Source organism: Pseudophryne corroboree, chromosome 5 (assembly GCF_028390025.1).
Source record: "Pseudophryne corroboree isolate aPseCor3 chromosome 5, aPseCor3.hap2, whole genome shotgun sequence".
Lineage (NCBI taxonomy): Eukaryota > Metazoa > Chordata > Amphibia > Anura > Myobatrachidae > Pseudophryne > Pseudophryne corroboree.
The window spans coordinates 187,736,384-188,299,810 of record NC_086448.1 but is presented as its reverse complement, the minus strand read 5'-3'; the positions used below and the strand labels follow the sequence as shown (position 1 = coordinate 188,299,810).

Sequence of the window (563,427 nt, the reverse complement as noted above, 5' to 3'; positions counted from 1 at the left end):
AGGAAATAGGAAGCAGATCTTACCATTGCAGTATAGTAACAGAGCAGGGTTCTTGTGCAAAATCTTAATCGACAAGGTCGTACAAAAAGTCCTTACATTTTATATTAATACTTTAATATCAGGAATACAATAATCACCAGTTTTATTAAATAAAACTCCTACAAAGATGATATCACCCCAATTTTAATGATTCTACTTTAAAGACCAGTGCTACTTGTACTACATCTTATTTTTGCTTTGGTCTCAGCTTTTTAGTCATGAATCTATATAATCAGGCACAGCTGTTTTGTTTTTCTGTGCTGGGGAAAATGGTTTCCAATGCAAAGAGAGCGGTGTCCTATACCAGGGAAACATAATAAACAACTCTTCCTGCTAATAGAATGATGAGTAAATACTGCAAATGGACTCTAGTTTGAATACATTTTTAGAAGACAATTGCAGTAAGGTACATAATCAAAAATTAAAAGTAATCTGAAGGTTGAACCCCATTTGAAATATAGATTATCTCAACATTTAAGTGGGGCATGATGTATTTATCTTTTGTTGGGAGCAGTATGATTTGCCGGCGCTTGGGATCCCGGCACTCATAATACCGACCCCGATTGTTAATAAGCCGACTGTGTATAATTTGATGTATCTGGAAACTGACACTGTGCGCATGGGCATTGTCAGATTCTAGGGAGGAGTCTTTTGAAAATGAAAGACTCCTTCAATGTGGCCAGGATGTAACTCTCAGTGACAGCAGTTCTCGCAGCCACTGAACCTGGAAGTTATATGTAGTATCAGGGCCATCGTAACAGCATTTTAGGTCCTGGACAAAGCAATGCACTGGGGCCACTACACACCCATTCACAGGAACCAATTACAAAAAAATCATAACATGCCCCTCTTGCAGTCCTGCGCTGTCTCTCCACATGCTTCCATACAGTGAATGGCTGTCAGCACTATGGTGGTCATTCCGAGTTGTTCGCTCGCTAGCTACTTTTATCAGCAATGCAAACGCAAAGCCGCCGCCCTCTGGGAGTGTATCTTAGCATAGCAGAATTGCTAACGAAAGATTAGCAATTCTGCTATTAAGTATTTCCTTGCAGCTTCTGAGTAGCTCCAGACCTACTCCTAGATTGCGATCACCTCAGTCCGTTTAGTTCCTGGTTTGACGTTGCAAACACGCACAGCGTCCGGCCAGCCACTCCCCCGTTTCTCCAGCCACTCCTGCATCTTCTGCTGGCACGCCTGCGTTTTTTAGCACACTCCCGGAAAATGCTCAGTTACCACCCAGAAACACCCACTTCCTGTCAATCATTCTCCGATCAACAAAGCGACTGAAAAGCTTTGTTCGCCCGTGAGTAAAATAGCATCGTTTTGTGTAAAATTGCTTAGCGCATGCGCCCTGCGGTGCATACGCATGCGCAGAACTGCCGGATTTTAGCCTATTAGCAATTCTGCTAAAAATAGCAGCGAAGGAACAACTTGGAATGACCACCTATGATTGGTGGATAGCTCCAGCCATCCACTAATCAACATGTGGGGCCCTGGACAGCTGCCCAGTGTGCCTACATGTTAAGATGGGCCTGTGTAGTACGTAGTGTACACAGGGCTGGATTAAAGGAGGGGCGACAGGGGAGATCATCCTGGGCCACACACACATTAGGGGCCCAAACACACTGTCCCACAAATCAGCCGCCGGCAGTGCAAAAAAAATCAGAGCACAGCATTTACAGTAGCTGTGTCTCCATTCTCTCCCCTCTTTGGATGCCGAGGAGCTCCTCACACTCCAAAAGTCAGTCTTGGGGGAAGTCAAATCCCGTGAGACACTGTCCCAGAGCTGCCGGGGGCGGCACTATGATAAAGATGGAGATTCAGCACGCTCTCCCGGGGGCTCCCTGCTTCGCTTCTGGCTGAAGAAAGGTAATGTGTGCAGTGTGCGAAGTGTGCACAGCGGGGGGATTTGGTGTCACATCAATGTTATTAGTGGGGTGCCCACAACTTCATTGCCCTGGGCCCCCACAAGCCCTAGGTGGAGATGTACTAAGCAGTGATACAAGTGAAGAAGTGAGCCAGTGGAGAAGTTGCCCATGGCAACCAATCAGCATTGACGTAACATTTATAATTTGCATACTATAAAAGTATACAGAGCAGCTGATTGGTTGCCACGGGCAACTTCTCCACTGGCTCACTTCTCCACTTTTATCACTGCTTAGTACATCTCCCTCAATTCGACACAGCAGGGATACTGTAATAAAAAATAAAAAATTCTGGGGGTAATTCTGAGTTGATCGCAGCAGCAAATTTGTTAGCAGTTGGGCAAAACCATGTGCACTGCAGGTGTGGCAGATATAACATGTGCAGAGAGAGTTAGATTTGGGTGGGGTGTGTTCAAACTGAAATCTAAATTGCAGTATAAAAATAAAGCAGCCAGTATTTACCCTGCACAGAAACAAAATAACCCACCCAAATCTAACTCTCTCTGCAAATGTTATATCTGCCACACCTGCAGTGCACATGGTTTTGCCCAATTGCTATCAAAAATCCTGCTGCGATCAACTTGGAATTACCCCCTCTGTCACTATACGGACTGATAATTGAGGCAATGCTGTAATAATTAGTATATTATGTTTCATTTTCCCTCAAAATGTAGGACTTTATTGGCTCACAATGAATTTAACACAAACCAAGATAATTAGAATTTAGCCTTCGCAATCAGTTGTTTTATGTTGTCTGGGAATCTGGGCATATTCAGCCAGTAATGAAACCAAGAGAAGCTGTGTCATGTTTGGTGCTTACTTTGTGATTTATAGAAGTTACAACAGTATTTTATGTATTGGATTGCTTTTTGTCATAAACTATTGATGTGTAATCTTGATTCCTCAAGAAAAAAAAAGTTTGAATAGAATTCTGACCACATTTCAAGAATTCTGAATGTTGCAAGGAAGCTTCAGCGCCAAATTATAGATTTCTTACACACACACACTTTTCAATGCAGGTTTGAAAATCCACCCTTAGAAGTAAACCCTAATTAAAATGTTATTCCAATATACAGTAGTTAGAGCATATCTTTCTGGAGTAAAACATTTGCAAAACGGTGCCCTCCCTCTCTGCCTTGTACTTTGTTACATTAGTCAAAATTTAATTAGATGTTTGTTGGTGTCATGTTATATCTTTAGTTGTAAACTGGGAGTTCATGTGCCAATATTTTATATTTTATGTACCATGTTGCAATATGCAGAAGCAGGTAATTGGCAATAAGGGTGACTTTCAACCACTGTAGTCGCTGCAACCAAATCTTACTGACAGGGGAATAGTTTTATTTACTTAGAAACTACACTGCACTTGTCAAAGGTCACATGGTCAAAGGTCATATGGTTTGTGCTGTAGTTAAAATGGCCACCGCCTCGGAGGAGACAGTTATTAAAGATACTAGAGCCTCCTCTAGTATCTTTAATAACTGTCTCCTCTGAGGTGGCGACCATCTTGAGAGGGACATTTTCAATAGCCTGTGGGAGCCGGGAAAACAACGGCAGTGGCCGCGGCAGGATGGTGGACGGCACCAGGCGGACAGGTATAAGCTAGAGAGGCCAGGTCCTGGACAGCCGTGCCCGCAGCACCCCCTGATGGCTGACAGGCAGACAGAAAGCCTTCTTTCATAGCTATTATGTAGCATCAGTGTAGGAGAGTGGCAACCATATTCTTGTTGCATACTTCTTTCCCTGTGCTGAAGAGCAGTGGCTAATTTCTTGTGGCGCAATAATTTCTGCGTGCTGGAGAATAGTGACCATTTTCTTGTGGAAGATGCCAGAACCACGTGGGTTAAAGGACTACTGACGTCAGGGGGAGGTGCTTGGCCAGCTGAATAGTTCTTTAACTAACAACTACTCCCTATAGTAACCAAGTGGCTAGCGAAAGCAAACCTGAAGCATGGCGAACAAAGCGAGGGCCCACAAGGGCACATTTCGGGTACCATGTTCTGACCTTGCTCCTCCCCCTGGTGACATCAGGGGTCCTTTACCCAACTTGGTTTTAGCCATAACCATTTTCTTGTAGCACACCTATTTCTGTATGCTGGAGTGTGGTGGCCATTTCTTGCAGCAAACTTCTTTCTGTGTCCTGAAGATTGGAGGCCATTGTCTAGAAGCACATCTCATTTTGTGTGCTGGAAAGTGTCAGACATTTTCTTGTAGCACAGAAGGGATCCAAGAGCTTTCTGGGAGTCTGTTACCCAGTGGCATCTATAATGAGTGCAGTTCTACATGTGCCTCTGGGTCCACTGAGGGCCCTCACCACACACCTTGCACCCACTGAATATAATTACTGTACCTTCTTCTGTGGCTGTTGGCGCCTCAGAAGAAATCTCTATGCAAATGGTGCTGGGGCCATTTCCCACAGACATCTGCAGGCAGAGGCGGATTAAGGCTTTAGGGGGCCCGGGGCATTTAAGACAGGGGGGCCCTAAAGTCTTCCCCACAAACTAATCAAACACCCGTGCGAACACACATAATAATCGAATCACTGTGTCATGTCTCTGGGAATGAAGTGGGATAGAGGTCAGAAAGAGACTGGAGACTGGACAGAGGATGGGGTGGTGGAGGCAGTGCCGTTTCTATAGGTGGACGAGCCGTGCAGCATAAAAATTCCTGGCACCGAGCAGGACACCCAGCGCAAGAAATCCCTGTCAACGAGCATTACACACCCCTGGCAATGAGTTACACCACTGGCAACGAGCGTGAAAACCCTGGCAACAAGTATGGAACTCAGAACATGAAACCCCTAGATAACAAACAGGTAACTGTACTCTGATGAAGGAATTAAGGTTTCTGAAATGTTATATATGTGTACGTACGTACGTACGTACGTACGTACGTACGTACGTACGTACGTACGTATGTATGTATGTATATTATACATACACATATATATAACGTTTCAGAAACTTTAATATCAAATGTAATTAATTTCAAAAACTTTTATATATATATATATATATATATATATATATATATATAAAATTAGCCTGTGGTTGTGGCAGCACTCCTCAATTTAAGCTATTACTTGCCTGGCGCCCTCCTAGGTACCTCCATAGCAAAAGGTCCAATATAGCATGAGAACGGGCGGCACTCAGAAATAATATCAAGCGACCTATACCTGCTTGTCGCTTAATATTATTTTTGAGTGCCGCCCGTTCTCATTATATATATATATATATATATACATACAAACGAAAAACCCAGCACTCACCAAAGTAAGCTCACTTATCCTCAACAATTCAATAAAAAAATGATGGGGGTTTAGTTAGTGGATTGGCCAATGCACGGAAGCCTGCATACCGATCTCCAAGGTACCCCACCTTCATGCAGGTCCTACACTATCACAGAGTCTTAAAACCTGACTACTTCACTGCTGTTACACACATCATCTGCCTGTACCTTGTGGGGTACCTTGGAGATCGGTATGCAGGCTTCCGTGCATTGGCCAATCCACTAACTAAACCCCCATCATTTATTTATTGAATTGTTGAGGATAAGTGAGCTTACTTTGGTGAGTGCTGGGTTTTTCGTTTGTATTTATTTGAGCGATGTGGTCATGGGCTACATGCACCCCGCCCTGTGAGTGGTAATTACAGCTGTGTACCCCGCTTTTGTGGTGGAGAGTGCTGTGTTACGTGCACCCCACCCTGTGAGTGGTAAGTGCATAGCTGTGCCCCGCTTCTGGGGTAGCGAGTGCTGTGGTTTTCTCTCTGTGTATATATATATACGCAACATGTGCGGAACCCCGGCACTCAGATATTTCATGGGGCATGGGTGCATTTATGCGAATGCCGGGGTTCCATGTATATATATATATATACACATACATATATATATATATATATATGTGTATATATATATATATGTGTGTGTGTGTATATATATATATATATATATTAGTGTTGAGCGGGTTCGGTTCCTCGGAATCCGACCCGCCCGAACTTCACCTTTTTTTTACACGGGTCCGAGCGACTCGGATCCTCCCGCCTTGCTCGGTTAACCCGAGCGCGCCCGAACGTCATCATCCCGCTGTCGGATTCTCGCGAGACTCGGATTCTATATAAGGAGCCGCGCGTCGCCGCCATTTTCACACGTGTATTGAGATTGATAGGGAGAGGACGTGGCTGGCGTCCTCTCCGTAATAGAAAAGACTAAGAGTGACATTGTTATAATTGTGGGGAGGATTGGGGATGGGGAGCAGCTGTTAGGGAGTACAGTGCAGGGCTTTGATTATACCACCAGTGATTTTAATCCTTTGTTTCTCTGCCTGAAAAAAAACGCTCCACCATATCTGTGGCTGTGCTCACTCAGTGTGCTGCACTGCTGCATGATATATCTGTGCTGAGTGCACTGCTCTGCTCACACTGCCTAATTGTGGGGACTGGGGAGCAGTTATAGCAGGAGTACAGTGCACAGTTTTGCTGACAGTGACCACCAGTACAGTATACGTTTGTCTGTCTGAAAAACACTGTGTTTTTTTTTTCTTTCTTCATGCTAGTTTGTTTAGCAGTCTGCTAACAGTGTCCACCAGGTCCGTTATACAGTATATTATATATATAAGCACTAAGCAGCAGTACGGTAGGCCACGGCTGTACCTACCTCTGTGTCGTCAGTGCACTCGTCGTCCATAAGTATAAGTAATACTATACTATCCATCCATCTACATTGTATACCTGTGGTGTTTTTTTTTTTCTTTCTTCATACTAGTTTAGCAGTCTGCTGACAGTGTCCACCAGGTCCGTTATACAGTATATTATATATATAAGCACTAAGCAGCAGTAAGGTAGGCCACGGTTGTACCTACCTCTGTGTCGTCAGTGCACTCGTCGTCCATAAGTATAAGTAATACTATACTATCCATCCATCTACATTGTATACCTGTGGTGTTTTTTTTTTCTTTCTTCATACTAGTTTAGCAGTCTGCTGACAGTGTCCACCAGGTCCGTTATACAGTATATTATATATATAAGCACTAAGCAGCAGTACGGTAGGCCACGGCTGTACCTACCTCTGTGTCGTCAGTGCACTCGTCGTCCATAAGTATAAGTAATACTATACTATCCATCCATCTACATTGTATACCTGTGGTGGCTTTTAGTTGTGCGCAAAATATGGAGAACAAAAATGTGGAGGTTAAAAAAATAGGGAAAGATCAAGATCCACTTCCACCTCGTGCTGAAGCTGCTGCCACTAGTCATGGCCGAGACGATGAAATACCATCAACGTCGTCTGCCATGGCCGATGCCCAATGTCATAGTACAGAGCATGTAAAATCCAAAACACAAAAGATCAGTAAAAAAATGACCCAAAAATCAAAATTAAAAGCGTCTGAGGAGAAGCGTAAACTTGCCAATATGCCATTTACGACACGGAGTGGCAAGGAACGGCTGAGGCCCTGGCCTATGTTCATGGCTAGTGGTTCAGCTTCACATGAGGATGGAAGCACTCATCCTCTCGCTAGAAAAAAGAAAAGACTTGCGGCAAAAGCACAGCAAAGAACTGTGCGTTCTTCGAAATCCCAAATCCCAAAGGAGAGTCCAATTGTGTCGGTTGCGATGCCTGACCTTCCCAACACTGGACGGGAAGAGCTTGCGCCTTCCACCATTTGCACGCCCCCTGCAAGTGTTGACAGGAGCACCCGCAGTCCAGTTCCTGATAGTGAAATTGAAGATGTCAGTGTTGAAGTACACCAGGATGAGGATATGGGTGTTGCTGGCGCTGGGGAGGAAATTGACAAGGAGGATTCTGATGGTGAGGTGGTTTGTTTAAGTCAGGCACCCGGGGAGACACCTGTTGTCCGTGGGAGGAATATGGCCATTGACATGCCTGGTGAAAATACCAAAAAAATCAGCTCTTCAGTGTGGAAGTATTTCAACAGAAATGCGGACAACAGGTGTCAAGCCGTGTGTTGCCTTTATCAAGCTGTAATAAGTAGGGGTAAGGATGTTAACCACCTCGGAACATCCTCCCTTATACGTCACCTGCAGCGCATTCATAATAAGTCAGTGACAAGTTCAAAAACTTTGGGCGACAGCGGAAGCAGTCCACTGACCAGTAAATCCCTTCCTCTTGTAACCAAGCTCGCGCAAACCACACCACCAACTCCCTCAGTGTCAATTTCCTCCTTACCCAGGAAAGCCAATAGTCCTGCAGGCCATGTCACTGGCAAGTCTGACGAGTCCTCTCCTGCCTGGGATTCCTCCGATGCATCCTTGAGTGTAACGCCTACTGCTGCTGGCGCTGCTGTTGTTGCTGCTGGGAGTCGATCGTCATCCCAGAGGGGAAGTCGGAAGACCACTTGTACTACTTCCAGTAAGCAATTGACTGTCCAACAGTCCTTTGCGAGGAAGATGAAATATCACAGCAGTCATCCTGTTGCAAAGCGGATAACTGAGGCCTTGACAACTATGTTGGTGTTAGACGTGCGTCCGGTATCCGCCGTTAGTTCACAGGGAACTAGACAATTTCTTGAGGTAGTGTGCCCCCGTTACCAAACTACCATCTAGGTTCCACTTCTCTAGGCAGGCGATACCGAGAATGTACACGGACGTCAGAAAAAGACTCACCAGTGTCCTAAAAAATGCTGTTGTACCCAATGTCCACTTAACCACGGACATGTGGACAAGTGGAGCAGGGCAGACTCAGGACTACATGACTGTGACAGCCCACTGGGTAGATGTATTGCCTCCCGCTGCAAGAACAGCAGCGGCGGCACCAGTAGCAGCATCTCGCAAACGCCAACTCGTTCCTAGGCAGGCTACGCTTTGTATCACCGCTTTCCAGAATACGCACACAGCTGAAAACCTCTTACGGCAACTGAGGAAGATCATCGCAGAATGGCTTACCCCAATTGGACTCTCCTGGGGATTTGTGGCATCGGACAACGCCAGCAATATTGTGCGTGCATTACATCTGGGCAAATTCCAGCACGTCCCATGTTTTGCACATACCTTGAATTTGGTGGTGCATAATTATTTAAAAAACGACAGGGGCGTGCAAGAGATGCTGTCGGTGGCCAGAAGAATTGAGGGCCACTTTCGGCGTGCAGGCACCGCGTACAGAAGACTGGAGCACCACCAAATAAACCTGAACCTGCCCCGCCATCATCTGAAGCAAGAGGTGGTAACGAGGTGGAATTCAACCCTCTATATGCTTCAGAGGATGGAGGAGCAGCAAAAAGCCATTCAAGCCTATACATCTGCCCACGATATAGGCAAAGGAGGTGGAATGCACCTGTCTCAAGCGCAGTGGAGAATGATTTCAACGTTGTGCAAGTTTCTGCTGCCCTTTGAACTTGCCACACGTGAAGTCAGTTCAGACACTGCCAGCCTGAGTCAGGTCATTCCCCTCATCAGGCTTTTGCAGAAGAAGCTGGAGGCATTGAAGGAGGAGCTAAAACAGAGTGATTCCGCTAGGCATGTGGGACTTGTGGATGGAGCCCTTCATTCGCTTAACCAGGATTCACGTGTGGTCAATCTGTTGAAATCAGAGCACTACATTTTGGCCACCGTGCTCGATCCTAGATTTAAAACCTACGTTGGATCTCTCTTTCCGGCAGACACAAGTCTGCAGGGGTTCAAAGAACTGCTGGTGAGAAAATTGTCAAGTCAAGCGGAACGCGACCTGTCAACATCTCCTCCTTCACATTCTCCCGCAACTGGGGGTGCGAGGAAAAGGCTCAGAATTCCGAGCCCACCCGCTGGCGGTGATGCAGGGCAGTCTGGAGCGACTGCTGATGCTGACATCTGGTCCGGACTGAAGGACCTGCCAACGATTACTGACATGTCGTCTACTGTCACTGCATATGATTCTCTCACCATTGAAAGAATGGTGGAGAATTATATGAGTGACCGCATCCAAGTAGGCACGTCAGACAGTCCGTACGTATACTGGCAGGGAAAAGAGGCAATTTGGAGGCCCTTGCACAAACTGGCTTTATTCTACCTAAGTTGCCCTCCCTCCAGTGTGTACTCCGAAAGAGTGTTTAGTGCCGCCGCTCACCTTGTCAGCAATCGGCGTACGAGGTTACTTCCAGAAAATGTGGAGAAGATGATGTTCATTAAAATGAATTATAATCAATTCCTCCATGGAGACATTCACCAGCAGCAATTGCCTCCAGAAAGTACACGGGGATCTGAGATGGTGGATTCCAGTGGGGACGAATTAATAATCTGTGAGGAGGGGGATGTACACAGTGAAAGGGGTGATGAATCGGACGATGATGATGAGGTGGACATCTTGCCTCTGTAGAGCCAGTTTGTGCAAGGAGAGATTGCTTCTTTTTTGGTGGGGGCCCAAACCAACCAGTCATTTCAGTCACAGTCGTGTGGCAGACCCTGTCGCTGAAATGATGGGTTGGTTAAAGTGTGCATGTCCTGTTTATACAACATAAGGGTGGGTGGGAGGGCCCAAGGACAATTCCATCTTGCACATCTTTTTTTCTTTCATTTATCTTTGCGTCATGTGCTGTTTGGGGAGTATTTTTTGGAAGGGCCATCCTGCCTGACACTGCAGTGCCACTCCTAGATGGGCCAGGTGTTTGTGTCGGCCACTAGGGTCGCTTAGCTTACTCACACAGCTACCTCATTGCGCCTCTTTTTTTTCTTCTTTGCGTCATGTGCTGTTTGGGGAGTATTTTTTGGAAGGGCCATCCTGCGTGACACTGCAGTGCCACTCCTAGATGGGCCAGGTGTTTGTGTCGGCCACTAGGGTCGCTTAGCTTACTCACACAGCTACCTCATTGCACCTCTTTTTTTCTTTGCGTCATGTGCTGTTTGGGGAGTATTTTTTGGAAGGGCCATCCTGCCTGACACTGCAGTGCCACTCCTAGATGGGCCAGGTGTTTGTGTCGGCCACTTGGGTCGCTTAGCTTAGCCATCCAGCGACCTCGGTGCAAATTTTAGGACTAAAAATAATATTGTGAGGTGTGAGGTGTTCAGAATAGAATGAAAATGAGTGTAAATTATGGTTATTGAGGTTAATAATACTATGGGATCAAAATGACCCCCAAATTCAATGATTTAAGCTGTTTTTTTAGGGTTTTTTGAAAAAAACACCTGAATCCAAAACACACCCGAATCCGACAAAAAAAATTCGGTGAGGTTTTGCCAAAACGCGTTCGAACCCAAAACACGGCCGTGGAACCGAACCCAAAACCAAAACACAAAACCTGAAAAATTTCCGGTGCACATCACTAATATATATATATGTTCCCATGGGGTTAGGCACTCCTGGAGTACAAACTCTTCACAGCCGTTTTCTTACATATATAATTGATAACTACACTGGCTTACTCTTTCAGGTTGAGGTGACTGCAGCATGCTGCTCCTCAACAGACAAATGCCGGCTCGATGAGTGCTCAGCCTCAGCTGCCCGCCATCTCCTCTCTCTCCCCCTCCAGCCGGCTCCTCCCTGCCAGCCGTGCGGCCAGTCAGTTACACTGAGCCAGCGGAGGCTTTCAATCTGGGCGGTCGCCGGAAGCACATTGCAGGTGCGGCGCTGTCAGTGCGACGGCTGCTTGTGCCTGCTGTTGCTGCGCTGCAGATCAGTGTTTAAGAACCAATCTGTGGTGGGCGGCGGGGGGCCCTTTTAGATCGGGAGGCCCGGGGTACTTAACCCCTGTGACCCCCCCCTTAATCCGGCTCTGTCTGCAGGCACCATAGAAGGAATCACTGGGAAAATGGCGCTGGCATCAGTTTCACATACACTTTGTCATAATCCCCTACACCAGGGGTGGGCAATTATTTCAGCTGAGGGGCCACTTCACATTTCCTGTCAGTATCCGAGGGCCACAAGCAAAATAGCAGCTCCCCCCACTTGCCAAAAATATAGGGACGTGGCTTCATGTGGAAGGGGTGTGGGCAAAAAATAATACAGATTCATATAAGGCTGCACAATAGTCTCCATTATTCAAATTGCGCCACTTACACACATTACACCAGGTAGAGTCCCTTTTACACACATTACGGCAGGCAGAGCTCCCTTTTACACATTACGGCAGGTAGAGCCCCCTTTTACACATTACAGCAGGTAGAGCCCCCTTTTACACATTAACATTTAGTAATAGTATATAGTGCGCTCCGGGTGTCACCACACCCGGTGATGCCTCTGGGTGACACGGTGACAGAACATGGTGGGGTTGACAGTGACAGAACACGGGGGGTGACACAGTGACAGAACACGGGGGGGGTGATAGTGACAGAACACGGGGGTGTGACACAGTGACAGAACACGGGGGGGGGGACAGTGACAGAACACGGGGGGTGTGACACTGTGACAGAACACGGGGATGACATGGTGACAGAACATGGGGGGGGTGACACGTGACAGAACACAGGGGTGACATGGTGACAGAACACAGGAGGGGATGGTACAGCGAGAGCTAAAGTTCTCTCCCCGCAACCTAAAAAAAGTCTGACGCCACTGCCCGCACACACAAATATATACACACACACACACACACACACACACACACACACACACACACACACACACACACACACACACACACTTTCACTTTTCCCATTTACTTACTGATCTGGCTGGTAGTGGCAGGAAGGATGGATCTGTAGCAGTTTGCCTCTTGTCCCGTGTAGCTCCGCCCCCGGAGGTCCCGCATGGCCCGCCCCCATCAGCACATAGCTCCGCCCCCTTTTCGGCTAAACACAGCCGTTGTCACTGTGGACGGAAGGAGGAGGAGGCTGCTACAACGCAGCAGGGGAGAGAGGCGCCGCCGGCAGCTAGGAGGTACTGCAGTGCAGAGCAATGACAAGCAGCTCAGCCGGTCGGGCCGCTTGTCATTACTCGCTGGTGGGAGGCAGTGGGCCGGGCAGGATCGGTTTGCGGGCCGTATTTTGCCCACCCCTACCCTACACCAACCCTCTTATCTCCCATAAACAACCGTCTTCTCTTCCATAAACATGACACAGCTTAAAGGTTCTCCCTCCACTCTTGAAATTCCTGTCCCTAGATATCCCTGTCTCAATCTTCACATAACATGCCTGCTATTTTAACACTGCTTTAGCAATAGTGTGTAGCCAGTCAGATTATTATTATTATTATTATCATCAATCATCATCATCATCATCATCATTATTGGAATAATAATAATAATAATAATTGTCAATATTATCAGTCTTTATATTGGTGACTAGATGCTGTGTGAATTCATACTGTGAACGTGCTACCATGCTGACACTTGTAGTTCCACACTGAAGTAAAATTGCAATGTGCACGCCATAGGCACCAAGCACTTCTAATAACAATAATATTAATAATAATAATAATAATAATAATAATAGTAAACTCTGCAATTTAGCAAAAATTAGGTGCTTAGCATAGTTTTTGTCCCAAAATATCTGGGCCCAGCCACCACGTCCAGGTGACCTAATCCAGGTGGGTCCTTAACATTAAGGCACAAGTCCAGGGTACGGGACCCCCCAAGTCAGCATAGGCTAACCGCCCCAAGGCACCACACAAGAGAGATTGTGAGGTCACCTCATTTTTGCTCTATGTTAAATTGCAGCGTTTACTAGTATTGTTACTAGAAGTACTTTGTGCCTTGCGTGTGCACTTGCAATTTTACTTTTTTAGATATGTAAATCTCCCAATAAAACACCATGAATCATGGGATAAGTCACAATGCCAATTGCTAAATTATATTACTAAAAACAGATTCTCCCATTCTGAATACAGCTGTGAGGCTGATCTTCCTCTCTAGATGTTCATCGTCTGCGGATCCGCTCTGTCAGTCCCTCCTTTACTCTAACGCATTCAATATAAAATACTTTTACTCACACACAAGGCCATTAACCAAACTACATCGACATACATCTTTTTGCTTATTTCAAAATATCTCCCATCCTGAGCTCTTCATAAGATCTGTGTCTCTCATCCACATTCATTATTCGCTCCCATTCACGATTGCAGGACTTTCTTTGGGCTGCACCCACTCTGTGGAATGGCCTACCATGAACAATAAGACTTTCCTCTAGTCTCCAAACCATCAAGCGTTCCCTGAAAACTCACCTCTTCGGGCAAACTTATCAAATTACACAACTGCCCGCATAACCTTCATAAACTTCCCTATCCAATTACATCCCCACTGTACAGTCCACACATATGCTCAGGGCCGGCAACAGGGGTGGTCAAAGGGGACATCTGAATCGGGCCCCAAGGATATGCCACTTAGTGCCAAGTAGGGATGTGAGCCGTCTTGTCCAAATAGGGCAGCGAGCTGTAAGTCGTGTGGGCAGTCTCAGAGTGACAGGAGCCTCTCACACACAGTGACTGTGCGGTGCGAGTGTGTGCCCGCTCTTCCGGGTCCAGCTTTGATGTAGGCAGTTATGGAGGGATGCGTTCAATATCTCGGCTCTCAGCATACCGGCGCCTGGATCCCGACCGCCGGGATACCGGCACCTATTCTCCCACTTGGGGTGTCCACGACACCCCTGGAGGGAGAATAAATAGCATTGCGCGTATAGCACGCCACCGTGCCCGCAGCGTGGCGAGTGCAGTGAGCCCGCGGGGCTCTTTTGCGCTCGCCCCGCTGCAGGAATTCCGGCGCCCGGCATCCCACGGTTGGGATATCGATACCAGCTTGTTACGGGACATGGCAGCAGAGTAGATACAGGCTTTGGAATGGGGTGAGGGAGCTGGGAATGCAGCATAGAGACATTGGGGAGAGACAGACTGTAGGGTGTGTGGGGGAAGGAGAGATATACATATTTATGTAAGTCTATAAACAAATGAATAAATATATATTTATTAACAGTTTCTTATATAGTGCAGCAAATTCCATTGCACTTAAATATATATATATATATATATATATATATATATACACATCGATGTGCGGCACTCACGGCGTCTTGTCAAATGATGCAATTGGAGACAGTAAAGTATCAGCAACGTTTCAATGCTTTATGCATTTTTCTCAAGCTTACAAACATTAAGAACGTACTCACCTAAATAGCATAGACACCACCGTGCAAGTCGTCATGGAACCGGAAGGTACTCACACCGCCCGCCCCCACGACGCTGACGTTGACCCAGCCAATCGTCATCAATGTGCACCCATCACCATGGTAACAATACAACAGAACATCGGATCCTGCATATAATAAATTATGTAGTCACTCTACCTGTGCAAAACACATCATGCCTAGCCAAAACAAATAGAGGACAAGAAGTGTAATAATGCAACACTACATATATCTAAATATTAAAACAAATAGATAGGTAATAGCAACATAACACGCGGACATGATTGCATAATACCAATGATAATAAAGATAGCAGATAAGCAATAACGTTTTTAAATGGTAACGTTTTAGATGTTGGCATGTTACATAAAACAATTAAGCCCTAAGTGCTCATTAAGACCCCGGGGAGACATAGTATCCAACCGCTGGATCCACTGTGTTTCCATTCTTAATAACCGGAGACCTCGATTGCCACCTCTAAGAGATGGCTGTGCCTGATCTATCATCCTATATTTCAAGGATGCCAAAGGGTGGCGGGCCGTGGCAAAATGCCGCGCCACCGGCTGGTCACTTTTGCCCGTGGTAATGGCTGCTTTAATGGCCGATCTGTGGACTGTCATACGTTCCTTAAACATTCTCTCCGTTTTACCTATATATGACAGTCCACAGGGGCAAATCAACTGGTAAACCACATATCTGGAACTACAAGAGAGTCGGTACCGGATATGGAACGTCCGACCAGTGTGTGGGTGTTGGAACGTGCTCCCCGATATGAGGTATTGGCACGTTGTGCAAGTGCACTTGTAACAGCCTTTTCTAACACCAAAGAAAGAAGGTTGTTCTACTACATTAGAAACATCTGTTTTTACCAAATAATCGCGTAGGTTTTTATTGCGCTTATAACTAGGCATAAGCCTGCAATTCTGCAACTGAAGATCCGGATCTGATTGGATAACATGCCAATGTTTTTTGACTGAACCCTGAATCAGTTGACTAGCTGAATTAAAGTTATTGACCCAAGGTACAACACTGGATGGATTGTGCACCTTATGTTGCTCAAGTAACGTATGTCGGTCTACTGACTTAGCCTTACTTAGAGCCTGATCAAGAAGTTTAGGGCAATAGCCCCGATTGATAAACTTCTGGTACATGGCTCCCATTTGTTCGGCTGCTACTGCCGGGTCAGACGTAACTCTTTGAACCCGCAAAAATTGCGAGTATGGCAACCCACGTTTTAACGGTAAGGGATGACAACTTGAATAGTGTAATAGATTATTTCTATCGGTGGGTTTGGAGTAGATGGAAGTGGAGATCCTGTTGTCAGTTATAGAAATCTGTACATCCAGAAATTGAATGCTTTTGGAATCGATGGAATAAGTAAATTTAATGGGATGTGTTTTGGTGTTATGCTGATCTATAATATCCATCAGTAAATTTTGAGGACCATGCCATATAATTAGCAGGTCATCAATATACCTGCAAAAAAATATAATGTGGGAGGCTATTTCTACATTGGCAAAAAATACATCCTCCTCCACACCAAACATGAAAATATTTGAGTACGACGGGGCCACACTGGACCCCATCGCACACCCCCGGCACTGCAGATAGTATTTGCCATCATATAAGAAATAATTTTTTTATAAAGTCATTTCTAGTAATTTGAGAAACAGTGATATGTCTGGACCATCATAATCAGGCTGCACATTAAGAAACGACTCTACAGCTGCTATGCCCTCTGTGTGTGGAATCACTGTGTATAAACTCTGCACATCAATTGTGCAGAGAACTACATCAGTGGGTAATGCAGAAATAGCTTCCAAACGCCTAAGCAGGGTACTAGTATCTAACAAATACCTAGGCATGCGTTGTATGTAAGGCTGTAGTATGTCATCAAGAAAAATTGATACAGGCTGAAACAAAGAACCCCTGGCCGAAATGATAGGTCGACCAGGGGGCCTTTGCAGCCTTTTATGTATCTTCGGTGTCGTGTAGAGCAATGGCACCACAGGGTGTGTCGGGACAAGAGCATTTTTTACTTCTAAAGGGAGTAACCCCTCGGACACTGCAATGTCCAGACAGTCAGTGAGTTCCTTAGAGTATAGTCCCGTTGGATCATTAGGCAGTAAGCGGTAAGTGTCCCCATCACTCAGTTGCATGGCAATCTCTTCCTTGTAGTCTCCCAAGTTCTGTATCACTAGGGCACCGCCTTTATCGGCAGGTCTAAATATGAGGTTCTTATTTGCAGCCAGTGCAGTAAGTGCCTCTCTCTGACCTTTGGTCAAGTTGTCACGTACCAAAGGAGGATGTTTTATTAATGGATCACAGTCTTGTTCGACCAGACGCATGAAAGTGCGAATCGACGCATTGTGCGACTGGGGGTCAAAGGTTGATTTAGGAAGTATCATCTTTAATTTATCTGGAATCTTCAATTGTACGTCATCCTTATCCAATCGTGTAGTAGTAGTTGTTTTGGCAAAGAACTCCTTAAGTTTAAGAGTTCTATGTAGCTTATGTTTCTCAATAGTCCATTGAAGTGGCTGTGGTTTGGCTAAAGGTACAAAGGATAGGCCCTTATTAAGGACCTGTTTTTCAATATCATTAAGTTCATAATCTGAGAGATTGATTATCGGGCTGATTTGGCTTTGGTTATTTTCGGCGGTTTCGCACCCCTGCCTCTGCCCCTGCCCCTGCCTTTGCCTTCTCCACTGTTGGCCACGTCTGGTATGCAATCTGCATCTTGGTCGTCTCTTAGCTTGGCTCTGGTCTGTGCACCTAAAGGGCCACTCGCCTGAGATGATTGAGCATGTGTATCTGATTCACTGGCCGTTGAGGTATAGTCATTCGATGAGTTCATGTTTGGTGTGGAGGAGGATGTATTTTTTGCCAATGTAGAAATAGCCTCCCACATTATATTTTTTTGCAGGTATATTGATGACCTGCTAATTATATGGCATGGTCCTCAAAATTTACTGATGGATATTATAGATCAGCATAACACCAAAACACATCCCATTAAATTTACTTATTCCATCGATTCCAAAAGCATTCAATTTCTGGATGTACAGATTTCTATAACTGACAACAGGATCTCCACTTCCATCTACTCCAAACCCACCGATAGAAATAATCTATTACACTATTCAAGTTGTCATCCCTTACCGTTAAAACGTGGGTTGCCATACTCGCAATTTTTGCGGGTTCAAAGAGTTACGTCTGACCCGGCAGTAGCAGCCGAACAAATGGGAGCCATGTACCAGAAGTTTATCAATCGGGGCTATTGCCCTAAACTTCTTGATCAGGCTCTAAGTAAGGCTAAGTCAGTAGACCGACATACGTTACTTGAGCAACATAAGGTGCACAATCCATCCAGTGTTGTACCTTGGGTCAATAACTTTAATTCAGCTAGTCAACTGATTCAGGGTTCAGTCAAAAAACATTGGCATGTTATCCAATCAGATCCGGATCTTCAGTTGCAGAATTGCAGGCTTATGCCTAGTTATAAGCGCAATAAAAACCTACGCGATTATTTGGTAAAAACAGATGTTTCTAATGTAGTAGAACAACCTTCTTTCTTTGGTGTTAGAAAAGGCTGTTACAAGTGCACTTGCACAACGTGCCAATACCTCATATCGGGGAGCACGTTCCAACACCCACACACTGGTCGGACGTTCCATATCCGGTACCGACTCTCTTGTAGTTCCAGATATGTGGTTTACCAGTTGATTTGCCCCTGTGGACTGTCATATATAGGTAAAACGGAGAGAATGTTTAAGGAACGTATGACAGTCCACAGATCGGCCATTAAAGCAGCCATTACCACGGGCAAAAGTGACCAGCCGGTGGCGCGGCATTTTGCCACGGCCCGCCACCCTTTGGCATCCTTGAAATATAGGATGATAGATCAGGCACAGCCATCTCTTAGAGGTGGCAATCGAGGTCTCCGGTTATTAAGAATGGAAACACAGTGGATCCAGCGGTTGGATACTATGTCTCCCCGGGGTCTTAATGAGCACTTAGGGCTTAATTGTTTTATGTAACATGCCAACATCTAAAACGTTACCATTTAAAAACGTTATTGCTTATCTGCTATCTTTATTATCATTGGTATTATGCAATCATGTCCGCGTGTTATGTTGCTATTACCTATCTATTTGTTTTAATATTTAGATATATGTAGTGTTGCATTATTACACTTCTTGTCCTCTATTTGTTTTGGCTAGGCATGATGTGTTTTGCACAGGTAGAGTGACTACATAATTTATTATATGCAGGATCCGATGTTCTGTTGTATTGTTGCCATGGTGATGGGTGCACATTGATGACGATTGGCTGGGTCAACGTCAGCGTCGTGGGGGCGGGCGGTGTGAGTACCTTCCGGTTCCATGACGACTTGCACGGTGGTGTCTATGCTATTTAGGTGAGTACGTTCTTAATGTTTGTAAGCTTGAGAAAAACGCATAAAGCATTGAAACGTTGCTGATACTTTACTGTCTCCAATTGCATCATTTGACAAGACGCCGTGAGTGCCGCACATCGATGTGTATGTATTGCTAGTTACATGCGGACACCCGGTGCATGATTGCGAGCTGATGGGAGAGCCGGCACCTGCTGTTTTTTCTATATATATATATATATATATATATATATAATCTGAGGGGGCCCCAGAAATATCACTGTACTGGGCCCCAAGATTTCTGTTGCCGGCCCTGCAAATGCTCACATATTTTCTCTTTCTTCACCATCCCATCCTCCTGATCTCTCACCAAGATTGCTGTGTGGCCACATCATACAGCCCACCAAGAGCCTTTGCAATGTGGTGGACCATTATGCAGTAGATAACACCTATCCTTGTGTATCAGTGCCTATTCCCTATAGATTGTAAAATTGCGAGCAGGGTCTTCCCACCTCTATGTCTGCCTGTTATTATCCTGTTTGGTTTTATCAAATTAGCAAAAGACTTTAGATAAGTATATATGCTCATATATAAGATATTCACATGATAGCACTAATTGCATGGGTGCACACATTCACATATTATTTTACACCATACCAGTGTTCCATTCAACTTCCTGTCCCTGGTGGCCAGTATTGTACAATTTATATAGTTTTTTCTTTGGTAGCCAAATTGACAACATAATACCTAATCACTCATGGCCAAGTGTATAATAAAGAAGGGATGAGGTTAGCTGACCGGCACTCAGGATCCCGGGAGTCTGCATGCCGACGGCGGAATCCTGAATGTTAGAAATTCTGGCACATGGAATGCCGACCAACAGGCTCTATTCCCACTCGTGGGTGTCCACGACATCCATAGATTGGGAATAAAACCTGTGGGGAGTGCAATGAGCCACCGAGCAAGGGGTTAGTTGCGCTCTCCCCCCACCCCCCCTGCCGGGATTCCGCAGCCGGCATCCCGGGGGCGGTATGCTGGCCGCCGGGATCCCAGCAGCCGGTAATGCAGCCCCAACCCATACAGAACCCAGTCATTGTAGACAATGGAGGTCCAGGGAGGCCCACCCCGCACACACTGCACCCATTTGCTTAATACTTACCTCTCTGAAGTCCCCCGTCGGATCCATCCCTTTTCGGCAGCGCACTAGAGTTTGAACACCAGGGGGAACAAATTCTATTGCGCCTGCTGAAAACTCCAGAAACACGGCACAGCGGCCATTTTTCTGGAGTTTCGCGCATGCGCATTAGCAAAATCTTTGGGAAAATGGCCGCCGTGTTCCCGGAGGTTTGTGCATGCGCAATAGAGTCTGCCGCGGAGAAGGACAGCACCGCCGGGGGACTCCGGAGAGGTAAGTATTAAATCCTGTGCACAGTCATAGAGGAGGGGGCCCCTGGAGCAGAAGGCTGCACACGGGCCTCCTCCTCTCTTAAAACGCCCCTGATCAATACTCTTGCTTTCACTGCCATCATCATTATCTGTGCACATTTGCCGCAGAGTTATCCCTGGTGTAAAAGGTTCATCTGAAAATCATTGTATTTAAACGTATGCATAACGCTGCAATTCTATTGTAATATCCGACTCCTCACTGAACATAGGTGGTCATTCCGAGTTGATTGCAGCCAGCAAGGTTTTGCTGCTGGTGCGATCAACTAATCCCCGCCTATGGGGCAGTGTATTTTAGTTTAGCAGGGCTGCGATCGCTTGTGCAGCCCTGCTTAGCTAAAAAAGTTTTGTGTAAAACAAGACCAGCCCTGGACATACTTACCCCGTGCGACGATCTCAGCGTTGATGGGGCCGGCTTTGACGTCACACCTCCGCCCTCCGTTCGCCTGGACATGCCTGCGTTTTATTTACCACTCCCCGAAAACGGCAGGAAACGTTAAGGTGATGCACAGGAACGCCCTCTTGCTGTCCATCTTCTTGCGGTCGCCACTGTGACCGCTTTCTTCGTTGCCAGCGTCGTTGCCGCCGGGCAATGACGCGCGTGCACAATGTGCACGCACACATGCGCTTTCCGGACCCGTTTGCACCGCAGCGGCAGAACCGTTGCGAGCGAACGGGTCGGAATGACCCCCATAGCCTAAACCCCGAATGCGCTATTGCCACGCAGCACACAAGTAGAATGCATCCGAGTTACGTCTAACTCATCATCATCACTAGTTGTGTGTGCTGGGGTCCGGAACAGTGTGAAAGCACTCAAGATACTGTACGTTTGCAAAACCAATATGTGTTCAACGCTACATCAGCCCTAATGTCTTTACTGTCTCTTGTGGCCCAGTTAAACAAAATAGAGATTGCACATGTAGAATGAATGACCAGTCCTGGTATCCAGTGTTCAATATACAGGTATCCAGGGTTATATAGGTGCAAGGGTCATTCCAGGTTATTCTACACAATAGCTCAGGTAACAGATGGACTTGTAGAATATCTGTCACTAGGGAGGCCTCACAGTTAATGGCAATGAGCTGCCGATGCTCGCCATATTTGCTTTGTTGCGTAGCTGCAAGTTTACTTTCACACCTCTATGGAGTGCATAGAAAAACTTGTGGAAAGTCACCTGTACCTGAAGTTGAAAAGCCCCTAAAGCAAGGGCATAGCTACCATAGGTGCAGGAAGTGAAGCTGCCATGGTGCCCAGAGCTTAGAGGCGCTCACCTTCCCCTGTCGTAGTTACATGTGTTATGTACATTGGGTGGTTCTTTGGGGCATGCAATATATTTAGGTTTGCCCCTGTAATGTGGAATAAAATGAACTGGGGGGCATTATAATGTTACATGATATGTGAGCACTGTAATGGGGCACAATATGAAGTGGAAGCACTATAGTGTGGCATAATATGATCTGTGGACACTGTATATGTAAATTAGGGATATTGTGTGGCATAATGTGTACAGGCAGCCCTACAGTATGACATCATGTGAACTAGGGCACTACTATGTGGCATAACATTAACAACTACTGCGGAGAGGTGTCTCTCTAGAAGCATTGGGACAGGGCCCCTGCAAAATGTTGCTATGGGGCCCACAAAATTGTGTCTGCACCCCTGCTCTTAACAGTCATTTTAGTTGCATTTTCAAGTGCTATACATAACTAAGGTAAGACTTGCCAGATAAAAGGGTCTGTCTTTATGTTTTATGATTACGTCTCCATAAAATCATTTTCAAGAGACTTCTGTAATAAATCTGTGTTGTAGTTTTCTGGCTTTGTGTCTTATAAAATGCAGTTCATGTGGGGTAATGGCATGCTTTCCATCAGTGGGTCCCCAAATTGCAGAGGGTTCTCCTATGCTGTGCTATAAATAGACCATGCTTCCATCCAAGGGTTTGATGACCCCACTGTAAATGGTGCAAATTGCGACTTTGAACAGCAGAGGCAGAGTCATGATGATGCAGTCACATTGCCACGTCCATACCTCTCTACCTCGGATATGGTCATAGGCGTATGCAGAACATTTTATTAGGGGGTGCACCGGAGGGGTGTGTTTAGCACCACCTACTGGGCGTGTCTAGCATGCCTATTGGGCGTGTCTAGCACCGCCTATTGGCACTCAAAGCAATATAAACATATGCCCCCAGCGGTGCCTCTTACTCTATACCCCCAGTGGTGCCATATACACATATGCCCCCAGCGGTGCCATATATACACATATGCCCCCAAGCAGTGCCAGATATACATATGCCCCCTGCAGTGCCAGATACACAAATGCCCCCAGCTGTGCCAGATACACAAATGCCCCCCAAGGTGCCAGATACACAAATGCCCCAAGCGGTGCCAGATCCACAAATGCCCCAAGCGGTGCCAGATCCACAAATGCCCCAAGCGGTGCCAGATCCACAAATGCCCCCAGCAATGCCAGATACACAAATGCCCCCCACGGTGCCAGATACACAAATGCCTCCAGCGGTGGCAGATACACATGCCCCCAGCGGTGGCAGACACACAAATGCCCCCAGCGGTGGCAGACACACAAATGCCCCCAGTGGTGCCAGATACACATGCCCCTAGCAGTGCCGGATACACATGCCCCTAGCAGTGCCAGATACATATGTCCCCAGTGGTGCCAGAAACATATTTGCCCCCATTTGTGCTCACCCTCCTGCTGGCAGTGGCGCTGATTCCCGCCTCTGATGCTGAGGGGAGGCGAGTGCACCGCGCGTCTCTCCTGCGCCTCACTTCACAGAGTCCCTATTTCTGGCGGCCATTTGAAATATAGAGCCGGCTTGTGAGCCAATCAAAGCTCATGGGCTGGCAGCCAATCAAGAGCCAGTCCGCGAGCTCTGATTGGCTGACAGCCAGAGACATTTTAAATGACTGCCGGGGAAACAGTGAGGGGTAGGAGAGACGCGCGCAGTGCTCTCCTCCCTTCAGCATCAAGAGATGGGAATCGGCGGCAGCAGCAGGTTTGTGTGTGGGGGGTGCCGGACATTAGGGGGTGCCTGTGCGCACCAGGCACCCCCCGTGCGCACGCCTATGGATATGGTTGCTGACTCTGGTACTCTCCTGGAGGTGGCCTTTTAAAAGACAGCAAGTATGGGTAATGAGCAGCTTGTCGTGACATTACAATTCCCAGGTTCATCAAGTGTATTAATTGTGATTGCGCAGTGCTAATGAGAAATAACGCAATGCAAATGAAGCTTAAGTAGCGGAGCAGAGGCCTTGTACTATCTATGACTCAGGCTAATGTAACAATTAATATTTCTCAACTGGAAACCAGACATAGGGGTAAATTTACTAAGATTCGTGTTTTCCCGTTTGAGGTCAAAGTTCAATCACGAATGACATCGAAAGTGTAAATATGCAACTTTTTGAATTGATTACGACTAATTTACTAAGCTGCCGTATTCTGCATTTTCGGGTTTTCCGATGTCGATGTCATTCGTTTTTTTAGGCAGTGTTTTACGTGAGTGACTTGTAAAACACTGCCGACTTTAATACAATGAATCTCGGCCGGATCTGAGAGATCCGTGCTGGGCTTCATTGTGCACTTTGTTTAAAAAATAAATAAAGTTTAAATGTTAAAAAAAAATTGCGTGGGGTCCCCCCTCCTAAGGCAAACCAGCCTCGGGCTCTTTGAGCCGATCCTGGTTGCAGAAATATGGGAAAAAAATGGACAGGGGTTCCCCCATATTTAAGCAACCAGCATCGGGCTCTGCGCCTGGTCCTGGTTCCAAAAATACGGGGGACAAAAAGCGTAGGGGTCCCCCGTATTTTTAAAATGCCACAGCCGGGGGTCACTTTTATACCGTGCCCTGCGGCCGTGGCATCAAATATCCAACTAGTCACCCCTGGCCGGGGTACCCTGGGGGAGTGGGAACCCCTTCAATCAAGGGGTCCCCCCCCCCAGCCACCCAAGGGCCAGGGGTGAAGCCCGAGGCTGTCCCCCCCATCCAATGGGCTGCGGATGGGGGGCTGATAGCCTTTGTTGATAGTTATGAATATTGTTTTTAGTAGCAGTACTACAAGTCCCAGCAAGCCTCCCCCGCAAGCTGGTACTTGGAGAACCACAAGTACCAGCATGCGGCGTAAAAACTTGGCCGCTGGTACCTGTAGAACTACTACTAAAAAAATACCCCAAAAATTACAAGACACACACACCTTGAAAGTAAAGTTTTAATACATCCATCCACACCTCCATATACACATACTTACCTTATGTTCACACGCAGGTCGGTCCTCTTGTCCAGTAGAATCCATGGGGTACCTGTTGAAAAAATTATACTCACAAAATCCAGTGTAGATCGGTCCTCTTCAAATCCATTTGTAATCCACGTACTTGAGAAAATAAAAAAACGGAGTCCCGACCACGAACTGAAAGGGGCCCCATGTTTTCACATGGGCCCCCTTTCCCCGAATGCCAGAAACCCCCTCTGACTTCTGTCTAAGTGGGTTTCTTCAGCCAATCAGGGAGCGCCACGTTGTAGCACCCTCCTGATCGGCTGTGTGCTCCTGTACTGTATGACAGGCGGCACACGGCAGTGTTACAATGTAGCGCCTATGCGCTCCATTGTAACCAATGGTGGGAACTTTCTGCTCAGCGGTTGACCGAAAGTGACCTCACCGCTGAGCAGAAAGTTCCCACCATTGGTTACAATGGAGCGCATAGGCGCTACATTGTAACACTGCCGTGTGCCGCCTGTCAGACAGTACAGGAGCACACAGCCGATCAGGAGGGTGCTACAACGTGGCGCTCCCTGATTGGCTGAAGAAACCCACTTAGACAGAAGTCAGAGGGGGTTTCTGGCATTCGGGGAAAGGGGGCCCATGTGAAAACATGGGGCCCCTTTCAGTTCGTGGTCGGGACTCCGTTTTTTTATTTTCTCAAGTACGTGGATTACAAATGGATTTGAAGAGGACCGATCTACACTGGATTTTGTGAGTATAATTTTTTCAACAGGTACCCCATGGATTCTACTGGACAAGAGGACCGACCTGCGTGTGAACATAAGGTAAGTATGTGTATATGTTTGTGTGGATGGATGTATTAAAACTTTACTTTCAAGGTGTGTGTGTCTTGTCATTTTTGGGGTATTTTTTTAGTAGTAGTTCTACAGGTACCAGCGGCCAAGTTTTTCTGCCGCATGCTGGTACTTGTGGTTCTCCAAGTACCAGCTTGCGGGGGAGGCTTGCTGGGACTTGTAGTACTGCTACTAAAAACAATATTCATAACTATCAACAAAGGCTATCAGCCCCCCATCCGCAGCCCATTGGATGGGGGGGACAGCCTCGGGCTTCACCCCTGGCCCTTGGGTGGCTGGGGGGGGACCCCTTGATTGAAGGGGTCCCCACTCCCCCAGGGTACCCCGGCCAGGGGTGACTAGTTGGATATTTGATGCCACGGCCGCAAGGCACTGTATAAAAGTGACCCCTGGCTGTGGCATTATCTGTCCAGCTAGTGGAGCCCGGTGCTGGTTTCAAAAATACGGGGGACCCCTACTCTTTTTGTCCCCCGTATTTTTGGAACCAGGACCAGGCGCAGAGCCCGATGCTGGTTGCTTAAATATGGGGGATCCCCTGTCCATTTTTTTCCCATATTTCTGCAACCAGGATCGGCTCAAAGAGCCCGAGGCTGGTTTGCCTTAGGAGGGGGGACCCCACGCAATTTTATTTCCGAAAATTTAGAACATTTCCCCCCCTTTCCCACTGAAAAACATGCACGGATCTCATGGATCCGTGCATGCCTATACAAACACGGGATAAAAAAGCAGGTCTGTTTTTTTTAGCACTTTTTCACGATTTGTATTTTATCGCGGCAGTGTTTGGCTATTGTCGGCAGTGTTTGTGTTTTGCACTTTTTAGTAAATTCCCGATTTCTAGCAAATTGCAGGCGTATTTGACCGATGGTGTATTGATTCGTGATTTTTTCCTAGGACTTCCAAAATATTACGAATGCCCTCATCACTGCCGTGATTATTGCTTAGTAAATTACCGAGATGACACTTTGATGAAAAAACGGCATCTCGGTCAAAATCGGGACCTTAGTAAATATACCCCATAGTGCTTAATTCAGACCTGATCGCTAGGATGCGTTTTCGTACAGCCTGCGATCAGGTCTGAACTGCGCATGCATATGCACCGCAATACGCAGGTGCATCGGTCCGCAAAGCCACGGAGTGCCGGGCAGCGATGGAATGGTGCGAGAAACTGACTGACAGGAAGAGGCAGTTTGTTGGTGGCATCTGACCGTTTTAGAGGAGTGTCCGGAAAAATGCAGGAGAGACAGGCGTTTGAAGGGAGGGTGTCTGACGTAAGCTCCGGCCCCGATCATCGCACTGGAAGAGTAAGTCCTGGGTTGTGCAGAAAAACTTCTGTTTATGCAGCTCTCCTGCACATGCGATCGCACCCCTGCACAGCGATTTCCCCCTCCCCCTGTAGGCGGCGACTACCTGATCGCAGGGATGCAAAAAATGCACCCTAGCGATCAGGTCTGAATTAGGTCCATTGGTGTATATTTTACATAAAAGCTCACAAGTGTCATGTTGTTTTTTTAGAAATGTGCTTTCAAAATGTTGACAGCAAGTAGCTACAGTAGGTGAAAATGGTCTGAGTAATGATTGGTTGCTGTATGCTGGTCAGGCACACTTATGCACCTCCTATAAATGCCCACATTTTTTTTCAATTGTAACTATAAAAGCACTGCAGGTCATCCTATAAACAGACTTAAACAGCCTGTTCTGGATTATAAAATAGTTCTTTTATTAGAAGCACAGTGTCGTTTTGTTTTCTGTAGTGAAATAGATATGAGTCAGTATAGTCTATTTTTGTGTAATTGTAAATACCACTGGCTAAGAATTAGAGACTGAGAAGTTAAATATAAACCAGATAACACAATAGCACATTATTGCAAAATATAAAAGGACAGTGCTTCCCTGTTAAATTTCCAAAACCAAACCCCAGCAACTGGGAATACTATTTATGATTCTTTATTAAGAACATTTAAGTTGAACAAAGGCCTATTAAGTTCATATGTCTATAGTGCTGTGAGGTTCCATTGTAAAATATTGATAGATTCCGATCTTGGGCAAGATGTAATAAAGTCCGAGTTTGGCATGGTTTAGCTTTGTACATGATTGCCCCTTTAAAAAACGTCTGAGTTTGGCTGGCATCCGTCACAGCCACCGAACTCAGACTTTGTTACATCCCAGCCTAGATATAAATGTGTATCTTTATCAGTGGTGGCTGCTGCATATGCATGGGGGGGAAGGGGGGTGGGGGCGGTTAACACATATAAACATACATGTAATGTATGTAATGTATGTGCTGGCTGCCTTACCCTGGGGATCGGCAACACTGTGGATCACAGCTGCCACTGCACCTGAGACTCGGCATTCGGTTTTACTTTTCCTTCCTCTATAAGCCCACCCCCAAACTCCTGTGAAACTAGCCAATGGGAGTCTGGGGCCGGGCTTACAGCAGAAGGAGAAGTGAAGCCGAATCAAGCCACCATACCCACTGGACAGCCCACCTGTGTGCCAGTCATCCCCCCTATGCACGACCGCCCTACCCCCTACCGAAGGAGGGGGCATCCAAGTTCGTAAGTATGGTATATTTTGATATGTTATATTGGAAGTTGGAACACACCAGAAGCTGACTCAAATTATGGTACAGACCATTTACTTAACCCATAGTGTTGGTTTATTGATAGATAGCAGGTACAGCTGTACTCACTGTTGAATACACACTGGTGATGGGGCGGAGCAGGGGTTCATACAGCTCACCAGCCGGTGAGTGTACTGTATCACGTTCTGGGAAATTTGTGGATCTGGATTCAGCTCTGGAGACTCTGGAGTCCCAGGATCTTTGAAAAAAAGACATGTGGGACGAATGAAGGACTTTTGCGTGGATGTTATTTATTAATGTAGCAATTAGCAGTAGTTCCAGATTAGAGTATTGTACCAATTCAACATGGAAAGTTCAATACGGCTGCTGGAGGTGGAAAAAACCTGGTTCCCGTAATCCCAGGCCTACGGAGGACTCCGGGGTTTTAGGATACTGTGGACCGAGGTTCGGAGGCAGGGTAGGCTTCAGAGTACTGGAGGGTACCAAGGCTGGAATAGGATTTAGCGAGACAACTCTGGATATGATACAGCCAAAAGCTGGGAGCTGGTTTCAGACAAATGTTGCATGGATGCTACTGCGGAGCTCAGAGAACTGTTGCCACAGCCTAGGCTGTGGAGGACGTTGCACTGGCAAATTCTGCTTCCTGGTCTCCCAGATTTATAACTGTGGCACGGATCCCAGCGCCAGCAGCCCGCACCCCAGCTGAAGGGACCCCGCCAGAGCACCTGGACTGGTAAGTCCCAGCCCTCCCACACCTGCCGAGGCAAGACCGTGACATACTGTATGCTGCAAACAGGTGCAGGATGCTGGAACAATGTTATAGCAGGTTAATAATCAGGTTTCTTATAGGAGCTAAGCTGGAGACTTCTGTCTCCCACCATGTCAGTCTATTCCGTAAAGACAAGATGGCCCCTGCACATGCTCAGTTAAGATCTTGGCAACCAATTTGAGATAGGGCATGAAGCTTCCCTAGAGAACATGAAGACTGGAGTTTGCGGAGTAGTGCATTCCTCTTTATGACACTATGAAGTAAGTGTGCACCTTAAAAAGTGTGTAGCAGATATACTTGCAATCATAAAGAAGCATTACAAGGTTCAACGATTTTGTGTTTTGTACATTAGGTTAAAGCTGGCTTTACACTACCTATTTTTTTCATCAGATCAGACCAATTGAAAGATTATTTGATCAACTACACGATCATGGAGTTGACCCCACAGTGACAGATTTTTCATCAGGTCCAGTATTTTGTCTGTATATGAGGTTTGTCACAAATCTTTTATGCCTGTACATTCATCAGATTATTGTTAGACTCCTAACATTATTTAAATAAAGGGCTGGACAGAAGGAGCCTGCCAACAATCAAGCTCCATTTCTCATACGTCCTAGAGGATGCTGGGGATGACATCAAGACCATGGGGTATAGACGGGATCCGCAGGAGACATGGGCACTCTAAAGACTTTTCATTGGGTGTGAACTGGCATTAGATACTGGCGCTGGGGTTGTGAACTGGCTGCTCCTAAACTGTGTCCCTCTGACAGATTTTACTGTGGGTCTGTCCCCTAATAAGTCCCAGTGTGTCTGTGTGTGTGTTGTACACATGTGTAAGACATGTCAGAGGCAGGTAGTTCCTCCCCGGAGGAAACCATTTTAGGGACACAGAAGTGTAATGTGGTGACGCTGCCGGCACACCAAGAGTCTGCATGGGTGAAAGAAATACGTGATATTATGCATCATATCAATAAGAGATTAGATAAGTCTGAATCTCATGCTGAGTGCTGGAGAAAATCTGTGAAGTTCTGGAAGTCACGGAAGCCACTCCTATACCTCAGGAGAAAGCTTATTTCTATAAAGAAAAGAAATCTAAGGTCACTTTCCCTCCTTCCCACGAGCTTAATACACACTTTGAAGGGATGTGGGTGAATCCCGAAACTAAATTTTGTATTCCCAAGAGAATTCAGATAGCTTTTCCTTTCCCGGTGGAGGACAGGAAAAAATGGGAGTCACCCCCTGTGTTAGACAGTGCACTGTCCAGGTTGACAAAGAAGGTAATTCTCCCTGCACCTGGCACGGCTTCACTAAAAGAGCCGGCAGACCGAAAGATGGAAACTACATTGAAATCCATTTATGTTGCCAATGGTACGCTGCTCAGGCCCACAATTGCTTGCACGTGGGTGAGTCGCGCTATTGAAAAATGGTCAGAAAGCGTGTCATCAGAAAATGACACGATTGATAAAGATGTGATACTCCTTAAGTTAGGGAATATCAAAGACTCTGCCGCATACATGCTAGAAGCGATGAAAGATATTGGATTCTTGAGTTAACAAGCCGCTACCATGGCAGTATTGGCTCGGCAGGCGTTGTAGATTCGCCAGTGGAACACGGATGCAGATTCCAAAAGAAATATGAAGGCTCTCCCATATAAAGGTGAGGCCTTATTTGGTGATGGACTGGATGCGTTAGTCTCGCCGGCTACCGCAGGTAAGTCAACATTTTTGCTCTCTGCGCCTGCACCGGCAAAAAAGACATATCACCCGCACATGCAGTCCTTTCGGACCAATAAATACAAAAAAGCGAGAGGTTCCCCCTTCTTTGCGGGTACGGGGAAGGGGAAAGGGAAAGAAGTCCACAGCAGCTTCAGGTTCCCAGGAGCAGAAGTCTACCCCTACTTCTGCCAAATCTTCAGCATGACGCTGGGGCTTCTTTGCGGGAGGCTGCTCGGGTGGGGGCACATCTCAAACTGTTCAGCCAAGGTTGGATTCTGTCTGACCTGGATCCCTGGGTGTTGCAAATAGTGTCCCAAGGATACAAGCTGGAGTTTCGAGATGTTTCCCCATGCCGATTTTTCAAATCGACCTTGCCAGCTTCTCTTCCAGAAAGGGAAGCAGTAACAGCGGCAATCCAAAAATTATGTCAGGATCAGGTCATAGTCCTGGTACCTTTGTCACAACAAGGGGAGGGGTTTTATTCAAGCCTTTTTTGTAGTTGCGAAGTCGGACGGCTCGGTCAGACCAATCCTAAACCTAAAAAATCTGAATCTCTACTTGAAACGATTCAAGTTCAAAATGGAATCACTGAGGGCAGTGATTTCCAGTCTGGAGGAGGGGGACATAAAAGATGCTTACCTGCATGTTCCCATTTATCCTCCTCACCAGGCTTATCTGAGATTCGCGGTTCAGGATTGCCATTACCAATTCCAGACGTTACCTTTCGGTCTCTCCACGGCGCCGAGGGTATTCACCAAGGTGATGGCGGAGATGATGGTTCTCCTGCATCAAAAAGGAGTCAATATAATTCCTTATCTAGATGATCTTCTGATAAAGGCGAGATCCAGGGAGCAGTTGTTACAAAACATCACACTCTCCCTGTCAATACTCCAACAACACGGTTGGATCATAAATTATCCAAAGTCACAGTTGGAACCGACGACAAGATTGTCTTTTCTCGGAATGATTCTGGACACAGAAGTTCAGAGAGTATTTCTTCCGGTGGAAAAGGCTCTGGAAATCCAGAAAATGGTAAAACAGATATTGAAACCATCGAGTGTGTCGATCCATCAGTGCATTCGGTTGTTGGGGAAGATGGTGGCGGCCTACAAGGAAATACAGTTTGGCAGGTTCCATGCCAGGGTATTCCAGTGGGACCTGTTGGACAAGTGGTCGGGATCCCACCTACACAGGCACCGGAAGATAATCCTGTCGTCAAAAGCTAGGATTTCGCTCCTGTGGTGGTTACACAGTTCTCACCTACTAGAGGGACGCAGGATCAGGATTCAGGACTGGCTCCTGGTAACCACGGATGCAAGTCTCCGAGGCTGGGGAGCTGTCACTCAGGGAGAAAGCTTCCAGGGAAAATGGTCAAGTCAGGAAGCCTGCCTTCACATAAACGTGCTGGAATTGAGAGCCATTTACAACGGCCTTCAACAAGCGGTACATCTTCTTCAAGATCATCCCGTGCAGATCCAGTTGGATAATGTAACAGCAGTCGCGTACATAAACAGGCAGTGCGGAACAAAAAGCAGAGCGGCAATGGCAGAGGTGACGAAGATCCTCCTCTGGGCAGAAAGACATGTAAAGGCTCTGTCTGCAATTTTCATTCCGGGAGTAGACAACTGGGAAGCAGACTTCCTCAGCAGACACGATCTCCATCCAGGAGAGTGGGGCCTACACCAAGAAGTCTTCACAGAGGTGACAAGTCTTTGGGGAGTTCCTCAAGTAGACATGATGGCATCTCATCTCAACAAGAAGCTTCAGAAATATTGTTCCAGGTCGAGAGACCCTCAAGCAATAGCAGTGGATGCGCTGGTGGCCCAGTGGGTGTTCCGGTCGGTGTATGTCTTCCATCCACTTCCGCTGATCCCAAAAGTGCTCAGGATCATAAGAAGAACAAGAGTTCGAGCAATCTTCATTGCCCCAGACTGGCCAAGGAGAGATTGGTACCCAGATCTTCAGGAGATGCTCATAGAAGATCCTCTGCCTCTTCCTCTTCACGAGGACCTGCTGCAGCAGGGGCCATGCGTGTATCAAGACTTACTGCGGCTACGTTTGACGGCATGGCTGCTGAGCGCCGGATCCTAGCCCGAAAGGGTATTCCCAAGGAAGTCATCCCCACCCTTATTCAGGCCAGGAAAGGAGTAACGTAGAAACATTACCACTGTATTTGGAGAAAATATGTGTCTTGGTGTGGATCAAAGAAGGCTCCTACGGAAGAGTTTGAGTTGGGACGTTTTCTCCATTTTCTGCAGGCTGGTGTGGAAGCGGGCCTACGATTGGGATCAATCAAGGTCCAGATTTCGGCCTTGTCAGTGTTCTTTCAAAAACAATTGGCCTCTCTTCCAGAGGTTCAGACCTTCGTGAAAGGGGTTCTGCACATCCAGCCTCCATTTGTGCCTCCAGTGGCACCATGGGACCTTAACGTGGTGTTGCAGTTCCTTCAATCAGATTGGTTTGAGCCTCTACAAGAGATAGAGTTGAAGTTTCTCACTTGGAAAGTGGTGATGCTTTTGGCATTGGCATCCACGCGGCGGGTGTCTGAATTGGGGGCCTTGTCTCACAAGAGCCCTTACCTGATCTTCCATGATGATAGGGCAGAGTTGAGGACTCGTCAACATTTTCTTCCGAAGGTGGTTTCATCTTTCCACATAAACCAACCTATTGTGGTGCCAGTAGTTACTGACATGTTCACTGAGTCAAAGTCTCTAGATGTGGTTAGGGCTTTGAAGATTTATGTCGCTAGAACAGCTCGAATACGGAAAACAGAATCTTTGTTTGTCCTGTATGCTCCCTACAAGATTGGATGTCCTGCTTCCAAGCAGACTATTGCGTGTTGGATCAGAAGTACGATTCAGCACGCTCATACTACGGCTGGATTGCCGTTACCGACATCAGTGAAGGCCCATTCCAATAGGAAGGTGGGCTCATCCTGGGCGGCTGCCCGGCAGGTCTCGGCATTGCAACTTTGCCGAGCAGCTACAGGGTCAAACACATTTGCTAAATTCTACAAGTTTGACACCTTGGCCAATGAAGACCTCAAGTTCGGTCAATCGCTGCTGCAGGGTCATCCGCACTTTCTCGCACGTACTGGAGCTTTGGTATAGACACCATGGTCTTGATGTCGTCCCCAGCATCCTCTAGGACGTATGAGAAAATAGGATTTTGATACCTACCGGTAAATCCTTTTCTCCTAGTCCGTAGAGGATGCTGGGCGCCCGTCCCAGTGCGTACTTTACCTGCAGTTTAGTTATTAGAATTTCACAAGTTGTGTTATCTTAGTTTTCAGCATGTTGCTGCATTTGGTTCATGCCTGTTGGCGTGTGTTATGTTGAATGCCATGTGTGCGGCATGGTTGAGGGTGTGAGTTGGTAGATATCTCACCACTAGTTTAAGTAATTCTTTCCCTCGAAATGTCAGTCTCCCTGGGCACACTTCCTACAACTGAGGTCTGGAGGAGGGGCATAGAGGGAGGAGCCAGTTCACACCCAATGAAAAGTCTTTAGAGTGCCCATGTCTCCTGCGGATCCCATCTATACCCCATGGTCTTGATGTCGTCCCCAGAATCCTCTACGGACTAGGAGAAAAGGATTTACCGGAGGGTATAAAAATCCTATTTTCCTGTATCTTAGAACACTAAAATAAATAATAAAAATAATAATATAAATTAAAGGAGTGTTATGGTAGACTCACCATAGTTAACACTCTTTCTGCGAGGTACATTGGGTTCCACAGGGAAACATTGGGGTGTACAGTGGATCTTGATCCAGCGGCACCAACAGGTTAAAGCTTTAGGCTGTCTGAGGATGCATTGGGGCCTCCTCTATAACCGTGCCTCCAGACACTAAGAGCTCAGTTTTGTTTACCAGTCCAATGCAGGAGCAGGAAGGAGAGAAGGCAGATGTTAGTCACACAGAACCACATTCTCGTGACAGGAGAAGGTACCAGTGGGAAATACCATACAAACCCAAAGACGCAAGGTGTGTCAGAGTGGGTGCCCTTTGGAATCCAATGTACCTCGCAGAGAGAGAGTTAATCATGGTAAGTCTAACATGACACTCCTTTTCTGATCAGGGTACATTGATTTTTACAGGGAAACATCAGGGGGTGTCCTAAAGCAGTTCCTCAATGGAGAATCCAGTTTCCAAAGGAAGCATCCTGGGAGGCGAAGGTATCAAAGGCATAGAACCTAAGAAACGTGTTCACGTAGCCACCTTGCGCAATTGTTCTGCGGACGCATCACGGTGAGCCGCCCAATAAGGTCTAAAAGACCGAGTAGAATGGGCATTAATAGCAGCAGGAGCTGGGAGGTCAGCCTGCGCATAAGCTTGTGCAATCACCATTCTAATCCATCTGGCCAAGGATAGCTTGTTCGCAGGCCAGCCATGTTGGTGGAAACCAAACAGGACAAAAAGGGTATCTGACCTCCGGATAGAAGCAGACCTCTTTACATATATATGGAGAGCCCTAACCACATCCAAAGACCGCTCTCTGGAAGACAAGTCCAAAGAGATAAAGGCCGGAACCACAATCTCTTGGTTAAGGTGAAAAGATGATACCACCTTAGGTAAATAACTGGGTCGAGTTCTTAGAACTGCCAGGTCATGGTGAAATATCAAAAAGGGTGGACGACAGGCCTAAGTCAGACACCGGTCTTGCAGATGCAATAGCCAGCAAGAACAGGACATTGGCGGTGAGCCATTGATTCAAGAGGTTCAAATGTAGACTCTTGCAGGGCATTTAGCACAACAGCCAGATCCCATGGAGCCACAGGAGGGACATAGGGAGGATGAATCCTCAGGATACCCTGAGTACATGTATGAATGTCAGGTATAGACACAATTTTTCTCTGAAACCATCTCAACAAGGCAGATATATGAACCTTGAGGGAGGCCAGACGAAGACCTAATTCCAGACCTCGCTGCAGAAAAGCCAGAATTCTGGAAGTTCTGAATCTATATGCATCATAAACCTTATCAACACACCAGGTGAAGTAAGAATTCCAGACCATGTAATAAATCCGGGCAGATGCCAGCTTGCAGGCCTTCAACATAGTTTGGATAACTGCCTCGGAGAATCCTTTGGTCCTCAGGAGTGATGCTTCAAGAGCCGCGCCGTCAAAGCCAGTCTGTGCAGGTCTGGATAGAGACAAGAGCCCTGTACGAGGATGTCTGAGTGCTGAGGAAGCAGAAGGGGATGCTCTGTCGATAGACCCTGCAGGTCTGAGAACCAATGCCGTCGTGGCCACGCTGGAGCGACTAGAAGTAGTATTCCTCCTTCTTGTTTGAACTTTCGTAGTACCCTGGGCAGGAGTGACACTGGAGGGAACACGTAGGGCAGCCAAAAGTTCCATGGAACCGCCAGTGCGTTCACAAACGCTGCTTGAGGATCCCTGCTCCTTGATCTGAAGACTGGAACCTTGTGATTGTGTCGAGATGCCATGAGGTCTACGTCCGGTAGGCCCCACCTGTCCACTAGGAGTTGAAAGACTTCTGGATGAAGACTCCACACTCCGGCGTGCACGTCCTGGTGACTGAGTAAGTTCGCTTCCCAATTCAGGACACCCGGAATGAACAGTGCCGATATTGCTGGCAGATGGCACTCCGCCCAACGAAGGATTTTTGACACTTCCATCATTGACATGCGGCTTCAAGTGCCACCTTTATGGTTTATGTATGCCACCGTGGTGGCTATGTCTGACCGTACTTGAACAGGCCTGTTCTGTACCAGAGGCAGGGCGAGAGATAATGCATTGAATACCGCCCTCAACTCCAGAATGTTTAGGGATGAGCGATTCCTCCTTGGTGCAGAGACTCTGAAACTCTCAAACTGGTGTCGGTTGTCAGCAGGACCTAGTTGGGGATCCAGAAGGGACGGCCCCTGCTTAATTGCTGGTCCTGTAGCCACCAGAACAGCAACAGATCAACCTCCGGTGTCAAAGAGATCATGTGAGATCTGATCTGCTGAGGTAGGCTGTCCCACTTGGAAAGGCTCAACCTCTGTAGAGGGCAGGAAATAAAATGAGCGTACTCCACTATGTCGAATGCCGACACCATCAGGCCAAGTACTTGCATCGCCTAGTGTATCAACACTCTGGGGCAACAAAGGAAGCATCTTCTCCTGTCCTGAAGCGTCAGGATTTTTTCCGAAGTCAGAAACAGCCGCTGACTGTGTGTGTCCAGGAGTGCCCCCAGATGCACCATGCTCTGAGCAGGGACCAGCGAGGACTTCTTCCAATTTATAAGCCACCCGTGGGCTTGTAGGAAGGTTATCATCAGTTGCAGATGACTGAGGAGGACATCGTGGGAATTTGCCAGAATCAGTAGGTTGCCCAGATACGGCAGGATTCTGACACCCTGACGATGGAGATGGGCCGTCACCATGGCCGTGACCTTGGTGAAGATCTGAGAAGCTGTAGCTAGTCCAAATGGCAGAGCCTGGAATTGATAGTGAAAGGGAGTACCTCCAAGGTCTTTTTGGAATCTAGGTCCACCTTCCATGACCTTAACCACAGAATACGGCAAGCCAGGACAGACGTATCCGACGCTTTGGCTGCCAACACACCCGCCTCAGAGGACAACTTCTGAATGTAATAGGCGGGGGTGGTAATGTGACACAGGTATTGTCTGGCATTGTCAGAGATATCCTCGGGCAGCTCTTCCTCTAATGCCTGAACCCAAGAGGCAGCAATAGTGGGCCTATGCACAGCCCCTGTAAGAGAGTAAATAGATTTCAGGCATCCCTCCACATGCTTATCTGTCGGTTCCTTCAGAGAAGTGACAGTGGTGAAAGGCAGAGTGGACGACACCACAAGGCGGGTGACGTGAGAATCCACCGGCGGTGAATTTTCCCACTTGTTACTTAACTCTGCAGGAGAGAGGATAGCGAGCCAAGGCCTGTATAGGCAGAGGTAATTTCTTCCCTGGAGTAGACCAGGGTTCCCGCCTGATGTCCACTAAATGGTTAGGATGGAGTAAGAGAGTTTTAACCACCTTCTGTTGTATAAAGATATCAGTTTTCTTTGCCACTGTAGTGGAATACTCATCATCAGATATTTGTAGGATTTGTTTAATAGCAACCACTAAGGCAGGGACATCAATCTAAAAGGGAGAATCCTCATCAGTAACACCAGATTCAGTGTCTGACAGGACCGTATGCTCCCCTTCCTCTTCAGATGAAACATCAGAGAGATATGTGGACTGTGAGGAGGAAGCAGCCTGCTTAGTTAACCCGGAGACACGGGAGTGACTTGTAGTGGATTTTTGTCTAACCAAAGACTGATTTAATTGCTGCAGCTGGATAGATAAATTTTTCCGCCTAAGGCGGGTTAAGCATAGGGACAATTTGTGGCTGTAGTGGCACAGGTAGTCCCATAGAGGGCGTAAGGCGTTCTACCAAAGTACCCAGTAGGTTTGTGAACGCAGCCCAGTGTGGCTTCTGAGTAGGCACAGGAGCTGCGGACTGACTAGGAGGTGTATGACACATAGGGAGTCATTCCGAGTTGATCGCTAGCTGCCGTTGTTCACAGCACAGCGATCAGGCTAAAAATCGGTATTTCTGCGCATGCATATGCACTGCAGTGCACACGCGCGACGTACGGGTGCAAAGACCTTTGTGGTTTTGCACATGTTCTAGTAACGTTTTCATTCGCGCTGGCGGCCGCCAGGAGATTGACAAGAAAGGGGCGTTTCTGGATGTCAACTGACCGTTTTCAGGGAGTGCTTAGAAAAACGTAGGCGTGCCAGGGAAAACGCAGGCGTGGCGGGGCAAATGCTGGGCGGGTGTGTGACGTCAAAAGTCAACCCTCCAACATTAGAATCATCGCACACGATGAGTTCAAGTTCAGGGCTGGCCTTGTTTTGCACAAAATGTTTTTGCAAGTGCTCTGCTTCACAGGCGTTCGCACTTTTGCAAAGCGAAAATACAGTCGCCGGTGGGCGGTGACAATGCGTTTGCACGGCTGCTTTAAACTGCTAGTGAGCAATCAACTCGGAATGACCCACATAGTACACAGACCATCATACAAAACTTCCCCCTCTGGTAAATCCTTGGAGCATGCACTGCATGATGCTGGAGCTTCCACTGATTAACTGCCCTTTCTGTTAGACATTATGATATGAATGCAACAACAGATTGACTTAGGCCCTCATTCCGAGTTGATCGCTCGCTAGCTGCTTTCAGCAGCATTGCAAACGCTAAGCCGCCGCCCTCTGGGAGTGTATTTTAGCTTAGCAGAAGGGCGAACGAAAGGTTAGCAGTTCTGCTATTAAATATTTCCCTGCAGTTTCTGAGTAGCTCCAGACCTACTCCTAGATTGCGATCACTGCAGACTGTTTGGTTCCTGGTTTGACGTCACATACACGCCCTGCGTTCGTCCAGCCACTTCCCCATTTCCCCTGGCACGCCTGCGTTTTTACCTGACATGCCTGCGTTTTTTAGCACACTCCCAGAAAACGCTCAGTTACCTCCCAGAAACGCCCCTTTCCTGTCAATCACTCACCGATCAGCAGAGCGACTGAAAAGCGTCGCTCTGACCTATGTAAAATTGCTTCATTTGTTGTGAAATTACTTTGCGCGTGTGCACTGCGGCACATGCGCATGCGCAGAAATGCCGATTTTAGCCTAATCGCTGTGCTGCGAAAAAACGTTAGCGAGCAACTCGGAATGACCACCTTAGTATGATAAAGCGAGACAAAGTACAATACCTGCGAATACATCCGGTATTATGGGACTGAGTACACGTATTGGATAAATACTGTGTCGCATTATACAGTATATGAGACCCAGACACACCTATTCACGAAGAGTACAGAATATAGTGACATTAATATCTCGGAAACACTGGGAGTGAAACCACACAGCAGATAAAGGCACACAAACTCACAGGCAATACAGAAATTCTTATCACAATAAAGCTGCATTGGACTAATATATATATATATATATATATATATACACTGCTCAAAAAAATAAAGGGAACACTTAAACAACACAATGTAACTCCAAGTCAATCACACTTCTGTGAAATCAAACTGTCCACTTAGGAAGCAACACTGATTGGCAATCAATTTCACATGCTGTTGTGCAAATGGAATAGACAACAGGTGGAAATTATAGGCAATTAGCAAGACACCCCCAATAAAGGAGTTGTTCTGCAGGTGGTGACCACAGACCACTTCTCAGCTCCTATGCTTTCTGGCTAATGTTTTGGTCACTTTTGAAAGCTGGTGGTGCTTTCACTCTAGTGTTAGCATGAGACGGAGTCTACAACCCACACAAGTGGCTCAGGTAGTGCAGCTCATCCAGGATGGCACATCAATGCGAGCTGTGGCAAGAAGGTTTGCTGTGTCTGTCAGCGTAGTGTCCAGAGCATGGAGGCACTACTAGGAGACAGGCCAGTACATCAGGAGACGTGGAGGAGGCCGTAGGAGGGCAACAACCCAGCAGCAGGACCGCTACCTCCGCCTTTGTGCAAGGAGGAACAGGAGGAGCACTGCCAGAGCCCTGCAAAATGACCTCCAGCAAGCCACAAATGTGCATGTGTCTACTCAAAAGATCAGAAACAGACTCCATGAGGGTGGTATGAGGGCCCGACGTCCACAGGTGGGGGTTGTGCTTACAGCCCAACACCGTGCAGGACTTTTGGCATTTGGCAGAGAACACCAAGATTGGCAAATTCGCCACTGGCGCCCTGTGCTCTTCTCACTGAGCACATGTGACAGAGGTGACAGAGTCTGGAGACGTCAAGGAGAACGTTCTGCTACCTGCAACATCCTCCAGCATGACCGGTTTGGCAGTGGGTCAGTAATGGTGTGGGGTGGCATTTCTTTGGGGGGCCGCACAGCCCTACATGTGCTCGCCAGAGGTAGCCTGACTGCCGTTAGGTACCGAGATGAGATCCTCAGACCCCTTGTGAGACCATTTGCTGGTGTGGTTGGCCCTGGGTTCCTCCTAATGCAAGACAATGCTAGACCTCATGTGGCTGGAGTGTGTCAGCAGTTCCTGCAAGACGAAGGTATTGATGCTATGGACTGGCCCGCCCGTTCCCCAGACCTGAATCCAATTGAGCACATCTGGGACATCATATCTCGCTCCATCCACCAACGCCACGTTGCACTACAGACTGTCCAGGAGTTGGCGGATGCTTTAGTCCAGGTCTGGGAGGAGATCCCTCAGGAGACCATCCGCCACCTCATCAGAAGCATGCCCAGGCGTTGTAGGGAGGTCATACAGGCACATCGAGGCCACACTTGCTACTGAGCCTCATTTTGACTTGTTTTAAGGACATTACATCAAAGTTGGATCAGCCTGTAGTGTGTTTTTCCACTTTAATTTTGAGTGTGACTCCAAATCCAGACCTCCATGGGTTAATAAATTTGATTTCCATTGATAATTTTTGTGTGATTTTGTTGTCAGCACATTCAACTATGTAAAGAACAATGTATTTAATAAGAATATTTCATTCATTCAGATCTAGGATGTGTTATTTTAGTGTTCCCTTTAATTTTTTGAGCAGTGTATATATATATATATATATATATTTATACATACGTATAGTATATACATACAGTATATATATATATATATATCACAGCACGTGCAGTGACCAGAGGATATATCAGAATACTCGTACAGTATATTTTGGAAACAGTAGTGATCTAGAGGGGTGCCTGCTCGGTGACAGTGTCCACGCCAGCGCCGCGACCCATCTCCCTAGGTCGCGGACAAGGAGAGTTATGGTAGACTTGCCATGGATAACTATCTTTCTGCGAGGTACACTGGGTTTCCACAGGGAAAACATTGGAGTGTAGAGCAGGATCTTGATCCAGAGGCACCATCAGGCAAAGCTTTGACTGTTCCAGGATGCATTGGGGCCTCCTCTATAACCGTGCATCCAGGCACTGAGAGCTCAGTTTCGTTAACAAGTCCAATGCAGGAGCAGGTAAAAGAGAAGGCAGATGTTAGTCATGTAGAACCACGATTTCATGATAGGAGAGGGTACCAGCGGCTAATGCCATACAACCCAAAGAAGCTAGGTGCGTCAGGGTGAGCGCCCTGTGGAACCCAGTGTACCTCGCAGAAAGAGAGTTAACCATGGTAAATCTAACATAACTCTCCTTTTCTGGAGCGGGGTACACTGTGTTCCACAGGGAAAACATCGGGGATGTCCTAAAACAGTTCCTTAAGGGAGGGGACACGCCCTGGCGGGTAAGAGAACCCGGCATCCAAAGGAAGCATCCTTGGAGGTGGAAGTATCAAAGGCATAGAACCTAATGAACGTGTTCACTGAGGACCATGTAGCCATTTTGCACAATTGTTCTGGGGACGCGCCACGTCGGGCGGCCCAAGAAGGTCCAACAGACCGAGTAGAATGGGCTTTAACTGCAGCAGGAGCTGGGAGTCCAGCCTGTGCATAGGCTTGTGCAATCACCATTCTAATCCATCTGGCCAAGGTTTGCTTATTCGCAGGCCAGCCACATTTGTGAAAACCAAACAGCACAAAAAGGGAATCAGACCTGCTGATGGAAGCAGTCCTCTCCACATAGACACGTAGAGCCCTAACCACATCCAAAGGACATTCTTTGGGAGACAAATCTGAAGAGACAAAGATCGGAACCACAATCTCTTGGTTAAGGTGAAAAGATGACACCACCTTAGGCAAATAACTGGGGCGAGTTCGTAGAACCACCCGGTCCTGGTGGTATATGAAAAAGGGTGGACGACAGGACAAAGCGCCTAAGTCCGACACCCGTCTTGCAGAAGCAATGGCCAGCAATAACAGGACATTGGCTGTGAGCCATTTAAGGTCCACCGATTCAAGAGGCTCAAATGGAGACTCTTGCAGAGCATTCAGCACAACAGACAAATCCCATGGAGCCACAGGAGGGACACAGGATGGCTGAATCCGAACAGCGCCATGAATGAACATCTGAACATCAGGTATATAGGCAATTTTTCTCTGAAATCAAACAATACAGAAATGTAAACCTTGAGTGAGGCCAGACGAAGACCTACAGTAATTCCAGGCCTCTTTGCAGAAAAGCCAGTATTCTGGAAGTTCTGAATCTATGGACATCATAATTCTTCTCAGCACACCAGGTGAAGTAAGAATTCCAAACCCTATAATAAATCTGGGCAGATGCCGGTTTGCAGGCCTTCAACATAGTTTGGATTACCGCTTCGGAGAATCCTTTGGCCCTCAGGAGTGATGCTTCAAGAGCCATGCCATCAAAGCCAGTCTGGCCAGGTCTGGGTAGAGACAAGGGCCCTGTACAAGGAGGTCTGGTCATTGAGGAAGTAGAAGAGGATGTCCTGTCGATAGACCCTGCACGTCTGAGAACCAATGCCTTCTGGGCCACGCTGGAGGGACTAGAATCAGTATTCCTCTTTCCTGTTTGAACTTCCATATCACCCTGGGCAGGAGTGACACTGGAGAGAATACGTAAGGCAGCCGAAAGTTCTATGGTACTGTCAGTGCATCCACGAACGCTGCTTGAGGATCCCTGGTCTGAGATACAAAGACTGAAACCTTGTAATTGTGTTGAGACGCCATGAGATCCACGTCCGGTAGACCCCACCTGTCCACTAAGAGTTGAAAGACTTCTGGATGAAGACTCCACTCTCCAGGGTGTACGTCCTGATGACTGAGGCAGTCCGCTTCCCTGTTCAGGACACCCAGTATGAACACTGCCGATATACTTGGCAGATGGCGTTCAGCCCAACAAAGGATTTTTGACACTTCCTTCATAGCCATGCGGCTTCGAGTGCCGCCTTGATGGTTTATGTATGCCACTGTCATGGCGTTGTCTGACCATACTTGAACCGGTCTGTTCCGTACCAGAGGCAGGGCAAGTGATAATGCATTGAATACCGCCCTCAGCTCTAGGATGTTTATTGGAAGGAGTGATTCTTGCTTGGTCCACCGACCCTGAAAAAAGTGTTGCTCCAACACCGCTCCCCATCCCCTCAGACTGGCATCCGTCATCAGGAGGACCCAGTCAGGGATCAAGAAGGGACGGCCCCTGCTGAATTGCTGGTCCTGGAGCCACAAGGTCAGCGACAAACGAACATCTGGAGTCAACAAGATCATTTGGGATCTGATCTGATGAGGCAGACCATCCCACTTGGCAAGAATTAATTGTTGCAAGGGCGGGAATGAAATTGACCGTACTCCACTGTGTCGCACGTCGACACCATCAGGCCAAGTACTTGCATCGCCGAGTGAATCGACACTCTGGGGTGACGATGAAGTGTCCTATCCTGTCCTGGATTTTCAGGACTTTGTCTGGAGACAGGAACAGTCTCTGACTGTGTATGCCCAGAAGCGCACCTAGGTGCACCATGCTCTGAGCTGGGACCAGCGAGAACTTCTTCCAACTGATCAGCCATCCATGGTCTTGTAAGCAACTCACCGTCAATTGTAGATGACTGAGGAGGACATTGTGGGAACTCGCCAGAATCAGCAGGTCATCCAAGTACAGCAGGATTCTGACTCCCTGGCGATGGAGGTGCGCTGTCATCAGGGCCATAACCTTGGTGAAGATCCAAGGAGCTGTGGCCAGTCCGAATGGCAGAGCCTGGAATTGGTAGTGAGTGTCGCCAATAGCAAACCGCAGGAACTGCTGATGCGATATGGCAATGGGAATATGCAGATAAGCATCCTGTATATCCAGATACCATGTAATCTCCGGGTTCCATCACCAGCACGATAGAGTGCAATGTTTTCATACAAAACTTGGCTACCCGCATAAATCTGACTGACTGAGGTTGAGTATAGGCCGAAAAAACCCATTGGGTTTCTGCACTAGAAACAGGATCGAATAATAGCATCTGCCACGCTGGGACTGAGGTACCAGCACAACCACTCCTGTACTCAGGAGGGAACCTACCACCGTTTGTAAAGCCTGCACCTTCAACGGATCCGAAGGGAGTACCGTAGTGCAGAACTGGTGAGGGGGACGTCTCTTGAAGGAGACAGCGTACCCGTGAGAGACATCTTCCAGTACCCAAACGTCTGAAGTGGTCTTTAACCAGACCTGAGCGAGCTTCAGAAGTCGGCCTCCCACCCTGGGGTTCCCCAGGGAGAGGCCCGCCCCGTCATGCAGCAGGCTTGTCTTGTTTTGAAGCAGGCTGACGGGATGTCCAGGACTGTTTCGTATTGGGCTTGGTGGTCTTGGGAGCACAAGATTGTCTGGGGTAAGATTGACCCTTGATTTTCCTTTGAGGTTGAAAGGAACAAATAGTGGTAGTCTTCGCCTTCTGTGTAGACGGATTAGTAGGAGGAAGAAAAGCAGTCTTAGCAGCTGCTAATTCAGACACTATTTTATTCAGGTCCTCTCCAAATAAAATGTCCCCAGTGAAGGGGAGTACCTCCAAGGTCTTCTTGGAGTCCAAATCCACTTTCCACAACCTTAACCACAGTATGCAGCGAGCCAGGACAAACGTGGATGACACTTTGGCTGCTAGTACCCCCGCCTCAGAGGACACCTCCTGAATGTAACAGGTGGTGGTGCAATGTGAGACAGATATTGTCTGGCATTGTCAGAAATATCCTTGAGCAGCTCATCCCCTAACACCTGAACCCATGCCTCAATACCTTTTGCGGCCCAAGAGGCAGTTATCGTGGGTCTATAAATGGCCCCTGCGAGGGAATATATAGATTTAAGGCATCCATCCACACGCTTATCTGTCGGTTCCTTCAGGGAGGTGACAGTGATGACAGGCAGAGTAGACGACACCACGAGACGGGTGACGTGAGAATCCATTGGCGGCAGATTCTCCCATGTATTACATAACTCTGTAGATAGAGGATATCGAGCCAAAGCCCGTTTCGGGAGAGGGAATTTCTTACCTGTTGTAAACAAGGGTCCCCTCCTGATGTCCACAAGATGATCAGATGGGGTAATACAGTTTTAACCACCTTCTTTTGTTTAAACATATCAGTTTTCTTGGCCACTGTAGTGGAATCCTCATCCTCAGTGATTTGTAGGATCTGCTTAATAGCAGCCACCAGGGCAGGGACAGCAACCTGTGAGGGAGAATCCTCACCAGTAACACAGGATTCAGAGTCTGACAGGACCGTATGCTCCCCCTCCTCATCAGATGAAACATCAGAGAGGTTAGTGGATTGTGAGGAGGAAGCAGCCCGCTTAGAGGACCTAGGGACACGGGAGTGACCTGGAGTAGATTTCTGTCTAAGAAATGAATGTCACCCTGATATAACAGTGCTGCGGTCCTTGAAGTCTTCTAAGCTTTTTCAGGGCTGCCCAGTGCAGCCCGCCTGTTAGGTGACCTGCTGCTGCAGGCACCAACTCGAAACTGAGCTCTCAGTGCCTGGAGGCGAGGTTATAGAGAAGGTCCCAATGCATCCTGGGACAGCCTAAAGCTTTAGCCTGTTGGTGCCTCTGGACCAAGATCCACTCTACACCCTGACGTTTCCCTGTGGAAACTAATGTACCCTGCTGCAGAAATAAGAATTACAAATTGCCCAATAATCATGTGTTAGCTGAACTGATTTTCATTCCTATCAAGTCGTTGGTTTATGTAATGTGTAATGATTAGTATGCAAGATAGGGCCAACTTTACTTATTACTCAGTGTTATGGAGATGGGATGAGGGAACGGGGCAAGAGGGAGGGGTGTTATAGAATATTGAGAGGGGATGAGGGAATAGTGCAAGAGGAAGGGGTAGTGGCATCACAAGAGGGGTGCGGACTGCACCTGGGTGTCACCCGCCAAGGGGTGACACCAAAATGCTGGCTCTTGCTCAGTGCAGCACTGTAACTCAGTGCAGTCAGGTGCAGCACTGTAACATTACTTGCAGCACCCATCTCCTGCCACAGTGTAGGAGCTGGCACTGCAGCACAGCAGTCTCTGATTTCAGTCCGCATCTCCCGCACCCGCATGTGAAGAAAACGGGGGATCGGGACGCGACACCATGCTCCTCTCGGTAAGCCCCACCCCTCCCACAAAGCCACACCCTTTTTGGGACATGCCCCATAGGCGTGTAGAAAGACTCAGAGGTTCCGCACTGTCATTTAGGTGAAAAACGCCTTTGGGGAGGGGTGTTAGGGAAAGTGGAGAGGGGATGAGTGAGCAGGGCGAGAGAGGGAAGGGCTGTTAGGGAAAGTGGAGAGCGGATGAGGGAGCAAGCGAGAGGGAAGGGGTGTTAGGGAAAGGAAAGAGAAAATTAAAAACGGTCATTATCTTCACACTTAGGGGTATATTCAATTGAAGTCGAAAACTGCTGTCTGTCGCAAAGACGGCAGTTTTCGACTTTTTAAGATCGAATCCTGATTTCGTTTTCAACACGTGCTTGTGTCGGTTTTGGCCTCCTTTTTGACCATCTCAGTCCGACCTCAAAAGATGTCGGACTGAGATGCGGACCCAGAGGAGGAGAGGGGGGAGAGCCGCAGGGAGACGGGGGGACAGCCGGCGGGAATACAGGGGAGATCAGCGCTACAGTAGCGCTGCAGCAGGATGTCACACAGCCACGCCGCTCACGGCAGCTTCCACCCGGCTCCAGCACGTTTGCTGGAGCCGGGTGGACACTGCTGTGAGGTCGGACGGCTGTGTGACATCCTCCTGCAGCGCTACTGTAGCGCTGATCTCCTCCATCTGCCCGCCGGCTGTCCCCCCTGGTCTCCCCGCAGCTCGCCCCCCCTCTCCTCCTCTGCGTCCCTCATCTCAATTCGACTTGAAAAAGTCGAATTGAGATGAGATTGAATAGGGGTTGTCGGATCCATTCCGACAAATACATATCGGAATGGATCCGACTTTAATTGAATATACCCCTTATTATCAAGTAGTAGTTACATATGCATAAAACACAGGGGTCTATTTACTGAGCCTTGAAGAGAGATAAAGTGGACGGAGCTAAAGTACCACCCAGTCAGCTTTATATAAAAAAGTGATTGTACCTTAATGCTTAATCCAGTACTAGGTACAAATAAAATGTAGTTTAGCATAATCTTTTACATTGGGTTTTCCAAACCATGCTAATAGCATTTCCTTGATGTCCATCAAATCAGTGTTTGATGAGTTATAGAGACATATAGATTCATTTTCTTGTTAGATTATAAATGCAATGAATGCTATTATAAATAACAACATAATGTGCACCCCTTTCAGTAGTGTCCTGGAAAATACCAAAATGAAGCTGGATTAGCTTCAGCTGTTATACTCTACTTAGAAGAGGAACTTGACATTCCAATGTGATTAGTCAACTGGAGGAAGATCAACTTGGAATACCTTAACAATAGGAGTTGTAAAGATTCATATATGTGATCGACAGGATAACTGAAAGATCGGAATTCAATTAGGTGCGAGTATCTCGTACCAGCAAGAAAGTGCATCTATACTACACAATTATGGTTCCACTGTACTCATTGATTTTTGTCCTATAGGATTGTGAGTATAAATGTGCAAGTCCAGTGAATAATGAAGCTGCGAGGAGGGTGAGTTCTGATGCTGTTGCTGGTGTTTAAACAATGCTGCAATGGCAACTTGCCCCCCTCGCGTGCTGGGGCGAGTTAATTGAATTACCCTCATGATCATATGTGATGGAATAGACAAATTTAGTAGTCTGGAAAAGATTCTAGAAAGATGTTAATTTGCAAAAATGTGTTAATGAATTATAACTCAATTTGCATATTGCTAAATCTACTGAAGGCAAATAAACCAATAAATCACCAAACTTCTAAGAACTAAATTGCCAGAAATTAGTAAATCATTGCAAACGCCAGTTTGTTCAGCATGCAGAGGAATCTATGAAAGCTCAATGTAATTTGTAATAAATCACTGTTTAAATCTCTAAAAATGTTTTCACTGGTTTGAGACACTCAGTATTTAGCAGGACTAGACTATGGCACAATCTTTTGATCCCTCCAGTAACATCTTTGCCACCACAGTGGCCCCACGCTATAGGACCAAGGTCTTTAAGACCACTATCTGTTTTACTATAATAGCTTTAATAGAATAAACATGTAGAGGGTGTGCGGATTGTCTGACATTCAGTCAAAGCATGAATATATCAAGAAAATCCAGATCCCTCAATCTAATTTCTCCATCAGTTCACCCTAGTGCTTAAAATACCTACTGGACATCAGGGTCACCTACGAGACCGCATAGAATGTAGAATATGAAGAGAGATAAGAACCACTTGGCCCATCTAGTCTGACCACCTTATGAACACCCTTAGACTCCCTAACTGTGTGAGGCATAGTGCCCATTATAACACCATGGTATATTGTACCACCACCACCACCACCATCAGCAGCACTCAACATGTGAACATTGCTGTCACTGGTGGTAACAGAATCTCTCCCGCCAGGTTTGCTGATTCCTTTAAATCTGTTTCAAGGTACGCTAATTTCTACAAGTGGATTAAGGCTCTGAGCGGCACCAGGCACTTGACACAATGAGCCCCTATAGATTATGAGGCTAATTCATAGTCACACACATTGAACTTTGGTGCAGTGTCATTGTGAGCCAGAAAATAAGGAGGAAAGTTTGTACTGGATCTCACAAAAAAAAAGCAACTGTGGACTAAAAATACATCTATAAAATTAGAGACAGACAAAAAAACAACCAACAGACATATACAAAAAGGGATAGATATAAACACCACAAAGGGGGGGGGGGGGGGGGGGTCAGGGGCAAATATGAGAAGGGCAGCAGAGGCACACATGAGAAGGGGGTGGAGGCAAACATGAGAAGGGAGCAGATGCACACATGGGGAAGTGGTCTGAGGAATAAAGAAGTAGTGCAGAGGCACGCATCTGGAGGCATACGCGACAAACATGGGAAAGGGGCCAAGGCACACAAGGTAAGGGGAGACAGATACATACATGGGAACGGGGCAGTCACATGGAGGGTGAGGGCAATGGCATATACAGGAGGGGTAACATAGGCACACGTGCTGAAGGAGGTCAGAGACATACTTGAGGAGGAGTGGCATGGGTACACATGAGGAGGGCTGACAGAAGTACAGATAGGGAGGAATGATAGAGGCACATATGGGGAGGGTTGACAAAAGCACCCATGAGGAGGAGTAACAGAGGCACAATAGGGAAAGTGGCAGAGGCACATATACAGTAGTTAGAGGTGCAGAGGCAAATATGGGCAGAGGCACATATAGGTAGAAGGGCAGAGGCATACATGATGAGAAAGGTAAAGAGAGGAGGAGACAGATACGGATACATAATAAAATGCACTCCAATGAAGTAGCAGTAAGGGTGGGCCAGGGACACACATACAGAGGCAACAGACAGCCCTTCAATCATAAACTTATGCTAGTATTTACTGTATATATACAATTCAACAAAGGGTGTATACTTTTTCTTTTATATTTGTTTTATATATATATATATATATATATATATATATCTTCTTTTAATACTGGTAATATATATTTTAAAATATTTATTTACTTATTTATGTTGTAATAGTGTACCTGAAAGCCCACATCTGTGGGAAGCAATGCTAATAAAATACTACTAATAGCTATAGAGTTCTGATGAAGTGCTGAATGCGATAAGGAAACATATGAGGGACCCACTTGCAGTTCCAAATTCCTGTACTGAATGAGCTTCTGTAATTCACTGCTACTTTTTAACAAACCCAATGTCATTGAAGCACAATTGATGGCAATAGCTGAGTGATCATCTGGCAGGCGTCCAAACCAAACTATAAGGCAGAATGATATGTGCATGACTTTATGAGGTTACCCTAATTCACCTCACATTTCTAAACAGCTGACACTATATTTTTGCATTTTATTAATCACTGGCCATCCCAACTCTTTCCTTTATTTTCTCCTAAATGTATATTCCACCTTCAGGCAACTTTAATTTACTGTTCTGTGCATGACCTCCTGCAATTTTTACTAAATGCATGGCATTATATGTATAGCATCCATCTGTGCATGTAAGCCTTGATTGTGATATAAAACAATGATATCCCAATGCAGTGGGCACAGCAGAGATGTGTTGTACCCTAGGAGAATGTGATTAAACAGTTCTGTTTTATGTTATACAGTATCTGCATGACTAAAAGGTGTAGTAGTTTTTGCCATCATTTACGGAGGAGAGGGTCCATGTGAAGGGCCAGCGCAGACCCCCTCCTCTCTGGCATTGTGCCCGAGTCTCCTTCTCTACTGCGCATGCGCAAATCTTGGCGTCCCATTATCCCGGTGATTGCTGCTGCAGACCCAACGCGGGACTTCAGAAAGGTGTGTGGCCCACACATCCATTATAGATATGCCATTGGTCCTTTATTTGCAAATTGAAGTTAAAGCAGAGATGTTGTGTTGACCAGCTGCCTCAGTTTTATGCTGCAAAAACTGTTTATGTAAATGAAATTGAGTATAAATGATATTACATGTAAAGTTAGGGCAAAGTCACAGTGGGGTTCTAGAACCCCTCCTTAAAACAATAATACATTCAGTAAACATTACATAAAGTGAAAAGGGAACGCTAGTCCTGTGTCTAGCTCCTGAGGGATTCCACTGTCAGAATACAGACAACAGGCCTGCAGCAGTGGAATCAATCGGTGTGAGAGGATAAAACATTTCCCATTCAATTTAACGTTATGCGTGAGTGAGTGAGTGAGTGAGTGAGTGAGTGAGTGAGTGAGTGAGTGTACAACCAGTAAGGGCCACATGGGGGCTAAAAATTATCAGGGGCCTATTTTGAGAAGCAAGTATCATAAGGAAGGTAATCGAGGAGGCCACAGACTTAGGGTTATATATTGTAAGCCGCAGGGTTTCCAACAGTGCAGAGTATATCAGGAGACAACTGATGTGCTAGTGAGCAAGTAAAAAGTACACAGGCCTCTTTAGGGGCTGGGGACTACTGTGGAGCAATAGTCCACAAGATGCCTTAAACATACCCCACCCCATCACAATTTATTTTGCAGAGTCTCTAACAGGACATAGTAATGCTCCAATGTGGCATGCCTGTCCCTTGGACCGTGAACTGTCTGATGGCTCAGCGGCCTGCCAATGTCTTGGTGGCCCTGTGAGGCTAAAGCTGCATGTGATGGGGTAATTTCTAGAGATGAGCGGGTTCGGTTCCTCGGAATCCGAACCCGCCAGAACTTCATGTTTTTTTACACGGGTCCGAGCGACTCGGATCTTCCCGCCTTGCTCGGTTAACCCGAGCGCGCCCGAACGTCATCATCCCGCTGTCGGATTCTCGCGAGGCTCGGATTCTATCGCGAGATTCGTGCATTGAGATTGATAGGGAGAGGACGTGGCTGGCGTCCTCTCCGTTTATAGAGAAGAGAGTGAGACTAGAGTAGAGAGAGACACAGTATTTACTTTAGTAATTTTGGGGAGCATTAGGAGGAGTACTACTACTTGCTGAAGTGATAGTGTGACTGTATATCTGACTTGTGGGGGAGACAGTGGGGAGCAGTTAGAGTCTGAGAGCAGGAGTACATATTTTAACGTACAGTGCACACTTTTGCTGCCAGAGTGCCACACTGCCATTGTGACCACACTGACCACCAGTATATATATATTGTGATTGTCTGCTTAGGAGTACTACTTGCAAGTTGCTGATAGTGTGACCAGTGAACTGACCACCAGTTTAATTAATCACCACCAGTTTAATATATATATATATATATATATATATAATTGTATATAATATATATATAATTGTATACCACCTACCCGTGTTTTTTTTTTTCTTTCTTCTTGATACATACTACTATAGTAGCTTACTGTAGCAGTCTGCGGTGCTGCTGAGCTGACAGTGTCCAGCAGGTCCGTCATCAGTCATTACATAATAAATATATATACCTGTCCGGCTGCAGTACTAGTGATATTATATATATATATATATATATATATTAATTTCATCTCATTATCATCCAGTCTATATTAGCAGCAGACACAGTACGGTAGTCCACGGCTGTAGCTACCTCTGTGTCGGCAGTCGCTGGTCCATCCATAATTGTATACCACCTACCCGTGTTTTTTTTTTTTTTTCTTTTTTCTTGATACATACTACTATAGTAGCTTACTGTAGCAGTCTGCGGTGCTGCTGAGCTGACAGTGTCCAGCAGGTCCGTCATCAGTCATTACATAATAAATATATATACCTGTCCGGCTGCAGTACTAGTGATATTATATATATATATATATATATATATTAATTTCATCTCATTATCATCCAGTCTATATTAGCAGCAGACACAGTACGGTAGTCCACGGCTGTAGCTACCTCTGTGTCGGCAGTCGCTGGTCCATCCATAATTGTATACCACCTACCCGTGTTTTTTTTTTTCTTTCTTCTTGATACATACTACTATAGTAGCTTACTGTAGCAGTCTGCGGTGCTGCTGAGCTGACAGTGTCCAGCAGGTCCGTCATCAGTCATTACATAATAAATATATATACCTGTCCGGCTGCAGTACTAGTGATATTATATATATATATATATATTAATTTCATCTCATTATCATCCAGTCTATATTAGCAGCAGACACAGTACGGTAGTCCACGGCTGTAGCTACCTCTGTGTCGGCAGTCGCTGGTCCATCCATAATTGTATACCACCTACCCGTGTTTTTTTTTTTTCTTTCTTCTTGATACATACTACTATAGTAGCTTACTGTAGCAGTCTGCGGTGCTGCTGAGCTGACAGTGTCCAGCAGGTCCGTCATCAGTCATTACATAATAAATATATATACCTGTCCGGCTGCAGTACTAGTGATATTATATATATATATATATATATATTAATTTCATCTCATTATCATCCAGTCTATATTAGCAGCAGACACAGTACGGTAGTCCACGGCTGTAGCTACCTCTGTGTCGGCAGTCGCTGGTCCATCCATAATTGTATACCACCTACCCGTGTTTTTTTCTTTTCTTTCTTCTTGATACATACTACTATAGTAGCTTACTGTAGCAGTCTGCGGTGCTGCTGAGCTGACAGTGTCCAGCAGGTCCGTCATCAGTCATTACATAATAAATATATATACCTGTCCGGCTGCAGTACTAGTGATATTATATATATATATATTAATTTCATCTCATTATCATCCAGTCTATATTAGCAGCAGACACAGTACGGTAGTCCACGGCTGTAGCTACCTCTGTGTCGGCAGTCGCTGGTCCATCCATAAATATACTAGTATCCATCCATCTCCATTGTTTACCTGAGGTGCCTTTTAGTTGTGCCTATTAAAATATGGAGAACAAAAATGTTGAGGTTCCAAAATTAGGGAAAGATCAAGATCCACTTCCACCTCGTGCTGAAGCTGCTGCCACTAGTCATGGCCGAGACGATGAAATGCCAGCAACGTCGTCTGCCAAGGCCGATGCCCAATGTCATAGTACAGAGCATGTAAAATCCAAAACACCAAATATCAGTAAAAAAAGGACTCCAAAATCTAAAATAAAATTGTCGGAGGAGAAGCGTAAACTTGCCAATATGCCATTTACCACACGGAGTGGCAAGGAACGGCTGAGGCCCTGGCCTATGTTCATGGCTAGTGGTTCAGCTTCACATGAGGATGGAAGCACTCAGCCTCTCGCTAGAAAAATGAAAAGACTCAAGCTGGCAAAAGCACTGCAAAGAACTGTGCATTCTTCGAAATGCCAAATCCACAAGGAGAGTCCAATTGTGTCGGTTGCGATGCCTGACCTTCCCAACACTGGACGTGAAGAGCATGCGCCTTCCACCATTTGCACGCCCCCTGCAAGTGCTGGAAGGAGCACCCGCAGTCCAGTTCCTGATAGTCAGATTGAAGATGTCAGTGTTGAAGTACACCAGGATGAGGAGGATATGGGTGTTGCTGGCGCTGGGGAGGAAATTGACAAGGAGGATTCTGATGGTGAGGTGGTTTGTTTAAGTCAGGCACCCGGGGAGACACCTGTTGTCCGTGGGAGGAATAGGGCCGTTGACATGCCTGGTGAAAATACCAAAAAAATCAGCTCTTCGGTGTGGAAGTATTTCACCAGAAATGCGGACAACATTTGTCAAGCCGTGTGTTGCCTTTGTCAAGCTGTAATAAGTAGGGGTAAGGATGTTAACCACCTCGGAACATCCTCCCTTATACGTCACCTGCAGCGCATTCATAATAAGTCAGTGACAAATTCAAAAACTTTGGGCGACAGCGGAAGCAGTCCACTGACCAGTAAATCCCTTCCTCTTGTAACCAAGCTCACGCAAACCACCCCACCAACTCCCTCAGTGTCAATTTCCTCCTTCCCCAGGAATGCCAATAGTCCTGCAGGCCATGTCACTGGCAATTCTGACGAGTCCTCTCCTGCCTGGGATTCCTCCGATGCATCCTTGCGTGTAACGCCTACTGCTGCTGGCGCTGCTGTTGTTGCTGCTGGGAGTCGATGGTCATCCCAGAGGGGAAGTCGTAAGCCCACTTTTACTACTTCCACCAAGCAATTGACTGTCCAACAGTCCTTTGCGAGGAAGATGAAATATCACAGCAGTCATCCTGTTGCAAAGCGGATAACTGAGGCCTTGACAACTATGTTGGTGTTAGACATGCGTCCGGTATCCGCCGTTAGTTCACAGGGAACTAGACAATTTCTTGAGGTAGTGTGCCCCCGTTACCAAATACCATCTAGGTTCCACTTCTCTAGGCAGGCGATACCGAGAATGTACACGGACGTCAGAAAAAGACTCACCAGTGTCCTAAAAAATGCAGTTGTACCCAATGTCCACTTAACCACGGACATGTGGACAAGTGGAGCAGGGCAGGGTCAGGACTATATGACTGTGACAGCCCACTGGGTAGATGTATGGACTCCCGCCGCAAGAACAGCAGCGGCGGCACCAGTAGCAGCATCTCGCAAACGCCAACTCTTTCCTAGGCAGGCTACGCTTTGTATCACCGGTTTCCAGAATACGCACACAGCTGAAAACCTCTTACGGCAACTGAGGAAGATCATCGCGGAATGGCTTACCCCAATTGGACTCTCCTGTGGATTTGTGGCATCGGACAACGCCAGCAATATTGTGTGTGCATTAAATATGGGCAAATTCCAGCACGTCCCATGTTTTGCACATACCTTGAATTTGGTGGTGCAGAATTTTTTAAAAAACGACAGGGGCGTGCAAGAGATGCTGTCGGCGGCCAGAAGAATTGCGGGACACTTTCGGCGTACAGGCACCACGTACAGAAGACTGGAGCACCACCAAAAACGCCTGAACCTGCCCTGCCATCATCTGAAGCAAGAAGTGGTAACGAGGTGGAATTCAACCCTATATATGCTTCAGAGGTTGGAGGAGCAGCAAAAGGCCATTCAAGCCTATACAATTGAGCACGATATAGGAGGTGGAATGTACCTGTCTCAAGCGCAGTGGAGAATGATTTCAACGTTGTGCAAGGTTCTGCAACCTTTTGAACTTGCCACACGTGAAGTCAGTTCAGACACTGCCAGCCTGAGTCAGGTCATTCCCCTCATCAGGCTTTTGCAGAAGAAGCTGGAGGCATTGAAGGAGGAGCTAAAAGGGAGCGATTCCGCTAGGCATGTGGGACTTGTGGATGGAGCCCTTAATTCGCTTAACAAAGATTCACGGGTGGTCAATCTGTTGAAATCAGAGCACTACATTTTGGCCACCGTGCTCGATCCTAGATTTAAAACCTACCTTGGATCTCTCTTTCCGGCAGACACAAGTCTGCTGGGGTTCAAAGACCTGCTGGTGACAAAATTGTCAAGTCAAGCGGAACGCGACCTGTCAACATCTCCTCCTTCACATTCTCCCGCAACTGGGGGTGCGAGGAAAAGGCTCAGAATTCCGAGCCCACCCGCTGGCGGTGATGCAGGGCAGTCTGGAGCGACTGCTGATGCTGACATCTGGTCCGGACTGAAGGACCTGACAACGATTACGGACATGTCGTCTACTGTCACTGCATATGATTCTCTCCCCATTGAAAGAATGGTGGAGGATTATATGAGTGACCGCATCCAAGTAGGCACGTCAGACAGTCCGTACTTTTACTGGCAGGAAAAAGAGGCAATTTGGAGGCCCTTGCACAAACTGGCTTTATTCTACCTAAATTGCCCTCCCACAAGTGTGTACTCCGAAAGAGTGTTTAGTGCCGCCGCTCACCTTGTCAGCAATCGGCGTACGAGGTTACTTCCAGAAAATGTGGAGAAGATGATGTTCATTAAAATGAATTATAATCAATTCCTCCGTGGAGACATTGACCAGCAGCAATTGCCTCCACAAAGTACACAGGGAGCTGAGATGGTGGATTCCAGTGGGGACGAATTGATAATCTGTGAGGAGCGGGATGTACACGGTGATATATCGGAGGATGATGATGAGGTGGACATCTTGCCTCTGTAGAGCCAGTTTGTGCAAGGAGAGATTAATTGCTTCTTTTTCGGTGGGGGTCCAAACCAACCCGTCATTTCAGTCACAGTCGTGTGGCAGACCCTGTCACTGAAATGATGGGTTGGTTAAAGTGTGCATGTCCTGTTTATACAACATAAGGGTGGGTGGGAGGGCCCAAGGACAATTCCATCTTGCACCTCTTTTTTCTTTCATTTTTATTTGCGTCATGTGCTGTTTGGGGAGTGTTTTTTGGAAGGGCCATCCTGCGTGACACTGCAGTGCCACTCCTAGATGGGCCAGGTGTTTGTGTCGGCCACTAGGGTCGCTTATCTTACTCACACAGCTACCTCATTGCGCCTCTTTTTTTCTTTGCGTCATGTGCTGTTTGGGGAGTGTTTTTTGGAAGGGCCATCCTGCGTGACACTGCAGTGCCACTCCTAGATGGGCCAGGTGTTTGTGTCGGCCACTAGGGTCGCTTAGCTTACTCACACAGCTACCTCATTGTGCCTCTTTTTTTCTTCTTTGCGTCATGTGCTGTTTGGGGAGTGTTTTTTGGAAGGGCCATCCTGCGTGACACTGCAGTGCCACTCCTAGATGGGCCAGGTGTTTGTGTCGGCCACTAGGGTCGCTTATCTTACTCACACAGCTACCTCATTGCGCCTCTTTTTTTCTTTGCGTCATGTGCTGTTTGGGGAGTGTTTTTTGGAAGGGCCATCCTGCGTGACACTGCAGTGCCACTCCTAGACGGGCCAGGTGTTTGTGTCGGCCACTAGGGTCGCTTATCTTACTCACACAGCTACCTCATTGCGCCTCTTTTTTTCTTTGCGTCATGTGCTGTTTGGGGAGTGTTTTTTGGAAGGGCCATCCTGCGTGACACTGCAGTGCCACTCCTAGATGGGCCAGGTGTTTGTGTCGGCCACTAGGGTCGCTTATCTTACTCACACAGCTACCTCATTGCGCCTCTTTTTTTCTTTGCGTCATGTGCTGTTTGGGGAGTGTTTTTTGGAAGGGCCATCCTGCGTGACACTGCAGTGCCACTCCTAGATGGGCCAGGTGTTTGTGTCGGCCACTAGGGTCGCTTATTTTACTCACACAGCTACCTCATTGCGCCTCTTTTTTTCTTTGCGTCATGTGCTGTTTGGGGAGTGTTTTTTGGAAGGGCCATCCTGCGTGACACTGCAGTGACACTCCTAGATGGGCCAGGTGTTTGTGTCGGCCACTAGGGTCGCTTATCTTACTCACACAGCTACCTCATTGCGCCTCTTTTTTTCTTTGCGTCATGTGCTGTTTGGGGAGTGTTTTTTGGAAGGGCCATCCTGCGTGACACTGCAGTGCCACTCCTAGATGGGCCAGGTGTTTGTGTCGGCCACTAGGGTCGCTTAGCTTAGTCATCCAGCGACCTCGGTGCAAATTTTAGGACTAAAAATAATATTGTGAGGTGTGAGGTATTCAGAATAGACTGAAAATGAGTGGAAATTATGGTTTTTGAGGTTAATAATACTTTGGGATCAAAATGACCCCCAAATTCTATGATTTAAGCTGTTTTTTAGTGTTTTTTGAAAAAAACACCCGAATCCAAAACACACCCGAATCCGACAAAAAAAATTCGGCGAGGTTTTGCCAAAACGCGGTCGAACCCAAAACACGGCCGCGGAACCGAACCCAAAACCAAAACACAAAACCCGAAAAATTTCAAGTGCACATCTCTAGTAATTTCATGATGTGAGGATGGGAATGGAGGCAGCAGGAAGCCACGGACAGAGTTATAGAGGAAGGAGCAGGGAAACTAGCAGCACAGAGTATATCAGGAAAAGAGTGATCTGTTTCTGTCATTACTTCATACATCATGGCAGAGTCCACTTAAACCAGTGGCACTCTTTACCTCAGATGGTGCCAGCAAAGTATAACTACGTATTACTACACTATGGGGCATATTCAATTAGCCGCAGGGCTTACCCCAGGCTTAATGCAGTGCCTGGAGCTATTCAATTACAGACTGCAGTACTATTTTTTGTGGGTTTCTGCTCACGCTCTCCTGAGGTACAAGATGGTGTGAGTAAAAATCCAGGCTTTTTTGCGCTTATCGCGCCCACCGTAAGTACATTAATCCATATCTCTGGGCACTCTGCACGGAACTTTACACAGAACCTGAGGGTTAATGCGCATTAGCCATGAATTTACCACAGGAGTACATGGCCTTTTAATTGAATAACTCCGAGCATTAAAGCTCGAGGCTATTCTACCGTGGTAAGGCCTGCGGCTAATTGAATATGACTTTATGTACAGTCAATAGCCTTTTTCTTGGTGTATTTTGGGTGTTGGGTATGGTTTCAACAACATATCAATTGTCAAGCAGTGGAATCTACCTATCTCTAACGTCCTAGAGGATGCTGGGACTCCGTAAGGACCATGGGGATAGACGGGCTCCGCAGGAGACATGGACACTTTAAGAAAGACTTTGACTCTGGGTGTGCACTGGCTCCTCCCTCTATGCCCCTCCTCCAGACCTCAGTTTGATACTGTGCCCAGAGGAGCTGGGTGCATTTCAGGAGCTCTCCTGAGTTTCCTGTAAGAAAGCATTTTTGTTAGGTTTGTTATTTTCAGGGAGCCTGCTGGCAACAGACTCCCTGCATCGAGGGACTGAGGAGAGAGAAACAGACCCACTTCTCTGAGTTTCAGGGCTCTGTTTCTTAGGCTACTGGACACCATTAGCTCCAGAGGGAGTCAGAACACAGGTCTCACAGAACACCGTGCCGCCGTCCTCCTCACAGAGCCGGAAGATAGAAGCCGGGTGAGTATGAGAGGAAAAGATCTTCAGAGGCGGCAGAAGACTTCATTGATCTTCACTGAGGTAACGCACAGCACTGCAGCTGTGCGCCATTGCTCCCATACACCTCACAAACGGCAGTCACTGTAAGGGTGCAGGGCGGGGGGGGGACGCCCTGGGCAGCAATATAAACCTCTTATTTGGCAAAAGAGAGCATATATACAGCTGGACACTGTATATATGCATGAGTCCCCGCCAATTTTACACTTTTAGCGGGACTGAAGCCCGCCGCTGAGGGGGCGGGGCTTCTCCCTCAGCACTAAGCAGCGCCATGTTTTTCTCCACAGCACCGCTGAGAGGAAGCTCCCCGGACTCTCCCCTGCTTATACCACGGTAGAAGAGAGGGTTTTAAAGAAGAGAGGGGGCACATAATTCGGCGCAGATAATAATAACAGCGCTACGGGGTAAACATTATATTGCTGTGTTTTTCCTGGGTCATATTGCGCTGGGGTGTGTGCTGGCATACTCTCTCTCTGTCTCTCCAAAGGGCCTTGTGGGGGAACTGTCTTCAGAAGAGCATTACCTGAGTGTGTGGTGTGTCGGTACGTGTGTGTCGACATGTCTGAGGTAAAAGGCTCTCCTAAGGAGGAGATGGAGCAAATGTGTGTGTGTGTGTGGTGTCTCCGTCGACAATGCCGACACCTGATTGGATATGTGAAATTAAGTGCTAAGATGAATTTATTACACAAAAGATTAGAGAACAGACAGGGAATCTACCCATGTCTGTCCCTATGTCACAGAGACCTTCAGAGTCTCACAACACTCACTATCCAAAATAATAGACACTGATATCGACACGGAGTCTGATTCCAGTGTCGACTACGATAATGCAAAGTACAGCCTAAACTGGCAGAAAAGTATTCAATATATGATTATTGTAATTAAAGATGTTTTGAATATCACTGATGACTCATCTGTCCCTGACACGAGGGTACACATGCTTAAGGGGAAGAAAGCTGAGGTAAATTTCGCTCCTCTCATGAAGAAAAAGAGCGGGAATCTCCAGACAAGAAGCTGCAGCTTCCCAAAAAGAATTCTCAGGGAGTATCCTTTCCCTAATGGGGCCAGGATACGATGGGAATCTTCCCCTAGGGTGTACAAGGCATTGACACGTTTACCCAAAAAAGGTAGCGCTGACCTAACAGCTATCCTCTGGGATCCTGCAGATAGCATGCAGTAAAAGTACTTTGAAGTCCATTTACACACATTCTGGTACACTACTCAGACCGGCGATTGTGTTGGCATGGGTTTATAGCGCCGTAGCAGCGTGGACAGATACCTTATCAGCGGAGATTGAAACCCTAGATAAGGATACCATGTTATTGTCCCTAGTATATATATATATATATATATATATATACACATATTTATATGTAAATGATGTTGTCTTTTATATATATATATATATATATATATATATTCATACAATGGTGCGGCACTCGTGCTGATCTCAGAAATAAATGGACTGTAGTCCTTCTTGCTTCAACGTTTCAATTTATTTCGTCAAATTGTCATCAGGAAGTCCTGATGACAATTTGACGAAATAAATTGAAACGTTGAAGCAAGAAGGACTACAGTCCATTTATTTCTGAGATCAGCACGAGTGCCGCACCATTGTATGAATATCAAGCTATTTCAGTGAGGGCACCTGCGACAGCTAATTCCAAGGCTCACACGGAGTGCCGGACCACAGCCGCCTTTTATATATATATATATATATATATATATATAAGACATGCCCAAAGAGACGTTAGTCTACTGGGTTCTAGAATCAACGCTATGTCGATTTCTGCTAGACGTGTCCTGTGGAACATGCAATGGACAGGTGATGCCGACTAAAAGAGGCATATGGAGGGTTTACCGTACAAGGCTGAGGAATTGTGTGGAGAAGGGCTCTCGGACCTGGTCTCCACAGCTATAGCTGGTAATTCTGATCTTTTGCCTTATATTCCCTCACAGACTAAGAAAGCACGACATTATCAAATGCAGTCCTTTCGGTCACAGAATAACAAGAAAGTACGAGGAGCGTCCTTTCTTACCAGAGGTAAGGGCACAGCTAGTTCCCAGGAACGGAAGTCCTCCCCGGCCTCTACTACATCCACCGCATGACGCGGGAGCTCCGCTAAGGGAGTCCGTCCCAGGGGGAGCACGTCTTCGACTCTTCAGCCACATCTGAGTTCACTCACAGGTGGATCCCGGGACAATAAAAATTGTTCTCAGGGTTACAAGCTGGAATTCGAAAGGTACCTCCTCGTTGGTTTTCCTTATCGGACCTACCGGCTTCTCCCCCAGAAAGGGAGATAATATTAAATACAATTCACACATTGTATCTCCAACAGGTGGTGATCAAGGTTCCCCTCCTGCAACAAGGAAGGGGATATTAATCAACCTTGGCTGTAGTCCCGAAACCGTACGGTTCGGTCAGACCTATTTTAAAATTAAAAACTCTGAACCTATACTGGAAAAGGTTCAAATTTAAAGTGGAATCGCTCAGAGCGATCATGGCCAGCCTGGGAAGGGGGGATTTGATGGTGTATCTAGACATAAAGGCTGCATACCTTCATGTTCCCATTTATCCACCCCATCAGGCGTACCTGAGAATTGCGGTACAGTATTGTCATTACCAATTTCAGGGTAATTGGCGGAAATGATGGTGCTCCTACGCAAGCAAGGAGTCACGGTTATCCCATACTTGGACGATCTCCTATAAGGGCGAGATCAAAAGAGCGTGTCACTTTCGCTGAAGGTGTCACAGCAACACGGCTGGATTCTCAATATCCCGAAGTCACAGTTGGTTCCTATGACTAGTCAGCCATTCTTGGATATGATTCTGGATACGGACCAGAAATGGGTTTACCTTCGGATAGAGAAGGCTCAGGAACTCATGACTCTGGTCAGGAACTTATTGAAACCAAGACAGGTGTCAGTGCATCACTGCACCCGAGTCCGGGGAAAAACATTCCCTTTGGCAGGTTCCATGCGAGGACTTTCAAATGGGACCTACTGGACAAGTGGTCCGGGTCACATCTACAGATTCATCAGTTGATCACCCTCTCCCCCAGGGCCAGGGTATCTCTCCTGTGGTGGCTGCAGGGTGCTCACCTTCTATAGGGCCGCAGGTTCGGCATTCAGGACTGGATCCTGGTGACCACGGACGCGAGCCTCCGAGATTGGGGAGCAGTCACACAGGGAAGAAATTTCCAAGGACTTTGGTCAAGTCAAGAGACTTGTCTTCACATCAACATCCTGGAACTAAGGGCCATATACAATGCCCTACGTCAAGCGGAGATCTTACTTCGCAATCGACCAGTTCTGATCCAGTCAGACAACATCACCGCAGTAGCTCATATAAACCGCCAAGGCGGCACAAGGAGCAGAGTGGCAATGGCGGAAGCCACCAGAATTCTTCGCTGGGCGGAGAATCATGTAAGCGCTCTGTCAGCAGTGTTCATTCCGGGAGTGGACAACTGGGAAGCAGACTTCCTCAGCAGACACGATCTGCATCCGGGAGAGTGGGGACTTCATTAGGAAGTCTTTGCGCAGATTGCAAGTCGGTGGGGACTACCCCAAATAGGCATGATGGTATCCCGTCTCAACAAAAAGCTACAAAGGTATTGCGCCAGGTCGAGAGACCCTCAGGCGGTAGCTGTGGACACCCTAGTGACGCCGTGGGTGTTCCAGTCGGTATATGTGTTTCCTCCTCTTCCTCTCATACCCAAGGTGTTGAGGATAATAAGAAAAAGAGGAGTGAGAACAATTCTCATTGTTCCAGATTGGCCACGAAGGACCTGTATCAGGATCTGCAAGACATGCTCACAGAAGATCCCTGGCTTCTTCCTCTAAGGCAGGACCTGTTACAACAAGGTCCATGTCTGTTGCAAGACTTACCGCGGCTGCGTTTGACGGCATGGCGGTTGAACGCCGGATCCTAGCGGAAAAAGGTATTCCGGATGAGGTCATTCCTACGCTAATAAAGGCTAGGAAGGACGTGACATCTAAACATTATCACCGAATATGGATAAAATATGTTTCTTGGTGTGAGGCCAGGAATGCTCCTACGGAAGAATTCCACCTGGGCCGTTTTCTTCACTTCCCACAAACTGGAGTGAATTTGGGCCTAAAATTAGGCTCCATTAAAGTTCAGATTTTGGCCTTATCCATTTTCTTTCAAAAGGAATTGGCCTCATTACCTGAAGTACAGACTTTTGTGAAGGGAGTACTGCATAATCAGCCTCCTTTTGTACTTCCGGTGGCGCCTTGGGACCTTAACGTGGTGTTAAGTTTCCTGAAGTCACATTGGTTTGAACCACTTAAGACAGTGGAGTTCAAATATCTCACCTGGAAGGTGGTCATGTTGTTAGCCTTGGCTTCGGCTAGGCGAGTTCGGAATTGGCGGCTTTATCACATCAAAGCCCCTATCTGGTTTTCCATATGGATAGAGCGGAATTGCGGATCCGTCCTCAATTTCTGCCTAAGGTGGTCTCATCCTTTCATATGAACCAACCTATTGTCGTGCCTGTGGCTACGCGTGACTTGGAGGATTCCGAGTCCCTTGATGTGGTCAGGGCTTTGAAAATTTACGTGGCCAGAACGGCTAGGATCAGAAAAACAGACGCACTGTTTGTCCTGTATGCAGCCAACAAGGTTGGCGGCCCTGCTTCAAAGCAGACTATTGCTCGCTGGATCTGTAACACGATTCAGCAGGCGCATTCTACGGCAGGATTGCCGTTACCAAAATCGGTTAAGGCCCATTCCACTAGGAAGGTGGGCTCTTCTTGGGCGGCCCTCGAGGGGTCTCGGCACTACAGCTTTGCCGAGCTGCTACTTGGTCGGGGTCAAACACCTTTGCAAAGTTCTGTAAGTTTGATACCCTGGCTGAGGAGGACCTCCTGTTTGCTCAGTCGGTGCTGCAGAGTCATCCGCACTCTCCCGCCCGTTTGGGAGCTTTGGTATAATCCCCATGGTCCTTACGGAGTACCCAGCATCCACTAGGACGTCAGAGAAAATAAGAATTTACTCACCGGTAATTCTATTTCTCGTAGTCCGTAGTGGATGCTGGGAGCCCGTCCCAAGTGCGGACTCTCTGCAATACGTGTATATAGTTATTGCTTAACTAAAGGGTTTTGTTATGAGCCATCTGTTAATGAGGCTCATTTGTTGTTCATACTGTTAACTGGGTATAGTTATCACAAGTTGTACGGTGTGATTGGTGTGGCTGGTATGAGTCTTACCCGGGATTCCAAATCCTTTCCTTGTAGTGTCAGCTCTTCCGGGCACAGTTTCCCTAACTGAGGTCTGGAGGAGGGGCATAGAGGGAGGAGCCAGTGCACACCAGATAGTACCTAATCTTTCTTTTAGAGTGCCCAGTCTCCTGCTGAGCCCGTCTATTCCCCATGGTCCTTACGGAGTACCCAGCATCCACTACGGACTGCGAGAAATAGAATTACCGGTGAGTAAATTCTTATTTTTCTGATGGCTCAATGTACACAAACTTTGTTTAATACACAAAGTTATTAAAAATATTGTATTAAATGACCTTCAGGCTGTGTGTATAAGGTGTATATGAAACATAAATGAATTGTGTGAATGTACACACACTTTGTTTAATGCACAAAGTTATAAAAAATATTGGCTAAAATTACCTTCAGGCTGTGTGTATAAGGTGTATATGTAACATAAATGCATTCTGTGCTTAGACTTAGGTCCCATCACCATGATATCTCATTATGGTATGCAATTATTCCAAAATACGGAAAAATCCGATATCCAAAATACCTCTGGTCCCAAGCATTTTGGATAAGGGAGACTCAACCTGTATTCTATTACATTGATGAGATAGCTGCAGTGTTATTTTAAAAATGTCATCCATGTACAGGAGACTTCCTTATCTCTTAATAATACATACAGCTTTATTTCTGATGTTAAAGGGACTGTTTACTTACTGTAGCTTCAAATTTGTTGTAGTATATGCAGCTTAGAACGTGGCCGGAATATATGGTTAATACTTGGCATGTATTAAAAAGCACATTTAACAAGATTACCATTGTCAATTACAGGCAGGTAATTGATATGAAGTTTGTAATGCGTACGGTATAGAGAACTATTCAGCACGCAATGGTTCTTACCAATAGGTATGCATATCAGGCATGGAAAGGTATAAATCATTTACACAGTGATGAAATTATACACATAGATAATACATAAATAAGACATACTGTACATTGACCAACTGCAGAAAGCATCTAATTGTAGAGAAGAGCCTGTGAGAATTGAATAACATGTTTACCAAGCCTCCGGAATAAAGACATTGCCTGACAGAGTATTACCAAGATAACACAGTAGTCATGTAGAATTACTGTATTGATCAGCACAGTTTGAGCATTTAATTGTAAAAATACACTAACATCTTAAAACAATATTACAAATTAGACAAATGGTTTGCTATGAGCTCATTCTCACCATTCTAAATATTCAATGTTGAGTGTAAATGTTAGACTGCAGCATGTCCTATTGCTCATGCTTTAATGCTACTCAGACAGAGGGGTCTATTTACTAAGCTTTGGAGAGAAATAAAGTGGATGGAGATATAGTACCTGCCAATCAGCTCCTATGTCATGTTACAGGCTGTGTTTGAAAAAAGAAAGAGTTATGGTAAAACTTACCTTCTTTAATTCTTTTTCTTCGAGGTCCATAGGATCCACAGGGTCAACCTTGGGGGCAGAGGCATAGCCAGAACACTGTGGGTCCTATAGCAACATTTTGGATGGGTCCCTGTCACAACGCTTTTAGAGAGACACGTCTCTGCAGCATTTGTTAATTAGATGCTCCATAAAAGTGCCCTACTGTACATTAGTTAATTTTCTGACCCATAGTAGTGCCTTAAATAATGTTATGCCCCATAGTAGTACCCTAGTTTATTTTATGAATTATAGTAGTGCCCTAGTTCCTGTTATGTTACACTGTAGGGCTGTCAGTGCAAATCATGCCACACAGTACCCCCAATTTACATTATGTCACACTGTAGGGCTGCCAGTACACATTATGCAACACAGTATCCCCAATTCACATTATGACATACAGTGCCCCCAGTTCATATTATACCATACTATAGTGTCCTCCAGTTCATTTTATACCATGTTACAATGAGCAGGTACAGGGGCATATAGATATATTCTAGACCCAAAGACAAATGTTTGTAAGGTCCCCTAAGTATCACCCAAGAGTGAAAATGTATATGACACATGTAACTTTGTCAGGGAAGGTGTGCCTCTCTCAGCTCTGGGCCCTATAGCAGCTGCACTGCATGCACCTATGGTAGCTACGCCCTTGTTTGGGGGTATGATCTGGTGGAGGCCAGGACTGGCACCAAACAATAAAGCTTTGTGAGGCTCCCAGGATGCAGTGGGCTCCTCTGCATTTATACCCCGCCCCCATGCTCAGGCACATTATTTAGCTAACAAGCCCAAAACAGGAGCTGGAGAAAGAAGAGAATAAAGTATGGTACACACAGAAAATCACACTCTCATAGAGAAAGTAAGGGAACTTGTGACCGAACGGCAACCCATTGAAGTGTGGTGCGTCAGGATGGGTGCCCTGTGGATCCCATGGACCTTGAAGAAAAAGAGTTAACAAAGGTAAGTTTTAACATAACTCTTTCTTTTCTTCTTCGGGGTCCATGGTCTCCGCAGGGTTAACCTTGGGATGTTCCAAAACAGTTGTTATAGGGAGGGAACACTCCTAAACTGAAAGGAGGACTTGGCAACCAAAGGTTGCATCCTGAGAGCCAAACATATCAAAGGCATAGAACCTAGAAAACCACGTAGCAGCCTTGCATAATTGTTCAGCAGACGCTCCTTGACGTGCTGCCCACAAAGGACCTACAGCGCGAGTAGAATAAGCAAATAATGTACTCAGAACAGATAGAGAGCTCCCAACAGAGAGAGAGCTCCCAAATGAGAGAGCTCCCAAATCAGAGACTCTACGGGCTGAAGCAATACCTAGTAGAAAAAGAGTCTTAGTGGTGAGCCACTTGAGGTCTACCATTTGCAATGGTTCAAATGGACTGCTTTGTAGAGTCCTAAGAACCAATGACAGGACCCAAGGAGCTATAGGAGGGATGAATGGAGGCTGTATCTGGAGTACCCCCTGAAGGAAGGTACGCACATCTAGCAAAGAAGCCAGTCTCTTGTGGAACCAGACAGACAAAGCTGAGACCTGGATCATGAGCGAAGACAGGCGAAGATCCATGGTGAGGCCTGCCTGCAAGAAGGCTAACAATCTAGGGATGAGCACACCACTGGAAATAGGATTGCCAAATCCAGGGATAAATGCAAGCAGAGGCTGATTTCCTAGTCTGAAGCATAGTCTGAACCATCTCCCCAGAGAAACCTTTTTCCCTTAGGAGGGATGTCTCAAGAGCCACGCCATCAAAGACAGACAAGGCAGGTCTAGATGGAGGCAGGGCCCTAGAGAGAGTAGGTCTGGATGAAGAGGCAGAGGGAAGGGCTCGTCTATGGAGAGATCTATTAGATCCGTGAACCAATGGCATCTTGGCCATGCTGGAGCTACTAGTATGATCGCGCAGCCATCCTCTTTGAATTTTCGCAGGACTCTGGGGAAGTAGAGACATTGGAGGAAAGAGATAGGCCAGGTGAAAGGCCCAGGGGACTGTGAGCATGTACACAAATCTCGCTCCTGGATCTCTTGCCCTGACCCTGTACACTGGAACCTTGTGATTGTGTCTGGTGACCATTAGATTGACATCCAGAAGTCCCCATTTGCGCACCAGCATCTGAAAGACCTCTGGGTGGAGAGACCATTCCCCAGTGTGAATGTCCTGTCGATTGAGGAAGTCTGCTTCCCAGTTGAGGACTCCTGGAAGAAGATAGCGGATATGGTCGGGAGGTAGAGTTCTGCCCAGGCAAGAATCCTTGTTACCTCCTGCATCGCTGCCACACTGCTAGTGCCACCCTGTCAATTTATATATGCCACTGCCATGGCATTGTCCAACTGGATCTGTACTTGAGAACCCTGGAGCAGGGCCTGGGCAATCAGAAGGGCCCGATAGACAGCTTGAAGTTCCAGGACGTTGATCTGGAGATCCCTTTCCGACAGAGACCAGTGACCCCGTAAGGAGTGACTGCACATGACAGCCCCCCATCTCCTGAGACTGGCGTCCTTGGTGAGCAGTGTCCAGTGTGGGATCCGGAATGGTCGGCCCTTGTCTAAATTGGTCATGTGTAACCACCATGACAGTGATGCCCAAAGAGATCGGGGCAGAATCAAAGTCTGGGATTTGATTTGAGACTTTAACCCCGTCCATTCGGAGAGTATCAGGCACTGTAGAGTCCTGAAGTTAAATTGGGCATATTCCACCATGTCGAACACTGAGACCATGGAGTCTGGGGTCAGCATTGCTGAATGAACCGAGACCCTGGGCCTGCGGAGCAGGTTACGGATGCGCAACTGTTGCAATCTTGTCTTGAGGGAGGAATAGGCATTGTACCCTGGCACCCAGAAGTGCTCCCAGGTGCTGCATCCTCTGGAATGGGATTTGGGCAAATAGATTAGCAATCCATGGTACTGCAGTAAGTGACTTTCCAGCACCGTTGGAGACTACACCAAAAGAAGCAAGTCCTCCAGGTAAGGCAATATCCGAATTCCCCGTTTACGGAGAGTGGCCCCCATCCCCACCATAAGTTTGGTGTACACCCTGGGGGCTGTAGACAGTCCAAAGGCAAGGGCCTGGAATTGGAAATGCTGTTGTAGAACAGCAAAGCGAAGAAATAATTGATGAGAGGGTGCAATAGATACATGGAGGTGCACATCATGAATATCCAAGGAGACCATGTATTCTTCAGGTCGCATAGCCAGGACAATGGACCTAAGAGTTTCTACACAAAATCTGGGGACCTTGAGGTACTTGTTCAGCAATTTTAGATTCAGAATTGGATTGTATGATTCATTTGGTTTCTGAACCAAAAAGAGGGTAAAAATAAGATTTTAATTACCTACTGGTAAATTATTTTCTCGTAGTCCGTAGAGGATGCTGTACCATGGGGTGTAAACGGGTCCAGCAGGAGCCATTGGCACTTTAAGAGTTTGAGAGTGTGGGATGTCTCCTCCCTCTATGCCCATCCTACCTGTCTCAGTCTAGAAACTGTGCCCGAGGAGACGGACATCTTCGAGAGAAGGATTTTACACAGATAGTGGCGAGATTCACACCAGGTCACACACAAGGCAAATCAAGCTAACTAGCTTGAAACATCAGCAACGGCTGAACAAGATTACTTACCAATTAACGAAACAGTACGTAACCTAGAACTAAGCAGTACTGAACAAAAGAACCACTGCAGGATCACGAAGTGCTGGGCGGGCGCCCAGCATCCTCTATGAACTACGAGAAAAGGATTTACCGGTAGGTAATTAAAATCCTATTTTCTCTTACGTCCTAGACAGGATGCTGGGGTCCACATTAGTACCATGGGGATGTACCAAAGCTCCCAGAGTGAGAGGGAGAGCGCGTAGGCTCCTGCAGAACTGACTGACCAAACTTCAGGTCCTCAGAGGCCAAAGTATCAAACTTGTAGAACTTTGCAAACGCGTTTGACCCAGACCAAGTAGCCGTTCGGCAAAGCTGTAAAGCTGAGACACCCCGGGCAACTGCTCAGGAAGAACCCACCTTACGAGTAGAGTGGGCCTTAACAGACGTAGGACACAGCAAGCCTGCCATAGAATACGCATGCTGGATAGTGAACCTGATCCAGTGAGAGATCGTCCGCTTAGAAGCAGGACACCCAATTTTCTTGGGATCATACAGGACAGAGAGTCCGATTTTCTCAGACGAGCAGTCCTCCTCACGTAGATTTTTAGAGCCCTTACAACATCTAAGGACTTTGATGAAATTGAGGAGTCAGTTGCAACTGGCACCACAATAGGTTGGTTAATATGAAATGCCGACACAACCTTCGGAAGAAACTGCTTATGTGTCCGAAGCTCAGCTCTATCTTCATGGAAGATAGAGTAGGGGCTCTTACAAGATAAAGCCCCCAACTCCGACAAACGTCTAGCAGAAGCTAAGGCCAACAAAGTGACAGTCTTCCACATGAGAAACTTGACCTCAACCTCCTGTAGAGGCTCAAACCAGTCCGATTGGAGGAACTGCAACACCACATTAAGATTCCAAGGCGCCGTACAAAGGGAGGTTGGATGTGCAAATCTCCCTTCAAAAAAGTCTGAACCTCAGGAAGGGCAACCAACTATTTCTGGAAGAAAATGGATAGTGCCGAAAGTTGGACCTTTATGGATCCTAACCTCAGGCCCATATCCACACCTAACAAAGAAATATAAATATATTAATCCCACCACTAGGTGATAGGAAAAATACCCAGGCGCTGACTTTTTCTTTCTCAGTGAGACACTATACAATTCCCATCTGCGACAGCTGCAGCTCCAACCAGGGGCCACTCTACCCCTGAAAAGGTACAAAACTAACTGGAATTATTCAGAGCGCTGCTGTCCAGGCAGGAATTGACAACAATAATACTTTTAATACTTATAATAAAAATATTTATTAAACATCACACACGGCCGGTGTTGCATAATATATTCACATATAAAAAGAGAATTCTCTACAATCAATAGCAAACAATCACATTAATACTATGTTAAAAAGATTCAGCTGTTTTACTTATTGGTGGTCATTCCGAGTTCGCTCATTGCCGATTTTAGCTATGCTGCGATTTGTTGCTAACTGCGCATGCGCATGGTACGCAGAGCGCATGCGCTAAGTTATTTAACACAAAACTTAGTAGATTTGCTGGTGTTCGTGCTGCGCTTTTCAGTCGCACTGCTGATCGGTGAATGATTGACAGGAAAGGGGCGTTTCTGGGTGGTAATTGAGCATTTTCCGGGAGTGTGCTAAAAAACGCAGGCGTGTCAGGTAAAAACTAGAGATGAGCGCCTGAAATTTTTCGGGTTTTGTGTTTTGGTTTTGGGTTCGGTTCCGCGGCCGTGTTTTGGGTTCGACCGCGTTTTGGCAAAACCTCACCGAATTTTTTTTGTCGGATTCGGGTGTGTTTTGGATTCGGGTGTTTTTTTCAAAAAACCCTAAAAAACAGCTTAAATCATAGAATTTGGGGGTCATTTTGATCCCATATTATTAGTAACCTCAAAAACCATAATTTCCACTCATTTTCAGTCTATTCTGAATACCTCACACCTCACAATATTATTTTTAGTCCTAAAATTTGCACCGAGGTCGCTGGATGACTAAGCTAAGCGACCCTAGTGGCCGACACAAACACCTGGCCCATCTAGGAGTGGCACTGCAGTGTCACGCAGGATGTCCCTTCCAAAAAACCCTCCCCAAACAGCACATGACGCAAAGAAAAAAAGAGGCGCAATGAGGTTGCTGTGTGAGTAAGATTAGCGACCCTAGTGGCCGACACAAACACCGGGCCCATTTAGGAGTGGCACTGCAGTGTCACGCAGGATGTCCCTTCCAAAAAACCCTCCCCAATCAGCACATGACGCAAAGAAAAAAAGAGGCGCAATGAGGTAGCTGTGTGAGTAAGATTAGCGACCCTAGTGGCCGACACAAACACCGGGCCCATTTAGGAGTGGCACTGCAGTGTCACGCAGGATGTCCCTTCCAAAAAACCCTCCCCAATCAGCACATGACGCAAAGAAAAAAAGAGGCGCAATGAGGTAGCTGTGTGAGTAAGATTAGCGACCCTAGTGGCCGACACAAACACCGGGCCCATTTAGGAGTGGCACTGCAGTGTCACGCAGGATGTCCCTTCCAAAAAACCCTCCCCAAACAGCACATGACGCAAAGAAAAATAAAAGAAAAAAGAGGTGCAAGATGGAATTGTCCTTGGGCCCTCCCACCCACCCTTATGTTGTATAAACAAAACAGGACATGCACACTTTAACCAACCCATCATTTCAGTGACAGGGTCTGCCACACGACTGTGACTGATATGACGGGTTGGTTTGGACCCCCCCAAAAAAAGAAGCAATTAATCTCTCCTTGCACAAACTGGCTCTACAGAGGCAAGATGTCCACCTCATCATCATCCTCCGATATATCACCGTGTACATCCCCCTCCTCACAGATTATCAATTCGTCCCCACTGGAATCCACCATCTCAGCTCCCTGTGTACTTTGTGGAGGCAATTGCTGCTGGTCAATGTCTCCGCGGAGGAATTGATTATAATTCATTTTAATGAACATCATCTTCTCCACATTTTCTGGATGTAACCTCGTACGCCGATTGCTGACAAGGTGAGCGGCGGCACTAAACACTCTTTCGGAGTACACACTTGTGGGAGGGCAACTTAGGTAGAATAAAGCCAGTTTGTGCAATGGCCTCCAAATTGCCTCTTTTTCCTGCCAGTATAAGTATGGACTGTGTGACGTGCCTACTTGGATGCGGTCACTTATATAATCCTCCACCATTCTTTCAATGGTGAGAGAATCATATGCAGTGACAGTAGACGACATGTCCGTAATCGTTGTCAGGTCCTTCAGTCCGGACCAGATGTCAGCATCAGCAGTCGCTCCAGACTGCCCTGCATCACCGCCAGCGGGTGGGCTCGGAATTCTGAGCCTTTTCCTCGCACCCCCAGTTGCGGGAGAATGTGAAGGAGGAGATGTTGACAGGTCGCGTTCCGCTTGACTTGACAATTTTCTCACCAGCAGGTCTTTCAACCCCAGCAGACTTGTGTCTGCTGGAAAGAGAGATCCAAGGTAGGCTTTAAATCTAGGATCGAGCACGGTGGCCAAAATGTAGTGCTCTGATTTCAACAGATTGACCACCCGTGAATCCTTGTTAAGCGAATTAAGGGCTCCATCCACAAGTCCCACATGCCTAGCGGAATCGCTCCGTGTTAGCTCCTCCTTCAATGTCTCCAGCTTCTTCTGCAAAAGCCTGATGAGGGGAATGACCTGACTCAGGCTGGCAGTGTCTGAACTGACTTCACGTGTGGCAAGTTCAAAGGGCATCAGAACCTTGCACAACGTTGAAATCATTCTCCACTGCGCTTGAGACAGGTGCATTCCACCTCCTATATCGTGCTCAATTGTATAGGCTTGAATGGCCTTTTGCTGCTCCTCCAACCTCTGAAGCATATAGAGGGTTGAATTCCACCTCGTTACCACTTCTTGCTTCAGATGATGGCAGGGCAGGTTCAGTAGTTTTTGGTGGTGCTCCAGTCTTCTGTACGTGGTGCCTGTACGCCGAAAGTGTCCCGCAATTCTTCTGGCCACCGACAGCATCTCTTGCACGCCCCTGTCGTTTTTTAAATAATTCTGCACCACCAAATTCAAGGTATGTGCAAAACATGGGACGTGCTGGAATTTGCCCATATTTAATGCACACACAATATTGCTGGCGTTGTCCGATGCCACAAATCCACAGGAGAGTCCAATTGGGGTAAGCCATTCCGCGATGATCTTCCTCAGTTGCCGTAAGAGGTTTTCAGCTGTGTGCGTATTCTGGAAACCGGTGATACAAAGCGTAGCCTGCCTAGGAAAGAGTTGGCGTTTGCGAGATGCTGCTACTGGTGCCGCCGCTGCTGTTCTTGCGGCGGGAGTCCATACATCTACCCAGTGGGCTGTCACAGTCATATAGTCCTGACCCTGCCCTGCTCCACTTGTCCACATGTCCGTGGTTAAGTGGACATTGGGTACAGCTGCATTTTTTAGGACACTGGTGACTCTTTTTCTGAGGTCTGTGTAAATTTTCGGTATCGCCTGCCTAGAGAAATGGAACCTAGATGGTATTTGGTACCGGGGACACAGTACCTCCAACAAGTCTCTAGTTGGCTCTGCAGTAATGATGGATACCGGAACCACGGTTCTCACCACCCAGGATGCCAAGGCCTCAGTTATCCGCTTTGCAGTAGGATGACTGCTGTGATATTTCATCTTCCTCGCAAAGGACTGTTGGACAGTCAATTGCTTGGTGGAAGTAGTAAAAGTGGTCTTACGACTTCCCCTCTGGGATGACCATCGACTCCCAGCAGCAACAACAGCAGCGCCAGCAGCAGTAGGCGTTACACGCAAGGATGCATCGGAGGAATCCCAGGCAGGAGAGGAATCGTCAGAATTGCCAGTGACATGGCCTGCAGGACTATTGGCATTCCTGGGGAAGGAGGAAATTGACACTGAGGGAGTTGGTGGGGTGGTTTGCGTGAGCTTGGTTACAAGAGGAAGGGATTTACTGGTCAGTGGACTGCTTCCGCTGTCACCCAAAGTTTTTGAACTTGTCACTGACTTATTATGAATGCGCTGCAGGTGACGTATAAGGGAGGATGTTCCGAGGTGGTTAACGTCCTTACCCCTACTTATTACAGCTTGACAAAGGGAACACACGGCTTGACACCTGTTGTCCGCATTTCTGTTGAAATACCTCCACACCGAAGAGCTGATTTTTTTGGTATTTTCACCTGGCATGTCAACGGCCATATTCCTCCCACGGACAACAGGTGTCTCCCCGGTGTTAGGAATATTTGTGTTTTGTTTTGCCTTGCATTACCTCATTCCTGCCTCTAGGGGTCTCACTTGTTGCCTCAGGTCTGAATGGCAGTTGCACACTGCCTCTGCAGGGTAATTACCTGATTGTGTGCACCTGGAGCCCAACACCCTGCTGCTATTTAACTCCAGCTCACAGGCACTTAGTTGCAGATCATTGCGGTTCCGTATGGAGTGAGACTGGGCTCTCTCCAGTAACCCTGTCCAGATTCTGCCTTATTTGCTTCTTGGAGACTTCCCTGCAGTTTGCTAAAACGCATGTGCCTTGCTTCTGGACTTCTTACCCTGCCAGTTCAACATCTACATTTCTGGACTATTATTTGCAGTTTGTTTCCATTCCTGCCTGATCACTTCATTTTTGGTATGTTATTTTTCCCCTGCTTGATTTAAACCCGGATTTCTTCATGTTTATTTTGCATCTATGTTTAACCTGAAATATTCCATTTATCGTGTTTTGTTCCATGTAATCAAGCATCCAGTTTATATTTATTTTTACCACCACTTTTTCCACAATAAACTTTACTTAATTTTCACCTGGCTTCAGCTGACATCTTTCCAAGCACGCACACACAGAGAACTCTAGAAATCGTTACAGAATGATCTGCCAAAATAAACGTGTGCAGGAGTTTTGTTTTGATTCAGCTGAATCTCATAAAATGGCTTCACTTCAGAAAGGTTCCCTGCCTCTCAAGTTTTTGCCGTTTTTGAGTTCTGCATTGCTGGTGGATTTCAGAGAGAAACTGGAGGGTATTCAAATCCTATCTTCAGAGATACTGTCTGCTCTGCCTGAAGATTCAGTAAGGTTACCCGCTCCCTTTAAGGAGACGCAGGAAAAAAGGGGAAAAGATCAGTCTGGTACTCTCAATTCTGGCTGCTGTTTTTCTAGCGTAAGCAAAGGCAAGTTTTGGAGTTTTCCACGACCCAGTCTCTCTGAGGAAGAAAGGAGACATAGAAGGGATAAGAAGCTCTGTTTTTATTGCGGCAGGTCGGGACATTTTATTCAGTTATGTCCTGCTCGCAAACATAAAAAGAGCTTTCCTCATTCTGCCATAGTGCCAAATTCTGCTCAGTTATGCCACTGTGGTGCTCAAATTTCGAAAGGAGGGGTGTCCGGCCAAGCGACCCCAGGAGGGGTGTCCGGCCAAGCGACCCCAGGAGGGGTGTCCGGCCCAGCGACCCCAGGAGGGGTGTCCGGCCCAGCGACCCCAGGAGGGGTGTCCGGCCCAGCGACCCCAGGAGGGGTGTCCGGCCCAGCGACCCCAGGAGGGGTGTCCGGCCCTGCGACCCCAGGAGGTGTGTCCGGCCCTGCGACCCCAGGAGGTGTGTCCGGCCCTGCGACCCCAGGAGGTGTGTCCGGCCCTGCGACCCCAGGAGGGGTGTCCGGCCCTGCGACCCCAGGAGGGGTGTCCGGCCCTGCGACCCCAGGAGGGGTGTTGGTCCCTGCTGCCCTTGCCTTCGGGCATGAGGTCCCTGCTGCCCTTGCCTTCGGGCATGAGGTCCCTGCTGCCCTTGCCTTCGGGCATGAGGTCCCTGCTGCCCTTGCCTTCGGGCATGAGGTCCCTGCTGCCCTTGCCTTCGGGCATGAGGTCCCTGCTGCCCTTGCCTTCGGGCATGAGGTCCCTGCTGCCCTTGCCTTCGGGCATGAGGTCCCTGCTGCCCTTGCCTTTGGGCATGAGGTCCCTGCTGCCCTTGCCTTTGGGCATGAGGTCCCTGCTGCCCTTGCCTTCGGGCATGAGGTCCCTGCTGCCCTTGCCTCACGGCATGAGGTCCCTGCTGCCCTTGCCTCACGGCATGAGGTCCCCGTTGCCCTTGCCTCACGGCATGAGGTCCCCGTTGCCCTTGCCTCACGGCATGAGGTCCCCGTTGCCCTTGCCTCACGGCATGAGGTCCCCGTTGCCCTTGCCTCACGGCATGAGGTCCCCGTTGCCCTTGCCTCACGGCATGAGGTCCCCGTTGCCCTTGCCTCACGGCATGAGGTCCGAGAGGTGCCCGCTTCGCCAGAGGTCCGAGAGGTGCCCGCTTCGCCAGAGGTCCGAGAGGTGCCCGCTTCGCCAGAGGTCCGAGAGGTGCCCGCTTCGCCAGAGGTCCGAGAGGTGCCCGCTTCGCCAGAGGTCCGAGAGGTGCCCGCTTCGCCAGAGGTCCGAGAGGTGCCCGCCTTGCCAGAGGTCCGAGAGGTGCCCGCCTTGCCAGAGGTCCACGCCTTGCCAGAGGTCCGAGAGGTGCTCGCCTTGCCAGAGGTCTGAGAGGTGCCCGCCTTGCCAGAGGTGCCCACCTTGCCAGAGGTCCGAGAGGTGCCCGCCTTGCCAGAGGTCCGAGAGGTGTCCACCTTGCCAGAGGTCCGGCCAAGGCCTGTCCAGCCCCAGGAGGGGGCTCTGCCTGTCCAGCCCCAGGAGGGGGTTCTGCCTGTCCAGCCCCAGGAGGGGGTTCTGCCTGTCCAGCCCCAGGAGGGGGTTCTGCCTGTCCAGCCCCAGGAGGGGGTTCTGCCTGTCCAGCCCCAGGAGGGGGTTCCGCCTGTCCAGCCCCAGGAGGGGGTTCCGCCTGCCCAGCCCCAGGAGGGGGTTCCGCCTGCCCAGCCCCAGGAGGGGGTTCCGCCTGCCCAGTCCCAGGAGGGGGTTCCGCCTGCCCAGCCCCAGGAGGGGGTTCCGCCTGCCCAGCCCCAGGAGGGGGTTCCGCCTGCCCCGCCCCAGGAGGGGGTTCCGCCTGCCCCGCCCCCAGGAGGGGGTTCCGCCTGCCCAGTCCCAGGAGGGGGTTCCGCCTGCCCAGCCCCAGGAGGGGGTTCCGCCTGCCCAGCCCCAGGAGGGGGTTCCGCCTGCCCCGCCCCAGGAGGGGGTTCCGCCTGCCCCGCCCCAGGAGGGGGTTCCGCCTGCCCAGCCCCAGGAGGGGGTTCTGCCTGCCCAGCCCCAGGAGGGGGTTCTGCCTGTCCAGCCCCAGGAGGGGGTTCCGCCTGTCCAACACCAGATAGAGGTGCCTGCCATGCCCGAGATCCAAGATTTGCCCGAGGATCTGCCTTACTTTTATGGAAATATCTCTCACTGTTTAGCTCTCTTCAGATATTATCTGAGTTTTGATGACTTGTCCCCTATTGATATCATTGCTAACGTATGTATGAGATTCAGAGGGAGGGCCTTGAAGTGGGTAAATGGTCTTATAGATAAGGGAGATCCAGTGTTACAAGATTTGCCCGGTTTCCTCAAGGCTGTGACCGAAAGATTCAGTCCACCAACTGTCCTCACGCTCCTAGATGAATCTACTAAGGTGTGCCCCTCTGAGAACCTGCCTTTGCAGTCTGGGGAGCACCCTCAGTTTTTCAGATGTGGGCAGGTATCTCTAGGTGTTCACGCAGATTGCTCGGCAAGTTTAACATCTACAAGTTTACCATCCGCTCTTGATTCCATCCAGGAAAATAAGAGGTCAGTTCTACCGCTGGGTGGTGGCTCCGACTCTGAGAGTGAGCTTCTGGATGATCCGAGACTCGTTTTTGATGGACCTGTATTGCCTAATAGTGTCTTTGTGACACCTTCAAATAGGGTTAGGCAACCCAGAAAGAAAAAAGGAAAAAAGAAGAGAAGGTGAACTTTGAGGCGTCTGGAATCCGCCTGTTTAAGGGGGGGATAATGTTAGGAATATTTGTGTTTTGTTTTGCCTTGCATTACCTCATTCCTGCCTCTAGGGGTCTCACTTGTTGCCTCAGGTCTGAATGGCAGTTGCACACTGCCTCTGCAGGGTAATTACCTGATTGTGTGCACCTGGAGCCCAACACCCTGCTGCTATTTAACTCCAGCTCACAGGCACTTAGTTGCAGATCATTGCGGTTCCGTATGGAGTGAGACTGGGCTCTCTCCAGTAACCCTGTCCAGATTCTGCCTTATTTGCTTCTTGGAGACTTCCCTGCAGTTTGCTAAAACGCATGTGCCTTGCTTCTGGACTTCTTACCCTGCCAGTTCAACATCTACATTTCTGGACTATTATTTGCAGTTTGTTTCCATTCCTGCCTGATCACTTCATTTTTGGTATGTTATTTTTCCCCTGCTTGATTTAAACCCGGATTTCTTCATGTTTATTTTGCATCTATGTTTAACCTGAAATATTCCATTTATCGTGTTTTGTTCCATGTAATCAAGCATCCAGTTTATATTTATTTTTACCACCACTTTTTCCACAATAAACTTTACTTAATTTTCACCTGGCTTCAGCTGACATCTTTCCAAGCACGCACACACAGAGAACTCTAGAAATCGTTACACCCGGGTGCCTGACTTAAACAAACCACCTCACCATCAGAATCCTCCTGGTCAATTTCCTCCCCAGCGCCAGCAACACCCATATCCTCCTCATCCTGGTGTACTTCAACACTGACATCTTCAATCTGACTATCAGGAACTGGACTGCGGGTGCTCCTTCCAGCACTTGCAGGGGGCGTGCAAATGGTGGAAGGCGCATGCTCTTCACGTCCAGTGTTGGGAAGGTCAGGCATCGCAACCGACACAATTGGACTCTCCTTGTGGATTTGGGATTTCGAAGAATGCACAGTTCTTTGCTGTGCTTTTGCCAGCTTGAGTCTTTTCATTTTTCTAGCGAGAGGCTGATTGCTTCCATCCTCATGTGAAGCTGAACCACTAGCCATGAACATAGGCCAGGGCCTCAGCCGTTCCTTGCCACTCCGTGTGGTAAATGGCATATTGGCAAGTTTACGCTTCTCCTCTGACAATTTTATTTTAGGTTTTGGAGTCCTTTTTTTACTGATATTTGGTGTTTTGGATTTGACATGCTCTGTACTATGACATTGGGCATCGGCCTTGGCAGACGACGTTGCTGGCATTTCATCGTCTCGGCCATGACTAGTGGCAGCAGCTTCAGCACGAGGTGGAAGTGGATCTTGATCTTTCCCTAATTTTGGAACCTCAACATTTTTGTTCTCCATATTTTAATAGGCACAACTAAAAGGCACCTCAGGTAAACAATGGAGATGGATGGATACTAGTATACAATTATGGACGGACTGCCGAGTGCCGACACAGAGGTAGCCACAGCCGTGAACTACCGTACTGTACTGTGTCTGCTGCTAATATAGACTGGTTGATAAAGAGACGTCGTAGTATGTATGTATAAAGAAGAAAGAAAAAAAAACCACGGTTAGGTGGTATACAATTATGGACGGACTGCCGAGTGCCGACACAGAGGTAGCCACAGCCGTGAACTACCGTACTGTACTGTGTCTGCTGCTAATATAGACTGGTTGATAAAGAGATGTCGTAGTATGTACGTATAAAGAAGAAAGAAAAAAAAACCACGGTTAGGTGGTATACAATTATGGACGGACTGCCGAGTGCCGACACAGAGGTAGCCACAGCCGTGAACTACCGTACTGTACTGTGTCTGCTGCTAATATAGACTGGTTGATAAAGAGATGTCGTAATATGTATGTATAAAGAAGAAAGAAAAAAAAACCACGGTTAGGTGGTATACAATTATGGACGGACTGCCGAGTGCCGACACAGAGGTAGCCACAGCCGTGAACTACCGTACTGTACTGTGTCTGCTGCTAATATAGACTGGTTGATAAAGAGATGTCGTAGTATGTACGTATAAAGAAGAAAGAAAAAAAAAACACGGTTAGGTGGTATACAATTATGGACGGACTGCCGAGTGCCGACACAGAGGTAGCCACAGCCGTGAACTACCGTACTGTACTGTGTCTGCTGCTAATATAGACTGGTTGATAAAGAGATGTCGTAGTATGTACGTATAAAGAAGAAAGAAAAAAAAACCACGGTTAGGTGGTATACAATTATGGACGGACTGCCGAGTGCCGACACAGAGGTAGCCACAGCCGTGAACTACCGTACTGTACTGTGTCTGCTGCTAATATAGACTGGTTGATAAAGAGATGTCGTATGTATGTATAAAGAAGAAAGAAAAAAAAACCACGGTTAGGTGGTATACAATTATGGACGGACTGCCGAGTGCCGACACAGAGGTAGCCACAGCCGTGAACTACCGTACTGTACTGTGTCTGCTGCTAATATAGACTGGTTGATAAAGAGATGTCGTAGTATGTATGCATAAAGAAGAAAGAAAAAAAAACCACGGTTAGGTGGTATACAATTATGGACAGACTGCCGAGTGCCGACACAGAGGTAGCCACAGCCGTGAACTACCGTACTGTACTGTGTCTGCTGCTAATATAGACTGGTTGATAAAGAGATGTCGTAGTATGTATGTATAAAGAAGAAAGAAAAAAAAACCACGGGTAGGTGGTATACAATTATGGACGGACTGCCGAGTGCCGACACAGAGGTAGCCACAGCCGTGAACTACCGTACTGTACTGTGTCTGCTGCTAATATAGACTGGTTGATAAAGAGATGTCGTAGTATGTATGTATAAAGAAGAAAGAAAAAAAAAACCACGGTTAGGTGGTATACAATTATGGACGGACTGCCGAGTGCCGACACAGAGGTAGCTACAGCCGTGAACTACCGTACTGTGTCTGCTGCGACTGGATGATAAATAATGATATAAAAAATATATATATATCACTACTGCAGCCGGACAGGTATATATATTATATAATGACGGACCTGCTGGACACTGTCTGTCAGCAGAATGAGTTTTTTATAGAATAAAAAAAAAAACACCACACAAGTGAAGTCACACGACGAGTGTTTAACTTTTTCAGGCAATCACAATATAGTATACTACTAACTATACTGGTGGTCAGTGTGGTCAGGTCACTGGTCAGTCACACTGGCAGTGGCACTCCTGCAGCAAAAGTGTGCACTGTTTAATTTTAATATAATATGTACTCCTGGCTCCTGCTATAACCTATAACTGGCACTGCAGTGCTCCCCAGTCTCCCCCACAATTATAAGCTGTGTGAGCTGAGCACAGTCAGATATATAATATATACATAGATGATGCAGCACACTGGGCTGAGCAGTGCACACAGATATGGTATGTGACTGTCTTGTACTCCTGGCTCCTGCTATAACCTATAACTGGCACTGCAGTGCTCCCCAGTCTCCCCCACAATTATAAGCTGTGTGAGCTGAGCACAGTCAGATATATAATATATACATAGATGATGCAGCACACTGGGCTGAGCAGTGCACACAGATATGGTATGTGACTGAGTCACTGTGTGTATCGTTTTTTTCAGGCAGAGAACGGATATATTAAATAAAACTGCACTGTCTGGTGGTCACTGTGGTCAGTCACTAGTAAACTCTGCACTCTCTTCTACAGTACTCCTAAGCTCCAGTAAATCAGGTCAATCTCTCTCTCTCTCTCTCTCTCTCCTAATCTAAATCACTGTACTCCCTAACAGCTGCTCCCCGTCCCCAATCCTCCCCACAATTATAACTAAGTCACTCAGTCTTTACTCTTTTCTACTATAACGGAGAGGACGCCAGCCACGTCCTCTCCCCATCAATCTCAATGCACGTGTGAAAATGGCGGCGACGCGCGGCTCCTTATATAGAATCCGAGTCTCGCGAAAATCCGACAGCGTCATGATGACGTTCGGGCGCGCTCGGGTTAACCGAGCAAGGCGGGAAGATCCGAGTCGCTCGGACCCGTGAAAAAAAACATGAAGTTCGTGCGGGTTCGGATTCCGAGGAACCGAACCCGCTCATCTCTAGTAAAAACGCGGGAGTGTCTGGAGAAACGGGGGAGTGGCTGGCCGAACGCAGGGCGCGTTTGTGATGTCAAACCAGGAACTAAACAGTCTGCAGTGATCGCAGTCTAGGAGTAGGTCTGGAGCTACTCAGAAACTGCAAGAAAATAGTAGCAGTTGTGCTACTCTTTCGTTCGCTATTCTGCTAAGCTAAGATACACTCCCAGAGGGCGGCGGCCTAGCGTTTGCAATGCTGCTAAAAGCAGCTAGCGAGCGAACAACTCGGAATGACCACCCTTGTTTCTATTCTTGCAACAATTGTTGCTATCTTCGTGTTTCCACTGTCTGAATTTAAGAGACACTCTAATAATGGTATATTGTAGCAATCCTCTGTTTAGAAAGATTATTAAGTTCGTGTATCAACCACAACACACTTAGTGTCCACACTTAAAGTTCCAATGATTATCCAGTATACAGTCAGTGTATTATAAAATTGATCTGGTTCTCTATTGTCGTTTCATTGACAACTTATTCTTTGTTTGGGGGGGTAGTGAATTATCATTCCTAAATTTTTTTAATGGGTTAAATGACAACACGTTTCGTTTGAAGTTTACATATACTTATCATGGAGAGAGAATTTCATATTTGGACATAGTGGTAGAAATTAATGGGAAGGGTCTTAGAACACACACTCATGTTAAAGAAGTAGATCAAAACAAGTTTCTTAATTATGGAAGTAGTCATCTCCAGAAATGGAGGGATAATATCCCTAAGGGACAGTTTATCAGGATGAAAAGGAACTGTTCAGATGAGAAGAATTTTGAAGAACATGCTGAGAGATTATGGGAGTGATTTCAGGAACAAGGATATCCGTTAGAGGTTATTGAGAAAGCATATGAAGAGGTCAGAAGGATGAATAAGATGGACTTACTTCAATATAGGGTACCCCAAGGGAAACATAGGTATGAGAATAAAACAGTTAATTTTGTTACCAAGTATAATGCCTGTGCTAAAGACATCCAGAGTATCATTATCCTGCTACTATCATCCACTATTCTGCTGGCATCATTGGTCACTCCCCTGCAAAAGTTTGGACTTTCCACTGCAGTTTTTCACCCTCCTGGATTCGTCCGTTTTCTTCAAGGACATACATTATTCACCATTCCAGTAATATCTGAGGTGGAAGGTATCTGCATGTGGAACACTGGTAACAACCTCATGATTGCTAAAGTATCGGATATATGCAAAACGTACGATTAATGATGGTCATATCCAGTGACTTTTTTCCGATTTCAGTGCTCCCTAGCCAGCATTGTGGATCATACAGATATAGGCCTCTTTGTGGTTTATTTTAGTATATATTTAAGGTCAAATTTACTATATGGTATTAATAAATCTGTTTATTTTATACAAGCCTACAGAATCTTAGTATATTTTCTTCTAATACATGAGCAGCCTGCGCTGGTATTTTCTTTCCAATTTCTTAGAAGATGGGCCGCCTGAAGAAGACCGTTGTATACGGCTCGTAATTCCAGAATGTTGATCGGAAGGCCGACTTCCAGAATTGACCACCTTCCTTGGAAGGTCTCCCCTTGAGTGACTACGCCCCAGCCCCGGAGGTTTGCATCCGTGGTTAGAAGGATCCAGTCCTGAATCCCGAACCTGCAGCCCTCCAGAAGGTGAGGTAGTTGGAGCCACCAGAGGAGCGAAATCCTGGCCTTTGACAACATACGAATTATCAGGTGCATGTGCAGATGAGATCCTGACGACTTGTCCAGGAGGTCCAGTTGGAAGGACCGAGCATGAAACCTTCCGTACTGGAGAGCCTCGTAAGAGGCCACCATCTTTCCCAGAAGGTGAATGCATCGATGAACCGACACCCGGGCTGGCTTCAGGACATCCCGGACCATTGTTTGTATCACCAACGCTTTTTCCAGTGGAAGAAATACCCTCTGTACTTCCGTGTCTAGGATCATCCCCAGAAAGAACAACCTCCTGGTTGGTTCCAAGTGTGATTTTGGAAGGTTCAGAATCCAACCGTGGACACTGAGAAGATCGGTCGTGAGAGCAATGGACCGCAATAGTTTCTCCCTGCCTTTATCAGCAGATCGTCCAGATATGGAAAGATGTTCACCCCCTGTCTGCGAAGGAGAACCATCATCTCTTCATCACCTTGGTGCATACCCTCGGTGCCATTGAGAGGCTGAATGGCAGGGCCTGGAACTGGAAATGACAGTCCAACAAGGCAAAGCGGAGATACGCCTGATGCGGCAGCCAGATCGGAATGTGGAGGTACGCATCCTTGATATCCAGGGATACCAGGAATTCCCCCTCTTCCAGACTTGATATCACCGCTCTTAGAGACTCCATTTTGAACTTGAACTCCTTCAGAAAGAGGTTTAGTGACTTTAGGATCAGAATGGGCCTGACCGAACCATCCGGTTTCGGTACCACGAAAAGGTTTGAATAGTAACCCTTGTTGTGCATATGAGGTGGTACGGGCACAATGACTTGTGACTCCACCAACTTCTGGACGGCGGCTTGTAGGACCGTCCTGTCTGCCAGCAGAGCTGGTAAACCCGATTTGAAAAATTGGTGAGGGGGGAGATTTTGAAACTCCAGCCTGTACCCCTGGGACACAATATCTTGTACCCAGGGATCCAGGCCTGATGACACCCAGACGTGACTGAACTGCCTGAGTCTCGCTCCCACCGGCCCCACCTCCGGGATCAGCAGCCCACCGTCATGCGGAGGACTTTGGTGTATCTGAAATAGGTTTCTGTTCCTGGGAACCTGCCGTAGCGGGTCTCTTAGACTTGGGCGTACCTCCCCGAAAGAAGGTGTTGGACGGCCTGGCCTTTCTGGGCTTCGTAGTCCGAAAGGGCTGTGATGTTGGTGAAGAAAACGGTTTCTTCGGAGCAGGAGCAGCTGAGGGAAGAAAGGGAGACTTACCCGCTGTAGCCGTGGAAATCCACGCATCTAGCACTTCCTCAAAGAGAGCCTGACCTGTATACGGTAGGGACTCCACACTTTTCCTGGATTCTGTGTCGGCAGACCATTGACGTAGCCACAGTCCTCGCCGTGCTGAGACCGACATGAAAGAAATTCCTGCAGGCATGGAACCCGGATTTTTCATGGATTCCACCAGAAATCCCGCTGAATCCTGAATGTTGCGCAAAAATAAGCCATCATCCTTATCCATAGTATCCAAATCTTCAAGTCAGGTGCCAGACCACTTTACTATAGCTTTGGCAATCCAAGCACTGGCAATAGTGGGACGCAGTATAGCCCCTGAAGCCGTGTACATGGATTTGAGTGTATTATCAATCTTACGATTTTTTAATTCTTTGGACGCAGGGAAGGTTAGCGAGGCTTTCTTATTCTCAGTGAAGGAAGCCTCCTCAATCTGCTCAGGTGGTGTATCATTAATATTCAACACATCTCTAATAGCCTCTATTATCAACTGAACCCTTTTAGCAAGAGATGCTGTCCCCGTACCCCATCATCACCGTCAGAATCTCTATCGGTGTCAGCCTGCATAATTTGTGCTAAAGGACGCTTATGGGAGTACACAGCGGGGCGACCTGAGGTACCAGAACTGGGCCAGACTGCCATATTCTGCAGCACCTGGATAGCAGATTCATTTTGTGCAACCTTCTGTGAAATTTGAAAAATCATATTTTTGATAGAGGATAACCATTCCTGCTCCCTTGCTGGAATCTGTGCTAAATCAGTGCAATTCTGATTACATGGAATAGGATCATCTTGAGAGGACAAATCCTCTGCAGCATATGACATAGAGTCCCTGGACATTGCTATTGGTGACCACAAACACTCCACACACAAACAGGGGATACAGACAGAGTTTCTCCCCAAGAATGGCAAGAGAGACACAGAGATTGGAGCCAACCCACACACAGCGCTTTTATACATATAAGGGAGACCCCTTATGAGCGCTGACTGTGTACCTTAATAGGTTACACAGACATTTTGCAGGCTCCCCCCCCCCCCCCTACAACCCCTTGGTACCGTGAGATAGCTGGAGATTGCTGTGGAGGGACTTGCTTCTTTCCTGGACAGCGCTGTGCAGGCAGGAAAATGGCGCTGATCGCTGCTGGGTCCGCTCTGAGGAGAAGCTCCGCCCCCAAAATGGTGCTGTCTTCCCGCTCTTCATAGGATTATACTGGCCTGAGGATTGATGCTGGCTGAGATCCAGGGACCCCGACAGGCTGAGAGACCAGTGTAGGGTGCAGGCGCTGGCTCACGGCACACCTCACAGTGCCGCACAATGTACCGCTGAGCCTCCCGGAGCGCAGTTAATAGTACTATGATGCCGCCATCTTCACACTGGCCCCTCGCTTGCTAGGGGGGTCGGTGTCTCACTCGCCACAATCTTCAGCTCTGCAAGGGGGTGGCGGCATGCTGCTGGGGTGAGCGATCCCCTGTGGCGGGGAACGATCTATCCCCTCTGCAGCTCAGTGTCCAGTCAGCGGAAACAGTGGGTCAGACCCCGCAGGGCAGACACTGCTTCCCCCTAAGTCCCTCGCTGCAGGGAGGCTGTTGCCAGAAGCCTCCCTGTAAAACAATAAACTCTAAAAGATAACTTTTACTAAGGAAACTCTGGAGAGCTCCCCTAGCTCAGACTGGCTCCACCGGGCACATTTTCTAAACTGAGTCTGGTAGGAGGGGCATAGAGGGAGGAGCCAACCCACATTCTCAAACTCTTAAAGTGCCAATGGCTCCTGGTGGACCCGTCTATACCCCATGGTATTAATGTGGACCCCAGCATCCTCTAGGACGTAAGAGAAATATTCAGAACCATGCATTGTTTATTCTTCACAAGAGAGTACCAGGCGAGCAAGGGCTGGCTGGCAACTTTTAGCCTGTGGGGGCAAAGTAAATCAAGTGGCCCCGGCTCTCTACCAGTGTATGGAAACGGTAAAATGGATGTGGCAGATAAAAAACTGCAGGCGTGGTTTATCTAATGGGGATGCAGTTTGAATGTTTAGTGAAATATCTGAAAAATCATTATGTCTAACAACAATACATCATCTACCAGCCCTGTGTGATAAACAGAAGCTTATATAAAACATAGGAAGCAATGGGTCTAATTCAGATGTGGACGGAGTGGCGGTCACTTCCCTGGAAGCAGCAGTGACAGCGCTGTATGGTGATGCAGAAGGAGGGGTCTATTACAACAAGTAGAGGCTTGCTGCTGCAGTGGTGATCTGACCTGCATCCTAGGATACCGGCATCGGATCACTGACTGCCCATCAGACAGCTTGCAGAGATTCCTGGCCTCTTCTCTCCCCTAAACAGCAGCGACATGCCTCCAATATGGGAAACTGAGGGCAATGCCACCCCTTCCCACCCCAAAATGGCAGCAGACTGCCAATCACTGACAATCTGCTGCCATCCTACTTCCTACATCGCAGGACCCATTTGTGCAACGCACTCAGCGGGTCCTGTGCATGAGCATAGTACCGATAATAAGTAGCAACATCAACTGGACCAGAATGAGGTCCAATATACTGTACAATAACCACTTCACATCACCTCCCAAATTACATAAAATGTATATCAAGACAAAAAAAAGTAAGAAGGTGCAAATCAAAACACACTCACAACAACACTGAGGTGTTTGAATAAGTAATTCCTAAATCACAATAAACCATTAACATCACTGTACCAGGAGCATACAGATGACACAGTACTGTAACTCATTTCACGAGGCTGAAGTTAGCTTCTTATTCGGCCAGCTTCTTATTCACTTCTTATTCGGCTCCAGCTTCTTATTCGCTTCTTATTCGGCTCCAGCTTCTTATTCAGAAATTATTATATTAAAATAAATTAAATAAGGATAGATCACTAAGTTAACATTGCATAAACTTCAAATAGTGTCCCTTACACCAATTTACATGACATTTTGCATTAAACAAAAATGATTTAGGCATGAAAATGGTGGTAAAGCGGGCACAGACACCAGATTTCATCATTTTGAATAAGAAGCTGTAGCTGTGCAAGGGTTAAACAGCGTTGGTCAAAAGATTTGACACTTGAAACTCACAGAGGGTGGTCATTTACATATCACCCACTTGCAATTTGCCTTGACCAACAAACATTTGGGCATGGAAATGGTGGTAAAGCGGGCGCAGACACCAGAAATCTTCATTTTGAATAAGAAGCTGTAGTTGCGCAAGGGATAAACAGCGTTGGTCAAAAGATTTGACACTTGAAACTCACACAGGGTGGTCACTTACATATCAATCACTTGCAATTTGCCTTGACCAACAAGCATTTGGGCATGAAAATGGTGGTAAAGCGGGCACAGACACCAGATTTCATCATTTTGAATAAGAAGCTGTAGTTCTGCAAGGGTTAAACAGCGTTGGTCAACAGATTTGACACTTGAAACCCACACAGGGTGGTCACTTACATATCACCCACCTGCAATTTTCCTTGACCAACAAGCATTTGGGCATGGAAATGGTGGTAAAGCGGGCACATACACCAGATTTCATCATTTTGAATAAGAAGCTGTAGTTCTGAATAGTGATGAGCGAGGTTCGGTTTTACTCGGTTTTACTCGGTTTTACTCGGTTCTCAAAACGGCATCTTATTGGCTATCCAAAACACGTGACATCCGTGAGCCAATAAGATGCCGTTTTGAGAACCGAGTAAAACCGAGTAAAACCGAGTAAAACCGAATCCGCTCATCACTAGTTCTGAAAGGGTTAAACAGCGTTGGTCAACAGATTTGACACTTGAAACCCACACAGGGTGGTCACTTACATATCAACCACCTGCAATTTTCCTTGACCAACAAGCATTTGGGCATGGAAATGGTGGTAAAGCGGGCACAGACACCAGATTTCTTCATTTTCAATAAGAAGCTGTAGTTGCGCAAGGGATAAACAGCGTTGGTCAAAAGATTTGACACTTGAAACTCACACAGGGTGGTCACTTACATATCACCCACTTGCAATTTGCCTTGACCAACAAGCATTTGGGCATGAAAATGGTGGTAAAGCGGGCACAGACACCAGATTTCATCATTTTGAATAAGAAGATGTAGCTGTGCAAGGGTTAAACAGCGTTGGTCAAAAGATTTGACACTTGAAACTCACACAGGGTGGTCACTTACATATCACCCACTTGCAATTTTCCTTGACCAACAAGCATTTGGGCATGAAAATGGTGGTAAAGCGGGCACAGACACCAGATTTCATCATTTTGAATAAGAAGCTGTAGTTCTGCAAGGGTTAAACAGCGTTGGTCAACAGATTTGACACATGAAACCCACACAGGGTGGTCACTTACATATCACCCACCTGCAATTTTCCTTGACCAACAAGCATTTGGGCATGGAAATGGTGGTAAAGCGGGCACAGACACCAGATTTCATCATTTTGAATAAGAAGCTGTAGTTCTGGAAGGGTTAAACAGCGTTGGTCAACAGATTTGACACTTGAAACCCACACAGGGTGGTCACTTACATATCACCCACCTGCAATTTTCCTTAACCAACAAGCATTTGGGCATGGAAATGGTGGTAAAGCGGGCACAGACACCAGATTTCTTAATTTTGAATAAGAAGCTGTAGTTGTGCAAGGGTTAAACAGCGTTGGTCAACAGATTTGACACATGAAATCCACACAGGGTGGTCACTTACATATCACCCACTTGCAATTTTCCTTGACCAACAAGCATTTGGGCATGGAAATGGTGGTAAAGCGGGCACAGACACCAGATTTCATCATTTTGAATAAGAAGCTGTAGTTGCGCAAGGGATAAACAGCGTTGGTCAACAGATTTGACACTTGAAACCCACACAGGGTGGTCACTTACATATCACCCACCTGCAATTTTCCTTGACCAACAAGCATTTGGGCATGGAAATGGTGGTAAAGCGGGCACAGACACCAGATTTCATAATTTTGAATAAGAAGCTGTAGTTCTGGAAGGGTTAAACAGCGTTGGTCAACAGATTTGACACTTGAAACCCACACAGGGTGGTCACTTACATATCACCCACCTGCAATTTTCCTTGACCAACAAGCATTTGGGCATGGAAATGGTGGTAAAGCGGGCGCAGACACCAGATTTCATCATTTTGAATAAGAAGCTGTAGTTCTGGAAGGGTTAAACAGCATTGGTCAACAGATTTGACACTTGAAACCCACACAGGGTGGTCACTTACATATCACCCACCTGCAATTTTCCTTGACCAACAAGCATTTGGGCATGGAAATGGTGGTAAAGCGGGCACAGACACCAGATTTCATCATTTTGAATAAGAAGCTGTAGTTCTGCAAGGGTTAAACAGCGTTGGTCAACAGATTTGACACATGAAATCCACACAGGGTGGTCACTTACATATCACCCACCTGCAATTTTTCTTGACCAACAAGCATTTGGGCATGGAAGTGGTGGTAAAGCGGGCACAGACACCAGATTTCTTCATTTTGAATAAGAAGCTGTAGTTGCGCAAGGGATAAACAGCGTTGGTCAAAAGATTTGACACTTGAAACTCACACAGGGTGGTCACTTACATATCACCCACTTGCAATTTGCCTTGACCAACAAGCATTTGGGCATGAAAATGGTGGTAAAGCGGGCACAGACACCAGATTTCATCATTTTGAATAAGAAGCTGTAGTTCTGCAAGGGTTAAACAGCGTTGGTCAACAGATTTGACACTTGAAACCCACAAAGGGTGGTCACTTACATATCACCCACCTGCAATTTTCCTTGACCAACAAGCATTTGGGCATGGAAATGGTGGTAAAGCGGGCACAGACACCAGATTTCATCATTTTGAATAAGAAGCTGTAGTTCTGGAAGGGTTAAACAGCGTTGGTCAACAGATTTGACACTTGAAACCCACACAGGGTGGTCACTTACATATCAACCACCTGCAATTTTCCTTGACCAACAAGCATTTGGGCATGGAAATGGTGGTAAAGTGGGCACAGACACCAGATTTCTTCATTTTGAATAAGAAGCTGTAGTTGCACAAGGGTTAAACAGCGTTGGTCAACAGATTTGACACATGAAACCCACACAGGGTGGCCACTTACATATCACCCACTTGCAATTTTCCTTGACCAACAAGCATTTGGGCATGGAAATGGTGGTAAAGCGGGCACAGACACCAGATTTCATCATTTTAAATAAGAAGCTGTAGTTCTGCAAGGGTTAAACAGCGTTGGTAAACAGATTTGACACATGAAATCCACACAGGGTGGTCACTTACATATCACCCACCTGCAATTTTCCTTGACCAACAAGCATTTGGGCATGGAAATGGTGGTAAAGCGGGCACAGACACCAGATTTCTTCATTTTGAATAAGAAGCTGTAGTTGCGCAAGGGATAAACAGCGTTGGTCAAAAGATTTGACACTTGAAACTCACACAGGGTGGTCATTTACATATCACCCACTTGCAATTTGCCTTGACCAACAATCATTTGGGCATGAAAATGGTGGTAAAGCGGGCACAGACACCAGATTTCATCATTTTGAATAAGAAGATGTAGCTGTGCAAGGGTTAAACAGCGTTGGTCAAAAGATTTGACACTTGAAACTCACACAGGGTGGTCACTTACATATCACCCACTTGCAATTTGCCTTGACCAACAAGCATTTGGGCATGAAAATGGTGGTAAAGCGGGTACAGACACCAGATTTCATCATTTTGAATAAGAAGCTGTAGTTCTGCAAGGGTTAAACAGCGTTGGTCAACAGATTTGACACTTGAAACCCACAAAGGGTGGTCACTTACATATCACCCACCTGCAATTTTCCTTGACCAACAAGCATTTGGGCATGGAAATGGTGGTAAAGCGGGCACAGACACCAGATTTCATCATTTTGAATAAGAAGCTGTAGTTCTGGAAGGGTTAAACAGCGTTGGTCAACAGATTTGACACTTGAAACCCACACAGGGTGGTCACTTACATATCAACCACCTGCAATTTTCCTTGACCAACAAGCATTTGGGCATGGAAATGGTGGTAAAGCGGGCACAGACACCAGATTTCTTCATTTTGAATAAGAAGCTGTAGTTGCACAAGGGTTAAACAGCGTTGGTCAAAAGATTTGACACATGAAACCCACACAGGGTGGCCACTTACATATCACCCACTTGCAATTTTCCTTGACCAACAAGCATTTGGGCATGGAAATGGTGGTAAAGCGGGCACAGACACCAGATTTCATCATTTTAAATAAGAAGCTGTAGTTCTGCAAGGGTTAAACAGCGTTGGTCAACAGATTTGACACATGAAATCCACACAGGGTGGTCACTTACATATCACCCACCTGCAATTTTCCTTGACCAACAAGCATTTGGGCATGGAAATGGTGGTAAAGCGGGCACAGACACCAGATTTCTTCATTTTGAATAAGAAGCTGTAGTTGCGCAAGGGATAAACAGCGTTGGTCAAAAGATTTGACACTTGAAACTCACACAGGGTGGTCATTTACATATCACCCACTTGCAATTTGCCTTGACCAACAAGCATTTGGGCATGAAAATGGTGGTAAAGCGGGCACAGACACCAGATTTCATCATTTTGAATAAGAAGATGTAGCTGTGCAAGGGTTAAACAGCGTTGGTCAAAAGATTTGACACTTGAAACTCACACAGGGTGGTCACTTACATATCACCCACTTGCAATTTGCCTTGACCACCAAGCATTTGGGCATGAAAATGGTGGTAAAGCGGGCACAAACACCAGATTTCATCATTTTGAATAAGAAGCTGTAGCTGTGCAATGGTTAAACAGCGTTGGTCAACAGATTTGACACTTGAAACTCACATAGTGTGGTCACTTACATATCACCCACTTGCAATTTGCCTTGACCAACAAGCATTTGGGCATGAAAATGGTGGTAAAGCGGGCACAGACACCAGATTTCATCATTTTGAATAAGAAGCTGTAGTTGTGCAAGGGTTAAACAGCGTTGGTCAAAAGATTTGACACTTGAAACTCACACAGGGTGGTCACTTACATATCACCCACTTGCAATTTTCCTTGACCAACAAGCATTTGATGAAGTCGCCGAGCTACTGAAGGCGGGGAAACGCGTCTGTACGTCTCCCGAACAACACGGGATACAGCTTTCAAATACCACATCCGCTGGCCAGCGTGTTGCAGACCCCACAAAGCCATTAGAATGGGGATGGAGTGCTTAAAGGCAATGTATATGTACTCCAGATAAGGCTGCCGGGAGGAGGTCCAGCCGGGAGGAATACCATCAACTCCGCTGATTAACTGAGGTTATTCCAATTTCCATATTGGCATATATGGTAAACTAACCTGATATGAGCATTTGCATGATGTCTACTAATACTGCATGAATACGCATGAACTGTGTCTATTAACTCAGCGAGAGTTTTCAGCGAAGTATAATTATAAAGCTGAAGGACGCCTAAAGGCTAATTAACAACTCTCAGGTGCTGGATATTAAACACTTTAGGTGCTACCTAGTGTTATTGAGACTTAAGTAAAGGAGACTTTGTTACAGATAAATTCTGCAGCCTATTCCAGGTGATACATAGTCCCACAGCAGTATAAGATAAAGAGACTTTGTTGCAGAATAGTCTTGCAGTATTTTGCTCTGTGGTGGTACATTTTGTCATTTATATATCTAATAATTTTTACACTATGGAGCATATTTTATATGTGTGAAAGGTGCTGGCCAGTATCAAATGGTTTGTTATATGTGATATAATTTTTTTTTTCTTTTAAATAAAAAACAAAATATATCTACTACAGATTTCTAGCGCTTTTCCATTTGTTTTTTGGGCATTAAAATGGTGGTAAAGCGGGCACAGACACCAGATTTCATCATTTTGAACAAGAAGCTGTAGCTCTGCATAGTGATGAGCGGGTTCGGTTCCTCGGAATCCGAAGCCCCCCGAACTTCACCCATTTTACACGGTTCCGAGGCAAACTCGGATCCTCCCGCCTTGCTCGGTTAACCCGAGCGCGCCCGAACGTCATCATCCCGCTGTCGGATTCTCGCAAGATTCGTATTCTATATAAGGAGCCGCGCGTCTCCGCCATTTTCACTCGTGCATTGGAGATGATAGGGAGAGGACGTGGCTGGCGTTCTCTCAGTTTGTTCAGTGCGCTGCAAATATCTGTGCTCAGTGTGCTGCAAATATCTGTGCTCAGTGTGCTGCAAATATCTGTGCTCAGTGAGCTGCAAATATCTGTGCTCAGTGTGCTGCAAATATCTACGTTCTCTGCCTGAAAAACGCTCCATATCTGTGCTCAGTGTGCTGCAAATATCTGTGCTCAGTGTGCTTTATTGTGGGGACTGGGGACCAGCAGTATTATATAGGAGGAGTACAGTGCAGAGTTTTGCTGACATGTGACCACCAGTATTATACGTTCTCTGTCTGAAAAACACTCCATATCTGTGCTGCATTGTAGTATATAGGAGTACAGTGCATAATTTTGCTGACCACCAGTATATAATAGCAGTACGGTACAGTAGGCCACTGCTCTACCTACCTACCTCTGTGTCGTCAAGTATACTATCCATCCATACCTGTGGTGCATTTAAGTTTTTGTGCGCAGTATATATATATAGTAGTAGGACAGTGCATCATTTTGCTGACCACCAGTATATAATATATAGCAGTACGGTACAGTAGGCCACTGCTCTACCTACCTCTGTGTCGTCAAGTATACTATCCATCCATACCTGTGGTGCATTTAAGTTTTTGTGCACAGTATATATATAGTAGTAGGACAGTGCATAATTTTGCTAACCACCAGTATATAATATATAGCAGTACGGTACAGTAGGCCACTGCTCTACCTACCTCTGTGTCGTCAAGTATACTAGCCATCCATACCTGTGGTGCATTAAAGTTTTTGTGCGCAGTATATATATAGTAGTAGGACAGTGCATCATTTTGCTGACCACCAGTATATAATATATAGCAGTACGGTACAGTAGGCCACTGCTCTACCTACCTCTGTGTCGTCAAGTATACTATCCATCCATACCTGTGGTGCATTTAAGTTTTTGTGCGCAGTATATATATAGTAGTAGGACAGTGCATAATTTTGCTGACCACCAGTATATAATATATAGCAGTACGGTACAGTAGGCCACTGCTCTACCTACCTCTGTGTCGTCAAGTATACTATCCATCCATACCTGTGGTGCATTTAAGTTTTTGTGCGCAGTATATATATAGTAGTAGGACAGTTCATCATTTTGCTGACCACCAGTATATAATATATAGCAGTACGGTACAGTAGGCCACTGCTCTACCTACCTCTGTGTCGTCAAGTATACTATCCATCCATACCTGTGGTGCATTAAAGTTTTTGTGCGCTATATATATATATAGTAGTAGGACAGTGCATCATTTTGCTGACCACCAGTATATAATATATAGCAGTACGGTACAGTAGGCCACTGCTCTACCTACCTCTGTGTCGTTAAGTATACTATCCATCCATACCTGTGGTGCATTTAAGTTTTTGTGCGCAGTATATATATAGTAGTAGGACAGTGCATCATTTTGCTGACCACCAGTATATAATATATAGCAGTACGGTACAGTAGGCCACTGCTCTACCTACCTCTGTGTCGTCAAGTATACTATCCATCCATACCTGTGGTGTATTTAAGTTTTTGTGCACAGTATATATATAGTAGTAGGACAGTGCATCATTTTGCTGACCACCAGTATATAATATATAGCAGTACGGTACAGTAGGCCACTGCTCTACCTACCTCTGTGTTGTCAAGTATACTAGCCATCCATACCTGTGGTGCATTTAAGTTTTTGTGCGCAGTATATATAGTAGTAGGCCATTGCTATTGATATATTACTGGCATATAATTCCACACATTAAAAAATGGAGAACAAAAATGTGGAGGGTAAAATAGGGAAAGATCAATATCCACTTCCAACTCGTGCTGAAGCTGCTGCCACTAGTCATGGCCGAGACGATGAAATGCCATCAACGTCGTCTGCCAAGGCCGATGACCAATGTCATAGTAGAGAGCATGTAAAATCCAAATAAATAAAGTTCAGTAAAACGACCCAAAAATCTAAATCAAAATCGTCTGAGGAGAAGCGTAAACTTGCCAATGTGCCATTTACGACACGGAGTGGCAAGGAACGGGTGAGGGCCTGGCCTATGTTCATGGCTAGTGGTTCAGCTTCACATGAGGATGGAAGCACTCATCCTCTCGCTAGAAAACTGCAGTGCCACTCCTAGATGGGCCAGGTGTTTGTGTCGGCCACTTGGGTCGCTTAGCTTAGCCATCCAGCGACCTTGGTGCACCTCTTTTTTTCTTTGCATCATGTGCTGTTTGGGGACAATTTTTTTAATCTGCCATCCTGTCTGACACTGCAGTGCCACTCCTAGATGGGCAAGGTGTTTGTGTCGGCAACTTGGGTCGCTTAGTTTAGCCATCCAGCTACCTTGGTGCACCTCTTTTTTTCTTTGTATCATGTGCTGTTTGGGGACTATTTTTTTAAGTGCCATGATGTCTGACACTGCAGTGCCACTCCTAGATGGGCCAGGTGTTTGTGTCAGCCACTTGGGTCGCTTAGCTTAGTCTCATAGCTACCTCATTGCGCCTCTTTTTTTCTTTGCATCATTTGCTGTTTGGGGACAATTTTTTTAATCTGCCATCCTGTCTGACACTGCAGTGCCACTCCTAGATGGGCCAGGTGTTTGTGTCGGCCACTTGGGTCGCTTAGCTTAGTCATCCAGCGACCTCGGTGCAAATTTTAGGACTAAAAATAATATTGTGAGGTGTTCAGAATAGACTGGAAATTAGTGGAAATTATGGTTATTGAGGTTAATAATACTATGGGATCAAAATTACCCCAAAATTTTATGATTTAAGCTGTTTTTGAGGGTTTTTTTGTAAAAAAACACCCGAATCCAAAACACACCCGAATGCGACAAAAAATTTAAGGGAGGTTTTGCCAAAACGCGTCCGAATCCAAAACACGGCCGCGGAACCGAATCCAAAACCAAAACACAAAACCCGAAAAATGTCCGGTGCACATCACTATGCACAACTACAGCTTCTTATTCAAAATGATGAAATCTGGTGTCTGTTCCCGCTTTACCACCATTTTCATGGCCAAATGCTTGTTGGTCAAGGCAAATTGCATGTGGGTGATATGTAAGTGACCACCCTGTGTGAGTTTCAAGTGTCAAATCTTTTGACCAACGCTGTTTATCCCTTGCGCAACTACAGCTTCTTATTCAAAATGAAGAAATCTGGTGTCTGTGCCCGCTTTACCACCATTTCCATGCCCAAATGCTTGTTGGTCAAGGAAAACTGCAGGTGGGTGATATGTAAGTGACCACCCTGTGTGGGTTTCATGTGTCAAATCTGTTGACCAACGCTGTTTAACCCTTGCGCAACTACAGCTTCTTATTCAAAATGAAGAAATCTGGTGTCTGTGCCCGCTTTACCACCATTTCCATGCCCAAATGCTTGTTGGTCAAGGAAAACTGCAGGTGGGTGATATGTAAGTGACCACCCTGTGTGGGTTTCATGTGTCAAATCTGTTGACCAACGCTGTTTAACCCTTGCGCAACTACAGCTTCTTATTCAAAATGATGAAATCTGGTGTCTGTGCCCGCTTTACCACCATTTCCATGCCCAAATGCTTGTTGGTCAAGAAAAATTGCAAGTGGGTGATATGTAAGTGACCACCCTGTGTGAGTTTCAAGTGTAAAATCTTTTGACCAACGCTGTTTATCCCTTGCGCAACTACAGCTTCTTATTCAAAATGAAGAAATCTGGTGTCTGTGCCCGCTTTACCACCATTTCCATGCCCAAATGCTTGTTGGTCAAGGAAAATTGCAGGTGGGTGATATGTAAGTGACCACCCTGTGTGGGTTTCAAGTGTCAAATCTGTTGACCAACGCTGTTTATCCCTTGCGCAACTACAGCTTCTTATTCAAAATGATGAAATCTGGTGTCTGTGCCCGCTTTACAACCATTTCCATGCCCAAATGCTTGTTGGTCAAGGAAAATTGCAGGTGGGTGATATGTAAGTGACCACCCTGTGTGGGTTTCAAGTGTCAAATCTGTTGACCAATGCTGTTTAACCCTTGCAGAACTACAGCTTCTTATTCAAAATGATGAAATCTGGTGTCTGTGCCCGCTTTACCACCATTTCCATGCCCAAATGCTTGTTGGTCAAGGCAAATTGCAGGTGGGTGATATGTAAGTGACCACCCTGTGTGGGTTTCAAGTGTCAAATCTGTTGACCAACGCTGTTTAACCCTTGCAGCACTACAGCGTCATATTCAAAATGATGAAATCTGGTGTCTGTGACCGCTTTACCACCATTTTCATGCCCAAATGCTTGTTGGTCAAGGCAAATTGCAAGTGGGTGATATGTAAGTGACCACCCTGTGTGAGTTTCAAGTGTCAAATCTTTTGACCAACGCTGTTTATCCCTTGCGCAACTACAGCTTCTTATTCAAAATGAAGAAATCTGGTGTCTGTGCCCGCTTTACCACCATTTCCATGCCCAAATGCTTGTTGGTCAAGGAAAATTGCAGGTGGGTGATATGTAAGTGACCACCCTGTGTGGGTTTCAAGTGTCAAATCTGTTGACCAACGCTGTTTAACCCTTGCAGAACTACAGCTTCTTATTCAAAATGATGAAATCTGGTGTCTGTGCCCGCTTTACCACCATTTCCATGCCCAAATGCTTGTTGGTCAAGGAAAATTGCAGGTGGGTGATATGTAAGTGACCACCCTGTGTGGGTTTCAAGTGTCAAATCTGTTGACCAATGCTGTTTAACCCTTGCAGAACTACAGCTTCTTATTCAAAATGAAGAAATCTGGTGTCTGTGCCCGCTTTACCACCATTTCCATGCCCAAATGCTTGTTGGTCAAGGCAAATTGCAAGTGGGTGATATGTAAGTGACCACCCTGTGTGAGTTTCAAGTGTCAAATCTTTTGACCAACGCTGTTTATCCCTTGCGCAACTACAGCTTCTTATTCAAAATGAAGAAATCTGGTGTCTGTGCCCGCTTTACCACCATTTCCATGCCCAAATGCTTGTTGGTCAAGGAAAACTGCAGGTGGGTGATATGTAAGTGACCACCCTGTGTGGGTTTCAAGTGTCAAATCTGTTGACCAATGCTGTTTAACCCTTGCAGAACTACAGCTTCATATTCAAAATGATGAAATCTGGTGTCTGTGCCCGCTTTACCACCATTTTCATGCCCAAATGCTTGTTAGTCAAGGCAAATTGCAAGTGGGTGATATGTAAGTGATCACCCTGTGTGAGTTTCAAGTGTCAAATCTTTTGACCAACGCTGTTTATCCCTTGCGCAACTACAGCTTCTTATTCAAAATTAAGAAATCTGGTGTCTGTGCCCGCTTTACCACCATTTCCATGCCCAAATGCTTATTGGTCAAGGAAAATTGCAGGTGGGTGATATGTAAGTGACCACCCTGTGTGGGTTTCAAGTGTCAAATCTGTTGACCAACGCTGTTTATCCCTTGCGCAACTACAGCTTCTTATTCAAAATGATGAAATCTGGTGTCTGTGCCCGCTTTACCACCATTTCCATGCCCAAATGCTTATTGGTCAAGGAAAATTGCAGGTGGGTGATATGTAAGTGACCACCCTGTGTGGGTTTCAATGTCAAATCTTTTGACCAACGCTGTTTAACCCTTGCAGAACTACAGCTTCTTATTCAAAATGAAAAAATCTGGTGTCTGTGCCCGCTTTACCACCATTTCCATGCCCAAATGCTTGTTGGTCAAGGCAAATTGCAAGTGGGTGATATGTAAGTGACCACCCTGTGTGAGTTTCAAGTGTCAAATCTGTTGACCAACGCTGTTTGACCCTTGCATGGCTACAGCTTCTTATTCAAAATGATGAAATCTGGTGTCTGTGCCCGCTTTACCACCATTTTCATGCCCAAATGCTTGTTGGTCAAGGAAAATTGCAGGTGGGTGATATGTAAGTGACCACCCTGTGTGAGTTTCAAGTGTCAAATCTTTTGACCAACGCTGTTTAACCCTTGCAGAACTACAGCTTCTTATTCAAAATGATGAAATCTGGTGTCTGTGCCCGCTTTACCACCATTTCCATGCCCAAATGCTTGTTGGTCAAGGAAAATTGCAGGTGGGTGATATGTAAGTGACCACCCTGTGTGGGTTTCAAGTGTCAAATCTGTTGACCAACGCTGTTTAACCCTTGCAGAACTACAGCTTCTTATTCAAAATGATGAAATCTGGTGTCTGTGCCCGCTTTACCACCATTTCCATGCCCAAATGCTTGTTGGTCAAGGAAAATTGCAGGTGGGTGATATGTAAGTGACCACCCTGTGTGGGTTTCAAGTGTCAAATCTGTTGACCAACGCTGTTTAACCCTTGCACGGCTACAGCTTCTTATTCAAAATGATGAAATCTGGTGTCTGTGCCCGCTTTACCACCATTTCCATGCCCAAATGCTTGTTGGTCAAGGAAAATTGCAGGTGGGTGATATGTAAGTGACCACCCTGTGTGGGTTTCAAGTGTCAAATCTGTTGACCAATGCTGTTTAACCCTTGCAGAACTACAGCTTCTTATTCAAAATGATGAAATCTGGTGTCTGTGCCCGCTTTACCACCATTTCCATGCCCAAATGCTTGTTGGTCAAGGCAAATTGCAGGTGGGTGATATGTAAGTGACCACCCTGTGTGGGTTTCAAGTGTCAAATCTGTTGACCAACGCTGTTTAACCCTTGCAGCACTACAGCGTCATATTCAAAATGATGAAATCTGGTGTCTGTGACCGCTTTACCACCATTTTCATGCCCAAATGCTTGTTGGTCAAGGCAAATTGCAAGTGGGTGATATGTAAGTGACCACCCTGTGTGAGTTTCAAGTGTCAAATCTTTTGACCAACGCTGTTTATCCCTTGCGCAACTACAGCTTCTTATTCAAAATGAAGAAATCTGGTGTCTGTGCCCGCTTTACCACCATTTCCATGCCCAAATGTTTGTTGGTCAAGGAAAATTGCAGGTGGGTGATATGTAAGTGACCACCCTGTGTGGGTTTCAAGTGTCAAATCTGTTGACCAACGCTGTTTAACCCTTGCAGAACTACAGCTTCTTATTCAAAATGATGAAATCTGGTGTCTGTGCCCGCTTTACCACCATTTCCATGCCCAAATGCTTGTTGGTCAAGGAAAATTGCAGGTGGGTGATATGTAAGTGACCACCCTGTGTGGGTTTCAAGTGTCAAATCTGTTGACCAATGCTGTTTAACCCTTGCAGAACTACAGCTTCTTATTCAAAATGAAGAAATCTGGTGTCTGTGCCCGCTTTACCACCATTTCCATGCCCAAATGCTTGTTGGTCAAGGCAAATTGCAAGTGGGTGATATGTAAGTGACCACCCTGTGTGAGTTTCAAGTGTCAAATCTTTTGACCAACGCTGTTTATCCCTTGCGCAACTACAGCTTCTTATTCAAAATGAAGAAATCTGGTGTCTGTGCCCGCTTTACCACCATTTCCATGCCCAAATGCTTGTTGGTCAAGGAAAACTGCAGGTGGGTGATATGTAAGTGACCACCCTGTGTGGGTTTCAAGTGTCAAATCTGTTGACCAATGCTGTTTAACCCTTGCAGAACTACAGCTTCATATTCAAAATGATGAAATCTGGTGTCTGTGCCCGCTTTACCACCATTTTCATGCCCAAATGCTTGTTAGTCAAGGCAAATTGCAAGTGGGTGATATGTAAGTGATCACCCTGTGTGAGTTTCAAGTGTCAAATCTTTTGACCAACGCTGTTTATCCCTTGCGCAACTACAGCTTCTTATTCAAAATTAAGAAATCTGGTGTCTGTGCCCGCTTTACCACCATTTCCATGCCCAAATGCTTATTGGTCAAGGAAAATTGCAGGTGGGTGATATGTAAGTGACCACCCTGTGTGGGTTTCAAGTGTCAAATCTGTTGACCAACGCTGTTTATCCCTTGCGCAACTACAGCTTCTTATTCAAAATGATGAAATCTGGTGTCTGTGCCCGCTTTACCACCATTTCCATGCCCAAATGCTTATTGGTCAAGGAAAATTGCAGGTGGGTGATATGTAAGTGACCACCCTGTGTGGGTTTCAATGTCAAATCTTTTGACCAACGCTGTTTAACCCTTGCAGAACTACAGCTTCTTATTCAAAATGAAAAAATCTGGTGTCTGTGCCCGCTTTACCACCATTTCCATGCCCAAATGCTTGTTGGTCAAGGCAAATTGCAAGTGGGTGATATGTAAGTGACCACCCTGTGTGAGTTTCAAGTGTCAAATCTGTTGACCAACGCTGTTTGACCCTTGCATGGCTACAGCTTCTTATTCAAAATGATGAAATCTGGTGTCTGTGCCCGCTTTACCACCATTTTCATGCCCAAATGCTTGTTGGTCAAGGAAAATTGCAGGTGGGTGATATGTAGGTGACCACCCTGTGTGAGTTTCAAGTGTCAAATCTTTTGACCAACGCTGTTTAACCCTTGCAGAACTACAGCTTCTTATTCAAAATGATGAAATCTGGTGTCTGTGCCCGCTTTACCACCATTTCCATGCCCAAATGCTTGTTGGTCAAGGAAAATTGCAGGTGGGTGATATGTAAGTGACCACCCTGTGTGGGTTTCAAGTGTCAAATCTGTTGACCAACGCTGTTTAACCCTTGCAGAACTACAGCTTCTTATTCAAAATGATGAAATCTGGTGTCTGTGCCCGCTTTACCACCATTTCCATGCCCAAATGCTTGTTGGTCAAGGAAAATTGCAGGTGGGTGATATGTAAGTGACCACCCTGTGTGGGTTTCAAGTGTCAAATCTGTTGACCAACGCTGTTTAACCCTTGCACGGCTACAGCTTCTTATTCAAAATGATGAAATCTGGTGTCTGTGCCCGCTTTACCACCATTTCCATGCCCAAATGCTTGTTGGTCAAGGAAAATTGCAGGTGGGTGATATGTAAGTGACCACCCTGTGTGGGTTTCAAGTGTCAAATCTGTTGACCAACGCTGTTTAACCCTTGCACGGCTACAGCTTCTTATTCAAAATGATGAAATCTGGTGTCTGTGCCCGCTTTACCACCATTTCCATGCCCAAATGCTTGTTGGTCAAGGAAAATTGCAGGTGGGTGATATGTAAGTGACCACCCTGTGTGGGTTTCAAGTGTCAAATCTGTTGACCAATGCTGTTTAACCCTTGCACGGCTACAGCTTCTTATTCAAAATGATGAAATCTGGTGTCTGTGCCCGCTTTACCACCATTTCCATGCCCAAATGCTTGTTGGTCAAGGAAAATTGCAGGTGGGTGATATGTAAGTGACCACCCTGTGTGGGTTTCAAGTGTCAAATCTGTTGACCAACGCTGTTTAACCCTTGCACGGCTACAGCTTCTTATTCAAAATGATGAAATCTGGTGTCTGTGCCCGCTTTACCACCATTTTCATGCCTAAATCATTTTTGTTTAATGCAAAATGTCATGTAAATTGGTGTAAGGGACACTATTTGAAGTTTATGCAATGTTAACTTAGTTATCTATCCTTATTTAATTTATTTTAATATAATAATTTCTGAATAAGAAGCTGGAGCCGAATAAGAAGTGAATAAGAAGTGAATAAGACGCTGGCCGAATAAGAAGCTAACTTCAGCCTCGTACTCATTTCTGCAACTACATGTACGCAGAGTAAGCATCAGTTTATAGTGTATGGAGGTAATGCATGTACACAGATGTGTTTTCCCCCAAAAAACTATAGCACCTATCAAGTTGCTGATGATGTTCAAGTGGTGCTGCACGGTGTCAGTGGGCACAGGTTGGCTGCATAGTACCAGTGTACACAGGGTGGGAGCACAGGGGGATGCATGGTGTCAGTGGGCACAGGTGGGCTGCATAGTACCAGTGTACACAGGGTTGGGGCACGGGGGGGGGGTTTCATGCTGTCAGTGGGCACAGGTGGGCTGCATAGTACCAGTGTACACAGGGTTGTGGCACAGGGGGGTTCATGCTGTCAGTGGGCACGGGTGGGCTGCATAGTACCAGTGTACACAGGGTGGGGGCACAGGGGGATGCATGGTGTCAGTGGGCACGGGTGGGCTGCATAGTACCAGTGTACACAGGGTTGTGGCACAGGGGGGTTCATGCTGTCAGTGGGCACAGGTGGGCTGCATAGTACCAGTGTACACAGGGTGGGGGCACAGGGGGATGCATGGTGTCAGTGGGCACAGGTGGGCTGCATAGTACCAGTGTACACAGGGTGGAGTCAGAAGGGGGCTGCACAATGACAGAATATAGAAAGTGGGGAACAGCAGGTGGGACTGCACAGTGTCAGTGTACATGGGGGTAGAGCTTTACAGTGGCAGAGTCTACAAGGTGGGGCTAGTGGTGGAGCTAAAGTATACAATACAATACAATACCAGTGTGCGAGTGTTTAGCTGCTTTAGTTTGCAGACAGCTGCTGACTCCCAATACAATCTCTCCAGAGGTGAAGCTGGTCCAGAAGTTCACTCTTTATGCAGGGAGTTCACATAGCACTATTCTAGACTCACTGCTCCTAACTGTTCTGGCCTCTGCCGCCCCCCTACCTGTACATACTCCAGCAAAAGGAAGAGTAGCCCAACTCAGGCTTGCCTACCCTCCCGCATTCAGCGGGAGGCTCCCACTTTTTGCATGAGCCTCCCGCTGCCCCGCATACCTTGTCAGCCCTCTCGATTTTCAAGACTCCGTCCGTAAATTCGGACTGCGCATGCGCAAGTCCGGAAATGCGGGGGGCGGGGCCAGCAGGTGAGAGGCAGACTGTGTCCTGTGAGAGCTCTGTGCTGCAGCAGGATGTGAAGACTGTGCACAGCAGCCACCCGTAGTTTACAGGGGAGCACATGACCTCTGCATCTCGGTGGCTGGCCCCACCCACCACACTAACAGTACAGTAGACAGCGTGACACAGCCCAGCCTTCCTGCTCCTGCGTGTGTCTGCCCTGTGCTACCTCCCTCACCACACACTCCCTGCTCTTCACAGGAGGGACTCAGGGAACAACAAACCAGGCGTGTACTGTGTCTGCTGGGGGTTATTGAGGAAGGGGGGTGGGGGGGAGGGGGGGAGAGGGGAGGGTAATGTAATGTGCTGATGTGTGTAACATGGGGGGGGGTGTAGTGTAATGTGCTACTGCTGTAAAATGGGGGGGTGTAATGTATTGTGCCACTGAGTGTAATATGGGGGTGGGGGGTGGTAGTGAAATGTGCTGCTGTGTGTAATATGGGTGGGTGTAGTGTAATGTGCTGCTGTGTGTAATATGGGGGGGGGGGGGTGTAGTGTAATGTGCCACTGTGTGTAATATGGAGGGGTGTAATGGAATGGAATGTGCTACTGTGTGTAATATGGGGGGGGGGGGGTGTAGTGTAATGTCCCACTGTGTGTAATATGGAGGGGTGTAATGTAATGTAATGTGCTACTGTGTGTAATATGGAGGGGTGTAATGGAATGGAATGTGCTACTGCGTGTAATATGGGGGGGGGGGGGGTGTAGTGTAATGTCCCACTGTGTGTAATATGGAGGGGTGTAATGTAATGTAATGTGCTACTGTGTGTAATATGGGGGGGGGGGGTAATGTAATGTGCTACTGCGTGTAATATGGGGGGGGTGTAATGTAATGTAATGTGCTACTGCGTGTAATATGGGGGGGTGTAATGTAATGTGCTACTGGGTGTAATATGGGGGGGTGTAATGTAATGTGCTACTGCGTGTAATATGGGGGGGGTGTAATGTAATGTGCTACTGCGTGTAATATGGGTGTGTGTGTAATATGGGGGGCGAGGTGGCTGTGTAAAATGTAATGTAATGTGTTACTGTGGTAATATGAGGGGACATGGAGCAGCGGGTCCCAGAGCTGCTCGCAGAGGCGGGTGAGACATGGAGCTGTCGGTCTTGCTGAAGCGCTGCTGTCTGTCATGGTGTGACACACACACACACACACACACACACACACACACACACACACACACACACACACACAGTCTCTCTCTCTCAGGTATAGAGTCTCCACCTGGCGTAGTGTGTATAAGGGACTCTACCTGGGATAATGTGTGTAAGAGGCTACCTGGCATGATGTGCATAAGAGGCTAGCTGGCGTATGGTGTATATAAGGGGCTGTCACACGTAATGTGTATAAGGGGTACTGCTGTTTGATGTAATGTGACAAATGTACACTACTGTATAGGGCACAGGTTCTCAAACTCGGTCCTCAGGACCCCACACAGTGCATGTTTTGCAGGTCTCCTCACAGAATCACAAGTGAAATAATTAGCTCCACCTGTGGACCTTTTAAAATGGGTCAGTGAGTAATTAATACACCTGTGCACTTGCTGGGTTACCTGCAAAACATGCACTGTGTGGGGTCCTGAGGACCGAGTTTGAGAACCCCTGGTATAGGGTATGTAATGTGAATTATGTGGTCATACCACTTTCCCATGAAACCGTGACCCTATATTATTTTGGGCGCGCAGGCCCTATTTTACGTTTGGGTGGGGGGCACCATTTCTATTTCTGGCACAGGGCACCAAAATGTCTACTTACGGCTCTGGCTGTGTATATAATGTAATGCATTATGGTGCTATATATATATATATATATATATATATATATAAAATCTATCACACAATCGCACACCAGAGTATGTACTTTAGGTTTTCTGTTCGTCCGTCTCTTCTCACCAGTGTACAGTACACACTGCCATAATATATAGTGCACCTATTATTACTCTAGTGTACCTATATTATTACTCTTTTTTTTTTTGGCTGGTTTTAATACTAAAGTTTTCATCAGGACACACCCCTGAGTGGCAATAAATCCCCTTATAGGTGGACCTAGACACACCCTTTGGGAGGAGCATGACCTCCCCCCCCCCCTCCCCAACAGAAAGCGCTGAGTGTTCTGCTGCCACCTGGAATCTCCCTGAAACTAGTTTTCAAAAGTAGGCAAGTATGGCCCAACTCCTCCAATAAGCTCTGACCCCTTTAGCTACTCTCCAGCCCCTATGGTCCTGGGAAAGGTCACCTGGCTCCCCATTGGTCAGCGGTGGCCATTTTCTTATAGCCTGCTATGGGGGCAGTCATTTTCTGCTAGCCCCTGCTGGGCAGCAGCCAGGCAGGGGGTTAAACATTATAACTCAGAGCAGTCAGAAGCAGGAGGACCTATGTTTGCCTCCTGCAGTTAGGTGGCCCTGGATCAACAGCATGTTGAGAGATGCACAAGTGAAAGGGCAAGAGCCACAGAAGACTACAGGGTTCCACCTCACCTCTCAGGAATATGAGAATTTAGGATCATCAAACCTGGACAGTGGAACACTGGAAAAGTGTCACCAGGTCTGATGAATATAGATTTCTGTTGCAACATGCAGAAAGTAGGGTCAGAATCCATAAATTTATCCTGATTTGTGTCAATGTTCCAGTCTGATGGTGGTGATGTATCTGTGGGGGGTAATGTTGGGTTTTTTGTACAGATGATGCCACTTAATAGCTATTCAGCATCAAATAAATGCCCACCTGAATGTTGTTAGTGACCATGTGCACCTTTTGCAGGGGTGGGCAATTATTTCAACTGGGGGGGCCGCTTAACACTTCCAGTGAATATTCGAGGGCCACACACAAAATATCTTGTATATACAATACCTATCACAAAAAACTATTAAAAACTATTGTAATACCCTGGAACTGCAAGCACAAGGCAACTGTGGCACTACAGGTGCCAGCATGACTGTGTAATAAAAGTAAAAGGCTTGCTGGAGTTGCATAGAACTGAGCCAGTAGCCTACAGCTTGCAGCACAGAAGGGGTTAACAGCCCAGCTCACAGCAAGACAAATCAGTCTGCAAAAAGCAAAGGCATGACTCACCAATTTGCAGCTCAGGGCGGGAAATCCCAGATGGAATGTCTCCCCGGGAATAAAAGGTTACAAAAGGCTGTCATGCAGCAGCAGCATGGTCTTTGAAGCCCAGAAGCCTGGAGTGTTAGTTAGCAGGAGCACGTGTGTTAGCTGAGAGAAGCGTGGTGTGTGAGCTGGAAAGATGTAGCCCCAGTGAGGGCTCCTCACAGGTTTATGTGGGGAAAGATGCCAGCAAGGCACCTGACAGAGGAAAAGACCACAGTGTGAGAGCAGCAGTACTCAGAATCCAGTGAAAGGGTGATGCCAGGAGAAGAGTGTGTTACAGGTGTGAGTCTCAGGAGAGGATGTATCTGGGTGAGTGGTCGGAAGCCACACGGCATGATTAGAAGCCCCCCATGGACAAGAGTCCTCGCTACAGTATGACAGAGAGAGAGATGGTAACCTGGTATGTGTAGCACTACTGGTCACAGAATGCCCTGGTACGTAATGCTGTTCGCCATATTTATGCCGCTGCAATTAAGTGATGCGCTGGAGGAGGTGCCCTGATATGTGATCTAATGTAACCATTATGCTTTGTGCTGGAGTGTTAAGAAGTTATCCCTGCTATATTCATGCTTTGATGTTAAATAAACTTTATGCTGTTTTATGAGATGGCCTGGTGCCCAATTCTTGCTGCGCTGCACCGACACCTGTAGTCCACTCCCACAATGCAACAGTAATTAAACGCCTGATTATTCATGGGACCCTCTGGTATCTATGCCTGAACCCATGACCAGCCGGGGCAGAGTAAGTGTGATGCACTATATACAGTGACTACAGTTTTTGCATACCTAGTACCAGTGGGGTTTTACACTATTACTATAAAAATATAGAACTATAAAAACACACACCACAATATACATTACGTTGCATACATAGTTTTTTTACAGGCAAAATACAAATGTCTAAAAAACACAGTAATCCAGTAATAACAAAAAATAAAAAAAAAACTGCTGAAAACAAATAAACAGCATCCTGTGTAATGCTGTTATTCACAGCTCTTGTCTCTCCCTGGGCACAGTTACTAGCTCCCTCCCCGGACCCATATAGCAGTCTCTACCCCTTCCCCTGGACCCATATAGCAGTCCCTTCCCTGAACCTATAAAGCAGTTTTTAACCCCCCTCCCCCCCTTCCCTGAACCCATATAGCAGCTTAAGTACATATCCTTTCAGGGGCTGGCTGGGCAGGGGGTTTACCTTTTTTTTCAGAGTGGCAGATGATCCACTGCCTGATCCCCGCTGCCTGATCCCCGCTGCCTGATGATCCGTGCTGCCCCTACTTCTGTTAGGATCTTCTGTTCTGTACTGCCACGTCGCCATGGCAACCGGGAGGCAAGTGTTAGCGAAGTAACCTGAGCGCAGCTGATACTCCGGTCCGGGTTTTTACTGTGTAGTGGTTACAGGCTCTGTGCACGGCAGGGAATCCGGCGCTGGTTTTGTGCTCACAGTCTGTGAGGTCTGAGTGGGGCGTGGACAGCACCTGCTATATAAACCATCCTCTCAGGCTAGGCAAATGCTGCTGAATCTTTGTTTGTTAGTCAGTTGTAGAGAGTTAGCTAGTACTGTGTGACTTTGTATTACTTGTTGCTTACTGCGAATAGGCCTTGGGATTCGGTACTTCATTCTGCCAACCCGGACCTAGCAGTAAGACTGGAGTCAGTTGTTTAACCTGCTGGGGTTCTTTTGCTATTCTGTGAACCCAGCAGGTTTGCGGCTGTACTCTCAGACCTGTTTGCTTAATCCTCCCTCACTGTGCAGGGCGTCCAGGTGTCAGTTTAGTGGCAGTAAGCTGAACCTGTGCCCTGCAAGTGGGGGTTAGGATTGTGGATACTCTCCTTGTGTCTATATTTCTATCTCTGACCAAGGAGTTTATTCCCACACCCGTTGGTAACCCTTTGGGGTTTTTCCTGTTGCTCTTAGCAACATCATTTTGGGTGCTCCACATGTTAAATCACTACATCTCGCTTCATTGTCCGCTCTATTCCATCTGAGCATTCCTGACACTAGGGAGACACCCAATTCCTGAGCCTTTGGGCTTCCCCGTTCATTTTGTGTTTATTAGTTATTCCATCACCTCCTGTGTATGTTGTGTTATACTGTCTGTGAGTTCGTTTTGCCTCGCATCCCTCTCTGTTCATACACCGGTATACTCCTGTTAGCACTGGTGTGCGTAACATATTCAGCAGCCCTACTCCTGTTGAAATTTTGTGGGAATATGGAGCATACCCCTCAAAATACTTTGCAACAGGTGGTCGATCAGGTGCAGGTCCTGACTCGACAATTTAATGAGATGTCCATTAAAATGAACACCCCGCAGGCCGCTAGCGGAGCTCCCGCAGCAGCAGCGGCAAGTTTAGGGGTTAAGGAGCCGAAAGTAAATCTCCCGGATCGTTTTTCTGGAGATCGCTCGCAGTTTTTTTGTTTCAAGGAGAGCTGTAAGCTATATTTCAGGCTTAGGCCCCAGTCTTCTGGGTCGGAGATTCAGCGGGTGGGCATGGTGATTTCCTTGCTACAAGGAGACCCACAGGTCTGGGCATATGGGTTGCAGCCTGACTGTCCGTCGCTTAAAAGTGTTGATGCTTTTTTTACGGCACTGGGCATTTTGTATGATGACCCTGACAAGATGGCTTCAGCCGAGGCTCAGATTACGGTCCTAAAGCAAGGGCGACGGCCAGCTGAGGTTTATAGTACGGAGTTTCGGAGGTTGGCTCATGATACCCAGTGGAATGACCCAGCCCTGAGAAACCAGTACCGAAGGGGCCTTTCTGACCAGATAAAGGACCAACTGGTACAATATCCCTCGCCTGATAGCTTAGATCAGCTCATGCAGTTATCCATCCGGGTGGATAGACGGCTGAGAGAGCGTAGGCTTGAAAGGGAGACCGCAGTTTCCTTTTTTCCCAAGGGAACCTCAGACTCTGAGGAATATTCCGAGGAGCCTATGCAGATTGGGGCTACCCGCCTCTCCTCGCGTGAGAAGACGCGGAGGAGACAGCAGGGTTTGTGTTTGTACTGTGGGAATAAAGGTCATGTCGTAGTATCATGCCCAGAAAAGCCGGAAAACTTCAGGGCCTGAGGGTGATGGGAAATATCCTGTCAGGCCAGAAGTCAGATTTTCCCAAAACGACTCTTCTCATTCCGGTGACTTTGGAGATCCTCGGTCAAACTGTCAAGACTGAGGCCTTTGTTGACACTGGGGCCGATGGGGTTTTCATGGACCGTCAATTCGCCCTGGAACACTCTGTTCCCTCAGTACCTTTGGCATCAGAGATTGAGATCTGTGGGTTAAACGGGGAACCATTGTCCCAGGGTAAAATTACCTCCTGCACCAGCCAAATTCCTTTGTTTATTGGAGCCACACACTCTGAAAAATTGTCTTTCTATGTGACTGTCTGTTCTTTTGCCCCATTGGTTTTGGGGTTACCCTGGTTAAGGGCCCATAACCCTCAATTTAACTGGGTCTCTGGGGAGATTCTTAGTTGGGGTAGTGATTGTTTCAGAAGTTGCTTGAGCCTTCCAGTCAGGCTCTCGCAGCTAAGTTTGCCAGGATTGCCAGGATGTTATGCAGATTTTGCGGATGTGTTCTCCAAAAAAGTTGCGGAGGTACTACCTCCCCATCGCCCCTATGACTGTGCCATTGATTTGTTGCCGGATGCTAAGCTTCCCAAGAGCAGGTCGTACTCCCTGTCACGTCCTGAGACTCAGGCTATGGCAGAGTACATTCAGGAGAACTTGGCTAAGGGATTTATCAGACCCTCACAGTCCCCAGTTGGGTCGGGGTTCTTCTTCGTGGGTAAAAAGGACGGTTCATTGCGACCCTGCATCGACTTCAGGGAATTGAACCGTATCACGATTAAAAACTCGTACCCACTGCCTCTCATTTCGGTTTTGTTTGACCAGCTTCGTACTGCCACCATTTTTTCTAAGATTGACCTACGCGGTGCTTACAATCTAATCCGAATAAGAGAGGGGGATGAATGGAAGACTGCCTTTAATACCCACTCAGGGCATTATGAATATTTGGTGATGCCTTTTGGGCTCTCTAATGCCCCGGCAGTCTTCCAGGAATTCATGAACGATGTGCTCAGGGAATATTTGGATAGATTTTTAGTTGTTTATCTAGATGACATCCTAATCTTCTCCCATTCCCTGGAGGAACATCGGAAGCATGTACGCCAGTGACGTGCGGTGAAGTCAGTTACTAGGGAGGCACACATGGGGGTGGAAGGGGATCTTTACAGTATAGTTTGGGTGAATAAAACCACAGTATAACGCAAGGCTCACACGTTGCCACACATCAAAACAGAAAGAATTCAGCAGCTGAGTCTAGTTATAAATATGCAAATATCCATGAAGTAGTGAAAAGAGTGGAGAAATGGACCAGTGAAGTTGCCCATAGCAACCAATCCGCTGTGTAGGATGCCTTTCTCAAGTACATTCTGTAAAATGTAAGGGAGATGCTGATTGGTTGCCATCGACAACTTTTCCACTGGTCTATTTCTCCACTCTTTTCACTACTTCACAGGGGCGTTTCTAGAGAGGAGGAGGCCCGTGTGCAGACTCCGGCTGGGCCCCTCCTCTCTACCTGACAGCGCTGTGTAGACTCTGGGCACTAAGGTCCCAGAGTCTACAGTGCCAGCGCAGATCTCCAGGAAAATGGCGCGGCAGCCATTTTCCCAGTGATTTACCTACTGCGCATGTGCGAAACACCGGGAAAATGGCGCCGCACCATTTTCCCAGTGATTTTGACTGCGCTGCTGCTGTGCTGCAGGACTCCGGAGGGTAAATATTTCTATTAATGGGTGCAGGGTGTGCGGTGTGGGGCCCCCTGGACCCCCCCCGCACACACTGCACCCATTATAAATACGCCAGTGTTGTTTCATGAATAGACACCTTAATAAAAGGATTTCATTCAAGCATAGATCTCAGTGTTTTATAATTGCTCAAATGTTACGACAGAGTGGGGCTCATTTAGTATTGTATATTTGTGGCTATATCCCCAAAAACACCCATTTTAGGGAGTTAGCCACAAATATTAAGTATCCCCCGAATGTAAGAAACAGTGACCGCAGCCTGCTGCGATCTCTCCATTCCGTCAGCAGTCGCATCCCCCATATGTTTCTATGTTATGCTGCATGATTTACCAATATTCTTAATGCAAAGCAATCCCGATATTGGCTGCTGCCATTGATGGTGGTAGTCCATTGTAGCCTATGGGCTACACACTGCACTTGTAGCCAGTAGAGGATTCCCCCGGAACCCTCCCTGGAAGAGGGCGCTGTGCAGTGTGGTCTTAGCTGACCACACATGCACAGCACCCCCGGCAGCCGTCACAGCACATCACTCCCAGCATGCTAATCGGCGGCTAGCGATGCTGAGTCAGGAATTAGCGATGCTGAGTCAGGAATTAAGGTTGACCCCCTGCATATGCAGGTAGGCTGCAGTGGGCGCGTGTGACGTCTTGTTGTAGCTGCCCAGAAAGCGCCTCCGTTGTCCGGACCATACCATCCCAACGCCATGTCGCCGCCCCTCCACTAATGTCCATTTACATAGCAATCGCTTTCTTCCAAGATGCGATCGCTATAAGAACGGTACCGCACGCGCGCTGCGCATGTGCAGATGGCCAGAATTGCTGCTGAATGAGCTCCTTAGTACAGTAAGGAGCTACTCTATCCTGTGTCTGTGAACAAAGTTATGGAGCTGAGGGTTACTCACCCTGTATTGCTGTCACCTATGTAAATGCCGGTCATATAGTGCAGTGTGGCAATGATTGATGGTCCCTGGCTGCTAGCTGCTTACCTTTCATGTACACAGAGCTTGCGTCTCCCATGATGGTATCAGTCTCCTCCAGACAGGGGTCAGGCACATGTCAAATGCTGTTTGTGAAACAGCTGAGGCTGAAGAAAGTCTGGTGTGCCAGGAATCCTTGCACTGCTTTGGCTGCTCCAGTGTACTCGGGTGCTTCCGCATTAATCACAGTAGGGGGGCGTGGCTTAATACAATTCTCAGCCCTCTGGCCAGTTACTCAGAACCAGGGCTAGATCTGCTGTCCTATGACTGACAGGGGGCGTGATTTCATCTGGGCTGAAGGCACAGCCCCGTCAATGAGACAGCGATATAGCTGCCTCTTTCCTCATGTTTTTCAATGGGCTTTTAAAGCCCGTGGCTTGGCCCCGCCCCCCGCTTCAGACAGTTGCCAATTATCAATGGGAGGCAGAGATCCTGCTGCCTCGCATAAACACTGGACTGCATTTACAGGGCAATGATTATTATAAAAATGCAAAGAAGATATTTATGAAACAGAATATGTTTTATAAATATCTTCTTTGTGTTATTTTACTCATTATGACAGGGGAGGCACTGCTTCCCCTGCCTCCCCTGACGGCACGTCCCTGATGTACGCTTAGTCCTCCAGAAACTCAGAGACCACCAGCTTGGGGCGAAGCTGGAGAAGTGCGAATTTGAAGTCCAGCAAATCGCATTTCTAGGGTATATTATCTCCTCAGAAGGTTTCCAAATGGAGGGTTCTAAGGTACAGGCAGTCCTGGATTGGGTGCAGCCCACTAGTTTGAAGGCGCTTCAGCGTTTTCTGGGCTTTGCGAATTTTTATAGACGGTTCATCGCTGGATTTTCGTCTATAGTGGCCCCCTTGGTGGCACTCACTAAGAAAGGGGCGGATGTTGCTCACTGGTCTTGTGAGGCCAAAGCGGCCTTTGCCCGTCTCAAAAGAGCATTTGTCTCGGCCAAGGTGCTGCGACACCCAGATCCAGAGCCTCCTTTTGTGGTAGAAGTGGATGCCTCTGAGATAGGTATTGGGGCAGTGCTCTCTCAGATGGGGGTGTCTGATAATCGCCTTCATCCCTGTGCTTACTTTTCCCGTAAATTTTCGTCTGCCGAGATGAATTATGATGTGGGTAACCGGGAATTGTTGGCTATAAAGGATGCACTCGGGGAGTGGAGACACTGGCTTGAGGGGGCTAAGTTTGTGGTCTCAATTCTCACCGACCATAAGAATCTGGCATATTTAGAGTCAGCGAAGCGGCTCAATGCCAGGTAAGCACGATGGGCTTTGTTTTTTGCTCGCTGTAATTTTTTGATAACATATTGCCCTGGGTCAAAAAACATCAAGGCTGATGCGCTCTCGCTGAGTTTTGCTCCAGTCCAAGAGACCACCGAGGAGCCATTGCCCATTGTGTCCCCATCATGTATTAAAGTGGGCATTACCCAGGACCTCTTGTCATTAGTCCTTAGAGCACAGGAGCAGGCTCCTCCAGACCTTCCGGTAGGTCTCTTGTTTGTGCCTCCTGGGTTAAGACAGCGAGTGTTCCTGGAATTCCATGCCAAGAGGTCGGCAGGGCATCCGGGTATTGCCAGAACTCGGGAGTTGCTGTCTAGGGCGGTGTGGTGGCCCTCGGTGGCTAGGGATGTGGATCAGTGGGTTCGGGCATGTGACGTTTGTGCCCGAAATAAAACTCCTAGAGGGGTTCCTGTCGGCCCATTACATCCACTCTCTATTCCATCTAAGCCATGGACCCACATTTCCATGGATTTTGTGGTGGACTTGCCCAAATCCTCGGGGATGACAGCCATTTGGGTTGTCGTTGACAGGTTTTCGAAGATGGCGCATTTTGTTTCACTGGTTGGGTTGCCATCGGCCAGACGCCTGTCTGAGTTATTTATGCAGCATGTTGTGTGCCTCCACGGGTTGCCACTTGATGTGGTCTCTGACCGTGGATCCCAGTTTGTGGCCAAATTCTGGAGGGCATTTTGTTCTGATCTCCAGATTTCTGTGAGCTTGTCGTCAGGCTACCATCCACAGTCTAATGGGCAGACTGAGAGGGTGAACCAGTCCTTGGAGCAGTTCCTCAGGTGTTATGTCTCCAAGTGTCATACTGACTGGGTTGCTCATCTGTCCATGGTGGAGTTTGCCTATAACAACGCGGCTCACTCTGCTACAGGGATCTCTCCCTTCCTTTGTGTGTATGGGCATCATCCTAAGGCCAATTCTTTTGACCCCCTGGATTCCACGCCTGGTGGTTCCTCTGTGGTTTCGGCCCTTAGGGGTATTTGGAGGAAAGTTAAGAAAGCCCTTGTGTCTGTGTCATTAGTGACCAAAAGGGTTTTTGATAAGCGGAGAAGACCCTGCAGCTTTAAATTAGGAGACTTCGTCTGGTTGTCCACCAAGAATTTGAAGTTGAGACAGCCATCTCATAAGTTAGGCCCCCGGTTCATCGGCCCTTATAAGATCACCAGGGTTATCAATCCGTGGCATTTCAGTTAGATCTGCCTCGTTCATTGGGTATCAATAAAACATTTCATTGTTCCCTTTTAAAACTGGCGGTTAGTAATCCTTCTTCCAGTGGAAGACCTTCTCCTCTTCTGATACGGGGTCAGAGGGAGTTTGTGGTTGAAAGGGTTCTTGACTCCAAGATGGTTCGGGGTCGGCTGTCATTTTTGGTGCACTGGAAGGGGTATGGCCCGGAGGAGCGGTCGTGGGTGCGCAGTTGTGATCTTCATGCCCCCAGACTGATACGCTCTTTCTTCTCGCAGTTCCCCGATAAACCCGGTGGTAGGGGTTCTTTGACCCCTCGTCAGAGGGGGGGGGTACTGTTAGGATCCCCTGTTCTGTACTGCCACGTCGCCATGGCAACCGGGAGGCAAGTGTTAGCGAAGAAAACTGAGCGCAGCTGATACTCCGGTCCGGGTTTTTACTGTGTAGTGGTTACAGGCTCTGTGCACGGCAGGGAATCCGGCGCTGGTTTTGTGCTCACAGTCTGTGAGGTCTGAGTGGGGCGTGGACAGCACCTGCTATATAAACCATCCTCTCAGGCTAGGCAAATGCTGCTGAATCTTTGTTTGTTAGTCAGTTCCAGAGAGTTAGCTAGTACTGTGTGACTTTGTATTACTTGTTGCTTACTGCGAATAGGCCTTGGGATTCGGTACTTCATTCTGCCAATCCGGACCTAGCAGTAAGACTGGAGTCAGTTGTTTAACGTGCTGGGGTTCTTTTGCTATTCTGTGAACCCAGCAGGTTTGCGGCTGTACTCTCAGACCTGCTTGCTTAATCCTCCCTCACTGTGCAGGGCGTCCAGGTGTCAGTTTAGTGGCAGTAAGCTGAACCTGTGCCCTGCAAGTGGGGGTTAGGATTGTGGATACTCTCCTTGTGTCTATATTTCTATCTCTGACCAAGGAGTTTATTCCCACACCCGTTGGTAACCCTTTGGGGTTTTTCCTGTTGCTCTTAGCAACATCATTTTGGGTGCTCCACATGTTAAATCACTACATCTCGCTTCATTGTCCGCTCTATTCCATCTGAGCATTCCTGTCACTAGGGAGACACCCAATTCCTGAGCCTTTGGGCTTCCCCGTTCATTTTGTCTTTATTAGTTATTCCATCACCTCCTGTGTATGTTGTGTTATACTGTCTGTGAGTTCGTTTTGCCTCGCATCCCTCTCTGTTCATACACCGGTATACTCCTGTTAGCACTGGTGTGCGTAACAACTTCACTGAGTCGCTGCTACCTGGAGTCACTGCTACTGCCCGCTCCTGCTGTGGCTCCACCCCCCGTGCCACCCAGCGCATGACGTCACAGAGAAAATCACGGTCAGCAGACCCTGTGACGTGACCGGGATTTCCTCAGCGGCGCCGCGTCTGGGAGCAGTGTAGCGCAATGACAAGCGGCTCAGCCAGTCGGACCGCTTGTCATTGCACACTGATGGGGGACAGCGGGACAGACAGGATCGGTTCGCGGGCCGCATGTTGCCCACCCCTGACCTTTTGTATGGCCACAGTCTACCCATCTTTTAATAACTACTTCCAGTAGGATAATGCACCATGTCACAAAGCACACATCATAAGCTGGCTCCATGAACATGACAATAGCTTTAGTGTACTCTCTCCAAAATCACCAGATCTCAGTCTAACAGGGCACCCTAGGGATGTGGAGGAGAGGGAGATATGCTGCATGCCGCTGAGAAACTGCAGCAACCGCGTTATACTCTAATATAAACATGAGGCGAAATCTCTAAGGAATGTTTCCTACAGATTGCTGAATTCAGGGTGTTCTGGGACCGAGGTGGAGTCCTTCCCAGTACTAGAAAGGGGTATCCTATAAAGTGGCCACCTAGTGTATATTCAGTGGCTTGAATAGCTTCATCATATATTTATACAGTTATTTGCTTCATTTTTGTATGGTGTTATTTTGAGATGTGATTGTGATTTGAATAAGACATTCAGTAGTTTACAGAATGAAAAGATCTCAATTTACAGTAGTGTATTAATTATTGTTCTAAATGTTGATAATTATATTGCATTAAGTAGTTGTGACTTAATGGTATTATATGAATTGCATTGTTGTTTTATTATAAAAAAATGTTAACCTTTTAAAATTGTCAAATTCAGACATCAAATCTAAAAATCCTAAATCAGGTATGGCACAGGACATTGAAATTACCAAAATCATTTCAATAAGGACTCCCATTTTATTAATTAAAAATAAATAATAGGAGCCTAATGCTGTAAAATTTATGTACCATCTCACCTTGGTGGTCATTCCGAGTTAATCGCACGTAGCAACTTTTTGCTGCTCGTGCGATCAGCTAGATGCCGCCTATGGGGGAGTGTATTTTAGCATAGCAGGGCTGCGATCACCCTACTATGCTAAAAAAGTTTCCTGCAAAACAAGACCAGAGTCAGACCTACTTACCCTGTGCTACGGATCCAGCCACAAAGGTCCCGGGATTGACGTCAGACATCCGCCCTCCAAGCGCCCGGACACACCTGCGTTCGTATCTCCACGGCCGGAAAACCGTGAGTTGACGCCCCAGAACGCCTCCTCGCTGTCAATCTTCTTACGATTGTGCTAGCGATCACTTTCGTCTTTGTTCTAGCCGCTGCCCGGCAACGCCCGACATGCGTGCGCATTGGGTCCGCCGCGCATGCTCAGTTCCGACCCGTTCGCACTGCAGCGAAGAAACGCTGCGTGCGAACGGGTCAGAATTACCCCCCTTACCTCCTAAATTGCTAAATGCAGTTTTCTAAAATGAAACAAAACTTTGATAATCCTGCCCTCTAGTGGCAAAGTTCAATAATGCTTTAACCAGAAAAAAGCGTTAGGAACAAGAAACAGTGACGAAGCCACTGACTTGATATTTGCATAAATACACCTTTTTGTACACAAAGTACAGTCAATGTGTTAATTCTTATCTCAGGGCCTATGAAATGAGAAAAACTATGGAAAAACTTGGAAATCTCTCTCTTTGGTCCAAAATAGTAACTGTCACTTAACTGATCTGTTGTTGCTGAGGATCTCTCACGCTTGTGCTGTCTACTTGTCTCATACTTGCCTACTCTCCCGGAATGCAACTTGCTTGGACCCCCTGCTTGCCACCACAACCCCCTACACCGAGGGGAACAGTTTGCTGAGTGATGATCGTAGCCCCCCCCCGCCTGCCCCGCTTTGCTGGTAATGTAGGCGTTGCATAGTCAGCTGCAGGGCCATGATGAAGCAATCGCATCTTCAAGCCCACAGACCGCCCCCTTTTGCAGAGCCCCAACTCCTCGTGAGTCGACCTGGCTGGTCCCTCCAAAAAGTCGGCATATATGACTAGTCTCCAACCTCATTGTCGAACTAAGGCATGAAGGGCCCGCTGGGGGAATGCAGTTGTAGGAGTTCATGCTTAAGGAGTATGGCCACTGACACAAGGGTTGCGGACAACCACCACAGAGGCATGGCCAATTAGAACTACATGAATACTACAGTGCAGGGCCGTAACTACGTGTGTGCCAAGTGGGCTTGGCACACAGCGCAGTTGCCCTGAGGGCGCACGGCCAGCGGCATGTAATGAGTCAAATTGACTCATTACATGCCGCCTCTGCTGTGTGCGCCGTGCGCCGCACTGGAGGGAGAAGAGACCAGCGCCGGGCAGCGGACAAGGAGGAGGAGGGAGGGGGAGCAGGGAGCCGCAGCAGCGCTTTTTCATTGGTAGTAAGTGCCGCTGCAGCATCCCCCTCTCCTTCTGTATTGGCTGCCCGGCGCTGCTAAAGATGCTGGGATGCGGTTCCTTCATCCCAGCATCCACAGCAGCGCCAGGCAGCCAATACGGAAGGAGAGGGGGATGCTGCAGCGGCGCTTACTACCAATGAAATAGCGCTGCTGCGGCTCCCTGCTCCCCCTCCCTCCTCCTCCTTCTCACCTCACTGCCTGCACCGAGAGGGAGATGCCAGCACGAGGAGCCTGTCAGCGGGGAGAAGGTAAGTATCTCTCTCTCTCTCTCTCTCTCTCAGGGGGACACCATCTGCCGCAATGTGTAAAAAGGGGGCCTGGCTGCCGCAATGTGTAAAAAGGGGGCCTGGCTGCCGCAATGTGTAAAAAGGGCTCCTGGCTGCCGCAATGTGTAAAAAGGGGTCCTGGCTGCCGCAATGTGTGAAAAGGGGTCCTGGCTGCCGCAATGTGTAAAGAGGGGGCCTGGCTGCCGCAATGTGTAAAAAGGGGTCCTGGCTGCCGCAATGTGTAAAAAGGGGTCCTGGCTGCCGCAATGTGTAAAGAGGGGGCCTGGCTGCCGCAATGTGTAAAAAGGGGGACTGGCTGCCGCAATGTGTAAAAAGGGGTCCTGGCTGCCGCAATGTGTAAAAAGGGGTCCTGGCTGCCGCAATGTGTAAAAAGGGTTCCTGGCTGCCGCAATGTGTAAAAAGGGGTCCTGGCTGCCGCAATGTGTAAAGAGGGGGCCTGGCTGCCGCAATGTGTAAAAAGGGGGACTGGCTGCCGCAATGTGTAAAAAGGGGTCCTGGCTGCCGCAATGTGTAAAAAGGGGTCCTGGCTGCCGCAATGTGTAAAAAGGGGGACTGGCTGCCGCAATGTGTAAAAAGGGGGCCTGGCTGCCGCAATGTGTAAAAAGGGGGACTGGCTGCCGCAATGTGTAAAAAGGGGGACTGTCTGCTGTAATGTGTAAAAAGGGGGACGCTGTCTGCTGTAATGTATAAAAGGGGCTCTACCTGGTGTAGTGGCGCTACTGTGCAGCGTCATTTGAATAATGTAGACTACTGTTCACCGTAGTAAGAATTGCTATTATTTTGTGGCCACGCCCCTTTCCCGTGAAGCCACACCCCTATAAATTTTTCACGCGCCTGCGGCGCGCACTGCCCCTATCTTACATGGGGGGGCGCCACTGTCGTTTCTTGCACACAGCGCTAAAATGCCTAGTTACGGCACTTCTACAGTGCATTGTGTGGGGACCCCATTCTAAATATATTTAGTTAATACTGATAGTTCGTGCAGTATAATCAACCAGACGATGCACTGTAGTGGATACACCATTGTCCTGGGACACTTAATTGTAACATAGTAACATAGTTTCTAAGGTTGAAAAAATACAATTTGTCCATCGAGTTTAACCTATTTGTGGTCTCCTGTGCAGGATTATTTTGGTCTAAAATTTTGTCTGATGCTGATGTCAGCCGTTGGGTTTTTTTTTTATCCCTTTTTTTTGTAGTTTACAATGTATATTTTAAATGTTATTTGCACACAAGAAAGTATTAGACCTTTAACCCAACTGCTAATTCTGATTGACAGGAGGGAGATTCTTGGTGTAGTTTCTACATAAACATGTTTATTCCTGTTCCTGATGTACCAGGAAAGTAACCCTCTACAAGAGTAACAATTAATAATTCAAGTGCACAATCTGCAGTCTGACATTAGAGGAGAGGGTGGACCTTCAGACAGTGGGGACCACCAGGGATTACGTCATACCTCAGTGGGCTAGTCTGACCCTGTTGAACCTTCAAAAGTTTCCAGAAATCTCATCTCTTCAGGCAAGCTTATCGAATTACAGAACCAGCCATGTTCTGTAAGCTATTCTACTTAACCCCCCCCCCCCCCCCCCCCCACACACACACACACACACACACACACACACACACACACACACACACACACACACACACACACACACACCAACACACACACAGTCCTTGCCTTGAGACCAACATTACTGTTTTATTGGATCATTCAGCCCACCAAGAACCTATGCAATCTGGCTGGAACAATGGGCCTAATTCAACAGCACTAATTGTATTTGTACTGTGTGAAATAATTCCCAGGGAAAAAAAAAGAGAAAATGCAGGTGCACACTAAGATCACTGCTAATTAGAACAATAATAATAAACTCTGTAATTTAACATTGAGGAAAATTAAGGTACTTAGGGGTATATTCAATTGAAGTCTGATCCATTCCGACATTCATGTGTTGGAATGGATCCAACCCGGGCTATTCAATGCATTCTCAATTCGACTTTAAAAAAAGTCGAATTGAGATGAAGGAGCTAAGACTGGGGAGAGCCGCGGACAGACGGGGGGGAGAGCAGCACTACAGCAGAAGCTATATAGCGGCTCTCCCCCGTCTCCCCTCCCCCCACCGCATCACAGCCACCGCTCACGGCAGGGTCCACCCGGCTCCAGCAAGCGATGTCTCGCTTGCTGGAGCTGGGTGGACGCTGCTGTGAGCGGTGGCTGTGATACATCCTCCGGCGCTGCTCTCCCCGTCTGCCCGCGGCTCTCCCAATCTCTGCTCCGGTTCTCACTTCAACTTTTTTTAAAGTCGAATTGAGATGGTCAAAAAGGGGTCCAAAACGGCTCCGTTTTCGACACAAGCACGCAGATTGGCAGCTATTCCGCCGATCCACGTGCTTTTGGACAAGTCGAATTCCTCGACTTGTCGAATAATTTGGGGTTAGGTTGAATAGGTTGGAACCCCTTCCGACCTAAAAAAGTCGAAAACTGCTGTCTTTTCGACAGACGGCAGCTTTCGACTTCAATTGAATATACCCCTTGGTATAATTTTGGCCAAAAATATGGGCACATCTACCACAACCAGGTGACCTCATTAGGTAGGTCCCTAACAATCCTAGTCCAGAGCATGAGCATGCCCTCCCCTGCCCCCATGCTAGCACAAGCCAACTGCCGCAAAGCATCACACTAGTAAGAAGTTTATGTGTTAGAAAGTTTTACATTAATAAGAAGTAGCAGCTGAGTGCCAGAAGTGTTACATAGGTGAGAAGTAGTAATTAAGGGGTTATAAAGTATTACATTAGTGCAAAAAAATAAAAAATGTTACAATAATGATGCCCCAAAGCAGCCCGGCCACACCAATCCAGGGGGATCCACTCCCCGAAACCCTGTAGCCTGAAAACCTGAGCTGTTGAAGAGATACAGTAGTACTTGGTTGGAATTGTAGAAGATAGCAACATAAAGCTACACAGCACACAAAACACCTGCAGAGTAGGAGCTGTACTGTGTGAAATAATGAAGACAACTCTGAGGACGTCTTACAATTTTATTTTTAACCCATTCACTTCCAGGTTTTGGATCACATGCAAAAGTGGAATGCAACCACTTCCAGTGACGTGCGGTGAGGTCATTGGCTGGGGAGGCACTGAGATAGTACTGGTGCCCCTTTCTCCTTATACCACACAGTATGAGCCGAAATTCACATTACAGCACACGGTATGAGCCGAAATTCACATTACAGCACACGGTATGAGCTGAAATTCACATTACAGCACACGGTATGAGCTGAAATTCACATTATAGCACACGGTTTGAGCTGAAATTCACATTACAGGACACGGTATGAGCCGAAATTCACATTATAGGACACGGTATGAGCCGAAACTCACATTACAGCACACGGAATGAGCCAAAATTTACATTATAGCACACGGTATGAGCCAAAATTCACATTATAGCACACGGTATGAGCCGAAATTCACAGTACAGCACGCGTATGAGCCAAAATTCACATTACAGCACACGGTATGAGCCGAAATTCACATTATAGGACACGGTATGAGCCGAAATTCACATTATAGCACATGGTTGTTAGGTTCCTGGTGCTCAGAACAAGGGAGATGTTGCGTATTGAGAGCACCAGAACGTGACGCTGAAATAAGGTGTGGTGTGGAAACAGCCCCTAGCACCCTACCTCCATTGTTTCACCCGTGTGGTCAGTTCACGCCTGAGTGACTATGGTTTCTTGGGCCCATGGCAGCCGCGTTTGAAGGGCGGATTAGGTCTGCCCAACTCCGATGCCCCCAGGTCTTAGAGTGAGACAAGGCGTTAACCGAGACAGGATAATAACAAGGGGACCTCTAACTAAAGCAAACAGAAGGCTAGGGGCTACTAACAACCCTGAAACTAAGTATGTGTGCGGCACGCCGCCAAAGGAAAAGAACAACAAAGGAAATGCTGTCCACACGCCGACACAATACTGTTGTGTACCGGCAGTGACAGCATATGCAGAACCCTCTGCAAAACACCAGTAACAAATAAAACCAAAGAATACATCGGCCTTGGCCGACGGACGCGGCAAAGCCGCTACTCACGGAACCGGTACAAATACTGGCAAATGGACAGGAACCCCCAATGTAGCCGACACAGACTCTCAGAACCGGAGGACAGGCAGAATCCCAAACGACAGACCGGTGGACACCAAGAAGCCAGATACTCGACCAGGCACAGACAAAGCCACATGACTTCTGGACAGGAACGCTTCACGGCAGGACACGGGATCAGACACTGGAACCGACACTGGAACCAGCTAGACAGACACTGCTAGACAGGAGCTCAGGAACTGGCAGGGACTAGCATAGAACTCAAGAATTCTGGAACTATCACCAGCGTCTGTGTATTGCACTGAGCCAGAATATAACAGAGAGTCCTAATTAATTATGTCGTGCAGCTGCCCTGCTGCACAACTGAGAGGTGCAATTAACAGACAGGTGAGGCTGAACACATGGGAACAAGCTGCAATTACACAGACTCACCACCGGCAGCAAACAAGAGTCTTCTTAAACCAGAGCAACGGGAAATCCTGGCCTGCAAGACAACTATAAACATAAAATAGGAATGAACCACTACCTGTGGTTCATAACAGTACCCTCTCCTTAAGGGTGGGCTCCGAACACCCCATGACACCCACGGGGAACAGAAACAGAAGTATAACATAAAATACATAACCAAAATGCAAAACAGGAATGAGCCACAGCCGTGGCTCATAACAATGGTATGATCTACAGTTTAAGGACAGGGAGAGTGACAGCAGTGACAGAGAGAGTGACAGCAGGGACTGAGAGTGTGACAGCAGGGACAGAGAGAATGACAGCAGGGACAGGGAGAGTGACAGCAGGGACATAGGGAAGCAGTGGAACATTACCTGATATGAGCAGTGGAGGTGCGGAAGGGACTGTGGGCGGCATCGGCAGAGGAGCCCATGGTCTGCGGGGGATGCGGCTGTACTAAGCTGTCCTTCGTTGCTGCGCCATTGATGTCCCTCTGACCACTGCCAGTTGTCGTCTGCGGTGGTCAGCTTTCAGTGGCGGTGCAGCGTGCGGCAGTGAGCGTTGGTCAGCGGTGGGCGGTGGGTAGCTGTGAGATATAAATATAATTTCTCTTACGTCCTAGAGGATGCTGGGGACTCCGTAAGGACCATGGGGTATAGACGGGCTCCGCAGGAGATAGGGCACCTAAAAGAACTTTGACTATGGGTGTGCACTGGCTCCTCCCTCTATGCCCCTCCTCCAGACCTCAGTTAGATTCTGTGCCCAGAGGAGAAAGGGTACAAAGCAGTGAGCTCTCAAGAGTTTGCTGTTTTAAAGAATTTTGTTAGGTTTTTTATTTTCAGGGAGTCCTGTTTGTAACATGCTCCCTGCATCGTGGGACTGAGGAGAGAGAAGCATAGCTGACTTGTAAGGTTGGGCACTGCTTCTAGGCTACTGGACACCATTAGCTCCAGAGAAAGTCGGAACACAGATCTCACCTGGGGTTCTTCCCGGAGCCACGCCGCCGTCCTCCTCACAGATGCCGAAGATAGAAGCCGGGTGAGTATTGAGGAAAAGACTTCAGGCGGCAGAAGACATCAGATCTTCATGAGGTAAGCGCGCAGCGGTAAGCTGCGCGCCATTGCTCCCAGACACACACACACAAGAGGCACTGTAGGGTGCAGGGCGCAGGGGGGGGGGGCGCGCCCTGGGCAGCAATAAACCTCTATTTGGGCATAAATATGTTGGATTAGGCTGTGGGACAGTAAATCCACGGACCCCCGCCATTTTCTTACAATATCATGAGGGGACCGAAGCCCGCCGTCGGGTGGGCGGGGCTTGATCCTCGGCACTAACCAGCGCCATTTTCTCCACAGAGGCTGCATGAGAAAATGCTGGCTCCCTGTTCTCTCCCCTGCTGAGCTTCACAGGCGGGAAAAAAAGAGGAGGGGGGCACATTGGCGACGCAGTGAGTGGAGATTAACATTATAAATATATAAAAGCGCTATCTGGTCATATATTCCAGTGTTTGGGCGCTGGGTGTGTGCTGGCATTCTCTCTCTCTGTCTCCCCTAAGGGCCTGGTTGGGGTTTTGTCCCCTTATAGGTAACCCCCTGTGTGTGTGAGGTGTCAGTAAGTGTGTGTCGACATATCTGAAGCGGAAGGCTTCTCCAAGGAGTAGGTGGAGCAAATGAGTGGTGTGTCCCCGTCGCTAGTGCCGACTCAGGATTGGATGAGCATGTGGCATAGGTTAAATGCAAGTGTGACATCTATACATGACAGGCTTGATAAGGCTGAATTAAGGGGAACATCAGGGGGTCAATCCTCGGATTGGACCGATTCACAGGGCCCGTCGGGGTCTCAAAAACGTCCCTTAACACAAGACACTACTACCGACACAGATTCTGATTCCAGTGTCGACTATGACGAAGTAAAATTGCACCCTAGGGTGACTAAAACCATTCAGTGTATGATTGTGGCTATTAGGGATGTCTTGCATATTGAGGATGAACCCTCGGTCCCCGACACAAGGGTACACGTGTTTAAGGAAAAGAAACAGATTATTAATTTTCCCACATCTCATGAATTAAATGAATTCTTTATAAAAGCTTGGGAGACTCCGGAGAAGAGGCCGCAGATCCCCAAAAGAATTTATATGGCATACCCCTTCCCTAAACAGGACAGGGCGATTTGGGAATCACCTCCCACTGTGGACAAGGCACTGACGCGCTTGTCCAAGAAGGTGGCGCTACCGTCTCCTGACACAGCTGCCCTTAAGGACCCTGCAGATCGCAGGCAAGAAACTACCTTAAAGTGTATTTATTCTCATACGGGGGCTGTATTACGACCGACGATTGCGTCGGCATGGGTGTGTAGCGCAGTTGCAGCTTGTGCAGATGAGCTGCCAGATAATTTTGAAAATATGGATAAGGATACTATATTCTTAACTCTAGGCCATATAAAAGACGCAGTCTTATTTATGAGGGATGCTCAAAGAGACATTGGATTGCTGGCTTCTAGGGCCAATGCCATGTCGATCTCAGCGAGATGATCCTTATGGACTCGCCAATGGACGGGTGATGCGGATTCAAAAAAGCATATGGAAGTACTACCCTATAAGGGTGATGTATTGTTTGGGGATGGGCTGACGGACCTGGTTTCCACAGCTACAGCAGGTAAATCAAATTTTTTTTACCATATATTCCCCAACAGCAAAAGAAAATGCCACCCTACCAGATGCAGTACTTTCGGTCGCACAAGTCCAGAAGAGGTCGGGGATCCTCCTTCCTTGCCAGAGGTAAGGGCAGAGGCAAAAGAGCACCTGCTTCGGCAGGCGCCCAGGAACAAAAGTCCTCCCCGGCTACTCCAAAACCCACAGCATGACGCCGGGACTCCCCTGAGGGAGTCCGCACCGGTGGGCGCACGTCTTCGACTTTTCAGTCAGGCCTGGGTCAGCTCAGACCTGAATCCCTGGGTGTTAGAAATAGTTTCCCAGGGTTACAAATTAGAATTCGAAGAGGTGCCCCCGCGCCGATTTTTCAAGTCGGCCCTACCAGTTTCCACGTCGGAACGGGATGTAGTGTTAGCTGCAATTCAAACGCTGTGTATACAGCAAGTCATAATCAGGGTTCCCATGAACCAGCAGGGAAGAGGTTACTACTCAACCCTCTTTGTGGTCCCAAAACCGGACGGTTCGGTCAGACCTATCTTGAATCTGAAATCCCTAAACCTGTACATAAAAAGATTCAAATTCAAAATGGAATCGCTCAGAGCGATAAACGCCAATATGGAGGAGGGGGAGTTTATGGTGTCTCTGGACATAAAGGATGCGTACCTTCATGTCCCCATATATCCCCCCCATCAAGAATTCCTGAGATTCGCTGTACAGGATTGTCATTACTAATTTCAGACGTTGCCGTTTGGGCTTTCCACGGCCCCGAGGATTTTCACCAAGATAATGGCGGAAATGATGGTGGTCCTGCGCAAGCATGGGGTCACAATAATCCCATACTTGGACGATCTCCTGATAAAGGCGAGATCAATGGAGAAATTGCTGAGCAGTGTGGCGCTCTCTCTGAAAGTGCTCCAGCAACACGGTTGGATTCTAAATCTACCGAAGTCACAGTTGATTCCGACAACTCGACTACCGTTCCTAGGTATGATACTGGATACGGAACAAATGAAGGTCTTCCTTCCAATGGAGAAAGCCCAGATCATCCAGAACATGGTCAGAGACCTGCTGAAACCGAAAAGGGTGTCTGTTCACCAGTGCACTCGAGTTCTGGGAAAGATGGTGGCGGCCTACGAGGCCATTCCATTCAGAAGGTTCCATGCAAGGACTTTTCAATGGGACCTTCTGGACAAGTGGTCCGGGTCCCATCTACACTTACATCGAAAAATTACTCTGTCCCCAGGGGCCAGGGTGTCTCTCCTGTGGTGGTTGCAAAGTGCTCACCTACTGGAGGGTCGCAGATTCGGAATTCAGGATTGGATTCTGGTTACCACGAACGCGAGCCTCCGAGGATGGGGGGCAGTCACACAAGGAAGACATTTTCAGGGACTTTGGTCAGACCAGGAGTCATGTCTACACATCAATGTGTTGGAACTCAGGGCCATATACAACGGCCTTCGACAAGCGGAGAGTTTTCTTCGAAACCTACCGGTTCTGATTCAGTCAGACAATGTCACAGCAGTGGCTCATGTGAACCGCCAAGGCGGGACAAGAAGCAGAGTCGCGATGGCGGAAGCCACCAGGATTCTTCGCTGGGCGGAAAATCATGTGAGCGCTCTGTCGGCTGTCTTCATTCCGGGAGTGGACAACTGGGAAGCAGACTTCCTCAGCAGACACGATCTCCATCCAGGAGAGTGGGGACTTCATCAAGAAGTCTTTGCAGACATAATACGTCTTTGGGGAACTCCTCAAATAGACATGATGGCGTCACGCCTCAACAAAAAACTTCGGAGGATTGTGCCAGGTCTCGGGACCCTCAGGCAGTAGCAGTAGATGCTCTGATAACACCGTGGGTGTTCAAATTGGTCTACGTGTTTCCTCCTCTTCCTCTCATCACAAAAGTGTTGAGGATCATAAGACGAAGAAGAGTACAGACGATACTCGTTGTCCCAGACTGGCCTCGAAGGGCCTGGTACTCAGATCTACAAGAGATGCTCACAGGAGATCCCTGGCCTCTTCCGCTGAGGGAAGACCTGTTGCAACAGGGGCCCTGTGTATTTCAAGACTTACCGCGGTTACGTTTGACGGCATGGCGGTTGAACGCCGAATCCTAGCAAAAAAGGGAATACCGGAAGAGGTCATCCCTACTTTAATAAAGGCTAGGAAGGAGGTGACGGTTAAGCATTATCACCATATCTGGCGAAAGTATGTGTCTTGGTGTGAGACCAAGAATGCACCTACGGAAGATTTTTATCTGGGTCGTTTTCTCCATTTCCTACAAATAGAAGTGGATATGGGCCTGAAATTAGGCTCTGTTAAGGTGCAGATTTCGGCCCTCTCGATTTTCTTTCAGAAGGAATTGGCTTCTCTTCCAGAAGTCCAGACGTTTGTAAAGGGAGTGCTGCACATCCAGCCCCCTTTTGTGCCTCCAGTGGCACCATGGGACCTGAACGTGGTGTTGCAGTTCCTAAAATCACACTGGTTTGAACCGCTTAACAAGGTTGAGTTGAAATTTCTTACTTGGAAGGTGGTCATGTTGTTGGCCTTGGCATCGGCAAGGCGAATATCAGAATTGGCGGCTTTGTCACACAAAAGCCCCTACTTGATTTTTCATGTGGATCGAGCTGAATTGAGGACACGTCCGCAATTTTTTGCCTAAGGTGGTTTCTTCATTCCATGTGAATCAACCTATTGTGGTGCCTGTGGCTACAAGTGACCTGGAGGATTCCAGATCCCTGGACGTAGTCAGGGCCTTAAAGATTTATGTAGCCAGGACGGCTAGAATTAGGAAAACAGAGGCCCTGTTTGTCCTGTATGCGGCCAATAAGATTGGCGCACCTGCTTCGAAGCAGACTATTGCTCGCTGGATCTGTAATACGATTCAGCAAGCTCACTCTACGGCTGGATTGCCGGTACCAAATTCGGTTAAGGCCCATTCCACTAGGAAGGTGGGCTCTTCTTGGGCGGCTGCCCGAGGCGTCTCGGCATTACAACTTTGCCGAGCGGCGACTTGGTCGGGGTCAAACACTTTTGCTAAATTCTACAAGTTTGAAACCCTGGCTGATGAGGACCTAGCGTTTGCTCAGTCGGTGCTGCAGAGTCATACGCACTCTCCCGCCCGATTGGATGCTTTGGTATAAACCCCATGGTCCTTACGGAGTCCCCAGCATCCTTTAGGACGTAAGAGAAAATAAGATTTTAAACCTACCGGTAAATCTATTTCTCCTAGTCCGTAGAGGATGCTGGGCGCCCGTCCCAGTGCGGAAACTCTGCAAGACTTGTATATAGTTGTTGATTACATAAGGGTTATGTTACAGTTGGAATCGGTCTTGGACCGTTGCTGTTTTTTTGTTCATACGGTTAACTGGTTATGTATGATCCAGGTTACATGGTATGATTCGTGTGGGCTGGTATGAATCTAGGCCCTTGGATTTCCAAATCCTGCCTTGTAGTGTCCATCTCCTCTGGGCACAGTTCTCTAACTGAGGTCTGGAGGAGGGGCATAGAGGGAGGAGCCAGTGCACACCCATAGTCAAAGTTCTTTTAGGTGCCCTATCTCTTGCGGAGCCCGTCTATACCCCATGGTCCTTACAGAGTCCCCAGCATCCTCTACAGACTAGGAGAAATAGATTTACCGGTAGGTTTAAAATCTTATTTTTTTTACATTTATTTTATTTATTATTCCCTGTCCCTGCAGTCCAAGTGATCTGGGGGTGAGCTGCAGTCCAAGTGATCTGGGTGTGAGCTGCAGTCCAAGTGATCTGGGGGTGAGCTGCAGTCCAAGTGATCTGGGTGTGAGCTGCAGTCTAAGTGATCTGGGGGTGAGCTGCAGTCCAAGTGATCTGGGTGTGAGCTGCAGTCCAAGTGATCTGGGGGTGAGCTGCAGTCCAAGTGATCTGGGTGTGAGCTGCAGTCCAAGTGATCTGGGGGTGAGCTGCAGTCCAAGTGATCTGAGGGGTCAGCTGCCCAGTCACTTCCCACCCAGCCCAACTGCCCCCATCCCCCTCGCCTGGGTGGTACTGAGCCTTCGGTCCCGGAGGGTGCAGGTGCTGCCTGTGATGCTGATAGGAGGGCGGAGGACGAGGAAGGAGAGGTACGAGCGCTGCCCGGTGCCACCGCGTTGTCCCCAGCTCTTGCGTTTCTGCTGCCTCTGGAGCTGCCGCTGCTGTAGTGACACAGGCAGCTCCAACATCAGGTCCCGCCGCTGCTTCAACTCTGCGTTTTCAGGGAGTGTGCTAAAAAACGCAGGCATGCCAGGCAAAAACGCAGGAGTGGCTGGTGAAACGGGGGAGTGGCTGGCCGAACGCAGGGCGTGTTTGTGACGTCAAACCAGGAACTAAACGGACTGAGGTGATCGCAATCTAGGAGTAGGTCTGGAGCTACTAAGAAACTGCATGAATTTTTTTTAGTAGCAATTTTGCTACTCTTTCGTTCGCAATTCTGCTAAGCTAAGATACACTCCCAGAGGGCAGCCTAGCGTGTGCAATGCTGCTAAAAGCAGCTAGCGAGCGATCAACTCGGAATGAGGGCCAATATAGATTTCTCTTTCCGTACATTTTTCTACATTTAAGGAACAGTGTTTTGAAGAAAGTAAATCACCAATATAAAGAACCTGTTCATTCAGGATGCATGTAACCATATGGTTCCTATACACATAACAGCAAGGGGTTGAACCTAGCGATGGTGTCTTTTGACTTTGTGGATGTAAGGGTTTATATTACAAAAAACAGAATAATTCTATGTATTTTTGTTATTGTTTTATGTGTCACATCACAGCTGGTTAAAGGATTATAAGACGGTGCTGTATATTGTGAGAGTCAAAACACATTTCCTCTTTACCTACTATCCTGTTGTATATTATCTGTTTTAGAAGTGAGACGCTTCTTCCCTTCGGTTTATAGGTGTGCAGCAGGGGTGTGGTATGTTAGCTAGAATAGACTGCGGTCGACAGTGTCTTGGTTGACCACTATTGGTCGACAGTAAGTAGTTCGACATGGTTTCTAGGTCGACTTTGACTCTAGGTCGACATGTACTAGGTCAACATGAGAAAAGGTCGACATGAGTTTGTTTTTTTTGCTTCAGGCAAGGTTACCGTTCCCAATTGTAGTCCACATGGATCGTAAAGTATGAAAAAAAGGTGAAAAACTCATGTCGACCTTTTGTCATGTTGACCTAGAACATGTCGACCTAGAACATGTCGATCTAGAGTCCATGTCGACCTACTTACTGTCGACCAATAGCAGTCGACCTAGACAGTGTCAACCTACTTACTGTCGATCTAACAATTGGATCCCGTGCAGCAGATTGCTCCTATTAATTGCACAGGTAAAAGTACCCACACTCACATTTTCCATCAGGTACCAGGTTCTTTTTCAAATATTGGTGCCCTTTAATTATTAGCATCGAGGCTGGTGGAGATCTTCCCCTATTCCTGGGATCCATGTTTTTCTGTAGTTTAGGGGCTGTTGCCTGGTGAACACACTGATTGCCAGTCACTAACTTCTATGAGGACTCCCAGTTTGAAACAATGGTGCCCTTATATGTCTATGTTCTATGGTAATGGGATATAGGGATTTAGTAGCCCATTTATCAATAATCACATTCTCAATGCGAACTGGGCGTGAACTTAACGTCCAAAATCACATTGCAGTCTAGGATAAACCACCCAGATATATGAAATAGAACCCCTAGGGTTCAGAGCCCTTTCTGTGATGTGCTAGGAGTGAAGTGTCTGAATCAAAGGTCTCTTCACTCCTCTATTCAGACTCTTGCGCAAGCGCAATCTACAGAAAACGCATGTGCGGCAGCCATTGCCAGGGAGGGTTTCAAATAACAATGTGCTTCTTATATGTTAGCGGGTTCCAATATAATCTGCTCGATTTATAAATTTAGGCCCTTGACAGTTATGTTAGTGATGAAACGCGCTGGTTAATCCTGCTTTCTACACTGACACACACCAACAGCACAGTATCCACAGCACTGATACTTGAAACGCAGCTGTCCCAGAGAGAGAGAGATGAGAAGTTGCTGTGTTATTTCTACTACCGCACACAACTTGCTTCCATGCTGGAATGGCGTCTTACCACAGACTGTAACTAAGGAGCACAGAAGGGAGCACACCACATCATCTGGATCACAGCAGCAGGAAGTAGGGTGAGATAGGGATATACATTTTTGCTTAGTGTGAACGTCACTGTGGGGGTAATTCAGACCTGATCGCTGGGCAGCGATTTTTGTAGCCCTGCGATCAGATAGTCGCCGTCTATAGGGGGAGTGTATTTCAGCATTGCAAGTGTGTGATCGCATGTGTAGCAGAGCTGCACAAACCGATTTTGTGCAGTCTCTGCGCAGCCCAGGATTTACTCAGCCACTGCGATCACATCAGCCTGTTCACGACCGGATTTGACGTCAGACACCCTCCCTTCAAACGCTTGGACACACCTGCGTTTTGCCTGACACTCCCTGAAAAGGGTCAGTTGCCACCCACAAACGCCCTCTTCCTGTCAATCTCCTTGCGTTCGCCCGTGCTAATGGATCCTTCGCACAAACCCATCGCTGACCGGCGATCCCCACTGTTGTTGTCCGATGCATGTGCGCATTGTGGTGCATACGCACGCGCAGTACACGCCTGATCACCCGCTGTGCGAAAACACACAGCAGCGATCAGGACTGAATACCCCCTTGTGACGCTCCCTATACCATTCTAAAGGGTCCGTATTGTCCAACCAGCACACACCGTACAGGCCAGGGCTGTAACTAGGTGTTTGCGGCGGGGACACCACACATAGCGGTGCAAGGTAGCGGGTGCTGTTGGCGGCACTTGTCAATTACCTGTTTTAATTACTTTCACTTGCAGCTTCCCCCATTTTTGAAACCCAGCATCTCCTGACCGTCCCTGTCTCCTATCCCCACCCCTTCTGTCGCTAATAAATATAAAGCAGGGGTGTTAAACTTGCAGGCCACTGGCCGCATGTGGCCTCTACCGCACCCTTTTGCGGCCCCTGGCCAGGGGTCCTTTTGTGGTCCATTGGCAGGCAATTGAGCCAGAACGCTGACCAGGTTAGAGGTGTCCGTCCGCCTCCGGCCCCCGCTCCGGGATGTAGCCCATCTCTTCCGAGCTCTGTAGGATGACCAGGGGCTGGCTCAGCAGCCGCCACCCCCCAGCGACAGCAGCAGCACCGTGGGCAGGAACGGGCTCTGGACATCAGCAGAGCACGAGGACGGGAGTGGGCTGGAGCAGGGGCATTAGACTAAAGCTGAGGACGAGGCTCTCGGCACAGGCCAGCAGCATGGCCCCCAGCAAACACAGCATAGCCAGTGAGCAGGAGAGCGACTCCATCACTTCCCGTCCAGCTTCTCACCTGCAGTACGATGCTGCTCTGCTCACCTGCCCAGCTCCGGGCCCCGCTCCTGGCATCCCAGTGGTGTCCCTGTCACACAGCAGCACACTGTACACACACACTCACACAGCAGCACACTGAACACACACACTCACACAGCAGCACACTGTACACACACACTCACACAGCAGCACACTGTACACACACTCTCACACACCACAAAGATGTAGGAGAAAATACAGTAGTGCCATTACCACAATAGGGTGCCGGCCTTCTGTTGGGGCAGCCAGTGAGTGGGGTCAGGTTGTCTCTGCATTCTGAGCTCCTCTGTATTGCTGACCTGACCATGCTGTCTGTGCTGGCTGGAGCTGGAGACAGATCGCGCTGCTGGAAAGACAGAGCCTGTGGCTGCTCTCCTCACCTAGATACAATTACTCTAATGTCCAGGTGGGGTCCGCAGTGCTGTTCGCGCCTGCCTGCTTTCAAACTACTGAAAACGACCCTCCAAAAATGTCTGCCACCTCAGAGTAGACAGTTATGAGGCCTCCTCTAGTATCTTTAATAACTGTCCTCTGAGGCGGCGACCATCTTGGGAGGGCCATTTTCAATAGAGCACTGCAGGTATATTAATTATACAGAACAATTGTAAAAGATTACCAGGTGAGCGCTCAATGCCAATGATGGACACAACAATAAAAATAAACTAATTTATTACATAAACTGACAACATATAACACATTAAAATAGACAGGACCACACTACAGTAATCATATAAACCTGAGGTTCCGGAGACCTCTAGGATGAACGATGGTAAGAACTAATTGTATGTACTCAGAAGGCAGTCATAATACCTAAGTTAAGAGATAATTCTCTAATAACTTTTATCTGTAATTAATTACTCGCCCAAATGTAAAAAACACAAGAATTTTTAGCACAATCGTGCATATGGGTGTCCTCAAGGTAATGTGAGTTCGATTCCAATAGGAAAAGAGTTCATCAGTTTCCAGATTTGGTAGATATATGAGCGGTGCCAATAATTGGGAATTGTGAAATAGCTGTTACTCACAGACTTGGCGGTTTTTCCTTGCTGCACCGCAGTGGTATATTTGTAGCCGCTCTTTATCACCCTGTGCACGGGTGAGACATCCGTCAGCAGCGGGACTCGTCAGCGGCGTAGTCCATCTGCAGCGTAAGCGGGGAGCCGCTCTCTCCTCCGACAGAGTGTGAGTGCACCAGTGCAACGTTCTCCACCCCCAGTGCCGGTGGAATAGTGCTCACCAGAGTAAGACACAAGGCGTTCCCAGTGTGATCCAGGGGATTGAATAATGCAGTCGTGCTGGAGATTGAACAATTGCCGGCAAATGTTGGAATCAGCTGCTGGGAGAACACACTCCAATTGTGGGCAATAAGGTATTAGGGCTCCTTCTCTCTGTACCCTCAACGCGTTTCTCCGCACCCGGCCATGATGAAGGCTGTTCTAAACAACGTAGCCTCGCGCGTGTCCCTGCATACCAAAGGCACCGTGCAGACCAGCTTTTCTAGCCTTTCTATGGTCACTGGCTCTCTACTGTCGGGTTTCCTCCCCTCTGCCCGTGCCCAGCCCTTCATTATCGTGCGCACCACGAAAGCCTTGGTCTCGTCCTGGCCGCCCTCAAGCTTTGTAAAAAAGGAAATGCCGGCCAGTGTAGTGCTAACCTTGGCCCTGGAAGCTCGCTCCCTTCTCAACATACCTAGGAATGCCAGTAGTCACTGTCCTGCGGCCTTACCCTCCTGGCCTGGCGTGCTCCCAAACCGTTGCCACTTCCGCCAGCCGGCCTCGTATGCTTGCCATGTCTTTGGCGCCATCGACTTCTTGACAAGGTCACTCAGATTGGCTCGACTATCTGCCAAAGATGGAAGGGGCATGTTAAGCCTGTCGTACGCGCATGCGGCACTACTGCCCTAAAGACTTCCCACTTTTGCCTGAACAATGCATCTGCTAAAACATTCTGCTCCCCGGGTACGTGTTTGGCCCTGAATGTGATATTATGCCGCAGGCAGGCAGCGACTAGCCTCCTCACCAGCCTGATAACTGGCGGGGATGACGCACTTTGACTGTTCACAATCTGCACCACCCCCAAGTTGTCGCACCAGAACAGAATGCGCCTGTTGGCCAGCCTGTGACCCCATATGTCCACTGCCGCTACTATTGGGAACAATTCCAAAACTGCCAAGTTCTTGGTCAGTCCTGTATCCGTCCACCGGGCTGGCCACCTCTCGGCACACCACTCACCTTGCAGGTATGCCCCGAAGCCCGTGGCCCCCGCTGCATCGTGAACAGCTGCAACTCGTGATTGTGTGAAGTTGCTGCTTGCCACATGCACACTCCGTTGAAGTGGAGGATGAATTCGTCCCATACCCGCAAATCTTCTCTAAGCTCCAGCTTTGCCATGAGTGCGCCCTTGCCCTGCTTCCTCACCATCTGCACCGCGCTTTCAAATGATTGGTACTGAACAGAACACTGTTCCTTATCCAGCGCATCATTTACTGATGCCCCTTCTGGGTACGACAGGTGCTGGATGAGGCGGTATTTACCCTGCAATTTTTTGGGGACCAGTGGCGAAATCACCAGTTCTGGTACTGGCAGGGAACTGAATGGCCCCGCCAACCTGCCCAGCACTAGCTCCTTCACAATCTTGTCTTGTAACACCAGCGGATGCTCCGCGATGGACTTTAAATTTCTGCTATTAACTGTTGGCGGCACACTTCTTGAGATAGGAATCTTGAACCCTTCAGCAAAACCTGTCTGCAACAGCTTGGCTTCGTCAGGCTTGGGGTACCTGGACAGCCAGTCCAGGATCCTGCCCAGCTTGACCGGGCTAATTGCTTTTGCTAGGCCCCGCTGCTGCGGGTAGCTTCTGTGCGTAACTAGCCCTTTTTTGTTGCAGTTTTTTGTGATTCGCGTTGCAGAAATTGCAGGCATGTTTAAACTTGCACTGTGCCCGTGTGCACTGTGACTCGTTGAATGCCCAGCATTTGAATTCCTGCTTTTGCGTGCTAGGCTTCAGCCCTGGCGTACCTTTTTCCCCTGAGCCGCTTGCTTGCGCTCTGAGCCACTCATCTAGATCCCTGACTCCAAAGTTAATGGGTTTGTCGCCTGCCACATTCCGCCTAAATGCCCCATCGTACGTGCGCCACACCGCGCCCCCGCACTCCTTGTACGCAGAATAAATAAGATCTGTGTACTTTAGCAATCCCGCGGCCGCCTCCGGATAGGTCTCCGTATAACAGCCCATGTAGGCAAACATGCCGCTCAACCAGTTCTCTATTGTCTTGTATGAGTCCGACGGCTCGCCCCCCTTTGGTGTGACCTTCTCTTTGTCCCTCAACCCTGACACTGTGAGCGAGCAAATATCTACGAACGCTCCTTTCACAATTTCCTTTCTAGCCTCCTTTGGCAAGCACCTGGCCACTGACCCCAACTCGCATCCCACCGACACCCCTTCCTGCAGGAACCCCCTGCCTTCTTTTTCTTCACGTGGCCCATCTGACTACCTGACGCATCTACCCCTGGGATGCTAGCCTTCTTCTTCTTACTATTTTCCCTGCTAGCTTCAGCTGCTCTTTTAACACCTTCACTGACTCGTCCTCGTCGGATTCTGACGAACTACTGTCCTGCGCATTACCCCGCCCTGGTGACCTACTACAGCACACACCTGTAAACCTACCAATAGCATTGCTAACCTCCTGCCCGACCCCCGCATTAACATTCACAGTATCAACATTGCAATTATTACTGATGTTCTCACCATCCTTGCGCGAAGAAGAATCGTCTGTCCCGCCGTTGGTGTCTGCCACGGCTCCTGGATTGCCCCCGCTGGCTGCGGCGTGAGGAAGCTGCACTGCTGTCGCTGAAACCACGCTGAACATAGCGCTGGCCGTGTCGTTTAACTCTTGTGTCGGTCCGCTGGGCTTGGTGACGGGTGCAGCCGCTGAAATAGCCGCCAAGGACGTTGCCTGTCGTGCTGCTGTGGTAGCTGCGCTGGGTGCGGTGCGGGCCCTGCTGCAATTCCCCGGCGGTGCCTGACTAGACCCTAATGGTGCTCCGCCCTGCTGATGCTCCGCCCCTCGTGCTGGCCCGATTCCGGGATGGTGTAGCCGGTTTCCGTGCTGGTCGCTCCTGCCGCTGCGCCAAAACTGATGAATGTCCTCTCGCATGTCCCTATGATAGTGCCTCTCGGACTGCTCCCAGCAGCAGCGGCAGCCGCGATGCTGCCCGCTGAACTCCTGCGGTGATGTAACTGCATAGCAAGCGGCCCCGGCTGGCGACCTCAGCGCCCCTGTGTATCCGTAAGGGGAAGGGCAATGCCGTATGCTCCTGGGAGGTGATAAAAACTGGGGGGAGCTCTGCTGCTGGTATAGCGACCCGGATGGTCGATCCTCTTGCTGCCTCCGCCCCCTGCTATAATAGGACTCGACCGGCTGCCCTCTGTCCCTTGGTGTAAAGGGAGGTGTAAACGGAGGTGGCTGCCCGGCCTTTTTAAACAGTTGCATGGAGGCGAGATACACCCACGTCCCCTGCGAATCTGCGGCCGGGTCTTGCTCGCTGCTGCATTCTTCTGACCCGTGTTGCTGCCCTGCTGACCCGCTTTGGTAGACCCCCCTGCTCGCTGGGTATGCTGTGGAGGGGGCAGTTGGCCCTGTCTGTGATACTGGGGAGCCGGGGATAACAGGCTGCTGTTCATAAAAAGTCTCTGTCCCCTGCTCCTGCTCCCCTCCCACCCCAGGCACGTCTGTGTCCCTAACCTCAAGGCTTTCCTCCGCTATCTCCGGGATGCCACTCACCGGTTGCTGCCGTCTGGTGATGCTGGGGGGCTCCCTTGCTTGTCCTTTCCTCCTTGCTGCCTTTGCACCATCCGTGCTTTACAGTCGATCTCTTCCTCTTTGGGTCCTGCCGAGGCCGTTCCTCCCTCCGGCCACCAAGGGGAGCTCTGGCAGGCCGAGCTCCGGCTGCATGCTGCTGCTGGCTCCTTCCTCTATGGTCCGCTCTGCTCTCCTGCCCGGCTGCCTCCTGAAAACGCTGGGGCAATGCTCTTCTCCTGGCTGCCCTGGCTTGTGGGATCCCCTGGGCCTCCATGTACGCGGTAAGGCCCTCCTTTTCTCTCCTCGCAGTATGCTGCAGCAGCGTGTGATTGCTGCCCGTGCTGCTGAACAACGGCTCCCGTCCCCTGCCCCCGGCTTTTAACCCCCTGCCTGCCGCACTCCCCCCTTGCGGCTTTCTACTGGCCGCTTGCTCCCCAGGTGTGAAAGGGGGAGTGCTGGGCATACCTGCCCGTCCCCCCTTTCTCCCGCCGTTGGCCCGCGGGCCGCACGGCGTCCCTCCCCCTTAGCCTGCTCCGGCGCCATTGCCCGACTCCTGCGCTCCTGAATTGCCCGACTCCTGCGCTCCTGAATTGCCCAGATCTGTCACTCTGTGACTGTGTGGATAACGCTGGGAGTGGCTAGGAGCTCTCATTGAGTTAGCAGCAGATCTATCACACCCAGTCCACAGCTGATTGTGTGAGAAATGCCCTCCCAAACAGGTTACATCCAATGGGCAGCAACAAGTAACTCCCTGCCACCTGCAGGAGCTGCGCTGGCTGAGAGTTACTCTTCATGTACAAAAGCATCGCCGCTGTGTGATGCTTTTGTACTTGTGCAGGGGGGGGGGGGGGGGGGGGGCGGCCTGACATGCGGGGCGGCCTAGCCCTGTGCTGGGCATCCCCCAGAATGTCAGTGTAAGTGATCGTAGCTGTGCTAAATTTAGCACAGCTACGATCAGGTCGGAATGACCCCCTGTATCTTGCTGCCAGTCCGCCTGCCCCCTACGGCATCAACAATCCCCACTCCCTAGCCACGACGCAGGTGGAACAAAAGCTGCTGCGGCAACCGGCATAGATGTGTATGAAAGCGGCACAGCGGAAGACTTTCATAGCCCTTCCTGCGCCGCATACTCTCTGTGCCCCGGAGCCTCCTCTGCACGTGATGTCACAGAAGCGACCCCCACAACAGCCACGCACAGATCCCCAGAGGCCCTGACTCCGCAACACAGCACTTGGGCTGCCAGCCTGGAAGCCCCGAGATGGCAAATGTAACGGATAGAGTGGGTGATATCATGGAGGGTAATGTCTGGACGCTGAATCAATGTAAAAGGTGACAGTGCTGTGCAGTGCAGTGGGTGTGCAGTGTCACTGACACTGCACAGCACTCTCACCTTTTACATTGATTCAGCGAGTTAGTCAGTTCTGCCAGTCAGTCACTATTGTTAGCGCCGGTGTCTCAACGTGCCGCATTACAGGGAAGTAGACGCACTAAATAAAAATACAGCTCCCAGCAACCCTTAGCACCGAAGCATTCCGGCGCTAAGGCCTGCTGGGAGGTGTCGTTTATTGAGTGCATCTTCTTCCCTGTAATGTGGCGCATTGGGACACCAGCACTAACAATAGTGACTGGCTGCTTGGCTGCTGTGCGAGTCTCCGGGAGAGCCACTGCTAAAGGGAGGACAGCAGCCTAGCTGCTTCCAGGAGGAGAAGCAGGAGAAGCACTACCCACCCCTCCCCCACTCGCAGTACCTCCGGGGCCCCATCCGTAGCACCTGCACACACACCCTCCACCACCCATGGTGGCTCCAGACCCCACCCTCACCCACAGCAACCCCGCACCTGCCCCTCCCCCACCCGCCGTACCTGCCCTTCCCGCACCTGCGGTGGCTCCGGACCCCAACCCGCGGCACCCGCCCCTCCACCACCACAGCAGCCCCTCCCCCACCCGCGCCACCCCCGCAACCACCCCTCCCCCACCCGCAGCACCCCCGGACCCCCTCCCCATCCGGATCTCTCCCGCACCCGCCACTCCCCCAACCACAGCACATACTAGGTGATTCACCAGGCCCTGTTCACGCCATTGCAAGAGGCTACGATCCCTTAACCATCGCACGCCCTTTGTTCGTGCAATATTTAACCACTCACACAATTATGATTGGAGGTAATACTCCATATAATACAAATACTGCACGCCACAAGGGTATGCAAGGGTTAAGGGGGCATAGCCCCTTACGACGGTGTGAAGAGCGCCTGTAGGGTGCGATGAATCACCTAGTAATAATAATAACAACAACAACAACAACAACAAGTCCCTTACAGTGTTGCTGTGTTGTGCTGCATCAGACCAGTGGTAGTGTCCTGGCCATCAGTCATTCCAGTGACCAGGCAGTCACAGTGGTATACGCTGCTGCTATATGTCCATTGCTACTGTATAATAATAATAACAACCACAAGTCCCTTACAGTGTTGTTGTGTTGTGCTGCATCAGACCAGTGGTAGTGTCCTGTCCATCAGACATTCCAGTGACCAGGCAGTCACAGTGGTATACACTGCTGCTATATGTCCACTGCTGCCGTATAATAATAATAATAATAATAATAATAATAACAACAAGACCCTTACAGTGTTGCTGTGTTGTTCTTCATCAGACCATTGGTAATGTCCTGGCCATCAGCCATCAGTCATTCCTGTGCCACATATTGTGTTATATAACTCCAAAACAATAATGGAGAACAAAAATTTGGAGGATAAAATAGGGAAAGATCAAGAATCACTTCCTCCTAGTGCTGAAGCTGCTGCCACTAGCCATGACATAGACGATGAAATGCCATCAACGTCGTCTGCCAAGGCCGATGCCGAATGTGATAGTAGAGGGCATGTAAAATCCAAAAAGCCAAAGTTCAGTAAAAAGAACCAAAAAAAGAAATTTAAATCATCTGAGGAGAAACGTAAATTTGCCAATATGCCATTTACGACACGGAGTGGCAAGAAACGGCTGAGGCCCTGGCCTATGTTCATGAGCTGCCGCTGCTGTTGTTGCTGCTGGGACTCAATCGTCATCCCAGAGGGGAAGTCGGAAGAGCACTTGTACTACTTCAACTAAGCAATTGCTTGTCCAACAGTCCTTTGTGAGGAAGATGAAATATGACAGCAGTCATCCTTTTGCAAAGCGGATAACTGAGGCCTTGACAGCTATGTTGGTGTTAGACGTGCGTCTGGTATTCACCATTAATTCAATGGGACTTAGAGAATTGTTTGAGGTACTGTGTCCCCGGTATCAAATCCCATCTAGGTTCCACTTCTCTAGGCAGGCTATACCGAGAATGTACAGAGACGTCAGAAAAAGTGTCCTTAGTATCCTACAAAATGCAGTTGTACCCACTGTCCACTTAACCATGGACATGCAGACAAGTGGAACAGGGCAGACTAAGGACTATATGACTGTGACAGCCCACTGGGTAGATGTATGGCCTCCCGCAGCAACAACAGCAGCGGCACCAGTTCCGAGGCAGGCTACACTATGTATCACCGCTTTTCATAAGAGGCACACAGCTGACAACCTCTTACGAAAACTGAGGAACATCATTGTTGAATGGCTTACCCCAATTAGACTCTCCTGGGGATTTGTGATATCGGACAACGCCACCAACATCTGGGCAAATTCCAGCACGTCCCATGTTTTGCACATACAATTTGGTGGTGCAGAATTTTTTTTAAAATGACAGGGGCGTGCAGGAGATGCTGTCGGTGGCCCGAGAAATTGCGGGCCACTGTCGGCATTCAGCCACCGCGTGCCGAAGACTGGAGCGCCATCAAATACGCCTGAACCTGCCCTGCCATCACCTGAAGCAAGAGGTGGTAACGCGGTGGAATTCAACACTCTATATGCTTCAGAGGATGGAGGAACAGCAAAAGGCCATTCAAGCCTATACATCCACCTACGATATAGGCAAAGGAGAATCCTTCTACAAACCCCTCCCGGTGTGCCTACCCTGTTGCGGTATGCAGTCATCTGCAAAAAGGCATACTTTCTCTTGAGAAATGAAATGTAGAAGGTGAGTGATTCCTTAGATGGCGCTAGGACCAAATATAGTCAATTTCCATTATGACGTGTACTGTCCTTTTAAAACATAGAATCCAAAATCCTCATTTTTTTTTCCAAAATAAATTTCATCAGTACTGGGACAAATGCCTTTCAATGATGTCTCATATTTTTTTCAGTACATGCAAGAAAGAGTGAAAAAACACATAGCATAATAAAAATAAGTCCAAATTAATCCAAAGATACATGTATACAACACGCAAGAATGGGATCAGACAGGCAGTGATTGCAAATGGGTAATTACCAGAAAACTTGGAACTGGGTATTAGGGGTCTATTTACTAAGACTTGGATGGAGATAAAGTTGCTGGAGATAAAGTACCAGCCAATCGGCTCCTAACTGCTATGCCACAGGCTGTGTTTGAAAAATTACAGTTAGGAGCCGATTGGCTGGTACTTTATCTCCAGCGACTTTATCTCCATCCAAGGCTTAGTAAATAGACACCTTAATCAGTTCCAGAAAGGCATAGGGAGGATGATATATCACCATGCGGTATCCCGGGTAGACTTGCAGAAACTCCGCTCCTTAAGGTAATGTCCTCATCGCACTCTCCAGTTGCCTGATCCCCACTAGTGCGTTTCAACCCCCTCTGGGGTCTTTTTCAAGGTAATGAGTGTTGCTAGTCCATCCATTATACCCATAATATCCAATCCCTTCACTTCCCCCTACTGAAAAATACATAACCGCTGAGGGTGGTCTCTCTCCAATCATAGATCTCCTCTAAATCATGTGACCATAAACAGTTCCCATCTCCAGGGCAACAGTGTGTTTTTCTATTAACACTGATGTCACTTGATATTGGTCACATGTTCCGGCCCGGCGTCTATCTGCTGCCATATTTTATGCTTCCGTAATCTCCATCACTGCGTTTCCATTCCCATGGAGATGGCACTGTGACTGCTTCATTTCCTCCCTGCCTGCTGTCTTGGTGACGTGTCGGACACTCTGTATTTCTGGATTCGGGATAGATGCGTGCATGTTGTTATGGCAACAGAAGCGACCTGTCATCGCTTCCTTTAAATTTGGGATTTTATACTGTATGTAATTTATCTAGGCATATATTATATATGCAGAATTGCTGACCTTGTTCATTTATTCATTTTTTCCTTTTATTGCATGTTACAATTACCTCTCTATCTGTCCCTACATCCCTGCTGCCTCTCTCTCTCTCTGTTTCTACACCCCTGCTGCCTCTCTCTCTGTTCCTACGCCCCTGCTGCCTCTCTCTGTCCCTACATCCCTGCTGCCTCTTTATCTGTCCCTATGTCCTTGCTACCTCTCTGTTTCTATGCCCCTGTTGCCTCTTTCTGTCCCTGAGTCCCTGCTGCCTTACTCTGTTTTTGCCTGCACTCTCTCTCTGTGTCCCTGCTGCCACTCTCTTTGTCTCTGTGTCCCTGCTGCCACTCTCTCTGTCTCTATGTTCCTGCTGCCTCTATTTGTTCCTACAACCTTTCTGCCTCTCTCTTCATCTCAACTGCGTCTCCCTAAATCCCTGCTAACCCTCTATCTCTAGGTCCCTGCTGCCTCTCTATCTGTTTCTATGCCCCTGCTGCCTCTTTCTCTCCCTAAATCCCTGCTGGTCTCTGTCCCTATGTCTTTGCCGGAACCCGCTCTCTGTCCCTGATGTACTCTCTCTGTCTCTATGTCCCTGCTGTCATTCTCTCTCTGGAGACCTGAGTTGGGGGGCCCTTAAAAATGTTGCTATGGGGCCCACAAAGCTTTAGTTAAGCCCCTGCCTCTATATAATTATAGCCTTTTTATTATGAATATAACCCCCAAATGTGGTGATGCCAGGAACTGGTTAATATAGATAGATGTATAAACCTACATCTATATGAGCCTATATCTATATATTGTTATACAAATATCCATTTATATGTGGCTATAATAGTGTCATTTATATTAAGTTGATATTATTATATGTGATGAGGTAAATATGACAAAGCCATGAGGTATTTTCAGGACATTGTTACTTATTAATAGCTAAGTTTATAAGTATTACCACTAATTGGAATGACCACCTTTGTCATTTAATATATATATATATATATTCTACTGTGTTAACTTATGTCTATGGGGACATTCTATAGACACCTCTAACTATGGTAATGCCTCATTAAGCAGCAGGGCACGAGGAACAGTTGAAGATAGCTCGTGCTGTCGGCGGGAAAAAGGGGTATTCACGAGGACGGGGACTGCTTTCGTGGACCCTGGGGCTCCTGTATAAAAGGGGGAGCAGAAGCGCTGAAGGGGACTCGTGTGTGCGCCTCTGGGGGAGATACTTCTATCTCTCACTGCCCGCCACCACGAGCTGTGCTGTAGACATTGGCGGCGCAGTGGGGATGGGGTGTCTCCCTAACGAGCGATAGCACACTGAAGAGAAGAAAGCTATCTGCTGCTGCCTGAAAGAGCGGAGAGTTGAGGGAGCAGAGACCGGCGCAGCTATCCAGAGCCAGGAAGAGCAGTGACCTGCGAGATCAGCGGCAGTGATCTGCGGGGTCGTGGAGCCCAGAGAGCCGGGGGGAGCTGTGACCGGCCAGAGCAGCGGCGGCCTGTGGGGCCGTGAAGACAAGTGACAGGCAAGATCAGCGACAGTGACCTGCCGGGTCGGGGAGCCCAGAGAGCCGGGGGAGCTGTGACCGGCCAGAGCAGCGGCGGCCTACAGGGCCGTGAAGATCAGTGACCGGAGAGAGAGCGGCGGCGGCCTGCGCAGGGGGGGGGGCATGAAGACAAGAGAGCCGGAGGAGTAGTGACCGAAGCAAGTCGTTAGTACCTGTGAGGGTGACTATCAGTTAAGCTGGGTGAGCGGTGACTGAAGACACCTACAGTAATTAGCAATGGTGCTGATCTCCGTCTCCTCACTATTCCATCCTGTATCCAAGAGTTGATTCACTGTCCACCAATGAAAGGCAAGGTGGGCGGGGATACCCTCCTCGGATATAGTGAGTGTCAGGAGGCACTTACGGAAGACATCTAAGGTCTGTAAAGCTATCTCTAATGAGCACCTATTCACCATAGACACTACTAAAGGAACACAGTACTTTGTGGCAGCTATAGTTAATAGGTATTATTATTCAACACCTGCTCACAGATTCGTTCTAATTAACTTTAATTAGTAAACTATAACCTGCTGACAGTGTTAAAAGATATCCCTCTGTAAAATAGGGAATTAAGCCTATTCAGCTCACATCTATTACTGGATATGTATAATTACTTCTGTGGAAATAGACTATAGAATTATTACACTGCTTGTGAAGATTTATCTACAGACAAGCACAGGATTAATAACCCATACAAGTAAATCCAGCCAGTCTAGTCATAATGGATACAGTTACACTATTTGTGTCCATATAACTTCAGTGTAGCATCGAATGGATACACTTTACTGCAATAGAAACAAAATATTTATTATAAAGGAATATTCCTTCTGCTCATAGTTAACTGCATTTAAGACAGATTGATCATCCACACAGCAGAGGGAAGTCTTTATTACCCAGGAGCAACAGCTGCCTTTATTTAGGATTTACAGGAGGATTATTCTTTACAGAGGTTCTGCTTATTTAACTTGGAGGAAATATGGTGCTCGGTATCAACATCAATAGATTATAAATGCACATATAATTAATCAACTACTCACCCAAGGGAGGATTACAGCATATAAAATAGACTTATTTCAGAGAGGAGTCAAGTAACTATTCGGACTATCTCTGGGTGTGGAACTTAATGGTAGTTCTATAGAGAAATATTTAAAAATATATGTATGTATAGGTATTGTATTTGCTATAGCTTATTGTTTTATATATATATATATATATATATATATATATATATTTATGTAGATAACAGTTATGGTCATAAAATGTTTCATCTCATAAGTATAATTTAATTTAATAGTACCCTATTTTGGGGCTTGTATGAAAAGTAGGGTAATATAGTTATGTATGATATCTATTATACCTGTGAGTAAAGTCTTAAAAAATGAATGGTGTCTAGTACCTTACTTACCTGGGTCCTTAAAGTGGAGAGGAATTGACCACCAGTCATCCAAAGCCAGTTAACCTGTTAATAAAGAAGATATATGATATAAGTAGGGAATAGCTAACTTAATTTAGATATTTACATACAGTGGTAATACAGGGTGTTCCCAAATATACCCTGAGCCTTTTTCATGCTTAGTGAATAGGAGAAATATTTGGGTGGAGGCACTACATTAAGGTGTAAATTATACTATTAGTTTAATCCCTGAGACCAGGGTTACATAATTATGGGGCTGATTCATTGGTGGGTGCTAATGGCACCTCTGCAGAATTATGCAAAAGCTGCATGAGGTGTATTAAGTAAAAAAGTAGCCCAGGATTCTGTAATGTGCTGCTGCATCTGAAGGCGCAGCACAGGATCATCTGCATCCACATAGGACATCACGTAACCCTAAGGTTACTCAGGATGACGCGGGACCAGATCTGCGCGTGTGCAGTGCGGTGCCCGCTCATGCGCAGATCATTAAACATCAGAGATTTATGTAAATCTTACAATCAGGCCCTATATGTGTAACCAATATCTCCCCATATTAGCTAATAACACTGTTGTGTAACATGTCTTTTTCTTTTATCTTTGGCCTAATCTGAGCCGGACAGGGCCATGCCAGTTCAGAAGCTCCAACGGCACATCTTGTCCTACCGGCATTACAACATGGAGGGGAGAAAACCTGAGATTTGGGCACTACCATAAGTGCCCGATATGTGCTCAGCTGGGCATTGCGGCAATACCCAAGGGAGAGATGTAGAAAACCTTCTAAAGAGTTTGTTGTCCATAGCAACCAATGAGCTTCTAGCTATCATTTATCAAATATATTCTATGAAATGATAGCTAGAACCTGGTTGGTTGCTATGGGCATTATGGTGGTCACTGGGATACTCCTTGGGCATTGTATGGGGTTCACTGGGATGCTCCTTGGATTGAATTATCACTGGAATGGTAGACAGAGGCATTGTGAATTATTTTTTCTTTTACACTGCATGGAAAAATGTGAGAGCAGTGGGTGTTTAGCAGTGGATGAGATCCTAGTAAGAATTATCTATTTTTTAATGACCTCTTACCAAGTCGGTGCTAATCTTTGGAATTCCCTGTTGTTCGATTAACTAGTAGTAATCATTTAATGTGTGTACTTGTCTCCCTGGTGTGCTGACTCTGCCTACCAGTACAATACCTCACCCACTGGTGTGATCTCCACCTACTGTGACACGATCCTCCTGCTGGTGCTGTGACTGCCTACCATGCTGCATTGGCCTTGCTTACTACCAATGGTGGCTAATGCTAACAATTTGCTAACCCCCAGTTTGTGCTGAGCCCCGCTTATAGCTGACTTACTCCAACCTACATGAGGCCACTTTTCATATATTTCCAGGGCCACGTTAAGTTCTCAATCCACCCCTGACTGGCATGGAAGAAACGTGAATGAAAAATCAAAGTAAATGTACCAGGAGGGTATTGACAAGCCATTAGAAAGTTATCGGTAGATAGAAACTCTTTTTAACATTATCTTATACTGGGAATTTCTTACCCTGTTTCCAGGAAAAAGACATTGGGGGTCAATCCGAGTTGATTGCACGCTGCCGATTTTCGCAGTGCAGCGATCAGGTTACTACTTTGCATCGTATGGGTACAAACAGCATCGTTGCTGTGCAATGCTTCTAGCGTCAAATCCATTCACTCATCCGATCGCAAGAGATTGAGAAGAGGAGAGCGTTTATGGGTGTCAACTGACCGTTTTCTGGGAGTGCTAGGGAAAACGCAGGCATGTCCAAGCATTTGCAGGGCGAGTGTCTGACAACAATTACGGGACTGGACAGGCCGAAGTGATCGCAAGGGCTGAGTAAGTTCAGACCTACTCAGAAACTGCAAAAAACATTTTCGTCCCGCTCGGCTGCACATGCGATCGCACACTTGCAATGCGAAAATACACTCCCCCGTGGGCGGCGACTATCTGATCGGTGCTCTGCAAAAAATAGCTGCGAGCGATCAACTCGGAATGAGGCCCCTTGTCAATTATTAATTTAACTTGTTAATTAAGTGAAAAGGAGACATTATATTTTCTGGGAGATGCATCAAGCCACGGAGAGAGATAAAGTTGGATACTTGCCCAAAGCAAATGATGCTTCTAACTACAGGTATCATTTCATGTACTGTTGTAGATAAGTGACAGAAGATGATTGGGTGCTTTGGACATCTCCACTTTATCTCTCTCCAAGGCTTGATACATCTCCCCAAAAGTGCTGTATATAAAATATAAGTCTCGCTAATATACAGCAGGCCAGGACCACCAGCAGGACAGTAGAGTAATAATTTGCGGACCCTGTCAAATTAACATGCAATAAAGAACGGAGACTCAGTCAATGAATACATAAAACATTTTTTCGTTTATGCGAAAAATATAAAAAGTTTATTATGAAGAATATTTAACAAATAATATTTGCGCGACATCTCAGAAAACAGTCAGTTTTGGGGGCTGCCCACAAATATTAAACAGGCCCTGAATGTATGTATTGGGGACTGCAATGGATATTGGCGATATCTATTGTATTCCTCCTATTGTGATCACAAAGGAAGCCACCAAAAGTTTCTACGGCAGTTGGTAAACTGTGAAACTCACCAAGCTCCAGAATGCAAAGCATTTCTGAGCTTAGCCTGGCAGCTAATGCCATTTCTAAATGGCATTTGTAGCCCATGGGCTACATTACGCAATTCTTCCCTGGAGAGGGATCCTTGGGATCCCTCTGCATTACTGTCTGCTCTCACATATGCAGTCTGACGAATGAAGTAGCGCAGCCGGGGTCTAAACCCAGAAGTAAAGTGATTGCATTAGCAATTATTTTACTTCTTATACATTGCAGGGACGGGCATGAGATTGATTATGGCATAAAAGCTACACCTCTGGACTCACGAAGAGTCATCCTTCAGCACTCAGGAGAGGAAAAACCCCCTTGGGGGGAAACCTCTGGGGAACCATGGACTCGGGATCGCCCTTCCCTCTGGGCATTAAAAGATGTACTAATAGGGGGATCAGTATGGGATCCCGGTTATCGTTAAACTGATCCGGGATCCTGGTGCAAAAAAGACAGACAGAGGTGAGCAGGGGCATCAGAACATTTATGGGCTGGGGAGGCAAGATAGATCCTTATTTGGCTCCCCCTGGGGACAGGGGTCACCTGGAAGAAGGAGGCCGTACTACGGGGACAAAATGGAGGCAGCACCATGGTGGGGAGGAGGTGGGAAAAGAGAGGGAAACTGCCAGGGAAAGAAAGAGGGAGGGAGGGAGAGAGAGAGAGAGAGAGAGAGAGAGAGACACTAAGTGTCAGGGAGAGTGAGAGATAGAAAGGAACAGTGTCAGGTACAGAGAGAAACAGTGTCAAGCAGAGAGAGGACCAGGAGGAGAGAGAATGTTAGGAAGAGAGAGAGTGTTAGGGAGAGAGAGAGGAGAGGGTGTTAGGGAGAGAGAGAGAGAGTGTTAGGGAGAGAGAGAGAGAGAGAGAGAGAGGGGGGGGGGGAGAGTGTTAGGGAGAGAGAGGAGTGATAGTGTTAGGGAGAGAGAAAGAGGGGAGAGAGAGAGAGAGAGAGAGAGAGAGAGGGAGAGAGGAGTGAGAGTGTTAGGGAGAGAGAGAGAGGGAAGAGAGAGTGTTAGGGAGAGAGAGGAGTGAGAGTGTTAGGGAGAGAGAGAGGAGTGAGAGTGTTATGTGTAGATGTGTGTAGACGCTGTGGTGGTGTGTCCGCTCTCAGTGCCAGGCTCCCGGCAGAGTGCAGGGGATTTGTGCCCCCTACAGGTACAGGCTGTGGACAGTGCTGGGGCAGCTTGTCTGTCCCCAGTGCTGGTTGTGCAGCAGTGGCAGGTGTCTGGTGCAGGGAGAGTGTATTGGTTCCCTGCACCAGATGAGAAGCAGCGCCGGACAGTGCCGCGGAAGCGGCACTTCAAATTTGGTGCCGCTTTGGCAGCCAATAGGAAGCGCCGCCAGCGGCATTTCAAATTTGACACCCTCCACAAGCCAATCATGGCTCGCGGAACACCGGGCGGCCGCGGCGAGCCACTCAGCACTCGCTGGGTCATAGGGACCGCCCCCGGTGAGTGACATCAGACGCCACCAGGACCCAAAAGAGGAAGGAGGCCACGCGGAAGAGCAGCGAAGAGTGGGACGGAGAGAAGTGGTGGAGAAGAAGGAGATGGCGGCCGTGTCAGGAAGAGCTCTGGTGGGCACTGAAGAGGCTGGAAGACGCTGGGCTCCTGAAGGCAGATGTCCACAGCGGCTGGACGTAGAAGAACGGCAGTGACGCTGCTGACCAGGATGGGCCAGTGGCAGAAGGGGGCGCCGGAGAACCTCTGGACCAGGTGAGGCCTCAGCGAGGCTCATCTTTACCCCTCTCCTCCCTAGACCACCAGGGTGCAGGTATTAGAACTGTGGGGGTAAGTTCAGGCACTAGGCCTGTGCGCAGTTAGGAGTGTCATCCCCTGATTTGGTGGTTTGAGCATTAGGCCCAAGCCACTGTATTGGGCATTTTAGGTGGGCATTAGGCCCGAGGGCGCATGGTGGGCACTAAGCTCCAAGTTTAATAAGGGTGATCTGGGCATTAGGCCCAGATTACTCCAACTGGCTGCACGTTTGGTAGGCACTAGGCCCGTGGGGTAAAGTCAGGCCTCTGGCCTGTGGTTAATTAGGGGGCACTAGGCCCAGGGTAAAAAGGAGTGCTCGACCGGTGAAAAAGGGTGGTGCTGGGCACCGATGTGTGCATGTAGGCAGGCCCGTTTGGCCTGAGCCCCTGGTTAGTTACTGTACAGTAGGTGGGAAGGCTGTGTGGCGCCCACTCCTTAGAAAGTGGGTAGGGATTTAAAGGGACTGCAACGTTTGGTCTTGTACTGTGATATTGTGATGCCTGTTGTTACCGTACAGGGCAAAGTGTTTTTTTAATGTTTGTGCATAGAGTTTGTGTTGCACCACCCGCACCTGAACTAGTTGGAGGGCTCTGTTCATGTAGCTAGTGTAGCGGACGCACACCAGGGTAGAGTTAGGCCCTGCACGGCTGTTGTTTGTTTGCCTCCTTACAGGGACCTGTAAGTGAAGAGGAAGACCGCAGTACAAGATTAGCGATGGTGAGCATCATCTGTGTCCGTCTGTCCCTCTGTCTGTTTGTCCCCTGAGCACTGGTTCGGTGGACCTTGCACGGCCATGCGAGGTCCAGAGTACACCTCAGCGTGAGAGCGCTGTTTGGTGAAAATTGGGTGGCTGAGGCTTTGTGCCGATGATGATTTTAACCTAACCGGTGAAGGTCGCCGCTAACCTGGGAGTATCCTCTTTCCCTTTGGAAAAGAGTTGATAGTCCTTCATCTATCTCTTTTCCTCCCCAGTTCGGCTGTCATCTGCATCTGGAAGGGGATCGCCGTGTCCGGGTCCAACTGAAGGTTCCAGGTCCGTTGAAGGTTCCGTGACCTGAAGGTGAGTAGGCGAGGAGCCTGGTAAGTAGTGAGTCCACACCTGCACGGCAGCAGGCACTACACCGCAGCGCCACCCTCACATTTGGCGTAGTCGGCAGGATAACGAACCGTGGACACGATGTGGAACGTCCCCAGGAAGACCATTCCTGTGTGCGGCTCTGGAACAGACCCACCTCCAGGCGAGTGAGGACAAGAGTGGCTGGGTAACAGTCTCTGGAGAGGACCTCATGAAGATGGTGCAGCGGTCGATCCAGCATGGAAAAGAAGAGCGCCAGCAAAAGGGGCGCAAGAAGGCCACTGTGACACCCTGCCAGAAGTGTCGGCAATATGGACATTTTGCCGACGAATGTACTTGGTGAGACACTCCAAGGAGAAAAGGCCAAGAGACGTCCTTGAAGAAGGTCACCCAGGTGGTCCAGTAAGTGGACCGACGACACTGTCAGAAGGGCCAAGTGAAGAAAGAGTCCTGGTGTTTGCTCTGCGGAAACTACGGGCATAAGCATAACAGCTGTCCTTGGGATGAACAAGGGATGATCGTGGATGGCCGAGCACAGAGATGGCAGGAAGAAACCAGAGAAATGGAGCGGAGGAGCCTGCTTGAAGTTAGTTCACAGGTACCCATTTCATCTGAGCCAGCGCCAACGGGTGAAGATCCCTCAGTGAAGGAGGAGGCTAAGGAACTCATCTAATAGAAGGTGGTAGTAACACTCCCTTGTTGGAAGTGTCGGCGACCAGGACATTTGGCCAATCAGTGTCCCTGGGAAGATGCTGCAGACCTACTCTGCCCCAAGAAAGCGACCCCAGTGAAAGTGGATCCTTACCCGCAGAAGGCGGACATGGATGACTGGGAGGAAAAGAGATCACACTGCGAGGGAAAGCGTGAAGACCCAGTGACAGACGTGTCCAGAAGTTCCCCGCAATGGAACTGTCTGCGACCAGGACGTGTAGAGCTAGAGTGTCCTGGGTATCATGAGATACCAGTGAAAGAAAAGTACGCTGAGGAAGTAGAGATGCTAGTGGAAGAAACAAAGTACGCCGAGGAAGAAAATCGCCCCCTGGTTCAAGAGTCTGTTGAGAAGAGTCCAGACGTATGGCAGACGTCGCCCATGTCCGAGAACGATTCAGTCCATCAAGAGAAGATGGAAAAAGATTCGGGCATGGGGAGTGCTGACGAGAGTGACTGGCAGGATCGAGAGGAATCGTGCTCACAGTCAGTTGCCCTCCGTGAAGAGGAGGAGATGGTCCTGGAGCAAGATCACTTGCCGGATGTGGACAGTTGGCCGGACACATGGGAATGAGATGTGTGTGATGCCGTGGGAGGACCCATTCCAGAGGAAGTTATGGGACCGTTGGAGATACACCACAAGGAAACACAACAGATGGTGGTTGTTGCCTGGGAGGAAAAGGATACCCCAGAGGATTCCACTGCTGGGTGGTGGTCGGTCGCACACCCTGAAGACAGTGATGATGCCCCAGACGACTTGGGAGGCCAAGAGTGGGTGACTGTTGTACCCATGGAAGAGGATTTCCCCTTGTGGCCTACAATAAGTGGCCATGATGGGTCGCCACTGTTAAAGTCGAAAAATATTGTAATGCATATGCCTTGTACTAACCCCATGCACATGCCCGCTGCGCGTGCACTCGCTCTGCCGTGTGTGCGCATATCCGCAATTTGCGTGACGGAGCTTTCACGGCCATGTGCCTTAGCGCGTGGTATGCGCATTTACGGTAGAGTTTGTGAGCGCACAGCGGGTTATTAGAACATTACATATTTAACCCAAATAGTGTACATTGTAGATATAGTTCCCCTAGACCATGTCAGCGAGTATTATTAATTTAAACAGTTCCTGGACAGAGAGATTCGCCTTTGCATGATAGGAAGGGTCAGATAAAGGAGAAGAAAAAACACCCTAGGGTGGATTTTACTCCAGGCGCTGATTGGGGAGGTACAACACAGCAGCTAAAACAAAAGGGGGTTGGTCAGACCCCCAAGCCACAAGCACAATACAAAAGAAAATTGAAGCGCTGATTGGTCATATATGAGAGAAGAAGGTCACATGGAAAATCACATATTTATTTAAATATTAAAAGAGAGTAAAAAATGTTAAAAACACAATGTGAAAAAAATTAGAGAACACAATTGGGTGTTAGATCTCGAAACAGCTGTGCCCCTCTCAATCTCAATGGGAGTTAGTGAGTAGAGTTCAAACCTGTTCCAAAAGACAGTCCCCTATTGATAGACTCTGGGTTTCCCGTTAGTAATCCATCGTGTAAATATTTACCACCAGCAGTTGTCCAAGGTGTTTAAGCGGTTGGCATCCGCAGGAGCTTGTCCCTTGTATGGCTGTGTAAAAGTACCACGGTGGAAAGATGTCCTTCTGACGGGGTCCGCAAATGGAGGCAATGGTGGGGACCTGGTCCAGGTAGAGATTCCTCAGGAGATTGAATTGTAGACAGTGGGCACGCACAGCAACAATCACCAACGCATTTCGTTGCGTTCACGCAACTTTTTCAAGGATTACTGGATTACTAACGGGAAACCCAGAGTCTATCAATAGGGGACTGTCTTTTGGAACAGGTTTGAACTCTACTCACTAACTCCCATTGAGATTGAGAGGGGCACAGCTGTTTCGAGATCTAACACCCAATTGTGTTCTCTAATTTTTTTCACATTGTGTTTTTTAACATTTTTTACTCTCTTTTAATATTTAAATAAATATGTGATTTTTCATGTGATCTTCTTCTCTCATATATGACCAATCAGCGCTTCAATTTTCTTTTGTATTGTGCTTGGGGTCAGATAAAGGTTGGAAGGTGATGTCTAGTATCCAGCTGTAGGGTATTTTGAGGGTAACATTCCGGTGTTAGTTAGAGAAAGATCGCTTGTTCCTGCGTATAGTTATGTACAAAAGTAGAATATGAACATTAACTGTATTTACTGTATTTTATGTATGCGGCGGGAATCCAGAGGATACCACCCACAAGAGCAGTTGGGGAAAGACATCGCCCACCTATTTTCTAATCCACCTATGACCTTTTCTGTAATGTAGAGACACATCCCTGTGTCCAATGGACAATGAGATTACAGTGACCATTGTATTGCGTATGCTTGTTGTGTATAAAAAGACCATTGTTGCCTGGCCGGTCAGAAGACTCTAAACGCTATCTGTATGACCAGCGGAGGACCGAGCCGGGTTGCGCTTGCGAACATTCTCACGTATGTATATTCTCTGTAGCCATTATTCTGGTTAGATTTACTTGTTAGCCTGTAGTGTATGATTTGTATTGTTTTTACCTTTTGGAATTAATCCACGGAGGCCTTAGAACCCTGTGGTTGCAACTACAAATCAGTGTTGTGTTTTCACTTTCCTGCCTGGGCTTTAAAGTAGATTTATCTGTGTAAGGTGTATAAGCATTGATAAGGTGTACGCACTGCGGGTACTTTGTATCGCCAGCGCTACTTAAGGTTTAAAGGTATTACATCATTACAGTACTTTGCTGTTAAGGGTTTAAAGTATAAGCATATCATTACATTGTATCATTAACAAGGTTTAAAGGTTATCCATCGTGTGTGCGCACGCTGAGCGTACTCTGTACACTCAGCGCGGCGTGTGTACGCCAAGTACGTACCACTGTGGGACTCTGTACGCAAATAGCGTACAAAGTGCGTAGCACGTGTATTATGTCTAGCGGCCATAGCAGCTCAACGGTAAAAGTGTATTTAGAGGTATAGCTTTGCGGTCTAAGATAATATCGACATTATCACCACTCCGCCAGAGGATCCACAGATTGAGGTCAGGAGGTACGCAGAAGAGGAGCCCGGAGCCGGCGGAAGAAGGATGTGGGGTCACAGTCGTTCCAGGCTGGGCCCTCGAATACAACCTCACCGGAAGCACCTTGGAATTCCCTGACCCGTTGACAATGGACATCGTGAGGACCTTTGTAGGGACTCCAAAATAAAAAGGGGGGTGAAATCTGGAGATGTGTGTAGGCACTGGAGCGGTGTGTCCGATCTCAGCGCCAGGCTCCCGGCAGAGTGTAGGGGATTTGTGTCCCCTGCAGGTACGGGCTGTGGACAGCGCTGGGGCAGCCCCTGGTTAGTTATTGTACGGGAGGTGGGAAGGCTGTGTGGCGCCCACTCCTTAGAAAGTAGGTAGGGATTTAAAGGGACTGCAATGTTTGGTCTTGTACTGTGATGTTGTGATGCCTGTTGCTACCGTACAGGGCAAAGTGTTTTTTTTAATGTTTGTGCATAGAGTTTGTGTTGCACCACCCGCACCTGAGCTAGTTGGAGGGCTCTGTTCATGTAGCTAGTGTAGCGGACGCACACCAGCATAGAGTTAGGCCCTGCACGGCTGTTGTTTGTTTGCCTCCTTACAGGGACCTGTAAGTGAAGAGGAAGACCGCAGTACAAGATTAGCGATGGTGAGCATCATCAGTGTCCGTCTGTCCCTCTGTCTGTTTGTCCCCTGAGCGCTGGTTCGGTGGACCTTGCACGGCCATGTGAGGTCCAGAGTACACCTCAGCGTGAGAGCGATGTGTGGTGAAAATTGGGTGGCTGAGGCTTTGTACCGATGATGATTTTAACCTAACCGGTGAAGGTCGCCGCTAACCTGGGAGTATCCTCTTTCCCTTTGGAAAAGAATTGATACTCCTTAATTTATCTCCTTTCCTCCCCAGTTCGGCTGTCATCTGCATCTGGAAGGGGATCGCTGTGTCCGGGTCCAACTGAAGGTTCCAGGTCCGTTGAAGGTTCCGTGACCTGAAGGTGAGAAGGTGAGGTGCCTGGTAAGTAGTGTGTCCACACCTGCACGGCAGCAGGCACTACACCGCAGCGCCACCCTCACATTTGGCGTAGTTGGCAGGATAACGAACCGTGGACACGATGTGGAACGTCCCCAGGAAGACCCTACCTGTGGGCAGCTCCGGAACAGACCCACCCATGGGCAAGTGAGGACAAGAGTGGCTGGGTAACAGTCTCTGGAGAGGACCTCATGAAGATGGTGCAGCGGTCGATCCAGCATGGAAAAGAAGAGCGCCAGCAAAATGGGTGCAAGAAGGCCGCTGTGACACCCTGCCAGAAGTGTCGGCAATATGGACATTTTGCCGACGAATGTACTTAGTGAGACACTCCAAGGAGAAAAGGCCAAGAAACGTCCTTGAAGAAGGTCACCCAGGTGGTCCAGCAAGTGGACCGACGACACTGTCAGAAGGGCCAAGCAAAGAAAGAGTCCTGGTGTTTGCTCTGCGGAAACTACGGGCATAAGCATAACAGCTGTCCTTGGGATGAACAAGGGATGATCGTGGATGGCCGAGCACAGAGATGGCAGGAAGAAACCAGAGAAATGAAGCGGAAGAGCCTGCTTGAAGTTAGTTCGCAGGTGCCCATTTCATCTGAGCCAGCGCCAACGGGTGAAGATCCCTCAGTGAAGGAGGAGGCTAAGGAACCCGTCTAGGAGAAGGTGGCAGTAACACTCCCTTGTTGGAAGTGTCGGCGACCAGGACATTTGGCCAATCAGTGTCACTGGGAAGATGCTGCAGACCTACTCTGCCCCAAGAAAGCGACCCCAGTCAATGGATCCTTACCCGCAGAAGGCGGACATGGATGACTGGGAGGAAAAGAGACCACGCTGCGAGGAAAAGCGTGAAGACTCAGTGACAGATGTGTCCAGAAGTTCCCCGCAAAGGAACTGTCCACGACCAGGACGTGTAGAGCTGGAGTGTCCTGGGTATCATGAGATACCAGTGGAAGAAAAATAGGATTTTAATACCTACCGGTAAATCCTTTTCTCTTAGTCCGTAGAGGATGCTGGGGACACCATTAGAACCATGGGGTATAGATGGGATCCGCAGGAGACATGGGCACTTTAAGACTTTGAAAGAGGTGTAAACTGGCTCCTCCCTCTAGGCCCCTCCTCCAGCCTCCAATTATAGGAACTGTGCCCAGGGAGACGGACATTTCGAGGAAAGGATTTATTGTTAAACTAAGGTGAGATTCATACCAGCTCACAACTCGACCATGCCGCAGAACATGGCATTCAACAGAACACAGGCCAACGTCATGAACAATTGCAGCAACAGGCTGACAATAAACGTAACACAACATATGTGTAACCATAACTATTAACTGCAGATACAGTACGCACCGGGACGGGTGCCCAGCATCCTCTACGGACTAAGAGAAAAGGATTTACCTGTAGGTATTAAAATCCTATTTTCTCATACGTCCTAGAGGATGCTGGGGACACCATTAGAACCATGGGGTTATACCAAAGCTCTAGAACGGGCGGGAGAGTGCGGACGACTCTGCAGCACTGATTGACCGAACGTAAGGTCTTCATCGGCCAAGGTGTCAAACTTGTAGAACTTTGCAAAAGTGTATGACCCCGACCAAGTAGCTGCTCGGCAAAGTTGCAATGCCGAGACCCCCGGACAGCCGCCCAGGATGAGCCCACCTTCCTAGTGGAATGGGCCTTCACTGATTTTGGTAATGGCAATCCAGCCGTGAAATGGGCCTGCTGAATCGTGTTACAGATCCAGCGCGCAATGGTCTGCTTAGAAGCAGGACACCCAACCTTGTTGGGAGCATACAGGACAAACAGAGCTTCTGTTTTCCTAATCTGAGCCATTCTGGTGACATAAATCTTCAAAGCTCTGACCACATCCAGAGATTTTGACTCAACGAAGGCGTCAGTAGCCACAGGTACCACGATAGGTTGGTTTATGTGGAAAGAGGAAACCACCTTCGGTAAAAATTGCTGACGTGTCCTCAATTCAGCTCCATCTTCATGGAAGATCAAATAAGGGCTCTTGTGAGACAAGGCCGCCAACTCAGACACCCGCCTTGCAGATGCCAAGGCCAACAGGATGACCACTTTCCAAGTGAGGAATTTCAACTCCACCTTCCGTAAAGGTTCAAACCAATGTGATTGAAGGAATTGCAACACTACATTAAGATCCCATGGTGCCACTGGAGGCACAAATGGAGGTTGGATGTGCAACACGCCTTTCACGAAAGTCTGAACTTCTGGAAGGGAGGCTAATTGTTTCTGATAGAAAATCGATAAGGCTGAAATCTGAACCTTGATTGAGCCCAATTTTAGGCCCGCATCCACACCTGCTTGTAGAAAATGGAGAAACCGTCCTAGGTGAAACTCTTCCGTAGTAGCCTTCTTGGATTCACACCAAGACACATATTTTCTCCAAATGCGGTGGTAATGTATAGACGTTACCTCTTTTCTAGCCTGAATAAGTGTGGGAATGACTTCACTGGGAATACCCTTACAGGCTAGGATTTTGCGTTCAACTGCCATGCCGTCAAACGTAGCCGCGGTAAGTCCTGATACGCGCACGGTCCCTGTTGTAACAGGTCCTCGCGCAGAGGAAGAGGCCAGGGATCTCCTATGAGTAATTCCTGAAGATCTGGGTACCAAGCCCTCCTTGGCCAGTCTGGAACAATGAGGATCGCTCTGATCTTTGTTCTTCTTATGATCTTTAGAATTTTTGGAATGAGAGGAAGTGGAGGGAATACATACACCGACGGTGTCACGAGAGCATCCACTGCAATCGCTTGAGGGTCCCTTGACCTGGAACAATATCTCTAAAGCTTCTTGTTGAGACAAGAAGCCATCATATCTACTTGAGGAATTCCCCAACGACCTGTTACCTCTGCGAAGACTTCTTAGTGGAGGCCCCACTCTCCTGGATGGAGATCGTGTCTGCTGAGGAAGTCTGCCTCCAAGTTGTCCACTCCTGAAATGAAGATTGCTGACAGAGCGCTTGTATACTTTTCCGCCCAGTGGAAAATCCTTGTGGCTTCTGCCATCGCCGCTCTGCTTTTCATTCTGCCCTGACGGTTTGTGTACGCTACCGCTGTTACATTGTCCGACTGGATCAGTACAGGCAGATCTCAAAGAAGATGTCCCGCTTGTAGTAAGCCGTTGTAAATGGCCCTTAGCTCCAGAACATTTATGTGGAGACAAGTTTCCTGACTTGACCATCTTCCTTGGAAGTTTTCTCCCATTGTGACTGCCCCTCAGCCCCTGAGGCTTGCATCCGTGGTCACTAGGATCCAGTTCTGTATCCCGAACCTGCGCCCCTCTAGGAGGTGAGAGCTGTGCAGCCACCATAGGAGTGATACCCTGGTCTTGGAAGACAGGATTATCCTCTGGTGCATGTGTAGATGGGACCCGGACCACTTGTCCAACAGGTCCGTCTGGAACACTCTGGCATGGAACCTGCCAAACTGAATGGCCTCATAGGCTGCAACCATCTTTCCCAGCAACCAAATGCATTGATTGATTGACACTCTTGCTGGTTTCAGAATTTGTTTGACCAGACTCTGAAGTTCCAGAGCTTTTTCCACAGGAAGAAAGACTCTCTGTAGTTCTGTGTCCAATATCATTCCCAAAAACGACAACAGCGTCGTCGGAATCAACTGTGATTTTGGCAAGTTTAGGAGCCAACCATGTTGTTGAAGAACTGTCATGGAGAGTGCAACGTTTTGGTCCCTGGATCTCGCCTTTATCAGGAGATCATCCAAGTACGGGATAATTGTGATTTCCTGCTTGCGCAGGAGAACCATAATTTCCGCCATAACTTTGGTGAAAATCCTCAGAGCCGTGGACAGGCCAAACGGCAACGTCTGAAATTGGTAGTGACAATCCTGAACAGCAAACCTCAGACAAGCCTGATGTGGAGAATATATGGGAACGTGCAAGTAAGCATCCTTTGTGTCGACTGACATCATAAAATCCCCCTCCTCCAGACTGGAGATCACTGCTTGGAGAGATTCCATCTTGAATTTGAATTTTTTTAGATAGAAGTTGTGATAGGACGGTACCGTACGAAAGCACTCGCCGCTTTCGCGTCCCGTTGGCTGCGCACAGAATGGAAGGTCAAGCCGCACGAGGCCTGACCACATAGGGGATTCCCGCTTACCGTCAGTAACCGCCTGTTACTGACTCCACCCACTGCGCTGTGGGCGGGTTCTCGCTGCCACCACCAAACTCCTAACCTGCCGTGGCGTTTGGAACCACGGTTCTGCTCTGTATGTGCCGACGCACTGCCTTACCACACCTGTGTGGTGCCGACGAATCCCCACTAGCCACTTGCTAGGCCTCTACCGGTAGCTGGCGGAAGGCGGAACTTGGAGACGTTAGGTGCTTCCCTGGACAGCCGGAGGACGGGGCTATGGTTGGCATAACCCTGTAGGTCACAAGATGAAGCAATCTTCTTGAGGCAATGATGTTTATTTGCTCAAATATAGTTCTAAAGAGAACTCTTCCCTATTGCTAGGGGCAACAGCATACAGCAAGATGTTCCAGCAGAATAAGATGGTACAACTACGCACTCCTATGGGCCAACTGCCCTCCTTTTATCCCTCTCCAAGACCCCTTACCACAGGGGGTAAGCCCACCCTGTGGTGCACAACCAATCAATGTTTACCCATGAGCTGTGCATGCCTTGGTCTCATGCACAGCTAACATTGTCCCCTATGGACAGTGGGGAGTGGTCGGTCTCCTTTGACTCTCCCATCTTGGAGAATCAGGATACTCCCCGGTGCCGTTCAGTCTGGCTGGGGGAAGTTTTCCCTCCTAAATCTGACTTCCAGAAACCTGCCCGTGACCCATCTCACTGCCTGCAGCCTGGATTTGGGCTCCAGAGCTGGGCAGCCTGGCTCCCCGGTCCAGGTCTCTTGGCCACTGCGGGTGATCTCCATGGAGCTCCAAGAAAGCACTCAGCTGGTTTCATAGCTGAGCTGCTTCTCTCTCTCCCTGTGCCCCTTGGAAGTGTGAGGCTGGATGGGAAAGCATTCAGTTCTTGGGGAAAAGGTCTGGGAGAATCCATCAGCCTGCACAGCCATGGATTCCCCCCTCCTGGGACACACAACCAAGTAAGTGCAATTTACCTTTAAATACATTACATTTAAATCACACTGTACATGTTATACATTTAAATACACTCTGAGCCTGCACAGGCTCCACATACCTAGGCACTGCAGTGCCTTACAACACACTGTAGGTCATTACATTTAAACAATGTCTGGTTGGTTAACTACTGTACCCTAGTCCTGCAGCCTGGCTGCTAGGACCCTGTCTGTGCTGGAGGTATGGGGCTGGCTTCCCCCCATCCTCCAGCCTGCCTGTAATGCCTGCCACTGGGGTCCAGGGAGCCAGCTCTCCCTGTCCCCCCAGTGGGGCACTAACTTCGTGGTCTCGCCGCACGCAGCGGCGCACCCCCCTGTACCGAAGCCCGGCGGCCCGGGACACTTGTCCTGGCCGCCGTGACTCTGGCTCTGTTGTAGCGCTGAGGCGCCAGGAGCGTAGCTCCCGGACCCCAGCGCTCGTCAGCCTGCTCGGCAGCCTAATTGCACCCACGCCGCTAGGGAGCCGGCTAGCCCGGTCCCCCATGAGCGGCGCTGACTTGTGGCCTCGCCGCAGCGTCCGGCGGGGAGCCGGGCTGCGGCACACCCCCCTCGCTGCCCAGCAGCCCGGGACGTTCGTCCCGGCTGCCGCGGCTGGCCACCTCCAATGGGCTGAGGCGCCGGGAGCAGAGCTCCCGGCCCCCAGCGGCGGCTCTCCCTTCTCCCCGGCGCGCACACTCCAGTGCGCCCGGGGCTGCACCGACCGCTGCCGGGAGCGGAGCTCCCGGATTCCGGCGGTCAGCGGCTGCCCTCTCCCCCGGCGCGCACACACTGCTGAGCGCGCCGGGGGCTGTCCTCACTGCCGTGGTCTCCGGAGAGGTCCGGGACCACGGCACAGCTTAAATATTACATGTCTAAAACAGTTTATAACACACGGCGCCTAGCGCCCAACACATTTCAAATCTGGCGCCAAGCGCCCTTTGTCTTTTGAAATGGCGCCGGGCACTAGGGGTTAACCCCTTCAGTGCCGCGGCGGCCATTTCTCTCGTGGCTGGGGCTCTCTGGCCACAGAAGTTGAGGGATTTTAGGTTCAGAATTGGTCTGACTGACCCATCCGGCTTCGGGACCACGAATAGGCTCGAATAAAAGCCTTCCCCCTGCTGTGACGGAGGTACCGTGACAATGACTTGATTTTGACACAGCTTTAGTATTGCAGCGCATATTACCTCCCTTTCTGGAAGAGAAGCTGGCAAGGCCGATTTGAAAAATCGGTGAGGGGGCACATCTTGAAACTCCAATTTGTACCCTTGGGTTACTATTTCTAATACCCAAGGATCCAGGGCCGAGCGAACCCAGACCTGACAACTGGGAGTTGTAGACGTGCCCCCACCGGTGCGGACTCCCGCAGAGGAGCCCCAGCGTCATGTGGTGGATTTGGTAGAAGCCGGGGAGGACTTCTGCTCCTGGGAACTTGCCACAGCCTGTGACCTTTTTCCCTTCCTCTTCCTCTCGTAGCAAGGAAGGAAGACCCTCGTCCTTTTTTGTACTTATTGGGCCGAAAGGACTGCATCTGATAGTGGGGCGTTTTCTTTTGTTGTGCAGGAACATAAGGTAAAAATGATGACTTACCCGCGGTAGCCGTAGATACCAGGTCAGTGAGGCCGTCACCAAACAAGACACTACCGTTAAATGGTAGAGACTCCATAGCCTTCTTCGAGTCAGCATCAGCATTCCATTGATGAATCCACAATGCCCTTCTAGCCGAGACTGCCATGGCATTGGCCCTTGATCCCAAAAGGCCAATATCCTTTGCAGCTTCTTTTAGATAGGCTGCAGCGGCTCTGATATGACCCAGGGTCAAAAGCACGCTATCCCTGTCCAGGGAATCTATATCAGATGACAAGTTATCTGCCCACTTTTCAATAGCGCTACTCACCCATGCCGATGCAACGGCAGGCCTGAGCAGCGTACCTGTAGTGACATAAATGGATTTTAGTGTATTTTCCTGCTTACGATCCGCAGGATCTTTTAGGGCTGCTGTGTCAGGAGACGGAAGCGCTACCTTTTTGGATAGACGCGATAGAGCTTTGTCTACCGTGGGGATTGACTCCCACCTTTCCCTGTCCCCAGAGGGGAACGGATATGCCACCGGAATTCTCTTGGTAACCTGTATCTTCTTGTCAGGGTTTTCCCAAGCTTTTTCAAAAAGAGCGTTCAGTTCATGAGAGGGAGGGAACGTTACCTCAGGTTTCTTTCCCTTATACATACAGACCCTTGTATCAGGAACAGCAGGGTCCTCCGTGATATGTAATACGTCCTTTATCGCCACAATCATGTACTGAATGCTCAGTTTAGGATTCAATCTGGCATCACTATAGTCGACACTGGAATCAGAATCCGTGTCGGTATCTGTATCTGCTATCTGGGTAAATGCACGTTTCTGTGACCCCGAGGGAGTCTGAGCTTGCGACAATGCCTCCTCCATGGATTTTCTCCATGTCTGGTTCTTAGACTCAGATTTATCTAATCTCTTAGTCAACCGAGCCACATTTGCATTCAATACACTCAAAACATTTACCCAATCAGCCGTCGGCGGTGCCGACACGGTCACTCCCGCAGCCTTTTCTGTCCCCACTCCAGCTTCCTCCTGGGAAGAACACTCAGCCTCAGACATGTCGACACATGCGTACCGACACCCACAACACACTGGGACTATAGGGGACAGACCTACAGCAGAGCCAGCTCACAACCCAGCGCCTATCCCGGTTCTGAAGCGAGTAATATACTGCCCAGACCTGTTAGCACTTTTAAATTAAATAAAATAGCACCAAATCAACTGTGCCCCCCCCCCCCCCCTTTTTTGCACCCTGTTACTTGTACAGCAGTGTGGGAGGCCAGGCTCAGTGTCTCTGCTTCTGATAAGAGAAAATGGTGCTGGTCAGAGCTGTGAGGGCTAAGCCACGCCCCCTTAATGGTGCGCTTCAGTTCCGCTCATTTTTATATATTTATACTGGCGGGGGTCTGTATTTAGTGCCCAGGAACTGTATACGCTTATGCCAGTTGCTATTGAGGTTTTATACTGCCCAGGGCGCCCCCCCCCCCCCCCCCCGCGCCCTGCAGTGCCATTTTGTATGCGGGAGCATGGCGCGCTGCGCGGTACCTCAAAAGCCATCACTGAAATCTTCTGCCATCACTGAAGTCTTCTGATCTTCTTCTACTCACCCGGCTTCTGTCTTCTGGCTCTGCAAGGGGGGTGACGGCGTGGCTCCGGGAACGAGCATCAAGGTGTACCTAGCGATCAGACCCTCTGGAGCTAATGGTGTCCAGTAGCCTAAGAAGCAGAGCCTTGAAACTCACAGAAGTAGGTCTGCTTCTCTCCCCTCAGTCCCACGATGCAGGGAGCCTGTTGCCAGCAGGTCTCCCTGAAAATAATAAACCTAACATAAAGTCTTTTTTCTGAGAAACTCTGGAGAGCTCCTCAGTGTGCATCCAGTCTCACTGGGCACAGAATCTAACTGGAGTCTGGAGGAGGGGCATAGAGGAAGGAGCCAGTTCACACCGCTTTTAAAGTGCCCATGTCTCCTGCGGATCCCGTCTATACCCCATGGTTCTTGAAGCATCCCCAGCATCCTCTAGGACGTATAAGAAATATATATATATATATATATACACACACACACACACACACACACACACTTATATATATATATATATATATATATAAAATAAGATTTTAAACCTACCGGTAAATCTATTTCTCCTACTCCGTAGAGGATGCTGGTGACTCCGTAAGGACCATGGGGTATAGACGGGCTCCGCAGGAGATAGGGCACCTGAAAAGAACTTTGACTATGGGTGTGCACTGGCTCCTCCCTCTATGCCCCTCCTCCAGACCTCAGTTAGAGAACTGTGCTCAGAGGAGATGGACAATACAAGGCAGGATTTAGCAATCCAAGGGCAAGATTCATACCAGCCCACACCAATCATACCATGTAACCTGGAACATACATAACCAGTTAACAGTATGAACAAAAACAACAGTAACGGTCCAAGACCGATGTCAACTGTAACATAACCCTTATGTAAGCAACAACTATATACAAGTCTTGCAGAGTTTCCGCACTGGGACGGGCGCCCAGCATCCTCTACGAACTAGGAGAAATAGATTTACCGGTAGGTTTAAAATCTTATTTTCTCTTACGTCCTAGAGGATGCTGGGGACTCCGTAAGGACCATGGGGTTTATACCAAAGCATCCAATCGGGCGGGAGAGTGCGGACGACTCTGCAGCACCGACTGAGCAAACGCTAGGTCCTCATCACCCAGGGTATCAAACTTGTAGAATTTAGCAAAAGTGTTTGACACCGACCACGTCGCCGCTCGGCAAAGTTGTAAAGCCGAGACGCCTCGGGCAGCCGCCCAAGAAGAGCCCACCTTCCTAGTGGAATGGGCCTTAACCGAATTTGGTACCGGCAATCCAGCCGTAGAGTGAGCCTGCTGAATCGTATTACAGATCCAGCGAGCATTAGTCTGCTTTGAAGCAGGAACGCCAATCTTATTGGCGCATACAGGACAAACAGAGCCTCTGTTTTCCTAATTCTAGCCATCCTGGCTACATACATTTTTAAGGCCCTGACTACGTCCAGGGCACCACTATAGGTTGATTCATATGGAACGACGAAACCACTTTAGGCAAAAATTGCGGACGTGTCCTCAATTCAGCTCGATCCACATGAAAAATCAAGTAGGGGCTCTTGTGTGATAGAGCCGCCAATTCTGACACTCGCCTTGCTGATGCTAAGGCCAACAACATGACCACCTTCCAGGTAAGAAATTTCAACTCAACCTTGTTAAGCGGTTCAAACCAGTGTGATTTTAGGAACTGCAACACCACGTTCAGGTCCCATGGTGCCACTGGAGGCACAAAAGGGGGCTGGATGTGCAGCACTCCCTTTACAAACGTCTGGACTTCTGGAAGAGAAGCCAATTTATTCTGAAAGAAAATCGAGAGGGCCGAAATCTGTACCTTAACCGAGCCTAATTTCAGGCCCATATCCACTCCCGTCTGTAGGAAGTGGAGAAGACGACCCAAATGAAAATCTTCCGTAGGTGCATTCTTGGTCTCACACCAAGACACATACTTTCGCCAGATATGGTGATAATGTTTTATCGTCACCTCCTTCCTAGCCTTTATTAAAGTTTTTTGCTAGGATTCGGCGTTCAACCGCCATGCCGTCAAACGTAACCGCGGTAAGTCTTGAAATACACAGGGCCCCTGCTGCAACAGGTCTTCCCTCAGAGGAAGAGGCCAGGGGTCTCCTGTGAGCATCTCTTGTAGTTCTGAGTACCAAGCCCTTCGAGGCCAGTCTGGGACAACGAGTATCGTCTGTACTCTTCTTCGTCTTATGATCCTCAACACTTTCGTGATGAGAGGAAGAGGAGGGAACACGTAGACCGATTCGAACACCCACGGTGTTACCAGTGCGTCTACTGCTACTGCCTGTGGGTCCCGAGACATGGCGCAATACCTCCGAAGTTTTTTGTTGAGGCGTGTGATGCCATCATGTCTATTTGAGGAGTTCCCCAAAGACGTGTTACGTCTGCAAAGACTTCTTGATGAAGTCCCCACTCTCCTGGATGGAGATCGTGTCTGCTGAGGAAGTCTGCTTCCCAGTTGTCCACTCCCGGAATGAAGACAGCCGACAGAGCGCTTACATGATTTTCCGCCCAGCGAAGGATCCTTGTGGCTTCCGCCATCGCGACTCTGCTTCTTGTCCCGCCTTGGCGGTTCACATGAGCCACTGCTGTGACATTGTCTGATTGAATCAGAACCGGAAGGTTTCGAAGAAAACTCTCCGCTTGTCGAAGGCCGTTGTAAATGGCCCTGAGTTCCAACACATTGATGTGTAGACAGGACTCCTGGTCTGACCAAAGACCCTGAAAAGTCTTTCCCTGTGTGACCGCTCCCCATCCTCGGAGGCTCGCGTCCGTGGTAACCAGGATCCAGTCCTGAATCCCGAACCGGCGACCCTCCAGCAGGTGAGCACTTTGCAACCACCACAGGAGGGACACTCTGGTTCCTGGGGACAGAGATATTTTCCGATGTAAATGCAGATGGGACCCGGACCACTTGTCCAGAAGGTCCCATTGAAAAGTCCTTGCATGGAACCTTCCGAAGGGAATGACCTCGTAGGCCGCCACCATTTTCCCCAGAACTCGAGTGCATTGGTGAACTGACACCCTTTTCGGTTTTAGCAGGTCCCTGACCATGTTCTGGATGTCTTGGGCTTTCTCTATTGGGAGGAAGACCTTCATTTGTTCTATATCCAGTATCATACCTAGGAACGGTAGTCGAGTTGTCGGAATCAACTGTGACTTCGGTAGATTTAGAATCCAACCGTGTTGCTGGAGCACTCTCAGAGAGAGCGCCACACTGCTCAGCAATTTCTCCCTTGATCTCGCTTTTATCAGGGGATCATCCAAGTATGGGATAATTGTGACTCCATGCTTGCGCAGGACCACCATCATTTCCGCCATTATCTTGGTGAAAATTCTCGGGGCCGTGGAAAGTCCAAACAGCAACGTCTGAAATTGGTAATGACAATCCTGTACAGCGAATCTCAGGTATTCCTGATGGGGGGCATATATGGGGACATGAAGGTACGCATCCTTTATGTCCAGAGACACCATAAACTCCCCCTCCTCCATGTTGGCTATTATTGCCCTGAGAGATTCCATTTTGAATTTGAATCTTTTTATGTACAGGTTTAGGGATTTCAGATTCAAAATCGGTCTGACCGTACCGTCCGGTTTCGGGACCACAAATAGGGTTGAATAGTAACCTCTTCCCTGCTGGTGCAGGGGAACCTTGATGATCACTTGCTGTATACACAGCGTTTGAATTGCAGCTAACACTACATCCCTTTCCGATGTGGAAGCTGGTAGGGCCGATTTGAAAAATCGGCGCGGGGGCACCTCCTCGAATTCCAATTTGTAACCCTGGGAATCTATTTCCAACACCCAGGGATTCAGGTCCGAACTGACCCAGGCCTGACTGAAAAGTCGAAGACGTGCCCCCACCGGTGCGGACTCTCTCATGGGAGTCCCAGCGTCATGCTGTGGGTTTTGGAGCAGCCGGGGAGGACTTTTGTTCCTGGGCACCTGACGAAGCAGGTGCTCTCTTGCCTCTGCCCTTACCTCTGGCGAGGAAAGAGGATCCCCAACCTCTTTTGGACTTGTGCGACCGAAAGGACTGCATCTGATAGGGTGTTGCTTTCTTTTGCTGTTGGGGAATATATGGTAAAAAATTTGATTTACCTGCTGTAGCTGTGGAAACCAGGTCCGTCAGCCCATCCCCAAACAATACATCACCCTTATAGGGTAGTACTTCCATATGTTTTTTGGAATCCGCATCACCCGCCCATTGGCGAGTCCATAAGGATCTTCTCGCTGAGATAGACATGGCATTGGCCCTAGACGCTAGCAATCCAATGTCCCTTTGAGCATCCCTCATAAATAAGACTGCGTCTTTTATATGGGCTAGAGTTAGGAATATAGTATACTTATCCATGGCATCAAATTGATCTGTCAGCTCCTCTGTCCAAGCTGCAATTTCGCTACACACCCATGCCGACGCAATCGTCAGTCTTAACACAGCACCCGTATGAGAATAAATACACTTTAAGGTAGTTTCTTGCCTGCGATCTGCAGGGTCCTTAAGGGCCGCTGTGTCAGGAGACGGTAGCGCCACTTTCTTGGACAAGCGCGTCAGGGCCTTGTCCACAGTGGGGGGTGATTCCCAAATCTCCCTGTCCTGCTTAGGGAAAGGGTATGCCATAAAAATTATTTTGGGTATCTGCGGTCTCTTATCCGGAGTCTCCCAAGCTTTTTCAAAGAACTCATTTAATTCATGAGATGTGGGAAAATTAATAATGTTTCTTTTCCTTAAACATGTGTACCCTTGTGTCGGGGACCGAGGGTTCATCCACAATATGCAACACATCCCTTATTGCCACAATCATACACTGAATGGTTTTAGTCACCCTAGGGTGCAATTTTACTTCGTCATAGTCGACACTGGAATCAGAATCCGTGTCGGTAGTAGTGTCTTGTGTTAAGGGACGCTTTTGAGACCCCGACGGGCCCTGTGAGTCGGTCCAATCTGAGGATTGACCACCTGATGTCCCCCCTAAACCAGCCTTATCAAGCCTTTTATGTAAAGATGCCACACTTGCATGCAACGTATGCCACATATCCATCCAATCTGGAGTCGGCACAACCGACGGGGACACACCACTCATTTGCTCCACCTCCTCCTTGGAGAAGCCTTCCGCCTCAGACATGTTGACACACACGTACCGACACCCCACACACACAGGGAGTTACCTATAAGGGAACAAAACCCAAACCAGGCCCTTAGGAGAGACAGAGAGAGAGATATGCCAGCACACACCCAGCGCTTAAAAACACTGGAATATATGACCAGATAGCGCTGTTATATGTATATAAATTATAATCTCCACTCACTGCGTCGCCAAAGTGCCCCCCTCCTCTTTTTTCCAGCCTGTGAAGCTCAGCAGGGGAGAGAACAGGGAGCCAGCGTTTTCTCATGCAGTCTCTGTGGAGAAAATGGCGCTGGTTAGTGCTGAGGATCAAGCCCCGCCCACCCGACGGCGGGCTTCGGTCCCATCAACTTTCTATAACAAAAATGGCGGGGGTTACCGGATTTACTGTGCCACAGCCTAATCCATACTTATCAATGCCAAATATGAGGAATATTGCTGCCCAGGGTGCCCCTCCCCCCCCTGCGCCCTGCACCCTTCAGTGCCTGCTTGTGTGTGTGTGACTGGGAGCAATGGCGCGCAGCTTACCGCTGCGCGCTAACCTCATGAAGATCTGATGTCTTCTGCCGCCTGATGTCTTCTTTGCCTTCTCATACTCACCCGGCTTCTATCTTCGGCATCTGTGAGGAGGACGGCGGCGCGGCTCCGGGACGAACCCCAGGTGAGACCTGTGTTCTGACTCCCTCTGGAGCTAATGGTGTCCAGTAGCCTTAGAAGCAGTGCCCAACTTGACAAGCCAGCTCTGCTTCTCTCTCCTCGGTCCCACGATGCAGGGAGCCTGTTGCCAACAGGACTCCCTGAAAATAAAAAACCTAACAAAATTCTTTTTCCACAGAAAACTCTGGAGAGCTCTCTGCAGTGCACCCATTCTCCTCTGGGCACAGTTCTCTAACTGAGGTCTGGAGGAGGGGCATAGAGGGAGGAGCCAGTGCACACCCATAGTCAAAGTTCTTTTTAGGTGCCCTATCTCCTGCGGAGCCCGTCTATACCCCATGGTCCTTACGGAGTGCCCAGCATCCTCTAGGACGTAAGAGAAATATATATACATATATAGATCCAGAGAAGTTGCACTCGCATACTGAACTGTCACAACTGCTGGGGTGCAATAGCCAGAGATCAGTTCCCTCCAGATGCTGTCTCAAACATAGAAAAAGTGACAAGGAACGCACTCACCAGGCTTCTTCAATAGTGAAAATTAGATTTCTTTAATTGAGCTCACATAGTTTACAGGGTCAGGGTCAACGTTTCGGTCCTCTATGGAACCCCTTTGTCAAGACCAAATTTTAGGCTGCCATCTCCCCTGGCAGCCTAAATGTTGATTTATATACAGGGATGAAAGCTATACCTTAAACACACTTTAAATACACTTTACCATGGAGCCGCTGCGGCCGCTATACTTAAAACACACTCTACGTACTCTTTACGCTATTAGCGTAAAGAGTCCCATACTGTGTACGGACTTTGCGCACAAACGCCGCGCTGACAGTACAAAGTACACACAGCGCGTACACACCCAGATATACACCGCAAACCCTTAACAGCTATGCAATGCGATAATAATACACTTTAAACCTTAGCAGGGAAAGGAAGACACGACACCAGATTGTAATTAAACTGCTGGGTTCCGACACCACAGCATATTATTACTGAAAGGGGGTTACAATATATACAATACAATATAATACAATACAACAGAATAATGGCTACAGTCAATGTTACATACTTGTTTGGATTTCGCAGCGCTACCCAGTCTGGTCCTCCGTCATCTAGATAGATAACTTTGTGAGTCTTGTGTCTGACCAGGCCTGCAGCAGGCTCTCTTTATACAATTCTTCCAAAACCTAACACAATGGATACTGTAATCTCTTTGTCCATTGGACACATGGATGGGCATTTACAGTACAGGAGAGGTCATAGGTCGGTTTGAATAGGTGGGCGGTGTCTGTTACAACTGCTCTTGTGGGTGGTCTCCTCTGGATTCCCGCCGCATACATAATGTACAGTAAATACAGTTTATATCTATATTCTGCTCCTGCACATAACTATTCGCAGGAACATGCGATCTTCATCAAACCAACACCAGAATATTACCCTTACAATACCCTACGGCTGGATACCAAACACCACCTTATAACCTTGTTTTGTCCCCTCCTATCCTGTAAAGGTGAATTCCTTTGTTCTGTTACCATTTAAACTGCTGTAACTTACTGATGTGGTGCAGGGAAACTATGTGTACATTGTGCACTATTTGGATTAAATATGTAATGTGTTTTGATAGCTTTCCATGCATTCACAAACTCTACTGTAAATACCCATGCCACGCGCTAATGCGCAGGACCGCGGGAGCGACCATACGCAAATTGCGGATATGTGCACGCACGGCAGATTAAGTACGTGCACGGAGGCCATCTGTGTGTAGTTTGTACTTGAGGTGTGTACTGCAATATTTTTCAACTTTGACAATATATATATATATATATACACACACACACACACACACACACACACACACACACATATATATATATATAGTCGTAGTTCCAGTTTCCTGGGGGGCACTCTCCTTCACAAATCAAATCCAGTCGTATTTTCTAAGATCATAATCGGCTTTATTAGGTCGACGTTTCGGCTCAACAAGCAGAGCCTTTATCAAGACAAGCCATCCATATTTTCATATTGCAAAAAAGTCATAACCTGTCCAAATAACAGATACATGAAATAAATAAATGCAATCAGTCTCACGTGCCCAATCAGAAATTCACCACTAAAGTGCAATGTGCAAAATGAAGAAAGTGCCAGGAATAATACTACCAAGCATATATATCTCTTGGATACCAGGTAGGGTGAAGAAAAGTAACCCAACAGAGACCAATCACCAAAAGGGTACTGGTAACATACTTACTAGGATGAAATAACTCAACAGTACAACACTGTGTAAAGACAGACGGCCAAATCGGCATATGAGCCCTATTGGAGGGACAACAAATATATATTACAAGTTCCCAATGTAATGAAAGTCAGGTGTAGTACTAGGTAACACCTGAGTTCGAGTTCAAGTTTAATAAAGGCTACTACTTACTTCACACATAACTCCTGGGCAATTATCCATACAGTGGCACATCAGTCAATAAGCCCTCTGTAATATGAGTAATGCATCATGAAAAATCTAAAAAATAAACCTAACCTGATATCAAGCCAAACAATCAAAACTATATTCATCAGAAGAGGGCAAAAGTGACTCTTACCACTGGAGGCAAAGGATGGACGTCCATTCAGTGTGACTGTGTGTTTCCTAAAGGGCACTGCATGCCTTATATGGAGTACAAAACCGGAAGTGCAATCAACCTAGATACACTGGTAAATTACCCTATTCCCATGTTAAAGAGAAGAATATGCTCAATCCCCAATAGATATTCATATTCGCAGAGCCCACAGCAATACTGCCAGATCAAATAAAATAGAACCTGTGAAGGGGAGCTTAATGCCGCCGCTCGTCCGAGCGGCGTGCGTTCCATTACCCGGAAGTCAGGCGCCGGGTGCGTTCCAATACCCGGAAGTCGTGCGCCGGGTGCGTTCCACCAGCCGGAAGGACCAACAGTCATTGCGGTCGTTGCTTAGCAACGTCGTACCGCGGATCACGATACAGGGAAAATAACCAGCAAAATGCATGCCACAGCAACATGTAGTCCCCGCGGTGTGGGCTAAAATAGGACTCACCATAAACAGACTGTACTGGGGGCACCCCCAGACCCTACACCAGAAACGGGTATAGATCCACGGGGCGGGAATAAGGGATAGCTCACATAACCAGTCCACAGAATCCTATACATATTTTCAATCATAGTATGCATCAGAAGCTGATATGTCAAGGTCTCATACCCATAGGCTAAAGATTCATATAGGTATACAAACATATATAGGTGTATCTAATCAGGCCCGTGAGTGTAGACTAACTATAAACATAAACAAATTACAACACAATACATAAATACATTAAACACACAGTTAAGACAATAATATAATCTGTATCAGAAAACACCCATGAACAATAATACCATGTGTCCATGCCTGAAAAGAAAAAAATATATCATGGACACATCACAGGAAAATGTTCATGGTGTTGTATTCATTAAGGCCCCTTGGGGCAACAGTATCAAGCATACTGATCCAAAAGCTTTCTTTCTTTTTTAAAGCCAATATCATATCTCCCCCATTAGGTAGAGGGGGAATCCAATCAATAAGCATATATTTAAGGTTCGCTACCTGGTGCCTATTTTCCAAATAATGTCTTGCTACAGGTTTGTCAGAAGATCCAGTTTGAATAGCAGCTTGTATATTGGTCCTGTGATTTGCCATCCGGTCTCTAAAACACCTAGATGTAAGTCCCACATAATACAGGCCGCAAGGACAGATTAAACAATAAATCACATGGTCTAATTTGCAATGTAGATGGTATTTAATTTTTATATTTTTTCCGGTATGTGGGTGTGTAAAGCTATTCCCAATTCTCATAGCCCTACACGTGGTACAATTCCCACATGAGAAGCAGCCAGGTTTCAGACTCATCATTTGGGAGGTACTCATTCGCTCATCAGGAGTGAGAGTAGGGCGCATGAGTATCTGTCTCAAATTGACCCCACGTCCATAGGCCATCATAGGTGGCCCAGTGTGGGTAAAGGGCAAAGTAGGGTCTGTCGCTAGAATGGGCCAATGTTTGCGCATAATCATGTTAGTTTCTAGTGCATGACTATCGTATTTGGTAGTATAAATCATTCTGTTGGTATTCTTACGGGTTTTAGAAACCTTGTGCAAATATATGTTACCTGCTTTACGCAAACATTTTCCCAAAATGCGTGGAGTATAGCCACGCTGCCTAAATCTGTGCATCATGTCATTCAGTTGGACTTCTCTGACAGTGTCATCGGTATTGTTTCTCATAACTCGAAGTAGTTGTGAGACATGCAGATTATCCTTTAAGGCAGGAGGATGGAAACTACTAGTTAACAATGTAGTGTTCCTATCCGTGGGTTTCCTAAAGAGAGTGGTAGTAAAAGCCCCCCAGTGTGTCCAATGGTAATATCCAAAAAGTTGACATACTCAGCTGAAATCTCAAATGTAAATTTAATCGGGCTGTCTAAATTGTTTAACTGATCAATCATAGCGATGAAGGACTCACGTGTGCCAAGCCAAACCACAAGTATATCATCTATAAACCTTTTGTAAATCTTAATATTCTGTCCAAACTCTGCCAATATATGTCTTTGTTCAAATACCGTCATATACATATTAGCATAAGAAGGTGCGAGGTTAGACCCCATTGCGGTCCCCGAAACCTGGTAGTAATACTCGTTTTTATACTGGAAATGATTGAGTCCTAACACAAGATTAGTCAACTCAAGTATATATTCAGTTGGTATTCCCTTAGTGGATTCAAGAGAAATCAATTCTCTTAATGCCCCCAGGCCTTCGGAATGAGGTATCACGGTGTACAAAGATTGTACATCTATTGTGGCAAGCAATATATTTTCAGGGAGATCCTGATAAGATTTCAGGTGTTCCAATAGGTCACTAGTGTCACGAATGTAACTCGGACTTTTAATGACATATGGTTGTAATATAGAATCAATAAACTGTGCTATTGGTTGCAGCAATGATCCTTCAGCCGCTATAATCGGCCGTCCTGGCGGACTATGTAAGGTTTTATGTATTTTAGGTAATGTGTAAATTATTGGGCAACTAGGTTTTTCAACTGTCATATATTCAAATAAATCTACATCAATCCATTGATTGTCTAGACCCCTCTTGAGACAAGCGTCAATTTGACTTTTAACTTGTGTCAAAGGGTTGTTCCTAACTCTCCTGTAGATTAATTCATCTGTAATTTGACGATTGATCTCTGTATCATAATCCACCCAGTCCTGTACGACAACTGCTCCACCCTTATCCGCTGGGCGAATCACTAGATTCGGATTGGAGCGCAATTTTTTAAGTGCTTGTCGCTCATCAGTGGGTAGGTTGTCATACAGTCTGGATGGTTTAATGGAACGGGTGTCCTTAGTAACCATTCTGAGAAAGGTTTTTAAACTTGAATTAGTCGAAGGGGGATCAAACCTAGAGTGTTTCTTAAACTGCGTCTTAGGTTTGGTACTATCTTTACCCGCAAAGTACTCTCTGAGGCGTAAATTTCTACCAAATCTATACTGGTCAACAGTTGTCTCAAATGGTTTGTGTGGAAAGAATGGTACAAAGGACAAACTCCGTGCTAATAGACGTATTTCAGCGTGATCTAATACCGTAGAGGAAAGGTTAAATACAGAACTCAAGTCCAATTCCTGCGGCCCTGTCTTTTTATAACCGCCCCTCCTCGTGTGTGGGCGGTGCCTCTTGCGGTGCCCACTGGGGGTGTGGTCTTGGAATCGGCCCTTGAAATCTAAAAAATGTTGATCACCTGTTTTGCTATCTGAGAGATCAGTCTCTGAGGTAGAGATAGTGGAGCCCTGCTCCCTAGAAAAATATTGGCGTCGCTGCTGTCTATATGGACGTGTTTGTCTATCTGTGGAAAATTGGTTATTATTGCCAAGTAACCAACGATATACCGTATGCGTCTGATAGTCTGTTGTCACTGTAGTTAATTTCTTCCTAACTAACAAGATTATACGCAAACATTGGCCCATTCTAGCGACAGACCCTACTTTGCCCTTTACCCACACTGGGCCACCTATGATGGCCTGTGGACGTGGGGCCAATTTGAGACAGATACTCATGCGCCCTACTCTCACTCCTGATGAGTGAATGAGTACCTCCCGAATGATGAGTCTGAAATCTGGCTGCTTCTCATGTGGGAATTGTACCACGTGTAGGGCTATGAGAATTGGGAATAGCTTTACACACCCACATACCGGAAAAAATATAAAAATTAAATACCATCTACATTGCAAATTAGACCATGTGATTTATTGTTTAATCTGTCCTTGCGGCCTGTATTATGTGGGACTTACATCTAGGTGTTTTAGAGACCGGATGGCAAATCACAGGACCAATATACAAGCTGCTATTCAAACTGGATCTTCTGACAAACCTGTAGCAAGACATTATTTGGAAAATAGGCACCAGGTAGCGAACCTTAAATGTATGCTTATTGATTGGATTCCCCCTCTACCTAATGGGGGAGATATGATATTGGATTTAAAAAAGAAAGAAAGCTTTTGGATCAGTATGCTTGATACTGTTGCCCCGAGGGGCCTTAATGAATACAACACCATGAACATTTTCCTGTGATGTGTCCATGATATATTTTTTTCTTTTCAGGCATGGACACATGGTATTATTGTTCATGGGTGTTTTCTGATACAGATTATATTATTGTCTTAACTGTGTGTTTAATGTATTTATGTATTGTGTTGTAATTTGTTTATGTTTATAGTAAGTCTACACTCACGGGCCTGATTAGATACACCTATATATGTTTGTATACCTATATGAATCTTTAGCCTATGGGTATGAGACCTTGACATATCAGCTTCTGATGCATACTATGATTGAAAATATGTATAGGATTCTGTGGACTGGTTATGTGAGCTATCCCTTATTCCCGCCCCGTGGATCTATACCCGTTTCTGGTGTAGGGTCTGGGGGTGCCCCCAGTACAGTCTGTTTATGGTGAGTCCTATTTTAGCCCACACCGCGGGGACTACATGTTGCTGTGGCATGCATTTTGCTGGTTATTTTCCCTGTATCGTGATCCGCGGTACAACGTTGCTAAGCAACGACCGCAATGACTGTTGGGTCCTTCCGGCTGGTGGAACGCACCCGGCGCACGACTTCCGGGTATTGGAACGCACCCGGCGCCTGACTTCCGGGTAATGGAACGCACGCCGCTCGGTCGAGCGGCAGCATTAGGCTCCCCTTCACAAGTTCTATTTTATTTGATCTGGCAGTATTGCTGTGGGCTCTGCAAATATGAATATCTATTGGGGATTGAGCATATTCTTCTCTTTAACATGGGAATAGGGTAATTTACCAGTGTATCTGGGTTGATTGCACTTTCGGTTTTGTACTCATATAAGGCATGCAGTGCCCTTTAGGAAACACACAGTCACACTGAATGGACGTCCATCCTTTGCCTCCAGTGGTAAGAGTCACTTTTGCCCTCTTCTGATGAATATAGTTTTGATTGTTTGGCTTGATATCAGGTTAGGTTTATTTTTTAGATTTTTCATGATGCATTACTCATATTACAGAGGGCTTATTGATTGATGTGCCACTGTATGGATAATTGCCCAGGAGTTATGTGTGAAGTAAGTAGTAGCCTTTATTAAACTTGAACTCGATGAACTCAGGTGTTACCTAGTACTACACCTGACTTTCATTACATTGGGAACTTGTAATATATATTTGTTGTCCCTCCAATAGGGCTCATATGCCGATTTGGCCGTCTGTCTTTACACAGTGTTGTACTGTTGAGTTATTTCATCCTAGTAAGTATGTTACCAGTACCCTTTTGGTGATTGGTCTCTGTTGGGTTACTTTTCTTCACCCTACCTGGTATCCAAGAGATATATATGCTTGGTAGTATTATTCCTGGCACTTTCTTCATTTTGCACATTGCACTATAGTGGTGAATTTCTGATTGGGCCCGTGAGACTGATTGCATTTATTTATTTCATGTATCTGTTATTTGGACAGGTTATGACTTTTTTGCAATATGAAAATATGGATGGCTTGTCTTGATAAAGGCTCTGCTTGTTGAGCCGAAACGTCGACCTAATAAAGCCGATTATGATCTTAGAAAATACGACTGGATTTGATTTGTGAAGGAGAGTGCCCCCCAGGAAACTGGAACTACGACTATATGTGTGGATCCACCGTGACTGTGTGGATTCTACTGGGTGCACCCCGCAGTTGACCACACACGGATGTGAGTGCAGGACTCCCTTGGAGATTTTATATATATATATATATATATACATACACACAACACACACACACATACATACATACACACACATATATACACACTGCTCAAAAAAAATAAAGGGAACACTTAAACAACACAATGTACCGTATATACTCGAGTATAAGTCGACCCGAATATAAGCCGAGGCACCTAATTTTACCACAAAAACCTGGGAAAACTTATTGACTCGAGTATGAGCCTAGGGTGGGAAATGCAGCTCTAGCCGTACACAGCCCTCATAGTGCCAGATATGCCCTCATGCTGCCAGATATGCCCCACAGTGCCAGATATGCCCTCATGCTGCCAGATATGCCCCACAGTGCCAGATGTGCTCTCATGCTTCCAGATATGCCCCACAGTGCCAGATGTGCCCTCATGCTGCAGATATGCCCCACAGTGCCAGATATGCCCTCATGCTGCCAGATATGCCCCACAATGCCAGATATGCCCCACAGTGCCAGATATGCCCTCATGCTTCCAGATATGTCCCACAGTGCCAGATGTGCCAGATTTGCCCCACAGTGCCAGATATGCCCTCATGCTGCCAGATGTGCCCCACAGTGCCAGATGTGCCCCACAGTGCCTGTTACTTACCCTCCGTCGCTCCCGCGCTGTCTTCTGAAGGAGGGCACAGTGCGCGGCTCTCCTGTGTCCCTCCTGCGTCTCCGGCAGCAGCGGCGTGTGTGTGTTAAAGGAAGTGCCGGTTCGTGCACTTCCTTTAACACACACACACGCCGGTGCCGCCGGAGGGACACAGGACAGCCGCACGCTGTGCCCTCCGTGTCCCTCCTAAATACTGACTCAAGTATAAGCCAAAGTGGCTTTTTCAGCGCAAAAAAAAAAGTGCTGAAGAAGTCGGCTTATACTCGAGTATATACGGTAACTCCAAGTCAATCACACTTCTGTGAAATCAAACTGTCCACTTAGGAAGCAACACTGATTGACAATCAATTTCACATGCTGTTGTGCAAATGGAATAGACAACAGGTGAAAATTATAGGCAATTAGCAAGACACCCCCAATAAAGGAGTTGTTCTGCAGGTGGTGACCACAGACCACTTCTCAGCTCCTATGCTTTCTGGCTGATGTTTTGGTCACTTTTGAAAGCTGGCGGTGCTTTCACTCTAGTGGTAGCATGAGACAGAGTCTACAACCCACACAAGTGGCTCAGGTAGTGCAGCTCATCCAGGATGGCACATCAATGCGAGCTGTGGCAAGAAGGTTTGCTGTGTCTGTCAGCGTAGTGTCCAGAGCATGGAGGCACTACCAGGAGACAGGCCAGTACATCAGGAGACGTGGAGGAGGCCGTAGGAGGGCAACAACCCAGTAGCAGGACCGCTACCTCCGCCTTTGTGCAAGGAGGAACAGGAGGAGCACTGCCAGAGCCCTGCAAAATGACCTCCAGCAAGCCACAAATGTGCATGTGTCTACTCAAATGATCAGAAACAGACTCCATGAGGGTGGTATGAGGGCCCGACGTCCACAGGTGGGGGTTGTGCTTACAGCCCAACATCGTGCAGGATGTTTGGCATTTGCCAGAGAACACCAAGATTGGCAAATTCGCCACTGGCGCCCTGTGCTCTTCACAGATGAAAGCAGGCTCTCACTGAGCACATGTGACAGAGTCTGGAGATGCCAAGGAGAACGTTCTGCTGCCTGCAACATCCTCCAGCATGACCGGTTTGGCAGTGGGTCAGTAATGGTGTGGGGTGGCATTTCTTTGGGGGGCCGCACAACCCTCCATGTGCTCGCCAGAGGTAGCCGGACTGCCATTAGGTAGCGAGATGAGATCCTCAGACCCCTTGTGAAACCATATGCTGGTGCGGTTGGCCCTGGGTTCCTCCTAATGCAAGACAATGCTAGACCTCATGTGGCTGGAGTGTCAGCAGTTCCTGCAAGACGAAGGCATTGATGCTATGGGCTGGCCCGCCAGTTCCCCAGACCTGAATCCAATTGAGCACATCTGGAACATCATGTCTCGCTCCATCCACCAACCCTTGTTGCACCACAGACTGTCCAGGAGTTGGCGGATGCTTTAGTCCAGATCTGGGAGGAGATCCCTCAGGAGACCATCCACCACCTCATCAGGAGCATGCCCAGGCATTGTAGGGAGGTCATACAGGCACGTGGAGGCCACACACACTACTGAGCCTAATTTTGACTTGTTTTAAGGACATTACATCAAAGTTGGATCAGCCTGTAGTGTGTTTTTCCACTTTAATTTTGAGTGCGACTCCAAATCCAGACCTCCATGGGTTAATAAATTTGATTTCCATTGATAATTTTTGTGTGATTTTGTTGTCAGCACGTTCAACTATGTAAAGAACAAAGTATTTAATAAGAATATTTCATTCATTCAGATCTAGAATGTGTTGTTTAAGTGTTCCCTTTATTTTTTTGAGCAAACCAGCTGCGTTCCAAACCTGCGCAGCTGGTTTGGAACGCACGCCGGGGATCCGGCTTTGGCAGATGTGAGTACAATAAGGCACATAAGCGGCTGAAGTCGACAGACATATTAAAGAAACAGGATGTATCTTAAAATGGAAGAGCATGTTGGCGTAATATTTGGAGTCACAGAATGGAATATATAATAAGAGGAAGTTTTTTCCTGATGATCACTGAAATGCACTGAAAAAGTGATATATATGATAAGTTGAATCTTGTGACCCTGAGCTAATGAACATGCTTTATTGAAACAGCGAATGGATACAGCGGTGCCTAAAGATTGAACATTAATAAAAATAACTATGTGTTGCTGAAACATGAAAATAGTAATGAGTGCCTTTACTTTTGTGGATATATATATATATATATATATATATATATATATACATATACAGTTGTGCTCATAATTTTACATACCCTAGCAGAATTTGTGATTTTCTGGCCATTAGTCAGAGAATATGAATGACAACTCACAAACTTTTTTCACTCATGGTTAGTGGTTGGGTGAAGCCATTTATTGTCAAACAACTGTGTTTACTCTTTTTAAATCATAATGACAACAGAAACTACCCAAAGGACCCTGATCAAAAGTTTACATACCCTGGAGATTTTGGCCTGACAACATGCACACAAGTTGACACAAACGGGTTTGAATGGCTACTAAAGGTAACCATCCTCACCTGTGATCTGTTTGCTTGTAATCAGTGTGTGTGTATAAAAGGTCAGTGAGTTTCTGGACTCCTGAAAGACCCTTGCATCATCCAGTGCTGCACTGACGTGTCTGGATTCTGAGTCATGGGGAAAGCAAAAATATTGTCAAAGGATCTGCGGGAAAAGGTTATTAAACTGTATAAAACAGGAAAGGGATATAAAAAGATATCCTAGCAATTGAGAATGCCAATCAGCAGTGTTCAAACTCTAATTAAGAAGTGGAAAATGAGGGATTCTGTGGAAACCAAATCAGGTAGACCAACAAAAATTTCAGCCACAACTGTCAGGAAAATTGTTCGGGATGCAAAGAAAAATCCACAAATAACTTCAGCTGAAATACAGGACTCTCTGAAAAAAAGTGGTGTGGTTGTTTCAAGATGCACAATAAGGAGGCATTTAAAGAAAAATGGGCTGCATGGTCGAGTCGCCAGAATAAAGCCATTACTACGCAAATGCCACAAAGCATCCCGCTTACAATACTCCAAACAGCACAGAGACAAGCCTCAAAACTTCTGGAACAGAGTCATTTGGAGTGATGAGACCAAAATTGAACTTTTTGGCCACAACCATAAACGTTACATTTGGGGAGGAGTCAACAAGGCCTATGATGAAAGGTACACCATTCTTACTGTGAAACACGGAGGTGGATCGCTGATGTTTTGGGGATGTGTGAGCTACAAAGGCACTGGAAACTTGGTCAAAATTGATGGCAAAATGAATGCAGCATGTTATCAGAAAATACTGGAGAAAAATGTACACTCATCAGCCCGGAAGCTGCGCATGGGACGTACTTGGACGTTCCAACATGACAATGATCCAAAACACAAGGCCAAGTCGACCTGTCATTGGCTACAGCAGAATAAAGTGAAGGTTCTGGAGTGGCCATCTCAGTCTCCTGACCTCAATATCTTTGAGCCACTCTGGGGAGATCTCAAACATGCAATTCATGCAAGACAGACAAAAAATTTACAGGAACTGGAGGCTTTTTGCCAAGAAAAATGGGCAGCTTTACCATCTGAGAAAATAAAGAGCCTCATCCACAACTACCACAAAAGACTTCAAGCTGTCATTGATGTTAAAGGGGGCAATACACGGAATTAAGAACTGGGGTATGTAAACTTTTGATCAGGGTCATTTGGGTAGTTTCTGTTGTCATTATGATTTAAAAAGAGTAAACAGTTGTTTGACAATAAATAGCTTCACCCAACCACTAACCATGAGTGAAAGAAAAGTTTGTGAGTTATCATTCATATTCTCTGACAAATAGCCAGAAAATCACAAATTCTGCCCCCAGGAACTGGAGATATTCTGTGTGAAAGTTGTGTATTTAACCGGGAACACCGTTACACCAGCCAGACTTACTGCTGTGGCAGGATACCATCGGCAGCAACAAGTTTGCTTCACCACAGGATTCTGCAGCCACTCAGGCATAAAATGTAAAGGTAGAAGATTACCAGGGGCTACTTGAATTCCCCCCCCCAAAAGATAAAATGGCTTATTGGAACTTCAGCAGCTGCACCCTCTAGAATCTTGGTAAGGAGGCTGCATTAAAAGCAGAAGTGACTACCTATTAGAAGTGCTCTCTGCTATTCGCAGACTGAACTGATGAAAACTACCCCCTGGGGCTGTCTCTCTGGCATGTGATTAGTAGAAAGAACTTCCAATGGGAAGCTACTGCTAATTCATGGGTCACTTCATCCAAGACAGGCTGCCTATTTTTTTTTTTTTTTGGGGGGGGTTAACTGCGCACTGAGTCCCTTTCGTGTTCGTTTGAGCTGCTGCACTTAAAAGGTGCCCAGCCTAATAGACAACAAGTAAAAACAATATATATTTAGTGCTGCGCTCAATCCTATTATTAATGTTTTTGGTGTTTATAAATGCTACTACTTGTTTCGCACATGTGATTCATTAAATGTGTCCTTGTCTGTCTGCCCCCTTTCCTTCCGATATATTTTCCTGTGTCTGTGATGGGTGCTGTAATGTGTAACCTGACCGTAAAGGTAAAATATAGTGAAGGACAGATAAATGAAAATAATGATCAATATATAAATATGGAGGGTAAATGAGTGATGAACAATATGTATCCTTTTTGAGCACTGCTGCTTGCTCGTTTATTTAAATTCTCAGTCTGCTGCAAAGGGAAAAGAAATCTGTCCCTTAAAAGGTATATCACAGTTCTTGGTACCGGATTGCGGCGTCCCGCAAATCCGTTTGTGTCACAAGTCCATTGTCCCTCAGTGCACTAGAGATTAAAGCCGTAACAAATCTGTTGTAAATCTTCACGGTTTTGGATTGCCTCAGGTTAAACAGTGCGGAATATAGAATGAAAGGGGTACCGGACTGGCCTCTCCTTCCCAACCCCAGCTGCCCGTGGTGTGTCTTGCTACAGCCACCCCCTGGGCACCGGTCGGTCCGGGAGTGAAGCCTGTCTACAGTTGGGGGAAACCGAGGGTGCGCTCTACAGAGCTGCACACTTTGTGACACCCTGCCTTTTATGGACATTCACCTTCAGTCTCCTCCCGCCTGTCACCGAGGCTCCGTCACCGGCTTCTTCCTCCGTCCCTCTGTCTCACGGTTGTTTGGTTACACCAGCGCTGTCCGGACTTCCTGGTCACGTGACCGGGTCTCTCGTAGTTTGTTCGGCGTTAGATGCTCCGTGCAGTGAAAGTGGTTGCAATTAATGAAAAAAATCAGTAGATGTCTCCAACGCGTTTCAGCCTTTATTAGGCCTTCCTCTGGGAGAAATGGGTGTTTGATATGTGACTAGTCCAGTTTTTTATAGGGTGTCTCATTCACTTAATCCGGTCATGTGGTCAGGATGCAGTGTTCCTATTGGTCCATCCTTTCTCCTCATCTTGTATATGTATTAAAACCCTATACTGCACTTGAGGAACTCTCTCTTAATACTAATTATTTATAAATAGCCTGATAATGTGTCAGCCCCTACCTTTATGTTTTTAAACAGTTCATACTCCTCCTATGGGTTAGGGTTTATAATAATAACTATTTGTTCCTTGAATTCATACGTGCCTGGATGACATCTATACATATAAATGACACAGTCTAAAACATCTGATTGGGTAAACCTAAATTCCTCTTATTTCTAGCACTATTTTGTATAACTGTGTCAAACTGAAATTTACAATAGATTTCTTAATTATTCATTTTTCATTTTTTGCATATTACTGATTTGACTTCATTGTCTTTATTGAGTCCAAAAGGGGTCAATGTTTTCATTTCATACATCCACTTGAGTTCTATTCTGTTAATTTTCTCAATGAAGTCTCCTCCCCTCCAATTGGGGTGTATTTCCTGTACTCCCAAGAATTTCAATGTGTGGGGGTCACTGTCGTGGTGATCTTTAAAATGTTTTGACAAATGATGTTCCTCCAATCCCCTTTTGATATGCCTAATGTGTTCGCTTATTCTTGTTTTAAGAGGACGTATGGTGCGGCCCACATATTGTTTTCTACACCCACACTCTAACACATATATGACTCCTTTGCTGTTGCATGTTAACCTTTTTCTGATGTTGTAAACCTTGTGTGTGTTATCAGAACTAAAACTGGTGACTGGTTTGGTGCTCTGGGGCCCCCCATTCCTACAACCTAGACATGTTCCACAGTAGTAAAATCCTGCTTTGGATTTGGATTGGTTAATGTGTGTTTGTAACATTTTGGTTGGTTGTAGATGACTGTGTACCAATTTCTGTTTCAGCTCTGGATCTTTCCTGAAAATAATTCTAGGTGTAGTGTCCAAAATATCATTCAGAATGTCATCCTCCATGAGGAGGTGCCAGTGTTTCCTGAATATGCGTTGTATAGATTTTGACTGTTGTGTATAATCTGTGACAAAAGTGACCTTTTCTGTGTAATGTTTCTCTCTCTTGTGTTTATATTTAAGCAAATAGTCTCTGTCCACTTCTCCTACTTGTTTATATGCCTCCTTTATTGCCTCCTCCTTGTAATTCCTCTCTCTGAATTCTGTCATTAATTCTTCTCCTTGTGTTAGAAAAGATCAGATTACATAACAATTTCTTCTTAATCTAGTAAACTGTCCTTTCGGAATTGATTTTAACCAATTGGGGTGGTGTCCACTACTTGATAGGATGTAGCTGTTTACATCCACATTTTTCCTAAATGTTTTGAGGTGTAAGTGGCCTTCTTCAACAAAAATATTTAGATCCAAGAAATTGACTTTAGTCTTGCTGTAAATGGTGGTAAATTGGAGATTGTTGTTGTTCCTGTTCATATATCCTATGAATTCATTTAATGTGTCCTCCTTCCCTTTCCATACGAAGAAAATATTGTCTCTAAATCTTGTCCAGAGCACGAGATTCGCCCACAGCCCCGGCCTTCCCCAAACAAACTGGTCATCATGAAGAGGTAGGCATAGCTCGGGGCGAATCTCATGCCCATCACTGTACCCGTAGTCTGAAGGTAAAAGGTACCCTCAAACCACACATAATTGTGTTTCAAAATGTAGGTTATACTATCGATTATGAATTCCTTTTGTGTTTCTGTTAGTTCTACATCTTGATCTAGGTGGTATTTTACACTTCCTATCCCTTGACCGTGATCGATAACTGAATACAATGATGTGACATCGGAGGTGACTAGCCACATCTCTTCTGTCCATTCCATTCCTTTAATCTTATTCAGTATGTGTGTTGTATCTCTTAGATAGGATTTTTGTTTTTGTACATAAGGTTGTAGGAATGTGTCCAGGTATTCCGATAAGTGAGATGTCAATGAACCTATTCCTGATATGATAGGTCTACCTGGTGGATTCTGTGAATCTTTGTGAATTTTTTGTAGGTAGTAAAAAAACGGAATTATCGGGTATGGAGTTTGTATGTACTGATATTCATGTTCGTTTAGGATCTCCAAAACTGCTCCCTTTTTTAGATGTATGTTCAACTCTCTCTGAAATGTCATTGTTGGATCTTGCTTAAGTTTCCGATAGGTATGTGTGTCATCCAAAATTCGGTTTGCTTCCTTAATGTAGTCTACTTTGTTTAATAGAACCATTCTCCCCCCACCCCCTTGTCTGCTGGTTTTATGACTAATGAGTGGTTGTCTTGTAAATTCTTTAAGGCTGTTTTTTCTTGCTTTGTCAGATTGTTTTTAGTATTGGTTACGTTAAGTTTCTCAATATCTCTTAGTACCATTTTGATAAATGCATCAACTTGTGTGCCTTTCAGGTGACTGGGATAAAAAGTAGATGGTGTTTTTAGATTGCTATGTCTATATTCATCCCCTTCTACATGATTTCTTAATGGTGCAGGTGTTGTTGTGGCAAAGTATTTTTTTTAAGTCAATTTACGGGCAAATTTGTGGAGATCAAGGTAAGTGTTAAATTTGTCTATTTTGTTTGTGGGCGCGAATTTCAAACCCTTATCCAGGAGTTTTAAGTCATTGTTGGTTAATTGTGTGCCGCTTAAGTTGAATACTCCTTTCCCCAACTCCTCTTTCTCTATGGGTGGTCTAGTCTTGTTCTTTTCTCCCCCTCTGACTCCCCGTCTCGTTCTTCTAATTTTCGTTTCATTCTTTTGATTGGTGTGTTGTTCGTGTTGTGTTCCTTTAGGGTGCTTACCCCTAAAAAAAACCAGGTCTGATGCACATTTTTGTGTTCCTATTTGTCCTGGGTTTACCTCTGATGTATCAGTTTCTAGGGGTGTTGGTATACCTCTATCTACTGTTGTCTGAGTATCTGGCTGTAGTTCCCTTTCCTTTTGTGTTTTTGTTCTGTCTGTGATGAAAAAAACTTGCTCTATTTTGATTAGCCCACCCTTCCTCTAGGGACAATCTAGCTAGTCCTTCGTACTCTGGGTCCTCCTCCATTTCATATATGGGAAATGAAGCTTCCGTTTCTGAGTCTTCCTCTGAGGAGACTGATGATTGTTGATTTGTTCTGTGTCCCTTTTTTCTTCAATTCTTTGTAGTTTGGAAATGTACTGTTGATACGCGAGATTAAGCTTCTTATAAATGGGGCTTTTACAAATCGTTCTTTTTGGTATTCTTTTTGATGGGGTTTTCGATTTTTCAAGTAGTGGCTTTTTGTTTCTATTTCTGTGTGTGTGTACTCTCTTGACTCCAAATTTATCACTAAGTATTTGTCTCTTTTTTGTTTCTATCAATGTATTTTCTCGCCTTAAAATCTTTTGTGCTGTCACTACTGATAAATTTATGAATTCCTGTTCTTGTTTGTAAGGTTCTAATTCAGTATCTAGTACTATGATGTTTTGTTCAATCTGTTCTAATTCAATGGACTTATTTTCAATGATTAGTTTCATCAGGTTGTTTGAACATTCTTTAAGAATGTTGTTCCATTTGTTCATGAAAGGTATATCCTCTATTGTGTGGGTACTTTCTTAATTTTAAGTCCCCTTGGTACCAGGTCGAGACGGGGAGTCAGAGGGGGAGAAAAGAACAAGAATAGACCACCCATAGAGAAAGAGGAGTTGGGGAAATGAGTATTCAACTTAAGCGGCACACAATTAGCCAACAATGACTTAAAACTCCTGGATAAGGGTTTGAAAACGCGCCCACAAACAAAATAGACAAATTTAACACTTACCTTGATCTCCACAAATTTGCCAGAAAATTGACTTTAAAAAAATAATTTGCCACAACACCACCTGCACCATTAAGAAATCATGTAGAAGGGGATGAATATAGACATAGCAATCTAAAAACACCATCTACTTTTTATCCCAGTCACCTGAAAGGCACACAAGTTGATGCATTTATCAAAATGGTAGAAAGAGATTTTGAGAAACTTAATGTAACTAATACTAAAAACAATCTGACAAAGCAAGAAAAAACAGCCTTAAAGAATTTTCAAGACAACCACTCAGTCATAAAACCAGCAGACAAGGGTGGGGGGCGGGGAGTAGTTCTATTAAACAAAGTAGACCACTACATTAAGGAAGAAAACCGAATTTTGGATGACACACATACCTATCGGAAACTTAAGCAGGATCCAACAATGACATTTTAGAAAGAGTTGAACATACATCTAAAAGAGGGAGCAGATTTGGAGATCCTAAACGAACATGAATATCAGTACATACAAACTCCACACCCGATTATTCCGGTTTTTTACTACCTACGAAAAATTCACAAAGATTCACAGAATCCACCAGGTAGACCTATCATATCAGGAATAGGTTCATTGACATCTCACTTATCGGAATACCTGGACACATTCCTACAACCTTATGTACAAAAACAAAAATCCTATCTAAGAGATACAACACACATACTGAATAAGATTAAAGGAATGGAATGGACAGAAGAGATGTGGCTAGTCACCCCCGATGTCACATCATTGTATTCAGTTATCGATCACGGTCAAGGGATAGGAAGTGTAAAATACCACCTAGATCAAGATGTAGAACTAACAGAAACACAAAAGGAATTCATAATCGATAGTATAACCTACATTTTGAAACACAATTATGTGTGGTGTACCTTTTACCTTCAGACTACGGGTACAGCGATGGGCATGAGATTCGCCCCGAGCTATGCCTACCTCTTCATGATTTGGTGGGAGGACCAGTTTGTTTGGGGAAGGCCGGGGCTGTGGGCGAATCTCGTGCTCTGGACAAGATTTAGAGACGATATTTTCTTCGTATGGAAAGGGAAGGAGGACACATTAAATGAATTCATAGGATATATGAACAGGAACAACAACAATCTCCAATTTACCACCATTTACAGCAAGACTGAAGTCAATTTCTTGGATCTAAATATTTTTGTTGAAGAAGGCCACTTACACACCAAAACATTTAGGAAAAATGTGGATGTAAAGTGGCCTTCTTCAACAAAAATATATAGATCCAAGAAATTGACTTCAGTCTTGCTGTATATGGTGGTAAATTGGAGATTGTTGTTGTTCCTGTTCATATATCCTATGAATTCATTTAATGTGTCCTCCTTCCCTTTCCATACGAAGAAAATATTGTCTCTAAATCTTGTCCAGAGCACGAGATTCGCCCACAGCCCCGGCCTTCCCCAAACAAACTGGTCCTCCCACCAAATCATGAAGAGGTAGGCATAGCTCGGGGCGAATCTCATGCCCATCGCTGTACCCGTAGTCTGAAGGTAAAAGGTACCCTCAAACCACACATAATTGTGTTTCAAAATGTAGGTTATACTATCGATTATGAATTCCTTTTGTGTTTCTGTTAGTTCTACATCTTGATCTAGGTGGTATTTTACACTTCCTATCCCTTGACCGTGATCGATAACTGAATACAATGATGTGACATCGGAGGTGACTAGCCACATCTCTTCTGTCCATTCCATTCCTTTAATCTTATTCAGTATGTGTGTTGTATCTCTTAGATAGGATTTTTGTTTAGTACATAAGGTTGTAGGAATGTGTCCAGGTATTCCGATAAGTGAGATGTCAATGAACCTATTCCTGATATGATAGGTCTACCTGGTGGATTCTGTGAATCTTTGTGAATTTTTCGTAGGTAGTAAAAAAACGGAATTATCGGGTGTGGAGTTTGTATGTACTGATATTCATGTTTGTTTAGGATCTCCAAAACTGCTCCCTTTTTTAGATGTATGTTCAACTCTCTCTGAAATGTCATTGTTGGATCTTGCTTAAGTTTCCGATAGGTATGTGTGTCATCCAAAATTCGGTTTGCTTCCTTAATGTAGTCTACTTTGTTTAATAGAACCATTCTCCCCCCCCCACCCCCTTGTCTGCTGGTTTTATGACTAATGAGTGGTTGTCTTGTAAATTCTTTAAGGCTGTTTTTTCTTGCTTTGTCAGATTGTTTTTAGTATTGGTTACGTTAAGTTTCTCAATATCTCTTAGTACCATTTTGATAAATGCATCAACTTGTGTGCCTTTCAGGTGACTGGAATAAAAAGTAGATGGTGTTTTTAGATTGCTATGTCTATATTCATCCCCTTCTACATGATTTCTTAATGGTGCAGGTGTTGTTGTGGCAAAGTATTTTTTTTAAGTCAATTTACGGGCAAATTTGTGGAGATCAAGGTAAGTGTTAAATTTGTCTATTTTGTTTGTGGGCGCGAATTTCAAACCCTTATCCAGGAGTTTTAAGTCATTGTTGGTTAATTGTGTGCCGCTTAAGTTGAATACTCCTTTCCCCAACTCCTCTTTCTCTATGGGTGGTCTAGTCTTGTTCTTTTCTCCCCAAAAAGAAGCCAAGGAAAGATGGAAAAATCTCCAAAAGGTATCAAATTACAGATTAGACATTCTTATAACATGTCAAAAAAAGTTTGATTTTATTTCCATCATTTACACTTTCAAAAGAACAGAAAACAAAAAATGGCATCTGCAAAAGTTTGGGCACCCTGCAGAGTTAATACCTTGTACTGCCACCTTTGGCAAGTATCACAGCTTGTAAACGCTTTTTGTAGCCAGCCAAGAGTCTTTCAATTCTTGTTTGAGGTATCTTCGCCCATTCTTCCTTACAAAAGTCTTCCAGTTCTTTGAGATTCCTGGGCTGTCTGTGACGCACTGCTCTTTTAAGGTCTATCCATAGATTTTCAATTGTGTTGAGGTCAGGAGATTGTGAAGGCCATGGCAAAATCTTCAGTAAACGCCTCTTGATGTAATCCACCGTGGATTTTGAGGTGTGTTTAGGATCATTATCCATTTGTAGAAGCCAGCCTCTCTTTAACTTCAGCTTTTTCACAGATGGCATCAAGTTAGCGTCCAAAATTTGCTGGAATCTTATTGAATCCATTTTTCCTTCTACTCAAGAAATGTTCCCTGTGCCACTGGCTGCAATACAACCCCAAAGCATGATTGATCCACCCCCATGCTTAACAGTTGGACAGAGGTTCTTTTCATTAAATTCTGTGCCCTTCCTTCTCCAAATGTACCTTTGCTCATTCCGGCCAAAAAGTTCGACTTTAACCTCATCGGTCCTCAGAACTTTATTCCAAAATGCATCAGGCTTGTCTATATGTTCATTTGCAAACTTCAAAAGCTGATTTTTGTGGTGAGGACGTAGAAGAGGTTTTCTTCTGATGACTCTTCCATGAAGACCATATTTGTACAAGTATCTCTTTATAGTGGAATAGTGTACCACAACTCCAGTGTCTGCCAGATCTTCCTGGAGGGATTGTGCAGTCAAACGTGGATTTTGACTTGCTTTTCTCACAATCCTGCGAGCTGTTCTGTCTGATATTTTTGTTGGTCTTTCAGATCTTGCTTTAACTTCCACTGTTCCTGATGACTGCCATTTCTTAATTACATTCCGAACAGAGGATATGGGCATCTGATAACGCTTTGCTATCTTCAGATAGCTTTCTCCTGCTTTGTGAACGTCAACTATTCTCAGTTTCATTGTTCTACACAACTGCTTAGAGGAACCCATGGTGCTGATTGTTAGAGCAAGGTCAGATGAGTCTGGGCTTTTAAAACCTTTGAGATTGACATCACCTGGTCTTTCCAGACGATGATTGAGAACAATCCATGACACTGCCAGGTCTCAGCTGTCCAAAGGGGGCAGTACAAGGTATTAACGCTGCAGGGTGCCCAAACTTTTGCAGACGCCATTTTTTGTTTTCTGTTATTTTGATAGTGTAAATGATGGAAATTAAATCAAACTTTTTTTGACATGTTATAAGAATGTCTAATCTGTAATTTGATGCCTTTTGGAGATTTTTCCATCTTTCCTTGGCTTCTTTTTGCACATTAAAATGAATTTTTGCCTGGGGTGCCCAAACTTTCAATCCCCACTGTATACACAACAGTCAAAATTTATACAACGCATATTCAGGAAACACTGGCCCCTCCTTATGGAGGATGACAATCTGAATGATATTTTGGACACTACACCTAGGATTATTTTCAGGAAAGCACCAGATCTGAATCAGAAATTGGTACACAGTCATCTACAACCAACCAAAATGTTACAAACACACATTAACCAATCCAAACCAGGATTTTACTACTGTGGAACATGTCTAGGTTGTAGGAATGGGGGGCCCCAAAGCACCAAACCAGTCACCAGTTTTAGTTCTAATAACACAGCAGGGGCGGAACTACTGGCAGGGCAGGCAGTGCATTGCACTGGGGCCCCGCCGCACTCAAGGGCCCACAGCCGCCGCCGGCATTACAATGAGTCACTATGACTCATTGTATCATGCCGCACACCAGCGCTCCCGTGACCCATCGGGTCTGCGTCCCGCGACTCCCGCCGCCCGCCCGTCGTAAGGAACAGATCAGGCCAGCCACCAGGGCACTACGGGCAGCAGCCGCAGCACCAGACACGCTGCCGCGGCTGCCGCCTCTGTAACACACGAAGAGGGAGGAGGGTCCGTCCCTCCCTCATATACAAACAGGTCTCACACACTCTCTGTGACTGGCTGCTGCTGGAGGGAATGCTCTCTCCAGCGCCTCCTCCTCCACACGTCCTCCTGCTGCAAGATCATGTTGTCAATCAGGAAAGCGAGGAGGGGCAGCTAACTCAGCTCCTCCCCCTTCCTGTTTATATCCCGCCCCTCCCTCGGCTTCCTCTCTCTCTCTCTCTCTCTCTGTATTTGGGCGCCGGGGATCTGACAAGCATCATGCCAAGATCTCGTGGCCGTCCCCGGCGCCCACTGTCATAATGGGAGGGACAGGGAGAGAGAGAGAGAGGAGCTGGAGCTGCTGCTGTTCATTCCCTATGTGCATGGTGAGTCTCCATTTACTAAAAAGGGGGAATCTGCTTGCTGCAATGTGTAAAAAGGGGGAATCTGCCTGCCGCAATGTGTAAAAAGGGGGAATCTGCATGCCGTAATGTGTAACAAGGTCATGCTGTCTGCCGTAATGTGTAACAAGGGCACGCTGTCTGCCATAATGTGTAACAAGGGCACGCTGTCTGCCATAATGTGTAAAAAGGGCACGCTGTCTGCCATAATGTGTAAAAAGGGCACGCTGTCTGCCGTTATGTGTAAAAAGTGTACGCTGTCTGCCGCTAGGTGTAACAAGGGCACGCTGTCTGCCGTAATGTGTAAAAAAGGCACGCTGTCTGCCGTTATGTGTAAAAAGTGTACGCTGTCTGCCATGTGTAACAAGGGGACGCTGTCTGCCGCTATGTGTAACAAGGGGACGCTGTCTGCCGCTATGTGTAACAAGGGGACGCTGTCTGCCGTTATGTGCAAAAAGGGGGACGCTGTCTGCCGTAATGTGTAAATAGCGGACGCTGTCTGCTGTAATGTGTAAAAAGAGGAATCTGTCCGCCGTAAGGTGTAAAAGGGTCTCTACCTGGTGTAGTAGTGCTACTGTGCGGCGTAATTTGAATAATGGAGACTACTGTGCACCGTTTTATGAATTGGTATTATTTTGTGGCCACACCCCTTCCCCACGAAGCCACGCCACTATGTATTTTTGCGCTCGCCTACGGCGCGCACTGCCCCTATTTTGCATGCAGGGGTGGGGCTCCAATGCCATTTCTTGCACACAGTGCTAATATGTCTAGTTACGGCACTGTTGCTAGGTATCCACTTCCCTGAGCAGGCCCCCCTCACCAGATCCTCTCCAGGGGTGAGGGGGTGGACTTGGATGGGATGGGATGGGGGGGGCCCCAAGCCATTTTGTCGCACATGGGCCCACCGCTCGCTAGTTCCGCCACTGTAACACAGACAAGGTTTACAACATCAGAAAAAGGTTAACAGCAAAGGAGTCATATACGTGTTAGAGTGTGGGTGTAGAAAACAATATGTGGGCCGTACCATACGTCCTCTTAAAACAAGAATAAGCGAACACATTAGTCATATCAAAAGGGGATTGGAGGAACATAATTTGTCACAACATTTTAAAGATCACCACCACAGTGACCCCCGCACATTGAAATTCTTGGGAGTACAGGAAATACACCCCAATTGGAGGGGAGGAGACTTCATTGAGAAAATTAACAGAATAGAACTCAAGTGGATGTATGAAATGAAAACATTGACCCTTTTGGACTCAATAAAGACAATGAAGTCAAATCAGTAATATGCAAAAAATGAAAATGAAAAATGAATAATTAATAAATACATTGTAAATTTCAGTTTGACACATTTATACAAAATAGTGCTAGAAATAAGAGGAATTTCGGTTTACCCAATCAGATGTTTTAGGACTGTGTCAATTATATGTATAGATGTCATCCAGGCACGTATGAATACAAGGACCAAATAGGTATTATTATAAACCCTAACCCATAGGAGGAGTATGAACTGTTTAAAAACATAAAGGTAGGGGCTGACACATTATCAGGCTATTTATAAATAATTAGTATTAAGAGAGAGTTCCTCAAGTGCAGTATAGGGTTTTAATACATATACAAGATGAGGAGAAAGGATGGACCAATAGGAACACTGCAGCCTGACCACATGACCGGATTAAGTGAATGAGACACCCTATAAAAAACTGGACTAGTCACATATCAAACACCCATTTCTCCCAGAGGAAGGCCTAATAAAGGCTGAAACGCGTTGGAGACATCTACTGATTTTTTTCATTAATTGCAACCACTTTCACTGCACGGAGCATCTAACGCCGAACAAACTACAAGACCCGGTCACGTGACCAGGAAGTCTGGACAGCGCTGGTGTAACCAAACAACCGTGAGACAGAGGGACGGAGGAAGAAGCCGGTGACGGAGCCTCGGTGACAGGCGGGAGGAGACGGAAGGTGAGTGTCCGTAAGAGGCAGGGGGTAACAAAGTGTGCGGCTCTGTAGAGCACACCCTCGGTTTCCCCCAACTGTAGACAGGTTTCAATCCCGGACAGACCGGTGCCCCGGGGGCAGCTGGGGTTGGGAAAGAGAGGCCAGTCCGGAACCCCTTTCATTCTATATTCTGCACTGTTTAACCTGAGGCATTCCAAAACCGTGAATATTTACAACAGATTTGTTATGGCTTTAATCTCTAGTGCACTGAGGGACAATGGACTTGTGACACAAACGGATTTGCGGGACGCCGCAATCCGGTACCAAGAACTGTGATATACCTTTTAAGGGACAGATTTCTTTTCCCTTTGCAGCAGACTGAGAATTTAAATAAACGAGCAAGCAGCAGTGCTCAAAAAGGATACATATTGTTCATCACTCATTTACCCTCCATATTTATATATTGATCATTATTTTCATTTATCTGTCCTTCACTATATTTTACCTTTACGGTCAGGTTACACATTACAGCACCCATCACAGACACAGGAAAATATATCGGAAGGAAAGGGGGCAGTTAGACAAGGACACATTTAATGAATCACATGTGCGAAACAAGTAGTAGCATTTATAAACACCAAAAACATTAATAATAGGATTGAGCGCAGCACTAAATATATATTTTTTTTACGAGCTGAATGGGTATAACTGGGTGGCAGCGGGGCAGTTGCATATAGACAAATTGACAGTCGGCATGTAGGTGTAAAGCAAGGTACAGTATATAGAGCAATGTAAATCCAAGGTTATAAGGAGGACTGCTACTACAAAAAGTGGAAAGATACGGACCAAAGAGACCAGCTACCTGTAAAAATGCTCCCACATTACGTCTAGCCACTATAACAATCACCCTGATGCTAAATCCTCCACTATAAATTCTTTCATCTTACAACACTGCCCTTTCACTCGTTAATATACTTCATGTCTGGATATCCACTAATATCTTCTAACCTAATCATCTCTTTGCCACCTTCAGTATGCATATCTGCGCACTTACATCTCATCCTCCTTCCACAGTCACAGCCTATGATTTTGCCCCTGCTTATATATGCTGCTCCAATTTGCAAATCCCTAAACTATCTCTTGCAGAACCCAATTGAAATGATTCACCGTTACCTACAAAGCCACAAACATCACCACTTCAAATATGTAAAACCTCATTCCAAAATAATCGCGCCCCCAACCCCCCCCCCAACCCCCCAAGATTTTTGGCCCTACTGTACCTATGGCAAGCCCAACCAATCCTAACTACAAGACTTCTCCCATGTTGCTACCTACTGATGGCATTCCCTACCATGCCTAGACGCTCCCATAGCCCCACTCCATACTTTTTGACCCACATACCTTCCCTACTTCTCACCTATATTGCCCATACAAATGCACCCTCAAACCTACCTCACTCCTGTCTACAACCGTCAGCCATAATGCTAAAACCACTGACAGGTCAAGTGAAAAACATTTATAATCTTGTTACGATGGCACCTGTCAGGGGGTGGGATATATCAGGCAGCTAGTGAATAGTTAGTTCTTGAAGTTGAGGTGTTGGAAGCTGCAAAAATGGGAAAGCAAAAGGATCTGTGAGACTGACAATTGCAAAACTGTGATGGCTAAACAACTGGCTCAGAGCTTCTCCAAAATGGCAGGTCTTGTGTTCCTGGTATGCAATGGTTAAGACCTACCAAAAATGGTCCAAAGAAGAACAACCGGTAAACCGGCGACAGGGTCACAGGCACCAGAGGCTCATTGATGCAGGTGGTGGCAAAGGCTAAGCAGTCTGGTCAGATCCCACAGAAGAGCTACTGCAGCACAAATTGCTGAGAAACTTAATGCTGGCTATGAAAGAAAGGTGTCAGAAGACCTTTAGTGATTGGTTAAGTCGATAGGTAACATATCAATACTATTTTAAATGCAGGTAAGTGTGAGGGTGCGCTTCGGAGACGGGGATAAGAGGGAGGCTAGAGCTATAAAATATATAAAAAAGGCCAAACTAACATACTGTAGGACAACAGTATAGAAGTGCATTATAGGTCATATTAAATATATTTGAGGTACTTAAAGTAGGTCAAATGGCTGTTAAATGCATTTTTTTTTAAATGGGAAAAAAAGTTTAAAAGCAAGTTTTTTTCAGCAAAAATAGTCTCATCCATAAAGCACCCCAATATACCTATCCTATACCTTGAATCCCAAATTCCATCAGTTAGCACTTTTTCACCCCAAAACTGACATGTCATTATTGGCCAATTTAAAATAATTAAAAACTTCTAAATGCCTAAATAGTCATTAGAGGGGGTGTCCCAGGGATTCTGAACCAAATTCTCACATTTTTACCTTAAAATAGGGATTTTCCCCAAGTATTCACCTGCTCAGAGTAGGTGAAGGGGAATTTGCAGTAAAATTATTGCAGGAAAATTTTTAGTGGCTAATTGGCTAGAGATTTTTCATGATTCGCTGTAAAAGGATGGTTTTTCGCACAAAAACGGGTTATCACTTTTAATTGGATACCCCCCTAAGTCTGTTTTGCACTACTGATTGTGTAAAACTACCAGAAATATATCTATCTTCACAATTTTCATAACCATCTCTCATTGCATACAGTTCTTTATATGTCATAATGAAATAAAATACATTAATCCAACAAAAGCCAAGGTATTTTATTAGTACTTAGTACTAATGACATGAATCAGGACAAAGGCTTTTGGTTTATAAAACAATGCAATGTATACAATACATCTTCTATTTGACAATCCCAAATATTGTACTTTCATTTGGATAATATTAATAGCATAAATTTAAAAAGGATTTATAAATTCAGTTTGAATTATCAGCAGTGATCTTCAATGTAATAAGAAGTCAGTTGTATGATGCTTTATCTAGCAAGCAGGTAACAGTAGCCAATCACAGATTGGAACGAGTCAGCCAATGGAACTCCTGAAAAATAGAAAAAGAAAAACATTAGGACACTTATTAAATATTTCCTGTTACTCATCAATAAGTAGGACACAAACAGGCATAGATCTGCTTATTATATAGGTTGAAAATATTTTCAGAGGATTTAATTTACAGTTTATGACTTTGTATGTAAATAGAAGTAATTTGAATAGTTTATGGTTTATGTGAGTATGGGTGTTAATCATAAGACAGATGCTGGAACAGGGGTAGAGGAAAAAGTTGAATATGGTCTACACTCCCTCCTATTCTGTAATCCTCTGGCTGAGCGAGTTCAATGACCTCTACGGGGTCTATTCAATTATAGTCGGATCCTCCCTGACGGAGAGGATCCGACACTTCAGTACTCAATTTGTGGGCATTTCCGACCGGTTGTCGAAAACGGGCCAAAAACCTGTCAGAAACGCCCGCAAATTCGACAAAATAAGTGGATCCGTGGCTGATCCGCGTGTTTTCAGACAGGTCGGAAAAACAGCACTGGACTTGAATAGGTCGAATCCTGATTCGACCTAAAAAAGTCGGAAAGTGCAGTTTTTCCGGCAAGTCAGGAATTCCGACATTAATTGAATAGACCCCTAAGTGAGATTCCTTCTCTCCCACTTAAAGAAAGACAAAATGAATTGATGCCTGTGTGCGCTGCTTCTCAAGTTATACTAAGCAATTTTCTGCAGATGTTCAATGCCCAAGGTATGTTCAGCTATGCCAAAATCTCTATAAACACAGCTGAAGCTTAAAGCGAGAGGATGGCTGAGAACTTTGTGAACAAGAGAAAGATCAATGTGTTTACACCCTGCGTCTTAATCACAGAATAATTAGCATATTTGAATTAAACTTTTAATATAAGCCAGAAGTATAAATGAAATATAAATTTAGCTTTTTGCTTATCTGAACCAATAAGAACGGTTTAACAACGCCTCCTGACTGCAGTACTGTTAATGTCAGGAAGACCTTGAAAACATAAAACACAATTCTAATTACTAATTTACTGTATCAACTGAGAAATGTATTTAACACCATTAGTTAAACCTGAAATGTTCCTACGTACAATGGGGTAAATTTACTAAGGTTGGAGGTTTTTAGAACTGGTGATGTTGCCCATAGCAACTGATCCGATTCTATTATCTTCTAGAAGCAGCTAGATAAATGTTAAGTAGATTCTGATTGGTTGCTATAGGCAACATCACCAGTTCTAAAAAAAACTGGTATGTATCTAGAACAGAGGTTCTCAAACTCTGTCCTCGGGGGCCCACACAGTGCATGTTTTGCAGGTCTCCTCACAGAATCACAAGTGAAATAATTAGCTCCACCTGTGGATCTTTTAAAATGTGTCAGTGAGTAATTAATACACCTGTGCACCTGCTGGGTTACCTGCAAAACATGCACTGTGTGGGCCCCCGAGGACCGAGTTTGAGAACCTCTGATCTAGAACATAACAAAATGTAAGTTGCTCAAATCAATTAGGAAATACAGTTCAGGTGCATGAAAGGGAGGGGGTAGTCTGAGCTAGAAATACATTGGGGATAAACCCCTGGTGTCCCCCAGCACACCGAGCTGTACCTATACCAAGACATGAAAGACTATATATATATATATATATATATATATATATATATATAATAGAAATCCAGAGGTCTTAGTTACATACAGTTTGCAAATGTATGATAAGCCACCAGGCCCAGACAAGGCTCCTCTGATGCTGGTGGTCCCTAACTCTAGGACTGGGCCTGGGGTGTAGAACCCCACAAACCGGCAAAGGCCAGCTAACCCCAGGGCAGCACAATGCGAGAAGGTAAAGTGTTAGTATGTGTTAATAAAGGAAAACAAAATCTATATACAAAAATTAATATACTAGTGAAAGTGTAATTAAAAGACCAGAAGGATTAATAAATATGTTAAGGGGGTGCTAAATAAGATCTTGCAGTGTGCTACCCCAAACCAGCCCAGCCCCACCAATCCAGGGGGAACCGCACCCCAGACCCGCCCCAGGTACTAATAATAACAACAACAACAACAACAACAACAACCACCCTCACCCTTCCGGGTAATATAAAATAATGCCACATGATAATGGCATCTGAGCAAATGTATCCAAATTGAGAGCTAACTCACCTGAAGATACCCCTGGAATCTCCAAATGGCACTACAGAGACCAGCATACCCTCCAAACACTGGTCCCATCCATGCCCCTCATACTAACAGAACAAAATGTAAGTTGCTCAAATCAATTAGGAAATACAGTTCAGGTGCATGAAAGGGAGGGGGTAGTCTGAGCTAGAAATACACTGGGGATAAACGCCTGGTGTCCCCCAGCACACCGAGCTGTACCTGTACCAAGACATGAAAGACATATATATATATATATATATATATATATATATATATATATATATATATATATATATATAATAGAAATCCAGAGGTCTTAGTTACATACAGTTTGCAAACGTATGATAAGCCACCAGGCCCCGACAAGGCTCCTCTGATGCTGGTGGTCCCTAACTCTAGGTCTGGGGTGTAGAACCCCACAAACCGGCAAAGGCCAGCTAACCCCAGGGCAGCACAATCCGAGAAGGTAAAGTGTTAGTATGTGTTAATAAAGGAAAACAAATAATTTTACCCGGAAGGGTTGTTATTATTATTATTATTATTATTATTATTAGTACCTGGGGCGGGTCTGGGGTGCGGTGTGCTGGGGGACACCAGGGGTTTATCCCCAATGTATTTCTATGTATCTACAACATGTCTGCAGCAAGGCAGGAAAATTCAGCACATTGTCCAGGTAAATGATTACCATAACTCCCCTGAATCTGAGCCGGGTAGCCATAACAGTTATCTTTGAGAATAGCCTTGGCGCTATAGCCAGACAAATGTGTAGGACCAAAGACCAAAACTGGATTGAACTGGAAACCTGAAGAGACACTAGTTTCTCACCCAGACAGGAAAAATGTAAGTATCCTTGATGGCCATAGACACCATGCACTCCTGTTACATGTTATCAACAAAGTACACAAGTACTACAACATGAACCTGTCCACTCTATACAGCATATCTCATTTAGGAACTTGAGCTAACAGTCCAGTTCTGGACCAGATAGAGACCAGGGTTAAAAAACAAACAAAACAAAACTGAAAACCATTCTGCTGTTCCAGGATTGGTTTGACTATTCTTGAGGAAAGATGGAAAGAGTTGTAGTGAAAAAATGGCAAGTGGCTAAAAAAGATCTATAATGTATCCCTGACTGACGATGTCTCTCACCCAGTTACAGTACCTATACAATACCACTGGTCCTGAAAGCAAAAGGAGTACCTGTGTAGGCTGCATACTTGTCATATGTTTTGCCAGAGGGATGAGCAGTTGGCCATCTAGCTTGTCTACTTTGTTGCAGCCTTCCCCAGGAACGTCCATCTGGAATCTTGAATCCTTGCCTTCCCATATGTACAAACAGTGAAACTGGAATCCTTTATCTATAGGCACTTACAGGGAAAAATAACTTTCGCCCAGTTTGCTGGTAAATATGTTATCCAGTTCAGGATAGAACAGACCCTTCCCAGAGAATGGAAGGGACTTCAGAGTCTTTATGTCCTCCTCCCTAGTACAAAGTTTGAATGCACAGCAAACAGACAGTGGAGGCTGAAATTAGCCCTAAATTGTCCCATATCAATAGCATCGCCCCCCCAGATATCCATACATCTCATGTATAGGCTCCACAAGCAGCAGCATGGCCGGTATGTCAGAACCCAGGACTTCCGTTAATTGTAGTGACCAACTCTCCACAACCTTACTGATCCAAGCAAAACATAAACTGGGTCTAAGGGTGGCCCACGCCACAGTGTAAACTGCCTCAAATTTTCTATCTCCGCTATCCCAAAAGGTAGCAGTTTGCAATCAAAACAGTTATAGTCTTAGAGAGGCAAGCATCTCAGGCAGGGATTCAAGTTTCACTGTAATGTTGTTATGGAGAGGAGAGAGGTACTCCAAGTCTTCAATCAGGCTTGGTCCACACATCCGCAAACATGTCCTCCAACTGAGTGGAAGGTGGTAAAGAAACGGTCTCTCTTATCTGATAAAGCAAACTGTCTGAAATCTCTGATTCCTCACTGTCTCCGTGGTCTAATATCTGCCAAACAGCACGCACTAGATCATCTGAGATTCATGGTAGAATCCTTAACAGGACACCAAAATGTCAGGGTCAGAGCCCTCCCCACCTCATCTGCATGGTGGTAATACAAATCTGAATACGTAGAAATGGACATAAATTCCCCAGACTGGCTTTGCCATCTCTGGAGGAGCATTTGAGGAAAATATGCAGTGGCCCCTGGAGCAGTCACGCCACTGTCCCTTCAAGTATCCATGCATCAAATATTAAAACAGCAATCATTAACAAAATTACTAAATAAGATGCATAAATACATTTTAATGTGCTGTGATATACAGTAACCAGAAAGGGGAGGGGGCAGAGAAAAGCTTAGGATATTTGAAGGCCTTCCTATGATAGAGAAAACAGAACAATTCTTTCTTGAGACTTGACAGTTTAATACTAAAGGTCGATTTTCATCTAATTTTATCGATTTCAAATCAATGAAAATCCATCTATTGCAATGATGAGTTTCAAGACCTATAACATACATTTACTAACAGACAATTTGTGATATTTTTAGATGTTAGTTATTGTGTGTTTTAGTCCCCGAGAAGAAACATTGATTTTCATCGAACTTAAAAATGATGAAAATCGACTGTAAGTAAATGAACCCCAATAATTCGGATTGGACACTACAAATGGTTGATGATGACACCATTTTTTCACTTGGGAAGCACAGTATATCAGGTATCTACTGACATGGTCATCAATGCCCCTACAGTTTCAGGAATGAATGTGCAGTGGATGGAAGGGGATACCTGACCTGAACAGAGAGATATCACAGGAAGTTACCTGCTTCTTCCTGTCTGACTGTGGATCAATCATGACATTGATAAGGGACGGCAAGTGTTTCTCGGAGAAGCTGGACTTCAGTGCTCGCTGCAGATCTTCAGGCGTATTCACAAAGTATCCTTTCCCACCGAAGGCGGCCATTACCTGCTCATAGCGAGCATTTGGCTTTAAGGAAACGGGAGGCGCACTGGAAAAAAATTCATTATAAAATATATGAAAAACAAACACGCTTCCTGAAGGCAGAATGGTTTTCAGGTACAATGCATGCCATTAGTATTTTTAATCTTTCAATGCACATTTTTGTGTAGGTAGTTAAGGCATACTACTGTACAAATGTAAACTATATTTTGTTAGGTTTAACAATTTTAAAGGATAAATAATGAAACACATTTATATAAAATGTGTCACACATAATAATCCCATGATCTTAAATGTCAAAACATATGCCTTCCTACACAGAATCATTTCAGGAGTGTGATGTACAGTCCCAATGTTTGAGCAAAACAACTTTAGCTTATTCGTTTCATCAAAAGCCCCAGTCCGTATCGCGTTGTATGGACTTTAGGTAAAGTCTTGCTGTGGTAACAGTATGTGACCCTCTTTGTTTCGAGTTATGTGTTGAATAAAGTTTTAATGTATCAATGTTGTATGAATGTGAAGCAGAACGTCAGAAAATAGGATTTTAAATTACCTACCGGTAAATACTTTTCTCGTAGTCCATAAGGGATATTGGGGAATTAGTATGATGGAGTATAGACGGGGTTCAAAGGAGCCAGTGCACTTTAAATTTCTTCAGCTGGGTGTGCTGGCAACTCCCCTCTATGCCCCCTCCCACAGGCAGTTATCGGTAAAATAGTGCCCGAATGAGAAAGGACATACTTGAGAGAAGGAACATAACACGGAGTGGTGAGATTCACACACCAGTACACCAATAACATAAAACGACCAGCAACAGCTGGTAACAAAACAGCAACAGCTGAACAGGTAACCATGTAAGAGACAACCTGCAGAAAAGTCAACGCACTGAGGCGGGCACCCAATGGGCCCAATTCAGAGTTGATCGCAGCAGAAAATTTGTTAGCAGTTGGGCAAAACCATGTGCACAGCAGGGTGGGCAGATATAACATGTGTAGAGAGAGTCAGATTTGGGTGGGGTGTATTCAAACTGAAATCTAAATTGCAGTGTAAAAATAAAGCAGTCCGTATTTACCCTGCACAGAAACAAAATAACCCATCCACATTTAACTCTCTCTGCAAATGTTATATCTGCCACACCTGCAGTGCACATGGTTTTGCCCAACTGCTAAAAAGTTTTCTGCTGCGATCAAATCGGAATTACCCCCAATATACCTTATGGACTACGAGAAAAGGATTTACCGGTAGTTAATTAAAATCCTATTTTTTCTAGCATCCATAAGGGATATTGGGGAATTAGTACGATAGGGACGTCCCAAAGCTTCCAGAATGGGCGGGAATGTGCGGAGACGCCTGCAGCACCGACTGCCCAAACTGGGAATCCTCTTTGGCCAGGGTATCAAACCTGTAGAACTTCACAAAGGTGTTCTTCCCCGACCAGGTAGCAGCTCGGCATAGTTGCAAAGCCGAAACACCACGGGCAGCCAACCAACCAGGAAGACCCAACCGCTCTTGTAGAGTGGGCCTTCAGAGACTGTGGACTAAGGCTACCGACACATAGACCTGTTGGATAGTAAGCCTAAACCAACGAGCAATGGACTGCTTTGAAGCAGGGCAACCCTTTTTCGACGCATCAAATAGCACGAACAACAAATCAGTCTTTCTGATCCGAGCCATCCTCTTGACATAGATCTTCAAGGCTCGCACAGCATCCAAGGCCTCCGGTGGAGCAGAAGTGCCAGAACTCGACGGAACCACAATAGGTTGATTCAAGTGGAACGCAGAGACGACCTTCGGCATGAACTGCTGCCTAGTCCTGAGCTCCGCTCTGTCCTCGTAAAAGACCAAGTAGGGACTTTTACACATGATATGGCCCCCCAATTCTGAGACACGCCTAGCAGAAGCCAGTGCCAATAACATCACAGTCTTCCACAGTCATCAGAGGTTCAAACCAGGAGGACTGTAGAAATACCAACACTACATTCAAATCCCAGGATTGTGGGTGGCACAAAAGAAGGTTGCATGTGAAGTACCCCTTGCAAGAAGATCTGAACTTCTGGCAACACTGCCAATTTCTTCTGGAAGAAAATTTAGAGAGCTGATAGCTGAACCTTAATGGAACACAGACATAAGCCCTTATCCACACCAGCCTGCAGGAAACGTGGGAAACGTCCCAAGTGGAACTCCGCAGGCGGATACGTGTGTTCCTCGCACCAAGAGACATATCTTCTTCAGATATGATGATAGTGTTTTGACGTCTCAGGTTTCCAGGTCTGAACTATGGTAGCAATAACCTTTTTGGAAAGGCCCTTGTGAGCTAGGATGTTCCGCTCAACCTCCATGCCGTCAAACGAAGTCGCCGTAAATCCGGGTAGACCAACGGTCCTTGCTGAAGATCTCTTCTCAGTGACAGACGCCAAGGGTCTTCGACGGACATGTCCAGGAGATCCGTGTACCACGCCATCCAAGGCCAATCCGGGGCAATCAGATTGCCTGGACTCCTTGATCCCTGATTTGCTTTAGAACCCTTGGGAGCAATGGAATCAGAGGAAACCGGTAGACCAGCCGGTAAGGCCAAGGCGACGTCAGTGCATCTACTGCCCTCACATGAGGGTCCCTGGTTTGTGAGCAATACCAATGAAGCTTCTTGTTGAGAAGCTATCATGTCTATTTGTGGGCAGCCCCACCGGTCGATGACCTGCTTAAACACCTGATGGTGGAGCCCCCACTCTCCCAGGTGGAGATCATGACGACTCAGGAAATCCGCTTCCCAGTTGTATACTCCCGGAATGAAGATTGCGGACATTGCTCTTGCATTTCCCTCTGCCCAGAGGAGTATTTTTGACACCTCTCGCATGCAGGCCCTGCTTTTTGTCCCACCTTGTCAATTGATGTACACCACTGCCATGGCGTTGTCCGACTGAACTTGGATCACGTGATCCCTGAGTAGAGGAGAGGCCTGAATCAGAGCATTGTAGATCGCCCGAAGCTCCAGAATGTTGATCGGGAGTGGGTTTTTCGCGGGCTGACCACCTGCCTTGGAACTGAGCCCCCTGGATGAGAGCTCCCCATCCTCACAGACTCGCATCTATCGTGAGAAGGATCCAATCCTGAATCCCGAAATATCGACCTTCCAGTAGGTTGGTGGACTGCAGCCACCACAGGAGGGAAACCCTGGCCTGAGGTGACAGCAGTATTATCTGGTGCATCTGAAGATGTGATCCGGACCACTTTCTCAGGAAATCCAACTGAAATGTTCTGGCATGGAACCTTCCATACTGGATCGCCTCGTAAGAGGTTACCATCTTCCCCAACAATCTTATGCAAAGATGGATGGATATTCGAGTAGGCCGGAGAACCATTCAGACCATCTCCTGAAGTGTTCTTGCTTTGTCCTCTGGGAAGAACACTTTCTGGGCCACAGTATCCAGCAACATTCCGAGGAACCGGAGCCGCTGAGTTGGCTCCAAGTGGGACTTCTGTAAATTGAGGCTCCACCCATGGTGTGACAGAAGTTGGATAGTGCGGTCTATATGGAGCAATAAATCCCTGTATCTCGATTTCATCAAGAGATCATCCTGATAAGGTCCAACATTGACCCCCTGGACCCGGAGTTGGAATATCATCACCGCCATCATCTTTGTGAACACCCTCGGAGCTGTGGACAGACCGAAGGGTAGCGCCTGGAACTGGTAGTGATCGTTCACCAGGGCAAACCTCAGGTAAACCTGGTGAGATGGCCAAATTGGGATATGGAGATAGACGTCCTATATATCCAGGGAGACCATGAACTCCCGTTCTCCCAGGCCCGCAATCACTGCTCGCAAAGATTCCATCTTGAACTTGAAAACCTTTAGGTAAGGGTTCAAGGATTTTAGATTCAAAATGGGCCTTACCGAACCGTCCGGTTTCAGTACAACAAACAGGTTGGAGTAGTAACCCTTTCCCTGTTGTTGCAGTGGCACTGGAACAAGAACAATGACTTGGGACTGGACCAATTTTAGGATGGCCTGTTGCAGCGTAACACGCATATCCTCCAAAGCTGGTAATCTTGATTTAAAAAATCATTGGGAAGGAGCGCCGTCAAACTCCAGTTTATAGCCCTGAGAGATGAGGTCCTTTACCCAGGTATCCTGGCAGGAGCTTTCCCAGATGTGGCTCAGGAGGGTGGGCACCATCATGCTGAGGCCTTAGTGGAAGCTGAACTGGTGCTCTCCTGAGAACCTGCGATTGCTGGTTTTCTTGTCTTACCTCTGGTGCCTCTAGCCGCATTGGAGGCACCTCTAGCCCTAGATCTAAATCTGTTAGCCCGAAAGGACTGGTTAGACGGCCCTGGGTAGGAACCTCTAGCCGGTGGGGCACCAGAGGGGAGAAATGTGGATTTCCCCGCAGTAACTTTAGAAATCCACATTTCCAATTCCACCCCGAAAAGCCAATCCCCTGAAAAAGGGAGAGACTCTACACTGCGCTTGGACTCTGCGTCCGCTATCCGCTGACGCAATCACAAAGCTCTGCACGACGACACTGCCATAGCAGTGGTCCTAGCATTAATATTGCCTATCTCCTTGAGAGAGTCACACAGGACGTGTGCATTGTCCTGAATGTGTTTTAGGAGAGTCACTGTAGTGACCAGGGATATATCCCCTGAGAGGCCCCCATGAATTTGAGTAGCCCACGTATAAATGGCATGAGTCATCCAGCAACTTGCTATGACCGGTCTTTGTGATATACCTGCTGCTGTGTAGATAGACTTCAGTGTAGTCTCTATTTTTCTATCCCCAGGGTCCTTTTTGGTAAAGGAGCCCAGAACTGGCAGTATTGCCTTTTCAGATAGGCAAGAGACTGATACGTCAACAGCTGGGGGTTCTTCCCAGATTTCCTGGCCTTCAGAAGCAAATGGGAAAGAGTGTAGAAACCGTTTTTACACGTGGTATTTTTTATCTGGATTTTTCCAGGCTAACAAACTCTGCAGAATCAGGGAAAGGGACACTGAGTTTGTTCTATGTTAAGAAAAATGACTGCTGTGCTGCAGCGTTCTCTAGAGGGAGGTTTAACACATCCAGTATAGATAGATTGAGGGGTTCAATACCTTGTGTAGAAGGGCAATCCCCAGTAACAGGATCCATTTCCTCCCCCTCCTCCTGTATCTCCTCATCAGAGTCTGAGAGTAAAGCAGATAACCCACGCTTTTGGGGTCCTGATCTAGAGATGGGGGGCTGTGGGACATATGCCCTTGCAGCTACGTCTGCAACAGCCTGCTGTAGTTGATGAGTTTTTTGAGTATTAGCAGTGAGCCAAGATGACATATCTGACATCATGGATTTTATGGCACCTAGCCAGAAAGGCTCTTGACCCTCTCCCCCAGCCCCCTCACTGAGTTGTGAGGACTGGCCGCACTGTTCACATGATATGGAACCAGATGTAGAGAGAGAGGATCTGGTGTGACATACACTGCATAATTTGTGTTTTACCATGTTTACAGTAAACACCACATATACACACAGACAAGTAATATAATAGCAAGCCTGCACTTACTGTATGTGAGAGGGAGACAGAGAGAAGGGAACAGCACACCCAAGCTGAACAGTCCCAGTGAGGCTGCAAGCTGTTATATCACGGTGTAACACCGGAGTATTAGTCCTTTTCAGTACACAGATTGTGTACAATAGTGGCTCTCCCCCTTTGCTACACCCCTGCACCAGTTCCTGTGTGTGCCTGCTGCTGCAGCTGTAAGCAGAGAAAGGAGCCAAAACGCCACAGGTCCCGCTCTGAGGAAGCTCCGCCCCCTGTAATGGAGCCGGAGTTTCAGTGATATTTATACTGGTAAACTCTCCCTATAAGTGTAAAACATCACAGTAAGTGCTAGTTTTCACTACCACTGCCAGTGTACACAGGGGGCTGTAGCGGGTCGCTCCCTGGAGGGTCCCGTATGACGCCACAGCGTCTTTGCTGCACCAAGAACCGGGGGACCCCCTAGCGGGGCCCCCGGTTTGTACTCCCCACTGTCGTCACCTTCAGGCTACTGTTAGGGGTGTGCGGCGTGCTGCGAATGTGAACACTAAGGTGCAGTGCCCCACTGTACAACAACCTCTCGGGACGGTGGTCCTGCAGCGGGGACGCTGCTCTGAGGGCACTTTTTTCTAAAAAGTCTGTGGGAGGGGTCATAGAGGAGAGGAGCCAGCACACCCAGTTGAAGGAATTTAAAGTGCACCGGCTCCTTTGGACCCCGTCTATACTCCATGGTACTAATTCCCCAATAACCCTTATGGATGCTAGAGAAACTGTAATAAGTTCACTAGAATATATGACTTTCACCTATAGCAGTCACATTTCCATAGAGTGTGATATGCTCACGGATACTCAGTTGCCGACAGCACCTATGTGAGTTCTGATGTTGGCACAAGATATATTGGAGGACTGACATAAGTGACACAGATTAACTTCAATAAGAAAAATGACAGGAATTAACCAGCAGGGTTCATGTGGCACAAGTATCCACCAACTCCAGATAATGGAAACATAACCAAGTTGCAGGGTTGGCAGTGCAGGATATAAATAGTCAATCTGAGGTCAGGGCAAGCAGTTTATAAAGTCAGGATCTAGTTAGCAGTCAGGGCAGGAGGCTATAAAACAAGATTAGTATCTAGATAGATGTTAGGACAAAATGATAACAACCAAAATCAATATCTAGCGAGTGGTCAGGGTTAACAAACAGACAAGATCATTATCTAGACAAAGGTCAGGATTTCAGAAGCAGACCTTGTCAGAAAAAGTTAGTACCCAAGCAAGGTCAGTCAGAACAGGAACGCAGAAGACTGAGCATGGCTGCTACAATCACCGTCATGATAGATAGGGGCTTCATGCACTAAAAGAAGCATTGAACCAATTAGGAGGCCCCTACAGAGCCAAGCCCCATCAAAGGATTACCTACAGTGCAATCCGGTTATCACACTGTGCCTGGTAGCTTTTTAGTTGACTAAGCAACCTCGTAGATGCAGAAAAAGATTTAATACTGGCAATGAACAATGCATGTTAATTCAGAATATCACCAAAGGCAACGGACCTGGCGCTGAAATTGATTGGGTTATCACCTGAAGCGGCTGTGTAAGGGGATAGTTAGTCCCAACAGCTAAGTAAAACAGCGCTCTAAACTGGATATAGTACAACAGATTTTACATTTATTCGGATGTAACATTTTAAAAAGATTACCGTTGCAACGGAAAATTGATAAATAATAATAATACATTAAAAAAAAAAAAAAAGCAAATTGCATAAAATGGAAGGGCACATTAGCACTGCACTTAAATTATGAATATACGGTATATATAAATATGAGCTGGGATTTAAGTGTAGTTTTGTCCATGGAGACTGGCCACAGTCCTGGGAAGAAAGTATGCGAGAGTGGCAACTACCGGCTTGGTGGTTAGATGGATGACCTCTTGCAGCTTGTTTTGGACCCAGAAAAAGTCCTATTAAAAGCTCTGGTCTTGGTTCGGGGTGGTGTACGGGGAGGGGAGGGAAGGTTGGGAAGCTGCTAGTTGCGGCTCTTCTTGTTGTTTTTGGTTTCTTTTCTTTAGTTTATTATTTTTCATATCTACGTTTTTTCTGAAACTAGGATGTTTGATATACCAGGTATTGTGGCTTATAACGCAGAGCTCCTATGAGATATATGTCGCTATGGGTAACGGTGCTGATGTTTGGATATATATTGTGCGATTTCTATCCGTGTGGTACATAGAATATACCTGGGGTCATGAGTAACTTGAAATTCCTGGCATGGAATGTCCGGGGACTAAATAACAAAATTAAGCGTTCTTTGGTTCTAAATACGATTAAGAAACATGACCCGGACATTGCATGTCTTAGCGAGACCCACTTGCAGGGAAATAGGTTGTTATCTCTAAGACGGGCCTGGGTGGGATGGGCTTACCATGCCTCTCATTCCTCCTTCTCCAGGGGAGTATCTGTTCTGATTAAGAAAACGGTGCAATTTGAGTTAATATCGGTCAAAACTGACACGTATGGCAGATTTGTGTTTCTAGAATGCAAACTAAGTTCCCAGCCATATTACATTTTAGCAGTGTATGTCCCCCCTCCTTTTTCATACGCTGTACTGCAGCAAGCTGCATCTTTTATAGCTTCCTCCCCTACCACTCCGGTGATATGTCTGGGCGACTTTAATAATATATTAGATGTCTCTGTGGACCGATGGCGGTCTCCGAATGATGTGATGGTGGGTAGTGGGTATACCAAATTTGCTGATTTTTTGAATAATCTTCAATGGGTTGATGTGTGGAGGCTTCGCCACCCTGCAGTCCGTCAGTTCTCCTGTTTCTCCAGCACACATGGCTCCTTTTCTAGAATAGACCTGGTACTGGTGTCCCCCGCCCTTATCCCTGCGATCACTGACGTACGTTATGAGGCCCGAGGGATCTCTGACCATTCCCCCTTGCTGATGACTCTAGCTGTGAAGGGTCAGAGGGGACACTCTTATTGGAAGCTGCACCCATCTTGGCTGACTCAACTGAGTGACTGTGGGGACCTGGAGACTCAGTGGGAGGGTTACTTTAGCGACAACACAGGATCTGCCCCGGGAACTATGGTATGGAATTCATTTAAGGCTTTTCTGAGGGGCTCTTATATAGGACGTATAGCAGCTCACAAAGTGTCCTCTAGAGAAAGGGAGAGGGCCCTGGAGAGTGACGCCAGGGATTTAGAGTCTCAATATTTGCTTGATGGTACCCCTACGACGAAAACACGATGGCTGGTGGCCCAGTCGGCGTGGCTTGCCCACCTGACCGATAAAAACTCACGGTCCCTCCTTTTTAGGGCCACTAATATTTATATGCAGGCTGATAGGACGGGTGGCCTCATGGCTCGGCTGATACATCAGGATCGCCCTGGGACTGTAATTACACAAATGTCCGATGGGGATGGGTCCTTTGTTGACACCACACCGGACATTGCGCAGCTATTCCGATCCTATTACACCAAAGTTTACAGTTCACAATTGACGTTCTCCACTAGGGATCTCTCCTACTATTTGGCGGGTATCTCACTACCCGTGCTCCCCCCCGAGGCCCGTGTGGCACTGGAGGCACCCTTGACGCTCGCGGAGGTGACTGCAGGCTATTGGTATGTCTCCCAGTGGCAAGGCCCCGGGGTGTGACGGAATTCCCTCAGAAGTTTACAAAACTCATGTTGATTTTTTCGGGCCCAGGCTCCATGCCTTATTCCTAGATATATTTACCAATAACGAACTTCCCCCCTCTATGTCAGAGGCAATTATAATAGTGATCCCGAAGCCCGGTAAAGACCCTAGGTCTCCGGATTCCTATAGACCAATATCCCTAATCCCCACCGACGCCAAGATCCTGGCAAAGATATTGGCAGTACGACTTAATACAGTGATCACCTCCCTCATTCATCCTGATCAGACTGGCTTCATGCCTGGGAAGTCCACATCTATCAACCTGCGTAGACTGTATACCATTTTACAACTCCCACGTGACTCCCCTTCTGACTCGGCTGTGGTCTCGCTAGACGCGGCCAAGGCCTTTGACAGTATTGAATGGGCCTATTTATGGGAGGTGATGTCTTGTATGGGCTTTGGGCCCAACTATATCAGATGGACTAAATTACTGTACCAGCATCCGAGTGCCAGGATCTTGGTGAATGGTTATGTATCCCCCTCCTTTCAATTGTCCCGGGGTACCAGACAGGGCTGTCCCCTATCCCCCGCACTGTTTGCCTTGGCCATTGAGCCCTTGGCCTGTTTGATACGATCACACCCAGATATTGTGGGAATTTGCACGGGCTCACGCGAGGATAGGATAGCACTTTATGCCGACGACATGTTATTATTTCTGCAAGACTACGCCAGGTCAATGCCCGTTCTGCTGCGTGTGATTGAGGACTTTGGTGCTCATTCGGGTCTTCTGATCAACTGGTCTAAATCATATATTATGCCAGTCATAGGCCTCCCTCCTACTGTTCCAAAAATTTCCCTACCATTATGCTGGACAACACAATTTAAATACCTTGGAATCCAAATAACTAATGATCCTTCTGATTTCATCCCTCTGAATCTGGACCCGACCATGCAGCAGATCGTGTGCAAATCTAAAACCTGGTGTAGGCTCCCATTGACGGTGTCTGGCAGGGTTAATCTCATTAAAATGATCATACTGCCCAAACTCCTATATATTATACTTCAATCCCCCGTATATATCTATCCAACATTCTTTAGGAAACTGAACAGTATCCTATCCTCGCTTGTTTGGGCTAACAAACGACCTAGGATACAATTAAATACTCTTACTAGGCTGCGCTCGGATGGCGGCTTAGCCTTGCCTAATTTCCAGATGTATTACTACGCTGCCCAGCTGACTCATATTAGTGAATGGGTGCGGGATTCTGGTGATGACACCTTGCAATGTGAGTTTATCCGCTGTTATTTTCCTCACCTTTCTCCTGTACAGCTGCTGCTGAGTGGGAATGGGGCCCGGTTCCTTCCCCCTATTATTTTTCAGGCCTTAAAGATATGGCGGGCCCTGAGAGACCGACCTCTTAGGGTACGACGACCTGGACCCAGACACCCCCCTTTGGTACTCTGACTGGCTTCCTGAGCTGCATGCGCTTGAGGGACGGGAGGTGTGGGCCCCTAGAGCAGTGGTCTCTATTTCCCAACTCTACCTAAATGACTCACTCAAATCCTTCCAGCAACTGAAGGATGAGTTTGGCTTACCCAACTCATTTTTTTTCAGATACCTTCAACTTCGACATGCCCTCCAGTCCCAGTTTGCGGATTCCCCCCCGCGAATCCTCCCATTTCCCATCAAGACTTTTGTAACTACATTGGGTCGAACCAAGATGGTTTCCCTTGCGTATGGATATCTTCTCACCAAAATCCATGCGGACCCGCTGACACGTCTCCGTGGAAAATGGGAGGAGGATGTAGGCCTTATGGGTGAGGAGGACTGGGCTCTTGCTCTGGAATACCCCGCCACGGTCACCAAGTCCCTCAGATACCAACAGATTCAATTTTTCATTCTACATAGGACATATATGACTCCAGCTAGGCTGGCCTCTTTTGGGACTGGTAGATCTGGTCTCTGCCCTAAGTGCGAGGCGGATATGGGAACATTTTGGCATATGGTGTGGGATTGTCCAAGGCTGAGGGTGTTCTGGTCGGGGGTTAGATCGGTGCTGGAGAGTACGGGAGTGACTGGCGGACTGCTTACCCCACAGTTCTGCATTTTGGGGATAGGAGGCTCTACTTCTGAGACTGGCCCAGTTGATCTGTATGCTCGCAATGTATGTGCCTTGGCTAAGGTGTGCATTGCGAGACTATGGATGGCCCCTAGCGGTCCTTTAGTCTCTGCATTCAAGACCTTGGTTAATGACACAATACTTAAGGAAAGATATATTTATATGAAGCAGAACGCATCGGCCAAGTTTGAAAGAATTTGGTCTCGCTGGCTGGAATCTCCCCACTCCCACCTAGTCCCTTGATCATAATTGATACCGAAGAGCTATTGTGCCACTGATCTGATCTAATATATAATGATGTATATCTAGAGGGCTGACAGCGTAGCTCTGCGGGCTTGCCTTAATACATATGCGACTGATAAGGTCCTAGTTCAGATGACATTACGTCCTTCTTATGTTTCTTATTTCTCTTTCTTTTTCTTTTCTTTTTACGTACCCTTATGTGGGTTAGTTTAAGGGTAAAAATTAAAAAATCGATATGTTGATTCATATATTGGATGCAGATGTTGCAAGTGCAGACGGGCTGACAAAATGTATGGTAAAGAAGATGCGATTAATGTGATGATGCGATATGCTGATGATATGCAATGTCTGTAACTCAATCTACATATTATTGAATAAAAATTACTTTATTAAAAAAAAAAAAAGCTCTGGTCTTGTCGTCTGTTGTAAATAGCAATGATAATCCCAACTGTGGACTCCTAGGCTTGTTTCCTGGTATAATCCAAATTGCAGTAGTACCCAGCTCCTTTACCAATGCGTTTCGCTGTGAGGCACAGCTTTTTCAAGATGATTATACTTGGTGCAAAGGTGCCCTTTGTATAGCAGTGCTAACTGTCCATAATTTACAGTTGTTACTAATAGCACATTCATAATAAACATTAAAAACAGAACCAAATCCAACTCGGTAATTTAATGGTAGACACAAAATGTAAGTATTAATTTTAAATAGCAATTTTTATTAATATAAACACAATAATTTGCCTTTTAAATTCACGCATATTCAATGGTCACATGATCTCCTGGCTTAGTTTCCTGTGTATGGAACGCATAGGCATGATGATTGGATCAAACACTTCCTCATTTACCAGTCAAGCGATCCAGTGACTGCTCAATATAATACACGAACGGTAGTCGTCATTGACTGCTTTCTAATATATCACCAGGAGCCGCCAGTGACTGCTCTGTGATACACCACCGGTAGTCGCCAGTGACTGCTTTCTAATATATCACCAGCAGTGACTGCTCTAATATACACCACCGGTAGTCGCCAGTGACTGCTTTCTAATAAATCACCAGGAGCCGCCAGCGACTGCTCTGTGATACACCACCAGTAGTCGCCAGTGACTGCTTTCTAATATATCACCAGCAGTGACTGTTCTAATATACACCACCGGTAGTCGCCAGTGACTGCTTTCTAATATATCACCAGGAGCCACCAGTGACTGCTCTGTGATACACCACCGGTAGTCGCTAGTGACTGCTTTCTATTATATCACCAGCAGTGACTGCTCTGTAATACACCACCGGTAGTCGCCAGTGACTGCTTTTTAATATATCAACAGGAGCCGCCAGTGACTACTCTGTGATACACCACCAGTAGTCGCCAGTGACTGCTTTCTAATATATCACCAGGAGCCACCAGTGACTGCTCTGTGATACACCACCGGTAGTCGCCAGTGACTGCTTTCTATTATATCACCAGCAGTGACTGCTCTGTAATACACCACCGGTAGTCGCCAGTGACTGCTTTCTAATATATCACCAGCAGTGACTGCTCTGTAATACACCACCGGTAGTCGCCAGTGACTGCTTTCTAATATATCACCAGCAGTGACTGCTCTGTGATTCACCACCAGTAGTCGCCAGTGACTGCTTTCTAATATATCACCAGGAGCCACCAGTGACTGCTCTATGATACACCACCGGTAGTCGCCAGTGACTGCTTTCTATTATATCACCAGCAGTGACTGCTCTGTGATACACCACCAGTAGTCGCCAGTGACTGCTTTCTAATATATCACCAGGAGCCACCAGTGACTGCTCTATGATACACCACCGGTAGTCGCCAGTGACTGCTTTCTATTATATCACCAGCAGTGACTGCTCTGTAATACACCACCGGTAGTTGCCAGTGACTGCTTTCTAATATATCACCAGCAGTGACTGCTCTGTAATACACCACCGGTAGTCGCCAGTGACTGCTTTCTAATATATCACCAGCAGTGACTGCTCTGTGATTCACCACCAGTAGTCGCCAGTGACTGCTTTCTAATATATCACCAGGAGCCACCAGTGACTGCTCTATGATACACCACCGGTAGTCGCCAGTGACTGCTTTCTATTATATCACCAGCAGTGACTGCTCTGTAATACACCACCGGTAGTTGCCAGTGACTGCTTTCTAATATATCACCAGCAGAGACTGCTCTGTAATACACCACCGGTAGTCGCCAGTGACTGCTTTCTAATATATCACCAGCAGTGACTGCTCTATGATACACCACCGGTAGTCGCCAGTGACTGCTTTCTATTATATCACCAGCAGTGACTGCTCTGTAATACACCACCGGTAGTCGCTAGTGACTGCTTTCTAATATATCACCAGCAGTGACTGCTCTGTAATACACCACCGGTAGTCGCTAGTGACTGCTTTCTAATATATCACCAGCAGTGACTGCTCTGTAATACACCACCGGTAGTCGCTAGTGACTGCTTTCTAATGTATCACCAGCAGTGACTGCTCTGTAATACACCACCGGTAGTCGCTAGTGACTGCTTTCTAATATATCACCAGCAGTGACTGCTCTGTAATACACCACCGGTAGTCGCTAGTGACTGCTTTCTAATATATCACCAGCAGTGACTGCTCTGTAATACACCACCGGTAGTCGCCAGTGACTGCTTTCTAATATATCACCAGCAGTGACTGCTCTGTGATTCACCACCAGTAGTCGCCAGTGACTGCTTTCTAATATATCACCAGGAGCCACCAGTGACTGCTCTATGATACACCACCGGTAGTCGCCAGTGACTGCTTTCTATTATATCACCAGCAGTGACTGCTCTGTAATACACCACCGGTAGTTGCCAGTGACTGCTTTCTAATATATCACCAGCAGTGACTGCTCTGTAATACACCACCGGTAGTCGCCAGTGACTGCTTTCTAATATATCACCAGCAGTGACTGCTCTATGATACACCACCGGTAGTCGCCAGTGACTGCTTTCTATTATATCACCAGCAGTGACTGCTCTGTAATACACCACCGGTAGTCGCTAGTGACTGCTTTCTAATATATCACCAGCAGTGACTGCTCTGTAATACACCACCGGTAGTCGCTAGTGACTGCTTTCTAATATATCACCAGCAGTGACTGCTCTGTAATACACCACCGGTAGTCGCTAGTGACTGCTTTTTAATATATCAACAGGAGCCGCCAGTGACTGCTTTGTGATACACCACCGGTAGTCGCCAGTGACTGCTTTCTAATATATCACCAGCAGTGACTGCTCTGTAATACACCATCGGTAGTCGCCAGTGACTGCTTTCTAATATATCACCAGCAGTGACTGCTCTGTAATACACCACCGGTAGTCGCTAGGGACTGTTTTCTAATATATCACCAGCAGTGACTGCTCTGTAATACACCACCGGTAGTCGCTAGTGACTGCTTTCTAATATATCACCAGCAGTGACTGCTCTGTAATACACCACCGGTAGTCGCCAGTGACTGCTTTCTAATAAATCACCAGGAGCAACCAGCGACTGCTCTGTGATACACCACCGGTAGTCGCCAGTGACTGCTTTCTAATATATCACCAGCAGTGACTGCTCTATAATACACCACCGGTAGTCGCCAGTGACTGCTTTCTAATAAATCACCAGGAGCTGCCAGTGACTGCTCTGTGATACACCACCAGTAGTCGCCAGTGACTGCTTTCTAATAAATCACCAGGAGCTGCCAGTGACTGCTCTGTGATACACCACCGGTAGTCGCCAGTGACTGCTTTCTAATATATCACCAGCAGTGACTGCTCTATAATACACCACCGGTAGTCGCCAGTGACTGCTTTCTAATAAATCACCAGGAGCTGCCAGTGACTGCTCTGTGATACACCACCAGTAGTCGCCAGTGACTGCTTTCTAATAAATCACCAGGAGCTGCCAGTGACTGCTCTGTGATACACCACCAGTAGTCGCCAGTGACTGCTTTCTATTATATCACTAGCAGTGACTGCTCTGTAATACACCACCGGTAGTCGCCAGTGACTGCTGTCTAATATATCACCAGCAGTGACTGCTCTGTAATACACCACCGGTAGTCGCTAGGGACTTCTTTCTAATATATCACCAGCAGTGACTGCTCTGTAATACACCACCGGTAGTCGCTAGTGACTGCTTTCTAATATATCACCAGCAGTGACTGCTCTGTAATACACCACCGGTAGTCGCTAGTGACTGCTTTTTAATATATCACCAGGAGCCGCCAGTGACTGCTCTGTGATACACCACCGGTAGTCGCCAGTGACTGCTTTCTAATATATCACCAGGAGCCGCCAGCGACTGCTCTGTGATACACCACCGGTAGTCGCTAGTGACTGCTTTCTAATATATCACCAGCAGTGACTGCTCTGTAATACACCACCGGTAGTCGCTAGTGACTGCTTTCTAATATATCACCAGCAGTGACTGCTCTGTAATACACCACCGGTAGTCGCTAGTGACTGCTTTTTAATATATCAACAGGAGCCGCCAGTGACTACTCTGTGATACACCACTGGTAGTCGCTAGTGACTGCTTTATAATATATCAACAGGAGCCGCCAGTGACTGCTCTGTGATACACCACCGGTAGTCGCTAGTGACTGCTTTATAATATATCACCAGGAGCCGCCAGTGACTGCTCTGTGATACACCACCGGTAGTCGCTAGTGACTGCTTTCTAATATATCACCAGCAGTCACTGCTGTGTAATACACCACCGGTAGTCGCCAGTGACTGCTTTCTATTATATCACCAGCAGTGACTGCTCTGTAATACACCACCGGTAGTCGCTAGTGACTGCTTTCTAATATATCACCAGCAGTGACTGCTCTGTGATACACCACCGGTAGTCGCCAGTGACTGCTTTCTAATATATCACCAGCAGTGACTGCTCTGTAATACACCACCGGTAGTCGCCAGTGACTGCTTTCTAATATATCACCAGCAGTGACTGCTCTGTGATACACCACCGGTAGTCGCCAGTGACTGCTTTCTATTATATCACTAGCAGTCACTGCTCTGTAATACACCACCGGTAGTCGCCAGTGACTGCTTTCTATTATATCACTAGCAGTGACTGCTCTGTAATACACCACCGGTAGTCGCCAGTGACTGCTTTCTATTATATCACTAGCAGTCACTGCTCTGTAATACACCACCGGTAGTCGCCAGTGACTGCTTTCTATTATATCACCAGCAGTGACTGCTCTGTGATACACCACCGGTAGTCGCCAGTGACTGCTTTCTAATATATCACCAGCAGTGACTGCTCTGTAATACACCACCGGTAGTCGCCAGTGACTGCTTTCTAATATATCACCAGCAGTGACTGCTCTGTGATACACCACCGGTAGTCGCCAGTGACTGCTTTCTAATATATCACCAGCAGTGACTGCTCTGTGATACACCACCGGTAGTCGCCAGTGACTGCTTTCTAATATATCACCAGCAGTGACTGCTCTGTGATACACCACCGGTAGTCGCCAGTGACTGCTTTCTAATATATCACCAGCAGTGACTGCTCTAATATACACCACCGGTAGTCGCCAGTGACTGCTTTCTAATATATCACCAGCAGTGACTGCTCTGTGATACACCACCGGTAGTCGCCAGTGACTGCTTTCTAATATATCACCAGCAGTGACTGCTCTGTGATACACCACCGGTAGTCGCCAGTGACTGCTTTCTAATATATCACCAGCAGTGACTGCTCTGTGATACACCACCGGTAGTCGCTAGTGACTGCTTTCTAATATATCACCAGCAGTGACTGCTCTGTGATACACCACCGGTAGTCGCTAGTGACTGCTTTCTAATATATCACCAGCAGTGACTGCTCTGTGATACACCACCGGTAGTCGCCAGTGATTGCTTTCTATTATATCACTAGCAGTCACTGCTCTGTAATACACCACCGGTAGTTCCCCAGGACTACTTTATAATAAGGCTGATAATGTTGCTGCCCACCTATAGACGCCTGCCTTTACCCATCAGAAAGTACTATGGTACTCTGCTCCCTTATATGCTATGTGTTCCCTCACACCTTTTGTGCAGGGCTATCTTTAAATTAAAACATATGTATGTTTGGCAATCTTTACATAACTATGAGTATTTTACATTACAAACCACATGTTGTATCCCAATACTTACACAGCTGCTGGGTCTCCAGACTTTAGCAAATGAGTCCAAGAGTCCTCATCTAACCCACTGTATATTCCATTGTTATTCACCACAATGATAATGATAGGAAGGTTGTATCTGGACAGGAGGACACACAACACATTTAAAGAGGCAACATATGTTTTTGTTTTCTATCTATCAGACATATTATTATCATCAACAGTTACTTATATAGTGTCAGCATATTCTATTGCGCTATACAATTGAGAAAAAACAGTAATGAAACAAGACTGGGCAATAACAGACAGACAAGGAGGCAAGAGGGCCCTGCTAGCAAGCTTACAATCTATAGGGTACTCTACATTGGTATACAGGAATTAGTGCTACATATTGCTCATTGGTAAATCCAGACTACAGATGTTCTCGGTGGGCTGTATGTTTCTGTCACATAGGAATGTTGGCCAAGGGACAGCAGGATGTGAAAGTGAAGAAAGATAACTTTACATATGTTTCGTGTGGATTATATAGAGGGCATGTAATTGGGTAGGATAGCTTATGTGGGTGGTTCTGGAATTTGACAAGCTGATCTTTAGAGGTGAGTTTTCAGGGAACGCTTAAAGGTTTGGGGCCTAGAGGAAACTCTTATTGTATGTGGAAGGGCATTCCACAGAGCGGGTGCAGCCCCGAAAACAGTCCCGTGACCATGAATGGGAGCAAGAAATGCATGTGTCTGAGCGATGCAGATCTTGCGCAGAGCGGAGAGGGCGAACTGGGAGCTAATTTGAGATAAGTGAAGCGATATATGTTGGTGTAGTTTTGTTTATTAATAGCCCTGTGTGTGAAGCTGGGTACACACTAGGCAATATGTCGTAAAATCCGGCGGATCGGACTGACATATTGGGTACATCAGCTAGTGTGTACTAGCAATTGTGCACTCCTACGGGTTGTTTGCCAGGTTGTCCCGTCGGCCATGCAACGACCAGATGCAGGGGGGTGCTAGATGTAATAGGGTGCGAGCAAAAGTGCGAGTACAAACTGGCACCTAATCACTGAGTTTGGTGTGAGTTTGTAGCCCAACTCGCACTAAGTAATAACCTGCGAGTTGGAGAGTTTGAGGCTATCAGCAGTGCGAGTCCATGCAAATTATTTTGTGGGTAAACTCGCACCTTGTAATGTGAGTTTCATTACAAGGTGCGAGTTTGACTGAAGCTTGCACAGATCAGCGAGATCCATGCAGACTTCTGTGTGTAAAGGTTCTTAAAGAGTTAAAACTCAAAAAAAAAAAAAAAGGCATTGGGGTCCCCACCCAAAAGCATAACCAGCCAGTCCTAGTTAAAAAAAACAAAAATGAGTAGAGTTCCCCTGTAATGTGGGAACAGGCAGCTGATTGGCTGTGAGTGCACTGACTGTCATTCGTTACCTGCCTGGCAATGATTTACAGTCAGTGCACTCACAGCCAATTAATGGCCTGTACCCACAGTAACAGGCTGGAGGCTCTGCAAATGACGGAACATGTGTTCCCGGCACTAGTGGTTAGTTGCTATACCTGTATGTGTATTCACATAACTACTCTAGGTCTGGATGGATTGGGTAAAAATTTTTTTTAACCCCTTGGATACCTAATGGGGAAAAGGACCTGATCTGCGCAAGGTATAGGTGAGTATAGATTTCATCCACAGCCCTGCCTCCCATCCCCCCCACCTTCCCCGTTAGCGGATTGTACCAGAAAAGTGGAACAAGGGGCACAAAGGACAAGGTAAGCAAATGTGAGAGTATGTAGTAAACTTATACCTTCTACAGTGTGTGTGTTCTGCCTTTAATATTTCTCTTACAGGGGGACTATAGGTACCAGCATGTGGGGGAGGCTTGTTGGGACCTGTAGCCCTCCTGTAAAAGATAATATTATTCAATCTTTCATTTAAAAGCTATTAAATCGGCACCCACCTCCCAGGGGTGCCGTAGATAGCGTCGGGCTTCAGCCTCTGGAGAGGGGGGAACCTGTTATTGGGGGGGGGGTCCCCACTTCCCCAGGCATCCCTGGCCTGGACTAACTAGTTAGGGGGGAGAACGCACTGGCTGAGGGGCCCCGTCAACTGTCACCTGGCTGTGGCATTATTCCTCGGCTAGTGGTGCCCGGAGCTGGTTCTAAAAAATTGAGGGACCCCTGCTCATTTTGTTCCCAGCATTTTTAGAACAAGGGCTGGCTCCAAGAGTCCAGTGCTGGCTCATTACATACGGGGGAACCCTACTTTTTCCTCTGTATTTATTTAAATAAGGACCAGCTCAAAGATCCCAACGGTGGTTATGCTTTTGGGGCGTGGAGGGGCGTTGGGGGCACACAGTTTTTTTTCTGATTTGTAACTATTTAATTACTTTTAAATACAACAAAAGCCTGCATGGATCTTGCTGATCTGTGCAGGCTTCTGTCAAACTCGCCAGCCTGAAGCTTGTCTATTTTTAAAAAGTTTTTTTAATTTTTTTTACCAGTTCTGTGCGAGTTTACTGTTTGCACCTAATTACATTGTGTGAGTTGTAGGTTTTAAATGGGGAAACATCTGGATGCGAGTTTGCCCCCTGCGATTAGTGGAAATGCAAATTACATGCCAGTTTGCATGTTCTTGCAGCCTATTATATGTGCAAGTTCTAAACATTTGCGAGTTTTACGCTTTGTATTTATAGATGTGGTATTTAGTAGGTGCAATAACAGACAGGAAGCTTGTCTCAGAGAAAATTATGTACAGTACTGTAAGTCTGCAAACACAAACGTAACAATAATATTTCTGAATGAGAAAAAATTATGATGTATCCAACCTTCAAGAGAAAGAAAGTGGAGAAGTGGCATATAGTAAACCAGCTTGTGTTACTTTATAGTGTGCGCTAAATAAATGATAGCTAGAAGCTGGTTGCTGTGGGTAACGTCTCCACATTATATCTCTCAAATGTTTTATATATCCCCTCTAACGACTTGTATATTATATGAATGTATTCAGAGAGTAACGTCTCTTGATTAGTATAGAGTAAAAAGTATTGGTATAGGCCCTCATTCCGAGTTGTTCGCTCGCTGCTAATTTTAGCAGAATTGCTAATAGACTAAAATCCAGCAGTTCTGCGCATGCGTAAGCATCTCAGGGCGCTAAGCAAACTTACACAAAACTATGCTATTTTACTCACAGACAAACAAAGCTTTTCAATCGCTCTGCTGATTGACAGAAAGTGGGAGTTTCTGGGTGGAAACTCGCCGTTTTCAGGGAGTGTGCTAAAAAACGCAGGCGTGCCAGGTAAAAACGCAGGAGTGTCTGGAGAAACGGAGGAGTGGCTGGCCGGACGCTGGGCGTGTTTGTGACGTCAAACCAGGAACTAAACGGACTGAGGTGATCGCAATCTAGGAGTAGGTCTGGAGCTACTCAGAAACTGCAAGGAAGTTGCTTTCGTTAGCAATTCTGCTAATATTAGCAGAATTGCTACTCTTTCGTTAGCAATTGCTAATCTTTCGTTAGCAATTCTGCTATGCTAAAATACACTCCCAGAGGGCGGTGGCTTTGCGTATGCATTTCTGCTAAAAGTAGCTAGCGAGCGAACAACTCGGAATGAGGGCCATAGTCGGTTTATCATTAAATATATCTTTCAATATCACAAACAAAAATAAGATTTTAAACCTACCGGTAAATCTTTTTCTCCTAGTCCGTAGAGGATGCTGGGAACTCCGTAAGGACCATGGGGTATAGACGGGCTCCGCAGGAGACATGGGCACTCTAAGACTTTAGATGGGTGTGAACTGGCTCCTCCCTCTATGCCCCTCCTCCAGACCTCAGTTATAGAACTGTGCCCAGAGGAGACTGACAGTACGAGGAAAGGATTTTTGTTAATCTAAGGGCGAGATACATACCAGCCCACACCATACACACCGTACAACATGGTATATACTAAACCAGTTAACAGTATGAACAAAACAGCATCAGTCAGAGACTGATCTCAACTGTAACATAACCCTTATGTAAGCAACAACTATATACAAGCCTTGCAGAATTTGTCCGCACTGGGACGGGCGCCCAGCATCCTCTACGGACTAGGAGAAAAAGATTTACTAGTAGGTTTAAAAACGTATTTTCTCTTACGTCCTAGAGGATGCTGGGGACTCTGTAAGGACCATGGGGTTTATACCAAAGCTCCAGACCGGGCGGGAGGGTGCGGATGACTCTGCAGCACCGATTGAGCAAACATGAGGTCCTCATCAGCCAGGGTATCAAACTTGTAGAATTTTGCAAAAGTGTTTGAACCCGACCAAGTAGCTGCTCGGCAAAGCTGTAATGCCGAGACCCCTCGGGCAGCCGCCCAAGAAGAGCCCACCTTCCTAGTGGAATGGGCCTTTACCGAATTTGGTAACGGCAATCCAGCCGTAGAATGAGCCTGCTGAATCGTGTTACAGATCCAGCGAGCAATAGTCTGCTTAGAAGCAGGAGCGCCAACCTTGTTGGCTGCATACAGAACAAACAGTGCCTCTGTTTTCCTAAACCGAGCCGTCCTGGCTACATAAATTTTTAAGGCCCTGACTACATCAAGGGACCTGGAATCCTCCACGTCACCTGTAGCCACAGGCACCACAATAGGTTGGTTCATAGGAAACGACGAAACCACTTTAGGCAGAAACTGAGGACGAGTCCTCAACTCTGCTCGATCCAGATGGGAAATTAGATAGGGGCTCTTGTGAGACAAAGCCGCCAATTCGGACACCCGCCTCGCAGATGCCAAGGCCAACAACATGACCACTTTCCAAGTGAGAAATTTTAATTCAACTGTTTGAAGAGGTTCAAACCAGTGTGATTAGGAACTGTAAACGTTAAGGTGCCACTGGGGGCACAAAAGGAGGTTAGATATGCAGCACTCCCTTTAAAAAAGTCTGGACTTCCGGGAGAGAAGCCAATTCCTTCTGAAAGAATATAGAGAAGGCCGAAATCTGCACCTTAATGGAGCCTAACTTTAGGCTCATATCCACTCCTGTCTGTAGAAAATGGAGAAAACGACCCAGTTAAAAATCTTCCGTAGGAGCATACATGGCTTCACACCAAGATACATATTTCCTCCAGATACGGTGATAGTGCTTCGCCGTTACCTCCTTCCTAGCTTTGATTAGAGTAGGGATGACTTCCCCCGGAATACCTTTCCTAGCTAGGATTTGGTGTTCAACTGCCATGCCGTCAAACGTAACCGCGGTAAGTCTTGGAACACACAGGGCCCCTGTTGCAACAGGTCCTCCCTGGGAGGAAGAGGCCACGGATCTTCTGTGATCATTTCCTGAAGATCTGAATACCAGGCCAATCTGGGACAATGAGTATTGTCTGCACTCTTGTTCGTCTTATGATTGTCAATATTTTTGAGATAAGTGGAAGTGGAGGGAACACATAGACCGACTGAAACACCCACGGTGTCACCAGGGCGTCCACCGCCACTGCCTGAGGGTCCCTCGACCTGGAACAATACGTCCGAAGCTTTCTGTTGAGGCGTGACGCCATCATGTCTATTTGAGGAAGTCCCCAACGACTTGTTACCTCTGCAAAGACCTCTTGATGAAGTCCCCACTCTCCTGGATGGAGATCGTGCCTGCTGAGGAAGTCTGCCTCCCAGTTGTCTACACCCGGAATGAAGACAGAGCGCTTACATGATTTTCCGCCCAGCGAAGAATCCTGGTGGCTTCTGCCATTGCTGCTCTGCTCCTTGTCCCGCCCTGACGGTTTACATGAGCCACTGCTGTGACGTTGTCTGACTGGATCAGAATGGGTAGGTTGCGAAGAACATTCTCCGCCTGTTGCAGGCCGTTGTATATGGTCCTTAATTCCAGCACATATCCCCTGAAAAATTTTTCCTTGTGTGACTGCTCCCCATCCTCGGAGGCTCGCGTCCGTGGTCACAAGAACCCAATCTTGAATGCCGAACCTGCGACCCTCTAGAAGGTGAGCACTCTGGAGCCACCACAGGAGAGAGACCCTGGGGGACAGGCTTATCCTCCAATGCATCTGTAGATGGGACCCTGACCACTTGTCCAGAAGGTCCCACTGAAAAGTTCTCGCATGGAACCTGCCGAACGGAATGGCCTCGTAGGCCGCCACCATCTTTCCCAATACTCGAGTGCATTGATGAACTGACACTCTTTTTGGTTTCAGCAGGTCCTTGACCATGTTCTGGAGTTCCTGGGCTTTTTCCATTGGGAGAAAAACCCTCTTTTTTTCCGTGTCCAGAATCATGCCCAAAAATGACAGCCGAGTTGTCGAAACCAACTGCGACTTTGGTAGATTTAGAATCCAGCCGTGTTGTTGTAGTACTCTCAGGGAGAGAGACACGCTTTTTAGTAACTGATCTCTTGATCTTGCCTTTATCAGGAGATCGTCCAAGTATGGGATAATTGTGACTCCCTGCTTGCGCAGGAGCACCATCATTTCCGCCATTACCTTGGTGAAAATTCTCGGGGCCGTGGAAAGCCCAAACGGCAACGTCTGAAACTGGTAATGACAATCCTGTACAGCGAATCTCAGGTACGCCTGATGAGGATATATGGGGACATGAAGGTATGCATCCTTTATGTCTAGTGACACCATAAAATCCCCTCCTTCCAGGCTGGAGATCACTGCCCGGAGAGATTCCATCTTGAATTTGAACGTCTTCAAATATAGGTTTAGGGATTTTAAATTCAGAATTGGTCTGACCGAGCCATCCGGCTTCGGGACCACAAATAGGGTTGAATTATACCCTTTCCCCTGTTGCACTAGGGGAACTCTGATAATCACTTGCTGTTGACACAGCTTTTGTATGGCAGCTGAAACTATTTCCCTCTCTGGGGGAGAAGCTGGCAAGGCCGATTTGAAAAATCGGTGTGGAGGCACATCTTCAAACTCCAGCTTGTAGCCTTGGGATACAATTTCGACTACCCAAGGATCCAAATCCGACTGAACCCAGACTTGGCTGAAGAGTCGAAGACGTGCCCCCACCGGTGCGGACTCCCGCAGCGGAGCCCCAGCGTCATGCGGTGGATTTTGTAGAGGCCGGGGAGGATTTTTGTTCCTGGGAACTAGCCGTAGCTGGTGTTCTTTTCCCTGTACCTCTGGCGAGGAAGGAAGAGCCACGCCCCTTTCTGAACTTATGAGACCGAAAGGACTGCATCTGGTATTGAGGTGTTTTCTTCTGCTGTGGGGGAACGTAAGGCAAAAAAGAAGACTTACCCGCGGTAGCTGTGGAAACCAGGTCCGCGAGGACCTCCCCAAATAAAACTTCCCCTTTGTAAGGCAAAGCCTCCATACTGTATGTCTCTTTGAGTCAGCATCACCTATGACGGGTCCACAGGGACCTTCTAGCAGAAACTGCCATGGCATTGGCTCTTGAACCCAAAAGCCCAATATCTCTCGCAGCCTCTCTCATATATAACACTGCGTCCTTGATGTGACCTAAGGTCAACAAAATACTATCTTTATCTAGGGTGTCAATGTCAGATGACAAGTTATCTGCCCAAGCTGCAATTGCGCTACCCACCCATGCCGACGCTACTGCAGGTCTGAGCAGGGCTCCTGTAGTCGCATAAATTGATTTTAAGGTAGTTTCCTGCCTGCGATACGCAGGATCCTTTAGGGCCGTCGTGTCCGGGGACGGTAGTGCCACCTTTTTGGACAAGCGCGTCAAGGCCTTGTCCACCGTGGGCGAGGATTCCCACCGTACCCTGTCCTTTGAGGGGAAAGGATACGCCATAATAATTCTCTTGGGAACCTGCAGTCTCTTGTCTGGAGTTTCCCAAGCCTTTTCAAATAAAGCATTCAGCTCATGAGATGGGGGAAACGTTACCTCAGGTTTCTTTTCCTTAAACATGCAGACCCTCGTGTCAGGGACAGAGAGGTCCTCTGTGATATGCAAAACATCTTTTATTGCAATATATACGTTATGGTAAGAACTTACCGTTGATAACGTGATTTCTCTTATGTCCACAGGTATCCACAGGATAACATTGGGATATTGTCGAGCGACAGCGAAAATGGCGCCAACACGGTCACGAGCTTTCTGGTCTCCCAGGATGCATTGGGGCCTCCACTATATAGTCCCGCCCACTGACTCAGTCAGATCAGTTCTTTCCACAGCGATTTTAGGCAGGAACATTAGGTAGAGACCTGTACAGGCGATAAGAACACACATGCACACCCACAGGATTATCCACAGGATAACATTGGGATTCCCAAAGCCATTTTAGTGGTGGGGACGCTCCTGATTGCACAGGAGGACCTTTCGCCCGAAGTCTGCGCCATGAGAGGCAAAAGTATCCAAGGCATAATGTCTGATGAATGTGTTTATGGAAGACCATGTGGCTGCCCTACATATCTGTTCTGCTGAAGCACCATGTTGTGCTGCCCAAGAAGGACCTACCTTACGTGTAGAGTGTGCAGAAACATTAGCCGGAATAGGGAGATCTGCATGAGAATAAGCTTCAGATATTACCATTCGGAGCCATCTCGCCAGCGTCTGTTTACTAGCAGGCCATCCTCTTCTATGGAATCCATATATGATGAAGAGAGAATCCGTTTTCCTGATGGCACTAGTACGATCTCTGTAGATTCTCAAAGCTCGGACCACGTCCAGCGATGCTTCTCCCGCAGATAGTCCCGATACCTGAAAAACTGGGACTACAATCTCTTCATTCAGGTGAAACTTTGATACCACCTTTGGAAGATAACTAGATCTCGTTCTGAGAACTGCTCTGTCTGGAAAAAAACTTAGGAAAGGAGACTTACATGATAATGCTCCTAAATCTGACACTCTTCTGGCTGACGCCATTGCCAGTAAAAAAAAAATAAGATTTTACTTACCGATAAATCTATTTCTCGTAGTCCGTAGTGGATGCTGGGACTCCGTAAGGACCATGGGGAATAGCGGCTCCGCAGGAGACAGGGCACAAAATAAAAGCTTGAGATATCAGGTGGTGTGCACTGGCTCCTCCCCCTATGACCCTCCTCCAAGCCAGTTAGGATACTGTGCCCGGACGAGCGTACATAATAAGGAAGGATATTGAATCCCGGGTAAGACTCATACCAGCCACACCAATCACACCGTACAACTCGTGATCTGAACCCAGTTAACAGTATGATAAATTTAAAGGAGCCTCTGAAAAGATGGCTCAACAATAATAACCCGAATTTTTTGTAACAATAACTATATACAAGTATTGCAGACAATCCGCACTAGGGATGGGCGCCCAGCATCCACTACGGACTACGAGAAATAGATTTATCGGTAAGTAAAATCTTATTTTCTCTAACGTCCTAAGTGGATGCTGGGACTCCGTAAGGACCATGGGGATTATACCAAAGCTCCCAAACGGGCGGGAGAGTGCGGATGACTCTGCAGCACCGAATGAGAGAACTCCAGGTCCTCCTCAGCCAGGGTATCAAATTTGTAGAATTTAGCAAACGTGTTTGCCCCTGACCAAGTAGCTGCTCGGCAAAGTTGTAAAGCCGAGACCCCTCGGGCAGCCGCCCAAGATGAGCCCACTTTCCTTGTGGAATGGGCTTTTACTGATTTTGGCTGTGGCAATCCTGCCACGGAATGTGCAAGCTGAATTGTACTACAAATCCAACGAGCAATCGTCTGCTTTGAAGCAGGAGCACCCAGCTTGTTGGGTGCATACAGGATAAACAGCGAGTCAGTTTTCCTGACTCCAGCCGTCCTGGAAACATATATTTTCAAGGCCCTGACAACGTCCAGCAACTTAGAGTCCTCTAAGTCCCTAGTAGCCGCAGGTACCACAATAGGTTGGTTCATGTGAAATGCAGAAACCACCTTAGGTAGAAATTGAGGACGAGTCCTCAATTCCGCCCTGTCAGAATGAAAATTTAGGTAAGGGCTTTTACATGATAAAGCCGCCAATTCTGACACACGCCTAGCTGAAGCCAAGGCCAACAGCATCGACACCTTCCACGTGAGATATTTTAAATCTACCGTAGACAATGGTTCAAACCAGTGTGATTTTAGAAATCTCAACACAACATTGAGATCCCAAGGTGCCACTGGAGGCACAAAAGGAGGCTATATGTGCAGCACCCCTTTCACAAATGTCTGAACTTCAGGTACTGAAGCCAGTTCTTTCTGGAAGAATATCGACAGGGCCGAAATTTGAACCTTAATGGACCCTAATTTTAGGCCCATAGACAGTCCTGTTTGCAGGAAATGCAAGAAACGACCCAGTTGAAATTCCTGTGTAGGGGCCTTCTTGGCCTCACACCACGCAACATATTTACGCCAAATGCGGTGATAATGTTTTGCGGTTACTTCCTTTCTGGCTTTTACCAGAGTAGGGATGACTTCTTCTGGAATGCCCTTGTCCTTCAGGATCCGGCGTTCAACCGCCATGCCGTCAAACGCAGCCGCGGTAAGTCTTGGAACAGACAAGGCCCCTGCAGTAGCAGGTCCTGTCTTAGAGGTAGAGGCCATGGTTCGTCCGTGAGGATCTCTTGAAGTTCCGGGTACCAAGACCTTCTTGGCCAATCCGGAACCACGAGTATAGTTCTTACTCCTCTCCTTCTTATGATTCTCAATACTTTCGGTATGAGGGGCAGAGGAGGGAATACATACACTGACTGGTACACCCACGGCATTACCAGAGCGTCCACTGCTATTGCCTGAGGGTCCCTTGACCTGGCGCAATATCTGTCCAGTTTTTTGTTTAGACGTGACGCCATCATGTCCACCTTTGGTCTTTCCCAACGGTTTACAATTTGGTGGAAGACTTCTGGGTGAAGTCCCCACTCTCCCGGGTGAAGGTCGTGTCTGCTGAGGAAGTCTGCTTCCCAGTTGTCCACTCCCGGAATGAACACTGCTGACAGTGCTATCACATGATTTTCCGCCCAGCGAAGAATCCTTGCAGTTTCTGCCATTGCCCTCCTGCTTCTCGTGCCGCCCTGTCTGTTTATGTGGGCGACTGACGTGATGTTGTCCGACTGGATCAACACCGCCTGACCCTGAAGCAGAGGTTTTGCTTGAATTAAGGCATTGTAAATGGCCCTTAGTTCTAGAATGTTTATATGAAGAGATGTTTCCATGCTTGACCACAAGCCCTGGAAATTCCTTCCCTGTGTGACTGCTCCCCAGCCTCTCAGGCTGGCATCCGTGGTTACCAGGATCCAATCCTGAATGCCAAATCTGCGGCCCTCTAGTAGATGAGCCCTCTGAAGCCACCACAGGAGAGACACCCTTGTCCTTGGCGACAGGGTTATCCGTTGATGCATCTGAAGATGCGATCCGGACCATTTTCCCAGTAGATCCCACTGAAAAGTTCTTGCATGGAATCTTCCGAATGGAATCGCTTCGTAAGAAGCCACCATTTTTCCCAGGACCCTTGTGCACTGATGCACTGAGACCTGTCCTGGTTTTAGGAGGTTCCTGACTAGCTCGGATAACTCCCTGGCCTTCTCCTCCGGGAGAAACACCTTCTTCTGGACTGTGTCCAGAATCATTCCTAAGAACAGTAGACGTGTCGTTGGAATCAGCTGCGATTTTGGAATATTTAGAATCCATCCGTGCTGACTTAGCACTACCTGAGATAGTGCCACTCCGACTTCTAACTGTTCCTTGGTTCTTGCCCTTATCAGGAGATCGTCCAAGTAAGGGATAATTAAGATGCCTTTTCTTCGTAGAAGAATCATCATTTCGGCCATTACCTTGGTAAAGACCCGAGGCGCCGTGGACAATCCAAACGGCAGCGTCTGAAACTGATAATGACAGTTTTGTACTACAAACCTGAGGTACCCTTGGTGAGAAGGATATATTGGGACGTGGAGATAAGCATCCTTGATGTCCAGCGACACCATATAGTCCCCCTCTTCCAGGTTCGCTATCACCGCTCTGAGTGACTCCATCTTGAATTTGAACCTTTTTATGTAAGTGTTCAAAGATTTTAGATTTAATATTGGTCTCACCGAGCCGTCCGGCTTCGGTACCACAAATAGTGTGGAATAATACCCCTTCCCCTGTTGTAAGAGGGGTACCTTGATTATCACCTGCTGGGAGTACAGCTTGTGAATGGCTTCCAGAACTGCCTCCCTGTCGGAGGGAGACTTTGGTAAAGCAGACTTCAGGAACCGATGAGGAGGAAACGCCTCGAATTCCAGTTTGTACCCCTGTGATACTACCTGTAGAATCCAGGGATCCACTTGCGAGTGAGCCCACTGCGCGTTGAAATTCTTGAGACGGGCCCCCACCGTGTCTGAGTCTGCTTGTAAAGCCCCAGCGTCATGCTGAAGACTTGGCAGAAGCAGGGGAGGGCTTCTGCTCCTGGGAAGCGGCTGCATGGTGCTGCCTTTTTCCTCTTCCTCTGCCCTTGGGCAGAAAAGAGTGACCTTTTGCTCGCTTGTACTTATGGGAACGAAAGGACTGAGTTTGAAAAGACTGTGGGGTATATTTACTAAGATTCGTAATTTCCGAAAATAGGTCAAAGTTCAATCACGAATGACATCGGCAGTGTAAAACTGCAACTTTTTGAATTGATTACGACTAATTTACTAAGCTGTCGTATTCGTATTTTTCTTTGCTTCCGATGTCGATGTCATTCGTGTTTTTTTACCTAATTTGACGGCAGTGATTAGCAAAACACTGCCGTTTTTTTTTACAATCAATCTCGGCCGGATCTGTGTGATCCGTGCTGGGGTTCGTATTTTTTTTTTTTTTTTTAATTAAACAAAGTAAAATCCTAAAAAAAATTGCGTGGGGTCCCCCCTCCTAAGCATAACCAGCCTCGGGCTCTTTGAGCCGATCCTGGTTGCAGAAATATGGGAAAAAAAATGACAGGGGTTCCCCCATATTTAAGCAACCAGCATCGGGCTCTGCGCCTGGTCCTGGTCCCAAAAATACGGGGGACAAAAAGAGTAGGGGTCCCCCGTATTTTTAAAACCAGCACCGGGCTCCACTAGCTGGACAGATAATGCCACAGCCGGGGGTCACTTTTATATAGCGCCCTGCGGCCGTGGCATCAAAAATCCAACTAGTCACCCCTGGCCGGGGTACCCTGGGGGAGTGGGGACCCCTTCAATCAAGGGGTCCCCCCCCCCCAGCCACCCAAGGGCCAGGGGTGAAGCCCGAGGCTGTCCCCCCCCATCCAATGGGCTGCGGATGGGAGGGCTGATAGCCTTTGTTGTAAAATAAAAGATATTGTTTTTAGTAGCAGTACTACAAGTCCCAGCAAGCCTCCCCCGCATGCTTGTACTTGGAGAACCACAAGTACCAGCATGCGGCGGAAAAACGGGCCCGCTGGTACCTGTAGTACTACCACTAAAAAAATACCCAAAAAAACACAAGACACACACACCGTGAAAGTATAATTTTATTACATACATACACACATACATACATACTTACCTTATGTTCCCACGCAGGTCGGTCCTCTTCTCCAGTAGAATCCAAGGGGTACCTGTTGAAGAAATTCTACTCACCAGATCCAGTGGTCCAGGCTCCTCCGCAAATCCAGGTATAATCCACGTACTTGAATAAAACAAAAAAACGGTTGCCCGACCACGAACTGAAAGGTGACCCATGTTTGCACATGGGTCACCTTTCCACGAATGCCAGAAACCCACTTTGCCTTCTGGCTAAGTGGGTTTCTTCAGCCAATCAGGGAGTGCCACGTTGTAGCACTCTCCTGATCAGCTGTGTGGTCCTGTCCTCACTGACAGGCAGCACGCGGCAGTGTTACAATGTAGCGCCTATGCGCTACATTGTAACCAATGATGGGAACTTTCTGCTCAGCGGTGACGTCACTTTAGGTCAACCGCAGGGCAGAAAGTTCCCATCATTGGTTACAATGTAGCGCATAGGCGCTACATTGTAACACTGCCGTGTGCCGCCTGTCAGTGAGGACAGCAGCACACAGCTGATCAGGAGAGTGCTACAACGTGGCACTCCCTGATTGGCTGAAGAAACCCACTTAGCCAGAAGGCAAAGTGGGTTTCTGGCATTCGTGGAAAGGTGACCCATGTGCAAACATGGGTCACCTTTCAGTTCGTGGTCGGGCAACCGTTTTTTTGTTTTATTCAAGTACGTGGATTATACCTGGATTTGCGGAGGAGCCTGGACCACTGGATCTGGTGAGTAGAATTTCTTCAACAGGTACCCCTTGGATTCTACTGGAGAAGAGGACCGACCTGCGTGGGAACATAAGGTAAGTATGTATGTATGTGTGTATGTATGTAATAAAATTATACTTTCACGGTGTGTGTGTCTTGTGTTTTTTTGGGTATTTTTTTAGTGGTAGTACTACAGGTACCAGCGGGCCCGTTTTTCCGCCGCATGCTGGTACTTGTGGTTCTCCAAGTACAAGCATGCGGGGGAGGCTTGCTGGGACTTGTAGTACTGCTACTAAAAACAATATCTTTTATTTTACAACAAAGGCTATCAGCCCTCCCATCCGCAGCCCATTGGATGGGGGGGGACAGCCTCGGGCTTCACCCCTGGCCCTTGGGTGGCTGGGGGGGGGGACCCCTTGATTGAAGGGGTCCCCACTCCCCCAGGGTACCCCGGCCAGGGGTGACTAGTTGGATTTTTGATGCCACGGCCGCAGGGCGCTATATAAAAGTGACCCCCGGCTGTGGCATTATCTGTCCAGCTAGTGGAGCCCGGTGCTGGTTTTAAAAATACGGGGGACCCCTACTCTTTTTGTCCCCCGTATTTTTGGGACCAGGACCAGGCGCAGAGCCCGATGCTGGTTGCTTAAATATGGGGGAACCCCTGTCATTTTTTTTCCCATATTTCTGCAACCAGGATCGGCTCAAAGAGCCCGAGGCTGGTTATGCTTAGGAGGGGGGACCCCACGCAATTTTTTTTGGAAAAAAAAAAAACTTTCCAACCCCTTCCCACTGATATACATGCACGGATCTCATGGATCCCTGCATGCATCTCAAATCACGAATAAAAAAAGCAGGTCTGTTTTTTTTTAGGACTTTTTTACGAATTGTAATTTTTCACGGCAGTGTTTTGGGTTTTTTTGCTTTGCACTTCTTAGTAAATGACCGAGATTCATACTTAAACAGGCGTAATTTGACCGATGGTGTATTCATTCGTAATTTTTTACCTGAACTAGAAAAAAATTACGAATGCCCTCATCACTGCCGTGATTAGTGTTTAGTAAATGACCGAGATTGACCGAGATGACACTTTGATGAAAAAACGGCATCTCGGTCAAAATCGGGAGCTTAGTAAATATACCCCTGTGTCTTTTTCTGTTGATGTGAAGTAACCTGGGGTAAAAAGGTGGATTTTCCAGCCGTTGCCGTGGCCACCAGGTCTGTTAGACCAGCCCCAAATAACTCCTCCCCCTTATACGGCAATACTTCCATGTGCCGTTTGGAATCTGCGTCCCCTGACCACGGTCTTCCAGGCTGATGCGATTGCTGGTCGCAGTATAACACCAGTATGTGTGTATATACTTTTCAGGATATTTTCCAGCCTCCTATCAGCTGGTTCTTTGAGGGTGGCCGTATCAGGGGACGGTAACGCTACTTGTTTAGATAAACGTGTGAGCGCCTTATCTACCCTAGGGGGTGTTTCCCACCGTGCCCTAACCTCTGGCGGGAAAGGGTATAGTGCTAATAACTTATTAGAAATTAGCTGTTTTTTATCGGGGGAAACCCACGCTTTATCACACACCTCATTTATTTCCTCAGACTCAGGAAAAACTATTGGCAGTTTTTTCACACCCCACATAATACCCGCCTTTGAGGTATTTGTAGTGTCAGAAAGGTTCAATGCCTCTTTCATTGCCGTGATCATGTAACGTGTGGCCCTACTGGACATTACGTTTGTCTCGTCACCGTCGACACTAGATTCAGTATCTGTATCTGGATCCGTGTCGACCCACTGAGGTAGCGGCCGTTTTAGGGCCCCTGAGGGTGTCTGAGACGCCTGAACAGTCACTAATTGATTTGCCGGCTTTCTCATGTCGTCAACAGTTTTTTGTAAATTGCTGACATTATCACTTAATTGCTTAAACACAATCATCCAGTCAGGTGTCGACTCCCTAGGGGGTGACATCACTAACACAGGCAACTGCTCCGCCTCCACCTCATTTTCCTCCTCATACATGTCGACACACGCGTACCGACACACAGCACACACACCGGGAATGCTCTGATAGAGGACAAGACCCTACTTAGCCCTTTGGAGAGACAGAGGGAGAGTCTGCCAGCACACACCCAGCGCTATATATATATACAGGGATAACCTTATATAAGTGTTAATCCCTTATAGCTGCTGTTAATCTAGTTATTTGCTGCCAAAATGCCCCCCCTTCTCTTTTTTACCCTGAATCAGATGCAGTACTGCAGGGGAGAATCAGGGAGCCGTCCTTCCAGCGGAGCTGTGAGGGAATAATGGCGCCAGTGTGCTGAGGAGATAGGCCCCGCCCCTTCACGACGTCCTTAACTCCCGCTTTTTTGTGTAAAATGGCAGGGGAAAAAATACATCCATATAGCCCTGGAGCTATATGTGATGTATTCCTTTTGCCAGCTAAGGTATATGTGTGTTATATTGCGTCTCAGGGCGCTCCCCCCCAGCGCCCTGCACCCTCAGTGACCGGAGTGTGAAGTGTGCTGAGAGCAATGGCGCACAGCTGCGGTGCTGTGCGCTACCTTAGTCTTGAAGACAGGATGTCTTCTGCCGCCGCTTTCACCGGACCTACGTCTCTTCTGGCTCTGTAAGGGGGACGGCGGCGCGGCTCCGGTGACCCATCCAGGCTGAACCTGTGATCGTCCCTCTGGAGCTAACGTCCAGTAGCCTAAGAAGCCCAATCCACTCTGCACTCAGGTGAGTTCGCTTCTTCTCCCCTTAGTCCCACGATGCAGTGAGCCTGTTGCCAGCAGGACTCACTGAAAATAAAAAAACCTAACTAAACTTTTATTCTAAGCAGCTCTGGAGAGCTACCTAGTTTGCACCCTTCTCGGCCGGGCACAAAAATCTAACTGGCTTGGAGGAGGGTCATAGGGGGAGGAGCCAGTGCACACCACCTGATATCTCAAGCTTTTATTTTGTGCCCTGTCTCCTGCGGAGCCGCTATTCCCCATGGTCCTTACGGAGTCCCAGCATCCACTTAGGACGTTAGAGAAATAAGATTTTACTTACCGATAAATCTATTTCTCGTAGTCCGTAGTGGATGCTGGGGACTCCGTCAGGACCATGGGGAATAGCGGCTCCGCAGGAGACAGGGCACAAAAAGTAAGCTTTTAGGATCACATGGTGTGCACTGGCTCCTCCCCCTATGACCCTCCTCCAAGCCTCAGTTAGGTACTGTGCCCGGACGAGCGTACACAATAAGGAAGGATCTTGAATCCCGGGTAAGACTCATACCAGCCACACCAATCACACCGTACAACCTGTGATTTGAACCCAGTTAACAGTATGATAACAACGAAGGAGCCTCTGAAAAGATGGCCCACAACAATAACAACCCGATTTTTGTAACAATAATTATGTACAAGTAATGCAGACAATCCGCACTTGGGATGGGCGCCCAGCATCCACTACGGACTACGAGAAATAGATTTATCGGTAAGTAAAATCTTATTTTCTCTAACGTCCTAGTGGATGCTGGGGACTCCGTCAGGACCATGGGGATTATACCAAAGCTCCCAAACGGGCGGGAGAGTGCGGATGACTCTGCAGCACCGAATGAGAGAAACTCCAGGTCCTCCTCAGCCAGGGTATCAAATTTGTAGAATTTTACAAACGTGTTCCCCCCTGACCACGTAGCTGCTCGGCAAAGTTGTAAAGCAGAGACCCCTCGGGCAGCCGCCCAAGATGAGCCCACCTTCCTTGTGGAATGGGCATTTACAGATTTTGGCTGTGGCAGGCCTGCCACAGAATGTGCAAGCTGAATTGTACTACAAATCCAACGAGCAATAGTCTGCTTAGAAGCAGAAAGCACCCAGCTTTTTGGGTGCATACAATATAAACAGCAAGTCAGACTTTCTGACTCCAGCCGTCCTGGAATTATTATATATATATATATATATATATATATATATATATATATTTATTTATTTATTTTCAGGGCCCTGACAACGTCTAGCAACTTGGAGTCCTCCAAGTCCCTAGTAGCCGCAGGCACCACAATAGGTTGTTTCAGGTGAAACGCTGACACCACCTTAGGAAGAAACTGGGGACAAGTCCGCAGTTCTGCCCTGTCCGAATGGAAAATCAAATATGGGCTTTTGTAAGACAAAGCCGCCAATTCTGACAATCGCCTGGCCGAGGCCAGGGCCAACAGCATGGTCACTTTCCATGTGAGATATTTCAAATCCACAGATTTGAGCGGTTCAAACCAATATGATTTGAGGAATCCCAACACTACGTTGAGATCCCACGGTGCCACTGGAGGCACAAAAGGGGCTGTATATGCAATACTCCCTTGACAAACGTCTGGACTTCAGGAACCGAAGCCAATTCTTTCTGGAAGAAAATCTACAGGGCCGAAACTTGAACCTTAATGGACCCCAATTTGAGGCTCATAGACACTCCTGTTTGCAGGAAGTGCAGAAATCGACCTAGTTGAAATTTCTTCGTGGGGCCTTCCTGGCCTCACCCACGCAACATATTTTCACCACATGTGGTGATAACGTTGTGCGGTCACCTCCTTCCTGGCTTTGACCAGGGTAGGTATGACCTCTTCCGAAATGCCTTTTCCCTTAGGATCCGGCGTTCAAACGCCATGCCGTCAAACGCAGCCGCGGTAAGTCTTGGAACAGACATGGTACTTGCTGAAGCAAGTCCCTTCTTAGCTCCCGAGGCCATTAGTCCTCTGTGAGCATCTCTAGAAGTTCCGGGTACCAAGTCCCTCTTGGCCAATCCGGAGCCACGAGTATAGTTCTTACTCCTCTACGTCTTATAATTCTCAATACCTTGGTTATGAGAAGCAGAGGAGGGAACACATACACCGACTGTTACACCCACGGTGTTACCAGGACGTCCACAGCTATCGCCTGAAGGTCTCGTGACCTGGCGCAATACCTGTCCCGTTTTTTGTTCGGGCGGGACGCCATCATGTCCACCTTTGGTCTTTCCCAACGGTTCACAATCATGCGGAAAACTTCCCGATGAAGTTCCCACTCTCCCGGGTGGAGGTCGTGCCTGCTGAGGAAGTCTGCTTCCCAGTCGTCCACTCCCGGAATGAACACTGCTGACAGTGCTATCACATGATTTTCCGCCTAGCGAAAAATCCTTGCAGTTTTGCCACTCTCCCCCTTTCTCGTGTCCCGCTCTTTCTGTTTACGTGGGCGACTGCCGTGATGTTATCCCACTGGATCAATACCGGCTGACCTTGAAGCAGAGGTCTTGCTAAGCTTAGAGCATTATAAATTTGCTCTTAGCTCCAGTATATTTATGTGGAGAGAATTCTCCAGACTTGATCACACTCCCTGGAAATTTTTTCCCTGTGTGACTGCTCCCCAGCCTCTCAGGCTGGCCTCCGTGGTCACCAGCATCCAATCCTGAATGCCGAATCTGCGGCCCTCTAGAAGATGAGCACTCTGTAATCACCACAGGAGAGACACCCTTGTCCTTGGATATAGGGTTATCCGCTGATGCATCTGAAGATGCGATCCGGACCATTTTTCCAGCAGATCCCACTGAAGAGTTCTTGCGTGAAATCTGCCGAATGGAATCGCTTCGTAATAAGCCACCATTTTTACCAGGACTCTTGTGCAATGATGCACTGACACTTTTCCTGGTTTTAGGAGGATCCCGATTAGCTCGGATAACTCCCTGGCTTTCTCCTCTGGGAGAAACACCTTTTTCTGGACTGTGTCCAGAATCATCCCTAGGACCAGCAGACGTGTCGTCGGAACAACTGCGGTTTTGGAATATTTAGAATCCACCCGTGCTGTCGTAGAACTACTTGAGATAGTGCTACTCCGACCTCCAACTGTTCTCTGGGCCTTGTTCTTATCAGGAGGTCGTCCATTTTCTTTGAAGACGAATCCTCATTTCGGTCATTACCTTGGTAAGGACCCGGGGTGCCTTGGACAATCCAACGGCATCGTCTGAAACTGATAGTGACAGTTCTGTACCACGAACCTGAGGTACCCTTGGTGAGAAAGGCAAATTTTGGGACATGGAGGTAAGCATCCCTGATGTCCCGGGACACCATATAGTCCCCTTCTTCCCGGTTCGCTATCACTGCTCTGAGTGACTGCATCTGGATTTGAACCTTTGTAAGTGTTCAAATATTTCAGATTTAGAATAGGTCTCACCTAGCCTTCTGGCTTCAGTACCACCATATAGTGTGGAATAATACCCCTTTCCTTGTTGTAGGAGGGGTAATTTTATTATCACCTGCTGGGAATACAGCTTGTGAATTGTTTTCAATACTGCCTCCCTGTCGGAGGGAGACATTGGTACAGCAGACTACAGGAACCTGCGAGGGGGAAGCGTCTCGACATTCCAATCTGTACCCCTTGGATACTACTTGTAGGATCCAGGGGTCCTGTACGGTCCCAGCGTCATGCTGAGAACTTGGTAGAAGCGGTGGAGGGCTTCTGTTCCTGGGAATGGGCTGCCTGCTGCAGTCTTCTTCCCTTTCCTCTATCCCTGGGCAGATATGACTCTTATAGGGACGAAAGGACTGAGGCTGAAAAGACGGTGTCTTTTTCTGCAGAGATGTGACTTAGGGTAAAAAACGGTGGATTTTCCAGCAGTTGCCGTGGCCACCAGGTCCCATGGACCGACCCCAAATAATTCCTCCCCTTTATACGGCAATACATCTTTGTGCCGTTTGGAATCTGCATCACCTGACCACTGTCGTGTCCATAAACATCTTCTTGCAGATATGGACATCGCATTTACTCTTGATGCCAGAGTGCAAATATCCCTCTGCGCATCTCGCATATATAGAAATGCATCCTTTAAATGCTCTAGTCAATAAAATACTGTCCCTGTCAAGGGTATCAATATTTTTAGTCAGGGAATCCGACCAAGCCACCTCAGCTCTGCACATCCAGGCTGAGGCGATCGCTGGTCGCAGTATAACACCAGCATGTGTGTGTATACTTTTTAGGATATTTTCCAGCCTCCTATCAGCTGGCTCCTTAAGTACGGCCCTATCTGTAGATGGTACCGCCACTTGTTCTGATAAGCATGTGAGCGCCTTATCCACCCTAAGGGGTGTTTCCCAACGCGCCCTAACTTCTGGCGGGAAAGGGTATACCGCCAATAATTTTCTATCGGGGGAAACCCACGCATCATCACACACTTCATTTAATTTATCTGATTCAGGAAAAACTACAGGTAGTTTTTTCACATCCCACATAATACCCTTTTTTGTGGTACTTGTAGTATCAGAAATATGTAACACCTCCTTCATTGCCCTTAACGTGTGGCCCTAAAGGAAAATACGTTTGTTTCTTCACCGTCGACACTGAAATCAGAGTCCGTGTCTGGGTCTGTGTAGACCGACTGAGGTAAATGGGCGTTTTACAGCCCCTGACGGTGTTTGAGACGCCTGGACAGGTACTAATTTGTTCGCCGGCCGTCTCATGTCGTCAACCGGCTTGCAGCGTGTTGACATTATCACGTAATTCCATAAATAAGCCATCCATTCCGGTGTCGACTCCCTAGAGAGTGACATCACCATTACAGGCAATTTGCTCCGCCTCCTCACCAACATTTTCCTCATACATGTCGACACACACGTACCGACATACAGCACACACATAGGGAATGCTCTGATAGAGGACAGGACCCACTAGCCCTTTGGGGAAACAGAGGGAGAGTTTGCCAGCACACACCAAAACGCTATAATTATACAGGGACAACCTTTATATAAGTGTTCCTCCCTTATAGCATTTTAATATATATTCATATCGCCAAATCAGTGCCCCCCCTCTCTGTTTTAACCCTGTTTCTGTAGTGCAGTGCAGGGGAGAACATGGGAGCCTTCCCACCAGCATTTCTGTGAGGGAAAATGGCGCTGTGTGCTGAGGAGAATAGGCCCCGCCCCCTTTTCGGCGGGCTTCTTCTCCGGAGTCTGTGATATCTGGCAGGGGTTAAATACATCCATATAGCCTCAAGGGCTATATGTGATGTATTTTTCGCCAAAGAGGTATTATACATTGCTGCCCAGGGCGCCCCCCCCCGCGCCCTGCACCCTCCGTGACCGCTGTGTGAAGTGTGCTGACAACAATGGCGCACAGCTGCAGTGCTGTGCGCTACCTGATGAAGACTGAAAGTCTTCTGCCGCCTGGTTCCGGACCTCTTCAATCTTCAGCATCTGCAAGGGGGGTCGGCGGCGCGGCTCCGGGACGAACCCCAGGGCGAGACCTGTGTTCCGACTCCCTCTGGAGCTAATGGTGTCCAGTAGCCTAAGAAGCCAATCCATCCTGCACGCAGGTGAGTTCACTTCTCTCCCCTAAGTCCCTCGATGCAGTGAGCCTGTTGCCAGCAGGACTCACTGAAAATAAAGAACCTAAAAACTTTTTCTAAGCAACTCTTTAAGAGAGCCACCTAGATTGCACCCTGCTCGGACGGGCACAAAAACCTAACTGAGGCTTGGAGGAGGGTCATAGGGGGAGGAGCCAGTGCACACCATGTGATCCTAAAAGCTTACTTTTTGTGCCCTGTCTCCTGCGGAGCCGCTATTCCCCATGGTCCTGACGGAGTCCCCAGCATCCACTAGGACGTTAGAGAAAGAACTTTAACCGTTAACCACTTAAGATCTGCTCTCTCAAGTGGTTCAAACAGAGGACCCTGGAGAAATTTAAGAACTAAATTCAAATCCCAGGGAGCTGCAGGAGGAACAAATGGAGGTTGAATATGTACTACTCCTTGGAAAAACGTACGTACATCCTGTAGGTCAGCAATCTTCTGCTGAAACCATACAGTCAACGCTGAGACTTGCACCCTCAAGGAAGCAACTTTCAACCCTTTATCCAATCCTGCCTGAAGGAAATCCAAAATCCTAGCTACTTTAAAAGATCTCGGATTGTAATTATTTCCAGTACACCAGTGAATACAGGCTTGCCATATTCTATGATACACACGAGCCGAAGAAGGCTTTCTTGCTCTAAGCATGGTTTGGATTACTTGTTTCGAAAATCCTTTAGCCTCTAAGATAGAGGTTTCAACAGCCACGCCGTCAAAGATAGGCGATCCAGATGACTGTGACAACAAGGACCCTGCATTAACAGATCTGGACGTTGAGGGAGCAGTATCGGTGCTTCCACGGACATTCTGAACAGATCTGTGTACCAATGCCTTCTTGGCCAAGCTGGAGCTATTAGAATGATTGCTCCTTTTGCCTGTTTTATCTTTCTCACTACTCTGGGTAACAGAGATATTGGAGGGAACAGATATGCCAGCTGAAACCTCCATTCTACTGACAGTGCGTCTATCAGAACGGCTCCTGGGTCCCTTGTTCTTGATCCGTACCTCGGAACGTTGTTGTTTAGACGAGATGCCATAAGGTCCATCTCTGGTAGACCCCATCTGTTCACCATTGTCTGAAACACTTCTGGCTGTAGTGCCCATTCGGTTTCCTGAATGGTGTGCCGACTGAGAAAATCTGCTTCCCAATTTAGTACACCCGGGACAAATACTGCTGACAATGCCGGGAGATGGAGTTCTGCCCATTTTAGAATGGGAGTTACTTCCTCCATCAGACTCTTGCTGTGAGTTCCTCCTTGATGATTGAGGTATGCTACTGCCGTCGCATTGTCTGAGCGGATCTGGACTGGTCTTCCTTGTAGATTGTCCTTTGCCTGAACTAGAGCCAAGTAAACGGCCCTTATCTCCAACAGATTTATCGGCAGGCGACTTTCCCTTGCGGTCCATTTTCCCTGGAACCATAGGCTTCCGAATACCGCCCCCCCAGCCTTGCAGGCTGGCATCTGTTGTCAGGACTTGCCACTCTTTTATCCAAAAGGGTCTCCCCTTGTTTAAATGGTCTGTCTGTAGCCACCATGCTAGAGACCTTTTTACCTTTACTGGAATCTTTATCATCTGTTTCTTTATCGTCTGATGATTTCCGTTCCATTCGGTCAGAATAAGGTGCTGCAATGGTCTGGAGTGGAATTGCGCATATTCCACCATGTCGAAGGTTGATACCATCAGACCCAACAGTCGCATTGCTGCATGGACTGACATTGTCTGGGCTTGCAACGCTTCCTGAGCCATGACCTGCCCTTGATTATCTTTTTCTCTGGTAAGAGAACTCTCTGTAGGTCTGAATCCAATATAGCCCCCAAATGAACCATCCGCTGTGACGGATTCAGGGACGACTTCTCCCAATTTATGAGCCACCCGTGTCTCTGTAAACAAACTATCGTCTGTTGAAGATGGCTCAACAGTAAATCTTGCGATTGTGCTAAGATTAACAGGTCGTCGAGGTATGGGAATATTCTTATCCCCTGCTTGCGCAGACAAGCTGCCATAACCACCATGATCTTGGTAAACACCCTGGGTGCTGTAGCTAGCCCGAAAGGCAGAGCTTGGAACTGGAAATGTTCCTGGAGGATGGCAAACCTGAGGTAACACTGATGTGACAGTGCTATAGGCACATGTAGGTAAGCATCCCCGTACATCCAGAGATACCATGTAGTCTCCCGGTTCCATAGCCAACATTATGGAGCATAACGTCTCCATGTGGAACTTCGGGATCCATATGTAGTTGTTCAACATTTTCAGATTTAGAATTGGTCGATATGACCCATTTGGTTTCTGGATTAGAAATAGATTGGAGTAATACCCCTGTCCCTTTTGTGATGGAGGTAATGGGACAATCACACCTGACTGCAGTAATTTTTGGACTGCTTCTTGCAGGCATTGGCCTTCGACTCTATACGAGACGGGCTGGTGCAAAAAAATCTTTGAGGAGGCTGCCTTCTGAATGGGAACCCATACCCCTGAGATACTATCTTCTGCACCCAGGCATCTGCTGTTGACTGTTGCCATATGTGTGCAAATTGAATCCTCCAGGCGGAGGCCCGTCTCTTCAGGCTGAGGGTTTCTGTTCAGGTTTGAAAGCTGGCTTCTTGCTAGCCCACTGCTTCCTACCCCTGGATTTAAACTGGGGTTGTTTAGGCTCCTCTTTAGCTTTTGCTTTGCTTTGCCAGCGAAATGAGCGAAATTTTAAACCCTTGGACGTAGGGTTATAAGCAGCCGGAAATCTGACTTTTTTCGATGCAGCCTCTGATTCTAGGATATCCGATAAAGGTTTTCCAAATAATATATTACCCACAAAAGGCAATGCTTCCAATTCTTTCTTGGATTACGTATCTGCCTTCCAGGTACGTAGCCAAATTGCTCTGCGAGCGACTACTGTCAAGGCTGAAGCTTTAGAAGCAACTGTACCTACGTCAATTGCTGCTTCTTCCAAATACTGGGCAGATTTTCTTAAACGGCAAAACCGATCCTCTTGCTCCCCAGTAGGAGAAGGGATGCTATTCTCTAGTTCCTCTATCCATTCGCCCATTGCCTTTGCTACCCAGGCCGAAGCCATAGCAGGTCTTACCACTGCTCCTACTAGAGAAAAAATATGTTTCAACAGGCTCTCTACCCTTCTGTCTGTGACATAATTCAATGAGGTAGATGACAGTGGTAAAGCAGATTTATGCACGAGTCTCAGAACATGTGCATCTACTTTTGGAGGAACTTCTCTCTTCGAACAATCCCCAGCAGGAAATGGATAATAAGAATCCCATCTCTTAGGAATCTTATACTTTTTACTGGGCGCTGCTCAAGACTCATCCATCATTTCCGTCAACTCATCCGAGGCTGGAAATTCAGCTTTCACTGATTTTGTTCGTTTAAATACAGGTGCTTTTGCTTTTAACGCTATCTTGGCTGGCTCTTCCAAAGAAAGCACAGCCTTCACGGCATTAATAAGTTCAGCTACATCTTCTGAACTAAAGCTCTGCGACTGATCATCATACGGAGTTGATTCTATTGTTTCCTCATCATCATCCGATGTATCATCTTGTGTAGTCTGCCACACAGACGTATCTGTCTTAGTCTTACCTGCCCCTTGGTTGCTTGTAGAGGCTACTGGAACCAAACCATAGGAGGGGAGCTGCATGTATGGGTTCATAGTGTAACCTAACCCTTGAGGTGGTGCTACCGAAGCTAACCTGTCCGCTATTGAAGACAGAGTCTTTGCGAACATATTCCATGGTGGCTCTGTTGGTGGTTGAACCAACTCCTGTTTTTTACTTCGCTGAAAAGCGAAACAGTTTGCACACAAACCCTCATAAGTGACCAATTGATTCATATCAATTACCCCTGACTTACAAGATAAGCATGGTAGGGCTATAGGAGTGCTTGACAAATTCTCCTCATCACTTTTGCCGCTCACAGACATGGTATTAACCTGTTATCGACTACACAATTTGTGACTGAAGAACACCCTATATGTCAGTATATAGGGGTGAGATCAATCTGACCACAGTGCACCTGATTTGAGGGTCAGAACAGGACTGACATTACACAGAAAAGTCAGCACACATACTAGCAGTCAGTCACATGTTAAAGCATTAGACATTGTCATATGAGAATACAACCTCCATAATAACTTATACATAAGTAGGAAAATTGTACTTCTGTTTTAACTGGTTCTATTTTCAACATAAAATGCAGAAAACACAGTAATATACAGGACTCATATGCAACAGGTACTAAAAATTAACAATGCATACTAAGAAGTAGAGAGAATTTCTAGTACTGTATACCCTGCCTCCAGAGAGCGGGATACAGGGAGACTCACCACACTTCCATATCCAAGCAAATACGCTCGTAAGACGCTGAGTGGATTCAGACGCTACTGGTGTACACTGCCGCTCTTGATAACCGATAACGGACACGGACGCTCACCAATGGACACGGACGCTGAGCGACTTCCACGTGTATGCAGACGCTAAGGCCTGCAACTCGGTCTGGCGGGTTTTATCTCCAGTGTACACAACCGCAGTGTCTAAGCTGCGAACGAGTACCCTCGTGGTAGCGTCTGAGCCGGAAGTGAGGTCATTCAGTTCATGAAATGAGAGACACGCGGGAACTGGCCATGAACTCGGAGGAGGGACGGCCAGGAGAGCGTCTGAAACCCCCCGTTGACTTAAACTCCCAGGATCGCGGCCTCTACCTAGTCCTGGCGCCTATGATCCCCAGAGCGTAGCGCTGTCACACTCGAGATGTTTGGCGCATCAACACACTGTTTGTAGTCTCCACCAAATCAGTGTAGCTGTGTCCTGACCCCTCTAGTAAGAGGAAGTCCATAGACTCACCGTCTCCCCATGCTCCGGCCACAGCCTGGTTACGTCTGCTGGACCTGCTAGAACATCCGACACAGACTCCCGTCGAGACAGCACTGATACCCGAAGGTAAGCATTGTTGCGACCCGGTGGGGAGTTGTTGGAGCGACTCTTTCTAATATGCGTTTAAGACGCTGTTAAGATAAGTCGCTCTTAAAATATAGTAAGTCTATAAAAATAAAATAATAAAAGCTTTAGGCTGCTTTATTCACAGCAGAACTGTGACCATGCGGCTATCTGCCGCACCAAGCAAAAAACTGATATGACTGAGTCAGTGGGCGGGACTATATAGTGGAGGCCCCAATGCATCCTGGGAGACCAGAAAGCTTGTGACCGTGTTGGTGCCATTTTCGATGTCGCTCGACAATATCCCAATGTTATCCTGTGGATAATCCTGTGGACCCAGCCAGAGAAAATCATATATTGAATACTCTTGGCCACTCTTGGGTGCAACCTTGCATCATCATAAATCGACACTGGAGTCGGAATCCGTGTCGGTATCAGTGTCTGCTATCTGGGAAAAGGGACGTTTATGGGACTCTGAAGGGTCTTGTGACACAGTAACAGCCATGGATTGATTCCCTGCTTTGTCCTTGGACTCTGCTTTGTCCAATCTCTTATGTAATAAAGCCACATTAGCATTTAAAACATTCCACATGTCCATCCAATCAGGTGTCGGCTGTGCCGACGGAGACACCACCACCATCTGCTCTGCTTCCTCCCTAGACGAGCCTTCCACTTCAGACATGTCGACACACACGTACTGACACCCCCACACACACTGGGATATATGAATATGGGGACAGACCCACGATAAGGCCCTTTGGAGAGACAGAGAGAGAGAGTATGCCAGCACACAACCAACGCCACTAGATACTGAAACAAAGTCCCAGCTTGTACAGCCCTTTATATATATAGAATTAGCACCAAATAAATGTGCCCCCCCCCCCCCCTCGTTTTAGCCCCGTTACTTGTTCAGCAGGGGAGTGTCCGGGAGCAGCTTCTCTGCAGCATGCTGTGGAGAAAATGGCGCTGGTTAGTGCTGGAAGATCAAGCTCCGCCCCTTTGACGGTGGGCTTCGGTCCCGCTATTTTTATTATACTGGCAGGGGATTTATTATATACTGCCTCCGCAGTATCTATATACATGTGCCAGTCTTATGCAAAGTAAAAATTGCTGCCCAGGGCACCCCCCCTGCGCCCTTGCTGTGCCTGTGTGTGTTGTGGGAGCAATGGCGCTGGTTAGTGTGTGTGGGAGCAATGGCGCGCAGAGTGACCGCTGCGCGGTACCTCATGAAGATCTGAAGTCTTCTGCCGCCTTTGAAGTCTTCTTGCTTCCTATACTTACCCGGCTTCAATCTTCCGGCTCTGTGAGGAGGACGGCGGCGCGGCTCTGGGACAAACAGCAAGGACGACACCTATGTTCCGACCCTCTAGAGCTAATGGTGTCCAGTAGCCTAAGAAGCAGAGCCCATCAGTCCAGGAAAGTGGGTCTGCTTCTCTCCCCGCAGTCCCACGAAGCCTGTTGCCAGCAGTGCTCCCTGAAAATAAAAAACCTAACAAAAGTCTTTTCAGAGAAACTCAGTAGAGCTCCCATGCAGTGCATCCAGTCTCTTCTGGGCACAGGATCTAACTGAGGTCTGGAGGAGGGGCATAGAGGGAGGAGCCAGTTCACACCCATCTAAAGTCTTTAGAGTGCCCATGTCTCCTGCGGAGCCCGTCTATACCCCATGGTCCTTACGGAGTCCCCAGCATCCTCTAGGACGTAAGAGAAAAATATGTATCAGATTTCAGAACGACTCCTGAGTTCTGGCGCACGCAGCCTTTTACACCTTAGAAAACTGGCGTCAGATTTTAGATTTAGTGGGTGTAGGATTGGTCAGCAGCTGCCTCTTCAAGTTTGTAATGACAATTGCTTGCGGGAAACGCAGTTTACAGCAAAATCTGATTTTTATTTCTTTGCTCTATTTGTAATAATAATATGAACTATTTTCAAACATATAGTATTGCTGGAATACACCTATAATTGTTATTTACCCGCTTCGCTGATGAGCCTATTTTTGCACTTTTTGGACTGGTTACATTTCAATTATTATACAAATTATACCTTTTTTTCCCCAGAAGACTGACTCTCCAGAAAATTGCATTATTATTCCTCCTCCTACAGCAAAATCAATCTAAAAGTGTTCCCAACAAAATCTACTAGGTTATCATAGTAGGTTCTGCACTTGAAAAAGAAAAAATGCATTCAATTATTAAATTAGGGGTCCACTGCATTGACTGAAGCCAGAATAGGGAATTTTGGCATTAGAAGCCACACCTCCCCAAATATATAGACTGCCTAACGTTTTCTGTAGTATAGGGTGTTCTTATATGGTGATCACAAGTCAATAACTACAAGTGTCACAGAAAGATGGGACACCTTTTTTTCAAATGTGGGCACCCCTTAGTGTTGGGGGCCAGGATGGGCTAGATTATGAACGTCAAGTGTCCAGCGCTAAACATACATGACCCTCCACCTACTACCACTATACACTTAAGAGTTACCATGTATGAAAGAGGAGAGTCCCCTCTTTCTAAAAATGCCCTATTGTATTTATGACTGGTGACTACCAGGAAGTAACTTCTCAGGAGCTACAGTATAGCGTTTGAAAGCGTCAATTCTACTCTTTCAAGCAAGGGTGAACCTAAGTCTGTGGGTGCCAGGTTGGAGAGAAAGAGCAGTTTTAGTGTCCACTCTGTGCTATTTCCCAGCTCTTAACCAGTTAACTGGCATGGTCAGATCACATGCGACAGCGCCGCCCCGTTTTGTCCCCCAGTTTTTGATTAGGAGATCCGTTTTGCAGATGTGTATAATATATTATTTTAATATTTAACAAAATACCTTTTAAATAATATTATATAAAAATAAATAATAAAAAAAAAACAATGTTATGAACAGGTTTGAAGGGAAAAACTGTCAATTAAGTGGTAGACAAGTCTGGAAGAGACAAGTCTTAAGGATGCCATACAGTCACTGATGTAAATGGGATGCGGTAATGTGACCGGCAGTCAGGATACTGCCGGTCACAATACAGACGCCGGGATCCCGAACCCTCAATATCCCGCCGGTCGGCATGCTGAGCAACAGGGACTATTCCCAGTTCCCCCCCGCCGGCCATCTAAAAGCTGGGATCCCGCCGTCGGTATGCCCAACCCATGTAAATACATCATCAATCCCCCCTGTAACCAAGAAACTGCAACTATAAGGGGGTGCGTGTCTAGGTATTTTTAGGTACGTTCTATCCCCATTTGAAACCTTGCAGTGAAGGGGTTAAATTTAATGATTGTTCTCCTTTAATGCATCAGAAATAAATGTGTGCTAGACCAACTACACTGTAATTGTAACACATACAATAAAATGGGTGATACAAAGAAAATGTAACTGATTCAGTATCTTCTGTGTAATGTAGCTTCTTACCTGCAGATTGTTTCAACTTCCATCCCAGAAAAACCAAACGCACTGTCGCCCTCCACACAAACCACTCGCTTCTCTGGGTTCTCATCTTTTACTACCATTGCTGCCGCTATGGCAAATCCCAGGCCAACTCCCATTGTGCCAAAAGTGCCGGCATCTAATCTGCAGGTGAAGATGGCAACAGGAAATCTGTTAGGAAACCATACTTTGTCTTTTTGGGGGATGGACAGCTCTTCATTGTTCAGGACTGGAATACATTGCCCTGTCCCATCACCCCCCTGAATAATGGGGCATCTTGGTGACTTGCTCTGATAGCTGCCATTGCAGATTACTTACTGTTGAAATAACATGGAGGTAATCGCCAGCTATATAACGGAGGTATGGAAAAAGTAACAGTTCTGCTCTTAAAATGTAGGCATTAAAATAAGTAATATGAAGTGATAATGTAGAGCATGGGTCTTCAACCTGCGGCCCCCCCAGCTGCTGTGGAACTACGCATCCCAGCATGACCTGCCTCAGTTTTAGCATACCTTAATAGCAAAACTGTGGCAGGGCATGCTGGGATGTGTAGTTTCACAGCAGGAGGGCCACAGGTTGAAGACCCATGATGTAAAGGATCTGACTTCAGGCAGAGCGCAGGTAATGTGGCCATTTACCTGTGACGCGGATGAAAGTTCTGGAGCACAGTGCGGCCAATGTCCATTGTATTTGCCCCTTCGCTCACAATAATGCTGTTTATAGGCAATGCCTCGGTCACGTGGTGAAACACATTGTAATAGTTCATTGGAATAGATGTATGCGACGCCAAAACCTTTATGAAATGGACATAATAAAAAAAAAATAAAGCAACATAACAGGGGAATCCCCCCAGAAAATTATTATACGTGAATATACTGTTGATCGCTGTAGATGAACTTGAATCAAGTTTACACTACAAAACAAAATCTAAAGCTGTATAGCAGTTTTCCCCCAAACTCCATTACAATCCAGTTAATTCATGCTTGAATCCAGATGGTCAAACTGACAGAAGTACTAATTAAGACCTGTGCTCAAGCAAGGATATCCTTAAAACCTGGACTGTAATGACGGAGTTTGGGAAATTCTGCTCTATAGTATTACAAGGCATACATTGGCCTGAAACAATATGCAGAGTAGTGCAGCCTATCACTTCACTAGTGACAATCCTAAAGCATTATGGGTAGCCCTGTTTAACTGTAGACACCATACCTCTACTGAGGCCTACAGTCAAGAGAAATGGCTGCCCTCCAGCTGTGTGCTCGGAATTGCCTGAGAAGACTACAGTTACAATAACGTACACAATAATGTTTTTTGAGAATGGCTCAAATATGGACTATAATATAATTAAATATCCTACTAATCTCTTACATACGGTACTTAAATTAGTCTTGGTTACCTTTGCATTTTCCTCATTGGCCCTTATTTTGGTCTTGAGGTTGTTCCACCATTCAGCACTGGATGGATACCGCCAGGACGTTTTAAGCAGCTGCTCAAAAAGCTTCAGGAAACATGCATTGGTATTATTCCTCAGTTACAGAGGACATGGCAGTTTCAGTATATTTTTATTCAGGGCCATTGGCACTACCAGAGTTTAAAACAGTAATTAAAAAAAAAACCCAACCACCTGAATCCACAGTTTATATGCAAATGTTTTAAGCTTGCTATAAAGTTACACTGATCTATGTTCTCTCACAGTCAGGACCGGCAACAGAAATCTTGGGGCCCAAGAAAGGGTGTCAGGGTGAGAGAGAGAGGGAAGTGAGAAAGAGAGGGAGAGAGAGGGTTGGGCCAGGGAGAAAGGGAGAGAGAAAGGGTTTCATGGAAAAAGAGGGAATAAGAGAGAGGAGGGCGAGAGAGAGGGTGTCAGTGAGAGACAGGGAGAAGCGCGAGAGAGGGTGTCAGGGAGAAAGATATGAGAGAGAGCATCAGAGAGAGAGAGAGGGGCAAGAAAGAGACTGAGGGGAGTGAGTGAGAGAGCGTTTGTTATGGAGAAAGAAAGAAGGGAGCAAGAGAGACAGAGTGTGTCAGGGAAAGAAAGAGGGAGAGAGAGAGAGAGAGAGAGAGAGAGAGAGAGAGAGAGAAAAGGGGGGTGGAGAGAGAAAGTGTCAGAGAGAGAGAGTCAGTTAGGGAGAGAGAGGAAGAGACTGTCAGGGTGAGAGTGAAAGAGAGTGAGAGAGAGTGTCAGAGAGAGAGTGTGGGAGAGACACCGTCAGGGAGAGAGACCAAGTGTCAGGGAGAGAAGGGACAGAGAGTGTGTCAGAGAGGCAGACAGTCTCAGAAAGAGAGGCACACCGAATCAGCGCCTCTCTTTGGGCAGTAAAAAATTGTTGCTGGCAGTTAGTTTGGCGGCTAGAAAAGCCATCCTGCAGGTGTGGATAGCGAAGGATCCACCAACTCTATCATTATTTAAAGCCAAATTATTCTACCTCTTTAGGATGGAATGGATAAGTGTCCTGCTGGAAAAAGACACTAAGATACACAATTTCTTTGAGGTTTGGGAGAGTTATATAATGACCTTGTCGACGACGGTTAGGAAACAGCTCCACGATTCGTTGTCCAACACAGAATGGTTTCTAACTAGAATGGCTGCGGGGATCCGCCAATTGTGCTTTAAAAGTTAATTGACGAACAGGGCGCTGTGGGCGGGTTGGGGGGAAATCGGGTACGGCACGGGTATTACACATATGTGTATATATATGTATGTGTATATTTTTTATCTTTTCTTATTTTAATTTCTTTCTTTTCTTATGTTCGAAAGTACAAATATGGGTCAGTCGACTGAGTTGAATTTCAGATCTGTAAAACAGACGATCTTCAAAGGTCTTGTAATTTACAATTGTGATGCTGTTGATTGCTTATAACAGATATGTCCCTTGATCAAGGACTCAACTGTACTTTTCTTGTTATGTTTTCTTATAATACCCTTCTATCAAAGATTGGAAATATATTGAACATTTATGTATGTATAGCATGTATTGCTTCAAATAAAAGTTTATGTTAAAAAAGAAAGAAAGAGAGAGGCAGAGTCACAGAGGGAAGGAGAGAGAGAGAGAGAGAGAGAGAGAGAGAGAGAGGGACGGAGAGAGAAAGACAGTATCAGGGACGGAGAGAGCGAGAGACTGTCAGGGAGAGAGAGAGAGGGTCAGGAAGAGAGAGAGAGAGTCACAGAGAGAGTGTCAGTGAGAGACAGTCAGGGAGAGAGAGAGTGTCAGGGAAAGAAAGAGGACGAGAGTGTGTCAGGCAGAGTCAGAGAGAGAGAGAGAGAGAGAGAGAGAGAGAGAGAGAGAGAGAGAGAGAGAGAGAGAGAGAGAGTGAGACACGGTCAGGGAAAGTGTGAGACACATTGTCAGAGAGAGAGGGGTAGAGAGAGTGTCAGAGAGAGAAAGACAGTTTCAGAGAGAGAGAGAGAGAGAGAGAGAGAGAGAGAGAGAGAGAGAGTGTAACAGAGGGAGAGAGAGAGAGAGAGAGAGAGAGAGAGAGAGAGAGAGAGAGAGAGTGTAATGGAGGGAGAGAGAGAGAGAGTAACAGAGGGAGAGAGAGAGAGAGAGAGAGAGAGAGAGAGAGTCAGGGAGAGAAAGAGTGTCAGGGACGGAGACCGCATCAGGGAGAGAGGAGGGAGTATTAGGCAGAGAGAGAGAGAGACCGTCAATAAGAGAGAAAGAGGGAGAGAGTGAGAGAGAAAGACAGTATCAGGGACGGAGAGAGCGAGAGACTGCCAGGGAGAGATAGAGAGGGGGGATAGAGAGAGCGTGTCAGGGAGAGAGAAAGACAGGGTCAGGAAGAGAGAGAGAGTCACAGAGAGAGTGTCAGTGAGAGACAGTCAGGGAGGGAGAGAGAGAGAGAGACAGTGTCAGAGAGAGTGTGTCAGGGAGAGAAAGAGGACGAGAGTGTGTCAGGCAGAGTCAGAGAGAGAGAGAGAGAGAGAGAGAGAGAGAGAGAGAGAGAGAGAGAGTGAGTCAGACAGTGTCAGGGAAAGTGTGAGACACATTGTAAGGGAGAGAGGGGTAGAGTGTCAGAGAGAGAAAGACAGTTTCAGAGAGAGAGAGAGAGAGAGAGAGAGAGAGAGTGTAACAGAGGGAGAGAGAGAGAGAGTGTAACGGAGGGAGAGAGAGATAGAGTCAGGGAGAGAAAGAGTGTCAGGGACGGAGACGGCATCGGGGAGAGAGGAGGGAGTATTAGGCAGAGAGAGGGAGAGAGACCGTCAATAAGAGAGAAAGAGGGAGAGAGTGAGAGAGAAAGACAGTTTCAGAGAGAGAGAGAGAGAGAGAGAGAGAGAGAGAGAGAGAGAGAGAGAAACGGACGGAGGGAGGGAGAGGGAGGGAGAGAGAGAGTCAGAGAGAGAGAGAGAGAGAGAGTCAGGGAGAGAGAGAGAGTGTCAGGGACGGAGACAGCGTCAGGGAGAGAGGAAAGAGTGTTAGGCAGAGAGAGGGAGAGAGACTGTCAATGAGAGAGAGGAGAGAGAGAGAGAGAGAGAGAGAGAGAGTAACAGAGGGAGAGAGAGAGATAGAGTCAGGGAGAGAAAGAGTGTCAGGGACGGAGACAGCATCAGGGAGAGAGGAGGGAGTGTTAGGCAGAGAGAGGGAGAGAGACAGTCAATAAGAGAGAAAGAGGGAGAGAGTGAGAGAGAAAGACAGTATCAGGGACGGAGAGAGCGAGAGACTGCCAGGGAGAGATAGAGAGGGGGGATAGAGAGAGCGTGTCAGGGAGAGAGAAAGACAGGGTCAGGAAGAGAGAGAGAGTCACAGAGAGAGTGTCAGTGAGAGACAGTCAGGGAGGGAGAGAGAGAGAGAGAGAGAGAGACAGTGTCAGAGAGAGAGTGTCAGGGAGAGAAAGAGGACGAGAGTGTGTCAGGCAGAGTCAGAGAGAGAGAGAGAGAGAGAGAGAGAGAGAGAGAGAGAGAGAGAGAGAGAGAGAGAGTGAGTCAGACAGTGTCAGGGAAAGTGTGAGACACATTGTAAGGGAGAGAGGGGTAGAGTGTCAGAGAGAGAAAGACAGTTTCAGAGAGAGAGAGGGAGAGAGAGAGAGAGAGAGAGAGAGAGAGAGAGAGTAACAGAGGGAGAGAGAGAGAGTGTAACGGAGGGAGAGAGAGAGAGTAACAGAGGGAGAGAGAGAGAGATAGAGTCAGGGAGAGAAAGAGTGTCAGGGACGGAGACAGCATCAGGGAGAGAGGAGGGAGTGTTAGGCAGAGAGGGAGAGAGACCGTCAATAAGAGAGAAAGAGTGAGAGAGTGAGAGAGAAAGACAGTATCAGGGACGGAGAGAGCGAGAGACTGCCAGGGAGAGAGAGAGAGGGGGGATAGAGAGAGCGTGTCAGGGAGAGAGAAAGACAGGGTCAGGAAGAGAGAGAGAGTCACAGAGAGAGTGTCAGTGAGAGACAGTCAGGGAGGGAGAGAGAGAGAGACAGTGTCAGAGAGAGAGTGTCAGGGAGAGAAAGAGGACGAGAGTGTGTCAGGCAGAGTCGAGAGAGAGAGAGAGAGAGAGAGAGAGAGAGAGAGAGAGAGAGTGAGTGAGTCAGACAGTGTCAGGGAAAGTGTGAGACACATTGTAAGGGAGAGAGGGGTAGAGTGTCGGAGAGAGAAAGACAGTTTCAGAGAGAGAGAGAGAGAGAGAGAGAGAGAGAGAGAGAGAGAGAGAGAGAGAGTGTAACGGACGGAGGGAGGGAGAGAGAGTCAGAGAGAGAGAGAGAGAGAGAGAGAGAGTGTAACGGACGGAGGGAGGGAGAGAGAGTCAGAGAGAGAGAGAGAGAGAGTCAGGGAGAGATAGAGAGTGTCAGGGACGGAGACAGCGTCAGGGAGAGAGGAAAGAGTGTTAGGCAGAGAGAGGGAGAGAGACTGTCAATGAGAGAGAGGGGAGAGAGAGAGGGGAGAGGGAGAGGGAGAGGGAGAGAGAGAGAGAGAGAGAGAGAGAGAGAGAGAGAGAGAGAGAGAGAGAGAGAGAGAGAGAGAGAGAGAGAGAGAGACCGTGCAAGCTGGACATACCTGACTACAGAACTAGTCTCTCATGGGGGCAGGCACTTCTCGGCATTAGGCCCCATCCCCTAAGCACCCGCGAATCGTGGCACTGCTGTTCTGCTGCCGGGAGCCGGCATCAGTAATCGGGAAGGGGGTGGTGTTGTTCCTCTGAACCTTGAGGCTCCTCAGGATCTCGGTGCCCGGGACCCTTTGTACCCCCAGTCGCCGGGCTTGCTTCCTTTCACCTAATTTGGGTAGTTGAGCTGTGACATAGGACCTGATCCAGGCTAGATTGCAAGTAGCAGAATTTGCAATCCTTGTGATCGCATACTGTGTCGCAGGCAAAGGCCGCCCAGCATGCTGACCGCCGCTTCCCCCCCCCTTGACCAAGCAGAAGTTGCGATCGCACAGCAATTTCTGCTTGATCATAAAAAAATGGGGTAGCCTCCTGCCACCGCAGCCTGGCTGCGCCCGCAGTAGACCTGCCGCCATTTTTTTGATCGCAGCGGCCCCGATCATGCCCACCGTTTCTCTATCGCCACCCTGTTTCTTCATCGCCACCCCCGCAACGCTCTGTCTTCACCTTGGAAGTGGAGCGTTGCTGCTGCCCCCCCTTCCCCCCTCTCTGCCTTGACAGGCAGAGGCGTTTGCATTTTCTGCAGGCACATGCACAGGGCGGGCGCTGTCATTTTTGCGGTTGGATCGCTTATTGCGATCTAACCTGAATCAGCCCCATAGAAGGGATGTCACCCAGGACAGAGCATAGGGCAGTAATGCAGCCTGATTCTGAGTTAAGTTAGGGCATAGGATTAGTGTTTTTCAAAGCTCTCTGTAATATTATATATCTTTGTTTTTTGTTTACACAAACACAGGGCATAGTGTACAATATTACACTGATTTGAAATAAAAAAACGGATGCATTTTAAGCTTATATTTTTAAAATAAATGACTGTCAATTGAGACCATTTAGGAAATATATGTAGAAAAACAGACTAAAAAAACAGCTTTAGGAGAAAAGCAGCAGAAATAGTAAAAGCCGCTGTCAGATCATGTGACAAACACACAGGTAGAGCGATGATTTACCAGGCACACACAGTATGGAGAACGGGTGTTGTGACAGGTGATAGCACACATCACTACATCATCTTCACAATTACCTGCTGAGTCACTGCATTAACATCACCCAGGAGACTTGCTACAGGTTTAACGTTATTGCCAAGTTCTTCTGCACAAATGTCAACCTGTCAGGGAAACAAATATAGAGCTCTTTACCCACAGATAATTATTTTACCAGGATTCCTATAATACTATAAAGCAGAAGTATCTGAGCAATATGATTCTTTGCAGGGGTCAGAGAGGATGGCCTATGGTCTCAAACAGACCATGCTTTAGACACATTGTGGCTTCAGTTGTGCCAAATAGCCCCTTTCAGCGCACCAGATCCCGTGCAACTCGACTGTGCAAAAATGAAATGGTAAACGACAAAACGTCACAAAATACACAGGCAACTGGGGCTTGTGACATTTGTACATCTGTGTGTGACTGAGTCCATGTGCAACAAGGGCTCAGATGGTCACTGTCATGGCTTTTTCCCATGCCAAGTTCAGTTGTGCTTCATCTGCGATGTGTGCAAAACTAATGTGCTGTTAAAGTCACAGCCCAGCTGACTGGCTTTTTGCTGTGTCTGCGATGTGACTAAGATGTGAAACGTAAAAGCAATAAGTTATGCTACTTGTCTTGGCAGTGTCTTGCACCATGTGGCGTAAATATGCTCCGTGTACTAGGACACATTTGCACCATACTCAGATCACAGTGTGAGTGCAACTCTTGGGGGAATATTCAATTAGTGAGGCTAATTGGCAACTAAAATCCCTGTGGCGCGGGTAAAGGCTATTCAATTCATTTGCCTTTTTCCCGCACCTAAAAAAAATCCTGGGTTCATGCACGGAAACTGCTGAATCAATGGGTTTTCCCCATGCTCGAAACCCCTGATTTTTCCATTTTCTCACATACCTTACCTTACAGATCATGGAGTTTTCCAACATCGGACATTTACGTGCGGGGGTAATCCCTGCTAACTAAATTGCTCTGGCATGGCAATTAGCCACTGGGTTTGAATCTCCCACTTGAAGTATATGTACACACATTTAATGCCTCCTGCAATACCTCAAGTACTTTACCACTAACGCTAACTGAAGTTAAACAGTGAAAAGCAGATGCAGAACATTGTGTGTGTGTTTTTTATTTTAAATGCTAATTGTGGAGGTATTGGGTTAGTTCCACTGCAGAGTATTACATTTGCACACAAGCTAGTCAACATGTTTTCTACTCTCTACAAAAACAAACGTCTTCTGACCTGAATAATCTTCACATCTGGCCGAAACCGTGGTGGAAGACCAAAGTGCAAAATCCAGTTCAGTCTGGCGCCCAAGAGCAGTATAACATCAGCATGCTGCAGTGCACTGGTAATGTAAGACAAATACATTCTAAGGTAATAACTGGCCAAAGTATGCAGTCAATAAAACAGGTTAATCTATAAACACATAATAGCAATAAAAAAAGAAAAGATACACTATGGAAAAATAACTTTTTGGCTCAATAGCTTATTTTAGATGGAAAATAAAATTCTGATTGCAATATCCTGAGTAAACGCCTCAGCCAGAAATTGTTATGGGACTGATACTATCTGGCAGGTTCTTTCCCTTCAGCATATAGTGTGTCAGTGCACAACACACTGCCTGGCTGATAAAGTGATCGGCAGGAGCAATGACAGTCCATTGATGTCTGCTGCACATTGCTTGCTCCTACCGACTCAGACTTTATTTAAATAAGCAGAGGACAACATGCACACCCATGAAACTCTCGTTACATTCTCACGAAATGGATCTCCCATTTGACGCAAAGAGATTCAGCTAAGATCTGTCTGACTCAAAATCACCCAGAGATATGCAAACAATGCATAAACTTGCTTCTGCACAAGCGAATTAATCAAAAATTGGTTATTTACTTCCATCTAAGGAACTGCGTGCAACTCACAATCAGGCACTATGCGAGCACACTGGAGTGAATTAAGTACCAGTGAACGCTACCCTACCATTGGGGAACCTGCCAAATACCTGTGGCCCAGTAACTTGCAAGTCTAAGGTTTACTTATTTATTCTACCAAAAACTGCATAGTCAGAAAAAATTATCCTTTAAAAGAAAATGTCATGTAAATTAATGCTTAGTGGCAGATTCAATAAGTCATGGGTTGGCTCACATTGGGGGAGATATATCAAAGCTTGGAGAGTGATAAAGTACTAACTAATCAGGTTCTGTCACGTTACAGGCTGTGTTTGAAAAAATGAGGATTTTTGTCCTTACTGTACCTATACCCAGAAGCACAGGCTCCCTCTCCTCTATACCCTGCCCCTGATCACCTATAGGTACCCAAGGAGGTATTTTTGTGATGCTAAAGCAGCCTCTTCTAGTTTATTTCTTTTACTTTAATTTACGGTCTTTTTTTTTTTTTTTTTTAAACTGAGCAGGCCGCAGGTCAGCATTACAGATGCCCCCGCTGCCGCTACATCGTCTCCACTGTTTCCGGCAGCTGGAGCACTGGCAACGGGGTCAATGTCCCTGGCTGAGGACAGATGAAAGTGGATTGGTTGGTATTTTATCCTCTCCGAGGTTTGATACATTTCCCCTACGGTCTGTTTCCCCAGGTAAAGTGCTTGGAACTATTCACTTACATACCCGCGCAGCCTCCAGGCAACAGTTAACTCTCATTTCTATACAAGAAGTTATCCTCAAAGATGCGCTTACAAACCAACAGTAGCAGCCCGTGTGGTCACACAAGGAGCCTTCACCAAACCCCTAAGTGTAGCAAAACTGTAGAGAAAAGGGACCACCAGTGGCGTTATCATTAAAAAGAAAGATGCTTATACACACACACACATATATATATATATATATATATATATATATATATATAGATAGAAAGAAACGTTGGGTAATTTCATACACAATTCTTTTTGACCATATAAGATTTCAATTTCCTAAAATTTAAAGAAGAAGACACAATAGTGCAAATAGGAGATGGCACCATAAGATAAAAACGATTTTTATTGGTCCCACTCACAAAGGTACAGATGAATCAGCGCATATCACCCACACGGGGGCCAGAGAAGGTAGTTTCTTCATATACTGTAGCTAGGGCTTAGAAGAGACAAATATAGTGCAATCCCATTTATAAAAACAAGAATTTTTAATGTATCAACACACTCACATAGGGTAAAAAGCTTATAACCATATATCACCAATCCTCTGGTGGACCCTCCCAGGCAGTCTCATGCTTCTGAGGAAGGATAATCATCCGAAAACGCGTTTAAGCAGACAGAGGGACTCTGGACAGGAACGGACCTTGCAGCTGTGTGTTCTACATTGGGGACGATTTTACATCATTTGGTTATCCAAGGAATTTCCATCTAACCACATGAGACTGCCTGGGAGGGTCCACCAGAGGATTGGTGATATATGGTTATAAGCTTTTTACCCTATGTGAGTGTGTTGATACATTAAAAATTCTTGTTTTTATAAATGGGATTGCACTATATTTGTCTCTTCTAAACCCTAGCTACAGTATATGAAGAAACTACCTTCTCTGGCCCCATGTGGGTGATATGCGCTGAGTCATCTGTACCTTTGTGAGTGGGACCAATAAAAATCGTTACTCTTAGTGACTATTTCCGTGTTAAAAAAATCCCTCGTGGATTCAGGGTACGGAATTGCCCTACTATTGGCAGATTCGATCCGGTGTTCTGCCGTAAATGGGTATCCATTTTAAATAAATGTTCTTCTGATCTAATGCTACTGGTAATTGAATTTTCTAACAAAGAGGTACAAACATTAAAAGACAAAATCAGTAATTTTGAGACAATACATATGTCAACACTCATCTCAGATAATGAGGGTGATTGGATATCTAAGCTCAATAACCAGATTGCCACTTACAAAAGAGACCTGATCAAGTTCAAAAAGGACAAATTTATTAAAGTGGAAAAGGACTACGAGAACCATCAGGTATATCGTTGGCTATCAGGTTCTAATCAAGATGAGAACCGAAGCCCGTTTTTTCGTGGACGGAGATATCCACGCTCTGCCATTGATACTGAGACCTCGGCTGAGAACAGCAGTACCAACAGTGAATATGAATCAACTAGTGGAAAGCGTGGTGGTGGGAGGAATGTCCCTTTAGGGATGACCACCCGCAGAAAATATGCACGCAAAATAGACACACAAGGAGAGGAGGCCAGTACAAGCGCAGCCGGGCGTGGAAGAAACAAGTCCGCGAAAAACAAGAAGAAGTAATTTGCAATCTGTCCAGCTATGAGCTTTCAGTTAATGAAATAAAGGTCCTATCCAAAGGCCTTTCATTTGCTCCTAGCAATCAGTTTGATCCGTTACAGTGGCAAGTTGAGAAGAACCAACTCAACCGCAAGTTGAAATTAAAAGAATTCTTTTTGGATAAACCAACATCTATATCTTCTGTGATTCCAAAAAAATTGTGTCAGTTCAAGAAGAAGTCGTCTTTTGATCCTCTTTCTAATAATGCCAGCATTAAAACCTTTATTAGGGTATTAGATCAGGATGTTAGTGCTCTATCTACTTCGGCTGATAAGATTCATGCCAATTTGACTAAATCTGAACGATTTGCTCTTAACTCTTTGTCCAGAAATGATTTAATAATCATACGTCCAGCAGATAAAGGGGGAGCCATCGTGTTGCAAGACCTACCGGATTACAAAAATGAGATCCAACGACAGTTGGACGAACCTGGAGTCTATTGTAAATTACGTGGCAATCCAACTACCATTTTTGCAAAGGAACTTAAAGAAGCATTAATTATGGCTAAAGATGTGGGATTCATTTCTGATGATGTTTTTGATTTACTTATCCCGGAATACCCTTTAGTCCCTTTATTGTACACTTTGCCAAAAATACACAAAGGCATGAACCCGCCTCCAGGTCGTCCTATTATATCCGCTCGCGGGTCATTGTTTCAACCGACATCTATATTGCTGGATTGTATGATACAACCTTTATTACATGAGCAGCCACTGTTTTTAATGGACACTACGATGCTGCTTAATAAATTAGCCAATTTAGGAGAGTTACCTGATGATATGTGGTTAGTTACCATAGATGTAGCTAGCCTTTACACTGTGATCCCCCACCATGAAGGGTTAATGGCGGTTAAGAAGTTTTTGACGTCTAAGAGTGAAATGTCATTGTCCCATATTGATATGATTTTGATCCTATTGGAATTGATTCTCAGTAAGAATTTTTTCCTGTATGACAACAAGTTCTTTTTACAAAATCGTGGCTGTGCGATGGGATCTGCCGTCGCTCCGACATACGCTAATATATATATGTTGGACGTCGAACGTGACATCTTTTTTAGTGATTCATCTATATTATCTATGGTGTTTTTTTATACCAGATATATAGATGATTTGCTCCTGTTTTGGAATGGTCCCCTGGAAAAATTGACACAGGTGCTGGAGAATCATAATGAAAGTACCAGTCCAGTTAAATTAACATACAAAATGAGTCAATGTGAAATAGAATTCTTAGATGTCCTTATTAAGGTTGAACAATCCAGAATTCACACCACGGTATTTTCTAAAAGCACAGACCGTAATACCTTTTTACACAACACTAGTTGTCATCCTGTCAGTCTGAAACGTGGGTTACCTTACTCAATCTCAAAAAAAACACTGGACCATTGTCCAATCGGATAGCAATCTTGGTCTATCTGATACTAGACTTATGCCTTGCTATAAACGAGCGAGGAATCTACGCGATATATTAGTAAAAACCGATATAGCAGGTAAGGGTAAATCCTCTACAGGTTTTTTGAAACACAAACCGCATGGATGTTTTAAGTGTGCATGTACTACATGCAAATTCATGCTTACTGGTGATACTTTTTGTCACCCATGGTCTGGTAAGAAATTTTTAATTAGACACCATTTGACATGTGAATCAACTTTTGTCGTGTACCAGATCGTATGTCCCTGCGGACTGGTATACGTAGGCAAAACTACACGTAAATTCAAGGAGCGGATGACGGCTCACCGTTCTGCGATTAGATCAGCATTGGCCAGTGGTTCGAGCGACCAACCAGTCGCACGTCATTTTGTGACTGCTAGACATAGTCTATGCAGTTTAAAATACAGAATGATCGACCATATCTCCCAGTCTTTGAGGGGCGGTGATCGGGGAGCTGCCTTATTAAGATGTGAATCCCGCTGGATTCTTCGCTTAGATACCATCTATCCTAGGGGGCTCAATGATGCGTTACCTCTATCTGGCTTTAATTGATATATTACCATGTTAGGATATAATACTGCTTGACAAGGCTATAAAATATCAAGCTAATATATCTAATGTTCAGTTTATATTTAACTTCAAATTGACAAGCAGGTATCAGTGTGTTCCTTTTATGTTTCTTTTCATGTTTTTCTTTTCATGTTTTTCTATTTATTGTAACATATGGATTAAGATTGTCCTTTCAATATGCAGTTATTTGTATTTTCCCCAGTTCTTGTTTGTATACACGCTCCCGGGTTTCTATGGTGATGGGTTGCACTGACGTCAGCCGCATGCGCGGTGACGTCTTCCTTAGGTGCCGCTTCCGGACCACCGGGCCGCCCAGCGAGCACACCTGGACACAATTGGTGAGGGATATAAGGTGAGCTATTTTTTACATGTTATCTGTATCCTGACGAAAATTCTCTGGAATTGAAACGTTGATACGTACTGCTGTGGTCTCTGTATTTATTTACATCCAGCCGTGAGTGCCGCTTCTCCTTGCTACATGTGTCTAAACTTTGTTGCTGAGGGCACCGGGCGCTATAATGTCTGTTAAGTGAGTGCCGGTCTTCAATTGTGTCGATATATATATATATATATATATGTGTAAGCATCTTTCTTTTTTTTTTTTTTTTTAAACATTAAATTTTTATTGAAAGGTGAGAGGGAAGAAAAAAAGGAATCCTCTTCTCTCTTTTTTGTACAAATAAGTCAGGGGAACAGAAAAAAAAGTAGTAGGGAAAACATTGGGGGAGGGTTCAGAGTCAGACAAAGTGAAATACACTACAATACATGGTTACATACTTTTGGTGAAGTGTACAAGAATATACTGTAAAGATCTACGATAAGCACATATGCATAACTAGGCTAATGCACAGGGTACAGAGAGAAATAGGCGGTCAGGGGACATTGAGCTCATTTAACTCTGTCACAGCAAATAGCGGGGCAACTACAAATGAAGAATCTAGTTCGGTATTATATGTAGACCATTTGGACCATTTCATGAGAATAGGGGAAGAAGAGGGCAAGTATCTGGCTTCAGCTGTTTCATAAACAAAATGCCTATGGACTTTTTGTTGTATAACTACCAGGGACGGGACATTATCTGTTTTCCATAATTGAGCTATAGCAGCTTTAGTGGCAACTAAGATCTGGCCCAAGACGTATCTGTCGCCTGGAGGGAGGTGGTCTTTGTGAAGGTGGAAGAGCGCTAAAGCGGGGTCCATAGGGATAAAGGAGCCTAAAACCGTATTAATCAGTTGGAACACATCACTCCATAGGCGGTTGAGTAAAGGGCATTTCCAGAAGACATGAAAGATGTCTCCTGTATATCCGCAGTTTCTCCAGCAGAATTTGGATTGTGAGGGCCAGATTCTGTGTTGCTTTTCTGGGGTAAAGTAAGCCCTCTGTATGAGCTTAAAGAACATTTCAGAGTGGTTTATGCATTTTGAAATTGTGAAACAGGATCTAAATATTTCGCCCCAGTCCTCATTCGAGAGGGCTCTGTTTAAGTCCCTCTCCCATAGAGTCTGGGCCCTCAATTTGGTATGTGTGGAGTTTGCTAATTGGAGTTTATACCACCAGGAGATCCCACCCCTATACCTCGGTGACATCAAATGGAGCTTAATATATGCTGGGAGAGAGGGTCTAGAGCCATCAAACTTAGGGAAGGAGTGTATCCAACTCCTCAGCTGTAGATATTTAAAAAAATCTTGAGACCGTATGCCATATAGCTCCTGTAATCGGGAGAAGGGAGCCTGCCACATACAAGTCACTTAGAGAGGAGAGGCCTTTCCTCCTCCAGTCGCTGAGGTCTATATTAAAAATCATGGTAGAGAAGGAGTCTAGCGATAGAAGGGAGCATGGCAAAGTAATCTCATCTGAAGACAATACCAACTTGTGCCACGCACCCAGAGTAGTTTCAATTGACTTACAGGACCTTCCCTTGGCTTTCACAGCGGAAGGAGGCATCCACAAGAGATCAGGGAGCGCAACCGGGTGCATGCAAGTGGCCTCCACCATCACCCATGATTTCGGATTCTCGACGGTGAACCAGTCCCTAGTTTGGTTCAAGATACAGGCCATATGGTATAGTTCCAAATCTGGAAAAGCAACGCCACCCGCACTTTTGGGCAAAACCAGGGTCTTTTTAGCAACTCCTGGCCGGGAGCCTCTACACACATACTTGGTTATGATTTGATTAAATTTAATATATAACAGCTTGGGGAGGGGCCTCGGTATGGCACGAAACAAGTACATAAGTTTGGGGAGCAGCACCACTTTAGCCGCGGCAATCCGACCTAGCCAAGAGACCTCATGCATCATCCATTCCCCAGTCAGCTCCGCAAAAGCTTTTAATAAAAGGTCAAAATTATGATTAATCAGCTCCTCCTCTCTAGCCAAATGAATCCCTAAGTACTTCAAGGAATGGGTCTGCCAGCATCTTTTTTTTTTAACGATAGCGCCACTGGTGGTCACTTTTCTCTACAGTTTAACTCTCATTTCTGTTTGTTCCCCAGAAATAAGCATTAACGGCTTCCTTGGAGCTGTCCGTGGGTTAATTGTGTGTCTGTAATTGAGTAGCTCTGATTACTTTACCCAGGTAAACAGACTGCGCAAGTCAACCCACAGCTAATTGAACGTGCCACTTAATGTTAAATCTGGAAGCAAAAATATTTAAGAGACCATTTCTTTCAGTGACGTTTGGTTCTTGTTCGATATTGTGAAGGATGGCTGTTTGGATACTTACAGTACATATGACTATAGAACACTACTAAAAAATTTGCAACTTCTGCTATAGATTTTTCAATAAATCTAAAAAAATATCCTTTAATGCTGTAGAAAATCAATAAAAAATAATAATAAACATTGGTTACAATAAAGAAACATAGCCTATGTCCCTTGTGACACTACATCCAGAACTGGCATATATAACTACAGCTGGCTTCACTTTATAGCTACAGATATACACATCTTAGAAAGTATTTTTGCACTCAATCATAATCCAGCAAAACAGAGAATGTGTACAACTAAAGTAAGAAGCACAATCCGCTGCATTCACACATTTTACCCTATCTGCAGGTACCTGCAGTGCTGTATGTTGTACTGTCAGTATTTTGGTGATGACAATAGGGATTATTGATCTATATGGCAACCTAAGCATGGTTTAGGGCCTAATTCAGACCTGATTGTAGATGTGCGAAAAAATGCACATCTACGATCAAATTCTTCGATATGCGGGGGGGACGCTCAGCAGAGGGCAGGTCCGCCCTGCATGGGGGATCCAGCCCCCCCCCCTGCGCAGACATAAGAGCATCACATGGCGGCGATACTTATGCATGTTTTGAGTAGCCCTCCTCAGGGCTACCAGTCATGTTAAGGGTCGCAGCGGCCCCAGAAACAGCGGTCCGGACAATGGAGGCGTGTCCGGACCAGGCCCCTTAAATGGAGCGTCAACGCCCCGTTTCCTTCCCCTTCCAGGTCTTACACTGCGTTCTGAAGAGATTCACAGCGATTTTTGCACATCAGCGACAGGCTCTGAATTAGGCCCTAAATACACTGATCCCAGAAGACTCCACATTGGGTGTTATTCAGTAAGGATTGCAGATTCGGATAAAAAGCAGAATCTGCAATTCTTTCTAATGTATGCTGGGGGCTGCCCATCGCAGAGCAAGGCTGCCCAACATGCAGAATTGCCTGCCCAGCGGCTGCGACCACAATTTAATTGCAGTTACAGCAACTGTGGACGGCCCCCTACAGGTGGTCCATCGCTTTTTTTCCCATCGGAGCAGTTGCGTGTGACGCAACGCAGCCGCCGCAAAAACACAGCCGACCCGTCTCAGTTATCTCCATGCCGCAGCGGTCTGTCGCTGCCCCCCGTCTGCCCTGCGAACGCCTCTACCGCAATCAGGCATAAGTATTTGCAGCCATTGCGATTCAATCGCAAGGGACGGGACCTGCGCGTGTGCTCTGGTGCCACTGACGGGGTAATTGCGGGATGCAACCTGAATAACCCCCATAATCTGTATCACAGGTAAAACGTGGCCAATGCAAACTGTAATGAAATGTGAACACAGAAAGAATTTCCAGTACTCATTATCAAGGTCATTAATATTTATAGTAATCATTTTAGTGTATTGAGAGACAGCAATAAATTATCAGTGGATTACATACAGTTAAATGGGTCTAAACAACATTAGACTATTAAATGTTGTCGAATCAGGATGACCATAGCACAGTGCAGCCTGTCACACACAGCATCAGAAGGTTGTTCTTATTTCATTTAAAAATTCCTTTTTACTTGGGCATTATTCTGAATGATTATTCAATTCCGCTCCAAAGAGAACTCTAATCAACCAATGCATATTGATCATTTATAGGTTTGTAATACTAAACCCCTGACATATTACCTGGACCGGGCTGCAGATACACAATACGGATGGTTGTCCGGTACTACCCCTTTGCCCATTGGAGTTGGTAAAAATGGCAGTCCACATTCATCCACCAATCTCCGTATGCTGTACTCTGCGCGTGAGAAGGCAGCACCTGAAAATGCATGTTAGTGATAAAGACAGAATAAGAACATTCTTAAATAAGAGAACCAGAGACACACATTAAGACAAAATTAGGGTGCAAGAAGGACGCAACGAGACAATACAAGCAAATGTAGAAATATATAGAAGAACAACAGGAACTGATGCCAGGTGGGAAAGAGTTTAGCACTAGATGGGCGACTTAACATGTACGGAGATCTGTGCTGCAATCATTCCCAGGTTTACAAACAGCAGCTATATACAGAATCTACAGAAAGGTCAGTTTTCTTAATAGACTGGTAAGGTCAGTGCAGATGATCATGTAAATACATTGGGGTTTTTTCCCATTTCCATCTTTCCCCAATTGAAGAGGACTGTCCATGATACAGGACTGGATTCAGAGATGTTTGCAAATGTCGTAGCCCCCCGTTACCGCCCACAAAGGTCACCTGATTGTCAATCGTTTGGTGAATAAATCCTTATTGCGACCATTGTGGAAATACCATTGCAGCACATGTGCAGTGTGACTCCGATGCGTGAGCAGTGGCAAACAATGGCCCTCATTCCGAGTTGTTCGCTCGCTAGCTGCTTTTAGCAGCATTGCACACGCTAAGCCCTCTGGGAGTGTATCTTAGCATAGCAGAATTGCGAACGAAAGATTCGCAGAATTGCGAATAGAAATTTCTTTGCAGTTTCTGAGTAGCTCGAGATTTACTCAGCCAGTGCGATCAGTTCAGGCAGTTTCGTTCCTGGTTTGACGTCACAAACACATCCAGCGTTCGCCCAGACACTCCCCCGTTTCTCCAGCCACTCCCGCGTTTTTACCAGAAATGGCAGCGTTTTTTCACACACACCCATAAAACGTCCAGTTTCCGCCCAGAAACACCCACTCCTGTCAATCACAATCCGATCACCAGAACGGAGAAAAAACCTTGTTATGCCGAGAGTAAAATACCTAACTTTTGAGTAAAATAACTAACCGCATGCGCTCTGCGAACCTTGCGCATGCGCAGTAAGCGACTAATCGCAATATAGCGAAAATCGGCAACGAGCGAACAACTCGGAATGAGGGCCCATGACTCCACTGCAAACAACATTGTTCATCTGTGATCAGGCCAAATTCCAGTGTTTGTATTGTAGCTGACCAGTAGCAGATGGTGGTCTGGTGCACATAATGACATCACCTTTTACACTGGGTTGCTTAATGGTGGTCACAACCATGGTCAATGCAATACAGTGAGGGGTAGGATGTACAGGCAGTTGTGGCAGTGTGCTGAGGTCGAGCTGGATTATTGATCTCTCTCTGGCATGAGAGAGGCCAGAAATAATATTTCATATCACTCATGTATTACAACTAAATAATACACAGTGGTATATTGATATGACAGGGTAAAATTAAAGGTCATTAACATAAAAAGCATTTATTGGACTTTAATCAGTGTAATTCATTGTGTGTTATTACGGAACAACTTTCAAACAACTACAAAAGCTGTCATTCAAAAGGTCAGAATTAATAATGTTTAATCTGTTACTCTAAAAAAGTAAAAAAAATCCCCACACATCTATGGGGTCAATTCAATTAGATGGGGCTTTTCAATAGCAAACACGAATCACAGGTCTCCACATACGTTGCGGCAGTGCGCTCACCCACAAATTATAAAACCCCTCTCCCAGCAATATATCTTCTCCACATTCCTGTCCCTCATCATTTATCTCCCTATTGAGCTTTTTAGAGAAAATCTCCTGAAAACTGAAATGTCTTTATTGGTCAAAAATATACTAATTAAAAACCTGCAAATGCATGATTATACATCAGGAGAGGTGTGTCAGAGGTTCTGCAACATGGTCCTGATTCATAGTTGTGTTTTTTGGGCGGGGAAAGTCCAGGGTCTGCGTGTCCCCAGACTTTTTGGTCTCGTAGCTCCTGCTTCCATTCCCCAGCTGTGGAAGTGAAAGCTTGCTCAGCAGGCCAGCTGAGTGGAACATCACGACTGATAGTAGCGATGTTGGATCCCAGTTTGCAACGTCGGCCGCAGTGCTGGGATGGAAGTTATATGCAGGAGGCGTCTCTCCTACTGAGACATCTCCTGCATGCTCCTCCTAGAGATCGGATGGAAATTCAATGCTGCTTGCATGTAGCATTGAACTTCCCTCATTCTCTGAATCAGGCCCTCTGTCTCAACATTTTTACCTTAAAAATAAAGATTTCCCTTAACTTTCACCTACTCTGGGGAGAGCGCACAAAAAAAAACGTGGATTTGCTGGGAAAATGCAAGTTTGAAGTTGAATATTCACTGTGCAAATTCGCTGTGAAAACGGAATGGACTCATAGTGTACGTCCAGAAAAACCTTTAGCACTTGCTAACTCAAAAACCATCATACTACTGAGTGACAGACTGATATGTAATTAAGGTCTGATTAAGGCTAATTCAGCCGCGACTATGTCTTTTTCCACAGTGAAACTGCAAATTGACATTAATGCCGCAGCTGATGGAATTTGTACAGAGATGCCCACTAGCTGCTAATCCGCTGCTTGCATACAAAGATGCAACACTGAATGGACATCTTATAGATGCTTAGAATGACCATTGCAACTTGGCCACATGGGCCATTGCAACACACTTGCATCTGGCTAGCCACCCCCCTTTTACCTTCCAGGAACACCCACTGAAAACACTTCTCTGCATCCAAATTTGATCTGCAAATGCCGTCAGCAAACTATCAGGACGCCTGGGCAGTGTGACTCACAGACTTAACACATTGGTCACTTGCGCATGCCATCGTCACTGTGTCCACCTTAAATTGTAATCTGAGATGTCCCAAAACACAGCTGTCAGTAACTAACACAATGTGGCTTTACTATAAAGCTGCAATAATTATTTCTATAGTGTACATGACAAGAATGTGATATTTTGCATTTACTATGATCACCGTCAAGCCACATCTCTACATTATAATTAAAGTATGCATACTTAACTGCTGCTCTTTTTTTTTTTTTTCACTTCTAGTGTAAAATGCATTAAACGCTAAATAAGGCCATATATGTCAGAGAGCTAAACTGGTCAGAGCACCAAATAATCTCACCGTACCGCAGATGGATGAAGCTTACCTTTCCCCACAATTACCAGGGGCTTTTCGGCCTTCTTCAGCACAGTAACAGCTTTCAGGATTTCTAATGGATCAGCAAGGCTGATGGGACGTGGCAAACAGCAGTCAGTGTATCTTGAAGACAGACAAATCGACAAATAACACAGAGGAATTTTAGCTTATAAGCAGGACCATTATTTGGAAATGTATGGCTATAATAGACAGTGATATGTACTAATCACAGATTTGCCAACAAGTAGCATTTTCAGGTTTGCTAAAATGCTTATATCTGTCTGGCAAACGCATAAAAAGAGGCCTCGTAAAGTAGTGATGCGCCTACATTTGTGGATTGTGGCCACTGGGAAGTTTCATTTAAAAAGATAAATAAATAATTCACTTCAAGTCCTACGAAATTTGGAACACCATACTACTTGTTCCAGAATTCTTTAAGTTTCTAATAAATCATGGGGATGACAGAACATTTGAGACGTCATCTATCTATCTATTATGTCACCGTGACTATTATATTACATGCTATTTGTGCACAATTATTACCTGTGGGCAGTACGGATGGTGTAATGGTTAGCATTACTGCCTCACAGCACTGAGGCCATGGGTTCGATTCTGTCCATGGCCCTAACTGTGTGGAGTTTGTATATTCTGCCCGTACTTGTGTAGGTTTCCTCCGGGTATTCCGGTTTCCTCTCACAATCCAAAAATATACTGGTAGGTTAATTGGCTCCCAACAAAATTAACCTAGTGGAATGCGTCTGTGTGTACATGTGGTAGGGAATATAGATTGTAAGCTCCACTGGGCCAGGGACTGATGTGAATGGGCAAACATTCTCTTTAAAGAGCTGCGGAATATGTGTATAAATAACTGGTAATAAATAATAAGTGTCTGGCTGATACAAACACTGGCCATTGAAAGTATAGGCCAGAACCTGTTTAACAGCTCCCCACAAACTCCTTTAAAAAATAGTCCGTGTGTAGGTCGGTGGGAGTCCACCCACTAATCAAATGGAGCAGCACAAATTCCCCACTGAATTCCATAAATATCTTCTCAGGCAAAACACCTCCTCTGGGTCCCTCATCTATTTTTGCATGTGGTCCCAAAGACGCATGGATGCAATAATGGCGCTCAACTAAGCAGAAATCCCCTAAGCTGTTTGGCTCCTCCCACCATATGCAGCTGTGTTGTAGTACATGTCCAAGTGCTTAACCTAAATGGTCATATCGGAGAGAGGACATCATGATATGCAAATATGCTCCGGGGTGTGTTTTTTCCTGATACTCTGTACACAAATTTAGTTGGTTTCTCCCCTTAAGGTCTGGAAATAAGCGTGTCCAAAGTCAATAAAATATAGTTGGAGTATATATTGGTTCATCACTTTCCTTTCATGTGAGGTCATAGGAGAATATACTGTATAGTACAGAGTGGGAATCAAATTAAACCAGTGTAGTCCTTGTGGTTACCAAGGAGGAATAGTGGGAGATATACAGTAAATGGCAGATTCCTAGTGGAATAGGACAGCACTTGTAAGCTTTGTGCCACGCAAAAACGTTACAAGAAATTAAGACCTTGTAGGAGGAGGAGCGGAAATCAACAAGCACCAGCATTATTGCATGCAAGTTAATACAGGTTGAGTATCCCTTATCCAAAATGCTTGGGACCAGAGGTATTTTGGATATGGGATTTTTCCGTATTTTGGAATAAATGCATACCATAATGAGATATCATGGTGATGGGGCCTAAATCTAAGCACAGAATGCATTTATGTTACATATACACCTTATACACACAACCTGAAGGTAATTTTAGCAAATATTTTTTATAACTTTGTGCATTAAACAAAGTGCGTCTACATTCACACAATTCATTTATGTTTCATATACACCTTATACACACAGCCTTAAGGTCATACAATACAATATTTTTAATAACTTAATGTATTAAACAAAATTTGTGTACATTGAGCCATCAAAATGCAATGGTTTCACTATCTCACTCAAAAAAGTCCGTATTTCGGAATATTCCGTATTTCGGAATATTTGGATATGGGATACTCAACCTGTAATTGTAACTCTGTAAATTATGGGAGCTTAGATTGTTAGGTGGAAATTAACATAGACCAACTTTATTTGGTAACCAGGAAATTATGTTAGTACATTAAGTTTTACGCTGCCCTAAACATACTGTTAACATGTACAAATAATATACTTGATTTATCAAAGGTCTGACCAGAACTATGGTACAAAGCCATATGAATATTTATTTAAGTAAATTATTACCACCAATAGCATACAATGGGCGGTATTCAATTCTTTTCACCCTCTTCCACACCCGTTCTGTTTCTGCTGGCGTGTGTTGTATAATCATTTCGGCTTGCTACCCCCAGGGTAGCGAAGGCGCCCAACCCTTTACACAGCTAGACCTGATTACTATGGGTGAAATGTGCGCGATCACGGGGAACACTTTAGAAAGGAGATTGGGTGTGATATATCATTTGAATACCGCCAAATGATTGTAAAGGGCCAATGATGTAAGAACCCCCACAAACGGGATGCGTTCAATTTACCGGTTGTCGGGATCCCAGCAGTCGGGGTCCCGATGCCAGAATCCTGACAGCTGGCAATGCCGCCGGTTGGAATCCCGGTGTAACAGGGCTATTCCCACTTGTGGGTGTCCACGACACACATAGAGCGGGAATAAATCCTGTGTCGAGAGCAGCGAGCCACCGAGGCCGCAAAGGGACTCGTAGTGCTCGCCCCACTGTGAGCATCCTGGTGGGTGGGATGCAGCTGTCGGGATTTTGACAGCCAGCATCCCACCCACCGGTAATCCATGCCGAACCCCCACAAACATTACTAATGACTTTGACAAGAAAACTTACATCTGAGGTCTAGTCTTAGTCGTACATTTAGTCCCAAATATTACCATGAACATACCTCACATCACCCCTGGCAACCATCTTGTTTACAAAGTCTCCAGGAATGTCAACATAACAGGCACCAGGTCGGCCATACATACTAGTTCTCACAGCCTGGGAAAAAGAAAAAGCAATGATGTATATGGTGTTCATCTGATCATACTGCTGGCGGGATGAGTCATGTATCCCATATTAACGCCGTATGCATGAATAATTATACTTATGTAAGGACAGCTCTTCCGGTAAGAACGGTAGTTGCATTGTGAGGACTTCCGGGTTTATGAGCCGGGGTCTAAACATATTTCACAGACTTAGGCCAGTGCATGCTCAAGCTAAAGGGGACACGTAGAGGGATCTTTTGGAACCCTATCAGGGAATTTGTGTATAAAGAGTCCCATAGGCTTCTATAGGCAATGCGCCTATCATACGCTTTCCGGAGCTAGATACAGCATTTTAGTGTTAGTACATCCCACCCAGTACCCAGTAAAGGAAAGATACCTTTTCAATTACAGTTGGTATGGCCTCCAAGCTGCTGGGTCTGGCAGAGAATTTACTGTACAGTCTACAAGTTTCCACCTAAAGAAGACAAAAATACAACAAACACAAAATGAAGATAATATGGTCATCACCGTACTTCCAGAAAAGGCTACAGCTGTCTTTTGGATGTGATCCCAGACCTCCCACCTTGGCTAGTTGGAATGATTACATAAAAATAGGATTTTAATTACCTACCGGTAAATCCTTTTCTCGTAGTCCTTAAGGGATATTGGGGAGACTTAGGGGTCTATTTACTAAGCCTTAGATGGAGATAAAGTCGCTGGAGATAAAGTACCAACCAATCAGCTCCTAACTGCCATACCACAGGCTGTGTTTGAAAAATTACAGTTAGGAGCCGATTGGCTGGTACTTTATCTCCGTTGACTTTCTCTTCATCCACGGCTTAGTAAATAGACCCCTTAGTACGATGGGTTATAGACGGGGTCCAAAGGAGCCGATGCACTTTAAATTTCTTCACTGGGTGTGCTGGCTCCTCCCCTCTATGCCCCCTCCCACTGGCAGTTATAGGTAAAGCAGTGCCCGAAGGAGAAAGGACATATATGAGAGAAGGAACATGATAACAAAGAGTGGTGAGATTTAATGGCAGCACAACACGAACATACATATAACATACATGTATAACAACCAGCAATGGCTGGAAATAAAAGCAACAGCTGAACAGGTAACCACATAAAGAGAACCTGCAGAAAAGTCAACTCACTGAGGCGGGCGCCCAATATCCCTTATGGACTACGAGAAAAGGATTTACCAGTAGGTAATTAAAATCCTATTTTCTCTAGCATCCATAAGGGATATTGGGGACACTTAGTAAGATGGGGATGTGCCAAAGCTTCCATAACGGGCGGGAATGTGCAGAGACTTCTGCAGCACCGCCTGCCCAAACTGGGTATCCTCTTTGGCCAGGATATCAAACTTGTAGTACTTCACAAAAGTGTTCTTCCCCGACCAGGTAGCAGCTCGGCAAAGTTGCAAGGCCGAGACGCCACGGGCAGCCGCCCAGGAAGAGCCCACCGATCTTGTAGAGTGGGCTTCAGAGACTTAGGAACAGGTAAGGTTGCCGACACATAGGCCTGATGGATAGGAAGCCTAAGCCAACAAGCAATGGACTGCTTTGAAGCAGGACAACCCGTTTTCTGTGCATCATAGAGCAGGAACAAGGAATCTGTCTTTCTGATCCGAGACGCTCGCTTGACACAGATCTTCAAGGCTTGCACAGCATCCAATGTCTCCAGAGGAGCAGAAGTGTCAGAACTGGACGGAACCACAATATGTTGATTCAGGAGAAACGCAGAGACAACCTTCGGCAGGAACTGCTGCCTAGTCCCGAGCTCCGCTCTGTCCACGTAAAAGACCAAGTATGGACCTTTACACGATAAGGCCCCCAATTCTGAGACACGTCTAGCAGAAGCCAGGGCCAGTAACATCGCCGTCTTCCACGTGAGGTACTTGTCTTCTACTGTCATCAGAGGTTCAAACCAGGAGGACTGTAGAAATTATAACACCACATTCAAATCTCAGGGTGCTGTAGATGGCACAAAAGGAGGTTGTATGTGGAGTACCCCTTGCAAGAAGGTCTGAACTTCTGGCAACAGAGCCAATTTCTTCTGGAAGAAAATGGAGAGCTGAAATATGGACCTTAATGGAACCCAGACGTAGGCCCTTATCCACACCCGCCTGCAGGAAACGTAAGAAACGTCCCAAGTGGATCTCTGCAAGTGGACACGTGCGCTCCTCGCACCAAGAGATATATCTTCTCCAGATATGAGGATAGTGTTTTGACGTCACAGGTTTCCTGGCCTGAACCACGGTAGCAATAACCTTTTTGATAGCGGCAAAGGGTCTTCGACAGACATGTCCAGGAGATCCAAGTACCATGCCCTCCGTGTCCAATCCAGGGAAAGCAGAATTGCCTGGACTCCTTGATTTCTCATTCGCTTGAGCACCCGTGGGAGCAACAGAATCGGAGGAAACAGGTAGACCAGCCGGTAAGGCAAAAGCGACGTCAGTGCATCCGCTGCCCTCGCCTGAGGGTTCCTGGTTCGTGAGCAATACCAGTGAAGCTTCTTGCTAAGTCGAGAAGCCATCATGTCTATTTGTGGGCATCCCCACCGGTGGATGATCTGCTGGAACACCTGATGGTGGAGTCCCCACTCCCCCGGGTGTTGATCGTGACGACTCAGGAAGTCCGCTTCCCAGTTGTCCACTCCCGGAATGAAGATAGCCTACATTGCTCTTGCAGTTCTTTCCGCCCAGAGGAGTATCTTTGACACCTCTCGCATGCAGGCTCTGCTTTTTATCCCTCCTTGCCGACTGATGTACTCCACTGCTGTGGTGTTGTCCGACTGTACTTGGATCGCGTGATCCCTAAGCAGAGGAGAGGCCGAAGTTCCAGAATGTTGATCAGAAGGAGGGCTTCGTGGGCTGACCACCTGCCCTGGAACTGTGCCCCTTGGGTGATAGCTCCTCATCCTCTCAGACTCGCATCCGTCGTGAGGAGGGTCCAATCCTGAATCCCGAAACTCCGGCCTTCCAGGAGATTGAAGGACTGCAGCCACCACAGGAGGGAAATCCTGGCCTGAGGTGACAGCCGAATCATCCGGTGCGTCTGTAGATGTGATCCGGACCACTTGTTCTGGAGATCCAATTGAAATGTTCTGGCATGGAACCTTCCATATTGGATCGCCTCGTATGAGGTGACCATCTTCCCCAACAATCTTATGCAAAGATGGATAGATACTCGAGCAGGTCGGAGCACCATGCGGACCATCTCCTGAAGTGTTCTCGCTTTGTCCTCCCGGAGGAACGCCTTCTGGGCAACAGTATCCAGTAGCATCCCCAGGAACAGGAGCCGCTGAGTTGGCTCCAAGTGGGACTTCTGTAATTTGAGGATCCACCCATGGTGTGACAGAAGTAGGATAGTGCTGTCGATATGGAGCAATAAAAGCTCCCTGGATCTTGCTTTTATCAGAAGATCATCCAGGTAAAGGACAACATTGATCACCTGGACCTGGAACACCATCTCCGCCTTCGTCAATACCCTTGGAGCTGTGAACAGGCCGAAGGGTAGTGCCTAGAACTGGTAGTGAACCTCCAGTAGGGCAAACCTCAGATAAGCCTGAGGTGGCCAAATTGGAATATGAAGGTAGGCGTCCTTGATATCCAAGGAAACCATGAATTCCTGGACTTCCAGGCCCTCAATCACTGCTCTCAAGGACTCCATTTTGAACTTGAAAACCCTTAGATAAGGGTTCAAGGACTTTAGATTCAAAATGGGCCTTACCGAAACGTCTGGTTTCGGTACCACAAACAGGTTAGAGTAATAACCCTTGCCTCATTGTGGTATTGGTACTGGAACAATGACGTGGGACTGGACCAACTTTTGGATGGCCTGTTGCAGCGTAACTTGCGTATCCTCCAAAGCTGGTAAGCTTGATTTGAAAAATCGTTGGGGAGGAGCACTGTCGAACTCCAGCTTGTAGCCCTGAGAAATGAGGTCCCTGACCCAGGTATCCTGGCAGGAAACCTCCCAGACGTAGCTGAAGTGACGCAGTTTAGCTCCCACCTCGAGATCCCCTCGGGGTGGGTGGGCACCGTCATGCTGAGGACTTAGTGGAAGCAGAACTGGTGCTTTGTTCCTGAGAACCGGTGTTTGCAGGTCTTTTTGTCTTACCTCTGGTGCCTCTAGCCACATTGGAGGCACCTCTGGCCCTAGATCGAAATCTGTTAGACCGAAAGGACTGAATAGACGGCCCCGGGTAGGAACGCCTAGCTGGTGGGGCCCCAGAGGAGAGAAAATAGGAGTACTCTTGGGATATGGACGACTTCCGCAGGAACAAGGCACTGAATAATTAAATTTAGAACTCTCCTCCCCTCCATATCCCAGAGTACCTCAGTGTTTTTTACGGAGCCGAACAGGAGCTATAGAGAGGTTGACAATGGAGAATTACATATAACATAACGGACAACAATGAAGTTGACACATAACGTGACTGACAACTAAACAGTTGGCACTATAACCGCTAAAACTTGAAACTTTGAACCAGTCCGTGAGAATGTGTTACCATAAGATCCCCTGAACTTACCACAAACCAAATAAAACTGCTCTGGGTGGGCGTCCAGTGCCCCCTATGGATTCATAGAAAAGGATTTACCTGGTAAGTACCAAAATTCTTTTTTCTTTTTCATCCACTAGGGGTCACTGGAGTACTCTTGGGACGTACCAAAGCTTCCCCCGTGGGCGGGAGAGCAGTCTGGCACCTGTAACACTAGGCGGCCAAAGCTAGATGCTGATGCCGCAAACGTATCAAATTTGTAAAAGCGCACAAACGTGTGCACTGATGACCACATAGCCGCCCGGCAAAGCTGCGTCGTAGAAGCCCCACGACCAGCTGCCCACGAAGTTCCTACAGAACGTGTGGAATGAGCTGTTACTGATGTGGGCGGCTGTAACCTCGCATGAAGGTAAGCCTGATGTATGGTCAGTTTAATCCATCTGGATAAGGTCTGTTTAGAAGCTGGCCATCCCCTCTTGGCAGCATCATAGAGAACAAACAACGTATCCGTCTTACGAACTGTAGACGTTCGGGATACATAAACGCGTAATGCGCGTACTACATCCAAGGTTCCAGAATTTCCTGTCAACACAGGAACTACTATTGGTTGATTGATGTGAAAAGATGACACCACCTTTGGTAAGAAAGCGGGATTCGTCCGAAGTTCCGCTCTGTCATCATGAAACACCAAATACGGTGGCTTGCATGACAAGGCACCCAAATCTGAAACACGCCTCGCCGAAGCTAAGGCTAGTAGAAAAATTGTTTTCCAAGTGAGAAACTTAAAATCCACTTGTTGTAAGGGTTCAAAATATGAAGACTGTAAGAAATCTAAAACCAGATTCAAGTCCCATGGCGCTATAGGTGGAATGAATGGAGGCTGTACTCTGAGGACACCTTGCAGAAAAGTGTGTACCGACGGCAATAAAGCCAATCGCCTTTGAAAGTAAATTGACAACGCAGATACCTGCACCTTTAGTGTAGATAAACACAGTCCTCCATCTAACCCCGTCTGTAGAAATAACAAAAGACGGGATAGCTTGAAAGATGATGTCGGAAACTTCCGATCTTCACACCAAGCTATATATGCACGCCAAATTCTGTAATAATGAGCTGCCGTAACCGGCTTCCTAGCTCGTAACATGGCTGGTATAACCGATTCTGGAATGCCCTCTCTTCTCAAGAGGGCGGTCTCAACAGCCACCCCGTCAAACGCAGCCGCGCTAAATCGGGGTAAAGGAACGGACCCTGTTGTAACAGGTCCGTACGTAGTGGGAGCGGCCAAGGATGGTCTGCGAGTAGTCCTCGGAGATCCGAGAACCAAGCTCTCTGCGGCCAATGAGGCGCCACTAGTATGACTGTGACGGACTCTCTTTTGATCCGTTTTAGCAACAGAGGGAGCAGCGGAAACGGTGGAAACAGATACACGAGGCTGTACGGCCACGCGATGGTTAGAGCATCCACCGCCACTGCCTTTGGATCTCGCGTTCTGGACACATACTGGGGCGTTTGGCGATTGTGGCGAGATGCCATCAGGTCCACCTGAGGGTAACCCCACCTTTGGACCAATATGTGAAACACTTATGGATTTAACGCCCATTCTCTTGGATGAAAATCCCGACGGCTGAGATAATCCGCCTCCCAGTTGTCCACTCCCGGAATGAACACTGCCGACAATATCACTTGGTGATGCTCGGCCTAATTGAGGATTCGAGCTACTTCCCGCATCGCCATGCGGCTTCTCGTTCCTCCTTGTTTGTTGATGTATGCGACCGCCGTCGCATTGTCTGACTGCACCTGAACAGTCTGAGACCGAAGCATGTGCACTGCTTGACGTAGCGCATTTTAAATTGCCCGGAGTTCCAGTACATTTATAGACAGCAATCTTTCGTGATCCGTCCAGAGACCCTGGAGCTGACAATTTTGAACTACAGCTCCCAAACCTCTGAGGCTCGCGTCAGTCGTTAGAATTATCCAATTCCAGGCGCCGAACCGTTTCCCTGCGGATAGATGGTGTACTTTGGCCCGTGGTGACAACCTCACCCTGTGGTGAATCTGCAGATGCGAGCCCGACCACTGTGCGAGCACATCCAGTTGAAAAGGACGTGAGTGAAATCTCCCGAACTGAAGTGCTTCGAAAGCCGCCACCATTGTGCCTAAGAGGCGAATGCACTAATGTACCGAGACTGTGCGTGGCTTGAGCACTAATTGTACCAGATGACGAATGACCTGTACTTTCTGTTCTGGTAGGTAAATTCTTTGATCTACCGTATCGAGAATCATACCTAGGAATTGAAGTCGTTGAGACGGAATCAGATGTGATTTCTTGAAGTTGACAATCCAACCGTGCTGAACCAGTACAATGTACGTTAGCAACGCATGTTGGAGGAGCATCTGGTGAGACGGAGCTTTGATGAGCAAATCGTCCAAGTACGGAACTATTATCACTCCCAGGGATCTGAGATGAGCTATCATCACAGACATCACCTTGGTGAATACCCGAGGCGCTGACGAGAGGCCAAACGGTAGAGCCTGAAACTGATAATGGTTCTGCCGTATTGCAAACTGCAAGAACCTCTGATGAGGTGGCCAAATCGGAATGTTTAAGTACACATCCTTGAGATCCAGCGCAATCATGAATTCCTGTGGCTCTAAACCTGCAATCACTGACTGCAAAGATTCCATCTTGAATCTGTAGTAAGTGACGTACAGATTGAGACCCTTTAAGTTCAATATTGGCCTGACCGAGCCATCCGGCTTTGGTACCACAAACAGACTGGAATAATAACCCTGACCTTGTTGGTGTACAGGGACCGGAATCAAAACTGCTGCATCCAGCAGAGACTGAATGGCAATCTGCAGAACCGCCCTCTTGTCGTCCAACACAGGCAGTCCTGTCTTGAAAAACCGCAGTGGCGGGAGACATTCGAACTCTATTTTGTAACCTTTTAACACTAAATTGCGGATCCACCCATCTGTGGATGTCTGGAGCCACGCCAACTGGAACGTCTGAAGGCGTGCTCCCACAATTGGAGATCCGAGATGGGCTGGGAGCCCGTCATGCCACTGGCTTGTCAGTGACCTTAGCGTCCTGACGACTGGTGTTGGTCTGTTGGAAACCACGTCCTCGACCTCGTCTACCAGGCGTGGCTGTTCCTCTGCCACGCCCGCAAAAGGACTGAGGTCTAAAGGATTTGAACGCAGGTCCAGAGTATCTCCGTCTAGGTACTGTTGGAGGCAATGGTAAGAAAACAGACATTCCTCCCGTGGCCTCAGAAATCCATTTGTCCAATTCAGGACCAAACAACTTCTCGCCACCGTAAGGTAACGCCTCTATACCTTTTTTGACCTTCGCCTCCGCTTGCCAAGACCGCAGCCAGAGTGCTCGTCGTGCTGTAACTAGCGAGGATGAAAGGTGAGAAGTGAGCTGACAGACGTCAGTAGAAGCTGTACATAGATAATCAGCAGCTTCCCAGATTTGATCAGCGAGAAGTATAAGGTGATCGTCATGTAGGGCAGACTTGAGTTCTGTTATCCAGACCATTAACGCCTTAGTTACCCAAATGCCAACCAACCCAGGTCTAAGCAACACTCCTGCTGCTGTATACATGGACTTTAGCATAGCTTCTATTTTACGGTCCGACGGGTCTTTAAGCGTAGTAGCAGTTGATACTGGTATGGTTAATTTCTTTGTAAGTTTAGACACAGACGAATCCACCAATGGCGGATTCTCCCATGTAGCCGTCACAGACTCTGGAAACGGGTAACTAGACTTAAATCTGCGAGGTATAGAAAACCGTTTATCTGGATTCTTTCGTGTTTCTAGTAACATCTTATTAAGAGATTCCGAAACAGGAAAACACATTGGAGTTCTCTGTCGTTTAGTAAAGACGACCTCATCATTTGTCAGCGGCTCCTCAGTTTCTGTAAACTTCAGAGACTGACGCACCGCTCTGATGAGATCATCAATGCCCGGGCTGTCAAAATCGTCACTATCTGACTGCTGATCTACTTCGCCCTCCTCACCGTCATCTTGCGCAAAGAGGTCTGGCATAGAATCGTCAGAATGCAACATAGCAGAAACTGGTAAATCATAAGACAAATGAAATTTATCCCTTCTACCCAAAGTGGACATGGACTTTTGGCAAGGCTGAGACCCCTCCGGTAGTTCTAGCAGTCTAACCCTAGACTCAGATCTTGCCGCTTCCCGCTCCTGTCGAGCGGCGGCCAATTCTGATTGCAATCCAGCCATGACATCCGCTAGCATATCCCATGGCGAGTCCGGGGATGAAACCGGCTTTGAAACCGGAGCCGAAATCGTATTTGTAGCTGAATCCACAAAACATACTGTACATGTGGTAGATCCGTCCGTCAACACATTCTTACAGACATGGCAGTGAAACTGCTTTTTTGTTTTTGCTGGTGCCTTACTCATTGCAGACAGACAACACAATACAAAGACAGACAAACTTGCACGACTCAGTTAAATTGTACTAAGATGTATAATATATATATATATATATATATATATATATATATATATATATATATATATATATATATATATATATAGCCAAGTGCAGTGCACGCCAGACTATATGAAATCTGATCCCAGATTCCCACTAACACCCCTGCGCCTTCTGTGGAGTAGAGATGTAGTACAGGAACGTCTGGAATCACAACAGGAAGAAACAGCATGGTTAAAATGGCCCCCCCATGCTACAGTATAAAACAAAGTGCAGATTATAATTTACAATCAGATATAATCAGTGCTTATCCTATTAAAAAAGGCTTAATAGCCTCTCTATCTAATAACCCATGCAGCGTTCTGCTGCTACTATGGGCACACTCTCCCTTCTAATGTGAGTGCTTCCCCCCCCCCCCCCCCCCCCCGTTCTCCGTGTACTCTATTACACGGAGTCGGGGATTACCTGCGGGGAGCTGCTGGAGGGAGCCGGGGAGCGCGCTGCATAGAGCCGTGGAGCGGCGGCTATGCATAGTGAATGCGGCCGACGCGGCTCTGAGCGGCGGGAGGCAGCACAGTGGCGGTGATTAGGTAGCGGCGGCGGGCCATCACTTAGCGGCGGTGTTCCTGGAAGTGGCGGCGGGCGGCTCGGCACATCAACACAGTGTCCCCACACAGTGGGGCGGCAGCGTGAGCTGACCGCCCCGTCCCCCAACATACCTGGACGCCTTGTAGTGAGAGCTATGACGGGGCTTCTTCTGCAAGCTCCGTCCAGCTTCTCCTGCAGGTACTCCTGCACGTGGCTGTGAGGGAGCTCTTTTTAGAGAGGCCCGACACGCCAGTAGCTGCTTGTAAGCAGCTTCCACTATCCCGGACCCACGCCTATTGGAAGGGGGGAAGGGATGTGGAAAATGTGTAAAAGAAAATCAAAAAATAAAAATATTCAAAAGTAATGTGGATAACTCTACAAGCCTTGTTGCTACTATGAGCACAGAAAAAAACACTGAGGTACTCTGGGATATGGAGGGGAGGAGAGTTCTAAATTTAATTATTCAGTGCCTTGTTCCTGCGGAAGTCGTCCATATCCCAAGAGTACTCCAGTGACCCCTAGTGGATGAAAAAGAAATGTGGATTTCCCAGCAGTGACTTTGGAAATCCACGTATCCAACTCAACCCCAAAGAGCCATTCCCCAGAAAAGAGGAGGAAATCTACACTGCACTTGGATTCTGCATCCACTATCCACCGACGCAACCACAAGGCCCTGCGCACCGACACTGCCATGGCAGAAGTCCTAGCATTAATATTGCTCATGTCCTTGAGCGAGTCACACAGGACGTGTGCAGTGTCCTGAATGTGCTTCAGGAGAGTCACCGTAGTGACCAGAGGCATATCCCTGGAGAGGCCCACCTGAATTTGAGTAGCCCACGTATGAATGGCATGGGTCATCCAGCAACCCGCTATGACCGGCCTTTGCGATACACCTGGTGCTGTGTAGAGAGACTTTAGTGTAGTCTCTCTTTTTCTGTCCCCAGGGTCCTTTATGGTAAAGGAGCCCGAGGCAGGCAGCATCGCCTTTTTTGACAGTTGAGAGACTGATACGTCAACTCCCGGGGGTTCTTCCCAGAATTTCCTACCTTCAGGAGCAAATGGGAAAGTGTGCAAAAATCTTTTTGACACTTGGTATTTGTCTGGATTTTTCCAGGCTAATTTAAATAGGTCATCTAACTCTGCAGAATCAGGGAAAGTGACATTAGGCTTGTTTTGTGTAAAGAAAAACGACTGCTGTGACACAGCGTCCTCTAGAGGGAGCTTCAATACGTCCCGTATAGCCAGAATGAGGGGTTCAATACCCTGAGCAGAAGCGGAATCCCCACAAATGGGATCCAAGTCATCCCCATCCTCCTGTATTTCCTTATCTGAATCAAAGAGTAGAGCAGGTAAACCACGCTTTTGTGATCCTGAGCTAGAGAGGGGGGCTGTGTAACATCTGCTCTAGCAGCTAAGTCTGCAATAGCCTGTTGTAGTAGCTGAGTTTTCTGAACATTAGCAGTGAGTTGTGATAACATATCAGACATCATAGTCTTAAGAGCCCCTAACCAGGAGGGCTCTGGACCCTCTCCCCCAACCCCTTCACAGATTTGTGAAGATTGGCTGCATTGTTCACATGAAACAGAATCAGTATATAAGGGAGAGAATCTGGTGTGGCATAGTTTGTGTTTACCCATGTTTACAGTAACCACAATGACATACACACAGACAATAATACTTATCAAGCCTGCACTTACTGTACGTGAGAGGAGAGACACACACACACACACACACACACACACACACACACAAGCACACCCCTGCTGTACAGCCCCAGTGAGGCTGTCAGCTAAGTATAACACTAATGATTTCTGCCCTGTATAGGACACAGATTGTGTACAATAGCGGCTCTCCCCTTTTGCTATACCCTGTACCAGTTTTTCCAGCGTGTCTTGTGAGTTAGGAAGAGCTGTGTGTGCTTGCTGCTGCTGCATTAAGCAGAGGAAGGCGCCAAAATGCCTCTGGTCCCGCTCTGAGGTAGCTCCACCTCCCCCCCATCCCCCAATGGCACCGAAGCTACAGTGATTTTTATACTGGCAATGTCTCCTATTATGCTTAAAAACATCACACAAGTGTTTAAGTTTAAGCTATTCCAAACCAATTTACAGGAGGGTCCCATATGCCGCGCCCGCGTTCAGCCGCACTATGAACCGGGGGACCCCCCTGGCAGGGCCCCTGGTTTGTACTCACCACAGACGTCACCATCAGGCATATGTTAGGGGCGTGCTGCGATTGAGACAGCTAAGGCGCATCGCCCCGCTGAACAAATAACCTCTCTGGGCGGTAGTCTTGCAGCGGGGAACCGGCTCTAACCCCTCGCAAGGCCTGTGACCACCTCCCCCCCCCTAACTCCCACGGTGCAGGTATGCTGTTGCCCAAACAGCATACCGGAAATAATAAAAGTTTAAAAGAAATTGAAGAAAACTCTCTGGAGCTCCTCTCATGAGGGCACTTTTTTCTAAACTGCCTGTGGGTGTGGGCATAGAAGGGAGGAGCCAGCACACCCAGTGAAGAAATTTAAAGTGCACTGGCTCCTTTGGACCCCGTCTATACCCCATCGTACTAAGTCTCCCCAATATCCCTTATGGATGTTAGAGAAACATTGTTTAGGAAAAGGAAAAGTGTTTACTAAATTCACATAGTCGTCTAGGATTCACTTTGAACTGTGAGTACCTGAGGGAACTCTTGGAAAGCCCCCATGGTTTCTTGGTTAGTATCAGAAGAGCCTCCCAAAACAATAAGTGGCCTAAAAATAAAAATGAAATTTAGCATTAATAAATGTGGTGCAACTGTGCTGCGCCGGCGAAAAACAAAAGTATTATTTACTTATTTATTAACAGTTTCTTATATAGCGCAGTCAGAGGCGTAACTAAGGGGGGGGGGGGTTTGAGCAGGGCACGTGCCCTGGGCGCCTTGGCAGGCCCAGCATAGGGGGGGGTGCCACCGGTAGCCAGGGCATCATGCCCACTCGCCCCCGCTACTATAGATCTGCACCGTCAGCTTCGTTGTGGGTGGCTGGCCGCACAGCCCAGCCGCCGTCATGGTCCGTCTGACTACCTTGCGGTGTGACGTCAGCACGTCACAACGCGTGCTCTCCCTCCCTTCCTTCCTGCCCTGTTCTCTTGGCTCCCACCCGCAGGCCCGGCGATAGATGTGGTGTAAGGGGACAAGTGTATAGGGCCCAGAGGGACCCCGTGGATTAGGAAATAAAAAAAATGGGTCCACACCAATCTCCACTACCCCGTCGCTCCTCCTCCCGACCCATGTCACTTGGTCAGATGAAGGTCCCTCCCTGTGGTGATGCTGTGCTGCGCCGGAGCATCAACCGCAGCTGCCTCCATGGAGAAGCACTTAGCCAGCCCAGCAGTAATGTCATTGGCTTGCCTCCCGCCGACGCTGGACACAACAAATGTCTATGTGACAGACAGTCTATGGGGGCATACAACCAGCAGCATCTGCCCGCAGCCCCCCTGTCCATACACACATACACACACACACACACACATACACACATACACACACACACACACACACACAGAGAGACAGGCTGTGATGAGTTCCTCCTGGCATCGGCACATGTGTCTGCATATATGAATGTCGGCTCATTCTGTGTGCTATAATGTGAATTTTGGCTCATTCTGTGTGGTGTAATGTGAATTTCGGCTCATGCCGTGTGCTCTAATGTGAATTTTGGCTCACACCGTGTGCTAAAATGTGAAAGGGGCACCAGTACTAGATAGTATAAGGGGTCCTACTACACTGAAGGACACCCCTCCCTTTTGAGTGGCCACGCCCCCTTTTCCAGAGGCGCGCGCATAATTGCAACCTTAACTTATCCATACCCCTTCAAATATTCCACTTCGATCACTGCACCTGCATCTGTACATACACACCCTGATATATTTATATACAGTGACACCTATTTGTGCAGGAGATGATGATGGTAAGGTAAATGTGGAATTGAAAAAGAATGTTCTCAGTATGACATGAAACAGCTGACGCGACATGTTGGCACATCCCATTTTCAATGTTCACGCCCCCCCCTTCTGGTGGCCATTTTTTTCAGTGTGCGTCAGTGGCGTGCGCACATACATTCCTTTGTAGGTTTTATTTTTCTTTTGTTTTTTATTATTTTTTTTCGGGGGGGGGGGGGGGGGGGCGCCATTATTAATCTTGCCCTGGGCTTCAAAAACCCTCGTTACGCCTCTTGAGCGCAGCATATTCCATTGCGCAGAAGTATGTACTATAGCAGTGGTTCTCCTGACCCGGCTACAGTAAATACAATAACTTAACTGTGCATGATTAAGGAAATTCACAAATATAACCGGTTGGGGGTACATGGGGACTGCAGTTGAGAACCATTGTTGTACAGCATTTCCCATAATTTTGTTATTTTATTACAATGTTATTCTTAGGGGTGTAGTATGGTATGCCGGCGGCCGGGCTCCCGGCGATCAGCATACTGGCGCCGGGAGCCCGACCGCCGGCATACCGACAGCGTGGAGAGCGCAAATGAGCCCCTTGCGGGCACGGTTCTCCCTCCAGGGGGGTCGTGGACCCCCACGACGGAGAAAAAGTGTCGGTATGCCGGCTGTCGGGATTCCGGTGCCGGTATATTGTGCGCCGGGATCCCGACAGTCGGCATACTGAAGACCACCCATTCTTAGCCATCAACATAGTAGACATTTATTTCTTAACGAAAGCAACAGATTATTTTATTTACCCAGGATTGATAACCTATACAGAATTGTTATAGTTGAAAAAAAATCATACAATAACACAACAGAAATGGTTTATCAATATAAATATTTTTGAAAAGGTTTAGGAAACAGCCATCATCACTGACTGGCTAAACTGGGAACTCAACCACTGGTTGCGCAGACACAGATGGATCTGCAAGCTATACCATATAATGTAGTGAAGACATCTGTGTTTACTTGTTGAAGTACCCTGTTCTCAAGATCCGAAAGAGGGGTACACAGAGCGATGTTCTCTTAATTTCTAAGCAACCAGACCAGATTGCTTAGAAATTAAGAACACATCGTTCCGTGTGTAGGGGTGCCGGCGACAGAGATGCTCGGCCCCGCGCGTCGCTATCGCCGGCTTTAGATTTGGCATGCATGCATGCTGATTCTAGTAGATCGCTCATTCCACAGCTGAGTAAAATGAGCGGTCCCCCCGTCCCCGCCCCCCTCACTCAGCACACATCGCGCTGTGCTGAGCGGGGGTAGAGATGCGTGCTGAGTGGTCTGTGCTAGATCGCTCAGCACACATCTCCTGGAGAAATCTCCCGTGTGTACCCCCCTTAATACTGTTGCCATGAAACAGACTCAAATTGAAGGGGCAAATTCAACAACACATGATATTCTTATGCTTACAGTTATTGCAGCAGTTGTACAAATACCCTGAACTATAAAATACATCGGAACAGTAAGAGAAGAGATTACCAGCAGTTCACATTGGAGTTTGCCATGCCGCTAAGAGCATTAATAAGGCCAGGTCCAGACACTACAAGACACACGCCAGGTCTGAAAATGAAAAATACATTTGGATTTGTTAATGAACAAACGGGAAAGCATGCAACAATATTTACATTAGTTTGTAATCTAAACAAAAAAAAAAGTTTACATTCCTGTGAACTGGAATGAGCTGAAACGATACCTATTCTTTTTGTATGCCCATCAAGATGTATCTGCTCTGACTGACTCAGGGGTGGTTCTAGACTTTTCTTTTGGGGGTAGGGGGTTTACAAATTAATCCAGACTCCTCCCCTCTTTACTCATTACTCCTCCCACTTTCAGTCCTGCCCCCTCCCATTTTCAGTCCCAACTCTGTTGGGCCCTGCATTCCCTAGATTTTTTTCTTAAGTTGCAGATAAAATGCAGGAAACACCAATGACCCACACCTAGCCTGCTCTAGCGCAGTGCTAATGGATGACATGGGATGAACAAAACAGATCAATCCCAATCTTGTTGTAGGTCTTAAGGCCCGTACACACTGGTCGATATATCGGCCGTTCTCTTGTGTGTACGGCCGATACGTCTGTGAATTCCGTCGTTCACAGACTTATCGCGTCGGCCGCGCAGCACAGACGACGGCCAATATATCTAACGATATATTGGCGCGTCGCTGTGTGTGTACGGGTGGTCGTCCGACCGCCCGTACACATGCTGCGGCGGCCGGCGGAGATTGACAGGTGAACTGGGCGGGCGCACGCCCGCCCGCCCAGTTCATGACGTCAGTCCCCCGACGGATCGGGCAGTGTGTATGCACAGCACACTGCCCGATCCGTACATAGATATATCTGCAGATCAATTGATCTGCAGATATATCTACTAGTGTGTACCCACCTTTAGCCCTATAGCAAAAGGTGGTCAGAAGGAGCCCTTGCACTGACTAGCCTTAAGCTGGCTGTAACAGTGACAAGGGAAACTGAAGCCAACATTCTTACTGCACTTGTGCAGCCATAGGATTGCGTCCAGAAGTTGTGTTACGGCAGCAACAGAAGGACATAAGGGAAAAAGGATCAGGCAGAGTGAGAGTGAAGGCAGTGATGTCAACAGGAGTTTGTTCCATCCTGCTAGTAGACGATGTTCGTCCGCTCCAGCCGGGTGCCTTGGGCTGACTTTAAGTACTTGCAGCTCGCAGCATCAGTAACACAAGTTAGCTGTGTGTTACACAAAAAAAGTCACACATGGTGCTACTGTATATATACTATATCACTGGGCTCCCGGGGTGAGCATGCGCTCCACAAAGTAATTCAGACTGCAATCGCTGCCACGATGCAGTCTGAATTACCCCCTATATGTGCAGGTGATCTTAAAGCTATGCAAATCGGCATATACTTTGTTGCACATGTAAGCTGCAGCTATGCAGTTTGTCAAATCTGCTGTATTTGTAGCAGTACAATATGTTGCAAACGTTTATATAGATATACAGTGCATCCGGAAAGTATTCACAGCGCTTCACTTTTTGTTATATTACAGCCTTATTCCAAAATGGAATAAATTCATTTTTGTCCTCAGAATTATACACACAATACCCCATAATGACACCGTGAAAAACATGTTTTTGTTTTAGATTTTTGCTAATTTATTAAAAATAAAACACTAAGAAATCACATGTACATAAGTATTCACAGCCTTTGCTCAATACTTTGTTGATGCACCTTTGGCAGCAATCACAGCCTCAAGTCTTTTTGAATATGATGCCACAAGCTTGGCACACCTATCTTTGGCCAGTTTCACCCATTCCTCTTTGCAGCACCTCTCAAGCTCCATCAGGTTTCTGATCGCTCCAGAGATGTTTAATCGGATTCAAGTCTGGGCTCTGGCTGGGCCACTCAAGTACATTCACAGAGTTGCCCTGAAGCCACTCCTTTGATATCTTGGCTGTGTGCTTAGGGTCGTTGTCCTGCTGAAAGATGAACTGTCGCCTCAGTCTGAGGTCAAGAGCGCTCTGGAGCAGGTTTTCATCCAGGATGTCTCTGTACATTGCTGCATCCATCTTTCCCTCTATCCTGACTTCTCCTAGTTCCTGCCGGTTAAAAACAGCCCCACATCATGATGCTGCCACCACTAGCCTTCACTATAGGGATGGTATTTGCCTGGTGATGGGGGTAAATACTGGCTGCTTCATTTTTACACTGCAATTTAGATTTCAGTTGGAACACGCCCCAGCCAAATGTATCTCTCTTTGCACATGTTATATCGCCCCCCCCCCCCTGCAGTGCACATGGTTTTGTCCAACTGTTAACAAATTTGCTGCTGCGAGCAACTCTGAATTAGGCCCTAGGCCCTTTGTCTCGTCAGACCAGAGAATTTTGTTTCTCATGGTCTGAGAGTCCTTCATGTGAAGTAGTGTCAGAGGGAGTAATCCAAGTTTCAGTAATGGCTAGTAGGTGCAGGGAGTTGGAAATGAAAAGGTCATGAGTGGGGACCAGTTTGTTACAAACAGATCTGGCATTCCAGAGGGCACGGGATAGGGGGTATGAGTTTGTGGAAGAGATGTGAATGAGATTATCAGGGTTGCTGTAGCGATGAGGTGAGATTAACTTTGAGGGCAGGGATGATGAGAGAGCAGTGATGGTGCGGGTGCCTGAGCTAGGAGGGGAAACTGCAGGAGGTGGGCAGGGAGGGAGTTCAGTGTAATGTGGATGGGGGTGTGGGGAGGTGACAGGGAAGGGAGGGAGGGAGTAGGGCTGAGTTGTGGGGTAGCAGGACCATGGGGCAGAGGTGAGTGAAAGTGGGGTAACTGGAAAGGAGCGGAAAGGAAACAGAGGGATGGATGGGGAGACAGAGGAGGGGAGAGAGGAGTAGGTGTAGGAGACTGGGGGGGGGGGGGGGGGAGGATAAAGGTGTGAACAAGGGGCAAGATACAGGATTAGGTAGACACTAAGTGATGTGGGGAGTATAAGAAAACCTTGATATGGTGTTAAGTAGGTAAATAGGTTGAGGGAAAGTGGAAGTAGGAGAGGAGACTGGAAGGGAATCAGAGCAGAAGAATTGCAGAAATGCAGGTGAGAAAAGCAGTGTATGCTCAATGGGTGTAGATTTATACCCCTTTTCCACTAGCTAGCACGGGTTGCAGCCTGGAGCCTGACACGACTGCGACCCGTGCTAGAGCCCCCTTCTACACTGCGCTCACCAACCCGGCATATTACCGGGTTAGTGACGCTGCTGGTGACGCGGCAGGGGCGGCGCTGGGAGATCACATGATCTCCCAGCGCCGCCCTTCCATACAGTGTAAACGGGAGACACGGCTTCCGTTTACACTACAACCTTACCAGGATCATTCCCGTGTCCTACCCAGGTAGCGACCCGGGTAGAATTCACGGGTCACTTGATCCGGGTTTTTGCGGAGGGACCCTTTTCCCCTAGCAAAAGACACGGGCTAATGCGCGCCCCCGTGTGTGGCAGGAGAGACTAACCAGCCACACATGTAATGGCGGCCGCGGCACTGAAGGAGCTAACCCCTAGTGCCCGGCGCCATTAAGAGGACAATGTGCACTGGCGCTAGTCGCCATCTTTAAATGTATTGTAGGTGCTAGGCACTGGGTATTTAAAATATGTTTAATAATGTGTCATATGTTATATCGCTGCGCAGTGCGCAGTTGGAGAATGATTAACTGCATGGACAGGGCACTTATGAGGAAAGTACAAGGTATTTTGTTTCTAAAAAGGCCTTGAAAATAGTTCTTGAGACACTTTGCATAGGAAGTCATATGGTAATTGTCCTAGCTGGTGACTTGCTATGTACAATAAGTGTCAATTAGCCGGCCTCTTGGTGGCCAAACATCTTTGAAATTCAAACGAAGGTGTAAGGAAGACTGTTTGTTGTGTTGCAGCCTTTCCTGTTGTAATCCCAAACACTGGGTTTGCATGGGGATGCGAATGAGACCGAAACATTTGTATTTTGAAGCTATGTGTTAAAAGTCTCAATGGCGAAGTCTAAACTCCCTGGTGGTAGGAATTGGAGTTTAAATTATACCAAACTGTATAATTAACTTATATCCTTTTAAAATGTAATTTATTTATATTATGTAAGATATCCTGATTGGATGGAAAGGACTGTGGTTTGTGATTTTATATGTATAAAAAGAGGAGGCCTGTGAGCCTCCATTGGGTATTGTACCATTTTCTTTCTGCTGTAACATCTTGCTGTACTGCTAAGTTCTTTTCAGAACTTTTTGTTGGCATTGAAACATCATCTGCCTCAAGAAGAGTGCGTCATCTTGTGACCTACAGGGCTATGCGAAACCTAGCCCCGTTCACCGGCTGTCTAGGGTGAACCAGCGTCTCCAAGTTCTGCCTTCCGCCAGCTACCGGTAGAGGCCTAGTCAGCGACTAGTGGGGATTCGTCAACACCACACAGGTGTGGTAAGGCAGCGTGTCGGCACATACAGTGCAGGACCATGGTTCCAAACGCCACGGCAGGTTAGGAGTTTGGTGGTGGCAGCAAAAACCTGCCCACAGCGCAGTGGGTGGAGTCAGTAACAGGCGGTTACTGATGGTAAGCGGGAATCCCCTATGTGGTCAGGTCCCGTGTGACCATAGCATCCATTCTGTGTACTGGGGACGGGACCGTCTGGTCACACCGTGAATTTTCCAGTGTTTTTGGAGCTAGTGGAAAAGGGGTATTAGTTTGAAGTAAATCAAAAGTGTAGATAAAGTGGGTGCAGAAAATAGGATTTTGGTACTTACCAGGTAAATCCTTTTCTTTGAATCCATAGGGGGCACTGGAGTACTCTTGGGATATGGACGGCGTAGCAGAAACAAAGGCACTGAATATTTAAATTTAGAACTCTCCACCCCTCCATATCCCAGAGTACCTCATAGTACGACCTCAGTGTTTTTACTGAGCGAACTACTATAGAGAGGTTGACAATGGAGAATTCCTATAACATAACGGACAACAACAAAGTTGACCCATAACGTTACTGTCAACTAAACAGTTGACACCATAACCGATAGACCTTTATAATTTGAACCAATCGGTGAAAATGTGTTACCCTAAGCTCCTGTGAGCTTAACACAACCCAGGTAAAACTGCTCTGGGTGGGCGTCCAGTGCCCCCTATGGATTCAAAGAAAAGGATTTACCTGGTAAGTACCAAAATCCTATTTTCTTTTTCATCCACTAGGGGTCACTGGAGTACTCTTGGGACGTACCAAAGCTTCCCTTGTGGGCGGGAGAGCTGTTTGACACTTGTAACAGTAGGCAGCCAAAGCTAGATGCTGATGCCGCAACCGTTTAATAACGTGTAAACGCGCACAAACGTGTGCACTGAAGGCTATGTAGCCGCGTCGTAGACGCTCCACGACCAGCTGGTCCTGACATTCCCACAGAACCTGTGGAATGAGCTATTACTGACAAAGGCGACTGTAACTTAGCCTTCAAGTAAGCCTGACTTGTAGTCATTTTGATCCAACTGGATAATGTCTGCTGAGAAAACTGGCTAACCCCAGTTGGCCGCATTATAGAGAACAAACAACGTATCCGTATTACGTACTGTAGACGTTCGGGACATATAGACGCGTAATGCGTGTACCACATTCAGAATTCTAGAATGTGCTGTCAACACAGGAACCACTATTGGTTTATTGATGTGAAGAATAAGAAATCGGAATTCGTCCGAAGTTCTGCTTTGACATGAGAAAACTCAAATACGGTGGCTTGGAATACAAGGCACCCAAATATGAAAACAAAACCCTTGCCGAAGCTAAGGCTAGAAGAAAACGTTTTCCAAGTGAGAAACTTAATCCCCATTTGTTGTAAGGGTTCAAAATATGAAAACTGTAAGAAATCTGAACCCAGCCTCAAGTCGCATGGCGCTGTAGGTGGGATAAATGGAGGCTGCATTTGATGACACCTTGTAGAAAAGGTGTGTACCGACGCAATAGAGTCAAACGTCTTTGAAAATAACTTGACCACACAGATACCTGCACCCTCAGTGCAGATAAACTCAGTTCTCCATCTCACCCCGTCTGTAAAATAACAGAATACGGGTAACTTGAAAGATGATGTCGGAAACTTCCTAGCTTCACACCCACCTATATAGGCACACCAAATTTTGTAATAATGAGCTGCCGTAAGCGGCTTCCTAGCTCGTAACATGGTTGGTATAATACTGTAATGCCCTATTTCTTTTCTTAAGAGGGCGGTCTGAACCCCCACCCCGTCAACCGCAGCCGCGGTACATAGGTAAATAAGGGTAACAGAACGGTCCCTGTTGTAACAGGTTGGACGTATTATGAGCGGGCCAAGATCGTGTGCAAGTATTCCTTGGAGATTCGAGAAGCAAGCTCTCCGAAACCCATGAGATATCACTAGTATGACTGTGACGAACTGTCTTATGATCCATTTTAGCAACGGAGAGAGCAGCGGAAAATAGTGGAGCCAGATACACAAGGCTGTATGACCACACGAATGTGAGAAACTCCACCGCCACTGCCCTTGTGATCTGTCGTTCTGTTCACATACTGAGTGTTTTAAATTGTGTCGAGATGCCCTCATGTATACCTGAGGGTAACCCCACCTGTGGATTCACATATGAAACACCTATGGATTTAATGCCCAGTTTTCAGGATATAAATCCCGACGGGTGAGATCATCTGTCTAACAGATGTCCACTCGCGGAAAGAACCCCGTTGACAACATCACATAATGGTGTTCTGGGCAATTGAGGATTCGAGCTACCTGCCGCATTGCCATGCGGCTTCTTGGTTCTCCCTGGTTGTTGTGTATGCAACTGCCGTTGCGTTGTCTGACTGCACTTTGTCAGAGTGAAAGCGAAGCATGTAGTGCATTGTAAATTGCACGGAGTTCCAGGACATTTATCGACAGCAATCTGTCGTGATCCGTTTTAGAACCCCTGTCGCTGATCTTTTTTAACTACAACTCCTGAACCTCTGAGACTCTCGTCCAGAGTATATACACCCTCGCCCCTCTGTGGGAAACGCGAGTGAAGCCCGGCGAACTAAAGCGCTTTGAAAACACATCATTATTACTAACAGGCGAATACACCAATGTACCGCTAGTGTGCGTGGCTTTTGCACTAATTACTAGATGTACATTTGTTCTTGCTGGTGTAGTAGGTAAATGTCTTTGATTTACCGTATTTATAATCTTACCTAGGAATTGACGTCGTTTAGACGGAATTAGATGCGATTGTTTTTGAACTTGACCTGCCACCGCAGTATACATTAGTAGCGCAAGTTAGAGGAACTCTGTTGAGACAGAGTTCTTATGAGCAGATCGTCTAAGTATGGAACGATTGTCACTGGCCGGGCTCTGAGATGAGCTATCCTCACCAACATCACTTTGGTAAATACCCGAGGCGTTGACAAGAAGCCAAATGGTAGAACCTGAAATGGTTAATGGTTGTGGCGTTTTGCAAACGCTAGAACCTGTGATGACCAAACCAAAATGGGTAAATACGCATTGTGAAGATCAAGTGCAATTATGCAATTTTGTGGCTCCAAATATGCAAATACTAACCGCAGAAAATCCATTTTCAAACTGCAGTAAGTGACTTGCTGATTGAGACTGCGACGGAGCTGTCTGGTTTTGTTACCCCAAATAGAGGGGAATAAGTAACCCTGACTCTGTTGGTGTACTATGCCTGGAAATAAAAACAGCTGAAACCAGCAGAGACTAAATGGCAACCTGCCAAACCGTTCGACAGAGGCAGTCTTGTCCTTTAATCTGTAAATAGCGAAGACATCCATGAGTTGATGTCTGGAAACCCCGCAAATGTAACGTGTAAAGACGCGCTTCCACAATTGGAAAATGGAGATGGCCTAATAGGTCGTCAAGCCACTGGCTTGTTGACTGTAGCGTCCTGTCGTTACAAGGCGTGACTGTTTTTGTACCACCGCCTTGAAAAAACTGAAGTCTAAAGGGATTAAACGCCGGCACAAGTATTTCCGTTTTGATACTGGATGCGGTAATGGCTGAATATCAAATTTAGGACCAAACAAGCTCTGGCCTTGTCGTGCTGAAACTAGCGACGATGAAAAGTGAGAATCGAAGTAACCGGCGTTAGCAGAAGCTTTACAAATATACTCTGCAGCTTCTCATTAACAGTGATCGTCATTGTTTCCATACATAGAGTCTAGTGACCCAAATGTATATTGGGTCTTTATAATGTTTGACACAGACGAATGGCGGATCGCGTCATTTAGATGTGGAAACGATTAAATAGTGGTTAGAGTCTACTCAGTCTCTGTAAAAATGGAGACATTGACTCACTGGGTTTTAGCAATGTATGGTTGTCAAAAACCCCGCACTATCTGAGTGCTGGTCTAATGTACCCTTCTCACTCGTAGTTATCGCTGTGAGATTTGACATAGAATCGTGCATTAAATTATAAGACCAGTTAAATAAACACCCTGGTACCCAAAGGGAAATTGGCCCTTTGGAAAGACTGTCCTTCGTTAGAGCTGGCGGAGTAACTTCCGAGACTCCGATGTTACCGCTCCTTTAATTTGAATTGCCAATGCTTAACATAGGATCTTTAAAATTATTTTTAGTCTGCGCTAGAGCCTTACTCGCTATGCAGACAGACACCACAATAGGCAACGGACAGACACTTGCACGACTTATTGAAGTTATTATGTGTCATATATATATTTTTATTGCTGAAAAGCATATTAAGCCCAGCCGTAGGCAGGCTTCAAAAAATTATATGAAACTCATGGTTGTTCCTCTCCACGGAAATCTTTAGTAAAAGGCGAAAGATTTATTCGATCTGAAGACAAACCAGAGTATTCTTTATGTGAAAAGCAGTTCACATGGGGAGCCTATGTGAAACCCGAACCAAATTCCCACTAACACCCCTGCGCCTCTGGTGGCTTAGAGATGTAGGGCAGGAATGTTCCAGAATTACAAACTGGAAAACAACAGGAAGCATGGTTAAAATGGCCACTTTGCCATGCTGACCCTGATAATCACAGAACAAGTTACAATTGTTTCCGTGTTAATATAGCCTATTATACAGTGATAATCACAGGCAGGGTACAACACATGCTCTATGAATATAATTACAGACATTAATATAGGCTCAATAGCCTATTATACAGCAATAATATAGGCTCACTAGCCTATTATACAGTGATAATAACAGACATTAATATATAGGCTGAATAACCTATTATACAGTGATAATCACAAACATTAATATAGGCTCAATAGCCTATTATACAGTGATAATCACAGACAGTAATATAGGCTTAATAGCCTATTATACAGTGAAACTCACAGGACAGGTTACAATACATTATAAATACCTGTCACATATATATAGCTGCATATACACTGTGCTGCTGTTCATATAGGTATTTTACATACCCTTGTCGCTGTGATCCGCCAGATTCCACCGCCCCTCTTCCCCCCTGTAACGCTGTGTCTCTGCGGGAAGCCCGGGAAGACTTGCAGGGAGGCCTTCTTGCAGCCTCTTAGCGCTGGCACTGATCTGCGGGTGGATGGTGCTGGGCGGCCGGACGGAGCGGCGGCCCGGTTATCACCGTCTTAGTGCTGAGAACTGAGGGAGCGTCTGCGGCCGTATGGCGCTGGGCGGCCGGACGGAGCGGCTGGGATGGGCGGACGTAGCGCTGTATGGAGCTTGCAGACGTAGCGGCTGGGGCTGTGGCGGGCGGATGAGCGGCGGAAGCGGCATATTAAAACCAACATAGCGGGGCGGCAGCCTGCGCTGACCGCCCCGTTCCCCAGCCTACCTTGCTTGTATCCCTGATCATGGCTGCGACGGGGCTTCTTATGTGTAAGCTCCGTCCAGCTCTCCAGTGATCTTAGTCATGGCTGCGACGGGCTTCTTATGTGTAAGCTCCGTCCAGCTCTCCAGTCATGGCTGCGACGGGGCTTCTATGTGTAAGCTCCGTCCAGCTCTTCAGTCATCCAGTCATGGCTGCGACGGGGCTTCTATGTATAAGCTCCGTCCAGCTGTTGCAGGGGCAGTGGGCTGCCTGTGGCTGTGAGGGTGCTCTTTGTGAGGACCGACACGCCATGCGCTGCCCGTGCAGCGGCACTATCCCGGACCCATGTTTTTCCTGAAACTGGGAAGGGATGTGCTTTTGAAAAAAGTAAAAAAAAAAAAAGTAAAAATGAAAAATTAATAAAATCTTCCACAAAGTGTGGGAACTCCCACAAGCCGATGTTAGTGCTTTGAGCACAGAAAAAACACTGAGGTCGTACACTGAGGTACTCTGGGATATGGAGGGGTGGAGAGTTCTAAATTTAAATATTCAGTGCCTTTGTTTCTGCTACGCCGTCCATATCCCAAGAGTACTCCAGTGACCCCTAGTGGATGAAAAAGAAATGTATTTGGATTGTAAGAAATGACAGGATTGTGAGAGGGTTAAAAAGCAATGGTAATTCTGTAAGTTTTTTTAAGTGTTTGTAGGTAAAATTGCATTGGTGCAGCTGTGCATAAAAAACAAATTACAAAAATACAGATACAAGCATTTGTTGGTGAAATGGATGGTTTTTGAAATGACCAAGTCAGGTAATTCCGTGCTATTTAATCAGCTGCAACAATCAGGAGGTAAGTAATATGAAGAGTAAGTGACTCACATTTGTTATTAGTTCTTCAGTTTTCTATGTTTTGTTAGATTGGTGTGCTTCTGTTTTCTTTCTTTCTCACTTCGATTGCAGCTGAGCTCAATTTTGAGCTTCATTGCAAAAGGTTGTGAATACTTATGTACATGTGATTTCTCCGTTTTTTATTTTTTTAATAAATTTGCAAAAAAAAACAAACCTTTTTCACATTGTCATTATGGGGTATTGTGTGTAGAATTTTGAGGACAAAAATTAATTTATTCCATTTTGGAATAAGGCTGTAACATAACAAAATGTGGAAAAAGTGAAGCGCTGTGAATACTTTCCAGATGCACTGTAACTGTATACACTGTTAGAGTGATGGAATGTCCTGTGGACTCTCTATTTACAGTACTATAATATAATTGTGAAGCAGCATTAAAAGTGGAGGGAGCTGATAAAATAAATGGTATGGTTTTCTCAATGGAAGGTGAAAAGCATCATGTATAACTAGACAGAAGCCAGTACTCACATAAGCAGCTCTACCTCCGGTTGTGTGTAGTAGCTGCACGCATTGTGGAAGCAGGGAAGGTTGGCTGCAGACTGTACTAGTGAATGTCTTCAAGTGCTCAGAATGCCAGCTGGTGCACATGCACAAACAGCTACTAGTGCAGCATCTCAAGGTGTGACGTGTCAACTCACTTTCTACTAATTAGCACTTGCATGTTTTTCGTGACGATGAATTGGAAAATGGTGTTCTATGGAAATATAATTGATAACTACCCGTCGTGTAGAATGTATTCACTGCTGTTAGACAACAATTTGTAACTTTTTGTATGTGTGCATATTTACACCTCGGAATGATTAGAAAATCTGAATATCTAAAGTAGGGCTTGTCGGCATCAGGAAGCCCTGTGGAAGACTTGCTCATGAAATTAAATGGAGAATGACTGCTGCAAAATGACCTGTGACACGTCAAGAACTTAGCATCAGCAGAGGCTAGCAGGAGAGCGTGTGCCCCCCAGTTTCTGTGCACTTTGTCGTCAGCTGAGGTGCAGTGGTGGTGCAAGGTAAAAGTCTATTTATTAAGCCTTGGAGATTGATAAAGTACCAAACAGAATGATTATCTCCCCTGTATACATACTGCTAATTTCAAAATTCTATGTATGAAGCAAGTCTTCCACCCAGCAAAAGCATTTATTAGAGACTGAGGTAAGCATAAGCCATTCTAAACTAAAGTTCCTATACAGGAATGGAGTAGCACGGTTGGCTGGAGCGGACATGATGGACAGTAGCGGGAGGAGACACGTATGTCTCGAGTTGCGTGTGTGACTCAGCAGCATACTGTATGTGACCTGCAGAGCTGCATTTCCTTCTATCTCTACATCACACTACATTGTGCAATTTCGATTCCAAGACACGTCTTTAATAGTGAGAACATGCAAGATTATGGAAGCAGTAGTTGCTGGGATATGATGGTTTCTTACTTTTATTCCACTAACATGTCTTCTACTTACCGGCCCGTGAGGTATCCCACAGCTGAGGCGGCATAGCAAGCCTGAAAGATATAGCAAAAGAAACTTAATTTGTTATCCCCAGAACTATATAGGGGTGAATTCCTACTTTTTATGCATTATAAATTAAGTGCATTCACTTCACAATAATCTCATTACATGTCTGTCATAAAGGGGAATAGGGCTACTGACTCCTCACATGCTATGATGTCCACGAGTAATCATGGACTAGAACTTTTATTGTTCTGTATGTAAAGCTGTGTGATCTCTGATGTCACCATGCCAGTCTAATTGGGGTGTATCATAGTAATAGTTTATTATAAAATAATTATTATTTAATAATAATTTTATTTATAGAGTGCTCTTTCTCCAACAGGACTCAAGGTGCTTGAGAGGCATTAAAATAAAGCACATAGTACAAAAGAGTAATACAGTAGTAATAAAAAAAGAAGAAAACCAAGAGCGCAGGGTTGGTGCAGACGTTTTGGGTAATAAATTCAATAATAATAATAATAATAATAATAATTTTTATTTATATAGCGCTCTCTCTCCAATAAGACTCAAGGCGCTTAACAGATACATAGCATAATATAGTACAGAAAATAATGAAGTACATTTTCATAAAATACAGAAGCATGAAGATACTAAAAGGGACACTATGGAAATGCTTTAGTAAACAGGAAAGTCTTGAGTCTACTTTTGAAGGATTCTATAGTTGGGGCCTCTCGCACTGTGAGTCGGAGCCGCATGACTAAAAGCTCGACCCCCCCGATGAATTACAGCCAACAGGCAATGAAATATTATTAAAATTCAGCAAATTTATTCAGCAAATATAAAGTGCAGTGCAAGGCATTCTTTTCTTTTAAAAGGAGGTTTTTCCTGGCAGGTGATGTAATTACCAGATAAATGGGAACTGTGACATACACAGTTCTCATACGTTTTTAAGCGGTGACTTTTGGTCCCAAGTAGCTTTGTCAGCAATAGATGTGGTAAATGACCCGCGCTAAAAACTGTGGAGCTGCTCCTTTAAATTAGTAATAACAGTAAAAAGATAAAAACAGGAGCGCTAGAAAGAGAGAGAGATTAAAATGATAAATTGAATAAAAAAGTTGCAAACACCTGTGAAAAAAAGAAAGTGGTTAATTAATAATGTTTACAGCACTTCTGTGCTGATATGAAAGTCCTGTGCGTGAGTCCTTTTATGGACACCGGAGCTGTGATCCGTGCTGCGGCTGCAGTGGGGAAACCTAACTGTCTGTCTCTCCCTTACTCTGCCTACCTGTAGTCACGTCCGTCACTCGGTTCTCACATGTAGATCTTGTTCCAAGTGAAAGTCTGACGTCATCCCGCCTGCGCCACACGGGTGTGGAAACGACAGTGCAGAAGACGGCATCAAGAACGGGGCAGCGGAACAAGATCTACATGTGAGAACCGAGTGACGGACGTGACTACAGGTAGGCAGAGTAAGGGAGAGACAGACAGTTAGGTTTCCCCACTGCAGCCGCAGCACGGATCACAGCTCCGGTGTCCATAAAAGGACTCACGCACAGGACTTTCATATCAGCACAGAAGTGCTGTAAACATTATTAATTAACCACTTTCTTTTTTTCACAGGTGTTTGCAACTTTTTTATTCAATTTATCATTTTAATCTCTCTCTCTTTCTAGCACTCCTGTTTTTATCTTTTTACAGCTTTGTCAGCAATAATGGTAACTCTCAGTGGTCTCACCAGCCGAATCCCCTCCTCTACCAGGAGATAAATGGGAACTGTGACATACACAGTTCTCATACGTTTTTAAGCGGTGACTTTTGGTCCCAAGTAGCTTTGTCAGCAATAATGGTAACTCTCAGTGGTCTCACCAGCCGGATCCCACCAGGTGGAGGAGGGGATCCGGCTGGTGAGACCACTGAGAGTTACCATTATTGCTGACAAAGCTACTTGGGACCAAAAGTCACCGCTTAAAAACGTATGAGAACTGTGTATGTCACAGTTCCCATTTATCTGGTAATTACATCACCTGCCAGGAAAAACCTCCTTTTAAAAGAAAAGAATGCCTTGCACTGCACTTTATATTTGCTGAATACATTTGCTGAATTTTAATAATATTTAATTGCCTGTTTGTATGTGCATTAAACTGTGTTACACTATATGCACTTTTTTCCCATTTTTTCATATTGCCAAATGAAATAACGGGACGGTTTATGAAAATCGACTGGATAAGCGCTGGTTAAGTCTCTACTCCGTTTTTTGTATTGTGCACTATTGGTGAGGGGTTAAAGGATACCTCTAGAGAGTGATTGACTGACTAGCTGCTATATGCGCACGGGACGCTTCCTTTAATTTGTGTTTTACCCCGATGAATTACGGTAGATTCTAGGTACTGCTAAAAGTCCTTCATCTACAGATCGCAGTAATCGAGTGGGGCAGTATGGGGTCAGAAGCTGTTTCAGGTACCTTGGGCTTTGGTCATGTAATACTTTGAAACTCAGTAAGCCAATCTTGAAGATGATTCGCCATCTTACAGGCAGCCAGTGAAGGGAGTAGAGGATGGGTGTTATGTGGCTAGAACGGGGCTGGTTGGTTGACAGCCTGGCAGCTGTGTTTTGCACCAGCTGTAAGCTTTGCAATTCTTTTGCTGGTAGACCAACGTAGAGGGCATTACAGTAGTCTAATAGAGATCATACAAATGCATGTATGACTTTTGGCATATCATCTGAGGGAATGAAGTGCTTGATTCTGGCTATGTTCCTCAGGTGAAAGAAGGAGGATTTGATTGTGGCTGATATCTGATGTTTAAGTGTCAAGCCACCATCCAGGACAACGCCAAGATTCCGCACACGATCACTGGTCTGTAATTTTGAATCCCCGAGTGTAAGTCCAGTTAGTTGGTGTTAGGGTCTCCTGCCCTGTGCTGCCACGTCGTCATGGCAACCGGGAGACAAGTGCTAGCGGAGTAACCTGAGCGCAGCTGATACTCCGGTTCGGGTCTTTTGCTGTGCAGTGGTTACAGGCTCTGTGCACGGCAGGGGATCCGGTGCTGGTTTTTGTGCTCACAGTCTGTGAGGTCTGAGTGGGGCGTGGACAGCACCTGCTTTATAAGGCCTCTTCTCAGGTTAAGCAGATGCTGCTGAATCTTTGTTGGTTAGTCAGTTCCTGAAAGTTAGCCAGTACTGTGTAGCTTTGTATTTGTTGTTGCTTACTGCAAATAGGCCTGGGGATTTGGTACTACACTCTGCCAATCCAGACCTAGCAGTAAGACTGGAGTCAGTCGTTTAGCTTGCTGGGGTTCTTTTACTACTCTGTGAACTTAGCAAGTTTGCGGCTGTATTCTAAGACTTGCCTGCCTAAATCCTGTCTCACTGTGCAAGGTGTCAGGTGTCAGTTTAGTGGCAGTAAGCTGAACCTGTGCACTGCAAGTGAGAATTAGGATTGTGGAGACTCACCTTGTGTCTATCATTCCATCTCTGACCAAGGAGTTTACTGCCACACCCGTTGGTAACCCTTTAGGGTTTTGCTGTTGCCCTTAGCAACAGCATTTCGGGTTCTCTACGTATTAAAACACAACATCTTGCTTTTCCCATCTGAGCATTACTAATACTAGGGAGACACCCAGTTCCTTAGCCTCTGGGCTTCTCTGTTCACTTTGTGTGTATTTTGCTACCCTATCACCTTCTGTGTACGTAATGTCATATTCCCCAGTCTTTCTGTGAGTTCATTTGTTTTGCATACCTATCCGTTCAGACACCAGTACATTCCTGCAGGCACTGGTGTGCATAACAGTTCAAACACCAGTACATTCCTGCAGGCACTGGAGTGTATAACAGTTCTGACACCAGTACATTCCTGCAGGCACTGGTGTGCATAACATATTCAGCAGCCTAATACTCCTGTTGAAATTTTGTGGGAATATGGAGCATACCCCTCAAAATAAGTTGCAACAGGTGGTCGATCAGGTGCAGGTCCTGACTCGACAATTTAATGATTTGTCCATTAAAATGCACACCTCCCAGGCCGCTGGCGGAGCTCCCGCAGCAGCAGCACCTTCAGGGGTTAAGGAGCCGAAAGTAAATCTCCCGGATCGTTTTTCTGGAGATCGCTCGCAGTTCTTTTGTTTCAAGGAGAGCTGCAAGCTATACTTCCGGCTTAGGCCTCAGTCTTCTGGGTCGGAGATTCAGCGGGTGGGCATAGTGATTTCCTTGCTACAAGGAGACCCACAGGTCTGGGCATATGGGTTGCAGCCTGACTGTCCGTCGCTTAAAAGTGTTGATGCTTTTTTTACGGCACTGGGCATGTTGTATGATGACCCTGACAAGACGGCCTCAGCCGAGGCTCAGATTTCGATCCTTAAGCAAGGGCGAAGGCCAGTTGAGGTTAACTGTACGGAGTTTCGGAGGTTGGCCCATGATACCCAGTGGAATGACCCAGCCCTGAGACACCAGTACCGAAGAGGTCTTTCTAACCAGATAAAGGACCAACTGGTACAATATCCCTTGCCTGATAGCTTGGATCAGCTCATGCAGTTATCCATCCGGGTGGATAGACGGCTGAGAGAGCGTAGGCTTGAAAGGGAGACTGAGGTTTCCTTCTTTCCCAAGGGAACCTCAGACTCTGAGGAATTTTCCGAGGAGCCTATGCAGATTGGGGCTACCCGCCTCTCCTCGCGTGAGAAGACGCGGAGGAGACAGCAGGGGTTGTGTTTGTACTGTGGGAATAAAGGTCATGTGGTAGTATCATGCCCAGAAAAGCCAGAAAACTTCAGGGCCTGAGGGTGATGGGAAATATCCTGTCAGGCCAGAAGTCAGAATTTCCAAAGAAGACTTTTATCATTCCGGTGACCTTGAAGATCCTCGGTCAAACTGTCAAGACTGAGGCCTTTGTGGACAGTGGGGCCGACGGGGTTTTTATGGACCGCCAATTCGCCCTGAAACACTCTGTTCCCTTAGTACCCTTGGCATCGGAAATTGAGATTTGTGGGTTAAACGGGGAACCATTATCCCAAGGTAAAATTACCTCTTGCACTAGCCAGATTTCTTTGTTTATTGGAGCCACACACTCTGAAAAATTGTCCTTTTATGTGACTGTCTGTACTTTTGCCCCATTGGTGTTGGGGTTACCCTGGTTAAGGGCCCACAATCCTCAATTTGACTGGATCTCTGGGAATATTCTTAGTTGGGGTACTGATTGTTTCAGGAGTTGCTTGAGCCTTCCAGTCAGGCTCTCGCAGCTAAGTTTGCCAGGATTGCCAGGGTGTTATGCAGATTTTGCGGACGTGTTCTCCAAAAAAGTTGCAGAGGTACTACCTCCCCATCGCCCCTATGACTGTGCCATTGATTTGTTGCCAAATGCTAAGCTTCCCAAGAGCAGGTTGTACTCCCTGTCACGTCCTGAGACTCAGGCTATGGCAGAGTACATTCAGGAGAACTTGGCTAAGGGATTTATCAGACCTTCACAGTCTCCAGTTGGGTCGGGGTTCTTCTTCGTGGGTAAAAAGGACGGTTCGTTGCGACCCTGCATCGACTTCAGGGAATTGAACCGTATCACGATTAAAAACTCATACCCACTGCCTCTCATTTCGGTCTTGTTTGACCAGCTTCGTACTGCCACCATTTTTTCTAAGATTGACCTACGCGGTGCGTACAATCTAATCCGAATAAGAGAGGGGGATGAATGGAAGACTGCCTTTAATACCCACTCAGGGCATTATGAATATTTGGTGATGCCTTTTGGGCTCTGTAATGCCCCGGCAGTCTTCCAGGATTTCACGAATGATGTGCTCAGGGAATATTTGGATAGATTCTTAGTTGTATACTTAGATGACATCCTAATCTTCTCCCATTCCCTGGAGGAACATCGGAAGCATGTACGCTTAGTCCTCCAGAAACTCAGAGACCACCGGCTTGGGGCGAAGCTGGAGAAGTGCGAATTTGAAGTTCAGCAAATCGCATTTCTAGGATATATTATCTCCCCAGAAGGTTTCCAAGGTACAGGCAGTCCTGGATTGGGTGCAGCCCACTAGTTTGAAGGCGCTTCAGCGTTTCCTGGGCTTTGCGAATTTTTATAGACGATTTATCGCTGGATTTTCGTCTATAGTGGCGCCCTTGGTGGCACTCACTAAGAAAGGGGCGGATGTTGCTCACTGGTCTTGTGAAGCTAAAGCGGCTTTTGCCCGTCTCAAAAGGGCATTTGTATCGGCCAAGGTGCTGCGACACCCAGATCCAGAGCGTCCTTTTGTGGTGGAGGTGGATGCCTCTGAGATGGGTATTGGGGCAGTGCTTTCTCAGATGGGAGTGTCTGATAATCGCCTTCATCCCTGTGCTTACTTTTCCCGTAAATTTTCGCCTGCCGAGATGAATTATGACGTGGGTAACCGGGAATTGTTGGCTATTAAGGATGCACTCGAGGAGTGGAGACACTGGCTTGAGGGGGCTAAGTTTGTGGTCTCAATTCTCACCGACCATAAGAATCTGGCATATTTAGAGTCAGCGAAGCGTCTCAATGCCAGGCAGGCACGATGGGCTTTGTTTTTTGCTCGCTTTAATTTTTTTGATAACATATCGCCCTGGGTCAAAAAACATCAAGGCTGATGCGCTCTCGCCGAGTTTTGCTCCAATCCAGGAGACCACCGAGGAGCCGTTGCCCATTGTGTCCCCATCATGTATTAAAGTGGGCATTACCCAGGACCTCTTATCATTAGTCCTTAGAGCACAGGAGCAGGCTCCTCCAGACCTTCCGGTAGGTCTTTTGTTTGTGCCTCCTAGGTTAAGACAGCGAGTGTTCCTGGAATTCCATGCCAAGAAGTCGGCAGGTCACCCGGGTACTGCCAGAACTCGGGAGTTGCTATCTAGGGCGGTGTGGTGGCCCTCGGTGGCTAAGGATGTGGATCAGTGGGTTCGGGCATGTGACATCTGTGCCCGAAATAAGACTCCTAGAGGGGTTCCTGTTGGCCCATTACATCCACTCTCTATCCCATCTAAGCCATGGACCCACATTTCAATGGATTTTGTGGTGGACTTGCCCAAATCCTCGGGGATGACAGCCATCTGGGTTGTCGTTGACAGGTTTTCGAAGATGGCGCACTTCGTTCCACTGGTTGGGCTGCCATCGGCCAGACGCCTGTCTGAATTATTTATGCTGCATGTTGTGCGTCTCCACGGGTTGCCACTTGATGTGGTCTCTGACCGCGGATCCCAGTTTGTGGCCAAATTCTGGAGGGCATTTTGTTCCGATCTCCAGATTTCTGTCAGCTTGTCGTCAGGCTACCATCCGCAGTCTAATGGGCAGACTGAAAGGGTGAACCAGTCCTTGGAGCAGTTCCTCAGGTGTTATGTCTCCAAGTGTCAGACTGACTGGGTTGCTCATCTGTCCATGGCGGAGTTTGCCTATAACAACGCGGCTCACTCTGCTACAGGGATCTCTCCCTTCCTTTGTGTGTATGGGCATCATCCTAAGGCCAATTCTTTTGACCCCCTGGACTCCACGCCTGGTGGTTCCTCTGTGGTTTCGGTCCTTAGAGGTATTTGGCGGAAAGTGAAGAAAGCCCTTGTGTCTGTGTCATTAGTGACCAAAAGGGTTTTTGATAAGCGGAAAAGACCCTGCAGCTTCAAATTAGGAGACTTCGTCTGGTTGTCTACCAAGAATTTGAAGTTGAGACAGCCATCTCATAAGTTAGGCCCCCGGTTCATCGGCCCTTATAAGATCACCAGGGTTATCAATCCGGTGGCATTTCAGTTAGATCTGCCCCGTTCTTTGGGTATCAATAAAACATTTCATTGTTCCCTTTTAAAACGGGCGATTAGTAATCCTTCTTCCAGTGGAAGACCTTCCCCTCTTCTGATACGTGGCCAGAGGGAGTTTGTTGTTGAAAGGATTCTTGACTCCAAGATGGTTCGGGGTCGGCTGTCATTTTTGGTGCACTGGAAGGGGTATGGCCCGGAGGAGCGGTCGTTGGTGCGCAGTTGTGATCTTCATGCCCCCAGACTGATACGCTCTTTCTTCTCGCAGTTCCCCGATAAACCCGGTAGTAGGGGTTCTTTGACCCCTCGTCAGAGGGGGGGTACTGTTAGGGTCTCCTGCCCTGTGCTGCCACGTCGTCATGGCAACCGGGAGACAAGTGCTAGCGGAGTAACCTGAGCGCAGCTGATACTCCGGTTCGGGTCTTTTGCTGTGCAGTGGTTACAGGCTCTGTGCACGGCAGGGGATCCGGTGCTGGTTTTTGTGCTCACAGTCTGTGAGGTCTGAGTGGGGCGTGGACAGCACCTGCTTTATAAGGCCTCTTCTCAGGTTAAGCAGATGCTGCTGAATCTTTGTTGGTTAGTCAGTTCCTGAAAGTTAGCCAGTACTGTGTAGCTTTGTATTTGTTGTTGCTTACTGCAAATAGGCCTGGGGATTTGGTACTACACTCTGCCAATCCAGACCTAGCAGTAAGACTGGAGTCAGTCGTTTAGCTTGCTGGGGTTCTTTTACTACTCTGTGAACTTAGCAAGTTTGCGGCTGTATTCTAAGACTTGCCTGCCTAAATCCTGTCTCACTGTGCAAGGTGTCAGGTGTCAGTTTAGTGGCAGTAAGCTGAACCTGTGCACTGCAAGTGAGAATTAGGATTGTGGAGACTCTCCTTGTGTCTATCATTCCATCTCTGACCAAGGAGTTTACTGCCACACCCGTTGGTAACCCTTTACGGTTTTGCTGTTGCCCTTAGCAACAGCATTTCGGGTTCTCTACGTATTAAAACACAACATCTTGCTTTTCCCATCTGAGCATTACTAATACTAGGGAGACACCCAGTTCCTTTGCCTCTGGGCTTCTCTGTTCACTTTGTGTGTATTTTGCTACCCTATCACCTTCTGTGTACGTAATGTCATATTCCCCAGTCTTTCTGTGAGTTCATTTGTTTTGCATACCTATCCGTTCAGACACCAGTACATTCCTGCAGGCACTGGTGTGCATAACAGTTCAAACACCAGTACATTCCTGCAGGCACTGGAGTGTATAACAGTTCTGACACCAGTACATTCCTGCAGGCACTGGTGTGCATAACATATTCAGCAGCCTAATACTCCTGTTGAAATTTTGTGGGAATATGGAGCATACCCCTCAAAATAAGTTGCAACAGGTGGTCGATCAGGTGCAGGTCCTGACTCGACAATTTAATGATTTGTCCATTAAAATGCACACCTCCCAGGCCGCTGGCGGAGCTCCCGCAGCAGCAGCACCTTCAGGGGTTAAGGAGCCGAAAGTAAATCTCCCGGATCGTTTTTCTGGAGATCGCTCGCAGTTCTTTTGTTTCAAGGAGAGCTGCAAGCTATACTTCCGGCTTAGGCCTCAGTCTTCTGGGTCGGAGATTCAGCGGGTGGGCATAGTGATTTCCTTGCTACAAGGAGACCCACAGGTCTGGGCATATGGGTTGCAGCCTGACTGTCCGTCGCTTAAAAGTGTTGATGCTTTTTTTACGGCACTGGGCATGTTGTATGATGACCCTGACAAGACGGCCTCAGCCGAGGCTCAGATTTCGATCCTTAAGCAAGGGCGAAGGCCAGTTGAGGTTAACTGTACGGAGTTTCGGAGGTTGGCCCATGATACCCAGTGGAATGACCCAGCCCTGAGACACCAGTACCGAAGAGGTCTTTCTAACCAGATAAAGGACCAACTGGTACAATATCCCTTGCCTGATAGCTTGGATCAGCTCATGCAGTTATCCATCCGGGTGGATAGACGGCTGAGAGAGCGTAGGCTTGAAAGGGAGACTGAGGTTTCCTTCTTTCCCAAGGGAACCTCAGACTCTGAGGAATTTTCCGAGGAGCCTATGCAGATTGGGGCTACCCGCCTCTCCTCGCGTGAGAAGACGCGGAGGAGACAGCAGGGGTTGTGTTTGTACTGTGGGAATAAAGGTCATGTGGTAGTATCATGCCCAGAAAAGCCAGAAAACTTCAGGGCCTGAGGGTGATGGGAAATATCCTGTCAGGCCAGAAGTCAGAATTTCCCAAGAAGACTTTTATCATTCCGGTGACCTTGAAGATCCTCGGTCAAACTGTCAAGACTGAGGCCTTTGTGGACAGTGGGGCCGACGGGGTTTTTATGGACCGCCAATTCGGCCTGAAACAGTCTGTTCCCTTAGTACCCTTGGCATCGGAAATTGAGATTTGTGGGTTAAACGGGGAACCATTATCCCAAGGTAAAATTACCTCTTGCACTAGCCAGATTTCTTTGTTTATTGGAGCCACACACTCTGAAAAATTGTCCTTTTATGTGACTGTCTGTACTTTTGCCCCATTGGTGTTGGGGTTACCCTGGTTAAGGGCCCACAATCCTCAATTTGACTGGATCTCTGGGAATATTCTTAGTTGGGGTACTGATTGTTTCAGGAGTTGCTTGAGCCTTCCAGTCAGGCTCTCGCAGCTAAGTTTGCCAGGATGTTATGCAGATTTTGCGGACGTGTTCTCCAAAAAAGTTGCAGAGGTACTACCTCCCCATCGCCCCTATGACTGTGCCATTGATTTGTTGCCAAATGCTAAGCTTCCCAAGAGCAGGTTGTACTCCCTGTCACGTCCTGAGACTCAGGCTATGGCAGAGTACATTCAGGAGAACTTGGCTAAGGGATTTATCAGACCTTCACAGTCTCCAGTTGGGTCGGGGTTCTTCTTCGTGGGTAAAAAGGACGGTTCGTTGCGACCCTGCATCGACTTCAGGGAATTGAACCGTATCACGATTAAAAACTCATACCCACTGCCTCTCATTTCGGTCTTGTTTGACCAGCTTCGTACTGCCACCATTTTTTCTAAGATTGACCTACGCGGTGCGTACAATCTAATCCGAATAAGAGAGGGGGATGAATGGAAGACTGCCTTTAATACCCACTCAGGGCATTATGAATATTTGGTGATGCCTTTTGGGCTCTGTAATGCCCCGGCAGTCTTCCAGGATTTCATGAATGATGTGCTCAGGGAATATTTGGATAGATTCTTAGTTGTATACTTAGATGACATCCTAATCTTCTCCCATTCCCTGGAGGAACATCGGAAGCATGTACGCTTAGTCCTCCAGAAACTCAGAGACCACCGGCTTGGGGCGAAGCTGGAGAAGTGCGAATTTGAAGTTCAGCAAATCGCATTTCTAGGATATATTATCTCCCCAGAAGGTTTCCAAATGGAGGGTTCCAAGGTACAGGCAGTCCTGGATTGGGTGCAGCCCACTAGTTTGAAGGCGCTTCAGCGTTTCCTGGGCTTTGCGAATTTTTATAGACGATTTATCGCTGGATTTTCGTCTATAGTGGCGCCCTTGGTGGCACTCACTAAGAAAGGGGCGGATGTTGCTCACTGGTCTTGTGAAGCTAAAGCGGCTTTTGCCCGTCTCAAAAGGGCATTTGTATCGGCCAAGGTGCTGCGACACCCAGATCCAGAGCGTCCTTTTGTGGTGGAGGTGGATGCCTCTGAGATGGGTATTGGGGCAGTGCTTTCTCAGATAGGAGTGTCTGATAATCGCCTTCATCCCTGTGCTTACTTTTCCCGTAAATTTTCGCCTGCCGAGATGAATTATGACGTGGGTAACCGGGAATTGTTGGCTATTAAGGATGCACTCGAGGAGTGGAGACACTGGCTTGAGGGGGCTAAGTTTGTGGTCTCAATTCTCACCGACCATAAGAATCTGGCATATTTAGAGTCAGCGAAGCGTCTCAATGCCAGGCAGGCACGATGGGCTTTGTTTTTTGCTCGCTTTAATTTTTTGATAACATATCGCCCTGGGTCAAAAAACATCAAGGCTGATGCGCTCTCGCCGAGTTTTGCTCCAATCCAGGAGACCACCGAGGAGCCGTTGCCCATTGTGTCCCCATCATGTATTAAAGTGGGCATTACCCAGGACCTCTTATCATTAGTCCTTAGAGCACAGGAGCAGGCTCCTCCAGACCTTCCGGTAGGTCTTTTGTTTGTGCCTCCTAGGTTAAGACAGCGAGTGTTCCTGGAATTCCATGCCAAGAAGTCGGCAGGTCACCCGGGTATTGCCAGAACTCGGGAGTTGCTATCTAGGGCGGTGTGGTGGCCCTCGGTGGCTAAGGATGTGGATCAGTGGGTTCGGGCATGTGACATCTGTGCCCAAAATAAGACTCCTAGAGGGGTTCCTGTTGGCCCATTACATCCACTCTCTATCCCATCTAAGCCATGGACCCACATTTCAATGGATTTTGTGGTGGACTTGCCCAAATCCTCGGGGATGACAGCCATCTGGGTTGTCGTTGACAGGTTTTCGAAGATGGCGCACTTCGTTCCACTGGTTGGGCTGCCATCGGCCAGACGCCTGTCTGAATTATTTATGCTGCATGTTGTGCGTCTCCACGGGTTGCCACTTGATGTGGTCTCTGACCGCGGATCCCAGTTTGTGGCCAAATTCTGGAGGGCATTTTGTTCCGATCTCCAGATTTCTGTCAGCTTGTCGTCAGGCTACCATCCGCAGTCTAATGGGCAGACTGAAAGGGTGAACCAGTCCTTGGAGCAGTTCCTCAAGTGTTATGTCTCCAAGTGTCAGACTGACTGGGTTGCTCATCTGTCCATGGCGGAGTTTGCCTATAACAACGCGGCTCACTCTGCTACAGGGATCTCTCCCTTCCTTTGTGTGTATGGGCATCATCCTAAGGCCAATTCTTTTGACCCCCTGGACTCCACGCCTGGTGGTTCCTCTGTGGTTTCGGTCCTTAGAGGTATTTGGCGGAAAGTGAAGAAAGCCCTTGTGTCTGTGTCATTAGTGACCAAAAGGGTTTTTGATAAGCGGAAAAGACCCTGCAGCTTCAAATTAGGAGACTTCGTCTGGTTGTCTACCAAGAATTTGAAGTTGAGACAGCCATCTCATAAGTTAGGCCCCCGGTTCATCGGCCCTTATAAGATCACCAGGGTTATCAATCCGGTGGCATTTCAGTTAGATCTGCCCCGTTCTTTGGGTATCAATAAAACATTTCATTGTTCCCTTTTAAAACGGGCGATTAGTAATCCTTCTTCCAGTGGAAGACCTTCCCCTCTTCTGATACGTGGCCAGAGGGAGTTTGTTGTTGAAAGGATTCTTGACTCCAAGATGGTTCGGGGTCGGCTGTCATTTTTGGTGCACTGGAAGGGGTATGGCCCGGAGGAGCGGTCGTGGGTGCGCAGTTGTGATCTTCATGCCCCCAGACTGATACGCTCTTTCTTCTCGCAGTTCCCCGATAAACCCGGTAGTAGGGGTTCTTTGACCCCTCGTCAGAGGGGGGGTACTGTTAGGGTCTCCTGCCCTGTGCTGCCACGTCGTCATGGCAACCGGGAGACAAGTGCTAGCGGAGTAACCTGAGCGCAGCTGATACTCCGGTTCGGGTCTTTTGCTGTGCAGTGGTTACAGGCTCTGTGCACGGCAGGGGATCCGGTGCTGGTTTTTGTGCTCACAGTCTGTGAGGTCTGAGTGGGGCGTGGACAGCACCTGCTTTATAAGGCCTCTTCTCAGGTTAAGCAGATGCTGCTGAATCTTTGTTGGTTAGTCAGTTCCTGAAAGTTAGCCAGTACTGTGTAGCTTTGTATTTGTTGTTGCTTACTGCAAATAGGCCTGGGGATTTGGTACTACACTCTGCCAATCCAGACCTAGCAGTAAGACTGGAGTCAGTCGTTTAGCTTGCTGGGGTTCTTTTACTACTCTGTGAACTTAGCAAGTTTGCGGCTGTATTCTAAGACTTGCCTGCCTAAATCCTGTCTCACTGTGCAAGGTGTCAGGTGTCAGTTTAGTGGCAGTAAGCTGAACCTGTGCACTGCAAGTGAGAATTAGGATTGTGGAGACTCTCCTTGTGTCTATCATTCCATCTCTGACCAAGGAGTTTACTGCCACACCCGTTGGTAACCCTTTACGGTTTTGCTGTTGCCCTTAGCAACAGCATTTCGGGTTCTCTACGTATTAAAACACAACATCTTGCTTTTCCCATCTGAGCATTACTAATACTAGGGAGACACCCAGTTCCTTAGCCTCTGGGCTTCTCTGTTCACTTTGTGTGTATTTTGCTACCCTATCACCTTCTGTGTACGTAATGTCATATTCCCCAGTCTTTCTGTGAGTTCATTTGTTTTGCATACCTATCCGTTCAGACACCAGTACATTCCTGCAGGTACTGGTGTGCATAACAGTTCAAACACCAGTACATTCCTGCAGGCACTGGAGTGTATAACAGTTCTGACACCAGTACATTCCTGCAGGCACTGGTGTGCATAACAGTTGGCTATTCTGCAGTCTTGTCCTTTGATGTTGCAGTCGTATCATAAGGACCTCTATTTTATCCGAGTTCAGTCGCAGCCAACTGGCACTCATCCACTCCTGTAATTCAGTTAGACAGCCATTTAGGGTTGCTATTGGGTTATCAGTGCACGGAGCAAAGGACAAGTACAGTTGTGTATCATCTGCATAGCAGTGGTAGACCAGGCCATGGCGCCTGATTATTTCGCCCAATGGGAGCATGTATACTGCAAAAAGCATGGGGGATAGTACAGAACCTTGTGGGACACCACATGGCAATGGCACTGGTGGTGATGAGTATAATCCAGACGATACCTTCTGTGACCTGCCTGTGAGAAATGATTTGAACCAGCTTAGGACTGTGCCATCCAGACCACAGAAATGTATCAAATGCTGCCGAGAGATCCAGAAGGATTAATACTGAACAGTCAGCTCTGTCTTTTGCCATCAGAAGATCATTTAACACACACACACACACACACACACACACACCAGGGCTGTTTCATTGCTATGTCTTTTCCTGAATCCTGATTGAAATGGATCATAAATATCATGGGTTGTCAGGCGGGTTTCCAGTTGATTTGCAACCACTTTCTCAATAACCTTTCCTAGGAAAGGAAGGTTTGATACCGGTCTGTAGTTGGTCATGCAGTCGGGATCTAAATTAGGTTTTTTAAGAAGCGGTCTAACAATTGCTTCCTTTAGGGGTCCAGGAAAAATGCCTGTCTGCGAAGAGCATTGAACAATTTTTGGAAAGACAGGACCAATTATATCCATACAACCTATCAGAAGCTTGGTTGAGGCTGGGTCCAGATCACAGGTGGTGGGACGCAAAATCCGCGCAATTTCAGCAGTGTCCTTTACATCCACTGGGTCAAAGCTGGTCCATGAAGGCAGGTAGCTTATATTGGCAGGCGTAGTTTGGCACTCCTTTGATGGCACTGTGGAGATTCCAGCCCGGATGGTGGATATTTTATCTGCAAAGAAGTTTGCAAACTCGTTGCATCTTGCCTGGGAGAGGGTCTCATCAGTCTGCAGGCATGCTGGCTTGTCATCCACTAGGTTAGTCTTCCTCCATCGTCTTTCCAGTCTACGCCCCCTTTTCTTGAGCTCACTAACACTGTTGTCGAACCATGGAGCTTGACATTGTGGTTTACGAGGTCTTATACGCACAGGGGCGATATCAATTGCAGCCATAACATCCCTATTATAATAACGGACTAGGGAACAGGGATCTTCACAGGCACCCAGTATAGCAGAGAGATCCAGATTTGCTGCAAGAGCCTGGGGAGTCATACCCCTCCTTGGACGATACCTGGTCAACTCCATGGGCAGAGATCTTATTTGAGGGGTTGCAACTGAGAACCAGAGGGAGTAGTGGTCTGACCAGATGACTGGGTTTATTTTTAGGTCAGTGACTTCTAATCCAATCTGAAAGACAAGATCGAGAGTGTGACCACTTTTATGTGTGGCAGAGGGAATGACCTGTGTGAAGCCCAGACCATTCATTGTGCACAGGGGGTCTTGGCCAAGGCGTGAGAGCTCATCATCCACCCATGCATTGAAATCCCTGAGGATGAGCCATCTTTGATGTTCCAGAACCAGGCCAGCAACAGTGTCTGCAATTTCTTATAGAAATATCTCCAGGTGGCCGGTAAATGAGAAGTACTCTGAAACCTAATCCTGTCGAACTCCGGGCAGCAATGCACTCGAATGAGCGAGTAATTTCAATACGGTGGACCCTAAGTTTAAGTTCTTTTTTGAAGCAGATAGCCACCCCTGCGGTCCAGTCTTGGGTTGTGGATGACATAGTAGTTTATTGGTACTGTAGCCTCCAATATAGGTGCTGCATTTTCATCTATCTAGCCAGTTCTCTGTAATACAGGCTAGATCTGCAGATTCAATAAGGTCAGCAATTGTTGCAGTCTTGTTTCTTATAGATCTGGCATTACAAAGGACTGACCTGATTGGGCATACCAGAGGGCCTTCAGTTTTCTTTATGTTAAGTGCAGGAGCTCTGGGTATGGGGGTCACAAAGCGAGAGTTGACAGTTCTGTTCTTCCAAACACAGGGCCGTCTTTTGGGTATCACTTCTATTTGATTGTTCTTTGAGTATGGAGGTGAGCAGGTGGGCAAAGGACTTAGATGGTTACCGGGGGAAATACATTTCCGGCCTGCTCGCTTCCCATGAATGCGCCTGTGTTTTCTTTTTAAAATGCCAAGGGATTGGAGAATAGAAGCCTGTGCTGGTGTGATAGGAATTGCGGAACGTGGTGGGCGGAGTGAAAGAATGAAGCTGGAGCAATACGTATACATTTGGTCATCAATGACAGATTACTATAAATTTGAGCTGCATATGATGATGAGAGAGGGAGAGAAAGCAGTGTTTTTTTTTTTTTTTTCCTTTTTGTGTCTTGTTTTCCCCCAATTCGGTAAGTGATCCAATATTATAATGGGTTTATGAACAAAGTTATTGCTATAACCTATTGGGTATATTTGAAGCAAGTGATAAATAAAATAACTGCTGATTTAGCCAATTATCCTAGGATAGGCAGTCTTTTGGAAAGGTGTTAGAAGCCAATTCCTACTGTGTAGGTGTGAAAAGTCTCAGTGTGAGAGACCTTTGAAGTAGATTTCTTGTGGGGGTAGTGATAACGTGTCCTGGAAATGGATCCCGATTTGAAACAGTGAGCCTTCAGCAATTCAGAGCCTGAATATACTGATATTAGTAGATTAATGCAATAAGTCAGTTATTTGTTGCTCAGAGAACAGAGGTGGATGATGTCTAAGTGAGGGGCTGGATGTAGCCAAAGATAGGTTGTAATCCACAGTACCTTATCTGGGTAATGTCCAATGTAGAGTACAGCAGCTGCTACACTGAAGGATTTCTCAGTGGAGGTATGCAGAGGATTCAGTCCAGGATTCAATCCAGTGTGTATCTCAGCGCAGGAATGCAGTCCGTTGGTTTTGATGAAATTTCCGCGTAGAGTAGTACCAGTTAACGGTAAGTCCTTGAATAGTTATGATGATTCATAGGTCAGTTGTGGTGAATTTAAGCTGTTTTATGGAGATGATCAGGAGCATACAAAAGGTGAGGCAGCCATCTTGGGCGTCATAGGTTAAATATTCCACCCACAAAAGATACCAGGTGAGGCAGCCATGTTGGGCGCACTATGTAGAATTATTCTGGGTGGAATAGGTCAGGCCTTGGAGAGATGACACCAAAAGGGGTAGCTGCAGCACCCTAATGCCAGGGGTTGTATCCCAACATTACTGGCACTTCAGGTCCATGTATTTTTCATCCCACCCACGAGCATACCAGGTGAGGCAGCCATGTTGGGCGCACTATAAAAGGTTATACTGTGGAAGATAAGCCATACAAGGAAGACCTAAGGTGGGGAGTTGGGGGGGGGGGTTTACAGGAAGAACAAAGGAGATTTATGGTAGACTTTCCATGGTTAAATCTCTTTCTGCAAGGTACACTGGATTCCACAGGGAATACATTGGGGTGTAGAGTTGGATCTTGAGCCGAGGCACCAACAGGCTAAAGCTTTGACTGTTCCCAGAATGCACTGCATCGCCTCCTCTATAACCTCGCCTCCGGGCACTGGCTGCTGCTCCTGCTAAAGCCCACTCCCCTCCTCGCTCTCAGCTGCTGTCCGGAGCCCGTTCCTGCCCGCAATGCTGCTGTCGCCGCTGCTGGGGCTGGTGGCTGCTGATCCGGCCCCTGGTCATCCTACAGAGCCCGGACGAGGTGGGCTACATCCCGGGTAGGGGGGCCGGAGCCAGCAGACACAGCTAACCTGGTCAGCATTCTGGCTCAATTCCCTGGCAACAGACCACATAAGGACCCCTGGACAGGGACCGCAAAAGGATGCGGGTAGGGCCCGCATGCGGCCCGTGGGCCTCGAGTTTAACACCCTTGCTGTATAAGTATTAGCGACAGAAGGGGTGAGGGTAGGAGACTGGGACGATCAGGAGATGCTGGGCTTCAAAAAGGGGGGAAGCTGCAAATGAAAGTAATTAAAACAGGTAATTGACAAGTGCCGCCAATAGCTCCCCGAACCCTGCAGCACTATGTGCGGTGCTCCCTCCGCACACACCTAGTTACAGCCCTGGCTATTGCAGGACAAGGTGGAGCTGCTCATTCAAAAGCAGGCAAAGGGTATTCTATGAATGGTACTACGCAGAACCCACAATAACTTATGATGGCTGACTTTCACTTGGTTTCCTTGGCGGGAAGGGGGAGGTGGGGGAGAGATGGGTTAGAATACAGTGTTACTTACCGCTTGTTCATTTCTCATGCCCACATACTTGATGCCAGCTACTTGTGCAGCAATAGCTATTTCAATAACAGGAATTCCAACTATACCAAACATGTACTTTACATTCTGAAGGACACAAAAAAACAAAAGAACAAAAAGAAAAAAAAAAAAGAGAAAAGAACAATAAAAACGTTTATAGTAATTACAGGTTTGTAATGCCATTTATTTTTATTTAAATGTAATAAAGATTTTATACTAACCCTTTCACACCGCAGCTTTAACCCGGTAAATTGCCGATTTTTCAGCCTTCCTAAACGGTTCGAGCTGCGATGTGAAAGGGCCACCTTGAATGTACAGTTTTCAAAATACTGGTATTTTGAAACGGTTAAAAAGCAGGGTCCTACCCGGTTCAGAACCGTTTCACTGTGCAGTGTGAAAGGCTCTGAAACGGTATTTCCAAGCCACATAAGGTGATAGGCTGTCTCCATGTGTGATGTCACCGGGCAGAAGCAGGAAGCTGGAGGAAAAACACATCAGACACATGAGAGTGGGTTTAGAAGCGTTTTCTTACTGCAAATACATTATACAATGGCAACTTAGAGTGATGAAGAGGTGAGGGAGCTGCTAAGAATCAGAGGGGATGAGGAAATCTGCAGACAAATTACTGGGACAGTCAAGGATGCACTCATATAAAAACATGGTTAAAATGCTTCAAGCTGCTGGGTTCCATCGTACGACTATCCAAATTATTAATAATTAATTAATTAATAATTATTAATAATGTGTGGGCCAGAAAAGTCCATTTATAATGACAACCACTTTTTTCTATGGGTGAAACGGGTTCAGTGTGAATGGTACCAAAACGGTAATGAAATGGTAATATACTGGTTACAACATGCAATGTGAAGGGGGTTTAACTGCTCAGACCCGTTTTAAGAACCGTTTAAAGAACCGTTTCAAAAGCAGGTTTGGCGATGTGAAAGCAGCATTAAGTGAGTTTAGAATAAATCTTCTGCATACGTTCCCTGGCTCCCTAATATTCCTGCACAGCAGAAGAAGAGGTTAGGGATGACACAGCTTGCTGTATCTGCTCCAATAAACTATCTGCTGGATATAAACTGAGTTTCAACAATAATCTGTAACACTTAAAAAGGGAGATACTGATATGCAAACAAACTTCCAGGCCATTGGGGGATTGCCACAATATATTGCAGATGTATGGGGGCAATTATGGCAATGGCCCAGACACCCGACATGCAGGCTCGGGGGATAGGGAATACTAAACATGTTTACAAATCCCGCTCTGGACTGTTTTCGGTTGGGATTGGTGAATCAGGCATCTTTAACATGTTTATATTTCCCTGATCCCCAGACAGATCTCCTATGATTGATGCCCACCGATGCACGTTTCCGGCAGGGTTAGGGAGTCACCTTATAGATGTATGGGGGCCTTTAGTCCCAGTATGACTTGCCAATCAGGTTTTTTATGGGATGTACCAGGCAGGCTACTGTAGCCTGGTTCACTGTATGAACAGCACAAATGGTGCCCAGTTATATACACACACTGCAATATATGGATCTACTCAGATGCATATTTTTGTTATAGAAATAAAAACTTCTAATAATAGTCATACTAGCGAACCTTGATAATGATTGTGGATGCTTATGTTCACCTCCCCCATCCTTCAGCATGCCTGCAATACACCAGGCATGTACATTGGGCCAGATTCTGATTTGGAAGTAAAGCAAAAAAATAAAACGCAAAACCATGTTACATGAGATCGAGTTAGTTTTGGGTGGGGTGTGTCTAAACTGAAATCTAAATTGCAGTGTAACAATAAAGCTGCCTAACATTTGTGGGCTACATGCCAAAGCAGCCATTATTTACCCTGCACAGAAACAATATAAATGTATTTGCCCCCTTTGCATTGCGACATGGTTTGTTCCAGATACAGATGAAGGGGTGGGATCTGTGCACAATATGTGATACTGCATCCCGGTCAGCGCTGCTATCTACAAGACAGTGCATCGATGTGCCTACAAATGTAAGAACGGTTAACGATTTTGACAGCTGCAGATGTCATTGCCCCACCACAGCACTGTCCCTGGCTGCTGGGCTCTGGGTTGTGCACAGGAGATCACATGCAAGCCGGACGGAAAGTGAGACACAGCGCACCACCACTAGTAGGCACTAGACTCTGGCAAGGATTGCCGGAGGGAGGAGTTTTCACCCCCTCCGGCAGATAAAATGTTAATACATTTCATCGGTACTGCATCCTGCCTCGCCTTGTCAAAGAAGCGAAGCAGGAAAGGTATCCAGATGATAGGTCGACCTTAACTAGGTCGAAAGTCAATAGGTCGACCACTAATACTCAGAATGCGTGAGGTCGACATGGACAAAATGTTGACATGGCCATTAGGCCGACAGTGCTTATGGTCGATGGGTGCAAATGGTCGACAGTTTTTTTGTTTGTTTTTTTTAAAACTTTTTAAGACTTTACCATCCACGCAGACTACAGAGTTGCAGTCAAAATGCCGGCTGTCGGAATTCCAGCGTTCAGAATACTGACACTGAAATCCTCACAGCCGACAATACAGACAGCTGGAATCCCGGCGCAACAGGGCTATTCCCACTCGTGGGTGACCACAACACCCATATAGTGAGAATAGATCCTGTGGGACGCTTAGCTCTCGCCCCACATCCGGCCAGGATGCCACTGTCAGGATATTGACAGCCGGCATCCCGTCCGCCAGTAAGTATTCCGTACAACGATTGGGAATAGTAACCTGTGCCGAGTGCAGCGGTGGCAAAGCAAGGCACCTTGCCCGAAGCATGACGAGTGCTTTGACGGCGAAAACTACACCAAAAAAAATTACAAATGTTGTGTCAATCTTTTTTGTGTTGACCATTTGTCATGTCGACCATTTGTCATGTCGACCTTTTGTCCCTGTTGACCTTCTCCAGTGTTGACCTAATGACTGTCGAGCTAATTAGAGTCAACCCTAGGATCCATAACGGCAGGAAGAGCTATTGCGGCACAAACAGTGCTGCTATTATACATCTCCCCAAAGTTTTTTGCTATACTTCTAAATCAGAATCATACCCATAGTGACAGCACCAATACTGGGGGTGCTCCCATAGAGCTTTCTGCAGTAATACAATGTATCATCATGGGGCAGCTCGTGCCAGCTTGATTAGATCTCATAACGTGACTCACATCAATTAACATCAATCAAATTTCATAACAAAACAGTAATTAGCATCTGTGCAAGTACTTATGCAGCACCTGAGCTATGGTGTGCTCTGTGTATAAGGAGGGAGCTTACTTGTGCAGCACCTGAGCTATGGCGTGTGGTCTCTGTGCAAAAATAAGATTTTACTCACTGGTAAATCTATTTCTCGTAGTCCGTAGTGGATGCTGGGGACTCCGTAAGGACCATGGGAATAGACGGGCTCCGCAGGAGACTGGGCACTTTAAGAAAGATTTAGTACTACTGGTGTGCACTGGCTCCTCCCTCTATGCCCCTCCTCCAGACCTCAGTTAAGGAAACTGTGCCCGGAAGAGCTGACATTACAAGGAAAGGATTTTGGAATCCAGGGTAAGACTCATACCAGCCACACCAATCACACCGTATAACTTGTGATAAACTTACCCAGTCAACAGTATGAACAACAACAGAGCATCAACAATGGATGCCAACATAACGTAACCCTTTATTAAGCAATAACTATATACACGTATTGCAGAAAGTCCACACTTGGGACGGGCGCCCAGCATCCACTACGGACTACGAGAAATAGATTTACCGGTGAGTAAAATCTTATTTTCTCTAACGTCCTAGTGGATGTTGGGGACTCCGTAAAGGACCATGGGGATTATACCAAAGCTCCCAAACGGGCGGGAGAGTGCGGCTGACTCTGCAGCACCGAATGGGCAAACACAAGGTCCTCCTCAGCCAGGGTATCAAACTTGTAGAACTTAGCAAATGTGTTTGAACCCGACCAAGTAGCTGCTCGGCAAAGCTGTAATGCCGAGACCCCTCGGGCAGCCGCCCAAGAAGAGCCCACTTTCCTTGTGGAATGGGCTTTCGCTGATTTTGGATGCGGCAATCCAGCCGCAGAATGAGCCTGCTGAATCGTGCAACAGATCCAGCGAGCAATAGTTTGCTTTGAAGCAGGAGCACCCAGCTTGTTGGATGCATACAGGATAAACAGCGAGTCAGTCTTCCTGACTCCAGCCGTCCTGGCTACATAGATCTTCAAAGCCCTGACTACATCAAGCAACTTGGAATCCTCCAAGTCACGAGTAGCTGCAGGCACCACAATAGGTTGGTTCAAATGAAAAGATGACACCACCTTCAGCAGAAATTGTGGACGAGTCCGTAATTCTGCCCTGTCCATATGGAAAACCAGATAGGGGCTTTTACATGATAAAGCCGCCAATTCTGACACACGCCTAGCCGAAGCTAAGGCCAATAGCATGACCACCTTCCACGTGAGATACTTTAGCTCCACGGTCTTAAGTGGCTCAAACCAGTGGGATTTCAGGAAACCCAACACCACGTTGAGATCCCAAGGTGCCACTGGTGGCACAAAAGGGGGCTGAATATGCAGCACTCCCTTAACAAACGTCTGAACTTCAGGAAGAGAAGTCAGTTCCTTTTGAAAGAAAATGGATAGGGCCGAAATCTGGACCTTTATGGACCCCAACTTCAGGCCCATAGTCACTCCAGACTGTAGGAAGTGCAGGAACCGGCCCAGCTGGAATTCCTCTGTAGGGGCCTTCCTGGCCTCACACCAGGCAACATATTTTCGCCATATACGGTGATAGTGTTTTGCTGTCACGTCCTTCCTAGCCTTTATCAGCGTAGGAATAACTTCATCCGGAATGCCTTTTTCCGCTAGGATCCTGCGTTCAACCGCCATGCCGTCAAACGCAGCCGCGGTAAGTCTTGGAACAGACAGAGCCCCTGTTGCAACAGGTCCTGTCTGAGAGGCAGAGGCCAAGGGTCCTCTGTGAGCATTTCTTGCAGTTCCGGGTACCAAGTCCTTCTTGGCCAATCCGGAACAATGAGTATTGTTCTCATTCCTCTTTTTCTTACGATTCTCAGCACCTTGGGTATGAGAGGAAGAGGAGGAAACACATAGACCGACTGGAACACCCACGGTGTTACCAGGGAGTCCACAGCTATCGCCTGAGGGTCTCTTGACCTGGCGCAATACCTTTGTAGCTTTTTGTTGAGACGGGACGCCATCATGTTCACCTGTGGCAGTTCCCATCGATTTGTAATCTGAGTGAAGACTTCGTGATGAAGTCCCCACTCTCCCGGGTGGAGGTCGTGCCTGCTGAGGAAGTCTGCTTCCCAGTTGTCCACTCCCGGAATGAACACTGCTGACAGTGCTTGCACGTGATTCTCCGCCCAACGAAGAATCCTGGTGGCTTCTGCCATCGCCACTCTGCTTCTTGTGCCGCCCTGGCAGTTTACATGAGCCACTGCGGTGATGTTGTCGTTCTGAATCAGCACCGGTTGGTTGCGAAGCAGAGGCTCCGCTTGACTCAGGGCGTTGTATATGGCCCTTAGTTCCAGGATATTTATGTGCAGACAAGCCTCCTGACTTGTCCACAGCCCTTGGAAGTTTCTTCCCTGAGTGACTGCCCCCCATCCTCGGAGGCTCGCATCCGTGGTCACCAGGACCCAGTCCTGTATGCCGAACCTGCGGCCCTCGAGAAGGTGAGCACTCTGCAGCCACCACAGAAGAGACACCCTGGCCCTCGGGGACAGGGTGATCAGCCGATGCATCTGAAGATGCGATCCGGACCACTTGTCCAACAGATCCCACTGAAAGATCCTCGCATGGAACCTGCCGAAGGGAATGGCTTCGTATGATGCCACCATCTTTCCCAGGACTCGCGTGCAGCGATGCACCGACACCTGTTTCGGTTTTAAGAGGTCTCTGACTAGAGTCACGAGCTCTTGAGCCTTCTCCGCCGGGAGAAACACCTTCTTCTGGTCCGTGTCCAGAATCATGCCCAGAAAAGGCAGACGCGTAGTAGGAATCAGCTGTGACTTTGGAATATTTAGAATCCAGCCGTGCTGTTGCAACACTTCCTGAGAGTGTGCTACGCTGATTAGCAACTGCTCTCTGGACCTCGCCTTTATGAGGAGATCGTCCAAGTATGGGATAATTGTGACTCCTTGCTTTCGAAGGAGCACCATCATTTCTGCCATTACCTTGGTAAATATTCTCGGTGCCGTGGAGAGCCCAAACGGCAACGTCTGGAATTGGTAATGACAGTCCTGTACCACAAATCTGAGGTACTCCTGATGAGGTGGATAAATGGGGACATGCAAGTAAGCATCCTTGATGTCCAGAGACACCATAAAATCCCCCTCTTCCAGGCTTGCAATGACCGCTCTGAGCGATTCCATTTTGAACTTGAATCTTTTCAGATAAATGTTCAGGGATTTTAAATTCAATATGGGTCTAACCTAACCGTCCGGTTTCGGTACCACAAACATTGCGAAATAGTATCCTCTTCCTTGTTGAAGGAGGGGAACCTTTACCACCATCTGCTGGAGATATAACTTGTGAATTGCCGCTAACACTACTTCCCTTTCTATGGGGGAAGCTGGCAGGGCCGATTTGAGGTAACGGTGAGGGGGCATCACTTCGAATTCCAGCTTGTATCCCTGAGACACAATCTGTATAGCCCAGGGATCCACCTGTGAGCGAACCCACTGGTGGCTGAAATTTCAGAGACGCGCCCCCACCGCTCCTGGCTCCTGTGGAGCCCCAGCGTCATGCGGTGGATTTAGTGGAAGCCGGGGAGGACTTCTGTTCCTGGGAACTAGCTGTATGGTGCAGCTTCTTTCCTCTACCCCTGCCTCTGGCAAGAAAGGACGCACCTCTGACCTTCTTGCTTCTCTGTGATCGAAAGGACTGCATTTGGTAATACGGTGCTTTCTTAGGCTGTGAGAGAATATATGGCAAAAAGTTTGACTTCCCAGCCGTAGCTGTGGAAACTAGGTCCGAGAGACCGTCCCCAAACAATTCCTCACCCTTGTAAGGTAACACCTCCATGTGCTTTTTGGAGTCGGCATCACCTGTCCATTGCCGAGTCCACAGGACCCTTCTGGCAGAAAATAAGATTTTACTTACCGATAAATCTATTTCTCGTAGTCCGTAGTGGATGCTGGGACTCCGTCAGGACCATGGGGAATAGCGGCTCCGCAGGAGACAGGGCACAAAATTTAAAAGTTTAAAAGTTTGACCACTAGGTGGTGTGTACTGGCTCCTCCCCCTATGACCCTCCTCCAAGCCTCAGTTAGGATACTGTGCCCGGACGAGCGTACACAATAAGGAAGGATTTTGAATCTCGGGTAAGACTCATACCAGCCACACCAATCACACCGTACAACTTGTGATCTGAACCCAGTTAACAGTATGACAAACGTAGGAGCCTCTGAACAGACTGCTCACAACAATAACAACCCGATTTTTTTGTAACAATAACTATGTACAAGTATTGCAGACAATCCGCACTTGGGATGGGCGCCCAGCATCCACTACGGACTACGAGAAATAGATTTATCGGTAAGTAAAATCTTATTTTCTCTGACGTCCTAGTGGATGCTGGGACTCCGTCAGGACCATGGGGATTATACCAAAGCTCCCAAACGGGCGGGAGAGTGCGGATGACTCTGCAGCACCGAACTCCAGGTCCTCCTTAGCCAGGGTATCAAATTTGTAGAATTTTACAAACGTGTTCTCCCCTGACCACGTAGCTGCTCGGCAGAGTTGTAATGCCGAGACCCCTCGGGCAGCCGCCCAAGATGAGCCCACCTTCCTTGTGGAATGGGCCTTGACAGATTTAGGCTGTGGCAGGCCTGCCACAGAATGTGCAAGTTGAATTGTGCTACAAATCCAACGAGCAATCGTCTGCTTAGAAGCAGGAGCACCCAGCGTATAAACAGCGAGTCAGATTTTCTGACTCCAGCCGTCCTTGAAATATATATTTTCAATGCTCTGACAACGTCCAGCAACTTGGAATCCTCCAAATCGCTAGTAGCCGCAGGCACCACAATAGGCTGGTTCAGGTGAAACGCTGAAACCACCTTAGGCAGAAAGTGAGGACGCGTCCGCAGTTCTGCCCTGTCCGAATGGAAAATCAGATATGGGCTTTTATACGATAAAGCCGCCAATTCTGACACTCTCCTGGCTGAAGCCAGGGCCAGTAGCATGGTTACTTTCCATGTAAGATATTTCAAATCCACCGATTTGAGTGGCTCAAACCAATGGGATTTGAGAAAATCCAAAACTACATTAAGATCCCACGGTGCCACTGGGGGCACAACCGGGGGCTGTATATGTAGTACTCCTTTTACAAAAGTCTGGACTTCAGGAACTGAAGCCAATTCTTTCTGGAAGAAAATCGACAGGGCCGAAATTTGAACCTTAATGGACCCTAATTTGAGGCCCATAGACAATCCTGTTTGCAGGAAATGTAGGAATCGACCCAGTTGAAATTCCTCCGTCGGGGCCTTCCTGGCCTCACACCACGCAACATATTTTCTCCAAATGCGGTGATAATGTTGTGCAGTCACCTCCTTCCTGGCTTTTACCAGGGTAGGGATGACCTCTTCCGGAATGCCTTTTTCCCTTAGGATTCGGCGTTCAACCGCCATGCCGTCAAACGCAGCCGCGGTAAGTCTTGGAATAGACACGGTCCCTGCTGAAGCAGGTCCCGTCTTAGAGGTAGAGGCCACGGATCTTCCGTGAGCATCTCCTGAAGTTCCGGGTACCAAGTTCTTCTTGGCCAATCCGGAGCCACGAGTATCGTTCTTACTCCCCTTTGCCGTATAATGCTCAGTACTTTTGGTATGAGAGGCAGAGGAGGAAACACATACACTGACTGGTACACCCATGGTGTTACCAGAGCGTCTACAGCTATTGCCTGAGGGTCTATGTGGGCGACTGCCGTGATGTTGTCCGACTGAATCAACACCGGCTGACCCTGAAGCAGAGGTTTTGCCAGGCTTAGAGCATTGTAGATTGCTCTTAGCTCCAGTATATTTATGTGAAGAGACGTCTCCAGGCTTGACCACACGCCCTGGAAGTTTCTTCCCTGTGTGACCGCTCCCCAGCCTCTCAGGCTGGCATCCGTGGTCACTAGGACCCAGTTCTGTATGCCGAATCTGCGGCCCTCTAACAGATGAGCACTCTGCAACCACCATAGCAGAGACACTCTTGTCCTTGTGGACAATTTTATCCGCTGATGCATCTGCAGATGCGATCCGGACCATTTGTCCAGCAGATCCCACTGAAAAGTTCGTGCATGGAATCTGCCGAATGGAATCGCTTCGTAAGAAGCTACCATTTTTCCCAGGACTCTTGTGCATTGATGCACAGATACTTTTCCTGGTTTTAGGAGGTTCCTGACTAGATCGGATAACTCCCTGGCTTTCTCCTCCGGAAGAAATACCTTTTTCTGAACAGTGTCCAGAATCATCCCTAGGAACAACAGACGTGTCGTCGGGATCAGTTGGGATTTTGGAAAATTCAGAATCCACCCGTGTTGTTGGAGCACTACTTGGGTTAGTGCTACTCCGACCTCCAGCTGTTCTCTGGATCTTGCCCTTATCAGGAGATCGTCCAAGTAAGGGATAATTAAGACTCCTTCTCTTCGAAGAAGGATCATCATTTCGGCCATTACCTTGGTAAAGACCCGGGGTGCCGTGGACAATCCAAACGGCAGCGTCTGAAACTGATAATGACAGTTTTGGACCACGAACCTGAGGTACCCTTGGTGTGAAGGACAAATTGGAACATGAAGGTAAGCATCCTTGATGTCCAAGGACACCATAAAATCCCCTTCTTCCAGATTCGCTATCACTGCTCTGAGTGACTCCATCTTGAACTTGAATTTTTGTATGTACAGGTTCAGAGATTTTAGATTTAGAATCGGTCTTACCGAGCCGTCCGGCTTCGGTACCACAAATAGCGTGGAGTAATACCCCTGTCCCTGTTGTAGGAGGGGTACCTTGACTATCACCTGCTGAGAATACAGCTTGTGAATGGCCTCCAATACCGTCGCCCTGTCGGAGGGAGACGTTGGCAAAGCAGACTTTAGGAAACGGCGAGGAGGGGACTTCTCGAATTCCAACCTGTAACCCTGAGATACTACCTGCAGGATCCAGGGGTCCACCTGCGAGTGAGCCCACTGTGCGATGAAATGTTTGAGGCGACCCCCCACCGCCCCTGAGTCTGCTTGTAAGGTCCCAGCGTCATGCTGACGCCTTTGTAGAAGCCGGGGAGGGCTTCTGCTCCTGGGAAGGAGCTGCTTGTTGCAGTCTCTTACCCTTTCCTTTGCCTCGGGGCAAATAGGAATGTCCTTTTGCTCGTTTGTTCTTATAGGAACGAAAGGACTGCGGCTGAAAAGCCTGCGGCTTTTTCTGCTGGGAGGTGACCTGGGGTAAAAAGGTGGATTTTCCGGCCGTTGCCGTGGCCACCAGATCCGATAGACCGACCCCAAATAATTCCTCCCCCTTATACGGCAATACTTCCATATGTCGTTTGGAATCCGCATCACCTGACCACTGGCGCGTCCATAAACTTCTTCCGGCAGATATGGACATCGCACTTACTCTTGATGCCAGAGTGCAAATATCTCTCTGTGCATCTCGCATATAAAGAAATGCATCCTTTAACTGCTCTATAGTCAGTAAAATACTGTCCCTATCCAGGGTATCAATATTTTCAGACAGTGACTCCGACCAAGCCACGCCAGCACTGCACATCCAGGCTGAGGCGATTGCTGGTCTCAGTATAACACCCGTATGTGTGTATATACTTTTTAATGTATTCTCCAGCCTCCTATCAGCTGGATCCTTGAGGGCGGCCGTATCAGGAGACGGTAACGCCACTTGCTTTGATAAGCGTGTGAGCGCCTTATCCACCCTAGGAGGTGTTTCCCAGCGCGCCCTAACCTCTGGCGGGAAAGGGTATAATGCCAATAACTTCTTTGAAATTAGCAGTTTTCTATCTGGGGTAACCCACGCTTCATCACACACTTCATTCAGTTCCTCTGATTCAGGAAAAACTATCGGTAGTTTTTTCACACCCCACATAATACCCCTTTTTGTGGTACTTGCAGTATCAGAGATATGCAAAGCCTCCTTCACTGCCGTGATCATATAACGTGTGGCCCTACTGGAAAATACGTTTGTTTCTTCACCGTCGACACTGGATTCAGTGTCAGTGTCTGGGTCTGTGTCGACCGACTGAGGTAAAGGGCGTTTTACAGCCCCTGACGGTGTCTGAGACGCCTGGACAGGTACTAACTGGTTTGCCGGCTGTCTCATGTCGTCAACCGACTTTTGTAGCGTGCTGACACTATCCCGTAATTCCATAAACAAAGCCATCCATTCTGGTGTCTACTCCCTAGGGGGTGACATCACCATTACAGGCAATTGCTCCGCCTCCACGCCAACATCGTCCTCATACATGTCGACACACACGTACCGACACACAGGGAATGCTCTGATAGAAGACAGGACCCCACTAGCCCTTTGGGGAGACAGAGGGAGAGTTTGCCAGCACACACCCAAGCGCTATAAATATATATAGGGACAACCTTAATAAGTGTGTTCCCTTTATAGCAGCTCAAATATTATAAATATCGCCAATAAGTGCCCCCCCTCTCTGTTTTTACCCTGTTTCTGCAGTGCAGGGGAGAGTCCTGGGAGCCTTCCTCGCAGCGGAGCTGGGCAGGAAAATGGCGCTGTGTGCTGAGGAGAATAGGCCCCGCCCCCTTTTCGGCAGGCTTCTTCTCCCGGTTTTTTTGGAACCTGGCAGGGGTTAAATACATCCATATAGCCCCAGGGGCTATATGTGATATATTTTAGCCAGAATAGGTATATTACATTGCTGCCCAGGGCGCCCCCCCCAGCGCCCTGCACCCTCAGTGACCGCTGGTGTGAAGTGTGCGGAGAGCAATGGCGCACAGCTGCAGTGCTGTGCGCTACCTCATGAAGACTTAGACGTCTTCTGCCGCCGGTTTCTGGACCTCTTCTCTATTCGGCATCTGCAAGGGGGTCGGCGGCGCGGCTCCGGTGACCCATCCAGGCTGTACCTGTGATCGTCCCTCTGGAGCTAGTGTCCTGTAGCCTAAGAAGCAAATCCATCCTGCACGCAGGTGAGTTCACTTCTTCTCCCCTAAGTCCCTCGTTGCAGTGAGCCTGTTGCCAGCAGGACTCACTGAAAATAAAAAACCTAACAAACTTTTTCTAAGCAGCTCTTTAGGAGAGCCACCTAGATTGCACCCTGCTCGGACGGGCACAAAAACCTAACTGAGGCTTGGAGGAGGGTCATAGGGGGAGGAGCCAGTACACACCACCTAGTGGTCAAACTTTTAAATTTTGTGCCCTGTCTCCTGCGGAGCCGCTATTCCCCATGGTCCTGACGGAGTCCCAGCATCCACTAGGACGTCAGAGAAATTGACATTGCATTTATTCTAGAGCCCAGTAGGCAAATGTCCCTCTGGGCATCCCTCATATATAGGACAGCGTCTTTTATATGCCCCAGGGTCAGTAAAATGGTATCCTTGTCTAAGGTATCCATTTCCTCAGACAGATTATCTGTCCATGCGCTACAGCACTACACATCCAGGCCGACGCAATTGCCGGCCTCAGTATAGTACCTGAGTGTGTGTAAACAGACTTCAGGATACTTTCCTGCTTCCTATCTGCAGGATCCTTTAGGGCGGCCGTATCCTGTGACGGCAGGGCCACCTTTTTAGATAAGCGTGTCAGAGCTTTATCTACCCTAGGGGAGGATTCCCAGCGCATCCTGTCCGTTGGCGGGAAAGGGTACGCCATAAGTAACCTTTTGGAAATCAGCACTTTCTTATCGGGGGAATCCCACGCTTTTTCACATAGTTCATTTAACTCATGTGAAGGGGGAAAAGTCACCTCTTGCTTTTTCTCCCCATACATATACACCCTTTTGTCAGGGACAGGGTTTACCTCTGATATGTGCAATACATCCTTCATTGCTATAATCATGTAGCGGATGGCTTTAGCCATTTTAGGCTGCAATTTTGCATCATCATCGACACTGGAGTCAGAATCCGTGTCGATATCTGTGTCAACCATTTTGGATAGTGGGCGCTTCTGAGACCCTGACGGCCTCTGCACTGTAGGATCAGGCATGGGCTGAGACCCCGACTGTCCCAAGGCATCAGCTTTATCCAACCTTTTATGTAAGGAGTTTACATTATCATTTAACACCTTCCACATATCCATCCAATCAGGTGTCGGCGGAGACACGTCATTCATCTGTACTTGCTCTGCCTCCACATAGCCCTCTTCGTCAAACATGTCGACACACCACACACACAGGGGATGCTCTATATGAGGACAGGACCCCCACAAGGCCTTTTGGAGAGACAGAGAGAGAGTATGCCAGCACACACCCCAGCGCTATATGACCCAGGAATCACACAGTAACTTAGTGTTTACCCAGTAGCTGCTGTATATATATTAAATGCGCTAAATTTATGTTCCCCCCCTCTCTTTTTACTCTTTCTACCGTGAGTCTGCAGGGGAGAGCCTGGGGAGCTTCCTCTCAGCGGAGCTGTGGAGAGAAATTGGCGCTGGTGAGTGCTAAGGAAGAAGGCCCCGCCCCCTCAGCGGCGGGCTTCTGTCCCGCGATTTTGTGTAAAATTAATGGCGGGGGCTCATGCATAACACAGTGTCCAACTGTATATATGCTGCTTTTGCCAGGAGGTATCTAATTGCTGCAAAGGGCGCCCCCCCCTGCGCCCTGCACCCTACAGTGACCGGAGTGTGTGGGTTAGTGTGGGCGCAATGGCGCACAGCTGCAGTGCTGTGCGCTACCTCATATGAAGACAGGAGTCTTCTGGGGCCGATTTTGACGTCTTCTTTCTTCAACCTGCCGGCTTCTGACTTCTGGCTCTGCGAGGGGGACGGCGGCGCAGCTCCGGGAACGGACGACAAGGTCAGGTCCTGTGTTCGATCCCTCTGGAGCTAATGGTGTCCAGTAGCCTAAGAAGCGCAACCTAGCCGCAGTTAGTAGGTTTGCTTCTCTCCCCTCAGTCCCACGTAGCAGAGAGTCTGTTGCCAGCAGAAGCTCTCTGAAAATAAAAAACCTAACTAAAATACTTTCTTATTAGCAAGCTCTAGAGAGCTCACTAAAATGCACCCAGCTCTGTCCGGGCACAGATTCTAACTGAGGTCTGGAGGAGGGGCATAGAGGGAGGAGCCAGTGCACACCAGTAGTACTAAATCTTTCTTAGAGTGCCCAGTCTCCTGCGGAGCCCGTCTATTCCCATGGTCCTTACGGAGTCCCCAGCATCCACTAGGACGTTAGAGAAATAAGAAGGGAGCTCATTGTGCAGCATCTGAGCTATAGTGTGTGGTCTCTGTATAAGGAGATAGCTTACTTGTGCAGCACCTGAGCTATGGGGGGTAATTCCAAGTTGAGCGCAGCAGGATTTTTTTTAGCAGTTGGGCAAAACCATGTGTACTGCAGGGGAGGCAGATATAACATGTGCAGAAAGAGTTAGATGTGGGTGGGTTATTTTATTTCTGTGCAGGGTAAATACTGGCTGCTTTATTTTTACACTGCAAATTAGATTGCAGATTGAACACACCACACCCAAATCTAACTCTCTCTGCACATGTTAAATCTGCCTCCCCTGCAGTGCACATGGTTTTGCCCAACTGCTAAAAAAAATCCTGCTGCGATCAACTTGGAATTACCCCCATGGTGTGGTATCTGTGTACTATAAGGAGGACAGAGCTTCTTATGCAGCACCTAAGCTATGGTGTGTGGTCTTGGTGTATAAGGAGGGAGCTCATTGTGCTGCACCTAAGCTATGGTGTGTGGTCTCTGTGTATAAGGAGGACAGAGCTTCTTGTGCAGCACCTAAGCTATGGTGTGTGGTCTCGGTGTACAGTATAAGGAGGGAGCTCATTGTGCAGCACCTAAGCTATGGTGTGTGGTCTTGGTGTATAAGGAGGGAGCTCATTGTGCAGCACCTAAGCTATGGTGTGTGGTCTTGGTGTACAAGGAGGGAGCTCATTGTGCAGTACCTAAGCTACAGTGTGTGGTCTCGGTGTATAAGGAGGGCGCTCATTGTGCAGCATCTGAGCTATGGTGTGCTCTGTGTATAAGGAGGACAGAGCTTCTTGTGCAGCATCTAAGCCAGAGGTTCTCAAACTCAGTCCTCGGTAGCCCACACAGTGCATGTTTTGCAGGTAACCCAGCAGGTGCACAGGTGTATTAATTACTCACTGACATTTTAAAAGGTCCACAGGTGGAGCTAATTATTTCACTTGCGATTCTGTGAGGAGACCTGCAAAACATGCACTGTGTGGGCCCCCGAGGACCGAGTTTGAGAACCTCTGATCTAAGCTGTGGTGTGTGGTCTCTGCATAAGGAGATAGCTTACTTGTGCAGCACCTGAGCTATGGTGTGTGTGGTCTCTGTGTATAAGGATAGAGCTTGCTTGGGCAGCAACTGAGCTATGGAGAGTGGTCTCTATGTATAAGGAGGACAGAGCTTCTGTGCAGCACCTGAGCTATGGTGTGTGTGGTCTCTGTGTATAAGGAGAGAGCTTCCATGCAGCACCTGAGCTATGGTGTGCATGGACTCTGTGTATAAGGAGAGAGCTTACTTGTGCAGCACCTGAGCTATGGTGTGTTGTATCTGTGTATAAGGAGGACAGAGCCTCTGTGCAGCACCTGAGCTATGGTGTGCATGGACTCTGTGTATAAGGAGAGAGCTTACTTGTGCAGCACCTGAGCTATGGTGTGTTGTATCTGTGTATAAGGAGGACAGAGCCTCTGTGCAGCACCTGAGCTATGGTGTGTTGTATCTGTGTATAAGGAGGACAGAGCTTCTATTCAGCACCTGAGTTACGGTGTGTGGTCTCTGTGTAGAAGGAGGACAGAGGTTATGTGCAGCACCTGAGCTATGGTGTGTATGGTCTCTGTGTATTTGGAGAGAGCTTACTTGGACAGCAACAGAGCTATGGTGTGTGGTCTCTGTGTATAAGGAGAGAGCTTACTTGGGCAGCACCTCAGCTATGGTGTGTGGTCTCCGTGTATAAGGAGGACAGAGGTTCTGTGCAGCACCTGAGTTACGGTGTGTGGTCTCTGTGTAGAAGGAGGACAGAGGTTCTGTGCAGCACCTGAGTTATGGTGTGTGGTCTCCGTGTATAAGGAGGACAGAGCTTCTGTGCAGCACCTGAGCTATGGTGTGTGTGGTCTCTGTGTATTTGGAGAGCGCTTAATTGGGCAGCACCTAAGCTATGGTGTGTGGTCTCTGTGTATAAGGAGAGAGCTTCTGTTCAGCACCTGAGTTATGGTATGTGTGTGGTCTCTGTATATAAGGAGAGAGCTTACTTGGGCAGCCAGGGCCTCTGCAATGATCTGCGCCCCAGTGAGAGACTCTTGAGCATCCTGCTGAGAAGAAGCCATGTCTGTGTATCTGTGAGTGAAGCATGAACCTTGCACTATCACACACTGACACTTCCCTCCCCCTTTGTATAGAGGAGACCAGTCGCTCATTTCAGGCCACGCCCATCTGTCACATGAATACAGGTAACGTGGTGTGAATGTAGCCGGGGTCGTGGCCAGACCTCATCGTACCAATCACACGCCGGGGGTGGTCCGCTGCTGCGAGCTGTGTGTACTGGGGCATGTGCTGTCCCGGCCGGGGATTGGGAGGAACGGCGACTTGTGCAGAGTGCGGGACACGCCCGGTGTGACTGAGGGTGACCGGCGGCGGCGGGTATGTGTTATCGCTGTTGGTCGGGAATAAGAATTAACCTGATTACCTATAACCTCCGCATTCCTGCTATGGCTGGCTCTCCTGCAGCGCCGCAGTGTACTATATATGCGCCGCGCACAGTCATTACATGAGGAAGATTAACCAGTACAATGCTTACCTTTTTTTCTAAGTAGGTGAAAGTGACCTGAATTCATTAAACTGAACACACGTTGGGGGGTATCGGGGAGTCTCTTTATTATTCCCTATTTTTATACCTCCGGCAGATTCGCTACATTATCCCAGTCCCATTGGGCATACAGATGAAGGGGGTTTATTATACCACTTTCAGACAGAAAAGTCTGATAGTCCCGGCAATTACCCGGTATTTCAATTTCGGGCAGGTTTGCCGGTCCCTGCCCAGGGTCGGATCTAGAGGAGGGGAGGGATGGATGGGGGGCACCCCACCCCACCCCACCCCACCCCATCCCACCCCCTAACACAGTCATAGCCACGCCCACTTTCGAGCAGAAGCGAGCTCTTCGGGGAGAGCCTGAGGCAGAACGATGTGCTGCAGTTTATACCACAGCAGCATAGAGAAGCCAGGAAAGCAAGGGTTACAGAGCATTTGCCCCTCACTTGCTGGTGTGTGGGCACTAGGGCTAATAAATACAATTACCCCATAGCACAGTCACATGTACGTACTACATAGAACAATCACAAAGCACTATCTCAGTCTCACTCAAAAAGTTCAGTCAGAATTGAGAGGAGGAGGAGTTAGGATTGCAGATGGGAAGAATTGGGACTGTAGAGGGAGCAGTGGCGTAACTACTGCCCCCGCAGTCCTCGCGGTGGCTTGGGGGCGAGGGGCTGCGGGGGCGCCACTGATTACAGCAGACTGACATGCGGACGAGCGCCCGCATGTCAGTCTGCTTTCTCCTTCCCGCCGCCGCTTGTTGGAGGGACACGGACGGCGCAGCGTGTGCCTCTCCTGTGTCCCTCCTGCATCATCTCCGGCGGCCGCGGGTCTAATAGGGGGAAGTGCCGTCTGTGAGCTCTAATTGGCTCACGGACGGCACTTCCCCCTATTAGACCCGCGGCCGCCGGAGATGATGCAGCAGGAGGGACACAGGAGAGGCGATCTGTGCCCTCCGTGTCCCTCCAATAAGCGGCGGCGACGGCGGCACTGGGGGGGATGTCTGGCACTGGGGGCATATATGGCACTGGGGGGGGGATGTCTGGCACTAGGGGGGATATCTGGCACTGGGGCATATATGGCACTGGGGGGGGATGTCTGGCACTGGGGGGGATATCTGGCACTGGGGGGGGGGATGTCTGGCACTGGGGCATATATGGCACTGGGGGGGGAGATGTCTGGCACTGGTGCTTATATGGCACTGGGGGGGGATGTCTGGCACTGGGGGGGATGTCTGGCACTGGGGCATATATGGCACTGGGGGGGAGATGTCTGGCACTAGGGGATATCTGGCACTGGGGCATATATGGCACTGGGGGGGGGATGTCTGGCACTGGGGGGGATACCTGGCACAGGGGGGGGGATGTCTGGCACTGGGGCATATATGGCACTGGGGGGGAGATGTCTGGCACTAGGGGGGATATCTGGCACTGGTGCATATATGGCACTGGGGGGGGGATATCTGGCACTGGGGGGGATGTCTGGCACTGGGGGGGATGTCTGGCACTGGGGCATATATGGCACTGGGGGGGATGTCTGGCACTGGGGCATATATGGCACTGGGGGGGGGATGTCTGGCACTGGGGGGGATATCTGGCACTGGGGGGGGGGATGTCTGGCACTGGGGCATATATGGCACTGGGGGGGGATGTCTGGCACTGGGGGGGGATGTCTGGCACTAGGGGGGATATCTGGCACTGGGGGAATATCTGGCACTGGGGGCTTATGTGGCACTGGGGGGAAATATATGGCACTGGCGGCATATCTGGCACGGGGGGGAATATCTGGCACTGGGGGCATATGTGGCACTGGGGGGGAATATCTGGCACTGGGGGCATATGTGGCACTGGGGGGGGGTATATGTGTACCTGGCACATGGGGGGGGCTATATTTGGCACCGGGGGCATGTGAGTACCTGGCACCGTGGGGGAATATCTGGCACTGGGGTCATATGTGGCACTGGGAGCACAGCCCTAGCAACAAGGACTACCTCCTAGCAACGAGCATGACACCCAGTGCATGAAACACCTGACAACGAGCATGACACCCAGTGCATGAAACACCTGGCAACGAGCATGACACCCAGTGCATGAAACCCCTGACAACGAGAAGGTAATTGAAAAGTAATTAGAAGCCTTACTGTAGGACTTAATGTGTAATGGGCATTACGGTGTGTGGCATAATGTATCACGGACATTGCGGTGTGTGTCATAATGTGTCACAGGCATTACGGTGTATGGTATACTATATCGCGGGCATTGTGATATGTGGTATAATGTCTCAGGGTCATTGCAGTGTGTGGCATAATGTATCACGGACATTGCGGTGTGTGTCATAATGTGTCAGGCATTACGGTGTGTGGTATACTATATCACGGGCATTGTGGTATGTGGTATAATGTCTCAGGGTCATTGCAGTGTGGCATAATACATAACGGGCATTGCGGTGTGTGGCATAGGGTATAACGGGCAGGGCTTTGCGGTATGTGTCACAGGCATTACGGTGTATGGTATACTATATCACGGGCATTGTGGTATAATGTCTCAAGGTCATTGCGGTGTGTGTCAATGTGTCACAGGCATTGTATGTGCTATAATGTATCAGGGGCATTGCAGTGTGTAGCATAATGTATAACGGGCATTGCGATTCCTGTCATAATGTGTCGGGGGCATTACGGTGTGTGGCATAATGTGTCACAGGCATTACGGTGTGTGGCATAATGTGTCACAGGCATTACGGTGTGTGGCATAATGTGTCGGGGCATTATGGTGTGTGGCATAATGTGTCACAGGCATTACGGTGTGTGGCATAATGTCTAAGGGCCATTGCAGTATGTGGCATAATGTATACTGGGCATTACTATAAGGAGGAAAATGACAAATAATGTAAGGGGCATGAATCAGGATTATTTTTCTTTCCTGTGGTGGCTAACGTCTGGGCGTGCAGGTTGCAAAACTGGGGTATAAGGTAGTCTTTTCCTGCAATACCACGCCCCTTTATGAGAAACCACGCCCATTCCAACAAAACCACGCCCATTTTGCAGCGCGCGCCTTCGGCGCGCGCATATTTATCCCTTTCTTGCTCCCAATTATGCGGCGGGTGGGGGGGGGGGGGGGGGCGCCAAAGAATTTTTTGGCTTGGGGGAGAAAAATTTCTAGTTACGCCACTGAGAGGGAGGAGTCAAGATTAAACAGTAAATCGCCCCCCCTAAAGAAAAGTCTAGATCCGTCCCTGTCCCCTCTTTCACACAGACAAGCAAATTACTGGGTCGAGAATTTTGACCCGGTAATTTGCAGATCAACACGGGTATTTTGTCTGTGTGAAAGGGTCAACCCGGGTTGAAATTCCTGGGTCTCTGACCCTGGTAAACTCCAGGGCCGAAGTCCTGGGAATTTCAACCTGGGTTCGACCCTTTCACACAGAAAAAAGACCTGTGTTTTTTAATGAAATTACCGGGTAGAACTGCTTCACCCAGTAATTTTAGTTTCTGTGTGAAAGAGATATTATTGGTAGGTGTACCATACCATCTCTTTAAATCGGGACACTCATGCATTATACAGGTTCTGTGGCTGGCTGACTTCAAACCTGGTTTTAAGCAGCTAGAGAACCTGTGTAATTCAGGAGTGTCCCTGCTTTTAAGGGATAGTATGGTAAGCCTAAATATTGGTGGGTCAGTGATTTTGTAACGTATCTCTGTACAGTGCCGTAACTAGACATTTTGGTGCCCTGTGCCAGAAAGAGACTTGGTGCCCTCTCTTCACACATTTTTAAAATAGGCACAGTATAAAAATATAGGGTGTGGCATTATTTGGAAGGGGCGTGGCCACATAATAGTGCCAATACACATTACACCACACATTATTGCCCCTTATACACATTACATCACAGAATAGAACCCCTTATACACATGCCAGGTAGAGCCCCTTATTCACATTACGCCAGGTACAGCCCCTTTACACCAGGTAACAGCCTTATATTGTATGTATGTTATTTACTTGAGGTAAGAGGTTAAGAGGAGGTGACAGGCTGGTGAGATGGGAGGTTGGGAGGGGAGACAGGCTGGTGAGGGGTGATACCTGGTCACTGGCTGGACATATCACTGGCATAGCTAGGTTGGGAGCCAGTGGTCAGGGCCGTAGAGGACCGGTGGAGGCATTGGCGGCAGAGACAATCTCTGCGCTTCAGCAGGTGATGCAGGTAGCAACCACACGCTACCGGCTAAGGAGGAGACATCACTGTCTGACATTACGCCACTGGAAATGTACCATAGAGCACCAGGGAAGGTCAGGTCAGAGCGTCAGTGTCCCCTTCTCCTTTCAATCTTCCAGCTTTCCCCAGCGTTGGTCTGCTCCCACCGGCTGTTACCTCCCATTGCTGCTACCCTGTCAGTTGCTGACTGTTACCTTCCTGTTACAGGAGAGAAGGGGACGGGCTGAGTGCACGAGGTAGACAATGTGCCCTGCGCTGCCTACAATATCTACAGCACAGGCACATACACTAGTTGCCACTTGGTGGGATTGTGAACGGTGCGCCCACAATGCAAATGAGCTGTGGGCAAGGCACCGTTTGCACACACAAAGTTATGTCCCTGTTTCTATATTGCAGGGTTACAGAACTTATTTTAGGTGCAATTTGTCAATCCTGGGCGCCTCTTGGAGACCCAGAAAAAACTTTGCTGCTGTACAATGGATTTCTCACCCCCACAGCCAGTCTAGCACGCTGGCCAGAAGTCCTTACCATTCAATGGCAGCTTACTCTGCGGCTAATTATCAGTGCTGCCCGACACATTTAGCTGCAGGAGCCCCGCTCTGGGTTTTTCCTCGTAACCTCAGGAGCTGCGAGAAAAAAAAAATCTGTGTTAAAATGCACCTTGTACATTTAATGCGCGGAAAACCCATAGATTCCAGCACTTAGCGCAGAAGCACGACTAGTGGAATATGCTATAAAGATTATTGCACAATTGTCAGGGTTGTTGGCTGTTTGGAATGCAGCTTGATCATATCCTTCCAATATGTTCGTGTAGCCTCAATTATTGATGTGGTAATACAGTTGTCTACTGAAACATGTAAAGTATATATGGTCTCCCCATCTTTGTGTGGGTTTTCTCCTGCAATGTAAAAATGTACTGGTATTCATATTGTGTGTGTGAATATAGATTGTACGCACCACTGGGACAGGGACTGATGTGAATGGACAAATATTAAATGGTCGCAAAATTTGTGAAAGATATTAACGATCATGCTCATTAATGAATGAGATACTGTTCATATCTTTCAGTGTGGAGGCAGCAGCTGGTGCCCCTTCGCTTGTGCATGCAGGCCAATATAGACGATCTCGTCCATATTTGCCTGCACTGCTATGGAGCCGGGTGACGGGGGGAGTGAAGAAACTTCACTGCCCCCCCCCCCCCCCCCCGCGCTGCCAGGTCGGCCGTATCCACCGCCGGCCATCTCGGCGGAGGATCGCATAGTGTGTAGGGCCCTTAAGTTATTAAACATTTCTCTTACGTCCTAGAGGATGCTGGGGACTCCAAAAGAACTATGGGGTATAGACGGATCCGCAGGAGCTTGGGCACACTATAAAGACTTAAACTGGGTGTGAACTGGCTCCTCCCTCTATGCCCCTCCTCCAGACCTCAGTTAGACTTTGTGCCCAGGAGAGACTGGACACACACTAGGGGAGCTCTACAGAGTTTCTCTAGAAAGACTTTTGTTAGGTTTTTTTATTTTCAGGGAGACCTGCTGGCTACAGGCTCCCTGCATCGTGGGACTGAGGGGAGAGAAGTCAGACCTACTTCTGCTTAGTTAAGGGCTCTGCTTCTTAGGCTACTGGACACCATTAGCTCCAGAGGGTTCGATCACTTGGTTCGCCTAGCTGCTTGTTCCCGGAGCCACGCCGTCACCCCCCCTCACAGAAGCCAGAAGAAAGAAGCCGGGTGAGTATTAGAAGAAAAGAAGACTTCAGTGACGGCAGAAGACTTCAGTAACGGAGGTAACACGTAGCGGTCGCGCTGCGCTCCAGGCTCCCACACACCAACGGCACTCACAGGGTGCAGGGTGCAGGGCGCTGGGGGGGGGGGGGGCGCCCTGGGCAGCAAGTTACTGTAAGTTGAATAAAAGCTGGCATATGTACATGTGAGGTGCCTGGGCACCGTTTCCGATACCCCCGCCAGATACCGACGGCCACACTGCGCGCCATTGTTCCCACACGGCGATGGTGGTTACAAGGGTGCAGGGCGCTGGGGGGGAGCGCCCTGGGCAGCATGATAGAGGATCGTTGTTTTTTTTACAAGCCCCGATACCCTATACGATACCCCTGCCATTTAGCAGCGGTAGCGCTGCGCGCCATTGATCCCGTACACGCCTGCGGCTGGTTGGGTGCAGGGCGCTGGGGGGGGCGCCCTGGACAGCAATTTAGATGTGTTTGGTGACTGTATATAGTGCCTAGACACTATATACAGTCCTCTGCCTGCATATATACATTTTCATAATAGGGCTGAAGCGCGCCAAAAAGAGGCGGGGCTTACCCCTCAAAGCAGTGTTCAGCGCCATTTTTCTGTATGTCCCCGCCAAAATGGTGATACAGTCCAAACGAGGGGGGGCACAGAGTTTTTAGTGATATATTTAAGGATATCTATATCACTATTTGTTTGGTTGTAGTCCACCTGTGTCTACATGCAGGAGGGCTCTGTCACAATCAGTTCTGGGGTCACTGTCGACATCGCCGACGCCTGTTGGTACTGAATATAGTCAATGGGTCGGTAGTTGTATGCTTGCCATAAGTACACACTGTATGGGAGTCACAGTAGTATGTGGGTGACCCTGTTGGCACCAACTATTATTACGGGGTGTAAATTAACATGCTGTAACTGCCTGAGGCCTGTATATATGTATATTATATGTATGGTTTGGTTCCATGAGCCAATAACTCGAACACGGACATGATAGTGTATGTGGGGGAGTGTTATTGATAATATATATATATATATATATATATATATATATATATATATATATATACTTATATACTCCCCTCGGACTCCTCAGGGGCGAAATAATGTTATTTTTGCCTAGGTTACTACTGCTGTTGACGAATACTAGCTTTTCTGTCGACCATAACGTTCCTGGTAGATCCACAAGTGGGGCGTATTAGTACATGATTATACATTCGGAACAAATTACTGTCACTAGGGACCTAATGGGCCCGGACAATTCACATATGTGTGTGTGTGTATATATATATATATATATATATATATATATATATATATATATATATATATATATATATATATATATTGTGTATTACATTATGTATATTCATGAATGCTGAAGTAAAAGTATTCTTTTTCATGTGCTGGTCGCTCTGTAGTTTAAGCTCTACGTCGGCAGTGACGAGTTGGTCTTCAGTCTTCTCAAGGAGTACGAAGGTTTATTCTTTCCCCGACGAGGTGAGAATTCTGTGGAAGTCAACTCCTGGTCGACACGGGGCCCTGTCTGAAAGGATCGTATACAGGAAGCTAAGTGATATTTTATTCCTATACTTTGACCCTGTTTACATACATGCACATGCGGGAGTGTTTATTTTCGGAAAGGCGTCCGATAGAATTTACCTAAAGTGTGTAAGGTTGGTTTCTCCTGTTGGTTCTTCTTATATCATTACGGCGGCTGCCGTGTGTATACAGGAGGGTGACCGGGGAAATGCTGAGGTTGTCTCCGGGAGACACTGGAGTTTTTCCCTGAGACGGTGTATCACTGTTGGGGGATACCTCGGCTCAGTCAATCCCGGGGCATGCTGCTGGTGATTCTAAAGGTCCATACACACTTAACGATAAAATGAGCGACGTCGCTCATTTTCCCCCTCCTTGAGCGACGTCGCTCATTTTATCGTTAAGTGTGTATGCCGCCAGTGACGACCGATGCGCGGCCCCGCGGGTCGGCAACGATCGTCGCTGTCGGTAGGGCATGCATGAAGGATGTGGACTGTCGTCCACGACCTTCATGCAGGGCTGGCGGGGGCGTGACGTCACTGAGCGATATGAGCGGTCATATCGCTCAGTGCGTACAGGCGGCCGCCGACCGGCCGGCCCGGGAGGGGGAAACGTTAGACGATGTCGCTCACAGAGCGACATCGTCTAATGTGTATGGGCCTTAACTTCCTGAATTAGTCTCATTCACAAGGGTTGGTGACGCATTCTTTGGTGGGATGTAGTCGTTTTAACCAGTTCGATTCCGTTCTTTTTCCTTTTCTGTATTGACAGTGGAAGGTGAAAAAGGTAAGGTTTCTGCAACCTTGTTCGGTTCGCAGAACGGGATGTCGTTGTCTGTTTCTACCATATACATTACATGTCGCGGGGTCTACCTGGCTGGAGGCCACCTTGGTGCGACCTCGTCTACTACGTGTCAGTCAGTCCAGGAATAGACTAGGAACTGTGAGTTACTTATAGAATCCTAGTGGGACTTTCTGGTGTGACAGATGGTTCCCCTCACTGATTTTTCTATTAGATCTTGCTGTTCCCCTATGGGAGGGGAGGTGGTACGCAACGCCAAACCAGAGGTGCGTAAGGTTCAGGGCATTGTCCTGATGTCCCTGATAAAAAAAGAAAAAAAAAAAAGAAAAGACAAAGATTTCTCCTTACGATGTTGGACTACAGGATGGAACCTCTCCGACGAGGGAGCTCCACCACGTCATGATAGTAAGGGGTTCAAGGCATTTTCTCCGCATTCAGGTTACCTGGATGGGTACTCAGGAATGTCTTGGCCATTTCACCGGAGTGATGGCAGTAGGATGGTATTTTTTCCATGTTAAGAGCCATCGTTATTCTGTAGGGGGACACTCTCCTGATTAAGGCGAGGTCAAGCCATAAGTGATGCAAATTGGCGTTTCTCTTATGTCCTAGAGGATGCTGGGGACTCCGTAAGGACCATGGGGTATAGACTGGCTCCGCAGGAGACATGGGCACTCTAAAGACTTTAGAATGGGTGTGCACTGGCTCCTCCCTCTATGCCCCTCCTCCAGACCTCAGTTAGATCCTGTGCCCAGAGGAGACTGGGTGCACTGCAGGGGAGCTCTCCTGAGTTTCTCTGAAAAAGACTTTCTCTAACGTCCTAGTGGATGCTGGGGACTCCGTAAGGACCATGGGGAATAGACGGGCTCCGCAGGAGACAGGGCACTTTAAGAAAGAATTTGGATACTGGTGTGCTCTGGCTCCTCCCTCTATGTCCCTCCTCCAGTTTGAATCTGTGCCCGGACGAGCGGGGTGTTACTTAGTGAGCTCTCCTGAGCTTGCTATAAGAAAGTATTTTGTTAGGTTTTTTATTTTCAGGGAGCTCTGCTGGCAACAGACTCCCTGCATCGTGGGACTGAGGGGAGAGAAGCAGCCCTACTCTCTGAAGATAGGTCCTGCTTCTTAGGCTACTGGACACCATTAGCTCCAGAGGGATCGTACACAGGATCTCACCCTTTGTCGTCCGATCCCAGAGCCGCGCCGCCGCCCCCCTCGCAGAGCCGGAAGACAGAAGCCGGGTGAAAGAAGCAAGAAGACTTCGAAATCGGCGGCAGAAGACTCCAGTCTTCATATGAGGTAGCGCACAGCACTGCAGCTGTGCGCCATTGCTCCCACACTACACCCACATACTCCGGTCACTGTAAGGGTGCAGGGCGCAGGGGGGGGCGCCCTGGGCAGCAATTAGAGACCTCTTTGGCAAAAGTTTGCATAATATACAGTTGGGCACTGTATATATGTATGAGCCCCCGCCAAAATTGTACATGAAAGCGGGACAGAAGCCCGCCGTCGAGGGGGCGGGGCTTCTTCCTCAGCACTCACCAGCGCCATGTTTTTTCTCCACAGCACCGCTGAGAGGAAGCTCCCCAGTCTCTCCCCTGCAGTTACACAGTAGAAGAGGGTAAAAAGAGAGGGGGGGGGGGCACATAATTAGGCGCAAAAATCAATATAAACAGCAGCTACTGGGTTAACATTAAGTTACTGTGTTATTCCTGGGTTAATAGCGCTGGGGTGTGTGCTGGCATACTCTCTCTCTGTCTCTCCAAAGGGCCTTATGGGGGAATTGTCTTCAGATGAGCATTCCCTGAGTGTGTGGTTTGTCGGTACGTGTGTGTAGACATGTCTGAGGTAAAAGGCTCCCCTAAGGAGGAGATGGAGCAAATATGTGTGTGAGAGGGTGTCTCCGTCGACAACGCCGACACCTGTTTGGATATGTGTAATTAAGTGCTAAGGTGAATTTATTGCACAAAAGATTAGAGAACAGACCGGAAATCTACCCATGTCTGTCCCTATGTCGCAGAGACCTTTAGAGTCTCTCAATGCTCACTATCCAAAATAATAGACACTGATATCGACACGGAGTTTGACTCCAGTGTCGACTACGATAATGCAAAGTTACAGCCAAAATGGCAGAAAAGTATTCAATATATGATTATTGTAATAAATGTTGATTTGCATATGTCCTTAAGAAAGACTATAGGGACTTAGGAAAGAAACTGAAGGCAAGGACATCTAAGGTAATATTCTTGTAATTATTACCCGTGCCATGCGCTAGTCCAGGGAGGCAGAGGGAGATTAGGGAGGTAAATGTGTGGCTTAGGGATTGGTGCAGGAAAGAGGGGTTTGTGTTCCTGGAACACTGGGCGGACTTCTCAGTCAGGCCAAAAGAAATACAATCTGAGAATGCGCTTTTCAAATCCAATGTAGATTTTATTAATTACAAAAAATATATATACATTTAACTATCACAGTTATATATAATCTACCGGCCGGCCACATAAAAAACCTATTTGAACTGAGTGCAAATAGTATTTATATATAATTAATTAAAACATGATTTCAATAAACAAATCTTAAATGTTTATATATATATATATATATATATATATATATATATATATATATATATATTCGTTTGCACTGGGATTTTAGACAAATCCTACAATCACTTTTAATGATAATGAACAATCTGCCCAAGTCCATGTATTCATGAATCAATTAAGCAACTTATTGCACAAGATGTAATTAGTAGCAATCTGTTGAGTAAAGCCATGCATTCATAGTCAGATTAGTAACTGTAGCCAAGCAAGTGGTTAGTAGCAATCTGTTGAACACAGCCTTTCTCACAGCTGAACAGTTCCGTTTAGGCAGTTCACAAAGTTAGTTTTGTTACAACTGTAACTGATTAGAACTACTGTGTAGCAATTTAAGATTTGTATACCATACAGAATGCCTCTGTTGTCCACCCTGCATGCGTGCATGCGGCGTCTCTCCTGGTTAGTGTTTTTCCTCACCGTCCGCTTTCTCTGGAGGGGGATATACTTATATCACTCGCCGCTCTTATCCTCCTGGCGCTTGGCCGCCGGGCTGGTATTACTCCTCGTCAGCCTTAGCAGAGTCATTGACACTGAGGAAGCCGCGATGCTTATGAGTAGGCGGGGAAACGCGTCTGTCACGTACTCTCACACAGACAGCAGCATTTGGTACATCAGCTGGTTGGCGAACACAACACCCCGAAGGCAAGGGGAGGTGTGTGCTACTTTTTACCTGACATCAGTCCACGAACCTCTGCTAAGGCTGACGAGGAGTAATACCAGCCGGGCGGCCAAGCGCCAGGAGGATAAGAGCGGCGAGTGATATAAGTATATCCCCCTCCAGAGAAAGCGGACGGTGAGGAAAAACACTAACCAGGAGGGACGCCGCATGCACGCATGCAGGGTGGACAACAGAGGCATTCTGTACGGTATACAAATCTTAAATTGCTACACAGTAGTTCTAATCAGTTACAGTTGTAACAAAACTAACTTTGTGAACTGCCTAAACGGAACTGTTCAGCTGTGAGAAAGGCTGTGTTCAACAGATTGCTACTAACCACTTGCTTGGCTACAGTTACTAATCTGACTATGAATGCATGGCTTTACTCAACAGATTGCTACTAATTACATCTTGTGCAATAAGTTGCTTAATTGATTCATGAATACATGGACTTGGGCAGATTGTTCATTATCAGGAAAAGTGATTGTAGGATTTGTCTAAAATCCCAGTGCAAACGAATATATATAAACATTTAAGATTTGTTTATTGAAATCATGTTTTAATTAATTATATATAAATACTATTTGCACTCAGTTAAAATAGTTTTTTTATGTGGCCGGCCGGTAGATTATATATAACTGTGATAGTTAAATGTATATATATTTTTTAGAATTAATAAAATCTACATTGGATTTGAAAAGCGCATTCTCAGATTGTATTTCTTTTGGCCTATTCTTGGGGTAAATGACCTATTACCCCTGAGAGAGCTGCTTTCAAATCCGACAATTGCAGCGCCAGGAACATTGTGTTTGTTTCTCAGTCAGGCGCCATCTCTTTTGTCGTGACTGATTGCACCTGACTGAGGAGGGGGCATCGGTGCTGGGGGGAAGGATGGTTAGAAGGTTGTAGGAGATTTTAAACTAGGAGCCTGGGGGGAGGGTTTAGCTAGAAACTACGGGTCATGCAGCGAGAATAGTGGGGATGGCGGTAGTAAACGAAATGGGGGAGAAGTTGGGGGGAGGGTAAGAGCAGGCGGTAAGGTTACTAACATGGGTACTAAAAGGGATTTTACCAAAGCACTAACCAATGACGATTACAGGTCATCATTGCTACATAAGGTGAAAGATGTCCCTAACGCAAGGGAAAATACTTATCTTAGTTGTATGTATGTAAATGCCAGAAGCATTACTGGTAAAAAGGGTGAACTAGAAATACTTGCAGCAAGCAAACAGTATGATATTATAGGCATTACTGAAACTTGGTGGGATGAATCTCATGATTGGACAGTCAATCTAGAGGGCTATACACTGTTTAGGAGAGACAGACTAAATAAAAAGGGTGGAGGGGTGTGTCTTTACGTAAAGCCGTTTTTAAAACCTGATATACGGGAAGATATTCAGGAGGGGACTGTAGACACTGTCGAGACATTATGGGTAGAAATTGCATGCGGGGAAAAAGGAATAAAAAAGTTAGTATTGGGTGTATGCTATAGGCCGCCTGGTATCAACGCATCTGATGAGGAATTGTTACTAAAGCAAATTGAAAGAGCAGCAGGAGTAGGAGACATAGTAGTGATGGGAGATTTTAACTATCCAGAGATAAACTGGAAAAACGATTCATGTGATACTGCTAGGGGCAATATGTTTTTAAACACACTTAATGATAACTACTTAGTCCAACTAATTGAGGAACCAACTAGGTACAATGCAATCTTAGACCTGGTATTTAACAAACAATGGGGATTTGGTATCAGGTATTATAGTAGGGGAACCCATAGGAAACAGCGACCACAATATGGTCACATTCAATATCAGTTTCCATAAACAGCCCTATACTGGCTCAACTAGGACTCTAAACTTTAGCAAAGCAAATTTTGAAAAGATGAGGGTATTTTTCAGGGATATTGAATGGGAAGGTTTGTTTTTAGGAAAAAATACTACAGAGAAGTGGGAGGTACTAAAATTCCTGCTAGCTAAAAATACACTCATTTATTCCTATGAGTAGCAAAAAAAGGAATAAAAATCATAAACCAATGTGGCTTAACAAAAAGATTAAGGAACTTATGGGCAAGAAAAGGCGAGCATTTAAAAAATACAAATCTGACGGGGAAGCAGAGTCATTTCAGCACTATAAGGAATGTAACAAAATTTGCAAAAAGGAAATAAGAGCGGCTAAAGTAGAAACTGAAAAACTAGTAGCAAAGGAAAGCAAAGCGAATCCCAAAAAATTCTTTAAATACATTAATAGCAAGAGATTAAAGAAGGAGAGTATAGGCCATTTAAAAGACAAATTGGGAGTCTTAAGCAAAAATGATAATGACATAGCGGACACACTAAATGAGTTTTTTTCAACAGTATTCACTAGAGAGGACCCATTTCAGGGACTGACACACAATCTCAATAATGAGAATATCCCACTGATAGGTACTTATTTAAGCGAGGAAGTAGTCTGTGACCGATTAAAACATTTAAAGATTAATAAATCACCAGGGCCCGATGGTATTCACCCAAGGGTTCTAATGGAGCTTCACTCTGAACTGGCAAAACCGCTATCTTTGATCTTTAAGGTTTCAGTTATATCAGGTATGGTTCCCAAAGACTGGCGTATAGCGGAAGTAGTGCCTATATTCAAAAAGGGAAGTAAAGCTGAACCAGGTAATTATAGACCAGTTAGTCTTACATCTATAGTGGGGAAAGTATTGGAAGGTATTCTAAGAGATAGTATTCAGAAGTTCCTTGAAGTCAATAAGGTCATTAAAAGGAATCAACATGGGTTTATGAAGGACAGATCCTGTCAAACCAACTTACTTGGCTTTTATGAAACAGTAAGCGCAAACCTAGATCAGGGTAAAGACGTGGATGTAATCTTTTTAGACTTTGCCAAAGCGTTCGATACTGTACCACACATGAGACTTATCTACAAGCTACAAGAATCAGGGCTAGGAAGCACAATATGCACTTGGGTCAAAAACTGGTTAGATAACAGGGAGCAGCGCGTTGTGGTTAATGGATCTTTTTCAACTTGGACTGAAGTGCTAAGTGGTGTGCCGCAAGGCTCAGTATTAGGACCGCTATTGTTCAATATTTTCATTAACGACCTAACAGAAGGTCTAGAGAGCATGGTGTCAATTTTTGCAGATGATACCAAATTGTGTAAGGCTATAAATACAGAGGAGGATGCCGAGTCTCTTCAGAATGACTTAGTTAAATTAGAAGCATGGGCAGCCAAATGGAGAATGTGCTTCAACACAGACAAGTGTAATGTAATGCACTGTGGTAACAAGAACAAAAATTACACCTACCTACTAAATGGGGTAAAATTAGGGGATTCTGTACTGGAAAAGGACTTAGGTGTCCTCATAGATAGCAAGCTAAGCAGTAGTACCCAAAGTAGGACTGCAGCAAAGAAGGCTAATAAGATATTAGCATGCATAAAATGGGGTATTGATGCTAGGGACGAGAGTATTATACTCCCGTTATATAAATCACTAGTGAGGCCACACCTTGAATACTGTGTACAATTCTGGGCACCGTACTACAAAAAGGATATCCTGGAGCTTGAAAAGGTACAGAGGAGGGCGACCAAACTAATTAAGGGCATGGAGACGATGGAATACAAGGAAAGGCTTGAAAGACTAGGCATGTTTACATTGGAAAAGCGGAGACTAAGAGGGGATATGATCAACCTCTACAAATATATAAGGGGACAATACACAGAGCTTGCGCGGGACCTGTTTTTGGTTAGATCAACACAGAGGACTCGTGGACACTCGCTCAGGTTAGAGGAGAGGAGATTCCGCACAATACGGCGTAAAGGCTTTTTCACGGTAAGGATAATACGTGTTTGGAATTCCCTGCCCGAGGGAGTTGTAATGGCGGAATCTGTCAACACCTTTAAGAATGGGTTAGATAAATTCCTAATGGATAAGGATATCCAGGGGTATGGTGCATAGTCATGCATTATAGTTACTATAAATAGGGATAAAATGCAACGGCTGACAGCAGCATCAGTCAGAAATTTTAGTCAAATCATCATGCATAGGAGACCACAAATAGGTTGAACTCGATGGACAATTGTCTTTTTTCAACCTCAGATACTATGTTACTATCACTGATTACTCATCTGTCCCTGACACAAGGGTACACATGTTTAAGGTGAAGAAAGCTGAGGTAAATTTCCCTCCTCTCATGATGAAAAAGAGCGGGAATCTCCAGACAAGAGACTGTAGTTTCCCACAAAGAATTCTCAGGCAGTATCCTTTCCCCACTAGGGCCAGGATATGATGGGATTCTTCCCCTAGGGTGTCACGTTTGCCCAAAAGGTAGCCCTGACGTAAAAGTTATTCTCAGGGATCCTGCAGATAGCGTGCACTTTCTGGTACACTACTCAGACCGGCGATTGTGTCGGCATGGGTTTATAGCGCTGTGGCAGCGTGGACAGGTACCTTATCAGCAGAGATTGAGACCCTAGTATGTATATAGATATATACATATGTATATATAGATAGATATATATATATATATTAAAGATGCTGTCTTAAGAGATATGTATATATAAAACATGCCCAAAGAGACATGAGTATACTGGGTCCTAGAGTAAAAACTATGTTGATTTCTGCTTGACTTGTCCTGTAGAATATGCAATGGACAGATGATGCCGACTTAAGAGGCATATGGAAGGCTGAGGATTGTGTGGAGAAGGGTTCTCGGACCTGGTCTCCACAGCTATAGCTGGTAATTCTGATATTTTGCCTTATATTCCTGCACAGCCTAGGAAAGCACGACATTATCAAATGCAGCCTTTCGAATAAAGAAACAAGAAAGTCCGAGGTGCGTCCTTTCTTCTTGCCAGAGGCGGGGGCAGAGGAAAGAAGCTGCACAACACAGCTAGTTCCCGGGAACAGAAGTCCTCCCCGGCCTCTACAAAAATCCACCGCATGTCGCTGGGGCTCCACAGGCGGAGCTAGGCCCGGTGGGGGCACGCCTTCGTAAGTTCAGCCACAAGTGGGTTCACTCCCTGTTAGATCCCTGGGCAATAGATATTGTGTCTCAGGGATACAAGCTGGACTTTGAGAAGATGCCCCCTCACCGACGGCCCTGCCGGCTTCCCCCCACGAGATGGAAACAGTGTTAACTGCAATTCACAAATTGTATCTTCAACAGGTGGTGGTCAAGGTTCCCCTCCTTCAACAAGGAGGAGGTTATTATTCGACCATTTGTAGTCCCGAAACCAGATGGTTCGGTCAGACCCATTTTGAATTTAAAATCCCTGAACATATACCTGAAAAGAAATTAAAGAGCTGGTGGTAGAAGACCATGCGCCTATAGCTGCCCTTGTCCCAAAAGGTAGAAAAGTGTCACCCACACTTTGAAAGAACAAGACAAGAAGATTTTACCAAGAGGGTCTGGGGCGCTTGAATCGAATAGTCGTGTTCACCGGGAATATGACTATTAAACACAAATAACAAAAAATGCAAACATAGCATAATACTGTTTAACTGAATGTGGAAATGATGGTAAGACAATGTGACTGGACTCGTACCCCAAGATGAGTAAAATTCGCTTTGCGGCATCAAGGACGGAAATTGTGATGACCTCCTTCCGCCGGATGTGATGTTGCGTCTGATCGAGGGACTTCCGCCGGAAGTGTGGCGTATACTGTAACATCTATAATACACGAGAATCTGGTGACCTCCTTCCGCCGGATGTAATTAGGGATGGGACAGCCCTTTCTACACGCTACCATACACCGGAAATAGTTATTCATTAGATGGACCTTGATATGCACCTGTTGATCTATCATATGCACAGGGGAAAACCAAAAACGGACATTTGGGGAGCGGATGTCTGCCATTCTTATATGGATAGGAATAGGGATTATAGAGGAGCAGTTGGTCTATGTCTGGAATTAGGTTTTTTATTTGGCTTCATTGTTTGGTATAAATACCACTCACCATGCAGTTACCTCCTACACCTTGAAAAAGATAACAGAAGGTTATCGAAACGCGTTGGTAGAGGTTCTGGGCGGTGATACTTACCTGCTTGTTTGGTGACGATTCCTGGGGACGCCTGGCGATCTTCTGAAAACTTGCTTTTCTGTCCATTTACATCTATTGGATGGTGAGAGTCCATTTTCTGCCCATGTTTATGTTTTTAATTAGTTTTAAATAAATGGTTTTACACTATTGGAGCCTTCTTTTTCACATATTCCAATTGTGAACGAATTGGGGAGGATCCTGATTTTCAGGAGAGTAAAGAACAAGGATAAGGAGTCCAATTACAACAGGGACCCGTGCATACATTTGGAGTGGTTTTCATTTGTGCCTATAAACATCTAATTGATGGTGAGAGTCCATTTGTTATTCACATCTGCATATTTAATAAATAGTATTACACTATCTGGAATTTTACTCCCACATGTACCCTTTGTGAGTGTATCGGGAAGAATCTGAACCCTCGGGAGAAGTAGGAGCAGGGTTGCTGGGACCAATTACAGCAGTGGCTGGATTTCTCAAAGCGAATTTTACTCATCTTGGGGTACGAGTCCAGTCACATTGTCTTACCATCATTTCCACATTCAGTTAAACAGTATTATGCTATGTTTGCATTTTTTGTTATTTGTGTTTAATAGTCATATTCCCGGTGAACACGACTATTCGATTCAAGCGCCCTAGACCCTCTTGGTAAAATCTTCTTGTAATATACCTGAAAAGGTTCAAGTTCAAGATGGAATCGCTAAGAGCGGTCATTGCAAGCCTGAAAGGGGGAGATTTTATGGCGACTCGGGACATAAAGGATGCATACCTTCATGTCCCCATTTATCCACCTCATCAGGCATACCTCAGAATTGCGGTACGGGATTGTCATTACCAATTTCAGACGTTGCCGTTTGGTCTCTCCACGGCCTTGAGAATATCCACCAAGGTAATGGCGGAAATGATGGTGCTCCTGCGGAAGCAAGGTGTTACTATTATCACGTACTTGGACGATCTCCTCATAAGAGCGAGATCAAGAGAGCAGTTGCTGAACAGCGTATCACTTTCTCTGGAAGTGTAACGGCAACACGGCTGGATTCTATATATTCCAAAGTCGCAGTTGGTTCCTACAGCTCATCTGCCTCTCCTAGGCATGATCTTAGACACAGACCAGAAAAGGGTTTATCTCCCGATAGAGAGAGCTCAGGAGCTCGTGACATTGGTCAGGAATCTATTAAAACCAAAACAGGTGTCAGTGCACTCGAGTCCTGGGAAGGAGGGTAGCATCATACGAGGCCATTACCTTCGGCAGGTTCCATGCGAGGACCTTCCAATGGGACATACTGGACAAGTGGTCCGGATCACATCTTCAGATGCATCGGTTAATCACCCTATCCCCCAGGGCCAGGGTGTCTCTCCTGTGGTGGCTGCAGAGTGCTCACCTTCTCGAAGGTCGCAGATTCGGCATTCAGTCCTGGTGACCACGGATGCAAGCCTCCGAGGGTGGGGGGCAGTCACACAGGGAAGAAATTTCCAAGGGCTGTGGTCAAGGCAGGAGACTTGCCTTCACATCAATATCCTGGAACTAAGGGCCATATACAACGCCCTAAGTCAAGCGGAGACCCTGCTTCGCGACCAACCGGTTCTGATTCAGTCAGACAATATCACCGCAGTGGCTCATGTAAACCGCCAAGGCGGCAAAAGGAGCAGGGTGGCGATGGTAGAAGCCACCAGAATTCTTCGCTGGGCGGAGAATCACGTAAGTGCACTGTCAGCAGTGTTCATTCCGGGAGTGGACAACTGGGAAGCAGACTTCCTCAGCAGGCACGACCTCCACCCGGGAGAGTGGGGACTTCATCAAGAAGTCTTCATGCAGATTGCAAGTCGGTGGGAACTGCCACAGGTGGACATGATGGCATCCTGCCTCAACAAAAAGCTGCAGAGATATTGCCTCCAGTGGCACCTTGGGATCTTAATGTGGTGTTGAGTTTCCTGAAGTCACACTGGTTTCAGCCACTGAAAACCGTGGAGTTAAAATTTCTCACGTGGAAGGTGGTCATGCTATTAGCCTTGGTTTCAGCTAGGCGTGTGTCAGAATTAGCGGCTTTGTCACATAAAAGCCCCTATCTGGTTTTCCATATGGACAGGGCAGAATTGCGGACCCGTCCACAATTTCTGCCAAAAGTGGTGTCATCTTTTCATATGAACCAACCTATTGTGGTGCCTGTGGCTACTCGTGACTTGGAGGATTCCGAGTTGCTGGATGTGGTCAGGGCTTTGAAGGTTTATGTAGCCAGAACGGCTAGAGCACAGGTTCTCAAACTCGGTCCTCAGGACCCCACACAGTGCATGTTTTGCAGGTCTCCTCCCAGAATCACAAGTAAAATAATTAGCTCCACCTGTGGACCTTTTAAAATGTGTCTGTGAGTAATTAATACACCTGTGCACTTACTGGGTGACCTGCAAAACATGCACTGTGTGGGGTCCTGAGGACCGAGTTTGAGAACCCCTGGGCTAGAGTCACTGTTTATCCTGTATGCATTCAACAAGCTGGGTGCTCCTGCTTCAAAGCAAACTATTGCTCTCTGGATCTGTAACACGATTCAGCAGGCTCATTCTGCGGCTGGATTGCCGCTTCCGAAATCAGTGAAAGCCCACTCCACAAGGAAGGTGGGCTCTTCTTGGGTGGCTGCCCGAGGGGTCTCGGCATTACAGCTTTGCCGAGCAGCTACTTGGTCAGGTTCAAACACTTTTGCAAAGTTTTACAAAGTTGATACCCTGGCTGAGGTGGACCTTGTGTATGCTCATTCGGTGCTGCAGAGTCATCCGCACTCTCCCGCCCGTTTGGGAGCTTTGGTATAATCCCCATGGTCCTTACGGAGTCCCCAGCATCCACTAGGACGTTAGAGAAAATACGATTTTACTTACCGGTAAATCTATTTCTCGTAGTCCGTAGTGGATGCTGGGCGCCCGTCCCAGGTGCGGACTTCTTCTGCAATACTTGTTTATAGTTATTGCTTAAATAAGGGTTATGTTGTGGTTGCATCAGGGTTGATCTGATGCTCCGTTGTTGTTCATACTGTTAACTGGGTAAGTTTATCACAAGTTATATGGTGTGACTGGTATGAGTCTTGCCCTGGATTCCAAAATCCTTTCCTTGTACTGTCAGCTCTTCCGGGTACAGTTTCTCTAACTGAGGTCTGGAGGAGGGACATAGAGGGAGGAGCCAGAGCACACCAGTATCCAAATTCTTTCTTAAAGTGCCCTGTCTCCTGCGGAGCCCGTCTATTCCCCATGGTCCTTACGGAGTCCCCAGCATCCAGTACGGACTACGAGAAATAGATTTACCGGTAAGTAAAATCTTATTTTTTGTTAGGTTTTTTATTTTCAGGGAGCACTGCTGGCAACAGGCTCCCTGCATCGTGGGACTGATGGGAGAGAAGCAGACCTACTTAAATGATAGGCTCTGCTTCTTAGGCTACTGGACACCATTAGCTCCAGAGGGTCGGAACGCAGGTCTCACCCTCGCCGTTCGTCCCGAAGCCGCGCCGCCGTCCTCCTCACAGAGCCGGAAGATAGAAGCCGGGTGAGTATTAAGAAGAAAAGAAGACTTCAAAGGCGGCAGAAGACTTCAGATCGTCACTGAGGTAACGCGCAGCTCCCACACATACACACACACACAGCGGGCACTTTAAGGGTGCAGGGTGCAGAAGGGGCGCCCTGGGCAGCAATATAAGCCTCAAGGGACACTGGCATTTAGAGTAGATACTGCGGAGGCAGTATATTATTAAACCTCCGCCAGTATAAATAATTTGAGCGGGACCGAAGCTCGCCGCTGAACACGGTTACAGAGGGCAAAGAAGAGGGGGGGGGGGCACATTTAATTGGCGCAGTGAGTGTGTGTAATATATATATATATATATATATATATATATATATATATATATATATATATATATATATTTTAGATAAAAGCGCTGTACTGGCTGGGATTTTATTCCAGTGCTGGCATACTCTCTCTCTCTGTCTCTCCAAAGGGCCTTATTGGGGGACTGTCTCCATCTCCATATAGATATATCCCTGAGTGTGTGGGGGTGTCGGTACGTGTGTGTAGGCATGTCTGAAGCGGAAGGCTCATCTAAGGAGAAGGTGGAGCAGATGATTGTGGTGTCTCTGTCGGTAACGCCGACATCTGATTGGTTGGATATGTGGAATGTTTTAAATGCAAATGTGGCTTTATTACATAAGAGACTGGACAAAGCAGAGTCCAGGGATAAAACAGGGAGTCAATCCATGGCTTTGACTGTGTCACAGGGCCCTTCAGGGTCTCAGAAACGTCCCCTGTCCCACGTAGCAGACACTGATACCGACACGGATTCTGACTCCAGTGTCGACTACGATGATGCGAGGTTGCACCCAAGGGTGGCTAAAAGTATTCATTATATGATTATTGCAATAAAAGATGTTTTGCATATCACAGATGACCCCTCTGTCCCTGACACGAGGGTATGCATGTTTAAGGAAAAGAAACCTGAGGTAACCTTTCCCCCATCTCATGAGCTGAACGCGTTATTTGAAAAAGCTTGGGAAACTCCAGACAAAAAACTGCAGATTCCCAAGAGGATTCTTATGGCGTATCCTTTCCCTGCACAGGACAAGGTACGGTGGGAATCATCGCCCAGTGTGGACAAGGCTTTAACACGCTTGTCCAAGAAGGTGGCGCTACTGTCTCCAGACACGGCAGCCCTCAAGGATCCTGCTGATCGCAGACAGGAAACTACTTTAAAATCACTTTATACACATACGGGTGCTTTGCTCAGACCGGCAATAGCGTTGGCTTGGGTTTGTAGCGCTGTAGCAGCTTGGACAGATACCTTGTCAGCTGACATTGATACCCTAGGTAGGGATACCATTTTATTGACCTTAGGTCACATTAAATACGCAGTCTTATATATAAGAGACGCTCAGAGAGACATTGGGCTTCTAGGTTCGAGAGCCAACGCCATGGCGATTTCTGCTAGGCGTGCCCTGTGGACCCGCCAGTGGATGGGTAATGCCGACTCAAAGAGGCATATAGAAGTGTTGCCTTACAAGGGTGAGGTTTTATTTGGTGAAGGTCTCGCGGACCTGGTTTCCACAGCTACTGCGGGTAAATCTACTTTTTTACCTTATGTTCCTCCACAGCAAAAGAAAACACCTCAATATCAGATGCAGTCCTTTCGGTCGCATAAGTCCAGTAGAGGTCGGGGCTCTTCCTTCCTCGCCAGAGGTAAGGGTAGAGGGAAAAGAATGCCTGCTACGGCTAGTTCCTAGGAGCAGAAGTCCTCCCCGGCTTCTATTAAATCCACCGCATGACGCTGGGGCTCCACTGAGGGAGTCCGCGCCGGTGGGGGCACGTCTTCGACTCTTCAGCCACGTCTGGGTTCAGTCAGATGTGGATCCTTGGGCAATGGAAATCGTATCCCAGGCATACAAGCTGGAATTCGAAGACGTGCCTCCTCGCCGGTTTTTCAAATCGGCGTTACCAGCTTCTTCCCCAGAAAGGGAGATAGTTTTAGCTGCAATTCAAAAACTGTGTCAACAACAAGTGGCTGTCGAGGTTCCCCTAGTTCAACATGGGAAGGGGTACTATTCAACCCTGTTTGTGGTCCCGAAACCGGATGGCTCGGTCAGGCCCATTCTAAATCTAAAATCCCTAAACCTGTACTTGAAAAAGTTAAAATTCAAGATGGAATCGCTCAGGGCAGTTATCTCCAGCCTGGAAGGGGGGGATTTTATGGTGTCACTGGACATAAAGGATGCATACCTTCATGTCCCCATATATCCCCCTCATCAGGCGTACCTGAGATTCGCTGTACAGGACTGTCATTACTAGTTTCAGACGTTGCCGTTTGGGCTTTCCACGGCCCTGAGGATTTTCTCCAAGGTAATGGCGGAAATGATGGTGCTCCTGCGCAGGCAGGGAGTCACAATTATCCCATACTTGGACGATCTCCTGATAAAAGCGAGATCGAGAGATCAGTTGCTGAAAAGCGTGTCGCTCTCCCTGAGAGTGCTGCAGAATCATGGCTGGATTCTAAATCTACCAAAGTCACAGTTGGTTCCAACGACTCGGCTATCTTTCTTAGGCATGATTCTGGATACGGAACAAAAGAGGGTTTTTCTCCCAATGGAAAAAGCCCAGGAACTCCAGAACATGGTCAGAGACCTGTTAAAACCGACAAGAGTGTCAGTCCATCAATGCACTCGAGTACTGGGAAAAAAGGTGGCGACCTACGAGGCCATCCCCTTCGGCAGGTTTCATGCGAGGACTTTTCAGTGGGACCTTCTGGACAAGTGGTCCGGGTCCCATCTTCAAATTCATCAGAAAATAAGCCTGTCCCCCAGGGCCAGGGTGTGTCTCCTGTGGTGGCTGCAGAGTACTCACCTTCTAGAGGGTCGCAGGTTCGGCATTCAAGACTGGGTTCTGTTCACCACGGACGCAAGCCTCCGAGGATGGGAGAGCAGTCACACTGGGAAGAAACTTTCAGGGCCTATGGTCAAGCCAGGAGGCTTGTCTACATATCAACATACTGGAATTAAGGGCCATATACAACGGCCTACGACAAGCGGAGAATCTTCTTCGCGACCTACCAGTTCTCATTCAATCAGACAACGTCACAGCCGTGGCTCATGTAAACCGCCAAGGCGGAACAAGGAGCAGAGTGGCAATGGCGGAAGCCACCAGGATTCTTCACTGGGCGGAAAATCACGTAAGCGCTCTGTCAGTAGTCTTCATACCGGGAGTGGACAACTGGGAAGCAGACTTCCTCAGCAGACACGATCTCCATCCAGGAGAGTGGGGACTTCATCAGGAAGTTTTTGCAGAGATAACAAGTCTTTGGGGACTTCCTCAAATAGACATGATGGCGTCACGCCTCAACAAGAAGCTTCGGAGGTAATGTGCCAGGTCAAGGGACCCTCAGGCAGTAGCAGTAGACGCCCTGGTGACACCATGGGTGTTTCAGTCGATCTATGTGTTCCCCCCTCTTCCTCTCATCTCCAAAATATTGAGAATCATAAGACGAAAAAGAGTGCAGACAATACTCATTGTTCCAGATTGGCCTCGAAGGGCCTGGTTTTCGGATCTTCGGGAGATGGTCACAGAAGATCCATGGCCTCTTCCTCTCAGGGAGGACCTATTGCAGCAGGGGCCCTGCGTGTTCCAAGACTTACCGCGGTTACGTTTGACGGCATGGCGGTTGAACACCGAATCCTAGCTGGGAAAGGTATTCCGTAGGAAGCCATCCCTACTCTGATAAGGGCTTGGAAGGAGGTGACGGTGAAACATTATCACCGTATCTGGAGGAAGTATGTATCTTGGTGTGAAGCCAAGAATGCTCCTACGGAAGATTTGCACCTGGGCCGTTTTCTCCACTTTCTACAGACAGGAGTGGATATGGGCCTGAAGTTAGGCTCCATTAAGGTACAGATTTCGGCCCTATCTATATTCTTTCAGAAGGAATTGGCTTCTCTCCCAGAAGTCCAGACTTTTGTAAAGGGAGTGCTGCACATCCAGCCCCCTTGTGTGCCCCCAGTGGCACCATGGGACCTTAACGTGGTGTTACGGTTCCTAAAATCTCACTGGTTTGAACCTCTTCAGACGGTTGAATTTAAATTTCTCACTTGGAAGGTGGTCATGTTGTTGGCCTTGGTATCTGCAAGGCGGGTGTGTGAATTGGCGGCTTTGTCTCACAAAATCCCCTATCTGATTTTCCATGTGGATAGAGCAGAGTTGAGGACCCGTCCTCAATTTTTGCCTAAGGTGGTTTCATCGTTTCATATGAACCAACCTATTGTGGTGCCGGTGGCTACGGGAGACTTGGAGGATTTCAAGTCCCTGGATGTAGTCAGGGCTTTAAAAATTTACGTAGCTGGATGGCTCGGGTTAGGAAAACAGAGGCACTGGTTGTCCTGTATGCAGCCAACAAGGTTGGCGCTCCTGCTTCTAAGCAGACTATTGCTCGCTGGATCTGTATCACGATTCAGCAGGCTCATACTACGGCTGGATTGCCGTTACCAAATTCGGTAAAGGCCCATTCCACTAGGAAGGTGGGCCAATCTTGGGCGGCTGCCCGAGGGGTCTCGGCATTACAGCTTTGCCGAGCAGCTACTTGGTCGGGTTCAAACACTTTTGCAAAATTCTACAAGTTTGATACCCTGGCTGATGAGGACCTCATGTTTGCTCAATCGGTGCTGCAGAGTCATCCGCACTCTCCCGCCCGGTCTGGAGCTTTGGTATAATCCCCATGGTCCTTATGGAGTCCCCAGCATTCTCTAGGACGTAAGAGAAAATAAGATTTTAAACCTACCGGTAAATCTTTTTCTCCTAGTCCGTAGAGGATGATGGTCGCCCGTCCCAGTGCGGACATATTTCTGCAAGACTTGTATATAGTTGTTGCTTACATGAGGGTTATGTTACAGTTAAGATCAGTCGTTGGCTGATGCTGTTTTGTTCATGCTGTTAACTGGTTGCGTATATTCCATGTTATATGGTGTGGATGGTGTGGGCTGGTATGAATCTTGCCCTTAGATTAACAAAAATCCTTTCCTCGTACTGTCCGTCTCCTCTGGGCACAGTTTCTCTAACTGAGGTCTGGAGGAGGGGCATAGAGGGAGGAGCCAGTGCACACCCATTCTAAAGTATTTAGAGTGCCCATGTCTCCTGCGGAGCCCGTCTATACCCCATGGTCCTTACGGAGTCCCCAGCATCCTCTACGGACTAGGAGAATAAGATTTACAGGTAGGTTTAAAATCTTATTTTTCTCTCTGACTGTTCTTAGACACAGGGGAGGCCTGTTATTCCCAACGGCACAGACGTCGGTGGTGGGTATCAGAGTAGATACGGAAAGGTTGAGGTTCTGTGTGTTCCTGTGGACGGTAGTTGGAGGATCTGGAGTCGGATCAGATTTGGAGAGTGGCCTTCTTGTCGGTGAGCTGGTCGAATGCCAGAGTGGTTTTCACGAGACCAGATAGGTGGTGGTCCGGGTCTCCCCCTACACATGCGCCGGTATATAATCCTAATAGCCAGGATATCGCTCCTGTGGTGTTTGCTCTGTTCTCACCTCATAGAGGGACGAAGGTTCGGAATCCAGGATGAGATCCTGGTATCCGTGCATGCAGATCTCCGAGACTGGGGAGCAGTCCTTGCAAGGGAAGTATTTCCAGAGTAAAAGGTCAAGCTGGGAAGCTTGTCTGCATTAAGCCTTCTTGAGTTAAGAGATATTTTCAATGAACATATGCTTCGTGATCTGCCTGTGCTAATTCTGTCGGACGGCGTGACAGCACTGGTGTATGTAAGCCGTGAGGGCGGAACGAGGAGAAAAGCGGCGATGGCAGAAGCCAAGAAGTTCTCCGCTGGGTGGAAAGACTGGTAAACACTATAAAAGTAGTTTACGTTCCGGAGGTGAACGACAGTGAAATAAATTCCTCTGCAGACGCGATCGCCATCCGGGAGAAATATAGTCGTCATCGAGAAGTTTTCTCTGAAGTGACAGGTCTTTGAGGAGTGCCTCAGGTGGACATGTTGGCGTCTCGCCCCAAAGAGAGTTCTCAGGGATGTTGGTCAGGGGACACTCATGCTATAGCAGTGGACGTCATCGGGACACCTTGGGTGTTTCAGTCGGTCTACGTATCCCCCCCTGTTTTCACGTTTTGGACGGTGATAATCGTTAGTCTGAACCCTTGTTCTTCTATCTTCATTGTTCCGGTCTAACCAAGGAGCGCTTGGTATCCAGTTCTTCAAAATTTGCTCATAGAAGATCATTGACCTTTCCTCTAAGTGAGGAACTGTTACAGAATGATCCGGGCGTGTATCAATAATTACCAAGGATGCGTTTGACGTCTTGGCGGTGGAACGCCATATCCTGGCCAGAAAGTCTATTCCCAGGTGAAGTCTTTCCCACACTTCTTCAGGCTGGAAAGAAGTAACGGCAAGGTCTTACCACCGTGTTTGGAGGAAATAGGTGTCTTGGTGTGAATCCAAGATGGCTGCTACGGAGGACTTTCCCCTGGGTTGTCCTTCTCCATTATTTTTTGGAAAGCAGGTGTGGATGCAGGCTTAAAGTTAGGCTCCTTTTAAGTGCGAATTTTTGGCCTTATACATTTTCTTTCAAGTAGGAATTGGCAGCCTTTTCGGTAGTTCGGACCTTCGTGAAAGGAGTACTGCACATCCAACCTCCATTTGTGCCCACGTGGGCACCGTGGGACCTGGAAGTGGTGTTGCGCTTTCAGGTGTCACACTGTTTGGAACCTTTGTGAAAGGTTGGGATGAAATTTCTCTCTAGGAAAGGGGTCATGCTATTGGCTTTGGCGTTCGCAAGGCGGATGTAGGAGGTAGCGGCTTTGTCTCACAAGAGTCCTGTTTGATCTTCCATATGGATAGAGAGGAATTGGGAACTTGGTTAATAGTTCTGCCAAGAGTGGTTACTGGGTTTCGCAGAAATCAGCCTGTTTTGATCCCGGTGGTTACTTAGGCATTAGCTGATTCAAAGTATCTCGATGTAGTCAGGGCTTTGAATATTTATGTCGCCATTTTGGTTCAGGACGCATGCGTCTATGCAGTCTGTTGCACGTTGGATCTGGGTTACGATTCGGCGTGCTCGTTCAAAGACAGGATTGCCGTTACAGAAGTCGGTGGAGACCAATTCTACTAGGAAGGTGGGCTCATCTTGGGCGGCTGCCCGAGGGGTCTCGGCACTTCAACTTTGCCGAGCAGCTACGTGATCGGGTTCAAACACTTTGCTAAGTTTACAAGTTTGATACCCTGGCTGGGGAAGACCTCGTGTTTGCTCAGTCGGTGCTGCAGAGTCGTACGCACTCTCCCGCCCGGTCTGGAGCTTTGGTATAGACCCCATGGTCCTTTTGGAGTCCCCAGCATCCTCTAGGACGTAAGAGAAAATAGGATTTTAATACCTACCGGTAAATCCTTTTCTCCTAGTCCGTAGAGGATGCTGGGCGCCCGTCCCAGTTCGTACTGTCTCTGCAGTAATTGGTTATGGTTACACTCTTGGGGTGTTTCTTTTCTGTCGGCTGTTGCTGGCGTTGTACATGCCATGGCGTGCGGTGTATTATTATTGGTTGTCGTGACACACAGGTTGTGTTACCTATACTCTCAGCATATGGCTGTATGTTTTTCATACCGTGGGCTGGTATTCTGTTGAATGCCATGCTTTGCGGTAGGTTCGTGGTGTGAGCTGGTATAACACTCAGTGTTAAATTAAAAAAATCTTTTCTCGAAATGTCCGTCTCTCCTGGGCACAGTTTTCTAACTGAGGTCTGCAGGAGGGGCATAGAGGGAGGAGCCAGTTCACACCCAGTTTAAGTCTTTATAGTGTGCCCAAGCTCCTGCGGATGCGTCCATACCCCATGGTCCTTTGGAGTCCCCAGCATCCTCTACGGACTAGGAGAAAAGGATTTACCGGTAGGTATTAAAATCCTATTTTCAGATGATCTATTGCACAGGTTCTCAAACTCGGTCTTCAGGACCCCACGCAGTGCATGTTTTGCAGGTCTCCTCACAGAATCGCAAGTGAAATAATTAGCTCCACCTGTGGACCTTTTAAAATGGGTCAGTGAGTAATTAATACACCTGTGCACTTGCTGGGTTACCTGCAAAACATGCACTGTGTGGGGTCCTGAGGACCGAGTTTGAGAACCTCTGATCTATTGCAATTATCAGATGCTTAAGAAATACAGTGTGAAAGCAAAGAGTGTGTTGGGAAAAAGGTTAAAGAGTTTTCATCAGAGGAACGCGCTGTGTCACCATATTTGTCTCGGATGCAGTCAATATTATCAACTGCACAGTAAACTTTACTGTAAGTGCCCATAATACATCCACATAATGTACTTACAGCAGGCATCAGTGAGCTGAATAAAAACATTAATAAAATGTAATAATAAAATAGAACTTAAAAACTACAGCAAAGCTTTATTCCAGAAAATGAATACAATCCTCATGTGTAACATAAAATACAACAAAAAATATATATACAGGTTTTTATTAGTAATTACAAAAGAAAATAAATGCTTTGAAGCGCTGCATAATTAGTTGGTGCTTGATGATAGTGTATACCTATATGTTTACAGTGGCATGTTTTGGTTATCCATGTTGCACACCACAGCTGGTGACCTGCATGTTGTGCCGGGAGTCTGTCTAGATGTCAACTATCTCATTGTTATCCATGTATTGCTGCAGGTGGCTGAACTTGTTCTCTCCATTAGCTCCTGAGTCACTTGCAGGCTTGTCCATGTTGCCAGGATTCATCATATGTGTTCCTCTTCCAGTGATGTAAGACTTCAAGAACTTGAAAAACTGTAATAAGACAAAGTCCCCACATAAGCACTGAGCGGCGGGTACGCTATTTTATACTTTTTAACTATTTACTTTAAGACTAACTTTTTTTTTTACGGATAGATTATTATCATTGTTTTGCTATATATGTATACAGATATACATTGAATTCAATGGGTACATATCTTACATAGGGGAAAATGCTTGGGTGCTGTTATACAGTGTTACTGTACACACCTTTACGATCACTGCTGATTGGTGAATGCTCTTGATCAGCAGAGCAGTGTGGCCTCCACCATCTTGACCTGCTGTCAGCCTCCTTGCAGCCCCACACACACTGTGCTAAGATAGCTCAGTATGGACAGGCTTCTATGGGACCGGAAGGTCAGCCTATCTATGGGATGAGATGTGACCTCCCGATTCTGGCTGGTGCAGGAGAGTTGCTAATGCCCCCCATACACTTGTGCGATGCCCCGCGACGCGACATCGCGGGGCATCGCACCGGCAGTTCAGTTGTGATGAAATCGCACCTGAACTGCCAAAGTGATTACCATGCGATAGATCGCATGGTAATCATGTAATCCGCTCCCGGCGGGTACCCATCGCACATCGCAGTGTGATTTTAAAAACACATGCAATCGCACTGTGATGCGATAAAATAAGATTTTACTTACCGATAAATCTATTTCTCGGAGTCCGTAGTGGATGCTGGGGTTCCTGAAAGGACCATGGGGAATAGCGGCTCCGCAGGAGACAGGGCACAAAAAGTAAAGCTTTTCCAGATCAGGTGGTGTGCACTGGCTCCTCCCCCTATGACCCTCCTCCAGACTCCAGTTAGGTACTGTGCCCGGACGAGCGTACACAATAAGGGAGGATTTTGAATCCCGGGTAAGACTCATACCAGCCACACCAATCACACCGTACAACTTGTGATCTAAACCCAGTTAACAGTATGATAACAGCGGAGCCTCTGAAAGATGGCTTCCTTCAACAATAACCCGAATTAGTTAACAATAACTATGTACAATTATTGCAGATAATCCGCACTTGGGATGGGCGCCCAGCATCCACTACGGACTCCGAGAAATAGATTTATCGGTAAGTAAAATCTTATTTTCTCTATCGTCCTAGTGGATGCTGGGGTTCCTGAAAGGACCATGGGGATTATACCAAAGCTCCCAAACGGGCGGGAGAGTGCGGATGACTCTGCAGCACCGAATGAGAGAACTCCAGGTCCTCCTTAGCCAGAGTATCAAATTTGTAAAATTTTACAAACGTGTTCTCCCCTGACCACGTAGCTGCTCGGCAAAGTTGTAATGCCGAGACCCCTCGGGCAGCCGCCCAAGATGAGCCCACCTTCCTTGTGGAGTGGGCCTTTACAGATTTAGGCTGTGGCAGGCCTGCCACAGAATGTGCAAGTTGGATTGTGCTACAGATCCAACGAGCAATCGTCTGCTTAGACGCAGGAGCACCCATCTTGTTGGGTGCATACAATATAAACAACGAGTCAGATTTTCTGACTCCAGCTGTCCTTGCAATATATATTTTTAATGCTCTGACAACGTCCAGTAACTTGGAGTCCTCCAAGTCACTTGTAGCCGCAGGCACTACAATAGGCTGGTTCAGATGAAATGCTGACACCACCTTAGGGAGAAAATGCGGACGAGTCCGCAGTTCTGCCCTGTCCGAATGGAAAATCAGATATGGGCTTTTGTAAGATAAAGCTGCCAGTTCTGACACTCTCCTGGCCGAAGCCAGGGCTAGAAGCATGGTCACTTTCCATGTGAGATATTTCAAATCCACCTTCTTTAGTGGTTCAAACCAATGAGATTTTAGAAAGTCCAAAACCACATTGAGATCCCACGGTGCCACTGGAGGCACCACAGGAGGCTGTATATGTAGCACTCCCTTAACAAAGGTCTGGACTTCAGGGACTGAAGCCAATTCTTTTTGAAAGAAAATCGACAGGGCCGAAATTTGAACCTTAATAGATCCCAATTTGAGACCCATAGACAATCCTGATTGCAGGAAATGTAGGAATCGACCCAGTTGAAATTCCTCCGTCGGAGCACTCCGATCTTCGCACCACGCAACATATTTTCGCCAAATTCGGTGATAATGTTGCACGGTTACTTCCTTCCTTGCTTTAATCAAAGTAGGAATGACTTCTTCCGGCATGCCTTTTTCCTTTAGGATCCGGCGTTCAACCGCCATGCCGTCAAACGCAGCCGCGGTAAGTCTTGAAACAGACAGGGACCCTGCTGAAGCAAGTCCCTCCTTAGAGGTAGAGGCCACGGATCTTCCGTGATCATCTCTTGAAGTTCCGGGTACCAAGTCCTTCTTGGCCAATCCGGAACCACTAGTATCGTCCTTACGCCTCTTTGCCGTATAATTCTCAATACTTTTGGTATGAGAGGCAGAGGAGGAAACACATACACCGACTGGTACACCCAAGGCGTTACCAGCGCGTCCACAGCTATTGCCTGCGGATCTCTTGACCTGGCGCAATACCTGTCCAGTTTTTTGTTGAGGCGAGACGCCATCATGTCCACCATTGGTCTTTCCCAACGGGTTACCAGCAAGTGGAAGACTTCTGGATGAAGTCCCCACTCTCCCGGGTGAAGATCGTGTCTGCTGAGGAAGTCTGCTTCCCAGTTGTCCACTCCCGGGATGAACACTGCTGACAGTGCTATCACATGATTCTCTGCCCAGCGAAGAATCCTTGCAGCTTCTGCCATTGCACTCCTGCTTCTTGTGCCGCCCTGTCTGTTCACATGGGCGACTGCCGTGATGTTGTCCGACTGGATCAACACCGGTTTTCCCTGAAGCAGAGGTTCTGCCTGGCTTAGAGCATTGTATATTGCTCTTAGTTCCAGAATGTTTATGTGAAGAGACGTTTCCAGGCTCGTCCATACTCCCTGGAAGTTTCTTCCTTGTGTGACTGCTCCCCAGCCTCTCAGGCTGGCGTCCGTGGTCACCAGGATCCAATCCTGTATGCCGAATCTGCGGCCCTCCAATAGATGAGCACTCTGCAACCACCACAGAAGAGACACCCTTGTCCTTGGAGACAGGGTTATCCGCAGGTGCATCTGAAGATGCGACCCTGACCATTTGTCCAACAGATCCCTTTGGAAAATTCTTGCGTGGAATCTGCCGAATGGAATTGCTTCGTAAGAAGCCACCATTTTTCCCAGGACTCTTGTGCATTGATGTACAGACACCTTTCCTGGTTTTAGGAGGTTCCTGACAAGCTCGGATAACTCCTTGGCTTTTTCCTCCGGGAGAAAAACCTTTTTCTGAACCGTGTCCAGAATCATCCCTAGGAACAGCAGACGAGTTGTCGGCATTAACTGGGATTTTGGAATATTCAGAATCCACCCGTGCTGTTTTAGCACTTCTTGAGACAGTGCTAATCCCATCTCTAGCTGTTCTCTGGACCTTGCCCTTATTAGGAGATCGTCCAAGTATGGGATAATTAATATGCCTTTTCTTCGAAGAAGAATCATCATCTCGGCCATTACCTTTGTAAAGACCCGAGGTGCCGTGGACAATCCGAACGGCAGCGTCTGAAACTGATAGTGACAGTTTTGTACAACGAACCTGAGGTACCCCTGGTGTGAGGGGTAAATTGGAACGTGGAGATACGCATCCTTGATGTCCAAGGATACCATAAAGTCCCCCTCTTCCAGGTTCGCTATCACTGCTCTGAGTGACTCCATCTTGAACTTGAACTTCTTTATGTACAGGTTCAAGGACTTCAGATTTAGAATAGGCCTTACCGAGCCATCCGGCTTCGGTACCACAAAAAGAGTGGAATAATACCCCTTCCCTTGTTGTAGAAGAGGTACCTTGACTATCACCTGCTGAGAGTACAGCTTGTGAATGGCTTCCAAAACCGTCTCCCTTTCGGAGGGGGACGTTGGTAAAGCAGACTTCAGGAAACGGCGAGGTGGATCTGTCTCTAATTCCAACCTGTACCCCTGAGATATTATCTGCAGGATCCAGGGATCTACCTGCGAGTGAGCCCACTGCGCGCTGTAATTTTTGAGACGACCACCCACCGTCCCCGAGTCCGCTTGAGAAGCCCCAGCGTCATGCTGAGGCTTTTGTAGAAGCCGGGGAAGGCTTCTGTTCCTGGGAAGGAGCTGCCTGTTGCTGTTTCTTCCCTCGACCTCTGCCTCGTGGCAGATATGAATAGCCCTTTGCTCTCTTATTTTTAAAGGAACGAAAGGGCTGCGGTTGAAAAGTCGGTGCCTTTTTCTGTTGGGGAGTGACTTGAGGTAGAAAGGTGGATTTCCCGGCTGTAGCCGTGGCCACCAAATCTGATAGACCGACTCCAAATAACTCCTCCCCTTTATACGGCAAAACTTCCATATGTCGTTTTGAATCCGCATCGCCTGTCCACTGTCGCGTCCATAAAGCTCTTCTGGCCGAAATGGACATAGCACTTACCCGTGATGCCAGTGTGCAGATATCCCTCTGTGCATCACGCATATAAAGAAATGCATCCTTTATTTGTTCTAACGACAGTAAAATATTGTCCCTGTCCAGGGTATCAATATTTTCAATCAGGGACTCTGACCAAACTACCCCAGCACTGCACATCCAGGCAGTCGCTATAGCTGGTCGTAGTATAACACCTGCATGTGTGTATATACTTTTTTGGATATTTTCCATCCTCCTATCTGATGGATCTTTAAGTGCGGCCGTCTCAGGAGAGGGTAACGCCACTTGTTTAGATAAGCGTGTTAGCGCCTTGTCCACCCTAGGAGGTGTTTCCCAGCGCTCCCTAACCTCTGGCGGGAAAGGGTATAATGCCAATAATTTCTTTGAAATTATCAGCTTTTTATCAGGGGCAACCCACGCTTCATTACACACGTCATTTAATTCTTCTGATTCAGGAAAAACTATAGGTAGTTTTTTCACACCCCACATAATACCCTGTTTAGTGGTACCTGTAGTATCAGCTAAATGTAACGCCTCCTTCATTGCCAAAATCATATAACGTGTGGCCCTACTGGAAAATACGGTTGATTCGTCACCGTCACCACTGGAGTCAGTGCCTGTGTCTGGGTCTGTGTCGACCGACTGAGGCAAAGGGCGTTTCACAGCCCCTGACGGTGTTTGAGTCGCCTGGACAGGCACTAATTGATTGTCCGGCCGTCTCATGTCGTCAAACGACTGCTTTAGCGTGTTGACACTATCCCGTAGTTCCATAAATAAAGGCATCCATTCTGGTGTCGACTCCCTAGGGGGTGACATCCTCATATTTGGCAATTGCTCCGCCTCCACACCAATATCGTCCTCATACATGTCGACACACACGTACCGACACACAGCAGACACACAGGGAATGCTCCTAACGAAGACAGGACCCACTAGCCCTTTGGGGAGACAGAGGGAGAGTTTGCCAGCACACACCAAAAGCGCTATATATAACAGGGATAGCCTTATAATAAGTGCTCCCTTATAGCTGCTTTATATATATCAAAATATCGCCATAAATTTGCCCCCCCTCTCTGTTTTACCCTGTTTCTGTAGTGCAGTGCAGGGGAGAGACCTGGGAGCCGTCCTGACCAGCGGAGCTGTGAGAGGAAATGGCGCCGTGTGCTGAGGAGATAGGCCCCGCCCCTTTTCCGGCGGGCTCGTCTCCCGCTATTTAGTGAATCCAGGCAGGGGTTAAATATCTCCATAAAGCCTCTGGGGGCTATATGTGAGGTATTTTTAGCCTTTATATAGGTTACATTTGCCTCCCAGGGCGCCCCCCCCCAGCGCCCTGCACCCTCAGTGACTGCGTGTGAAGTGTGCTGAGAGGAAAATGGCGCACAGCTGCAGTGCTGTGCGCTACCTTTAGAAGACTGCAGGAGTCTTCAGCCGCCGATTCTGGACCTCTTCTGACTTCAGCATCTGCAAGGGGGCCGGCGGCGCGGCTCCGGTGACCATCCAGGCTGTACCTGTGATCGTCCCTCTGGAGCTGATGTCCAGTAGCCAAGAAGCCAATCCATCCTGCACGCAGGTGAGTTCACTTCTTCTCCCCTCAGTCCCTCGTTGCAGTGATCCTGTTGCCAGCAGGACTCACTGTAAAATAAAAAACCTAAGCTAAACTTTTTCTAAGCAGCTCTTTAGGAGAGCCACCTAGATTGCACCCTTCTCGGCCGGGCACAAAAATCTAACTGGAGTCTGGAGGAGGGTCATAGGGGGAGGAGCCAGTGCACACCACCTGATCTGGAAAAGCTTTACTTTTTGTGCCCTGTCTCCTGCGGAGCCGCTATTCCCCATGGTCCTTTCAGGAACCCCAGCATCCACTAGGACGATAGAGAAATATTAAGTGCAGCACATAAGACCATGTGATGCGATGGCCGACCGGCGTGCCCACGTATTGCGTCGCATCGTACACAATATGTGCATACAATCATGCGATTGATCGCACAGATGCGATCGAAATGGCATGATTGTATGCCATATCGTATATAAGTGTATGGGCAGCATAACTCTCCTGCAGAGGTACAGCGTACTCGCCTATGCAATGGTCAGCCCGATCATCCAATATCGGGAGAACAAACGACCGTTGTATACCCAGGTTAAGGCAAAGTTCTTCAGGTGCAACATAGAAATAGTTTGGGATCTGGTCACCATACCGGCCATCGAGATGCCGGCAGTCAGAATTGCGATGCTGGAATCCCGATACTGGTCAGTATACTTACAGAACAGGCATCCAGCCTGGATGTCGCTGTTGGTATTCTGGCCAGCGGCATCCCAAGAGCAGGGATTCTAATACCAGCCCAATAGTTTAATGTTAATTGCATTCACTTTTTAATTTTTTTTTTTTTTTTTTTACTTTAGTCTTTTGAAAGTACATACTAGTCTCTTGTTCTTGAACATAATCTTAAAATCGTCTAGTATGCTATTGTTTTAATTCTCTAGAGTTTGTGGCTGCATATATTAATTATAATTTTATGCTAATTTATCTCTTTTAGCCTAAAGCAAGTAAACTCTGAAATTATCTTGTCACTAATCTCATTTGAAATGTCATCAGATTGGTAGAAAAGGCAGTAATTATAAACTGGCAAATACAAGATATAATGCATTCAGTTTATTGCTGGTGTTTAACTTTAAGGGTTACTATTTACAGTATTCATTTGCCCTTGTCCTATGTATTATGAAAGTCGTGTTTGCTCAGAGGTTTATAGGGCTAGCTCCATAAATCTGTATAGTTTTGTGCAATTTTTGTGTCGGCTACAGTTTTTAGTCCTGCGGGATATATTGTCACATGTACAGGTTTAAGGGGTACATTTACTAAGCAGTGATAAGAGCGGAGAAGTGAGCCAGTGGAGAAGTGCCCATGGCAACCAATCAGCACTGAAGTAACATCTATAATTTGCATACTATAAAATTATACAGAGCTGCTGATTGGTTGATGGGGGGCCACTTCTCCACTGGCTCACTTCTCCGCTCTTATCACTGCTTAGTAAATGTTCCCCCAAGTCTAGTTCTATCAATATCTAACACTTGATGGAGCATTTAGATTATTACATTTCTCTCAGTTATTAATTAACCAAATCATGACTGAAATTTGCAGAGAACATTTTCTTATCAAAACAGTCCCCAATATATGTAATTCCCCTTGGATAGTGTGTCCACATCAGTTGCATTTGCATAGTACAGCTAAGAACTAAATTGTGCTTTTTTTGAATATTTGACAAATGTTTACTGAAGCGTTCAGTCATTCTGTTTTTTATTCCTAATTAACACTTTGCTTAAACAATCTCTACTCACTCACTCTTAAATTAACAATGGCTGCACTTTTTTGTTTCTTTTATCAATGCCAAATATAATCCTACCATGTACTAAACACACAGCCTATATATTTATAAAGTAAAGTCTTAAAAACTGAAATAACAGTAAGTAAATATTCATTACCAAATCCCTGTTGAATGGATTTCCCAAAGATTTCCATTCTCTTTCTCTGGATGACTGGGCAGCTATGCTTGCGATAAGTAGAGATATTACATAGGCTGCTACAACATGGCTTTTTTTCATCCTGACAAATAAAAAAATTCAAATAAACATATATACATATATGCAGATATTCTCCATATGTCAAATTGAAATGAGCTTAGTATTTGTGTGTAGCTCCCTCTCTGGTGTAAATGATCTTACCTTGTGAACAAGCGTAGCTGTGCTTCTGCGTCCACAACTTCTCCCTTGTCAACCGCTAAACAGAGTGGCAGCCAGAATCCGTGACTCAATTTATAAGTCTTAATGACAATACTCATCCCACACTAAAGTTGTGTGTGGATGAGCCGGATCAGTTGACCTGCTTTGTTCACTCACGAATGGAATAGTAATTAGAGTCCTTTGAGAATATCTGTCATGAGTAAGAGGGTTGCAGTGTATAATCTGGGGAGAAGGAGGGGGGGGGACATATGAGTTTTATGAGATGTCTTGTTTGATAAAACTTGGAGAGGGCACTTATGTTTGGAGAGCGGCTTCACTCCTACGTCATAGATGCTCTCTTTGAAGGATGTCTCTTGGTTTTTCTCTTTTTAACAACACTTGGGATTAAAAGTGTGATTGTAATTTCTGTCATTTTCATCTACAGCAAAGGTATACTTATCTATTTAACCCTCCCAGTGCTGATAATGAGAGTGTATCACTGTAGTTCTATACTGCAATGAAACTGCATGTACTGTTATAAGAGACAGTCACTAAAGCAGTGTGTCAGGACATATTGTTCTGTCATCATACAGATATGTCCCCAACGCTTTGTGAATAAGTTGCACATAGCATTTTGTATCTGCATGCGGAATGCTACGTTACAGTGTTTTGCAGATACAGCCGCGGTCGCACACAGAGTATAGGCATGCCTCATATTTTAATCCGCAAAAGCTGCTAGTAAATCTTATTTCTCTATCGTCCTAGTGGATGCTGGGGTTCCTGAAAGGACCATGGGGAATAGCGGCTCCGCAGGAGACAGGGCACAAAAGTAAAGCTTTCCGATCAGGTGGTGTGCACTGGCTCCTCCCCCTATGACCCTCCTCCAAGCCAGTTAGATTTTTGTGCCCGGCCGAGAAGGGTGCAATCTAGGTGGCTCTCCTAAAGAGCTGCTTAGAGAAAGTTTAGCTTAGGTTTTTTATTTTACAGTGAGTCCTGCTGGCAACAGGATCACTGCAACGAGGGACTTAGGGGAGAAGAAGTGAACTCACCTGCGTGCAGGATGGATTGGCTTCTTGGCTACTGGACATCAGCTCCAGAGGGACGATCACAGGTACAGCCTGGATGGTCACTGGAGCCTCGCCGCCGGCCCCCTTGCAGATGCTGAAACATGAAGAGGTCCAGAATCGGCGGCAGAAGACTCCTCAGTCTTCTAAAGGTAGCGCACAGCACTGCAGCTGTGCGCCATTTTCCTCTCAGCACACTTCACACGGCAGTCACTGAGGGTGCAGGGCGCTGGGAGGGGAGCGCCCTGGGAGGCAAATGAAAACCTATTTGGCTAAAAAATACCTCACATATAGCCTCCGGGGCTATATGGAGATATTTAACCCCTGCCAGAATACACTAAAGAGCGGGAGACGAGCCCGCCGGAAAAGGGGCGGGGCCTATCTCCTCAGCACACAGCGCCATTTTCCTTACACAGCTCCGCTGGTCAGGACGGCTCCCAGGTCTCTCCCCTGCACTGCACTACAGAAACAGGGTAAAACAAGAGAGGGGGTGCAAAATAGTGGCAAAAATTATATTATAAAAGCAGCTATACAGGGAGCACTTATTATAAGGCTATCCCTGTCATATATAGCGCTTTTGGTGTGTGCTGGCAAACTCTCCCTCTGTCTCCCCAAAGGGCTAGTGGGGTCCTGTCTTCGTTAAGAGCATTCCCTGTGTGTCTGCTGTGTGTCGGTACGTGTGTGTCGACATGTATGAGGACGATATTGGTGTGGAGGCGGAGCAATTGCCAAATATGGGGATGTCACCTCCTAGGGGGTCGACACCAGAATGGATGCCTTTATTTATGGAATTACGGGATAGTGTCAACACGCTAAAGCAGTCGTTTGTCGACATGAGACGGCCGGACAATCAGTTAGTGCCTGTCCAGGCGCCTCAAACACCGTCAGGGGCTGTAAAACGCCCTTTGCCTCAGTCGGTCGACACAGACCCAGACACAGGCACTGATTCCAGTGGCGACGGTGACGAATCAACCGTATTATCCAGTAGGGCCACACGTTATATGATTTTGGCAATGAAGGAGGCGTTACATTTAGCTGATACTACTGGTACCACTAAACAGGGTATTATGTGGGGTGTGAAAAAACTACCTATAGTTTTTCCTGAATCAGAAGAACTAAATGATGTATGTGATGAAGCGTGGGTTGCCCCCGATAAAAAGATGCTAATTTCAAAGAAGTTATTAGCTTTATACCCTTTCCCGTCAGAGGTTAGGGCGCGCTGGGAAACACCTCCTAGGGTGGATAAGGCGCTCACACGCTTATCTAAACAAGTGGCGTTACCCTCTCCTGAGACGGCCGCACTTAAAGATCCAACAGATAGGAGGATGGAAAATATCCAAAAAAGTATATACACACATACAGGTGTTATACTACGACCAGCTATAGCGTCAGCCTGGATGTGCAGTGCTGGAGTAGTTTGGTCAGAGTCCCTGATTGAAAATATTGATACCCTGGATAGGGACAATGTTTTACTGTCTTTAGAGCAAATAAAGGATGCATTTCTTTATATGCGTGATGCACAGAGGGATATCTGCACACTGGCATCACGGGTAAGTGCTATGTCCATTTCGGCCAGAAGAAGTTTATGGACGCGACAGTGGTCAGGCGATGCGGACTCAAAACGGCATATGGAAGTTTTGCCGTATAAAGGGGAGGAGTTATTTGGAGTCGGTCTATCAGATTTGGTGGCCACGGCTACAGCCGGGAAATCCACCTTTTTACCTCAAGCTACTCCCCAACAGAAAAAGACACCGACTTTTCAACCGCAGTCCTTTCGTTCCTTTAAAAACAAGAGAGCAAAGGGATATTCATATCTGCCACGAGGCAGAGGAAGGGGGAAGAGACACCAACAGGCAGCTCCTTCCCAGGAACAGAAGCCCTCCCCCGCTTCTACAAAAGCCTCAGCATGACGCTGGGGCTTCTCAAGCGGACTCGGGGGCGGTGGGCGGTCGTCTCAAGCATTTCAGCGCGCAGTGGGCTCACTCGCAGGTAGATCCCTGGATCCTGCAGATAATATCTCAGGGGTACAGGTTGGAACTAGAGACAGATCCGCCTCGCCCTTTCCTGAAGTCTGCTTTACCAACGTCCCCCTCCGAAAGGGAGACGGTTTTGGAAGCCATTCACAAGCTGTACTCTCAGCAGGTGATAGTCAAGGTACCTCTTCTACAACAGGGAAAGGGGTATTATTCCACTCTATTTGTGGTACCGAAGCCGGACGGCTCGGTAAGACCTATTCTAAATCTGAAGTCCTTGAACCTGTACATAAAGAAGTTCAAGTTCAAAATGGAGTCACTCAGAGCAGTGATAGCGAACCTGGAAGAAGGGGACTTTATGGTGTCCTTGGACATCAAGGATGCGTACCTCCACGTTCCAATTTACCCCTCACACCAGGGGTACCTCAGGTTCGTTGTACAAAACTGTCACTATCAGTTTCAGACGCTGCCGTTCGGATTGTCCACGGCACCTCGGGTCTTTACAAAGGTAATGGCCGAGATGATGATTCTTCTTCGAAGAAAAGGCGTATTAATTATCCCATACTTGGACGATCTCCTAATAAGGGCAAGGCCCAGAGAACAGCTAGAGAGGGGATTAGCACTGTCTCAAGAAGTGCTAAAACAACACGGCTGGATTCTGAATATTCCAAAATCCCAGTTAATGCCGACAACTCGTCTGCTGTTCCTAGGGATGATTCTGGACACGGTTCAGAAAAAGGTTTTTCTCCCGGAGGAAAAAGCCAAGGAGTTGTCCGAGCTTGTCAGGAACCTCCTAAAACCAGGAAAGGTGTCTGTACATCAATGCACAAGAGTCCTGGGAAAAATGGTGGCTTCTTACGAAGCAATTCCATTCGGCAGATTCCATGCACGAATTTTCCAGAGGGATCTGTTAGACAAATGGTCAGGGTCGCATCTTCAGATGCACCAGCGGATAACCCTGTCTCCAAGGACAAGGGTATCTCTTCTGTGGTGGTTGCAGAGTGCTCATCTATTGGAGGGCCGCAGATTCGGCATACAGGATTGGATCCTGGTGACCACGGACGCCAGCCTGAGAGGCTGGGGAGCAGTCACACAAGGAAGAAACTTCCAGGGAGTGTGGACGAGCCTGGAAACGTCTCTTCACATAAACATTCTGGAACTAAGAGCAATCTACAATGCTCTAAGCCAGGCAGAACCTCTGCTTCAAGGAAAACCGGTGTTGATCCAGTCGGACAACATCACGGCAGTCGCCCATGTGAACAGACAGGGCGGCACAAGAAGCAGGAGTGCAATGGCAGAAGCTGCAAGGATTCTTCGCTGGGCAGAGAATCAGGTGATAGCACTGTCAGCAGTGTTCATCCCGGGAGTGGACAACTGGGAAGCAGACTTCCTCAGCAGACACGACCTTCACCCGGGAGAGTGGGGACTTCATCCGGAAGTCTTCCACATGCTGGTAACCCGTTGGGAAAGACCAATGGTGGACATGATGGCGTCTCGCCTCAACAAAAACTGGACAGGTATTGCGCCAGGTCAAGAGATCCGCAGGTAATAGCTGTGGACGCGCTGGTAACGCCTTGGGTGTACCAGTCGGTGTATGTGTTTCCTCTGCCTCTCATACCAAAAGTATTGAGAATTATACGGCAAAGAGGCGTAAGAACGATACTAGTGGTTCCGGATTGGCCAAGAAGGACTTGGTACCCGGAACTTCAAGAGATGATCACGGAAGATCCGTGGCCTCTACCTCTAAGGAGGGACTTGCTTCAGCAGGGTCCCTGTCTGTTTCAAGACTTACCGCGGCTGCGTTTGACGGCATGGCGGTTGAACGCCGGATCCTAAAGGAAAAAGGCATGCCGGAAGAAGTCATTCCTACTTTGATTTAAGCAAGGAAGGAAGTAACCGTGCAACACGATCACCGCATTTGGCGAAGATATGTTGCGTGGTGCGAGGATCGGAGTGCTCCGACGGAGGAATTTCAACTGGGTCGATTCCTACATTTCCTGCAATCAGGATTGTCTATGGGTCTCAAATTGGGATCTATTAAGGTTCAAATTTCGGCCCTGTCGATTTTCTTTCAAAAAGAATTGGCTTCAGTTCCTGAAGTCCAGACTTTTGTTAAGGGAGTGCTGCATATACAGCCTCCTGTGGTGCCTCCAGTGGCACCGTGGGATCTCAATGTGGTTTTGGAATTTCTAAAATCTCATTGGTTTGAACCACTAAAAAAGGTGGATTTAAAATATCTCACATGGAAAGTGACCATGTTACTAGCCCTGGCTTCGGCCAGGAGAGTGTCAGAACTGGCAGCTTTATCTTACAAAAGCCCATATCTGATTTTCCATTCGGACAGGGCAGAACTGCGGACTCGTCCGCATTTTCTCCCTAAGGTGGTGTCAGCATTTCATCTGAACCAGCCTATTGTAGTGCCTGCGGCTACAAGTGACTTGGAGGACTCCAAGTTACTGGACGTTGTCAGAGCATTAAAAATATATATTGCAAGGACAGCTGGAGTCAGAAAATCTGACTCGTTGTTTATATTGTATGCACCCAACAAGATGGGTGCTCCTGCGTCTAAGCAGACGATTGCTCGTTGGATCTGTAGCACAATCCAACTTGCACATTCTGTGGCAGGCCTGCCACAGCCTAAATCTGTAAAGGCCCACTCCACAAGGAAGGTGGGCTCATCTTGGGCGGCTGCCCGAGGGGTCTCGGCATTACAACTTTGCCGAGCAGCTACGTGGTCAGGGGAGAACACGTTTGTAAAATTTTACAAATTTGATACTCTGGCTAAGGAGGACCTGGAGTTCTCTCATTCGGTGCTGCAGAGTCATCCGCACTCTCCCGCCCGTTTGGGAGCTTTGGTATAATCCCCATGGTCCTTTCAGGAACCCCAGCATCCACTAGGACGATAGAGAAAATAAGAATTTACTTACCGATAATTCTATTTCTCGGAGTCCGTAGTGGATGCTGGGCGCCCATCCCAAGTGCGGATTATCTGCAATAATTGTACATAGTTATTGTTAACTAATTCGGGTTATTGTTAAGAAGCCATCTTTCAGAGGCTCCTCTGTTATCATACTGTTAACTGGTTTTGATCACAAGTTGTACGGTGTGGCTGGTATGAGTCTTACCCGGGATTCAAAATTCCTCCCTTATTGTGTACGCTCGTCCGGGCACAGTACCTAACTGGCTTGGAGGAGGGTCATAGGGGGAGGAGCCAGTGCACACCACCTGATCGGAAAGCTTTACTTTTGTGCCCTGTCTCCTGCGGAGCCGCTATTCCCCATGGTCCTTTCAGGAACCCCAGCATCCACTACGGACTCCGAGAAATAGAATTATCGGTAAGTAAATTCTTATTTTACATAATTTCTCCTACGTCCTAGAGGATGCTGGGGACTCCAAAAGGACCATGGGGTATAGACGGATCCGCAGGAGCTTGGGCACACTATATAAAGACTTAAACTGGGTGTGAACTGGCTCCTCCCTCTATGCCCCTCCTCCAGACCTCAGTTAGACTTTGTGCCCAGGAGTGATGGGTCACACACAGTAGGGGAGCTCTACTGAGTTTCTCTAAAAGACTTCATGTTAGGTTTTTTATTTTCAGGGAGACCTGCTGGCTACAGGCTCTCTGCAGCGTGGGAGTGAGGGGAGAGAAGCAGGACCTACTTCTTCTTAGTTTAAAGGCTTTGCTTCTCGGCTACTGGACACCATTAGCTCCAGAGGGTTCGATCACTTGGTGCGCCTAGCTGCTTGTTCCCGGAGCCGCGCCGTCAATCCCCTCTCAGAAGCCGGTAGAAAGAAGCCGGGTGAGTATTGGAAGAAAAGAAGACTTCAGTGACGGCAGAAGACTTCAGTAACGGAGGTAACAGCAGCGGTAGTGCTGCGCTCCAGGCTCCCACACACCAACGTCTCTGACAGGGTGCTGGGGGGGAGCGCCCTGGGGGCATGTTACTGAGGGTCTAGGAGCTGGCGGGGGGACATATGTAGGTGCCCGGGAACCGGGTATGTTCACCCCGCCAGTGTGCCGCAGGGGGGGAGCATCAGCGGTAGCGCTGCGCTCCCTGCTCCCACACACACCATCGGCCTGCAGGGCGCTGGGGGGGAGCGCCCTGGGCAGTATATATATATATATATATATATATATATATATATATATATATATATATATATATATATAGGTATATTGTGTACTTCACTGGCGGGGGGACATGCTTCGGTGCCAGTACGCCGAGAACGGGAGGGAGCAGCAGCGGTAGTGCTGCGCTCCCTGCTCCCGCACGCCACCGTCCTGCAAGGCGCTGGGGTGGGAGCGCCCTGGGCAGTGTGTGTGTGTGTGTATGTATGTATGTATGTATGTATGTATGTGTGTATATATATATATATATATATATATATATATATATATATATATATATATATATATATATATATATATATATATATATATATATAAATATGTTGGTATGTTATGTGATTCACTGGCGGGGGGACATCCTTCGGTCGCCGGTACGCCACGAACGAGCGGTAGCGCTGCGCTCCCTGCTCCCGCACGCCATCGGCCTCCAGGGCGCTGGGGGGGGGAGCGCTCTGGGCAACATCTAGTGACTTTTCCTGGGCGGGGGAACGTACCCGGACACCGGGTGTCTTTGGCCGCCGGGGTACCGCAGCGTGCGCACTGCGCTCCGTGGCTCCCACACACAACGGCTTCTGTGGGTGTGGGGCGCAGGGGGGGGCGCCCTGGGCTGAGTATTAAACAAACAGGGGCTTACTCCATATATATTTATATGTTCCCCAGCGCATTTATTTATATATATATATATATATTTATTGGAGCGGGCTTAAGCGCGCCGGGAAGGGGCGGAGCTTAGCCCTCATGCAGGAGTCGGCGCCATTTTTCTGCAGATCCCCGCCAGGACTTGCTGGACAGTAAGATGGAGGGGGGGGGGGGGGGAGCACAGTGTTTTAAAGCGATATGGGGATCATATAGCTTTATGGTTGATAATGGACGCATAATCACTCTTAAATTACATAAATTCAATGTTTCCCTGTTTGTACCCACTATTAGTTAGTCGACATATGTCGGCAGGTGTGAGGACTTTGTCACAAGCTGCTGTGGGGATAACTGTCGGCTTCGCCGGCGCATGGTGGTGCTTGATTCGGGAAATAAAGTACTAGAAAATTGGTGTTTGTGTGTGCTTAAAACAGAAAACACGATAGGGGAGATACAGTTGTTTGCGGATGCCCTGTCTGCATCAACGGTATTTCCTGGTTAACACTATTATCAGACTCTTGTTGCCTTGTGTATGTATGTGTATGTATGTGTGTATATATATATATATATATATATATATTGGTGTATGTGGGGGGAGTGTTATCAAACTTGTATTGGTTTCCCTCCCTCAGACCCCTCGGGTTCTGGGATTATTTTTTGCTCGCTTACTATTCCTTGCTGTCGACATTTACTAAGTTTCTGTCGACCATAACGTTCCTGGTAGATCCACATCGGGGGCATGTCAGTACATGGTCATACACATTCACAACACATTACTGTCACTAGGGACCTGACAGGTCTGGACAATCCACTTGCGTATAGGTTCTATCTATATGTGTTTATACTTAGATATAGGTTATATATATGCAGGGTTGGGATATATGTGTTTTATGGTGTATTACATGATGTATATCCGTGAATGCTGAAATAATGGTGTTCTTATCATGTGCTGGTCGCTCTGTTGATTAAGCTCTAGATTGGCCGGGACGAGTTGGTTTCGATCCTCTTGAGGAGTCCGAATATTATTCTCTTTACAACGCGGAGAGGAAATTATGACAGTCAACTCCTGGTCAACGCAGAGCCCGGTCGCAATGGATCATACACAGGCAGCTAAGTGAAATTTTGATTCTATACTTTGACCTTGTTTGTGCTGTGTGCACTTGAGGGAGTGTGGTATTCGGGTAAGCATCCGATAGAATTACCCTATCCAGTGTGGGTAGGCTTGCCTATGTTTATTCTACCTTATGACGTTGCAGCAGGCTGCCACGTGACAGCAGGCTGCCACGTGACAGCAGGAGGTGGGACCGGAAAAATGCGGAGGATGTCTCCGGGAGAGGCTGGAGGAAGGTAGGCAGCTGTTTGGTGTGGCCTCTGTTCAGTCAATCTCAGTGGATTCCACTAGTAAGTCTAGCTTCGTGAGTTAGCCTCTTTCGCAACGGTTGGTGACGCATTCTTTGGTGGGATGCAGTCGTTTTACCGGTTCGATACCATCGTGTTTCCTTTTCAGTGCAGACAGGGGAAGGTGAAAAGGTAAGAGTTCTGCAGCCTTGTTAGGTTCGCAGTAGTGGATGTCGTTTTCTATTTCCTCCACATCCACCACTTGTCGCTGAGTCTATCGGGCTGGTCCCCACTCCGTTGGGCACTCGTCTATTAGGTTTCAGTTGGTCCAGGAATAGACTAGGACCTGTGGGTTCTTTATAGAATCCAAAGGGGAACATTCGGGGTTACGGTTGTTTCCCCTTACTGTTTTTCTAATAGTTCTTGCCGTTCCACTCTGGAAGGGAAGATAGTACGCGATGCCATACAGTGGTGCGTCAGGATCAGGACATTGTCCGGTGGTCCCTGTTAAAAGGTGAAATCGTTGGTTCTCTCTGACTGTTCTTTGACACAGGGATTGGCTGTTGTTTCCAACGACACTGAGGTTGGAGGTGGTTTTCAGAGTAGATAATGACCGGTAAAAGTTTGGTGTTTTCCATGTGAAAAGAGGTCCGAAAATCCAGGGTTGGATCGGTTTTACTGTGACACTTTATCAAAGTGTTCCGTTACTTAACCGGTTGGCTGCGGCCGGAGAGGCCTTTTTTGGTGAGAGGCTTTATTGCCAGAGTGGTTTTCAAGAGACCAGTTGGAAATGTGGTCCGGGTCTCACCGGCCCATGCACGTGAATATAATCCTAACGGCCAGGACATCGCTCTGGTGGTGTCTGCTCAGTTCTCTCCTTCTGGAGGGATGAAGGTTCGAGTTCTAGGTGTAGATCCTGGTGTCTCTGCATACAGGTCTCCGAGGCGGAGGAGCAGTACTTGCAAGGGACGTGTTTCCAGGGGATAGAGTCGAGTTGGAAAGCTTGTCTGCTATAAACTTTCTTGAATTAAGAGTTAGTTCGACAACCGTATTCTTCGTGTTCTGCCCGTGTTAGTTCTACTAGACGTCTTGTCAGCAGTGGTATAAGAAAACCGCTATGGCGGAACAAGGAGAAAGGCGGCAATGGCAGTAGATGCACAGTTTTGCCGTTGGGTGGAGAGTCTGGTAAACGCTATATTAACTGTCTTCGTTCCGGAGGTGAACGACTGAGAAATGGATTTCCTCTGCTGACGTGATCTTCATCTGGGGGAAAAATTTGGTAGTCATCGAGAAGTTTTCACAGACGTGACGAGTCTTTGAGGATTGTCGCAATTGGATATGTTGGTGTCTCGCCTCAAGAAGAGGCCTCAGGGATATTGTTCCAGGTCAGGGGACGCTTAAGCTATAGCAGTGGACAACCTCGTGACACCGTGGTTGATAAACGGGGGATGAACAAAGGTTCAGGCGATTCTCTTGGATCCGGTCTAGCCAAGGAAGGTTTGCTATCCAGGTTTTCACGATTTCCTCATAAGAAGATTCCTGCCCTTTTTCTCTACGTGAGGATCTGTGATGACAACTTGCTGCGTCGGACGTCATGGCGGTGGAATGCCATATCATAAGCCGAAAGGGTGTTCCCAGTGAAGTTCTTTCCTCAATTCTTCAAGCTAAGAAAGAAGTAACAGCTAAGCTTTACCACTGTAGTGGGTGGAACTATGGGTTTTGGATGTATCCAGGAAGGCTCCTATGGAAGTCTTTCAGCTAGGTCGTTCTTATCCATACTTTACAAACCAGTGTGGATGCAAGTTTAAAGTTGGGAGTGTGGCCTAATAAATTTTTTACAAAAATTTCTTGCTTGGAAAGTGGTCATGCTCTTGGCTTTGACATCCGCAAGGCGGGTGTCGGAAGCGGTGGTTTTGTCTCACAAGAGCCTTGTTTGTTCTTTCATGTGGATAGAAAGGAATTGAGAACTCGGTTAGTAGTTCTGCCGAGAGTGGTTTCGCAGAAATTTGGCCTATTTTGATGCCTGTGGTAACTTCAGCATTGGCTGATTCAAAGTCTCTCGATGTAGTCAGGGCTTTGAAGATTTATGTCGCCAGTTGGGCTCAGTTTGGGGTAACAGAGGCTCTGGTTGTCCGGTATGCTCCCAGCGTGCTTGGGGCGCCTGCGTCTCTGCAGTCTGTTACACGCTGGATCTGTGATACGATTCGGCGTGTTAGTTCTACGGTTGGATTGCCGTGACCGAAGTCGGGGAAGACCCATTCTACTAGGTAGGTGGGCTCTTATTGGGCGGATGACCGAGGTGTCTCGGCGGGTTAACTTTGCCGAGCGGCTACTTGCTTGGGTTTCAAACACCTTTGTTAAGCTCTACAAGTTTGATACCCTGGCTGATGGGGACCTCATGTTTGCTCAATCAGTGCTGCAGAGTCGTTCGCACTCTCCCGCCCTTTCTGGAGCTTTGGTATAGAATCCATGGTCCTTTTGGAGTCCCAAGCATCCTCTAGGACGTAGGAGAAAATAGGATTTTGGTACCTACCGGTAAATCCTTTTCTCTTAGTCCGTAGAGAATGCTGGGCGCCCGTCCCAGTGTGTACTGTGTCTGCAGTTATTGCTTTTTGGTTACACTCAAGTGGTGTTTCTTTTTTGTCAGACTGTTGCTGACGATATTCATGCCATGGTATGCGGTGTCTTATTATTGGTTGTGTTGGCACACAGGTTGCGTTACATATTCTCTCAGCATGGGGCCGTGTCTTTTTCATGCCGTATGCTGGTTTTCTCTTGAATGCCACGTTCTGCGGTATGTTCGTGGTGTGAGCTGGTATGACACTCACCGTGGTTATAAATTTTTTACTCAATGTCCATCTCTCCTGGGCACAGTTTCTAACTGAGGTCTGGAGGAGGGGCATAGAGGGAGGAGCCAGTTCACACAGTTTAAGTCTCCTGCGGATCCGTCTATACCCCATGGTCCTTTTGGAGTCCCCAGCATCCTCTACGGACTAAGAGAAAAGGATTTACCGGTAGGTACCAAAATCCTATTTTTGCGAATAAGATGCATTTTAATGGGAAAACTCACTCCAAGGCATGGCATGCTAGAAGGGCTGTTTAATGTGCAGGGAGGCTAGATGTAAGTAGGCACATCCATCTAGTATGTCACAGCATTCTGTCAGGATCCAGACTAACCAAGAAGTTAAAATAGGAAGAGCTTGTGTTTTTAAATAAAGGTATTAAAACTTTAACTATGTAACACCCCTTTACCTGGGCCCTCTGGATAATGGAGTGTATTTAAAGCTCCCTCATTTGCAATGCTCCTCACTTTGTGACTCTCTCCATCAGTGCCACCACCTGAATCTTGGAATGATTATTCTTCTTGGTGAGAGTTCAGGTTCAGGAACGCCAGAGGGAGTTTCGGGGACCCTCTCCCCAGCACAACCTTAGACCACAGACACCACAGAAATGTATTACAGGGTCATTCCACATCCGATCACCCCCCCCCCCCCCCAAAAAAAATAATAATATATGAAATGTCCACCATCCATCTCAGATTTTTACGTATTTTTTGCAGTTCTCGGCCACCTTGATACTTATCTCGGTGTCGTCTACTGATGTAGTTATGCTTAGTTACCCTGTACTTGTCCAATATTGTCTTCAACTGTAAAGGTGCATACACACGGAGAGATTTTGACTGTGAGAGATCTTGACTGAGCGATTTCCCTTGAACTGGCAGTAGGAGATTTTGACTAACGTTACCAGAGATTTTGACTAACTTTTCCAGCGATTTTGGCTATGGGCGATTTTGGCTAACTCATTCAAACAAGGGGATGCTTTTTCTTTCCCAGCGACATAGCCAAAATTGACTTGCCTGCACAGTCTATTTATAGCAGCGATAGCGACCTGGCGGGGACGCGCATCGCTATCGCTGGCTGTGTACACATGGAGAGATATGCACTAACTTTCTGAGCGATTTTGACTATATAGTCAAAATCGCTCAGTTATATCGCTCCGTGTGTATGCACTGTTTTCCTGTTTTGATTATGTGCATATGTACTGTGTAATTGGGTGCTGCGGAACCCTTGTGGTACCATATAAATAAAGGATAATAATAGTTAAGAGAGGATGTCAAAACAACTATTTCTGCCAAATATCTCAACTGTCTAACAATTAGTTGATTAAATATAGATTTTTAAATTGATTAAATCATTTACTAATTGCGGCTTCTTTATCCAGTTTATTTGAAGTATCACGGGTGTTTATTAAGAAATCATCATGAAATTTGTTCCCTTAAAATAACTTTTCTTCTCGAATCCAAAAATCTTAACCAAATTACTTTATCTGCCTCATGTTTTACGTTACTACAAAAAATACTTTTTTGAATAGAATTAAAACCGCTAGGTTCTATCGACATTAGAGATCCCATTTTTGGGGGGGGTTCTTAAAAAAGGTATACATTACTACCACAAAAAATCAACATGGTACTCTCATAGAGGAGAAAAAAATTATCAAGTTGACCCTTGATTACTGGTGTACCGTATACATAATTTACACACTGTTAAAAACCATACCAAAAAAGTTAGCTAAACTGAGGCAATGGGATAACACTCCCATACAGAAAATGAAACTTAACAGAAATTGATGGTAGGGGTATTCCCTTTAAAGATACCAAAACGGAATCTGTCCAGAGATAGATGGGTATATTCAATTGAAGTCGGATCCATTCCAACATTCATTTGTCGGAATGGATCCGACCTGGGCTATTCAAAGCAATCTCAATTCTACTTTAAAAAAAAGTTAAATTGAGATGCGGGCAGAGGGGGAGAGCAGCGCCGGAGGAGACGGTGGGGGCACAGGGGAAGAGCAGCGCCGGAGGAGACGGGAGAGACGCGGGCACATGGTGAGAGCAGAGACGAGGGAGAGCCGGGAGCGCAGCGCTACAGCAGCTGGCAGCGTAGCCAGAGGATGTCACAGCCGCCGCTCACTGCAGCGTCCACCCGGCTCCAGCAAGCGGGACCTCGCTTGCTGGAGCCGGGTGGACGCTGCAGTTAGCGGCGGGTGTGACATCCTCCGGCTACGCTGCCAGCTGCTGTAGCGCTGCGCTCCCGGCTCTCCCCGTCTCCTCCGGCGCTGCTCTCACCCTGTGCCCGCGGCTCTCCCGTCTCCTCCGGCGCTGCTCTCCTCCTGTGCCCACACCGTCTCCTCCGGCGCTTCTCTCTCCCAGTGCCCCCACCGTCTCCTCTGGCGCTGCTCTCCCCCTGTGCCCCCACCATCTCCTCCGGCGCTGCTCTCCCCCTGTGCCCCCACCATCTCCTCCGGCGCTGCTCTTCCCCCTCTCCTTTACAGTCCCTCATCTCAGTCTGACATTTTTTTTATGTCGGACTGAGATGGTCGGAAACGGGGCCAAATCCTATCGAATTTGGCCACGTTTCCCTCAAAAGTATGTGAATCGGCAGCTATACTGCTGATTTACGTACTATTCGACAAGTCGAATTCCACGACTTGTCGAATTAAAATGCTGGGGATTGAATAGGTCGAATCACGATTCACCCTTAAAAAGTCGAAAACTGCCGTCTTTTCGACAGACGGCAGCTTTCGACACTAATTGAATATACCCCAGAGAGAGGGAGACACAGAAAGATAGTCAATCATGGCAGCTGCTCATTCAAAGTGCACATTTGGTAGTCTTATAAATATGGACTGCGATATTACTATCTACTCAAAAACCATTGGATTACATAGCTAGAACCACTTTACAGATGAAGAAAAATTACTTTTGATTCTGAGAACTGAAGTTTCAAATGCAGTAACCAATGATCTTGGAACCCCAGTCTGCTACCATCATGAAAAGCTTCTGCTGCTAAGATATGAAGAATTTCAGAAAACATGCTGTAATCCTTTCTTGTTTTACAAAAAAGGAGCCAGATAAAGTTTAAAAGTTATGCCACTGAAGTGGGCCAAAGAACACGGTGACTGTCAGTTTCATGCTGTTATTAAGCCAGGAACAAAACTTTGGCCAAAATGCAGAATTCAACTGTCACACTTTAAAGAACAAACAGACATTACTTTAATAAAATAGCAGTTTTAACTGGTGGTTTCAACAAACTACTTTAGTGATGGTGCTAGTGCCCAATACAAGAACTGCAAATACTTTTTGAAATTATGCTTCCATAAGAATGACTTCAACATTCAAGCAGAATGGATTTTTTTTTGCCACATCTCATGGTAAGAGTCTGTGTGATGGCATTGGAGGGACAGTTAAACGTTTAGCCACACGCACCAGTCTGGAAGCAGTGGAAACCCCATCACATCTTGACACCTTTGGAACTGTAACTTGGAAAATGAAAATGTACATGGCATAAAGTTTTTTTTTTTTTTTTTTTTTAATCAAAGATTTTTATTACGAGTAATAAACAGCGTTAACAACATACGGTAATAAAGCGAACAAAAATACAGTAAACGTGACATGGGTCAAATTTCACAAGAATCTTCAAAAAAAGTGTAATGACATTAGAGATTAATTTGTAATCAGATGAGGGAAACTCTCAAAGGGAAAGAAAAAAAAAAAAAAAAAAAAAAGGGGGAAAGAAAGAGGAAAAAGAAAAGGAAGAAAAATAAAAAAATAAAGAAATAAAAATAAAAAGGTGTGTCTCCAATTATTGTTGCTATCGTATCGTGAGAGTTAGACAGAACGAGAAGAGGGGGTTGTTGGGTGGATAAAATGGGGTTAGGAGAAGTAGAATGTAGGGGGAGGACTCCGATTAACCCGGAGCTCGGGTAATAGGGGAGATAGAGAAGGAGAGGGAAAGAAAGATCAATTCAAATGCGTACAGTGTGAGTTACAGTCTAGCTAAGTCCCGGAAGGGGTGAGTTTTTATATCTGTACCAGGGAAGCCAAGTGGAGTGGAATTTTTGGACCGTGTTGTGTTGGAGACTGGTGATGTATTCCATTTGTGCGATGAACCAGATCCTATTTGTTAGTGCCTGACGGCTGGGGGCGTCTGGTGCTTTCCAGTTGCGTGCTATTTGGTATTTAGCTGCACATGATATATGGAGGATCAGTTTGTTTGAGTCTCTGGGCACCTGGTCCACGGGGGCGCAGAGGAGAAGATGGGTGGGTGAGAGAGGCTGCGGAAGGTCTAGTAACTGGGCAAGCAGGGCGCGGACCATGGTCCAGTAACGTGTGATCACTGGGCAGGACCACCATGTGTGGAAGAACGTGCCCACCTGACCACAGTTTCTCCAACAAAGGTTTGAGGTGCTAGGGAACATTTTATGTAGGCGGTCTGGGACCAAATACCACCTTGTATATATTTTAAACGAGTTCTCGCGGATGGCCACGCTGATGGAGCACTTCGAGATCGCAGCCCGGACAGTTTCCCATTCTTCGGCCTCGAACTGTTGTCCCAAGTCAGTTTCCCAGGCCAGTTCGTGGGGTTCAAGGGCGGGGGTTACCGGGGACAAGATGGTTTTGTAGAGAAGGGAGATGATTCCTCTGTCAGTAGGATTATGCAGGCAAAGCCTTTCGAAAGAAGAAGGGATTGGGAGTGGGAATGGGAGGTGCAGAGAGGAGATGTAGTGCCGTATTTGTAAGTATTGGTAGTGTAGGGAGTTGGGCAGGTCATATATAGTCTGTAGATCCGAGAAGGATCTGATGGCGTGTTTCTCTGTAAAGTGGTGGATTCTAGTGACACCAGCAGAGATCCAAGGACGAGCCATTGCTGAGGATAAGCCTGGGGGGAATGCTGAATTGTTCCAAATAGGGGTTAGGGGGGAGGGGTAGATAGGCAGTTTTAATTTTTTGCTTAGGGTCTTCCAGTTTCCGAGCGTATCCGCTACAGTGGGTGTAGGGAGGCTAGTTTGGGGGTAGCTTTTGCTGTGGGCCCAAGGTAGATGGGAGACTGAAGAAATGCCGATTAAGTCGCTCTCCAGGTCAACCCATCGTTTGGTGCCTCTCGGCGCGTGCCAAGCCACCAATTGGCTCAGTTTAGTCGCAGCTAAATAGCGGTGAAGGATGGGGAGGCCTAGGCCGCCCAGTTGGGAGTGCTTGGCCAAAATTTCTCGTCGGAGTCGAGGCTTTTTATGGTTCCAAATAAAGTCACCTAGCGAGGATTGGAGAGAGCGGAGGGTGTGTGAGGGGATCTGAATTGGAAGCGTTTGGAATAAGTACAGGAGTTTGGGGAGTACATTCATTTTTATGGCGTTAATACGTCCGACCCAAGAGAGGTAATAAGGTTCCCATTGGCGGATATCCTTGAGAATTGAGGTTATGAGTGGGGGGTAGTTGGCTCGGTAGAGAGAGTTGTATGATTTAGTTATGAGGACTCCTAGGTATTTAAGTGAGTGTTTACGCCATGAAAATTCGAAGTTTGCCTGTAACAGAGTCTTTATGCGCTTGGGGATGTGTAAGGAAAGGGCTTCGGATTTCGACTGATTGATTTTATATCCCGAGAGGTTGCCGTATATAGATAGCTCTCGAAATAAATTGGGGAGAGAGATGGTCGGGTTCGATAGTGTGAGGAGTATGTCGTCAGCAAATAAGGATATAGTGTATTGAGTGCGGTTAACAGTGATCCCAGAGATGTCTGGGTTGGCTCTGATGTGGCACGCGAGGGGTTCGATAATCAATGCGAAGATGAGGGGGGATAGTGGGCAACCTTGTCTGGTTCCGTTGGAGATCGTGAAGGGATCCGATAGTAGGCCATTTGTGTGTACTGAAGCCGAGGGATTGTGGTACAAGGCTTGTATAGCCTGTAGGAATTTATCGCGAAAGCCGAAGTGTTGCAGGGTTTGTAGCATGAAGGGCCAGGAGACCCTGTCAAAGGCCTTCTCCGCGTCCAGAGCAAGCGCCAGGGATGGGATCTTATGGAGGTTAATATAGTGAATAACGTCGATCGTGCGTCTAGTGTTGTCAAGCGCTTGCCTGGACGGGACAAAGCCCACCTGGTCTGGGTGAATCAGTGAGGGAAGAATCGGGTTAAGCCTGTTAGCTAGAACTTTGGCAAAAATTTTGAGGTCTGTGTTCAGGAGTGAGATAGGTCGGTAGTTAGTGATTAGTTGGGGGTCTTTATTCGGTTTCGGAATTACAGTGATAGTGGCCTTGGTGGTTTGAGAGTGGAAGGGGGAGCCCTCTAGAATTAGGTTAAATACCTTCGTGAGATGGGAAAGTAGCGAGGGTTGGAAGGTTTTGTAGTATGACATAGGAAAGCCATCTGGGCCAGGGGCTTTAGACGGTTTCTGAGATTTAATCGCGAAGGCAATTTCTTCCTCTGAGATAGGCCTGTCCAGGCCCGACGAGGTCTCAGGGTCTAAACGGGGCAGGTCACATGATATCAGGTAGTCGGGAGTGGGCGGGTGGGTTTGGTCGGGAGTGGGCGGTCTATCTGGGAGATTGTAAAGCCGCTCATAATAAGCTTTAAAAAGGGAGTTGATGGTGGAGGGGTTATATTGGAGTGAGCCCTTGTCATCTTTGACCGCTGAAATGGCGGATTGTGCTTTTCGGGCCCTCAGTCTGCTGGCCAATAGAGTGTCAGCTTTGTTGCTCTTTTCATAGAATCTTTGTTTCAGCCAGCGGAGTGAGTGCTCGGTTTTTTCGGCCAGCAAAGCGTTCAGAGCCGCTCTGGCAGTGGTAAGTTGTGTGTAAAGGGGACGGGAAGGCCGCTGTTTGTGTTGGGTTTCCAGGTTGTGGACCTCTTCTGTGAGGGAGGTCAGTTTTTGTTTATGTTCTTTATTTCTGTGTGAGGCGTAACTAATGATGTGACCTCTGATGACGGCTTTGTGTGCTTCCCATATCAGTGGGGTGCAAGTGGAGTCAGTGATGTTCAAAGTGAAGTAGTCAGCAAGGGCAAGTCTGAGTTTTTCCTGAAATTGGGGAATTTTCAGTAGCGTTTCGTTTAAACGCCAGGCCGGTCGGGATATCGGGGTGTCAAGGAAATCAAAAGTGGCGGTGACGATGGAGTGATCCGACCATGGGTTGGTGATGATGGATGAGTCGGATATGTGCTTGGAGGCCTGGGTGCTGCAAAAGAAGAGGTCGATACGGGAGTAAGATTGGTGTGGACACGAGAAGAAGGTGTAGTCCTTAGACGTGGGGTTGAGGGCCCGCCAGACGTCAATGAGACCGGATTCCCGTGTGTGTTTATTTAAAGCTCGGGATGAGGGGTCGCGGTGTAGACGTGACTGGGGAGTGGACTTATCTAGTTGAGAGTCCGGGGCGGTATTGAAATCTCCACCTATTATTGTATAGCCTCTTCTGACTTTGGATAGTGCGGAGAAGAAGGAGTTGAAGAAGGACGCTTGCCCGGAATTAGGGGCGTAGACAGTGGCTATAGTGCATTCTAGGTGTCCGAGCCTACCAGTTAAGATGATGAACCGCCCATCTTTATCTGTATGAGAGGAACCCAGTACAAACGGGATTTTAGAGTTTACCAAAATGGCCACTCCATTGTGTTTGGTTTGGCTCGAGGAATAGAAAGCCGTCGGGAATCGTTTAGAGATGAGGGTAGGGTGTGACTGGGATTTAAAGTGTGTCTCCTGAATAAATACTATGTCTGCTTTGAGAGTGCGAAGGGATCGGAACAGGGAGGAACGTTTCTGGGGAGTGTTGAGGCCCTTGACGTTCAGGGATGCTATCAGTAGGGGCATTGTGAGTTGTGGTTAAGAGGAGGAAGTGAAAGGAAAGGGGGGGAGAAGAAGGAGAGAGAAAAAATTAAGAGGGTGGAGAGAGAGAAAGAGGTGAGAGGAGCGGGGAAGAGAGAAAAAAAAAAAAAAAAAAAAACAAGGGGGGGGGGGGGGGGGAGGATCCGCGCTTAGGAACCTCGCGACCAGCGAAGAGGAACCAGCACAGGAATTAGGACCAGTTGGTCCAAGGTGGGGAAGCACCGGGTGATTACCGTACTCCCTCCTAGGAGGTAGGGTGGGGGGGGAGTGTGTTTATAAGTAGGAGTTCGACAACATGAACTCGTGTATTGAATGGAGTGGATGAGGGATCATGGCCCTCCAGTGGTGGAGTTGATCAAAGAGTGTGCTAACATTGGCCTTAGGGGAAGAAGCATCAAGGGGAGGTGATGTAAAACAAACGTATAAGCAGTAAATAACATAACGGTAACATTGTTTAAGTAAAAGCAAAACAAACAAGGCATGATCGTGTACTTCAGCCAGTTCCCTATATGCTCCAGCGTGTTTTCTTCAAAGGTCGGTTCACTCCCTTTGGGGAGTGATCTGAGTCATAGTCCCGGGGATATCTAGTGTGACCCGGGCATTGACTTAAGAATAGTGAGTTTGAGAATAAGGCAGAGGGGCCTCAAGGCACATTCGGGGTCAATCCATTGCATTAAGCCCTGTCTGGACGTTTTGCCCCGGGTTGGTCAGTATGCTTCTATGGAGCAAGAAGTATAGGTGACCTTCGAAGTGAGGAGAGTTAGGTCGCCTGGCGGGTGGTGGTCGCCACCTGTGAAGAGTCGGAGTCCTCTAGGTGTGTTAAGAAGTCTCTGCCCTCTCTGGGGTCCCTGACGATAAGGGTTTTTCCGTTGAAATCAATCAACAGCTTGAAGGGGAACCCCCAGCGATATCGGATTCCGCGTGTGCGGAGCGTGGAGGTTAGATCTTTTAGCTCTCTCCGTTTGAGCAGCGTGGAGGGGGCCAAGTCCTGGAAGAATTGTAGCCTAGTATTTTCAAATAGAATGTACGGCTTACTCCGGGTAGGGTTGAGTACCAGTTCTTTATCTTTAAAGTTAAGGAAGCGTAGGATCACATCTCTAGGGGGGTCGCCTTCTCGTGGTTTGGGCCGGAGAGCTCTGTGGGCCCTTTCTAGTGGCAGTTCACGGGAGCCTAAAGTTGGAACCACGGTGGAGAATAGTTTGTGTAGATATGTTTCGAGGTTCGCAGGGAGGACGGATTCCGGGACATTCCGTATGCGGAGATTGTTTCTTCTCTCGCGATTCTCCAAATCCTCGTTCTTATCGCGTAGTTCCGAGATGTCTCGGATAAGATGGTCAATGTCTCTAACAGTCTCGCTCTGCTCTTTGTGTAGGGTGTCCTGACGGGATTCAAGTTTGGAGGTCCTAGTGGATAGGGACGTGATGTCCGATCTAATGGAGGCAACCACGGTATCCAGTTTGGACTCCAATGATTCCTTGAAATCCATGATGAGCGATTTCAAGGCTAGGATGTCCTCTTTAGTTGAGAGAGCGGGGGATGAAGACGAATCTTCCTTGTCTGATACCGAAAGGCTAGGGGAGGGGGGTCCAGAGAGCGAGGATGATTTGTCGTTTTTGTCGGCTCTGGTGAAGTGCTGGGTTATGTCCGTCCCCGCCCGCTTTCTAATGGAGGCGGTGGATTTAGACATGGTGGTAGGCTGTACAGGTTAGAGAAAGTATTGGAGCGGCTTGTAGAGATGTGCAAACGATGAGGCCTAAGGGCTGACCACTGGAGGGCTAGATTATAGTATGTTCAGTGGGGCATGAGGCTCGTCAGTAGTAGTGTAGAAGAAGGGACGCAAGGGGTAGAAAGACGCCCCGCGGGTTGTGGCTGTGGGTGGACTAGCAGTGGGCGGGGGGTAGGTATGGGCTCCCTTTGTTGAGGCGACCTCCTGGCAAAAGGGAGAGCTCGTAGTAGATGCGTTGTAGCAATAGCTACATAGTGGGGCTGTATTTGTAAGATATGAGAACTACCGGCAGGGTATGTGGATTTTTAGCCCGCTGCGTGGTGTTCCGTGCTGGTTCTCAGTGCTCCAGAGGGTTTCTCGTAGCAGCAGGGGGGGAGATGGCCTCTGGGGCTCGTATTGCGTCGGTGGGGGTGAGATGCAGCACCTTTATCCAGGTTGCCCCGTAGAATTGTGGGTCGCCGGCCAGGAGAGTCCACTTGCTAGTGATGTCCAGTCCCAAGGGACATCGGAGGAGATGGTGCGTGATCGATTGTCGGTGCCACGGCGTGTTCAGGTGGTCAGTGGACCAGGCGGGGGTTGGGAATGAGTAGTTGCTGTTCTTGCCGGAATGGGTGTATCTAAATATATAGTGTCCCCCGGCTGGGAGGGGGAGGGTCCGCTGTCCCGGCCGCAGGCTCCTCCGATTCTGTTCTGCAGCGGTGGTGGGCTTTGGTTACCTGCGGGAGGGCCCACCGGCTAGGAGTCACCACGAGGGGGGCCGGTTGTGCGGATATGGCAGCAGCAGCAGAGCTTCAAAGCCGTGGGTAGAGGTCAGCGAGCCCCTAATTAAGGTGTTAGGGGCCTCTGATTAGTAGGGGGGGAGGGGGGGGGTGAGGAGAGTCGTGGTAGTTGCGGGTGGCAAACGGCTTCACCGGAGGCGGGTACGGTGAGGGAACAGTCCGGGGGACCCCAGGTTGATTATGGCGGGTAAACGGGCCCCGGCGGGCCGTCTCAGGATATAGTTTCTGGGCCGCGTGGGGGGGGCAGGCCACGAACCGCAGCGAGGCCTAGTGTCTCTCTCGGCTCCGCTCTCCAGGGTGCACAGGACGGGGGGCAGGATAATTTAGTTTATTTGTATTGCCAGTCAAAAGATGGCCGCCGGCTGGCAGATGGAGCCGTCCTGTCCCACGGCTCCTCAGTGTTTACTGCCGCTGGTGCGAGGGGTCAGCGCCGCGGGATCGACAGGAGCGCAGCGCCGGGTCCAAGCACCCCGAGGGAGCTCCCCAGCATCAGCCCCAGTGTCAGACTGCTCGGCGGCGCCAGTCACAATATGGCCGCCGCCACCCACTGCAGCACTCACCCCGTGTAGCCTCAGCAGTCTTCGGTCCCCGGGCGGCTTCTTTCCTTAGACCGCGGCAGCAGCAGATAGGGCGGTAGAGGTAAGGGGAGATGGAGGGATGAGACCCGATGCCGCGCTGATGTGCAGGAGGGGGACTTACCCGCCGCTCTGAGCCGCCTCCGCTTTCAGCCGTATACGGCCTCGCTAGTTGCCGCAGGGTCACGGGACGGGGCCGCCGGTTTCAGGGGTACCTCCTTCCGACGGTCCGGCGTGTGTGCTCGTCCTCCTGGCCTCCTCAGACGGCAGTCCCGGTCCGCCTCACTTCCGGTGGGGCGGAAGGCCGCACCACAGCCCCCGGCTTCTTGGGGAGGGGAAGGCCGCAACCCGCAGGAGCCCTGATAAGGGCACCCCGGCTCCGCAACCGACTCCCTCCGGTGCTAGCTGATGTAGAGAGCAGGTGCACACGGTAGGGAGCGTGTGGTGACCTGCGGGGTGATATTTTTAGATAGTTGGAGTCCAGAACCGACAGGAGCCCTCACAGTTCACCTCCTCTCAGCTTGCTAGCCAGGTCACGCCCCGGCATAAAGTTTTTTTACGTGTCACAAAATGAAATACAAGACTGCAAAACCAAGCTGCATAGCCGTCTAGAAACAGCAAAGGTTGTGGCAGGAACACGTACTCATCACATATTTTGGCCTATTAGTAACGATTAGCGACATATATATCGATTGTCATCAGACAACATGAAGATGTCAGGAACCAGAGTAATAGGCCCTACACATTGGGCGATGTGCCGCCGAGGTGCCCGACGGGCGACCCGGCGGCGGGGGGGCAGTGACGGGGGAAGGGAAGTTTCTTCACTCCCCCCGTCACCCGGCTCCGTAGACGTGCAGGCAAATATGGACGATCTCGTCCATATTGGCGTGCATGCACAGCCGACATGTCACCAGCGATGAACGAGCTCGGGGCCGCGCATCGTTCATCGCTGGTGACTCCACACTGCACAATATGAACGTTATCTCGTTCACTATTGAACGAGATCGTTCATATCGTGCAGTGAAGTCGGCCAGTGTGTAGGTGGTATAAGTGTCACTGTGACCACAGTCACAAAAAATATAGACAAAAGTGATCTGCAACCTGGAACATACATAGCAGCATTGTATGATAACATCTGGGGGTAAATTTACTAAGATGGGAGTTCTATTTAAGATGGGATGTTGCCCATAGCAACCAATCAGATTCCAGGTATTATCTTCTAGAAGGTGCTAGATAAATGAGAAGCAGAATCTGATTGGTTGCTATGGGCAACATCCCATCTTAAATAGAACTCCCGTCTTAGTAAATGTACCCCCTGGTATATTGGGTTTATCACTCAATGTAATGAGGAGGAACAAGACGTGCTGGTACACTTAATGAAACAAAACCAATGAACAAATGTGCTGTCCTGGCCTTCAAGAGATAAGTATTTTGTTCCTTTTATTCACGTCCTCTGTGTAACAGAAGTGCTTACTATCCCAGGAAGTGCTGGAAGGCAGTATACACTTTCTGCTGACACTTTAAGGAAAATTACAGACTGTTACAGATTGTTGACTCAACTTCAGTTATGGACTCAAGTTATGTTAAAGGTTTTAAATTTCATGGTTTCTTCTGTTAATTATGTATGCGGTGCAACAGTAATCGAACATTAACTTCATCATTATTATTTTTCTCCACTATTAAACAGAATGCCATGCTGATTTTTTGTGGTACTAATGTATACCTTTTTTAAGCACCCCCAACAAAATGGGATCCCTAATGTCGATTGAACCTAGCGTTTTTAATTCTAATCGAAAAATGTGCGTTTTTGCCGTAACGCAAAACATGAGGCAGATAAAGTAATTTGGTTTAGATTTTGAATTTGGGGGGAAAAGTTACCTTAGGGGTTCAAATTTCATGGATAAAGAAGCCATGATTTGTAAAATAATTGAATAAATTGAAAAATCAATATTTAATCAACTAATTGTCAGACAGTTGAGATATTTGGCAGAAATGGTTGTTTTGACATCCTCTTAACTAAAAAAAACTCGTAGAAATCTGAGATGGGTGGTGGACACCCCTGGTTGAACTGACATGGAATGACCCCACACAGATCTGTTGCAAAAGCCACCCTGGCACATTATTAAAAGCGCCCTGGATAGGGGGTGTATTTATGTGACCGCCGGTCCAATACTGACAACTGCATCCCGACCCCTCAAAATCCTGACATTCGGCATGCCGACTAACAGGGACTATTCCCACTCGTGGGTGTCAACCCATAGAGCACTCGCCACTGAGCCCGCAGCGTGGAGAGCACAGTGAGCCCTCAAGGGGCTTTGCTACACTGGCCCCCTCCACCGGCTTTCTAAACTCCAGGATCCCGGCGTTGGTATGGTGACTGGTGGGATCCCAAACACTGGTCACCCATACCCAATCCCTGTATAGCTACTGCTTTTATGTATTTTATACAGTAGTGGATCTTGCCACGGGCAAGCAGGACTTTTGCCCGGGGCGCCGCCTTCCGGAGGGCGCCGCACCGTGGCAAGATCCGCCACTGCTGCCCGCTGTGTCCCCCGTCCGCCTCCGCTGCTGTCCCCGTCCGCCTCCTGTGAAGGGAACTAGACGCTATGCGTCTAGTTTCCCTTCGTGGAGAGTAACTTTGCTGAGCGGTGCGCGATGACGTCATCGCGCACCGCACAGCAAAGGTCCTCTCCACGAAGGGAACTAGACGCATAGCGTCTAGTTTCCCTTCGTGGAGAGGACCTTTTGCTGTGCGGTGCGCGATGACGTCATCGCGCACCGCTCAGCATTTAAGCGGCGCTAGCAATGTACAGGGGGCGTAACTGACCACGCCCCCTGTATTAGGACACGCCCCTTTTCCTGCCCGGGGCGCAGAGCACCCTTGAACCGGCCCTGATTTTATATAAAAAGTTACATAGTGAGATCAATAAAAGAAAACCTCTTCAAGATAGGCATAGAGAGATACCTTGAATAATTGGTGATGTGCATAAACATCTAAAGGTCATATAATGCAGTAATCAGCAACTTGTCAGAGCATCAGCTACACACTAGCTGTCACTACAAGCCATACACAGAACTCGAAGTACATAGACTGTGTTCTATTACCATAAGTTGCTAATACACTCCAAATTGCTTGCACACTGCAGAATCATATAATAAAGCCTTTCAGATTTTTGTCCAAATCTTTGATATTCTGTGGTATCCAAGATGCAAGTCCTTATTACTTTCTCCCAGCTTCTAGTCCTACATCCAGTTCAGATGGCTAATGATATAGCACTGCTCTCTGTAATCACTGGGCTTTGCAGAAAAAACATCAGTCCCAACAAACTTCTTGCTGTATCTCCCAAATGCTTCTCACAAATATATCCTTCTCCCTCACAAGACGCTTCTCAAAGTGGGGGTAGGGACATGTGGCTGTTCACTCCTACTATCGTTACTGATAAAACTTCACTGCGTCACTTCAGCATTTGTTAGCCATTCTACCACGGGCTGCTTCTGTGCATTACATAATCCGGCAAAAGGGTTTTAAATCAGTGGCCCAGATTTATCAAACCTTGGAGAGTGGTTGTTACATTACTTTTATCACCGTGCAATTTATCACTCTCCAAGGCTTGGGAAATCTGGTCTCCCCATCAATTCCCTATCTAAAGGGGGGTACACACGGAGAGGTCCGTGTTTAATATCTAAGCAATCTGACTAGATTGCTTATATTTTAAGCACGGATATGCCAAGTGTATGTCCCCCAGCGATAGCGATGCGCGGCCCTGTGCATCGCTATCGCCGGTGCTAGATTGAGCCTGCATGCAGGCTCAATCTAGCGGGTCGCTCACTTCACCGCTGTGTGAAGTGAGCGCCCCCACCCCCCGTCGCTCAGCACATCGCGCTGTGCTGAGCAGGGGGAGAGATGTGTGCTGAGTGGTCTGTGTTAAGATCGCTCAGCACACATCTCTCCCGTCAGTACCCCCCTTAACTAAATAGCCAGTCTCAGTCTGTCAGCAAATATCTGACTCCAAATCTTAATATTTCAGATAAAGACGAGCAACTGTTGTCCCGGAACTATAATTTCAGTTGTTGGGGGGGGGGGGGGACTAAATAAATAACTGCTTGAAGTTATATGACAGTGGTTGAATAAGTAAGGTAGCAAGACCTCTCACTTGTATAGTGTTCTGCATTTCATTCTAATTTCCTGACAGGCCAGAACAGGTAGACCATTGCTTCCCCTCATGGCTATAAGACTGTACCTCATATCAGTCATACTGTCCCAACATCAGTTGTAAGATGGTGGTGCTGGCGGGAACATGTTCACACATTAAGGTGCATAGTATGGTCAGATTTCTGTGTCTAAAGGGGGATCCGGATTGAAAGTCGACAGTAACTAGGTCGGCAAATGTCTAGGTCGACAGGGTCTTTAGGTCGACATGTTCTAGGTCGACAGGTCAAAAGGTCGACATGAGTTTTTCACATTTTTTTTTTAACCTTTTCATACTTAACGATCCACGTGGACTACGATTGGAACGGTAATCTGTTGCCGAGCGAAGCGGTAGTGGAGCGAAGGCACCATGCCCGAAGCATGGCGAGCGAAGCGGTGCACTAATTGGGGTTCCCGGTCACTCTACGAAGAAAACTACACCAAAATAACATTTAAAACTCATGTCGACCTTTTGACCTGTCGACCTAGAACATGTCGACCTAAAGACCCTGTCGACCTAGACACCCTGTCGACCTAGTTACTGTCGACCAATAGTGGTCAACCTAGTTACTGTCGACTTTCAATACCACACCCGTCTAAAGGGTAGCTGAAATTCATCTTCAACTCGACAAGGTGTATGAGCAGTGATCCGGCCAGCCAACCATGTAACCCGGTTTCCCTGTCAACCCTAATAAAGGAAAAGTCATGACAATTATAACCGGTGGTGCTTACCAGACCATATAAAATATCTCCCTCCTTCATGCTGGTTTTGGGAACGAGGACATTTAGGAGACATTAATTATTTATGGTGGCTTTGACCCACAATCTTATATTTTGGAAGTAAATTACGTGGGCAGCACGGATGATGTAATGGTTAGCAATTCTGCCTCACAGCACTGGGGACGTGGGTTTGTTTCCCACTACTGCCCTATCTGTGTGGCGTTTGTATATTCTCTCCAAACAGTATCCGGTCTATAGATCTACCTTTTGACCCTGTCGACCTTTCCTACTGTCTACCTATTCTATGTTGACCTTTTGACCCTGTCGACCTTTCCTACTGTCTACCTATTCTATGTTGACCTTTTGACCCTGTCGACCTTTCCTACTGTCTACCTATTCTATGTTGACCTTATGACCTAGTTGACCTTTTGACCCTGTTGACCTAATGCATGTCTACCGTTAGTGGTAGACCTGTTGACTTTTTAGTTTAGATCAAATAATCCACACACTCTCCATACTTGCGTGGGTTTCCTCCCACAATCCAAAAGGGGAAGCAGTTAAAATACCGCTAGATGGGATCCCGGTGGTCACAGTGCCGACGCTAGAATCCCAACTAGCGGTGAAATGCCGCCCACGGAATACCGGCGACACAGGCTATTCTCTCTCTGTGGGTGTCCACAAATCTAACCTGTGGCGAGCACAGCAAGCCACATTGCCCGCAGCATGGTGAGCGCAGTCAGCCTGCAAGGGGCTTTCTAGTGCTTGCCCCACTACCGGCATTTTGGCGGACGGGATCCTGCTGTCAGGATCGTGACAGATGGGATCCTGTCCGCCGGCAATCCATACTGAACCCTCCCAACAAAAATTAATCCTAATGTGTAAGTGTGTGTGTGTATATGGGCAGACTAGATAGGCCAAGTGGTTCCTATCTGCCTTTAAATTCTATGTTTCATATGATGCCTCAATAGATATTTTATCCTAGTTTTCTACTTTCCCTTTGGTCTGCTCTCTAGGCCACCTAATTTGTGTTCTGAGGTTTACTCAAGTATGTTAGCCTTTCCTATATTAAATTCAGCTAAATATTTTAAGACCTGTCGCCACCTGCCCTTTAGCATGTTACAAATAATAATTGTTTCTATGGACATAATTACATTGCAACTGCTAGGAAGTGCAGATAGACTTAATTCACAATACCAGGCGGTTTTTATTGTCGGAAAATGGATCAATTCTAATTGGATACCCCTCACTCCCTCCCCCTTAGTCTTAGTGGCTTTGTGTTCTGTTTTGGGGATTAAATAATCAGTATTGTTAATCAAGGGGCTGATTCCGCATTGCACCCCACTCTGTTTTGCAGGCATGTTCTACAGCCGAGGACACGCGACTTTGAGTAGCTATGGGAGAATCAGAGTTGTACACATCTCAGCTGTATCTGCATCTCCCCTTTAAGTGGAGTGGGTGTTACTGGGCAGCGACTGAGCATATGCACATAGGCTAAGAGGTAAATTTACTAAAGCTTCTAAAAAAGTGGTTGTGTTACCCATAGTAACGAATCAGAATCTGGTTGCTATGGGCAACATCACCACTTTCCATTTTTAGAAGCTTTAGTAAATCTACCCCTTTGGCGTGCAGACAGAATTGTGGGCAATTCAGAGGTGAGCCTACAGTGAGATCTGTGACATTTCAGATGGATTTCTTACATCAAGAATAGGGCTGGTGCAAAGGCACGCTGATAGTCTTAACTGCTACTTTTACAAGTAGATGGATAAGGGCAGCACAGCTGCATAGATGTGGCCAACTGATGAAGGTGGAGAGCCACATTCATTCCTGAGCATGCAATGCTGCTGTATCTGTAGACTACTTGTGTGTGACTCTAAATCAGCATCTTGGTTTGCAATCTTTGTATGTAATGTTAGGCTCGGGACTATGGGCCTGCCTAACACGGGGCACGTTGGCATGACCTGGACCTACTGTATTGCCTAGATCACATACACAAGTGTCCTCAAGCTTAAAGCCTGCCTATTTGTACACTGATGACCTGGGCATAAGATTACCTTATTCCCTTAGGGGAAAAAAAAACACTAAACAGGGCCTAGTGCCCTCCTTCATGTGCTATGGGCCTAAGGCCTATATTATGGCCACAGGCCTAGTGCCTGCCTAGCAGTGGGCAGAATGTGGTGACTTGGGCCTAGTGCCTAAAGCCACCTGGTGAATATTGCGCAGCCCAACCTCCTACTGCACCCAGACTTAATGTCTTAAACTGCTCCCTCAGGCCTAATGTCTGGCTACCATGGCGGTCTAGGGGAATTATACATAGGTGGAGGTGTCCCAAGGCTGCCTACCCGTATCACTGGGAGAGGCTGCAGTGGGAAGCTTCGTCCGCTCTTTTTCCACACACTGCAGCACTCTGGTCCTCAGCTTCTGCCTTGATCCTCGCCATCGTCCTCAGGGCTCTGCCACAGCTGCTGGGTATTCTGCCGCCACGACCGTCGTCTTCTGGCTTGTTCCAGCCATCTTCTGGCCTTTTGTGCGGCCGCTGGTGCTCTTCATTCCACTTGTGGCTCTTCACAGCTCCTTTGCCGATGGAATAAGCTCACCTGCTCGGCTATATCAAATAGAAGACGCTGGGAAGGAATGGAACTGTGACGTGTAAGCCATGATTGGCTCACCGCGGCTGCTTCAGATTAGCCGGCAGCCCGTGAGCTGCGATTGGCTCTCAAGTGGTGCCAATTTTAGATTTGCTGTGGCCCCATTGGACAAGCTGGTGAGAAATCTCTGCCTCTCCCTCCATAACTGCATGCAGTGGAAAACATACTGTGGGGGTGAGTCAGACCTTATCGCTGCTGTGTTTTCGCATGGCGGGCAATCGGGTACTAACTGCGCATGCGTATGCACCACAATGCACACGCGCGTCAGACAACAACAGTCAGCGACGGGATGCTGCGAAAAATCCGATCGCACAGGCGTTCGCAAGGTGATTGACAGGAGGAAGTCGTTTGTGGGTAGTAACTGACCGGTAACTGCAGGCGTGCCCAACATTTTCAGGGAGGGTGTCTGACATCAGCTCTGGCCCCAATCAGCCTGTTCTCATGGCACTGTAAGAGTAAGTCCTGGGCTGCACATGGATTTTTGGAGCTCGGCGTACACATGGGATCGCACACTTACGCTGCGAATTTACTCTCCCCCTGGAGGCGGCGACTATCTGAACGCAGGACAATAAAAGTGAGCAGCCCAGCGGTCAAGTTTGAATTAGCCCCTATGATGAAGAATCTGCAACTAGTATGCAGTGGAAGGCATACTGTGACGGAGAATCTGCACCTAGCATGAACTAGAAGCCACGCTCTGATGGAGAATCTGCACCTAGCATAAAGTGGAAGCCATATTATGACAGACAATCTGCACCTAGCATGTTGCATGAGCTAGTTAGAATTATGCATCTGATGACTGCGTCTAAGATGCACCAAGTGGGTTTCTCAGTCCTTGCACATTCAGGCACACGCTTGTACGCCATTGAAGGACCTGTACTAGCATTAGCATAATGTCTGTAAAAGATGCTAAAGTGTTTGCAGTAACGTGCAACTCTGAATCACCACCAAAATCAGATACACTGTGAGCTGTGACTGCTTCAGAGTAACATTGTGCACTGGGCACTGACCAGAGCCGGATTAACAATGGGGTGGATGGAGCTGCAGCTCCAGGCCCCCCATTGAAAATAGGCCCACAACAAATTGACAGCATTGACAGGAAAAAATTTTTTCCTGTCATAGACTGTCAGCGGCCTCCTCTCTCCCGTGCCCTACCTCCGGCTCCGTCCTGCACTTTCACTGGGTTGCCACGGTGCCGTGCAGGCAGTGTGGTGGCCGTCCCTCCCTCTCCTCCAGTCACTGCTTCACTGGGGGTCCTTCTCTCATTCACAGCCTTAAGCTCCGCCCCCAGACTGAATGGAGTAGCTGCTGCTGATGCAGGTCTGCAGGAAGCCTGGCAAGTGTAATTGCTCTTGATTAATGTGTGTATACTATTTGTGTGTATAGTGTGTACTGTGTGTGTATATGTGGTGATGGGGGTGTGTGTGTGTGTGTATATGTGGTGGTGTATGTGTATAGGGTGTACTATGTTTGTGTGTACTTTATGTGTGTGTATATGGGGGGTGCTTGGTGTGTACTTTTGTAATGTGGGTGTATGTGTGGTGGTGGAGGTGTGTGTGTGTGTGTGTGTGTGTGTGTGTGTGTGTGTGTACTTTGTGTGTATATATGGTGTATGTGTGTACTTTTTGTGTAATGTATGTACTATGTGTGTATATGTGGTGGTGGGGTGTGTGTAGTGTGTACTGTGTGTGTATATGTGGTGTGTGTACTTTATGTGTGTGTATGTGTGGTGGTGGGGAGGTGTAATTTGTGTGTACTGTGTGTGTATATGTGGTGTGTGTGCTGTGGGTGTGTATATAGTGTGTACTGTGTCAGAAAAAGTGGTGTGCAACTTCTATATAGGCGCCAACTATAGTAAAGAGGAAGATATATACATTCCTTTAAACCGTGAAAGAAGGCGGTGTCAAAACATGCAGTCTTCCTTCTCCCTCCTTGTACCACTTGTCATGTAGTTTCCATCAACCGAATTTCCTCCACATGCACCATAAATTTAGAAGAACAGAGAAAAACGCATACCGTAATTCGTTTTTCTCTGACGTCCTAGTGGATGCTGGGAACTCCGTAAGGAACATGGGGAATAGCGGCTCCGCAGGAGACTGGGCACAAAAGTAAAGCTTTAGGACTACCTGGTGTGCACTGGCTCCTCCCCCTATGACCCTCCTCCAAGCCTCAGTTAGATTTTTGTGCCCGGCCGAGAAGGGTGCACACTAGGGGCTCTCCTGAGCTTCTTAGTGAAAGTTTAGTTTTAGGTTTTTTATTTTCAGTGAGACCTGCTGGCAACAGGCTCACTGCATCGAGGGACTAAGGGGAGAAGAAGCGAACCTGCCTGCTTGCAGCCAGCTTGGGCTTCTTAGGCTACTGGACACCATTCGCTCCAGAGGGACCGAACACAGGCCCAGCCTCGGAGCTCGGTCCCAGAGCCGCGCCGCCGGCCCCCTTACAGAGCCAGAAGCAAGAAGAGGTCCGGAAAAATCGGCGGCAGAAGACATCAGTCTTCAACAAGGTAGCGCACAGCACTGCAGCTGTGCGCCATTGTTACTCAGGCACACTTCACACTTCGGTCACTGAGGGTGCAGGGCGCTAGGGGGGGGCGCCCTGAGCAGCAATGTAAACACCTTGGCTGGCATAAATACACCACATATAACCCCCAGGGCTATATGGATGTATTTTAACCCCTGCCAGAACTCACCAAAAAGCGGGAGAAAAGGCCGCCGAGAAGGGGGCGGAGCCTATCTCCTCAGCACACGGGCGCCATTTTCCATCACAGCTCCGCTGGAAGGACGTCTCCCTGACTCTCCCCTGCAGTCCTGCACTACAGAAAAGGGTAAAAAAGAGAGGGGGGCACTAATTTGGCGCAGTTTTGATACTAACAGCAGCTATAAAGGGAAAAGCACATTTTATAGTGGTATTCCTGTCTATATATAGCGCTCTGGTGTGTGCTAGCATACTCTCCCTCTGTCTCCCCAAAGGGCTAGTGGGGTCCTGTCCTCTATCAGAGCATTCCCTGTGTGTGTGCGGTGTGTCGGTACGATTGAGTCGACATGTTTGAGGAGGAAAATGAGATGGAGGCGGAGCAATTGCCTATTATAGAGTTGTCACCCCCTAGGGAGTCGACACCTGAGTGGATGAGCTTATGGAAGGAATTGCGTGACAGTGTCAGCTCTTTACGACAGACAGTTGACGACATGAGACAGCCAGCTATTCAGCTTGTGCATGTCCAGGGGTATCAAACTCCATCAGGGGCTTTAAAACGCCCGTTACCTCAAATGGCAGACACAGACACGAATACTGACTCCAGTGTCGATGATGAGGAGACAAACGTGACTTCCACTAGGGCCACACGTTACATGATTGAAGCAATGAAAAATATATTGCATATCTCTGATAATACAAGTACCACTAAAAAGGGTATTATGTTTGGTGAGAAAAAAACTGCCTGTATTTTTTCCTGTATCCGAGGAATTAAATGAAGTGTGTGATGAGGCGTGGGTTTCCCCCGATAAAAAACTGATAATTCCTAAAAGGTTATTGGCATCGTACCCTTTCCCGCCAGAGGATAGGGCACGTTGGGAAACACCCCCTAGGGTGGATAAAGCGCTCACACGCTTGTCTAAACAGGTAGCACTACCCTCTCCTGATACGGCCGCCCTAAAGGAACCTGCCGATAGAAAGCTGGAGAATATCCTAAAATGTATATACACTCACACGGGTGTTATACTGCGACCAGCAATCGCCTCAGCCTGGATGTGCAGTGCGGGCGTGGCGTGGTCGGATTCCCTGACTGAAAATATTGATACCCTAGATAGGGACAGTATATTACTGACTATAGAGCATTTGAAAGATGCATTTTTATATATGCGTGATGCACAGAGGGATATTTGCCGACTGGCATCAAGAGTTAGCGCGCTGTCCATTTCTGCAAGAAGAGGTTTATGGACGCGGCAGTGGTCAGGTGATGCGGATTCTAAAAGGCACATGGAAGTATTGCCGTATAAGGGGGAGGAGTTATTTGGGGTAGGTCTATCAGACCTGGTAGCCACGGCAACTGCTGGAAAATCCACATTTTTACCCCAGGTAGCTTCTCAACCTAAGAAGACGCCGTATTATCAGGCGCAGTCCTTTCGGCCCCATAAGGGCAAGCGGGCAAAAGGCGCCTCATTTCTGCCCCGTGGCAGAGGGAGAGGAAAAAGGCTGCAGCAAACAGCCAGTTCCCAGGAACAAAAGCCCTCTCCCGCCTCCGCAAAGTCCTCAGCATGACGCTGGGGCTTTACAAGCGGACTCAGGCACGGTGGGGGCCCGTCTCAAGAAATTCGAGACGTCTCCCCTTCGCCGTTTCATAAAGTCTGCTTTACCGACGTCTCCCTCAGACAGGGAGGCAGTATTGCAAGCCATTCACAGGCTGTATTCCCAGCAGGTGATAATCAAGGTACCCCTCCTGCAACAGGGAAAGGGGTACTATTCCACACTATTTGTGGTACCGAAGCCGGACGGCTCGTGAGACCAATGTTAAATCTAAAATCCTTGAACACTTACATACAAAGGTTCAAATTCAAGATGGAGTCACTCAGAGCAGTGATTGCAAACCTGGAAGAAGGGGACTATATGGTCTCTCTGGACATCAAAGATGCTTACCTACATGTCCCAATTTACCCTTCTCCAAGGGTACCTCAGGTTTGTGGTACAGAACTGTCACTATCAGTTTCAGACGCTGCCGTTTGGATTGTCCACGGCACCCCGGGTCTTTACCAAGGTAATGGCCGAAATGATGATACTCCTTCGAAAGAAGGGAGTTTTAGTTATCCCTTACTTGGACGATCTCCTGATAAGGGCAAGATCCAGGGAACAGTTGGAAGTCGGGGTAGCACTATCTCAGATAGTGCTGCGGCAGCACGGTTGGATTCTCAATATTCCAAAATCGCAGCTGATCCCGGCGACACGCCTTCTATTCCTAGGGATGATCCTGGACACAGTCCAGAAAAAGGTGTTTTCTCCCGGAGGAGAAAGCCAGGGAGTTATCCGAACTGGTCAGAAACCTCCTAAAACCAGGCCAAGTGTCAGTGCATCAGTGCACAAGGGTCCTGGGAAAAATGGTGGCTTCCTACGAAGCAATTCCATTCGGCAGATTCCACGCAAGAACTTTCCAGTGGGACCTGCTGGACAAATGGTCCGGATCACATCTTCAGATGCATCAGCGGATAACCCTGTCACCAAAGACAAGGGTGTCTCTCCTGTGGTGGTTGCAGAGTGCTCATCTTCTAGAGGGCCGCAGATTTGGCATTCAGGACTGGGTCCTGGTGACCACAGATGCCAGCCTGCGAGGCTGGGGAGCAGTCACACAGGGAAGAAATTTCCAGGGCTTGTGGTCAAGCCTGGAGACATCACTTCACATGAATATTTTGGAGCTAAGGGCCATTTACAATGCCCTAAGCCAAGCAAGACCTCTGCTTCAAGGTCAGCCGGTGCTGATCCAGTCGGACAACATCACGGCAGTCGCCCACGTAAACAGACAGGGCGGCACAAGAAGCAGGAGGGCAATGGCAGAAGCTGCAAGGATTTTTCGCTGGGCGGAAAATCATGTGATAGCATTGTCAGCAGTGTTCATTCCGGGAGTGGACAACTGGGAAGCAGACTTCCTCAGCAGGCACGACCTCCACCCGGGAGAGTGGGGACTTCACCCTGAAGTCTTCCACATGATTGTAAACCATTGGGAAAAACCAAAGGTGGACATGATGGCGTCCCGCCTAAACAAAAAATTGGACAGGTATTGCGCCAGGTCAAGGGACCCTCAGGCAATAGCTGTGGACGCTCTGGTAACACCGTGGGTGTACCAGTCAGTGTATGTGTTCCCTCCTCTTCCTCTCATACCAAAAGTACTGAGAATTATAAGACGGAGGGGAGTAAGAACTATACTCGTGGCTCCGGATTGGCCAAGAAGGACTTGGTACCCGGAACTTCAAGAGATGCTCACGGAGGACCCGTGGCCTCTACCTCTAAGAAGGGACCTGCTCTAGCAAGGACCCTGTCTTTTCCAAGACTTACCGCGGCTGCGTTTGACGGCAGGGCGGTTGAACGCCGGATCCTGAAAGAAAAAGGCATTCCGGATGAAGTCATCCCTACCCTGATCAAGCCAGGAAGGATGTAACCGCAAAGCATTATCACCGCATTTGGCGAAAATATGTTGCGTGGTGCGAGGCCAGTAAGGCCCCGATGGAGGAATTTCAACTAGGTCGATTCCTGCATTTCCTGTAAACAGGAGTGTCTATGGGCCTAAAATTGGGGTCCATTAAGGTTCAAATTTCGGCCCTGTCAATTTTCTTCCAGAAAAAAAAAAAAAAACTAGCTTCACTACCTGAAGTTCAGACGTTTGTAAAAGGGGTACTGCATATACAGCCTCCTTTTGTGTCTCCAGTGGCACCTTGGGATCTCAATGTAGTTTTGGGGTTCCTAAAGTCACATTGGTTTGAACCACTTGAATCTGTGGAGTTAAAATATCTCACATGAAAAGTGGTCATGTTGTTGGCCCTGGCCTCGGCCAGGCGCGTGTCAGAATTGGCGGGCTTTATCCTGTAAAAGCCCTTATCTGATCTTCCATTCAGACAGGGCGGAATTGAGGACTCGTCCTCATTTTCTCCCTAAGGTGGTTTCAGTGTTTCATCTGAACCAACCTATTGTGGTACCTGCGGCTACTAGTGACTTGGAGGACTCCAAGTTGTTGGACGTAGTCAGGGCCTTGAAAATATATGTTTCCAGGACGGCTGGAGTCAGGAAATCTGACTCGCTGTTTATCCTGTATGCACCCAACAAGCTGGGTGCTCCTGCTTCTAAGCAGACTATTGCTCGTTGGATTTGTAGTACAATTCAGCTTGCACATTCTGTGGCAGGCCTGCCACAGCCAAAATCTGTAAAAGCCCATTCCACTAGGAAGGTGGGCTCATCTTGGGCGGCTGCCCGAGGGGTCTCGGCGTTACAACTTTGCCGAGCAGCTACTTGGTCAGGGGCAAACACGTTTGCTAAATTCTACAAATTTGATACCCTGGCTGAGGAGGACCTGGAGTTCTCTCATTCGGTGCTGCAGAGTCATCCGCACTCTCCCGCCCGTTTGGGAGCTTTGGTATAATCCCCATGGTCCTTACGGAGTTCCCAGCATCCACTAGGACGTCAGAGAAAATAAGAATTTACTTACCGATAATTCTATTTCTCGTAGTCCGTAGTGGATGCTGGGCGCCCATCCCAAGTGCGGATTGTCTGCAATACTTGTACATAGTTATTGTTACAAAAATCGGGTTATTATTGTTGTGAGCCATCTTTCCAGATGCTCCTCTGTTATCATGCTGTTAACTGGGTTCAGATCACAGGTTATACGGTGTGATTGGTGTGGCTGGTATGAGTCTTACCCGGGATTCAAAATCCTTCCTTATTGTGTACGCTCGTCCGGGCACAGTATCCTAACTGAGGCTTGGAGGAGGGTCATAGGGGGAGGAGCCAGTGCACACCAGGTAGTCCTAAAGCTTTACTTTTGTGCCCAGTCTCCTGCGGAGCCGCTATTCCCCATGGTCCTTACGGAGTTCCCAGCATCCACTACGGACTACGAGAAATAGAATTATCGGTAAGTAAATTCTTATTTTTTAATAAACACTTAAATAAAACAGCACATGATCCCCTTCAGGAATCCTGAATGGTGAATCCAAAGCAATTACCAGCTAAAAATAAAAGATGAGCAATGTAAAATCTAAAATCCACCATCCTCCTCCAAATGGCAACACTCAGATCATGGGAACAGCTTGGGTGACACTAAGATTCAATCAATTACCAGAAATTCCTGGGAGTGAGAGAAAAGATCGAATACCAGTCGGCGACCCGGACCCGCTCACTGGACCTCTGACCCCTCCTGGCAAGTGCAAAGCCTGTATCACCGTTACTGTTCCCCACCAACGCGATTCAACCCTTTACCTGGGTCTTTTTCCAGGAGTGTGTTGCACTTTCTCCATATGCTATTTAAAATGCCTGCGTCCAATCCAGAGCAATCACCGGTCTCTGTTAACTACCCACAGCTGTGTGAGCTCCTTCACCAATCCCTTCCATCCTAAGCGGTCATGTGTCACAATCATGTGTCGCGGTCATGTGTCCGACGCTCTCCTGTCCATATTTATGTAAGCGCTCTAAGCTGTGTCTCCATAGCAACACTCCCTGTGTTGCCGCTAGCCGCATCCGCTTCCCTGCGAGTGCCCAATACGTCACTTCCTTGGGGGCCCGGTTCCTATAGTAACAGTAAATATGCCCCAGGAGTACCTCACGCATAGCTTCCTATCAAACTTGGTCGTCATGGATACAGACACAAGCCCCGTGGAACTATATAAAGCTGTTCATTCGTTCCCTTGTTTACACATATGTCTCTCCTGCATTTTCAATTCTCGATGCATAGTTGTACTTTCTCATTTTCAGTTCTTTCTCATTTGCCCCTTTATTTCTTAGAGCCTGAAACGTTCCTATGGCAGGGCGTTCTCATTCAATATCCATGGGCTTGATACATAATTTAGCCTCAAAGACAAAAATAGGAGAATGCGTGTCAAAAAATCACGAATATAAAGTCGCAGAGTTTGTTGTGTGAAATAAAATGTATGTACCTATATATCCCATATGCCTCCTATATTAACAGGGAAATTATGTATTCATAGAATATAACCCACTGTGTACCAGCAAGTATATGGCCATCACAGAAACCATTTCAGTTAAAAATCTAAGTTAAGACCGTGTGGTTTAAGTGTGTTAACTTCAAGTGTGTACTGTGTATATGTGGTGATGGGGGTATGTGTGTATATGCTATGTTTGGGAGGGCGGCGCTAGCACCTGTTTGTTATATGAGTAGCAGCTGAGGAGGGAAGGGCTTCCACCAGCCCAAAGAAATTGGATGCTTAGCGCATATAATGGTGTGTACACACGGTGAGATATTTTCTTACGAATTTGACTATATAGTCAAAATCGTAACAAAAGTTAGTGCAGATCGCAAGGTGAAAGTCACCTTGTGATCCTGATGCGCGGTCGGCATCGCAAACATAGATAGACTGTGCAGGCAAGTCAATTTTGACCATCTCATAGAAAAGATAGTCAAAATTAACACTTAGCCAAAATCGCACATAGGGGTCATTCCGAGTTGATCGTAGCTGTGCTAAATTTAGCACAGCTGCAATCATTCACACTGACATGCGGGGGGACGCCCAGCACAGGGCTACTCTGCCCCGCATGTCAGTGCCGGCTTCCCCCCGCAGAAGTGCAAAGGCATCGCACAGCGGCAATGCCTTTGCACTTCAAGAGTAGCTCCCGATCAGCGCAGCTTTAGCGTGCTGGCCGGGAGCTACTCATTGCTCCCCGACCCGCAGCGGCTCCGTGTAACGTCGCGCAGCCGGCGCGGGCCGCCCCCCCCCCCCCCCAACGGTCCGGCCACGACTGTGTTGGCCGGACTGCTCCCCCTAAATGGCGGCTGAACGCCGCCGTCCTGTCCCCTTCCGCTCAGCGACGGCAACGACGGCTGCCATGCGCCGGCGCACTGCGCCGCATGCGCAGTTCCGACCAGATTGCTGCGCTACGAGACACTGCAGCGAGCGATCGGGTCGGAATGACCCCCATAGTCAGTACAGCAAGCACAGTGTATGGGGGAGATTCAAATGTTTGAAAAGTCAGTTGGGAGTCTGTTTTTTTTAGACAGGAAAAAACAGACACCCAATTGACTCTTCAACCATTTGAATCGCCTCCATTATGTGCTTGCGATGCCGGCTTAGCCCCTGTCGCATAGTGGGAATCGGGGTTAGCCCAAATCTCACCGTGTGTATGCAGCTTAACTCCCATCGCTCACTCCTAAACAAATATCACATACGCAGTTTAATTTTACATTCTGGTATAATCCAATATTAGGATACAAAGCATAAAAACACAATATTATTTACAGTTTTTTTATGGTTTATATAATGCTGATGGTCCTAATACCAGTATACATAGACATTACAATACACGACAAGAAACATTTAAACATTTAAAATGCTATTTGAATAATGCAGTGGCAAAAAGGAATATTTCTGCTGTCCTATCTGATTGGATCAAAATCACTGTTTTCCCCTATTTTTCCTCAGGAATACATCGTAAGGAGTAAATATCCCGTTTTTACCTGTTTGTAGAGGTACAAAAGCGCTGAAGGGAGAGTAAACCGCATAAGGCGTATCTACCTATATTCAGATTTTTCTCCAGTCAAATAGGTCAGCAGAAATATTCCTTTTCGTCACTGCATTATTAAAATGGCACTTTAAATGTTTCTTGTTTTTTTGTCATGTATTGTACTGTCTATGTATACTGGTATTATGACCAATAAGCATTATATAAACCATATAAACTATAAATAATATCACGTTTTTATGCTTTATATCCTAATAAATTGATTATACCAGATTTTAAAAGCAAACTGCGTCTGTGTGTATATGCTGTGGTGGGGGAGTTTGTGTGTATTTTATGTGTGTGTATGTAATGTGAACTGTGTTTGTGTATATGTGGTGGTGTGTTTGTGTGTAATGAGTGTGTATATGTGGTGGTGGGGGAGTGTGTACTGTGTGTGTATATGTGGTGGTGTGTGTGTGTACTTTGTGTGTCTAGTGTGTACTGTGTGTGTATATGTAGGTGTGTGTGTGGGGAGGTGAATGTGTTAGTGGGCATTGGGATATTGAAATTGATCAATGAATGGCTTAAGAATGCTAGGTGGGGGTAGTTAGCGGGTGCTACTGTGTGTTTGTGTGTGTGTGTGTAGTAAGGGGTTCTCCCGTGTGTGTGTATTAAGGAATGCTGCTGTGTGTGTAGTAAGGAGTGCTGCTGTGTGTAGTAAAGGGTGCTGCTGTGTGTGTAGTAAAGGGTGCTGCTGTGTGTGTAGTAAAGGGTGCTGCTGTAGTTTGTAGTAAGGGGTGCTCCGGTGTGTGTATAGTAAGGGGTGCTGTTGAATGAGTGTCGTAATGGGTTCTGCTGTATGAGTGCAGTAACAAGTTATGCAGTGTCAGTGTAGACTTGGGTACTGTGGTGTGAGTGTAGTAATGGGTGTAGCTGTGTGAGTATAGTAACGGGTGCTGTGGTGTGAGTATAGTAATGGGTGCTGCTGTGAGTGTAGTGATGGGTGCTACTGGTCATGCCTCTCCACATCACTAGTCACACCCTCGGCGGCCGCATGTAATAGGCCCTTTGTAAATTTCAGCTCCAGGCCCATGTGGACCTTAATCTGGCACTGGTACTGACTGTGCCGCCTTTTCTAGTACTAATAGAAAGCTAAAGTAAATATAAAGACTTCTGTACAGTGTTTTTAATGTAAGATGCACAAGCACATTGACCACTTGCTTTGGAGAACAGTCTTGTAATAACCAGCATAAATTATACTGAATTATTGTATAGTCTGTAAATGGGAGAGTTAGACTGCATTAAGATGATTGCAATTCTTCAGACCAGTCTGACATTTTACAGTTTAATATGGTTAATGTACTTTTGAATTGCAAGAATATTACAAGTAAGGCAAATTATTCTGTATGGGAAATCATGTAAAAGGCTATTTCAATTTGCCCTGTGAAGAGAAAATGCTTTCAGGTCATAATCATTTAAAGTTACTCTGGAAAGAGAAACCGTTTTCTATCCTAACTTTTGCTTTGGTTTAAGAAAATAAAAAATGAAATAACAAAATGTGCAGTAACCCATAGCAACAAGTTGACAATTAGCTTTGATCAACTTATGCTGGCCATACATTGGTACGACACGCATTAGATGCAAGTCGTACTAATAATCCCCCCTGCCAGCCACCGGGCATGCGATAAATTGTACTGTGACAATCGTACCTCCGTAATTGCCAGGATCCGGGATTGGCTAATCATATGTGCAGCACATATGATCGGCTGATACAACATGCGACCCGCGGGCCGCGCATTCCATCGTATTCGCAACCATTAGCATGCACGATGTGCATGCAATGGTTCGAGTGATAGGTCGATACCGTGTATTTTTGCTGGGTACTGATAAAGCTAAATATTTATCTTATAACATTCACTATAAATGGGTAAGAGAATCAGTACGCAATTGGCGTATGGGGTACCGTAAGGGTACGCACTTAGCGTAGCAGACGCTTATCCGTGGTCGAGACAAACATGCGACACGCTCGCTCACAGCTTAACGCTTGGTGACGAGCACGCTATAGGCGGCCGACTACCGTAATGCTACGCTACTAGCGTAGCGTACGCTCGTGACCACGTGGGGAACACGAGCGGCGCAGACGCTCACGGGATGACACTCAGTAAACCTTGTATGCAACACAGTGAAAGATTGAGTTTGTACTGTAAACCTTACTACTGAAATACTGTAGCGATATAACGCTGCTTAACCTTGTTAATACTGAAGCTGCTTGAGCGATTGAGACGCTCCGATTACCCTCTGCAATGTAATAAACACACAATACCTTGCTAAGGTTCCAACACCTTTACTAACAATATCTAGCTATGTAAAAGTTAAAAAACAGTTAACAGTTCATACACTACAGGCTAACATCAATATCTAAGCAGAATAACTACACATAAATATACAATAGCGGCACAATCGCAAACAATAACATACAATGAGAGAGAGAGAGATCGCGGCAGAATACAGTCAGAGATTTAGAATGGTCACAGAGAATAACTTACACACACTGGGGAATGATCGCAGCGCAGTCCTGGTACCAGCTCCGAGTTAGTCAAGATGAAAACCGTTTGTGGAGAGAAGAGACTGAGCTGGCCAGGCTGGCTGTCCTTATATACACTGCGTACAGTATACTACAAAGGGACCTACAATCTCATTGTTCATTGGACACAGGAATGTCTCCTCGCATCATAACAAAAGGTCATAGGTTAGTTTGAACAGGTGGGCTGTGACTATATCAAACTGCTCAGGTGGGAGGGAATCTCAGAATTCCCGCCGCATGGATAATGAACCGCAAATATAGAAAATGTCCAGAAACTACTAATAGACATAACTATACGCAGGAGCGATTAATCTTTACCTAACCAGCACCGGATTGATTCTAATAAAATGTTCTTTAGTTAGGTACCAGACACCACTGCTCAAACCCTGTCTGACCCTTCGTATCATGCAAAGAGGAATTTCTCTGTCCAGCGACCAGTTACATTAAACAAACTTACAGTCATTATTAAGGGGAACATTATCTATAAAACATACTATTTAGTTTTATTATTTAACGATTGAGTCGCCCGCTAGACGCACACAAACTCTACCGTAAATGCACATACCACGCGCTCGAGCGCATGGCCGAGGAGGCGCCATCACGCAGCTGCGAGTATCCGCATGCACGGGAGAGAATGTGCACGTGCAGTGGGCAAGCGCATGAGGTGAATATATGGCAACGTGTAGCATGATATTTTTCCGACTTTGATAGTCCACTCTTTGGCAGTCATCAATAACTGCCACTTCCTAAAACAGTTCAAAAAGAAAAATATATGTCATAATGTAAATACAATTTTATGATTGGGTAAAGGGAGGAGAGGAGCAGGTGGGAAAAAGTATGACCTAGTGAGATAGTAGAAGCATGTATGTATGAATCCATGTTTGAGGGGTCATGTATCATCGTGCCGTACGTGTTTTAAATCAAGCTTCGAGGTATTGCGAAGTATACATTTGAATTCCTTCTTATCCCGTATCAAGGGTCTGTGGATGTGCTGTCAAACTTTACTGAGCTCTTTTCGGCTTTTGGTTGCAACAAATGGGGAGCACATTTAGTTGATGATACATGAATGGGGGGGGGGTATGTGAGTGCTGATATCTGTGTCTATATTCCCTATGTGTGTCATTACCTGGAGGTTGTAGAAATGAAGGTAAGAAGCAATTATTATAAATGCAGTCATAAACTATGTGAGTTTAATATGCATTTGCCGATTGAAGTCTTGTCTGATGTCTTGTCTTGATGTACATGTTGTCTGATGTCTCTCGGTGCTTTTGCTATAAATAGCGAGCAAAAGTTGTTCCATTGTCCATAAAGTTACAGTCTCTAAAGTATTGGGCTATCGTAAAAGTTAAAGTCACTAGGGAAATTGGGGGCTTGTAGCATAGTTCATCAATGGTCTGTATAAAAGAGGTTGTCAAATTCTTCTTCCAAGCGGATGTCTTTGTACCTTGGAGGAAAACAAAGGAGAAACGGGTGAAAGAAACGGACCGTGGAATCACATTTTCATCACAACATTGTCTCTATCGTTGGGTCATAAATCAAATTTGTTGTTGTTATTATTATAGTGTCTTCGCTCCTTAAACTCATCACTCACTCTGGTATTACCTTTACGCTTCGTTAAAGCCCGAACGCATCTAAATATCAGTCCAACCAATATGACGACTCCCAAAATACACAAAAGAAATTTCCCTACATCCATAATAATATCTTGCGCCCATTCTCCTAAACCCGAGAACCAATTTCGTGGGTTCAACCATGACACCCAACTGGTCAGCTCATTACCCACAGCAGCGAGTGTGAGATTGTGTTTCCTTCGAAACTCCCACTTTAATTGTAGAATGTCATCCATCTTTTGGTCTATGACCTCGGCTGGGTCCTCCATGCTGTTTGTAATGTACGTGCAGCACTTTATTCCATATTGAGTTGCTAGGGTAACACAATACCCGCCTGTCACAGCTGTGAGGTAATTAAGAATCATCCTATGCTGAACCAGTTCTGTTTTGTAGGCTTGTAACTCTTTCCCAGTGTACCTGAATGTGTCGTCATACATTTCGGTGATATTGTCTAATAAATTTGCAAGCGCAGATATATATTTATAATTTATCACTCCTCTGGCGGTACGAGTGATATCTAACGCGAGTAGGAATTGAATCCCGGTGGATTCATGGATCAGATCAGAGGCTGAATGCTCTGTCCTCTCTATCAGGTGCCATTTAACGACGTGCTCGTAATGAGTGTGAGTATAAGGAGCTTGGGCACTGCGGTGAATATCTTTCATTTTGTTATGGGTTACAGTCATTACTTCAGGCAGTACTTTTCCAATATAGCACAATCCCTCTGAGTTTGGGGCAAGCCACTTATACGCCTTCCTCCCGCATATGAAATATGCATCATCGGGGAGAACATATGGGACGGAGTATGACATTATCATGTTACAAATTTTCCATGTGAAATCTCCTAACCCTAACTCTCCCATCTGTTTAGTACACGTATCGGGTTGTACGATATGTGCACAGTATCCTGGTGATACTTCTCCAACTCGCATGGTCCTACTTCCTAGAGTGTACCTATACCGGAAATATTTTCCATGGTCGGCTATCTGGCGTATAAGTTCTGTGTCTATGGGCATTCTGTCGGGTCTGTATGAAAAGGTCATGGTTTGATTACTCCATGACACTTCCCAATTCCCCGGCTTTCGGGGATTGGAAATGTTAAAGCACACTAAGGACCTATCCACATGATATTGGTGGAGCTTCAAACTAGGAGGACTAGAGATATTAAACCTCTTGTCCACCGGCCTCCCACCACTTAGCTCAAGTACCTCTCCTACAGTTAAAGGGAATGGTACTAGTCCTGATTTGCTATGACCTTGAGGTACTTGAGAGCATACCCAACAGTCTGTCTGATTTAACACTTTACCCACTAAGGAGTGATAGTCACTCAATGGATGCCGGTCCATGTGGACATTAAAACTGGACTGACATTTATTTATGCACCCATCCTCAACTATATTGTCACAATGCCTACAGATGCAGTTCTCTTCAGCTAACACTCCTTCACAATTCCTTCTATTGTCAATGCTACCAGATCGTTTTCTGATACTCGCCTTTACTCGGAGATTATGTTGCTCTTGGAAATTTACGCCTGCATCCTGGTCATCAGAACCCATTCCAGATCCTCTCTCGACCTCCATGGTACTCTCACCGAAACAAACTGCTCTGGTCAACATCATGGTCAACAGGAAAATCCGGATCACAGTCTCTTGGGGCAAGTCCATCTTAGAGGAGTAAAAGGAGAAAAATAAGAAAGGGGAAAGGAAATAGGAGGGAGGTGGGAACTGGAGAAAATAACAAATGGGAAAAAGAAATCTGGCTCGACAAGCTTCCGGTCTTATTATTCTCAGCGCTCAGGTGTCGTCTCAATCCTCCCTGAACAGACACTCTAGTGATACAACCTCTACCGTCTGTTCTTTATCACGGGACCTCTCTGGGTCAGTGACCTTTTTACAATGAGACGAATGGACCCAAGTCTCTCTCTCGGCAACCTTCAATGCTGTTGTGCTGGTCAATAAGACTTGATATGGTCCTTCCCATCTGTCAATAAGGCAACCTGAGCATAGAAAATTCTGTATCATTACATAATCCCCAGGTTCAATGTCATGACAATTACTGTCTGGCAGATCAGGAATCACCAACTTTAGATTATCATTCTGATTCCTCAATTGCTTACTCATCTTAACCAAGTACTTTACGGTGACTTCATTGTTACATTTCAAATCATCCTGGGGGTTAATCATAACATGAGGTTGTCGACCAAACAGAATTTCAAAAGGAGACAGATTAAGAGGGGACCTGGGAGTGGTTCTGATGCTGTATAATACGATTGGCAAAGCTTCAGGCCATAACAGTCCTGTTTCAGTCATTACCTTGCTCAATTTATTTTTAATAGTGCTGTTTACTCTTTCCACCTTCGCACTCGCCTGGGGGCGGTACGGAGTGTGCAGCTTACTATTAATTCCCATCAACTTACACATTGTTTGAAAGACTTCACCTGTAAAATGGGTACCCCTATCACTTTCAATGATTCTAGGGATACCGTACCTACACACAAATTCCTGCACAATTTTCTTTGCAGTAAATACAGCGGTATTTGTGGCCGCGGGAAATGCTTCAACCCAATTTGAGAACACATCAATACAGACCAATACATATTTTAAATTTCTACAAGGTGGCAATTGTATGAAATCAATTTGTATTACCTGGAAAGGGCCATCTGTCGGAGGGATATGGGATGGCTCTGTCGGTATTGCCATTCCGATATTCTTCCTCAAGCAGGTGAGACATGTCATCGCTCTTTTACCCGCATGGGAAGAAAATCCTGGGGCGCACCAATAAGCTCTTACCAACTTACACATTCCTTCTTTGCCTAGATGAGTCAGCCCATGTGCCGCTTCCGCTAGACTTGGAAGGTATGCTCTGGGTGCCACTGGCTTACCCTGTCCATCTGTCCAGAGTCCTGAGGACTCCTGGCCATATCCTTTTGACCTCCAAACTGCCTTTTCCTGTGGGGAACACAAATTTTGCATTTCACACAATTTCTGTGTGTTTACAGTATTAAATACCATCAGTTGTGTACTGTCTGTTTGTATGGGGTTACTAGCTGCTGATTTAGCAGCTTCGTCTGCTCGGCTGTTACCAAGTGATACCGGGCTATATGTGTGAGCTTTACACTTGATAACAGCCACTCTGTCGGGTTCCTGTATCGCTGTTAGAAGTCTTTTGATGTGGGCTGCATGCGCTATGGGTGTGCCAGCTGCAGTCATGAAATTTCTGAGGCGCCATAGGGCCCCGAAATCATGGACTACTCCGAAGGCGTACCTAGAATCTGTGTAAATATTGGCTGACTTGCCCTTAGCCAATTCACATGCTCTGGTTAGGGCAACCAGTTCAGCAACTTGTGCTGAGTGTGGTGGGCCTAGCGGTTCCGCTTCTATGGTACCTTGGTCATCTACGACTGCGTATCCAGTACACAAGTCTCCCGAGTCCGTCTGTCTGTGACAACTACCTTCAGTGTAGAAAGTAAAATCTACATCTTCCAGTGGGTTGTCACTGATGTCAGGCCTTGCCATGAAATTTTGTGTCAAATATTCCATACAATCATGCGTGTCATCCCCTGTATTAAATCCTCCTTCACCATCACTCTCATCCTCCACCCTTTGTGCCTGTCCAGGCACACCTGGGAGATACGTTGCAGGATTTAATGCGCTGCATCTCCTTATGGTGATGTTTACGGGGGCCATCAATGCCAATTCCCATCTTGTAAACCGCGCTGATGAGACGTGTCTGGTTTGGGCCGAATTCAGTAAGGCTGACACTGCATGTGGTGTATGGATTGTGAGATTGTGTCCTAGCACTACATCTTCGCTTTTTGTGACTAGCAATGCTATTGCTGCAACGCTTCGCAAGCATGTGGGGAGGGATCGCGCTACCGTGTCTAGCTGAGTGCTATAGTACGCTACCGGCCTGCTGGCATCACCATGCTTCTGGGTTAAGACACCTGCTGCACACCCAGCACTCTCTGTTCCGTACAGCTCAAAGGGTTTCCCATAGTCAGGCATACCTAATGCTGGTGCCTGCGTTAGGCACTGTTTAAGTCTCTCAAATGCCATCTCAGACTCGTCTGTGTGCGAAATCCGATCAGGTTTGTTTGATGAGACCATCTCCTGCAAAGGTAGGGCTAGTATGGAAAAACCTGGGATCCAGTTACGGCAATACCCACACATTCCTAAAAATGTTCTAATCTGTTGCTGGGTTTGTGGCAGGGTCATGTCGCGAATTGCTTGAATTCTATCAGCGGTAAGGTGTCTCAGTCCTTGTGTTAAACAGTGTCCCAAATACTTCACACGGGTCTGGCATAACTGTAACTTGTCCTTGGAAACCTTGTATCCTGTGTCTGAAAGATGAAACAGGAGTTGTTTCGTATCTCTCAGGGACGCTTCCAGTGAATCTGAACACAGCAGTAAATCATCCACATACTGTATCAATATTGATCCACTCTCTGGTTGGAAAGACTGTAAACAATCATGCAGGGCCTGTGAGAAAATACTTGGACTGTCTATGAAACCTTGTGGTAATCGAGTCCAAGTGTACTGAACTCCTCTGTATGTAAATGCGAATAAGTATTGACTGTCAGGGTGCAGAGGTACCGAGAAGAAAGCGGAAACAGAGGTCAATCACAGTGAAAAATTTGGCAGTGGGAGGGATTTGCATAAGGATGACAGCTGGATTTGGCACTACGGGGAATTGACTCTCAACTATTTTGCTGATCCCTCTTAGATCCTGCACTAATCTGTAACCCCTCCCCCCACTCTTTTTAACAGGGAAGATGGGACTATTGGCAGTGCTGGACGTTCTTACCAGAATGCCCTGTTGTAGCAAGCGCTCTATTACAGGGTAAACTCCTAACTCCACCTCTGGCTTCAGAGGGTATTGTGGGATTTTTGGAGCTATCCTACCATCTTTTACTTGCACAACTACTGGGGCTACGTTTGCCATCAATCCAGTGTCTTGTCCATCCTTGGTCCAAAGTGATTCCGGTATCTGGGAAATCATTTCCTCTACCTTGGACGGACACCTATTTACAACAACAGTGTGTGACATTAATCTTGTTGGGGAGTCTAGCATATCCTGCGCTTCCTGAGCGTGGTTTTCGAGTATGTCCAAGAACACACCTTCAGGAGTACAGTATATGACGCATCCCATTTTGCACAGTAAATCTCTCCCTAGGAGATTAGTCGGAGCCGATGCAGCCAGCAGAAAAGAATGCTTGGTATGCAAAGGCCCTATCGTAATCTCTGCAGGTTTGCTTAAAGGGTAGTGCTGTACTACTCTTGTTACTCCCATGGCTGGAATTGTTTTACCAGTGGTTCTCATGCCCACGGTCGAATTTATCACTGACTTGGCCGCCCCCGTATCTACAAGGAAATTTAGAGATTTACCAGCTACATCAATTGTGACCTCGGGTTCACTTCCAAGGCTCGCAATTAATTTCACTGGCTGCAGACTACAGGTATGGCCCCACCCCTATGGTGCGTGGTGACCTCCCTGCATTGCGCTGGCAGCTATTACCTGTGAAGGGGGTAAATGGGATCTATCAGTGACTTGCCAGTCTCTTTTTGGGGGATACCTTTTTGTTTCCCCTGCGTGTGGCTCATAACTCCGTCTCTGCGGTCCTTGATCCCAATTTCGTGTGTCATGTCGTTGTCTAGGGGGTTGATATGATTTTTGTGCCTTTTTCGATCTACAGTCTCGTGCAAAATGTCCCTCTTTATGACAGTAATAACAAGTTACCACATTTGACTTACCCACAGGGGTCGGAGACTTATACTGAGGTGGCCTTGTGGTCAGGGCCTGTATACTTACGGCCATTAACTTATCACTTTGTGACTCCCTGTGTCTGGTGATATTCCGATCATGATCAATAGTGGCCTCTCTCAAAGTAGCCACCGACAGACCTCGCCAACATGGTTGGGTGGTCTGTACCCTCGTCCTCAATACTTCCTTTAAACCATCCATTAACACAGATACTGCTACTTCTCTATGATTCACATTTGTCTTAATGTCTTCTATGCCTGTATACTTAGCCATTTCCTGTAGTGCCCGATGAAAATAATCAGCAGCTGTTTCTCCCTCTTTTTGTTTGATGGAGAAAATTTTGTTCCATTTGGCAACAGCTGGAAAATACTCTTTTAACTGTAAATTTATTCTCTTTACATTATCTTGGTTGTACACATCCGTAAGGGGTACCTCTTCATCTAATTTACAGTCAGCTATAAATCTCGCTGAGTCGACATTGGAGGGTAAACATGCCCTCAGCAATATCTGCCAGTCTTTGTTATTGGGCTCCACAGTATTTCCTAGCACTCTAATGTATTTCTGGCTTGCAACTAGATCTTTCCTAGGATCAGGGAATTCAGACACCATTGATCTTAATTCCATTCGGTAAAAAAGGGGCAGTGCATGGCGATGTGTCTGACAGGAGTGACTCCTGAAGTGTCAGTTTTCCCATTTGGCACTGCAATTACCCTAACGGGATTAAGTTCAATAACATCATTCTGAGTAGATTCTACAACACGTGGTGTAATGGTTTCAGCATAGTGTATAGTGCCGTACTTACCAGTTGATACGACCTCACCTGTCCCTCCACTAGGGGCCTTTGATACTGCTCTTACTGGTTGGGACGTGCCCACTGTTGTTTCTGCTATGGTGGCTGCTAGAGAGAGTGCCGATATTGTTGTTGGCTCATCCTCTTGGTCACAATCCTGGGGAAAGTTTAAAACAGGGTACAGCTTGCACGGGTTAATATTAGCATCAACAATCTTGGTTACATTATTCTTAACATTTATACAGTTACTAAGTGCATGTTTATCATACACCAGTGTGCCATTCTCTGTAACCACCTTCTCTCCCGTTATGTATGGTGGTGGGGGAGCGGTGGCTATCAGTTTCCTGATAGGGTTAGATCCAGCCGCTTGAGCCAATCCTCTATGTATTTCACCTTCCTGTTGCCATAACTGTAAATAATCATAATGTTTGATCCGTCTCTTTGCAGATTTAATGAGACATATCCTTCTCCTTAGATTTTGTAACACCTCGGGACTAAAACTGCCTACCCGTGGGAACTTTTCCCCATCATGCACAGTCATTCTTTCCCATTCATCGCACAAAACCTCTGTGTGTGAACCGTATTTCTCACACATGACATACCTTGCCGACCCGATTGGTCAGTTTACTAAGTCAACCCGAACCGAGGTTGATCGCCCCCTACCTGAACAACTGGCCCCCATCTTTGCAGGTGTTGCTTTCACTACCTCTGACCTTCAAATCAGGGTCTTCAGCGAACCCTTACAAAAACCAAGATGTCCGGGGTAGGCCGGCGGCGGAAGTTTACCGAGTACCTCCACTCACTCGCCCACGTCGACCAATACGCCCACACACTGCCTTAGCGCTGGCGTGCTCAACCTAGGGCCCCTGCGACCTGAACCTCTATTTACTGGAACATGTGGGTGTGATCCGAAGAGCACTTAACCCTTCCCAGTAACTATTGGTTGTTAGAGAATTCCCGAGTGACCAGCGAATCTCCCTTAAAATAAAAAAAATTACACAAATCACGTTAGAATGTACAAATAGCGTTTATGACCCCTCTAGCGTACGCAAATGGTACTGGGTCAAGTTACTAACTAATGCACACAATTACGTGCGGTACAATCGTTCTGCACATAAGCAACTAATCTTATGTGCGGAGCGACCAGTGGAATCGAAAATTGTGGCTGCGAATTCCTTCAGCCAGAGCTTAATGGCCTATATGGGTACCGCACCAACCCTTCCTGGTGTTGTGCTCCTTTATCTCTTTATCTATAGCGGACTTCCTAGTCTGCTGTACCTAGACCTCCTGGTCTGTCTGGACCTCCTGGTCTGTGCTACAGTAGACCCCCTGGTCTGCTATACTCTAATGCTCTTATTTTAATATGTTTAACAAGGGATGCCTCCCAAGCCACCGTGCCGTCACTTACACGTATGTACCTCTTGAGAACTCGATGATTTCCTGTGGTTCCACCCCAAAATTTAGAAACTTATATATATATATATATATATATATATACACACACTCTTTCACCTCATATACTCTTTTACTTTCGTTTCTGCGCAGATATCCCTTTCATTCAGTATCGCAGGCTAATCCCGAGGAGTTGCAACTAGAGAAGGATCTATTAGCTTAAAATTTAGGACACTGAGATTTGACTTGCGCTATTATCGCGTTGCCTCCTTATCGCCTAACTAAAACAATACTATCGTGTGATTTGTATTATGTGGGCATACCCAGACGCTCCGTTGCGTAATATACGCTCCGTGCGTCGGCCCTTGCGTCGCGTACGCTAGTCCCGCCCTTTGTTAGAGACACATGTACGCAAGCCAGGTATATCCACAGAAATACAATTAACACGTTTATATCAATGTAGATGATCTTTAACTGTAATCATTTACTGAACACCACACAGAACTTCCTTGTATCTTAGGCAAGCCGTGCGCGTTTTTTACAAATTACTCCTTAACATATTAATTTTACTTTTAACTACCAATAGCAACAAATCTTTCTCAGCACGTTATCAATTGTGAAATGGCAAACAGGAAGGTGAGGTGTGAAAATACACAAATGGAAAAAGAAATACAGGTGTGTGCGTGCGTGTGTGCGTACGCAAAACAGAAATAAACAGTTTTAAAAGACAATAGCGTACTGTTCTTACCTTCCGGTTCCGGATTCCACCAGCACTCCTACAGCGTAGCGATGCAGACTCTTATCTAACCAGCACTACTGTATCCCTCACCACTAATACGGATACGAAGGGATACTGCCTTCCCGCCCTTGCTGACAGATAAAGTCTGTGTTCGCTAGTGCGGATATGTGGAGGACGGACGAGCCGCCAATTGATAAAGCTAAATATTTATCTTATAACATTCACTATAAATGGGTAAGAGACTCAGTACGCAATTGGCGTATGGGGTACCGTAAGGGTACGCACTTAGCGTAGCAGACGCTTATCCGTGGTCGAGACGCACATGCGACACGCTCGCTCACAGCTTAACGCTTGGTGACGAGCACGCTATAGGCGGCCGAATACCGTAATGCTACGCTACTAGCGTAGCGTACGCTCGTGACCACGAGGGGAACACGAGCGGCGCAGACGCTCACGGGATGACACTCAGTAAACCTTGTATGCAACACAGTGAAAGATTGAGTTTGTACTGTAAACCTTACTACTGAAATACTGTAGCGATATAACGCTGCTTAACCTTGTTAATACTGAAGCTGCTTGAGCGATTGAGACGCTCCGATTACCCTCTGCAATGTAATAAACACACAATACCTTGCTAAGGTTCTAACACCTTTACTAACAATATCTAGCTATGTAAAAGTTAAAAAACAGTTAACAGTTCATACACTACAGGCTAACATCAATATCTAAGCAGAATAACTACACATAAATATACAATAGCGGCACAATCGCAAACAATAACATACAATGAGAGAGAGAGAGATCGTGGCAGAATACAGTCAGAGAGTTAGAATGGTCACAGAGAATAACTTACACACACTGGGGAATGATCGCAGCGCAGTCCTGGTACCAGCTCCGAGTTAGTCAAGATGAAAACCATTTGTGGAGAGAAGAGACTGAGCTGGCCAGGCTGGCTGTCCTTATATACACTGCGTACAGTATACTACAAAGGGACCTACAATCTCATTGTTCATTGGACACAGGAATGTCTCCTCGCATCATAACAAAAGGTCATAGGTTAGTTTGAACAGGTGGGCTGTGACTATATCAAACTGCTCAGGTGGGAGGGAATCTCAGAATTCCCGCCGCATGGATAATGAACCGCAAATATAGAAAATGTCCAGAAACTACTAATAGACATAACTATACGCAGGAGCGATTAATCTTTACCTAACCAGCACCGGATTGATTCTAATAAAATGTTCTTTAGTTAGGTACCAGACACCACTGCTCAAACCCTGTCTGACCCTTCGTATCATGCAAAGAGGAATTTCTCTGTCCAGCGACCAGTTACATTAAACAAACTTACAGTCATTATTAAGGGGAACATTATCTATAAAACATACTATTTGGTTTTATTATTTAACGATTGAGTCGCCCGCTAGACGCACACAAACTCTACCGTAAATGCACATACCACGCGCTCGAGCGCATGGCCGAGGAGGCGCCATCACGCAGCTGCGAGTATCCGCACGCACGGGAGAGAATGTGCACGTGCAGCGGGCAAGCGCATGAGGTGAATATATGGCAACGTGTAGCATGATATTTTTCCGACTTTGACAGTACACACTAGAGCAATTTGTACCCAGACGATATGGAAGCTGACGGGACGATATATCGTATCTGTAGTACACATCAGAACGATAATGAAGGACGCAACGATCCCTTGTTCCGTCCCTCATGACACTGCATTACTGTGCAGTGCTGCACGCTATATCATCCAGTTGACCGCGCAGCATGGCTGACCAGAAGTTGTTACTAGCGACCGCGGAGCGCACAGAATGGCCGTACACACTAAATTCGTCCGGAAACTACATATAGGGCTGATAACGTTCTAGTATGTTCCCAGCTTTACACAAGGTAGAAACATAGAATTTGACGTCAGATAAGAACCACTTGGCCCATCGAGTCTGCCCCTTTTTTTTTAACCTTATTGTTACTTCAAACCCTTTTAGATCCTTTGTAAGGATATCCTCATGTCTGTTCCAAGCATGTTAAATTGCTCTGCTGCTCTACCGCCTCTGATGGGAGGCTGTTCCTCTTATCCACTACCCTTTTTGTGAAGTCAGTTTTCCTCAACTTTCCCCTGAACCTGCCTCCCTCCAGTCTCAGTGCATGTCCTCGTGTTTTAATGCTTCTCTTCCTTTGAAGAATGTTTCCCTCCTGCATCTTGTTTAAACTCTTGATATATTTAAAAGTTTTTATCGTGTACCCCCCCCCCCCCCCCCCCCCGCCTTTTTCCTTCTTTGCTCCAAAATATACATAGTAATATCTTTTAGTCTTTCTGGATATGTTTTGTGATGTAGGCCATGCACCATTTTAGTTATCCTTCTTTGTACAGTCTCTAATGTATTAATATCCTTCTGGAGATATGGCCTCCAGAACTGAACACCGTATTCTAGATGAGGCCGTACCAATGACCTATACAGTGGCATTATTACTTCTTTCTTTCTGCTGCTGATTCCTCTCCCAGTGCAGCCAAGCATCTGACTAGCCTTCCTCATTGCTTTGTTACATTGTATACCGCAGTTTAAGTCACCTGAAATAGTGACTCCTAGATCCCTTTCCTACTCAGTGGTTTTCCAGTATAGTGCCATTAATACTATATTTAGCTTTTTTATTTTTGAGACCCAAGTGTATGATTTCGCATTTTTGGGCATCATACTGTAATTGCCACACTCTTGACCAATCCTCTAGTTTACCTAGATCCTCAATCATTTGTTTTAACCCTCCTGCTGTGTCTCCCCTGTTGCATACCTTTGTGTCATCTACAAAAAGGGCTTCTTTGCCTTCAATACTATTTACAGTGTCTCCAATAAAGATATTAAAGAGCACTGGTCCAAGCAGAGGTGTAGCTTCGCGCCAAAGTGCCTGGAGCAAGTGTATGTGGTGACAGTGATTTCTTCAGAAAGACTATCAGTCTTGAAGACCATGCACAGGTTTACAATTGTATACAGGTTGAGTATCCCTTATCCAAAATGCTTGGGACCAGAGGTATTTTGGATATCGGATTTTTCCGTATTTTGGAATAATTGCATACCATAATGAGATATCATGGTGATGGGACCCAAGTCTAAGCATAGAATACATTTATGTTTCATATACACCTTATACACACAGCCTGAAGGTCATTTTAGCCAATATTTTTTGTAACTTTGTGCATTAAACAAAGTGTGTCTACATTCACACAATTCATTTATGTTTCATATACACCTTATACACACAGCCTGAAGGTCATTTAATACAATATTATTAATAACTTTGTGTATTAAACAACGTTTGTGTACATTGAGCCATCAAAAACAAAGGTTTCACTATCTCACTCTCACTCAAAAAAGTCCGTATTTCGGAATATTCCGTATTTCGGAATATTTGGATATGGGATACTCAACCTGTATTTGAATTGAAAAAAACAACCAATCAGTGCTTAATGATGTCTAGGCTATAAAGAGCCAAATGACAAACAATTATTATGGGTTGGAGGTGCGCCACTAAGCAAAAAGTTACAGTGCGTTTCTTTTGAGATTATCAGTGTAAGCCACTAGTGGGCCCAACACCAAAAAGTGCTTCGTGTGTGGCGCACTCTTTTAAATTGATATGATAGAAAACTAAGTTCAAACATAACTTTCTGCTGCGGGGTACACTGGGCTCCACAAGGATAGACATTGGGGTGTAGAGTAGGATCTTGATCCGAGGCACCAACAGGCTCAAAGCTTTGACTGTTCCCAGAATGCACAGCGCCGCCTCCTTTATAACCCCGCCTCCCTGCACAGGAGCTCAGTTTTGTAGTTGGTGCTGCAGTAAGCAGGCACATAACAGAGGGGCTGCTCCAGGCAGCCCTAAGAAGAGCTTTTTTTGAAGAAAAAAGTGAAGACTACAAGGGCAGCAGCGGTGGTAAATGTCAGAAGACATTCACTGCTGCAGCTCCAGCTCTCCCCAGCGGCGCTGTACACCCCCGAGCCCTGGTTGCCGGGTAACTACAGCAGGAGGCTCCGGTTTTCTTCACGTCAGGCACACACGACGGGGGCTCTCCGGGTTCGCGTGGCCGCGCTTCGGGAGGTGGTGAGTGGGTTCCGCCTGCGGGACCCGGTCTTTATCGCGATCCGGTGCGGTCAGTGGGAGGTGGGCCGTGCGCGCTGGCGGTGGACACTGTGGCAGTACAGGCGATCCCACTAGATCACCAGGGCATGGGTGCAGGTCAGGTTTTCTCTCTAAACCATTTCAGTAGCCCACAGTACCCGGTGGTTTTGCCAGCAGGGGGATAAGGCTTAGACCTGAAGCCCCTCCCCCAGCCCCAGGGCGCCATTTCCCGCAAATGTTCCCGCCCTGGAGCTGCATATCTGTCTCTCCCTCACTCCCTGTCAGTGTCTGGGCGCCATTATCTCTCAGCTTCACTGTTCCTGGGACTGCTTGGGCAAATCCTCCTGTGTAAAGCCGCCTGGTTGTCAGTGCTGTGACTTTACATGACACTTAAGTATTCTACCTGCCTTTTTAGACAGTGCTAGTTAAGAAAGAGTGCCTTTAGTAAGGGTTTTCTAGTACAATTACCCTGTGATATACATCCAGTTCTTACTGTGCAGTGTTATATCTATATATATCTATATATATCTATATCTATATATATATATCTATATATATATCTATATATATATATATATATCTATCTATATATATATATATATATATATATACTAGTCCAGTGCAGTGTTATTGTTAGTAATAACCTCTGCATTGTACAAACTGTGACTATCTGTGTGTGCATTAGATAGCTGAGTGGTGTCCATTTTGTGTCTTTCACTCAACTTGCTATCCCTATATTCTCTAACCTGAGGGGGCTTGGTGCGTCAGGTTTTATATTGATATAGGATTTTCACAAAGATATACTTTAATACGTATTTTTCTCTGTGATTTAGTCACCATATCTCTCCTTTATCTCTGCTAGTACTGACTACACTGCGCAGGGGTTTGGGTAAGAGGTATTGTGCTGCTGCCAATTGTACTGTGTTACCTGATACTGCAAGTTATATCATGTCTGCTTCTGAGGGTAACGGTTCTGGGGCTGAACACACTGCTGGTGTTGCTGAAGCCACAGATCCCTATGAGGAGAATTTAGCAGCTGTGGGATCTGGTTCTGGCGGCTCCTTGCCCCCCAGTGGGACTGTGGCAACGGAGGTACATAATGACCTACCGTGGGCCGCTTTTTCCATGCTTCTACATACGCTAGTTAATAAACTAACAACCCCTATGGGACCCCCAACCCCGGTACAACCGTATGTGGTCTCTGCAGCTAACCCGCCGTGGGCGGACGATTTATCTGCTCAATTAAAGAAGTTGAACCAGTCCCTGACTACTAAAAAGTCTAACCATTGCTCGCCTAAGCCCAAGGGGTCCTCTAAGTGAGCGCTTGTCTCCTCACAATCCACTGCTGTCACTGACACCTCGTCTGATGAAGACGGCACTTACACTGACCCCACAGGTTCTGACTCAGATAGTGCTGATGGGGAGGGTAATTCACATGTGGATGTTCCTGATCATTTGGAGGCTATTAAGTTAATTCTACAGATTACGGATGATCCCGAGCCATCCCTCCCTCCTAAGAACCAGATGGGTTCACGCGTCAGAAGGTGGTTAAACAAGTTTTACCTCACTCTGATCACCTAGTGGATATACGTCAGGAAACCTTGGAAAACCCGGGTACGAAGTTTGTGCCTCAAAAGAAGATGCTGGCTCGTTATCCCCACGCACCAGAGCTGTCTAAGAATTGGGAAACGCCTCCTCCAGTAGACTCACATGTGGCTAGGATGGTGGCTTCCTCAGCTCTACCTGTCACTACCGTCACGTCCCTAAAAGAGCCTACGGATAAACGTGTGGAGGGTTGTCTTAAAGCGATTTACACCCTCACGGGTGCTGCACAAAGGCCCACTATTGCAGCAACATGGGCTGCAGAGGCTATTGAAGCATGGGCCTTGGAGTTAGAAGCTGAAATCTCTTCTGACCATGCAAGACAATGCTTATCATATATTGTCACAGCTTCTCGCTATATTAAAGAGGCGGCTTCTGATGCCGGTATCCTAGCAGCCAAGGCCTCTACTACGTCAGTCCTGGCTCGCCGGATATTGTGGCCGAGATCCTGGTCTGTGGATCTGGACTCTAGAAAAACCCTGGAGGTACTCCCTTTCAAGGGAGATATTCTGTTTGGGGAGGACATAAATAAGATAGGCAGTTTTGGCAGTAGACAAGTCAGCCACGGTCTGCCAAGTACCGCTCCTTCTGTGTCGAAGGCTAAAGGTACTTCCTTTCGCCCCTTTCGTCCTTCAGGTAAAGCAAAAGGTCAGGCGTACAACAAGCAGGCCCGCACTTCCAAACCTGGTAAGCCAAAGCCAAAATGAGCCTGGGCGGCCCGTCAGCCAGCTTCCAAGGCCGATAAGCCTGCCGCATGACGGGGCGTGCCACCCCCTGGGGGATCCCAGGGTGGGGGGTCGGCTTCTAGGGTATACCCAGGAATGGTTGAAGACCACTTCAGATGCCTGGGTACGGGAAGTCGTCACTCGAGGTTACGCCATAGCCTTCAAAAACCGACCCCCTCATCGATTTTGCCAGACAGACGTCCCGTAGGACCAGACAAAGACAAACACTCTGCATTCAATGGTACAGACCCTCCTGGTTACAGGAGTTGTAGTACAGGTGCCTCTTGGGCAGAGGGGCCGGGGGTACTATTCTCCGCTGTTTCTAGTCCCGAAACCGAATGGGTCCTCCCGGTCCATTCTCAACCTCAAGGCATTGAACAGGTTTGTAAAGGTTTCCAAGTTCCGTATGGAAACCCTTCGCTCTATAGTTCTGGGCTTGGAACCTGAGGACTACATGGTCTCCCTGGACATACAGGATGCTTACCTGCATATTCCTATAGGAGCGTCACATCAGCAATACCTGAGGTTTGCTATTGGGAACCTCCATTACCAGTTTCGGGCGTTACCTTTTGGTTTAACAATGGCTCTGCGAGTCTTCACAAAAGTTATGGCAGTGATAACGGTGGTACTCTGCCGTCAAGGGGTCAGGATACTGCCGTATCTGGACGACTTGTTAATCCTGGCAAATTCCCAGAACTTCTCCTACGTCATCTAGATATGACGGTCCGGTTTCTACAAGCCCACGGGTGGCTCATCAACTGTAAGAAATCCTCCCTGATCCCTGCTCAGAGCATGGTGCATCTGGGAGCGCTATTGGACACTCACAACCAGAGGTTGTTCTTGTCTCAGGAGGAAGTCCTGAAGCTTCAGGACAGGATTCGTTGCTTCCGGAGGTCCGTCTGTCGCTGCTCTGGTGGCACCGGGACCAACAATTGTGCAGGGGCCGTCCCTTCTGGATATCCAACTGGGTCCTGTTGACGACAGATGCCAGTCTAAGAGGTTGGGGCGCGGTGCTGGAGCAACACTTCCTTCAGGGTCTGTGGACCAAGGGGGAGTCCCTCCTCTTAATCAACATTCTGGAATTTCGGGCGGTCTTCAATGCATTGAACCTAGCCCAGCTTTTAATTCAGAGCCGTCCTGTTCAAGTGCAGTCGGACAACGCCACCACAGTGGCTTACATAAATCATCAAGGCTGCACTCAAAGCCGTCTGGCGATGAAGGAAGTCTTCACGGATTCTACATTGGGCGGAACGCCATCTACCGGCCATATCGGCAATCTTCATTCCTGGAGTCCTGAATTGGGAAGCGAACTTTCTCAGTCATCAGGACGTACATGCCGGCGAGTGGGGCCTCCATCCAGAAGTGTTTCAACTCCTAGTGGAAAAGTGGAGTCTTCCAGACGTAGATCTGATGGCGTCTCGACACAATCACAAGGTTCCGGTCTTCGGAGCAAGGACAAGGGATCCTCAAGCAGCATTCGTGGATGCGCTGGCGGTGCCGTGGAGGTTCCGGCTGCCGTACGTGTTCCGAATTACCCTGGGCAGGAGTGACACCGGAGGGAAGTTCTAGCAAGAAAAAGGAATTCTGCTTCTCATAGCTGCAGCGTGGCCCAGACGGCACTGGTTCTCAGACCTGCAAGGCCTATCATCAGAGCGTACAATTCTACTTCCACAACGCCCAGACCTCCTCGTTCAGGGCCCCTGTGTCTACCAGGACCTAGCCCGGCTGTCTTTGACGGCGTGGCTCTTGAAGCTTCCGTCTTAAGGGCTAAAGGGTTTTCTGAGGCGGTCATTCAAACTATGTTGCGGGCCCGCAAACCGGCTTAGGCTCGGATTTACTATAGGGTCTAGCATTCTTACTTTGTTTGGTGAGCATCTAACGATTATGACGCTTCCAAGTTTAGTATAGCCAAGTTGTTTGCTTTTCTTCAGCAGGGCCTGGACTTAGGCCTACGTCTGGCCTCCCTCAAGGTTCATATTTCTGCCTTGTCGGTGTGGTTTCAGAGAAAAATTGCAACCTTACCTGATGTGCATACCTTTACTCAGGGTGTTTTGCGTATACAACCTCCCTATGTCCCGCCTGTGGCTCCTTGGGACTTGTTGGTGGTTTTGGAGGCGTTACAAGAGTCTCCGTTTGAACCTCTTGGTTCAGCTGATCTTAAGTGGCTTTCCCTTAAGGTGGTGTTTCTGCTGGCTATTGCTTCAGCTAGAAGAGTGTCGGATTTGGGTGCCTTGTCCTGTAGTTTCCCATATCTGATATTTCACCGTGACCAGGCGGTTCTTAGGACTCGTCCCGGATATTTACCTAAGGTGGTTTCCTCGTTCCACCTTAACCAGGAGATTGTGGTTTCCGGCATTTGTTTCTGTTGATCTGTCTCCCAAAGAGAAGTCTTTGGATATGGTACGGGCTCTCCGTATCTATGTGAAGAGAACTGCTTCCATTCGGAAATCTGATTCTCTCTTTGTACTGTATGGATTTTACAAACGTGGCTGGCCTGCTCACAAGCAGACTTTGGCCAGATGGATTAAAATGGTGATTGCACATGCTTATGTGAGGGCTGGTCTGTCGGCTCCTGCTCACATTACGGCCCATTCTACTCGGTCTGTTGGACCTTCTTGGGTGGCCCGCCGTGGTGTGACCCTTGAACAATTGTGCAAGGCGGCTACGTGGTCCTCAGTGAACACGTTCATAAGGTTCTATGCCTTCGATACTGCCGCTTCCCAGGATGCTTCCTTTGGACGCCGGGTTCTTGTGCCCGCTACAGTGCAGCCCCTCCCATAAGGATCTGCTTTAGGACATCCCCAATGTCTATCCTTGTGGAGCCCAGTGTACCCCGCAGCAGAAAACGAGATTTATGGTAAGAACTTACCTTTGTTAAATCTCTTTCTGCGAGGTACACTGGGCTCCACAAGGCGCCCACCCTGACGCACTTAGCTTCTATGGGCTGGTATGGCATTAGTCGCTGACACTTCTCCTGTCGTGAGAGTGTGGTGTATGTGGCTACTAACCGTTGTCGTCTCTTTTCCTGCTACTGCATTGGGCTGGTTTACTAAAAACTGAGCTCCTGTGCAGGGAGGCGGGGTTATAGAGGAGGCGGCGCTATTCATTCTGGGAACAGTCAAAGCTTTGAGCCTGTTGGTGCCTCGGATCAAGATCCTACTCTACACCCCATTGTCTATCCTTGTGGAGCCCAGTGTACCTCGCAGAAAGAGATTTAACAAAGGTAAGTTCTTACCATAAATCTCGTTTTTATTAATATATTAAAATAAATCTTTTAGCCAGGCACAGTATCCATTTATTAGCATGAGAGTGTATAAAATAATTGCCAAATTGCCTGAGTCAATTATTCAATATTGCTATGGCAATGTTAATTATGTTGGACCTAGCGAAATATGCTTAAATATAATTAGTTATATCAGTTCTTGTTGGTGTCTATAAATAGAGATACTATTAAATTTCTGGTCTCTTTACAAGAATCTGATAACTAATGGTTCCCCATGGAGTTAATTCCCCAGTATTCTGATCAATGATTTTTACCATTGACAAACACAGACAAAAACATAGGAAAAGGAGTTTTAAGCACTTACAATTAAAGGACTGCAATGTATACTTCCCTTATCAGTCTGTTTGGTAAGGTTTAAATAATCCTGTGTAACCAAAAAGTGGATACATGTAGTTGTAATAATCTGATAAGAATAATATGTATCAGTATGTTGAAAGACAGTGTTATCTTCACGAATGATGTTGGGGAGCAGAGTGAACATATAAAAATATGATTATCCTGTTGCACAGGGTAAAATCAGTCTGTTCCGTTCAAATTGATTGCTCCCATATAAGATTGAACACTGTTGAGTATAACTGTATCCACTATACAGACTATGTATATAACATATTATTACAGGATGACATATCAAGCAGAACTGATAAAGTAGCTCCCAATAAGTGAGAGTACATGAAACCTTTTTTAGCAATTGTCTATATCCACAGTGGCTGTATTCACATCATAGTTCGTCAGATATTGCAATATTCTGCTAGCTTGTTAGTAACAGTGGGCACCTGATTTGCTGGTAACAGTCAGATAACAGCCTATTTGTTCAAGCAATCACTGTAAGCAAATAAGAACATTGCTTCCAAAATGAAATCTGTATCCCATTTAGCATATAATATCTTGAACAGCCCATTATATAATACACACTCTTGTGAATTAATAATATAAAGAGCAACAAGGTCTCATAGGCAAAGTTAGTCAAATTGTACTTCGTACATTAAACCTCGCTGTTAATTGACAGATCTAGACCAGCATAGACGTATACAGTATGTCTGCTCATTTAGGAATCTCATAATATAGAACACATTATCTATTAAAAAATAGACCAATAACGAAGAATGGACTGATGCATGAAATCCTTTTCATAATACCTATGCGATGCTGTTAGTTTGCAATCTGTTCAGCTCCTAAAAAAGCTTAATCCCATCTGTACATTCTCTTACACAGCTATTTCTGTGTGAATAATTGTTGTCAAAATGGTGTTAATTACGGCAGTGAGTGGATAGTATTAGATAGAATAGAGTCCTATTGTATTCAGACGGATCCCCTTCTGCTGTTGCCTCATGTGCCCGGGTATCTCCTTAGCAGTGAATGAGATCAATGAGAGCGGGGAGAACCGTCCACGCCAGGACTGAAAAAGATGAGGAGCGGATTCAGCTTTCCCCGATTCACATGCCCCCTCCCCTGTTGTACACGGACATTGCAGGTGGGGCTGCGGACACAAAGCGGTGGATGAGAGAGCCGCTCTGAATACCTATTTGCGGTGTGCGATCAGTGTGCTGCTGGAGAGTCTCCATTTATCTCTGGGAACCATAGCGGGAGCTGGGTGCCGGGTCGAGTGTATTCCCCGCACCTCCGGAAGTGATGCGTGTCCAAGCTCTCACAGACTGGGACGTACGTTTCGCATCAGCTTGGTCACTCAATCATGTGGTGACAGTGCCAGTTCTTCTAGATTTTGTGGAGCTCAGGGTGAAAGTTTCCTTTGGGTGGCGACGGCTTACAACAATATAGGGGCATGGCAGTACGGACAGTGTAATGGTTAGCATTACTGCCCCACCGCACTGAGGTCATGGGTTCTATTGGCTCCCAACAAAAATGAACCCTGTTTTGTGTGTGTGGGGGGGGGGTGAGGGGGGGGGGGGGGGGTAAGGAATATATGGCCCAATTCAGACCTGATCACTGTTGTGGGAATTCGCACAGCGGCCGATTATCGAATGACTGCTCATGCATATGCACCGCAATCGAAGGCGCGTCACCAAACAGCGACAGGATGGTGCGAAAATTTAGAGCACAAGGCGTTCGCAAGGTGATTGACAGGAAGAGGATATTTGTGGGTGGTAACTGGCCGTTTCCTGGGAGTGTCAGGAAAAATGCAGGCGTTCCCAAGCGTTTTCAGGGAGGGTGTGTGAAGTCTGCTCCGGCCCCGATCAGCCTGTTTGTATCGCACTGTAGGAGTAAGTCTTGGGCTATGCACAAACTGCACAGCATGCAAAAAAACATTCAATGGTGAGTAAGTTGCGAACAGATTTGCAGCTGTCCGCTGTCTGGCGGAATTTTCCCATAGCGTACACATGCATTCGCACACTTGCACGGGGCGGGTTTTCAAACTCCCTGGACCTCTGCAGATGTGCAGCACAGCGATCAGGTCTGAATTTGGCCCATAGATTGTAAGCTCCCATGGGGCAGGGACTGATGTGAATGGCGAAATATTCTCTGTAAAGCGCTGCTGGATATGTGTGTGCTATATAAATAACTGGTAAAAATAAATAATGATTTCATTGGGAAGGTGTGTGGCCACAGAATAGTACCAATTCACATTACACCGCACAGTAGTGTCCATTATTCATACTACACCACACAGTAGTACCCCTTATACACGTTACACTATGGTTGATCCCCGTGTACCACATTACACCACAGTAGAGCTGCTATGGAAGTAGTTGTATTTAACTATTTACTTGTTTAATGCAAATAAATTAAAAACACTATATATGCCCTGACTGACCTGACCTTATAACCCTGCCCCCCAATTCCTTAATGAACATAAAGCCCCAAATATGACCCCCACACACAAGTTAACCCCCTAACCTCTGAATGAAAATAATGCCCGAAAACCAGGGCTGGTGGGCCGGCCCAGTCACCCAGAGAATGAGGAAAGCCGCGTTGAGCCCGGGTTAAAGAAATAAGGGGGCGTGCTGCAAGTCCACGCCCCCCTGACTCACGGCATGCCCCTGTGAACAGTGTCTGCTTGCCGCCTTCCACGGGTGTGCATACAAATGCCAGGGCTGATAAATGGGGATCCGGTCTGAAGATCGACAGTATCTAGGTCGACAATGTTTAGGTCGACCACTATAGGTCGACATGGATGGAAGGTCGACAGGGTTTCTAGGTCGACATGTGCTAGGTCTAAAGATCGACATGAGTTTTTCAAATTTTTTTCTTTTTTTGAATTTTTTCATAATTAGCGATCCACGTGGACTACGATTGGAACGGTAAAGTGTGCCGAGCAAAGCGGTAGCGGAGCGAAGGCACCATGCCCAAAGCATGGCGAGCCATGCGAGGGGACGCGGTGCACTAATTTGGGATCCCGGTCACTCTACGAAGAAAACGACACCAAAAAAAATAAAAAATCCTCATGTCGACCTTTAGACCTGTCGACCTAGCACATGTCGACCTAGAAACCCTGTCGACCTTCCATCCATGTCGACCTAGTGACTGTCGACCTATAGTGGTCGACCTAAACATTGTCGACCTAGTGTCACGATCCGGGTATCTGGACGCCATTTCTTACCCATCAGATGCCTCCTAAGGCTGGCTCAGCGCTCCAGGACCGGATCCCATCTGTTATCCTGATGTGTACATTCCTGTATCCTCTCCTGTCACTCTGGGACGCTGTCACAGTAAACGCCATATTACATCTGGCATGGCGTCTCCCGCGGCCTCCGCCGCCGTCCCTGAACTTCTGCATGCAGAGTGTCTGAGTGGCGATTACGTCAGCCGCGGCCTCCGCTGTGTCCGCGTGGTTGGATGTGCATCTGTCAGCCTGGCGCCTCCTGTCTCCGGTGGCCGGCGCCGCCATTACTGTTTTCATTACCACATGGATTACAAACCAAACTTCCCTCCAAGTGTCTGCATGGGCGGAGCCATCTTGGATTCTGTCAGCTGATCATTTCCACCAATCTGTTCTCAGTATTGATAATCTGCATAATTGCCTAGCCAATCCCTTCCTTGCTGCAGGTATAAATACACTGTGCCTGAGCAAGGAAGGCGTCAGTGCTTTGGTTGTCAAACCTAGTTCCTGTTTGTCTCTCTCCTGTGATTGTCTTCCAGGTTCCAGCTCCTGTCTCAAGACTTCCACCATAGAGACCCGCACCAGCATTCCACCTGCGGTGTAGCCTGACTCTCCAATCCATTGTGGATTCATCTGTTTCCAGCTACAACATTACCTGCTTCCAGCTCAGCTTCCAGCAGAGTACAGCTTCCCTTAAAGGGCCGGTGTCCTTTCTACACTTTACCACTCTCCACCGGTATTATTATTTCTCCGCTCTCAAGTTCTACATTTCAGTTCATATTTCATCGCTCCCAAGTTCATTTATTATTTAACTGGTTCCAGCCAGTATCCACTCCGTGCTAACAACAGTCTGGTTCCAGCCAGTATCCACAGCAGCTGTTTTATCTTCAGCAACCCAGCTTTTCCTGGAACACCAGCTGGCACAATCCTGGGTTATCTCCATTGCTACAGTCGGGCCTGGTAAGGACTTTCCATATAGAAGATCATAAGAACTATCTCACACTACCAGTGCCCTGTGGCTCCTGCCATCCTGTAGTACCCAGGAACTGTATTTATTCTTTGCTGACTTTTACGTTTTCTTTTACTGCTGCTGTGTTGCGGAGTTGTCATAATAAACATCATTGACTTTTATCCAAGTTGTCGTGGTCACGCCTTCGGGCAGTTATTATTCATGTTACTTACATGTCCAGGGGTCTGATACAACCTCCCAGGTTCCGGTACATCTCAGCCCCTACAACTGAGGCTGCCTCCCGTCAGCTCAGGCCCTCAGTTGTGACACCTAGATACTGTCGATTTGATGAACCACACCCGATAACTAGCCCCAGTTCATCCCCACCCAAAACTGCCCGCCCCGACCTGAAACCCCACCAAACTCAGTGATATAATGCACCAATATTGCCACACACACCCCCCCGCACGCCCAATATTTGATAATTCCCCAGTGCCTCCGTGAAAATAATACCCTATAACTGCCATCCCAGACCTAATAATCCCACTATGCTTCAATGGAAATAAGCAGTCTGAGGGGCAGAGAGAGGTGTTGCAGCAGCCTGAGAAACAGAGTGAGATGCTGCAGCTTCTAATGTAGAGAGAGGTGCTGCAGAAAAAAATATAGGTGCTACAGCATCAATGTAGAGAGAGGTGCTACAGCAGCCGCGGCAGAAAGTGGTGCAGCAGCTGCTGGGACAGAGAGAGGTGCTGCAGCATCAAGGTAGGGAGTGGTTCTGCAGAAGCCGGGGCAGAAAGAGGTGCTGCAGCAGCTAGGGAAGAGAGCTGCTGCAGCATCTGAAGTAGAGACATGTGCTGCAGCTTCCAGGAAAGAGATACTGTAGGTGCTGCAGCAGCGGGGGCAGAGAGTGGTGCTGCAGGACAGAAGTAACCCTGCTGCACAGCTACAAGAAGACAGTGAGACCTATAAAGAGGGTGGGCAGAGCTCTGGCATGTGCTGGCTGTCAGTGTCTCCTGTTGTCGCCTGTGGCCTGCCCTGTTCCCTACCTGGTTTCAGAGTCCGAGTCAGTGTGCGCCCTTTTGCTTAACCACCTCCTGCTCTGCGGCTGCCAGTACAGTGGCCCGCGGGAAGGGGTGGTGGCTGGCAGCAGTGCGCCCTCTAACCTTTTCGGCGCCTGGAGCTTGCGATCCACTGGAGCCACCCTTGCTACACCCCTGGGTCCAAGTACCCTGGGGTACTTCACTGGTAACATTTCCCTTCTCTGAATGCACTCCATTTACTACAGCTTCTCTGTTTTATGCCCTGCAACACAGATCTTATCCATTCAACCATCTTAGAATCCAATCCCAAGTTTATTTAACAGTCTCCGATGTGGGACTCTCTGTCAAATCTTACTAAAGTCTAGAACCCCCTCCCTCCCTTCCGATCTATTACTTTAGTCAACCAATCAAAAAAGTCTATAAGATCTGTTTGACATGATCTCCCACCAGTAAATCCATGCTGTTTGGGATCCTGTAAATTGTGACCGGCGGGATGTTGGCAGTGTGACCGGCGTTCTCCCAAACACCGGTCACGCAATCTCAACCCTTAAGATGATCTGCTATGATATTGGGCCTAATTCAGACCTGATCGCTGTTGTGCGAAATCGCATGCATACAGATCAAAAAGCGCGCGCGTGAGGCCAAACTGCGAAGGAAATTAGCATCTTTTTTGATCGCTAGGCGTACGCAGGTTGATTAACAGGAAGAGGACGTTTTGGGGTGGTAACTGGCCGTTTTCTGGGTGTGTCTGGAAAAACCACAGGCGTTCCCAAGCATTTTCATGGAGGGTGTGTGACGTCGGCTCCGTCCCCAATCAGCCTGTTTCTTTCGCACTATAGGAGTAAGTTCTGTAGGAGTAAGTTGCGAACGGATTTGCAGCTGACCAGCATATGCAGACTTGCACGGGACGGATTTTCACTCTGTCTTGGCGGCGACTATCTGATCGCAAACCTCTGCAAATTTGCAGAGGAGCGATCAGGTCTGAATTAGCCCATTGTCTCTTTCAGCAAGACTCCAACTTGCTGTCTTTAGTCTTATTATTCCTCCTTTTGTTTTTTTCCTTTTTGCTATATACCTAAAAAAAAAAGTTTTTCCCGCTTTATCTACCATTTTCTCCTCAGCTTGTGTTATGGTCTGTGTACTGGGAACCCAGGGGATCGGGTGGCAGCAGAAGAGTTCAGAGTACAGATGCATGAAGCTGCAACTGAACTGGGGCACGCAGCTACACCTAATGAAAATCCCTGACTCCGTTGTCCTTCGCTGTGGTCGATTAACGCCTGCAGGACTATGGTTTCTTGTGCCCACGGCAGCCGCGTTTGAACGGACGGGTTAGGTCCGCGCAAACTCTGATCCCCCCCGGTATTAATTGATGACAAGGCGTTAACCTAGACAAGAGAGAACAAGGGGAAAACTACCTAAAGCGGATACAACGAAAATGGAGAAGGATACTAACAAAATAACAAAGTAGTTATGTGCGGCGCGGCCACCAGAACAACAAAAAATAAGGTAATGCGGCCTAACTGCCAAATACGACCCAATCATAATAAAGCGAGGACAGCAATGCGGGAATCTCCACACAAATTACAATAAATAAAGTACGGCTTCAGCCAACCAGTGCGGCAGCGCCGCTACTCACGACACCACGAAAGGTGTGTGCAGGGAACTCCGAGGCTTAGGATACCAGACCACTCCTAAGGGAGGCAGCTCGGAGGACAGCAGGAAAACGACCCCTAAGACCAGACTCGGGAACAGGACACAGGATACTGGAGTACCAAAGCTGGACGCAGGAATACACCAGAAGCAGGAAGACAGGCTCCACAGGAAGCTATCACCGGCGGGGATGGACTGTCGTGGCTCCCATAAAAAGGCCCTGCAGACCAATGAGAGGAGATCCAGCAGCCCAGCCCCCCAGACCCTGATTATTTCACCTGTCCCAGGGCGCGTGGTGCACAGCGTCCCGGCTGCTTAGCATCCGCCGGGATCATAGTGCAGAGCGGCCACCTGGCATCCCTGGTTGCCACGCAACCAGCCGGGGACGGAGAGCCAGAGGTGGAAGTGACGCGCCGGCCCCACTGCCTAGCAACGGCTGGGAGCCGGCACGGCCCACCGCTACTAACCTCTTGTGCCTTTGCATATCTGTTCACCTCCTTCTGTCTAACAAGATACACCTCTGATTTTCTCATACGTCCTAGAGGATGCTGGGGTCACATCAAGAACCATGGGGTATAAACGGCAGTTTAGAATCTGTGCCCAGTGAGACTGGATGCACTCTGAGGAGCTCTACTGAGTTTCTCTGAAAAAGACTCATGTTAGGTTTTTTATTTTCAGGGAGTACTGCTGGCAACAGTCTCCCTGCTTCGTGGGACTTAGGGGAGAGAAGTCAGACCTACTTCTGTGAGTTTAAAAGCTCTGCTTCTTTGGCTACAGAACACCATTAGCTCCTGAGGGTCTGATCTCTAGGTACGCCTAGATGCTCGTTCCCAGAGCCCGCCGTCACCCCCCTTGCAGAGCCAAAAGTCAGAAGACAGGTGAGTAGAAGAAGAAAAGAAGACATCAGTGACGGCTTCTGAGGTACCGCAGCGGTCGCACGCTGCGCACCATGCTCCCACACACAGCGGCACTACAGGGTGCCGGGCACGGGGGAAAGGGGGGGGGGGCGCCCTGGGTAGCATATATGACCTCCATAAGTAAATGGCAAGAGCGGACATAGTGCCAGGGCACTGTCCGGACCCCCGCCAGTATAAAAATTTATTTGAAAAAAGCGGGTCTGAAGCGCGCCATTACGGGGCTTCTGCCAATTCCACCGCATGACGCTGGGGCTCCTCTGCAGGAGTCCGCACCGGATGGGGGCACGTCTCAAGCTCTTCGGTCAGTTTTGGGCTCGTTCGGCCCTGGACACATGGGTTTTAGAAATAGTGCCCCAGGGGTACAAACTGGAGTTTCAAGACATTCCCCCTCACCGATTTTTCAAATCGGCCTTACCAGCTTCTTTTCCGGACAGGGAGGTGGTATGTGCCGCAATACAAAAATTGTGTCACAATCAAGTCACTGTCAGGGTTCCCCCGTCGCAACAGGGAGAAGGCTTTTATTCGAGCCTGTTCATGGTCCCGAAGCCAGACGGCTCAGTCAGACCAATCCTGAACCTCAAATCCCTAAATTTCTACCTAAGAAAATTCAAATTCAAGATTGAATCTCTCCGGGCAGTGATCTCCAGTCTGGAGGAGGGGGATTTTATGGTGTCGGTAGACATAAAGGATGCCTACTTACATGTTCCCATTTATCCTCCACATCAGGCTTACCTGGGGTTTGCAGCTCAGGATTGTCATTACCAATTTCAGACATTGCCTTTTGGTCTGTCCACGGCTCCGAGGATTTTCACCAAAGTAATGGCCGAAATGATGGTTCTCCTGCGCAAGCAAGGAGTCACAATTATCCCGTACTTGGACGATCTCCTGATAAAGGCGAGATCCAAGGACCAATTACTGCAGAACATTACGCTCTCCCTGACAATTCTGCAGCAACATTGTTGGCTCCTAAACTTGCCAAATTCACAGTAGGTTCCGACGAGACGGCTGTCGTTTTTGGGAATGATTCTGGACACAGAATTACAGAGAATTTTTCTTCCAGTGGAAAAGACTCTGGAAATTCAGAACCTGGTCAAACAAATTCTGAAACCAGCAAAAGTATCGATCCATCAATGCACTCGGTTGCTGGGGAAGATGGTGGCAGTCTGCGAGGCCATTCAGTTTGGCAGATTCCATGACAGAGTGTTTCAGTGGGACCTGTTGGACAAGTGGTCTGGGTCCCATCTGCACATGCACTGAAGGATAATCCTGTCTTCCAAGACCAGAATCTCACTCCTGTGGTGGCTGCACAGCTCTTGCCTCCTAGAGGGACGCAGGTTCGGGATCCAGGACTGGATCTTAGTGACCACGGATGCGAGTCACCGAGGCTGGGGAGCAGTCACACAGGGGGAAAGCTTCCAGGGAAAATGGTCAAGCCAGGAAATTTGTCTACACGTAAACGTTCTGGAGCTAAGGGCCATTTACAACGGCCTTCTGCAAGCAGAACATCTTCGCAATCGGCCGGTCGTTGATTCAGTCGGACAACATGACAACAGTAGCATACATAAACCGCCAGGGCAGAACAAAGAGCAGAGCGGCAATGGCAGAGGCCACAAAGGTTCTCCGCTGGACGGAAAGGCATACAAGCGCTCTGTCAGCGATCTTCATTCCAGGAGTGGACAACTGGGAAGCAGACTTCCTCAGCAGACACGATCTCCATTCAGGAGAGGGGGGGTCTTCATCAAGAGGTCTTTGCAGAAGTGACAAGTCTTTGGGGAATTCCTCAAATAGACATGATGGCGTCTCGCCTCAACAAGAAACTTCAGAGATATTGTTCCAGGTCGAGAGACCCTCAAGCAATAGCAGTGGACGCCCTAGTGACACCGTGGGTGTTTCAGTCGGTGTATGTGTTTCCTCTGCTTCCACACGTTCCAAAAATAATAAAGATCATAAGAAGAACAAAGGTTCAAGCGATCCTCATTGTTCCAGACTGGCCAAGGAGGGCTTGGTATCCAGATCTTCAGGAATTACTTATAGGAGATCCCTGGCCTCTTCCTATGAGGGAGGATCTGTTACAGCAGGGGCCGTGCGTGTTCCAAGAATTACCGCGACTTCGTTTGACGGCTTGGCGGTTGAACGCCGGATCCTAGCCCGAAAGGGTATTCCCAAGGAAGTCATCCCCACTCTTATTCAGGCCAGGAAAGTGTTAGGCGCCGTGGTCCGCGACGTCCTTGCGGCCCGGCGCCTAGCAACTAGTGACGCCAGGCGTGCGAGCCGCCGGGTCCCTAGCAACGCTGGGACGCCGTGCGCGCTTAGCCGCCGGCTCCCTAGTAACACTGAGCCACCTGGACCCTAGCAACGGGGACGCCACGGGCGGACCGCGCTCCCCGTTGCAGGGTCAGTCTAATCAGTTTAAACTTTCACATTTGTCTTCTGCTCGTGCAGCAAGCCAGCTGCACGGCATCTTGTTAATCAGGCTCCAAGCTTCTGATTGGAGGACTCCCTGTTAAATACCTGCTCAGTGGTGCACACAGACGCCGGTATTAGCTTCCTGCATGCTACCTTGGTTTGCTGAACGTCTGTTCCTGTCCTGCTGTATCCGGTCATTCCTGTCCTCAGAAGTTTTGTATCTTGGAGTTATCATCTCATCCCAAGAAGTCGTTTGGTCCCCTGTTGTCCTCAACGATCACCAGAGAATATCGTGTGGTGTTCGTGAGTTACGGCTCTGCCGTATGTTGCGGCTCAGCTGCTTTATCTTTATATTCTGTTTCGGAGCATTTGCGGAGGGTTCCGCTTCCACAAGTCCTCTCCGGAACTCGGCGGTGCCGGGTAGGAGAGTGGACAAGTGGTTATTTTGGTTGTCCTTTTCCCTGGCGGTTTTTCCGCACATATTCTAGTTTTTAGTTTCTTGTAGCCCCTGGCCTGGTTGTTTAGTCAGAGGGCCCCTTGTTATCACCCTGTCTCGGATTTTCCTTTGTCTCCCATTAAGACCTGAGGGGGCATCGGAGTTGGGCAGACATAATCCGCCCTTCAAACGCGGCTGCCATGGGCTCAAGCAACCATAGTCTCGCAGGGGATTTCTGACAGCACGGGCGAGACAACGGAGTTAGGGCGCCAGGGGCTATTTTCCATTCCCGCTCCCTTCCCCAGCATTACGTTCCAGTGCTCCGGTCCTCGCAATAAGATCTCCTCAGACCAGAGTGCTGGAATCATAACATTATTACCGGCCAAACCAAAAACTAAAATTAAACAGGGTTTAATTTTTTCTCATTCAGTTTTTGTTAAAGTTTTTTGGCCTCATGAATCCGACAGGTTTAGGGCCAAATCCTGGCCAGCTCTTAGTCAATCAGATTCAAGAACTTACTCAGATGGTTCAGGATCTTTCTCTTCGGGTGAGGTCGCAGGAAGATCTTTTGCGAGCCTCCCCAAAGGTAGTCCCTGAACCAAAGATGCATTTGCCCGACCGTTTTTCTGGTGATAGAAAATAATTTTTTAATTTTAAAGAGTCCTGTAAACTTTATTTTCGTTTAAGACCTACTTCCTCTGGTACTGAATCTCAGCGGGTAGGGATTATTATTTCTTTACTCCAGGGGGATCCTCAGACCTGGGCATTTGGTTTAAGAGCAGAGGATCCTGCGTTGTTGTCAGTAGACGCTTTCTTTAAGTCTTTAGGGCTCTTGTATGATGACCCAGATAGAGAGGCGTCCGCTGAAAGTCAGCTGCGCGCTCTCAAACAAGGTAGAAATCCTGCAGAGGTTTATTGTACCGAGTTTCGCCGTTGGTCGAACGACTGTGGCTGGAATGACCCAGCCCTGCGCAGTCAGTTTCGCCTCGGTTTATCAGAGTTTATTAAAGACAGTCTCCTCCAGTACCCCGCTCCTGAGACTCTCGATAAACTCATGGAGCTTTCTATTAAGATTGATCGTCGTCTCAGAGAGCGGAGGGCTGAAAGAGGAACAACTGTAAGGTCTAGTCCTTGTGTTTATTCCATTCCTGAGGACATTGAAGAGCCCATGCAGATGGGTCTCTCCCGGCTGTCTCCTGAGGAAAAAACCAGAAGGCAAAATTCCGGTCTTTGTTTGTACTGTGGTGGTAAGGGACATTTTGCTCGTAATTGTCCGAACAAGTCGGGAAACGCCTTGACCAGGTGAATTGTGAGGGGGTTCACTTAGGTCTGCAGCTTATCTCCTCGAATAACTCTCTTTTAGTTCCAGTTAAGGTTTCCTTTGGCAGCCTCAGTTCTTTGGTGTCGGCTTTTGTTGACAGTGGAGCTGCAGGAAACTTTATGGATTTAACTTGGGCTAAGGCCTTAGGCATTCCACAGTTACCATTGGATAGGTGTATCACCATGCACGGCTTAGATGGGAGTCCGCTTTCCAATGGGGTTATTACTCACCGTACACCTCCCGTAGTACTTACAGTAGGAGCCTTACATTCTGAAAATATTGAATTCTTCCTAACACATTGCCCAGCAGTTCCAGTTGTTCTGGGTCACCCTTGGCTGGCCTTTCATAATCCCACCATTGATTGGCGGTCCGGGGAGATTTCCCAATGGGGTACATTTTGTGCTAAGGAATGTATTTCGTATCCAGTCAGAGTGGCAGCTATCATTCCAGAGCTCATTCCTGTGGAATAGAGAAGGGAAAGGGAGATTTTTTGCTGTGCCTATGTCTATCAATTATCTTAAATAAATTTAAACAGAGCAAATGTCTTAAACATGGGATTACCAGTGTCAAATGTACATGCGCCTCTATAAGGAGTTGTGTGTTACTCCTGTGCTGGAAAGCTAGAGAGAAAAATGGGAGAAAATAGAAGCGCTCAACACTTTCTGACACTGTAATCCTGGATCAATTCACAACCAAAGGGTCAAAAATTATAAATAAATATTTATTATGATCCAGTATAAAATACACTATACACAAGATATATATTAAACATAAAAGCCCTATCCTCACTGAATTACCACATATGTTATATTTTGAAACTCGCATCAGTTACGTATATGTTTCAACAGGCAGTTTGAACAAAAATGCCAACTAAGTGACTAGCAGCAGAGCAATTGTAACAACTGTTGCAATAATGTTACCAAAGCTGTTGTGTAGCACTGTTGGAAATTAAATGAAACACAATTGCTGAATGTGAAATAAAGATATTGGGTGTAATCATAAGCTCTATATTCAAGAGCTATAATATGAATCGTCTCAAAGTTCCAGAAGCCGATATAGGTGAGAGTAAAATGTTGAATTACCTCTCCAGTAGGGCTAAGAAGACCCGAGCGTCCTCGGGTGAGTCCAAAAAAGCCCAAATTAGGTTGCAGATTTGGAGATTTTAGCCGTGCTGGCCGGGATCCCGCTGTTTGAAGACCTGTTTTCCCTGGGCGTGCACCGCCCGCTGCAATGTATGGGGAGAGACAGGTGTGCGGCTGCTGTGATGAAAGCTGGTGATCTGGAGCTGTGCGAAGTGTCCTAGAGGATGCAGTCTGTCAGTGAGGAATAAGGGGGAGGAGTCCTGACGCGTTTCATCACGTGACCCGTGACTTTTTCAAAGATGACTCCCATAGCAATGTGCACTCTATTTAAAGTGTTAATGATAAAGCACCCACATGTTTAATCAATACAATCAGCAGTATACCTATTACAGGGCAATTCCTTCAAGACACCTTTGGTTGTTTGAGCTACAATAACTATAACAACGGTTAGATTGAGACTCTCTCACTCCACAATTAGTGTTTATAAATACCTATTATAAGGCGCTACATAAAACAGTGGCGGAGTTACCTAATAATAGAAATAAAAAATTATTGAGCAGAATTAAAAATATACTAATTAAAAATGATTCGGTCTTTTATGCCAGCTATCAACATAAATCCACAGTATAGATTCAATGTGAAGCGCATTGAATAAGAATACATTTATATAATATAAAATATAATATAATATAAATATATATATAAAAATAAAAAGTATCACCAATTAAGACTTTAGTGAACGAACGTATAAACTAAGGAGACAATAAACACAATAACCAGGATGTTTTATAATGATGGCCTTTGTTAAGGTTCCCATAATTATAATGGATTCGATAATTATAAATAGACCAATTTATTATAGAGAGGACCATAGATAATTATTCTGACTTCCCCACCTTTGTAGTGGGTGGAGAGATCAACAATCATTGATAATACTCTATCTGTCTCATAGTGTGTAATAAGCATAAAAGCCAACAAAAAAGAGGGGAAACATAAGGGAAGCTAGAGAGGACCAACGGCCGAACAATTGATGTAAAGATAAATAATATTAGGGGAAACAAGGAGAAGAGGGAACAGGGAGGCACCGATGTTCTGAACACTATATTATGGATCAATCTCGATATATTCATTGAGGCCCTCAGGATTGAGGGTCCGCAACCGATGTATCCAGAAGTTCTCCCTACGACAAAGTCTACTAAACCTATCACCACCTCTTACGGTGGAGCTAATAATCTCAATACCCATAATTACTAGACCTTTTGGGTACTGATTATGGGATTGAAAAAAGTGCTTCGAGACTCCATGCTTGAGGAAGCCCTTTAAAATATTGCGCCTATGTTCCAGGAAGCGGACTCTAAGCTTACGTGTGGTCCTCCCTATATATTGGAGGCCACAGGGACAAACTAACATATAGATAACGTACTCACTATTGCAGTTGATGAATGATTTAATCACATGTTCCTCTCCCGTAGCGGATACAAACACATGTGTATTATTCTGGATATATGAGCATGTAATACAGCTACCCAGACCACATCTAAAGCAGCCCTTAGGTTTAGTTGTTAACCAGGCGGACGAAGGATTACAACTCTCGTCATCCCCCGGTCTCCTGTCCACAAACAGACTAGGGGCAAGATGTTGTGTAAGGTTCTCTGATTTTTTAAAAATAATAGAGGGGGACTGACCAATTACTGGTTTAAGGATTTTGTCCATGAGCAATATAGAAAAATTATTGGTCAGAACCTTTTTGATCTTACCAGAGGCACTATTGAATTTCGAAATGAAATGTGGAAGATCTACTTTGAAAGATACATTCTCGACCTTATAATGGAGAAGTTGTGTCCGATCAAGATTATTTGCCTTTTCCAATGCAGAGTTAATTAGATCCAAAGGATAACCTCTGGCTTTAAGCGCACTTGTAAGTTCAAGTGCTTGTATATTAAAGTCCTCCTGATTACTGCAATTACGTCGTAGTCGACGCAATTGTCCCAATGGAATATTCTCCATCCAAGGTTTGAAATGCATGCTTTCAAAGTGAAGGAAGTTATAATTATCTACTTCTTTCCTGAAAGTCTTGGTAACTAGGATATCATCCACGACAGAAAGGGCAATATCAAGAAAAGAAATCGACTTATTATTAACTGTGCATGTGAACTGTAAATTAAATTCATTATTATTAAGAAGGGCAGTGAAGTGAGTGAATTGTGAATAATCCCCGTCAAAAATAAAAAACAGATCATCTATGTAACGGCCATAGAAGACGAGGTCCGCGCCCATATACATGTTGGCGAAACTCGGCGCGAACCTCGTCCCCATGGCCGTCCCAAGTATCTGTAGATAATAAGTTTTATTGAAAATGAAATAGTTATGAGACAAAATAAACGAAATTGAGTCTACAATAAATTTACGTAATCTATCTGACATAGTGTCAGTACTATTCAATTGTTCTATTACCGCAATCCCTTTAGTATGGGGAATATTAGAATATAATGAGCTTACATCACATGTAACAAAAAAATATGTGTTCTTCCACTTAATCTTGGCCATAGAATTTAAAAACGCAGTAGTGTCTCTAATATGTGAACGTAATGAAACAGCATGTGGTTGTAAAAAAAAAGTCTACAAAATGTGATAAGTTAGCAGTGAGGGACCCAACACCAGAAATAATGGGTCTACCCGGGGGAGTGATCAGTGGTTTGTGTATTTTGGGGAGGTGATAATAAGTGGGTGTGATGGGGTGTGAAGGAATCAAATAACTGGTTTCTTCTCTCGATAAAGCTCCATCGTTAAATGCATCTTGTACCATTGAGCTAAGTGCCGACAAAAAGACTTTAGTAGGGTTACCTGACAGTTTAATGTAAAGATTACTGTCGCCTAATTGTCTTTCGGCCTCTAAAAGATAGTCTACTGTATTTTGAATGACAATACCCCCTCCCTTGTCAGCCGGCTTGATGACAAGGGAGGGGTCTCTCATCAATTTCTGTAATTAGTTTTTTTCTCGAATATGCAGATTCTGTTTGTACTTGGCTATCTTTGCTTCCCTGATACATATATCATTGAAGTCATCAAGGGTCTTCCTATAGAATATATCAATTTGGGGGCTTCTGTATTGCAGAGGAAAAAACTGAGACCTATTTTTAAATCTATTGATTCGTTCGTCAGATCTTGCCACACTATACAGTGGTAACAGACATGATGAAGCATCACTCTCTGATTGGAGTGACTCAAGTAATTCAATGGCACCTACATCTTGATCGTCTAATACAATGGGTGAACCCACTATTTTCATTTTGTCTAGTTTTTTGGATGCAAAATATCTTTTTCTTGTCAATGTACGAATATATCTATTAAGATCAACGAATAGATTAAAGTGGTCCGGAGGTTTAGTAGGGGCAAATTTAAGACCTCGACTCAAAAGTTTAAGATCATCCGAACTAAGCTCCGTTGAAGACAGATTATATATAGTGGTATTTCTTAATATCTCGTGTCTCTCTTTTTTCCTCTGCATTCTGATTCCTCCTCGTTGGCCTCTACGCTTGGGTCTCTTCCTCTTTTGGGGGTGTTTAATCGTAGTGAGCTGTATCTGTTCTGATGGTAATATGGAGACAGAGCTCGTTGGTGTTTTCTCTGCTTCTCTAAAAAAACCGGACTATGGTTTTTTTTCTGTTGTATTGAGCTAACAACATTATTGTTGGGATGAAACTTTTGTTTCGGTCTCACCACCATGGCCTCAGCTTGTTGCCCATCATAATCATTTTGAGGTGGCCTATCACTCTGGTTATTTTGAGGCACATTCCTCTGGGTAGTCTGTGAATTAGAACGATTAGTATATTGCTGACGCCAGTTAGATCTACTACGGGGTCTCCCTCTAAAATTCTGTTTTTTATTGTATGTACGGACCTGATTATTTACATAGTCAACGGTATCCCGTTCAAACTTCCGATTTTTACCATCAATAATATCCCTCTCAAACACCTCCAATTTATGATTTAATTTTTGGTCATTATGCTTATACTGTGGGTGTTCAGAATAAGTTAATAGTAGTTTCTTCGTTTCCTCAATTTCCTTAGAAATAGTGGAAATCTTATCATTACGATAATTAATCAGTAGTCCCATCAAGGCAAATGAGCACCCATCTAATAAGGCGTCCCATTTGTCCTTTAGAATGGGATCATCAATGAAAGATAATGTTTTAAAAATCCTTAAACCCCTAGGGATTTTATGGCTTTTCACATATTTTTGTAGAGTAACCATATCCCACCAATGGCGTGTCTCAGCCTTTAATAAATCCTCTAGTGTATAGAAGAGAGTGTTAAATTCCTTATCTCTATCAATCGATGTTGGTGAGGAGGCTATGGTTTCACTATTATTATTATTGAGTTCTTCCACATACTGTTGTCTCCTTTTTAGACGCTCAGAAAAACAAGTTAACTCCGCCATTGAATAATTAACAATCAAAAAGACTAAAAGACACAATCACAAAATAAATAATAATTGATAGATTGCCACAGGCTGCTGCAAACCAACACAATAGCAAGAGAAGGGAAAGGGAGATTTTTTGCTTCGCCTATGTCTATCAATTATCTTAAATGAATTTAAACAGAGCAAATGTCTTAAACATGGGATTACCAGTGTCAAATGTACGTGCGCCTCTATAAGGAGTTGTGTGTTACTCCTGTGCTGGAAAGCTAGAGAGAAAAATGGGAGAAAATAGAAGCGCTCAACACTTTCTGACACTGTAATCCTGGATCAATTCACAACCAAAGGGTCAAAAATTATAAATAAATATTTATTATGATCCAGTATAAAATACACTATACACAAGATATATATTAAACATAAAAGCCCGATCCTCACTGAATTACCACATATGTTATATTTTGAAACTCACATCAGTTACGTATATGTTTCAACAGGCAGTTTGAACAAAAATGCCAACTAAGTGACTAGCAGCAGAGCAATTGTAACAACTGTTGCAATAATGTTACCAAAGCTGTTGTGTAGCACTGTTGGAAATTAAATGAAACACAATTGCTGAATGTGAAATAAAGATATTGGGTGTAATCATAAGCTCTATATTCAAGAGCTATAATATGAATCGTCTCAAAGTTCCAGAAGCCGATATAGGTGAGAGTAAAATGTTGAATTACCTCTCCAGTAGGGCTGAGAAGACCCGAGCGTCCTCGGGTGAGTCCAAAAAAGCCCAAATTAGGTTGCAGATTTGGAGATTTTAGCCGTGCTGGCCGGGATCCCGCTGTTTGAAGACCTGTTTTCCCTGGGCGTGCACCGCCCGCTGCAATGTATGGGGAGAGACAGGTGTGCGGCTGCTGTGATGAAAGCCGCTGCAGGGATCAAATGCTTAGTGGGGCGCCTCGATCTCCCTGGACTTGCACCGTCCGTTGGAAATGAAAGGGAGAGAGGCTAATAGTTACCCCCCGGAGCCGCACGGAGCTGAGGGTACGGCTTTATCCTGTGCTGGAACCCACACTGCTTGCTCCTATAGATGGTGATCTGGAGCTGTGCGAAGTGTCCCAGAGGATGCAGTCTGTCAGTGAGGAATAAGGGGGAGGAGACCTGACGCGTTTCGTCACGTGACCCGTGACTTTTTCAAAGATGACTCCCATAGCAATGTGCACTCTATTTAAAGTGTTCATGATAAAGCACCCACATGTTTAATCAATACAATCAGCAGTATACCTATTACAGGGCAATTCCTTCAAGACACCTTTGGTTGTTTGAGCTACAATAACTATAACAACGGTTAGATTGAGACTCTCTCACTCCACAATTAGTGTTTATAAATACCTATTATAAGGCGCTACATAAAACAATGGCGGAGTTACCTAATAATAGAAATAACAAATTAAAAAATTATTGAGCAGAATTAAAAATATACTAATTAAAAATGATTCGGTCTTTTATGCCAGCTATCAACATAAATCCACAGTATAGATTCAATGTGAAGCGCATTGAATAAGAATACATTTATATAATATAAAAATAAAAAGTATCACCAATTAAGACTTTAGTGAACGAACGTATAAACTAAGGAGACAATAAACACAATAACCAGGATGTTTTATAATGATGGCCTTTGTTAAGGTTCCCATAATTATAATGGATTCGATAATTATAAATAGACCAATTTATTATAGAGAGGACCATAGATAATTATTCTGACTTCCCCACCTTTGTAGTGGGTGGAGAGATCAACAATCATTGATAATACTCTATCTGTCTCATAGTGTGTAATAAGCATAAAAGCCAACAAAAAAGAGGGGAAACACAAGGCTTCCCTATATTTCTAAGGGAAGCTAGAGAGGACCAACGGCCGAACAATTGATGTAAAGATAAATAATATTAGGGGAAACAAGGAGAAGAGGGAACAGGGAGGCACCGATGTTCTGAACACTATATTATGGATCAATCTCGATATATTCATTGAGGCCCTCAGGATTGAGGGTCCGCAACCGATGTATCCAGAAGTTCTCCCTACGACAAAGTCTACTAAACCTATCACCACCTCTTACGGTGGAGCTAATAATCTCAATACCCATAATTACTAGACCTTTTGGGTCCTGATTTTGGGATGCACGCCCAGGGAAAACAGGTCTTCAAACAGCGGGATCCCGGCCAGCACGGCTAAAATCTCCAAATCTGCAACCTAATTTGGGCCTTTTTGGACTCACCCGAGGACGCTCGGGTCTTCTCAGCCCTACTGGAGAGGTAATTCAACATTTTACTCTCACCTATATCGGCTTCTGGAACTTTGAGACGATTCATATTATAGCTCTTGAATATAGAGCTTATGATTACACCCAATATCTTTATTTCTCTAACGTCCTAAGTGGATGCTGGGGACTCCGTCAGGACCATGGGGAATAGCGGCTCCGCAGGAGACAGGGCACAAAAATAAAGCTTTAGGATTAGGTGGTGTGTACTGGCTCCTCCCCCTATGACCCTCCTCCAAGCCTCAGTTAGGTTTTTGTGCCCGTCCGAGCAGGGTGCAATCTAGGTGGCTCTCCTTAAGAGCTGCTTAGAAAAAGTTTTTAGGTTTTTTATTTTCAGTGAGTCCTGCTGGCAACAGGCTCACTGCATCGAGGGACTTAGGGGAGAGAATTTCAACTCACCTGCGTGCAGGATGGATTGGATTCTTAGGCTACTGGACACCATTAGCTCCAGAGGGAGTCGAAACACAGGTCTCACCCTGGGGTTCGTCCCGGAGCCGCGCCGCCGACCCCCCTTACAGATGCTGAAGATTGAAGGTCCGGAAACAGGCGGCAGAAGGCTCTTCAGTCTTCATGAAGGTAGCGCACAGCACTGCAGCTGTGCGCCATTGTTGTCACACACTTCACACCAAGCGGTCACGGAGGGTGCAGGGCGCTGCTGGGGGCGCCCTGGGCAGCAATATTTAATACCTTTATGGCAAAAGAATACATCACATATAGCCATTGAGGCTATATGTATGTATTTAACCCATGCCAGTTATCTAAAACTATGGGAGAAAAGCCCGCTGAAATAGGGGGCGGAGCTTATTCTCCTCAGCACACAGCGCCATTTTCCTGCTCAGCTCCGCTGTGAGTAAGGCTCCCAGGACTCTCCCCTGCACTGCACTACAGAAACAGGGTAAAACAGAGAGGGGGGGCATTTTTTTGGCGATATTTTGATATATTTAAGCTGCTATAAAGAACAACACTTATATAAGGTTGTTCCCATATATATTATAGCGCTTGGGTGTGTGCTGGCAAACTCTCCCTCTGTCTCCCCAAAGGGCTAGTGGGGTCCTGTCTTCGATAAGAGCATTCCCTGTGTGTCTGCTGTGTGTCGGTACGTGTGTGTCGACATGTATGAGGACGATGTTGGTGTGGAGGCAGAGCAATTGCCGATAATGGTGATGTCACCCCCCAGGGAGTCGACACCGGAATGGATGGCTTTGTTTATGGAATTACGTGATAATGTCAGCACATTACAAAAATCAGTTGACGACATGAGACGGCCGGCAAACCAGTTAGTACCTGCCCAGGCGTCTCAGACACCGTCAGGGGCTGTAAAGCGCCCTTTACCTCAGTCGGTCGACACAGACCCAGACACAGACACTGAATCTAGTGTCGACGGTGATGAAACAAACGTATTTTCAAGTAGGGCCACACGTTATATGATCACGGCAATGAAGGAGGCTTTGCATATCTCTGATACTGCAAGTACCACAAAAAGGGGTATTATGTGGGGGGTGAAAAAACTACCTGTAGTTTTTCCTGAATCAGAGGAATTAAATGATGTATGTGATGAAGCGTGGGTTAACCCAGATAGAAAAATGCTAATTTCAAAAAAGTATTAGCATTATACCCTTTCCCGCCAGAGGTTAGAGCGCGCTGGGAAACACCCCCTAGGGTGGATAAGGCGCTCACACGCTTATCAAAACAAGTGGCGTTACCGTCTCCTGATACGGCCGCCCTCAGGGATCCAGCTGATAGGAGAATGGAAACTACCCTAAAAAGTATATACACACATACTGGTGTTATACTGCGACCAGCCATCGCCTCAGCCTGGATGTGCAGTGCTGGGGTCGTCTGGTTGGATTCCCTGACTGAAAATATTGATACCCTGGATAGGGACAGTATTTTATTGACTATAGAGCAATTAAAGGATGCTTTCCTTTATATGCGAGATGCTCAGAGAGATATTTGCACTCTGGCATCGAGAGTAAATGCGATGTCCACATCTGCCAGAAGGAGTTTATGGACGCGACAGTGGTCAGGTGATGCGGATTCCAAACGACATATGGAAGTATTGCCGTATAAAGGGGAGGAATTATTTGGCGTCGGTCTATCGGATCTGGTGGCCACGGCAACTGCCGGAAAATCCACCTTTTTACCTCAGACCCCCTCCCAACAGAAAAAGACACCGTCTTTTCAGCCGCAGTCCTTTCGGTCCTATAAGAACAAGCGGACAAAAGGACAGTCATATCTGCCTCGGGGCAGAGGAAGGGGTAAGAGAGGGCAGCAAGCAGCCCCTGCCCAGGAACAGAAGCCCTCCCAGGGTTCTGCAAAGCCCTCAGCATGACGCTGGGGCCTTACAAGCGGACTCAGGAGCGGTGGGGGGTCGACTCAAGAATTTCAGCGCACAGTGGGCTTGCTCACAGGTGGACCCCTGGATTCTGCAGGTAGTATCTCAGGGTTACAGGTTGGAATTCGAGAAGTCTCCCCCTCGCCGGTTCCTAAAGTCTGCTTTGCCAACGTCTCCCTCAGACAGGGCGACGGTATTGGAAGCCATTCACAAGCTGTTTTTTCAGCAGGTGATAGTCAAGGTACCCCTCCTACAACAGGGAAAGGGGTATTACTCCACGCTATTTGTGGTACCGAAGCCGGACGGCTCGGTAAGACCTATTCTAAATCTGAAATCTTTGAACCTGTACATACAAAAATTCAAGTTCAAGATGGAGTCACTCAGAGCAGTGATAGCGAATCTGGAAGAAGGGGACTTTATGGTGTCCCTGGACATAAAGGATGCTTACCTGCATGTCCCAATTTGCCCTTCACATCAAGGGTACCTCAGGTTCGTGGTGCAAAACTGTCATTATCAGTTTCAGACGCTGCCGTTTGGATTGTCCATGGCACCTCGGGTCTTTACCAAGGTAATGGCCGAAATGATGATTCTTCTGCGAAGAAGAGGCGTATTAATTATCCCTTACTTGGACGATCTCCTGATAAGGGCAAGGTCCAGAGAACAGCTGGAGGACGGAGTAGCACTAACCCAACTAGTGCTGCAACAACACGGGTGGATTCTGAATTTTCCAAAATCTCAGTTGACCCCGACGACACGTCTGCTGTTCCTGGGAATGATTCTGGACACGGTTCAGAAAAAGGTGTTTCTTCCGGAGGAGAAAGCCAGGGAGTTATCCGAACTTGTCAGGAACCTCCTAAAACCAGGGAAAGTGTCTGTGCATCAATGCACAAGAGTCCTGGGAAAGATGGTGGCTTCTTACGAAGCGATTCCATTCGGCAGATTCCACGCACTAACTTTTCAGTGGGATCTGCTGGACAAATGGTCCGGATCGCATCTGCAGATGCATCAGCGGATAACCTTATCGCCACGGACAAGGGTGTCTCTTGTGAGAGGCGTGCATTATAAAGTGAGGCTTGGCTTATTAAGTGAGTTTGTAACAGCAGCAGGTGAGTATTCTCTATCTATCCATATAGGGATTGTAATATTGTGGGAAAAAGGAGTGAGAATTTGGCTGTGTTTGTCTCTGTGCTTTCACTTGTGCTGTCTTAGAGTGTGAAGAGAAACTAGGAGGAGGAGTGGCTGAATCTAGGTGTGAAGTGATTAGGAGGAGGGGCTGAATAGAACAGCTACCTGAGGAGAAACTATATAAACAGTGACCAGACTCTGTGAGCTGTGCTCTTGTGAGAGGCGTGCATTATAAAGTGAGGCTTGGCTTATTAAGTGAGTTTGTAACAGCAGCAGGTGAGTTAGAATACAGCAACAGGTGAGTTTTAAAATACACCAAGTAACACACAAATTTGAAATACCATTCACATCTGATACAATGTTTGGCCTTGTGCAGTGCAATGGATGTAAAGCATTTGTTTGGAAAGAGGCAGCGTGGAGACTCAGCTGCTGTCCAATCTGTGAGCAATTTTCTCTGCTGAAGGAGGAGATAGCAAAACTGCATGCTGAGATTTGTAAGATGTCTGTGTCTTTGAAGCCTCCACTGCCTCAGAGAGCCACCAGAAGACATTCTGCCTGGACTACTGTGGGCTCTCAAGGGCAGAGGTTTCCAGAGGGACACAGACACCTCCCGCAAGCGGTGACACTGCAAAACTCGTATGCTACTCTTGCAGGGCTGGAAGATACAACTAATAGAGGCACTACAGAACAGGAGGATATGGGGACATCTACCAACCATAGGAACAGGAAATGGAACAGGAAAATTGAATCTCCAAAAAGGACTGCACTTCTTTTGGGAGATTCCATTATTAGAGGAATACATCTGGGAAATGCAAATGAAGTAGAGAAACAAGTAAGGTGCTTACCTGGAGCCACAGCTCCAAGGGATAAAGAGCGCATGCTAAGAATTGTGAAGGCAGCAAGAAAAGATGGGGAGGTGGATGTCATTGTCCACCTAGGGACAAATGACCTGGCAAATGCAGAACTCATTGCTGTAAAAGATGAATTTAGGAAGTTAGGGACTGCTCTGAAGCAGGTGGCAACCACTGTATCTTTTTCAGAAGTATTGCCAGTACACAGAGGGGAAGACAGAACTCATTGCATCAGAAACTTCAATGTTTGGCTAAGGACATGGTGCAATGAGGAGAGATTTGGATTTATAGGCCATAGTCACACCATCTGGCAAGATAGGAGCTTATACAAAAGTGACGGCCTGCACCCATCTTCAACGGGAACGAAAATACTAACTGAACAGTTTGGATGCTTCATCAAGAGCTATTTAAACTAACAAAGGGGGGCAGTGAACCAAATAGGAATAAAGAAATCTGCTCCCCCAACACAGAGGTATTGTTTCTGCAGGCAAAGGGAATAGGAAGCATATCCACAGCAACAGAAGATAATTCAGAACAAAACCAAATAAAAATAGGCAGAGAGAAGAACATAGCTAGGAACAGAAAAAGCACAAACAAAACTCTAAAAGCTATGTGTGCAAATGCTAGGAGCTTAGGAAATAAAATCCCAGAACTAACTGCAATAATGACAAGGGATGATCTAGACATTGTGGCAATTACAGAGTCATGGTACAATGAAAATCATGACTGGGACATAGCTATACCGGGATATACTTTGTTTAGGAAGGACAGAATTGGAAAAATCGGGGGAGGGGTAGCAATGTATGTAAAAAATGCCATAAATACTACATTAATACAAAGTATTGAAGAAAAAACTGAGGCCCTTTGGGTGACCATAGAAACAGGGGAAAAGTTGATTATTCGTATTGGCGTGATATACAGGCCACCAGGTCAGGAAGAGGAACTTGACAAGAACCTATTGCAGGACATAACTAAAATGGCATTAAAAGGAGAGGTAATAATCATGGGAGACTTTAATCTTCCTGATGTAAACTGGGAGGTGTCTGTTGCTAGTTCCACTAGAAGTAGGAACATTTTAAATTCCCTTCAGGGAGCATCCCTCCACCAATTGGTGAGGGAGCCCACTCGGAAAGACGCAATATTAGACTTAATACTTACAAATGGAGACAGATTATCAGACGTAAAAGTGGGTGAAAACCTCGGATCCAGTGATCATCAAGCAGTATGGTTCAGCATTAAGACAGAGACTGACTCGTCCCATACAAAAACAAAGGTGTTGGATTTTAGGAAGGCTGATTTTGTAGGGATGGGAAAATGTGTAAGCGATTCTTTGGCAGAGTGGAGGAACTTGGAAACAGTGCAGGAGAGGTGGAAAACATTCAAATGTGCAATATTGAAGGCAACAGACCTTTGTATCAAAACTGTTAGGAAAAACACAAGGAAAAGGAAGCCAGTGTGGTTTGCAAAAGAAGTAGCAAATATTGTGAGAGCAAAAAAGATGGCTTTTAGGAAATATAAGCAGACACAAAATATTGAAGACAAAAAGATATATCTTGTTAGACAGAAGGAGACAAAGAAGGTAATCAGATGTGCAAAGGCACAAGCTGAGGAGAAAATGGCCCAGTCAGTGGGTAAAGGAGGCAAAACTTTTTTTAGGTATATAAGCGAAAAAAGAAAAACAAAAGGCGGAATTATAAAACTAAAGACGGACACTGGGAATCTTGTTGAGGGAGACAATTTAATAGCAGATCATCTTAATGATTATTTTTGCTCAGTATTTACTACTGAAAGAGAGGGGAAGGGGCCACAGTTAAGTTGCAGGGATATTCAGGAAAATGAAACAAGTACATTTACAGAGGAGAAGGTCCTAACAGAACTCTCAAAGCTGAAAGTGGACAAATCTATGGGGCCAGATGGGATACATCCAAGGATACTAAAAGAACTTAAAGAGGTGCTGGTAGCACCATTGACAGAATTATTCAACCAGTCATTAGCTACAGGAGAAATTCCAGGGGACTGGAAAAGAGCAAACGTAGTCCCACTGCACAAAAGTGGAAGCAAGGAAGAGACAAACAACTACAGACCAGTGAGTCTTACATCAGTAGTAGGGAAATTGATGGAAACACTCTTAAAAGAAAGAGTTGTAGATCATCTCAAATCCGGCAATTTACTGGATCCCAAACAGCATGGATTCACTGGGGGAAGATCATGTCAAACAAATCTTATTGACTTTTTTGATTGTGTGACTAAAGTGATGGATAAAGGTGGAGCCATGGATATAGCTTATCTTGACTTTAGTAAGGCTTTTGACACAGTTCCACATCGCAGACTGCTAAATAAACTTGAAAGTTTGGGATTGGATATTAGGATTATTGAATGGATAAGATCTTGGTTGAAGGATAGAAAACAGAGAGTTGTGGTAAATGGAGTGCATTCACAGGAGGGAAATGTTACCAGTGGAGTACCCCAGGGATCTGTACTTGGACCAGTGCTTTTCAATATCTTTATTGGTGACATTGCAAATGGGATTAAAGGGAAAGTATGCCTTTTTGCAGATGACACAAAGGTATGCAACAGGGTAGACACACCAAGTGGGGTAAAACAAATGATTGAGGATCTAGGTAGACTAGAGGAATGGTCAAGAGTCTGGCAATTACAGTTTAATGCCAAAAAATGCAAAATCATGCACTTGGGTCTCAAAAATCCTAAAGCTAAATACAGTATTAATGGCACTATACTGGAAACTACTGAGGAGGAAAGGGATCTAGGAGTCACTATTTCAGATGACTTAAAGGCAGGTAAGCAATGTAACAAGGCAATGAGGAAGGCTAGTCAGATGCTTGGCTGCATTGGGAGAGGAATCAGCAGCAGAAAGAAAGAAGTAATAATGCCACTGTATAGGTCATTGGTACGGCCTCATCTAGAATACTGTATTCAGTTCTGGAGGCCATATCTTCAAAAGGATATTAATACATTAGAAACTGTACAAAGGAGGGCAACTAAAATGGTGCATGGCCTACATCACAAAACATACCCAGAAAGACTAAGAAATCTCAATATGTATAGTTTGGAGCAGAGAAGAGAAAGGGGCGACATGATAGAAACTTTCAAATATATGAAGGGTTTTAACAAAGTCCAGGAGGGAAACATTCTCCAAATGAAGAGAAGCAATAGGACACGAGGACATGCACTGAGACTGGAGGGGGGGAGGTTCAGGGGAAATTTGCGGAAAAATTATTTCACAGAAAGGGTAGTGGACAAGTGGAATAGCCTCCCATCAGAGGTGGTAGAGGCTAAGACAGTAGAGCAATTTAAACATGCATGGGATAGACATAAGGATATCCTTACAAAGAAATAAGGATCAAATAAGGTTAGTGATAAAAAAAAATAATATATAAAAAAAAAAAAAAGGGGCAGACTAGATGGGCCAAGTGGTTCTTATCTGCCGACAAATTCTATGTTTCTATGTTTCTATGTTTCTCTTCTGTGGTGGTTGCAGAGTGCTCATCTGTTAGAGGGCCGCAGATTCGGCATACAGGACTGGGTCCTGGTGACCACGGATGCCAGTCTGAGAGGCTGGGGAGCGGTCACACAGGGAAGAAACTTCCAGGGAGTATGGTCAAGCCTGGAGATGTCTCTTCACATAAATATACTGGAGCTAAGAGCAATTTACAATGCTCTAAGTCTGGCAAAACCCCTGCTTCAGGGTCAGCCGGTGTTGATCCAGTCGGACAACATCACGGCAGTCGCCCACGTAAACAGACAGGGCGGCACAAGAAGCAGGACAGCAATGGCAGAAGCTGCAAGGATTCTTCGCTGGGCGGAAGATCATGTGATAGCACTGTCAGCAGTATTCATTCCGGGAGTGGACAACTGGGAAGCAGACTTCCTCAGCAGACACGATCTACACCCGGGAGAGTGGGGACTTCATCCAGAAGTCTTCCACATGATTGTGAACCGTTGGAAAAAACCAATGGTGGATATGATGGCGTCCCGCCTCAACAAAAAACTGGACAGGTATTGCGCCAGGTCAAGAGACCCTCAGGCAATAGCTGTGGACGCTCTGGTAACACCGTGGGTGTTCCAGTCAGTGTATGTGTTCCCTCCTCTGCCTCTCATACCAAAGGTACTGAGAATTATACGGCAAAAGGGAGTAAGAACGATACTAGTGGCTCCGGATTGGCCAAGAAGAACTTGGTACCCGGAACTTCAAGAGATGCTCACGGAGGATCCGTGGCCTCTACCTCTAAGACCGGACCTGCTTCAGCAGGGACCGTGTCTATTCCAAGACTTACCGCGGCTGCGTTTGACGGCATGGCGGTTGAACGCCGAATTCTAAGGGAAAAAGGCATTCCGGAAGAGGTCATTCCTACACTGGTAAAAGCCAGGAAGGAGGTGACTGCACAACATTATCACCGCATTTGGAGAAAATATGTTGCGTGGTGTGAGGCCAGGAAGGCCCCCACGGAGGAATTTCAACTGGGTCGATTCCTACATTTCCTGCAAACAGGATTGTCTATGGGCCTCAAATTGGGGTCCATTAAGGTTCAAATTTCGGCCCTGTCGATTTTCTTCCAGAAAGAATTGGCTTCAGTTCCTGAAGTCCAGACTTTTGTAAAAGGAGTACTACATATACAGCCCCCGGTTGTGCCCCCAGTGGCACCGTGGGATCTTAATGTAGTCTTGGATTTTCTCAAATCCCATTGGTTTGAGCCGCTCAAATCGGTGGAGTTGAAGTATCTTACATGGAAAGTAACCATGCTACTGGCCCTGGCTTCAGCCAGGAGAGTATCAGAATTGGCGACTTTATCATATAAGAGCCCATATCTGATTTTCCATACGGACAGGGCAGAACTGCGGACACGTCCTCATTTTCTGCCTAAGGTGGTGTCAGCGTTTCACCTGAACCAGCCTATTGTGGTGCCTGCGGCTACTAACGATTTGGAGGATTCCAAGTTGTTGGACGTGGTCCGGGCATTGAAAATATATATTTCAAGAACGGCGGGAGTCAGAAAGTCTGACTCACTGTTTATATTGTATGCACCCAACAAGATGGGTGCTCCTGCTTCTAAGCAGACGATTGCTCGTTGGATTTGTAGCACAATTCAACTTGCACATTCTGTGGCAGGCTTGCCACAACCTAAATCTGTCAAGGCCCATTCCACAAGGAAAGTGGGCTCATCCTGGGCGGCTGCCCGGGGGGTCTCGGCATTACAACTCTGCCGAGCTGCTACTTGGTCAGGGGCAAACACATTTGCAAAATTCTACAAATTTGATACCCTGGCTGAGGAGGACCTTGAGTTCTCTCATTCGGTGCTGCAGAGTCATCCGCACTCTCCCGCCCGTTTGGGAGCTTTGGTATAATCCCCATGGTCCTGACGGAGTCCCCAGCATCCACTTAGGACGTTAGAGAAAATAAGAATTTACTTACCGATAATTCTATTTCTCGTAGTCCGTAGTGGATGCTGGGCGCCCATCCCAAGTGCGGATTGTCTGCAATACTTGTACATAGTTATTGTTACAAACAAATTCGGGTTGGTATTGTTGTGAGCCGTCTGTTCAGAGGCTCCTACGTTGTCATACTGTTAACTGGGTTCAGATCACAAGTTATACGGTGTGATTGGTGTGGCTGGTATGAGTCTTACCCGGGATTCAATATCCTTCCTTATTGTGTACGCTCGTCCGGGCACAGTATCCTAACTGAGGCTTGGAGGAGGGTCATAGGGGGAGGAGCCAGTACACACCACCTAATCCTAAAGCTTTATTTTTGTGCCCTGTCTCCTGCGGAGCCGCTATTCCCCATGGTCCTGACGGAGTCCCCAGCATCCACTACGGACTACGAGAAATAGAATTATCGGTAAGTAAATTCTTATTTTCACATTCAGCAATTGTGTTTCATTTAATTTCCAACAGTGCTACACAACAGCTTTGGTAACATTATTGCAACAGTTGTTACAATTGCTCTGCTGCTAGTCACTTAGTTGGCATTTTTGTTCAAACTGCCTGTTGAAACATATACGTAACTGATGTGAGTTTCAAAATATAACATATGTGGTAATTCAGTGAGGATCGGGCTTTTATGTTTAATATATATCTTGTGTATAGTGTATTTTATACTGGATCATAATAAATATTTATTTATAATTTTTGACCCTTTGGTTGTGAATTGATCCAGGATTACAGTGTTAGAAAGTGTTGAGCGCTTCTATTTTCTCCCATTCCTGTGGAATACCAGGAGTTTGCCTATGTATTCTCCAAAGGCAATGCGGACATTCTGCCTCCCCATCGGCCTTATGATTGTGCTATTGAGCTAGTTCCAGGTGCCACATTGCCAAAGGGGAGATTATATGCATTGTCCGGGCCAGAAACATCGGCCATGAATGATTATGTTCAGGAGAGCTTAGAGAAAGGATTTATTAGACCATCAAAATCTCCTTTAAGTGCAGGTTTTTTCTTTGTGGAGAAAAAGGATGGCTCGCTTAGACCATGCATTGATTTTAGAGCCTTGAATAAGATCTCAGTAAAAAACACCTATCCTTTGCCGTTAATTTCTGTACTTTTTGATCAGTTACGTTCTGCTATGATTTTTTCTAAAATTGACCTTAGAGGAGCTTACAACCTCATCCGAATTAAATCTGGAGATGAGTGGAAGACGGCTTTCAGCACTCAGTCGGGTCACTACGAATACCTGGTGATGCCGTTCGGCCTGTCTAATGCTCCAGCAGTTTTTCAAGACCTCATTAACGATGTGCTCCGTGACTTCCTAGGGAAATTCGTGGTCATTTATTTAGACATCTTGATTTATTCTGAATCAATGGAACAACATGTTACCCAGGTTTGTCTGGTTCTTCAAAAGTTACGTGAGAATCATTTATATGCCAAGCTGGAGAAGTGTGATTTTCACGTCACGGAAGTATCTTTTTTTAGGGTACATAATTTCCCCTCAGGGATTTTCCATGGAACCAAAGAAGCTCCAGGCCATCCTTAATTGGGCGCAACCCACCAATTTAAAAGCAATTCAGCGCTTTTTAGGGTTTGCAAATTATTATAGGAGGTTCATTCATTCTTTTTCTGACCTGGTTGCTCCTATAGTAGCTCTGACAAAGAAAGGAGCGGATCCTACCAACTGGTCGCATGAAGCTGAATTGTCCTTCCGGGCCTTGAAACAAGCCTTTGTCTCGGCTCCAGTTCTCAAACATCCTAATCCGGAGTTGCCCTTTGTTGTGGAGGTTGATGCCTCAGAGGTTGGAGTGGGGGCTGTCCTTTCTCAAAAGGATCTGGAGTCTCTGGAGTTACATCCTTGTGCCTTTTATGTCCAGGAAATTCTCCTCCGCTGAATCCAACTATGACGTTGGTAATCGGGAGTTACTGGCGGTAAAGTGGGCTTTCGAGGAGTGGAGGCATTGGCTGGAGGGAGCAAAACATACTATTTCGGTTTTGACTGACCATAAGAACCTGCAGTACATTGAATCAGCTAAACGGCTTAATGCCCGGCAGGCACGTTGGGCATTATTTTTTACTCGTTTCAAATTTATAATCACTTTCAGGCCTGGTTCCAAGAATACTAAAGCTGATGCCCTGTCACGTAGCTTTCTTCCGGTTCACAATAGCAATCCTGTTGTTACCCCCATACTTCCATCTTCGGTCATCCGGGCAGGCCTCACACAGGATTTATTTACCCAGTTAAACCAGCTCCAACACCAAGCTCCTAGATTTACTCCTGCTGGTCGTCTTTACGTCCCTGAATTTTTGAGAGCCACTGGGTTTTTTTTTTCAATATTACGTTTTTATTATTGAGTTTTCAAACACATTACAATTACAAATAAATTGGCAAATGTAATCTGAAAAAGGGGGAGAAGACATATATATAACATAACTAATAAAGACAAGGGGAAGGATAAGTAGGTATCAGGGGGATCATAGTTCAGCAATGATATTATATTGTGATGAAGGGCAGAAGGTCTGCATCGCGGAACAAGCTAATGTCCAATATGGATCGGGGAGTGAAGGACAGAGAGGTCAGGTATGTCAGCTGGTGTACCAGAGGTACCGATTGAGAGCCACTGTTTTAACTGAATTTCATGACAACAAAGTTTCAGGGCATCCGGGAATCACTAAGACATTGGAGTTAGTCTCTCGCTCAGTATGGTGGCCTAGTCTTTCTAAAGACGTTAAGGAATTTGTTTATTCATGTCAGGTTTGTGCACAGCATAAGGTTCCCCGTTCCTTGCCTATCGGGCAACTTATGCCGTTAACTGTTCCTCTCAGGCCATGGTCTCATATTTCCATGGATTTTGTGGTTGACCTTCCCCTTTCAGCCGGATTCCGAGTCATATGGGTGGTAGTGGACCGTTTTAGTAAAATGGCTCATTTTATTGCTCTTCCTCGATTGCCTTCTGCTCAAGGGTTGGCAGTTTTGTTCCTCCGCCATGTGTTCAGGCTTCATGGGTTGCCCACTGATATTGTTTCTGATCGGGGTCCACAATTCATCGCACAATTCTGGAAATGTTTTTGTGCCTCATTAAAGATGAAACTGTCGTTAACATCCGGTTACCACCCACAATCCAACGGGCAAACCAAACGAGTCAACCAGTCATTAAAACAATATTTGCGCTTGTATTCAGCCAAACTCCAGAATGATTGGTCCGAGTTTCTCCCTTTGGCTGAATTTGCTTACAATAATTCTTGTCATTCCTCCACTAAAGAGTCTCCATTCTTCTCAGTTTTTGGTTTTCACCCCAGAGCCAATTCTTTTTTTCATCATTCTCCAGTCTCCTCGCTAACCTTGACCTCCCATCTCAGAGCAATTTGGAAAAAAGTGCACCTTGCTCTCAGAAAGGCGGCCTTCCGAGAGAAGAAATTTTCTGACAGGCTCCGACGTCCTTGCACTTTTAAGGTGGGAGATAAGGTGTGGTTGTCAACTCGCAACATCAGGCTTCGACAATCCTCGGCTAGATTGGGACCCAAATTTATTGGACCGTTTCTTATTATTAAGAAGGTCAACCCAGTTGCCTTTCGGCTACGTTTACCAAGATCCCTTAAGTTTGGAAATACTTTTCATTGTTCCCTGTTGAAACAATACGTTTCTTCCAGTAAATTTCCTTGGAGGATCTCTCAGGGTAGATATCCAGTAGATGTACAGGGACAACAGGAATTCTTGGTAGAGAAAGTTCTTGACTCTAAATTGTCCCGGGGTCGGCTTTATTTTTTAGTGCACTGGAAAGGCTATTGTCCGGAGGAAAGGTCTTGGGTCCTGGACAAGGATCTTCATGCCCCGAGACTCAAGAAAGCATTTTTTCAAGAATTTCCTCAGAAACCTGGCTCTAGGGGTTCGTTGACCCCTCCTCAAGGGGGGGGGGGGTACTGTTAGGCGCCGTGGTCCGCGACATCCTTGCGGCCCGGCGCCTAGCAACTAGTGACGCCAGGCGTGCGAGCCGCCGGGTCCCTAGCAACGCTGGGACGCCGTGTGCGCTTAGCCGCCGGCTCCCTAGTAACACTGAGCCGCCTGGACCCTAGCAACGGGGACGCCACGGGCGGACCGCGCTCCCCATTGCAGGGTCAATCTAATCAGTTTAAACTTTCACATTTGTCTTCTGCTCGTGCAGCAAGCCAGCTGCACGGCATCTTGTTAATCAGGCTCCAAGCTTCTGATTGGAGGACTCCCTATTAAATACCTGCTCAGTGCTGCACACAGACGCCGGTAATAGCTTCCTGCATGCTACCTTGGTTTGCTGAACGTCTGTTCCTGTCCTGCTGTATCCGGTCATTCCTGTCCTCAGAAGTTTTGTATCTTGGAGTTGTCATCTCATCCCAAGAAGTCGTTTGGTCCCCTGTTGTCCTCAACGATCACCAGAGAATATCGTGTGGTGTTCGTGAGTTACGGCTCTGCCGTATGTTGCGGCTCAGCTGCTTTATCTTTATATTCTGTTTCGGAGCATTTGCGGAGGGTTCCGCTTCCACAAGTCCTCTCCGGAACTCGGCGGTGCCGGGTAGGAGAGTGGACAAGTGGATATTTTGGTTGTCCTTTTCCCTGGCGGTTTTTCCGCACATATTCTAGTTTTTAGTTTCTTGTAGCCCCTGGCCTGGTTGTTTAGTCAGAGGGCCCCTTGTTATCACCCTGTCTCGGATTTTCCTTTGTCTCCCATTAAGACCTGAGGGGGCATCGGAGTTGGGCAGACATAATCCGCCCTTCAAACGCGGCTGCCATGGGCTCAAGCAACCATAGTCTCGCAGGGGATTTCTGACAGCACGGGCGAGACAACGGAGTTAGGGCGCCAGGGGCTATTTTCCATTCCCGCTCCCTTCCCCAGCATTACGTTCCAGTGCTCCGGTCCTCGCAATAAGATCTCCTCAGACCAGAGTGCTGGAATCATAACAGAAAGGAGTAACGTCTAAAAATTACCACCGTATTTGGAGAAATGACGTGTCTTGGTGTGAATCCAGGAAGGCTCCTACGGAAGAATTTCAGTTAGGATATTTTCTCCATTTCCTACAAGTTGGTGTGCATGCGGGCCTAAAGTTGGGCTCAATTAAAGTACAAATTTCAGCCTTATCGGTTTTCTTCCAAAAACAATTGGCCTCCCTTCCAGAAGTTCAGACTTTTGTGAAAGGCGTGTTACACATCCAACCTCCCTTTGTGCCCCCAGTGGCACCGTGGGATCTTAACGTGGTGTTGCAATTCCTTCAAGCTCATTGGTTTGAACCTTTACAGAAGGTAGAGTTTAAATTCCTCACTTGGAAAGTGGTCATGCTGTTGGCCTTGGCATCCGCAAGGCGGGTGTCTGAATTAGCGGCCTTGTCTCACAAGAGCCTTTATTTGATCTTCCATGAAGATAGAGCAGAGTTGAGGACTCGTCAGCAATTTTTGCCGAAAGTGGTTTCGTCGTTCCACTTGAACCAACCTATTGTGGTGCCAGTGGCTACTGACGCCTTGCTGGAATCGAAGTTTCTCGGTGTAGTCAGAGCTTTAAAAATGTATGTCGCCAGAACGGCTCAGTTTAGGAAAACGGAGGCTCTATTTGTCCTGTATGCTCACAACAAGATTGGGGCTCCTTCTTCCAAGCAGACTATTGCGCGCTGGATCTGTCATACGATTCAGCATGCTCATTCTACGGCTGGATTGCCGTTACCAAAATCGGTGAAGGCCCATTCTACCAGAAAGGTGGGCTCGTCCTAGGCGGCTGCCCGGAGGGTCTCAGCATTACAACTTTGCCGAGCGGCTACTTGGTCGGGTTCAAACACCTTTGCGAAGTTCTACAAGTTTGATACCCTGGCTGATGAGGACCTCATGTTTGATCAATTGGTGCTGCAGAGTCATCCGCACTCTCCCGCCTGTTCTAGAGCTTTGGTATAACCCCATGGTTCTTGATGTGACCCCAGCATCCTCTAGGACGTATGAGAAAATAGGATTTTAATACCTACCGGTAAATCCTTTTCTCATAGTCCGTAGAGGATGCTGGGCGCCGGTCCCAGTGCGTACTGTATCTGCAGTTTTTTGTTACGTTTCAACACATGTTGTGTTACGTTTTTAGTCAGCCTGTTGCTGACGTAGTTCATACCGTTGACTTGCGTTATGTTGAATGCCATGTTGTGCGGCGTGCTTGAGGTGTGAGCTGGTATGTATCTCACCTTAGTTTAACAATAAATCCTTTTCCTCGAAATGTCCATCTCCCTGGGCACAGTTTCTATAACTGGAGTCTGAAGGAGGGTCATAGAGGGAGGAGCCAGTTCACACCCTTTGAAAGTCTTAAAGTGCCCATGTCTCCTGCGGATCCCGTCTATACCCCATGGTTCTTGATGTGACCCCAGCATCCTCTACGGACTAAGAGAAAAGGATTTACCAGTAGGTATTAAAATCCTATTTTTTTTCTGTATCTGCCTATATTTCCTGTAGGGCATCTTTTTTTGCTTTTACAATAATAGACCTCATTTATAAGACCCTCTAGATTAGGGGTGGGCAAAATACGGCCCGCGGGCCGGATGCGGCCCGCAAACCGATCCTTCCCGGCCCACTGCCTCCCACCAGCGAGCAATGACAAGCGGCCCGACCAGCTGAGCTGCTTGTCATTGCTCTGCACTGCAGTACCTCCAAGCTGCCAGACGCCTCTCTCCCCTGCTGCTCCTGCTGCTGCGTTGTAGCAGCCTCCTCCAGAGTCCCCAGTGACAACGGCTTTGTTCAGCCGAGAAGGGGGCGGGGCTAGGTGCCGATGATTGGGGCGGGGCTACACGGGACCTCAGGGGGCGGAGCTACACGGGACAAGAGCCAGACTGCTACAGATCCATCCTTCCTGCCACTGCCAGCCAGATCAGTAAGTTAATGGGAAAAGTAAAAGAAAGTGCGTGTGTGTGTGTGATAGTGTGCATATATTTGTGTGTGCGGGCAGTGGCGTCAGACTGTTTTTAGGTTTGGGGGAGAGTTCTTTAGCTCTCGCTGTACCAACTTCTCCCGTGTTCTACCACCATGTCACCCCCATGTTCTGTCACTATGTCACCCCCCCCGTGTTCTGTCACTATGTCACCCCCCCGTGTTCTGTCACTGTGTCACCCCCCCGTGTTCTGTCACTGTGTCACCCCCCCGTGTTCTGTCACTATTACCCCCCCGTGTTCTGTCACTATGTCACACCCCCGTGTTCTGTCACTGTGTCACCTCCCCGTGTTCTGTCACAGTGTCACCTCCCCGTGTTCTGTCACTATGTCACACCCCCATGTTCTGTCACTGTGTCACCTCCCCGTGTTCTGTCACTGTGTCACCTCCCCGTGTTCTGTCACTGTCACCCCCCCGTGTTCTGTCACTATGTCACACACCCGTGTTCTGTCACTGTGTCACCTCCCCGTGTTCTGTCACTGTGTCACCTCCCCGTGTTCTGTCACTGTGTCACCCCCCCCCCCGTGTTCTGTCACTGTGTCACCTCCCCGTGTTCTGTCGCTGTCAACCCCACCATGTTCTGTCACCATGTCACCCCCCCGTGTTCTGTCCCTGTCACCCCCACTGTGTTCTGTCACCCCCCCTCCCCGTGTTCTTTCACTGTGTCACCCCCCGTGTTCTGTCACCGTGTCACACATCCGTGTTCTGTCACTGTCACCCCCACCGTGTTCTGTCACTGTGTCACACCCCCCGTGTTCTGTCACTGTCACCCCCCTCCCCGTGTTCTGTCACCGTGTCACCCCCACCATGTTCTGTCACTGTGACCCCCCCCTCCCCGTGTTCTTTCACTGTGTCACACCCCCCGTGTTCTGTCACCGTGTCACACATCCGTGTTCTGTCACTGTCACCCCCCCTCCCCGTGTTCTGTCACTGTGTCACCCCCACCGTTTTCTGTCACTGTGTCACACACCCGTGTTCTGTCACTGTCACCCCCCCTCCCCGTGTTCTGTCACCGTGTCACCCCCACGTGTTCTGTCACTGTGTCACACCCTCCGTGTTCTGTCACTGTCACCCCCCTCCCCGTGTTCTGTCACCGTGTCACCCCCACCATGTTCTGTCACTGTGACCCCCCCCTCCCCGTGTTCTTTCACTGTGTCACACCCCCCGTGTTCTGTCACCGTGTCACACATCCGTGTTCTGTCACTGTCACCCCCCCTCCCCGTGTTCTGTCACTGTGTCACCCCCACCGTTTTCTGTCACTGTGTCACACACCCGTGTTCTGTCACTGTCACCCCCCCTCCCCGTGTTCTGTCACCGTGTCACCCCCACGTGTTCTGTCACTGTGTCACACCCACCGTGTTCTGTCACTGTGTCACACACCCGTGTTCTGTCACTATCACCCCCCCCTCCCCGTGTTCTGTCACTGTGTCACACCCCCCATGTTCTGTCACCGTGTCACCCCCACCGTGTTCTGTCACTGTGTCACACCCCCCGTGTTCTGTCACCCCCACCGTGTTCTGTCACCGTGTCACCCCCACCGTGTTCTGTCACTGTGTAACCCCCACTGTGTTCTGTCACCGTGTCACACCTTTCCCCAGGGGCCATAAGACACTGGATAATTTGCTTGCTGCACAATAATTATCCTAAATAAAATGTTAATGTGTAAAAAGGCTCTCTACCTGCCGTAATGTGTGTAAAAGGGGCTCTACCTGGTGTAATGTGTGTAAGTGGCGCTGTGTGGCGCAATTTGAATAATGGAGACTATTGTGCAGCCTAATAGGAATCTGTATTATTTTTTGCCCACACCCCTTCCACATGAAGCCACGTCCCTATATTTTTGGCAAGTGGGGCGAGCTGCTATTTTGTATGTGGCCCTCGGATACTGACAGGAAATGTCAAGTGGCCCCTCAGCTGAAATAATTGCCCACCCCTGCTCTAGATGCACAGTGCACACCAAGTTTAATGCAATTTGGCTTTGTGGCTGTATCTTGCATGTTTTCATGCTGTGCATACTTCGTTTCTGAATATACGCAACTACGGCCGATGAGGAGTCCATTACAGCTCAGTCACTTCTGTTGAAGCAGTGTAACTGGCTGATGACGGGGCACGTAGACAAAGTTCAGAGACTTTGGGGTCTATTCATGAAGCAGTGAAAAGTGTGGAGAAGTGAGCCAGTGGAAAAGTTGCCCATGGCAACCAATCAGCATTGAAGTAACATTTTTATAATTTGCATGCTATACAATTGTATGGAGCAGCTGATTGGTTGCCATGGGCAACTTCTCCACAGGATCACTTCTCCACTCTTTTCACTGCTTTATGAACAGACCCCTATGTGTCGTATCTAGGGGTGTGCGAGCGGTGCCATTGTGCGGGACCCTAGAGGCAACACTGTTGTTGTACCCACAACCCTTTCTTCTAGCTATGAGGGTGTCCAGAATGGCTCAATGCTGCAGTGCCAGCCGGAGCCTCCTTTGTACACTCCCGAGCACGCACCCTGCAGTAGGTACAGCCGCTTGGAACGTCCTCAGGTTACTCCCAAGTGGCTGTGCCGGCATGACTTGCCTTATTACATATGGCTCTTATCCATTATTTGCTCAGTATGTATTATGCACTTCAAAGTCCCTCTCTGTAATTGCTCATTATGATAGTATCATTTGGAATAGTCTATTATGTACTTAAGACACTTGGCTAATTTAGAGGAGCAAAAAAAAGAAATAGCAACATTGGGGGGCCCCACTCTGCTGCAAACATTGCTCCTTGACTGGCTTGGGTCCTAGTACACACAGACTGTAGCAAGTAAGCAGAGGGTCTAGCGTCTGTAGAGATGACGTTCTTCTTATTTCTTCAGTACACGACAGACATGCTGACAGTGATCTGTTAATGTAGATAAATAAATGAGCATATCCCTAAGATATATTTCCACAAATGACCCCAGAATTCTGCAGATTCTCATTTATACATTCTTCAACAGAGACGGTTTCAGGAGTGCAAACAAAATATAATTTCCCTGTTAACTGTATAATCATGTGATCTGTGAGGTGGTAAAATAAATCATCAGATTGCTTACAAGAATCATCTGAGTATTGTTGGAATAAGCAACAACTGGAACTGGTCATGGGGAGACGTAAAGGCTGAGATATAAAGCATTTCCAACATTACAATTTCCCTAAAGGACCAGTGAAGGAGTGCATTATGTGAGAACAACCAAAGATGGTCCAAATTTAATGCAATGGTGGGTGAAGGAATGAGTTAAAAAAGAAGTTAGTTTGGAGTATAAGGTGCCAATCTCAAGCATTTTGGTATGGGTACAGAAGTATATAGGATTAACAGGAAGCAGTACATTATCAAAGCTGCAAAGATAATTGCGGTCTCTAAAGGAATGGTGGAAGTCTGTAATAGTTGAGATACAGTAGGTATCTGCAGATCTTAGAAATTCTTGTAGCACCACTATCTACAAAGGTTAGATGTAAAGGTTAGGTTCTTCAGAGATGGTACCCAGGATAATCATGCTGGCAGTCTGGGATAATTCTTTTACTTCTGTATAAGACCTAGGGGGATTTCTCTCACATCTCCTGGGTTCAGGAGTTTTTAGATTTGCAAGCACTGAAGAAAATTGGGCAAAATGGCCTTCTCCTGTACAGTGTAATTAGAAACCTAGCTGTTGTAGTCTGTTCTTTTCTTCTAAAGTTACACTACACATTACCATCTGCAAGGTCTCTGTGTAAAGATATTGAATTAGAGTAATTTGATTTGATAAGAGCAGTCAAATCTGCCTCATAAAACTGGATCATTCCAGGTTGTATCTGCAGCCCAATAATGGAACTCCACACAATACACTTTGAGAGATCTATGACATGAGAACGAAATTGAGCTTTGTTTGTTGCATTTTTATCTGCATCATCCTAGAGCAAACCTAGGGAATTGAATATGCCTACTTTCTGCTATGTACATTGGACTACTAGGTACAAGAGAAAAGGACTAAGTTTGTAGGTTTCCTTGTTAAAGGTAAATGACAATCCCAACCTGTTGCTGTTCGTATTGGAAGAATTAAGGTGCCACCAAAAAAGCCAATAATCAATCAGAAAGTGCTATGAGAAAGTTGGAACGATCAGATCAGCAGGACATACCAACCACGAAGCAGGGTAACCACTGTCACCAGCTCTGAGCGAGAGTCTACTCTAAGGGCTAGATAAAGGGCTGATAACCAATCAAAGATTAGGAACACTGACAAGATGATAACTTGATATCGGTGACAAAAGCAAAACAGAAAGCCACCCATGAATGAACTAGACGTTTCTGACTGATCCTAACAGGACCTCACCCTTAAGAAGGGGGTGATGGTTTCACTGGATAAGACTAATGAAATGCCAGTGTCAGTTACTCTACATAAAGGTTTCTTTCAGGAATCCATAGACCACTGATTGTGTGATCGCATGATAGGAGTTCCTGGAGCAGATTTGCTAACCACCGTTTTCTCTTACGTCCTAGAGGATGCTGGGGACTCCGTAAGGACCATGGGGATAGACGGGCTCCGCAGGAGACATGGGCACTTTAAGAAAGACTTTAGGAATGGGTGTGCACTGGCTCCTCCCTCTATGCCCCTCCTCCAGACCTCAGTTTACTACTGTGCCCAGAGGAGACTGGGTGCATTACAGGGAACTCTCCTGAGTTTCCTGTCAAAGTATTTTGTTAGGTTTTTTATTTTCAGGGAGCCTGCTGGCAACAGACTCCCTGTATCGAGGGACTGAGGGGAGAGAAGCAGACCTACTTCTGTGAGTTTCAAGGCTATGTTTCTTAGGCTACTGGACACCATTAGCTCCAGAGGTATCTGTACGCAGGTCTCACCCTCGCCGTCCGTCCCAGAGCCGCGCCGCCGTCCTCCTCACAGAGCCGGAAGATAGAAGCCGGGTGAGTATGAGAAGAAAAGTAGACTTCAGAGGCGGCAGAAGACTTCATGATCTTCACTGAGGTAACGCACAGCGGTGAAGCTGTGCGCCATTGCTCCCATACACCTCACACACGGCAGTCACTGTAAGGGCGCAGGGGGGGGGGGGGCGCCCTGGGCAGCATATAAACCTCTTTCTGGCAAAAATAGGTATACAGGTTGAGTATCCCATATCCAAATATTCCGAAATACGGAATATTCCGAATTACGGAACTTTTTTTGTGAGAGTGAGATAGTGAAACCTTTGTTTTCTGAAGCTCAATGTCCACAAACTTTGTTTAATACACAAAGTCATTAAAAATATTGTATTAAATGACCTTCAGGCTGTGTGTACAAGGTGTATATGAAACATAAATGAATTGTGTGAATGTACACACACTTTGTTTAATGCACAAAGTTATTAAAAATATTGGCTAAAATGACCTTCAGGCTGTTTGTATAAGGTGTATATGAAACATAAACGCATTCTGTGATTAGACTTAGGTCCCATCGCCATGATATCTCATTATGGTATGCAATTATTCCAAAATACGGAAAAATCCGATATCCAAAATTCTTCCGGTCCCAAGCGTTTTGGATAAGGGATACTCAACCTGTATATACAATTGGGCACTGTATATATAAAGAGCCCCCGCCAGTTTCAGTATATTTGAGCGGGACAAAAGCCCGCCGCCGAGGGATCGGGGCTTCTCCCTCAGCACTCACCAGCACCATTTTCTCCACAGCACAGCGCTGAGAGGAAGCTCCCCGGACTCTCCCCTGCTTAACCACGGTGAAAGAGGGTTTTGAAGAAGGGGGGGCACATAATTTGGCGCATTTATATATGTACAAACAGCGCTACTGGGTAAACATACATTTATATAGTGTTTTTTCCTGGGTCATATAGCGCTGGGTGTGTGCTGGCATACTCTCTCTCTGGGGTATATGCAATTGCGGTCGAATTCCCGAAAATGTCGAAAACGGGACATTTTCGCCCAAAATTTTTTTTCGACAATGCAATTCAGTACTTTTCGTCAAAAAAACGGACTTTCCAAATTCGACTTTTTGAAATTCGACATTTGACAAATTCGACATTTCTGCAATGGTACAAATGCGGCAATTCGACAAAAGTATATTCAATTGAAGATTGTAAATTCGACAACAGTGCTTTTAGACAGTAAATTCGTAATTTTCAATCTGCCATACTTTGCTGGCGGAATCTAATAAAAAATTTTAAAAACATGGGGTTTTTGAGTTTTTTTTTATTGCTAATAGCATATCTATTTATATTAGAAGGGATTAGGTACTTGGTTTGTCTATTTTGGAGGCACAAGTATTATTTATATATTTTTAAAAATATTATTATTATTATTATTATTATTATTATTATTATTATTATTATTATTTTTTTTTTAAATGGAATGGTAAAAATCAGAAAAAAAAATGCGTGGGGTCCCCCCTCCTAAGCATAACCAGCCTCAGGCTCTTCGAGCCGATCCTGGTTCTAAAAATCCGGGGTAAAAACTGACATGGGATCCCCCGTATTTTTAAAACCAGCACCGGGCTCTGCGCCTGGTGCTGGTGCAAAAAATACGGGGGACAAAAAGCGTAGGGGTCCCCCGTATTTTTTACACCAGCATCGGGCTCCACTAGCTGGACAGATAATGCCACAGCCGGGGGTCACTTTTATACAGCGCCCTGCGGCCGTGGCATTAAATACCCAACTAGTCACCCCTGGCCGGGGTACCCTGGAGGAGTGGGGACTCCTTCAATCAAGGGGTCCCCCCCAGCCACCCAAGGGCCAGGGGTGAAGCCCGAGGCTGTCCCCCCCCCCCCCCCCCCCCATCCAAGGGCTGCGGATGGGGGGCTGATAGCCTTGAGTAATATGATAGAATATTGTTTTTTCCAGAAGAACTACAAGTCCCAGCAAGCCTCCAGCAAGCTGGTACTTGGAGAACCACAAGTACCAGCATGCGGGTGGAAAAACGGGCCCACTGGTACCTGTACCTGTAGAGCCCGGTGCTGGTTTTAAAAATACGGGGGATCCCCTGTCAGTTTTCCCCCCAAATTTTTAGAACCAGGACTGGCTCAAAGAGCCCGAGGCTGGTTATGCTTAGGAGGGGGGACCCCACGCAAAAAAAATTTTGGGTTTTTTACCGTTTTTTTTTTACATTTTTAAAAATTCGTCAAATCGGACGTTTTTCGACAGCGGGACTGTCGAATCCGTTTTTCATTGAATATGTTGAATTCCGGCACCCACCTGCCGTAATTCGACGGTCGAATTGTGTCGAATTAAAAAACGGGCGAAAAATTGCCGCGATTCGCCGGCAATTGCATATACCCCTCTGTCTCTCCAAAGGGCCTTGTGGGGGAACTGTCTTCAGATAAGAGGATTCCCTGAGTGTGTGGTGTGTCGGTACGCGTGTGTCGACATGTCTGAGGTAGAAGGCTTTCAAGGGGAGGAGGAGGAGAGAATGAGTGTGGTGTCTCCGTCGACAATGCCGACACCTGACTGGATGGATATGTGGAAGGTTTTAAGTGCTAATGTAAATTTATTGCACAAAAGATTAGACAAAGCTGAAGCTAGGGAGCAGCCAGGGAGTCAACCCATGTCTGTCCCTATGTCGCAGGGACCTTCGGGGTCTCAAAAGCGCCCACTATCCCAAATTGTAGACACAGATACCGACACGGATTCTGACTCCAGTGTCGACTACGATGATGCAAAGTTACAGCCAAAAGTGGCTAAATGTATTCAATATATGATCATTGCAATAAAAGATGTTTTGCATATCACAGAGGAACCCCCTGTCCCTGACACGAGGGTACACATGTATAAGGGAAAGAAACCTGAGGTAACCTTTCCCCCCTCACATGAGTTGAACGAATTATGTGAAAAAGCTTGGGAATCTCCAGACAAAAAACTGCAGATTCCCAAAAGGATTCTTATGGCGTATCCTTTCCCGCCTACGGACAGGATACGGTGGGAATACTCCCCTAAGGTGGACAAAGCATTAACACGCTTATCCAAAAAGGTAGCGCTGCCATCCCAAGATACGGCTACCCTCAGGGATCCTGCTGAAGTCCATTTACACACATTCTGGTACCTTACTCAGACCGGCGACTGCGTCGGCCTGGGTTTGTAGCGCGGTAGCAGCATGGACAGATACCTTATCAGCGGATATTGAGACCCTTGATAAGGATACCATTTTATTGACCCTAGGGCATATAAAAGATGCGGTCTTATATATGAGAGATGCTCAAAGAGACATTAGTCTACTGGGTTCTAGAATCTACGCAATCTCCATTTCGGCTAGACGAGTCCTATGGACCCGGCAATGGACAGGTGATGCCGACTCAAAGAGGCATATGGAGGTTTTACCTTACAAGGGTGAGGAATTGTTTGGGGAAGGTCTCTCGGACCTGGTCTCCACAGCTACAGCTGGTAAATCAAATTTTCTACCTTATATTCCCTCACAGCCTAAGAAAGCACCACATTATCAAATGCAGTCCTTTCGATCACAAAGAAACAAGAAAGTACGAGGTGCGTCCTTTCTTGCCAGAGGTAAGGGCAGAGGAAAAAAGCTGCACAACACAGCTAGATCTCAGGAACAGAAGTCCTCCCCGTCCTCTACAAAATCCACCGCATGACGCTGGGGCTCCGCTACAGGAGTCCGCCCCAGTGGGGGCACGTCTTCGAGTTTTCAGCCACATCTGGATTCACTCACAGGTGGATCCCTGGGCAATAGAAATTCTTTCCCAGGGTTACAAGCTGGAATTCGAAGAGGTGCCTCCTCGGCGGTTTTTCAAATCGGCCCTACCAGCTTCTAGTGTTAAATACAATTTGTGAATTGCATTTATCTTCAACAGGTGGTGGCCAAGGTTCCCCTGCTTCAACAAGGGAGGGGATATTACTCAACCCTATTTGTGGTCCCGAAACCGGACGGTTCGGTCAGACCCATTTTAAATTTAAAATCCCTGAACCTATACTTGAAAAGGTTCAAGTTCAAGATGGAATCGCTCAGAGCGGTCATCGCCAGCCTGGAAGGGGGGGAATTTTATGGTATCTCTGGACATAAAGGATGCATACCTTCATGTTCCCATTTATCCACCTCATCAGGCGTACCTGAGATTTGCGGTACAGGATTGTCATTACCTATTTCAGACGTTGCCGTTTGGGCTTTCCACGGCCCGAGGATTTTCACCAAGGTAATGGCGGAAATGATGGTGCTCCTGCGCAAGCAGGGGGTCACAATTATCCCGTACTTGGACGATCTCCTCATAAAAGCGAGATCAAGAGAGCAGTTACTGAACAGCGTATCACTTTCAGTGAAGGTGTTAAAGCAACACGGCTGGATTCTCAATATCCCGAAGTCGCAGTTGGTTCCTACGACTCGTCTGACTTTCTTGGGCATGATTCTGGATACAGACCAGAAAAGGGTTTATCTTCCGATAGAAAAAGCTCAGGAACTCACGACTCTAGTCAGGAATTTATTGAAGCCAAAACAGGTGTCAGTGCATCACTGCACTCGAGTTCTGGGAAAGATGGTGGCATCATACGAAGCCATTCCCTTCGACAGGTTCCATGCGAGGACTTTCCAATGGGACCTATTGGACAAGTGGTCCGGGTCACATCTACAAATTCATCAGTTGATCACCCTGTCCCCCAGAGCCAGGGTATCTCTCCTGTGGTGGCTGCAGAGTTCTCACCTTCTAGAAGGCCGCAGGTTCGGCATTCAGGACTGGATCCTGGTGACCACGGACGCGAGCCTCCGAGGTTGGGGAGCAGTCACGCAGGGAAGAAACTTCCAAGGTCTTTGGTCAAGTCAGGAGACTTGTCTTCACATCAACATCCTGGAACTGAGGGCCATATACAATGCCCTACGTCAAGCGGAGACCTTACTGCGCGACCGACCAGTTCTGATCCAGTCAGACAACATCACCGCAGTGGCTCATGTAAACCGCCAAGGCGGCACAAGGAGCAGAGTGGCAATGGCGGAAGCCGCCAGGATTCTTAGCTGCGCGGAGAATCATGTAAGCGCACTGTCAGCAGTGTTCATTCCGGGAGTGGACAACTGGGAAGCAGACTTTCTCAGCAGACATGACCTGCATCCAGGAGAGTGGGGACTTCATCAGGAAGTCTTCGCACAGATTGCAAGTCAGTGGGGACTGCCCCAGATAGACATGATGGCGTCCCGCCTCAACAAAAAGCTGCAGAGGTATTGCGCCAGATCAAAAGACCCTCAGGCGGTAGCTGTAGACGCCCTAGTGACACCGTGGGTGTTCCAGTCGGTCTATGTGTTTCCTCCTCTTCCTCTCATCCCAAAGGTGTTGAGAATAATAAGGAAAAGAGGAGTACAGACAATTCTCATTGTTCCAGATTGGCCATGAAGGACCTGGTATCCGGATCTACTGGAAATGCTCACAGAAGGTCCGTGGCCTCTTCCTCTACGATAGGACCTGTTGCAACAGGGGCCCTGTCTGTTCCAAGACTTATCGCGGCTGCGTTTGACGGCATGGCGGTTGAACGCCGGATCCTAGCGGAAAAGGGCATTCTGGATGAGGTCATTCCTACTCTAATAAAGGCTAGGAAGGACGTGACAGCTAAACATTATCACCGTATATGGCGAAAATAAGTTGCTGGGAGTGAAGCCTGGAATGTACCTCCAGAAGAATTCCATCTGGGCCGTTTCCTTCACTTCCTACAAACTGGAGTGAATTTGGGCCTAAAATTAGGCTCCATTAAGGTTCAGAATTCGGCCTTATCCATTTCCTTTCAAAAAGAATTGGCTTCTCTCCCAGAAGTACAGACTTTTGTAAAGGGAGTGCTGCATATTCAGCCTCCTTTTGTACCTCCGGTGGCGCCTTGGGACATTAACGTGGTGTTGAGTTTCCTTAAGTCGCACTGGTTTGAACCACTTCAAACGGTGGAGTTAAAATATCTCACTTGGAAAGTGGTCATGTTGTTAGCCTTGGCTTCGGCTAGGCGAGTGTCGGAATCTAGTTTTCCATATGGATAGAGCGGAATTGCGGACCCGCCCTCAATTCTTGCCTAATGTGGTGTCATCTTTTCATATGAACCAACCTATTGTGGTGCCTGTGGCTACGCGCGACTTGGAGGATTCCGAGTCCCTTGATGTAGTCAGGGCTTTGAAAATTTACGTGGCCAGAACGGCTAGAGTCAGAAAAACAGAAGCACTGTTTGTCCTGTATGTGGCCAACAAGGTTGGCGCCCCTGCTTCAAAGCAGACTATTGCTCCCTGGATCTGTAACACGATTCAGCAGGCTCATTCTATGGCTGGATTGCCGTTACCAAAATCGGTTAAGGCCCATTCCACTAGGAAGGTGGGCTCTTCTTGGGCGGCTGCCCGTGGGGTCTTGGCACTACAGCTGTGCCGAGCTGCTACTTGGTCGGGTTCAAACACCTTTGCAAAATTCTATAAGTTTGATACCCTGGCTGAGGAGGACCTCCTGTTTGCTCAATCGGTTTTGCAGAGTCTTCCGCACTCTCCCGCCCGTTTGGGATCTTTGGTATAATCCCCATGGTCTTTACGGAGTCCCCAGCATCCTCTAGGACGTAAGAGAAAATAAGATTTTAAACCTACCGGTAAAAAATTTTCTCGTAGTCCGTAGAGGATGCTGGGCGCCCGTCCCAAGTGCGGACTACTTCTGCAAGACTTGTATATAGTTTTGCTTACATAAGGATTATGTTATAGTTTTCATCGGTCTTGGATTGATGCTATGTTGTTTTCATACTGTTAACTGGTTAGTATTTCTCAAGTTATACGGTGTGATTGGTGTGGCTGGTATGAATCTTGCCCTTGGATTAACAAAAATCCTTTCCTCGTACTGTCCGTCTCCTCTGGGCACAGTTTCTCTAACTGAGGTCTGGAGGAGGGGCATAGAGGGAGGGCCAGTGCACACCCATTCCTAAAGTCTTTCTTAAAGTGCCCATGTCTCCTGTGGAGCCCATCTATACCCATGGTCCTTACGGAGTCCCCCAAATCCTCTACGGACTACGAGAAAAAGATTTACCGGTAGGTTTAAAATATTATTTTATCAAAGCTGTGGCAGATGGATTTGAAATGGCAACTTGCCGTTTATTATAGCTACAGTTTTTAAAGGCCAGATTCAGAGATGGATGCAGATTGCACAGCAGCTGTGTCTTTGACTGAGGTGTAATCATGCAGCAGCGGCCAGGAAATCTGCATTGGAAAAAGCAGAAACTATATCGAAACGCCTAAAAAATTTGACCAGCGCAACCCCCATTTTGGAAACTGCTCACCAATGTTGCCCCCCAACAGCCTTGGTTTGTCAATCATGCTGCATTTTAGGGATTATACTTTGTGGGTAGGCCTCAGACTGCACACCCTAACTGTACATAATGAGAGGTGCTACCATGCTGAGACATGTAGTGCCACACACAGAAAAAAGGGAAGGAAGGTGAACTCTTCAAACATTACTAATCAGAATTGTAATAAATTTAGCAATTTTACATTAAGTAAAAGTGAGGTTCTTTGCATAATTTAGTCCAAAAGTATTGGCCTACCCACTGTGTCCAGGTAACCTCATCATCGGGTAGGTCCCTAACATTCAAGTCCAAGGCGTTTACATTTGAAGGTGGAGACTCCTTCAGCCTGGATTGGCACCCTTCCCCAAGCCTTTTACTGTTTTCAATTAGGAACCCTTGCATTTGTTGACTACACATTTAACTAGGCACTATTAAAGGTAAGTTGGACCACATGAATTGGTTTGGCTGGGCTGATTAAGGGCACCACACTGTAACACTTATTTTAGCACATTACACCTATGTGTTTTTTTATTTTTATTAATGTAACACTTTTAACACAGTCATTATTATCTCTCACCCATGTAGCACTCTTAACACATAGCAGCTGCTTTTTCATATCTAATACTCTCTAAGGGATGTAGTTGGAATCCCGGCGGTCAGAATCCCGACGGTCAAAATACCGACGCTGTAATCCCAACTGCCAGAATGCCGGCAGCGCCACCACAGCTGAACAAGGGACTTAGTTCCGCTCGCCCCTCTGCCGGCATTCTGACGGTCGGGATTCCGTTGTCGGTATTTTGACCGTCAGGATTCCGACCGCCGGGATCCCGTACCCAACTCCTCTCTTAACACTTTACTTGCTATCTGTCACTAGTGTGGTGCCTTGGGGTTGTTTGATTGGGCCAGCCTAGGGGTGTACCACACCGTGAACTTGAATCTTTACAATGTTAGGGATCCACCTGATGATGATGTTACCTAGACGCGGTCTGTAAGGTATCCGTTTGGATGGTCGACCATGTTATGGTCGACCACTATTGGTCGACATGGACACATTGTCGACACATGAAAAGGGTCCACATGAGTTTTTCACTTTTTTTCTTTTGTGGAACTTTTCCATGCTTTACGATCCACGTGGACTACGATTGGGAATGGTAATCTGTGCCGAGCGCAGCAGTAGCGGAGCAAGGCACCTTGCCCGAAGCATGGCGAGCGAACGCGGTGCACTAATTGCGGTTCCCTGTCACTTTACGCAGAAAACTACACAAAAAAGTAAAAATACTCATGTCGACCTTTCCATGTGTCGACTATTTGCCCATGTTGACCATGCCACTGTCGACCAATAGTGGTCGACCTAATGACTGTCGATCATAACAGGGTCGACCATTCATACTGGAACCGGTCTGTAGGCCCATACTTTTGTCCAGATAAATTAGGTAAATAACCTCACTTTAAAGAGTACACCTGCACTCCCTTTTCTCTGACGTCCTAGTGGATGCTGGGAACTCCGTAAGGACCATGGGGAATAGATGGCTCCGCAGGAGACTGGGCACATCTAAAGAAAGAATTAGGACTATCTGGTGTGCACTGGCTCCTCCCCCTATGACCCTCCTCCAAGCCTCAGTTAGATTTCTGTGCCCGGCCGAGCTGGATGCACACTAGGGGCTCTCCTGAGCTCCTAGAAAGAAAGTATAGTTTAGGTTTTTTATTTTACAGTGAGACCTGCTGGCAACAGGCTCACTGCAGCGAGGGACTAAGGGGAGAAGAAGCGAACCTACCTAAGTGGTGGTAGCTTGGGCTTCTTAGGCTACTGGACACCATTAGCTCCAGAGGGATCGCACACAGGACCCGACCTCGTCGTCCGTTCCCAGAGCCGCGCCGCCGTCCCCCTTACAGAGCCAGAAGCAAGAAGGTCTGGAAAATCGGCGGCTGAAGACTTCTGTCTTCTCCAAGGTAGCGCACAGCACTGCAGCTGTGCGCCATTGCTCCTCATGCACACCACACACTTCGGTCACTGATGGGTGCAGGGCGCTGGGGGGGGGGGCGCCCTGAGCAGCAATATTAACACCTTGGCTGGCAAAACTGACACCATATATAGCCCCAGAGGCTATATAGGTGTAAATTACCCCTGCCAGAATAACACAAAAAGCGGGAGAAAGCCCGCCGGAAAAGGGGCGGAGCCATCTACCTCAGCACACTGGCGCCATTTTCCCTCACAGCTCCGCTGGAAAGATCGCTCCCTGGCTCTCCCCTGCAGTCCTGCACTCCAGAAAGGGTAAAAAAGAGAGGGGGGGCACTAAATTTAGGCGCAATACATATATAATAAGCAGCTATAGGGGAAAACACTCTGTATAGTGATATCCCTCTGTTATATAGCGCTCTGGTGTGTGCTGGCATACTCTCCCTCTGTCTCCCCAAAGGGCTTTGTGGGGTCCTGTCCTCTGTCAGAGCATTCCCTGTGTGTGTGCTGTGTGTCGGTACCGCTGTGTCGACATGTATGATGAGGAAAATGATGTGGAGGCAGAGCAAATGCCTGTAAATGTGTTGTCACCCCCTGAGGGGTCGACACCTGTGTGGATGGACTTATGGAAGGAATTACGTGACAGTGTCAGCTCCTTACATAAAAGGTTTGACGACATAGGACAGCCGGCTACTCGGCTTGTGACTGTTCCAGCGTCTCAAATGTCATCAGGGGCTTTAAAACGCCCGCTACCTCAGATGGCAGACACAGATGTCGACACGGATACTGACTCCAGTGTCGACGACGATGAGACTAGTGTACCCTCCAATAAGGCCACCCGTTACATGATTGAGGCAATGAAAAATGTATTACACATTTCTGATAGTACCCCAGGTACCACAAAAAAGGGTATTATGTTCGGTGAGAAAAAACTACCAGTAGTTTCTCTAACGTCCTAAGTGGATGCTGGGGACTCCGTAAGGACCATGGGGAATAGCGGCTCCGCAGGAGACTGGGCACATCTAAAGAAAGCTTTAGGACTAACTGGTGTGCACTGGCTCCTCCCCCTATGACCCTCCTCCAAGCCTCAGTTAGATTTCTGTGCCCGACGAGAAGGGTGCACAGTAGGGGCTCTCCTGAGCTTCTTAGTGAAAGTTTTAGTTTAGGTTTGTTATTTTCAGTGAGACCTGCTGGCAACAGGCTCACTGCATCGAGGGACTAAGGGGAGAAGAAGCGAACTCACCTGCGTGCAGAGTGGATTGGGCTTCTTGGCTACTGGACATTAGCTCCAGAGGGACGATCACAGGCCCAGCCTGGATGGGTCCCGGAGCCGCGCCGCCGGCCCCCTTACAGAGCCAGAAGAGCGAAGAGGTCCGGAAAAATCGGCGGCAGAAGACGTTCCTGTCTTCAATAAGGTAGCGCACAGCACTGCAGCTGTGCGCCATTGCTCTCAGCACACTTCATACTCCGGTCACTGAGGGTGCAGGGCGCTGGGGGGGGGCGCCCTGAGACGCAATAAAACATGATAAAAATACCTTACATGGCAAAAAATACATCACATATAGCTCCTGGGCTATATGGATGCATTTAACCCCTGCCAGAATATACAGAAAAACGGAAGATAAGGCCGCCGAAAAGGGGGCGGAGCCTATCTCCTCAGCACACTGGCGCCATTTTCCCTCACAGCTCAGTTGGAGGGAAGCTCCCTGGCTCTTCCCTGCAGTCACTACACTACAGAAAGGGTTAAAAAAAGAGAGGGGGGCACTAATTAGGCGCAGTATTAAAACATACAGCAGCTATAAGGGGAAAAACACTTATATAAGGTTATCCCTGTGTATATATATATATATAGCGCTCTGGTGTGTGCTGGCATACTCTCCCTCTGTCTCCCCAAAGGGCTAGTGGGGTCCTGTCCTCTATCAGAGCATTCCCTGTGTGTGTGCTGTGTGTCGGTACGTTTGTGTCGACATGTATGAGGAGAAAAATGATGTGGAGACGGAGCAGAGTGTCTGTAACAGTGATTGCGTATTTCGTGGTGGTCAGCGCGCTCTAAAGGGTGTGCCAGGGATTGGATTGATTGGAGAGGTGGATGGTGGTGTGTGAAGTGATGTGTTCTCTGTGTATCTATTTGTAGGGGATGTGGTAATGATCACTCGATGTAAATGAAATATAGGATTTTATTTGGATGTAATAGGAATATTAATCCTATTACATCCAAATAAAATCCTATATTTCATTTACATCGAGTGATCATTACCACATCCCCTACAAATAGATACACAGAGAACACATCACTTCACACACCACCATCCACCTCTCCAATCAATCCAATCCCTGGCACACCCTTTAGAGCGCGCTGACCACCACGAAATACGCAATTGCAACAGGAGGTGGGACACCTCCAGGTCAGCTGCACACTCAGCCACCATCCCCCAATGTGAGCGCAGCCTTCAACCATATTTAATCTCTGTAACAGTGATGTCACCACCTAGGGGGTCGACACCTGAGTGGATGTACTGTTGAAAATTACGTGACAGTGTCAGCTCTGTATAAAAAAACAGTGGTTGACATGAGACAGCCGGCTACTCAGCTTGTGCCTGTCCAGACGTCTCATAGGCCGTCAGGGGCTCTAAAGCGCCCGTTACCTCAGATGGCAGATACAGACGCCGACACGGATACTGACTCCTGTGTCGACGGTGAAGAGACAACCGTGATTTCCAGTAGGGCCACACGTTACATGATTGAGACAATGGAAAATGTTTTTTCTCTGACGTCCTAGTGGATGCTGGGAACTCCGTAAGGACCATGGGGAATAGCGGCTCCGCAGGAGACAGGGCACATCTAAAGAAAGCTTTAGGATCACCTGGTGTGCACTGGCTCCTCCCCCTATGACCCTCCTCCAAGCCTCAGTTAGATTTTCTGTGCCCGACGAGAAGGGTGCACACTAGGGGCTCTCCTGAGCTCTTTGTGAAAGTTTTAGTTTAGGTTTATTATTTTCAGTGAGACCTGCTGGCAACAGGCTCACTGCATCGAGGGACTAAGGGGAGAAGAAGCGAACTCACCTGCGTGCAGAGTGGATTGGGCTTCTTAGGCTACTGGACATTAGCTCCAGAGGGACGATCACAGGTTCAGCCTGGATGGGTCACCGGAGCCGCGCCGCCGGCCCCCTTACAGAGCCAGAAGAGCGAAGAGGTCCGGAAAAATCGGCGGCAGAAGACTTTCCTGTCTTCAGATAAAGGTAGGCGCACAGCACCGCAGCTGTGCGCCATTGCTCTCAGCACACTTCACACTCCGGTCACTGAGGGTGCAGGGCGCTGGGGGGGCAGCGCCCTGAGACGCAATAAATCGTTAGAAAACCTTTTATGGCTAAAATAAATGCATCACATATAACTCCTGGGCTATATGGATGCATTTAACCCCTGCCAAAACATACAAGAAAACGGATGATAAGGACGCCGAGAAAGGGGCGGAGCCTATCTCCTCAGCACACTGGCGCCATTTTCCCTCACAGCTCAGTTGGAGGGAAGCTCCCTGGCTCTCCCCTGCAGTCACTACACTACAGAAAGGGGTTAAAAAAGAGAGGGGGGCACAAATTAGGCGCAGTATAAACAATACAGCAGCTATAAAGGGAAAAACACTTATATAAGGTTATCCCTGTATATATATAGCGCTCTGGTGTGTGCTGGCAAACTCTCCCTCTGTCTCCCCAAAGGGCTAGTGGGGTCCTGTCCTCTATCAGAGCATTCCCTGTGTGTGTGCTGTGTGTCGGTACGTTTGTGTCGACATGTATGAGGAGAAAAATGATGAGGAGACGGAGTAGAGTGTCTGTAATAGTGTTGTCACCCCCTGGGGGGTCGACACCTGAGTGGATGTACTGTGGAAATTGCGTGACAGTGTCAGCTTTGTATAAAAGACAGTGGTTGACATGAGACAGCCGGCTACTCAGCTTGTGCATGTCCAGACGTCTCATATAGGGGCTCTAAAGCGCCCGTTACCTCAGATACAGACGCCGACACGGATACTGACTCCTGTGTCGACGGTGAAGAGACAACCGTGATTTCCAAATAGGGCCACACATTGCATGATTGAGGCAATGAAAAAAGTTTACACTTTTCTGATAATATGAATACCACCAAAAAAAAAGGGGTATTATGTTGGTGAGGAAAAACTTCCTGTAGTTTTCCTGAATCTGAGAAATAAAATGCGTGGGTTTCCCCCCGATAACAATTGATAATTTCTAAAAAGTTATTGGCAGTATACCTTTTCCCGCCAGAGGTTAGGGTGCGTTGGGAAACACCCCCTAGGGGGGATAAGGCGCTCACACGCTTGTAAGAACATGGGCTCTACCCTCTCTTGAGATGGCCGCCCTTAAGGATCCTGCTGATAGAAAGCAGGAGGGTATCCTAAAATGTATTTACACACATACTGGTGTTATACTGCGACCAGCAATCGCCTCAGCCGGGATGTGCAGTGCTGGGTTGGCGTGGTCGGATTCCCTGACTGGAAATATGATATCCTAGATAAGGACAGTATATTATTGCCTATAGAGCAATTAAAAGATGCATTTCTATATATGCATGATGCACAGCGGAATATTTGCCGACTGGCATCAAGTATAAGTGCGTTGTCCAATTATACCAGTAAAGTGGTCAGGTGATGCGGATTCCAAACGGCATTTGGAAGTATTGCCTTAAAAGAGGGGATGTACCCCAGGTCGCCTCTCAAAATAAGACGCCGTATTATCAGGCGCAGGCCTGGTTGGCAAGCGGACAAAAGGGTTCCTCTTTTCTGCTCGTGACAGAGGGAGAGGAAAATGGCTGCAGAGATCAGCCAGTTCCAAGGAACAGAAACTCTTTTCCGCCTCTGCCAAGCCCTCAGTATGACGCTAGGGCTTTACAAGTTCAGGCACGGTGGGGTCCCGTTCTCAATGAATTTCAGTGCGCAGTGGGCTCACTCGCAAGTAGACCCCTGGATCCTTCAGGTAATATTTCAGGGGTACAAATTGGAATTCGAGACGTATCCCCCTCGCCGTTTCCAAAGGTCTGTTTTACCGACGTCTCCCGCTGACAGGGAGGCAGTTTTGGAAACCATTCACAAGCTGTATTCCCAGCAGGTGATAATCAAGGTACCCCTCCTGCAACAGGGAACGGGGTATTATTCCACACTATTGTGGTACCGAAGCCAGACGGCTCGGTGAGACCGATTTTAAAATCTAAAATCTAAAATCTTTGAACACTTGCATACAGAGGTTCAAATTCAAAATTGAGTCACTCAGAGCAGTGATTGCAAACCTGGAAGAAGGGGACTACATGATGTCTCGGGACATCAAGGATGCTTACCTTCATGTCAAAATTTACCCTTCTCACCAAGGGTATTTCAGGTTATGGTACAGAACTGTCACTATCAGTTCGGACGCTGCCGTAGGGATGGTCCACGGCACCCCGGGTCTTTACTGAAGTAATGACCGTAATGATGATATTCCTTCGAAGGAAGGGAATTTTAGTTATCCGTTACTTGGACGATTCCCTGATAAGGGTAAGATCCAGGGAACAGTTGGAGATCGGTGTAGCACTATATCAGGTAGTGTTGCGGCAGCACGATTTGATTCTCAATATTCCAAAATCGCAGCTGGTTCCGACGACTTGTCTTCTGTTCCTAGGGATGATCCTGGACACAGTCCAGAAAGAAGGTGTTTCTCCCGGAGGAGAAAGCCAGGGAGTTATCCGACAGGAACCTCCTAAAACCGAACCAAGTCTCAGTGCATCAATGCACAAGGGTTCTGGGTAAAAATTGTGGCTTCCTACGAAGCAATCCCATTCGGCAGATTCCACGCAAGACTTTCCAGTGGAACCTACTGGACAAATGGTCCGGGTCGCATCTTCAGATGCTTCAGCGGATAACCCTGTCACCGGGGACAAGGGTATCCCTCCTGTGGTGGTTGCAGAGTGCTCATCTTCTAGAGGGCCGCAGATTCGGCATTCGGGACTGGGTCCTGGTGGCCAGGGATGCCAGCCTGCGAGGCTGGGGAGCAGTCACACAGGGAAGGAATTTCCAGGGCTTATGGTCAAGCCTGGAGACATCTCTTCATATAAACATTCTGGAACTAAGGGCCATTTACAATGCCCTAAGTCAAGCGAAACCCCTGCTTCAGGGTCAGGCGGTATTGATCCAATCGGACAACATCACGTCAGTCGCCCACGTAAACAGACAGGGCGGCACGGGAAGCAGGGGGGCAATGGCAGAATCTGCAAGGATTCTTCGCTGGGCGGAAAATCATGTGATAGCACTGTCAGCAGTGTTCATTCCGGGAGTGGACAACTGGGAAGCAGACTTCCTCAGCAGACACGACCTTCACCCGGGAGAGTGGGGACTTCACCCAGAAGTCTTCCACCTGATTGTAAACCGTTGGGAAAAACCAAAGGTGGACATAATGGCGTCCCGTCTAAACAAAAAACTAGACAGATATTGCGCCAGGTCAGGGGACCCTCAGGCAATAGCGGTGGACGCTCTGGTAACACCGTGGGTGTACCAGTCAGTGTATGTGTTCCCTCCTCTGCCTCTCATACCAAAAGTACTGAGAATCATAAGAAGGAGAGGAGTAAGAACTATACTCGTGGTTCCGGATTGGCCAAGAAGGACTTGGTATCCGGAACTTCAAGAGATGCTCACGGACGAACCGTGGCCTCTACCTCTAAGAAAGGACCTGCTCCAGCAGGGGCCTTGTCTGTTCCAAGACTTACCGCGGCTGCGTTTGACGGCTTGGCGGTTGAACGCCGGATCCTGAAGGAAAAAGGCATTCCAGATGAAGTCATCCCTACCCTGGTCAAGGCCAGGAAGGACGTAACCGCAAAACATTATCACCGCATTGGCGAAAATATGTTGCGTGGTGGGAGGCCAAGAAGGCCCCTACAGAGGAATTTCAACTGGGTCGTTTCCTCCATTTCCTGCAAACAGGACTGTCTATGGGCCTAAAATTAGGGTCCATTAAGGTTCAAATTTCGGCCCTGTCGATTTTCTTCCAAAAGGAACTGGCTTCAGTGCCTGAAGTTCAGACATTTGTAAAAGGGGTACTGCATATACAGCCTCCTTTTGTGCCTCCAGTGGCACCTTGGGATCTCAATGTTGTGTTGAGTTTCCTAAAGTCACATTGGTTTGAACCACTCACCACTGTGGACTTAAAATATCTCACATGGAAGGTGACGATGCTGTTAGCCCTGGCTTCAGCCAGGCGTGTGTCAGAATTGGCGGCTTTATCATATAAAAGCCCTTATTTAATATTTCATTCTGACGGGGCAGAATTGAGGACTTGTCCTCAATTTCTACCTAAGGTGGTTTCTGCATTTCACATGAAGCAACCTATTGTGGTACCTGCGGCTACTAAGGACTTGGAGGATTCCAAGTTGCTTGACGTGGTCAGGGCCCTGAAAATATATGTTTCCAGGACGGCTGGAGTCAGAAAATCTGACTCGCTGTTTATCCTGTATGCACCCAACAAACTGGGTGCTCCTGCTTCTAAGCAGACGATTGCTCGTTGGATTTGTAGTACAATTCAGCTTGCACATTCTGTGGCAGGCCTGCCACAGCCAAAAATCTTAAAATGCCCACTCCACAAGGAAGGTGGGCTCATCTTGGGCAGCTGCCCGAGGGGTCTCGGCTTTACAACTTTGCCGAGCAGTTACTTGGTCAGGAGCAAATACGTTTGTAAAATTCTACAAATTTGATACCCTGGCTGAGGAGGACCTGGAGTTCTCTCATTCGGTGCTGCAGAGTCATCCGCACTCTCCCGCCCGTTTGGGAGCTTTGGTATAATCCCCATGGTCCTTACGGAGTTCCCAGCATCCACTAGGACGTCAGAGAAAATAAGAATTTACTTACCGATAATTCTATTTCTCGTAGTCCGTAGTGGATGCTGGGCGCCCATCCCAAGTGCGGATTGTCTGCAATACTGGTACATAATTATTGTTACCAAAAAATTCGGGTTATTGTTGTAGTGAGCCATCTTTTATAGAGGCTTCTCTATTATCATGCTGTTAACTGGGTTCAGATCACAAGTTGTACAGTGTGATTGGTGTGGCTGGTATGAGTCTTACCCGGGATTCAAAATCCTTCCTTATTGTGTACGCTCGTCCGGGCACAGTATCCTAACTGAGGCTTGGAGGAGGGTCATAGGGGGAGGAGCCAGTGCACACCAGGTGATCCTAAAGCTTTCTTTAGATGTGCCCTGTCTCCTGCGGAGCCGCTATTCCCCATGGTCCTTACGGAGTTCCCAGCATCCACTACGGACTACGAGAAATAGAATTATCGGTAAGTAAATTCTTATTATACATTTCTGATAATACGAGTACCACCAAAAAGGGGTATTATGTTCGGTGAGGGAAAAACTACCTGTAGTTTTACTGAATCTGAGAAATAAAATGAGGTGTGTGATGATGTGTGGGTTTCCCCCCGATAACAATTGATAATTTCTTAAAAAGTACTGGCTGTATACCCTTTCCCGCCAGAGGTTAGGGTGCGTTGGGAAACACCCCCTAGGGGGGATAAGGCGCTCACACGCTTGTAAGAACAAGGGCTCTACCCTCTCATGAGATGGCCGCCCTTAAGGATCCTGCTGATAGAAAGCAGGAGGGTATCCAAAAATGTATTCACACACATACTGGTGTTATACTGCGACCAGCAATCGCCTCAGCCTGGAGGTGCAGTGCTGGGTTGGCATGGTCGGATTCCCTGACTGGAAATATTGATATCCTAGATAAGGATAGTATATTATTGCCTATAGAGCATTTAAAAGATGCATTTCTATATATGCATGATGCACAGCGGAATATTTGCCGACTGGCATCAAGTATAAGTGCGTTGTCCAATTCTACCAGTAAAATGGTCAGGTGATGCGGATTCCAAACGGCATTTGGAAGTATTGCCTTTGAAAGGGGACATTTGGGGTCGGTCTTTTAGACCTGGTGGCCACGGCAACAACTGGGAAATCCACGTTTGTACCCCAGGTCGCCTCTCAAAATAAGACGCCGTATTATCAGGCGCAGTCCTTTGTTGGCAAGCGGACAAAAGGTTCCTCTTTTCTGCTCGTGACAGAGGGAGAGGAAAAAGGCTGAAGAGATTACCCAGTTCCCAGGAACAGAAATCCTTTCCCGCCTCTGCAAAGCCCTCAGTATGACGCTAGGGCCTTACAAGCTCAGGCACGGTGGGGGCCCGTTCTCAATGAATTTCAGTGCGCAGTGGGCTCACTCGCAAGTAGACCCCTGGATCCTTCAGGTAATATCTCAAGGGTACATATTGAAATTCGAGACGTCTCCCCCTCGCCGTTTCCAAAAGTCGGCTTTACCGACGTCTCCCTCTGACAGGGAGGCAGTTTTGGAAGCCATTCACAAGCTGTATTCCCAGCAGGTGATAATCAAGGTACCCCTCCTGCAACAGGGAACGGGGTATTATTCCACACTATTGTGGTACCGAAGCCAGACGGCTCGGTGAGACCGATTCTAAATCTAAAATCTTTGAACACTTACATACAGAGGTTCAAATTCAAGATTGAGTCACTCAGAGCAGTGATTGCGAACCTGGAAGAAGGGGACTACATGATGTCTCGGGACATCAAGGATGCTTACCTTCATGTCAAAATTTACCCTTCTCACCAAGGGTACCTCAGGTTATGGTACAGAACTGTCACTATCAGTTCAGACGCTGCCGTAGGGATGGTCCATGGCACCCCATGGTCTTTACCAAGGTAATGGCCGAAATGATATCCCTTCGAAGGAAGGGAATTTTAGTTATCCCTTACTTGGACGATTCCCTGATAAGGGTAAGATCCAGGGAACAGTTGGAAGTCGGTGTAGCACTATCTCAGGTAGTGTTGCGGCAGCACGATTGGATTCTCAATATTCCAAAATCGCAGCTGGTTCCGATGACTTGTCTTCTGTTTCCTAGGGATGTTCCTGGACACAGTCCAGAAAAAAGGTGTTTCTCCCGGAAGAGAAAGCCAGGGAGTTATCCGAGCTAGTCAGGAACCTCCTAAAACCGAACCAAGTCTCAGTGCATCAATGCACAAGGGTTCTGGGTAAAAATGGTGGCTTCCTACGAAGCAATCCCATTCGTTAGATTCCACGCAAGAACTTTCCAGTGGAACCTACTGGACAAATGGTCCGGGTCGCATTTTCAGATGCATCAGCGGATAACCCTGTCACCAAGGACAAGGGTATCCATCATGTGGTGGTTGCAGAGTGCTCATCTTCTAGAGGGCCGCAGATTCGGCATTCAGGACTGGGTCCTGGTGACCACGGATGCCAGCCTGCGAGGCTGGGGAGCAAGGAATATCCAGGGCTTAGGGTCAAGCCTGGATACATCACTTCACATAAATATCCTGAAGCTAAGGGCCATTTACAATGCTCTAAGCTTAGCAAGACCTCTGCTTCAAGGTCAGCCGGTGTTGATCCAGTCGGACAACATCATGGCAGTCACCCACGTAAACAGACAGGGTGGCACAAGAAGCAGGAGGGCAATGGCAGAAGCTGCAGGGATTCTTCGCTGGGCGGAAAATCATGTGATAGCACTGTCAACAGTATTCATTCCGGGAGTGGACAACTGGGAAGCAGACTTCCTCAGCACGACCTCCACCCGGGAGAGTGGGGACTTCACCCAGAAGTCGTCCACATGATTAAAAAACTCGACAGGTATTGCGCCAGGTCAAGAGACCCTCAGGCAATAGTTGTAGACGCTCTGGTAACACCGTGGGTGTACCAGTCAGTGTATGTGTTCCCTCCTCTGCCTCTCATACCCAAGGTACTGAGATTGATAAGATGGAGAGGAGAAAGCACTATATTCGTGGCTCCGGATTGGCCAAGAAGGACTTGGTAACCGGAACTTCAAGAGATGCTCACGGAGGATCCGTGGCCTCTACCTCTAAGAAGGGACCTGCTCCAGCAAGGACCCTGTCTGTTCCAAGACTTACCGCGGCTGCGTTTGACGGCATGGTGGTTGAACGCCGGATCCTGAAGGAAAAAAGGCATCCCGGATGAAGTCATCCCTATCCTGATCAAAGCCAGGAAGGATGTAACCGCAAAAACATTATCACCGCAATTGGCGAAAATATGTTGCGTGGTGCGAGGCCAGTAAGGCCCGACGGAGGAAATTCAACTGGGTCGATTCCTACATTTCCTGCAAACAGGAGTGTCTATGGGCCTGAAATTGGGGTCCATTAAGGTTCAAATTTCGGCCCTGTCAATTTTCTTCCAAAATGAACTAGCTTCAGTCCCTGAAGTTCAGACGTTTGTAAAAGGGGTACTGCATATACAGCCTCCTTTTGTGCCTCCAGTGGCACTTTGGGATCTCAATGTAGTTTTGGGTTCCAAAAGTCACATTGGTTTGAACCACTTAAATCTGTGGAGTTAAAATATCTCACATGGAAAGTGGTCATGCTGTTGGCCCTGGCCTGGGCCAGGCGCGTGTCAGAATTGGCGGCTTTATCCTGAAAAAGCCCTTATCTGATTTTCCATTCGGACAGGGCGGAATTGAGGACTCGTCCTCAGTTTCTCCCCAAGGTGGTTTCAGCGTCTCACCTGAACCAACCTATTGGTGGTGCCTGCGGCTACTAGGGACTTGGAGGCCTCCAAGTTGCTAGACGTTGTCAGTGCCCTGAAAATATATGTTTCCAGGACGGCTGGAGTCAGGAAATCTGACTCGCTGTTTATCCTGTGTGCACCCAACAAGCTGGGTGCTCCTGCTTCTAAGCAGACTATTGCTCGTTGGATTTGTAGTACAATTCAGCTTGCACATTCTGTGGCAGGCCTGCCACAGCCAAAAATCTGTAAATGCCCACTCCACAAGGAAGGTGGGCTCATCTTGGGCGGCTGCCCGAGGGGTCTCGGCTTTACAACTTTGCCGAGCAGCTACTTGGTCAGGAGCAAATACGTTTGTAAAATTCTACAAAATTGATATCCTGGCTGAGGAGGACCTGGAGTTCTCTCATTTGGTGCTGCAGAGTCATCCGCACTCTCCCGCCCGTTTGGGAGCTTTGGTATAATCCCCATGGTCCTTACGGAGTCCCCAGCATCCACTTAGGACGTTAGAGAAAATAAGAATTTACTTACCGATAATTCTATTTCTCATAGTCCGTAGTGGATGCTGGGCGCCCATCCCAAGTGCGGATTGTCTGCAATACTTGTACATAGTTATTGTTACGAAAATCGGGTTGTTATTATTGTTGTGAGCCATCTTTCAGAGGCTCCTCTGTTATCATGCTGTTAACTGGGTTCAGATCACAGGTTATACGGTGTGATTGGTGTGGCTGGTATGAGTCTTACCCGGGATTCAAAATCCTTCCTTATTGTGTACGCTCGTCCGGGCACAGTATCCTAACTGAGGCTTGGAGGAGGGTCATAGGGGGAGGAGTCAGTGCACACCAGTTAGTCCTAAAGCTTTCTTTAGATGTGCCCAGTCTCCTGCGGAGCCGCTATTCCCCATGGTCCTTACGGAGTCCCCAGCATCCACTACGGACTATGAGAAATAGAATTATCGGTAAGTAAATTCTTATTTTTTCCTGCATCTGAGGAATTAAATGAGGTGTGTGAGGAAGCCTGGACTTCCCCCGATAAGAAATTGATAATTTCTAAACGGTTATTGGCAGCGTACCCTTTCCCGCCAGAGGATAGGTCACGTTGGGAAACATCCCCTAGGGTAGATAAAGCGCTTACACGTTTATCAAAACAGGTGGCACTACCGTCTCAGGATACGGCCGCCCTAAAGGATCCTGCTGATAGAAAGCAGGAGGCTACCCTAAAAGCTATATATACACACACGGGCATTATATTGCGACCAGCAATTGCATCAGCATGGATGTGCAGTGCTGCTGCTGCGTGGTCAGATTCCCTGTCGGATAATATTGATACCCTGGATAGGGACAATATTTTGCTGACAGTGGAGCATATAAAAGACGCTGTCTTATACATGCGCGATGCACAGAGGGATATTTGCCGGCTGGCATCAAAAATAAGTGCAATGTCCATTGCCGCCAGAAGGGGGTTATGGACTCGGCAGTGGTCAGGTGATGCCGATTCAAAAAGGCACATGGAAGTTTTGCCTTATAAGGGGGTGGAACTGTTTGGGGATGGTCTTTCAGACCTCGTTTCCACAGCTACGGCTGGGAAATCGACATTTTTGCCACAGGCTACCCCACAGCAAAAGAAAGCACCGTATTATCAAGTACAGTCCTTTCGGCCCCACAAACACAAGAGGGCTCGAGACGCATCCTTTCTGCCGAGAGGCAAAGGTAGAGGGAAAAAGCTGCAGCATACAGCCAGTTCCCAAGACCAAAAATCCTCCCCCGCGTCCGGTAAGTCCACAGCATGACGCTGGGGCTTCACAGGCGGACCCGGGGACGGTGGGGGCCCGTCTCAGAAATTTCAGCACACAGTGGGCTCTCTCACAGGTGGATCCCTGGATCCTTCAAGTAGTATCTCAGGGGTACAGGCTGGAATTCGAGACGTCCCCCCCCCCGCCGTTTTCTAAAATCTGCCTTACCAACAACTCCCTCTGCCAGGGAGGCAGTGTTGGTGGCTATCCAAAAACTGTATTCACAGCAAGTGATTGTCAAGGTACCCCTCCTTCAGCAAGGAAAGGGTTACTATTCCACAATGTTTGTGGTACCGAAACCGGACGGTTCGGTGAGACCCATCTTAAATTTAAAATCCTTGAACACGTATATCAGAAAGTTCAAGTTCAAGATGGAATCGCTCAGGGCGGTTATTGCGAGCCTGGACGAGGGGGATTACATGGTCTCTCTGGACATCAAGGATGCATACCTGCATGTCCCCATTTACCCTCCTCACCAGGAGTACCTCAGATTTGTGGTACAGGACTGTCACTATTAGTTCCAGACGCTGCCGTTTGCGTTATCCACGGCACCGAGGGTCTTTACCAAGGTAATGGCCGAAATGATGATACTCCTTCGCAAGAAGGGAGTTTTAATTATCCCGTACTTGGACGATCTCCTGATAAAGGCGAGGTCCAAGGAACAGTTGGTAGTGGGGGTAGCACTTTCTCGGGAAGTGCTGCAACAGCACGGCTGGATTCTCAATATTCCAAAGTCACAGCTGGTCCCGACGACACGTCTTCTGTTCCTGGGAATGATTCTGGACACAGACCAGAAAAAAGTGTTTCTTCCAGTGGAAAAAGCCAAGGAGTTGTCATCTCTAGTCAGAGACCTCCTAAAACTGGGACAGGTGTCGGTACATCAATGCACACGAGTCCTGGGAAAAATGGTAGCTTCGTACGAAGCAATTCCATTCGGAAGGTTCCACGCAAGGACTTTCCAGTGGGACCTGTTGGACAAATGGTCCGGGTCCCATCTCCAGATGCAACAGCGGATAACCCTGTCGGCAAGGACCAGGGTGTCGCTGCTGTGGTGGCTGCAGAGGGCTCATCTACTAGAGGGCCGCAGATTCGGAATACAGGACTGGGTCCTGGTGACCACGGATGCCAGCCTTCGGGGCTGGGGTGTAGTCACACAGGGAAGAAATTTCCAAGGACTGTGGTCAAATCAGGAGATTTCGCTTCACATAATATTCTGGAGCTAAGGGCCATTTACAATGCCCTAAGCCAAGCAAGGCCTCTGCTTCAGAACCAGCTGGTACTGATCCAATCAGACAACATCACGGCGGTCGCCCATGTAAACAGACAGGGCGGCACAAGAAGCAGGAGGGCAATGGCAGAAGCCACAAGGATTCTCCGATGGGCGGAAAATCACGTGTTAGCACTGACAGCAGTGTTCATTCCGGGAGTGGACAACTGGGAAGCAGACTTCCTCAGCAGGCACGACCTCCACCCGGGAGAATGGGGACTTCATCCAGAAGTCTTCCAAATGCTGGTAAACCGTTGGGAAAGACCTCAGGTGGACATGATGGCGTCCCGCCTCAACAAAAAGCTAAAAAGATATTGCGCCAGGTCAAGGGACCCTCAGGCGATCGCTGTGGACGCTCTAGTAACACTGTGGGTGTACCAGTCGGTTTATGTGTTTCCTCCTCTGCCTCTCATTCCCAAGGTACTGAGAATAATACGAAGGCAAAGAGTGAAAACTATACTCGTGGTTCCGGACTGGCCAAGAAGAGCTTGGTACCCGGAACTTCAAGAAATGCTTTCAGAGGACCCTTGGCCTCTGCCGCTCAGACAAGACCTGCTGCAGCAGGGGCCCTGTCTGTTCCAAGACTTACCGCGGCTACGTTTGACGGCCTGGCGGTTGAACACCGGATCCTGAAGGAAAAGGGCATTCCGGAGGAAGTCATCCCTACCCTGATCAAAGCCAGGAAGGATGTCACCGCAAAACATTATCACTGCATTTGGCGGAAATATGTTGCTTGGTGTGAGGCCAGGAAGGCCCCAACGGAGGAATTTCAACTGGGTCGATTCCTGCATTTCCTGCAAGCAGGGGTGACGTTGGGCCTCAAATTGGGGTCCATTAAGGTCCAGATTTCGGCCCTGTCGATTTTCTTCCAGAAAGAACTGGCTTCACTGCCTGAAGTTCAGACTTTTGTCAAAGGAGTGCTGCATATTCAGACTCCTTTTGTGCCCCCAGTGGCACCTTGGGATCTCAATGTGGTTTTGGAGTTCCTGAAATCACATTGGTTTGAACCACTTAAGACTGTGGATTTGAAATATCTCACGTGGAAAGTGGTCATGCTGTTGGCCCTGGCTTCGGCCAGGCGTGTGTCAGAATTGGCGGCTTTGTCCTATAAAAGCCCTTATCTGATTTTCCATATGGATAGGGCAGAGTTGAGGACTCGTCCTCAGTTTCTCCCGAAGGTGGTATCAGCGTTTCACTTGAACCAGCCTATTGTGGTGCCTGCGGCTACTAGGGACTTGGAGGATTCCAAGTTACTGGACGTAGTCAGGGCCCTGAAAATTTATGTTTCCAGGACGGCTGGAGTCAGGAAAACTGACTCGCTGTTTATCCTGTATGCACCCAACAAACTGGGTGCTCCTGCTTCTAAGCAGACTATCGCGCGCTGGATTTGTAGCACTATTCAGCTGGCGCATTCTGCGGTGGGACTACCGCAGCCTAAATCTGTAAAAGACCATTCCACAAGGAAGGTGGGCTCATCTTGGGCGGCTGCCCGAGGGGTCTCGGCTTTGCAACTTTGCCGAGCTGCTACTTGGTCAGGGGCAAACACGTTTGCAAAATTCTATAAATTTGATACCCTGGCTGAGGAGGACCTGGAGTTCTCTCATTCGGTGCTGCAGAGTCATCCGCACTCTCCCGCCCGTTTGGGAGCTTTGGTATAATCCCCATGGTCCTTACGGAGTTCCCAGCATCCACTAGGACGTCAGAGAAAATAAGAATTTACTCACCGGTAATTCTATTTCTCGTAGTCCGTAGTGGATGCTGGGCGCCCATCCCAAGTGCGGATTATCTGCAATACTTGTAAATAGTTATTGTTACACAAATCGGGTTGTTATTGCGAGCCATCTGTTCAGAGGCTCTTTTTGTTATCATACTGTAAACCGGGGTTCCTATCACGAGTTATACGGTGTGATTGGTGTGGCTGGTATGAGTCTTACCCGGGATTCAAAATCCTTCCTTGTTGTGTCAGCTCTTCCGGGCACAGTATCCTAACTGAGGCTTGGAGGAGGGTCATAGGGGGAGGAGCCAGTGCACACCAGATAGTCCTAATTCTTTCTTTAGATGTGCCCAGTCTCCTGCGGAGCCGTCTATTCCCCATGGTCCTTACGGAGTTCCCAGCATCCACTGCGGACTACGAGAAATAGAATTACCGGTGAGTAAATTCTTATTTTTTTTCTCTATGCTTGCATCTCAGGGGCACGGCGACTACTGTTGCAAAGACCGATCTGCACATGTGCAGTTCTAATCTGGAGCATACACAGATCAGTAACAATCTCTGAATCAAGCTCTAAAGTCATGGGGCTTTGAAAATCCACACCTTAGTAAATCTATACCCCCAGAGTCAAAATGGTACGTGGCCCCTTGTCCCAGTGGTACTGCGTCTTCTAACACAGTCCGTGACACCAGCACGCCCATCAGCAAAAGTCATTCCCCCCAGTCACTGCCCAGGCATGCCTGTTGGAATTGCATCCACTTGCAATAATCTTCATGCTGTACCTTCCGGATACGTGGGTAGAGGAAAAACATTGGGCACTTGCTTTGTGGTAGCCCACAATCCGGCTCAGTGTATGCACTCTTCTTGATAAAAGGCATGTAGGAGGAGGTAGCCAAGTTGGGGCACAAAAAGCTCTTCTGTTTTTCTATTATTTCCCCAATCATATACACCCCCCCCCAAAAAAAAAAACACACAAAAAAACACAAAAAAACCCCCAACAACAAAAACCTACATTTCAGCATGCAGCAATAGAAGTGGGACAGTGGACACCTCTCCAGACAGTTCAGAAATCCATGCAAAAGTCCTGACAGTCAGGACAGTGAAGCAGTTCCCTAGAAGTCAGGATAGTTGGGATATTCATCCACTTCATATTATTTTTAATGGCATGTATTATTCAAATTGCCATTTTATGGTTTATATCTTTTTATTCTAGTAATCTGACCAATTGCTTATATTCTTCTCTTCCAGGTAGAGTATTGAAAATGCTGGCAGTAAACTTCAGGCCAATTATTGTGGTTTGCTACCTCTGTTCCATGGTAGTGGTCCACGCAATAACACACTATGTGGCTGCGGTATATGAGCACCATGTTATATTGAACCAGAACTCTTCAGCTCTGACATCCCGAAAACTTGCCTTGGAATTTATGTCCAAAAACCTAAATATATATGAACAGCAGGTTTCTGCTGCCGCTGAAAAGGTATGTGTTGTTTTGTTATACGCATTATATTGACATTCTAATTATTTTCTATAGAATGTGATTATAAAATCATCAAATTTAGTTATGCCACTATTTCACTATTTATTAGGAACCCTTTTACAAAATATTGTATTCTGTGGGATGTTATACCATACTGTAGAACTTACCTAATAAGCGCTTTGGCTTGTATAGGAGCAGCCTGTTGTCTCCTGTATCCAGAGACCCGAAAACCGTGAAATCGGGAATATTCTGGCCCTGTAGTGTTGTAATGAAGTGACTCGACGTCATGATGTCACTTGTGTCAAGGGACCAATGACAACCAGCGGAGGAGGGGCTTTGCAGCCTTTCCCTCACCGCCAGTCCTTCCTGGACCCACTGTAAAGCACCCCCAGCACACGCCAAACCCGCTGCCGACCCCCTGCCAATACGCCGGACACGCTGCCGACAGGTATCCAGAAAATTCCCATGTACAGAATGTTCTCGAACATTCCAGATATGAGAGACTCAACCTGTACTAAGGGTAATTTATAACCATACAAGTTGGCATCACAAATATTCTTTTACACCTATTTTAACACAAGTTTGCATTTGCCAATGTTGGTAAATACAGATTAAGGGGACTATTTAATAAGACACGGGGCTTGAATATTGAATGCCAGAGGATACACAACTGTAGCCGAACTCACATGCCCCAAGTGGAAAATCCAGCACTGGTGCTGTGTGTGTATGAATACAGTTGTCCACCAATACTGTGAAAATTATATAAGTTGCAGATGACATAGCAGTCATTGGATTACTTTTTGGTGAGAATGAGGTGAGTTATCGCAGGGAAATTGAGAATTTGGTGGCCTGGAGTGAGGTTAATCACCTTTTGTTAAATGTGGATAAAACCAAGGTGATGGATGTCAGGCGTAGTTGTGATTTCTCACTACTCCCAGTATCTATAAATGGGTTAAATATTGAGGTTGGTCATTTTTTAAATTCTTAGGCATCCATGTTTCCTCCAGTTTATCGTGGGTGGTTAATACTCAGGCAATAGTTAAAAAGGTACACCAATGCTTATTTTTCCTTCGCCGTCTTAAGGTTGCAGGTGTGGGCGTTGGTACGTTATTGAGAGTGTTTTAACTTATGGAATCATAGGGGGAAATTTACTAAGCTCCCGATTTTGACCGAGATGCCGTTTTTTCATCAAAGTGTCATCTCGGTAATTTACTAAGCACTAATCACGGCAGTGATGAGGGCATTCGTAATTTTTTGCAAGTTCAGGTAAAAAATTACGAATGAATACACCATCGGTCAAAACGCGGCTGTTTAAGTATGAATCTCGGTCATTTACTAAGAAGTGCAAAGCAAAAAACAAACAAACACTGCCGTGAAAAATTACAACTCGTAAAAAAGTGCTAAAAAAAAACAGACCTACTTTTTTTTTCCGTGATTGGATAGGCATGCAGGGATCCATGAGATCCGTGCATGTATATCAGTGGGAAGGGGTGGGAAAGTTGTTATTTTATTAAAAAAAATTGCGTGGGGTCCCCCCTCCTAAGCATAGCCAGCCTCGGGCTCTTTGAGCCGATCCTGGTTGCAGAAATATGGGGAAAAAATTGACAGGGGTTCCCCCATATTTAAGCAACCAGCATCGGGCTCTGCGCCTGGTCCTGGTTCCAAAAATACGGGGGACAAAAAGAGTAGGGGTCCCCCGTATTTTTAAAACCAGCACCGGGCTCCACTAGCTGGACAGATAATGCCACAGCCGGGGGTCACTTTGATATAGTGCCCTGCGGCCGTGGCATCAAAAATCCAACTAGTCACCCCTGGCCGGGGTACCCTGGGGGAGTGGGGACCCCTTCAATCAAGGGGTCCCCCCCCCCCAGCCACCCAAGGGCCAGGGGTGAAGCCCGAGGCTGTCCCCCCCCCCATCCAATGGGCTGCGGATGGGGAGGCTGATAGCCTTTGTTGTAAAAGAAAAGATATTGTTTTTAGTAGCAGTACTACAAGGCCCAGCAAGCCTCCCCCGCATGCTGGTACTTGGAGAACCACAAGTACCAGCATGCGGCGGAAAAACGGGCCCGCTGGTACCTGTAGTACTACTACTAAAAAAATACCCAAAAAAAGACAAGACACACACACCGTGAAAGTATAATTTTATTACATACATACACACATACATACATACTTACCTTAAGTTCCCACGCAGGTCGGTCCTCTTCTCCAGTAGAATCCAAGGGGTACCTGTTGAAGAAATTATACTCACGAGATCCAGGGGTCCAGGCTCCTCGGGAAATCCAGGGGTAATCCACGTACTTGACAAAAAAAACAAAACGGTGTCCCGACCACGTACTGAAAGGGGACCCATGTTTGCACATGGGTCACCTTTCCACGAATGCCAGAAACCCACTTTGACTTCTGTCTAAGTGGGTTTCTTCAGCCAATCAGGGAGCGCCACGTTGTAGCACTCTCCTGATCAGCTGTGTGGTCCTGTCCTCACTGACAGGCAGCACACGGCAGTGTTACAATGTAGCGCCTATGCGCTACATTGTAACCAATGATGGGAACTTTCTGCTCAGCGGTGACGTCACTTTAGGTCAACCGCAGGGCAGAAAGTTCCCATCATTGGTTACAATGTAGCGCATAGGCGCTACATTGTAACACTGCCGTGTGCTGCCTGTCAGTGAGGACAGGACCACACAGCTGATCAGGAGAGTGCTACAACGTGGCGCTCCCTGATTGGCTGAAGAAACCCACTTAGACAGAAGTCAAAGTGGGTTTCTGGCATTCGTGGAAAGGTGACCCATGTGCAAACATGGGTCCCCTTTCAGTTCGTGGTCGGGACACCGTTTTGTTTTTCTTGTCAAGTACGTGGATTACCCCTGGATTTCCCGAGGAGCCTGGACCCCTGGATCTCGTGAGTATAATTTCTTCAACAGGTACCCCTTGGATTCTACTGGAGAAGAGGACCGACCTGCGTGGGAACTTAAGGTAAGTATGTATGTATGTGTGTATGTATGTAATAAAATTATACTTTCACGGTGTGTGTGTCTTGTCTTTTTTTGGGTATTTTTTTAGTAGTAGTACTACAGGTACCAGCGGGCCCGTTTTTCCGCCGCATGCTGGTACTTGTGGTTCTCCAAGTACCAGCATGCGGGGGAGGCTTGCTGGGCCTTGTAGTACTGCTACTAAAAACAATATCTTTTCTTTTACAACAAAGGCTATCAGCCTCCCCATCCGCAGCCCATTGGATGGGGGGGGACAGCCTCGGGCTTCACCCCTGGCCCTTGGGTGGCTGGGGGGGGGGGACCCCTTGATTGAAGGGGTCCCCACTCCCCCAGGGTACCCCGGCCAGGGGTGACTAGTTGGATTTTTGATGCCACGGCCGCAGGGCACTATATAAAAGTGACCCCCGGCTGTGGCATTATCTGTCCAGCTAGTGGAGCCCGGTGCTGGTTTTAAAAATACGGGGGACCCCTACTCTTTTTGTCCCCCGTATTTTTGGGACCAGGACCTGGCGCAGAGCCCGATGCTGGTTGCTTAAATATGGGGGAACCCCTGTCATTTTTTCCCCAATATTTTTGCAACCAGGATCGGCTCAAAGAGCCCGAGGCTGGTTATGCTTAGGAGGGGGGACCCCACGCATTTTTTTAAATTATTTTACAGTGTTTAATTAAAAAAAATAAATAAACCCCAGCACGGATCACACAGATCCGGCCGAGATTGATTGTAAAAAAAGTCGGCAGTGTTTTGCTAATCACTGCCGTAAAAATAGGTAAAAAACCACGAATGACATCGACATCGGAACAAAAGAAAAACCCGAATACGACAGCTTAGTAAATCCATCGTAATCAATTCAAAAAGTTGCAATTTTACACTGTCGATGTCATTCGTGATTGAACTTGGACATGAATTTGGAAAATACGAATCTTAGTAAATGTACCCCATAGTCTGGTACGGAAACTGTACCATCCGTGAGCAAGGAGAGTTAGAGCACTTGGTTCGCTCAGCTGGTAAAATTATTGGGGTCCAGCTGCAGACTGTTAAAGATCTCTTTGCAGCAAGATTGATAAATAAAGCTAGAAGTATACTGTCTGATTCTAGCCATCCGTCTGCTTATCTTTTTACGAAGTTGCCCTCTGGTAAGCATTTTAGATCTTTGAAGGCACGCACAAATCGTCTACAGAACAGCTTCTTTCCAACTGCCGTGCGCATACTAAACACTCATTGTAAATAATGTGTCATCTCTCTAATGTGTGTTATTGTGTGCTCTTTTATACCTATGTCCTACTTTTTTTATCATCGTTTGGTGTGTTGTACAAATTTAATTTCGTTGTCAACTTTTGTTTGATAATAACAATAAATGTATCATATCGTCGTACTGGATTAGATCTATGTGGGGGTATAACTTCCAAAAAACAAATGTAATGTCGAATCAACTTATACTATATAAAAGCGAAAATTTGTCCTTCTGTCTTTCTATACAAAACCACAGTTTACAAGCGAAGATTGTGAAATTTTACATACGAACGTATTAAAACATGACGGCAGCAACTAAAACAATTAGAAATCCCTGGGGGGGGGGGGGCAGCAGCACAGAGTATATCAGGAGACAGTATAACTCCGGAATTGCTGGAGCAGTGTAGTCAAAAATTGGTACACATATGCCTTCTAATCTGGAAACAAACACTGTGGGGGGCAAGACACCCCTAGCACCCCTAGAGTTGAGGCAGCAGCACTGAGTATTTCAGCAGACAGCATAACTCTGGAATGCCTGCGGCAATTTACAACAAACTTGGTACACATATGCCTTACACTCTGGAAACAAACACTGTGGGGGTCAGACACCCCTAGCACCCCAAGGGGTGGGGCAGCAGCACAGAGTATGTCAACAGACAGCAAAACTGTGGAAGGCCTGGAGAAATTTACACCAAACTTGGTATATATCTGACTTACAATCTGCAAACAAACTCTGTGGGGGTTAGACACCCCTAGCACCCCAAGGGGTGGGACAGCAGCACAGAGTATGTCAGGAGACAGCATAACTCCCGAATGCCTGGACCAATTTACAACAAACTTGGTACACATATGACTTACCAGCTGGGAACAAACACTGTGGGGGTAAGACACCCCTAGCACCCCTAGGGGTGAGGCAGCAGCACAGAGTTTTTCAGCAGACAGCATAACTCTGGAATGCCTGGAGCAACTTACACCAAACCTGCTACACATATGACTTACACTCTGGGAACAAACACTGTGGGGGCAACACACCACTAGCACCCCTAGGGGTGGGCCAGCAGCACACACTATATCAGGACATGCCTGATATGTCAGTGATGACAGGGCTGCATGTAACAGGGTCAGTGACATGATGGGAGGAGGGGAATGCAGGTAGCACAAACCCACACACTGAGAGTTGTATAGTGGAAGTAGCATGGTCCCCCAGCAGCACAGAGTATATCAGGAGATACATAATGTGCTTCGCTGTATAAGAAAATGTAAAAAAATCGATCATTTCACAGGGGCACTGATATGATGTGCGGAGGGGAATGGAGGCAGCAGGAAGCTACAGACTGAGAGTTGTATAGTGGGAAGAGCAGGGTCCCTTTGGGGACCAAAAAGGGGTCTGGCCACTACACAAAGTGTGTCAGGGAAACAAGATAGCCTATATACTAGATCTCCAACCAACGTAAATTAACAAACCACTATCATTCTAATTTACCATCCTCATCCCGTAGCAAAGCACGGGTATTCAGCTATCTAAAATGTTATTTATACTGTGTATTTAATATTTACATTTTATTTTTGTAAACAGACATTCTTAAAATCCCAGGCAACGCCGAGTACTCCAGCTAGTAGTTAATAAAATACTGTAAGAATCTAATTTGCAGCCAAGTACAGATGTCCTTCTTCATCTTGCGGATAGTCGCCTGTAGCGTGCATATACCTCACGACAGCAATTACCCACTGCATGTCCCAACAAGCTGTGGTGTCTGTACGTATCATGCATTCATATGGAAGCGGGTGCATACACGTGCCCTTGAATAGTCCCAGACACACTATTAGCACTCTGTTGCCACAAATAGAACTTAGGATGAGCCTGAGCACATCTGTAGTAAAAAAGTGAGTTTGGTACTTACCGTTAAATCCATTTCTCCAATTCCACAGGGGACACTGGAGGATCTTTACAGTGGGGGTATAGATGGTGGTCCAATGGGAGACTGGCACTTTTAATTGTTTAGAATAGTGACTGGCTCCTCCCCTCTATGCCCCCCCTACAGACCAGTTTGGAAACTGAGCCCGAGAGGAGATGGCTCGACATACTCGTACAGAGGAGGAGGTGAAATAGAGAAACAGTAAAAAAACACGGTTAACTCACACAAAACCAAAAGCAACCGTCATTGTCACCAGTCAACTGAGTTGGAGAGAACTCTCCAACAATCCCCTAACCTGGAGAAAAGAAGAAAACCCAAGAATAAAACGCCCAGCGCTGTACCAGTAAGTTCCAAAATCCTGTTTTCTTCTTCATCCACTAGGGGACACTGGAGGATCTTTATGGTGGGGACATCCCAGAGCTCCCAACACTGGCGGGAAAGCACTGAGAGTCTTGAAGCACTGCTCGGCCAAACTGAGAATCCGACGCTGCAAAGGTATCAAATTTGTAGAATTTTACAAACGTATGTTTTCCAGACCAAGTTCCTACTCTACACAACTGCATCAGAGAAACTCCTCTAGCAGCTGACCAGGAAGAACCAATGCATCTAGTGGAGTGGGCTGAAACCGAAGTCAGTGGAGGTAGAGAGGCTGTGAGATAAGCTTGTCTAATGGTAAGTTTGATCCAACGGGCCAAAGTTTGTTTGGAGGCCGGCCAACCAGGCTTGGCAGCATCATAGAAAATGAAGAGAGTGTCAGTCTTGCGTAAGTCAGCTGTTTGGTCTACGTAAACACGTAGGGCACGAACTACATCCAGGGATCTTGAAATAGGAGAATCTCCTGATAGCACCGGGACTGCAATAGGTTGATTAATGTTAAATGCTGAAACAACCTTAGGTAGAAAAGACCTATGAGTGCGGAGTTCCGCTCTGTCCTTATAAAATATTAAATATGGAGGATGGCACCACAGAGCTCCTAATTCAGAAACCCGCCGCGCTGAATCCAGGACCAGAAGCAAAACTACCTTCCATGTAAGAAATTTTAACCACCGATACCAGTGGTTCAAATAAAGATGAGTGCAAAAACTGTAGAACCGTATCCAGATTCCAAGGAGTAGTAGGAGGGATAATGGAGGTTTAAGGCGGATAATCCCCTGGAGGAAGGTCTGTATTTCTGGAAGTAAGCCTGGCGAAAAAGGAGAAGCTTAGCCAATGTAAAATAAGAAGCAGAAAACTGACGCTGCTCACCCCAAGAGATGTAGGCTTTCCATATACGGTAATAGTGCTTTGAAGTGACCTCTTTTCTAGCACTCCGCATCGTACCAATAATATCACCGACCTGGTTTGGGAGCGTTGTGGACTCTGGGTTTCTTCCGGTGACCGGGAAGAGGAACCGCAACTGGGCCGCAGCAGAGATGGCCGAATGTAAGTTTTCCTCATGCAGGATCAGGTCGGCAGACAGGAGGCACGCGTGGACGCTGAAGGTCTCCTGAAAGACAGAACTTGAAAGGTGCTGATGAATCAGTGAGGAATACCAGGTGCTGGAGGCACAAACCGCTAAAGTGCACTGGGGTTTGGAGGGACTGAAGTGCTTGTAGGCGCTGAAGTGTTTGGAGGCACTGAGGTGCGGGGAGGCGCTGAAGTGCTTGGAGGCGCTGAAGCGCTAGGAGACACAGGTGCTTGGAGGCACTGAGGTGCTGGAAGGCGCTGAGGCGCTTAGAGACACTGAGGCGCTTAGAGACACTGAGGTGCTTGGAGGCACTGAGGTGCTTGGAGGCGCTGAGGCGCTTGGAGACACTGAGGTGCTTGGAGGCGCTGAGGCGCTTGGAGGCACTGAGGCGCTTGGAGGCGCTGAGGCGCTTGGAGGCACGGAGGTGCTTTGAGGCACGGAGATGCTTGGAGGCGCCTGGAGGGACGGAGGCGCCTGGAGGCACGGAGGCGCCTGGAGGCACGGAGATGCTTGGAGGCACGGAGATGCTTGGAGGCATGGAAGTGCTTGGAGGCACGGAGGTGCGGGAGCACTGGAGATCACAACTTCTGTAGGCAGAATAGATGATATTCAGGCACTGATGCAGTGCCTGACACCTGAATTTATACTTCCCACCACCATCTGGTTGGTGGGAAGTGCCTGATGACGTCACCCGCCCAGACGCCGGGCCGAGCGACGGAAGCCGGGAGCCACCAGCGAGGACGGCCGCAGGGAGGACCAGCACGCCCGGAGAGGTAAGTAAGGCGGACGGGGCGGCGGCGTGACAGTACCCCCTCCTCTAGGGGTGGCCCCTGGACACTTCCCAGGTTTCGTAGGGTGTTTGGCATGGAAGATTCGGATTAGTCGAGGAGCTGAAACCTTAGAAGCTCCTATCCAACTTCTCTCCTCAGGACCATAACCTTTCCATTCTACCAGATATTGCAGGTTCTTATGAAGATAACGGGAGTCCAGAATAGTTTTGATCTCGAAGTCTGTCCCAGTTTCAGTTTCTACCGAAGTGGGGCTTGAGGGCTTAGAATGAAAACGATTAAGGATGAGAGTACGAAGGTGAGAAACATGAAAGCCATTTGGTATGCGTAGATGAGAAGGCAATCCCAACTTGCAGACAACAGGATTCAGGATTTGTAGCACAGGGTAAGGACCGATGAACCTTGGGGCGAACTTCATGGTGGGTACCTTTAGCCGGAGGTTACGTGTGGAGAGCCATACCCTGTCACCAACCTTGTATTGAGGAGCGGCTCACCGTTTCTTGTCCGCGAAGAACTTGTATCGGACAGAAACCTTTTTAAGACTAGCATGAACGTTACACCAAATTTGTCTGAAGTGTAGTAGAGTGGAAGTCACAGCTGGAACCTCTCCTGTTGGAAGAATTGGTAATTCCGGAACTTGTGGGTGGAAGCCATAGTTGATGAAGAACGGAAATTCGCCAGTGGAGGAATGAAATGAATGGTTATGTGCAAACTCTGCCCAAGGCAATAACTCTACCCAGTTGTCCTGTGAAGGGGAGAGATACAGGCGGAGGAAAGTCTCCAAGTCTTGATTGACTCGTTCCGTTTGTCCATTAGTTTGGGGGTGATAAGCGGACGAAAATGTAAGTTTAATTTGTAAGGCCGAACAGAGAGCTTTCCAAAACCTTGCGGTGAACTGTACCCCTCGATCAGAGACTATTTCTTGAGGTAACCCATGTAAACGAAAATGTTCTCGGACAAATATTAGAGCTAATTTAGGAGCTGTCGGCAGACCAGTCAATGGAACGAAGTGCGCCATCTTCGAAAAACGGTCGACGATCACCCAGACAGTGTTGAAACCTTTGGAACAGGGCAAGTCGGCGATGAAGTCCATGGAAACGTGAGTCCAGGGTTTCATAGGAATGGACAGAGGACGAAGCAACCCAGCAGGAGGTAGGCGAGGAGATTTATGCTGTGTACACTGTGGACAAGAATTAACGTAATCCTGTACATCCTTCCTCATGGAATCCCACCAGTAGGATCTTTGCAGAAACTTGTACATCTTCTGGGCGCCAGGATGACCGGAAAACTTGGAGATATGGGCCCACTGTAGTATCCTCGACCGGAATTAGCTGGTACGGACATTCTTCCAGGGGTAGGACCTGGAGTAGTTGAGGCAGCGGAGACAGAAATTGGATTCAGAATTAAACTCCGCTCAAAAGAATCCTCTTCATCTGTGGGAGTTTGTGAACGGGACAGTGCATCCGCTTTAGTATTGAAAGTCCTGGCTCGGTACTTGATAACAAAAGAGAATCGAGTGAAGAAAAGTGCCCATCTAGCGTGGCGAGGATTCAAGCACTGTGCTGTTTTGATGTACAACAAATTTTTGTGATCAGTGTAAATGGTAATCACATGTTTGGCCCCTTCTAAGAGATATCTCCACTCTTCCAAGGCCGGTTTAATTGCCAAGAGTTCCTGGTCTCCAATAGTGTAATTTCGTTCAGCCGGAGAGAATTTACGAGAGTGGAAACCACACGGATGTAATCTCTTATCTAAGGAATACTGAGTAAGAACGGCCCCAACTCCGACCGAGGATGCGTCAACTTCTAGGAAGAAAAGTTCCTCGAAATTTGTTTGTTGGAGTACTGGGGTGGACATAAAAGCCGATTTCAAGTGGGAAAAAGCCTCTATGGCTTCGGGAGGCCACAAACCCGGGTTGGAACCCTTTCTCGTCAAGGCGGTAATGGGTGCAACAATGGTGGAGAATCTTCTAATGAACTTTCTGTAATAGTTTGCAAAACCCAGGAATCTTTGTATTGCTTTCAAGGAGAATGGCTGTGCCCAGTCCCGAATGGCGGAAAGTTTCTCCGGGTCCATGCGAAGCTCCATCCCCGAGATGATATAACCGAGGAAGGAACGGTATTGATGTTACTTCGAAGGTACACTTGGATATCTTGGCATAGAGATGATTCTCACGTAGACGGCGAAGTACCTCTTTGACCTGTATCCTGTGTTCAGCAAGGTCTTTGGAAAAAATCAGTATGTCATCCAAATATACCACGACACTTAGGTATAACATGTCTCGGAAGATTTCGTTGACGAATCCCTGGAAGACAGCAGGAGCATTGCTAAGACCGAACGGCATCACCAGATACTCATAATGCCCATCCTGGGTATTGAAGGCGGTCTTCCATTCATCTCCCTCTCTGATGCGTATAAGGTTATAGGCCCCCCTCAAATCGAGCTTGGAAAAAACTTGGGCACCACGAACTCTATCAAATAGCTCTGTGATTAGAGGCAAGGGGTATTTATTCTTGATGGTAATATCATTTAGGCCGCGGTAGTCGATACATGGTATTAACCCCCCATCCTTCTTTTTCACGAAGAAGAAGCCCGCTCCAGCCGGGGAGATAGAGGGGCGAATGAATCCCTTGTGAAGATTGGACTTGATATAGTCTGACATAGCTTGTGTCTCTGGAAGGGACAGAGGATAAATGCGACCCCGGGGTGGCATTTTCCCTGGGATGAGGTCAATGGGGCAGTCCCAAGACCTATGGGGTGGTAACTGGTCAGCCGCCTGTTCCGAGAACACATCCTTGAACTCTTGGTACGCCTCCGGGATAAGTTCTTCCTCCGCCTTAGTAGAAACACGAAGCGGACAGACAGGGGTGAGACAGTTAGCATGACAAAAAGAACTCCAAGACCGAATCTGTGCGGTCTTCCAATCGATATGGGGATTGTGAATTTTGAGCCAAGGCATTCCGAGGACCAGATCGTGATGCATTTCCGGAATCACCAGGAACTCCAAATATTCTTGATGTAGAGCCCCGACCTGTAATTTAACAGGAACCGTGCGCTCTGTTATGATACCCTTGGATATCCTAGTACCATTGATAGCTGTCAAGGAAATAGGCCGTTCGATGGACCGTACTTCCAAATTCAGGCTTTGGACACAGAGAGAAGAAACGAAATTCCCTGCAGCCCCGGAGTCCAACTTTTCGGCCCATAACAATGTTAATGCTGATTTACTTACAGGACTAAAAGCTATACCTTAATACACTCAATACACTTAAATTCGAGCCGCTGCGGCCGCTGTATGTAATTATTAACCTACGTACTTTTTACACAGTTAGCGTACAAAGACCCTTTGCGTACACGCCGCGACGAACGTACAAAGTACACGCAGTGCATACACACACACACACACCGACATGCTGAGAGCACAGTGCAGCTACAGGTGTGGCTGAAATACACTTTAAACCTTAGCAGGAAGGAGACACGACACCAATTGTATTTAAAATGTTGGGATCCGACCCACCAACATATAATTGCTGAAAAGGGGTTACAACAGATATACAATCACAATAACAGAAAAGAGGCTACAATCAATGGTTAATACGTTTGGTTTCGCCAGCGCCACACGGTCTGGTGCTCAGATCAGTCAAGCAAGATGACCTTCAGAGAGAGATTACTGACCGGCTAGGCAGCTTGGCTTTTTATACAGTTGGTCAAAACACAATACAATAGACACTGTATGCTCGTCTTCCATTGGTTCGGGGGTGGGACATATCCTGTGCCCTGGGGATCATTGGTCAGCTCAAGCGGTGGGCGATGGCTAAGTCTTGAGATGTGATTTCTGTTGTTTGCATCTGAGTTCCCGCCCCATGACCAGTTAAACCCATCACATTAATCATACATAAATCTGGTATTATTATTAACTTATTGTTGCAATATGTGACAATATTCTTATACCCACCAGATTACTGCTTATGTGACCCTGAACAATATGATCCCACACATAATATGATTATCCATTTCCATCCTCAAGATATACATATATATATATATATATATATACATACATTCCTGCTAGTACAATTTGTTAGGAAACATATATATGTGTGTGTGTGTGTGTGTGTGTGTGTGTGTGTCTGTGTGTGTGTATATATATATATATATATATATATATAAATACACACATATAAATATACACACACACACACACACATATATATATATATATATATTTATTTCCAAGAGTTCAGACCATGAATGTTATTACCTTAGATATCTAAATGTCTGGTATGTGGTTTGTCAGCTGTTTCTAATCGAGTTCTTTCCAGTTAAACAAAGTTCCTGGATATTGTCTTCTTGTTTGTCCTAGTTTCAAGTAAGACAATGACAATCCAGTTTTTACTGTCTTCGACAAATACTAGACAATTCTAGAACAATGGGGGTAACCAAAGGTATTTGCCTTCTTCATAGGATTACAAAGCTTTGCGTAAACAAGTCAGTCTGGTACATTGTGCTGGAGTTTCTAGGAGGATAATTTATATGTGAGCTGTAACTTGCTACTAGAAGGATGTACAGACAGTGTGTGATTTATGCATTATATGGGTAAAATATTGAATATGGCTTTTGATGGCTTTTCCATGCGAATGCGTATGCTACTGTATTTACTCATGCCACGTGCTAACACGCAAGACCGCATTAGCGGTTATACGTAGCTTGCGTGTATGTGTACGCACGGCAGAACAAGCACGCGCACGGAGGCCATCTGTGTGGTGTTTGCACGTGATGTGTGTACCGTAATATTTTCGGACTTCGACAGTCCACCCTTTGGCAGTCATCAATAACTGCCACTCTTAACTAGTAAACTAAAAATATTACCTATACAATATATACAAAGCATGGATGATCAGGGGAGAGTTGTAGGTGGGAAATGTATAGCCTAGTGGGATAGTAAAAGTATGTATGTATGAATCAATGTCTGAGGGGCATGTATCATCGTGCCGTATATGTTCTAAATAAGCTGCAAGGTATTGCGAAGTATACATTAAATCCTTCTTATCCCATATTAAGGGTCTGTACTTGGGCAAACAAACACTACCGAGCTCCTTTCGGGCAAGGGCTTTTGACCCTCGCTCTTCGGCTTATAATATCAACAAATGGGGAGCACATTTAGTTGATAATACATGGAGGGGTAACATATGTGAATGCTACTATATGTGTATAACACCTGTCGACTGTGTGCCATTAACTGAGGGTTGCAGAGATGAAGATAAGACACATATATATATTAAAAAAAAAATACATTCACATAAACATTGGGCAGGGTTGACGTCTTTTCCGGTTGGATGTTTTTGGGTAAAAGGGGGAGACAGAGAAAAATGGTGAAAGAAACAGGCCATGAAATTCAGTTGCAATCCTTATCATAACACTGTTTCTACGGATGGGTCATAAACAAAATCTGCTGCTGTGACAATGCCCTCTCTCCTTAGACTCATCAAATTTGTGCCGTGCTTGCGCCGCGTTAGAATTCGAGTACACCTGAATCTCAAGACGATAATTATGACGACACCCAGGATACAAAGGAGAAACTTTCCCACACTCATAATAACATTCTGTCTGGTTTAAGACCTTACCCACTAATGAGTGGCAATCACTCAATGGATGTCGGTCCATGTTGATATTAATTTTGGACTGACATCTCTGGATGCACCCATCTTCAACTATGTTCTCACAATTCCTACAAATACAATACTCATCAGACAATAACCCCTCACATTGCCTCCGAGCTCCATGACTACCAGAGCGCTTACTGATACCAGCCTTTACTCGAGTGATGTGCTGCTCCTGAGATCCTACAAATCCGTACTTGCCATCAGAACCCATTCCAGATCCTTGCTCGACTTCTCTGGGACCCTCACCAAAACAAATTGTCCTAAGCAAAAACAGATTTACCAGACAAACCCGAAACGCAGTCTCTTGAGGTAGATCCATTTCGTTAAGGAAAGAGAAGGAAAATAAGAAGGGGGAGAGAGAAAAGGGCAGTGGAAGGTGAAAAAAAAGAAATGGTACGACAATCGTCTTTGATCTTGTTGTTCTCCACGCTCAGGTGCCGTTTCAACAGTCCTGCCTCTCAGCTTTCCCGGAACAAACACTCTAGTGATATGAGGTTCTCTTCACCTTTGCTCTTTGTCACGAGTTTTCTCAGCGACCTTCTTGCAGTGGGACAAGTGGACCCAAGTCTCTCTTTCGGCGACCGTTAGTGCTGTCGTGCTGTCTTGCTGGTTAACAAGGCTTGATACGGTCCTTCCCACCTGTCTATGAGGCAACCTGAGCGTAAAATTTTTTTAATCACATAATCCCCAGGCTCAATGTCATTACAATTACTGTTCAGTAGGTCAGGAATCACCAGCTTTAGATTTATTTGTTGATTTCTCAGCTGCCGGCTCATTCTAACCAAATATTTCACAGTTCTTTCGTTATTGTATTTCAAATCATCCTGGGGGTCTATAATTACATGGGGTTGTTGACCAAAAAGAATTTCAAAGGGTGATAAGTTAAGCGGTGACCTGGGAGTAGTTCTGATGCTGTACAACACTAGTGGCAAAGCTTCTGGCCACAGCAATCCAGTTTCAGCCATCACTTTGCTCAGCTTATTCTTAATAGTGCTGTTCATTCTCTCCCACCTTCACACTCGCCTGTTGCCGGTACGGAGTATGCAGCTTGCTATTAATTCCCATCAGTTTGCACATGACCTGAAAGACTTCACCTGTAAAATGGGTACCGCTATCACTTTCAATCATTTTAGGGATACCATATCTGCACACACATTCCTGCACGATTTTCTTTGCAGTGAACACAGCAGTATTTGTGGCAGCGGGGAATGCTTCTACCCAGTTGGAGAACACATCAGTACATACTAATACATATTTCAAATTCCTACAGGGTGGTAACTGTATGAAGTCGATTTGTTTTACCTGAGAAGGTCCATCTGTAGGAGGGATATGGGATGGTTCCGTTGGTATTGCTTTACCAATATTCTTCTTCAAGCAAGTAAGACATGTCATTGCTTTCTTACCTGCATGAGAAGAGAATCCTGGCGCAGTCCAGTAGGCTCTTACCAGCTTGCACATACCCTCTTTGCCCAGATGAGTCAGTCCGTGTGCCGCCTCAGCTAGACTTGGAAGATATGCTCTGGGGGCCACTGGCTTACCGTGTCCATCTGTCCAAAGTCCTGAGGACTCCTGACCATATCCCTTCGCCTTCCAGACCGCCTTTTCCTTTAGGGAACACACATTTTGCATTTCAATTAACTGTTGCATGTTAACTGTTTCAAATGTCATCAGTGATGTGATGTTAGTTCGTATGGTTGTGCTTGCTGATTTAGCAGCTTCGTCTGCCCGGCAGTTACCAAGTGAGATTGGGTCTTGGTTGTAGGTGTGTGTGCTTTACACTTGATAACAGCCACTCTGTCTGGTTCCTGTATTGCTGTCAGGAGCCTTTTGATGTGGGACGCATGCGCTACAGGTGTGCCAGCTGCCGTCATGAAATTTCTGAGGTGCCACAGGGCCCCGAAATCATGCACCACTCCAAAGGCGTACCTAGAGTCCGTGTATATATTAGCTGACTTACCTTTGGCCAACTCACATGCTCTGGTCAGGGCGACCATCTCAGCGACTTGTGCTGAGTGTGGTGGGCCAAGGGGTTCAGCTTCTATGATACCTTCGTCATCTACAACTGCATATCCAGTGCACAAGTCTCCCGATTCCGTCTGTCTGTGGCAGCTACCGTCAGTGTAGAAGGTAAAGTCTACTCCTTCCAGTGGGTTGTCACTGATGACAGGTCTCGCTGTGAAAGTTTGGTTCAGGTATTCCAGACAATCATGCATCTAAGTATCTGCACTAAATCCTCCTTCACCATCATTCTCATCCTCCACCCATTGTGCCTGTCCAGGCACACTTGGTAAGTAAGTTGCAGGATTTAGTGAGCTGCATCTCTTAATGTTGATGTTTACCGGGGCCATCAATGATAATTCCCACTTTGTAAACCGAGCAGATGAGACATGTCTGGTTTGGGCGGAGTTCAGCAAGGCTGATACTGCATGAGGTGTATGGATGGTCAAGTTGTGTCCTAACACTACGTCCTCGCTTTTACTTACCAGCAAAGCTATCGCTGCAACACTTCGCAAGCAAGTGGGGAGAGACCGCGCTACGGTGTCCAACTGTGCACTGTAGTAAGCTACCGGTCTGCTGGCATCACCATGTCTCTGTGTTAAGACTCCTGCCACGCACCAAGCACTTTCAGTACCGTACAATTCAGAGGGCTTCTCATAATCTGGCATACCCAACGCAGGTGCTTGTGATAAACACTGAGTCTCTCAAACGCCAGTTCGGACTCATCTGTGTGTGAGACCCATTCTGGTTTGTTCGAAGAGACCATCTCCTGCAAAGGTAGTGCCAGTATGGAGAACTCCGTAATCCAGTTCCGACAGTACCCACACATTCTGAGGAAAGTGTGGATCTGTTGCTGAGTTTGCGGCAGAGTCATGTCGCGAATCGCCTGTATCCTATCAGCGGTCATGTTCCTAAGTCCCTGTGTCAAGCAATGTTCCAAGTATTTAACCCTGGTCCGGCACAACTGCAGCTTATCCTTTGAAACCTTGTGTCCTGTCTGGGAAAGATGAAACAGAAGCTGTTTAGTATCTGCCAAGGACGACTCGAGTGAGTCAGAACACAACAACAAGTCATCAACATATTGTATTAGCACTGATCCACTCTCAGGTTGAAAGGATTGCAAACAGTCATGTAAGGCCTGAGAGAAAATACTCGGGCTGTCAATGAAACCTTGGGGGAGACGAGTCCAGGTGTACTGTACTCCCCTGTACGTAAAGGCAAAGAGGTATTGGCTGTCATGGTAAAGAGGGACAGAAAAGAAAGCAGAACAGAGGTCAAGTCAGTGAAGAATTTTGCGGTAGAGGGAATTTGCATAAGGATGACAGCTGGATTGGGCACTACGGGGAATTGGCTCTCAACTATTTTGTTTATCCCCCTTAGATCCTGCACTAGCCTGTAACCCCCTCCCCCCACTCTTTTTCACAGGGAAGATGGGACTATTGGCTGTGCTGGACGTCCTGACTAGGATGCCCTGCTGTAGCAGCCGCTCTATGACTGGGTACACTCCTAACTCTACCTCTGGCTTCAGAGGATACTGAGGGATTTTTGGAGCTATCCTACCATTTTTTACTTGTACTGCTACTGGAGCTACATTCGCCATCAATCCAGTGTCCTGTCCATCTTTGGTCCAAAGGGAACCCGGGATTTGTGAGATCATTTCCTCTACCTGCGATGGACACGTGTCTATAACAGTAGAATGTGACATTAGCCTTTGAGTGGTGTTTAGTGTATCTTGCACTACTTGTGCGTGGTTCTCAGGTATATCCAAGAAGACACTCTCAGGAGTACAATATATGACGCACCACATTTTACACAATAAGTCTCTGCCAAGTAGATTAGTCGGAGCCGATGCAGCCAGCAGAAAAGAATGTTTGGTTTGCAAGGGCCCTATCGTAATCTCTGCAGGTCTACTCAAAGGGTATTGTTGCAGCGTTCCTGTTACTCCCATTGCCGAAATCGTTTTACCCGTGGTTTTTACACCTGATGTGGAATTCAACACTGACCTGGCCGCCCCTGTATCTACAAGAAAAGGTAATGGTACACCAGCTACATCAACCATGACCTCAAGTTCACTACCAAGGCTAGCAATTAACTTCACTGGCTGCAGACTACAGGTGTGGCCCAATCTCTATTGTGTAGTGGGACCCTCCCGCAGCGCATTGGCAGCTACAATATGTAAGGGGGGTAGCTGTGAGTTTTCAGAGGCCTGCCACTCTCTCCTTGGTGGGTACCTCCTTGTTTCCCCTCTATGTGGCTCGTAATCTCTTCTATATGGTACCTGATCCCAATTATGTGAATTGTAGTGTGGCTCGTATTCAGGTCTAGGGGGTTTGTATACGTTATGTGTCCCTTTATTCCTACAGTCCCTTGCAAAATGTCCTTCCTTGTTACAATAGAAACATACTATTGACCGTGACTTACCATCAGGGGTCTGGGGTTTTGGCTGATAGGACTTTCCTGTAAGTGCCTGTATACTCACCGTCATCAGCTTATCCCCTTGCGACTCCCTGTGTTTGCTGATGTTACAATCATGCTCAATAGCGGACTCTCTCAACGCAGCCACCGGGATACCTCTCCAATAAGGTAGAGAGGTTTGCACCCTTGTCCTCAGTGCCTCCTTTAAACCGTCCATTAACACGGAGACAGCTACCTCCCTGTGATGTGCATTCTCCTTAATATCTTCGATCCCAGTATATCTAGCTATTTCCTGCAGTGCTCGATGGAAATATTCGGATGCCATTTCACCTTCCTTTTGTCTTATGGAGAAGATTTTATTCCATTTAACAACAGTAGGGAAATATACTCCTAATTGCAGATTGATTTGCTTTACGTTCTCCTGATTGTACTCATCAGTGACAGGTACCTCTGCATCTAACTTACAATCTGTTATGAATTTCGTGATGTCAATATTTGAGGGTAAACACATCCATAGCACTGTTCGCCAATCTTTGTGGGTTCATAGGCGTTACTTAACTCTTTAACAAATTTCTGGCATCCGACTAGATCTTTTCTGGGATCGGGGAATTCTGACATAATTGACCTTAACTCTGCTCGGGACCAAGGACAATGCATGGCAATGTTACTGATGGGAGTTACTCCCTGACTGTCAGTCTCCCCATTGGGGACTGCAATCAACCTGACAGGATTTAATTCAACTATGTCATTTTGGCTTGATTCTATAATACGGGGAGTTATCGTCTCTGCATAGTGTGTGGTACCGTACTTACCAGTGGACACAACCTCACTCTCCCCTCCGCTAAGGGGCAACGCTACTACTCTTGGTGGTTGGGCCGTGCCCACCTGGGTGTCCTGTATGGTGGCTGCTAGAGAGAGTGCCGATATCGTGCTGGGCTCATCTTCCTGTTCACAATCCTGGGGAAAATTTTAAATGGGATACAGCTCGCAAGGGTTAATGTTAACACATTGATCAATCATTTTCCTATCCTTTACCAATGTACCATTGCCTGTAGCCAATTTATCCCCATCAGCATATGGTGGTGGTGGTGCGCTCGCAGTTGCTTTCCCGCTAGGTTTGGAACCTGCTGTGTGGGCCAGTTCCTTTTGCACCTCCCACTCTTGTTGCCACAGATTTAAACTATCGGTATGTCTGATCCTTTGTTTTCTATATTTAATCAGACATATTCTAATCCTTATGTTCTGCAGTACCTCTGATTCAAAGCTGCCCACCCTGGGGAATGAGGCCCTATCTTCAGCAGTTATACATACCCACTCATTGCAAAAAGCCTCCGTGTGTGAACCATATTTCTCACACATAATAAACCTTGCTGACCCTCTCGGCCGCAATTCTGACCCTCTCGGTCTCAATTCTTCAGCCTGAACCCTAGCTACCAAACGCCCACTGCTTGTGCAATTGGATCCCATCGCGGACCTTTTGCCTGTAAGCGCAATCCCCAAATGCACAACACAAAAAAGACACCTAACGCTTTCACTCGCTCCTTCTCCACTGATGTACCACAACTCACTCCAATAGTGACTACCGCGTACCCAGTGAGGCCCTAACTGGCTTCTATTCACTGGAAGTTTTTGGAGTAACTTACGTTTTCCAGCGAATATCCACCGTTGAAGATTTTCCTGAGAGAGACCAGCGAAAACTTCCCTTTTTGCAATACACAATTCACGCTTGTGCATGCTCTACACGGCACTAATGATACCTTTGTTTACGCAAAAGCTCTCAAAGGGGGTATCAAGTTGCGTCACGTATCGTACCCGCAAACATGTGGTCCAATCGCACAGCGTATAGGTACTTGTTAGCTATCCGCCCTACGATCACTGGAGTTTAATATACAAGCTGCGCTCCTCAGCCGGAGCGTAACACAAAACCTTTAAACATCAATTCACAATTTCTATACTTCTGCTCAATGCACAATTCTATATCACGCTCCTCTGCAAATCTCACGATTTGCGTATTTCTATCTGTATTTAACGTAAGTCAGCCGCCTCACGCCACCAAGCCTCCACTTACTTGGTGTACCATGGGACCCGATTTCCGGGGTTTAATTCCACTCACTCCGCTTTCACTCACACAAATACACCTTGTTTTTCTTTTCTGTACAGAAAATTTCCACTCCCTTAGGTTGGTTACTTTACACCAGAGGTACTTACAGTTTTAAACAAAATATTTAAGGTAACCTGTTTTTGAAATCGGATAGTTATGTGCTATTGTATTAAATGTATACTATCCCGTCTTTAATTGAACAAACTATCATGTGATTTGTACTTAGCGTCCGTACTCCTACGCGACCGTGCGTGCCTATTACGCCACATGTGCGACCCTGCACCACGTGCGCGCTCCTGTATTTTACCACGTGTACAACGTACGTCCGCAATTCAACAAACCACACAATCTCTATAAATGTGAGCAATACAAACTATAATCGCTCACTTAACACAACCCACACTTGTTCTGTATAAACCTAAAACAACTAGGCCAGAACTGCATTTTGTGTTTTATAATTACACCCTTAATACATTTATTTAAAATTTATCAATATAGCAAACAAATGTATCCGATTTCACACAGGTCTAAAATGACTAATAACCTATGGCAACAATCTGTGGGAGAGTATGCAAAATATTAGTACGCTTTGTGTACGCTTTTGGCGCCAAAAAAAATTACACATATTTTTTAAATAGTTTTTTTCCTGTTTACCTCCGGGTTCTATCAGCACCTCTGCAGACTAGCCAGAGCAGACGCAATCTAACAGCACAAAATAGAGTTTTAAAACATCCAAGCAACCAGAAAAAGGTTTTACTTAAAGATGTATCTCCACCCTTTGCTGATAGATTAAAGTCTGCTATGATCTGCAAGCCTACGATCGTGTGAAAAACCGGATCGAGCTCCCAATTGTAAATGCTGATTTACTTACAGGACTAAAAGCAATACCTTAATACACTCAATACACTTAAATTCGAGCCGCTGTGGCCGCTGTATGTAATCCTTAACCTACGTACTTTTTACATAGTTAGCGTACAAAGGGCCGCACCATGTACGCACTTTGCGTACACACGCCGCAACGGACGAACAAAGTACACACAGTGCATACACACACACACCGACACGCTGAGAGCACAATGCAGCTACACGTGTGGCTGAAATACACTTTAAACCTTAGCAGGAAGGAGACACGACACCAATTGTATTTAAAATGTTGGGATCCAACCCACCAACATATAAATTGCTGAAAGGGGGTTACAACAGATATACAATCACAATAACAGAAAAGAGGCTACAATCAATGGTAAATACGTTTGGTTTCGCCAGCGCCACACGGTCCGGTGCTCAGATCAATCAAGCAAGATGACCTTCAGAGAGAGATTACTGACCGGCTAGGCAGCTTGGCTTTTTATACAGTTGGTCAAAACACAATACAATAGACACTGTATGCTCTTCTTCCATTTGGGACATATCCTGTGCAGCGGGGATCATTGGTCAGCTCAAGCGGTGGGCGATGGCTAAGTCTTGAGATGTGATTTCTGTTGTTTGCACCGGAGTTCCCGCCCCATGACCAGTTAAACCCATCACATTAATCATACATAAATCTGGTATTATTAATAGCTTATTGTTGCAATATGTGACAATATTCTTATACCCACCAGATTACTGCTTATGTGACCCTGAACAATATGATCCCACACTTGATATAATTATCAATTTCCATCCTCAAGATATACAAATACATATATCTATATATATCTATATATATATATATATATATATATATACACACACACACATACATTCCTGCTATTACAATTTGTTAGGAAACATATGTATGTGTATGTATATATATATATATATAAACAAAAAACCCAGCACTCACCAAAGTAAGCTCACTTATCCTCAACAATTCAATAAATAAATGATGGGGGTTTAGTTAGTAGATTGACCAATGCACGGAAGCCTGCATACCGATCTCCAAGGTACCCCACCTTCATGCAGGTCCTACACTATCACAGAGTCTTAAAACCTGACTACTTCACTGCTGTTACACACATCATCTGCCTGCTTCTGGGGTGGCGAGTGCTGTGGTTTTCTCTCTGTGTGTATACGATGGGGTTAATCTATGGTTAACTCTTATTAACCGTGGCCACTAGCTTTCTCATGCACCCCTGTGTGGACTCTATTATCCTGAACCTGTCTCAGCTGTTCCTTAGCAATCATCTCTGAGCCAGTGCAAGGTGACTAGTGTACCTTTAAAAGCCATAAAGGGTGTGGCAGGTACACATTAAATCTAGCAGGCAGATGATGTGTGTAACAGCAGTGAAGTAGTCAGGTTTTAAGACTCTGTGATAGTGTAGGACCTGCATGAAGGTGGGGTACCTTGGAGATCGGTATGCAGGCTTCCGTGCATTGGCCAATTCACTAACTAAACCCCCATCATTTATTTATTGAATTGTTGAGGATAAGTGAGCTTACTTTGGTGAGTGCTGGGTTTTTTGTTTGTATTTATTTGAGCGATGTGGTCATGGACTACATGCACCCCGCCCTGTGAGTGGTAAGTACAGCTGTGTACCCTGCTTTTGTGGTGGAGAGTGCTGTGTTACATGCACCCCACCCTGTGAGTGGTAAGTGCATAGCTGTACCCCGCTTCTGGGGTGGCAGGTGCTGTGGTTTTCACTCTGTGTGTATATGTGTGTGTGTATATATATATATATATATATATATATATTTCCAAGAGTTCAGACCATGAATGTTATTACCTTAGATATCTAAATGTCTGGTATGTGGTTTGTCGGCTGTTTCTGATCGAGTTCTTTCTGGTTAAACAAAGTTCCTGGATATTGTCTTCTTGTTTGTCCTGGTTTCAAGTAAGACAATGACAATCCAGTTTTTACGGTCTTCAACAGATACTGGACAACTCTAGAACAATGGGGGTAACCAAAGGTATTTGCCTTCTTCATAGGATTACAAAGCTTTGCGTAAACAAGTCAGTCTGGTACATTGTGCTGGAGTTTCTAGGAGGATAATTTATATGTGAACTGTAACTTGCTACTAGAAGGATGTACCGACAGTGTGTGATTTATGCATTATATGGGTAAAATATTGAATATGGCTTTTAATAGCTTTTCCGTGCGGATGCGTATGCTACCGTATTTACTTATACCACGTGCGTATGAGTAAATACGGTAGTATACGCGTGAGCGATTATACGTAGCTTGCGTGTATGTGTACGCACGGCAGAACAAGCACGCGCACAGAGGCCATCTGTGTGGTGTTTGCACGTGATGTGTGTACCGTAATATTTTCTGACTTCGACAACAGGATCCTGGTTACCTCCTTCATAGCTGCCCTGCTGCGGGTTCCACCCTGACAATTTATGTATGCCACTGCTGTGGCGTTGTCCGACTGCACGCATATTGCACATCCCTGTAGGAGATGAAATCCCAATAGGAGAGCATTGTAGACAGCTCGAATTTCCAGTATAAGGATAGGTAGAGTACGTTCTTGTGGAGTCCAAATGACCTCGAATTTGCAATCCAGAGTTATCGTTCCCCATCCGTGGAGACTGGCATTGGTTGTGAGGAGCACCCAATCTGTGATAACAAAGGATCTCCCCTTGGACAGATTCGCTGTGTTCAGCCACCAAAGCAGTGACAGACGAGTCCTGGGTCATAGCTGAACTATCTGATGCATGAAAAGATGCGAACTAGACCACTGAGAAAGGAGATCTAGTTGAAGAGGACTGGAGTGGAACCTGCCGTATTGTACTGCCTCGAAGGCAGCTACCATCCTTTCTAGTAGTTAAATGCACAGAATGGATACTCTGCGATGCTGAAGAACCAGACGAACCCATTCCTGAATGAACTGAATCTTGTCCAGAGGAAGAAAAATCTTCTGCCGTACAGTGTCCATGATCATACCTAGGAACTGAAGCCGCTGTGTCGGCTACAAGTGAGACTTTTGGACATCGAGCTGTGTCTCACGAGAATGGGTTGGGCTAATCTCAGGTCGTTTATCAACTTCTCTTCTGACAGAGCCTTTAAGAGGAGATCATCCAAGTAGGGAACAAAATTCACCGCTTGAGATCGTAATTGTGTCATCATCACTGCCATTACCTTTGTAAAGACTCGAGGCGCTGAAGAAAGACCGAAAGGCAAGGCTTGAAATTGAATATGTAAATCCTTTACCGCAAACCTGAGGAAACTCTGATGCGGAGGCCAAATCGGTATATGGAGATAAGCGTCTTTGATGTCTATAGACACAAGAAAGTCCCCTGCTTCTAGACCTGTTATCACAGAGCGCAGGGACTCCATTTTGAATTTGAATATTCTCAGGAAAGGATTGAGATCATCCTTCAAATTCAGGATGGGTCTCACTGAGCCGTCCGGCATTGGTTCTACGAATAAACTGGAATAAAACACTAATTTTTGCTGGTGGAGATGGACTGGAACAATGACTCGTATATATCTAGAAGACTCTGTATTGCCTAGAGAAGGTAATCTTGACGTTCCTCTGAAACTGGTAAACCTATTGTAAAAAATCTCTGAGGAGGCTTTAACTGAAAATCTAGCCGGTAACCCTGGTTAATGATATCTATTACACAGGCATCTGTGCAGGTTTCCGACCAAACCTATTTGAAATTTAGTAAACGAGCTCCCACCCTGGGATCCCCCAGGAGGGAGGGTAGCCCGTCATGCTGTAGGTTTAGCGCCAGGCTTAGGGTCCTGTGGTAAGGCAGCTGAGGTTGCCGCATGACAATGGCCGCTTTTACCTCTAAAAGAGGTGTTTCCTCCTCTGCCATGTCCTTTGAACTTTGATGGGACTCGAAAGGACCGGAAAGACGGACCAGAATAAATCTTCCTGGGAGCTGGAGCTGCAGAAGGAAAATAGGTTGACTTACCACCAGTGGCTTTGGAGATCATGGTATCCAGTTCTTGACCAAACAGGAACTCACCATTAAACGGTACTGTCTCTACCACCTTCTTGGATTCCGCATCCGCCTGCCATTGCCTAAGCCAGAGCGCCCGGCGTGCTGAATTAAATAAAGCAGATATTTTGGATCCAATGGTTCTGGCATCCTTGGATGCTTCACTTAAATAAACAGCAGATTCTCTGATATGTTCTGCCAGTGTAATTAATTGATATGCAGAGAGACCTGCTTGTAACCCTGTCACCACTTGTTCTGCCCAGGCCTCTGTAGCCTTATTAACCCAAAGACCCACCATGATGGGTCGAAGAAGTATCCCCGCTGCTGTGTATATGGACTTTGAAGTATTTTCTAACCTATGATCAGCCTGCTCCTTTAACGAGGTAGCACTGGCAACCGGTAGGATAGTCTTTTTTGATAATCTAGATAAAGAGGGGTCTACCGGCGGGGGATTTTCCCACTTTGTTCTACTGTCCTCTGGAAAAGGATAGGAAAGCAAAAGCCTGGGGTCACCTGAAATTTATTGTCAGGGTGTTTCCATGCTACAACTAAATGGTTATCTATTTCTGCAGATACAGAAAAAGAAATAGCACTCCGTTGTCTTTTTGTAAAAAAACAAGGTTGTGGAGGAGTCGGCTCAGAATCTGAAATCCGTAAGACTTGACGCACTGCACGTATGAGAGCGTCTAACCCCTCAGACTCAATTTCTACGTCATCCTGAGTTATTTCAGTGTCTGAGTCCAGATTCATCAGACTGCGATACCACTGGTAATTGTCTCTTTTTTGAGACTGGCTGCGTAGAAAAGGAAGCGGGGGGGATTTAGACCCCCCCATAGTTTATCTTAACCCTTCTACTGATTTGGCTAAACTCTGTGCCCAAACTGGTTCAGGTAGTGAAACCTGGGACCTGGATGCTTCTCTATCCTTACGAGATAGACAGTTCCGCAGTAAGATCAGACATAACCCCAGCCAGGTGAGTTAACCAAGTAGGAGTGGTGTCCTGCGTAGTGGCAGGACTTTCCACTGGGTTCGCTGACTCACATGTATCACAGTATAGGGAACCCTTCTGTTGTGTGAACTTGGCTGAGCACTTTTTACTGGCATATAGCTTCTGTGAAGCCTTTGAAGAAGTGCTCCTGCCTGTCATCTTGTCAAAGTCAGTCCCACAATTACACACACATAAATAAATAAACAAACATACAGAAAAGATCTTTAGATTTACATCCCTTCTCTATCACCACCGTAACTCACTCTACCAGGTCACTCCTGAATGGTGAGTGAGAAGATGGCCGTTGCCTCGTGTACAGGACGCCAGCCCCACTTCCGCAGGATGCTGCTCCTGTAATGGCACTGTCACGCCGGGAAGGAGAGGCCGCCCGCCCGCTTCTAAGCGGCAATTTAAAAAGTACTTTGTGTAACTTTGCAAATAAGCGGCGGGCGCTTTAGTACCGCCGCGTGTAGTACCAGCGCTGGGGAGAGAGTGCCCTCTAGGAAGTGCTTCTCCCGGAGCTCTGCTAATCAGAGCCCCAGGCTGTACTCACCTCCTGCCAGGCTGAAATGGCTGGGCACAGGCTGTGGGGACCCTACTGGACGCTGCATGCAGCTCCAAAGGAATTACCTCCAGGACTGATGTCCTTATAGTCGGGAGCTCTGTCTGCAGACTAAAGAAAGCTGTGCCAGCGTCCCATCGTCCGCTCCCACGGTGTAGACAGAAAGGTGCAGTAGGCCGCCTGTCTGTCTTCAGTCTGCTTAAATAAAATAGAAGAAAAAGAAAATCTCTGGAGAAGTCCAGAGAGAGGACCGGCTCCCTCGGGCACATTTTTCAAACTGGTCTGTGGGGGGGGGGGGGGGGGGGGCATAGAGGGGAGGAGCCAGTCACTATGCTAAACAATTTAAAGTTCCAGGCTCCCACTGGACCAACATCTATACCCCACCGTAAAGATCCTCCAGTGTCGCCTAGTGGATGAAGGAGAAAAAAAAATCTAGTTTGGCAGTCTGAATTGTGTAGACATTATGAAAAAAATAATTATACAATTCTTGTAGACTAAAAAAAAATTAAAAAATGAGCGTGCCAAATATAGAGCTTGACATATGGTGTTTTTAATATAGTATTGTATAATTATTTATTTCTATGTCTGCACAGTTTAGACTGACACACTAACGGAACTGTGAGCCCAACTAAAATGTAAAATATTTGTCATCAATAAGCAGTCTTGGGTTCTTAGAAATTATATTAATTGTATAATTTTCTCACATAGCCACAAGGGGCCTGAAGAAGTAATCAGCATAGTATGAAATTACGGGACCATAAAAAGAAATACATCACTAGTTTAGTTCAAATAAAGTTTAAATGTGCAATCCCACTTAGTTTTTTGTTGTTGTTTTTTTTTATTTTGCTTTTTTTGTAAAGTTTGCAATATTTGCATGTTCCCAGGAGACTTTGGGGTCAATTCACTAAAGGCCAGTACTCGCAGCACACATCTCTCCCCCTGCTCAGCACAGCGCGATGTGTGCTGGGCGAGCGGGGGGCACTCATTTCACCCAGTGGGTGAAGTGAGCGACCCACTAGATTGGTCTGCATGACCAATCTAGCACCAGCGATAGCGATGCGCGGGGCTGTGCATCGCTATAACTGTGAGGGGTACACACGGAGAGATCACTGCTTAAAATCTAAGCAATCTAGTCAGATTGCTCAGATTTTAAGCAGCGATCGCTCCGTGAGTACCCCCCTTAAGCCTTGAACAGAGATAAAGTACAAGCCAATCAGCTCCTAACTGTCATTTTTCAAACACAGCCTGGGACTTTATCTCCGTCCAAAGCTTAGTAAATAGACCACTGTAATTTGATGTCTCAGTCTGAGCCATTCAATCACAAAGCTCCTTTGTGGTCAGGGGAAGTAGGATGGTATTGTTTTATAACATGAATGTCCTAAGGAGCATCTCTGCAGACTATATCATATGCCTGTGACTGTTTTTACCTTGGTAATTGTGTGACACTTTGCAAACTAAATCATTAATAAGATACATTTACTAAACTAAATTTGTTTTTGTTTTTTGGTTTTTTTAAGATTAAGGGCTTCAGCTGAGATACTCAGATTCAATTAACATACTCAGGAGTAGGATCACATAGTCTGCACAAAGAAAGCCCCAGTGTAGCAGAATCTGTAACGGCAGAATAGATAGGACTTTCATGGATGATGGGGGAGGCAGTAAAAATGTTGGCATTATGATGATGACTTAGAACATGTTGTCATTCTTTGTGTAGTGGAGGGGTAGGCTGCGGCAGTGGAGGGGTTGGGGTAAGCTGCCGGAGGGGAGGTTAGGATTATATTCTCCACCGGAACAGCTGCAGGATAAGCCAGATTTCATCAATACATTACGGCTGGAGCCGCAGGACCTGGTAAGTCACCGCTAGACCACCAGGAACGTTTTGACGGCATTCTAATCATGTCATATTTTCATCATAATTCACATGATGAATGCCGACATGATCAATATCAACATGCTGTATGTCAACAAAATGTCAACAATATACACTACCCCAGATGATGGTGAATAGTAAAAATTTAATTTAAAGAAGAGAGCATGAAAATTATATATCTATAACAGTGCTAAAAACCTGGAGAAATCAAGACCTTGAAAATCAAAGAATGGAGTACTGTGCAAAAGATATCATTACAAGTCTGGACAATCCCCTCAATGTGATTTAAGAAGGTTGTGTGAATTCAGTCTGTATCTTTTTTATGAGGTAAAGTGTCACAGTCTGAGATGGTTTATTTTAGCTGAGCTGGCAAATCGTTTATTTCCACCAGTTACTGAGGACAAGCCTTTGCACTCATATCATAATCTTGTTCAACTTCCATCTTCCTCGTCTCTTTTCCCTCATATTGCCTCTGCTCCCAATCCCCCATTGCATCCTCACCTCTAGCTCGCCACATCAACCCAGCCTCTATATCTACTGCCCTATTTTTCTCCCCTTTTGCTCCCAAACAAATGTAGCATCTTGTGTACAACAGCTTATCTCACTTTCTCTCCTCTCACTACCTTCTAGACTCTGCAATTGGGCTTAAGCCCCCAACATTTCACTGCCCTTACTAAAGCAGTCATTGTACTTTTTACAGTAAAGACTTCATGTCTCTTCTCCATACTCCTCTCTGGGGTCTCTGCTGTTTTTACTTCTGTTGTGTACCCTTTTCTTCTTAACCTTCACTTCATTGACCTTCGTGGCAGCTGTCTATCCTGGTTATTTCTTACCTGTTGATCCATTCCATTAGTGCCTCTACCTTTGACATAACACTCATCCACTCTCACTATGGGCGGGATGTACTAAAGCAAAATTTGCTGTAAAAACTCGGAAAATCCAATTTTTGGTGTTTTTACCACATTCCGGGGAATGGACCCAGTTGGTAAAGCAATCTGTAGTTTGTGTTACCCAATAGAAGCCTATGGGCTTCTGTTTTTCACAATTCCCCTTGAGAGAGCACCCGTCTCGAATGCTGCGTCACTCCGCATCCTAAATCCCATTTCTAAGTACATACCCAGTAGGTATGTACCTTTATAAATGGCGGAATGTACTGCATTGCGGATGCGATACATTGTACATCCCACCCTGTGTGTTGCGATACCATCTCTTCTAGGCTCCCTGCTCTTGTCACAGTGGGTGTGGTATAGAAGATCTACAGTAATTAGATATGGTTGACACGCATTAGTTTGACAGGGTGAAAAGGTCAACATGGAAATGGTCGACACAAAGAAGGTCAACATAATGTTTTTAGGTTTTAATTTTTAGGTTTCATGATATGTGACAACAATTATTGCAAACATATACCTTCATGGGTTCGATTCACTAGCTGCTTTTTGGGAAAGGTTACTATTCTCAGTTGTAGTCCACGTGAATGGTAAATCAAGCAAATGTTGAAAAATATGTGAAGACTCCCCCCAAAAAAACTTGTCAGCCATGTATGTTCACCATTGTTATGTCGTCCTTTTGTATCTGTCGACCTATGGGAGGAATCCAATTGGGCGCAAGGTTTAGTTAGGTTAAAAACCTTGTGTACCTAGCAGACAATTATAGATTACCGCGGGTATCTGCTCCCCCACTACCTTTGGTACCTAATTTAAAAAAATTGTCACGGGGTTCTCAGCGCTGGGAACCCTGCTGCGCGTAAAAAAAACCAAAAACAGATACTAACCTGTCCGGTGCTCTCTGTTGGTTTCCTGGGGGTCTTCCCTACACCTTGCCACTGGGGAGGAGCTGCTCGTAGGTTCCTGGGGTGCTGGTAGGTGCAAGGGCTGCTGGGAGATTTAGTTCTCCCAGCAGTCCGCTCTGGGGTGGGGGTTTCACACACTGGGAGACAGTCCCACACACCGGGAAACTCACATACATGCACACACACATAACATACCTCATGTATTAACTGCTGCTGCAGAGGACCAGCTGCTGATGCTGGATGAACAAGACACCACTTCGGAAGGTGAGTCATTTCTGACTAATTAAGCTAATTGGAAACTTCGATAATTAGTCCTCAGGGGGTGCCGCTGGGGTCCCAAAGCAAGTCCTGGTGGTTTTTCCCAAAAATAACGACTTTAGGAAAAATCAGACCTGTTCTGGATATTCAATAAAAAAATACGAAATCACTGTGTCCAGTGGGGGGGGGAGCGTGGTCTAGCAGCCTGTGTGAACGGACGCACAGCTTCAGGGCTCCTGCTATGCCCACATCATATAACATATTTATTCCCCCTAACCACGCTCTAATCCCCCACATCTGATCCCCACCTTCACCCCGTTCTCCCTGGAGTGCAGAGACCGCGGAGCCGGGAGAGACACTAGGCCTCTCTGCGGGTTGCGGCCTGCCTCCCCCACACAGCACGGGGACTAAATTTTCAGTGCGGCCCGCCGGAAGTACTGTCGGAGCCCGTTGACCCTCCTTGGTCCGTTTGTGGCCCAGCGACCCCCGGACTGCTCCCCCACCGCACTCACCACCAGTGGAGCCGATCACTCTCTCCCGTCTGGACCCTCCGCAGCTGCCGCGACTCTCCCCGCTCTCCGGACGGGCGCCCGCCATCTCTCCGAGAAGCCTCCTCTGCCGCATCGCTTCCCGGTGCAGCACCTCGGGTGGTGCCGCTGAGGATAAGGCTCCATCTCTGGGGGGGGGCGGCGGAGTGCGCACCGACACGGGCCCACAGAGATCTACATCGGGACCCGCCGGAGCCCGCGGCCTAAACTGGGAGTGACAGCAGAAAGAGGTAAGACCCTCACTGACAACCAGACGCTGCCAGCACTCCCCAGTCACTGTCCCCACTCTATCTTGCATACCCCAGCAAGTGGGTTTCATTGAGGGGCACTGCACAAGATCAGGGCTATCAGAGCCCCCCTACCTGGGCCACTCATAGACTCAGAGCTTCAACTCCCTGACTTCCCTGCGAGCTCCGGTCTCTCTAACCCCCGCAGCTGTCTCCAGGTGTTGCCTGTGGATCCAGGGATCACTGGAGGAGTCCCCACAGATAGCAACACAGCAGGCCCCTGGTCACTGCTACTTCCCCTCCAGCTATCTGGAGGCTCCTAGCCCGGTAAACAGGGGCTCTCTGGCTCCAGCCCACGGCACCGAAGCTCTGCTGCTGTACCCCCACACCCGGTCCACCCTCATGGTGATTCCTGGATAGCAGCGTTCCACCCCTTCGACCCGGGCCGTCCCATACGAGCGGTACCGCCACACTCTCCAGCACCGTACCCGCCTTCCTCATTGTCGCACCTACTTTTCTACAATACGCGACTGCTCAATACGACAGCGGAGCGCTATCTCTGATTTATCAGCGGACACCTACAGCTGTGAGTGTGACGAACAGCCCACAATCCTTGGACCCCACCTTACGTACACCCAGACCTTCGACGCCGCCAGAGCCGTGTGAACTCTACGGCTCCACCCCAGTTGCGTGGGGACAAGCACTCCCACATACGGCAACGACTGGACATCCCACAACTCTCTAAGACGTCCACCAGTCCTCATGTTCCACTGATTGCACCATAACTCAGCCCTCCAGTGGTTCCCTCTCTGGCAGCTTGATAGTCCCACTCTACCCACCTACCTCACTGCCTTGTTTAGTCCCTTCTTCTCCAAACCCGCCTGCCGAGGTGCAAACATGTCTAAATCCAACCCGAATACAAGAAAACGTGCGGGTACAGATATCTCCCAACATTTCACCAAAACCGACAAGAGCGACAAGCCCTCCCTACCTTCAGGCCCTCCCTCTCCCAGCCTATCTTCTTCAGGCGGTGACGACCCGTCATCCTCACCCGTTCCATCGACCAAAGAGGATATCATGGCTTTGAAGTCGCTCATAATGGACTTTAAAGAATCATTGGAATCCAAACTCGACAGAGCAGTTACCTCTATTAGGTCGGATATCTCATCCCTGTCCTCCAGAACTTCCAAACTGGAAGCCAGACAAGACGTTCTACAGAAAGATCACATAGAAACGGTCAGAGTTATAGATCACCTCATCCAAGATATATCGGAGCTCCGAGCCAAAAACGAGGACTTGGAGAATCGCGAAAGAAGAAACAATCTCAGAATCCGCAACATCCCAGAGTCCATCCTCCCGGCGGCCCTCGAAACATACCTCCAACGGCTGTTCTCCACCCTTTTGCCAAGCACAGATGCTCGGGAACTGCCTCTGGAAAGGGCTCACAGGGCCCTCCGCCCTAGACCTCGCGATGGCGAACCCCCGAGAGACGTCATCATGCGCTTTCTCAACTTCAAAGACAAAGAGATGGTCCTCCTCCCGACCCGGGGCAAGCCACACATAATGTTCGAGGACGCCAAATTACAATTCTTTCAAGACTTGGCCCCCTCCACCATACTTAAAAGGAGAGAACTCAGAGACCTAACTTCCGCTCTCCGCACACGAGGTATCCGCTACCGTTGGGGATTCCCCTTTAAACTTCTGGTCGAATATAATGGAAAAACAATCGTCATTAAAGACCCGAGAGAAGGGGGTGACTTCCTGTTACACCTGGAGGACTCAGACCCACTCATCGGGCAGAATTCTAACCCTCACCCGCCATGATCACCTCTGCATCTGCGGTTACATGGACACTCCACTCATTATATTGCTATAGTACTCCTGTTGACTACTTTACCTGTTTTAGTTTCACATCCTGATTGTTCCATATACCTATTGTATATTGTCTGCCCTTACTTTTCTCCAGCCCACCTTGCTAACCCCGCTACTCGAAGTCCCGCGGTTATAGCTACTCCCTTAGGCCCGCCCACATATGTGCTCTCTCCGCAGCATATTGACCACTAACACACACTTTATACTCGTATATAGGAACCAGGATGTTTAGTTTGAAATTCTAGTTACTTTGTTTGTATTCATGTAGTATTGCTATTATTGCACTCGTTTGACCTTGCATGCCACCTTTCAGTTACATGCCATTCACACAATGATTTATACGCCTCTCAACCATTACTGTTACTTTCACACAGACCACTGGAGGGACGTGTTCCCTCAATCCCTGTACTTACCACACAAACCCACACCATTGCTTTCTAGCATCTAGACCCGCTTCCCCACCTCTTCCCCTCCGTGGAGGGAGTACGATCGCTCCCCGACGCTCCTCCACTTTGGATCCCTTGATCCTACTTTCTGTGCCCGTTCCTTATCGCTGGTCGTAAGGAACTCCTACACAGACTCTCCCCCCTCCCCCCCCCCCCCCTTTTTTTCTTTTTTCTTTATTTTCTCTTCCTCTCTTCTCTCTTTCTTCGCCTCTCTCTCTCTCTCCTTCCTTTTTCCTTTGTGCCCCTTTCTAACACCTTAAAAGATGCCCCTGATCCTGGCGTCCTTGAATGCCAAGGGTCTCAATACCCCCCAGAAGCGCTCATCCCTGTTCCGCTCTCTTCAAACTCTAAAAGCGGGAATAGTGCTCATCCAAGAAACTCACTTCAAATCCCGATCGCACCCATCCCTAACCACTAAACGCTACCCAACGGTTTTCTATTCCTCAAGCCAATCGAAACACAATGGGGTGGCCGTCCTGATCCACTCCAAAATCCCGTTCACACTACAATCGACCCACACAGACTCTGATGGCCGATATATCATTCTGACGGGCACGCTCGGACACCTAGAATGCACGATCGCCACCGTCTACGCCCCCAACTCCGGGCAATCCTCTTTTTTTAATTATTTTTTCTCAGATCTAACCAAAGTCAGAAAAGGTTATTTAATACTAGGGGGGACTTCAATACTGTCCCAGATATTGACCTAGATAAATCCTCTGGTCAGACCCGCCCCCAACGAGACTCGTCCTCACGCTCCTTAAATAAACACATCCGCGAATCTGGCCTCTTCGACGTCTGGCGAGCTCTCAACCCAACAGCCAGAGACTATACCTTCTTCTCGACCCCGCACCAATCATACTCTCGAATCGATCTTTTTTACTGCGGCACGTTGGTCTCTCAGCACGTACTAGACTCGTCTATTCTCACTAATCCTTGGTCGGACCACTCCATTATCACCGCCACCTTTGACTTCCTCGACACCCCGACAACTCGCCCCAACTGGAGACTACACGAGACGCTCTTGAAAATCCCTCAGTTTCAGGAAAAAATCAATCTAGCTCTAGCTGACTACTTATCCTTAAACATGACTGATTCTACTTGCACTCCATTAATCTGGGAAGCCCATAAAGCCGTAATTAGGGGACACATCATTAACTATGCGTCATATAGGAACAGGGATCGTAAACAAAAAATATCATCCCTCACAGTTGAGGTCCACAACTTAGAAACCCTACATAAACAACAACCCTCACAATCTCTTTATTCAAAACTCACATCTACCAGGGCAACTTTGAACGCTTTGCTAGCCGAAAAAACAGAGCACTCGCTCCGCTGGCTGAAACAAAAATTCTACGAAAAAAGTAATAAAGCCGATTCGCTATTGGCCGGCAGATTGAGGGCTCGGAAAGCGCACACTGCTATCCCGGCTATTAAAGACGAGTACAACTCTCTCCAATACAATCCAAAGACTATTAACTCTCTTTTTCGGACGTATTATGAGCAGCTCTACAATTTGCCAGACACTTCCTCTTCATTAGACCCGACCCACCCCACGATTTCAGATTACTTAGCTTCCTCAGATCTACCTCGTATCGACGCCAACACCTCCACGGACCTTGACAGACCCATTACCCCCGAGGAAATAAACCTTGCCATCGGTAGTCAGAAACCATCTAAGGCCCCGGGTCCGGATGGCTACCCAATGTCATATTATAAAACTTTTCAACCTGCACTACTTCCTCACCTCACGACAGTATTTAACCTTATTCTAGATGGGTCTCCCTTCCATCCCCACACTACCAAGGCCGTCATTACCGTGATCCCAAAGCCCAATAAAGACCCCCAGCTTATCTCTAACTACAGACCCATATCACTTCTGAATTCGGATTTGAAAATCTTCGCCAAAGTACTGGCTAATAGACTTAACCCTATTCTCCCCTCGCTCATACATCCTGACCAAGTGGGCTTCGTTCAATCCAGACAGGCACTCGACAATACTAGGCGTGTCGTGGATATTATCCACCACATTAATCTTCATAAGATCCCGTCCTTGACTCTTGCCCTAGATGCAGAGAAGGCCTTTGACAGAGTTTCTTGGCCTTTCATGCGACAGACTTTACAACGTTTTGGCCTTCAAGGTAAATTCCTTCAAGCCATACAGGCCTTATACCAGAACCCTTCGGCATCGGTTCTCTCCAACGGCCTACTATCGGACCCCCTCAAAATTTCGAATGGAACACGACAGGGATGCCCACTATCTCCCCTCATTTTCGCACTCGTCATTGAACCCCTTGCAAACCGCATCCAGACCAATCCTGACATCTCGGGAGTCCACGTTAACCACACTCAATACACCATCTCCCTCTTCGCCGATGATATCCTCTTGACTCTGACGAACCCGACTATTTCCCTCCCGAACCTCTTCCAAGAACTAACCACGTACGGCAACCTCTCGGGATATAAAATTAATCAGACAAAATCCGAAGCCCTCTCCTTGCACATCCCCAAGCTAAACTAAATCACAACTACAAAAGAACTTTAATTTTTCCTGGCGCAGACGCTCCCTCAAATATCTTGGGATCTCCATCACCAAATCTTACAGTTCTCTCTACAAGGATAACTACCCCCCACTCATCACATCAATCCTTAACGATATCCATTAATGGGAATCTTACTTTCTCTCTTGGGTGGGACGAATTAACGCTATAAAAATGAATATCCTTCCCAAACTTCTGTACTTGTTTCAGACGCTTCCAATTTCGGTGCCTTCCCGGACTCTTAACAATCTCCAGTCCTCCTTCTGTAAATTTATTTGGAGCCATAAAAAGCCTAGAATCCGGCGGGATATCTTAGCTAAACACTCTCGAAACGGTGGTCTGGGCCTCCCCATCCTCCAACGTTATTATGACGCGACCAGATTAAGCCAAATGGTTGCCTGGCATGCCCCAAAACACACCAAAAGATGGGTTGATTTGGAGAGCGATTTGTCGGGAGTCCCATCTATCTCTCACCTGCCTTGGCTCTCTAGTAAACTACGCTCCCCACCCCACCGCACCTCACCCACAATAGAATTGACAATTACACATTGGCGGAATCTGAACAAAAAATTAAAATTATCAAACCACCCCTCACCTCTGACTCCCATCTGGAGCAACCCAGCATTTCCCCCGGGACTCTCTCGGGAAATGGCCTGCCCCTGGATCTCGGCTGGGGCTACCAGAATACACCACTTCACAGGGACGTACTCCATTAAGTCATTCTCTGACCTACAAACTACACACGACCTACCCAACTCTCTGTTTTATCAATACCTACAGATTCGTCACTTCCTTTCCTCCCTACATTTAACGTTTCCTCTATCGGCCCCCACACCTCTTGAGAGACTCTGTATTTACAACCCTACCGGTAGAGGCACCATCTCTCTCCTCTACAAAACCACCCTCAACCCTGCACCCCCACCTCTCGAACCGCACGAGCTGGCTTGGGAGGTTGACATGGGGTGTCACTTAGGGGAGGAGGGCTGGGACACAATCCGCACCGCGATCTCACAATGCTCCATCAGCGTGGCCATCCGTGAAAACTCATACAAAATATACACAAGATGGTACTTAGTACCGGACCGGTTGCATAGGATTTACCCTGATACCTCCAACCTTTGCTGGAGGAACTGCGGTCAAGTAGGCACGTTCTATCATGTTTGGTGGACCTGCCCGGTGATTGTTCAATACTGGGCAAAGGTCCGTAAGCTTATCTCACGATTAATCGACTTACCAGCGCCCCTATCACCCGCGAACCTCCTCCTTTGCTCTCCGCCCGCCCACATCTCTAAAGACTCTAAAAACCTGGTTCTCTTTATACCTTGCGCAGCCAAATATCAAATAGCGAGTAATTGGAAGAACCCCGAAGCCCCCAATCGCCAGGCACTCACAAATAGAATCTGGTTTGTCGCAAACATGGAATACATCACTAGTCTTCGCCAAAACACAGTTAAAAAGTTCCACTCCACCTGGCTCCCATGGTACAGATACCATGACCACCCCCTCCCAGGACTAAATTAATTATGGACTCCGCTCCACAGCCACTGCCCCTCCCCCTATACCCCCCCCTTTTTTTTTTCTCCCCCGGACCCACGACCCCTTAGAGAAACCGTTCTATTCCTTTATTTTCTTCCTTCCTACATAACACTGGATCCTTTGTTTCCCAGTTCTTCATCTCCTATACATCTTTCCTATCCATCATACCATACTCTTTTACCGCTCTCTTAGAGAATTATTTTGTATTTGTAACCATACCGGCCGTACAGCCTCCTGTTTACTGTTTATACATTAGCAGTTGAATGATATGTTTCTATCATAAAATAAAATTTATATGATTAAATCACCGTGTCCAATCTTCCTGGGTTCTAATTGAATACCAAAACCCCGCAGCCGCGGGTATAAACCTGCGGGGCTGTGTTTTTTTAAACTTCCTGCATGTAATTTGATTACCCCCTATATGTATGTGTGTGTGTATATGTGTATGTATGTATATATATATATATATATATATAGTAATAAAACCAATTGTAGAAACCAGTTATAGCAGTGATGCTAAATTACGCAATTGAGTCCAATGGCGAAGAAAAAAACCCAATAGTGAATCCCTCTTCTGAAATGCACTCCATGAACTTCAGGTTGTCGACTTTTTGCAGGATCCTACGTTTCACACATGAGATCATTGTGAAAGAAATGAGAGCAACAGGTGCCTCCTGGTGCAGTAACTTAGTGAAACTTGGAAATAAATGTAAGGTTATACCAAATGCGCACATACAGTAACGTGATTAACTCAAAGGATTGCCTTGGGTATACAGTAACTCGTCTGTTAATAGTGATATTTAACAGGTGTAGCAATTCCGAGACTACAAACTGTCCTAGGAGCTCCAAAGCATATATTAGTGAAAAATAGTAATATAGTGCCATACGCTTATATAATAAAAGACTAACACTGCTCCTCACCTCTGTGGGGGAATTCAAGTGTTTAGTGCGCCGACGGAACTATTAAATTGTTGCTCCATTCGGGTGCGCACAGCCACCACACTGGCATCATTTTGACGGGCTGGCAACTAATATGAGTGTGTATAATATACAGTATATAGTGGAAGAAGTGTGCCGGTATGCAGCAGTATGACATACCGGCACTTTAATTGCACTGACCCAGAAGTTTCCGTCCAGCCGACAGCCCAGTGCCCCAGGAGCCCACCAGACCACAGTGACGAGAGTCAATGAGAGCAGGGGGAAGGGGATGGCTGTCCTCTCTTGAGGCTGGCACCTCCGATTGTGGGGTTATGGAAGAGGCACCACAGGTTGTGTCCTGGCACAGGAGTCAAGCATACGGGTGCTCAGCTGTCACACAGGTGCAGCAGAGTAGTGGGAGGAACGAGCAGAATGATCAGGAGGCCGGATGCTCAGCGCACTGTCCCTCAGGTGCTGCAGGATGCATGGACAGAACAATACTCTGTAGTAGAGGACAGTGCCGACTTCCACCCGAAAGCCCCCGGCTTCACTGGGCTGAGTTGGTCGCAATTCGCAGGGTGTAGAAGATGACTCCCTGGCTCTGCAGACCCTACCATCTTGCTTGGACCTACTGTGGCGCCTCAGGTGTGCAACATAGGAGGGTTCAACCTTTTTCTTATGGGGGCCTATGTGTGCGTGTTTTCTCCTATTAGTGCCTATGTTTGTGTTTTGTGGTTTCATTTTTTTATGTTGACATACAGTGTATGCGTTTTCTCCTATTGGTGCCAATGTGTGTGTGTTTTATGGGGGCCTTGTGTGTATGTGTTCTCTCCTATTGGTGCATATGCCCTTTCCCGGCATATGCAACAGTACACCATGGAGTAAACACTATATCCCTTTCCATTTTCTATACCCCCACTTCAAGCACTGTATATACTATATGGTATAGTATAAATATAGCATAAAGCAGTGATAAAGCAGTGATTGTGATCTATTTACATCTCTAAAACTTGTTTTTCCTTTTTTATGGTGTATTCATGTGTTTTTAGTATAAAATTGTATTTTGTTATAATTTATTTTGAATGTTTTTTTGTTGTTTTCTTTTTTTTCTTAACTACCACACCAGGGTGTCCAAATCATTGTCTTTCCAGAAGATGGTATCCATGGTTTTAACTACAGCAGATTGTCCATCTACCCATACTTGGATTTTCTTCCCCCTCCGCATTTGCTCTCATGGAATCCATGTCTAGAGCCGGAAAACTTTCAAGATACAGAGGTTAGATAAAAGAAAGCTGACCAATTCCCTGCATTTCTTTCATGTTTTTTAAAACATGGGGTGAGGTTTATAGATTAGATATATTTGATCTTTAGGTGCTAGGAGAAATGTTTTTAAATGGGATGGGGCAGATTCAGTAAGCTAACCTCCGCACGTCAGGTCTAGGGGGAAGATTGCTACTGCGTCCTGGCCAGTATAAGAGATAGGTATTGGATATTTAGAGTATACGTGTACCCTACACAGAGGCAGCAGCCATTTTGTGAGATGAACCAATACTGTGTATGTGCCTCATGCATCAGTAATAGCATGCACTGGTTCTTAGAGACCGGCTATCATTTTCCTGCTGCAGCACACAAAATGTCTGCTCCACTCCATTGTATGCAGATGAGTCACGGTTACACATTAAGGGGTCTATTTACTAAGCCTTGGATGAAGATGAAGTGGACGGTGATGAAGTACCAGCCAAACAGCTCCTAACTGTAATTTTGCAAACACACCCTGTAACATGACAGTTAGGAGCTGATTGACTGGTACTTTATCTCCATTCACTTTATCTCCATCCAAGTTTTAGTAAATAGACCTCTAAGAAGCCAAAGTGTTTTTACATGTGTCATTAGTGACATGATGATGAGGGTGTAATCTCAAGTTTGTAACACAAAATAGAAATGTTCACTCACTAATGAGCGGCGCATCTTTGAAGCCTTTGTGTAGGTGCTTAATGGGTTAATCTAGCTAGGCTGACATATCCAGTGACCATGTGCTCTTACAGAAACTGTGCGATCATTTTGCCACCTAGTGGAAAGGGAAATGGTTAGCAGTTTCAGTGCTGGCATGGGAATTGTTCAGATATAGGGCGGGATGTACTAACAGGAAAAATACAGTCAAAACTCTGAAAATATGTCTGACTTATTTTTCCTTATGTACAAAGCTTTGAAAAGTGAAACTTTCCGGAGCTTGTACACGATAGACAGCGGCATCTATAGATGGCGTTACCTAATAGCAGCTTCTTTTCGCATAGTTCCTGAGAGGGAGCCAATAGGATCCCTGCTAGTGTCCCCCACCACTCGAGCGTGCGTTTACCAGGGAACTTGGGGTCATATCGGAAGAGCTGTCTGTTGCAATTTTAATGTCAAATCTACGTGCATACCAGCGTTATTAATGCCGTTATGCATTTGCTTGATACATCCTGCCCATAGAGTATACAGAGTATTTGCATTTGTGAGTAGTCTTGGGTTTCCACTAGCCAGGATATTACAGGTGATGGCATGGAGTGTTTATGTCAGACTTTTTTGGGTAGTAAATCAGCTATTCTGTAGCCAGAGGTTCCCAGAGGAGGGGGAGGGGGGCAGGGTGGGCGTAAGCATGCTACTGCTTTCACAGAGCTATTGCATAGTAATGTATACAATGTGTAGTAGTAGCCACACCTTCCCTAAGCACCTGACCCTGCCTTATGTCTCAGCGGATTTAAGTAGCCTGTAGGTTGGTAATTGAGTTGATTACCTGAGAGGTCCAGTGGCATCCCACATCAAGGTGCACATGTGTGGTGTGTCTGCACAGTTCTCAGCAGTGAGCTTTTTCTATCCCCTACCCCCATTGATGTGACGTTTGCTGGTCAGCAGTGGGAAGTGAACATAAAATAGATTTTGCATCTCCGTAGAAGCGAGTCCGTGACAACATGCAAATGACTGGTCCACATTAATGTGTGATTTGTGAAACAACACATTAGATGATGTATAGAACTAATCCTTTAACATTTTTACACAACAGTGTGTATTATTTGTTATGTGTTGTTGCTATTTTATATTCAGGATGGGGAATTTGTACTAAACGGCTGCTCTAATGCCAGGTATGTCTAATTGAAGATAAAAGGCTGAAGATGTAGAGCTGGAAACGTAATTGTCGAGTTTTGATTCAGTGACGGCGTTCTTGCCTGATATCATTACCAACATCAAAGTGCTCCGGTGTAGTTTATCTAAGTGCAGATAAAAGAAAGTGACATGTCAGAGACAGGATCTTGAGTCATCAAGAGGTTCTTCTGCGTTAACCAAAATGATTCAGATTAGTTTCTCTCTCTGTAGGGTTAGCTGATTTCCGCTATAACGTCTGGCAGATGTAAATTTGCTGTATTATGTTATTATTATGCAGAACAATTGTCATACAATATAGGAGTTTATTTCAGTGACCATAAAACTTTTCTTGCAAGCAACGAGCTGCCAACTATAGCCTACAGTACTAGGTCCCCAGCAATGCAGTTCTAGTCATTTTTACTAAAGGAAAGTTACACCCCATTTACTAATCATATAGCCATGAGTCATTCTGCACCGTGCCATTTACTAATTGCCTTATTATCCTATGTTAGCCAGTGTTGCGGTGTTCCAATTAGCAATCTGTTGTGAATTAAAATAGAGTAAACCTATACAAGTTCATTTGAAAATCACAATCTTTTTTCTTTTAATGTACATAGTTATCTTAATCATGCAGCATGCCAGTTCCTGTCAATCCTATAATTGCCATGGAACGTCACCCACTCCTCTCCCATTTACAGCTCTGACCTTATCTCCCTTTACACTCCCACCTGTCCTCTTCGCTCTGCTAATGCACGCCGCCTCTCCTGCCTACTGATTATTTCCTCCCGCCCTTACCTTCAAGATTTCTCACGTGCTGCACCCTTTCTCTGGAATTCCCTACCTCTCCCCCTCAGACTCTCCACCTCTCTACAAAACTTTAAACAGGCTCTCAAGACTCACTTCTTCTCCAAACCCAGCCTAATCTCATCCTAACCATCTGTTCCATGCTCACTGTCTACCTCATCTGTACCACCCCTGTCTGTCTGCCCCTACCCTTTAGAATGTAAGCTCTCACGAGCAGGGCCCTCAGCCCTCATATGTCTCTTACTTAAACATCCTCGACGGCACCTAATCCCACGATTTCTGACACCCTGATACTTATGTCAGTGTCATCTGCTTTTGCAGCTATGTTTTTTTTACCCTGTACTTGTCGTATATATTCTCTTCAACTGTAAGTCACTATTGTTCCGTTTTGATTTTTCATTTATGTACTCTGTAGTTGGGCGCTGTGGGTCCCTTGTGGCACCATATAAATAAAGGATAATAATAATAAATAGTAATGTTCTTCTCTATTATCTGCAGGTTCTCCAGAGACTTAGCTGCATGGCAGCAACTGGTGATATGTTTGTAGTTGCTAACCTTGGAACTAAGGTGCCCTGCCAGGCAATGGACCCTCATTGCCCTCAAGATGGGAGATACCAGTTTAACACAAATGTTGTGTTTAGTGACAATGGCACACTGGTGGCCAGCTACTTCAAACAAAACTTGTACTTTGAAATTGGTTTTGACACCCCTCCGGATGTCCAGCATGTGGTCTTTGATACCCCCTTTGCTAGGTTTGGTCTCTTTACTTGCTTTGACATCTTGTTCTATGAACCAGTTGTGAGTCTCATTGAAAAGCTCCAGGTGCAGCACCTCCTGTACCCAATAGCCTGGATGAACCAGTTGCCACTTCTGTCTTCAATTCAGATTCAGAGAGCCTTTGCTACAAGGTTTAACATTAACATCCTGGCAGCAAACATCCACCACGCAACACTGGGTATGACTGGAAGTGGCATTTTCAGTCCTTTGAGGTCTTCCTACAACTATGAGATGGCTGGGGAGAGAGGTCATCTTATAGTAGCTAGGGTTCCAGTAAACCCATCAGAAGAGCTGTCCCTTGATGGCCACAATGACCTTGATGGCCACAATGAACCGGATTCATTCGTGAACACTTGGACAAATGAAGGTAGTCACAAATTTACTAGTGCACAGGTCTGTGAGAAAATCAACAATCTAGAAGATTTCAGGAATTCAACAGAACAAACGAACGTAAATGTGTTTTATGCAGAAATGATGTATGATAATTTCACTTTCACCCCTCTTGATGGGAACAAGGGGAAAGTACACATCTGTGCAGGCACACTCTGCTGTTACCTTACGTACATAAAACTCAGTCTGTCCAATGAACTGTATGCCCTGGGGGCATTTGATGGTCTTCACACCGTGCATGGCACATACTCCCTACAGATCTGTGCCCTGGTGAAATGTGTGGGACTGGATGTGAAAACCTGTGGTCAGGAAGTGACTGACGCAAGCAGCATTGTAACCTTCCAGCTCTGGGGAAACTTCAGCACCAAATACATTTTTCCTATGTTGGTAACATCAGGAGTTACTTTACAGTTACCAGACCACTGGGGCTGGAAAGACAACTATTGCTATATGAATAAAACAAAAATGGGGTTGGGGCTAGTGACGGCGGCATTGTATGGGAGATACTATGAGCGAGACTAGAGTTTAAACGGAATGTTAACTAGACTTTCTCAGTAGTTCACTAGAAGTGGAATAGGGAGGCCATTCAGTCTCTGGATTTATATATATATATATATATATATATGTGTATATATATATATATATATATATATATATATAGTTCAAAAAAAGAGCCAGCACACAATTTTTATTAAATAGTCCAAAAGGTCAGTTTACTTAATCATATTAGAAAAGAGTCAAAGTCACAAAGTGCAAGGCATTTCCAGTTTTCACAGTCCATAAAGTGCAAATGCAAGTAAAGATAATACTTAGCAGCCAAGATGGTCTAATTGAATGCCAGTTGCTAGGGGTAACAACTTGCTGGAAAAATGCCAAATCTGCGGTCCGACAGCCTGTTCAGGCGTGCGCCTCACGCCTTCATCATTGACAGAATTGCAGATAGGGCTGACCGGTGCTCAATAAATACCTTGGCTAATCATTTAATAATAATGTAATGCAGCTCACCTGTACACACCAAACTTTGCTACAATGCTTTCCATTATCCAGAGAAACAGGAAGTAGGAACTGACATCTTATCCCCCATAGACTGCAACACATTGAAGGAACTGAGGGCGGAAGTAGAGGTGCTGGCACAAGTGCCAGTACCGGAAATGATGCTGCCGGTAACTTAGCAACCAATTAGCGCTATACAGATTGACAAAAACTGTCACAATCTGCAGAAAAAGGATTACAAAAATTCTAAAAAACAAAAACAAAACAGTATTAAGTTGAGTACCGATCAGCCTGTGAAAAACATACACATAAACAATCAATACAATGCAAAGCAGCAGCAAAGATATAAAGGAGACAGTGTATGTGAGAACATCAAAAAAACACTGTAAACAATAGCATATGCATTTAAAGGGATAGTGCAAGAGAAAAAACAGTAAACATTTCATCCTATATATGCAGCATAATCACAGGAAGCATGTGAATGAGAAAGCTTCATTCAGTCCTAATGGTGATACAGTTTTTTAATTTGTCGATCCAGTAACATTCCTTCTGCAGAAGCAGCTTATTCCTGTCACCACCTCGCCTAAGGGGTGGCACACAGTCAATAGGCATACAGCAGAAATCCTGTATGGAGTGTCCGACCGACACAAAATGTTTAGCCACTGGTGGTGTGTCCGCATCAACTGTATGTTGTGCCTTTTTTATTGATGACCAGTGCTTTCCGATTCTTTCCTTCAGGCAACGTATGGTTTTACCTATATAAAGATAATTACAGGTACATTTAATCAAGTACACGACATAATGACTGTCAAAGTACAAATTATGTTTGATTTTATATCTGATGCCACTAAACTTTCACCCACTAACATGTATTGGCAATTGACACATCCATGGCAGCGGTATGCACCCTCTTTAGGTTTCAGCCAAGTTTTAGGCCTAATCGGACCAATGTCGGTCTTTGAAAGAGTGTCCTTTAAATTACCACTTCTCTTATAACAGAAGATTGGACTCCTACGACATATAGGGCCCATAGTACTGTCCGCTTGTAGTATATGCCAGTGTTGTAACATGACCTTTTTAATATGGTGTGAGGCTATTGAAAATGTTGAGGTAAAAACCTTTACATCCTTTATCCTCCTTCATCTTGTCACAAAGAATCTCTGCACAGTCAATTTCCAAGCATTTTTGTATTGCTCCATCAATTTTAGCTTTTTCATAGCCCCTATCTCCAAATCTTTTGCCCATAATTGTAAGTGCCTCAGGCAACTCATCCTTGTTCGAAGTTATGCGTACTACACGTAACAATTGAGAGTAAGGCAAGCCACGCTTCAGTGGCATCGGATGGAAACTCAGCAGACAAAATTTTATTTTTATCAGTGGCTTTTCTAAACATACTGGTAGAAATTAACCCTGCTTCCACAGGGAGACACACATCCAAATAATTTATCGCGGTGAGACTAAAAGACATTGCAAACCTGATGCTGGAGTCCAAGAAATTAAGTTCATCAATGAATTAAGTCAGGAGATCAACAGGGCAAGTCCACATTACAAAAAGGTCATCTATGTATCTTACAAAAAAAATGTATATGTTCTGAATATTTCCAATTACCAAAATATATCTGATTTTCATACATGTGCATATACAAATTGGCATACGCCGGGGCCATATGTTCGAGCCCATAGCGGTACCCTTTAGCTGCAAATAAAAAGAATTTTCAAAAAGAAAACAATTTTTTCGTAAAATAACATCCGTGAGCAGTAACAAAAATTCAACATTAGGACCCTCATAGTGTGGACTGGCCATGACCAAACTCCTGACTGCCCGTATTCCATCCTGGTGACCAATATTAGTATACAAGCTTGTCACAAACTTGACAAGCACACTACCCAAGGGTTACTTACCAAGATTATTACACTTGTTCAAAAAGTCGGTGGTATCCTTAAGATAGTAAGGTGTGTTCTAAACCACTGGCTGAAGCCAAAAGTCCACAAATTGGGAGAGGGGTTGGCAGAGGGACCTACAAGACGAAAATATGGGCCTCCCCGGCGGCCTCACCAAAGTTTTGTGGACTTTGGTCAATATGTAAATAAGTGGCGTTCTAGGGTGCGTCTGAGTGAGGGACCGTGCCTTGGTGTCATCTATCCAACCATTGGCTACACCAAGCCCAATGACATTATTAATGTCCTTTTTGTAAATGTAAGTGGGGTCATAGGTAAGAACCTTATAACATCCAGTGTCACATAATTGTCTTTTAACTTCATCAATGTAATCACTGCGATTTAAGATAACTATACTGCCCCCTTTATCAGAGGGCCTTATAATTATCTTTGTTTTCACTTAGGTATTTCACAGCGTCACTCTCCTTTCGAGTCATATTATGGTATGAGATCCTTTGTTCATCAATATAAATCAGAGTATCATGCTTTACTAAATTGATAAAGGTTTCTATTGAGGCATTTTTACCTGGTGGATCAAATGTACCTTTAGGCTTAAACATTTTGCCACTCATTTGGCCTGTACCTTGTTTAGCGAAATAATCCCTCAATTTAAGATTACGATGAAACCTATACAATTCTACGTTAAAATCAAAGGAACTCTGTATGTGTTAACAAAGGACAATCCCTTAGACAAAACAGCCATCTCAGTCACGGTAGGGGTATAATTAGAAAGATTAAATGTAACTAGTTCCTTTTGCCTTTGGACCCCTTGGTGTTTACTTCTTTTAAGTCCCTGTCCACAGGGCCTCGACCTTTTTGTTCTTTGTATTTGCTCCTGGTCACTGATCCCCCAAAAAAAGATTGATCAGAGTGGGATTGTGACTGATCTGTGTCACTTGCTGAGGTCTGTCCCTCAGCTTCAGAATATGATCGCTCACCCCTAGTCCTACGGGGCTTATTACCACCTCTCCATCCCTGTCTGAAATCACCGCCCTGTAACCAACCATACACCCTCAGTTCTTTATAGTCATCTTTTACACGTTTGTACTTATTTTTCTTGAACGTTAGCAATTCAGCATGAAAATCTATAACACATTTTTCTAATTTGAACAACCAGTCAGTGTTTATGTCTGCCTTCAAAACATCTACACCAATGCTCTCACATGCACTCATCTCCTTCTCCAGCACTTCCAAATCTGCATTTACTTGCTCAATGATTAGGATCATTAATTGAAATGAACATTCGTTTAAAATCTGGCACCATTGCTTGCAAAAGGAGCTGTTTGCACGACCAATTGTAGGCTGATTTTGTATCCTAAATCCTCTAGGTATAATACGCTCCTTATCTCCTTATAATATTGTGATAATGTTAAACCATGCAGGTTCAGCTCCACCTTACTCTTCATTAACATGATTATGTGCCATGCACTCATTGAATCTGGAATATAAAAAGTTTCTTGACTATATGTATTAGACTATATGTATGTATGTATGTATGTATGTATGTGTATATATATAATATATAATACACCAATCAATGATCCAGCACTCCTTTGTAAACCATCAGATTAACCTGCCAGGGTGCCTTCCTAGGGGCCAGCAAACCCCATCCAATATGTAAACGAACAGAGGCAGCACTCCCGGACTCAGTATGAAGTGAAAAAAAGAAAGTGCTTTACTTATCAATGTTTCGGGGTACTCCCCCCCCCCTCCCCTCCGCCCGTCATCAGGACACACTCACAACAAATTAGTGAAAAACAGTGCAATAAATATATACTTACAGGTCTTGAGACCCTCTAGCAGCCAACCAGCGTGTGTCCCCGGTAATCGCGGCTCACTTCCGGTTCCGGGTGTGACATTATGCCGGAAGGGTCACAGTACCAACGCTGCTTAGGTCTCCATGGTGATACAACACACCTGGAGAACCTGTGTAAACAAATACAGACATTAAACATATGAATAATATAATGCACTCATGTGATCCAGTGCAAATAGACAATAAAACATACACAATATAACATATAAATAAATAACCTCCACAGTCCACTGTAGGTGCCATATTCCTAACTAGTATGACTGGTTTCCACTAATGGACAGCGATCATCCGTCCTCTAGTGGCCAGATAGTAGACAATAATTACTTAGATCATACAGTGCATATTTAAAGTGCATCTAAAAAATAAATATGAAATAAAAAAATATATATAAAAAAAATCTTACTAGGTCTATATATAAGTGAATTATCCACTGTGATACATCACAGCATATTATAATACATGGCTTTATCTCTACTGTAATATCACTATCTGAAATTCTAGAATTATAGAAAACAGCTAAAATTGAGGGCTTCATTTAATCCAAAGGGGTTTATAGTATTCAAAGAATAAATCCACTTACTCCCTATCACCACCCTTGAGGCCCAGAGGTATATGGTCTATAATCCGGTACCTCAGAGTGGCAACAGAGGTATATGGTCTATAATCCGGTACCTCAGAGTGGCAATAGAATATTTGGCTATTAAATGACGGGCCACTGCCTGATCACTTCTGGCATCATTGATTGCTGCACAGATGCCGAAGTATGTGGTGCGGTGAGTGTTACACCGGGGTCCCGGTTAGCGGCTCCCCGGGGCAGTTTTGGCGGCAAGTCACACGGCGGTCACAGGCCTGTAGCTGCAGTGCCCGCCGCGGACAAACTGGCTCAGAGCTGTTACCCCGCAGTGCTCACTGTCTCAAGGCTTTGTGTGTACTGTACAGTTCATATTCTACTGTTATGAGTGGTCAGTATAAACTGCGATAGGGACTGCACGCCATTACAAGGGGCGGGGCTTCTCGGAGTGGGACCAGCGGCGGGAAGGTGCCATTTCCTACTGCTGCGGATCTTCAAGGCTGCATGCACACTGCTCCTCCAGGAGGACTCTCGCTGCTACAGACTGTAAAACTGGTACCAGGGAGTCATAGAAAGGGGGGAGCACGCCAGCGGTAGCGCCACTGCACTAATATCAGATCATACACGTACTTCACCACATTGTGCTGCTGTGTGCTGGTGTCCGCTCCTCAGTGTCACTCATGGCCCTCTCTAGGGTCTGTGTGGAGGTGTTGGTCAGTGGGCTGCGCTGTATTACTTTTGTGTAAGATGTCTGTTGACATGGTTATGTGTGCTGCTTGTAACTACCCCGTCTTCAATGAGTTCACTCATGTGTGAGCAGTGTTCCTTATCCACAGGGACCCAGATAACAGGCACCTGACTGGATGGATCGCTTTAAAAGCATGACTCAGAATGTAAGTTCAGTATTAACAGTAGCTAAAAGAGACAGGTGTTAAAACACTCTATTGATGGTGTGGCTAAAGCAGCAGATACCAAGAAGGCTTCTCAGCCCCCTCTAGTGGTTTCACATAAACGCTCACTGCCACAGGTGCTCCAGTCTGATTCTGATCAGCCTGATGTGGATGATGATGATATGGATGAGGACAGCTCTCTGTCCCCTGGGGTGGAGGCTCTCATTTTTGTTGTAAGAGAGGTCCTCTACATACCGGATCAGGAGGCAGAATCAGATGAGGCGCTATACTTTAATGTAAGACCCAAGACCTCAGCAACTTTTCCTGTGTCTATGGAATTAAACTCCCTGGCCAAGGAGGCTAGTTTAAATCCTGATAAAAAATGTTTTAATTCCTCAGAGGTTTTTAACTACAGGTACCTTTCCCCTCCCAGCTGAGGACAGGAAGGTATGGGAGAACCCCCTGTCAGTCGATACGTTGGTATCCAGACTGTCTAAGAAATTGGTACTGCCAGGGGCTATATCCCTGAAAGAGCCAGCTGAACGTAAAATTGAAACCACGCTAAAGGCAATTTATACGGCAGCAGGTGCAGCACAACGCCCCACAATAGTTTGTGGGGGGATTTCCAGGGCGGTAGTCAAGTGGTCTGATAATGTTATTGACGGTTTAGACTCTCTGCCCCGGGATGACGTCATTACTCTGCTCCAGCTTATACGGGATGCTGCAAATTTTATGAGTTGTGTAGGATAAATGGCCGCACCTCTGCTATGGCTGTTTCGGCGCAGAGCTCTGTGGTTACGTCAGTGGTCGGCAGACGCCTATTTCAAAAAGGGTATAGAAAATCTTCCCTTTACAGGTGATGCCTTGTTCGGAGACTAATTAAATAAATGCATCTCCCAAGATATGGCCACTAAGCCTTCTGCGTGACGGTTGGCCCCAGCAACAAGGCAACTTTCCGGTAGGTGCTCGCCTTCAACACTTCGACCACGTGTGGGCGGAGTCCTGCCGGGATCCTTGGGTGAGGGACCTCATTTCCTAAGGATACCGGCTGGAATTTCCCTGCGGGCAGTGGTGTCCGCTCTGGAGGAGGGGGAGTTCCTGGTGTCTCTGGATGTCAAGGATGCTTACCTACACATTCCCATGTGGCCCCCTTATCAGGCTTACCTCAGGATTCGCCATATTGGACAACCATTTCCAGTTTCAGGCCTTACCCTTTGGTGAATACCCTCAGAGCTGTGGATATTTCAAAGTCATGGCGGAGATGATGATGCAACTGCGCATGATGGGAGTAAACATAGTCCCCTACTTGGATGATCTCCTATTAAAGGCTGTGTCCAGGGAGCGTCTGCTGCACAGCATCGATCTGACGACTCGCCTACTTACGGATCATGGGTGGATCCTAAGTTTTCAGAAATCTCACCTGGAACTGACCCAACGTCTTCAGTTCCTGGGAATTATTCTGCATACAGTGTCTCAAAAGGTGTTTTTCCCGATGGACAAGGCCTTGACTATCCAGGCCATGGTTCGCTCGGTGCTCAGTCCTCGCAAGGTATCCATACATCTTTGCATCCGATTACTGGGCAAGATGGTGGCTGCTTACGAGGCAATCCAAAATGGCAGATTTCATGCGAGACCGTTTCAGCTGGATCTGCTGGACAAATGGTCGGGGTCTCACCTTCACATGCATCAGGAAGTGACCTTATCTCCGAGTGCCCGGATTTCAATATTATGGTGGCTACAGG

General features: G+C 46.8%; 2 protein-coding genes and 1 non-coding gene across 9 annotated transcripts; 1 reads left to right on the top strand and 2 right to left on the bottom strand.

Annotated features, from left to right (window-relative positions):
• Positions 1 to 201,117: 201,117 nt before the first annotated feature.
• HACL1 (2-hydroxyacyl-CoA lyase 1) lies at positions 201,118 to 341,065 on the bottom strand. Of its 6 annotated transcripts, none has more exons than XM_063921943.1 (18): positions 340,938 to 341,065; positions 324,911 to 325,023; positions 324,528 to 324,632; positions 306,018 to 306,058; positions 293,896 to 293,976; positions 291,122 to 291,194; positions 279,283 to 279,360; positions 278,804 to 278,898; positions 275,877 to 275,989; positions 272,645 to 272,780; positions 263,236 to 263,341; positions 262,037 to 262,120; positions 256,326 to 256,427; positions 255,568 to 255,722; positions 254,915 to 255,073; positions 224,187 to 224,294; positions 206,364 to 206,550; positions 201,118 to 201,415 (listed from the first exon to the last, which is right to left on the bottom strand). In XM_063921943.1, exons 1-18 carry the CDS (start codon positions 341,035 to 341,037, stop codon positions 201,383 to 201,385), a joined length of 1,869 nt encoding a protein of 622 aa, XP_063778013.1. In that variant the 5' UTR covers positions 341,038 to 341,065; the 3' UTR covers positions 201,118 to 201,382. The 6 variants fall into 6 exon arrangements, with proteins under 6 accessions (XP_063778013.1, XP_063778014.1, XP_063778015.1 ...); XM_063921944.1 differs by lacking the exon at positions 340,938 to 341,065 and adding an exon at positions 326,149 to 326,203; XM_063921945.1 differs by lacking the exon at positions 224,187 to 224,294.
• Positions 302,604 to 302,718, bottom strand: LOC134931245 (U5 spliceosomal RNA). The gene has a single exon (XR_010179046.1). It is a non-coding gene; the product is annotated as a U5 spliceosomal RNA (small nuclear RNA).
• An 82-nt stretch (positions 341,066 to 341,147) lies between the features above and the next one.
• BTD (biotinidase) lies at positions 341,148 to 559,865 on the top strand. Of its 2 annotated transcripts, none has more exons than XM_063921951.1 (4): positions 341,148 to 341,325; positions 511,175 to 511,404; positions 551,510 to 551,659; positions 554,809 to 559,865. In XM_063921951.1, the coding sequence occupies exons 2-4, from the start codon at positions 511,189 to 511,191 to the stop codon at positions 555,997 to 555,999; spliced, it is 1,557 nt and encodes a 518-aa protein (XP_063778021.1). In that variant the 5' UTR covers positions 341,148 to 341,325; positions 511,175 to 511,188; the 3' UTR covers positions 556,000 to 559,865. The 2 variants fall into 2 exon arrangements, with proteins under 2 accessions (XP_063778021.1, XP_063778020.1); XM_063921950.1 differs by lacking the exon at positions 341,148 to 341,325 and adding an exon at positions 371,318 to 371,403.
• Positions 559,866 to 563,427: the final 3,562 nt, after the last annotated feature.

What these genes read in the sequence shown, in the direction of transcription:
- HACL1 (XM_063921943.1), bottom strand. Translation starts at nt 341,037, where the DNA reads ATGCTTCACTCACAGATACACAGACATGGCTTCTTCTCAGCAGGATGC. An exon ending in GTGAAACGGTTCTGAACCGG is followed by an intron (nt 324,633 to 324,910) that starts GTAGGACCCTGC and finishes TGTGTCCTTCAG; the next exon opens with AATGTAAAGTACATGTTTGG. An exon ending in CTTTCCAAGAGTTCCCTCAG is followed by an intron (nt 279,361 to 291,121) that starts GTACTCACAGTT and finishes TGTCTTCTTTAG; the next exon opens with GTGGAAACTTGTAGACTGTA.
- BTD (XM_063921951.1), top strand. Translation starts at nt 511,189, where the DNA reads ATGCTGGCAGTAAACTTCAGGCCAATTATTGTGGTTTGCTACCTCTGT. An exon ending in TTTCTGCTGCCGCTGAAAAG is followed by an intron (nt 511,405 to 551,509) that starts GTATGTGTTGTT and finishes CTACCACACCAG; the next exon opens with GGTGTCCAAATCATTGTCTT. An exon ending in AAAACTTTCAAGATACAGAG is followed by an intron (nt 551,660 to 554,808) that starts GTTAGATAAAAG and finishes TATTATCTGCAG; the next exon opens with GTTCTCCAGAGACTTAGCTG.